Raw genomic sequence first — 487,587 nt, forward strand, 5'->3', positions numbered from 1 at the left:
ACCTGGATTTCAGTCCAGCCCCCATTTCCCATAACTCAGCTCACGCAACTGAATGCTGCTCTGTAGCATTCCTGGTACATCAGCCCTGGGTCCCCACACACTCTGGCCAATGTACATAAAATCTGAGCTGCACTAGCTTTGCTGTTCCCTTACCAGGAGCCCACTCAGCTATACCAGTGCATACAAGGGCTCTAGCTCTTCCCTGCAACGAGATTGCTACACTTCACAATTTGCACCAGGCACAAAGGCCCAGATCCTCAGCTGGAATCAATGGGCATTAGCAGCCTAAATACCTTGGAGGCTGCTGGATGAAGACGTTTGGAAATATGGTCATCAGTGTGTTAAGGATGAAACTGATACAATGCAGAGCTAGAGTTTTCTTCGCTTTCCTCTGAAACATCAGAGATTAGTCACAGTTGGAGCCTGACTGGCGTGCCTTGCTCACGTGCTCAGGGTCAAACTGGGGCAGCAGGTCTGTATCATTTTTGGTGGTGCCCAGAACGGGCCCAAGTCCCCACACACACACACCTGCCTAAGGCTCTGGGAGGGAGTTTGGGTGCTGGGTGTGGGCTCTGGGCTGGGGTATGGGGTTGGGGTACAGGAGGGGGTGCAAGGTGCAGGCTCTGGGAGGGAGTTGGGGTGCTGGGTGTGGGCTCTGGCCTGGGACAGAGGGTTGGGGTGCGGGAGAGGGTGTGGGGAGTGGGGCGGGGCTGGGCTGGGGCGGGGTGGGGGTCCAGAGAGGAGGACTCCCCCCCAGCCCTCTCCCCGCTGGCAGCAGCAAGCTCCGGGGGAGGAGGGCCCCACCCCGGCATGACACTTACCCAAGCCCTCCCAGGCTGCTGCTCAGGAGGTCCAGCCAGGATAAGCCCCCCCCTCCCCGTCAGGCACAGCAGTCACCTCAGCCTGCCCCCGCTCCCTTGTAGCCAGCAGTGGCCAGCGAGGGAGTGCAGCATGGAGCTGCAGGGGACAGCCAGTTCCCTCTAAGCCGTGTGCGTGTGCGCATGCACACAGATCCTAAACCCCGCGCACACGGCAAAATACCGCGCGCACAAAAATTTGCACAGAAGGAATTTTTTGAGCACACGGCCTGTCAAAAATTAGAGGGAACAGTGGCAACCACCCACTGCCCAGGGCAGGCAGGGACACGAGGGGGAGACGTGGGGGGGCAGCAGGCGGGGCCGGGGGATGCTCTGGGCGAGGTGCACACGGGGGCAGCAGGCAGGGCCGGGGGAGAGACCATATAACTCGCCACCCCTGGGGTCAAACTGATTTGCGGCTGTGAAGGAGTTTCCCCCCAGGTTAGAATGGCAGGGACAATGGGGTTTTATTTGCTTTCCTCTGCAGTGTAGGGCATGGATGGTCTGCTAGCATCATCTGGGCACGTGTCACCGAATCAATCCCTTGCCATTGGAGGGGCGTTGGTGGTACCTCAGTCTCTCCAGTTCTCTGCCTGTGGCCCACAAGGCACAGTTTAGTCTGCTCAAGTTTGAAATGCTCTGGGTTAACTGAAGTCACTGGGTTCAGTTCAGGGGTAACTGGGTGAAATTTAATGGCCTGGGATATACAGGAGATCAGACTAGATGATCTAAGGGGGCCTTAAACTCTCTGCAATCTCTGAAACCTCTCAGCTGACAACCATCAGATTGAACCCGCCTGAGATGACCCATTCAGACTCTGTGGGGAGAGGCCCTCCTGACAGCAGTCAGTGGGATAAGGGGGCCGGCGCGGACATCCCGAGTGAATGGAGACAAATGAACTAGCATGTGCATGTCCTTGGGTGGAGTGGAAAATGGCAGACGCACTGATGCAGGAGACAGGGCTCCACTCTATCTCAGTGCCCAAGACTAGATGATGGTTTTAAACATGGCTCTGTCCCTATTTGGCTCCATCGCCGCTGGCATTTGTTCAAACACAGTTCCTTAACCCTGAGAGCCTGTCTGGGAACAGGCAAAGACAGGACAGCCTTTGCTGCAGTACACACACATCCCTTTGCACCCAGCAGAATTCATTTGTTCCCAGTTTTCACATCCTCCGGGTTGGCTCCTCCGGGTGAAGGACACACACCGAGGAATGCGGTGCCTGAAATGCAGACAGGTACCTAACAGGATTTCCAAAAGTGCCTTTAAAAATCTGGCCCAGAGCAGTGAGAATTCCAGGGCCCGTGTACCACGCAGGCTGCTTATTACTGCTTCCTCCTGATCTAACAGGAGCTGAAATTTCCATTAATTAAAAATATAAATAAATGAAACACGGGCAGGAAAGTGAGATGGTGGCAGGCTGCCCAGGAGCCTCTGCTGAAAGCAGCCAGTTCACGCTTCGTTAGCATCTTCCCTCCGCAAACCCGTTAGCACAGCCTTTCCGTTTGGGTCAAACACACACAGGGAACTTCCCATTTGGAGGTGATATCTCCCCCGACCATGACCGTCCTCTTGAGCTGCTCCCCCAGCTGAATGGTGTCGCTATATCTCCATATAAATGCAGGGGGCTGCCCAGTTTGAAAGCCCTCATGCTGTCAAGATGACAAGCACTGTGATGTGGTGTTAGTCTCCTCTACTGCCTCCTTCCTCCCCTTGGTAGAAGATCCCTCTCTAAGACAAGACTGGTTTTTGTTGTTTAAATGTTTTCTTATCACCGGGGGGATGGACTGGATGCCCTCTTGAGCTCCCTTCCAGCCCCACCTTGCCATCATCTTCATCAAACTATTGCCACTTGCAAGGGGAAAGGGACACAGAAGAAGGGCAATATTGTACACAGTCCTACCAGATTTCAGAGTAACAGCCCTGTTAGTCTGTATTCACAAAAAGAAAAGGAGTACTTGTGGCACCTTAGAGACTAACCAATTTATTTGAGCATGAGCTTTCGTGAGCTACAGCTCACTTAGCTGTAGCTCACGAAAGCTCGTGCTCAAATAAATTGGTTAGTCTCTAAGGTGCCACAAGTCCTACCAGAGTTAGCGGGAATTGCTGTGACGTTCCTTGTATACTCATTTCTGGAAGCTCTTCCAGGCTGAAGGAGGAGAACATATAGCACTGCACAAGAGGGTCAGAGATCTGGGTTCTCTTCCCACCTCTGCTGTGAATGGCTTTCAGGAAAGTCACTTCCCTTCTCTGTGCCTCTGTTTCCCCATCTGTACTATGAGGATCATTATATTTACCCCTCCCCCACTTTCTGAAACTGACAGCTGCAAAGAGCCAGGTAGCCTAGTCTCAGCTCTCACTCCTTCAGGAAAAGGATGGCTCCCTGAGCATCAGCTCTTGCATGAGTAACTGGCACGGGAGAGTGGTGAAGCCAGGACCAAGAGGCTTTGTCCTCCCCCCGCTCTAGCGCAGAGTGATTGTCTATCCATTGCAGCCAGTTTTCACCTGTTTTCTGGCCCCAGTTGAACAGCCCTGCTGGGGACTCAGCCAGACAAAAAGAGGAGAGTCTTGGGGTCATGCGTTGGATGGCTCAGCTCAGCCCAGCTCTCCCTGCTGTCCCCCTCTGCCTGGGGACCATTCCCTTGCTGTTTCCATTCTCAGAGTACCATAGCACAGACTAGGGTGACAAAGATTCCTCTGATCACATTCAATCCTGGTGTAACACCACCCATGCCAGAGATGAGCAAAGCTGTTGTCTCTTCGGCAGGCTCCTCTCCAGGCAGACGGACAACTGGTGGCCCAACCCAGCTCTTTGCTCTGTTGTAAAGGCTCAGATTTGACTCCAGGCCTTGGTCCCTTATTCCCGTCTCCAGCAAGGAGCAAGGGCTTGGCCAACACAACACGTGCCGCCCTGCTGGGGAAGTGAGTTCTCCTGAGCCCCGGCTGGAAAGTGTCTTGGTCTGCATTGTCAGGGCCCAGAGGGTTGAGCCTTGCACAAGGGGAGGTAGAAAGAGTAGAGGTGGGGGTGTAATGGTCAGAAGTTTGGAAGACCACCCGGCCATGCATTCAACCTGAACTGAACTTCAGAGCCTGAGCAGTCTAGGCCCCTATAGAAACCTGCATTCATTGTTGGCCAGTCCTCTGAGTTGAAACAGCTTTAGAGGGGCGTAAAATGAAACATGCCCCTCTCACCTGTCCCCGATGGCTCAGGGAGGGGAATACTGTATCCAGCTGAGACTGCAGGAGAACTATCCCCAGGGCCCGCTGGATTTAGAGGCCACCATCCTGGTGTTTGTGGCATGCAGTTGTGCAGGGAAGGTGGAATTTGTCACGATCAAACCTCTTGGTTTTCAAAACAACAAAGAGCTAATTCCTTGGTGGGCATAAGTCTGAGTAGCTCCATTGGCTCTCCTGACTCAGACAGCTTCCCTCAAGAAGCACTGTGGCCCAGCGGGAAGGTCACAGGACTGCGACTCAAATGGGTTTGAAGCCTGGTTTTGCTATGACCTGCCATGTGACCTTGAACAAGTCACCTGCCCCGTGTAAGCAATTAGGGGCAGGGAGTGTCTGAGTAGGTGTCCATACAGTGTCAAGCACAGTAAGGCCCTGCTCTCAGCTGGGGACCCTAAGTGCTATCATCATCATCAGTGCCTCTAAGCTAACAGTTCAATCTTCCAACAAACCTCCTAATAAGGAAGAAATGAGACTCCGTTCACTTTTATGGGCACAACTGACACATTGCAAGATCTTAATTGAACTGAAAACAGTGTCTAATAATAATATGCTGGTAAACCGATTCATTAAAGTGGCCCCAGCTGAGATGTAAGTGTCGGGTACGAGAAGAGGTGAAACAAAGCTATGAGAACACATTGAATGGCATGGTCTTTCCACCTCACCAATACCCATGGCCTCCTATGATGGCTCCATCAGCATTGCGCCTCTTAACTATGTCCTGGGCCACTTAAGGGTTTAAAAGAATCTGTCTTTAAACCAGGACCACTAAAGAACATAGACATCACTATATCCAAAGTCCATTCACACATATGCCTTGTGTTCCCAGCAAGTGGTCTGCGCCAGGTAAAGAGCTGGTGCAGATTACTCCCCCGCAACATGGGGAGAGCTAAGGATGACACCAGGATTGCCTGAATCCCAATCTTGGCAGGGATGAGTCTTGCAGTCCCTTCTAACCCTATGATTCTCTAAAGCCAAAGCTGAGCCTGCTATGAGCTAAATGCCATCATGCAAAATTGATTGCACCCAATGAGATTTTTAAAACACTCCTGCCACATCAAAATGAATTTCCACTGGAATGTTCCAAGACACTTCTCAGTGAGGGCTAGCTCTTTGCTGCATTTCCACTTCCTACCCCCTGTTCTTCCAGCACTAGAGCTATCCAAAATAGGTTGCAAGAATATGCGAGTGCACAGGGGGATTTTTTCCATTGTTTTTGAGAGCAAAGAAGAACTGTTTTCACTCAAATTAAAAAAAACAAAAAAAGTTCAGTTTTAGACACCAAGCCTGGAACATTTCAGCCCAAACAGAGAAAGTTTCAGAAAGTTCTGACTGTCTGAAAACAGGGGGTTAGAATGGAAAATATTATGCAATATTAATTGTAGCTGCTGCCACTCCAGCTGCAATTGTGTACTTGGGCAGTTTAAACACAGATAAATACACAGCTGAGGTGACAAAGGAATGGCTTAGTAGTCTAAGGCCTGGTCTACACTAGGAGTTGAGGTCAAATTTAGCAGCGTTATCTCGATTTAACCCTGCACCCGTCGTCCACATGACGAAGCCCTTTTTTTCGACTTAAAGGGCTCTTAAAATCGATTTCCTTACTCCACCCCCGACAAGGGGATTAGCGCTGAAATGGGCCTTGCTGCGTCGAATTTGGGGTACTGTGGACGCAATTCGACGGTATTGGCCTCCAGGAGCTATCCCAGAGTGCTCAGTTGTGACCATTCTGGACAGGGCTCTCAACTCAGATGCATTGGCCAGGTAGACAGGAAAAGGCCCACAAACTTTTGAATCTCATTTCCTCTTTGGCCAGCATGGCGAGCTCACCTGCACAGGTCACCATGCGGAGCTCATCATCACAGGAGACCATGCAGTCCCAGAATCGCCGAAGAGCTCCAGCATGGACTGAACAGGAGGTACGGGATCTGATCGCTCTATGGGGCGACGAATCCGTGCTGGCAGAACTCCATTCGAAAAGACAAAATGCCAAAATATTTGAAAAAATCTCCAATGGCATGAAGGACAGAGGCTATAGCAGGGACCCGCAGCAGTGCCGCACGAAAATTAAGGAGCTCAGGCAAGCCTACCCAAAAACCAGAGAGGCAAACGGCCACTCCCGTTCAGCGCCCCAGACATGCCGTTTCTATGATGAGCTGCATGCCATTCTAGGGGGTGCAGCCACCACTACCCCAAGCCTGTGCTTTGACTCTGTTTGGGAGGCAACACAGAAGTGGGTTTGGGGTGAGAGGAAGATGATGATGAGGAGGAGGTTGTAGACAGCTCACAGCAAGAAAGTGGAGAAACTGGTTTCCCCAACAGCCAGGATCTGTTTATCACCCTGGACCTGGACCCAGTACCCCCCAAACCCACCCAAGGCGGGCTCCTGGACCCTGAAGGTGGAGAAGGGACCTCTGGTGAGTGTACCTTTGTAAATATTATACATGGTTTAAAAGCAAGTGTGTTTAATGATTAATTTGCCCTGGCATTCGCAGCCAGTATGGCTACTGAAAAGTTTGTTAACGTGTCTGGGGATGGAGTGGAAATCCTCCAGGGACATCTGAATGAAGCTCTTCTGGAGGTACTCCCGAAACCTTTGCAAAAGGCTGCTGGGGAGAGCAGCCTTATTCCGTCCTCCATGGTAGAACACTTTACCACGCCAGGCCAGTAGCACGTAGTCTCGGGAATCATTGCAGAACAAAGCATTGCAGCGTATGGTCCCAGTGTTTGCTGGCATTCAAACATCCGTTCTTTATCTCTCTGTGTTACCCTCAGGAGAGTGATATCATTCATGGTCATCTGGTTGAAATAGGGTGGTTTTTGTAAGCGGACATTCAGAGGTGCCCGTTCCTGCTGGGCTGTTTGCCTGTGGCTGAACAGAAATCTCCCCCACTGTTAGCCACGCAGTGGGGGGAGGGGTGAAGCGATCATCCCACAGAATTGGGTGTGTGTGTGTGGGGGCGGGGGGGTTAGTTGGGTTTGTGCTGCACGTTAACCCAGAAACCGCAGCCCCTCCTTTTAAATTGCCAACCCATTTTAGATGGCCAACCCCACAGCTACTTTGTGTGGGAAATGAGGGCACTGCTGTTTGAAACCATTCCCACATGTTATGAAGGTTAAAGCAGCCAAAAGACTGTGGCTTACCATGGCTGCCTGCAAGCCGAATTCTGCTGCCCGGCCCTGCGTGAGTGATCTCTCACACCAAACCAGCATACCCTCAATAAGAGGCAAAATGCGACCTTGTAATGAAAGCACATGTGCTATGTAATGTTAACAGCAAGGTTTACTGTGAAAGAGTGTACCCATTGTTCTCTAAAATGTGTCTTTTTAACTACCACTCTCCCTTTTTTTCCCCTCCACCAGCTGCATATGTTTCTCCTTCCCAGAGTCTAGCGAAGATTAGAAGCCTAAAAAAACGCACTCGTGATGAAATGTTCTCTGACCTTATGCTGTCCTCCCGCACTGACAGAGCACAGCAAAATACGTGGAGGCAGACAATCTCAGAGTGCAGGAAAACACAATATGAACACGAGGAGAGGTGGTTTCAGGCTGAAGATGGTAGGCGGCATCAGCTTGCTGAAAGAAGGCAGGAGTCAATGCTCAGGCTGCTGGAGGTTCAAACTCATATGCTCCAGCGTATGACTGAGCTGCAGGAAAGGCAGCAGGAGCACAGACCGCCGCTACTGCCCCTGTGTAACCAACCGCCCTCCTCCCCAAGTTCCATAGCCTCCTCACCCAGACACCCAAGAACGAGGTTGGGGGGGGCCTCCAGCCGCCCAGCCACTCCACCCCAGAGGGTTGCCCAAGCAACAGAAGGCTGGCATTCAATAAGTTTTAAAGTGCTGTGTGGCCTTGTCCTTCCCTCCTCCACCACCCCTCCCAGGCTACCTTGGCAGTTATCCCCCTATTTGTGTGATGAATAAATAAAGAATGCATGAATGTGAAGCAACAATGACTTTATTGCCTCTGCAAGTGGTGATCAAAGGGGGGAGGGGAGGGTGCTTAGCTTACAGGAAAGTAGAGTGAACCTGGGGGGTGGGGGGAGGTTCCATTAAGGAGAAACAAAAAGAACTTTCACACTGTAGCCTGGCCATTCCTGAAACTGGTTTTCAAAGCTTCTCTGATGTGCACCGCAGCCCTCCTGTACTATTCTAACTGCCCTGGTGTCTGGCTGTGCATAATCAGTGGCCAGGCGATTTGCCTCAACCTCCCACCCCGCCATAAATGTCTCCCCCTTACTCTCACAGATATTGTGGAGCGCACAGCAAGCAGTCATAACAATGCGAATACTGGTTTTGCTGAGGTCTATCCGAGTCAGTAAACTGCGCCAGCGTGCTTTTAAATGCCAAAATGCACATTCTACCACCATTCTGCACTTGCTCAGCCTCTAGTTGAACAGCTCCTGACTACTGTCCAGGCTGCCTTTGTATGGCTTCATGAGCCATAGCATTAAGGGGTAGGCTGGGTCCCCAAGGCATTTCAACATCCCCAACGGTTATTTTCTGGTCTGGAAAATAAGTCCCTTGCTGCAGCTGTTGAAATAGTCCGGAGTTCCTGAAGATGCGAGCGTCATGTACCTTTCCCGGCCATCCCACGTTGATGTTGGTGAAACATTCCTTGTGATCCACCAGTGCTTGCAGCACCACTGAAAAGTACCCCTTGCGGTTTATGTACTGGCTGCCTTGGTGCTCCAGTGCCAAGATAGGGATATACGTTCCTTCTATGGCCCCACCACAGTTAGGGAATCCCATTGCTGCAAAGCCATCCACTATGGCCTGCACATTTCCCAGAGTCACTACCCTAGATATCAGCAGCTCAGTGATAGTGTTGGCTACTTGCATCACAGCAGTCCCCACAGTAGATTTGCCCACTCCAAATTGATTCCCGACTGACCGGTAGCTGTCTGGTGTTGCAAGCTTCCAGAGGGCTATCGCCACTCGCTTGTGAACTGTGAGGGCTGCTCTCATCTTGGTATTCTTGCGCTTCAGGGCAGGGGAAAGCAAGTCACAAAGTTCCATGAAAGTGCCCTTACGCATGCGAAAGTTTCGCAGCCACTGGGAATTGTCGCAGACCTGCAACACTATGCAGTCCCACCACTCTGTGCTTGTTTTCTGGGCCCAGAATCAGCATTCCATGCCATGAACCTGCCCAATTGATACCATGATGTGCACATTGCAGGGGCCCGTACTTTGTGAGAAGTCTATGTCCATGTCCTCATCACTCCCGTCACCACGCTGACGTCGCCTCCTCCTCACCTGGTTTCACTTTTCTTGCAGGTTATGGTTCTGCATATCCTGCTGGATAACGCGTGCGGTGTTTATAGTGCTCATAATTGCCGCGGTGATCTGAGCGGGCTCCATGTTCCCAGTGCTACGGCGTCTGCACTGAAAAAAGGCGCCAAATTATTCTCTGCCGTTGCTCTGACGGAGGGAGGGGCGACTGACAACATGGCTTACAGGGAATTAAAATCAACAAAGGGGGTGGCTTTGCATCAAGGAGAAACAGAATGGCCCCCTCAAGGATAGAACTCAAAACCCTGGGTTTAGCAGACTTGATTTCACAGAGGGAGGGAGGAGAAAATGAATACAAAACAAACCTGGTCTATTTCTTGTTTTGATCCACTTCATCTATCTTTATATATCTTGCTGGCAGCAGACGGTGCAGTATGACTGCTGGCCATCGTCGTCTCCTGGCTGCTCATTAAAAGACGGTGCAGTAGGACTGCCGGCAGGACTGAATTGCCATGAGATGAAACTTAAAAGGGAAATGACCGGGCTGAGTCACTCCCATGTTTGCCCAGGCACTCCTGACCGACCTCACCTAGGTCGGCTAAAAGAGCACCCTGGAGTATGGCAACGATGGCTACCAGTCATACTGCACTGTCTGCTGCCAAAAGACAATGAGCTGCTGCTGTGTAGCAATGCAGTACAGTGTCTGCCAGCACCCAGGAGACATACAGTGACAGTGAGCTGAGCGGGCTCCATGCTTGCCGTGGTATGGCGTCTGCATGGGTAACCCAGGAAAAAAGGCGCGAAATGATTGTCTGCTGTTGCTTTCATGGAAGGAGGGCGGGAAGGGGGTACCTGACGATATGTACCCAGAACCACCCGCAACAATGTTTTTGCCCCATCAGGCATTGGGATTTCTACCCAGAATTCAAATGGGCGGCGGAGACTGCGGGAACTGTGGGATAGCTACCCACAGTGCAACGCTCTGGGAGTCGACAGTTGCCTCGGTACTGTGGACACACTCCGCAGACTAAATGCCGACTACAGGCACTTAGAGCATTTGTGTGGGGACACACACAATCGACTGTATAAAAACGCTTTCTACAAAACCGACTTCTATAAATTCGACCTAATTTCATAGTGTAGACATAGCCTAAGCGTGTCATTCGTTCCACCTAGACTTGCCAATGCCAGAAGTTCAAAGCTTGGTGGGCTTAAGTCAGTCCTTTGTACGTCTGAGAAACGGAATTTAGTTCCCTACTATTTGCTGCCTCTTTCAACTGAGGCCCGAAAAAATAAGCTAATGCTGCCCTTGTAATGCCTTTAACAAATCCCACCATATGGCTTATAGGAGTAAGTGGTTTGCTCTGGTGTCCTTTCCTAGCCCCTGCTGGTAGGGTCTAGGCTGCTCTCCCTCCAGAAGTACTGCAGCTAGTAGTGCTGTGATTCTTGTTTGTAAAGTTATTATTTGTATGGTGGTGGCATCCTGAGGGCTCCATGGTGCTAGGTGCTGTACATACACGTAGTGAGAGACGACCCCAACCCCAAAGAACTTACAGTCTAAACACAAGGCAGAGCCAGAGGAAATATAGGCCCAGAGAAGGGAAGAGACTTGGCCAAGGTCACCCACCAGGTTGGTGATATAGCCAGGAATAGAACCCATGTCCCCCGACTCCCACGCCAGGACCTGCCCCATTAGACCACCTTCTCTCCAAAGTAAAGTGCCCTGGTTTCCCTTAGCTTCCATTCATAGAGCACCATTCAGCCGATCTGTTCATAAAGAAAACAACGTGACAAATAAGTCACTTGTTTGTGCAACAAAGCTTTCATTTGGCTTTGTAATGCTGAGGTATGTTTTGACCCATTATTGCAAAATTCAGCTATATCTTCCCCTTCCTGAAAGCAAGAAGTGCCAAGGTAATAAGCGAAAGATATTGCAAAACCCGGCACTGGGATTCCCAGCTGACAAATAGTGTCAGCAGAGCTGCCCACACACAGATAAAAGCCATATACCCTCTGCTGTATTATTACATGCATTGTACACACACATAGAGAGCCTGATTCTCTGCTCACATCACTATCAAATGAGTTAACTCCACTGCAATGAAGTTGCACCAATGTAAAACTGGTATATGTGAGAGGAGAATCACATCCGTAGTATATATTTTCCAATAACAACTGACATTTATATAGCACCTTTCAGATAAAATCCCAAGGCACTAGGAAAGCTATCAGACCAAACCACAGAGACCCGGACAAGGATCACTGAAACGCAGCTGTAGCTGGAGAAAATGTAGTGGCCTCCAAACAGTATCCTGCAGAATAATGAATCCACCTGAAGCTAGGCGTGAGCTTTCCTAGTTTGAATGTAGCTCCCTGGATGGCTTTTGCCCAGGACACCTGCTCTTGTAAAAAGTTACAGTAGGGCTGTAAGGACCATAAGTGGTCAGGGTGGAGGGCAGAAAAGGCATCACCCAAAGGCAGCCTTGCACCCATGGTCACGACCAAGAGGGAAGAGTGCCACAGATCACTACTATTGTGTGCCACCACACTATGGGGAAATCCAGGCCCCCCTGAAGTGAATGGCAAGCTGCAACTGGCTTCAACAGGGCCAGGATTTCACTCCATGGGTCTCCTTTGGAGGTCTCTCATACAACCTTATTTAGGCCCGGTCTACCCCCAAAATTGCACCAGTTAAACAAAACTTGTGTTTTACAATCTGCTTCTTTAAACCATTGCAAAACCCTCTATGGACACTTAATTTGAATTACTCCTGGCTAATATCCATCTAGCTTAAGCTGAGTCTTTGCTGACTTTAGCTAAATTGGTATAAGCCATGGTCAAATCAGATCCACACAGGGAGTTTGCATCAATTTTAGTTGAACTGGTGCAACTTCTGTGCCAAGAGTAGCCCTCAGCTTGAGACCTGTAATACCCACAGCTCACAATGGCTTGACCGCATGCGGACTGACATATGCTGCTAACAAGTTATTCCTCTTTGCTCTACTGTAATACATCTGCTACCCACTTTAAGCTGGGTCATGTGCCTTGTACTACCAGGGTGTCCAGAATATAAAGGGTTGCTCAGGGTGAGCAAGACACATATAGGAACAGAAGACAGCACTCCAGGTCTGTTCTTTTCTATCTCAACCCAACCCTTGCATGTAATGTACATGGCACAGGGTTTATTTTTTAGCCAAAAGTTTCCTTTATTCAGGGCTGCTGGAAGATAATGAGGGATTGGTTTCAGTGAGCCATAAATCTTCCAGGTGCATATCAAGGCTTCTGAGTAGCAAGGTCACAGGCAATTGTCCAGTGTAGGGGGAGGGCGAGGGTCACAGCAGTAACTCTTGCAGTATTTGTTGCACAAACAGAAGAGGTTTACACAGCTTCCCTGGGCAATCATTGGGTAGGAAATAAATCTTGGTAGAAACTTATCTTCTCCAGCCTGCCGCTGAATCTCCTTGAGGCATGCCCCTAGCAATGCCCCCAAAATGCCTTGCCACAAGATATCAGTTACACAGCTCATGATTGCACTCAATAGAACCAGGGGAGAAATGTACTGAATTCAATAGCATTGCTCCAGGTAATCTCTGGCCAGTTATAATCAATTGGCCATGCCTACTGCAGCATGACTATACCCATCCTTACAGTGCTGTGGGTGCATGTCTGGTAGAAGAGCTTTGCCTAGGGCAGAGACAAGAGGTGGATGTAACATGTACAGGTATAATAAGCCCCTGAAGAGATAGCACTGAAATAATGTGCATAGAAGTAATTAGAGAGGCACGGGGGAGGTGATTCAGATTCAAATCCGGCTTAGCTTTAGGCTAGGATTCAGGCTGGAGGCAGAATGTGAGTTTGGACAGGATAGCACCAAGACCCCCAAGAGCTGTTCTCATCAATCTTTTAATGATTATTACGCCCATTGTGCTAGGTACTATATAGACACACAGCAGGAGGCAGCCCCTGACCTGGAGAGCCTACAGCCTAAACAGACAAGACAGACCAAGGGTGGGAGAGGAAGGACTTTATAGATGGGGAATGGAGGCACAGAGAGTGGTGAATTTCTTTAGGTAACAGTCAGCCTGTAGCAGAGCTGAGAAATGAACCAATATTTGCTGTCGCCCAAGCCAGTGCCTTAACGACAAAACATTTCCTTTGCAACCCCACATGGCAGCAGCATCATCCCCCTGTGCTCCCTGAACTCTTCCTCACCTGGGGCCACAATCTCCAAGTACAGCCCTTCTGGCAAGATTGCAGCTGCATCCAAACTGGAAATTTACAACTGACCCGCTCCATGTCTGGCTCAAAACTGAAGCCATAGGAGCAAGTTCCGATGTGGGGATTCAAACCGGGCTCAACATTGCCCTGTTGGCTCCAACTACACAGGAAAGCAGAAACAAATGCAGCATACGAAGCAAAGGCAACATTCGCAGCCAGTAGGAATACAAGAACTTGATTTGGCTTTTTTTGTTTGTTTTTTGGTCCAGGGAACAGGAACTGTTCTCAGAGACAAGGGGAAAGGCTGCATTCATAAAGCAGTGGGGATCTGTAACACGTCTGAACTGAGTGCCTGATCCATCTCCCAGACATTTATAAATATGTTTTCTCCCCCAGGCAGGCCTTGAAAGGGGCAGTATTTTATTGCCAAGGGCTCATGGCTCGCTGGGGGAAGGCTTACAAGGTCCCAGCCTGCTTTAAAATGATGTTCATGCTCTCTGCTGCACTTCCCCATTGGTAGAGAAGCTCAGGGAAACCGAGGGAGACTGTCATAACCATACAGCTAAGAGTAGCCTAGAATTCCTCCTTACCTGTAAGGGGTTAAGAAGCACAAATAACCTGGTTGGCACCTGACCAAAAGGACCAAAGGGGAAAGAAGATACTTTCAAATCTGGGATGGGGGGAAGGCTTTGTTTGTGTTCTTTGTTTTTGTGTGTTCTCTGGGGAAGCAGAGAAGCATCAGGTCAGAAAACTCCTTCTCCTAAAATCATCCTAAAATGAGTCTCAATATTGCAAAAAGAGTAAGTAAATAAGGCAAGGCGTGTGAGATTATCTTTTGTTTTTAGCTTGTGAATTTTCCCTGTGCTAAGAGGGAGGTTTATCCCTGTTTTTTGTAACTTTAAAGTTTTGCTTAGAGGGGAATCCTCTGTGTTTTGAATCGGATTACCCTGTAAAGTTACCTTCCATCCTGATTTTACAGAGGTGCTTCTTTTATTTTTTTTTCTTTATAATAAAGTTCTGTTTTTTAAGAATCTGGTTTACCTATTTGGTTGGTAGATTATTCTCGAGCCTCCCCAGGAAAGGGGGTGAAGGGGTTTGGGGGGATATTTTAGGGAAACAGGAACTCCAAGTGGTTCTTTTCCTGAATCTTTGTCTAACTCACTTGGTGGCGACAGCAGTACCCATCCAAGGACAAGGAAGGATTTGTGCCTTGGGGAAGTTTTTGACCTAAGCTGGTAGAAATAAGCTTAGGGGGTCTTTCATGCGGGTCCCCACATCTGTACCCTAGAGTTCAGAGTGGGGAGGGAACCCTGACAGAGACTAAAAACCTCATTCTCCCCTGTCTGGGTTATTCCCGTGAGGGATTTTTAGCTCACGAGGGCTGCCTTCTAGTTCTTTGAATGAAAGTGTGGGCGGTGGCCATGCAGAAGTGGCAGCAGGGTAAGGCCACACTCTTCCCCAGACCATTGGAGCCCTGAGAGCTAGGTAGACTTGGAGGAAGGGGTGTTCCTAGCAGAAGCAAAGGACATGCACATAGAGGCACAGGAGAGCAATGTCTCCTGCAGAAGTCATGCTGCCAGGGGCAGCCCTGAATGGAGGTTGCCCCTGGAGGCTCCTTGTTGGGGTTTCCATGGTGTGAAGCGGGACGGCTCTGGCTCTTACTAACATTGTTTTGCACTGTGGGTTTGACAGGGGGTGAGAATCTGGTCCCTCCAAGCCTCCTTCTGCCTCCTCCTCTCCCCCTTCCTGAGCTGGAGACCTACGGAGCTCACACAGAGGAAGTTCTGAAGGTCAGTGGATGCCGTCCACTCCCTTTTCCCTTCTTTAGCCCCACTGCCCACAGCCATGAACCCCAGCCGGAGGCTCCTTGTGGTTCACAGAAGCAGAGGGCACCATGGAGATCTAGGAAAGCAAAGGGCTCCTCTGCCGAACTAGAAGTTTACACACAACCTGAGGAAGAATGGGCCAAGGGAGGAGGACAATGGGGAGAGCACAGTTACCAAGGCCAAGAGACCCATGGTAGATCTGCATGGGGAGACAGCAATTGAAGGATGTGGAGGGAAAGCAGAAGGGGTAGAGTGAAGATCAACTAAGCAAAGGATGTGTGCATCAGGCTGCATGGACAGTTCCACTTTCTAAGATTTATTACTTTCTCATAAGACAGCTCTCATCCAGCACTCAGCTGCGTAGACTCTGGGCTAGGCTGTTCATTGCAGCAAAGCAGCAGCATGGACAAACCTCCTCCAGGGATTTAGGCCAGAATATTCCAGACAGATCTTCCTCAAGCACTTAAATCAGGGATCGGCAACCTTTGGCACACAGCCCGCCAGGGTAAGCCCCATGGCGGGCCAGGCCGGTTTGTTTACCTGCTGCTTCCGCAGGTTCAGCTAATCGCAGCTCCCACTGGCTGCGGTTCGCCGCTCTAGGCCAATGTGGGAAGCAGCGGCCAGCACATCCCTCGGCCCTGCCACTTCCCACAGCCCCCAATGGCCTGGAACAGCAAACCACGGCCAGTGGGAGCTGCGATCGGCTGAACCTGCAGACTCAGCAGGTAAACAAACTAGCCTGGCCCGCCAGGGGGCTTACCCTGGCGGGCCATGTGTCAAAGGTTGCCGATCCCTGACCTAAATTAAATGGCCCAGGTTCCAGAGATGCTGAGTGCCTCACTGACCGCGCCCGATCAAATCAGCAGGTGCTCAGCACCTCAGGGGAAAAACCGCAGACTACTTATTTAGGTGCCCCACGAATGGCTGGAGGTGCCTGGTTTTAGGTGCTCAAGCTTACACATTTTGGCCTTCGCCAACCCCAGCCCGTTTCTCGAGATTTGTGGTATCAGGCTGCTTGGAAGCCCCCTTTAAATGACTGCTCGATCAGGGCCACAAACTGACCTATTTTCTTCTAAACCAACTGCTGTAGCACTAAAGAGGAGCCTGCAGGATGCTATCTATACACCTCGGTCCTGAACGGTCTGACCCCAGCTTTGGAGAATCACAGAGATTAGGCAAATGAAATGTCTGTGGATGTGACAGCCCGGCTCTCTCTGCCTCCCACACAGTAACAATGCCACCTCGAGGCCAGATGGTTCGTGTGTAAGAAGAAAACATTGCGCTGAGAAAACTTTTGATGAATTCCATGGCTTGCTACAGCTGTGGGCGGTGGCTGTCATGTATAAAGGGAGCAGTGAGGAGCACCCAGATGTTATAGGATAACCCATGGTTTAAAATAGCACTTAAGACATTGTCAGACTCATAAAAGGTTTCATCTAACACCTCTGAAAATCCCAAAGGGAGGTCACAATGTGTGAAACTTGACTCTCTTCACGAGGGAGCAGAACCCAAGCCCAGTATAATGTATATTTGTTTTCCAGGACCATGCCAAGTGGGGGCTTGCCAAATCTGAGCAGCTTGAAGGGTAGCTGCTTTCCTGCTCCTTCGTGTTTGAAGGGCAGTGTTGTCACCCTCAGCATTATGCAGTGAAAAAGAGCCTTGACAACATTAGCCAGTAGATATCTCTTGTGTTTGGTGATTTGAGAGGGGAAGATGCTGACAGGAAAAATCCTATGTCTTGGGGTGGCACTCATGCTCACTATTGCTTTCTGAGATCTATTTAAACTAGAGACAGGTCCAAATCAACCATTCTGGTCTGGATTTCAAACACCCTGAAGCTGGGGCTACCCAGATCCAGGGTTTCAGTGTGGCTCATTGTAAAGACAGGTCCATTTGCAGAATGGGGATTCAGATATTCAACCTCTGGTCTGAACAGCGGCTCTAACTGTTTTGCTGCCCAGGGTGAAAAACATTTTCAGAGCCCTGGCAGAGAGGGGAAAAAAGGAAAGACAGAGAAGCCGGCCAATCAGAGGAGAGAAAAAATGCAAAGATGGCCAGCTGGGGTAGGAGGGAGAGGATGGAAAAAAAAAATAAAAGACCCAGTGGTACAGTAACCCGCAGGAAGTCAGTGCTCAGGTGACACCCTGCCCCTAGAACCAGCCCTGTTTACCCCAGAGTCAATCCAATCCCAGGTTTGGCTTAGACTATCTCTAAATTAAACTGGGGAGAAGTTCTCCAGTACATATTTTGGCCCAAATTTCTCCCTGATCTAATGCTATTCACTTCCATGGAGCTCCACCAGGGACATCCTTGGCCCTTCAGCTCTTTGAAGGATGGTTCTGCTGCCCCCTGAGTGCAGCACTATGGCAGGCCGATGAGCAGCCCAAAGGCTGGGCTCTCTAGACACTGAGCTAAAGCCTGTTCTGGCCCCAGGAATTCTACTGCCAGGCTAATGAAATCCGGGTGAGTTTGTACCTGTGCTCTGTTGTGTGAACGCAAGCGCACATGGCGTTTCTCTACTGCCTCGAGCCAGGCGGCTGTCGGCGCTGTCCCACCCATGTCACAGTGGAGTGCAGCCCGTCGTTTCAAGCACTGCAGGAAGCTCTGCTAAGGAGGTGTCAGCCAGGGTTCCCACCAGAGTTCTCTGTCCAGGTGGGTGGGGATGCATCCTCCCTTTGCCAGGAAAGACCCCTGAGCACATGGAGCAATTGCCCAGGGAGGAGCGAGGCCCCAGTCATTCCAAACAGTTATGGTGCCCCCCTCCAACCACCACCCCAGCAGAAACTCAGCAGATGTTGGGTGGGGGGGTCACAGAATGAGCTTAAGGCTGTAGGGGCCACGTGGGAGGGTGGGAAGGGTGTGTCAGGAGCACCTGTCATTGTGTAAAGACTGGGTGGGCTATGCCTGTAGAGACCATATTGGAAGGTGGGACTGGGTGGAACAGTTGACTCACCACAGATGCACCCCCTCGTGGCTGGGTGTGGCATAGCAGGTTCTCTTCCTCTAGCGCCGCATGCCGACAGCGGTTCCCATCCCTGCTGTGCTCTGCCTCTTCTCGTGACTCAGCCCTTCAGCCGGGTCATCTTTAATCCCGCCTCTTTTAGGGTAGACAAAGGTCCAATAAACTAAGCTCAACTAGACCTAACTCTTCACCCCCACATGGACTCTAGGGCTGCCACTCATCTGGTTTTTAGCCAGAAACCCCGGTTTTTGGCTTCTATATCCGGGTGCCATTTAGGGTTGCCAGGTACCCAGTTTTCATGGACTTGGCACCCCTTAATGGCTCCCGGACCAAAAGTCTGGTTACCACAGGGCAGGAGGTGGCACCAGGTCATTAACCCACACCAGCCCCTGCTCAGCCAGGGCTGCCTCCTACCTGCAGGCAGGCTCCTTGAGATGATGCAGCGAGTGACAGGGAGGAAGAGGAGCGCACGGGCCTCGGGGGAAGAGATGGAGCACGGGTATGGTGGGGCTGGGCCTCAGGTGTCTGGTTACCAGAAATTACGAAGGTGGCACCCTAATGGGCTCACTTCTCTGCAGACCCATACCCCCTTCCCGAGCTTGGTAGGGTCATCCTTCCAGCTTTTGTGCAGAGCAACCCTGTCTAGGGCTTTCTCCCTGAGGTCTGGCTCCAAATTCTATAGTCCTTCTCCCGCTTGCAGGGTGTTTCTTCATCACCTTTCCCACTGTAGGGAAACCCAGGCCCTCCCTCTCCTCCAGGCTCCAGTCCAGGGCCCCTTGGCCAGAAGATATGGTCTGCTCCCTCAGACTCCTTGCTGCCTTCTGGACCTCTCCCTACCTTGGCCTTCCTTCAAGGCCCTTTCCCTCAATCCCTCCCTGGGCTTACTACCTGTCCTCCATTTTCCAGAACCCCAGAGGGACTGCAGAATTGCTCCAAGGCTTTCATCTCATCCAGGCTTCCTCCCACTACGCTCAGAACCCACCTCCTCTCCCAGTTGGGCTTTCTCTTCAGTTGGGCCTGGTCCACCCTCCAGGTGCAAGTAGGTGCTTTCATTGAGCACTCTCGCTCCAGTTAACCCTTTCAGTAGCAGTGTGGGGTACATAGACTGCAAAGGTAGATCAGGGCCCTGTAGACAGACGACAGCCCCCGTTGCTGTGTTATGCAGTCTTTGAATAAAGGAATGATTCAATTGTTAAATCCAAGTTCCTGATGCTTTAATGCAAAGAACAACACCTAAGGGCTGCAGATTGTCTTAATGTGGCCCAGGGACCACCTTTCCACCTCCTCATCTGAGCCAAGCGCTCCTTAGCCAGTGCTAAGGATCAGGGCCAGAGAGTGCACAGTGGATGTGAAGTGAGCAGATCCAATTGGCAGCTGTGCATTCCCTTGGCCCAGGTGTGAATGACCACAGGCGCTGCAGGGCAGGAGAGAATGAGGCCTGGAGTCCATTCCTTTTCCATGCTTTGGAAGCCTAATGCTTTAAAAGCAATCACTGCTTGAATGAGTATGTTGGTAGATGGTGCGCTAGTCCCTTAAAAACCTTAATAAAGGCTAAATTATACAATAATTGCTGCTCATTAGAACATGATTCATTCCCTTCCCCCCACCTGATTGTCTGGGATGCTTCCATCTTCCAGTACCGGGTGCGACTCCAGATGCACATGTTATCTGGGGTAGAAGAAAGCCTGCCTCTTCCCTCACCCCTGCCCCCCACAATATTGCAGAGGGAGCTTGGGATGACCCAAAGTGGGTGGGATCAGCATAAGAACAATTCTCAGCCACTTTAATTTGATCATCAGAGGAAGGTGAATCTGGGAGGAGATTCTGAAGCATGTTAGTGCTGAGCTTATCTGGCATAGCTACTCCTCAGCTTTGTGGACAATTGTCCAGCTCCATGTAAATTTACACATCAGGCAGCTAAACCATAATTCAGTGCCAGGACATCATGAAGACACTCTGGTTCCCAAGATATCCCACGAATATTTTACAACCCTCCTGATTCAGTGAGCCTGGGGTCACAGACAGCTCTGCTTTTCCACAGTCTAGGGGCTGCCAGCCAATGGCTTAGCAATAACCATTCCAAATGCCAACACGGTTCCCTCTTTCTACGGAACAAAGCTTCTGGCCTTTGCCCTTTCAGAATTCTGTGGGGAGCAAAATCCCCATGCCAGATAAACATGAGCCGCTGTATTTCCAAGTGTCTTTAGCTGTGGTGTTTTTCTCATCATTATTATTATTATGGTGAGGCTACAACTCAGATCAGGACCCTAGTGCGCTAGGTGCTGGACATACACATGGAGTAAGACACAGTCACTGCCTCAGCGAGCTCACAGTCAAAACCGATAGTTAATGTTTTTAATGGTTTCAAGAAAACTTTACTATTCATTTTACTATCATGCTGTCTAGCTTCCGTTCCCTTCTGTTATTTGTTCATTACCTAGCCTAGGTTTTAGAACTTAATAGCTTCCCTTTAAGGCCTCTCTACTGTAGGCACTTTCCTGGGGACACTTCTGAGCTCTGATCTCCCCGTGGTCTTTTTTTTCACCGAGGTCCATTGAGAGAAACTCAAATCACGGCTCATGTCATTAGCAAATGTCCTCCCTGCCACCTCCCGCAGAGTCTGCTTTTGGCACCTTTTTTGCTGAAGGCTATCAGGTCTGCGGCGGCCCTTTAAATCAAAGGAGGTGGAAGCCTACGTGTCTGAAATGACGGTGGCATGAGAGGTTTGAGGAGTGCACTGATTTATGGACTGCAGGCTGCGGCGGTGCCGCACTGGCATCCAGCCTGTCACAAACAAACATAAAGGCCATTTGACAGGCTTAACGGCACACGGACACAGAGGTAACAGTCGCCCAACAGCCGCACAGGCTCGGATTGAGCAGAGCTGAAATAATAAGCCGCAAGCGAAGGAAACGTCTCCTTCTCTCAGACATGTTCTATTTCCAGTTAAAATACCCCCACCCCAATCTGCATTCAGGGGCAACTCAGGCCTAGTGGTCAGAGAGTGGGAGTCAGGGCTAGTGCTCAGAGCCAGAATCAGGAGTCCAAAGCAGGGCTGGAATAAGGCAGAGCAAGAGCTAGACTGGAGCTGCACTAGGAACAGGGCTGGGACAGGAGCAAAAGCATGTGAAGGCCTGTGGCATGTGTTGCCACTGTCAGGCAGAGGAACATTTCAAGCCACAAGGTGACACTGAGTCACTGTTTTGCCTGTGAGGATTATATACCTGCCCTGAGAATCACCAGACCAGCTCCTGGCTTGGGGATTGGCTGGAGCCTAATGACTCATCACCACATGTGGCTTAATCAGACTTTAGTTCAGGGGTGACCCATCACCTTACAATTAAGCACTCAGATGTAGGCAATGACACAGGGAAGGTTGCCTATACAACCTTAACTCTGCCCTATTGTGAGCATGCACTGCGATACAACCTTTATGATCACATACTGTGTCTCAAACAATACAATATATATAACATCAGACACTCTTTTTCTACAACCTTGGATACATATTGAGAATATCTTCTAATATTATATTTCGTCCCTGTATACTTACACTATTTCCATTGTCATAATGGTCCAGTGTATCTTTGACTTAGTGTTTCTCTAGGGTAAGTCCTTGTCTCTCCAGTCTGAGGTATGTACTAATTCACTCAGCACCCAGTATCTGTGTGTACCCCATACTAACATGGCCTGGTTCCTTGTCTCCCTCTGGAGGCTAGACCAAGTACAGAGGCTGATGAGGCTGCTTTACTGGATGTACTCCTTTAGCCCAAGCAGTAGAAGCTCAAAAGATCCAAAGTTCCCAGGTTCAGTCCCTACAAGTGAGCCAATCAGGGGCATTGTTACATATATGCCATCACTGCAGCCAGCAGCACTGCTGTCCTGAGATGCAATCCAAGTAACTATGCAGCTAAACCTTACTTGAGCTTTTGCATATTGTGTAGCTAAGTTAGGCATGCAGCTGAAACTGGGCACTTTGGATGAAACCCTCCTCCGTGCAGGGGATCAGCACAAGTTCAATGCCCTCCTTAAGTTCTCAGGAGTTAAGTGGTGCCTAGCCCTTGGGTAGCCCTTCCTAACCGGGGTGAATGTCACTCCTTTCCGAGCTTACCACTGCCATTCACCATGTACTGGGCATGCACAGAGTGCATTTCCCAGGCTCATAACTCAGTCAAATCCACATCAGTTTCCACCACAGAACTCAGAAATCTGTCTTAGTGAGGATTAATTCTACCAATTTACAAAAATTAACTCTAGAAATCTATCAAAGGCATCTGGGGAAAAAGTCACAAGAATTGGCTGATCAGAGGAAAAGGATATTTCCATGCAGTTTCCTTGTTCTTGCAAACTGATGAACCATTTTAGCTCCAACTTAGAAATAAAAATCACCCTTGAGTAGAGACAAAGACTGGAAAATCTCATCTTGGAAGGGGAACAATCAGGAAAGTTATCAGCATATTTAACCAGGGGCTTAGAATGGAAACCATTCTGCATCCTTAATTACAGCTGTTTCCGGTATTCCTGCAATTGCTGCACCTGTGCATAGAATTAGGTCAACAGCCCACTATGTATACTAAGGAGACGCCACAGGAGTGAGGCTTGTCGGAATATCCCAGTTCCAGCCACTGAATCCTCCAGGGGACACTGGTGGGGGAGGATAATGGAGGCTCATGCCTCATTTCTTCTGTCAGTGGCTCCATGATGGAAGGCCAATGCCAATCTGAGCTCTCATGGAGCACATCATTTCATTTGCTGCAAACATGGCGCTGGAGGTGCGGCGCTCAATGCATCCAAGGGCTCAAGTTCCTATTTGTAACATACCCTGCAGAGTCTTAGATACAACTCCTCTTCCTTTCACAACACATGTATCAATAGGCTCATGCCCAGAGGGGAGGTACAAATGGAGTTCTACATGCAGGCTGGCTGCCATGCATGATTTATACCTGCTGTATCCAACAATCATTTACACCTGTCACTGTTAGTTCACACTGGGCCTCACAGGGGCTTGCAATACTGGTTATCTCCCAGCGAACCAGTAAAAAGTGGTGCGTGATGAACTATCTAGAGAGAGCACCAAGAGAGCTGAAAGCCCAGCATGGATGGGATGGGGAGCATCCAGAAAATGCCCACTGCCTATCATGGTGCTGCATCCATCCTGCCTCTTGGCGTGATGTAGTCCCTCATTCCTTACCCCAGGGAAAGGAAATGTAAAGGAGACCCTTTGAGGCAAGACTGGCCATCTTGGTCTCTCCCCCTATGCTGTTGTTATGAGCACAATGATTAAGAACTGCTGCGTTGGGACATCCACAGTACAGTTCAGGGGACCATGGGCGCTTCAGACTGGACTGGACAAAGCCTCTGATGCTCTACTCGTGGAATAGACTGGCTCCAACCTCATGAGTCTTTTCTCTTCTGGGGGCAGGGGGCAACTCGGAACCCCAGCAGAGGCTGGGGTGGGTGTGAGAGACCCAGGGGGTGCTGAGGAAACTGAATGGTTGTGGGCCCTCAGGCTGCCTGTGTATGTGAGAGAGAAAAGGCATCTGGAGGAACCAGCTCCGAGCACCCCTCCATAGATGAGGCCACAATCCCTGTGGCACTCTTGTAGCTGGGTCATCCAGCAGCACATAGGAACCATGATTCCTATGGCTGGGCAGTGGCCCCTCTTGCATTCTTTCCATTTGTCAGCCAAGAAGGGGTGTCCCTGAACACAGCCAGACTCTAGAAGACAGCGCCCCACAGCCCACGGTGTGTGGGCCAGGAACAGCAGCTCCTGAGAGCCCTCAGGCTGAGAGCCACCAAACAAGCTGCATGAGGGGAAGAAAAAGATGTGACCAGCCCAAAGGCCCCAGCGAAGGCAATCAGCCCCATAGGCTGCCCAACAGCACCCTGCCGTTACATCCAGCAGTGACTGCTAACCACATTAGCATGGTGCTTCTGATAAAATGACACGGGAAACAATGTTGATGTTTAAAGCGTCATCATTAGTCTCCAGTGTCAGCATTGTATGGTGCTGAACGGGGAAGCACAGCATTTAGATTTATCACTTCAGGTTATTTGCAGACTCAGGAAGCCAAAAGTGCAGTCAGATGGCTGCCTTCATAGCCATAAGGACTAGAAACAGCCTTTAATGAAATCTTTGATTACAGAGTAGAATTCTGCAGCAGCATACAGGTTCTGCGACCAATTCGGCAGCCAAGGAATGACATAAACTGGGGGGGAAATCCAGCAGCCAGCCAGATCCTTCCCCAAGAAGAGGGTAAGGGAGTGTGTTCAGAAGGGGACCTTTGGAAAAGCTCATGTCTATGAAAAGGCTGACCGCAGAGGACAGGATTTGTGTACTCAGCCGACGGACGTAGGACAGCTGCTGCTGCTGCCAGGGTGATACAGATATAGCTGTGTTGCTCGTAGCCAGGTTACAGCTCTTGAGGTCGCTTTATCATCTTTGGTTTGAATTTTCTGTAACCGAATGACCTGTTTTGAAAGTGACAATGTTGCCTTTTGATAGCTATTTGGCTGCGTGTGTGCTCTCTGCATACTAACTCTGGCCAGATCGCCCATACAGCGGGCTCCAACTGAACTGCCCAATAACCACAGACTCGGTTCATAGCAAAGGCACTTGGTCAGGTTTATTGTCAACAAAGCACGGTCCCAATGCCCTGGCTCAGTGGTTACAGGCACACTCACTCATGTATGCCCATTGCAATGGACTAGCTCAATTAGTGACAGGGCTTTCCACTGTCCCTTAGGCCAGCCAAAGCCTCTCCCTCTGATACTTCATTTTATATCCCAGTACAAAAAAGTTACATATTGCCCCTCTGATGTAGTGAGTTACTGCCCCCTGACGTGGGTTCTTATCACTCTTGTACATGTTGGTTCGCTCAAAACAGCTTTATCCATCACACTGTTATCCTGACCTTATCTTTGGTGGGGTCAGTGTGTTCTCAATATCTTGGGGGGGGTGGGATTTGTGCCATGCTTTGTTGGGGGGTTCTGGAATGTGTTTGTGCGAGTGTCCTGTGCCTGGCACTTCTTAGTAATGTGTGTTATTGCAATACCAGCCCTGTTCTTGCCAGGTTCTCGGACATCTGCTCATGGCCTGTCTCTTGCTAACTTTGCTTTATATTAACAAGGCTTGACCACTACTTTAGTTCAGGCCTCAGGGATTTTTCTGAGCATCATTGGTCAAAACTTCCCTTTCTCCCACTGGCGCGTCTGGCTGCTGCCCTCCTCCCCAGAAGTGTCTGCATTAGAGTGGCTCTACAGATGCATCTGATAGTTTATGAAGTGTACTAGAATGAAAGGTTATTATAGAACATCAGCTGCTCCCTCCAGCCCCTACCAGCAAGAGGTGGAGACTGGGGACCTTGGCACTTTTAAAGTAATGTTGCCCAACTCCTGCTCTGAAACTACAGATATTGTCCCCCAAACAGCTTAGTCACCACAGGATCTTCCAGCAGCTTGGCCCGCTGGGTTGTTCTGGGAGTTTCAGCTGCAAAGTCAGCGTTGGAATGGGATGAGTAGTCAAATTTGACCAGCAAGGAATAGTTTAGTTAAAAAGTGTTTGTGCCAGAGGTAAGCGGGGAGGGGTGCTCATTTGTCCTGGACTGCAAAATGGCATTAAAGCTCAGCTCTGAGGGAGGAGAGGGGAAAAAAACTGGCAGCTACAAATTATTAATCCGTGCTGGGTAACAACATCAACAGCTAACTATGAAGGGTGGATCAGCTCTCGCCAGCCGTAATTATCTCTGGCAACGGCCCCCTGAAGGAGTGGCACGGCTGAATGATTGTCTTGTGGTGATAACAACGTGAGGCACCCAGAAATATTACGTGGTGGAGGAGTTGAAAAAGCCACAATTAGCAACGCTTGTCAGCTCATCACACTGTGAACGCGTCTGAGTCCGTGCCCGGCTTCCTGATGAGGGTCCCAAGGTAGACGCAGCTTCAGAACACATGGCCCAAAAGGGATACGGTGTCTTCCTGCTGGATCCGCTTTATAAACAATTGCACACCATTAAGAATGGGCCCACCTAGGCCTTCCTTGGACTAAGTGCAGTGCCCACTCAAAGCAGAAACCATAAGGCACTCAGGGCAGAGGCTCTCCAATTGGAGACAAAGTATGAGTGTAATCTATAGGCATGTCCAAGTAACCTGTGCTGGAAACATATTGCTGAGAGTCCATAGTCACCTAGGACTTGACAGCTGTCATGGTGCAGAACACCATGGTCCTTTGCAATGTTTTAGCAGCATGGACAGAAGTCAGATCCAATAGCACAAGCTTTGGCCATTTGAGCTCAAGGAAAGTTTCTATGAGCATTTTGCAGAACAATTGTCGCGTGCGCGCGCGCACACACACACACACACACACACACACACAGAGTCGAGTTCTTTACAATCAGAGCAGGTCACAAAACAAAGAATTATGACATTTTTATGATTCCACTCTGTCCCCATTTTCTGACCAGCTGTAATTAAAGCACATTATTTCCTAGCACCTTTACTCCTGAAGGATCCCAAACTGCTACATTTACTTGGGCATACACATTGGATACATTAGCAGACCTGAAATGCAGCTGCCTCTGGGGTGGTGGGCCGCACTATCCAATGCACAGCATAGTACATCCTAAGAGTCCAGGGGTGATTTATGAAGATAACCAGGTTATATAAGGAGATCAAATCAGGTATATCAGAAGAAACACTCCCTAGACAAAATAAGCCAGTTTGGACTAGAGCTCACAGAACTCCACACACACAAACCTCCCTCTATAGAGGCATCCCTAAAGCAACACCCCTAAAACCATAATACTAATACCCCACCGCATAATGGGGTTCAGCGTCTGCATTCCAGATCTAACCCCTTCCTCCTGACACTTGTTGCAGCATTTGTGGTCCAGACAAAAATCCTATTACAGGGCAGTGTCAGAAGATTCAGGCTCCAGCCTTTATACAAACAAAAATCCTATTACAAGGGAGATCCTGTTTCTAGCCTTTATTTACAGAAGTCATTAGTACAACGGACCCTCAGGGAAATCACGCTTCCAGGCTTTATACACTGAATTCCTCAGAAGCCCAGAGCCACTTTCAGTCAAGCATTTCGATGCAAACTACCCCAGAGTTATCTGCCATGGATTTAGAGAAAAAAGGCTTAGCAGTGCATGTGGCATTAAGGAGAAATGAAAGCGAGTAGCGCAGGTATCTCTTCTGTCCAGTGCTGGGCAATTTCCATCAGCCATGTGCCCCAAATCCCGTGTGCCATTCAATGAAATCACAGCTGAACTGTGCACAGTTTATTGTCCTACACAAAAGACACAGCCAGATTGAATAACCCCACCAGCCTTCTAAACCCAGCAGATGGCCATTACAGCACACTACACGCGCATGCAGCAAAGGCAGAGGGAAAGACACAGTTGTGGAGCAATTCTGATCCTTTGCAATTGCCACCTGGAGCGCTAGCACTGCCAGACTGCCTTAGGTGGGTGAGGGAATACAGATGAGGAAAAGGGATCATAGCTCCTTTGTGTCTTCTTGGGACACAGCTGCAGCAAACCTAAAGAAGGTAAAGGCAGGGAGGCTGGAGTACACTCCTGCAGGGTCACACGCCATCTCTGATGAAGCCCGCCAGGATCAGCAGTGCTGCTCAATGGTCAGAGCATGTACCACTCTTCTATGTGTATGACAGCAAAAGGCTGCTGGGATCAATGCTGTCAAGCCCAGCACAAGAGATAGGAAGAAAGCTACATCTCAATGAGCTTAGGTCAGGCCTCCATGAGGGACAGATTACCCCACATCTGCCTACTGTGGGGTGTCTTGCACCTTCCTCTGGAACTGGGCTAGAAAGATTACAGGTCTGATGTGATCCAGAATGGCAGTTTCTATGTTCCCATGCTCCTATGTCCTTTGGGGGCCACACGGATTGTGCATGCCCTGAGTCAGGAGGAGGAGAGTCGGCAGACAGCTTGGCAGCTCTGTGATCTGATACAAGTGTCTGGGAGAGGCACAAGCGGTCTATCATTGCTGGGCAGGGGATGGAAGATTCTACCCAGTCAGAGCCGCCTGAGATCAGAACATTGCGGTGCATGGCAATGTGGTGCCATCCGTGGGTCATGAAGCAGAGAGCTGGTACAGAACCCGATGCTGCTGTCAATGACCCTGGCACAACCAAAACAATGACACCCCATCAGAGCATCCAACAGAAAGAGCTGTCTGGCCCTACAAGAACCAGAGCTAACTCTACAGCCAATGATATAGCAAGGGGAGATAACCCTGAGCCCAGCCATCCTCTCCCAAGCCAGCCACAGCACATGGAATGGAAATCTGTGGTTTCCTGAGCATCTCACGCATTAGCACACCATGGGATCAGGTGCCCTAGAGAGAGTATTTTCCCAGAAGAGTCATCCCCAAAAGGTACACAGAATTGTGTAACAAAGCAACAGAGGCCCTGAGGAGAAGGAGAGGACCAAGCATGGCAGGTGTGAGTCACGTTATTTAATGTGCCTTTGGAAGGTGGCCAGATACCATGGTGATGGGCATGCTAAACCCAAATAGACTATAGGTCAGGGCAGTCAGTGTTTGCACCCAACTGGCAGTAGGTGAACAATTACGTGACAGTCAGCACACCAGGTGTGCATCAGTCCCATCATTAGGTCTTTTGAGCCACCAGCTTCCTCCCCAGTGGGTGCTGGTCCGACAGCTGGTTCAAAGACAGGCTGCCCTTGCTGTTGTTAGCTTTGAGATGACCCTGCGGCATGCAACCTCCTAGAGAGAGTGAAAAGAGTAATAGGGTGTGGTCCATCCCTAAGAGCTTTTCCTCTAGTTTTGTTGCTACCGACAACTGGGTCAGTAGCTCAGCTGACACCTAGAAGCACACAATGGTGCCCAGACCACATTTCATGCCCTTGAACAGACTGAACATGACTTTCCTCTGCAGCACAAAGAACATTAGCCACACATGGTGTACGGCTGGTGCATCCGTGGGCATTTCAGGCATGCTCCACAAGTGTGCAGGAAATTGAAAGCAGCAGAGAAAACATCACCTGCAGTTGCCTGAGATACCCCCAGGCGGCATGCTGCCTTCCACATGTCAGAGCAAGGTTCCCGGAGCAAGAGGGGGCCGCTCTGAGCGCTGCAGTCCCTAACTGGATATGGACGGAAGCTGTGAGCCTCAGGGCCAGGCCAACAGAAGATCATGGCACAGTGTGTGTGATGCTGGAACCCTTTCAGGAGACCACTTAGGATGGAGTGGAGGCCCAACAAAAAAAGCCATCTCCCTACGATGTCCACTGACCCAAAGACTGACAAGTCACAGGGGGGAATATGAACAGAGAGGAAGGAGAGTCTTGTGCTACAGCACTGCCCTGGGATTCAGGAGGTGTATGTTCACCTCCTCATTCTGCCACAGACTCCCTGTGTTACCTTAGGCAAGTCCCTTAACCTCTCTCTGCCTCAGTTCCCCTCTATAAAATGGGGATAATGATACTCCCCTTGTCTGTCTTGTCTACTTAGACAGTTGCACAGAGACTGTCCCGCACACTGTATTTGTGCAGCACCTAGTGCAATGGGACCCAGTCTGAGAGGGGACTCTAGGTATACTGTAATACAATAATCATAATAACTAGCAACAAGGCTGCTTGCATCAGGGACTGTTTTTCAACCTCTCTCTTAATAGACACCAGGATTTCAAGGTAAACATTATCGGATAGCCACACTATCGGTCCAGGATAAGAACAGTGTCCAATAGACATCTCAGCATAACCAGCTGTGGAAGTTGTTTGTCCAGACATCATATGTCAAAAGAGAAAAAGTTCAGCCTCTGGAAAATCTGCCTGTGTATAAGGACCTAGAAGATCTGCAAACCTGGCACAAAAATCATCACATTTACAGGGCTATTCTGAGACGCCCTCTTCTGAGACAGTTTAATTGGCCCTTTATAAAATGAGGATCCTCCTTCTAATCATTCAATAGGCCTATTTTATGGCTGACATGTCAAATGACTGTTTCAAGAGGATGGTGGATGTGACAGGTTCAGTCACAAAGACCCCCTTGGGTCTGTCACCTGACATGCTAGAATTATCTCTGAGCCCGTTTTCCCTACACAGCTTGGGACTTCCAGAACCCTGCCTTGTTGAGCCAGCCACACTAGCCTGCTGCAACACAGACCTGGGTCTGGTCCACACCCCCAAAACTGCAGACTTTAACCAAAAACTGCTCAGCAGGTCACTTATCTCCAGCACCCAGACACCCAGTTCCCAATGGGATCCAAACCCCAAATAAATCGGTTTTACTCTGTATAAAGCTTATACAGGGTAAACTCATAAATTGTCAGCCTTCTATATCACCGATAGAGAGATATGCACAGCTGTTTTCTCCCCCCCCCCAGGTATTAATCACTTACTCTGGGTTACTTAATAAACAAAGGTGTTTTATTAAGTATAAAAGGTAGGATTTAAGTGGTTTCAAGTAATAACAGACAGAACAAAGTAAGTCACCAAGCAAAATGAAGCAAAAATATGGAAGTCTAAGCCTAATACATTAAGAAACTGATTACAGGTAAAATTTCATCCGCAGAGATGTTCCAATAAGCTTCTTTCACAGACGAGACTCCTTTCTAGTCTGAGCCCAATCTTTTCCCCTGGTACAGTCCTTGTTAGTTTCAGCAGACATCTTAGGTGGAAACTAGGGGTTCTCATGACAGGCAGCCCCCTTTGTTTTGTTCTACCCCCTTTTATAGCTTTGGCACAAGGCGGGAATCTTTTGTCTCTCTGGGTCTGCACCCCTCCTTCTAAATGGAAAAGCACCAGGTTTAAGATGGATTCCAGTATCAGGTGACATGTTCATATGTCCTGTGAGACCCCAGCCTCCATTCTTCCAGGGCTGGCCTCCACATACCCAGGAAGGTTTGCAAGTAAACAGAGCCATTTACAACCAATTGTCCTAGTCAATGGGAGCCATCAAAATTCTAAACCACCATTAGTGGCCCACACTTTGCATAATTACAATAGGACCTCAGAGTTATACTTCATATTTCTAGCTTCAGATACAAGAATGATACATGCATATAAATAGGATGACCACACTCAGTAGATTATAAGCTTTGTAATGATACCTTACAAGAGACCTTTTGCCTAAAGCATATTCCAGTTACATCATATTCATACTCAGAAGCATAGTTCCTTAAAACATATGGCATGCAACATCACAGTGGAGACCAGCAAAATCCTTTGACACAGCAGAAAGGCAAACAACCACTGATTCCCCTATAGTAGGGACCGGCGGAATTATGCCTCAATTGTTCACATAGACACGCACTGCCAGGAGTATTGTATTGCGAGAGGATTATCAGCCGAGCTGATAACGGTGTCAGTGACCCAGCCAAAAAACTGAACTCCAAGATGTGGAAAAAAAAATTCCTCCAAATTAACTATAGCGTTTTTTACTGGACATTCAGGGCAAAATTCATGCTCAACTGACAGCAAAGGTGAGGAGTCAATGCTCCCTGTTATCAGTCAAGTTGATTAGGATGAAATTGCACAAGCTTCTGGTGCTGGTGATAATGTGGAAGAGGCGGCTTTTGAGAACTGGAAGGCAGATGGGGACATGTTTATGAAAAACGAACCCCAAAACTGGGATATGTAAGAGTGAAAGACTTTAACCTTTCACCCAAATTGTGTGTGTCCAAAATTCTGCTCCAAGCTGAGCCAGTGAGTAGCCAATTCTAAAAGGGAAGAAAGGCATCTGCATGCAGAAAAAGGAAATGTCCCTGAGTGTGCATGGAGTAGCAAATGGGACTGGTGCTCTTTTATGATTTCAGTTGTAACTTTTGGCTAGCTTGGCACTTTTTAATTGAGTGGGGAGTTTTGTGGGACGGTTGAGAGAATGTCTGTGGACGGACCTGTGACATCAAATGTCTCAAGAGATGTGAGCTGCTGATGGACTGTATGTGTTTTTGGATCTGTTTTTTTCTGAGCCCAAAATTACTGGAATGGGGAAGTTCTTTGTTTGCATAAAAGTGACTTAGTCACACCCCACTGGGTGATGCTAGTTACTGTAGCCAAGGGACTTCCAAGGACGAGTTCCAGCAGGGAGGAACCAGCCATCCTACCATCTTCAAAAACAGAAGGTAAAAGGTGTCTCACACACTGCCCTGGTAGAGGTCCCCCTGCTGTTTTGTTTGGGGCCCCCCTCACTGGGTCCCATGTACTCTTTAAGCTTCCTAAGGGTGAGTGGAAGCCAGATTCTCTCTCTCACCCTGGGTCTCTAGGCACACTCTCGCGGTGCAGATTCTGTCTAGCAACCCCTCCTGAGAGCTGAGACCCCGTGGTCCAACTGCCTGGACCCTGTGCCAACTCCCCCAATCCTTAAACAAAGCACCCCCTCTCTTAGAACTCTAGCCATTAGGGTTGCAGTTCACCCCATCAGGGGCATGGGTCTGTGAAAGCAAATGGCCTCACAGACAGACTTGGCACAGGATTCTAAACACCACTGCCTTTTCGCCCAGGAAATACACAGTAATAGACACACCCGTATGCATTTCCCTGCCTCAGCTTCCCCAACCCACAGGAGAATTCTTTAGGCTGAGGGCAGAGTCTCGGAGGGGTCCAAGTTCCCCGTCCTGCACATGGTTTCTCTTCAGAGCCATGGTATCTCCCTCTCACTCTGACTCTGACCTCTGTGTGAATGCCTTTCCACTCTCCTGTCTGATCTCACTTAGCTTTTGGTCTCTTCTCCCATTGGTGAGGTGAAAGACCCTCTTTTATAACCTCCCATCCCCTTTGTCGGGGATATCTGTTCAGTCTCATCAGGTGATCCAAGTCCCTCACCAGGTGATTCATTGTTTAGTTACCAGCCCACCTGGCAGGCTGGTTCTTCTGGGCATCAGCCAACTCTTTATCCAAGCGTCTTGTTTGAATAGAGGAGCATCAAGGTTTAACAACCCTCCGTCGTTATGCCTGTGCCATTACCCCTTCTAATTTCAGCCCAGAGTAGAGGTAAAAGGACAACCGAGAAGGCAACAAGGCCTACAGTCAAAATGGAGCCTGCAGGCTGACCCAAATGTGCATAGAGAGTCCCCAATATCAAGCTGAATTCACAAACTGTACATAGAGTGATCCCCAAGATGTCCCGAAAGGAGAAACCATTGCTTTTGCCCACTGCTTCTGGCTGTGGTTGCTGGCCTCTGGCCACGTGATGCCACCTTATCTGACAAAGAGGCCTATGCTTCCTCCTCCTTGCAGCTGGCCACACGGGGTAAGAGTCCAGCAACATGCAGCACCTAAGATCTACCATCTATGAGCAATCTACTTCTAGCCAGCCAGCAATCCCTTGGATGTCAAATAGCTGAGCTGATTAAACCACCAGCTCATCTTTCCAACCACGGACCCGCAGAAGCTGAACAAAACCACAAGCACCCTGCAGAAATATTACCTTTGGGAGGAGGCTGAGGGTGTCCTTTTTCCAATTTTTATTCTACCTTAGTACTCTTGCACTTTTAAAAAACAACAACAACAACTCTAGCAGATGGCTGGGGATGGGTGTATGTTTCTGTATGTGGAGAATCAACAGAATTTGAGAATGAGAAACTATTCTATAGATGCCAAACATGTAAACTAACCCTGTGTTAAATAACCCGGCTGTCTAAAGCAGTGTGGTCTCCAAAGTTTTTGGATCGCACACCCCCACCATGCCACCGAAGAAAGGAGAGGGGAAGACTTACCGCAGGTGTGCCGCCGAAAAAAGGAGGAGGGAAGACCTGCCGCAGGCGTGCCGCCGGAGGGGAAGACCTGCTGCAAGCGTGCAGAGCTGCCGCTGAAGAAAAAAAACCTTTAGACCACAGGATCCCCCCTGGGATCCTCTGGTGCACCCCCTGGGGTGCACGCACCCCACTTTGGAGACCACTGATCTAAAGGCTCAAACAGGCATAGCTTCAAGGGTTGGGAGTTGTATGTTTAAACTGAGAAATGATGGTATTTTCACCTACATTTTTTGGATAAATGTTAAGCATAACAAGCTGTATCACCTTGACTTGTACTAAATGTTTCATGCAACTCTTTGTGGGAGGGGAAGAGATTGGCTGTTACCAAAACCCTTATAATTCGGGCAGGCTGCCTTAACACGCATCAGAGCTGGCTTCAACCTGAGGGATTTGACCCTCCCTGGTCAGCTGTGCAGCTGGAATGTAACATATCGATTGGCAACAAGATTAACAAGGCCATGTAACTTTGGGGACTGATGGCTAAACCAGACTGTTGCCTTCCCACATTATTAAACAAAGCATAAAGAATTGTTGGTTTATTTGATGGTTTAATCAACCTGATAATCAGATTAATTTGATGGTTTGATATCAACCCACTTTCTTTTAACGTGATTTGTTTATATGTTTTTTTCTGCTTTTGTCTTAGTTAATTAAGCTAATCAAATATATACAGTTGGAAGCCTGTGTAGAGCGGCTGTTTTTTTCTCCTAGATATGAGGATTCAGGACTCCAAGCAGCCATGGGGCAGATAACAGAGACAACTGTGACCTGCCTAGTGATGTTCTGCCCCTATGGTCCTCATTTAACATAACTCATTGGATTAACTGAAATTAACAGAGTGGAAGAATCTCTAGTGGAGCGTGCATGTGCCTATTAGTGTGGTAGGAAACAGGCTGGCTATCTCAGTTCCGCTTTGTGTGTGCATTTGTGCCCTTACATTGTGTCCTCAGCAATGATGACAGAAACCATGGGGCAAGTAGGCTGTTGGTCCACAGCCACTAAGAAAAAGCTTCCCTGTCAAAATATGCATGAGAATAACTCCTAGTGTTTACAAAATATGCTTTCAATCCACCCCTTTCTTTTTCTCTCGCTGTATGGAAATAGCCTACAAACTGAAATTTATGGTGTTGCTAAGTGGTACAAAGAGCAATCAGCTCCTTCTTCCATAAAATCTTAAACTTGGTCTGGTAGGTGACCCCTTGGGTAATAAGATCGCTGTGCCTATAAAGAAATAAAATGTATTTCTGTTCATTCTAATTAAAAAAAGATGTATCGCAATCCATTAGTGATGGACAGCAGCTCCCAGTCCCGCTCTTGATCAATGGACCTCAGTAATTAAAGACCTTCTACCTGAACAACAGATCAGAGGATGGATGCCTTGCCTAAGGGGACGATGGTCACCTGTCCTGCTGAATTTTACTCTATAGACCTAATTCTCTTCTCCCCTACACCAATGTAACTTTATCTGTTGACCTGTGTAAGAGAGGAGAAAACCTAGACCCATGCCATATGACACTTAGGGCTATCTGAGCAAACAGTTGACTTGATTGCACAATGACAGCTAAGTGATATTTAATTTCTGTATTTTGATTCACTATTTCTTTGCATTCATACACATAAATAAAAGACTGCTAAAAAGCCCTCACCTGCTACAAGCTGTTCTGACTGCATACTCAGGGATCTACAGAGTATTTCTCTCTTCCCTGGATGTCAAATTAAGATTTATGCTGGGCTATTTAAGGTGTACGACCATTACCAAGGAGCAATAATACTCACAATACATTCCCCATCCAGCTGCATACTGGGGGATGTAAAACTTACTGACTCTCTCATTGCATCACTTGAAGGGTACTAGTACTTAGATCTGCGGCATGTACACCTCCTACAGTACACGGACACTGGCATCCATCGATTCTTTTTCTGGCCAGAACATACAGTGAATGGGCACTTTTTACTCAAGTGGTGGGAAGGGGTCAGTCAAGAGTGGCAAATTAACAGCTCCCGAGTTGCTGGATTTTCAGAACTGCTGCACTTCAAAGAAGTCAGTGAGAGCTGTGGGTCCTCACCACATTTGGAAATCAGGGTCTAATCGTGTTATAGCTCGCTCACTCTCTGCCCGAGAGATTTCTTTTATGTAGAACTGGTCAGAAATATTCAGTCAAAATGATTTTTCGGTAGAAAATAACTTTTCAACAAAATGGACGTGTTTGTGAAAAATATCCTTTGTTGGATTTTCTACTCTGTTTTTGGCAACCAAAAGCTGACCCTTTTTGGCTCCAACCTCAAAACATTTTGGGTTTTTCAACAACCCCCACCCCCAAAAACCAGTTTGACTAAAATGGGGGGAAAGCTGATTTTTGTCAACATTTTTCATAGGAAAAAAGAACGGTTTCCCAAGCAGCACTGCTTTAGGGGTATTACCCACATATTTATCCGGGTGGTTTCTTTATTTGAGAGTCACTTTTCTGTTGGTGAGTGGGTGCCGCCTCACCATTTCCTTTTGTTTCTAACCATGTTTCCTTTTCCTCCTGCATCATATTCCTTTCCCCATTCCAAGTGCTCCTCACTGGCTGGCCACAGATAGTGGGGCATGCCATGCTGTGCACACCCGCCATCGGGGATCAGATGGTTGGTCAGAGCAGCCCACAGTAATGTTAGCTGCCGCCCACAGCTGTGATGTCTGGTCACAGGTTGGGGGGTTAAGGAACACTTGTTTCTGATGCTAGTAGACCAAGTGCTAGCTCATGCCAAGGTCTCAATTGGATTCTAACAGATATGTAGCTGGAATTGGTCTGGTTCACTTGTGGGTTAATATTGATAACATAGGTATTAAAATGAGAAGAAAGTGTTTAAACTCACAAGCATTCAGTAATCTGACTTGTAATATCTGTGTTCCATATTGTAATGCAATATCTGAATGGTTGTATTGTGAGTTTCTCTTACTGCATGAATTGCCAAACAGAAGAGAGGCATATTACTGTGAAGAGCTGCTCTTCTACAGAAATTGTTACACCTCTCCCACAAGAGGAGCCCGATTGATACCAGACAGGCTATGGCTGGTTCTTACAACTGGAAAGTCCCTACCTCTGGATTGAGAAACCATCAACAAAAAGACTACAGACTCTTGCTGTTGTTCTGTTCTTCTCCCCCTGAAGATGAGTCATGCAAATGGATTCCTCCCATCAGCTGAGTTTGCAGCTCAGAGCAGATGACAGGAAAGGATTAAATACCCCAAACCAAAGCATCTCTATGATGTTTGGACTCGGAAGGCCAAGGTGGTTCTAGGCATAAGTGAGAGATCCCCAGCTGCTTAGCCTGGATTAGCCCTAAAGGACAAATAGAGCGTGATGATTACAGAAGCCTATTTTACCTTTTGAAACTTAAAACTAACTCATTTGTGCGTCTTTGTTTGCTTTAACCTTGTAAATAACTCTCTATTTTCCTTTTCTATTTAATAAATCTTCATATAGTTTATTACAGAACTGACTACAAAAATTGTCTTTGGTGTGAAACCTAAAGCGCAGTTGACCTGGGGTAAGTGACTGGCCCTTTAGGAATAGAAGTAACATGAATATTGCTGTGATTCTTGGTGTAAGGGGCCATCTATCACAGCGATACGCTCACCTGGGTGGCCAGACAGACCAGCGTGCCCCAGGGGACTGTCTGTGATTCTGTGTTGAGGCTGTTACAGTGTCTGAGGAGTTTGCACTTGGTGCTGTTGGTTGGTGAAATCTAAGTTTAGAACTCACAACCAATTTGGAGATTGTGCCCTGGTTTTTAAACAGTCTGCCCAGAGGTTGGTCAACTCATGCTCTTGTGTCATGATGTTCTCTCTCAACTGGACTTGCTGTGCTTGTGAGCTAACAGTATCACAACTTTGCCACGTAGCGCTTCCCCTGCAATAGAGATTCAGAATAGTAGGGCTGTACATTGTGTTTGCTGGGTGCTGCGGTCTCTACACACCCTCATGTGCCTTATGAGTAAGAGATGGGTTCTAGGCAGTGCAGCGTAGACATGCACATGCTGGGAGATGGGGTCACCCCGGCACATCTCTCATAAGCCAACATCCTCCTTTCAGCACAGGGCAGAGGCCATAGGTTGAGTTTGCTGGAAAACAGCATCCCAGCTACTCACAGTGCTGCTGGCCTTTTATCTGTAGTGGTCACTCCTCCCTTGGTCAGTGGGGCTTGTTCCCTTCTGCTGTGGAGGGTAATTCATGCAGAATCAGTCTATGAGAAGCATTTGGCCCTCATTTCTTCCACAAAGGGCCTGGGAGGCCCTAGCACATAGCAGACACCTTGCTGGAAAAGAGGCAGAACTGTACTGTGTATTGCTTCATGCCATTCCTCCTGGGGCTCAGTGCTTTCAGCCTCTGGTAGGAGCTGCAGGAGGGGCCAGCGTTCAACACCTGTTGTCATCTCTGGGCCAGAGCACTGCCTTCCATGTTGGTGACTGGGCCCCTGGGTCCTCTGCAGTTACATCCTTCTAAGCCATGTGCTGTGCCTCCCACCTTCAGTGGGGCCTGCCAGAAAATCCAGGAGTGCAAATTTGTGCTGCAAATACACACATCAAGGATTGCTGGAACCCAGTTAGGCAACAATTCATGTCGTTTGCAATCACCACGCATAGAAGCTTGTCAACAGTCAGCAAACCAACATGCTTTGGTTCTTAACCCCTTGCGTGCTGCCAGGGGACCTCCACTGTCCCAGAACAGCTTTAGCACTCTCTCTACTTATGCCAGACTGTGGAGATTCTACATAAGGGTTAATCAGGAATCGGGGTTGGCAGTCAGGCCTAGTGGTTGAAGCAGGAGTCAGTAGCTAGGAGTAGGAGCCCAAGGTCAGAGACTGAGTCAGAGGCCAGAAGTCAGGAATTGGAGCTGAGGTTCAGGACCGGGTCACCTGGAGTGAGGCAAGGCAGCCGCCAGGCTGGGAACAAGCAAGCTCAGCGCAGGAGCTAACCTAGCTATGGGTGAATGCTTTGAACAGCCACAGAACTGCAGCTGCTGGGTTTAAGAGCTGGTCTGCTGACTTTTCCCCACCAATCAGATGGCGTAGCCAACCAGGCTGCCTGCTATAGCCCAGCTGTGCTCATTAGCTGGCCTATAGACTGGCTCTGCTGCAGGCCCTGATTCCTGACACCCTGCCATAGTCCCTTCTCCTTGGTATGGGATCAGGTGCCACAGCAGCACTCTGCTTAATTGCAACTCCCAAGCTAATGTAACTGCTGCTTGTCCACTTTAAATCATTCTTGCCCTGTTTCTAGTGCTATGAGGGGAAACGTTTGTACAGCGCCTACCACAGTGGGGTCCTGGTCCACAACTCCTAGGCACTTCTGCCACACAAATACTAGTACATAATACCAACTTGCAAACTCCAGCCAAGAGGAAAGCCAGAGACTATAAAAAAATCAATGTGAACAGAGACAAACCACTGCAATTCACACAATAATCTGCCCACATCATTTCAAAACCTGCATCTATATGCATGCAGGAATGCAGACCCAGCAGAGCAAAACTACCTATAAGCCTAGTGGAAGTGGTAGATCCAGATGTTTGGAATTCAGTTTCAATGCTTACCCAATCCTGTGGAGGTGTCATGGTTTCTGGTTTATTTAAATGTTACTTTAGGCAGCTATGGGGCGCTGCTAGCAGATAGCGTTCTTTTACGTCCACACTGCCGTCCGAGGTACAGGCTGGCATACCTGTACTAGGTGTCATCTGACTAGCTCAGCTAAAAATTGAATGGCCTTCAGCAAGGGCTGTACAAACCTGCCTGGAGCCATAGGTACAGGCCCCATTGCTAGCTCAATCTGGGGTCCACGCAACTGCGGCTTCTCTGCTATTTCTAGCCACACTAGCTGGATTAAAGCAAGCTGCAGTCACACCTCCGATTGCAGAGTAGGCATACTGTAAGGGTACATGCTTGAATTTCACAGTCACCAAACTGTGATGCAATCCCTTCATTGTATTGACAGAATTGTGTATGTCACAGATCCAGCTGTGTTCTCCTAAAGGGGAGAGACATTGCCCAGATTGCACCAAAAGTTGTCTCATCTTCCTCACAAGGCTATCTATTGTGTCCAGTCAATCTCTCCACCCAGGCACAGACTGACTCACACAAGCGAAAGGGAAGGCAGAAGAAAAAGGAGGAAAGTGGGGAGAAGCAACTCTGAGCCAGCCCATGACGCATGAGGGGCTGTGATGTTGTTCCTTCAGGCTGACGCAGACCCACCTGGATTGGAGGAAATTCTAACACTGGTTAAATTCTATGGGCTGTGCAACGGGTTAGTTTAGATGATCACAGTGGTCCCTTCTAGCCTTGGGATCTATTAATCCCTTTCAAGCAGCAGAGACCATGGTCCACCAAACATCAGGTCAGGCTCGATTCAGAGATAAGGTCCATTTGCCAGATGAAATCTCCTCCTCTGTCCAGCTGTCATAGAATCATAGAATCATAGAATATCAGGGTTGGAAGGGACCCCAGAAGGTCATCTAGTCCAACCCCCTGCTTGAAGCAGGACCAATTCCCAGTTAAATCATCCCAGCCAGGGCTTTGTCAAGCCTGACCTTAAAAACCTCTAAGGAAGGAGATTCTACCACCTCCCTAGGTAACGCATTCCAGTGTTTCACCACCCTCTTAGTGAAAAAGTTTTTCCTAATATCCAATCTAAACCTCCCCCATTGCAACTTGAGACCATTACTCCTCGTTCTGTCATCTGCTACCATTGAGAACAGTCTAGAGCCATCCTCTTTGGAACCCCCTTTCAGGTAGTTGAAAGCAGCTATCAAATCCCCCCTCATTCTTCTCTTCTGCAGACTAAACAATCCCAGCTCCCTCAGCCGCTCTTCATAAGTCATGTGCTCTAGACCCCTAATCATTTTTGTTGCCCTTCGCTGGACTCTCTCCAATTTATCCACATCCTTCTTGTAGTGTGGGGCCCAAAACTGGACACAGTACTCCAGATGAGGTCTCACCAGTGTCGAATAGAGGGGAACGATCACGTCCCTCGATCTGCTCGCTATGCCCCTACTTATACATCCCAAAATGCCATTGGCCTTCTTGGCAACAAGGGCACACTGTTGACTCATATCCAGCTTCTCGTCCACTGTCACCCCTAGGTCCTTTTCCGCAGAACTGCTGCCTAGCCATTCGGTCCCTAGTCTGTAGCGGTGCATTGGATTCTTCCATCCTAAGTGCAGGACTCTGCACTTATCCTTATTGAACCTCATCAGATTTCTTTTGGCCCAATCCTCCAATTTGTCTAGGTCCTTCTGTATCCTATCCCTCCCCTCCAGCGTATCTACCACTCCTCCCAGTTTAGTATCATCTGCAAATTTGCTGAGAGTGCAATCCACACCATCCTCCAGATCATTTATGAAGATATTGAACAAAACCGGCCCCAGGACCGACCCCTGGGGCACTCCACTTGACACCGGCTGCCAACTAGACATGGAGCCATTGATCACTACCCGTTGAGCCCGACAATCTAGCCAGCTTTCTACCCACCTTATAGTGCATTCATCCAGCCCATACTTCCTTAACTTGCTGACAAGAATACTGTGGGAGACCGTGTCAAAAGCTTTGCTAAAGTCAAGAAACAATACATCCACTGCTTTCCCTTCATCCACAGAACCAGTAATCTCATCATAAAAGGCGATTAGATTAGTCAGGCATGACCTTCCCTTGGTGAATCCATGCTGACTGTTCCTGATCACTTTCCTCTCATGTAAGTGCTTCAGGATTGATTCTTTGAGGACCTGCTCCATGATTTTTCCAGGGACTGAGGTGAGGCTGACTGGCCTGTAGTTCCCAGGATCCTCCTTCTTCCCTTTTTTAAAGATTGGCACTACATTAGCCTTTTTCCAGTCATCCGGGACTTCCCCCGTTCGCCACGAGTTTTCAAAGATAATGGCCAAGGGCTCTGCAATCACAGCCGCCAATTCCTTCAGCACTCTCGGATGTAACTCGTCCGGCCCCATGGACTTGTGCACGTCCAGCTTTTCTAAATAGTCCCTAACCACCTCTATCTCCACAGAGGGCTGGCCATCTCTTCCCCATTCTGTGATGCCCAGCGCAGCAGTCTGGGAGCTGACCTTGTTAGTGAAAACAGAGGCAAAAAAAGCATTGAGTACATTAGCTTTTTCCACATCCTCTGTCACTAGGTTGCCTCCCTCATTCAGTAAGGGGCCCACACTTTCCTTGGCTTTCTTCTTGTTGCCAACATACCTGAAGAAACCCTTCTTGTTATTCTTGACATCTCTTGCTAGCTGCAGCTCCAGGTGCGATTTGGCCCTCTTGATATCTTTCCTACATGCCTGAGCAATATTTTTATACTCTTCCCTGGTCATATGTCCAACCTTCCACTTCTTGTAAGCTTCTTTTTTATGTTTAAGATCCGCTAGGATTTCACCATTAAGCCAAGCTGGTCGCCTGCCATATTTACTATTCTTTCGACTCATCGGGATGGTTTGTCCCTGTAACCTCAAAAGGGATTCCTTGAAATACAGCCAGCTAACAGAGTCACCATCAGATGAGCAGGCACAGGCCAAATTCAGGATCAACCAGAGTTCCTGGTTGGAACTTGGGAAACTCCACCGGCTGAGGTTCAGATCAGCTTAACACTCATTAGTCTTGTTATACAGGGTGAAAAAGAAGAATAGTAAGGGAAAGGGATAGACCCAGAACACTAATGACAAAAACAGGCACTTTCCCAGAATCCCTTGGTATTTTGTAACAATATATTCCACAGACAACTACAATGGATGCTCTTTCCAGGTGCTCTTGGGGGGCTGGAGTTCTGTTTTGAGCCATTACATAGATAACAAGAAGGCACCAAAGTATCAGATAACTCAGGAGTGGGGGCTGTGTCTGGGGCCCATTTCTATCCCTGAAGCATTGCTAGATGTGCCAGTTTTCTTTGCACAACCTTATATGTACCAGAATAAACATTTAAAGCCAATTCAGGGCCCATTTAAAAGCAAAGGGCCCACCATCCTCAGGAAACCACATCTTTTCTTTTGTAGCAATTTGTAAGTTTTGTCCTGATGGTGCACACTGGGTGGGCGACAGTTGCTTTGTGAAGAACACAGAGGGGAAGTTTTACAACTTGGCTGCTGAGAAGCATAGATGTTGCAGCCTGTGTCACAGCAAGGTGCTAAAGGCTGTAAGAAATGTTGGTGAGCATTAATTATCTTCCTGCAGCTGTTCCTTAACCCTCGCTTACTTGCCTTTTTAAAGGCACTGCCACAATAATGCCTTTGAAGGAAATCAAAGCAGAATGTTTGATGGAAAGAAAGAGAGACAAGCTAAAGGTTAAAAGGAAAAGCACTGTGCAAACAGCTTTTAAGTTGCTTTGTCTGCCACTGTCTAGAGTGCCTTTCCCCAAACCCCTGCTCCAGCTTTGAATTCAACCACCACTGGAGAATATAGCTAACAGTTCATGCAACTGCTGGCAGAATTATGAGAACCTTCTTTATGGGAGGTTGTTTCACGGATGTGGAAGCCTTTTGTTCTTTATGATTTATGGGGTCTGTTTGGTTTTTTGTTTAAAACTTCAAATGAATGCAGCGCTTGTGAAAGGTGTTCCGCTGACAGCCCAGAAAACTGAAATCACTCTGCTGCAGCATGGGTGCATTGTAAACACCCAGACCAGACAGAGGTGGAAATAATCTGTTTCCCACAGATCAGGCATATCAAGTCAGTGTCACTGTCATTAGGGAGCTCTGACCAAGACCGAAGCTCCATTTTGCTAGGTGCTGTATGTGTATATAGTGAGTGAGTCCTTGCCTTAGAGCAATTACACTCTGACTAGACAAGACAAAGGATGGTGGTCAAACAGTGTTCTTATCCCCATTTTACAGATGGGGAACTGAGGCACAGAGAAAATAATTCACTTGCCTAAGATGATACCAAAAAACTGTGGTAGGACTAGGCCATTGTTCATGGACCCCTGGCCACTGTAGAGCAAGCCACAATCCAATTTCAAACACCCATTGGAGCAACTTTTAGACACTTCCTACATAGGCTTATTTGAACTGGTGATCTAGAAAGGAAAGTTTGCTTTGTACACCCCAACCGCCTGAGCCATCCAATCCCCCGGTCTAGGACTGTAATCAGATAGAGCATAAGCTCATTTGAAGACTCATAGACATGATACTTATGAATCATTCAGACAAGATCTTTGCATTGTTCCCAGAGGAATGAGATTGTTTCTAGAATCCTATGTGCTATGACTTTCCACGTACAATAAGCTCTCATATACTTTCAAGCTAAGTGACTTTTTATTGTAGATAAAGGAAAAACAATCCAAAAAATAAAGATAAAAAATAAAGTCTCCAGGAGAGAGCACAGTAGATATCTCCTCTATAATGGTCTGCACTGAAATGAGCACTAAGTAACAGCTGCATTCAACAGACACCTGCAAATTTAAAGGGGCAGTGCACAGAAAACAAAAAGATACTGAGGTTTGCTGGCTGACATCCATGGTGGCTGTATATATAGTTAACCATGGTTTGTTAAAAAATGGCAACACAATCAGGACTCGAACTTCCATGCAGTGGTATGGGACAATGGCATTAACACCTGCAGGTGGTGTAAATTATCGTAACTCCAATTAAGTCAATAGAGACATGACCATTTGCACCAGCTGAGGATCTATCCCAGAGGGTGGACTTTTCAAAAGCATAGCTCATTGGCCCAACTAACACAAGGCATTTTTGAAAATGCCATATAAAAGCCAGCAGGGATGGAAAGGTGCACAGCTGGGGATGTTTTCCAGCTGTACACTGCAGTTGTGAATCAATGATGCTGTAATAACACTTCATGGCAAGCTTGATCATCATCAAATGGAAGTTGGTCAGTCATTTCAAGAATTCCTCTTCCACTGTCTCTTAGAGGCCCTGCACACAAAAGAAAGAAGTAGTGTTGGCTGGTACGAAGCTAATTCAAAAAAGCACCTGGTGGTACTTCACTTGATGCCTGTTATTGGCTTTGATCATCTTTTGCTCCAAAAATCCTGCACTGACTCTGTCCCAGTGGAATCTAGCAGGGACTGTGCTCTCAAGACCAGGAGATATGCTCTGACAAAGCCAATATCTCTTTGGTGATCCCCACTATCCGAGCAGAGCTTAGTGTCCTGAAGTTCCAGAACAAGGCATCTGTGCCTTGAAAACACGTGGGCCTCAAAGTCAGTGGAAAGATTCTCATCAACTTCAATGGGCTTTGGATCAAGCATCTTACAGCAGTTCAACCCATATCACGTCCAGGCCACAGCTGCCTGGATCCATCAGTTGAAGTGTATGCTATCGCTTCAGATGCAACCGGTGCTGGTCCGAACCCCAGCCATCCACCCAGAAACCAGCCAGGGGGAAATGTGCAGAGAAGGACCAAAACCAGAAATGGCACAATCAAAGCTGTAATTTTATTGGCCAATATTTATATGCTAGAATATTTTTTTAATATCAGAGTAGTCAGATCGGTCTTCAGTAAGTTCAAACACACATTACATGTAAATACCAAATAGTAAGACAGGGTTTCAAATAGAGCTCTGCAAATGAAGCTGTGTGCCTCCCGCTCCCACCCTGAGCAGAATTTAGCTCAGCAAGCAGCCCCACTGAACCTCTGCAGAACAAGGGTACCAAGCCAACACCTTTTCCTCTCGTCTGCACACTAAATCCCTCTAGCTTGCCCCCCAGGGGATGGTGTTAGAATTGCAGCCGGTTCTACCCCCACAGGTAGGGTCTGATCCAAACCCCATGGTAGTCAATAGGGTCTTCTTCTGCCTAAAAGTTCCTTATTTAGTCCCAAAAAGGGACAGTTGGAAGAAGGGGAAGAATCTGCTTCCCGTAACTCTACAGCAGGGCTGGGGAACAGCATGGATCCTGTTCCATAATGGTAAATTTAATCTAATTGCTTTTGCCTCTTTTTTAATGTAGGGAAAAAATATCTTTCTGCCTCAAAGTTCCTGTCATTGCATTTCACACAGGGCTCATATGATGTTAAAAGTGTGAGCCGCTTGCTGTTATTATCTGTGATTAATCCCGCTGCCAGCTCCAGGGGGAAAAAAAGCCATTGAAGAGGGTGGTTGCTGTTTTTAAACCAGCAAAGAGGTCTATAGGATTTGTGTGTTAAATGGGTTAGCTAAGGGGATGGGTGGAAGGAATGAGAATTGGAAGAGTTTTGTTTAAATGTAGTTAGTTTTAATCCAGGGACACGAAGGCAAATGGGATTTTTTGAATAGTAGAATAGGGGCTCCCAGACTGAAACAGATCAGTTTAGAGCACCTCTCAGGTTCCTTTGAGTCACTGGCTCATTTGGCTGACACAGTTAAGGCACCTCAGTTTCATAGCCAACAGTACACAAGGAGTAATGTGACCAGCATCATGTCTGACTGCCTTAGCCCAGTGGGTCACCTACCCATTTTGCAGTTAGATAAACTAGAGGTTGGCCTTACAGTGTGTGAGATAAAGGGAGGCTTGAACCCACAACCTTCAGCATTATAGTCAAGCCTCTTAGCCTCTCAGCTACGACAGCTCTCAAGCCTAATGTGGTTTGAAAAGAGGGACCATCTTATTGACCACTGCCTCAGCTGTACCTGCTCGAGGCCATTGACTGTAGAAATGAAAAGGTTAACGGGAAGATTTATAGGCATGCATATCCATTCCTGAACAGCCAGGTGATCCTTATGTACACATTTCTCTACACTAAGATCTAATTTTCCATCATTTGCCTTGATTTGCTGTTCCTTTTCTCCCATTTCCTTGATTTAATGTCCAATTATTTCTTGTCTTGTTGCCAGTGAAACAAAATATTTCATAAGCACTCCTGCAGGTTTTTGGACACCGTTTTTAAATGCGTGACTTATGCCTTGGGCACTGCAAAAGGCAGAGGATTTTAGGGGAAGCCTAATGATGAATTCACCATTTCTCATAGCAACAAGTCCAGAATTTGGCATTTAATAACACGGTGCTGCAGTTTAAGTGAGTCCGCGGTACTGGTCTCTCTGGCAACTACATGCAGTTAGGCTACCAGGGAAACACCATCAGAACGGGATTTTCTTTTTCCCTCAAAGCAGAGAGAACTGCCTGTTTCCCTCACTGTGGATCAGCCACTACATAGGCTGGGTCAAAGATTACATTCTGCAGGGGAGGGGAGGAGGAAGGGCAGGAGGCCACAGATCAAAGGTCTACACTTTATCTCTGCCCTGTGCTCCTGGGGAGCATACCAGGGTAGAGAAGGCATGCTCCGTCCTCAGAAAGGCATAGTTATAGCCTAGATCCTGGTCCCTAGCTCAGTCTGGCCAGTGCAAAAGGGACTCAGAGCTGCCCAGAGAGAGCAGCTGGGGATGTCCCTGATGGGGAGAGGAGAAATAAGGGCCTGGAGAAGGTGACGGAGAAAGGATTAAGGGGAGGAAGTAGAGAGAGAATGAAGAGACAGAGAAAGGGGAAGAAAACAAAAAGGAGGGAAGGAGAAGAGAAGAAATGCTTGACTATCTCATCGACCCAAAAGTTTGAGTTCAGACAACTGTGCCGAGTCATGGTCCATTCGTGAGACCCTACGGGCTTTGAAGCACAGTAGGACTTATTTTAGCACATCAAGTAGCAGCCCTTGGGAAATGGTTCCAGGCAAACTACACCTCACACTTTGGATCTACATTCTTTCTAGCAAGTCTTAGATCCTGCCTCCCTCCCCTATGTGAAAATAGCACCCGACTGGGCAGCACCCGTGATAACTTCAGAATGCGACCTCCTCTGTTCAGAAGACATTGCAACTGTAGCTGGTCAGAATGTTTTCACCTACATTTCATTTCAGCAAAACACGCTGTTCCATTAAAACCAAAATGTTACATGGCGACATTTCAGTTCCCATAAAACTTTAGTCACAAAGGTTTTTGGGTCCAGGCTACAGTAAAAGACTGACTCTATAGCTCAGTGTTTAGGGTACTGGACTGGGGAAATCTCTCCTCTGAATCAGACAGACATACCTAGGTCTCAGACATCTCACTCCAGGACCCTAACCACCAGGCCACATGTACAAACATAGCTGGAAAGTTTTGGTTCAGTGCAGAACAAAAGCAAATTTCAAAACCTTGAATGTTTCTGAGGAGCAGAATTGTCGCCCTCCAGCCAGCTCCAATTTCAACTGTTCTCCAGAAGACAAGAACAGCTGTTCCCGCCAGCAGGCTCCTGCTTCTATATGGACAAGCTTTCGGAACTGGAAATGTGAAATATACTCTCTCTTGTTTGCATTGTGGATGGGACTGTAAATTCCATCCTCCTTTCCTGGGCAGACTGCAGGTGAAAAGGGCATGGGGAAAGAAGGAAACCACAGCCAGGTATATAGGTGTTTCCTTATGCACAGACTCAGAACAGACCCCGTCCACCTAACAGGGATTGGGGCAGTTACTGCAAACTAATATCCAATAGATAATAAATGAACCATAAATATGGGGCAGTCTAGCCAGGTAGGGGAATCAAATTCCAGGATTTCTGTTCAGGTTCTTCTGTGTCACTCCCCACATATTGTCAGAGCACCTTCCAGAAGTGCATTGAGCGACAGACTAATAGCGGACCCATACACAGACAAGCTTTACCCTAGTGGAGTATAGTTCCACTGACCTCAGCCCTTTCCTCCTGCACCAGCAGTGGCTGGGAGCTTTTAGGAGGTGGAGCCCTTTGCTTCTGGAGAAGGGGATTGGGTTTGGTTTGGTTTGTTCTGTAGTAGCCCTCCTCTACCTATGTCAAAAGCAACAGTGGTAGAGTGAGGTCCATTCTTGGCCAAATTGCTGCAACACATCAACACGTAGGAGGATTTTCAAAATAGCTCAGCACCCACAAAGAGGGCCAGATTTGCAGAACAGCTCAGCACCCTGAGCACATATTGTGGACTGCACTCTGTCGAATATCTGCCCCAAGTGTCACAATGGGAACGGGTGGTGCTGGGCTTTTTGGAAAATCTGGCCCTTGTTTAGGTGCTTAAGTGTGAGCCGAACTCTTAAAAAGAGGCCCCCTTTGGGAGGTTAAAAATTGGGGCAGAGATCTTCTGAGCGGTCAGATGTGTTCTGAAGGAGCCACTTACTCCTAAGTCCCTCCCAAGGAAGAAAAATAGACAGATTTATGCACACATGGGAACAAAGTGTGATCAAGCATCTAGCCTCTTGGTGGCTCACTAAGCCAGTATGTTTGTAGGAGGCTGACACTTTTGGTTCCAGAATATAAACTTCCTTTTTTCAAATAAATCTCTAGTTCTTTTGTGTGAGAAGAAAAACCTTCAGAGAGTGAACCAGATGGAAACCAACCAAAGGGGTTCCTCCAAGTTTAAAAGCTGGAGTACAGCACAGATCCTGGGGATCCATGCTAGCTTGGTTCCCCTTTCTGTAAAAGGGAGTTAATCGGACTTGAGTCCCTTAGACATAGTATGAATGTTGGTAAAATGCTTTGAACTTCATCATTGGGAAGGCTGGTAACTACTCCCCCTGCACGAAAGGCACAGCTGAGTTCTTATTCTAAACCCAATTTTGCCTCCATACCCCCCCAAAAAATCCGGAACAGACCTAGGGCTTCAAGACTGGCAGGGTAGGGCTGGTGCTGAGATCAACAGGTGCCAGCTCTTTTTTTGCTACTGCGTAGCAAAGACAAAAAAAAGCATGAGAGAGGTGAAACCAAGTGACTGGACTCCCCTAGCTGGTATCTAGTTCCCAGGCCCACAAATTAGTTGATTAAAATCTAATTTCAAAGGTTATTAACTTTTGAATTAGAACATCGCTATGGCACATTGGCTCTGGCAAGCTATTTTTGGCTCAGCGAGAGCAGCTGGGGATGGGTCTTCACTTCCCAGCATTCCTGCTTGGAGCCAGATGAGCACAATGGGGACAATGCCCCAGTTATGTTGCCCCCTAGGTCTCTGGAGACCTCTAAAGAGCCAAATGAGCAACGAGGCATCTTTCAGGCCAGCTACCAAACTGAAGGTTGTGTCATGCTGTCTGCATCACTCTGGGCCTGCTAGAGCAGTGAGGATTGTGACACTAACTGGAGAGTGAATTGGTGCCTTGTTTGAGAAGCACCATCTTCGGTCTGCTCTTTTAGGCTAACATTTGAATCTTTAACTCTCAGCTTCTTGAAAGGAGGAAGGATGGATCTTGTGGTTAAGGCACCGAACTGGGACTTAGGACAGCTGGGAGTTTAACCCAGCTATCCTATCACAAACTCCCTGTGCAATTTCAGTGCATGCAGAAGGAGTGGCATGGGCTAGGATACTGAACCAGGGACTCAGGAAACTGGTGCTAGTCCAAGCCCTTCTGCTGCCCTCTTGTGGGCCCTTGGGCAAGTCATTTAATCTCTCTCTGCTTCAGTTCCCCTCCCCCATCTATAAAACAGGGATGGTAATAATGCTTCTTTTTCTTCCACCCTTTGGCTTGTGTTGCATGTTTGTATGGTGCCTACCACAATGTGCGTGGATGTTGGATTGTTATTGTAATCCGAACAATTATAACAGCAAAAAGATAACCTCCGTTCCCTCCAGCACACCTCGTCTACAACCTTAACTGAACTTCCTGTTGGGGTATTATTCCTGCTAGATCGTATTTCTTTAAATGATACAACAATCAGCCAGCATCGATGCAGCTACCAACCCTTAGCATTGAAGGAGGGCAAAACGAGGGGCTGACTCTTTATAGCTCTGCCAGGGAGAGAGGCTGAGGCTCTGTCCTTTCTGATTTTAGCCTGTGGTGGTGACAGATCTCAGCACCTGTGAAACATGCACGCACACACTATGGGCAGAGGAGCACTTGGAAAGACCCTAGGAGCCCAGAGACAGCGGGAAAGCCATTCAGGGAGTGAGTAACGCAGCCAGAAAGAGAACGCTCTGCAGGGCCTGCCAGAGTGACTTCACCATAATGCCTGGAGAATGCTGTGCAATTAGAACTTGTCATTCACCCCGGCCACATCTGGACAGCCCCGATTCCTGGCTCACTGCAAAGCAGCTTGTCAATAGCTGGCTCAGCAGCCCAATGCATTCGCCACTTGACAGACATGCCTCCGCTCTCAATGGAAAGGAGTGCCGCAGCCTCTAGTCATCTCCACCCCAGCCCCATGTTCACGGCTCATCTTAGACTCTTCTCGCTTGTATATGGAGAGCTCTTTCTACAAAGGGGAGTTGGTTTCAGACTGTTTCACTCCATTTCCTAAGGGATTGGAGCTGGGGGTGGGGGGTCAGTGTGACAGGACAGTCTGACAATACTGTACATTGACACCACAATGCCATTGAAAGAGGTACAACCAAAGCCCACTTACTGGCTGAGCAAGGGAAGGGGCACCTCCCAGACTCATCTCCCTGCGAAGGAAGAAGCAGCAAAGGATTTTAGGTGTGGACAGGAGTTTGAAAAGTACCTGGAAGTGGGATATTGCATTTTCCCATCTACTGTGCCAGCCTCAAATCTGGCCAAAGCTAGTAGCATCTATGACCATGGGAGGTCTTTGCAGTGCCGTCAGTCCAGCTGCTAAGGAACAAGTGGCCTCGTAAGGATGCTGCCTCCCACTCCCCCAGGCAGGTTCCCCCTCCTGGTAGTAAACACAGAAATCTACCTCCTAGTACAACACTCTGGTTTCAGCCCCGATTGGCTGCCACTGGATTTCCCCTACCCACCTGTAGTTTGGTGGCAAAGTGATAACAGAGCAGATTTGCTTTGCCTGTTTCTCCATCTTCAGTCTGGAGGGTGTGAGATTCATAAGCTTGGCTAGAAGAGGACCAAGGGCCAGAGAGTTTTGGTCTGGACTGACCATGGCTGCCCTCTAGGGACAATGCTCCCTCCTTTGTGCCAATCCATCACGCTGCGTTGACTCTGACAATGGATAATTACAGTGCGCTGCAGCAGATCAGTGATTGCTGTCGCTGAGCCATGGCGTTGCTCTGAATGCTCACTGTGATGGTGTTAAACACTGTCTAGCGGTTCCTTCGCAGCAGCCATTCCTGGTCCAGCCCAGGCTGAGCCAGAACATCCATGCCTAGAACCATGTGAACAATGGATTTTTCAGTGCACGGGCACTTCCAAATGACTCAAAATATGGTTTCAGGTCAAACTCAGTGTTTCCACCCCCAGTTTTCTATTTTTAAAATAAATTTAAATGAAATGTTGGAAGAGTCATTTTGATTAAAAAAAACCCATCTAAATGTATCATTTCAAAACATCAAAACAAACTCTTTTGCCTTTTTCTAAATCCCTTCCCCCCCCCCCAGCCCAACAATTCAGCAACAACAAAATTGACCCGAATCTGTGAAATATTTCGGTTGACCCAAATCTGCATGGTTTTGATGGGAAAAAAATAGGTCAAAAGTGTCCCTGAGCTGTGTGTGCACCCATGGGCGTCTGATACCCACAGCTTCATTTCATTCAGAAGACTAAAGCAGGGGAGAGAGGAACATGGGCTGTCAATTCGCTGTCTCCCCTGGGCGCTCTGATATCGGAAGTGTTGTTATAAGTGGGCAGATGCTGCAGAGGAACGTGAAGGGGGTGGATTCTGGATTGTTGCCCAGTGTTAATGAGGACTTTAAGAGATGTTCTCCCCCATCTCCTTCTGCCTCTTTAAATATTTTTGAGTGAATGTAGGTGTGACGTTCCCCTCTGGTGTTATCTGGACTGGTGATCTGCTAGGTCACTCCAGTCCTTGACTCTGGGAGCCAGCCTTACCCTGCTCTGCTGTGAGAACACCCACTCCTGGACTGTTCACGCACAGCCGCTGGCATGTAAGCTGCTCCCAGCTACTTGCAACCGAATGACACTAGCCAGTATCTCCGGTCCCAGACACAACCCTAGGAACCTCTGTCTTGCAGTGTCCAGTTATGCCCACTGGATGCTGCAAGCTTATATGAGTTTGTCAGTTTAACAAATAAATTGATATGTACCAGGCTTGGTATCCCAAGGGGAGTCTCTGGCACGCTTCAAACCAAATGCACTGCTTCAGGTAGAACAAACAAATAGATTTATTAACTATAAGGATAAATTTTAAGTAAGTCAAAACATACCAAGTCAGATCTGGTCAAATGAAATAAAAGCAAAGCGCATTCTAAGATAATCTTAACATTTTCAATGTCCTTACAAACTTAGATGCTTACCATCACAGACTGGCTGGCTGCTCTTCAGCCGGGCTCTCCCCTTTGATCAGCACTTCAGTCGCTTGGTGTGGTGTCTGTAGATGTAGGTGGAAGAGAGAGGAAGAGCATGGCAAACGTCTCTCCTTTTTATCATGTTCTTTCTTTCCTCTTGGCTTTGCCCCCTACCCTTCAGGGTCAGGTGAGCGTTACCTCATTGCAGTCCCAAACTGACCAAAGGAAGGGGGGTGACTCACTCCAGAGTCCAACAGATCCTTTAGTTGCTGCCTAGGCCAGCGTCCTTTGTTCCTGTGAGACTGGGCTGAGTTTGTCCCATACTTGCCTTGATGAGGTGTGAATTGCCCATTCAGGCCTGTCTGTAAAGGCCTGTACTTTAAGAATTTAGGGGTATTCTTATCACTTCGCTAGTTCTAGAAGTATAAAAGAAAGAATCAAAATCACTGTCTGCTGGTGTAAGGGCCTTCTCTTACTATGACAGTTTGAGGCCCTGTTCTTAGGCTAAGGCCTTTGGCTAAGCAGCAGAGGCAGCCATAAGCTAGGAAGCGACAGGTCACATCCTCACATTCCAAACTAGTCACATTGAAAGAAGGTGCTATTGGGCTGTTAGGAATACAATCCTGTCCTGATAATGCCTATCACCTCCAGAGAAAGGGAAGTGCCTAGAAAATGTAAAAGGAAACAGCATCCTGTCTGGCAAGAACTCACTTATCAATACTGGGATGTGAAATCCTCACTTCTGTATTGTTTTGTCATTATAGTTCCCACTTTGCTATTGTTTGTCTGTATAATCTCTGTCTGGTTCTGTGATTGTTCCTGTCTGCTGTATAATTAATTTTGCTGGGTGTAAACTAATTAAGGTGGTGGGATATAATTGGTTACATAATCATGTTACAATATGTTAGGATTGGTTAGTTAAATTTCAGGAAAATGATTGGTTAAGGTATAGCTAAGCAGAACTCAAGTTTTACTATATAATCTGTAGTCAATGAGGAAGTGAGTGGGCGTGGGTGGGTGTTTGTGGGGGAGATGGGAACAGGGAATGGGGGTAAGGAAATTGGAACCATGTTTTGCTAAAGGGGGAAATGGGAACAGGGAATGGGAGTAAGGAAATTGGAATAATGTTTGGCTAAGGGCAGGAATGGGAACAGGGACACAGGTGTAAGGCTCTGTGGTGTCAGAGCTGGGAAGGAGGATACTAAGGAAGGAAACTGGAATCATGCTTGCTGGAAGTTCACCCCAATAAACATCGAATTGTTTGCACCTTTGGACTTCGGGTATTGTTGCTCTCTGTTCATGCGAGAAGGACCAGGGAAGTGAGTGGGTGAAGGAATAAGCCCCCTAACAGGTCAGGTGAGCGTTACCTCATTGCAGTCCCAAACTGACCAAAGGAAGGGGGGTGACTCACTCCAGAGTCCAACAGATCCTTTTGTTGCTGCCTAGGCCAGCGTCCTTTGTTCCTGTGAGGCTGGGCTGAGTTTGTCCCATACTTGCCTTGATGAGGTGTGAATTGCCCCTCTGCTCTTAGAGAGTTTTTGCCTGGGCTGATTTTAAGTCATGAGAATATATATTTTAAGTCATGAGCCTCATAACTATATACATGAAATTATAACCTATAACATTACTGTAACAATAATTACTACAACAACAAGTGCAACAACAAGTTCAAGCTCCTCTCCACACTGCCCAGACATTGCACTTCCCCTCTGCCCTGGAGGGGCGAGAGGGAGAGGAGAATTGCATCTCTGTGGGCCATTTGGTTTTTGGCCAACCCAGAGAGACTGACATCAAAGCCCAGGTTTTCAGCAGGTGTGATGGTGGTTTAATACGGGCCCTGGGATAGGGACAGGACGGAGACCGGACAGAGAACATCAAGTCATTTTACACAGGCCCCCAGATAGGTTTTGAAGAGTGCAGAGTTTGGGGATGTGTTTGGGTCCTGAAACCCCAAAAGGTGGATTATGTTTAATACCTCAACCCATTAGTGTCTTGCAAGCAACAGTTTGGGACAGGAAAACCTGGCTCCTAGGAGGACACTGTCTTTTCCTCTTGGGTTAAATAAAGCTCCAAAGTCTCTTTAGGGAGCACTTCTCATCCCTCACTGGAGCAGGTCTCTCTGCCAACGAGGACAAGAGCTATTGTAAACAGGAGCCGAGAGTACCCACAATGGATTTTGCGGAGATCCAGGGCAGAGTTCTCAGAGTAGGCCCCCAGCTTTGAACAACAACCTTCTGTTTGGGTGACCAACAGCCCTCTGTTTGGGTGACTTAACATAGGGCCTCTAGCTCCAAAACACAAGCCTCTACCACATGAGCTGAAGGACTGACCAGCTGAGAATACTAGCAGGCAGCTGTTGTCTGGACCAGTCACAGAAGGGGACTCAAACACTTGGCCAGTGTTACATATTGAACTCAGTTTACCAAGGTGTGGGGAGTAGCCCACACCTGACCACATTTGCAGAGGAATTCAAGATATATCTCTTCATGCAATAACATCAGAGGAACAACTGGCCCACCAGAGATTAGCACAGAAGGGGAAAAGTCCATGCTGACATTAGTGGTGTATTGAAAACTAATCTATAATTCTAAATGGTTAAGGGTTTTCCTGGGCCTTCTTGAAGGCTGGGGTGGGGGGGTGGTCTATAGGGAAGCATGCAATCAAAGTCAGTCTGCAAAGAGCCAGTCTAGAGTAAGGTAGGGTGAGTTGTGCACCTCTGTTTTAGGGAGCAGCCTGTTTTCTCTCTGTTTCAGGGTTCTTGTGTGTTATCATTCTAAATTCTGTTAAATAAAGTAGGGTTACATTGTACCTTCCAGCAACACTTCTGTGTTTATGCTTTGAACATAAACAGAGAGGAAAGAAAATGGCTCTGCAGATTGTTTTGGTTTTAATGGTGCATGGTAATCCTGCCTCCTTGGGATGCTTCTCCATAATTTCCTTCTGCCCTCTTGTTCTTTGTGACCAAAGAAGAGATTTCAGCCCTGCAATTTAAGGAATAACATTATCTCTATGAAAAGGGCTTGGTGTGTCTCTTTAAATAGGAGACTTCTGCCCCTTTGACCAGGGCTGTTGCCACCAGCATGAAAGGTGAATGTGACTGAAGGGCCAGAGTCACTGATTTAGCTAATCTATGCTTACATATAGGTAGGGCCACATATCCAGGTGACTACTCCAGCCCCAGAGATCAGGATCATTGTAACACATAGAGGTCTTATCGGAGATCAAGACCCCATTGTACAAAGTGCTGTACAAACACACAGTGAAACACAATGCCTGCCCGAAAGATCTTGCACTCTAATTAGAGAGGAAAGACAAAGATTATTTCCCCATTGTGCATGTGGGTAACTAAGCCCAGAAATATTAAGCAACTTGTACAAGGTCACACAGGGGGTTTGTAACACAACCAAGAATTCAGCCCAGATCTTGTAACTCAAAGCCCCGCTCTTGAACCACAAGGTTATCCTTATGGTAGCAGAAATCAAGCGTTGTTGCTTTCTGTCTGTAACTTCTGTTGAGTTACAGCTTGGCCGTGGAACACCACAGAGGAGTGAGGACACTAGCGAGTCACCCAAGCAAACAGAGGGAAAGTGGCAGCGACAAGGAAGGCTTTGGTTTAACTGGAGCTGCTTCCCCATAGCTGTGCAGCTTGAGGGTTTTAAAAGTAAGTCTTTCCTTTGGCAAAGATCAAGCATAAAACAAGAGCACAATGGAATTAAATGCAGAAATGCTGTAACTGTAAACGAACAAGGGCACGGAACTCAAAAGTACAGAGCAAGAGCAAACAGGATGATAAGGAAAGCAGAATTGCAAACCTCTCATGCCTACATGTGCCTAAGATGTGTAGTAGAAAGTGGCCTTTTGGCATAACCCACCCCCCACACAATCACCTCTGTCCCCTTCCCAGCTGCTTTGCTGGAGTCATGCTCAGCCCATCAGGGGTGTGCCCAGGAAGAGGCCTCAGGGGAAGAATCATTGCTGTGCAGCATGGCCCCATCTCAGGGCAGCACCATTTCCTGCTGCTCAGATTAATGGTAACTCACTTTCTGTGGTTTTCCCACTCCACAGAGGACCTATAAGTAGGAAGTTGGAGGGTCTCATCCAATCACAGTATGGCATGGACAAGAGCCATGCTAACATTGGCGCAGGGAACCTAGAGGGGGAGGGCACACATGTTGAGATTCATGGGATAAAACAGTTATTCCTATGGATCTTGGTGTCTGCAAAAAACAGCTACTGTGCCCTGTAGCTGTTCTGCCCTGTAAAGGTTCCTTCCCCACTCTGAACTCTAGGGTACAGATGTGGGGACCTGCATGAAAGACCCCCTAAGATTATTCTTACCAGTTTAGGTTAAAAACTTCCCCAAGGTACAAACTTTGCCTTGTCCTTGAATCCTATCCTGCCACCACCAAGCGTGTTAAACAAAGAACAGGGAAAGAGACCACTTGGAGACATCTTTCCCCAAAATATCCCCCTAAGCCCTACACCCCCTTTCCTGGGGAAGGCTTGATAAGAATCCTCACCAATTGGTACAGGTGAACACAGACCCAAACCCTTGGATCTTAAGAACAGTAAAAAATCAATCAGGTTCTTAAAAGAAGAATTTTAATTAAAGAAAAGGTAAAAGAATCACCTCTGTAAAATCAGGATGGTAAATACCTTACAGGGTGATCAGATTCAAAACATAGAGAATCCCTCTAGGCAAAACCTTAAGTTACAAAAAGACACAAGAACAGAAATATACATTCCATCCAGCACAGCTTATTTTACCAGCCATTAAACAAAAGAAAATCTAACATATTTCTACCTAGCTTACTTACTAACTTAACAGGAGTTGTAAGGCTGCATTCCTGATCTGTTCCCGGCAAAAGCATCACACAGACAGACGAATCCTTTGTTCCCCCGCCCCAGATTTGAAAGTATCTTGTCCCCTCATTGGTCATTTTGGTCAGGTGCCAGTGAGGTTATCCTAGCTTCTTAACCCTTTACAGGTGAAAGGGTTTTGCCTCTGGCCAGTAGGGATTTTATAGCACTGGATACAGAAAGGTGGTTACCCTTCCCTTTATATTTATGAAATGCCCCAACCCCACCTCCCAGAGCAGAGGATATGGCAGAGTGCCTCCTAGGTGATAGGCCCTCCTGATGATCTCTCCCCGCTGTCACCAAGCCCTGGACTTCTCTCTCACCACATCTGCCAAACCCTCCCCTTCAATGTACAGAGCAATGATGTCTGCTTGACATCCTGCTTCACTCCCCCAACACCAGAGCTGGCCCGGGCTAACATAACAAAGACACATGGGGCAGAGCACGGGGAAGAACCTCACGGGACACACACCCAGGATTAGAACCAGCCTGCTCACTCACTCAAGGGCCCATGAGGTCCAGCTGCCTCAGATTCCTCGGTTCTTTATTTACTTCATCTCCTGGTATTCGTTCACCTCTTTCTCATGTAGGAAAATCAAGTTCAGTTTATCCATCGAAGCACTTTTAATGCACTCCTCACCATGGTGTCTAGGCATCAGCCTAAGTCTCCTCACCTCTTCACACGAAATAGGCAGCACTTTCATAGCAAAGCATTTGTTTGGTCTGTTCGTTTTGGTTCTCAAACAATTCAGTGCCCTGCTCCATTTGACCCATGGCCTCTTTGTCCAAACTCTTGCCTCAGTGGCATGTTAAACCAGGTCATATGATCATGCTCGAACCAATCAGGGATATTTCTATATTTTGCACCTGGTGATGGATAGAAACAACCTCAGATTGAGCCCCTTCAGATTTGATTTTCCACAACCAACTCCTCCCGAGGTTTTTGTTTGGGTCAGACCCAAATCCACAAGAGGCCTGGTTTGGATGAAACCAGTAGACTGCAAGAATGACTGAGCATGGCCAGCGTCAAACCCCAGTCCTGTTACAGGCAGAGACAAAAAGCCCAGACCTAATGCAGTCAGCGACCTGAACACCAGCCCACATTCAGTCTCAGCCTGAGCCCTGGGCTTGATTTGGCATCAAACCCAAATCCCCAGCTCAGATTCAGTCTCAAATCCAAACTCCAGTCCAGATTCATTCTCAGACCTGAACCCCAGCCTACACTCACAGTGATTGACATCCAAAGCTATATCTGATCAGCACTTCCTGGTCCCATTTCTATAGTATTATTAATGATGATTATTATAGCACCAACAGTGCTATTATGAACATAACGATTCACAGGCACACATGCATGCATGCGCGTGCACACACACACTCTTATGCCTCTTGAGAAATGGGTCCGTTCCGCTCTCCTCTTCTGTAGTGATAAAATATTGATTAGGAAATTTGAAAATTTGAAATGATTTAGGAGTCTCTGGATGGGAAACGTAATGTACTGTGCCGGCCGCCTTTTGAGCCATCCATCACCTGTCAGCAAGCAGCAAGGAAGTGACAGAATCAATACAAACGTGTCTGAAGATGGGTTTAACTCATTTCCCTTCCCCTTTGGGCAACAGTCAGAGTAGCCCGGCTGTGGGAGAAGGGAGGCTCAATTGCTAACACAGGGCCAAGTTCACTCCATGCAAAAAGTGTAGCAGGATTAAAGTCCCGCTCTTCATTCACCCCATCCCAGAAACTGCTGGAGGCCAAGCAGATTTAAGTCACAAGCAAAGTGTTTGGTGATCTCAGCGGAGTTCACAAGGGCATACGGAACCACCAGGATCTAGCTGGTCCAGTCCAGGACCAGGAGCCAGGATGAGCTGAGTTTTAATCCCTCTGTGGCCTTGGGCAAATTATTAAACCTTTCAAAGGGACCCAAGGGATACAACATGCAAGACAAATGCTGCATTGACTTACTCGCTGCGTAACTTCTCTGAAGTCAGTTGGGTCACTGTATGCAGCATTGGCCCCCTTTTGTTTATTAAGCCACAGAACAGGTTCCTGTTTCTCTTACCCAGTCCAAGATATTTAAAAAAAAAAAATCCATCTGCACGGTGACATATTGGCCTCTTACATTCTGCAGATAGAGTCAATTGACCTGTGATCCTATTTTGCAGATTCCCTTAGAGCACTATAATCCATCCTTCGAGACATTTGAAATGAGACTGGACAGAGCCCTAGAGAATAGACAGCGGAGAAAGTCGTGCGTCAATCCCCAGGGGGATAGACTTGGTGACCATAACAGCTCTAATTTATTATTAGAGTTAATTATTCATAAGGCGCAGCAGGGGTTGATGGCACTATACATACAGATCAAATACACCAGACAAAACCTCCTGTCCCAGAGAGCTTGTGCTCTTAAGTCCTAGCTCTGTGTAGTTCGATTTCTGTGGTCCTTGCCCCAGTGCAGCTTTAGCACACCAAGTGAGCTGCATTGCCAGAAGTGTCTAGTGTGACGTTATTGACATAAACTGTGACCGTTGTGACAAAGCTCTGTCCTTGCCTCCGTGGGTCCCGCGTTTCCTGGTGGATTTCGCTAGCCTCAGAGGCTCACTGCGACCCTCCACGTAACCCTTCTCTCTCTAGAGACAAGGGTCACAGTCTACTGAGCCATTTTCATCATAAGCCAGCAAGGGAGGTGAGGAGAAGTTATCCTTCCTTGCACAGTCTCTGTTGTCTCCCAGTCTCAGTGATTAATCAGGGGCAAAGGGCGGTGGGAGCCCGGGCCCACCCTCTACTCCAGGCTCCAGCCCAGGGACCCTAATAGTATCAGCTATGGTAGCTGACCTTTTAGAAACATGACATATACAATTCCCTGGGCTACTTCCCCCACAGCAGCCCTCACTTCCTCAAGCTCCACTTCACCCTTACCTCAGGGCCTCCTTCCTTGTGCCTGATATGGTGTGTACTGCTCAGTCTCTCCAACAGTGCAACTTCCTCCCACAGCTCCTGACATGCACACTCACCTTTGAAACTGGGAGGCTTTTAACTAGTTTCAGCCAGGCCCTGATTGGCTTCAGGTGTCCCAATCAACCTAGCATTCTCCCTGCTTTCTGGAAAGTTCTTAATTGGCCCCAGGTGTCTTAATTGACCTGGAGAAGCTGCCATTTCACTTATCCTCGTACCAGGGATTTGTTTAGCCTGGAGCTAATATATCTATCTCCCACTACTTTTCTATAGCCATCTGGCCTTGCCCTGTCACACCGTATAGATCATTGTTTCAACCACTGCTATATATTTGAAGCAAATATTGTACAAAGGTTGTTGTATAAGGTATCTATAAAAAGGTTATGATTTGCTGGTTATGATTATGCTATCTATATGTGTGTATCATTTTTGTAGTTGAAATTATGAATATTGGCTATGTACTTGTATCTCAATGTGTTTGAGTCTAAGTAGCCTCAGTGAAGCATCTGGTCAGCTTCTTGAGAAAGGACTATTCTCAGTAAGTGCCCAATCAAGAAACACTTAACTGACAATGGACTTTGGGAGACGTCAATCCACATCTGAGCTTTCCTGGGAACATTCAAACTCACATGTAAACAATGGTGTCGGCCTGTAAAGAACTGAGTCATGCAAGGACATGTGATTTGCTCATGTGACTACAAACTCCATCTTGTTGCTGTGATTTTACAAGAGAGACTATAAAAGGCCCTGGAAAACCCTCCCTTTTGTCTTCAATCCTGCTTCTTGCCTCTGGAGGGACTTTGCTACACTGAAGCTCTGAACAAAGGACTGAACGACCCATCCAAGCTGTGGATTTACTCCAGAGACTGGATTTGAACCTGCAGTTTATTCTATCACTGCTACAAGCCTGAACCAAGAACTTTGCCATTACTGTATGTAATTGATTCCAGTTAACCAATTTTTAGCTCTCATTTATATTTCTTTCTTTTATGATTAAACCTTTAGGTTTTAGATTCTAAAGGATTGGCAACAGGGTGATTTGGGGTAAGATCTGACTTGTATATTGACCTGGGTCTCAGGCTTGGGCCTTTGGGATTGGGAGAACCTCCTTTTCTCTTTTACTTGGGTATTGGCTTTCATAACCATTCATCCCCATAACAAGTGGCATTGGTGGTGATACTGGGAAACTGGAGTGTCTAAGGGAATTGCTTGTGTGACTTCTGGTTAGCCAGTGGGGTGAGACTGAAGCCCTCTCTCTTTGACTGGTTTGGTGTGCCTTAATAGTAAAGGAAACCCAGGCTTGGGCAGCAATTTTTCCTGAATTGATACTCTCAGTTGTGTCCCGCCAGAGGCCGCCTCATTATATCTAGCAAGGGAAGGGAAGTGACACAGCATCCGTCCACATGCTGGGCCTGATCCTGAGAGGTGCTGAGCTGACAGGAGTCCCATTGACTTCCTCAGTGGGATAAGCAGGTTCTCAAAACCTCTCCAGATCAAGCTGTGATGGGTTTGGTCACAGAGATCCTCTTGGGACTGTCACCTGATGTACTGAGATTACCTCTGAGCCTGTTTTCCCTGCCAGCTTGGGACTCCAGAACCTTGCCATGTTGAGCCAGACTTGCTAGCCTGCTGCAACACAGACCCAGGTCTGGTCCACACCCCCAAAGCTGTAGACTTTGACCTGCTGAGCAGTTTTTGGTTACCTATCTCCAGCATCCAGACACTCAGTTCCCAATGGAATCCAAACCCCAAATACATCTGTTTTACTCTATATAAGCTTATACAGTGTAAACTCATAAATTGTCCACCCTCTATAACACTGGTAGAGAGCTATGCACACCTGTTTGCTCCCCCAGGTAGTAATCACTTACTTTTGGTTAATTAATAAACAAATATGATTTTATTAAGTATAAAAAGTAGGATTTAGGTGGTTTCAGTAATAACAGACAGAACAAGTCAGTTACCAAGCAAAATAAAGCAAAAATACATTAAGAAACTGATTACAGATAATATCTCACCCTCAGAAATGTTCCAATAAGCTTCTTTCACAGACTAGTCTCCTTCCTAGTCTGGGCCCAATCCTTTCCCCTGGTACTGTCCTCATTAGTTCCAGCTCAGGTGGTAACTAGGGGATTTCTCATGACAGGCAGCCCCCTTTGTTCTGTTCCACCCCCTTTTATAGCTTTGGCCCAGGGCAGGAATCCTTTGTCTCTCTGGGTCCCCACCTTAAATCTGGTACTTTTCCATTTAGAAGATGCATTTCAGCATCATGTGACATGGTCACATGTCCTGTGAGACTTCATTCTTCCCGGCTGGCCCGAATGTACCCAGGGAGGTTTGCAAGTAAACAGAGCCATTTACAACCAATTGTCTTAGTCAATGGGAGTCATCAAGATTCTAACCCACCATCAATGGCCTATGCTTTGCATAATTACAATAGGACCTCAGAGTTATATTTAATATTTCTAGCTTCAGATACAAGAATGATGCATACATACAAATAGGATGAACACACTCAGAAGATTATAAACTTTGTAATGATACCTTACAAGAGACCTTTTGCATAAGGCATATTCCAGTTACATCATATTTAAACTCATAAGCATATTTCCATAAAACATATGGAATGCAACGTCACAGACCCCATGGCTGGTTCTTCTCCTTAAATCTGGGATTCATGATAAACTCATTTCTGTTTATTGTAGAGTCAGTGGGAAGGTCACTTAACGCAAATTCAGAACACCTAGACACTAATCCTGGGCAAGCCAGTTTACTTCTCACCCTTCCTCTGTCTTGTTTATTTAGTGCAAGACATTTGACACAAAGCCTACCTCCTGCTATGCATTTGTGCAGCACCTAGCAGAATTGTCAAGGTTCCTTCCCCACTCTGAACTCTAGGGCACAGATGTGGGGACCTGCATGAAAGATCCCCTCAGATTATTTTTACCAGCTTAGGCTAAAAACTTCCCCAAGGTACAAACTTTGCCTTGTCCTTGAATCCTATGCTGCCACCACCAAGCGTTTTAAACAAAGAACAGGGAAAGAGACCACTTGGAGACATCTTTCCTCAAAATATCCCCCTAAGCCCTACACCCCCTTTCCTGGGGAAGGCTTGATAAGAATCCTCATTAATTGGTACAGGTGAACACAGACCCAAACCCTTGGATCTTAAGAACAGTGAAAAATCAATCAGGTTCTTAAAAGAAGAATTTTTAATTAAATAAAAGGTAAAAGAATCACCTCTGTAAAATCAGGATGGTAAATACCTTACAGGGTAATCAGATTCAAAACATAGAGAATCTCTCTAGGCAAAACCTTAAGTTACAAAAAGACACAAAAACAGGAATATACGTTCCCTCCAGCACAGCTTATTTTACCAGCCATTAAACAAAAGAAAATCTAACGCATTTTCTACCAGATTACTTACTAATTTAACAGGAGTTGGAAGGCTTGCATTTCTGATCTGTTCCCGGCAAAAGCATCACAGACAGACCCCTTTGTTCCCCCCCCCTCCAGATTTGAAAGTATCTTGTCCCCTCATTGGTCATTTTGGGTCAGGTGCCAGAGAGGTTATCTTAGCTTCTTAACGCTTTACAGGTGAAAGGGTTTTGCCTCTGGCCAGGAGGGATTTTATAGCACTGGATACAGAAAGGTGGTTACCCTTCCCTTTATATTTATGACACGCCCCCCAAATCACAGATAGGGTGAAACAATGGCTGTGATTTCTTCCTGGAGCTCTAGGAGAAAACAGAGTTAATAAGACACATGCACCTCGAAATATACTACTAACTGTATAAAGACTAACAATATTTTCCACATCTCGAGGACGATTTTATCCAGTTGATTCTGGGAAAGTTTCACGGGAGAGTGCATCAGACACTTTGTTAGAAGCTCCTGAGATGTGTTGTATGTCGAAATTAAAATCTTGGAGAGCTAAACTCTACCAAATAAGTTTTTTGTTATTTCCCTTGGTGGTATGAAGCCACTGTAGCGCAGCATGGTCTGTTTGCAGGTGGAAACACCGTCTCCAAACATAGGGGCGTAGCTTTTCCAGAGCGTAGACAATAGCGTAACATTCCTTTTCACTGATGGACCAGTGGCTTTCCCTCTCAGACAGCTTCTTGCTAAGAAACACGACAGGATGGAACTCTTGATTCGGTCCTTCCTGCATTAAGACTGCTCCCACACCATGCTCGGATGCATCTGTGGTTACTAGGAACGGTTTGTCACAGTCTGGGGCCCTTAGCACAAGGTCAGACATGAGTGTCACTTTAAGCTGGTTAAAGGCCTTCTGACACTTTTCAGTCCACTGAACTGCATTTGGCTGTTTCTTTTTGGTTAGGTCTGTCAGTGCAGGGAGGGGCGGATTATACCCATCTGTAGCATACCCTGGATCTCCCGTTCTATAGCAGTTTTAGCTTGAGGAGACACCCGGTAAGGTTGGGCTCTAATTGGGTAAGCATTTCCTGTGTCAATAGAGTGGTATGCCCGTTCAGTCAGTCCTGGGGTGGCTGAGAACGTCGGAGCGTAGCTAGTGCACAACTCCTTGATCTGCTGTTGCTGCATACGCCCAAGGGTTCACCTCTTCCACACCACCATCGCTTTTCCCTTCGGAGTAGACACCTTCAGGCCACTCAGCATCATCTCCTCCCTGAGCTGTAAACTGACAAACCTTTAATTCTCTGGAATAAAAGGGCTTTAGAGAATTAATATGGTATACACTAGGCTTTCGGTTGGAGGTGGGGAATGCTATGAGATAATTAACAGCTTCCAGGAGCTCTTGGACTGTGAATGGCCCTTCCCACCATTTTATGGGCACTTAAAGGCGCTTCCATTTTATGGGCCTGGAGCGCCTTTAAGACCATGACCTGGTCCCCTACTTTGAAGGAACGCTCTCTAGCATGTTTATCATACCAGGCTTTTTGCTTTTTTTGAGCATCCTGTAGGTTTTCTTTCGCAAGGGCTAAAGAGGTTCGGAGGGTGTTTTGTAGGTTGGTTACAAAGTCCAGAATGTTAGTTCCTGGAGAAGGTGTAAACCCCTCCCATTGCTGCTTCACCAACTGTAATGGCCCCTTAACCTCGCAGCCATATACAAGTTCAAATGGTGAAAACCCTAAACTGGGATGGGGTACAGCTCTGTAGGCAAAGAGCAACTGCTGCAACACTAGGTCCCAATCATTGGAGTGCTCATTTACCAATTTACATATTATGGCCCCCAAAGTTCCATTAAACTTCTCCACCATGCCATTTGTTTGATGGTGGTAAGGGGTGGCAACCAAGTGATTTACCCCCATGAGCTTCCCAAAGGCTTTCCATAGTTCCTGCCAGGAAATTAGTTCCTGCATCTGTAAGGATGTCGGAGGACCAACCTACTCTGGCAAAAATGTCTGTTAGTGCCTGGCACACACTTTTAGCCCTGGTGTTGCTTTGCGTTATTGCTGCTGGCCATTGGGTGGCAAAATCCATGAAAGTCAGTATGTACTGCTTTCCTCTGGGTGTCTTTTTCAGAAAAGGACCCAGAATATCCACAGCTACTCGCTGAAATGGAACCTCAATGATGGGGAGTGGCTGGAGAGGGCTTTGATCTGGTCTTGGTGTTTTCCCACTCTTTGGCACACCTCACAAGACTGGACATAGGTAGAAACATCCCTCCCAATGGAACGACTTTCCCAAATGGTCTTTGGTTCTGTTCACTCCAGCATGGCCACTAGGATGATCATGGGCTAAGCATAAGAGCTTTACCCGGTACTTAGTTGTAACTACCAACTGTCTCTGAGGATGCCAGTCTTCCTGGTGTCCACCGGAAAGAGTTTCCTTGTATAAAAGTCCTCTTTCTACAACAAACCTGGATCGATTAGAAGAGCTGAGAGGTGGTGGGTTGCTCCGTGCTGCCATCCAAGATCTCTGGAGGCTTTCATCTGCTTCCTGTTCCCTTGATGCTAGAGACATCAGTCCCTCATTGGATTGTGGACCTGGGCTTGGTCCCCTCTTGAAGCGATGCAGGTGATGGGGCTGTTTCTGTTGACTGTGAACCGCTCTCTGCTGGTGCACTATGTTGGGGTTCAGGCTCCGGCTGAGCCTCTTGTGTAGGGTTATCTGCTGCTGCCGGTGCAGGTTCAGTGGGGCCCTCTGGTGTTGGGGTTGCAAGTACTGGATTCAGTGCTGGCAATGGTTGTGGTGCTGGTTGTTCCGCCAGTTCCGGTTCTGGGACTGGCTCTGTCTGGGTCTCTGTGACTGGATCCACTACTGCTGTTGCAGACGTTGGCATGGGGTCCGGTTTCATCACCCCTGACCGGGTCCTGGTAGAAGTTTCCGGAACAGAGCTAGGTGTGACAGCTTGCTTAGCGTGGCTGCGGGTGACCATTCCCACCCTCTTGGCTAGCTTCACATGACTGGCCAAGTCTTCTCCCAACAGCATGGGGATGGGATAATCATCCTAGACTGCAAAAGTCCACGTTCCTGACCAGCCCTTGTACTCGACCGGCAATTTGGCTGTAGGCAAGTCAAAAGAGTTTGATTTGAAGGGTTGAATCGTCACTTGGACCTCTGGGTCAATTAAATTGGGGTCCACTAAGGAAGCATGGACAGCCGACACTTGTGCTCTGGTGTCCCTCCATGTTGTGACCTTCACACTCACAGTTTCCCACCGCTCTGAGGGTATCTGGGAGGCATCTGGGCCTGAGGACCTCTGGTGTGATTCCGGTACAATGTAATCTGTTGGGGTTCTTGGGGCAGTTGCCCTTTACATGCCCCAACTCGTTACCTTTAAAACATCGCCCAGCTGACGGGTCACTGGGGCGAGGTGGGTTGCTGGAGAACGGTGTGGCGGGACGATAAGGTGTCTGAAGTGTTCCTTGGGGTGTAGTTGGGGCCTTGGGCTGCCCCCGGTAGTAGGGTGTGGCCTGAGGGCGTCCCTTCTGGTATACACTCCAACTGCGACCAGGGTTGTTTCTCTCTCCTCCCTCCACCCGTTTTGTTCCGGTTTGCCCCGCTTCTCTGGTGGTTGGGGACTGCTTGTATTGATCAGCATAAGAAGCAAGCCTCCTTGGACATATTCAGGAATTGCTCCTGTGTCATCAAATCCCACACTCCTCCAAAGTTAGTTACAGCCCGTCCGTTGAGCCATTTATCAAAAAGATCTGTCATCTGGTTTACATAAGCCACGTTACTTAGTCCAGGCCCTCTCTTAAGGGTTCAAAATTTAACTCTAAGTTTCAGGTGTAACTTGAAATTGCTTTAAAACCAAATCCTTGAATTTATTATAGTCAGAAGCCTCCTCAATAGGTATTTTATTGAATATGTCCAGAGCTCTTCCAGTCAATTTTGCGACCAATGTGGTCATCTTGTGAGCTTCAGGAATTTGATGGAGTGTACACAGTCTCTCAAAGGTGAGAAAATATTCAGCAATATCACTGGATTCATCATACTGTGGACATAGTCGCTCCCATTTGTGGATTGTTGGGGAAAGATTGGTTTCAGAGTAGCAGCTGTGTTAGTCTGTATTCGCAAAAAGAAAAGGAGTACTTGTGGCACCTTAGAGACTAACAAATTTATTTGAGCATAAGCTTTTGTGAGCTACAGCTCACTTTATCGGATGCATTCAGTGGAAAATACAGTGGGGAGATTTATATACACAGAGAACATGAAACAATGGGTGTTATCATACACACTGTAAGGAGAGTGATCACTTAAGATGAGCTAATACCAACAGGAGAGCGGGGGGTGGGGGGGGAAGTAGGGTTATTTGGTATATTCTGCTGAGTCTTTGCCTTCTCCATCTCCAGTGCATGCTTTCTCTCTTTTTCCCTCTCCTCCATTTCTTTTTCCTTTGCCTCCATTTCCATCTGTCTGAGTTCTTCCATGTTCCTTTTGTCTTTCCTCAGCCTCAAATCTGGCTAATTCCAGCTTCTGTTGAACATTGCATTCTGTTATCCTAACCTGTCTGTTTTTAACTAACTTTACACCCAAGAGTTAGAAAGAAAACAAAAAATAACCTGGCTTGTAAAATTTTGCTGTGCTGTAACCTGATACCTTTTGTCTCTGATAGCTATTCTCAGCCTACAGAAAAATCTTTTTTGTTATGCCTGCTGCTCTGTCCCCCAGGCAGAGAGACAGAATCAACAGCTGCAATTGCCTTTTACAAAACCTTTTAAAATCCTGCTGTGCTTCTGGTTCAAAATGATCCCACCACTCTGCCACCATGTCAAGGTTCTTTCCCCACTCTCTGCCACCATGTCAAGGTTCCTTCCCCACTCTGAACTCTAGGGCACAGATGTGGGGACCTGCATGAAAGATCCCCTAAGATTATTCTTACCAGTTTAGGTTAAAACTTCCCCAAGGTACAAACTTTGCCTTGTCCTTGAATCCTATGCTGCCACCACCAAGTGTGTTAAACAATGAACAGGGAAAGAGACCACTTGGAGACGTCTTTCCTCAAAATATCCCCCCAAGCCCTACACCCCCTTTCCTGGGGAAGGCTTGATAAGAATCCTCACCAATTGGTACAGGTGAACACAGACCCAAACCCTTGGATATTAAGAACAATGAAAAATCAATCAGGTTCTTAAAAGAATTTTAATTAAAGAAAAGGTAAAAGAATCACCTCTGTAAAATCAGGATGGTAAATACCTTACAGGGTAATCAGATTCAAAACATAGAGAATCCCTCTAGGCAAAACCTTAAGTTACAAAAAGACACAAAAACAGGAATATACATTCCATCCAGCACAGCTTATTTTACCAGCCATTAAACAAAAGAAAATCTAATGCATTTTCTAGCTAGATTACTTACTAACTTAACCGGAGTTGGAAGGCTTGCATTTTTGATCTGTTCCCGGCAAAAGCATCACAGACAGACCCCTTTGTTCCCCCCTCCAGATTTGAAAGTATCTTGTCCCCTCATTGGTCATTTTGGGTCAGGTGCCAGAGAGGTTATCTTAGCTTCTTAACCCTTTACAGGTGAAAGGGTTTTGCCTCTGGCCAGTAGGGATTTTATAGCACTGTATACAGAAAGGTGGTTACCCTTCCCTTTTCATTTATGACAACAATGCAACCCTGACCTCAACTGGGACCTCTAGGCTCTACTATAATACCAGTAATAATTTAATCTGCTCTCCCCTTCAGAGGTAGGGTGTCTGAGTGGCTCATTACTAAACTACCAGCTCTCAGGCCTGTCCAGAATTCTGACCCGGATTTACTGCCAAGCCAAAGGTCTTGCTATTTTCAGTAAGACCTTCAAACAGCTGTGAAAGTAATGAGGCTAAAACTAGTTTCCTCCTTTCACCTCTGCAGCTCCCCTGTGGAATGTGCCAGTGACTCCTGCATTCATCTTGTTTACAACAGCAGTGGGCTCCTGAACAGGAGCTCTGTAGGAACCCTCTAGTGACAACTGCACATACAGTCCTCCAGGTGAGACCAGGGGTGTATGAAGTCCCTGCAGCTGCAGGGGTGGCATGAAGATCTGCAACATGCTGTTGGAGAGCTGAGCTCATTTAGAAATGGCTTTGAATCATCCCACTGGCGTGAGTAGCCTCTCAACATTTCCCCTGCCTTCTGTCTTGGTCATCACCAGGCTGGATTTGCCAGTAGCTAAAGACAAGTTTTGTTTTAGCATCTCTAATTATTATTAGCATCAGCAGCAACAAAGATGGTGACTCCCTGCTTTAAGTGTAGAACTTTACTCAGCCTGACCATGCCCAGTGCATTCATCACCATTATCCTTATTTATTAACTGTAATAATTTTGTTAGGTACCTTAGTTGGATTGTCCTGGTGCATGCCCCACTCCGTGACCCCAGGGGTCTCCTTTCTCCAACCGCGGAGGCTCATCCTCATACACAGGATGGAGAAACCAGCCAGCTCAATCCAACCCTTCTGCCAGGAGTGGATAAAACAGATCCAAACCAAGAACAGAAGAATCCTGATTAGTATTTTACCCTAATCCCCAGAAGATTCACTCTCACCTGGTTTTGGGGGGAAAACATCCACCTCCATTAAACCCCAGCCCTCCTCAACCCATCCTGGGTTCTGACCAGGTGTAAAATACTGGCCCCATTGATGTGAATGGGAGTTTTGCTATCAACTTCTTTGGAGCCACAATTTCACCCAATGCACAGGGCCAGATTTTCACCTGGGCGCAGGTGATCAGAGCCCCACCCCCCGCTGCCCGGAGGTGGCCAGGATCTGCGGGGGCTCCCTCTGCCTGGAGGCAGCCACAAGCACATAACCACCACGGGCAGCAGGGGTATCCCACCACTTTTAATTTTTAGGCACCTCACCACCCCTCTGTCCACAGACCCCCCCCAACTGCCCAGCGTCCCTGCATAGCCCCACCACAACTTCCCAGTGCCCCACACAGAATCCCCACTGCTCAGGGCCCCAACACACAAAGACCTCCCCCACCCCCAACTTCCCAGCACTCCTCCAGAGACCCATTCTCCAAAGCCCTGCCCCCCCAGCCACACTCACCGGCCCTGCTGGGAGGCAACTCTGTCCACCAAGGTTAGCGAGGAGCCCTCCAGCAGGGCTGCATGGGGCTGTCTCCCCCTCAGCCAGCCCTGCCCCCTGCCAGGACCTGGGAGTGGCAAAATTTGAATTTTTAGGCATCTCTAGAATGCCGGTGCCCCGAGGCATGTGCCTAATGGGAAATCTGGCCCTGCCAGTGCATTCAACCTCACCACTCATGTCCCAAGTGGTTTCTTCTCAGCTGCATATCTCTCACCTCACAAGGAAGGAAAATCCCACCCAACCATTCCAATGCCTATGCTGAGAACAGGGGTGGCAGATTTGTAAAAATTTTGGTGGTGCCCAGAACATGCAGAACCCACCCCCTCAAACTTCTCCAGCACCTGCCTAAGGCTCTGGGATGGAGTTTGGGTAGAGGCTCTGGGCTGGGGCAGGGGATTGGGATGCAGGAGGGGTGTAGGGTGCAGGCTCTGAGAGGGAGTTTGGGTGCAGAGGGCATGAGGGGTGAGAGATCAGGCTCTGGGACAGAGTTTGGGTGCAGGCTCTGGGCTGGGGAAGGGGATTGGGGTGCAGGGTCTGGGACAGGGGTGGGCAATCTTTTTGGTCCGAGGGCCACATCAGGGTTGCAAAACTGTAGGGAGGGCCAGGTAGGGAAGGTTGTGCCTCCCCAAGCAGCCTGGCCCCCGCCCCCTATCTGCCCCCTTCCACTTCCCACCACCTGACTGCCCCCCCAGGACCCCACCCCATATCCAAGCCCCCTGCTCCCTGTCCCCTGACTGCCCCAACCCCTATCCACACCCCTACCCCTGGCAGCCCCCCCCAGGACTCCACGCCTATCCAACCCCCTCTGTTCCCTGTCCCCTGACCGCCCCCCCCCAAACCTCTGCCCCATCCAACCACCCGCTGCTCCCTGTCCCCTGACTGCCCCCCGGAACTCCCTGTCTCTTATCCAACCCCCACCCTCCCACCCAGCTCTGGGCTGGGGCAGGGGGGTGGGAGTGGAAGAGGGGGTGAGGGGTGCAAGCTCTGGGAGGGAGTTTGGGGGTGAGAGAGGGTGCCGGGGGTGGAGGCGCAGGAGGAAATCTTGGGGTTGGAAGGTGTGTGTGAGTAGTGGCTGTGGGTGTAGGCTCTGGAAGTGGATGTGGGGTTCGGTGCTTACCTGGAGCACCCCCTCCGGCAGCAGCTCCTAGGCGGGGAAGGCCGGGGGGTGCCTGCGTGCTGCTGTCCCCAGGCACTGCCCCTGCAGGGGTGTTCAGGGCACAGCCCCCCCCGGCTGCAAGGATGTGCCAGCAACGATGTGGAACGAGCATGCAGGAAGCCGCTCAGCCCCACTGCACTGCCGGGTGGCAGCGGGAGCCCCCAGGCTGTTTTAAATAGCCCAGGGGCAGCAGGGCAGGTGGGAAAATTTACTGGAGCCAGGCCCCTGGGCCAGGAATATTTCTGGTGCCCGGGCACCACGGGCCCATAGAACTCGCTGCCCATGGCTGGGAAAGAGTGCTCCATCCCAGCATTTTGCCTTCAGCCTGTGGGACTGAGACTTCCATAGGGAAAAGGGGATGAAGGGCCAGGAAGGTCCGAGGCTACACCCACTTCAAAGCAAAGAAGGTAACTATTTCACCATCTGCCCCTCCCACCTTGATGTCCAAAGCTCAGTCTACACCCAGCTCCCTTGGGACTGCCCAGTCTTGGCTGCTAAAGTTGGCCAGGCCAGAGCTGTGATGCTATAGCCCCCGGCACCAGATCTTTTGGTGCTGATGATGCCCAGGGCAGCAGGTGACCTTTTATAGGGGTTCAGCCCTCTGAAATTAGAGTCACAGCAGACTTGGCTAGGGCTGCAATATAGCAGTAGCCCCTAGGCCCAGTTCACCTCAGGCTGTTGCTGGGGATATGGGTGGGTGGCACTATACATGATTTTCTGATTTATTTTGCTTTTAATTCTACACATTAATACACTGTAAAACATGAAACAGGAAGTCTGCTGTGGGTAATACCTTGGCTATTTCCTTGTGTGTTCGGGTTTTATACCGTCCCTAACGGACCCTATAAATGGTTTCCAAATCCAGCAAAAACGGTCTATTTGCTGCCTAGTACAGCATGTAATCTTGTCCAGAAGTGGTATTGATCTTGTTAAAGTCTCCCAGCCATCTTGTCCTTGAGCGTGCCTTAGCAGCCACTTTCCCCCGGCAAAGTGGGCTGTCTTTTTGTGCAATTGGCCTGTTAACAATGCCCAGGTAGCATTGCAGGTCTACGCTAATCTGCAGACAACCTGATCATGGTTTTTTGGACACCCTTTCGTGGACAGTAAAGCCAGAGCTCTTGGTTACTTAAACCATACATATATGCAGTAGCCAATTTCAAAGTGAAATTGCTGGACCATTTTAACTGTAAGGGATGGGAATTACAGACCTGATACAGGAAAGCACTTAAGCAGGTGCTTAACTTTCAGCACGTGAGTAGATCTGTTGGTTACAAACAGATTATGCATGGGTTTACGTGACCCGGTTGGGGGGGGGGGGGTGACGGGTTTTCCTCTGTGCCTGACCTGCAGGGGCTATGAATTTGTTGCAGCCCCATATCTTTAGTGCCAGCTGTAGAGCTGGTCACGAATCAGTTCTCATTCTGAGAAAAAAGTTTCAAGTTTTCAAATATTTTCCTGTTTCACATGAAACCAAGAGCTTTTGAAATTAGCGGGGAAAAAACAAGAGAAAGAGGACATCCCAAGTGAGTGCAGGGCCTACTAAATATTGTTTATACGAAGTGGGACAGCTCTAACGGGAGACAGTGAAAGGTACACCTCTCCCCCTACCCCTCTACAGTCTGATGGGAAGGGCCCGCACCTGGGATGTGGAAAACGCATATTCACTTCCCAGCATGTCGACCAAAATAGGCCTCATAAGTGGACGCTCATCTGGAATTACGCTCAACGTGAAGTAAAGCGCGTAAAATATTTCCTGGATCAGGGCCTTAATAACTCCACCTAGTCAAGAGCAACAGCGCCATTTCTCCAGTTGTTTCCAGTCCTTCCAGCAGCTTCACAAAATTCCACTTGCCCATTTGTCTAGGGCAAGTAATATTTTTGGAAAGATAAGTATAATTTCTTTTCATAACGATGGGCCAGTAGATGCTGTATCTGGGCTAGCAAATTCACATGCTGATTCTGCAAGTGCCCTTAGCTGTGACTTTGTGGTGGCCACACCTGTTCCATAAGGAGCTAACAAACATACCCTTGGGATAGCCAGTTTGCCCTGTCTCTTGTAAGCTGCCTCAGCTTCTCCTGCATTACGAGCTGCCAGGGTTCCACATAGTAAGAGAGCCACACAGGTTTGCAGTAATACAAGGTAACTGTGTCACTGAGGCGAACTCATACCTTTGTAGCAGCACATCTTACCCAGTCTAGCTTTGGGCTAGCTACTGCCTCAGTTTCCCCCTCTTCCCTCAATAACCTCAGGTTTTCCTTTGCCAGGTAACAGCTCTTCTTAGGGAGTGGGTTTATTAACAAAGTTCACAAGTAAACACAAGAACTCCCACCCACCTGGTGCAAGGTGCTTAGTCCTGTCCCTGCAGAGGCTGTCCTCTGGCTAGCAGACTTTCTCTCCACACTCCAGCATTTTTCACTAGCTCCTGTTCCCTGCAGGTTTGCATCAAGAGGCCCTCTTCCTGGGAGCCAGCAAGAGCCATTTTATGTAAGGGAAGCCTGTACACCCTACCCTTCATCAAGCAGTAACTCCCTAGGCTTCCTACCTAGAACCATTCCTCTGCTCCACAGGCGTCTGTTTTATCTCCATCCCTGCTTTTTGCCACATGACCTGCGTGTCATGTGACATTGTTCATTTTCTCCACCCAGAGAGGCAGGCAAAGTGGGTCACAGGTGCAGACAGGAGCCAACTCCACTTAAAGGGCCAGTCAACCTGTGACTAATCCGTTTGCCTAGATGCTAGATCAGGGTCTTACATGAGCTCTTCAGCAGATTCTTTCCTCATCTGGGAGAGCAAAACGGGTCTGTCTTATGCCTCAGTAGGCTACTCAATGAGTAACAAATATGGAGGCCTTTGTGAGAGCGGATGGTTTGGAAAGCAAGCAACTGAGGTACAGCCCGGACTGCGAGAAAGGCATGCAACTTTCTAGTGGCGCTTTGTGCAATCATTTTTGATCGTTTTCTTCAAGCAATTTCATAACCCAGAGATTGTGTTTGCTGTGTGAGATTCCTGCCAAGCAGCTGCTTTGGCACCAAACGCACACATGAACTATTAGAAATTGCATGTTTCTGAGGCCACATTTATTTTATCCCAAGGAATTTTTTGGACTTTGCAAATTTGATTTTCCATGGGGGAAAAAGTGAAATCACACAGGTATTCACAAAGGAGTTTTTGAAAACTGGAAACAAAATTGGTTAAAAAAAAAAATCTTGATTGCTGAGGGTTACTGTAATGTTCACAGCATGCACACAGAGTTTAGCCAAAACAGAATACTCTTCCTGGAAGAGTTGCAATTTCACACTACTTTATTTCTCAGGGCTGGTCTACACTGGAAATGTACATCAGCATAGCTATGTCTCTCGGGGATGTGAAAAGTCCAAGTGTAGACCAGCCCAGAGAAAACAGGCTGTTCCCTAAAGCAGAGAGGAACAACTCCTCCCATTTACTTTTAAACTAGCACTTTCCAGACTGACTCTGATGTCAGGTTTTCCTACAGAGCCCCCGAGCCTCCAAGAAAGACCAGGAAACCCCTTAGAAATTGAAGTGGCAGCCTACAAGTCCAACACAGTTTCAAATATGTTTGCAATTGTTAATCTCCCTGCAACGGTTGTTGTGCCATATGACTGGTGCCAGAATGGATACTTTCCCACTGGCTGGGCTTTGGAGGCAAACAGCTGGCCACAGTGGAAGGAAGAGGAGCAGAGCTGGCTTCCTGGCCCTGGTGTCCATGCAGACAGGCAGAGCAAGGCCAAGCCCTGTGGCAGATTGGAGCCCAGAGCCAGAGCTGTCAGCACACAGCAGGCCAGGGAGGGACCCCACCTGACTGGGCAGGCCTGGGAGGGAAGCAGGCAAGAAAGGCGCTGGGGGTAGTGCATAGGAGGGAGTTTAGTGTGACGAGATGCCTATCTGACAGAGGGTCGGAGCTGCAGGTCTGTCACCTAACTGGCTCCATGCCCCTGTCAGTAGAATCTGAGGATGGGACAAACAGCAGCTCCAAGTTAATTACGATGCCAGCATTGGCACAGGAAATGGTGCCCGTTCTCCAGATAGTTTTCTCTGCAACTGTGCCTCAGTGACAACTCATAGGAGTCAATACGTGGCAATCCCCTGCCCTGACAGCACACTGGGGCCAGGCAGAGAGGCGGTAAAGACACAGCTTTCACCCCTTTGACATTTAGGCTGACCCCATTGTGTCAGCACCTCTTGTTAGCCTGTCTGTCACAGTGGCAGTTCCTGCTGGGGCCCCAGGGCCCAACTCACAGAGGTTGCTCTGTGTGTCAGCCCATTTATCTTCTCGGGCTGCTGTGCTGACGGGACTGGCACTTCTATTTGTTATCTTGAAAAGCAGGGCCTGGGCGCGTCTTCTGAGACAGAAAAACAAGGGAGGGGGGAGTAACTGGGGGGTCCGAAAGGGAGCGTGGCACCAGCCAAATGGCAGGTAAAGGAGAAGGAGCAGGAGGCAATGGAAGGAAAGGACGTTCTGGCTCCAGATGCCATGGGGAAATGCAAGAAGGAAACATGAAGTTAGCATCTGAGTCCTTGGCAAATGAATGAACAGGAGAAGAGCTGGGAGCTGTGTGATGCACCTTTGGCTCAGGACCTAAGCCAAAGTATCACTGTTAATGTTGGGAGCACAGGATCCTTGCACTGGGTTCCCACTCTTGGGGTACATGGCTTCCAGCCCTGATCAGGATCATTCCCAAGACATCAGGTCTTGTTGGTGGCACAGTGGCTTTTCAGTGTCCACCAGAGACACACACCCTCTCCTCCCCAGGTCAGGCAGCTAAAATGACAGCAGAGGGAGTTAGAATGGGGTGGGGGTCAGTTCATTAGGAAGAATGTTCTCTGTGACTGCCGTACCACACTCCTGATGTCAGTCACAAATGGTGAGCAGACGCCAGGTTTGGCTGGCACTGAGACAAAGTGTCTCTTAAGGAAAGGTGAGTGTGTGGCTGTGGAGAGGAAGTCTGGTCTTGGGGTGAAGGCACTGGGCGGGGACAGTGGAAAGGTAGGTTCAATTCCTGGCTTTCTGCCCCATACTTCTTTGGTGAGCTTGAGCAAGGCCTCAGTTCCTCATCTGTGAAATGGGGATAATAGTGCGTTTCCCACCCCAGGAGGCTTGACTCATTAATATTCATGAGGTGCTCAGATACTGTGGTGATGGCAGTTAGCTAGCTGAGGTCCTTCCTCAAGGAGTGCATTTAGCTCTACAGCTGGGGCAGGGGCTGCCTGTGGACAGTGCCTAGTCCAATGGAGTCCTCATCCTGTACTATACAGGGCCTGGTGCTGATCCTGGGGGGGGGGGGGGGGGGCAGGGTGCCTTTGGGTGCTACTGCCATACAAAGAATGACCTTTCAGAGCGGCAGTCACTCGTGAATGTGTGGCACTCTCTGAGTCTCAATTCAGCAAAGCAGGTAGCTTCTGCTCTGGAGCTATGTGGGGGTGCTGCCGGCTACCATTGAGGGACAGTGGCAGGATGCTGTGAGGGAAGCTGGCACAGTGACACCCCCTGCTGGTCCGGCTTTCCCCACCTCTCCCTGCACACACACACCCCCTCAGAGAACAGCTATGCAGCTGTCACAACCCCCTAGCTCCAGAGCCAGCTGCAGTAGCACAGCTGCTAATCTCACAAGCCAAGAGCTGTGAAACTGCCAAGGAAGTGTGGCTTGGTGCTGTCTGCGCTGCATTCCCACCTTCTGCTCGTCTGTGGGAAAGCTCAAGGCTGTGTCAGGAAGGAAAGGGTCCGGTCCGTGAGCCAGGTGCAGTGGGGCCTCAGCTGAGCCACCTGCAGCATTCATGCCCACGCTGAAGTCAGGTGAGTCAGGGTGGGGAGAGCAGTCAAGACTTTACAGTCCAGATGAGCAGGACGCTTTCTTCAGGGATGAGGTGGCGAAGGGGGGGGGCATGTCAGTCTCTCTGGTGAATGTGAAACTCTCTGTACTAAACCCTGTCGGTGCTGCAGAGATGTACAGCCTACTGCCTGCCAGCCAGTGGGGCAGGCACAATAGCAGACTTAACCGGTCACCAAAGTCCTCTGGAGGGTGGCTGGACTTCTCTGGGTGCTTACCACAGCCTCACTCATGGGGGCCATATCAGCGCAAGAGGGCACAACACCACTGGTTTCTGTGGCACTGCCCCAGCACCTCATCCAAGCCTGAGTGATCTACACCCAAACGGGCGGCAGGAAGGTGTGGCACCCGAGAGGGTATTAGATGGCCTGCATTTTTTTCTGGTGTCCAGCGTGTGCACCAAAACCATGCTCAGCACAGCAGCCTATTGTGCTGTACAGAAAAGCCAGCTGCCATTGAAAACCTGTCACCCTACCGGGCCATCTCTTCCTGCTTTGAATTCTTCCAGCACTCCCAGGTGGCTCTGGATTTCCTCACACCCCCTTTGATTTAAGGCTGAGCACTCCAAGGGGGTGACAGAGATATGGCCTCTTTCCCCCTTACACCACTCCCAGATTTGAGCTGGCTCCTGCTGCCTTGGCTTGGCAAAGCCAGCTCTGCCCGCAATGACAGGATCATGGGGGCAGTTGGCAAATGTGGTGTATGCCACAGTGCAGTTTTCATCTCCTGCGGAAAATGTTTTATTTTCCAGAGCTTATACACTGCGTGTGGCAGCTGCAGCCTTATACAAATTAACCCTTCACGCACAGTCTACAACAATGATGTTGCTCTATTCCGATTGCAAGTGTCACCCCATTAAGTGAAGGTGCCACACCACAGTCACCAAATAGATGCAGAACTCTAAGTGCCAGATTTCCAGAGCTGCTGAACACCTGCAGCTCCCATTGACTTTGGCTGGAATTCTGGACTCATCATCCTTAAAAGCCAGGCCCCAAATGACCTACTGGCTGGGTCTGAATTAATGTCCTAAGAGCACAGTCCTCTGTGGACATGAAGGCTAATTTATGTCTGTAGGAGTTACACACTTCCAACTCAAGTTTCTCCCTCTTGGCTACTCCACATGGCGTCCAGCCTGGTGCCTGCATTTAGAGGACAGGGCTTACTGGGCAGAAAATGACGAAGTTCCCGAGCCAAGACCCCAACACTTCCCAGAAGCCACTGGAAGCTGTAACATAATAGCACCCTCCGCACTGCTATACAAACACCTAGCACACCAAGAGCCCCACTTTGCTTTTCAAGTTTGGAGCCTGGTTGTACAATATGTGCAGCAGATCTCCAGCAAAAATAAAACAGTGGAAGGTGTCTTCCACTAGCAGGGCTGGCCTGCCCCCCATGCAGGTGTGTGGCTCCTGAGGGCCTTAATTAGCCCCCATGCTTTCTCACAAGCAGGCCATGTTATTTGAACACTTGACATGTGAAGCTCCATCAGACAAGTTCATGGACACGTGGATAATCCTCTCCTGGGCATCAATGTTGTATCAATTACCCCTTCCATGTTGAATTATCACTGTCAGGGTTTGAAACTAAGGAGATGCACGGAAGCCTTCAACATGGGAAATATCAAACTAAGTGGAATTTAATCTTGCTTGGTTCTCATTTGTTTTGCTTTGTAATGAATGCTGATCAGTGAGTAGTTTATATATCCTACCTACTACATAGCTATAAGTATTTCCTTTGAAGAACTAACATACCAGTGTTGTTGTTTTTCACTCTCAGAAGCCTTTGACTCCCTGGGGTTTTGTGATGAATCTAGGGCTATATTCCAGCTCCTGAGATTTCCAGTAAAGGCAGTATCTGGTTGCTCAGGGCAGGCAGGGTAAGCAGCCCCTACACTCTTTTCAATCACATACATTATGGTCTTGACACATTGCTGGAAACGGGCTCTGAAATTATCTTTATGTGTCAGTTTTGCCTGCCCCTCATTCAGAGCTCACTGGCCGCCTGCACCATCCAGGATTCACTAGAGATCAGATATGAAATACCCTGCACCTTCCACCTATTTTGGGGGAAATGTAACGATGTAAGCCCAGCAGTCAGCTGGCCCAGGCCTGGCACGGCCAGGCTGCAGGTCTTTTATTGCAGTGTAGACATAGCTTAAGTGTCTTCCTCCTGCAGCTGGGATTGCCTCTGCTAGCGGCAAGGAACAAAGCATGAGTGCCTGCGCTCTGCTACTGGCTCCCTCTCCCATCAGGAGCAGGGCTGGGAAAGAGCAAGACCTGCTCCACCAGGACTCTCTATGCTCGACACCCGGAGCAGAGCCTCACTGAGCAGAGTTCATGGATGCATTATGGCTCCATCAAGGAGTTCCCCACATACCCAGCAGCTCTGGATGAGCTCTCCAAGGCTGGGTGATGGATGGCACCAAAGAACCGCTGGGGATTATTAATATTCATGTTCTAAGTCAGCATATAATGGAGGCTTGTTTTCTGCAACAGATCATTAAGCCAGGAAAATGAATGACCTCCTGAAGCTGCAGGCCACACTGGAGGCATTGCAGGGAGCTGAATGGACAGAGATGGGGCCATCACTTAGCCCATTTTTTAAAGGGGCAGTTCCAAATTAGCAAGGCTGGGGAAATCTTGCAAGATATAAAAACAGTCTTAAAATAACTTTGGGGCCAATGCAAGAATCACAGCTTGAATGTCACAATGCCCTATCGCAACAGCTTTGGCTGGGAGGAAACCACTCAATAGAGGGGTGCATTGGGGTCTTAAGACCAAATCCAGCTCTGGTGCAAGCCTCTTGTTATGTGCACAACCTACACACAGAAAAGTTAGATAAAAATATAAAGTACTCATGCTGGAAGGTAGCAACATAACATTCCTTTATGTCTTAGAATTCAGAACAATATCACACATGAACTCCAAAAGAGAGAAAGAAAAAGCAGGCTGCTCCCTAAAACCAAGAGGCACAGCTCACCCCACCTTACTCTAGGTTGGCTGGCTGCTGACTGACTCTGATCTCATGCTTCCCTACAGAGCCCCCTGCCTGCAAGCAGGACCAGGAACACAATCCCCCCAACACTTTTATCGTGATTACTTGCAGTTCCAACGCAGTCCTCAATACAGCACACCTATGGCATCTCCACTGAAATGGGTCCAGGGGATTTATGCTCTCTCTCTCCCCACCCCACTCTAAACACCTAATAGGTGATTTCAATATTATTCACCTGCTCTGCTTGTGAAAAAATCTGCTTTATTCCCCTGACCCCAGTCAGAAAATTCTCCTATTACATTAGCCAAACTCTCCATAGGCTCAGGCATCCAAGGGCTTTGGTACAGTGTTTCGGTTATTCAGTCGATGCCCTGAGGACAGAAACACAACCCAGAGGAGGCTAGGCAGAAAGACCACAAGTCCCTAATCCATGCATCAGAATGGGTAAGGATGACATATAATCATTCCCTTCCATGCAGCTGTTATCCAAAGGCGGCTCTCATGAGGAAGGCTGGTCTTGTGGTTAACACTCAGGAAATCTGGATTCACTTCCCAGTTCAGCCATAGACTCCCTGTAGGACCTTGGACAAGTCATTATGTCTCTCTGGGCCTCAGTTCTCCATCTGTAAAATGGGGCTAATGATACTTCCATTGTCTGTCTTTTCTATTTAGATTTTAAACTCCTCTGGGGAAGGGATTAACTCTCATGATAGGTTTAAAGGTGCCTATCTCCTCCAGGTCCTGTTCTCAGGTGTGGTCTGTGGAAGTGACTGTTATGTAACTAATAACAATGCTGTTCCATGGACTTACCAGTGACCTTCACTTGACCATTGAAATTGTTGGCTGACAAATCACAGGCAATCCATTGTGCAGTCAACTTGTTGGATTCACCACTGCAGGGGAAGATCATAGAGGCAAATGCTGTCTGGGATAGGAAGGATGGGTTTGACGTTAAGGCACACGACTGGTAGTCAAGAGACCTGGGCTCGATTCAAGCTTTTCCAACAGATTTGCTGTGTCACCTTGGGCCAGTCACTTACCTTCTCTCTGTCTTCTGTGACCTGCTCAGATGGGTTAATGAAGCTCCCCTACCTCATAGGAGTGCTGGGACGGTAGCTTCATCCATGTTGACAAAAGGGTTTGAGACACTGTCCTGGGTCACTTTTTCCTGCAGCGCAGCAAGCAGGAAAGGTCTGTGTGAGAGGAAATCTCCACAAAGAGCAGCAGTGATGGAGCTCTTCCCCTTGCTTTTAGCTGGGGATGGGGTTTCTTCACCTGTTCCCAAATCTGGCAGATGCTCAGGATCCATGGGACAGCGGGGCCATCTGGGCAGAGGCCCTTTGCTTCTGCATGGGCTCTGGCCCCACGGCCATCTGAACCCTCCCCTTAGCTCTCCACAAAAAATAACACAGCCCCAGGCTGCATTGTCTTCTTCAGGGAATCCTCGTGGGACAAGAATCATAGAATATCAGGGTTGGAAGGGACCTCAGGAGGTCATCTAGTCCAACCCCATGCTCAAAACAGGGCCAATCCCCAATATTTGCCCCAGATTCCTAAATGGCCCCCTCAAGGATTGAGCTCACAACCCTGGGTTTAGCAGGCCCATGCTCAAACCACTGAGCTATCAAGAGGAGGGGATATGACATACCTCCATGCCCATTCCCAACCCCCCCCCCCAGCCTGCCCCACTTGCCATGGCACCTCGCTGGGATCCTCAGGGGGAGGGGATGGTGTCTGACGCCATCTCTGCACAGGTAGGGGGAGTTCTACATGCAGACCTAGGTGGGGGAGAGAGGAATCCAGGCTATTTTTATTATCATTACTGTGGCTGGATAACTGTCTGACCATTAAATAGCATTTGTACTTATGCTAACTGCAATCCAATCACATGCTTCAGGACCTCACTCCATCACCATAAGGGTCAATGGAGAATCCAGCACATCACTGCACAATTGGCAAGGTGCACTCTTTTTTTTTTTTTTTTTTTTTGTCTTTTGCCGCTTTCCACATATTGGCCATTCTTGGAGGCAGGAAACCAAGTCTCCAGGGCATCTGGCACATCAACGCTTGTGCTCCCAGGATCCTTCCACCAAATCAAGCTCATGTGAAACAGAAAGGCTGAGGTTCTGCAAAGCCAGCTGTGGGGATTCAGACACCTGACCCACATGCATTCCGATGAAGTGAGCTGTAGCTCACGAAAGCTTATGCTCAAATACATTGGTTAGTCTCTAAGGTTCCACAAGTACTCCTTTTCTTCTTGCGAATACAGACTAACACGGCTGCTACTCTGAAACTTGACAAAGTACAGACCTGACAGGCACCACAAGGTATAGTTTTTGCAGAATTCCAGTTTGTGCGAGGTGACATGCCTGGGGCCTCTCTCTCACTGACAGGCACCACAAGGTATAGTTTTTGCAGAATTCCAGTTTGTGCGAGGTGACATGCCTGGGGCCTCTCTCTCACTGACAGGCACCACAAGGTATAGTTTTTGCAGAATTCCAGTTTGTGCGAGGTGACATGCCTGGGGCCTCTCTCTCACTGGCCCTCCAATCTGCTGACTGAGCCACCGCTGCACCACACACACCCCTGCTCACGGAGCAGCATGATGAAGGAGACTCCTCTGGCATGAAGCCCTCCCCTTGCCCTTCCCTGAGTTCTGTGTGGCCTCCTCTTGGCCAGTATAAAAGCTAAAGGGCTGGATTGTGCCCATCTGCCAGATACCCATGTAGGGGGGCCCCTTGCAGAGCTCCCTCTGGATTCTACCACTGGGAAGGCTAGGAGGTGGGGCTTGCTCCCCACACAGAAGAAAGCAGGATTCTGGCCCACAGATCGCCATAGATCCACCGGGATATGGGGCCACCAGGTCAAGGCCCGGTTCCCTCTATTGGCTCTCAGCCCCCTGAAGCTCTGTCCTGACTCCCAGTCAGTGAGCTGCCTGATGACTTAAAGCAGGGCTGCCATAGGCTGCATAAACATCCCTCTGCTGCCTGTTTCAAAAGGGTGCTGGAGTGATAAGAGACAATACGCATCCCACTCCAATGCCACCAACAAGCCCCTCTATATATATACACACACACACACACACACACACACACACACTTCTCCTGCCTCTTTTGCAGATCCCCTCACCTGTGGAGAGCCCTTGGTGGGGTCTGAAGAAAGGGGAGAGAGTGGGAAAGGATAGATCTGGGCATGGACCCTCCAAGCATCGAGCCAGCCCAATTTGGCCTCCACGTAATTCCTGAAATGGAGCCTGCAGCGAAGAGGGACCCAGTGGAGCTGTCTGAGGATGTGGTGCTGTGAGCACTGTTTTCTGCCTGTGCAAGAGGCCAGGCAGTCAGATTCTGCACCTGGCGAGGCCATAGATTCAGCATGACACAGAAATGAACAGCTGGGTCTCTCCAGTGCTGCTGCCCAAGGTCACTCACTCCAACCAGCAATCCTGAGAAGAATCACCTTGAAGAGTTTCCATTTCTCGAGCAATATTTTGCATAATATTGCAGTCAGAGCTGGGTTGAAAGATCATATCCATCTTAACCCAGGTAGTTTTCCTTGCCTGCACTCCTGCACAAACACACAGTTAGAGGAGTCCCAAGGGGAGAACTGGCACTTTGCGGCCCGTGCACTGTTCATGAACAGGTCGCAGAGCTGGTTCTGATTATTGGTCCCATTTGGGAACAGATGCATGGGAAGCTGTCCTGATTTAACACAGGCTTCTCTTGCCTCAGAAAGCTCTCCCTCTGGAACAGATCTCTTTGCCCGTGGCATCCTGGCTCTCTCTCTAAGCAGCTGCCTCAGTTCCTCTCTGACTTCAGGATGGACAATATCAAGTCAATGGCATCTGATGAAACAACCAAGCAGAAGCATTTTTAAAAATAAAAGTATTTCCGACTTTGAAGTGTTGATGGGAAGGCGGCCCGAGCTCTTATTCTGGGGGGATTCTATATGTGCCTGTGAAAGGCAAAGGGCTTTCATTCTCGCTCCCTGTTTGCACATGCTTTTCACCAAGCTGTGCCATTCCCCCGCACACAGCCTGCGGCTGAGCTCTGCTCTGAGTGCAGGAGACACCTTGTGGCCAGACAGAGGAAGAGGAATTTATTGGGGCTGTTAGTGTATTTTTTTAAACTATTTGTCAGGAAGGCAGAGTCCCTACTTGCCTGTGTAAAATAGTGAGGCCCAGCTGTGGGAACCCTGCCCTTTCCCATGACACTAATCCTCTGAGTTGCACCAAATGAAGAATTAGGGAACCCTAATCCCAGGATTTGGAGGTTCAATTTCACTTTTGTCCTGGAATCCTAAAGAATCTCTATTCCCCCACTGTTGTTGGGTTTTGATATTAGATTTCATGCCTCTCAGTATCCTGCCCTCAGAAAACACTGTGGGTTCCTGGGACTGCATCCTTATCTCTTACAGGCCAGAGCCTCAGCCAGACCCTCAGCTGGGATAGAGCAATGGAGGTCCATTTAAACCAATGGAGCTATGCCAATTTACACCAGCTCAGGATCAGGTTCCCTCTGTGGTTTTTGGGTAAAGGTGGGAGTTGTGGGCAGCAAAGAACAACCCAAGAAACTCCAGTTGGATTTTTGCATAGAGACTCAGATGACCTATTTCAGTCACTTGCCTCTCTGCTAGGAAGATCTAAGCACTACCTGAAACAGCCAATGAAAAGGGATGCTCGCTGGCCGCTCTAGTCTTCGCTGATGCTTTCCTCCTTTGCTTAGTACCCTACATGAAAGACAAGGTGGGTGAGGTAATATCTGTTATCGAGCCAACTTCAACTGGTGAGTGAGACAAGCTGTTGAGCATGCACAGAATCTGAAGAAGAGCAGCTCTGTGTGTAGCTCAAAGGCTTGTATCTCTCACCGACAGCAGTTGGTCCCAGGTTATTAGAGAGACAAGATGGGTGAGGTAATATCTTTTATTGGACCAACACAGCTACAACACCACTGCTCAGTATCCTACATGTCATTGTGTAACGCCGCTTGTCAGTCGGCAGGCTGAACCACACGAAAATGTGGTAAAGCCCGGGGGACAGCAGCAAGCTCTGCTGGCAAAGCAATCCCACAGCAGCTAAAGGGATTTGCACAGATCCTGATTCATTTGTAAACATGGCATGAGCACACACCTGGGTACTGCCTTCCAACGCACCACTGAGTTATTCAGCTGAGTATATCAATGCTTTCTTAGATGCACCATGGGAGGGGAGTTATGTGGGCCAGTTAAGATCCATCCCAGGTTATCCCACTCTTTGCCCAGCACCTCCAGGCCCAGAACTTCACAGGGGAGAGCCATGCATCCAGAAAAGCAACAGGTGTGTCCATTAGAAACTAATTTAAAGCATAAAAATGCCTACGTGTCCTACATACTGTGCATGCACCACGTATGTGGAGGGGATCCTGGTGATCAGTTGCAGAGCCATGTGACAAGGGAGTGACATTCAGCAGGCACTGGTGACTGCCTCACTTGCACTCTGCCAACTAGCCCCGCTCACCAGGCCCTATTCTAACACTCCACAAGCTCAGGGAAGTTTCAAAAAGCCACCATTTTTTAAATACAACCTGCCAGAAAAAAGTTTCCTTTAACTTCTTAAATGTGGAATTTTCACCAAAAAAGTAAACTGCCCAAGGCCCAGATAATATTGAGACCTGGACTAGTGGCAGGTTTAAGGCTCAGGGTGAAATCTTCACCCCTTGTCCAGCCCTTTATACCAGGTAAAGGTCTGGAGTGGTGTAAAGGAGTCCTAAAAGCCCCATATCAGCCAGGCAGGATTCCCACAGTGCAGGCACTGTAGATGACACCCATGAGGCCGCCTTCCTCTTAAATGCTAGCATAGTGGTGGGAGGGACATGTCAGGGCTGCAGCAGAATACAGGGCTGCAGAAATTCCAGACAGGGCTTCAGTCTGTAGGGCAGCCCAGTGAGGCTGCCGGAACTCAGACAGGGTTGTCGAAATTATGTTGCAGCCTTCTCCAACTCTTGGAAAAACCCAAGATTGGGATGGGGGAAGCACAAAGCCACCAGAGTCTACTTTCTTCCAGGGCTACAAATATCACCCTCAATATCTTATAACCCTGCAGAGTTAGAAATGGGTGCTTTGCAGCATTGGAAAGAGGGGGGAAGCCAGTGAGAAACACAGCACTAGTCCCAGCCCTGGAGGGGCCCACTAAGGGTATTCTAAAGTCGTGTTCTTTTTATGTTTTAAAAAAACACTCAGGGTCATTCTTAGAGGTGTTTTAAATGTATCTGTTGACTTTGTCTCTCCCTGTGAGCTCCATGCCATCATACCCAGGGTTACTAATGAAGAGATACAAAAAAGTTTTTTGTTTAAAAACACTCCCTAAAATATTTTCATAATAGTTTTTTCTGTTAAAATGCAGCCTCCATGCAATGGGGAGGGATAAAAGGTTTATTGGTGCCCATTTAAGAAGGCCTGCATTGCTCTGAATATTGCATTTGTCCAAAACTCATGCCCACAAATCCTTTACACCATCATCTGTTCCAAGGATTAGTATCTATGGGCCCAATCTGTGAAGTCCAAACCCCGGGGCAGACTTTTTAAAAGCTTTTTAGAGGGGAGAGATCAAATCCAAGCTTGTTGCTAATAAACACACTCACAGCCTTGTCTAAAAGGCCAGCAGTAGCTGAATAATGCTTAAAGTGGAAAATAGTACAGATGTTTTGTTTCTGAAGAACTTGAGTGCGCTTTCTGCATGGGGGTGAGGCATAACTGCCCAGGGGTCAGCTGTACCACCCACCACTCATAGAAGCAAATCTCTGTTCTAGTTAAGAGGGAGGAGAAGGCAGATTTAGAATTGCAAATAAAGCATTAAGATGAAGCTCCTGGCATAAAACTCAGCCTAATTAGGATACTTCCAGCAGATGCAACCCCCCAAGCAATGACATGGGTTACAAAGGAGCAAACAGAGTGTAACTCCTGCAGAAAGAGTGCCTCGGGGTGAAATGAAGGCCCTTTACTCGGGGTGAAATGAAGGCCAGAATACTGCTTGCCTTGACCTGATACCAGGCACCATGGTCCTAGCAGCCACATGCTTAATACTGTCAACTGCTTCTCCCACAGCAGATATCTTCAGTATGGTTCTCAACAACAAGACCAGGGGTGGGCAAACTTTTTGGCCCGAGGGCCACAACTGGGTATAGAAATTGTATGGCGGGCCATGAATGCTCACGAAATTGGGGTTGGGGTGCAGGAGGGGGTGAGAGCTCTGGCTGGGGGTGTGGGATCCAGGGTGGGGTCCGAAATGAGGAGTTCAGGGTGCAGGAGGGGACACCAGGCTGAGAGAGGAGGGGCAGAGGGCATGAGGGCTCCAGCTGGGGATGCAGGCTCTGTGGTGGGGCTGAGGATGAGGGGTTTGGGGTGCAGGAAGGTGCTCTGGGCTGGGACCAAGGGGTTTGGAGGGCGGGAGGGGGATCAGGGCTGGGGCAAGGGGTTGGGGCGCGGCAGGGTGGTTCAGGAGTGCAGGCTCCAGGCGGCGCTTACCTCAAGCAGCTCCTGGAAGCAGCAGCATGTCCCCCCTCCAGCTCGTACACGGAGGCACGGCCAGGCGGCTCTTCTGTGTGCTGTCCTGTTCACAGGCACTGCCGCGTGCTGTCCCATCCGCAGGCGCTGCCTCTTCAGCTTCCATTGGCTGCTGTTCCCGGCCAATGGGAGCTATGGTGGCGGCGTTTGGAGTGGAGGAAGCATGCAGAGCGGAGGCCCCTGGCTGCCCCTATGCATAGGAGCCTGAGAGAGGACATGCCGCTGCTTCTGGGAGCTGTGCAGAGCGGCCCCCCGACCCTGCTCCCCAGCTGGAGTGCTGGAGCAGGGCAAGCCCCAGACCCCGCTTCCCAGTGGGAGCTCAAAGGCCAGATTAAAACGGCTGGTGGGCCGGATGTGGCCCGCGGGCCGTAGTTGGCCCACCCCTGAGCTAGATAGTGACTTACACATTTAGGCAGGGAGTTATAGTCAGAGTGGAGACAGTCTGTTATTGGTGGGTTGCTTCTCAGTTTTTTAGGGCACCATCAGTTGTACCATCAGCTGCCTGGTGTACTGGAAACAGAACTTTGGCCCCACAACGCTCAGCATCTGACAGTAGAGCTGACTCACTTCTTCTCAGCGTATGCGCAGTGATGTGCCTCAGGTGGCCCATGACCAGGATTCATCACCACATTTGGTCCATTGATTAGATCATTAGCTTCCCTGGCTTGGGCTGGGTACTGACGGGGAGTGTGATGTAAATGCTGATCCTTGCCCCCTGCTGACCCACTGTGAAAGAAAAACATGTGCTATATACCCCGTGGGTGGGCGTGGTAAGGGAGGGGGAAGAGACAGGATTCCTAATTAGCATATAATTGCAATGCGTACTAGGATGATGCCCCCAGCTCACCCTGACCTGAAAGGATACAGATGCTGGAGACTCATATACTGCCTTTGCTACTGTTTCAGCTGGCTCACAGGGAAGTTCATCAGGAAGGTTACGCTTATGCTCAGCACTTTAGGGAAGGTCTGAGATAAGAGCCAATAGCTACCCTTACAGGGTATCACCTGATGCAGTTATTAGTAAGGCTGGGCCCTGGCTTAGGCATATGCAGGAGAAGCTGAGGAAACAAGGGTCTTTCTTCCTTGGAAGATGCTCACCTCCCAAGAGTTTGGGACAGACTCATAGCTGGCATTGCTGAACTCAATGGGATGAAGTGAGGCTAATGCCACATATGGTCCTCATAACATAATTCAGACTATTCTCTCTCTGATCCTTTTTATCCAAGGCCATCAAAGACAACTTTTTATTTATATACAGCACATTAGTCTGGGACACTCATTGCTAGTCAAACAGTACCAATCACAACAGTCACTGCTACATTTCCTCGTACTTTCAATTTTAAAAAAGATACTGTGCTAACAACATCAGTTTGGAAGGGATATAAACTCACATGCTTCAAGACACAAACCAGCCAGCAATTTCGAGGGGTTAGGAAGCACCCTTTCTTTGAGGGTAGGTCTGCACTGCAATTAAAAACCCACAACTGGCCTGTGCCAGCTGACTCAGTCTCCCTGGGCTAGGGCTGCTTCATTGCTGTGTAGACTTCCGGGCTTCGACTGATAACTGGGCTCTAGGACCCTGCGAGGTGCGACGGTCCCAGAGGCTGGGCGCGGCTTGAGCCCGGAAGTTTAGTCTACACTCAATGACAGCTTTTATTCAGGTTCCAATTGGTTAGTCTCTAAGGTGCCACAAGTCCTCCTTTTCTTTTTGTGGATACAGACTAACACGGCTGCTACTCTGTTACCTAACCCACTATGAGGCTCCTTCCATTTCCCCTCTGTAGCATTCAGTACTGGGAACTGTCTGACGCAGGATGCCAGACCACATGGACCCCTGCTCTCACCCACTATGGCAGCTGCTAAGGGAGACATTTCCAAGGAAGGCTTCAGCACCAGTCTCACTGACCCTCAGTCTTCCCCCAGCTTCCTCACACGCTTTTTCTAGCAGAGTCACTGATCACCTCCCACGGCACTCACGCGCTGCATTTCTGCGCTGACCCAGTAGCTGGCGTCTCCTCCAGAGCATACATCACCCGGCGTCTGCAGCAGCCTGCGCTGGGACAGCGTGCACTATGGGACAGACAGACGGACAGACAGCAGCTCCTCAGAGCAGGCCCGGGGGGGTCTTATTCTGAGTCAGGTTGTGACCAGTCCGGGGGGGCGGAGGGGAATCAGAGGAAGGGCAGGGTACAAATAACCCAACTCTCCCTTTCCTGGGTGTGCACAGAGAGCACCACGAATAGAAACCGACGCTGGAGCGAAGAGTAAGTCCCCCCCACACGGAGGAAAATATCTCCGTTCCCGAGTAAGTTATGAGAACAAAACGGGGGGAAGCGCGTGCACTAAGCTATGCACGTAGCGAGAAAGACGCTATGGACTGTAAGGGACCATCCGAGACTATAAACCGTGCAAGCAGGTTGTAGCATTGCTGTTGAATTTTGCTATCTTCAGAACGTGTGACAAGGGGTTATTATCGCAGGTGGCTTCCCAAAGGGGGTGCTGTGGTGTGATAGTAGCACAGGTACTGTACAGGTGATGTCTGGAAACTTAGTAACTTCTACTTTTAGGAGGGGCTGGCTGCGAGAGGACTGTGCACGTGGAGGAAAGAACAAAGGCTGAATGTTGTACTGTCTTGGCTCACTCCCGTCCCAGCTCCTGTTTCAACGCTGAACACCTCATTAACATAGCTTTGCAATGCACACTGGGATTTTGTTTGTCTATGGCATGTGATTGTATAAAGGCATTTGAAAGGATAAATCCTGAACGTTGTACGATCTTGGCTCTCTCGTGTCTGTTGCTAGACCACTGAACCATTAATTAGCATAGACTTGCAAAGCATGATGGGAGTCTGCGTCCAGCTCAGCCTGACTGTAAAATTAATGATTTGGGGAGCCTTATATATTTTTCAGATGTAGCTTTCTTTCAGTCAGAAGGAAGCTCACCACTGAGGTCACATGCAGGGTGCTTGTCACTCGCTGTTCAATGCCTCTGGGAAGGTCTGAGACAAGAGCCATTAGCTGCCCTTGCAGGGCATCACCTGCTGCAGGTGAATGAGTTACCAGCTATGTTGGGCCCTGGGTGTGGGGTGAATTGGGCAGGAGAAGCTGGAGGGGGAAACCCCCTAGTGGATGCCCAGGCCCCTCACAAGGGTTTGGGACAGACTCATGGCTGGCAGCACTGAGTTCAATGGGCTGAGGTGAGACCCTCAGAGGCCTCATAACCCAATTCAGACTACTCTCCCTCTGACCATTTTTGGTTTTAATCCAGTTCATCTGTCAGACACCAAACCAGACATTTTTATGGACAATCACAACATTCACAGGTCCATTGAATAAGACATGAAAAACGCCAAATCCGCATAAAGCACCCACCAACATGTGGGCATTAGGAAGCAGGTTTTTCAAATTCCTCACTCTGGGGCTCCAGGAACCTACTCTCTGTACTGGGAACTGGCTACTGGCCCAGATGGACTCCTGTTCTCACCTGCTATGGCAATTGCCCAGGGAGATGTTTTCAAACATTCCTTAAGGATTAAGCAGAAAAGTCCCATTGACTGTCAGTGCTTTGGAAAATCTTCCCCTGTGTCCCTAACACCATATGCTAGCAGAGGCTGTAATCACTTCCCACCACACATTACGCACTGCACTAGTCTAGACAGAACCACTAGCTGCGGGTTTTCATCTTAAGGCACTAACTCTGTGTCTCATCAAGGAGTGCCAAGGACACAGGCTAGGAGCAGGGGTGGGCAAATTTTTTGGCCTGAGGGCTACATCTAGGTATAGAAATTGTATGGCGGGCCATGAATGCTCTTGAAGTTGGGGTTGGGGTGCAGGCTCTGGGTGGGGCCAGAAATGAGGAGTTCAGGGTGCAGGAGGGGGCACGGGGCTGGGGTGGGGTTGGGGGGGGCATGAGGGCTCTGGCTGGGGGTGCAGGCTCTGGGATGGAGCTGTGGATGAGGGGTTTGGGGTGCAGGAGGGTGCTCCATGCTGGGACCAAGGGGTTCGGAGGGCGGAAGGGGGATCAGGGCTGGGGCAGGGGGTTGGGGTGCAGGGGGGTGGCTCAGGGGTGCAGGCTCCAGGTGGCCCTTACCTCAAGCAGCTCCTGGAAGCAGCAGCATGTCCCCGCTCCGGCTCCTATGCAGGTGGCTCTGCTGCGTGCTGCCCCATCCACAGGTACTGCTATGTGCTGCCCTGTCCACAGGTGCTGCCCCTGCAGCTCCCATTGGCTGTGGTTCCCGGCCAATGGGAGTTGTGGGGGCGGCGTTTGGGGTGGGGGCAGCATGTGGAGCAGAGCCCCCGGCTGCCCCTATGAATAGGAGCCGGAGTGGGGACATGCTGCTGTTTCTGGGAGCCGTGCCGAGTGACCCCCCAACCCTGCTCCACAGCTGGAGTGCTGGAGCAGGGGAAGCCCCAGACCCCACTCCCCAGCGGGGCAAGCCCCAAATCCCGCTTCCCAGTGGGAGCTCAAGGGCCGGATTAAAATGGCTGGTGGGCTGGATGCAGCCCGTGGGCTGTAGTTTGCCCACCCCTGGGGTAGAGGCCCCTGATTAATTCAGCTGGGGTTATGTCTCAATCAATCGATCAATACAGTGGCCTCCAAGGGCCATAGTGTTACAGAGTGGGGGTTATTAGTATTAATTAGTGAGACTGCAGGAGCATCCAGACTCCCTAGTCAGGATCAGGGCCTCACTGTACCAGGTGCTTTATGAAGGTGGGGGTCTCTCCCTAAAGAGGATACAATCCAAGTGCTTTATCCTGCAAGCCTGACACACACATATGAGTTTTCTAGACTAAGACTTCCACCCTGCCAGCCAGTGCCTGGTACCTTTCATTCATCTGTGCAGTTGCTACTATCCCCAGTGAGCTGGGGCTCCTCCAGCGCATACTGTCAGAGTGGAGTGTGGAGTAGCCCATGGTGAGTCAGCATGCACATACAGGAGAGGCAAACAGGCAACAGTAGTTCCCCAGGACAGGCCATAGGGTTCTCCCCCACAGTCAGAGCATGCCAGTCCGTTTGTGGGGGCAGCAAACACACAGCCTCTCCTCTCCTTGTCACTGCCTCCCCCTATGCACAGGCTGCACATGAGGCCTGTGACTGGCAGCACCACTAACAGAAATAGACTTTGTGCAATACTAAGGCATGAAAGAACATTCCCTTCCCAAACCCAGGGAAATGTATCTTTGACCCCAAACAAGTTAAGAGCTGGTGCAAAAGAAAACAGTATGTGTTAAGTTGTATGTATAAGATGATTCAGTATTTAAGAGCATATAATAGTATATTAACTATGTAAGCAGATTATGGAATGAATGATTATTTTTGCTATCTCAAATGAATGCGACAGAGATTTTACAGTAGGCAGCTTCCCAGCGATAGGGGGCGCTATAGTGTGATTGTACACTCATATATAGAGTAAAATCTAGGAACTTAGAGAACTCTACTTTTAGGAAGGGCTAGTTGCAAGAGGACTGTATACATGGAGGAAAAAAGAAAGCCTGAATGTTGTACTGTCTTGGCCTCACTCCTAGCTCTTGTTTCAATGCTGAACACCTCATTAACATATCTTTGCAATGCACATTGGGATTTTGTTTGTCTATGGGTAAGTGATTGTATAAAGGCATATGAAAGCATAAATCCTGAATGTTGAACTGTCCTGGCTCTCTTGTGTCTCTTGCTGGACCACTGGACAACTAATTAGCATATACTTGCAAAGCATGATGGGATATGTGCTTTCAGCTCACCCTGACCGAGTAGTTTAAGCTTTCCGGAGCCTTATGTACTATCCTAAATTACATCACTTTCAGGTCAGAGGGAAGCTCACCATTGAGGTCATGTGCAGGGTGCTAATCGCTCACTAGTCAATGCCTCTGAAGGTCTGAGAGAAAAGCCAATTAGCTACCCTTGCAGGGTAGCACCTGCTGCAGGTTAATGAGTTACCACCTATGTGGGGCCCTGGTTTAGGATACGTATGTGGCAGGAGAAGCCAGAGTAGTGCTCCCCTGGCAGATGCCCATTCACCCAAAGGGCTTTGGGATAGGCTCATGGCTGGCACTACTGAGCTCAATGGGATAAGGTGAGTCCCTATAACCCAACTCAGACTTCTCTCCCCCTGACCTTCTTACACAAGGCGATGCTTTTAGCATTAGCACTCATTGCCCCAGGAAAACATCATCAGAATTCAGTACAGAGACTGGATATTTATATGGAGACATTTTAAAAACTACCTCAGGGATTTAGGAGCACAAGTCCCATAGTCAGTGCTTTGGAAAATTCTCCGCCTCTGTTCCTAACACACATACACCAGCAGCATTGCTAATCACCCTGGCTAGGCTACACCAAACCACTAGCTGGGGGTTCTCAGCTTAATATTAATATCTGTTTCCTCTACAGCACTTTTCAGCAGTAGACCACAATGCACTTCACACTCTTTAATATATTTAGCCACACAATAGGTAGGAGAGTTCTGTCATCTCCATTGTACAGATGGAGAAATGAGGCACAGAGAGGCTAGGTGACTTGCCCAAAGTACAGAACTGAACCTGGGTTTACTATGTTCTGGGCTACTGCCCTGAACCATCCTTCCTCACATCCTTCCTGCCTGCCCCACTAGAGTATTGTCAAGGAGCACTGGGCCCCAGCATAGGAGCCCCTCTTTCATTTACATGTGGTTAAGTCTGATCAGTACAGTGCCTTCTAGGGGGCATAGCATTACAGAGCTGGCCTGATTAGGATTAATTATTGAGACTGCAGGAGCATCCAGAGCCCCTAGTCAGGTTCAGGGCCTCGCTGTGCCAGGCACTTTACATGCCTAAAGCAGATACAATTTAAGCTCCATACCGTGCAACCCCTTCACAGACAAATGAGTTTTTCTTACTACGTCAGAGCTCAATCCCGCCAGCCTGTCCCTGGGGCTTTTCATTCATATGTGTAAGCACTAACATTGCATCCGACTGGGACTGTTACAACCCCCAGCCTCCCAAAAGAGCTGGGCCTCCTCCTCACCATCAGCCTGAGGCCTGGAGCAGCCTATGGTGGCTCAGTGTGCATGAACAAAACAAGGCAGGCAAGTAGTTCACCAGGCTGGGTGAACTGTAGCCACAGTAAACACCTGAAGGGCAGGAAGGACACTGGGCAGCAGCTATCAGTCCAGCAGCACTCACCTGCTGTGGAGGAAACCCATGCCACACCCCTTAGCTGTGGGCCTGGCAGGGAGCACCTGGAAGCGCTATGGCCCTCTGGCCCTGAATAACTCACCACTCTCCTCTCACAGAACGCTTGGTCTTTCTCCAACACTCCTCAGCCAGAAATGGACTCTTACAAAGACTGGCCACAAATGCCAGGCAGCGGTGTGAGGCCCCTGCTGTGGTCTCAGGGCTCACAGCTCCAAAATCCTATGCAGTCAGTCACTGATGTGCATCCCACTGGTCTGTGTGCAGAGGCATTGACAAAATCCAGCCACACACAGCACAGGCTTATATATTTGGTGGGGTACATAAAGAAATGCTCCTAACTCCCATAAGTAGCAGAAAAAAGCAGGGAACAGAGGGTTCCTAATTAACATATCCTTTCAATGCATGCTAGGATATGTTCCCAGCTGCCCCTGATCTCACAAAGCCATATGTACTGGAGCCTCAGACACTGCCCTGGCTGGGTGAGCCACTAGCTCAGTAGGAAGAGCACCACTGAAGTCACATGCTGCATGGTTCTTACTGACTGCCTCTAGGATGGGCTGAGACAAGAATCAATCGCTGCCATTACCTAACAGGTAGATTAATTACCAGCTTGGCTGGGAGCTGGGGAAGGACACCCAGTGAGCAGAAGAAACTTAGGATCGCTAGCCCTGGTCAACGCCCCCTCACAAGGATGTGGGACAGAATTGTAGACAGCGCCACTGAGTTCAGTGGGAGGAGATGAGGGCAGTGCCCTACCCAGACCCCATAACCCTGTTCAGACTACTCTTCATGCAAGGCCATAGGAGACAAATTTTTATTATATATAGAACATCATTAGCCTGTGGCACTCATTGCCACAGGATACGATTAGCAGGACTCAAGCAGGGATTGGAGGTTTATAGGGATAATCAGAATACCACAGTTACATTCACTAGGATAAAGAAATAGACAGAACCCCTCATGCTTAAGAGCAGAATCCAGCCCTTGGGGGACAAGAAGGAACTTCTCCGACAGGCAGGTCATTCAATAATTATTTACTGTGGCCTTTGTTGCATCTTGTTCAGAACTATTTGGTACTGGGAACTGTCCAACACAGTATATCGGACTAGATGACAATTGTTATCTTCCTAATACACTTTTATTGACAGAAGGTCTAATAACTTCCAGGGACAGTCACACCCTGCACTAGTTTACACTGACCCACTAGCTGCAGATCTCAGGGTACAGCACTATAGCTGTGTACTGAGGAATTGGCAGGGAACTGAGAGTTTGTACATGTTTTGTGTGACTTCCCCCATGCTTCCTGAACCCCCTCTGTGCTCCCATCCACCCCTCCCTGCACCTGGGGGTCACAAAGCACAGTTGGGAAACACGGAGCTAATCCATGATATGCTTACCCTCATTGGGACAGCATCTCTTTACAGCAACACATGCTAAAAGAAGCATTTGCAGTAAGAAGTCCTTATAAAGCAATATCCCACAGCACAGAGTGACAGAGACTGTGTATAAATATAGATACTGGGCCAAATTCATCCTGGGGATAACTTTCACTGAAGTCAATGGAGTTTCACCAATGAGGAATTTGGACCACAATATTTTTATTCTTTAAAACAGGTTTCCATTACAACCAGCCACTTAATTCAGGTTCATCCCCTCCAGAGGTCAATATCAGAGCGCCATGCCTAGAGCTCTCACCTCTCTCGAACTTGACTGGGCAAGAGGAGCAGGGCTGGGTCGGGCCTAAGCGATAGCATATGTTTGATCTGTGTTGAGTTTGGCTAACAGGAAGAAGACCAGGGAGCAGGGCAGTAAAAGTATTTTGACTTTATTTCCAAAAACATTAAATACAAAGGCAGCGTAGGTGCTATTAGAGACCATACAAATATGTCCTTTATCGTCAGGAATCTTATACAAATGTGAAGGCACTGCAATCTCTGGCTAGCCCTGAATCCCTCCTCAACCATTCCCATGGCAGATGTTTTGTGGGGAGGATGCACTCTCAGTCTCCACTGGCTTTATGTTGTGACCAATGGCCCCTCTTGGCTGGATGCTGCTCCCTCCAGAGACAACTAACCCTACTCTTCTGGTTGGCCTGAGGAGGCATTTGAATGCCATGAGCTTGCTCACATCCAGAGCTGCATTTACTCTCTTCACAGCACTCCTGGCTCTCCCCAGCCTGGGAGCAAACATGCAATATGCACCTGATGCCCTGCATGGCAGCCAGTCAAATGGCCATACATTTTCTCATGTTACCATTGCTATTACATGTATGATGGAAATCAGAGATGGAAGAGATCTGCAGTTTAGAGCCATTCCCTGGGTCCTGCCCCTGGCCACTGTGGGATTGTTCCCTGCAATATATACACCAGTGCTTTGGCCATTCCAGACTCCAGTGAGTGAAGAGATGAGGACTCCATTATGGTCCTTGGGAAGAATTCCCCAGGCTAGGAGACATCACTGATAGGCCGTTTCTTCTGAAATCCAGCCTGGATGTACCTTTCTCCTTACAGGAACTTCCCTGAAACCTCCTTCCACTAGCCAATCATCACTGACTGGACACTTGGCCAAACGATGGATGCCAGTCTCAGAAAGGAGCGAATCCACCTCTCCCCACCCTTCACATTGATGCCCTTTGCAAGGAGAGGTGTATTGGCAGCATCCCAAGGGGAAAGAGGAAAAGGAGCAGAGGAAGGGCAGGGGCTGAGTACAAATGAATGGTCTGTTTCTGTCCCTGTGGCAAGGACTCTTGCAGCCTCTGCTCCACAGGAGACACGGTAGACAGTCCAGGGTTTCCTTGTCATGGCTGTGTTGGGTAGCGCCGCTGTGAGAGCCGCTTGGGTTGGCTGAGTCCAAGGGATGCAGCCGTGGAGAGCTGTGAAGGATAGAAATACTCTAAGTAACAGGCCAGTTGTGGGGCTGACCAAAAATGGAAGCAGCCCACAATATTTTGGCAAGCAAGATAAGAGCTTTTCTGGTCAGCGAGTCAGAGACAGGTTGGGGCCGGCCTAGTTCTGTTTGTCTGGAGCGAATGCTCATGAGCGTGAGGGATAGGCAGTGACAGGAGCACACATAGTACCGGCAGGGTCTCTGCAAGCTTTCCCCAAGGAGCTCTGCCAAAACAGTTCAAACCCAGCCTGCTATTCCAGCCCTGGCCCCACAGGCAGCTCCTGGCCTGCTGCCCCTTCCTACTCCAGTACTGGGTGTCCCTTGGCCTCACAGCATTCTCACCGTACCTCAGTACCCCAGGTTACTCCTGGGGCTAAAAATAGCAGTGTAGACATTCAGGCTCGGGCTGGAGCCCAGGCTCCAAGCTCCTTGCTGGGTTTCAGAGCCCAGGCTCCAGCCCAAGCGGGAATGTCTACACTGCTATTTTTAGTCCCATATTGCAAGTCCAAGTCAGCTGACCTGGGCTCTGAGACTTGCTGCCACAGTGTATTTTTTGCAATGTAGACACACCCTTAGTCTTGGTCTGCAGCACCCCCTAGGCTCTCCGGACTAGGCTCTCTGGAAATTAGGCAGTCAATTGAGCAGAATGTGCTCATGCTCTTGCTCCCCCATTCCCCCAGCAGAGAAGGAGAAGGCACAGCCAAATCACTTGTCTTCAGTTGCCAGATGGTCCCTTCTCTAATCCAGACCAAGGCTGAGGCCGGGCAGAGAATCAGGGGACTGTCGCCAGCTCCCTGATGCCCCCGCCCCACACCCCCACTGTGTACGGTGGATCTCGACAATAGCAGAGAAGCTGGCCCAAAGTCTGCAACTGAGAGGACTACAAGGACATCTCTCCCACATCTCTGGAGGCATTAGCCATGCTCTCTCTCTGCTGGCAGGGAGACAGGCAAAAGGGAGCATCCATGCCTCTCCCAACAGAAACTAGATGGGTCTGCCTTTACCTTCGCGAGGATCTGAGCATCCCTCCTAAGTCAGGGAGCCGCTGTGTGGCGTGCCCACTAGCCAAGATGCCATGTGTGGTTATAAGCCAGGAGGAGCCTCCATACCTGAGGAACCTGAGCAGGATCGAAGAGTGGGATCTGCCCTCCACTATGGGCAAAAAGGAGACCACCAGGGCCAGAGAGAGGGCCATGTGAGTCATCCTGAAAGAGGAAAGAGAGGGAAAATAACAGCTGGTGTCTGTTTTGGGGTTCAGAGAAGCGAAAGGAACGGTCTAGGTCACAGGGTGGGGGAGATGGACAGGGCTGGCAGAAGATGCTCCCAGTTTCCTCAGCCACAGCAAACCACAAACAAAGGAGCCATCTGACCTATCTCCTCCTTCCTGTTCCCTCCCGCACACTAAAGATCCTCCCACCAAAACAAGAAACAGAAAGAACAAGAATCACCCCACACTCACAGAGCCTGCCCTTGTCCCTCACCTGGCCTCCAGCCCCGGGAAAGGCTGCTGATTCCCTGCCATCGGGGCCCTGCAAGCCTTTAGCTTCGTTCATAGCTGCTGAAATGAGAAAGAGATTTCAAAAACGTTTGGTTCATTCCGGGATCGTGTGACCAAAACAACCTTAGCAACAACATGGGCCTGCTTCCAAAAAAGGACAATGGTCGTGGTCTCTCCTGTATTTACCTGGGCTTCTGGAGAAAGGGCTGCGGGAAGACGGAAGCAGGCGAGGAGGGTGAGATGATGAAGGGCTTGCTCCAGTGGCTGGAGGAGGGGGAAATGGGGCTGGTGCATCCTCCTCCTGATGAAAGAAAAACACACACCAATTCTGAGGGAAGAAACCTTCTCAGGGAAGAAAGGAAGAACAGCTCTGTGCTTAGCCCTGGGAGACCAGCTTGTTCCAAGTGCAGATTCATTATGCTCTGCTTTGGGCCGGCCAAGCCAAAAGACTCCATTATATTTGATCATACAAAACCCAGGGAGTTCAGACACAAGGCTAGGCAGGCGGCTGCATGAGCCCTATCTCACGCTGCGGGGAAGTTGCTACGGGGACAGGTTAACCCCACTGCTCGTCATTTTAGCCCTCGATGCCCTGTGATCCTGTCAGAGCTCATAAGCTAAGCACGGTAGAGCCCAGTCTGCTGGAGACAGCTCAATAAGCAGAACACTTCTCTCTGCATGAGAATGGAACCAACACCCCGGTGTGGTGCTAGGGGGTACTGTGGGGCAGAAGGTGCCATCTATGGGATGGGAAGTAACAATGAGTTCCTGATGCCCCATGGTTATTTAAAGAGTAGTCGCAAAAAGAATATTGGGAGGGAGCTAAAACCTCATGCTTCAGGGTTTAAACTTATCTCTAACCACCAGAGATGAGGCTGAGACCTTCACGGGGGGCAGGTCACCCCACATCTGCCTGCTGCAGGGTTTCTTGCATCTTCTGAACCATGCAGTGCTGGCCACTGTCAGAGACGGGTACACGTATATATGCATGCACACCCATGGGAGATTGTGGCCAGGATCTGGGGGAATGGCACTGTGCCTGCCTACCATTTCTCCTGCAAGTCATTCTTCACTTCGGCTACTAAAAACTGTGGAAGTGTTGCCATCTGCTGATCAGCTGCTGCTTTTCCCTTCAGCAGAGGCCAAGCGACCCCCACGGAGTTTGCAGAGCTCTTGGAGAGCCTTCTGGATCAAAGTTACTTTATAAATATACAATTACTAGTAATGAGAATTTGGTTCAGGACGGAGACCTCAAGTTGTCAGTTTCCGTCCCACTGATAAATAAATCCCCAAGTACGGTGGCATGTAAAGGACACACAGTTGTAGTGAAAACCCTGGCAGTGGGGACAGCGCGGTGGTGCCCTTGAGATGGAGAGACATACTAGTGGAGGATGGATGAAGATAAAGATAAGGGGTGAAATTCTGGCTCCGTTGAAGTCAATGGCAAAACTCCTGTTGGCTTCAATAGGGTCAGGATTTCACCACTCATTCCTGTTCACTTAACGCTACCCAGCGTTAACTATCCTCTGGCCTGTCCATCCGCTGGTGTGTCTCCATGCACCATGTTCCCCCTTACAGCGTGTTTGGCACCAGTTAGCTGTCTGAGAACATGCCTGCACCAAGGGCGTAATCCCCTGCCACAGCAAGGGCCACAGGCCTACCTCTGCCCAGCAATGAGCTCTGGGCCATTCAGCCTTGGCATGGAGGTGTGCACGGTGTGGGGGCCAGGGAGGTTACACCAGAAGGGGGAGGACATTGGCAAAAGGGAACTTGATCACGAAAGGGAGAGTCAGGGAGGTGACGGGGAGGAATAGTGCAGGCAGTGTGCAAACTTCACACACACACACACACACACACACACCCCTCTGCCACGGTCCTACATCCCTGACCTGCGGCCACCTCTGCTCTTCCAGTCCTGGCACAAGGCTCCACCAGCACCCCCGCTGTCCTGGGAGTGGGAGGTAAGAGGAGAAAGGCCCCTCTTCAGTCTGAGGGTGGGGAGGAGAGCTCCTCCGACATCACTGTCACATAAAAAGCCCCCTCTAGTTTTCTCGTTACCTGGGACGCCAATGCAGCAGAGGCTGGGGCAGGGCCGGACACATCTCTGGAAGGTGTCACCTCCTTGGAGGGCTTTGATCGAAACCAGCTGAACCAGCCAAACCCTGAGCCCTAGGAAACACAGGTTCTTATTGGGGCTGAAGTTGTTTAAATAACAGCAATATATTAAAGACACCACCGCACAAAAACTCAGAGGTGGTGGGTGGAGAGGGAAGGTCATTGTGGAACCCAGCCTCATCCCTTCCAACCCCCACAGCTTTTTGGGTGAAAGAAAGGGTTTGGGGCAACTCAGCTCCTGCTCACTGCTGTGACTGGAAAGGAAAGGAAACCCAACCCATCCCTACCTCACCGTGCGGCAAGGACAGAGAGCAGGGCTGAGGACCCCAGAACCACCCCCACCCCATTGCTGGAGGGGACAGAAGAGCAGGGGCTCAGCATATCAGCCTGGAGACAGCAGGGAGCCCGTTCTACCCGGGTGGACTGACTGCAGCACTCCCAGCCATACAGGCAGTGAAAGGCTGGCCAGGTGGTAAGTGAGAAGTTGGTGATGCCTCCAAACAAGAGGGCATGTGAGGCCTGATTCTGCTGACCCTGCGGTGTAGATCAGGAGTAACCCTCTTGCAGCCCTGCTGATGTAAGAGGGAAATCAGGCTGGGGGCATGGCTTTGAAAGCAGCACTGTACCCCCCTCACCTTTGCCTCCTCTCGCTCGGCCCCCTTCGTCGATGGCTGCTCTGCGGCAACTCCCTCGCCAGAGCCTTCTGGGGGTTGCAAGGCATCCTCCTCCATGGAGATGGTGGAGCTCTCTGAAATGGTTCGGACCCTGGCATTCAACACGCTCTGGTACCAAAGATAAAGGGCATCAGTGCTATTAGAGAGGGACAAGGGAAACTGGGCGAGTGGGGCTGTAAAGAACTACCCGGCAGCCATTCCAAGAGGCAGCAGCATTCATCCCAACAGGACCCAGCCTCCTTTACGATACCTTTTATTCCAGGCCCTGCAGAAAGGTCTGAGGCCAGATTCTCTCCTGAGCCAAGCAGACCTCAGAGCAGGAGAGAGGATCCCGTCAGGGAGTTTGTTATGCCTCCCTGATTCTCATGGTGCATCTGTACCAGCCCCAGCCCATCAACTTAAGTTGGAGGAGCTTAGGGGCTGCTCTGTCTCATATCAGCTGGCTGAGGTCCCTACGGAAGCATATGCCAGTCATGAACTGGTGTCACGCAGGCATATACTGCCCCACCTCTGCAGCATGCCCCCTACACCAAGGTTCTGGGGGACAGGGATATTTTCCATCAGCTCCCCTGCACTAGGGAATTCTCAGTTGGCTGGTGAGAGGCAGAAGCCAGCACTTTGTGTCACATGAGCAGCCCAAGACATGGGGAGAGAATTTGGGCCTTGCTCTTCAGTTCCAATTAACACCACCGGTGAAAGAAACGTTAGGGATCAGACTGAGAGCACCAATCTCATCTCATGGGTCATCAAAGCAAGGGGTTGAACACAGTGTGCAGCACCAGCCCTATGGAAACAAGCTATCTCCTAGGGGTTAATGGCTGAGAAGTACTTCAGCCCCAGGGTTTGAGGAGGGTTACGGTGCCAGAGCCATGACATAGCTGGGGGAAGAAGGCCATGTTGGCAGCTGAAGCCAGGTTCAGGGAAGGGGCGGCAGGCAGCAAGAGGCAGTAGATAGCACGGGCCAATAGGCCCATGGGGTGAGTGCTAGTGGGCAGCTGGGGCGGAGAGGTTGTGGAGGGGTCACACTTGGGTGGCAGGGAGGAGAACAGGGTTTGTCTGACCACATCCTGTGCATCGTGGCACCTGGCTCCCCTTGTTCTCACCTGCTGTTCCAGACCGTTCTTCTGAACCCCAAAGGGCCGGGAGCATCCTTGAAGCCTCACAGCTCTCCCTAAAGAGCAGAGAGAATGATGCTACTCAGGATTCAGCCTGGGAGGCAATGCCCTTCACGGGAAACTCCTGTCTGGTCCAGCAGGGGCAGTTTTAATGCAGTCATTGGTGTGGTATCGAGGTACTGATGCAACTGGCTGCTTAACAGCAAGATGCTGCCATTGGAGGAACAGGCCTAATCAATCTAGGCACATACAGTTACTCTCTGTGCGAAGCCAGAGGCACGACCAGAGTCCATCGCAGCTGGGCACCAAAATCTGCTTCTCCTCCTGTTCATCCTTCCCTGAGCATTGGCAGGGCTAGGTGCTGGTCCCCTCTTCCAGCACTAGAATCTTTGTGACAATCTGTTGTACTCTCTCACACTCCTCCTCAGTAACCCCAATGCGCAGGGCCAAGCGCCTCTTCCTGGTGGCCCCAAAATGCCAGCTCGATATTGGCCTTGGACTGTTGGCACTTGTGTCGAGCAGGGAGAGGACTCGCTCAGCCCAGGAATGAAGGCAACGAGGTTGGGCAGGTGTCGGGGAGGGCAAAAGTTCACCCGGTCTAACTTGGATGCATCCTTCCATCTACTGTGCAGCATAGAAGTGGGGCCTCTCAGAGCTTCAGCTTCCTGCTCACCCTCAACACTACATACTAGGAGCTGCAGACACTTCAGGTACGTCTACGGAGCATGCTAAAAATAGCGTGTAGCCATGGCAGCAGGAGCAGCAGAAGAGGCTAGCCACCCTGATCATGGGCTAATGTCTTGGCCAACTACATACTTGGGGTGGCTAGCCCCCCCTGCCACTCCTACTGCCTGGCTATTCTCTACTTTCAGTGAACTAGCTCGAGCCAAACTAGCGCAAGGATGTATCCTGGGTCTGGGAATCACCCCCCAGCTCCATGTGTATATGTACCCTTGGAGCACTGGTCTTCTCTCTGCTGGATAAGACACTGTCCCGAGACAGAAAATCCAGGGTGAAATGCTCTGTGCGCAGGAGGCACCAGGTTAAAACGCAAACCATGTTTGCCCTAATGCTAGAGCGGGGATCCTATTAAAATGGGACCGAGGTGAGGCAAAGGCTGTCCGTGAGCATCATTCACGCAGACAAACATTTCAGCAGAGAGGAAACACGGGAACTCTCTGCCGACATGCCACACTTCCAGAAAGAAAACCCACCTCCACAGGCATGTGCGGGAGCATTCGTAGAAAAACCAGTCAGAATGAAGTGGTGGTTCAGACCAACCTCTGGCTCACCTATTCCCCGGAATGGAGAGAAACTCCAGCACTGAGATCCGTGCCTGAACTTCCCAATGTCAGGAGCCCAACACTCCAGTTCCATCTCTCATCTGAACTGTCCAGTACATATGTGACCTGTCTCCCCCACCAAACACATTTTCCCAACCCTCGTCCCAGGAATCATCACAGATGGCCTGCAGCACAGCTCAGGCAAGCTTACCTGTTGGCTGGTAGGCCTGTGGGGAATGGTCATTTGACATTCCTCCTAGAGAGTGGTTTGCCCCAAAGCTGACCTCTGCAGGACGATTCTCTTGTATGGCATCAGGTGGCACAGAAGCTATGGTCTGCTCTGACCCATCCACCCTGGAATATGCGCCAGGCAAGAAGGACACATTCTCCTGTAGACCTGGCGGGTACTGGCCTGTCCTCTCAGAAGCAGGGGGGTTATACTGCTGGTGCTGTAGGTTGTGCTGGTAGCCTGGTTTTTGTGCAAACTCATGACGGAGATCTCTGTCTGGAAAACAGATCCCAGGAATTTACTCAGGATATTTACAGCTTTATTGAATGATTCAGGGTAACAGAATTCCCTTCGGTGTCATTGTACATGGAAAGTGGGCCTGAGAGACACAGCAAGAAAAGACCCCACAGGAATAAGAGTGGTTAAGGCGTGGGCATGGGTACAGGTCAACCAATACAGGAGAGTTTTTACCTCCTTAGTGGGGAGAGGGTGGTGGGGAAAGACAGGAGGGACAATATGCCTCCAGGTGCAAGAACTCCTTAGAATGGGGCCATGACGGAGGCAGAGACAACTGAGAAGGGTGAGAAGAAGAGGAAGACTTCAGAAATTCTGAGGGTCCCATGGCCTCCTGTTCCCCTCCTACCTACACACTGGGAAGAGAACAAAACTCGCCAAAAGTTCCGCAACTTCCTACCAGCAGCGGTTAATCTCCACCCTCAGCTCCATGGGGAGGTGTAGCAGGCCAGGGCTGGGCGATGTCACCACTAAGACATTGATCCACAGGGCACCCAGACCCAACCCAGTAGATCCCTGGCCAAGCAGAGACAGGATCACACTCCTGGAGCTCGACTGAGGCCCCCCACCCAACACCCTTTGTGGGGAGGTGGTGATGCACAGTCCACTTCTAGAGTATGTTGGAGAGATTCCCAGCAAGACTCGGAGTCTTTGCTATCCTGGGAGAGCGACACAGAGGGTCAAGGAGGCAGTTTCCAGTCTGTTCCAACTTGTCTCCCATATATCTGGGCATGCTCCACATTTGGAGAATCCCTCTATCTCTACCCAGAGCGGCCTAGATCCTCTAAGGTATGTAAACATCTAACTTCCTTTGGTATTTAGGTGCCTAAATATATTTGAGGATCTGGGCCAATGTGTTCATTCCTTTCTTTACCTGCTGTGGATCCGCTGGCTCTGGAGAGCTCTGGCTGAGTGGGTGCTAAGTCGGGGAGGTCTCCTTCCTTCTGAAAGGATTTGAAAAGTGAATGTTACAAAAGAAAGGGAAAACTAGAAAGAAGGATGCCCAGAAGAATTGTCTCCAAGGCACCAGTAATCAAGACATAATTGTCACCGGAGTGAAAGCCACGTGGGCTCCTGGTGGATCACAGCCACATCGTGGATAGCAATCTCTGCCTTGTTTCTGCTCCTTCCATTCTCCAGCTTCCAGTCAGATCCAGAGGCAATGTCGGAGACACTTACCCCTACCAAGCCACCCGCCCCTGCCTGCTTCTCATTCATCCCAAGCACAGGGTGGGCAAGGAGGCATCCTGAATCCTGTGGCTCTGTTTTCCTGCTGTGGCAAGTGAACAACTGCACTCAACTCAACAGCTATCACTCGGATCCTGCAGAGGAGGGTGAACCAGGCACAAGGACACTGTTAACGGCTACCTCTGTAGGAAGGCTGGAGCTGCTCAGAATACAGCTATTGGGCCCGATTCACTTTAGTGGAGGTACTGCTAATTTCCACCATGGTAGATGAGATCAGAATATGACCATTGTCCTTTTTGGAGGAGACAGGATGGGGAGCCACAGGGAGGGGGGAAAGAGACAAAACATGGAGACAGACACTACATTTTAAGGGAACACGTTAAGGGAAATTAAATCGCTCAGGAGCATATACACAGGGTACGGGAACTGGAGAGAAAGACAAGTCTCTAAGCATATGGAGATTAAACCACCTGCAACATCCTCACACAAAGAGGAACTCTTTGCACAACAACCTTCTCATCTTCTAATCGCTTTCCTAAAAACAAGACAGGGAAAGGTGCTTCTTACCCACCATAATGCTTTTGGGCTCACTAGTAGCAGTCTCTGGGCTAGGCACGAGTTCTGGGCGATACATTCCCTCCCACTACCACAGAGACCTTGAGGTCCAACAGGAGAGGGCCTGTGATGCTAGCCATCACGGAGCTCTCCACAGTATCAACAGTGTGCTTCCCAAGAAAGAAGGGGAAGGAAAAAGCCTTCCAGAACCCAGGTAAGAAATTCCCTTGGGACCTTAGTGCCTTTCTAAACACTTACCTAGGACTTACTATGCAGGAGAAGGACGCACCTGCAGACTGACCATACCATAGAGACTGGTCGCACAGCACATCCTGTTTCGCCCACCCCAGAGGACTGTGGCAATCATGAAACATGATGGAAAGAGCCACTCCAAATCCCATCATTCTCACCTCCCGCTGCTGGGCTCGGGCTCGGAGCTGGACGAGCCAGTCGGGTTCCAGGTTCTGTTCCTGCTCAGGTCTTTCCAGTAGCAATGGGTCAGAGAGCTTCAGCTGCTCTGCAAGCTGTGCAGTGGTGGGGGAGAAGGTGGTGGGGAACAGATGCTTTAACTTTTTAACCTCTCAGATGCAGCAAGCACAGATTGAGAGTCATAGCAATTAATAAGCTGCTAGGCACATGGACCCTGGAAAAGCTGTTACCTCAATGAGTGCAGCATTTCCTCATAATAAATACATAAGACTAATACTCGGCATTTATACGCAAAAAGAAAAGGAGTACTTGTGGCACCTTAGAGACTAACCAATTTATTTGAGCATAAGTTTTCGTGAGCTACAGCTCACTTCATCGGATGCATACAGTATGCATCCGATGAAATGAGCTGTAGCTCACGAAAGCTTATGCTCAAATAAATTGGTTAGTCTCTATGGTGCCACAAGTGCTCCTTTTCTTTTTGCGAATACAGACTAACATGACTGTTACTCTGAAACCCGGCATTTACACAGCACCTTTATTATTTCTATTGCAGTAACATCCAGAGGGCCCAGAACTGTTGGGCTAGGTGCTGTACAAACAGCTCACCTTCCCTCAGAGGATATCAAAGCACTTTACAAACACCACCCCTGTGAGCTAGGTCAGGACCATTATCCTCATTTTCCAAGTGGGCAAACTGAGGCACAAAGAGATCAGTGTGACTCCCCCAGGGGCACACAGTTATCCATCAGCAGGACCAGGAAGAGATCCCAGATTTCCTGGCTTCCACTCCTGGGCGGTAGCCACATAAATCCTGTGGGAGTGGAGGGAGCGTTCACAGAGGCTAGAACAAGAGTTTGGGAGTCAGGCTTCATGGCTTCCATCCCTAGCTCTGCCACCAACTCACTGAGTGACCTGAGCAAATCTCTCGCTGTGTATCAGTACAATGCGTATAACACTCACCTCACAGGAGTGTTCAGGGCCTGAATTCACTCTTGTTTGTAAAGCACTGCAAGAACTTTAGAAGGGCAAAATCAGGGTCACTTGGCACGTGCCATTGTTCTCTCTCTTTAGGGTACCAAAGATATGCCAGGATGTGTAGCACACACCCATACCCATCAGCCTTTTCAGGCACAGAAAGTTGTATTCGATTTTTACCATTCTTTCTGACGGTCATACAACACACACGGTAACAGGATGCTCAGCTCCCAAAGCAAGGAGCTATGCCAAAGGAAGGGGAAAAAAAATCACACTATTGCCACTTTACAACTGGGAAGATAGCAGTGAAAGAACCTACCTAAGGAGATACAGCAAGTCAGGGCAAAACTGGGACTAGAACCTAGGCCTCCTGACTCCCTGTCCGGGGCCCTTCCTGCTGGACCACACCACTGCTCTGCTAAGCTGTGAGCTGTTAGGTACCTGGCTAAACTCTTAGCATGACTCTGTGACTGACACACTCATGAAGACTGTTCCATAGAAGGTGACAGAGACACACTTTAGCCAGACAAAGAGACGGGCTAATTCACCACTAGCCAGAGTAACACCACTGTCTTTGATCAAGTGACAGCTAATTGGCCAGGGGATACTAGCCCAGGACATTAGTTAAGGGTTATTATTAATGATGATGTAGATTGTGCAGTAAACCATACGAACATAGAGTAAAACACATGCTCTACCCCAAAGAGTTTACAGACAAGACACACACCCACAGCCTGCAACTAGGGACAATAATTAACAGGAGAGCGAGTGAGGAGAGATTCCTGGTGCATGAGCAAATGGAACCATATGGGAGAAGTTGTTTGTCCAGCTGGGCATGGTCAGATCTTGTCAGATCCAGACATGGGTTCATTCTAAACCAATACCAAGAGAGAAGAAATTAGAAGTGTGATTATTCCTAAATGGGAGGATGTTTAATCCAAAAGCTAATAGGTGCTTTGATCCAGTATTAATGAACCAACACTTGGTTGTAAATCATTCCTGGCTTCAAAGAAAGGGGAGTCTTAATCAAATACTAATGTGGATCATAATTCGTAACACAGTCTGTAACATCAAAGACAAGAAAGTGCTATGACTGTGCTGGTTTTTCATCTGAAAGCCCGTTCTCGCAGGAGAAGCGTTATTCCCAGCAGACCTGCCCATCTGAGAGGCTGTTAGAGTAAATAGGTTTCCACATCAGGTGGATCCAGGTAAGCGCTACAACATTATGTAACTCCAACTTTAGGGCTAGTGTGATAGGGATTTTCACAGCACCTGCCTCAGGTGTGTATTACCTAAGTATTTTTTCTCTCTCTCTTTAATCTGCATTGCGGCAATGACCAGAAAATATTTCTTTTGCTTCATCTCAGGTGAATTAGGTTTTGATTGTATTGTTTCCTGGGCTCTACACAATGGAGCTTTAGAAGGAGACAGAACTCAGAGAATGATGAATGGGAGGGATAATGTCCAGGACAATGACAAGGTCATGCTGCAGAATGGGCAGGTGCCACTGTCAGTACTATAGAGCCAAATGGTGCAAGAGACAGCTGGCTACTAAAAGGATCGGTGCAGTCACCTGTATCACTAGAGCTCCATCCATGAACAGGGAGGCAACGTAGTCTAGTAGATTGAGCACTGAAATGGCATGCCAAAGACTTGAATTCTAGCCCTGGCACTGGCTTGAGCACATTACTTCCCTGCTATGTGCTTCAGTCCCCCCATCTAGGAAATGGGTACAAGGATACTGCCCTCCTTTGTCAAGTGCTTTGAGTTCCACTGATGAAAAGCCCTATGTACAAGCCAGGTGCTGCTGCTCATTCTTCTGGTTTTTTGGGACAAAGGGGTTGGCTTGTTTTTCTAACACCATCTAAACATGACAAAATAAGACATTTTCTGGTTTAAAATTAAGACTTCTGCATACTTTAATCACTAAAATAGATGTGAGAATTACAACATCCTACCATAAAATAATAACAACAACAATACCCAGCTCTGACAACTTCCATAAAACACCCCAGATCCTGTAGCTGTTGTGAGATCATGATTTCTTGTGGAATATTCCTTCTAATGCAAGTCAGACCAGTTCTAATAGTGAATAGCGAAGTAGCTGCCTATGAACACACACAAACATCCTCGGAATCAGTTATCACACCTGAGTTTGCAACATACCAAGCAAATGTTATCCCAGAATGATACATTCAAGAGGAAATATCAAGAACCATTTTAAAATAGATTTTAGCTTCATAAGTCTCCACCATTTTTAAGGTTTCAGAGTAACAGCCGTGTTAGTCTGTATTCGTAAAAAGAAAAAAGAAAAGGAGTACTTGTGGCACCTTAGAGACTAACCAGTTTATTTGAGCATGAGCTTTCGTGAGCTACAGCTCACTTCATTTTTAACTTTGTAGAAGCTTCAAAGTGAGATTTCCTTCTTCTGCAATTTTGTGTTCTTTCCTAGTTGGCACATGTTGCCCCTTCCCCCTCCACTCCCCTTTATTTGATATCTGACTTGGCTCTTGTGGAGTTGTTTCAGCACCATGGGTGAGCCCAGCACATATCTCATTTAGGCAGCTGCTACAGAAAAATCACCAGAGGCAGCCAGACAGCACAGCCTATTGCATCCCAAAGGACTCACAGCTGTACCGGGTTGATCTTAGTTGTCATACTCCAGCAAATAGATGTTTGGGGCTGATTTTCAGAAGTGCTGAGCTCTTGGGAGCTCCAGGAGCTCCGAGAATGTTCCTCACAACAGAAGGTTGATTGTAAGTAAAATATAGGCCTAGGCAACTTGACAGCATTCCTGAAATCCTGCCTCACGTAAATCAAGGGCAAAACTACCAACAGGGCCAGGATTTCACCCATTAAACACTTCAGCTAACCCCCACCCACAGCCAAAGCAAACAAGGACTGGTTACGAGAGACGCACCTTGATAACCTGTTCTAACAGCACCGGATGGTTGGCCTGGGTCTGGTCTAGCAGAGCTGTGCCAATCCCTTCGCAGTAATGCAAGGCCTGGGAGGTGAGACCATAGTCCGCCAGGCGTGCAGCATAAAGCAGTTTATACACCTTGGAAAAGGAATGAAAAAAATGACTGTCCAGGTGGGGAGAAGAAAAGGAAAGAAGAAGCAGCCCAGCTGCTCAGAAGGTGAGGTCCCCATACAGCCTTGATGGAGGTGTCTGACTCAGAGGCAGCATGGACCAGTGGGTAGCACACAGGACTGCAAATCAGGAGACCTAGAGTCTAGTCTTGGCTCTGCTTTGTGACCTTGAGTAACTTCCCTCTCTGTGCCTGTTTCCCCTTTGCCTGTCTTCTCTGTTTAGACTGTTAGCTCTTTGGGGCACAGACTCTCTCTCCCTATGCATCTGTGCTGCACCTAGCCTAGTGGGGGCCTCTAGGTGCCTAGACAATGAAGTACCAACTTGCAGTCAAGAAGGGAAGAGCCCAGCCCTATTGCAGCACCATGCCATATCTTAGAATTCCACATTAACATGTCTGCTTAGAAAGGCACAAAATAAAGACAGGCTCAGTTGGTCATGTCTTGGGTCAGTGGGGCTGAAGGTCTCATTCTGATCTGTAAGGGGTGTTTGTCCATATCACAAACCCACCATCCATTGCAGCAGGCTAGCTGGCTCAGCTCACCTCGGGCTCACAGCTGGAATTGCAGCGAGGCTGGTTTTGAAGTCAGGGTAAAGATGTGCCAGCAGATCTCTGGGGGAGGACCCTGGCCAGAAATATTTATTTATTCACCTGATTTGTGCAGGGCTTGAGGCTGCAGCAGCTGGGTGCTTATGCACAATGTTAAAAGTACATCAGTTACGCATGGCTATTAGAGAAGGGAAATCTAGGCAAAAACTAAAGCAGATAAATACATGTGGCACTCTGCCCTGAAACTTGCTAGACTCATGCTCTGATGATCTGTGAAGAGGAGTGAATTCAAAAGACCCTCCTTTGAGGAAGCTCTGATGAGCCCAGGGAGGGCCTGATCTCTCACTGCTTCGTATCTGTGCAAAGTGTGTAACCGTCACCGTTCTGCTTTGCACGTCCTCTGCACAGGCGTGAAAGGCAGCGCAGGCTCAAGCCCTCCATGTGGATTTCAAGGGCGGCCCCTCGCAGAGCACATGGCAGTGAGTCTAGCCGAAAGGTGACTCTTCTTTTCTTACACAAAACTGCAGAGCTGCAGGCTCCCAGGTCACTCGATGATCAAGGAGACTGAGCACCTATGGACCCTACAGAACCCCAAGGCTGTGAATCACCTGGGATAAAAGCAGCCATGCACTCTCAGCAGATAGTGCTGATGCTGCCTTTCTCCATGACTCCAAATGCTTCCCCTTGCCCACAAGTTAGGTAAAGAGCTGCAAGTCGAGAGGGAGGTTGGACTAGCCGGGGTTGTAGTAGCAGGGGGTGCAGCAGGGCAGGGTTATGATGTGGCAGGGTTTAAGACTGGACGTGGCGAGAAGTGCTACAGGCCAGGGGAGAGAGGGACAGACAGCGATAAACAGCAGTGACACTAGTAAATGGGCCTGGAGCCCCAAAGGGATTTAGCTGCTGTACCGCCTAATTTTTAGGTACCTAGAAAATCGCTGGCACAACAATGGGATCCACAAAGCCTGAGTTAGGCACCTAGACTCCCTATACAATGAATGGGGAGACCCAGGAGTAAGGCAGGCTTAGCTGCCATGTAGAGGCCCAAGTTAAGACAAGAAAAGCCCGAACAAGTAATTGCTGAAAAAAACTATTATGAATATGTTTTATAGTAAATAAGAGAGGCAGAAGCTAACTACACTAACTGTTGTGGCTATATCTATAGTAAACACAGTAGGCAGAAACACGCTGAACTGAGATGCTTGCCTTACGCATTCTGCAAAGCGATTGGTCTCTACATGCGAGATATACAGAGGTTAATAGCTAGGAAAGATGTACATAAAATATGCTGTGTGACAGGAACTGGAATTGTGGTGTCCTCCACCCAAGCCACATGTGGGAACTGATCTAGCAGGCATGCCTAACTCCATGCAAAACAGCTGAGGGCGGGGAAGGAGGAGCAGATATGGGAGGCTACCAGGTCAAGTCTCCCCCTCTTCCTGATGAGGAGAAGGGATTTGTAGAAGGATCTGCCCTATGGAATAGTCTGATATAGGTTTCCCTCAATCTCTCCTATTGAGGTTGTGCCACTTTAATTAAATACATGAATAATTAAATATTAATTGGGCCAAAGCAAGAATGATTCTACAGCCCAGTGGTTCAGGCACTCACCTGAGAAGTGGGAGAGGCCTGTTCAAATCCCTTCTCATCAGGCTGAAGGGGGATTTGAACCAATGGTCTCCCACATCCAGGGTGAGTACCCTAACCATTATAAGTTATAAGGGAAGCTCTCTTCCCACCCCTCGCTGTTTTGTGTGGAGTTAGGCATGCCCACTGGATCAGGCTGCACACATGTTAGGCGGACAACCATCTATCTTCCTCGAGGTTATGGATTGCTCTGGGCATTAGGTGTTAGACAGGGGTCTGGGTGCCTACAGTGAGGCAGCAAACTCAGAAGGTAGAAATTTTGGCACCTAGAGAACTTTTACAGTGTAAATTTAGGCCCTGAGTGAGTTTAGGCATCCACAGTGTTCGGCAGCTGCTGAGCAGAGCTTTTGTGGATGGCAGTGGGGCCTAACAATGGGCCTTAGGAGCCTAAATCTGGGGATTAGGTTCCTAAGTCGCTTTGTGGGTTCAGGCATGGGGGCTCTGCCTTTTTATAGTTCCTTTCATCCTTACCACTTTAAAGATACTACATAAAGCCTCACAACCCTACAGCGACACAGGTGAGAATTAGCACACTCTTTACACGGGCGGGGAAAGGGAGGCACACAGCCATACGACTTGCCAATGGCAAGTCCTAGTCCCTTATTCTAATGACTAGATGACACTGGCCATCAACAGACCTGTATGTAGTACCCAGGAGTGGAATAGCAAGGCACTATTCAGGTGAGGACTGAGATACATTGGCAGAGTAAGGGTAGGACAGAAATAACAAGGGCACAGCAGGGCTGTTATTGACATGCACTGGCAGTACTGGGGGAGGAAGCTGGTGCAGTGCCTGCATGTAGTTTGCCAATACTAATACATCCTACACTTTCACGAGCTCCCAATTCACTTCCCAGACATAGAGGGGATGAAAATCACCTCTCACTCACAACTCTGGATTATAGAAATTGAGACATTGTCCTTAGCTGTCTATACTGGGTGAGGATGTACACAGCCATGCCCAGACCAGCCAGCGACAGTTGAGGCTGAGGATGGTACTTAGCCAGGAGATGGAGGAAGAAGAAAAGAGAAAAACTATCTGTAAATAACACTGGGTGAAGCAAGACATGGAGGACAGCAGAGTTCTTTAGGGATCATTTGAATGCAGAATGTAATTTTATACCATAGTCTGTGGCAACAGGCATATCAGAAATGCATTAGGTTGTGATTTGTGGAGAGGTTACATTACAGCACATTGAGCACTGGCAGCTCTGCACATCAAATGTACTGGCTGTACCTGACTGTTTTCATTACCTGGAAGGAGAGGATGAAGGATTTGGGACGTCCCAGCATCTGACAATACTCAAAGATTTTAGTCCTCAGGATAGATTCTGTCCTGGCAAACTGTACAAATGTCTGACTGAAAGGAGAATGCAGAGATGTGAGGTCAGGGCCAGAAAACAAGACTCTTCCTCTCCATGATAAACCTGCATGTCTGGGATACTGAGCGTCCATCCCTCACCCCAATAATCTTCAGAATGTGAAACTTACTAGCAGCAAAAGTGAAACTGATTAATGCCACAGCCAGTCAAATCCCACCAACAAAAGCTTCCTTATAAAGCAGATAAGCACCAAACCCATCCACACAAACCTTTAAAAGCAAGGAAGTGAAGAGGTACAGCAATCCTCTGTAACATCCTAGAACACCCGCCCCATTCACTCCACGCGGCACTCCCTTGCCCCTCCAGCACCTGCAGAACCGCAGGCACACCCCAAATCCCTCTAGCTCATACAGCAGCAGAAAACCTCTGCAATATTAATAAGTGTTTACTAGAGGCACCTGTGCACTGTCTAAGTGTGTGACATGGTATTTGTAAATGGGGCAAGTCTGAAACCTCCATGATGCTAAAAAGGAACGAACAGCATAAATGGCGAAAAGCAAATTAGATTGTTAAAATCCTTTCACTGGAGTGCTAGTAACACAGCGGGAATTTTTTAGGAAGTAAGATTTCTAGCTGGGCCCTGAGGGAGGTAGGTTGCCTTGAACTCTTTGAAAATCCCAGCCCGTAAAAAAATATTTTGTTCCTTTACAGTAAATTACTCTATTTACCACACTCCATCAATGTGGATCTGGATTCTACTAGGCAGTCCTGCAGACTGTGGACCTGCTTTCCACTGCCTTTTACCCTCTGTGCAATCATTCGCACCTGTGCACAGCGACTGGCATGCATTGCCATTCCAAGTGGGCAGCTTTTTACATCCATTTTGCCCAGATGTGAACAATAACTCCAGGCTGCAGTGAATCAGACCAAGTGAAATGGGGCTGCTGAGCAGTGACCTTCACTCAGAAATCCAAAGCAAAGAGCCTCTCCAAATGAAACAGATCATTACTCTCTTCCAGAGACACAGAGCTGAAGTCACTTTTCAGAACCAGGCTGATCCCTGTGGAACTGGAGTCACAGTGACATCCAGTGGCCAGTTTGGTTAATGGCAGGTGGGTTCTCCACAGCTAACACCTGGGGGATACACCCAGTCTCCAGTTATTGATATATGTGGGTAGGGGTATTTATGTTTTGGGGCTTGGAAGGCAAGGGGTGGGCAAGGAGGAAAACGTTCACGTGTGTTAAAACATCTCCCCACATTATCAAATGTACTGCTGCCCAAACACCGATCTACCTTCAAGCACTGCACACTGCTGCTGCCTGGGTGCTGGGCTGCTTCAATGCATCCCCACTAATGTGACTACAATGAAAGGATCAACCCACACATCCAGGAGGTAATGTGGCTGCCAATTGGCTTGGCATAACCCCTTCAGTGCCCTGAGAGCATCAGAGTTCAGTGTGTCTCTCTCTCTCTCCAGGGACCTACTGTGTGTCCTTGGGAGCATCCCTTGCCCTTTCTGTGCCTAAGCCCCTCTACCTGTAGAATGAGTGCCAAGTGGATCGCCCTCTAAGGCTCTTTGGAATGTGGGCTGGGCCTCCCCCATTGTAACTAGTTGGCTCAACACAACCAATCGAATACCCAACAACAGCATTTTCCGTCACCTAGGGTGCAGCGATTTGGAGTGTTGCTCCAGCTGCGTGGCTGCCATGCCACTGAAATGTGACCCAGCCACCCCTCCATACAGACAGAGGGATGACTGGCCCAAATTTCAGTGAGTGGCGTTGTGAACTGGCACACGGGGAGTCTGTTCCTGGAGCGCAGGAGAATGCGCCGAGACCTCGGCTCCTGGCTCACGTGGTATGTGGGTAAGAGAGCGGGGAGACTCCCCAGCCAAGGGAAGCCTGGGGTCCCTGCGGGGTGGGAGGAATGAGCAGGGGATGGAACAGGGTCTTCGGTGTTGGGGGGAGGCAGGGACTGGAATTTGCCCCCTCAAGAAATCTCCGATTTGGCACCATTGATAGTGCCAATCTCTGAATGGCACAATCATTCCCAGTATACCTTTGGCCATTAGCACAATGCACAGCACTCTAGCGAGGTTAGCAGGGAACTCCTGGGTTCTGTTCCCAGCTATGCCACTGTTGTAGAGATGCCCTTAGGCACAGCATTCCACCTTGCTGTTCCTAACCGGGAAGACCAAGGGCTATGGGTTTGTCAGCTTCAAGAACCCCAATGACTACGCCCCATCAAGCTGCGCAAGAGCATGTGGAAGGATCACAACATCGATGTGGTGCGCAAGAAGCAGAAAGAGAAGAAGAAACTTGGACTGAGATAGCCCGGGGAGGGCCCCCACCCCGGGGCCCCCAGCAGACGCCAGGCAGACTTGGCCCCCGTCTGCCCTGAGGGCTATGGTGCTTGGTGGCCAGCTTCCTCACCCCCCCTTCCGTCTGTCTTGTATGACAGGTCCTGGCACAGGGCAGATTCCTCCATGGACTCTCCAGTGCCCCCTTGGGTGCTGCCCGGGGGTACCAGTGCCCATGGGGGGCGGGTATGTGTGTAACACTGCCCCCAGGGCCAGGGGCTCCACTCTAATAAATGTTCATTTTTAAAATAAATAAACAAACTGTAAACTAGGTCTCCCTCCGAGGAGTGTTAGTTCCTGTTTTTAAAGCCCTCGAAGATCCCTGGGGGAGCTGTTCTGACTCCTAAGAATGACAACTGTAAATATTTGCAGGAGCCTGCCTGCTTGGCTTACTCACCTGGGGTCACTGCCCAGCAAGACCATGTGGTCTGTCTTAACCCCGTAGTGACCAAAAGGGACATTCGCCATTAGATAGCAGAAGTGAGCAGCTTGTATTAACCCTCTCCCAGCTGGACAGGAAGAAGATGGACAAAAGCCAGTCACAAGAAAAATACACCTTCAAATGCGCACATGATAAAACAGCTGTATTCATCTCCCCTCTCTGCCCATCCAGGGCCCCCAACCCCAAGGCAACCCCTTCACCGTACATCCTCTTGCACGACTGTTATTTTGCTATTCTTCAAGTTTAATTTTCCATTAGATGACCTGACTGGGTGGCAGAAGCACGTGCCAGTAAGTGTCTGGCTCCCATTTAGCTTCTTCAGGTTGTTTCCATGTAGCAAGATCTGTGGTGAGGCTTTCTACCATTGTCACCGCATAGCTGGCACTAAGAATAAGCTGATTAAGTCTCTCTGTCAGCCACATCTGTGACCCACGCACTAGGGCAGAGAGGTATGCATTTCAGAGCCTGCGATAGGGATATTTCACCAGCAGGAGTATACAGTGTCTATTATCTGATTGAGCGTGCAGGGGAGAGCAGTATTTCCATTCCTTTCCCTGCCACCCTGCACACCTGTCTTTACGCAGTTACTTACACCCATGTCTGCACATATACTGCGGTACATCTCCACACACACGTTACATTGCCCTGGAACATGTAGGCTCGCTGTATTAAAGGCAGCCAGGCACACAGGTGTATGGGCAGGGGTATGCAGGCAGATACAGGCCTTTGGACACAAGCACACAGACGCACAGTCACAATTGCATACACTACACAATTACATGGAAAGGAGCATATGCACAATCTTGTCAAGGCTCACAAACATACACACATCGGTTCACAACAGCTTACATAGCCCCTTATGCTGCCAAGGCATCTTATGGCACTTTAATAGAAGCTGTGCAGTAATTTAATAATACAGTCATGGGGCTGAGCTAAAGAGGGAAATAAAGGATTGTTCATCTTGGAAGCAAAGAGTGAAGACAGCAGCAGAGCCCCAAGGTCACAGTGTAGGGAATTCACGAGAGAAAAGACTGCTGCACCAGTCCCCCAGAATGACCTATGCAGGGGCAGGCGACACCAGTGGCCGGCATCGGATGGCTCAGGGGCGAGAAGGCATCTCTGAATGTATGTAAGTCGCCCCAACTCATAATTCCTTCATGGTGGGCAGTGAGTTCACAACAGCACGTACTGCACCCATTTAAACCACTCCATGATACAAACTCACTCCCAACTGCACACAAGCAGCACAAGCCCAAGCTAGCCAAGAGAACTGAGCAGATATCCACTCATGCCACCAATTCCACAGACACACATCCAGGCTGGCCAAGAGAGCTGAGCAGATAGCCAGCCATCCCACCAGTCCTAGATGGGCTCAACTTACCCTGCGGGCACCTTGTCAGCCACCTTTTCTCAAATGGCCTCTCTCTGCCCCACTGAAGTATATGTCGGGGGGTCCATACACATAGACAAAAATTTAAAAACTGAACTTGGCTTCTGCAGGAGGGAAGCCTGGCCGACGGGAGCTCTGTGTACTCAGCATCTCGGAAAGGCCCTTTTCTAATTTAGGTGTCTAACTTTAGCCATCCACCTCAGAAAATGATGACCTGTGCTTTCTGGGTGGCCTGTACATTTCTGAGTGTCTATTTTGTGGCAGCAAATCTTATTGCAACTGGAATATAAATATCTGAGCTCCTCTTTTCTGGGTAGCAGTAGTAGGAACTTTCCAGCTGTGCACCACCAATGATCCCAACCACTGGTATGAAATGAGCAAGATGGCATTCCAAGTGGATGCTCAGCGCACGCTCCCAGCAAGGCCAAGCTGTGTGCGGTGGTGAAGGTGATGTGGCTGGCTCTACAGTGGGGACAGAACCGAGACTAAGCTTATTTCCATCAGGGTGGTTTTGAACCTGGAGGCAGCTTTAACCATTATGTCACCATCCTCCCAGCTGGGCCCAGTCATCACCTCTCCTCACCCAAGGTATCTCCCATGGTGACGATGGCCCGGTGGTTCAGCTCAGTGTCCCCAACCTGATTGGACAGCATCACTGCCAGGTGTGGTCTCCAGTCTCCCCACCTGCCATCCCCACAGCACTGGGAGCAGAAACAAAGAAAGATGAATAAATAGTTTGGCTGCTTTAGCTCCTTGATCCGACCTTTACTAGGTACAGAGCTATTGAAGCATCACAAGGGAAGGAACACTGTCTGTGAATAAAGAAATGAAGTGACTAAATCTGTTCAAGTGAGACCTAAAGGCAGAGGAGGCAGAAAAACTACAGTGCATTTCTCTTCTCCTGCTTCTGACTGTGGCTTCACAAATGTTGCCTGGCAGTTTGCGCCTTCTGCAAGAAGCCAACTTAATGGCAATTAGTTTATGCCAAGTAACCAAAAACATTCACCTAGCATCATGCCTCTGTGTCAGCCTCCACTCCAATCAGCTGAGCTGGGCCGCTTCACCCTCCCTGCATTCCCTCTGTCAGCCTGAGCTTTCCATGTCCCCTCAAATTCCAGGCCCCTGTGCTCTTTCATGCCTCCACAGAGACCTTCTGCAAGTCAGCTCCATGCCTCCCCCACCCTGTGCCACCGCAGCACACTGTCATGCAATCCTATGTGGCGCACTACGTTCTTACACTGCATCCCCACTGTATCAGGTTCCTATAGAGGAACGCCACTGTGCAGGTGCTAGCAGGGGTCACTACGTCATACTGGGGTTGTCACCCATCCCATATTCACAGGACAGCCCCTTTGGCATGAATCTGTCCTGTCCCTGTGAGCCAGACAGTTAAAAGAGTCCGACTGTTCGCTGTGCTGCCTCACGACGTTGCATTGGCACGTGATGATACTGGGTCGCCATGCATCGAGGCAGTGCACGGACATGCACATGCAAACACATCACCGCACCAGGATATGGTTACCCCAGTCGCATGGGGCAAACAGAAATAGGCAGGGACCCTGATGCCATCTGGGAGGTGGCAGCAGGCAGCCAGATTAGCAGCACAGTGAAAAATGGCCAGTTACTTTGCTGTTCACTGCAGTGAACATCCTAAAGGACAAATTGATGATACTGAGATGTCATCCTATGAAGCACTGCAGAGTGCCACTGAGGCCCACTCCCCTACCCTACACCAACACAAGGCGTTGAGGGCAGGGAGGGAGCCAGATGCTTTTCCATTCAGTACCAGCGCAGCCTGAGGTATCCTTCCGGACATGAGCTGGAAGAGAGTCTGCAGAGGGTCGTTGAGGGCCAGCGTGCTTGTGAACCTGCAAACCGAGAGCAGAGAGACAGGCCATTATGCTGACAGGAAGGAAGGACAGTCCAGTGATTAGAGCACTAGCGTAGTACATGGATAGTCTGGGTTCAATTCCTGCTCTGCTACACTTCCTCTATGACCTTGGGAAACTCCCTTAGCCCCTCTGTGCCTTAGTTCCCCCTCTGTAACACGTGGATAAAACTTCCTTACCTTACAGGGTCGGGTGAGGATAAATACATTAAAGAGTGTGCAGCCTTCAGATACGGCAGTGAGGTGGCCGTGTAAGTACCTAAGATAGAGTGATCGGTGAGCCCAAACCGCTTGCTCATCTCCAAGGTAGGGAGAGACAAACAGCAGAAATCCTCCATCCAAGGGCTCAGGTTGTGTGAAGCACGGACAAAGTGGGAGACTCAACAGGGATGTTATGCAGCTGTGAATTGCAGGGGAGGGGGCCAATCACGTGGAAGGTTCTTGAGCACCATGTTCTGGCAGCTCCTACCCACCCAGACAGAACCCAGCTGTAGGTCCTCAGGTCCATCTTGCTTGACAGGAATAGGGCATGACCCCACAGCTGACTTCTCATGGCCCAGTCCAGGGCTTCCTACAGTCAGGAGGAAAAAAAATTGTCCTGTTACCATTTCTCTCTCTCCCACTGCTGTGAAAGGAAGGTCCTTACTTTCCAAGGCCAAGCATGGGACCTACAGATGGATTCCCCTAGCCTGGGGCTTCTTCCCATCTGCAGGGAGCTGGGTTTGCGAGAAATGAATTGATTTTTCCCATGGGTGTAGTATGTCCCCCCAGACATGGGGCCAGCTCAAGCCTGCAATGGATGATGTGACTGTTGGGTTTACCCATCTGGAGCCAGCTTAGATAAATTGTTCTCCATCACCCAGACCTCCTTATGTTTATTCCTACCTGTACAAAAGTATTAGTGCTGTCCCATTGACTGCAAGCTCCAGGCTGCCTATTAGCAATTAATGCCACAAAGTCAGAATCCTAGACTGGGCACTAAAGCCTTCTCTGCACTAGAGGTTTTCCCTCCCACCATTGCGACCACCAGTTCAGCTCCAACTGTGATAGCAAACGCAGGAGCTCTTAGATGAGATGCCCTTGGCCATTACAATTTGGAACACTGTGTCCCAAAAGTGCTGGAACTAGGGGTGCTGGAGGGGTTGCCACACACCCCTGTCTTGAAGTGGTTTCCATCACACACAGGTTTTACAGTTTGGTTCAATGGCTCTCAGCAACCCCACTGTACAAATTGTTCCAGCACCCCTGCTGTATCTATTAGACCCCACCCCAATAAGGCTTATCTGTCACACTGGTTATCGACAGCAGAGCTCCTGCAATTGCTATCATCAGTGGTGCTGCCTTGGTGTTAGCAACAGTGGGACATTTTTGCCCTAATGCAGATTCAGGGGTTAATTCTACAAACAGGGTGTGATGTTATCTGATTAAAATATGACCACGTAGATCATTGTTGCTACCGCTATTATATACTTGCAACAAATGTTGTACAAAATATGTCAAGTAAGGTGTCTATGGAAAGGTTATGATTTGCTGAATATGATTATTCTATTTGTATGCATGTATCATTTTTGTATCTGAAGTTACAATTATTAACTATGTACCTGTATTTCAAATGTTTGCTCCTGTGATAACACCAACAAGGTATTTAGCGAGCATATTGTGAAGGGACTATTCAAGTTGAATGGCCCATCAAAGAACACTCAACTTACAATGGACCATGGAAGACGCCTATCTACACTTAATGAACTTTCCTGAGGACATTCTAACTAGAGTATGGGTAATTGCCTCTGCTATGGCTAAGCGAAGCATGCAGTGTTGTGACTTGCCCATGTGACTCCAAACTCCATCTTGTTACCTGTAATTTTCCACAAACTAGAACAGTGGGTTTCCCTTCACTTGGCAGAAGCTATAAAAGGCCCTAGAAACATCTCCATTTTGCCTCTTTCCTGCTCAAACCTCTGGACTATGAACTTATACTAATGGGAACATTCCAACCAAGGGACTGAGGACCTTCCAATGATTTGGAAGCAACCATAGACTTAACAAGCCAGCAGTTTAATTACATCACTGCTACAAGCCTGATCCAAGAACTTTGCAATTGTCGTATGTATTTGATTCCTTTAAACCAATTTTAACTCTCACCTTTCTTTTTTATAAATAAACCTTTAGATTTTCAATATTGACGGATTGGCAATGGCGTGATTACTGGGTAAGATCTGAGTTATATATTGATCTGGGTATGTGCCTGGTCCTTTGGGATCAGAAGAACCTTTTGTTTGATGAAATTGGTTTTAAATAACCACTCATCATTAAGTCTAGTGTCTGGGTGTTGAATCCAGGACTGGAGTACCTAAGGAGACTGCATTCCTGACTTCTTGTTAGCCAGTGTGGTGAGACAGAAGATTACTTTTGTTGCTGGATTGGTATATTTCATGGAAAAACAACCACCAGTTTTGGGGTTTGTCTGCCCTTTTTCCCCAGCAGCTTGTGCTGAATTTGGTATTCTCAGTTGTGACCCCCTAAGGCACAGTGACACAGGGACCTTCCTTAGCCACTACCACCCATTCGAGCCCTCTTCAAAAGACAAGTCAGTGTTAGACTGGGCCAAGGGAGGATTAGCAACAGACTCCGCACTGCAATCAGAGAAAGACCTGGACCCAATTCTCTGGCTCTCTGAGCCAGTGAGAGTTACAGGAGCACTGTGGAGGTATCACTGCCAGCACCCATGGGAAAATGAGAGCTGCGTTGCTCAGACCGCCTCCCAATCAATTACAGAGAGGGGTTCATGGCCCCGTTCCACTGCAGGCAGGGAAAACGTTAGAAAGGAAGCAGTGGGGAGTCTCTTGAGACACAGGTGTGCATGCACCCTACTTACTTTTTTTCTGCCATAGAAGAGGAGCTTGGTGAATTTCTCCACTCTCTGCTCTGGTGTCTCCATGCTGGGTGGTATCTCCCCAGTGAGGAGGTCTGGTGTCCCGGAGCCCTGCACTGGCCACTCTTCATTGGTCAGGTTGATCAGATTAGCCACTGGATCTTGCCTTTTATACTTCTCCAGGCGCTTGCAGTCTTGCATCAGCAGCTCGGCTGTGTCTGAACCCACCATGGACTGCACAGGGAAATGGAGGAACATGAGAACTGACACCTTAGAACAGACCAGTGGCCCATCTAGTCTGGTATCCAGCCTTGGCCAGTGGACAGCACTGCATAATATGGAGGTAGGTATAAATCCCCCCAAATGCACCACACCAAATATTACTGTACTATGGGGAGTAATTCCTTCCTGACCCACCACTCCTGGTCAATCTATGCCCTGAAGCATGAAGATCAGTGGCCCATATGATTTTTGTCCTAGTGAGTGTCATTGTCTTAATCACATATACACAGTGTTAGTGGAGAGAGAGTCAAGGCAACGAGTCATCAACAAGGGACATAATAGCAAAAATCAAACTTTATAGATCTCAGTGGTCTGGTCCTGATTCCTTCTAACATTCAGTGGCAGACCTCCTGCAGATTGGGTTTGATACACTAATCTCCTTCTGGACAGAAATGTTGGCTCATAAATTAAGTTGACAGTGTCCCTTTAGGTGCTGCTGTTCCATTGGAACATTGGTATTTCAAAGGTGCTGCACCTGGTTTGGGGAACAGCCCTGGAGAGGTGTCTCTTCAATGTACCTGGTGCTTTGGGCCGCACTGGTGGTCAGCATTAATGGGGGAGTGAAATGCATTTAAGATCCCCCATAGCAGCACCTGGCTGCTTCAGACACACAAAAGGGACTCTCACAACGAGCCATCCTTAACTGAACCAAAAAGACTCAAAAGGACTGGAACGCATCACAACGCAAAAGGACACACACCCCGTTCTGCCGGCAAAGGAGGACCAAGAGTTTCCAGAGCAGGGCTGAGTCTCTGCCTCTCTGAGTCTCCAAATCACAGCTCATGGCCACTCTGCGCTGGCAAAACGTCATCACATCCATCTTGTGCAAATCCTCCCTGCAGGAACAAACAAAGAAGATGTTGGCAAATGCAAGGCAGGACATCCTTAACAGCATAAGGTAGGATTCCCAGGACTCTGTGAGTTATGTGGAGGACTCCCGAAATTCAAGGAGAGGTAGAAAATCAGAGATATTCACATGCATATCAATAACACCACAATGCATCTGTCAGACAAAACATGTAATAAAGCTGGTTATTACGATTCCCATTTTTCAGATGACCAAGCCACAAACATTTAGAACGTATCTGAAATCCCTTCTTTGTATACCGGTGACATTTTTAACCTGATCCAGATCAATCTATCTGCAGAGAACATCACAGCTGATTGGACTCTAGCACCTACAATGCCACTCCACTAATATTGTCTCCTTCTACTGTGCTGTTAACCTCTGGTCCTCAGACTTCCACCCAGCCTCTGTGCTTGCTCAATGCTTTTTGTAATTTCATTGCTCTTCTTTTAAGTAGGCCTGTTTTATCTCTCAGCTTTTCTCATGAGTGACTGAACAGCATCTCAGTATAAGCAATGTGATGCAGAGCAAACCTGATTGAACATGATGGGTTAAGGGAAGATGTTCCTCAGGTCTACTCTTACTGAAGCTCAGCTCCCAAGGAGCACAACATCAGACTTCGGTTCTGCAGCGCGTGAGAGGACTGAAACACCTGCTCATCCAAACCACTGTGGCTGTCCCACAAGCCCTTCTTACAACCCAGGTTTCCTTGAACTTGGTTACGAAATAAGAACCAAAGAGTCAAACAATGTTCTCTGAGCATTCCCAATAGAGCAAACCCAACCAACCACTTGCACATTGCTGAATCTGGACCTGGACTTTGCCGATGGTCCTTATCTTTACAAAGGGCCTAGCCAAAACCCTGGACCTGAACACCCTGAGGCTTTGAAACATGAATCCAAATTACATGGCTTGGGCTCATCTCTAATTCTGGGTGACCATATCCTCTTTTAATGGTCAAGCTGTGTGTGTAGCAGCCTGGAGAGAAGCTGAATGCTGGGACAGAAAGGAATGCTGATAGGGCGCATGGTTTACTGTACACCTCCGATGGCATTGTACCTGACCAGAGGCCCTGGGAAGGCTCGCATCTCCTCCTGCTCTTTGGTGTCATGAAGGATTACCTAGGAGGCAAGAGCAGAGACTTAAGAACAGTGACCGAGGCCTGTCTGAAAGCTAAATTGCTTTGGCAAAGGCTTTACTAGTACTGGGGATGCTTTTCTCAAAGCCGTCTTTGGGCATACATGTTATCCCGGAGCATATGCACGGATGTGTTTACCATCTTGATCCACACAACTATAAGAAGCAATTGCCTTTTACAATGGGATCTGGCTCCTATGATTGCAGTCCTTTGGGAGGGAGAAGGCTCCAGCTCAGAGGGGAAAAGAGGGGCAGACGCTGTGGAACACAATCTACCTAAAGTGCTTATATGGCCCCCATCGTTGCTATATCTGAGCACCTCACAATCTTTAATGTATGTATCCTCCCAACACCCGTGGAAGGCAGAGCAGGGCTATTACCCCCCAGCACAGATGAGGAACTGAGGAACAGTGCAGCTAGGGGGCTTGCCCAGGGTCACACAGAAAGTCTGTGGCAGAGCAGGGACTTGAGCCTAGGTCTCACAAGTCCCATGCTAGTGCCCTAGCCACCAGATTGTGCTCCCTCAAATTGTCTCCTAAGAAGAGAATTTTCAGAGTAGCAGCCGTGTTAGTCTGTATTTGCAAAAAGAAAAGGAGTACTTGTGGCACCTTAGAGACTAACCAATTTATCTGAGCATAAGCTTTCGTGAGCTACAGCTCACTTCATCGGATGCATTCAGTGGAAAATACAGTGGGGAGATCTATATACACAGAGAATATGAAACAATGGGTGTTACCGTACACACTGTAAGGAGAGTGATCACTTAAGATGAGCTATTACCAGCAGGAGAGCGGGGGGAAGAAAACCTATTGTAGTGATAATCAAGGTGGGCCATTTCCAGCAGTTGACAAGAACGTCTGAGGAACAGTTGGGGGTGGGAGATAAACATGGGGAAATAGTTTTACTTTGTGTAATGACCCATCCACTCCCAGTCTCTATTCAAGCCTAAGTTAATTGTATCCAGCTTACAAATTAATTCCAATTCAGCAGTCTCTCGTTGGAGTCTGTTTTTGAAGCCCCTCTGCCATGTACATTGGTCAAACTGGACAGTCTCTACGTAAAAGAATAAATGGATACAAATCAGACGTCAAGAATTATAACATTCAAAAACCAGTTGGAGAACACTTCAATCTCTCTGGTCACTCGATTACAGACCTAAAAGTGGCAATACTTCAACAAAAAAACTTCAAAAACAGACTCCAGCGAGAGACAGCTGAACTGGAATTAATTTGCAAACTGGATACAATTAACTTAGGCTTGACTAGAGACTGGGAGTGGATGGGTCATTACACAAAGTAAAACTATTTCCCCATGTTTATCCCTCCCTCCCCCCAACTGTTCCTCAGACGTTCTTGTCAACTGCTGGAAATGGCCCACCTTGATTATCACTACAAAAGGTTCCCTTCCCCCCCCACCCCCCTGCTGGTAATAGCTCACCTTAAGTGATCACTCTAGTTACAGTGTGTATCAGTGTGTATGGTAACACCCATTGTTTCATGTTCTCTGTGTATATAAATCTCCCCACTGTATTTTCCAATGAATGCATCCGATGAAGTGAGCTGTAGCTCACAAAAGCTTATGCTCAAAGGAGAGAGTTGTGACTCCAAGGCCTTTGGCCCAATGAGACCAGTCATTTGGACCGCTACAGGATACAAGAGCCAACCCAGGTCACTCACACAGAGGACCTGCCAATAAAAGCAATTTGTGCAGAACCTAGAACTGCCTTGGAGTCTCATTCAAGGACCTGTAAGAACCAGAATGGCCCTAGTCCTGTGTGAGATCCCTCCGTCTGCACTATGGCCAAAGGCTCCAGAGCAGAGTACCACAGCTTTGGGTGATTCCATTTTACGATGGCAGAGCGTGCTGGCAAAACATGCAGCCCGCTGTGAAGGTGCACATGATGTCCTCTTGAGCCCAGGTTAAGGACACTGCTCAACCCTAAAGTCTTAGTCACCGTAAGGCATGGCTAGTTCCTAAGGGCATGTCTCCATGGTGTGGTGGGAGGGGTTGATTTCTAAAGCACACTAACATGTTGTTCCTTAACTGGTCTGTGTAGATCCTACTGTGCTTTACCATAGCACTGTTTGAAACAGTGAGACGTGGGCGGGAAGGGAGCTGGCACTGCTCAGGGAAATGGAGAGACAGCACAAAAGTCAGGTCCCTCAATCTGGGGCCCTCAGGTTTAAAGGGTCAGTGCGGGTGGAGGATGGGAGGGTATGAGGGGTTACAGGTGGGGGATGGGAGGGTACGAAGAATTATAGGGCAGTACGGGCAGGGGATGGAGGGTATGAGGGGTTATGGAGCAGTGCAGGTGGGTGATGGGATGGCAGCTCTCAGTTGCAGGTGGCTGGGTGGTTGGTTACCTCCAGGCTGTGCATTTCGACGAGGGCTGGCTGCCCATCAGCCGGGAAGTTAGGGCACACACGGACCAGCTGGCCTCCTGCTCCAAAGCACACTGGCACATGAGGGAGAGAATACTTCTGGGGTGCCACGGGGTGCATGGTGGACAGCGAGACTTCCTCTAAACAGCAACAAATGTACACACAGTCCAGAGCCAGCCCTTTCACAGCCACTCAGCAAGCTTTGTTACTGGGGGAAAGCCCTAGGGACAGCACCAAACATGCTTCCAGGCAGCACCAAGCTTTCTCCGCCAGCTGGTACGGGGGCCAAGGCCCTACAGACTGTGCCAGGCAGAATTCAGGGAAACAGCCCTTCTCTGAACTGACTGAAGTCCCTACTAAATCTAACACTGGGTTATATGGACATACCCTACAGTACTGCTGGGCAATGCCCAGCATCACCCTGCCCCCACCCTCCAGTACTGCTGGGTGATGCCCAGCCTCACCTGGTAATTTCCACATGCTGCTTTCCAAGTGAGATTGTCTGCACTGTTAGGTGCCTTAAAAGCTTTTTAAAATCTGGCCTTAAGCATCAGTAATGGCCATTCGAACTTCCCATGATGCTTTACAGGCTCATACGTGAGGGCAACAGCCATATTCTCATACAGCCCACCGTCCCCGCTGTGAGAGCGTCTGCATGTGCCTGCCCACCCCATGGAGGCCTGGTGCCCTCACCTCACACCCACCTGCTTGAACTGGACTCCAGGTCTCTGAAGGATCTGGGGCATACTGACTGGGAGAGTCACGCATGTACTGACTGAGTTCATAGCTGCTGGAGCTGAGGCCGGAATCCTTGTACTGCACGAGCCAGCTGAGCTCACCTGGGGCGGGGAGCTGAGGGAAAAGAGAAGCCACAGGAGCCGTGGGGAAAGGGAAGCAGAGAAAATGGTGGCCTGAGGTTGCCAGACAGGGAAGGTGGGAAGGGAGACTGGCAAGAGGGGTGAGAGTTGTATTGTGCGGAAATGGAGCTGTAACACAACAAACACATGTTGCATTTATACAGTGTCACAGTGCCCAGCTTGGCCAGCGCCGGCACTGGACCAGTGCCTGCAGAACAAACAACAGGGGTCTCTCCAGCTTGAGCTAAACTGCCTAGTCTCAAGCTAAGAGCTGTAACCAGCTTGTGTCCTCTGCGGATCTGGCACAGGGGGACAGACATCGCCCCCACAGCAACGTCTCCCCTCAGATGATCTCAAGAACTTTTAAGTTCTAAAACTCTTTCAGTCACGCTTTGCTTATTCCTGGTAGTTTTGCTGAATATGATTTAGATGCTCGGTTGGTGTAAATCCACATAGTTCCATTGACTTCCGTGGAGCTATACCATTTGACACCAGCTGCAGCTCTAGCCCAATACCTCTCACTGATCTGACACAGACACCCGCATATGCTCTTGCGGAAGCAAATGAGCATTTTCTAGATACGTTTTGTCATTTGATCATTTGCAAAATGCAGTCACTCAGACAGAGCCTCCTGTCACTCGTGAAAATAAGCAGTCCTCTGTCATAGGCAGCTGTCACCACCTCTTCTGGGAGCAGGTAACCGTGCTGCTGGACAGCCCCCTGGTGTGGGGGACTGGACTAATATAGAGGTCCTAGTATAACAGAGGGTGGAGAAACCCACCAAGACCACCCTTTGCGCCAGTTCCAGGTGCAGCAAGGGTGGGCCCTGCCTCCAGATGCCATGGGGAGTACAAGTGACAGCCCAACAGAAGGAGCCTTTGTGGTAATGATACTAATAGCCCTTCCATCATGTTTCCATGTGAGGATCTCAAAGCACTCTGCAAACAGTAATGAATCAATGCTGGAAGATAGGGAAGTAACACTACCCCCGTTTTGCAAACTGGGAAATTGAGGCACTGGGCGGGAAGGCATTTGCTCAAGGTCACACAGAGAGTTGGTGGTAGATCCAAGGATAGAACTCAGACCTCCTGAGTGCCTGGTCTAACAACTACGCAACACTCCCACTCAGATGGGCTGACAGACACTCTCCAAAATATCCAGAAGAACCTCAGATCTCCGACTCATCTGTCTCTCTGTGGTTACCTCACACTGCTGGCAGCTGGTGTCCTCCACGTAGTTCCCCTGGGATTCCTCCCCAGTATGCTCCTGCCTGGGACTAGAGATGTACCTCTCCTCGTAGGAACTGTAGCTCTTTGAGCTGTGGGAGGGAACAGAGTGCCAACCCAACATGAGGGCAGATGTGTTGTGAGCCATCCACAGAACCCGCTGCAGATGTGCTCATCAAGTTCCAGTACTGATGACTTTCCTAGGTGAAAAGCCAGTGGCACGTGTGCTGCTGCCACATGGGGGCGAAGACTCCTTCTCTTTATTCAAGGGAAATGAGAATACACAGAACCGGCTTGCTAGAACAGACTCAGTCTCCTGCAGAAAGAGCCAGAGCAGTAGTTTTGCAGTCCACTGGCACGGATTCTGTCTGCATCCTGCCAAGATGAAAAGCTGGGTACTGGTTACTAAGGGCCAGATTTTAAAGGTATTTAGGCCCCTATAGAGACAGATTGGCACCTAGAGGGATTGTCTGCACCATTACGTGCCTTAAGAGCTTTTTAAAATCTGGCCCTAAGCATCAGCCCTCTTCTGGCTGCAATCACACAGGCCAAGCCACTGAAACGCAATTCACTGTCATCATGGTTTCCTGCGTGGGGTCAGTGTATCCGGTGCTGGACAGACACAGTCCCTGTCCAGTACAATTTTTAATCTAGATGCTAGCCTGATGCTAAGCATGGATAAGGCACAGGGAACCCTTTCTCCCTTGCCATATGCACACATCATAATCCCACTGCCTGTGTTTTAGGAAGCTAAGGGGATGTGGAAAGTGCTGCCCAAAGCGCTAATCAGCTCTGCAGAGCACGTGACTGAGCAGGCCAGGCCATGTACACCGACAGAGTAATGCTGGGGGAACCCTGGCTGCACCAGGTTTGAAATACAGTAGAGGACATCCTTGAAACTGACCTGAGAGGCTATTTCAAGAGTGATCTAATGGTGACACCATGGGAAGCTGCAGGAGAGCCAGCGAGCACTGTGTATGCACATTAACACAAAACAGCTTGGGCCAATGGAGCCGCTGGCTGCATAACTGAGACTACTTGCTCAGGTCACAATTCACTAAGCAAACCACAACAGGTTCAGGGTGTGCAGCGTGGGGTCCCACCGGCGCGTAGCTACTGGAGACATTCCATCCCAGTGCATCTGGGACGACAGCATAACCACGCACCCCTATCTATCACGTGTTATTGCTTGGGTTTTGAAGGGGGAAGTTGGAAACCTGCCCGAAAAGCTCATGCACAAACATTAGGTTCTTCCCTTCCCATTCTAACCACCCTTACCGGTATTGTGACACATCATTCTGCCCAAATGGGCTGGTCTCCTGGTCATGACGGGAGTCTCTGTAGTAGTTCTGATACCAGTAATTCATGTGCCTGCCATAAGGATCTTCGTGCCCTGGATCTGCACACTCAGAGAAAACCACCATAAAGATCTAGTATTTTTCTTCAGTGCAATTAGTATTAATAAAGTTTTAAAAGGGACAAGATTGAGTCAGGATTTGTCATTTGCACTCCATTGCTTCCAAATTATTCTGCCTAGTTAGTGCTATGATATATGTATGTGTGCGTGTATGCCTGTACGTCCAATACACATCTATAAATTACATGCACAGTAACAGACATCCCTTCCTTCACATTTCCTTTAGCTCAGAAATGTCATCAGGTAGCGAGCTCTGATCACACAGTGAAATCAGCACTATCTTACACTGTCTGGGACCAGTAATGACCTGATGCTTCATCTGTTACATGGCGCTCAAATGCTCCTGTATGTCACTGCTGTGGATATCTCTCGGATGCAAACCCAAATCTCGCATCATGAGACCAGGATTCAAGGGCTGAGAATGGAGGCACTGAATTCAGCTCCTCAGGAGAGGGAGAACATCTTGGGATGCTCTTTGGAAAGCCCATCTAATCAAGAAAAGGTGAGTAGCTCGTTCTGGAGGAGGCAACAACCAGCTCTCCTCCTCTAAGAGGGCTGGTCACCATGACATAGAGACATATGTATGTCAGAGAAGGGATGCATTGTACAGGGCTAATGCTAAAAGAACTGTCAAGAATTGCCAACAGACCAACAGACCACTAGACTGGCCAGGCCAGCAAGAAACAGCAAGCAAAGTAGTTTTCATTTCCTAGAGGAATGTACAGTACCTCTCTCATGCTGCAGTACTTGAGAGGGTCTGTGATAACCTCTGTAAGCGTAGTCTTCCCCGGAGCTTGGCGATGGGTAGTTCCAATAGGGGTCCTCATAGCCTTGCCTGAAATGAATCCCAAATATACAGAACAGAGAGGGCAGAGAACCAAAAGGACAGCAAGAGAAAGGAATCCCCATCAGAACTATATTGGCACTGGGCAGCTCCCATGCCCTCATTTCCAGATCAAACAGAGGATCAGGAGACTAGTCCTGCATCAGAACTAGATCTAGGGTCAGGACATCAGAGACCATTCTGGATCAGTTCCAAGGTGAAAAGCCAAGGGATCAGGTGTGGAATGAAATCCCATCCCAGTCTGAGATTTTTGGGACTCCGTTGTGAAACGAGGTCAATGAAATAAATGCCAGGGTCTCATCAGCCCCATAGTCAGCTGCAGGGTCACAGTCAGGGCTATTGTCAAGGTCAGATGTTAGGGTGCGTGTTCTGAAGCACGGAGCAAGAGTGGGAGGTTTGGGGAACAGATTCCCTTCGCCTCCTGTTCTTAACAGAGAAGCGTCATCTCCAGGCTACTGGAGCCCTACCAGCTTTGGTGGAATTCTGAAATCATTTGGCTGGACACCTCTGGAATATCCCTAGGAGCTCTGCTGGAGGGATCCACCCTCATGAGCAGTTTAGGAGATTTGGAAAAAATAGCCTCTTTCCTGCAAACAATTGAAGATGCCATGCTCCTAAGGGGCTTCCCAGTAGGGCTCCCTTCTCTGCTGAATCCCAAAAGTGCCCAGAGCTCTCCCTCAACCCCTTACAGTTCACTCACATCACTTAGCAGAGCATTTCACAAGCTTTGTGAAAAACCCACTGCAAAGTGGACTTCGCAGGTACAACATGCAATTTTCAAAGGTCCGTACCTTGGTCAAATCAAAACCCGTATCTGCCAGCACACTCAAAGCCACTTGTCCTCAATAAATGATGTGTCCATCCCACATTTTATCCTTCCTCCCCTGGCTGTTTCTGCAGCAGAGTTAATATGGCTTAAATAATCTGTGTTACATTATTCTTTATATTTTTATCATTTTCCTAGCACTCAAAAGAGCTGAATTATATTTGTTCCAATTTTCAAAAGAAATTCACTGATGGATAGAGGTCAAACCTGGAAAATTTCAGCCCCAAAAGTGAGTTTTAGAAAGTTATACATGACTATAAAGAGGGAATTAGAATGGAAACTGTTACACAACCCTAAATAAAGCAGCCACTGCAGCTCCTGTTTTAATAACTGGCTATTTAGGAGACTGTGGAGGGATAAGCACCCACAGAGGACAGTTTGATCCATACAGTTACTTAATTTTATTCAAACCTTACCTTGAATACTGTCCAGTGAGATAACTGCTTTCATAATATTCTGCTCTGGAGCCTGGTCTGATCTGGTCCCCTGGCCATGGGTCCGGCCACAGTTGAGGCCCTGTTCTGAGGTCCTGTTGCTGGTGATAATACCTCTCACCATTATGCCTGGACTGGGGTCGAGGTCTGTGGTAGCCTTCTCCCCACGACCCTCTCTCCTGGCCCTCCATCTGGGCTACATGCCTCCCTCTTGATTGGGGCTGCCCGGGGGGCACCCAAGGGTCCATCTGGGTCTTGCTGTAGAGCTCCTCCTCCTTGGTTTAGTTTTTCGTAGTTTTGTAGCTTCCTGTAAACAAAGAAATAAATCCCAGGGCATGAAATCTAAACCACCTCAAAGTCAGCCTGCAAAGTGCATTGCCATGTTTCCAGTGCCATAATACCAATCAGCTTTGTCGTTAGTTCACGTCCCTTTGACTCCCTTCAAGATGCCAATGTCCACGGGCATGGAAAATCTACCTGTCCACTCACCAGTGGCAAGTTGGAAGCGTTCCCTGGCAAGTGAGGTGGACTAAAACAACAATTTTTGCAGAATTTAATTTTCCATTTAAAAAATCCCAATGTTTCTTGCCTTTCCAGTTGCAAAGAGAACCTTCCATATATGAGCTAATGCAGAGCTGTCTTCCTGAATCTGCAGACAGCCAGCCAGAGGGACTCTGGGGCTGGTTTTGTTCAATATCTTCATTAATGATCTGGAGGATGGCATGGATTGCACCCTCTGCAAGTTTGCAGATGACACTAAACTGGAATGAGAGGTAGACACGCTGGAGGGTCGGGATAGGATACAGAGGGACCTAAACAAATTAGAGGTTTGGGCCAAAAGAAATCTGATGAGGTTCAACAAGGACAAGTGCGGAGTCCTGCACTTAGGAAGGAAGAATCCCATGCACTGCTACAGACTAGGGACCAAATGGCTTGGCAGCAGTTCTGCAGAAAAGGACCTAGGGGTTACAGTGGACGAGAAGCTGGATATGAATCAACAGTGTGCCCTTGTTGCCAAGAAGGCCAATGGCATTTTGGGCTGTATAAGTAGGGGCACTGCCAGCAGATCGAGGGATGTGATCGTTCCCCTCTATTCGACATTGGGGAGGCCTCATCTAGAGTACTGTGTCCAGTTTTGGGCCCCACACTACAAAAAGGATGTGAAAAAATTGGAAAGCGTCCAGCAGAGGGCAACAAAAATGATTAGGGGACTGGAACACATGACTTATGAGGAGAGGCTGAGGGAACTGGGATTGTTTAGTCTGCGGAAGAGAAGAATGAGGGAGGATTTGATAGCTGCTTTCAACTACCTGAAAGGGGGTTCCAAAGAGGATGGATCTAGACTATTCTCCGTGGTAGCTGATGACAGAACAAGGAGTAATGGTCTCAAGTTGTAGTGGGGGAGGTTTAGGTTGGATATTAGGAAAAACTTTTTCACTAGGAGGGTGGTGAAGCACTGAAATGGGTTATCTAGGGAGGTGGTGGAATCTCCTTCCTTTGAGGTTTTTAAGGTCAGGCTTGACAAAGCCCTGGCTGAAATGATTTAGTTGGGGATTGGTCCTGCTTTGAGCAGGGGGTTGCACTAGATGACCTCCTGAGGTCCCTTCCAACCCTGATATTCTATATTCTATGACTCTCTTGCTGCTCATAGCTTTCCCTAAGCAGAAATTAACAAGATTGATCAGCCACTCACAACCCAGTGGGCTGCAGTGAAACTGTCAAAACACAATGCTGCTGCTGAAGATGGCTCAGAAAACTATGAAGAGCAGCAAAAGCAGGAACTGCAGTTAATCTCGTAGAATAAAAAAATAAATACAAGTGGGAAATGTAGAGTAGCTGAACCCCTGCCTCATAGCAGCCAGAAGTTTTCAGGGTAAAGAGACAGGAAGCTCCCTCTGCCTTTCAGCAACGGGAGGTGTGTAGTTTCAAATGTATTAGACATCTATTAGCTTCTCACCAGGGCACTGTCCCTCAGCCTGGCTGGTAGAACCCCATCCCTCTTGCTGATAGGAACACTTTCAGCTAGTAGAATTAGTCCTAGGGCTAGTAGGTGTCTGAAACATTTTTCAAGTCTTGATGGGTGAAACTTGTGCTGGGAGGAGAGGGAGATAAGCCAGCCTTGCAAGTGCAAGTAACTTGGGCAATATGTTTCCCACAACCCCAAAATAGCAAGTATGTTTCAGGGGTGGGAGGATATTGCAAAGGGGTCTTCAGAGAGCCTTCTCCTCAGACACTGTACAGTCCTGACCAGCTACCTGACCTCAGGGAAGATGAAGGCATGATCCAGGACCCACAGCCTGGCCTAAAATAGGATCCCACCTCCTCACTGCTGGAGTTGTTTGCCAGGAGCACCACTGGCCCTGGGAGCAATTTGGAGGCATCACCATTTTAGTCTGCCCTTGGCTACTTGCCCCCTTTAATGCCTGGTGTAACAGCAAAAGTCCTGATCAAATGAACTGCATGGAAGCCATAGAGTGGGCAATGAACCTAGTAACAGCACTCACTTTGCAAAGTTATCAGTCCCCACATCCAGAAAGTCAGGTAATAGTAAAAACGTTTCTAGAGAATGGAGCGCTTGGAGACACCCACAGCTCTATTATAACTAATGCCCAAGAAATGGTCCCTAGCCACAAAACCTGGATCCAAATCTGGATTTCAGGGGTGCTCCGGTGAGGGTTTTTTATCTAACCCATTCTAAAGGGTAAGGCATGCTCAGCTCTTTAGTCCTTTGTGCAGCCACTATGGGGCATGTGGAACCAGGGGCTGACACCAATTCGTTTTAATAAACCCTCTGCCCCTTCCCACCCAAAAAGCTACAATCTCTTCCCCTCTCCCACACCTTTACCAAAACTGTTCTGTGCTATTCTAAGGGTCAACACTCACAATTCACACCAATGTGATCTCGACTTGAGACTCACACACCCCTCCACACCACACGAAGCATAAAATGCTGGACTGAGCAGCTTTCTAGAGCACACACTTGTCTGTGTGTCAGTCTATTCTGAGTACATGTCATCCCACAGCCCAGAACTAGGAGCAACGGGTTGAAATGGCGATTGATTTTCCAGGTGCCACGGGATGACAAGCACCTGGAGAAAGCCCAGCGAGCAGCAAAATGCCCATCTGCGTACACACACCTGTTCGAACGTGCCCACCACCGGCAGCTTTGCAGACCTGGCCTGAGCTCTCTCCGTCCCCAAAGGCAGCTGTCAAAGTCCACCTGCCACATCGGCTGACGCTTGCCTGACCCTCAACCTGGATCAGCACGCCCGGCTCTTTGCTGCTACAGAGACGTCCCCCCCGCCAGCTGACGAAGCAGAGCAAAGTGCAGGCTGCTCACCTGCCTCGGGACAAACCCTTCCGTGGCTGTTTTCTCTGCCCTTGTCAGGGATTTGCTTTTGCATTTATTCAGGCTTCTGGAGACGCTGTGATTTAGGCAGCCTGGGACATGTGGAATTTAAAACCATAACAGCTAAAGGAAAAAGGGAGACAAACTTCCCATGGTAACTTGTTAACCAGTTACCTCCCTCCCTTATAATACAAGTGGAACAACTTTCCTCTTTTTTTTTCATTTGTTCCTCTCTTCTCATTGGTTAGGGGTCCACCATGCAACATATGGAGTCCAAAAAAACCACAGATAGTTTTCCTTTTATTATTAATAATAAATAGTGGATCTATTCTATTCTATTTATGGTCTTATACCGTACTCATCACCACAGTATTTGATCTCATCATGCAGCCAACAGGCCATCTGAGAAATAAATGAAACTTGCTAATTAAGCTTCTTAGTTAATTTACTACTAACTGTGGATGAATATAGTTTGAGCAAATGTAAACCTCCTCCCCCCCCCCCCCGCAACCCCAATCATGTTTGATTGTTCCATCATCTGTAACTACTGAATGATCTGGAGGTCAAAGGTCAGAGCAAAGACTCAAACCCCAGTCCATAGAGCTCTCCAGAGCCAGTAAATTCTGACCTGCCATCAGCTACTAGAACTAGTAGGCAGACAGATTGTTCCACTACCTCAGTTGCTGCTTTGTCAGAGTAAAATTAACAAGTCCCTTGTCGGTTTCACTGCTGCTACTCAAAACTTTGTGCAGTCCTGAAACAGACAATCATATCAGTTTCACATTTCTCTTGCCCATCAGAAAGTTGTAAGCAATACACAGGCACTGATGCGGTTACTCCTGTTGATAACTTTTCTACAGTAACTCCTCACTTAAAGTCATCCCGGTTAATGTTGTTACATTGATGGTCAATTAGGGAACATGCTTAAAGTTGCACAATGCTCCCTTATAACATTGTTTGGCAGCCACCTGCTTTGTCCACTGCTTGCAGGAAGAGCAGCCCATGGGAGCTACTGTGGGGGCTTGGAACCAGGGTGGATCAGCAGCCCCACATCAGCTCCCCACTCCCCTAAGTTCCCTGTGCGGCAGCCGCCCAGCAAGCTATAAATTGCAGGGCTGTTCAGCTGTCCCTCCCCCCACTGCCATGTGCTGCTCCTGCCCTCTGCCTTGGAGCTGCTCCCGGGAGCCTCCTGCTTGCTGTGCAGAGGTGGAGGGAAAAGGGGTGCTAATGTCAGGGTGTACCCCTCCCCTCACTCCTGCACCTTATCTCCACAGAGCAAGGGGGGGACATGACAGGGCTCAGGAAGCTTGCTGGCAGCAGCTGCTGTCTCAACTTGCTGATCTACTTAAAAAGGCAATGTACTTAGAGTGCGGTCAGCGTACTTAAAGGGGCAATGCTTGTCTCTCTCTCTCACACACACGGTGTGTCTCTCTCTACCATGCTGTCTCCCCTCCCTACATTTGTGCTGCCTTGAGAGTGTGAGGCTATATTAACAACAATGTGTTAACCCTTAAGGGCTCAGCCAAGTGCTAGTTCATCATTTAGCAGTAAGGCAATCCCTGGGAAATATCCTACCGTCTTCCACCCTCTGACTTCACCACCTCAACCAAGCTTCACAATCATCACTGCTGTGTACAGTATTAAATTGTTTGTTTAAAATTTATACTCTGTGTGTGTGTGTGTATATATATAAATAAAAATATAGTCTTTTATCTGGCAAAAAAATGTTCCCTTGAACGTAACACCCCCCCCACCCGGAGTTACATTAATTCTTATGGGGAAAGTGATTCACTTAACATCGTTTCACTTAAAGTAGCATTTTTCAGGAACATAACTACAATGTTAAGCAAGGAGTTACTGTATTTACTATCACCTGTTTTTTCTATTGGTTTCTGGCTGGTAACTTTAGGCCTCTCTCTACTAGGCAACTGGTACTTTTTTTTTTAAAGCCTGCCTCCCACCAGGGCATCATTTATATTAGGGATCTTAAAATTCTCAGCCACTTCAGGATGAGCAGAATCTTTGCAAAGGGGCATAATTTCCAAGACTGCAGTAATCCACTAAAATAGTGAAGGACAGTGTGTGTTGTGAGGAAAAAGCCACAGTTTAAACTGCACAAAGCAGCAGTCATCAATGCTATTTATGTCTGAGATGACCAGAGAAGCTATACTACTCAGGCTGTGCAAGGAAAGAAGATGTAGGGAAACACTACCAGGCCAGCAACATAAAGTTTCCAGAAAGAGCAGCCTAAACTGGACAGCTGCAAAAAATATCAGTTAGGAAAGCCAGGAAGCACAACAGAAGAGCTGGAGGCTGGGAACAGAAGAATGAGGGAAGAAGAGACAGAGATGGAAGAAACAAAGGGACAGTAGAAAGATAATAAAGGATGCTCAAAAAAAGAAAAAGTAATACTAAATATGTGTGGGAGACCTTTTAACTACATTTCTGACGGTTAACACATTATATATTGAATAACAATACTTTCTAAACAAAGCTAAAGGAACAAGATCTTAGAAATCACATTTCTATGACAAATTTTACCTATGATTGTTTTAATAAGGTTAGATGGGAAATATTTCCCCCTGTTTCTTCAGTTTGTTTGCTTTGTGCATTTCACACCACTTGGCTTATAGTCAGTGTTACTGCACCCCTGGTAGTCAGCCAGTTTCCCTTGTTTGTGAGAGTCCTTCAAGGGAAAAATTGAAAAAAATTAGGAATTTGTGATTGTAACACCCCATACATTGGCAGAGGAAATTGGGGGTAGATCTACTGCCTGGAACTACTTTTAGCTCATTTTTGTTAAAACTTACTTAAATTTGCATAGTATCCCTTTAAATGACAGGAAAATAGAATAAAAAAATAGAATCAGAGCAGTGAGAGGTGAAAAGACTTCTCAGTTCTAGACCCTTAAAAATGTATCACATACATTGCCTTTCAGTGCGGGCAACCCAAATAATCTAGTGCATTGGGATCCCAACCCATAGTTTGAGAACCGAAGTGGGTCGCAACCCCATATTAATGGGGTTGCCAGGGCTGGCATTAAGACTTGCTGAGGCCTGGGGCCAAAGCCAAAGCCTGAGCCCCATTGCCCAGGCCGAAGCCACAGCCCAACGCTGAAGGCCTTGGGCTTTGATCCCCCGACCTGGTGCGGCAGGGCTCGGACTTTGGCTTTCCCCCCTGCCCAGTGCGACGGGGCTCAGGCTTTGGCCCCCCCCCTCAGGGCGGCGGGGCTCAGGCTTTGCCCCCCCGCTGGGGCAGCAAGGCTCAGGCTTTGCCCCCCTCTGCACCCCCCGGGGCAGCGAGGCTCAGGCTTTGCCCCCTCTCCACCCCCCGGGGCGGCGAGGCTCAGGCTTTGCCCCCTCTCCACCCCCCCGGGGCGGTGAGGCTCAGGCTTTGCCCCCTCTCCACCTCCCGGGGCGGCGAGGCTCAGGCTTTGGCCCCCACATCCAGGGCGGCGGGGCTCAGGCTTTGGCCCTCCCACCCAGGGCCGTGGGGCTCAGGCAAGCTCAGGCTTTGGTCCCCACTTCTGGGATCGTGTAGTAATTTTTGTTGTCAGAAGGGGATCACAGTGCAATGAAGTTTGAGAACCCTTGATCTATCGTCATCATCTGAGCTGAGAAAAATACAAAAAGTAAACAAACAGCACAACGTATGAAAATTGATTTTTAAAACTTTTGGTTGTAATAATATTAGATGCATAGATTTTAAGGCCAGAAGGGATCATTCTGATTATCTAGTCTGATCTCCTGCATAGCACAGACTGTAGAACCTCACCCAGTAATTCCTGCATCGTGTCCTTTTAACATCTTGCAAGACACAGGCTAACCTAGGCAAATCAGGACTGTATTAGAATCCAATGCCTCCTCGTTGATGCCAATGTTGTGAGGGCTCAGATCTTCACAGGTTTAAGCACAAAGAGAGGAGGCAGCTTCTATATCAATTCTTATTTATTAGTGTGGGTTTTATACAGGACAAAATATAAAACAAACAATACTCCAGCACTGCCCCTGAAAACAGCTGGAAACTCTACTAGTGCAATCTCCAGCAGTAGCATAGCACCTCTCTGTGGATCTGCTCCAGGTGTTGATTTATCATTTCTTGGCAGGCATTTTCCCATTACCAAACAGATAGTTTGTGTGTCTAAATTTTCAAGTCTCCCTGCCCCACATTCACTGTTTTCAATCCCCCAAACCACTGGACTTTGCCACCTTCACCCCTGAATTATGCACAGTGATATTTTAATAATATAATTAACAAGATTGTCTGGAATGGATCTCTGGTGATTTTAAGGAAAGTTCAACAAACTGCAAAAAAGGGTTACTCTTAGCCTACAGCAAATTAAGCAAAAGGCATTCTACATCCAGCCCATGCTCCTCCAAATAAAGAAGTGGGTTTCCAAAGAGCTGGCATTTGTTAAAATCAAAGCATGCTTTTATACGGATTATAAAGTTCTCAGTTTGGCTGTAGCAGAAAGGCAATTAATCTCTATTGGGTCCTATTACAAATCAAGCCTTACAAACCTGGAAGTCCCTCCCACCCCTTGCTTTCTTCCCCCTTCAATAAATCCGGTTATTCTCTACCGCAAATACTGAAAAGTAGCTACTTACACCGCCTACCCCTAAAGCAAAGGCTGGGCTGCTGCATCCCATCCTGACAGGCTCTGCCCCGGCTCCCTAGCAAGGATGCTCCCACACACACAGGCTCTGCCACGTCAGCTGGCCGGAATCTTCATACTGAAGCCTTTGCTGGTGGTCGGAACGATTAGCTCTGAGCACCAATGCAAAGAGAGAAGGCAGAAAGGCCTCTCCAGCTGCTGAATTCTGCCATATTGAGAAGGTCCTTCAGTGCTCATGTCCCACACGCCACTGGAGTTTCTGTGTAACACTTATAATGTTCCTCCTTTGTCTCTCCAGCCACAAAACCGATGTTATCTCACTCTGAACTGTACAGAAAGAGTATTAGCGTTGCAGATTTACTCAGTGGCAGATAAAATGGGGATAGGCTGAAGGGCTAATCCCAATGACTGGACTCTGTTGTATACCTCGACTTCTGTTGCCACCTGGTCTGTACAATGTTGCATGGTTAATAATAAAAAGAAAAGGAGTACTAGTGGCACCTTAGAGACTAACCAATTTATTTGAGCATAAGCTACTCTGAAACCCATGGTTAATAATGTAAATTAACACATGCCAACTGCAGGAACATTCCAGGGGCAAACTGGCCCCATCCAGGGAAACACCTGCAATGACAGCATTAGTCACTTGCTACCCAGACCAGAGAAATATAATTTAGTATATATTTAAATTCACTAAAAATCAAAATGATATATATTTTCAATGCTATAAAACTGGCTCCTATGTATAATATTGAAAATCCATGGCAAAGGTATATGATTCTTATACATGTGTTATTAATATAGTTTAGTTATATATTTGGTTAGAAAGATTGCTTCATATACTGACAACATTATAACAGAAATGCCATAGTTGTCACATTAGATTTAGATATCATTAATACTTGCAAGTTAGACCATCAACTTTTTTAGGGCAGGGGCTGCCTCTTACTATATGGAAATGCAGGGCTCAGCCCAATAGGCTGTAATCGTGATCAGGGCCTCTGACACCACTAACACTGCTAAATCTCAGCCATGTGAATGAGCCACTGAAAGTCTGCACGGTCAGGCCTGTACTTGAAAATTATACATACTATATATGTGCATTACTGCTAACCTTAGAGGTCCGAAAACCAGAAGGTTGCCTTAAAAATTGTGAGATTTTAAAATATAATAAATTCTGGGTTCTTTTTATTTGCCTTCTATTTCTGAGCCTTTAAGGTACACTCAGAACATGTCTTAAAGCTTTCCTTTACAATCACTAGCCCTACAATCTTACTTTTATTTAACTGAAAGCTGAAATTCTCATGTAATCGTGACTCCAGGAACTGGGGATTTAAGGAAAACACCAAATATCACAAGACTTGCAATAAAACCGTGGGAGTGGTCAACACTGCCGAGACCTGGTTCAGATCTCAGCTGTATCCCATAGATTTCTAATATTAAGAAATACATATGAAATATGTGTCGCTCCCATATGAGCTGGAGCCCAAAAGCTAGACCTAATTTGAGCAAAATGCAGCCATATAGTGCAGGGAAGGCAGTGGGGGTGAGTAGCCTTTGAATCAAGATGCAGCACTGCATGCTGGAACCTACTACCATCTGCAGCCCACTCCTCTGTGAGCTTCTCCCTTGCTTGGGAGTACCTTATAAACAGGGGAGCAGCAAACTGCTTGCACAGAGGAATGGGGTGCAGATGGTAGTCCCAGCATGCAGTGCACCATCTTGATTCAAATAGGCAGATCAAAATGGAGCTGGGGCCTCCCATCCAGCCTGCAGAAGAGGGCAGCCATGGGCCACACTGTAGAATTCCGTGCGTTCCACTCGGTCCACCCTGTTGCAGAGATGTGTTTTCCTTTAGAAAAGGTGAATCAGAGCCAACAACTCTCTGGCATTGGCATCTACTTTTGTTGCAGCTTTCATTTTCTTTCCGAGGGGAATATATTTGCATTTCAAAAACGAACAAAAAGACTTCTATTATGTGACTAGGTAACAATGTTACTCTCCACCAAGAATGAGGCAAGCTGCACATAGCTATCCAGCTGTGATATGGAATCGCTCCTTGCTACTGTTAAAAGGGTAAATACAATAAGGAATCGGTATTGGCAGAGGGTTGAGCAAAATCCGCCTATGAGGTCTTTTCTATTAAAATAAGTTTAAAACTCCCAGGTGGTTGGAAAGGAGCATCAGAATGAGCCTGTGGGAGGGGGGAAAATGTTGGCACTTTGCTTGTGGTCCACCAGCCATTCTTCTTCTCCCCCCCGTCCATTTTTTCCTTCCCCCACCCAACCACCTTCCCTGCTCCATATGGTAAGCCATGTTCCCTGTCCCACAGAGCTTTAGGGCCCAGTCATCCAATCCTTTACTCACACAAGTCAACCTTGCACTTGTAGGCAGTCCCAGCACCTAAATTATCCCACTGAATTCCAGGTGGCTGTTCAGATGGGTGAGGATTATTTCAATGAACAAGGCCTTGCAGGAATCTGACGAAACCAGACAGAGGTCCCAGCTGCAATGTAAAATCTACTGTGTCAGGAGCTGTTACGACATGTCGTCCCATGACACAGTTCAAACACAGTTTGGTGTTGCAGCCTGTCATAGATGGGACAAAACCATGTCTGAACACGTTCACAAATCAAGCTACAGTCTTAGGGCTTGTCTAAACTTACCGGGCGCCACTGTAGTGCTTCATTGAAGACTCTGGCTATGCCAACAGGAGGGCTTCTCCCATCGGCATAGATAATCCACCTCCCCGACAGGCAATAGCTAGGTTGATGAGAGAATTCTCCTGTTGACCTAGCCCGGTCTACAGTGGGGTTTAGGTAGGTTTATCTGTGTCGCTCAGGGGTGTAGATTTTTAACACCCCTGAGCAACATAGTTATAGTAACCTAATTTCCTAGTGCAGACCATGCTGGAGCTCTTTTGCGATTCTGGGACTGCATGGTCACCTGTGCTGATGAGCTCTGCATGATCACCTGTGCTGATCAGCTTGCCATGCTGGCCAAACAGGAAATGAAAGTTTCCGGGACTTTTCCTGTCTACCTGGCCAGTGCATCTGAGTTGAGAGTGCTGTCCAAAGCAGTCACGATGGAGCACTCTGGGATAGCTCCCGGAGGCCAATACCGTTGAATTGCGTCCACCCTACCCCAAATTTGACCCAGCGAGGTTGATTTTAGAGCTAAACCCCTCACCAGGGAGGAGTATAGAAATCGATTTAAAGAGCCCTTTAAGTTGACAAAGCAGGCTTGGTCGTGTGGACAGGTGCAGGGTTAAATCAACCTAACGCTGCTAAATTTGACCTAAACTCATAGTGTAGACCAGGGCTAAGAGCTCTGAGCAAGGAGCTGAGGAAATTGAACACCAAAGGCATAAACAAAACCATAAATAACGTTCAAGTCAATAAGTGTCTAAAATCTTCAGGGTCATGATAATTTATTTCTACAGCTGATTTAAAAATTCATCACAGCAGAAGCAAGTTGGAGAAAGGCCAGAACAAAGGAAAGGAAGCAGAGAGTTGAGATAAAAGCAAGAAGAGATCGGGGTTTGCCACTCACACCTATTTTCAGCCTGTGTCCTACAAGGCTAATTCAAAAGTTGCTAAAATTCCTCTTTGCGTTACAAAATTATCGCATCGCAACAGAACATCCAGTGGCAATGTAAACATCAGAGCAAGTTATTGTGCAGTAACCTCTCTAAGGTGACTCTCAATGATACATTATAGTAGTTGGCATATTTAAAAGTGTGCCCTGCCATACAAACTCAATGCATCATGAATCCAGTAGTGTCTTGGTTTTGCAATCATCACAACATAACCATATGGATCCAGATCCTCAGCCAGTGGAAACTGACTTCAATGGAGCAACTCCACATTACACCAGATAAGGTTCTGGCCCAAGATCTCAGTACAAAAGACCTTAATCTGATCAAATTAAGGCAGTTTGCAATCCCATCAAGTACCATCATAAAGTGGTAAAAAGAGAATTGTGAACTTCCCAGAGGAGAGACAAGGAAAGACACAACATAATGTGGGGCAATGCTGCCTTGATTTCAACACAGAGTTACACCAGCAAGGGATCTGGCCCCGTCTACAGTTCCAGCTACAGCCAACCTTCAGAACAACACACAGCTCAGAGCTGGGATTTGCACACCTACTGCTGAATTTTTAATGAAAACACACACTTCAGTTCACTGGCACTGCAAAACACAAAGCATTTTGTACCTTCTCTACCATGTGTTCTGAAATTAAAAGGCTTCCTGTTAGGCAAAAAGAAAAGTCAAGGGACCTTGACTACAGAGCATCCATTATTCAAAGTTTTGCTGAAATCTGATTGTGGTCTTGAAAGGAAAAAAATCACAGAAGTTTTGTACTCCATGCTCAGTTTATTTCCAGCTCGATTTTTTCCTAATTACAAGTATCAGAACTCTGGGCATTTTGGAAGATCAGAAGAAAACGTTCACCCTGCCTGACAGAGCTCCTTGGTAGCAGCTATAGACTTTTATTTCAGTGCTGCAGAGGTGTGCCCTTTTCTAACGCATGTTCCTTTTCCATTGGGTTTGTGTGAAGGGGCTGATGATACTTGAGGAGAGGGTGGCGTTGGAGTCATTGGATGCCTTACCAACCTTTGCCATGTGAGGAGGTTATTTACCTTTGTAATCCTGAGTCAGGTTGGGTGACAGACTGAGGCCAGGAAATAAAGTTCAGTTTCTTGCAGCATGTCTGGGTGCCACATCTTTAATGCATGGTGTCACAGCTAAACTAGGGCCCAGATTTCAAGAGGGCTTTGCACCCAGAGGCTCCTGTTATGACGCTCCACACCCACCATCCTATGCTCTGTTGACAATCAGGCCCCAATTGCAGGTGCTGAGCACTTGAAAATCCGGCCTGCCATCTTGCACAAAGATGGAGAGGTAGGGTCAGAGGGCAGGGCAAGTGTTCTGAATCTCCTGAGAGGCACGTCCTATAGGACATATTGTGTCAGCAAGCCCTCCAGGGATTTCTGGTCACACAGCCCCTTTTCCACAGGCTGTCTGGGAAACAATCCATGGAAATCCTTCTGACTTATCCCATCAGGGAGTGAATGGAGTTGCTGGCAAGGGCCTCCAATCCCATAGATGTTGGTACATATACCCAGAAGGACAGGGTCTCTGTTCTATGCCCCAGCCCTCCCTATTCCCTCCAGCAAGGATCACAGCTCCCTAGACTCCCTGCTGTCACCTAGGCTCACCTTCCTTCAGAGGGTTCTGAGAGCAAGGAGGAGGAATCAGCTTGATTTTACGTGGGGAAATTATAGGAGATTTGAGGGCCCTTCTCCCAAGCTGCAGATCCCACCCATGAGATCATACTTATGGGGCTTCTGCAGCGTGAAGCAGAACGTTATGCCATAGGGTCAACTCAGGCCTCCCCTCCCCACACGCAGGCTTCTTTGGATAAACGGATGAAAAGACCTGGAGACTGTAATCCTGTATCCCCGATCTAATGGAGTGTACACCTATACACCTCCCCATTTCTGATCTGAAGGGACTACCGCTAAGCCACAGAAGGTAGTTCAGCCTCAAACACATTCATTCCTTGGCCTCTCTGTACACACACACCTGCCAGCAAGGCAACTAAACTGTGATGCTGACTTTTGTCCCTTGGGCCTGGACTGAGTTCACTAGCCAGATTCTAGACAGAAATGACTGTCACTGCTGACCCACATAGGGTTGACAATCCTCCAGGATTGTCCTGGAGTCTCCAGGAATTAAAGATTAATCTTTAATTAAAGATAATGTCATGTGATGAAACCTCCAGGAATTCATCCAACCAAAGTTGGTAACCCTAGACCCAGACCCCATTCAGACTGGCCAGCTAGAGGGGACTGGATGTGTATTCTATTTGCTAGCCCCCAAACAAACTATATCCCCAATCCTGCAATCTGATTTGCAGACAGACAGACCCTTAGGCACATACAGCCCTAGAAGCAGGGCCACTGAAGTCAAGGGGGTTCCGCACAGACTCAGCCGCCCACCCTTGTGGATCAGATTGCAGGATCAGGACTCATACTACGCAGTCTCCAACTATAAACTACACTAATATCACCTATCTTAATAACTCAACGCAGAACCACTTTAATTCTACTGTAAAACATTACAAACTCTTCAGAAAGGGGCCTTTTGCCAATAGTAACATTTTAATTCTTTATTTCTATTATCTTTACAATTAAGACCAACTGTACAAAAATAATTAATTCAGTTCTTGGCGAATTCACACATGGGAAAAAAATTTTTTCTTTCATTTCTCTCCTTAAAATATTTTGATTCAAGGCATGTGACAAACACATGTACAGTAATGAAATTTACAGTCATTATAAAGAGTTAATTAAGAGTCCGGATACCCATTGTGTTTGGTCAGCTATTGGAAGAAATAGGAAAGAGAGGGAGAACTGTTGTGCCCCATAAAGGTTTAATCACAGAACTAGATTTATTTGAATTTGGGGCTAATGAAAGCAAAAGGCTAACAGCACTGGCTCGAGACAGACATAGTATTACCTTCCTATACAACTCAGCCTTGATGCAGCACCCTGTGATTCCAGTGCTGAGTCTCCATACACTTCTATAGATACAACACAGCTCTGAATTGCAGGGCAGCCCTGTATTGCTAATCCTGGGCTCCTCTTGAGTCGAGATTCACAACGATGCAGTGGGGGAAAGTTCATTTCATTTAAGTGGGATTTGAACCCAGGGCTCCAGAGATGAAAAACTAGTTATCGACTTTGCCACCAAGCCTCCTGCACCAATATCACTGGACTTTGTTTTCTCACACTGGCGCTTGGTGCTGCTGTCTTCGCTCAGTGAATCCCAAACATTCTCCTAATCCCCAGTTTCACTTCCCCCATGTGGGACACCTCGCTAATTCTTTTCAAGGATCAAGAGACTTGCAAAAATGATCAGAATTAATACAAAATAATTCACTTCCACCTATCCAATCAAGAACTGCAGGAGGGAGACAAAGCAGAGCCAGCCTTTAGCCCCTTCTTCTCCCTCCCCCTCCCCCCCATGAATTAGAAACATCATAGCTAATCTCATCTTTCATTTAAAAATAGTTTGTCCTTTTTCTTTGAAAAGGTCTCTGAAAATAGCCACAGATTCCAAGGTCAGACGGGACCATTGGAATCATCTAGTCTGGCTTCCTGTATAACACAGGCCATAGAGCTTCCCAGAAATACTTCCTGTATGAAAGACAGCATCTCTCTCAGAAAAATACCCCATCTTGATTTAAAAACTGCCAGTGACAGGGAATCACTGGCAGCCTTGGTAAATTGTTCCAATGATGGATAGTCCCTGTTGCTGCTAAAAATGTTTGAGCCATTCCCAGTCTAAATTTGTCTAACTTCAAGTCGGGCACTGATTTATCGTAATATCATGGAGGTTCACTCCAACCCCCACGCCCCCAACACACACAGCCCCCCGCACAAGGCCTTTGGGGTTGCTGAAACCCTGAGGCCCCACTCCCTCAGTTTCTGGGAGGACCCAGAACCAATTAATGACCTGGGGAGAGGAGGCAGTGCTGCCCTGGCTGCTGCCATCGCCACCAACTCCCTTCCCAGCAGCTGGCTGCTGCTGAGCTAGCTCCTTCCTCTGAGGAGCAGCCATTGTGATGTGTATGAGGGCAACTCAACAGCCCAAGAGGCAGCGCCATTAAGTAGACTAAGCATGGGAGCAAGTCCACAGAACTCCTCTGTTCTAATGCCAGTTCTGAAACAGACACAGGCTCTGATTCAGCAAAGAACCTAAGCAGATGCATAACTGAAGTGGTCCTATTAACTTCAAGAGGATACATGGAATTAAGCATGGGCTTCCTTGCTTGGCTGCACTGAGGCTGTGGTTTCTGCATCTCTAAAGTGGATCATATTTAGCTACCATGCACTGATGGTGTAACAATGAATGTTTGTAAGGACTGTAAGCAGAATGCACACAAAGCACATCAAAGGCAGCAGGTTTAAAACAAACAAAAGGAAGTATTTCTTCCTACAAACACACAGTCAAACTGTGGAACTCCTTGCCAGAGGATGTTGTGAAGGCCAAGACTATAACAGGGTTCAAAAAAGAACTAGATAAATCCATGGAGGATAGGTCCATCAATGGCTATTAGCCAGGATGAACAGCGATGATGTCCATAGTCTCTGTTTGCCAGAAGCTAGGAATGGGCAACAGGAGATGGATCACTTGATGTTTACTTGTTCTGTTCATTCCCTCTGAAGCACCTGGCATTGGCCACTGTCAGAAGACAGGATACTGGGCTAGATGGACCTTTGGTCTGACCCAGTATGGCCATTTTTATGTTTGTGGCCTCCAGTCCCACAGCTTAGATTCACAGACTCTAAGGTTAGGAGGGACCATTAGGACCACCTAGTCTGAAGCTTATTTCAACAAGCTGTCCTTTTCAGAACTCTTCTAACTGTTCACAACTATGTAGGACACTAACAAGCAACCAAGACCCCAGTCTCCTGCAGCAGAAAGCTGGTGGCAATCTGAGGAATCAGTCATGTTTTTAAGGGGTGAAAGACTTTTACGGGCTCCTCCAAATTACTGGACAGAAGCCAGGGTAGCTGGTCATCGCTCCACAGCAGCAAAGACAAGAGCAAGGGAGCCTGGTCTCCATAGCTGCAGCAAAGCCATGTTAAGAAAACCAAAAGGTTTATTGTACATTAAGAAAGCGCTCTAGTCTGACGGAAGTTCAGAGGCGTACGGATTTGGACTGCAAGTCAGAGCAGCAAGCAACAGCGTGGAGGAATTCAGGTACTGTCTCATCAAACAGTTCTACCAGAGAGCGTTCTGCAGGACGTCATGGGTCCAGCTCTTTTCAGGCAGGCTCGAGAGAGCCAATGGTGCTTGTTAACAGTGTCTCAGACTGAAGTCTCTCCTGTTCGCAGCCACGCTCACTGAGGTCACCATCCGTATAATTACACCTCTGGGGACCAAGCTAAGCTGACACAGGAGTCAGGGATGAAGTCTTTCGTCCCACATGCAAGTGGCTGGGTACAGCAATTACTGGTGGGTCGTTTGGTTCTGCTTAAGGCAGGTCAACAGGTGATATGGACCAATGGCTGGTTACACTGTTGCAAAAGCTGTGCCCTCACCTCATGGTTTTTCATGTCTCCTCATTTCAACTCCACCCCTCAGCCCAAGCTGCCTGGTTCTAGCTGACTGTTTTGTAATGGCTACATACAGCAGTGCTGCTCTATCACCACCAAGGGCAGCTCCTCTCAAACTGTGGTGGGTGGAGCACTGACTGGCCTCACGGCACTAATTCCCCTCCTCACTTCCAGCTCTTAAACTGCATTACAAGAAGCTAAAAACCATTTTGCTTATGTGGAACGGTCACATGAGGAAAGTCATGACTGTGGTTGACACAAAGGCTCTGACTGCAATTAAAAACTCATGGCTAGTCTGTGCCAGCTGACTTGGGTTAAGGGGCTGCTTAATTGCGGTGTAGACATTCAGGCTTAGGTTGGAGCCCAGGCTCGAGGACCCTGCAGCTGATGCTGGAAAGTCTACACCACAATTGAACAGCCCTGCGAGCCTGAGTCAGCTGACACGGGCCAGCCGCAGGTGTCTGACTGCAATGCAGACATACCCTAAGATACTAGGTCATCACCAATAGAAAGGAAGCAGTCTGTGCAACCATAAATGTGAGAGATGGGGTCTGCACAACCGCCAGCAGAAGCGGGAGACGTTTCCAACATAAAAGCCTCTGTTAAAAGTGAACCACACTATGGAAAAAGAGTCTGAGAAGCCCTGTTCTAGGGACACAAGGATGTTATGGGTATATTATACAGAGCACACACTGCTCACAGTGGGAGACTTAAGATTTCCGAATGGTGATTCCTTTAAAGAGAGTCTGGTTTACGTTTGTATTAATTGCACTGCTCTGCATCTATTCTCCCTCTTCCCGTCACAGTGAAACCTTGTCTCCCCTAGGACTCCTGGCACTGTTTGTCTAGCACCAGTGCAACTCCACCAATGCTAGCAACGGGCGCAAGTATTTATATCATCATGTCATTTAAACCTAAGCAGGAGCCCATATCCCTCTACATTACTGGTGGTGGTAGACGAATCATGAAAGAAATCATAGGGTAGATGCAACTTGGCTGTCTGCATCCATAAGCCAGAAGGGTGATTCTGCTGATTAGTCCAACAGCAGCAGGGGCTGTGTTCTGAGGAAACAGGCTGATTTATTTCACTGAGATGACAACCTTTCCTGTTGACTTGCGCTGGGTTACACGGCTAAAGGCTTCATTCACCTGCAAGCACAAAACCTCAGTTGTTTATATGAAAGGGCATGTACGTGTACACACACACACACACACACTCCTGCAACTGTTAGTTGCTACTGTAGCCATCTTAATTTGCATTCTCTACAGTAATTTCTAGAGACAGATGTATTTGGCCAAATTTTTATGATTGCCCTTTAAAAATCCCCCTGCACTTTTTTTGTGTATAAAGATTTGGGGCACATGAAAACTTGGATTTGTGCATGCAGGAAAAACGACTATGCACAAGGATTTCAGAGGCAGTTTTAGAGGGCAGGTTGGAACACTTTAAAAATCTGACGTAGTGACTTCACCACTGTCACATTCCAGAGTGCAATCCAGGCCAGCGAGGGGCTGTATCAGCACCTGCCCTATAACCTTGGCTGCCTCATGATGCTTTGCTGTTGTAGCTCCCAACCTGGGCTGCCCACAAACAGCATGCAAGTCACACCCTGAATGTCTGTGTATAGCTGCAGCCCTGGCCAAGCAGCCCCAACCCCAGCAGCCTGTCAGCAACACACCAATCACACTCTGGCTTCCACTAGCCTCGGTTACTACCTGCAGGGTGACCCCAACACACTACCAGTCCTGAGTTTCCCCACAAAACTTTGTTCTGCACTGTCCAGCCCTCTCCTGGACAGTCCGGATATTAAGATTCGCTGCTCCTGTGAAGAGTCAACATTCAACAGTTTGCTACTTTAACTGGAGTTACCAAACAGTTCTATTTAAAACACAGCACTGGATGGGTTTAGATTAAAAAATAAAAAGTTTGTAAACAAAAGAAGAATTCATTTAAAGTCCTATCAAGTATAAGAGATGAAGTTAGAAATGGGTAAAAGCAAATAAAAGTGAAAACACAACTAAACATTTAAAACCTAATCTAGCAAGTTTCGGTTCAAGGTTTTGTTCAAAATGGCCTCTCTGACCCCCCGTCCCCTTCCCCTTCCAGCAAGATGGGAACTGACCCTTTCCTTCGTCAGGATCTCTCTCCAAGACCCAGAGGCGCTGGGGCCTTTGTCTTCTTAAGTGAAAGAGAGAGAACTTGAGGTTCTCTGCCCCTTTCTTGATAGTCCAGTGAACCTTTGAAGCAGAGTCTTCTGAAGGTTACCCTTCAAAGTAAAGAAGGTGACACAGAAGCTCGTGGTGAAGGAGGCTCCATGTCTTTTTTCTCCTCTCCTGTGTTTGCTGAAGTGAAAATTTGCTTTGTGGCCTGCCATTTCCCCCTCTTACTGTCTTGAGGACTCTGTTTACTACTTATCTGTAAATTGAGATAAATACACATTCCTTGTTTAGGACAGACCTGCTTAACAACCATTGCCTAGGCTGCGTGGGAGTGAACATGTGCTAATAATGTCAGACAGGGGGATGTCATTACTTTACATAGAATGTTGCTACATACATTTCATCATGATAATATTGACCAGCGAGTTATTAGTTTTCCAGTGATACCCCACAAGGTATATTTTGTACAAAGATTATTACAAGGGTGCGTAGCATGTGAATAGAGGGATGCTTTTGGTCACAACCACAGAACCATGTACTTCTTTACCCACATGCATACCTCAATTAAAATCATTACCCACAAAAAAATGGAAATTCACAGAGATCAAATTTCCCTACCCACTCACCATGGGGTAGCATTAGAGACACTCAAAAGCTTAATCCTTTACTGGGTGGGTTAATTTCTCTATCTTTGGCCTAACTATTTCTATCAGCCATTTTCAACTACTGCAAGGTGAAGACAGAGTAAGTACCAGTTTCATTCATCATGCTAAGGAGTTTGGCCAGAATGGCCCCCAGGGTACCTGGTGCTTTATCATCAGCTCAAAAGAATGTTACTCAGATTGGTCTCTGCAAAGTCTGACACTGAAAATATCAGAGACTGTTATTGCTAGTTGCATTTCCCAGAGTTTCCTGGTCAGTCTTGTTGCCACTGGCCCATCATCTATGAGGCGCAGATGTCTGGTTTAGGTGGCTAACATGCTCTTTAGGTTTGAGATGTAATTATGTTGTGACGCTATGAATAGTGGAATTTAAATGCAATCAGATTGTTACTCTAAAGTACAACAGGTGGTAGTCGTGACCCAGGGAGCCCCTGAATGCCAACTGGCAGAGGGCCCACCACACTGTAACTCACATCAGGCCTGACACACTCATTGCTCCAACACACTGTTATCATAATCTATATCTAAGAGGTGTCATGTAGGCATCATACTCAAACTTATAACATACTGGTCATTAATATTATTGCGTGGTGTATGTACAGGCAGTGTATAAAGAATTATATGTGTGTGCTGGAAATATGTTCGTAGCACGTGGCTGGGAAACAGTGCATAAGCCCAGCTGTCCGAGACAAAAGAATGTGTTTCAGCCACTTGACTGTGTCACCAGTGTAAACTGAGCAAGACAAGGCCAGAAACAATGGAAGTATATTTACATGGAAGGTAAACAAAGCCATCAAACTAGCAAATGGGGGAGATGACTACTTAACAATCAGGGCAGTGGACAGAGGCTGTACCCCCAAGAAGCCTTCCTGCCTCTTGAAACAGAGACGATGGACTTTGGAAAATATACGCCGAAACAGTAAAAATTTTTGGCATCCATCACCAGAGGGACACAAAAGGCCAGAACTCTTCATGTCAGAGAAAAGCAGATCCCTCAACCGAGGGAGTTGAAGTCTCTAAGAACTGACTATAGGTGCGAAACCTGCTTTGCAAAAGATTGTAACTTGCTGAAGTTTTAGTCACTAGAAAGTGTGTTTTGTTTGTAACTTTTCATGTTTCTTTCACTCTTACTTGAAATCATTTAAACCTATGTTCTTTGTTAATAAACATTCTTGTTTTATTACAAAACCATCTCAGTGCTGTGTAGTGAAGTGAAGTTTAAATCTTCAGCTAATCTAACAGGCTGCTGTATGCTCTGTCTTTCTGGAGGCAGCGAACTTAACAACTTCTATGAGAGGGACTGAACAGTGTCGAAGGATGTCTCTGCGGAACTCAGGCTCACCGACTGACCAGCAAGGCAAGGTTTGGACTAGCAGAGTCCTGAAGAGTTTGCTGGCAAGGCAGACAAGCTGGCACACCAGGGAGCTGGCACATGGCTTATCAGTAGCAAAGCTCACTCTTGCTGAGGCAGAGCGGTGACCGAGTGGCTCCCAGTTCTGGGTGACCTGAGCAAGACATCACTGCAGTGCAGTTTGTTCTGGAGGAACAAACAGCTCAGCATTTGTATTGGAATTTGCTCTTTGTGGGCTTTTTGCCTCAGGGATCCATTTATGAGGCTGAAATAACACAAGAGCTGACCATCTCATGGCACTTCCATTATCCAGGAACTGAAATGCCAGAAAATTACTAACCAGCGAGTAATTCTGACTCCTCTAATGCAGGGGTTGTCAAGCTTTTTCCTTCTGAGCCCCCCCCCAACATGCTATAAAAACTCCATGATCCATCTGTGCCACAATAACTGTTTTTCTGCATATAAAAGCTAGGGCCGGTGTTAGCAAGCAGGGCAATTGCCTGGGGCTCCACGCCACAGGGGCCCCCACAAAGCTACATTGCTCAGGCTTCGGCTTCAGCCCCAGGCTTCAACCCTATGCGGTGAGGCTTCGGCTTTCTGCCCTGGGCCCTGGCGACTCTTAACGCTGACCATGCTTGGAGGACCCCTGAAACCTGCTAGCGGCCCCCAGGGGGCCCCGGACTCCAGGTGGAAAAACACTGCTCTAATGGCTCCCAGAGTGAAAGATGTAAATTAAGATACAAGATGAAAGATGTAAATTAAGACATAGCTGCATCCCCCAATTCACCTTTAAAAAAAACAACAACTTTACCCCATTGTATTACTGACTCTTAAGTTGTAAGGTCTTTGTGAAAGGAGCTGTCATTTTTACAGGTCTGTACCATGGCTAGCACAAGGGGGGCCCAACCTGGCACTTCCAAAACATAAATACTAAATAATCATCATACATATTGGAGACATTTAAAGCCAATAACACTAGAATGAAGGAGGAAAAAAAAGGGGATTTCTTAAAGAACCGGGGTTCTGTGCCGTGTTTGAAACTGGAGGGTTTTTTGTACGAATCAGAGGGCATTCACCACACACAAAATTCACTCAGACGCAAAACTTTACTCTAAACAAAGCAATCCTGAGAGCTCGACACTGCATAAGGTCATCACAGTTTATGAAAATATACATGCCAAGGTTTTAATTTAATCAACAGCAGCATTTACTTCCTGTAGTGATGACAGGTTCTTGGCAGATACCGGAGTTTAGAGTTAGTTCTGAGGCATAGATCAAACCTACATGTCTCCTAGTTGTAACTCATATTTTTCCCTCCCTAAGAGGTATGGGGCATAGGTGCTGGAATGAGGGGGGTGGGGAGGACGCTGCATCCCCTGGCTTGAAGTGGTTTCCATTTCAGGGTTTACAGTTTGGTTCAATGGCTCTCAGCATCCCCACTATACAAATTGTTCCAGCGCCCTTGTACAGGGGCTCAAGCTTTGGGCCTTCCCATTCCCCAGGGAAGTGCTGATAGCAGCCCACCAGATTAGACAGCTTCTTCCTTCTATTCAGCCTCTCTCAGAGAACTGTGAATCCTGCCAGCGAGTGTCATCTTGGGCAGCACTTTACCTCTTCCAGTTTGAAGACCGCTCCTACATGAGGTTGGATCCGTCTTTCCTGGCAGTACCAAAGAGCAGAGGAGAGGGATGACGAAAAAACAGGAAAGTCCTCTTCCCGGTATCGACCCCAGAACACTCCCAAGGCAGACACATTCTTCAGAAGCAGCAGGTTGGCTGGGACAGAGGGGATTGCTCCTCCAGCAAAACCCACCACCACAATCCTGCCCTCCCAAGCCAAACTGCAAAGGGGAGGGAAAGGTGATGTATTTAATGAGGAAGAGCAAGCATAGGGTAAAATTGTGATCCCACTGGGGAAAAGGGGGAGGGGGTGCCTCTTCTTCATTGGGACCAGAGTTTGGTCCTTAATGAAACACTGTCTCAAACTCAACACTAGGGTTTTAGCTCAGAGTGAAGAGAGGACTTTGCCACTACACCATCTGCAGGTAGGATCTCATCAGAATTTGTCAACTAAAAGGGGAGCATCTGGGCCAACCATTTCCAAGTTTGAGCACTTGCTGGTGGCCTTCAGAGAGCTGGCTGGTCACATGATGCTGACTGATCCATGTTGTTTCTAGCTTTTACATCGCATTAAGGACAGGTGAAAACACATTAAATATTTTCCTACTGTTACTTTTCCAGGTGAGCAGTTACCATATTTCACACAGGTACATACTGCGATTGCCAGTGAGGGTTACCCACAGAATGATCTCTTTATTAAGTTTCAGAACCTCAGCTCTAGTAGTACTTGCATGGGGCCCCCTAGGGAAACTGGCTCTGCACGAACTGGTTCTGCTAATTAATCAGAGACACTTTCTCCCAGTCAGTACTCAACCAACGCCCCAGTGTGGCACTAAGTGGCACCCCTCTTTCTGATTACATGTGAAAAAAATCAAGGCCCTAAATATCTGTGGTCAGTAAAGAGCGAGATTGGGTGCTATATCCAAACTCCAGCTTGCAGAATTACATTCTGGCGGCTCCCTACATTCCCTTGCAGTTTCAACTGGATACTTGTGAAGCATGCAGAGGGAGGGTCCCAGGAGACCACACATTTCATACCCCTGATGCACGTCACTCAGAACACAACGGAATCGTATTTCAACGCACCTATGTAATGCCTCCTTGAAGATGTCCCCTCCAACGGCATCAAGAACTACATTGACCCCTCTGTTATCTGTAAGTTTCTTCACCCCCTCCTTTAGGCTCCCTTGGGTGTAATTCACGCTGTGGGCTGCACCCTTCTGCAGAGCCAGGTTGCATTTGTAATCACTTCCAGCTGCTGCTATCACCTGAAAACAAAGGAGGAGCGAGTGTTACAGTCTGATCTTTCATGGTGGAAAACAGCATGAGCTCTCTGAGGCAGGGACTGTCTTTTAGTTCTGTGTTTGTACAGCACCCTAGCACAATGGGGTCTGAGGCTCCTAAGCACTATGATAATGCAAATAAAATAAAATAAAATAATAAAGGCATCTCTGCTCAGAGTGATACAATAGGTGCTTTAGCATGTTATCATAATCTATTACAGTACCAATAACTTAAATAAAAGCTCCATAGTAATGTATCTTCTATGTCAATGTCCCCAAAAATGCTTTACAAATTTAAAATGATGTACAAACTGTATCTATATCACTGTACCATTCACTGAAGAACAACCACTGCTGGGATGGAACGCAGCAGCTGTTGGACAATGCACAGCAGCACTATATAACAACAACTTAAGGCAGAAAGAGAAGACCAGTCCCATCTGCAATTGAAACTTCAGGGGAATTTAGAGAGAGACTGCATTTACCCAAACTGGTCCCTGGTCTGGGTTTAAGCCTAGTACTCTTACCAAATGTGCCACCGGATTTTTAACATACCCCAGTGCATTTGGAGGAGTTTTCCATCCCTAGCAACATGATAGGATTTCACTCAGAGGGGAGACTACCAGCCGCTGAATTACTTGCTCCAGATTTCTCCAGTCAGACTCTGTGGTTTGTGGGAGCTCTATCACGCACAACAAACCATTTTGTTGGATCATATTAAAGAAGTTCTGTATTAAAGTCACAAATGAGTTTGATTCCCCATAGTTTAAATTCCAGGGTATTACTAATTAAGAGGTCTCTTGGTTTTTGGTCTCTTGCTTTTACTGTTTCTCTCCCTCTCTGGTGAAACTTGCAAGCTGCTAATTGTGTTAGTATATCCTAAGACAGAGTCAGTTCTCAAAGCAATACTTTGTAACAACAGAAACAGCACACAGAGACTCCCTTTATCTCGCTTTGTTAACAATTGTGATTAAAATAGAGATAGAGGATGTATGTGGATGGATGCTTGGTGTGGATAATAACTGAATGATCAGGGAGGTGCCAGCCTAAGAATCCAGTGTCCATCGGCCGAAGAAGGCGTAAAGTGGAAACAACCAGAGGACCCCCGGAGGGCAGACTGGAATCCACCCAACAGCCTCAAGGATGGGAGAACCGAAGACCAACACGGAGCCATCAGGAATGTGCCATCTGCTGATTGATTCAGCAACAGCATGATGAACTAATTCCCATAGACTGGCATAGGAATAAATTCCTATAAAAATGGACTCTAGAAACAGAGCTTTGTGGTCTGATTCTGCAAACCAACTTCCAGGAGCATCAGATGTGCATCTGACAAGGCCCTGCTCCCTCCTTGTGTCCAGGCCACCTGGCCAGTGGCTTGGCACGAGCAACTCTAAGACTGGTAACTATGATAACAACCTTGCAGAACCTGTGTGTGTGTGTATGAATGAATGTGTGAATAAATATGAAATTGAATGGAATGTTATAGCTAAAACTAACTGCTTACTATGATTCTTTCTGTATTCACCATAAATGTGGCATTTTGCCTTATTCCCTTTAATAAGATCCTGCTGGTTTTTATTTTATTGGTATAACAATTTGAACTGGAGTTATTTCTGCCTTGTCACTTTGTGCAGTTCTTTTTACTGAGGGGTGTTCTACTTATAAAAAAAAAAAAAAAGCCTCTCTTTTAAAAACCCTAACAGCATACTATTTCCTAATCCGATTTATACTGTGATGGTTGGAATAAATTCATCTCTTATTCCCATAAACATCAAACGCTATTATCCCTTAGATCTACATTGGTTCAAATCTAAAGGCTGAAATTTTCAAAATGACCCAGTGGCTTAGGAGCCTAAGTCCCATTGACTCTCAAAATGAATTAGGCCTGTAAGCACCTAAATCACTTTTTAAAATGGGACTCAGGAGCCTAAGTCACTTGGGCACCTTTGAAAACATTCCACCTCTATCTCCCACTTGGATAAGAGCTCAATTCTGCACTGGAAAGAATCAAGGGAAATTATGGGGCTCCACAGCGGAGCCCATAGCAGGAGCACAGGGAAGGCAGGTGTTTCAGGAGGGGAAAGTGCATTAGTGTGTGTGCTGTGTTTGAGAGATGGAGCCTCAGAGATGGAGTCTGGTTTACTGGATTACCAGCCCCTCTGACTTTACAAATCTCCTGGGTTCTATTCCCTACTCTACCGATAATTCATTGGGACACCTTGGGCAACTCCCAACATCTACGTCCTTTTTAGTACGCACATCTTGAAAATGGAGAATAATACTTGCCTACTTTGTGAAACTTAATTCATTAGTGTTTGGAAAGGTCTTTGAATGCTCAGATGGAACATGCTATAGAAGGCACACTCATTACTACAGTGGGACACACGTAGAATACAGATTCATTTGAAAAAGGGACATACCTTTGCCTTGAGAACGTTAGCAGCTACATCGATAGCAGCAAGCCCCGTGGCCCCAGCAGCTGCTGTCACTAAAACCGTTTCCCTGAGACAGAGACAGAGACTGAAATAAACAGAGCTTCCCTCCACAACAGAAAAGCAGTGCATTGCGTGCCTGCCTGCTAATAATACACAGTTTCCCATTTGTCTTGAAGATGAAAGATCTCCTTGATCAGCTTAAAAAGACTCCAGCAACTGATTTTACCCCATGATCCATTTCAGTAGTAAGAATTTTCCACATCTTCAATGGTATTCTCTTTCCCAGAATCTTTCCCAAAGGCATGAGTAAGGAGAGCTTGACTTTTCCCAAACACCAATTCATACCCGGATGAAATGAGTCACCGTATCCCCCATCGAGTGTGAATCTTTTACATTCCAAAGTGAAGTGATCTGATAAGAGAATATCTGCATGTTTTCAATTACTGTACAAGTAGATATACATTTACTCTAGTTCAGGTGTAACAGCAAACTGTGCTGTTTGCAGAGTTGGGGCAGGAATGTATAGTTACCTACACTGCGGGGAGAGGACGGTTTTTCTGTTAAGGCACAAGAGTTGGCTCTGGATGCTGTTCTTAGCTCTGCCATGGACTTCCTGTGTCAATGTAGACAAGTCAATTCTCTCTCTGGCTTTGTTCTCCCTATTTCACATACACACCCTAAAGTCTCCACAGAGCACTTGCTGCACTTCCAAATCCCAATCCAGAAGTAAAAAAATTCCCAACCAGGCTCCTTTGCTCCCAAAGGGACCAATGTTTCCCTTAAAACCTGCCTGTAACAGTACAAGCCTACTTATCCAAAAGGAGAGCTGTTGTCTTAGGATAAATTAGCAGAGCAATGCATGGCATGCACTGATATTGGGCAGGAAGGCTAATTTTCAGCTAAACAACAGGTTGGACTTGGACACAATTTGCCTGAATGGGATACAGCCCAACCCTACCAGCTATTTCACAGCAATATGCAGTGGTATCTGGGGCTTATAAAAATCCCTCTGTTCAGCAGGTTTTTGCCAAGAACATCACAAGGGTATAAAATGCTTTTTAAAATATGTAATTTTAAATTGTTGAAAAGCTATCAATGTGTTTGTGTACTTTGAGTTTATAAAAGCAGTCCTCATGCAGGCTATGGGCATTGAACAATTTTAAAGTGACACATACACAATTTGTTTACTAGTGTATTGCCTTTTCACAGTGACCATCTTCCGTGTGGGAAGTGACCCCATCACCGTAGTATCTGAGCACCTCCCATACATCAGTCAATATTATTTATTTATGACATCCCTCTCAAATAGGTAATGAGCCCCATTTTACAGATGGGGAAACAGAGGCACAAAGATTAAGTAACTTGCCCAGGGTGACACAGTCAGTCTGTGGCAGAGAAAAAAACTGAGCCTAAGGTCTCCCGAGTCCCAGAACAGTGTTAACCATGAAACTATCCTTTCTCCATAAATGTAAAGGTACCATCAATATCTGTGATGGATTTCCCGCTATATGAACCCAGGACCCCTCATACCTCCATACTCCCAGACCACCAAGCCTCTCCAGCATCTCCCAGGTCAGCCTGGAAGGGTCTCCCCTCCACTAATGAACCATGCATCACTGCCCTTATAATCAGCCCCCACAGACAAAACTGAGACTCAAAGCCCAGCATAGTGAGCCCTCCACTGAGCTCACCCGATGAAACCAGAGAGCAGCATAATCTCCCGAGGGAAGCAGCAGACATGTCATCACTTGGGACTAGACAAAGGACTAGAAAATACACTGTAAAGAATAGATCTTCCCCAGCTGGGAGGGGTAGGGAGATGGGCTGTCTGTCAGAACAGGTCATTTCTATCCCTAGCAGCTATTATTCTATCCTAGTATTTTCCCATAAAATACTAATGGATGCAGATCTGAGTCTTTTCTTTTTTCAGAAGCATTGCTTCATATGTCCTCAAGGCAGATCCAGCATCCAGTTCTGGTTTACTTTGTGGTTCTCACTCTTGGTGTGGACAGTGACACTTAACAAAACACACATCTTCACCCATACACACAATGCATATTAATTTCCACTACACTCTTGTCAAACTCATTGTGAATCAGGGGCCAGGGAAAACCAGCAGCCTCACTCCCCATGGGACAAAAAGACAGCCTGATCTAAGAAAAGGAGTACTTGTGGCACCTTAGAGACTAACCCATTTATTTGAGCGTAAGCTTTCGTGAGCTACAGCTCACTTCTGAAGTGAGCTGTAGCTCACGAAAGCTTATGCTCAAATAAATGGGTTAGTCTCTAAGGTGCCACAAGTACTCCTTTTCTTTTTGCAAATACAGACTAACACGGCTGTTACTCTGAAGCCTGATCTAGTGATCTGAGCAGAGTTTAGAAACCGGGAATGCCTGGATGTTATTCCCAGCTTCACCACTAACATACGGCATGACCTTGGCCACAAGACCTCTTCCATGTCTTTGTTTCCCCATCTACAAAGCGGTAACAATAATAATACTTAATGAGTTCACTGAGTGCCTCGACATTATTTTGATGTATGCCTAATATGGGAGATTAGATGTTAGGAGTATAGCTGGCTGGAGAATAATTCTGTTTCGTGACAACCTTCCAGACTTTGAAATTTGTTTTCGTTCCCATACAGAACACAAGCAAAAACACTTCAAGCATTTTTGTGAAACGGAATTATGTAAAAATGTCCTTTTTGTATTGAAAAGGTCAGGTTTTCAGATCTGGGGGGTCTCTCTCTCTCTCTCTCTCTAGAAGTGAGCAGAAAGACCACACTGTATCTCAGAAGCTTTCCCATCAAAATCAGTAGGTCTCCATGAAACATTTGGACTTTGACAAAAACAGTATATTCCAATGACCAAAAGGTTTTGCTGAAAATATTGCAACCAGCTCTATTTATGAGATATGACGTTTAATTTTTTGCAAATGAAGCGCACTCTGCAGGGACTAAGTATCATTACTGCTGGACACATGTTACGCTTTGGACTCCTCTGATCACTTACCCTGGCTGCGTGCGTGCTCTATGATCCAGGGCCAAAATGGCTGTGCCATAAGACACAGGCAATGCTGCAGCTTCTTCATAAGAAACACCTTCTGGGATTGGCCACAGCATCTACATGAGGAGACAGAGCAACATTCTTAATCCTGAAGAGGGATAGAGGATGAAATTCTGTCTTTTCCAACTGCTTTAGTGAGCACTTTGAACATGATACAGAAGCATGCTGTCAAGCTGTCCTAAACATTACACTATGTGAAACCGTTAATTTCATCCAAATAAGTTTTAATGCAATTTTTCTTATCAGCCCTTTCTGCATTTTCGAGGATTCTCTAGAGCAAACCCCAGTTCATGGCAATGAGGGCAGGAGAACAAACATCAAAAAGAAAGGCACAGACTGGAAGCTCTCACAGGAGCCAAAAACTAAACAACATGAAACATAAAACCTTTTGCAATAATGGAAGACACATTTAAATTGTAGTTACCTTCTGATCAGCTACGCACTCCTCAGCCATTGCACTAGTGCCAGTCACACCAATTACCCTGTCTCCCTGCCGGAAAAGCACCAGTGGACAGGCGTTAGGAGGAGAACAATCACTTGATCTCACCCCTCTCTTTGGATTAAGTCTTTGATCTTCCTTCTTTCCCAAGAAGAACCCAAGGACCCGAGCAGCACAAACTAAACCTGATAACAGTTCAGGCAGCAATTGCATTAATCAGATACCTCCCCGCCCTTCCCACCTTTGCTTCTTTTTCCAGACCCTTATTCCTCTCTCTGATGGGACTTGAAATACTACCACCTTCCTGCACACACCTCCAACCCCTCAAGCAGAGCTCACAACTTTGCAGATACTATAGTGCGGACGGCTTAAACAGTACCCCCACACTGCATCCTCGATACTCCCTGATCAACTGGGAATCCGTTCCTAACCCCAGCACCACTACATCTCACTTACCTCCTGCACTGTGCTGACGTTCGCTCCAGTCTCCATCACCATCCCTGAAAACTCCATTCCTAAAGCAGGAGAAAGTCATGCACATCCCACAAACACTGAACCAGGCCACTTCCCCAGCTGCACTCAGCACTGTCCTCTGCAGATGGGATCTAGGGGTTCTCACCTACTCCAATTCTGGACTGGGATGGGGAGAGCAGAGAGACAGTGAGTTCAGCTAATGTTAGCCTCGTGTGGCAGATGCAGGCAGCTCTACTCCCCCTGGCTGGCAAAGATATTGCAGTACTTGGAAAAGACAGAAATGCCAAAGGAGAGCTGTGTAAGCTCGGTGGCTTGCCTCTCTCAAGAACAGAAGTTGGTCCAATCAAAGATACGGACCTCACCCACCTTGTCGCTCTAAAGATGCTCAGAGTCCAGCTGCTCTTTGATTTTTAACTCTGAAAATGACCATATTTGCCAGATTACCAATCACCAGATTATCCATGATGGCACAGGTTTGCATACAACATACGGATACAGCCAGCATTCGAAGGCTGCTTTAGAGAAGATTTAGAAGCAAAGCTGCTAGGAGGCCAGAAGGTGGCACTGTGGGAACACAGACTGATAAAACAGTAGTGCGTAAATGGGGGGGGAGAAGAGTAGAAGTAAGGACTTTTCTAAAATTATTGTAAAGTAAAAGCTACGTGGCTGTCTGTCTTCAGAGGGGTTCTTATGGCATCAGTGGGACTGTCAGCTCCCAGGCTGGCAAGGGCTGAAGGAGACATTCAAGCCTGAAGGTTTCAGTGCAGCAAAGAAACACAGCAGAGGAGGTGCATCCGATGAAGTGAGCTGTAGCTCACGAAAGCTCATGCTCAAATAAATTGGTTAGTCTCTAAGGTGCCACAGGTACTCCTTTTCTTTTTACAGCAGAGGTGCTGCATGTTCACCGCTACAAGAACAGGAGGTTCGGTGGTTGGAGGCAGGAGGAATTCAGCAGGGGGATAGCATATGCCTAGAATGTCAAGCATGGAGAAAGCCACGCACACTATACAGTATGATCCCTGCAGACATTATACTTTAAAGCACTGGTTCTCAACCAGGAGTATGTGTACCTCTGGGTTTACGCTGGGGTTTTCTTGGGGTACACCAACTTATCTAGATATTTGCCTAGTTTTACAACAGGTTACATAAAAAGCACTAGTGAAGTCAGTACAAACTAAAATTTCATACAATGACTTGTTTATACTGCTCTGTATACTATATACTGAAATGTAAGTACAATATTTCTATTCCAAATGATTTTATAATTATATGGTAAAAATGAGAAAGTAAGCAAGTTTTCGGTAATAGGGTGCTGTGACAGTTTTGTATTTTTATGTCTGATTTTGCAAGCAAGTAGTTTTTAAGTAAGGTGAAACTTGGGGGTAGGCAAGACAAGTAAGACTCCTGAAAGGGGTACAGTAGTCTGGAAAGGTTGGGAGCCACTGCTTTAAAGGGCAGCATAATAACCTGGACTGCATTGTGGATGCTATGAATTCCTGAATTCTAACCCCAGTTCTCCCTTTGAGTTGCCAAGCAACCTTGGGCAAGGCACATAGCCTCTCTGTGTCTCACCGTGCCCATCTGTAAAGTGTGTTTCATTATACTTATCAACCTCTCACCCAGCATCGTCATGAGGATTAATTAGTTAAGCTTTGCCCAGCGCTTTGAAAATACAAAGGTCTGTATAACTGAGAGGTGATAAGAGACTGTGGCCACAGTGAGGTCTTGTCTATGCTAGGAAAATCCATCAGCAAAGAATTAGCACATTTTAATTTATATGATGCTAAACCTGACTTAAAGATGACAGGTGCAAAACATGTGTTAGCTGGATGTGGTTAACCATAAGGTTGTGGCAGAGCTTAATTTGTAATGAAAAAGGTGCTGGGGCTCAAGCAATTAGGTGCCGGGACTCAAACAAATTTTTTACATTCATAACTGATGCAGCAAGACCAGAAGTGCCAGGGCTCAGCCCTGGCAAGCCCTGGCACATATTAAGCACTGCATTGGAGGCAGGGTCACACAGAGAGTTTTCCTTCCCCGGAGCAGCATGACAGTATACAAAGACAAGAAACTGAGAGCCACAAGGAGGCAGCACTTGGGCGAATACACATCCCACTTACTGTGGGTCATTCTTTTGTGGAAGGACAAAGGAATAGTAAGTGTTAAGAATGGGAAATCCATCCCAATCCCCTTGTGCCTGGGAATGTCTGGGAAAACATATTTAAATATTTTCTTCCTTATAATAAGTCAGTAGGACATGAAGACATCCACCTCAAGGCTGTTGGTCTGACTCCAGTCAAGGTCAGAAATGTCCACAATTTGTTTCCATCGTCTGGCTCTTCAGTTGCCTATATTAAATGAGTGAGGAGGTCTCAGCCTGGTTCCTAATGGACAGGGTGTCCACGAGACAAAAAAACACCACCCCAATTTCTCTTAATTCATCAAAGGCTACGCTGCACCTATTCTATAGCTAGACAGCTTTATTCCCCAGCACTGTCAATCTGTCCCCAGCACTAAATTCACTCAGAATTAAACACAGTAAAGTTAGTCACTCTATAACCTGCACAGATCAGACAGTCTCCTACTTACCAGGAGTGAATGGAAGACAATGCTTCGTTTGGTACAAACCCTTACAGGCCAAGATATCAGCAAAATTTACTCCACAGTAACGGACGCCAACCCTGACCTGAAAGAGAGAAGGGAACCTTTCAAGCAACAGCAGTAGAAACATTTTAAACAGATGACTTCACTGCAGTAGCATTTTAAAACAGCTCTCCCCTTTCCCAGGGACTTACACAGTCCCCGTTACCACAGTATCTGAGCACCTCACAATCCATCATGCGTTTCTCCTCCCAACACCCCTGGAGGGAGAGCAAGGCTATTATCCTCATTATACAGTCAGGGACTTGAGGCACAACGAAGCTGAGTGACTTGTCCAAGGCCACACAGGATGTCTGTGGCAGAGCAGGAAATCAAATCGCAGTCCTTCTAGTCCCAGGCCAGAACCCAACCCTCTCTCAAAAGACTCCCATGTTTTCTGAGGCACAGACCAGATCCTCAGCTGGTATAAACCAGGGTAGTTCTGTTGATTTTATTGGAGCTATGCAGATTTACTCCAGTGGAGGAGTTGGCCCCCAGTGTTTTGGTGGAAGACGGCATCCACTGAACAGCAGTTACTATCTCAGGATACTTTTCTATTATGTACTACTCTACTATTCTTTTAACAAGTTTGTTTCTTTGACACTCTCCTCAGCACACCCAGAACTGTCAGCCACTGTGTTACTTCTTCCTCAGCAAGACAGTGTTGCTGGAGCTTAGACTGGGTGTCAGCACCCTGCCACCAGAGTCCGTCAACCTCACCAGCAAACTCTTTGAGACTCTGCCAATCTTAACCTGGACTTGCAGAGAACATCCCACAAACCCCAGTTCCCGAGTTCCCCAGAGACATCTCTGTTGCGTCCAGTCCCTCTCACTGGACACCCACAGAAATTATTAAGTTTACTGTCTCCAAAGAGACAGCATAAACGCCAGCCTGTTCGAATTCATGCTCCACTTCAATACACAGCACTGAGATGGTTTATAGTAAAACCTAAGAATATGTTTATTAATAAAGAATATAAGAATGTAAGCGATACAGAGCAGAGATAACAACCAGAAAACGGTTACAAGCAAAACAAAATAAAACATGCTTTTTAGCATCCAAGACTTAACTATAGCAAGCCACAATCTTTGCCTAAACAGCTTTCTCACTTACATCAAGCTACCACATCTCTAGCCCTTCCGGCTAAGTGATGGATAACTAAGGAGTTCTCTCCTTATTATAGTCCAATAAACCTTTGAAATGTATTCCTCTGAAGTGTAACCCCACAGAAAGTTCTTCTCCCCCACTGTTTGTCTTCTCCTGTTGACTTCCCATCCCCGCTGTTGACGCATTGTCTCTGACATCACCTTGCTCAGTTTACACTGGAGACATAGGCAAACAAGCAAAACAACTTTCCTTTTTCTAGGACAAACTTATTTATCAAGTCTGCCCCCAGAACAGATTTTAGGAACACATCTCCAGCACACATACGTAACTGTTTACACACCATCCGTACACATCATGCAATGCTACTCGTGACCAGTGTGTCACCAGTTCTTATATGATACCTCACTCAATACACTTTTATAGTACAATAATATTCTGTACGATCAATTGATTCAGCTGCTTATTCTTTAGGTTTCAGACACTGGGGTGTCTGGACCCTGATTGTCACAGTTTTGTTATCAGCTGTTCATTTCAATGGGCTTCTCTGTGCCTTCACATAACATATTATTTGTGTACACACAAGCACTAAGCACTAGACTATGGATTTTCACCTTGTTTTACCTCATCCCAGTGCTGATAATTAGCACTTGGGCTTTACTTGATCAAAGTGCAGTACTACTACAAAATAAGCCTCTCACCAGCTCTGTGAGGTATGGATTGCCACCATATTACAGACAGGGAACCTGAGACTCAGACGGGAAGGGACTCGACTAAAGTCACTCAGCCTTTGACCCAGTGGTTGTTTTAAAGTCCCAAACCATCCTCTTTCTTACTGAATTCATTTCCTTTCTAATCCGCACACAACCTTCATCTCTAAAGCTCTTATTATTTAGGGAGGCAGTGTTGCCTAGTGGCTGGAGCACTAGACTGGGACTCAGGAGCTCTGCATTCTAATCCTGGCTCCGCCACTAGTCTGCTGTGTGACTTTGGGCAATCAATTTCACCGCTATGTGCCTCAGTTTCCCCATATGTAAAAGGGAGATGATGATACTGACTCCTTTGTAAAGTGTGTTGAGCTCTACGGATGAAAAGATTTTTGTATTATTACTGCAGTAGACTCTAGAGGCTCCATTGTGCAAGGCACTGTACAAACAGTCCCTGTTTTGAAGAGCTTGCAATGTAAATGGACAAGACAGACCAAAACCAGGAGGGGAAATGAATTTTGGATTGTGGGTGACAGTGAGGAGAGAGTGAGGGAGACTAAGTGAGGAGGCGGATGCTGTAATTAGAGGTGAGAGATGATCAGGGCACAATTCAGGGGTGGGCAGATGGTGAAGAGGAAGAGCAGATCTTAGAGATGTCGAAGAGGAAAAACTGGCAGGATTTAGCAACAGCACTGATGTAGGGGAAAGAAACCAAGAGGACTAGCATAGGACTCCAAGGCTGTGAGCCTGAGACACAAGGATGTAGGTGGGTTTGCCAGCTAAGGGACATTAGATTATTCGAAATAATCAGCAATTCTGCGCATCTCAATCCCAGTACCTCATGGGGCTGCAGAGAAGGGGATGGGAGGTTCCTAATAATCAATGGCTTTGTCAGCTCGGTGCATAGCACTGCTCGATAGTTCCGGCAGGACTGCAATAGGATGTCATTGTTCAGGGAGAACAATCCCAGAAGCTCTTTACCTGAAGCACTGCTCCTGCAACAAAAGAGTATGCGCTAGCGTTATACTGTGCTGTGTACCAGCCAGTTATCACCCCAGAAGTAGCTGCATTTCATAAAGCATTTTGGTTATAAAAGATATCATTGAAAGTATTTTATACAGCAAGGACTGCTGGCTATACATAGGAGACTGCCGATAACCTCTCCATGAAGTGGTTGAGCTTGCATTACACTTAATTTTAAAAACAAAGTGGGAGAGAAGTTTACTGCTGATGAAAGACTCCAGTAACACTGGATCCAATAGTACTTAGACCTCCGGGGTAGGGACTGTTCCTGGTTATATATTTGTACACTGCCTAGCTTACAATGAGGTTGCTCTAGGTACAACCCAAATAATAAGCTGCCGCCGCCACCACCCTGGTTTGAGTTAAGTATGGTGCAGGTGGTGAAATTTAACCACTGCCATTTCTTAACACCTTTTGTCCCTAAAACAAGGGTGCTTGGGGTTACCTAAGGTTTCTAACCTGCTGGAGAAGAGGCTGCCCTCTGCTCAGTGTCAAAGTCTCCCATGTGCCTACTCCTAGATTTTCTTTGTCACCCTGTCACTGCAATAGCTGCAGTGCTGCCAAACCTCAAGCATTCAAAAAATATGAGATATATATACACACATGTATAAAAATTGGGGTGAGGGGTCTTTTTATTTGCCTCCTGGGTTCAGAGCCTTTAGGGGCTCTGAGGCCATGTTTTCAAGCTTTTCTCCCCAACCAGAGCTAGAAACTTACTTTAAGGGGAAAAGGCGCAAAACAGCGATTTCTCACCTAATCCCGAGATCCCAAGGAGCTGAGAGCCTTTAAAAACAAACCACATGTTGCAAGAGTTGACAGCAGTATACTCCCCAGCCCTAGCCCCTCACTCCCGGCAGGAAAGCCCCAGCACTGCCCCGCTCTCTGCACGGGATGGGAGGCGTGCGCCCAGAGAGGTGGAACTTCGCGGGGGGATTGCGGCTGGGAGCTCAGGAAGGGGCGGGAGCGAGCAGAGTTGGGGCTCCAAGGGAGCACAGGCGGTGCAGGGCACGCCTGGGGGGAGCGCGGGTCGGTTCAGGGCTGGGGTCGGGGGGAGCGCGGGTCGGGGCAGGGCCGGGGTCCCGGAGCGGGAAGGTGCGGGGGCGGGGAGCCGGCGGGGCGGCGCACGGCGGGAAGAGGGGGCTGCCCCGGGGACGCTGGAAGGGGAGCCGAGCTCGGACCTGCAGCGCTTCAGCCGGAGCAGCCAGCCAGGCCCCAGTCCCCAGCGCAGCCCTGTCAGCGGCGCCGTCATGCTCCTCCGCGACGGGCACCCTGCGCTGGCTTCCGGGGAGTGAACACCGCCCAGAGCGCCTCCAACAGGGACTGCGGGAAGCTCCGTCCGGTCCCCGCCTCCCGCGGCCCGGGAGCGCCCGCCCCTCTCCGGGTTCCCCCTCGCCGGGCAACGCCGCCCCCGCTGAGCGCCCTGCCTCGGGCCGAGTCTGGATCCCAGCCAGCCCTGCCTCTGCACCCCCGGCTCTGGGCAGCGGGCCCCTGCTCTGCGGCTGTCCCCCACCCCCCCTTGCAGCGCCAAGTCCCCTGCGCCCCCGGCCATGCCTTCTCCCCTGGGTCAGAGGCAAGGAGGAGAGAAACGGACTTAACTTGAGGGGGGCAAAACTTTGCATATATGCTAACTCAGCAGTTCTTAACCAGAGGTCCCAGGGCTGCCAGATAACCCAGAGAGCAGGGCGGGTGTTAGACTCCCTGGAGCGTGGGGAAGAAAGCTGAAGCATGAGCAACTTAATTGCGGGACCCCCTATGGCATGGGGCCTGGGCAATTGCCTTGCTTGCCACCCGCTAATGCTGTAGGGTTGCCAGGCATCCGGTTTTCAACCAGAACACCCGGTGGAAAAGGGACCCTGGCAGCTGTGGTCAGCAAAAGTCCGGTCGGCAGCCAGGGCCGGCTCCCAGCACCAGTGTTCCAAGCAGGAGCTTGGGGCGACAGTTCGAAAGGGGCGGCAGGTCCTCTGGCCGCAGTGACAATTCGGTGGCAGCTTCTCCCCTTTGCGGCCGTGGCGGCAAATCAGCGGCAGCTTCTCCCCTTTGCGGCCGTGGCGGCAAATCAGCGGCAGCTTCTCCCCTTTGCGGCCGCGGCGATGGTTTTTTTCACTGCTTGGGGCGGCCAAAACTGTAGAGCTGGCCCTGTCGGCAGCACAACGGGGCTAAGGCAGACTCCCTGGCTCTACACGGCTCCTGGAAGCAACTGGCATGTCCCTGTGGCCCACTAAGCACAGGTTGTGAGCAGGGAAGCTCTGTGGGCTAAGCCCCCCACCCCTGCCCTGAGCAGTGCCTCCGAAGCTCCCATTGGCCAGGAACCACAGCCAATGGGAGTGGGCACAAAGCGGAACTGCCTGGCCGCGCCTCCACCTAGAAGTTGGATATGGTGGCCACTTCTGGGAGCAGTACAGAGCCAGGGCAGGCAGGGAGTCTGCTGCCGACCAGGAGCCACCTGAGGTAAGTGCTGCCCAGCCAGAGGCCGAACCCCCTCCCCCAGGTTGGAACCCCCTCCTGCACCCAAACACCCTTCCAGAGCCTGCACCCCAACCCCCATCCCAGCCTGGAGCTCTCTCCCGCACCCTGAATTCCTCATTTCTGGCCCCACTCCAGAGCCCGCTCCCCCTCCTACACCCCAACCCCCTAAGCCCGCCCAGTGAAATTGAGTGAGGGTATAGGACAGCGAGCAACCGAAGGGAGCAGGGCTGGAGTAAGTGGGGGCAGGTCCTCAGAGAAGGCGTGGGGCCTCAGGGAAGGGGTCAGGGAAAGGGTGTTCAGTTTTGTGCAATTAGAAAGTTGGCAACCCTATAATGCCGACCCTGGCTTTTAATCTGTTGGATATGCAGAAAAACAGTTGTTATGGGCTGTGGAGTTTTTATAGCATGGGGGAGGGGAGAGGCTCAGGAAGTGAAAGGTTAAGAACCCCTATTCTACCTCCTGGAAAGTCCCTCAGGAGGGGTATATGCATAAGGCACCTGGGGCCAGAGCCTCAAAGGTGTTTAGGCTCCAAACTTGCTCCCCATGCCCTACCCTGAGGTCGGAGGCAGCCACTGCACATGGCAAGTGTTGACCCAAGAGAAGGCCAGGGCAGGGAGAGGTGAAGACTGTAAACAGGACAGCAGGGCTGCCTGTCCTTCGGTGGCCTCTCCATCATAGACTCTTCCCCGATGCTGAAGCAGAAGACAGGGTGTAGCAGGGAAAAGCAGACCTCAGATGGGGTGGCGTGGCGTGGCGTGGCGGAGGGTTCTTAGTCCAAACAATGTGGTCACATGCAGGGAAAGTTTAGGCTAGCACTCGCCCACATCCCGGTGCTCAATAGGACCTCTCCTGCCTGAAGAAAAGGTGTTTTCTCTCATTTTAAAACCACTCCAGGGAAGACCACTTCCTGGAGGTCCCAGTTTTGCTTGTGCCTAGATTAAAGCACAGTTTAACTGTTTAACTACAGGAACTCTAGAACAGTATATTTGCCACATGCTTCCATCCAGTTCTCAAAGCACTTTGCAAAACTAATGAAGCAACACACATGCCCCCGCCCAAGCACCTGTGAGGGATGGAAGTGTCGCCATTTTACGACAGCCGTGATTTTCTCATTCTTTCACCAGTGCACTGGCACCAGTGCAGCTCAACAGTGGGAGCGCTAGCGGAGACAGGCTGCCAACATTTTAACCACCGTGTCAGCAGCATCCAGTGGGATCCGTGTCCAGAACTGGTGTATGTAGTGGCTGGAAGTTTCGTGCTAACTGGTGGAGATGGGAAACCTGTAATGTACCCAACCTGGGCCATGGTATATCTTGATTTTAGTAAGGCTTTTGATACAGTTCCATATGACATTCTCATAAGCAAACTGGGGAAATGTAGTCTGGATGAAGTTATTATAAGGTGGTTGCAACACTGGTTGAAAGACTGTACTCAAAGAGTAGTTATCAATGGTTTGCTGTCAAACTGGAGGAGATGTATCTAGTGGGGTCCAGTACATGGTCCAGTACTTTTCAATATTTTTATTAATGACTTGGATAATGGAGTGGAGAGTATGCTTATAAAATTTGCAAACAACACCAACTTGGGAGGGGTTGCAAGCACTTTGGAGGAAAGGATTAGAATGCAAAATAACTTTGACCAATTGGAGAATTGGTCTGGAATCAAAAAGATGAAATTCAATAAAGGTAAGTGCAAAGCACTACACTTAGAAAGAAAAAGTCAAGTGCACAACTACAAAATGGGCGGTAGTACTGCTGGATGGGATCTGGAAGTTATAGGGGATCACTAATTGAATATGAATCAACACTGTGATGCAGTTGCAAAAAAGACTAAAAGTAATTCTGGGATATATTAACAGGAGTGTTGTATCTAAGGCATGGGAAGTAATTGTCCCACTTTGCTTGACAGTGGTAAGGCCTCAGCCCGAGAACTGTGTCCAGTTCTGGGGGCCACACTTTAAGAAAGATGAGAACAAATGGGAGAGAGTCCAGAGGAGAACAAAAGTGATAAAAGGCATAGAAAACCTGACTTTTGAGGAAACGTTAAAACAAACTGGGCAAGTTTAGTCTTGAAAAAAGAAGACAGACGAGGGACATGACAACAGTCTTCAGATGTTAAGGCCTGTTATAGAAAGGATGGTGATCAGTTGTTGCCCAGGTCCACAGAAAGTAGGACAAGTCATGGACTCAATCTTCAGCAAGAGAGATTTAGATTAGATACTAGAAAAAAACTTGCTAACAAGGATTATTAGGTACTGGAATAGGCTTCCATGGGAGATTGTGGAATTCACCAATGGAGGCTTTCAAGAACAGGTTGGACAAACACCTGTAAGGAATTAGCTAGGTATACTTGGTCCTGCCTCAGCACAGGGGACTGGACTAGATGACCTTTTGAGATCCCTTCCAACCCTACAGCTGTGTGGTTCTATATGCTGATTCCCACTGAGCTCAATTTATCACCACCGCAGAGCACTCATTCAGCACAAAGGAGCTCTTGTGCTCCTCACCCCTTGATACCAGAGCATAGGCAGCATACTGCACACCCTCATTCCAACCAGTCCTGGTGAGGTCAGGCCACTTGGTGGCTATTGGTTTGGCAGCATTGTGTGATCTTCCACTGGGTGGTTCTCTTCCTGCTGCCTTTGAACTTAAGCAAGAGAGCCCTATGCTTCTGGAAATGCCATCTGTCAAGTGAGACACGAAGTTAGTGTCCTCCTCACCATTTGTGTTCATTGACGATACCCTGGAATTTTTCAGCTGAGTAGGTCTTCTGTCTATCTACATTCTCCCCACAGCCTCAGTTCGATACTGTTGAGTTATTATGATGTATTTGCAGCATGGTCAATGTGCCAGAGTTGTGTTAGGGACTGTATGAACATGGAAAGATGTGGTCCCTGCCCCAAAGAATGCCCAATCTGTTTTAAGACAAGACACTACAAGTGAATCTAATCAACAAAAGGAAGGGATGGGAGAAGGTGACAAAGGTAACAGTGGTTATGAAGATTAGTTCTGAGCACAGTTTGGCAACTTTAAGGCACTTAGAGATATTTTTAATTACTATAAGATACCTAAAAAGAACAGGAGTACTTGTGGCACCTTAGAGACTAACAAATTTATTAGAGCATAAGCTTTCGTGGACTACAGCCCACTTCCATTCTATGCATCCGGTGAAGTGGGCTGTAGCCCACGAAAGCTTGTGCTCTAATAAATTTGTTAGTCTCTAAGGTGCCAAAAGTACTCCTGTTCTTTTTGTGGATACAGACTAACACGGCTGCTACTCTGAAACCTATAAGATACCTGTTTTATTTAGATTATCACCTATAAGATACCTGTTTTATTTAGATTATCAGCTGGCAGTTCCTTACTGGCATCTCAATTGTAGTGGCTCTTGAGAAAGGATTTGAAGGTGGAGAGGGTATTGGCTTGAGGGGAGTGGTCCATGCATAAAGAGCAGTGGGGAAGACAGCTCAGAGATATTTGTAGGGAAAGTAGACAGATGGGCGGTTGAGGCAGGCAATCCTATTTAAAAGCAATAATTCAGTTTGAGCAGAGGGCTGATGCTGGGCGCCTGTTTCTTCTAGTGTTGCTTACTCAAGATTGGTAGCAGGTGGACAGCGATGCACTTCTGAACGGGAGCACAGAGGGATTTTAGGCTCTTTGTGTGCTGCAGCGATTGAGAGATTCACAGGAGCCTGCCACTGAATCTGAGGTGCCCTTTTCAGTCACTAGAGGGTGATGCAGAACAAGTTTTAAATGCATATATCAGCACATTAAGGACAAGTGTGGACAAGGCCTATGTTTGTAGTGAGATACTGTGCTTCCACCAGTCTCTTTGCAGGAATATGTGACAGTGCCATCAGCTATAACTGATATGATTAATGTGCACCATCATTTATAGCAGAGAAATGCCAGTTTCACAGATGGGAAAACTGAGACACAGAAGTTAATCAATTTACCAGAGGTCACCGAGTGAGTCTGTACAGAGACAGGAATGAAATCCAAGTCTGCTGACTCTCAATCCTCTGATTCAGCCAAGAGACCATCTTTTCCCTCGAGGGAGCTTTCATTCTAAAAATCTAACTTTCACTTGCTTATAACTCTTTGAGGAAAATCTTCCTTTTGGTCTGAAACATCTTGTGCTTGATCTCATCCCCGAAAGCAAGAGAGAATGTGCATGAAAATCTGTTCAGCCATTTTCACAGATACTAAGGTCAGAAGGGACCATTATGATCATCTAGTCCGACCCCCTGCACAACGCAGGCCACAGAATCTCACCCACCCACTCCTGCGAAAAACCTCTCACCTATGTCTGAGATATTGAAGTCCTCAAATTGTGGTTTAAAGACTTCAAGGAGCAGAGAATCCTCCAGCAAGTGACCCGTGCCCCATGCTACAGAGGAAGGCGAAAAACCTCCAGGGCCTCTTCCAGTCTGCCCTGGAGGAAAATTCCTTCCCGACCCCAAATATGGCGATCAGCTAAACCCTGAGCATATGGGCAAGATTCACCAGCCAGATACCCAGGAAAGAATTTTCTGTAGTAACTCAGATCCCACCCCATCTAACATTCCATCACAGGCCATTAGGCCTATTTACCATGAATATATAAAGGTCAACTAATTACCAAAACCATGTTATCCTATCATACCATCTCCTCCATAAACTTATCGAGTTTAATCTTAAAGCCAGATAGGTCTTTTGCCCCCACTGTTTCCCTTGGAAGGCTATTCCAAAACTTCACTCCTCTGATGGTTAGAAACCTTCGTCTAATTTCAAGTCTAAACTTCCCAATGACCAGTTTATATCCATTTGTTCTTGTGTCCACATTGGTACTGAGCTTAAATAATTCCTCTCCCTCTCCGGTATTTATCCCTCTGATATATTTATAGAGAGCAATCATATTTCCCCTCAACCTTCTTTTAGTTAGGCTAAACAAGCCAAGCTCCTTGAGTCTCCTTTCATAAGACAGGTTTTCCGTTCCTTGGATCATCCTAGTAGCCCTTCTCTATACCTGTTCCAGTTTGAATTCATCCTTCTTAAACATGGGAGACCAGAACTGCACATAGTATTCCAGGTGAGGTCTCACCAGTGCCTTGTATAATGGTACTAAAACCTCCTTATCTCTACTGGAAATACCTCGTCTAACGCATCCCAAGACCGCATTAGCTTTTTTCACGGCCACATCACGTTGGCGGCTCATAGTCATCCTATGATCAACCAATACTCCAAGGTCCTTCTCCTCCTCCGTTACTTCCAATTGATGCTTCCCCAGCTTATAACTAAAATTCTTGTTATTAATCCCTAAATGCATAACCTTACACTTCTCACTATTAAATTTCATCCTATTACTATTACTCCAGTTTACAAGGTCATCCAAATCTTCCTGTATGATTTCCCGGTCCTTCTCTAAATTGGCAATACCTCCCAGCTTTGTATCATCCACAAACTTTATTAGCACACTCCCACTTTTTGTGCCAAGGTCAGTAATAAAAATATTAAATAATATTGGTCCCAAAACTGATCCCTGAGGAACTCCACTGGTAGCCTCCCTCCAGCCTGACAGTTCACCTTTCAGTAGGACCTGCTGTAGTCTCCCTATTAACCAATTTCTTATCCACCTTTCAATTTTCCTATTGATCCCTATCTTTTCCAATTTAACTAATAATTCCCCATGTGGCACGGTATCAAACGCCTTACTGAAATCTAGGGAAATTAGATCCTCTGCGTTTCCTTTGTCTAAAAAATCTGTTACTTTCTCAAAGAAAGAGATCAGGTTGGTTTGGCACAATCTACCTTTTGTAAAACCATGTTGTATTTTGTCCCATTTACCATTGACCTCAATGTCCTTAACTACTTTCTCCTTCAAATTCTTTTTTTTTTTTTTTTTTTTTTTTTTACTTTTCAATTGATTATTTTCAGATCCTCTTCCAATTTTTTGTTATCCCAGGGTGTACTGTTTTCAAACATCATACATGGCCTGGAGGGAGTCCTGTCTGAGGAACATATGCTGTCTCTAATCTGAAGAAATTGGGTTTTAAAACATCAGTTATGGCCAAGTGAGAAGTAATGTTCCAAGCATATGATTCAGATCATGCCCTTCCCTGGAAAATGCTGTGCAGTGAGGAAGACATCCTATACGGTTCCCAGGGCCCCATCTCTGCAGCTTTGTCCCCTAGGCCTGCACAACTGATATAGGCTGGTGGATTAGCAGGAGACTCAGGCCCAAATGGCACAGAACCTTGATCAGACCCTCTGATTTCATCCAAAGGACCTCCTCTCTGCACCCTGGCTTACTCCTGTGCCAGGCTGCCTATCCCTCTGCAGCTCCCCCTCTCATCTCCTCAGAGGGTAGGAGAGTTGATGCTGGTTTCTGAATGCAAAGCCCTATATCTATCCACAGATTGGATAGATGGCGTGGGCAGCATCTGTGTAATCATCCCCCATGCTGTCCCACCAACATGCATCATCCTGTACTTAGGCAGGGTCACTTTAAGGGCTGGGAGAAGCATTCAGTCTCCATAGCCCATTCTGTGGTATGAACTGGACGCTTTCTTTGCTGCAATCTTCCATTAGGAGTCCACCAGCTCATTTCATACAGGCAATAAGTAGCCCTCCAGTAATAATGGTTTTCGGTCCCTGCCGCTGTGAACTGCATATAAACGAGGGACATAGCTATGAAAGGCTCTGTGTTGTTACCTGGCCAGTGAGTACTCGGACGTTTTCACTGTAGCTCTTATGCTTCCCTTCTCTAACCAGTGGAGGGTCTTACTGTTGTTTTACCTGGAATAAAAGCAGGGACTGTCAAAGTTTTCCAGGAGCGACTGTGAATCAGCTTATGAGGACTATCTGGGGACCTGGCCAGCATTTCTTGTCTAGCATACTAGGAAACAAGGTTGTCAGTACTGCATGTTAGCACTTGAAACAATTTAAAAGGAATATAATACAGGATCAACTTCATCCCCAGTGCAACGCTACTGACTTCAGTAGAATTACAGCAAGGATAAATTTGGCCCATTGCATTCAGTAAAGCGGCCTAATTAGGCAAAGGCTCAGTTTATTTATTTTGTATCATTTTTATTAACCACCACTTAAACTTGCAATTAAGGTCAGAAAAGTGGTTTTAAAAATGGCAGCCCTAATCACCTGCTGCCTGCGTCTTCCAGTGATAGCCGCTGCCCTTATGAACAAACTTCTTTACTCCTCCCTGCCCTGCCAAGCCCATACAGCTACAGGAAGAGTGAACTGGATTCTCTCCTGCCTCTCATATTAACAACACTGTCAGCTGCATTCAAAGTGCAGAATCTTTATTACTGGGGAGACAAAAAGAACATGGCTGGATTTTCAGATGCTGGGGTGCCAGGAGTTAGAAAAATTCTTCTTTTGATTGACCAGCTGAGCAAATTTGATCCCCAAAAATGTCACTTTTGCAGTCACTTCTTTGGCTATAACAGCACTCCATTTTTTTCTAAGTCACATTAGGCACTTCCCTCTCTTTTCAGAGAGTATTGGTAACCCTTGGTTATCTAGTATTCCTTACAGACATTAACAGTGCCTGGGATACCAATACAGTCCCTTTGGAAATATTACATACACAATAGAACCTCAGAGTTATGAACACCAGAGTTACGAACTGACCAGTTACCCACACACCTCATTTGGAGCTGGAAGTATGCAATCAGGCAGCAGCAGAGATTTAAAAAAAAAAAAGGCAAATACAGTACAGCACTGTGTTAAACGTAAACTACTAAAAAACAAAGAGAAAGTTTTAAAAAAAGATTTGACACAGTAAGGAAACTGTTCCTGTGTATGTTTCATTTAAATTAAAATAGTTAAAAAAGGCATTTTTCTTCTGTATAACAAAGTTTCAAAGCTGTTGTAAACTTTTGAAAGAACAACCATAACGTTTTGTTCAGAGTTACGAACATTTCAGAGTTATAAACAACCTCCATTCCTGAAAAAAGAAAAGGAGGACTTATGGCACCTTAGAGACTAACAAATTTATTTGAGCATAAGCTTTCATGAGCTACAGCTCACCATTCCTGAGTTACTCATAACTCTGAGGTTCTGCTGTATTGGAGTAGCATAATGGTATTTGGTACATGTAACACCATAGACAGATATAAGAATCATAGGTAAGGCTGCGAGTTTGTAACGGAATTCATGGATTCTGTGACTTTCTGGGACCTCTGTGATTTCTGCAGTGGCTGGTGCGGCCAGCCTAGGGGCTGCCTGAGCAGGTCGGGCAGCCCCTGGGCCAGCTGCACTGGCCACTGCTGAGGCAGTCTTGGGCCACCCCCATCCCCAGCGGAAGCAGGAGTTTGGGTATGGGAAAGGGCAGGGGTTTGGGGCACAGGAGGGGGTGAGGGCTTCAGGCAGCGCTTACCTGGGGGGCTCTCCCCGGAAGTGGTGACATGTCCCTCCCTCACTCAGCTCCTACCTCCGCATGCTGCCTCCGCCCACAGGCACCGCCCCCGCAGCTCCTATTGGTTGCAGTTCCCGGCCAATCGGAGCTGCAGACCTGGCTCTTGGGGGGGGGGGGGCAGCATTCAGAGCTAGGAGCTGAGGGAGGGAGTAGGGACATGTCGCCAGTTCCGAGGAGCCAGATAGGGAGCCTGCCAGCCCTGCCAACTCCCCCCTCCAGCACCCACAGCGCCCCCCAGACTGCCCCCCCTGCACCTGCGGTACCCCCAGGCCACCCCCTCCGTGAGCACCATGGTGTCCCTTCCCTGAGCACCCGGGGGCCACCCCCCACCAGCAGCCACAGCACCCCTGCCCCCCTCCAGATTTAGTCAGGGGTATATAGTACAAGTCATGGACAGGTCATGGGCCGTGAATTTTTGTTTACTGCCCGTGACCTGTTCATGACTTTTACTAAAAATACCCATGACTAAAATGTAGCCTTAATCATAGGCCGTCTGGCTCCTGGTCTGCTGTGTCTGGGAATGACCTGAGTTGTCATCACAGTGCTGGCAGATCCCTAAAGATAAATCACTGAAGTGTAAGAAGGAGAGCATGTGTATGTGGTGCATCAAGGAAGGGGTCTGGAGTCCGAACTGCTGAGTTCTGCCTCTGCCACTGTATTGCCATGTGACCACAGGTAAGTCACAGCTTCCTCATTTGTAAAATGGCAGGTAGTAATGATCCTGTTTGACAGAATGAGTTGTGAGGCTTAATTCACACAAAGAGGACCTGAAATGGAAAAGAAAAGTACAATTCTGATTATGGGACTGACGGCGTGTCCACAAGTGGCATTTAGAAGCAGGTGTTTCTTATGAAATGCTTAAAACTAGGGCTGTCGATTAATCGCAGTTAACTCACATGATTAACTCAAAAAAATTAATCATAATTAATCACAGTTTTAATCGCACTGTTAAACAATAGAATACCAATTGAAATTTATTAAATATTTTGGATGTTTTTCTACATTTTCAAATATATTGATTTCAATTACAACACAGAATACTAAATGTGCAGTACTCACTTTATATTATTTTTATTACAAATATTTGGTCTGTAAAAATGATAAACAAAAGAAATAGTATTTTTCAATTCACCTCATACAAGTACCATAGTGCAGTCTCTTTATCATGAAAGCACAACTTATAAATGTAGATTTTTTTTTTGTTATATAACTGCACTCAAAAACAAAACAATGTAAAACTTTTAGAGCCTACAAGTCCACTCGATCTTACTTCTTGTTCAGCCAATCGCTAAGAGAAACAAGTTAGTTTACATTTACGGGAGATAATACTGCCCGCTTCTTATTTACAATGTCACCTGAAAGTGAGAACAAGTATTTGCATGGCATTTTTGTAGCCGGCATCGCAAGGTATTTACATGCCAGATCTGCTAAACATTCATATGCCCCTTTATGCTTTGCCCACCATTCCAGAGGACATGCTTCCATGCTGATGATGCTCGTTTAAAAAAATGTGTTAATTAAATTTATGACTGAACTCCTTGGGGGAGAATAGTATGTTTCCTGCTCTGTGTTGTATCCGCATTCTGCCATATATATAATGTTATAGCAGTCTCGGATGATGACTCAGCATGTTGTTCATTTTAAGAACACTTTCACTGTAGATATGACAAAACGCAAAGAAGGTACCAATGAGAGATTTCTATAGATAGCTACAGCACTCAACCCAAGATTTAAGAATCTGAAGTGCCTTCCAAAATCTGTTTCGTTCGAGGTGTGTAGTGTGCTTTCAGAAGTTTTAAAAGAGCAACACTCCCAATGTGGAAACTACAGAACCTGAACGACTAAAAAAGAAGATCAACCTTCTGCTGGTGGCATCTGACTCAGATGATGATAATGAATATGCGTTGGTCTGCACTGCTTTGGATCGTTATCGAGCAGAACCCGTCATCAGCATGGATGCATGTCCTCTGGAAAGGTGGTTGAAGCATGAAGGTTCATATGAATCTTTAGTGCATCTGGCATGTAAATATCTTGCAATGCCAGCTACAACAGTGCTATGCGAACACCTGTTCTCACTTTCAGGTGACATTGTGAACAGGAAGCGGGCAGCATTATCTCCTGCAAATGTAAACAAACTTGATTGGCTGAGCAAGAAGTAGGACTGAGTGGACTTTGTTTTACTTTTGCATGCAGTTACTTTTTTGTACATAATTCTACATCTGTATGTTCATGATAAAGAGATTTCACTACAGTACTTGTATTAAGTGAATTGAAAAATACTATTTTTTATTTTACAGTGCAAATATTTATAATAAAAAATAAATATAAAGTGAGCACCATACACTTTGTATTCTGTGTTGTAATTTAAATCAATATATTTGAAAATGTGGCAAACATCCAAAAATATTTATATAAATGGTATTCTATTATTATTTAACAGTGTGATTAATCGTGATTAATTTTTTTAAATTGCTTTACAGCCCTACTTAAAACTTTTTCATACACTGATGCTTTCACTGTCTCTGGCTCAGTATCATGCAGATCTCCTAAATCTTCTCTTTGGATCCCTAGATCCTGGTCAGACTTTGCAGGCTAAAGAATTGGTGCCACCCATACCTCTGAACAACCCCTTCATTATGGAGTACAAACTCAAACTCAATTCACTTCTCTCCCACACAAATCAGAGGTTCGCACTTTTCATTCCAAACAAGGCTCAGTTATGGTAATGGCTAAGAGCCCCAGACATGAGCCAGGATCCCATTGTGCTAGGTGCTGTACAAACAGAACAAGAAGCTCCCTGGCCTAAAGAGTTTACAATCTAAATAAAAGCATAAGCAGCTGTGGGCACAGGCGCTGACTTTTCAAACTGCCAAGGGGGTGCTCCGGCTCTGCCCCAGGACATGCCCCTACTCTACCCCTTCTCCCAAGACCCCACTCCACTCTTCCCACCCAGTTCCATCCCCTCCCTCACCAGGAGGAGCTGATCTGCGGGGCCGCCAGTGGGTGCAGAGCACCCACCATTTTTTCCCCGTGGGTGCTCCAGCCCCGGAGCACCCATGAAGTCAGTGCCTATGGCTGCGGGTTGACTTAACAGGACTTGGGTCCATTGGTTTGGAAGCTGTAGCAAACTAAAAAAGTTCTGTACATGGTCTAGCCCAGAGGTGGGCAAACTACGGCCCACGGGCCACATCCGGCCTGTGGGACCTTCCTGCCCGGCCCCTGAGCTCCTGGCCTGGGAGGCTAGTCCCGGGCGCCCCACGCCCCGCTGCCTTCCCTCCCCCACAGCCTCACCTCGCCGCCAGCACAATGCTCTGGATGGCGGGGTGAGCTCCTGGGGCAGCGCAGCTGCAGAGCCCGGCCTGACTTGGTGCTCTGTGCTGTGCGGCTGTAGCACTGCCAACCACTGGTGCTCCAGGCAGTGCAGTAAGGGGGCAGGGGAGTTGGGGGGGAGGCAGGTGCGAGGACAGGGGTTGGGGCGGTCAGAGGGTGGGTAACAGGGGGGTTGAATATGGTAGAGGTCCCGGGGGGGCAGTCAGGAAGGAGAGGAGGGGTAGGATGGGGCGGCAGGGGAAGTCAGGGGCAGGGGTTCCAGGGGCAGTCAGGGGACAGGGAGAAGGGGGGTTGGATGTGGCCGGGGTCCCGGGGGGGGGGGCAGTCAGGAATGAGAGGAGGGGTTGAATGGGGCAGTGGGGATCTGGGTGTGGTCAGGGGACAGGGAGCGGGGGCCAGGATCCCGGGGGGGCCGTCAGGGAACAGGGGGGTTGGATGGGGCACGACCCACGGGGGGGGGGGGGGCACGACCCCTCCCCTAAATGGCCCTCCATACAATTTCCAAAACCCGATGCAGCCTTCAGGCGAAAAAGTTTGCCCGCCCCTGGTCTAGCCACTGGAAGTGGACAAAGACAATACCATTTGCATGGATTACTCAGCTAGGATGTGTGAATCCCTTTCTGCCACACCTTTAAGCTGCTGCCTTGTGCTCCATATTCTGTTTGTTTATTTTTTAAGTGAGAGCTGGTTGGGAAATGTGCTGGGGGGAGCAATGTGCAAGATCTCTCTTCCTGGTTTTTTGCTGGATTTTCATTTTGTGATCACCTCTGCTTTATAGATGCTGCCATCGCCATTTGGTTCTGGTTATAAACTGTTCATGGCAGAGTGGAGCTTCTGATGTCCCTCGTGTCTATTTTTAGTGAAGTACATCTCAGGGGCAGACCAAATGAGGCTATTTGTGTCTTTGTTTACTGTATTTGCAAGCAACGCTTTCTCTTTATCTTAACAGAAGATAAATTTAAATGTGTTTGTCCCAGTCTTTAGTCACCATAGCAAAGGAAGAGAAAACATACGTACAGGAAACACAGAAAGCAATAGTAGAGATAAAAAGAGCAAGTTAACATTACCCTCATTGTAGGAAACTCATTAGAGGACAGAGAAACTTGTGTTCCTACTAATCTGGGTCTTCCGTGATTAACTCAGTTCTCAGACTTCAAGCCAAGTCTTTCTCTAACCTGCACCTCACCGGAGCCCCACGGAACAATAGGGACACACAACTCAATAGTTTCTTGTTAACTTCATTTCTGGACTGAAGGCAAAACCCAAACTATTCTGTCTGACCTCTAGTCAATGTATCCATTTCACCAACTCTGCTCCGCATTCCAGAACCTCCTCACTAACACATACACAGGCAAGACTCCTGGGACATGATCTCAGCATCTCCTGCCATCAACTCCAGAATGTCTTGGGGACCAGCTTTCTCACAAAAAAGGGCCAGTTAAAAAGTCACGTTTTATATGACAGTCCAACATCTCCTTAGGAGCCAATGTGTGAAGAGAAGACTGTCAGGTCTGTCAAATTATTCTTGCCTTTACTTGTTAAAGAGAATTTAATGAGGAAGATTTTACTGATTTATTGTGAAGGTTGCTGGAGGCTGGACGCTTTATTTTAAAAGGTAAGGGCAGCAACATTTCATCCGGAAGGCAGCACATATTAAAATGAGACAAATAAACCGAAACAAGTCCATTGGGCTTAATATCAAGCTAATTGTTTCTGACTAGCTCTTTTTTCCATCTGTAGATTCTTGACACTGTTTCACTTTCAAGGTGAGATGAAATGATACAAAACTACAAGGAAGTAACATGTCCACCAAACTAAATGGACCTGCATCTCTTCTAGTGGGGACCCTGTATGTATTGATGAGTTCTGTTTATTTTATGTCCATAAAAAGGTGTCTAGGCACCTTTGATATAGTTTAAAAATCTAATATAGCCATACAATCCACATCAGGTCCAGTGTGGGACAGAGTCACAGGATGATTGGCCCCTTTAGAAGGGAGTGGGGCCCAATGCACCTGGATTGATTACCTGTTGCCCATCTGGGCTTAATAGAAGGCACCAAAGTCTTATAAAGGGGGAGATGGCTGCAGGTGGTTGGCAGATGTCCACAAACACTGCAGGGAGTAAGAAGGTTCCTGCAGGGCCCTGACTCAGCAGGGGAAAGAGCAAACTTCCAGCAAGAGGTGCTGGGAGAGTAATAAGACAGACCCTCAGGGAGCAAGGGCTGTGCCCAGCTTAGGACTGAGGCAAAAGAAATGAGCTTTCAGGAGAAAAACAGACCCTCAGAGAGTGGGGAGCTGGGCTGCTGAAACAGGGATGAAAACCATATAGGTCTGAGGTCTATTTTTGAGAGATTGGTGTAGGACAGCTGCCTCAGCCCTTCCAGCTAGAGTGGAACCTGGCTCTTCCCAGGGAGAACCCCACAGCTCCCTGCTGGGAGATCATCCTTACCAGGGAAGCCTCCCTCACTCCCCCTCCTTCTTTCCCGTTCCTCTGACTCCTGCTCTCTAGCATGGGGATGTGAGGGGGTTACCCCCCCCTCAGCCTCCAGCCCGCCGTTGATGAGACACAGGTGCACTGGCTCTGCTTGCTCTTAAAGGCCACCCTGTCACCCTGTGACAGATATCCTCACCTTAGAGCTCAGAGAATAAGTAACCCACCAGAGCATGAAGTTATCCCACTGACTCCCACAATTCCAACCTTTCACCCCATACCTTCTCCCTTTCCCAATTCCTTAGGGGTGTGGATTGCAGTGTGCCCTGAAGCGCAACATATTTGGGCTATTTCAGACTACGGGGGTGGGGAAGGGATGAAATCCACAGTAAAAGGGCCCTCTTGGGGAGCCCCTAATTGGCAGTTCCTTCCCTTTTAAACCAAGAACATTCCAGCTGAAGAGCCTTCATTGGTGCAGTACTGCTCAGGGAGAAAGAGGTGGTCTCTCAAAGAAGCTGGCCCCAACCCCCTAGGACTTTATAGGTCTAACACCTCACCATAAGCTATTAAACAAAGGGAATGAAGTAGGTGAGTCAAGAGGCTCATCTTATTTTCCAAACAAGAATATATCCCATCTCTACTTCCCTGTTTCAGAGTATGATCTGCACCACACCTCCCTTCCCCAGCTCCCCCTGAAAAGTTCCACCCCTTCCTACTGAGATGGAGGTTTGGGCACCACGCACACCGCTGAGGCATGTTATCATGAGCTCATGAAACAGAGGAGATCCAAGTCTGGAGAGAGCAAGTTATCACAAGTTAATGTTTTCAGGACTGGTGTCTGTTTTCGCATCCCAGGAAGCAGGACACTATCACCTTAACATAGTGGGACACACCAGGTTGGAAGGGGGAAGATGCTGAGGAGTGGGGAACAGCTGACAGCTACAAAAGTGTGCGTGTGTGAGAGAGAGAGTGAGAGAGCCTGATGAAATCAGACCAGAAGTTACCCTGAAGATCCTGCTCTGTCTGTTACTGAAAACTATAATTTTGCTAAAATGACACCATGGGGCTAAGTATGTGGCATAAATATTTGAGACTTACTAACATTTGGAGGTTAAACAAAACATTGGTGGAGAAGGCATGCTATGAAAATAGCTTCTTAGGAATGGAAGGTGGAATGGGAGGAACAAACCTTTTGAAGATATAATTTGGAGATATATCAAGCTTTGTTAGGACTCATCTATGCACCACTGAAGTCAATAGGAGCATTGCCATTGAGTTCAGTGAGAGTAGAAGCAATCACTTATTGCTGTTGTTCTATTTCCCTGCTTCCTATTCCAGCACTAAGCCTGAATTTAAAAGAAAACACACTGCAGCTTCTTTTGTGAGGTAGAAATTCTGTCAGCACGTGTATCCTGGAGGCAGTTGGCATAAGATGAAGGAACAGCAGCAGCTAGAACTGGGATGTGGTTCTTTAATACTTAACCTCCTCTAGCATTGGGTTTTTTAATCAGTTTGTGTGTTATCCTCCATCCCAGTTCAAAGAAGGTTTTTCCCCTAGAGATTTCAGATCTTGGTCCCAGGGGCAAGGAGAACAGAGGACTCTCCCTGAAGGCTTCAGGGGCTGAATGTGGCCTCAATTACTCCAGTGTAATCAGGAAGAAGTGACTCCACTGAAGTAGGTAGAATTGAAGCAACATACATGAAATTAGAATCAGGCCCAATATCTGTTTCAGGAGGAGTCTCAGATAGGTCCATCTATAAAGAGTTCAGATCCCTCCACTGAGGGATGGTTGCCCTTGAAGATGTCGAATCTCTTCCCTGGAAGATGGTCTGAAGTCTTATCTTTTCCGTTCCGGATTGTGTATCTCATTTTCTGCTTCAAGATGTGGAACTATTGGATTCAATGGCAATAGATACACAGGTCTCTTCAGAGTTTAATCTAAGTTTGTCTAGGAATCCAGCCCTATTAAGGGTTCCCTGATAAACTTGATGTTAACATAGTACATCAGCTAAGGGGTCTGTTCTCCCACTTACATATAGGGAATTCCATGCATGTGGCTTGCATTACTATAAATTTATGCCTGCATAAATTCCCTATGCATTATTGGCAGAGTAGACTCCCAACTCAGAACAGCTGAACTGATGAGTATGAAATCCTGGTGTCTCTGATTTCTAGGATATCTTTATTTACTATATACATCTATTTTTGCTACCATCAGGCCTGCAAAGTCAGCGTTACTATTTCTGTCATCCCTGACCTTCTTCTTTGTATTATTATTATTATTATTTTATTATATTATTATTATGTTGTTTTTTATATTGTACCCAAAGTGTTTTATACTATGTTAATTGCTAAGTGCAAGATTCTTGCCCTTAGGAATAGATAAATAAATAATATGTTCTGTTTTCTGTTACTCTGTTAGTCATTGTAGAGATAAGCTGATGATGATTACTGATGTAACATTAAAAAGGTCATAGAGGAGTTTTTATACTAAGTGCTGAGAGACAGCCCAAAGGTGTGGAGGAGCACATGGTTTGGACAGAGATATCCCTTAGGGGAGGATTTATTAAAGGGGAATCTCTATATCCTAGTAAAGAAAAGAGGATAGAAATTGATCAAGTACAGGTAGGAAATAAAGAAAAACAGTCAAATGAATACATGTTCCATTCAACTACCTCACATGATGGCAGACAAGTAAATATTGACAAATTTTATAACTGCTTGTATACAAATGCTAGAAGACTAAATACTAAGTTGGGTGGATTTGACTGTCTGGTATTAAATGAGGATATTGATAGAATAGGCATCACAGAAACTTGGTGGAATTATGATAATGGGAAACAGTAATACTAAGGTTATATATATATATATATAGGAATGACAGAGTAGGTTGCGCTAGTGGGGGAGTGGAACTATATATGAATGAAAGCATAGACTCAAATATAGTAAAAATCTTAAATTAATCAGATTGTACCATAGAATTGCTATGCGTAGAAATTCCATTTTGAATAATAAGAGTAAAGCAGTAAGAATTCACAATGGACCACCTGACCAGGATGGTGATAGTGATTGTGAAATGCTCAGGGAGATTAGACAGGCTACAAAAACAGAAAACCCAATAATAATGGGGGACTTCAATATTCCCATATTGACTGGGTACATGTCACCTCAGACTGGGATGCAGAGATAAAATTTCTTGACACCATTAATGGCTGCTTCTTGAAAGCAGCTAGTTCAGGAACCCAAAAGGGGAGAGGTAATTCTTGATTTTATCCTAAGTGGAGCACAGGATCTGGTCCAAGATATAGCTGAATTGCTTGGTAATAGCAACCATAATGTAATTAAATATAATATCTTAGCAGGAGCTACAATACCAAAGAAACCCACTACAGCAGCATTTAACTTCAAAAAAGGGAAATACACAAAAACTAGGAAGCTAGTTAAATGGAAATTAAAAGGAAAAGTCACTAGAGTGAAATGCCTGCAAACTGCATGGAAACTATTTTAAAACACAATAATAGAGTCTCAAACTAAATTATACCCAAGTAACCAAAAAAAAAAAAAAAAAAAAGACCAACCAACAAACAAAACCTAAACCAAGGCACCATGGCTACACAGCAGAGTAAAAGAGGTGAGTAGAGGCAAAAAGGCATGCTTTAAAAATCAGAAGGGAAGTAATATTCTGCTGAGGAAAATAGAAAGAAACATAAACTCTGGGAAGTCAAGTGTAACAGTGTAATTAGGCAGGCCAAAAAATAATTTGACGAACAACTAGGAAAAGATACAAAAACTAATAGCAGGTTTTTTTAACATACATCAAAAGCAGGAAGCCTGACAAACCATCAGGGAAGCCACTGGAGGATCAAGGTGCTAAAGGAGCACTCAAGGAAGACAAAACCGTTGCAAAAACGCTAAATGAATTCATTGCATGTGTCTTCACTGCAGAGGATGAAAGGGAGATTCCCGCACCTGAGTCATTCTTTTTAGGTGACAAATCTGAGGAACTATCCCAGATTGAGGTGTCATTAGAGGAGGTTTTGGAACAAATTGATAAATTAAACAGTAATAAGTCATCAGGACCAGATGGTATTCACCCAAGAGTTCTGAAGGAACTCAGATATGAAATTGCAGAACAACTGTGGTATGTAATCTATCACTTAAATCAACCTCTGTACCAGATAGCTAATGTAATGCCAATTTTTGTAAAAGGCTCCAGAAGTGATCCTGGCAAGTACAGGCCAGTAAGACTAAGTTCAGTACTAGGCAAATTGCTTGAAACAATAATAAAGAACAGAATTATCAGACACATAGTTGAACACAATATGTTGGGGAAGAGTCAAAATGTTTTTTGTAAAGAGAAATCATGCCTCAGAAATCTATTAGAATTATTTGAGGGTGTCAACAAGCATGGGAACAAGGGTGATCCAATTGATATAGTGTACTCGGACTTTCAGAAAGCCTTTGACAAGGTCCCCATCAAATGACCTTAAATGAAGTAAGCAGTCAAGGGTAGGGCCCTATCAAATTCACGGTCCATTTTGGTCAGTTTCATGGTCATGGGATTTTTAAAATAGTAAATTTCATTATTTCTGCTATTTAAATCTGAAATTTCATGGTGTTGGAATTGTAGGGGTCCTGACCCAAAAAGGAGTTGTGGGGGTGTTGCAAGGTTATTGTAGAGGGAGTCGCGGTATTGCTACCCTTACTTCTGAGCTGCTGCTGGCAGTGGTGCTGCCTTCAGAGCTGAGCAGATGGAGAGTCCAGAGCCGCCGCCAGCAGCAGCGCAGAAGCAAGGATGACACGGTATGGTATTGCCACCCTTACTTCTGTGCTGCTGCCCGCAGAGCTGGGCCCTCAGTCAGCAGCTGCCACGCTCTGGCCACCCAGCTCTGAAGGTACCAGTGCAGAAGTAGGGGTGGCATGGTATTGTATTGCCACCCTTAACTTCTGTACTGCTGTTGGCGAGGTGCAGCCTTCAGAGCTGAGCTCCAGCCTCCCAACTCTGAAGGCAGTACAGAAGTAAGGGTGGCAATAGTGTGACCCCCCCCCCAAAAAAATAACCTTGTGACCCCCCTACAACTCCCTTTGGGGTCAGGACCCCCAATTTGAGAAACACTGGTCTCCCCCCATTAAATCTATATGATATAGGGTAAAAGCACACAAAAGACCAGATTTCATGGGGGAAGAGCAGATTTCACGGTCCATAACGCATTTTGCATGACCGTGAACTTGGTAGGGCCCTAGTCATGGGATAAGAGTGAAGGTCCTCTCGTGGATCAGGAACAGGTTAAAGACAGGAAACAAAGGATAGAAATAAATGGTTCGGTCTCACAAAGGCAAATAGTGGGGTCCCCCAATGATCTGTACTGGGACCAGTGCTGTTCAGCATATTCATAAATGATCTGGAAAAGGAGGTAAACAGTGAGGTGGCAAAGTTTGCAGGTGATACAAAATTACTCAAGAATTCAGTGGTTCTCAGACTTTTGTACTGGTGACCCCTTTCACATAACAAGCCTCTGAGTGTGACCCAAAACATTTTTTATATTTAACACTATTATAAATGCTGGAGGTGAAGCGGGGTGGAGGCTGACAGCTCGCAACCCCCCAGCAATAACCTCGTGACCCCCTGAGGGGTCACGACCCCCAGTTTGAGAACCCCTGCTCAAGATAGTTAAATCCAAAACTGACTCTGAAGAGTTACAAAGGGATCTCACAAAACTGGGTGACTGGCAATAAATGGCAGATGAAATTCATTGTTAATAAATGCAAAGTAATACACATTGGAAAAAATAATCCCAACTATACATACAAAATTATGGGGTCTAAATTAGCTGTAACCACTCAAGAAAGAGATCTTGGAGTCATCATGGATAGTTTTCTGAAAACACCTGCTTGATGTGCAGTGGCAGTCAAAAAAGCTAACGATGTTATGAACCATTAGGAACAGGATAGATAATAAAACAGAAAATATCATAATGCCACTACATAAATCCATGGTACACATATACACCTTGAATACTGTGTGCAGTTCTGTTGCCCCACATCTAAAAAAAGATGTATTAAAATTGGTAAAGGTACAAAGAAGAGCAACAAAATTGATTAGAGGTATGGGACAGCTTCCACATGAGGAGAGATTAAAAAGACTGGGACTGCAGTTTAGAAAAGAGACAATTAAGGGGTGAAATGTTAGAGGTCTATAAATCGTGAATGGGGTGGAGAAAGTGAATAAGGAAGTGTTATTTACCCCTTCACATAACGCAAGAACCAGGGTTCACCCAATAAATTAATAGGCAGCAGGTTTAGAAAAAAAGATAAGGAAGTACTTCTTTACACATCGCACAGTCAGCCTGTGGAACTCGTTGCCGTAGGATGTCATGAAGACCAAAAGTATAACTGGATTAAAAAAAGAATTAGATAAATTCCTGGAGGATAGGTCCATCAATGGTTGCTAGTCAAGATGGTCAGGGATATAACCCCATGCTCTGGGTGTCCCTAAACCTCTGACAGCCAGTGTAAGATGAGGAGTCACCCTGTGCTAGGCTCTGCCAATCCACAAGCCAGGAACTAGTCTGGTGATTCTCAGGGCAGGTATATAAAGCTCACCAGAGGATGAGCATCTTACTCTGTTTGCTGTTGCTCTAGGGCTTGGGACTCTTTCTTGTCTGATATTGGCAACAGACTCCTCAAGCCTTAGCCTGCTCCAGCCTTGCTCTTGCTCTTGCTCCAGCCCTGCTCTCACTTCACTCCCACCCTGCTCTGGACTCCTGATTCTGGTGCTGATCTCTGACTCTGACTACTAGACCTGATCATCCCCATCATGGTTTCTGACAGCCAGATACTGGGACTGGACGACAGGGGATGGATCACTCAATGATCGCCCTGTTCTGTTCATTCCTTCTGAAGTACATGGCATTGGCCAGTGTCAGAAGACAGGGTACTGGGCTAGATGGACCACTGGTCTGACCCAGTATGGCCATGCTTATGTTCTTATGGCAGTCAGCTAGTTGTAGAACTCCCATTTAAAATTCTAAAAGAGTGTGTTGATTAAACCCAGACCATCAACCAGTCCTGACGTGGCCAGGATAGTGCTGAGTAACCGGTGTTCCAGCCAATGTCGCAGGAAGATGGGGCAGCACTAGGAAGCTATTTAAAATGCTGCTGTTTCTTTCTCTTGGCGGCAGCTCAGCAGCCACATCCTTCCCTCCTTCCCTGCCTGCTTCTCCTCTGTTCTCAGTTGCCACAGCAGCTCCTGTCTCTTCCCCTTCAGCTACCTCTCAGCTGTTCACTGAGCTGCTGCCAGCTGCTGTTGAGAGAGAGAGGCAGCTGGCAGGAAGGGACCACTGAGCTGCTGTTGGGCAAGGAACTTACATCAGTCTCTGGGAGGCTGAAAGGGAGAAGCAGCCTTCTGGGGGAGAAATTAGGGGGAAGCATTGAAGACTTTACTGTTTAATGACCCAAGGTTATGAGCCGGGATAAGGGGGAGGGATGGTGTGTCTGTGTGTGTCAATAGTAATGGAGTAGGTGTGGAGTGGAGAGGATTTAGGATGAAAAATTAGAGTCCCTATTCATCATTGCACCACAGTCTTTTTATGCCAACTAGGCTGGCATAAAGGGCCCACAAGGCTGGCGTGAACACTCCCCCCTCCCAGTGCCCAGGTCACCCAGGAGCCAAGATGGAGGGCATGTCCTCAGGTGGGGTGAGCAGGAGTAAAGAAGGGATGTCCTGTAGGGGCCTTTGAAGCAGAGATGCAAGATAGGTCAGTCTTCATAGCTGTGTAAACTGCTTTTCCTTTGTGCCTGTGCTGGTGCAGGAATTAATTCTGCACAAGCAGCTCAGTGATAGGCCTGGACTATGCAGGGTTTTTGTACCAGTTTAACTATTTTGGTTAGGGATGTGATTCTTTTTTAACAAAATAGTTAAATTTGTAAATGTATGTGGAAAAGCTATATTGATATAAGAAGGCACCTTTATACCAATATAACTGTAGCCACACTAGGGGATTGTATTTCTTTAACTGTACTGTTTTCAAGCCAAGCAATACAAAAACTCTGTGTAGAGACAAACCCTTAGCCATGGTGACCTTGAATTGTGGGTGAGCCACCTAGGAAAAAGGTTGGAGAGACAGGCAGATTTGTAAATCATCAGCACAGAGATAATAGCTGAATCTATATGAGTGGATGAAATCACCCAGTTTGTATTGATCACAAGGTAGCGAGGGAACAGAAAGCAGACATAAAAAGAAAATTGAAATTACAATGTATCATTCAAGAAAAGAAAGACTACTGTATATATATCATACATATATATATAGTATGTTTACAACCATTTATTTTAATTGCTTAAGCATCAACCTTAAGCCATGGGCACTTTTATACACCTTCTTATACACTTAATGAGATCAGTGAAGTATATGGACATTCAGGACAAACAAACAACAAAGCCTTCCTCCATTAATAGCAATAAACTGAAATAATTCAATGACCTTCCCATCCCACCTGTACTCCAAATTGCACCTTTTCTTTCAAACATTTGGGATGGGTATGGAAGGTTAAAACATATAGCCAAGCATGTAGTTGCACTTAAATAGATGTTTAAAAATGTAGCAGTGGACTGCAGATAACCATCTCAAACTAGTTAGGATTTTATAGGTTAAAACCAACGTCCTGAATATCAGCTGGAAATCTACAGGCAGCCAGTGCAGATCAGAAACGGACATTATAGGTTTTATGTGACATATTGCTTAGGGCAAGGGTGGGCAAACTTCTTGGGCCGAGGGCCACATCTACTCAGTGGTTTGAGCATTGGCCTGCTAAACCCAGGGTTATGAGTTCAATCCTTGAGGGGGCCATTTAGGGATCTGGGCCAAAAATTGGGGATTGGTCCTGCTTTGAGCAGGGGGTTGGACTAGATGACCTCCTGAGGTCCCTTCCAACCCTGTTATTCTATGATTCTATGATCTGGGTGGGGAAACTGTATGCAGGGCCGGGGCAGGGGGTTGGGGTGCGGGAGGGAGTGCAGGGTGTGGGAGGTGGTGCGGTGTGCAGGAACAGGCTCAGGGCAAGGGATTGGGGCAGAGGAGAGGTGCGGGGTGTATGAGGGGGCTCAGGGAAGGGGGTTGGGGTGCAGAGTGCAGGAGGGGGCTGTGTGCAGGAGGAGTGCAGACTGCAGGAGGGAGCTCAGGGCAGGGGGTTGGGGTGCAGGAGGGGTGCGGGGTGTGACGGGGGTTCAGGGCAGGGAGTTAGGGTGCACAGGGGGTGCGGGGTGCAGCAAGGGGCTCAGGGCAGGGAGTTGGGCTGCATGAGGGGTGTGAGGTGCAGGCAGGGAGTTGGGGGGTGAGGTGCAGGCAAGGAGATGGGGCTCCGGCCTGGCGCCGCTTCCCTAAAGAGGCTCCGGGGTGGCAGCGGTGCGCACAGTGGCCAGGACAGGTTCCCTGCCTACTGCCCCGGCCCCATGCTGTGCCGCTCTGGGAAGCAGCCAGAATCACATCCCTGCGCAGCCGCTGGGGGAAGCGGGGGGCACAGGGCTCCGTGCGCTGCCCTTTCCGCACCTCCAGGTACCTCTCCCGAAGCTCCCATTGGCTGCGGTTCCCTGTTCCCGGCCAATGGGAGCTGCGGGGGGCAGTGCCTGGAGGCAAGGGCAATGCATGGAGCCCTCTGCCGTCCGCCCCCCTGGGCTGCAGGGATGAGGTGCCAGCTGCTTCTGAGAGCGGTGCGGGGCCTGCGGCACCACGGGGGACAATCCCGCGGGCCGGATCCAAAGCCCTGACGGGCCAGATCTGGCCTGCGGGCCATAGTTTGCCCACCCCTGGCTTAGGGAATCTGCAAAAGAGGGGGTCTCTGTGAGTTCTTTTTTTACTTCTTTATGATTATTAAAGAAAGATTGAAAGGTTGTTTTGTCTCTCTCTCTCTTTAATAAAGAGAGGTTGGCTATGCTTGGTTTTTATATTTAAAATTCAGGTCTTGCCTACCCTAGAAGTCGCAGACTCTATGACTACTGGAGCATTAGTGAAATGGTGATCTCACAAGAGCCAGGAATGAAATTTGAACAATAGAGAGGAAGGGACTGCTGGTGAGACTATTTAAAAATCTTCTTCTCTTATTTCGGGCTTGTCTACACTGGCAATTTGCAGCACTGCAACTTTCTCGCTCAGGGGTGTGAAAAAACACCCCCCTGAGCGCAGCAAGTTTCAGCGCTGTAAAGCGCCAGTGTAGACAGTGCACCAGCGCTGGGGCACGCTCCCAGCACTGGTAGCTACGCTCCTCGTGGAGGTGGTTTTTTTTTTATGGAGCTGGGAGGATTCTCTCCCAGCGCTGGTGCCACGACTACACAGCCACCTTGCTAGTGAAGACATACCCTTAGGTCCTGTCTACACTGGCAAGTTTGTGCGCAGTAAAGCAACTTTGAGCACTGTAACTCCCGAGGTGTACACACTGCTAAGCCACTTAGTGTGCAGAAACTACACAGATGCAGCGCTCTAAAAAAAACATCTTGAGGAGAGGTGTACAGTTTTCTGCACCGTGGCTACAGTGCTGCAGTGCCAGTGTCGACATGGTGGTGATTAAAGCGCTGCGATTGGCCTCCGGGAGGTGTCCCATAGTGCCTGTTCTCACCTCTCTGGCCATCGGTTTGAACTCTGCTGCCCTACCCTCAGGTGACCAACCGTCAGCCCCACCCCGTACACTCCTTTGCAAAATTGAAAGTCCCCTTCCCGTTTGCTCGGTGATGCGTGCAGTATTCTCAGTGCATCTCTCCAGGTGGCGATGCCTGCTCCACACACCAGGCAATCCCCCGCTTGGAGCAAGGCCGAGCTGCTGGACGTCATCGGTATTTGGGGAGAGGAGGCAGTGCAGTCACAGCTGCGCTCCAGCCGTCGGAATTTTGATATCTATGGGCAGATTTCTAGATGCATGATAGAAAAGGACCATGACTGGGACACACTGCAGTGCAGGGTCAAAGTGAAGGAGCTGTGGAAGCTGGCTATTCCAGACTGCTACCGATCAGTCGCTAACCAGCTCTCATTCTCATGTCCTTGCGCCACAGGGCTGGTGCGAGCTAATCACCAGTCCCATGATTGTGGCTTTCCTCATGCAATAGTTCTGCAGCCACTGCTTGTCATCCCAGATGTGCAGGACGATGTGATCCCACCATTCAGTGCTTGTTTCCTGAGCCCAAAAGCAGCATTCCACAGTGGTCAGCACCTCCATGAATGCCACAAGAAATCTCGTGTCGTAGCTACTACTTGTGGAGAGATCAATGTCGCACTCCTCTTGCCTTTGTAGTTTAAGGAATAACTCCACTGCCACTTGTGATGTGTTGGTCAGTGTGAACAACATTCTTGTCAACAGCTTGGGATCCATTCCTGCAGCCAGGAAGAGGCGGGGCAGGGCGAGCAATACACAAACTGTTGAAAGATGTCGCCAAATGCGTATGGAAGCACAGTGATTGCTGGGATGCGAAGCGATGCATCACGGGGCATTGGGACAGGACCCAGGATGCCCTGCGACCCCTTCCGCCTTCCCACAAGTCTTAGTGGCAAACGAGAAAGAGGTGCTCTGTGGGATAGCTGCTCAGAGTGCACCTCTCCTAAGAGCGCTGCAAGTGTGAACACGCGATTGTGCAGGCAGCTGACAGTGTGAACATGCAACAGAGGTTTTCCTTTGGTGCTCTCTGAGCGGCGCTGTTAACTGATGGTGCTATAACTTTGCCAGTGTAGACATACCTTTAGTTGTTGTCAGCAGCTATTTAACTGCAATGACTACTTAACATTTTGGATAATGGGCATCGTTGTCAAAGACCCCACGTTCTGCCCTAGCTTCTGTGTCTGACCCGCCTCCAGATGTTGTCCCACGCAGAGTGCATTACAGCAGTGCCCTCCAGAGATGGCTGATGCCCAGATAACCTAGCATGGACTGTGGATGAAAGGAAAATTTTTGCAGCTGTGAGGCTGGTGCTTGTGCCATTGATTTGTCTGGCTTCAGGGATGCCCCAGGGCATCGTGACCCTTGGAATGATGGATATGTCGGGGAAACCGGGAGTGAGTAATGACTTGCCAATGGGGAGCCTGCCTCCCTCCCTCTCAGTGCGCTAGGCCAGGGACAGTCCAGCTGAGCTACTGGGTTTCTCAGTGCAGGGAGCAGGCAGAGGGGGCTGAGATGCAAAACTGGGATTTGGACGGGACCTCCCCATAGTGCAGATGGGGAGGGAGGCGCTGGTTTGGGATTGCCTGACTCTGACAAGCGGGCGCTGAGCTGCTCCCTGTGGTGTAACCCCAGGACCGCTGCAGCTGGTGTGTCCCGTCCCCACACCTTTCCCCTTCTCTGAGCAGCAGCAGCCGCCTGGATGCTGGTGGATGACTCGGAGGGCGATTGCTTTGGGCTGGCGGAGGCTGTGCTCCGGCCGCCGCTTGTCCATGCGGCCGGGCGCTCGGCTCTCGGCTGCTCCTGCCTATCTCCCTGGGATGCCGCCCGCCGCCGCCCGGTCTCTGGGAGAAGCCGAGCCGCCGCCGGAGAGTGAGCGCGAGCCAGCGGCGGCCCCTGCGCGAGCCGTGGCCGGAGGGGAGGCGCGGGGCCGGGCCTGGCCGGGAGCGAGCTGGACCAGAGGGATGGACCCGGGCCGGGGCGCCCAGTGAGCGGGGGCACGAGGGCAGCAGCCGGGTCCGGGCCGGAGCGAGCGGGCGGCCCGCCCCCAGCAGCATGGAGCCGCCCCCGGGCGCCCCCGGCGAGCCCGCGCCCTGGGGGCAGGAGCCCTTCGCGGGGCAGGAGCCGGAGGAGCTGGACGGAGCCGCTGCGGGCGTGATGGACCGGATCCTGCTGGAGTCGGTGTGCCAGCAGCAGGGCTGGGCCCGGGTCTACGGTGAGGAGCTCCCGGGTTCACCGGGCAACCCCTCCCCCCGCTGCGCCTAGCGCCGCCGCCGCTCCCCCCGTGCTCACCGGGCAGCCCCCCGCTGCGCCTAGCGCCCCCGTGTTCAGCGGGCAACCCCCCCCCGCCCCCGCTGCGCCTTGCGTCCCCGCTCCCCGCGTGCTCACCGGGCAGCCCCTCGGGCACGCTGTTGCCCATGGGAGCTGTGCCCCAGCGCAAACCTTTGGTTCAATTTCATGCGCTCTGGGCGCACGTACGGGGACGGCGAAGAGGCTGAGAATCAGAGTCGTTGCTGCAGTTCCTAAGTAGCACGCCCCAGACTTTTGGAAGCTCATGGGGCGGCGGGGGGAGGTCTCCCCTCAGACACTGGGGAGGAGTGGTGTTGCGCTCCTGCTGAAATCACGTTTATGCAGGTGCTTTCTTGCCTGTTACTGTGAAGCTGTAGCTGACATCAAACCAAAGCAATATAAACGATGTCTGAGGGTTGAGAAGCTGCTTGGAGCCTTCTCTGCAGTCAACTCTTTGCAAGTGAATAATGAAAACAGAGTAACTTAGAGACAGAGAGTATGTATGTAAAGCCAAACTCCTGGCACAGCTTCTGCTCTCTCCCCATCTCCCACCCCACCCCTTAAAAGAGCAGCTCTGTTCAGCTGTGAACCCTGTTGTCAGAAACAGCCCTACAGATTAGGTTTCAGAATGTGTTATTGTTTACAGTCTCCTTTGTCAAGTGGCTGGCGAGGGATTCCATCAGAGATTCGGCAGCAGGTTGAAAAGTGATGAACAGACGAAAATTTCTAGTGTCTGCAGTCATCCTTCTTTTCTGGTGATTGCAACTGTTGAATGTCCCTTGATAAAGAGTTCTGATTAGCACCAATTTATAATTCCCACCGTGGGAAAAAAATATAGGCTTTTAAAACCAGCAGTTTTACAAATTTGTTGGCAGGAAGCACTAGTTAAAATACCTTGTGATTTCCCCCTCCCCCCCATGCTAAAATGTCAAGATGTTTATGCTTAGCAGTGCACGTTGAAACCCGTTGTACTGTGACTTTAATTTGAACATCCTGTATTTGACTTATAAAGTACCCTAGGATCCAACAAATACAAAGATGTTATCATGCAACAATCTACAAGTAAACCTTTTGTGTTGCTACTAGTCAAGTACAGGACACAAGTGTGCACAGTGCTTCATTTGCTCCCCTTGCCAGCAGGGTTTCTGATTACTATTAATGAATTACTAAAGGCTTGGAAGATACTGATATGGTTGGTCCCGTGGTTCCATAGTTACTGCTGTATATTAAACTGACATCTCTATTATTTATAGTAAAGGTTGATGAGAGTCTGGAAAAGGATATTACAATCTTTAGCAAACTGGCTGCTGTACAAGACCCAGTGTTATTTCCTATTCTTTCTCAAACCCTCCCTGGTATGTAACCTCCTAAAATAAACCTGACTTGTATGCCCAGCCTATTCCCAGGTTCTGATTTTGTTTTTAGCAGGAGTATATTCTCTAAGTTGAAACATCATGAAACTCGAGTCTCTTGACCTGTGTCTAAATAGTGGAATAGTGTTTTATTTGTCTTTCTGTAGTCCTGCCTTCCCTTCTGTTTGCTCAAAGCATCTCACCATAGTTACTCCTGTTACTTGCCTCTAAGCGAAGATTACTCCAGCCAAGATCTTGCTTTCCCTCTAGAGAAATACTTGACAGTCAAACATGTCTTGTGCTCTTAATGGTTGCAATATTTGAGTACACAGTTGCTCTATTACTTCTACCTAACACAACTCAAAGGGCTTCACAGGTTCTTGATTAAATCCGAACCTCTCTTGTCCTCATGGTTTCACTCGAGAGCAGTGCTACTCAAAGTGGTGCCGGTCCGCGAGCCATCGGCTGCTGGTTTGCGTGCACATTGGGAAAAAAAAAAATTGCTGGTCCCCCACATCAGATAGCTTGAGAAGCACTGCTCTAGAGGACACTAATTTTATCTCTCTGAATCCTGACCAGACTCCCCAACTTGTTCATAGCCTACATGGTTAGGAACAAGTGGTCTTTGATGCGAGTGTCATTCTCTGTGTGTCAGCTAGTAGCATCACTCCTGAAGCAGAAACATGTTATTTCCAGGATGGCTGAGAATACCTAGTGGCTGAGAAACAATTGTCAGCTCTTAGTTTTAGTGGGTACCACCAAAGTTGGTCTTTGACAGGTATCAATGGGTAAATCAGGCCATGATTCCTATGGAAGATGCTTCATATCCAAAAGATCTTCATCCTTCATATTGAAACTGTTAGTAGACAGTGCTGGGAGATTAGATGATTGTTGTCTTGTGTCTTTTATAGTACTACACAACGTGGTGCTTAACAACATAGTTACACCGATAACTCTTTCCTTTCAGTAGTATCAGCTTCATGTGTTAGTGATTGCAGAACATAATGGAGGGTTTTTTTTAGAAAGTTAGTGTGAACAGAGTACAGAAGAGAGCAGTTTAGCACTGAGCTGTATACTTGTTTAGAATTTTTCTTAAGGTCAAGTCGTGGAGCAAAATGAGAATGTACTTGTGGGGAGAATGTCTGGCACCAGACAATCTGATTGTTACAGGATATAACCTTGGCTTTAATGGAAACAGTAATGCAATTTCAAAATTAGCCATGGTGTAAAACATTAGTTGTTGATAAAGTCACAGGGTACATCCTGTTTTGTGATGTCTGACACACGTGCAGGCAGAAATAGTCTGATTTGCCTGTGTACCAGTACAACTAGCTCAAAAGCTATAGACGTTAGTGATGTATTCAAACATGATTGTTCAATAAAAGTGAATTTTGTAACCCAAGGGCTGCAGGGTTTTTTTTAGTTGTTATCAAAACTAAGTAATTACTAGTTCTTATCTTCAGATGAAGAGATCTGATGGTAGTAATGTCTTCTCTTCCTCCCTGCAGAGCTGCATTTTGTTTAGATAGTAAACAAATATTTCAGTCTGCTTATTATTGCTTCTGATGCTTTCACAGACTGATCTGACTAAGTTTGTGGGCAGTAAGTCAAATTGAAGCAATGCCATGTTTGTACACAACTAAATATGGATTTCAAATCTACAAGTGACAAATGTATAACATATTTTAGTTATTTATAACATTAAAGACTTGCACAGTTGGTTGAAGAAAGACTTGCACAGTGGCATAGCTAAGGGAAAGCTAAGCTTACTGTCTGTCTAATAAATTAATACTAATTATTTCACTGTGAATAAGTGAGTGGGAAGCATATCTAATGTGAAATGTTAAGTACAGTTTTCTGTCATGGCAAGAAGAGGAGTTACATAATAGCTATTTATTTTCTTAATGCTTTTATGAACACAACAAAGTATGCTTTTGGATTGTTCAAAATGAAAACAACGAGGAGTCCTTGTGGCACCTTGGAGACTAACAAATTTATTTCAGCATAAGCTTGAAGTGGGTTTTAGCCCATGAAAGCTTATGCCCAAATAAATTTGTTAGTCTCTAAGGTGCCACAAGGACTCCTTGTTGTTTTTGCTGATACAGACTAACACGGCTACCACTCTGAAACCTTTCAAAATGAAAGTTAATGATCTGAGAAGTGATTCAAACAGTGGAAATAATTATTTAAAAACAAATGAGTTCTGTGCCCTCTTACTGAAATCTGGTTATTTTTGGTCATCTCTGTTCGGTAACTGCATACTGTTCAGCTTGCATGTATCCACGGAGCTTATTCATGATTGTTAGGGGAACTGGTCCAATTGTAGAGCTGGTAAAATTTCATCTGTAAGCACAGAGAAGAGGATTCAGTCGTAATATACAATAATTATTGGTCTTTGTGGTATGCAAGTGGTATGACAATGATGTGAATGCAGTAGGACTTTACAATGTCTGGGATGTGATTGCAGAGTGAAACAGGTCTTGTCTATCCTCGCTGTGATATATCTAAATCATAGTCTAGCTATTTCTGTGTTTCCTGAGTTAACTTCAAGAGCTAATCTTTAGCTTCTTTTTTCCACTGTTTTTTGCAGGTTTGACAGTTTATGCTTAAATGAATAGCTGATGACCTCATAAATCCATGAACATATAATGGCCTTACTCAAGGACAATGTTAATTCTGAAATCTGATTTCTCTGAGCTTGGTATCTGAATAACGGACAGTAGTAGCAAATATGCTATTTGTCAGCATGCTAGTTTTAATTGTTCATGAAACACAAGTCATGTGCATATTGTGGGATGCTGTTTCCTGGAACCAGTTTTGAAACACAACTAATGTGTACTAGTTGATGTCTTGATTTAGAGTCATAGCACGTGAGCAGTTTGGGTAAAAGGAAAGACTCTGTCTTTTCTTCACTAAGAGCCATAATATTTCCCTTATACACACACACAAATGTCCCTTTACAAGATATTCTAAAGCACCTACAGATGTTTCAAATCGGCCCCCTTCTAATTCAAAATAAACAAACAAAAACAAACTAAGGCTGAATTCTCTGTACCCTCAATACCAACAGTAAAAATGAGCAATTATGTTGAACAGTATGGCTGGTTGACTGTCCATAGACTGTGTAACAATGAATTATACAGCTATTTGTATGAAATGTCCTGTGTGGTAGGGGAAGAATCAGATTTATCTTCTGTCTCATCAGGTTGAAAACTTTACAATAATTGTCAAATTTTTTTTTAAGTTAGTAATTTTAAACTTAATTTTGAAGAGCAAGGGTATTAAAAATGTATGAAACTGGAATTATCAAAGTATTTTGTGTATTTGTGTAGAAAATAAAGCATACAGGTGTCTGCTAATTCTTGTATATTCATCTTTACATGCTGATTGCTTCCTTCTTTGATCTTATCTACATTTAAGAAACATCTTTTCTGTTTTTCAACAATGGTGCAGCTATATTTTTGATAGCAATAGTATAAGCGCTAATGCACAGCAGTCTAGGACACTTTCATCATCTCTTCCTCCAATCCTGTGAGCTGTGTACACATCCTTTGTGCATGGTGGAAGAAGAGATTGCTAGGGGGGGAAGGGAGTATTTGCTACACAGATTGAAGGGTTCCTCATTCCTCTGTGCATATTGATGGCTGAAAAATCCATTACTTATTTTTAAAATGTAAAAGGAAGAATAACCTAAAACCTATGGAAAAGTTCCTCTTCTGATGCACTGACTTTAATTCAAAATGAAGGAGAAAACTAGAATTTTGGTACAAGGCACAAATGGGTTGGGAGGATAAGGCCTCTTTCGGACTGTCATTTATGATGTGTTTGTACAATGCCTAACATCATGGGGTCCAACCTGGTTGTAGGCTTTAGGAGCTACCACAAGATATTAGTTAAAACTAATTTAAGAGAATGAAATGGAAAAGGAAGTAGGAGCTACATTTATTACAAACAAAAATGGTTAGGTTAGGTCCCTTATGGCCGTCTAAAGAAGAGAGGTTAATTTAAGCGAAGATTTTAAATAAACGAGCTTGATACAAATTGCAAATGGACAGCTGTACCCAGAGAGGATTTATTGCTGCCCTCCCCTTGCCATCACAAATCTGATGTTCGATTGATTCAGAGAATTCCCCACGGTGTCCCCTGATTTATTTGGCTATACCCATTTCATGGACAGTTCTGCCTCCACTGGCCAGCTGCAAGTGCCCTCAGGGGAGTGAGAGATGAGGACATTTTGTGCTATTGCAACACCCATTCTAGATGGACTTTCCATCACTGGGAGCCCTGTTCTTTTCCTGGTGTATTGACAGCCTTGAATCAAGCTGGTGTGTCTCAGGACTGGATCTGGCCTAGTCTTTCTTGCTATTTCTTTCTGCAATAAAGCTAAGTATAGGAGTAATTAACCTTATTATGTTTAAGAAGATGAACCACAGAGAATGTTAGTTACATTAACGTTAATCGATACATGGCGTGATTCAGAGTTTAGCCTGAACTTGGAGTCTTGTTGTGTTTTTTCCTAGGAATTACATATCATTTAATATATTAAAATGACTCTTAATCTTTGGAGGCCCCAACAATATCTAGGCATGTTGGGGTAGATTTAGGATGACTCTTTTTCTAAAACTTCAGCTCCCCGACTCTTGTATTTCAGCCAGACTATTTATCTTTGTCTGAACATTTTCGTGTGCTGCTGTTTCCTATTTTTAAACAATAGAAAAAAATAGAGACGATAAGAGGAATATAACTGTGACCCATTGACTTATTGTGAGATCATGGATTCCTTTCAACTGATATATTTATAGAGCCAATAAAAAGTAGCTGAGATTTCTGTTTTATTCCTGTGTGTGTGTGTGTGTGTGTGTAAAATCCTTAAAAAAAACTATTTTAAAAGGACATAGCAAGCATGAAAATCACAATGGGCTTGCCTCCAAGGTGATTTAGTCCCACAGACCATGTTATAACATGCACTAGGGAATGTACTGTGCACCAGCAGGGTCCACATGGGTCACTTAGGGCAGATTCAGATTTACATCCCTCTAGTATGGACTAAACTAAAGCATTGTATAGACAAGCCTATGGTGTGGGTTTTCTATCACTTGTAAGCACAATAAACACCTAAGATGACTATAACTGAATGGAGTAAGAGGAAAATATTTTGCTCCATTTTTTGACAGCACTTCATGTTCAGTTTTTCCATTGTTGATGATCAGTATGTGGCCTTTAAACATGGGAAAATAAAATCTCTTAATTCATTAAAAGTAATTTTAAAAAAAAAAAGGTCAGGACACTGCTTAAGAGATGTTCTTTTAGAATCAGGATTACTTTTATTATTTTTTATTTATTTTTATTTTTTTAGTTAATTTAAAAAAGCAAGTTTGTATTGTGCTTCTAAGTTGAAGTAGCAAGATAATCAATAATATCGGGTAAGCATTGGGAAGTGAAGGGAGTCCTTTGTGCTCTAGTAAATTGAAATAAAGAATCTAAACTAGTGAACTTTTATCTTCTGAAGAAAACTTTTACAGCTGGGAATGCCCCATTAAAAATTAGGCTCTATTCTTTAAGCTCTGGCCAGCGCTTAGCTAACACATTCATCCTGCAAACTTTGGGAAAACAGCAGATGTGCAGTATGTCTGATACCTATTTGCATGAGAATACTTGTGCACCTTGACTAGTTTTTGGCTTGATTAAAACTTACAAGCACCTCTTTCTTCACTACAGTAGGATGCATGCATTAATGGCTTGATAGAAAATATATAGTACTTCCTCTGTTTAAGCTGATAGGTAAAAATAGATATCTGTCCAGCACTACAACATAGATATGCATGGTGCTTTACCGACAAAACACACAGTCCTTGCCCTGAGGGAGTTTATAGTCTAGATTGATGACACAGATGACAACAGACAATGGGGTTGGAACTAGAGAGAGTATTACACAGTACAATATTATGAAGTTCTCTTATTCTTTGATGTATATGTAATATTCTATTTTAAAATTTGCATACAAATAAGTTTTTAAAAACAAAGATGGGAGTGAAAATTTGTGCTGTGGAGAGATAAAAAGCAGAACTTGATGGAGGGTGCATGGCTCAGGAGTTCATGAGCTGTAGCTCATGAAAGCTTATGCTCAAATAAATTTGTTAGTCTCTAAAGTGCCACAAGTACTCCTTTTCTTTTTGAGTTCTAGGAAGTTATTCGAGGAGAAGGGCCAGCATAGGGGGAAGATGACTGTGTCACATTTTGGAAAAGGGGGTTGTGGAGAGAGATGGGAGAAAATATTTTGATGTGCAGAATACTGAATGAGAGGATGAAAAGTTTTTTGAATTTTATGTGAAGGAGGTATACTGGCAGTGAAAGGACTGGTGGGAGAGGAAGACAAATTTGGGACATTATTTGGGGTAGACTGTAGAGGTGCAAGGTAAGTGTCAGGGAGGTTGTAGTAGGCTAGGGGGTAGAAGACCATGGCACAGCCAAGGGTTTTGACAGTAGAGGTGGAGAGGAACAGAGTTTATTCTTGTTTGGTGTGGTTTTTTTAGGTCTTGTAAAGGAATGAGATGTGATTTAGCAATAGATGTGAGGAATTAAGGATTGCAATTCTTCTAGGTAGTTTCTTGGGAAACTAGCATTTTTTTATCACACCCAAACAGTTGGTAATGCTTCGTCAAAGTCCATTGTTTTCTTTCTTGATATCTCACCTTAACAAGATTTCAGTGATTAAAATATAAAGACTGGGAATTTGGGAGTATAGTATTGCCAGGTTGTTGTCTTTCATGTAATGGTTTTGAGTTGTTTTCATAGCTAATAGGTATGATCTTCTGGGACTGGCAGGAATGTTGCCCCATCTTTGGACATTTTGTCATCAGTGATCTTGCCAGTTCTGAGATTTTTCATGTTGTGGAATCCAGTGGAAGGGGGAAGAAAAGAAGCATTCATTAAGCCAGTAAGGCTTTTAGAGCTCTGAAAGGCTCAGAGTTGTTGCTAGATGGCAGCTCTCCAGTCACTGCACTAAAGGGTGTTTTCCCCTACACAAACTTTTCCCTGTGGTGTTAAAGGGTCAGTGCTACTGTATGGACAGCCAAGTGGTGCATTCTATATGAACTTTGAGGGGGGTTGGGTTGAACAAGCTTGAAATCATGGAAATTTATTTTTCATTTCCTTTCTTGGATTTTGTTTCCTAAAAGAGGAAGTCTCCACGTAACTGTGAGTGAAGTATAATGAATTAACTGTCCATTTCCTCTTAAAGAGGATATATCCTGTGTGTAGCCTTTTGTTACTGGTACTTAGAGGAAGTGTGGGTGGAACTGAGCGTGGTTGGGTCTTTCTTGATAATTGCTATTTCTGTATAGCATAGGTAGTTGAGAATTTAATGTATTTGCCTTTTGGCTACTCACATTCATTGAGATGGTTAAGTGGTTTTAGATATAGAGGGCTATTTTTCACACCTATTTATCTCGTAATGTTAGCACAGTAGACTAGTGCACTAGCCCTTTAACCCCCTATAGATGGGGAACTGTTGAACTGCAGTGTTACTCAGAACACTGAATAATAGTGAGGTTTTTGATTCTACATAAAAGTGGAGGGTTGAGCCTAGTATTCAGAGTCTTTTCAAGGTATTGAGCAATTATTTAATTGTTGTTGCAGCTGATGAGCTCTTTATTAATAATGCTGTGTCTGAGAGTAGAGAAAATGTCTAATTTATCTATGGTATTCATCACTCTAGTATCTAAGCACCTCAAAAACATTAATGGATTTATCTTCAAAATGTTGCTATGAAGTAGAGAAGGATTCTACCCACTGGACGGTGTAGATATAGTGTAAATAAGGCACAAATAGATCAAGTGACTTGCCCAAGGACACGCAAGAAATTTGGCAATGGAACTTTGATCTCCTGAGACCTAATCCAGTGTTTTGTTTGCCTGTTTTACATGACATAGTTTCATGTTTGGGACTGCCTTTAAATCTGTTTCTTTTCCTTTGTACTGTCACAGCTCTTGACAATCATCTGAAAAGCGTCTAACACTCCCTAGATTTAAGCCCCGGAAGGGAGATGTTCTCAGCTGGGAATTCAGGTATTTGCATTCCCCACTTTTGAGCCAACAAAGCCCAAGTTTGTTGACCTTCAGGACACAGTGTAAAGCTTATCTACTCAGAGTGATAATGGACTGATTTGAGGTGATGATAAAGGAGCTCAGTTCAGCTGACATTGATCAACGTTTGCTTACATTTGTATGACTGGTCAGACACTTAATGGGTGCATTTTATACATTCCTAAATAAATGGACAATTTTTCTTTTGATACATTTTTTGATAATATTGTCTACCAAGACTGGAATTGTAAAACCCTAAGGCAAAGATGATACTGGCAAAATCACTTGACATACATGCCTGACATCTTTTTACAGACATTTTAGATCCTGTGCCAGTGGGTAATGCTTTCAGATTCAGTGGTGTTTGCCAGGAGGCTTGACTGACAGCAGTTTTCCACAGTAGTTGGGAATTTTGTCTGATCTTGTTTAGGAATATAGCACGGAACAAGAGTAATGAAAATGAAGTAAGATGAAATGGAAGGCTTACTGAGTGGCATGTTCTCTGTGAACTGACTGCAGCTGAGACTGCTTCAAAATAGCCAGATTTGTTACGTTTCCTAGATCGGTTGAGAGGGCTGTGAAAAACTTATTCCATACAGCAGATGCACAGCAAACATACAGTATTGATTCCCAATGGAATATCACTGCATTTTTTTTTATTGGTTGTTCATTTAAGGCTTTTCTAGCACCATTTACGTCATTACAGATATGTATCTAGCAATAGCAAATACACCATACTGTGTCTCCATTTTAATGTTTGTTTACAAATCAACAGATACTTCATAGCTTCTTTTGACAATTGGAAATGAGAAGACAGGGATAGTATTATGCTACCCAGCTATTATCAGAAGTAGATAGTAATGACATATGGACATGAAAAGGATCTGTCCCACTGCAGCATGTTGTGACCACTTGCATACCTCATCATGCCAATGAAGTATGATGATGGTGATTGTTTACTTGGTAGTATTTCCATGAATTCCATTGAGTTCTTCCTTCCACCACGAGCCAAGACCTAGTGGATTCAAGTGTAAAGTAGCCTTTCCTCTCTGAGGATAATGGATTTAAATCCAGTTTAAGTTGGCAGGAGAAGAATTTTTCGACCTTACCCAAGTGGATATTTGTCTGCAACAAAAGGTTGTGTTTCAGTCTTCCAGAGTTGACCGCCTTTCCACTTGGAGCGGTCTAGCACTGCAGTAAATGGCATTGCAAGTAAAGATCATGTGTACTGGCAGAGTTGTGTGCAGGAAGGGTGTACAGAGCTTTTCTGTACTGTGCCTTGTTCCATAAATTGCTAGCATTTTCTCATTTTTCTGTCCAAATATAGTTACTCAAATTAAGAAAGAAATCCCGCAGACACCATCTTGTCCAGCACAGACAGGCCTTAGGAAGTGCGGCGTGATCTTTCTTAGGAATTCTAATCTGTAGTCAGTTGGTGTAAATGTCCACTAGAGACTAGGAGGAGACCATCCAACTCATTTTCCTTTTGATTGGGATATGAGCCAATTCTTTAAAGGTGAAATCAGCCTACTGTGATACTTAACCTCACTGAAAGATTATTTAATTTAATTATGTTCCTGTTATGCACTGGTCAGTGCTGTGAACTCTGCCATGGTCCTGGACATTAAAAAAGCATAAGAAAATGACTTTATAGTGATCCTCTAGGTGTAGAAAACAGAAACTGGATTCTTACATACTCAGGTTGGCAACAGTTTGCAGCAGAGGCTGAAGCTTCATTAGCTACTGCTTCACCTTAGCCATTAGAGATTTCAGCTGCCATATTCAGTCAGCCAAATATCTTATAAACACAAAATCAATTTATAAATCCATCTTATCCACTTTGGGGCCTGCTAAGTGCAGTTTGGGAAGAATCTTATATATTTTTGAAAGAGACTGGTATTCAGTAAAATTTCGTCGATAGCTTTTTTTAATGACGAGTATCAAATGGGTTATGAATACATACTAAAAAAAGTGCAGTGTTTCAAGCTGGGTACAATAACAATTTGTAAAGGAAAACGTAGAGTACATCACTTACTACTCACTCGTATTCGTCCCTGAAGTGTCCTACCAAACAAAATGTTGCTAACTGTACTTTTGACATCTATTTATGATAACCATTTGAGTCCACAGCTGACACAGCATCCCTTTTTTCTTTCCAGATGTTTATTGATGTGGCTTCTTCATGATCTGCTTGATGTTCACTGCTTTAGGATCAGTTTCTGCTCCATTTCAAAATGGATATGTTCCTTTCATAGAAAGAAATCTTGTCTGACTAGTAGATTTCCATTTTTACCAATGTGTTTTTAATTTAGGTAGATGCAAACTTGGACATGAGTTCTATGTAGCCTTTCTCTTACTCCCAAGATAGAAGGTGTTTTTTTTAGGGTAACTTCTTTTCTTTTCTTCCTGATCTCCATCGCTGATCATTGTGAATTTAGGGGGAAGTGGAGCGAATGGGATGCGTTGGTTTCTTCAAAGCTGTTGTTTGTTGTTACTATGAATCAGTTAGCCTTGTAGGAAGTTGACTCATTTCTTATTTTCTCCGGAGACCAGCTGTGTCACCTGTCTGATACTGCAGCCACTTGCACAGCCTAAAGAAGGGTCCTCCTAAGGCCACTCCAGTTTGGGGTTGCTATTACTCTGACCCTGGGCTGTACTTTTTCCTCCTCCCCACTCCCCTTTTCTGTAGTTTCTTCCAGTGGTGACTTGGTTCAAGGCTCTGAGCCATATCTTTTGTGAGCTAATGGGGCTTTTGCTTTGAATCTGGGGCACCAGGCTTGTGATTATTTGTCTAGGATGCTTGGAGAAATCAGTGTAAGTGGTACAGCTGTGCAGTGTTCAACAGCTACACAGCTTTTAGTTAAGCCTCATGGAGGAATTAATATCTCAAGGTATTGGATAACCTTGGAAAATAGTAGCTCACTCCTGTAATTTCACAAAGTAGATGTAGTTGAACACAGTACTTAATGTAGTCATCCATCTTCAAGTAAACTTTATTTTACTTTGCTTTCTCTTTCTATTTACTTCTGCATTGTGTTTTAGGAAACTCCATAATATTCTGGTTTCATGTTTTAATAAGAACAGCCATACTGGATCAGACCAAAGGTCCATCTAGCTCTTTATCCAGTCTTCTGACAGTGGCCAATGTCAGTTGCCCCAGAGGGAATGAACAGAACAGGTAATCATCAAGTGTTGCCCATTCCCAGCTTCTGGCAATAGAGCAAGACAACAGAGTAGACCAGCTAAGCCCCTGACTGACATTTGTCCAATGTCATAAAATGAAAACACAATTCAGCATAACTGGTAATCTCTGCTCAGGAGAGGGCTAAGACTGGAGCATTGTACGTGTTGTAGAGCTGTGCATGAAACATGACATAGGTCTTGATCCAGCTCCCAGTGACTTCAACATATGTTGGATCCTATTGCTGCATCTATTGGTAGTGAGGGTTTGAAAACCCTGTTGCTCAGTGCATGGGAAACTTTTATACTGGGAGAGGTATTCAGCAGTATTGGGAGCAACAAGGCCTGAGTGCATAGAGGGAAGAGTGTTTTTTGCAGTTCCTGGCTATAACAATTAGGTGCCACTCCTTCCCTTCATCACCCAGTTTCACTGTTCCCCTGAGCAGGAATGTATACAACAGCATGATGGGATGGAGGTGGGACTCCACTGAACTGGCAAAGTGACATGCAGGAAGCTGGGCTCTGACCAGCCAGGAGCTGAGCATTAGAGGGACCTGCTTTGGAAGCCAGACCCCACAGCATTTGAAGTGACTAGCAGGGAACCCTGGGGCCTCAAGACCACAGCTGAAGGGGACCAGAACTTTTGAGGATGTGAGGACTAGATCTGCTTGGGAAATCTGTGACCAGCAGGATTGAGACCTAAGGACTGGGCATCTATCGGAGATGGCTGGGAAAAGGACCCCTTCTGCTAGTCCTCCATTTCCCTCCATTCTTGGGAAGGGGCAGAATTGGGGATGTGGAGAGGACACAGGGGTGCAGATATATTTTTCTCCCCCTGCCACCAACGCTAGTAAATTTAGTCCTTAGGCTAGTTCAGGAGTTCTCAAACTGGGGGTCGGGACCCATCAGGGCGTCACGGGGTTATTACATGGAGGGTTGTGAGCTGCCAGCCTCCACCCCAAGCCCCACTTTGCCTCCAGCATTTATAATGGTGTTAAATATACAAAAAAGTGTTTTTTAATTTATAAGTGGGGGGTCGCACTGAGGGGCTTGCTATGTGAAAGGGGTCACCAGTACAAAAGTTTGAGAACCAATGGGCTAGTTGATGTCAGATGACTTTATTCCAAGCTCTGATTTGCACTGGCTTTTCACTTAGTCATCAAAAGAGACTTTCTAGCGACCTACCCCTCTTCAGTCCTTCCCCCAAACCAAGATTGTATTCTGCTCTTTCAAAACCTATTACAATTTGTAATCTGTTTTAAAGAGACGAAGAACATGTTAACAAAATACAAGGGTTGAATTATTTTGCTGCATGTTGGGCTGGCAGAAGGGAGGTGAGTGTAAAACACCCCCGCCACCCTTGCCAGAGCCCATGAGCAGTTCTACTGACTGAGTTGTCGAGGGATCACTAGTGACTGCCTTCTCCACTAGGACTCAGTGTGCTGCTTCTGTAGCATGGTAGTGGCACTGCTAGCCTGACAGCAAAGAATTCAGCAGGAGACCTGAACTCTGGTTTCCACTTGGGCTCCAAATTCTATCAAATTGTGTAACAGCTAGGCTGCTGGACAGGCCAGATATTTCTCTCTGACACTTGCCTGCAGAGTGTTGGGTGAAGGAGGGACGCTGTTTATGTTGAAGGCAGATATTGCCAAGTTAAAGGCTGCTGCTAAAATGGGCACGGAATATGAGCACTTTCAGTAGTAGCTTTGTGGACTTTGATGTAGCGTAATATCATAGAAGGTACATGTCCCATCCTGAGGAAAACAGTAATATTTTTATATTCCTCTCTACAATATCTACCCCCCTCTGTCCAAACCCTTTCTCCCATCCCCCTTTCTTACTTGGAAACTGTACAGAAGCTGTAATGAAGAGCTGGCACACAATTCCAAAGCTCTGAATAATCATGTTCCCCTTAATGTTATGACTAGCCATTGTGGGCACTATTCCATCTGTTATCCTCTCTCCCCCCTGCCCCTTTTCAAATCTGAACTCAAACCCTAATGCTGTCAGTTTAGAATTTATTTAAAGAGGAATTGACTGGCTTTCTTTGCTCAGTTGTCCCTTAACAGCAGAGGCCCAGAAAACTAGTTTATTTTTCTTTTTGAAAAGTACAAATACAATCTAAGCCAAAAGTAACTTATTGAGATTTCCACAAAGGAACTCTCTTCTGCTTGGCTCATAATTGTTTAGATACAAAATTAAAGATTTAAAGACCCATGAACAATTATTTATGTCAGGAAAGACGTTCCAAATGAACCAAAACAGATTTTTTAATAATGCAACGTTTCCAAAAAGTTCTGCATATGCCACCACTCTAAATTTTGAACTGTTCTCCTCCAAGTCTAGAGACCAGATGTTATCTAGGAGGCACCACTTCTTTGGAAATAGGTAGGAAAATAAGTTTATGGGGCAAATTAGTTTGCATGTGATTTTAAAATGTAGTTTGCTTCTGCAGATGGTATTTGAATCCAGTTACTTGGAATGTAAAACAGCACATGCTAGGGCAGCCTCTTAGCTTGTGGGCTGACCACTCTCTTGTCTTCCAGCTGTTTTCCAAGTAATTTATTTAAATTTACCACCTGGCTTCTTTGCCTCACCCTTTAGATTTGTTCTTAATACTCACAGTAAAGTGTGGGTGGCAAGGCAGGAGGTGAACAGCTGCGCTTAGCAGCTCCAATAAACGACTTTATGAGACTTGTGCCCACATTGCACAAATACCATAGGTCTATAGTCAGAAACGACTGTAGAATGGGACAGAACCTGGCCATTCCCAGTCCCCCTCCTTGCAGTGGGGAAAGCAGGCTCTGACTCAGTGCTTGGGATAAAGTGAATTGTGTGTGTATTGTATGATTGCTTTCAGGCTTTTAAGCCCTTTGTCTGAGGCCAAAAATCTTTGTGCTTTTCAGCGTCTTGTAAAAAGACAGTATTATGGGATAGAAGGGGGGTGCATTTTCAAGTAGTTCAGGAATAAGTGTGAACTTCCTTAGAATTGTAACAATCTGAAACATGCTGTCAACTCTTAGGTGTCTGGTGAAGGGGAGTGTGATTATTGAGGAACGTTAGAGGAACAATATAGCTGTTTATCTAGGACCCAACAAAATCAGTGTTTACTCCATTTCTCACTGTCTCCCCAGCTCTGCAGCCTTCCTCACTGTAAATAAGTGGACACGTCCCTAAAGGCTGGTGTACAAAGAATTAAGTATTTCCCTCAGCTGCATTGAAAATATTGGGAAAATTATATGTTTGCCAAAAAAGAAGACAGTCATCAGAGAGATTTTACTGCCAAGCTATAGGGATATTTTAACAGTGTGAAAAATGAAAATTAATATTGAAACCTTCCTTGTTTTCAGTTGTTTGGAAAGAAATTACTGTATTTTGAGGTAATTAACTTTTCTGTGGGTGGAGAGCCTATAGGATCCCTTGTTGTTTCATTTACTTCTCCCCGTCCTTTTAGACGCCTAATTATGATAATAGTTTTTGTCCTGTGAGGACTGTGCATAGCTTCCCTTGTGCCTATCAGTGCAGTTCTGACCATCAAGCAGAGCAGGACTTTAAAATACTTAGCTAGAGGATTAAACCTATGAGTCAGAAATAGGTATGTGAGATTTTGGGGGTGTACCAAGTGACTGTTGGTGATGCCATGATGAGAAGCCGAATCAACCCACCAGAGTTACTGAGGAGGAGGAGGGTACAGATATTCTTACGGGGTGCTGCCTCTTTGGGACTCCATTTTCCAAATCTCCTTCTAGTATCTAGGTCTCTTCCCATTTCACTTTTTCCTGGCTATTTGAACAGGGAGTTCTGGAAGTGCTCTGCAGGTCGTTAGTGAGCCACATTTTGAGAATCTCTGAACTAGACCAGAGGGGAATCTCTTTTAAACACTGCAGAAGAGCTCCTGTTCCTTCTCCATATATCTTAGCTGCTTTCAGACTCTTATCTGTCATTAATGATATTCCAAATTACTCTTCCTCTAGAATACACCCTTCATGGATTTCCAAGGGCAGCCTTCATTGTTTTTCTGGGGGCGAGGGCAAGGCTGTCTTAAAACATTAGCAGATTAAAATCACTTTAATTAACCTTTTCCTCACAAAAAACAAAAGTAAAGAGACTGTGATTAGTGTTAGCTGTCTCTTGTGAACATTATAGCTTATCTGCAATCTTTGTGTGTTTCACTGGAGCACCTCCAGCTGTAATTATATGGGCATTGTTAAGCATTGGATGTGGTCACCTATTTTTTTTAATGCATTTACACGATCTGTGCAACTCTTTGTCAAGAGGGGTTGTTCAAAATCTTTAAAACTCCTTTTTCCTTAATAAACATCATTCCGGCATTCATGAGCAGCCCTACAGTGACCAACTGGCAAGGACATGTAATGGAGAAAAGAAATGCTATAAGGAAACTGTCATTAGTTTCATACTTCCAAAGGGGTATGATATGTGTCCCCTTGGTGAGGAAGGGAGAAAAAGATCATTTTTGAAATAGATTCTGAACACAATGTGCTTTTAACTGCAACCTTGTAAGTGAGGGTTCAAAATACGAGCTTAGTTCTGTGTATTGTAGTCCAGGTTTAATGTTAAAACGGGTAGGTGTTATCAGGAAAGCAGGGCAAGAGAACAGCATTCTTAAAAATCTGAACTGTTTCTAATTCTCAGTTTGTTCTATTGTGCTTTCCTTCACTTAGCTGTTCATAGGCATTTTGAAGGGAGAGATTGAAATACCCCACTGGGGGCTTTGATAAATCCACCTGCTGATGGCATCAGACAACTGATTTATCATCTCTCATAAGTGACAAATCACCTAGACTTGTCTGCAGGACCAGTAAAATTTTTAACGACAGCAACAGGATATCTTAAAAATTGTGCTGATCATGTAAATCCTGTTGTCTCTGTAACCCAGTGGAAACCTTCTGAGCTTTAAAGTGACATCACGTTGTCTGAAAACATCAAGTAGAAAATCCTGTTATCTGTTACTTTCTCAGTTCATTTTAAAATCCTGTTATCTGTGTCATTTTTAAATCTCAGTATCATTTAATAGAGCAGGAGGAGAAGAAGGGGGGAATATAGGAAGTCCCCATAAAAGGAATTTAAATTCAAATCTTCCCTCACTAAATAACCATTTTAAGGGATGCCAGGTCGATTTGTATAAGAAACATGATTTGACTTGTAATAGAATCTTAAAAAAAAAAACCCAAACTCCAGCCTTAATAATAAAGTTGGCAACCTACCACACACAGTGCAAAATACAAAGGAAGCTATGCTCAATCCTAAAAAGAAGCCTCAATAGTTTTATTTCGTTTTTAAGCTCTTTGGGGTACGGACTGTCTACTACTCTGTACAGCTCCTAACACAATGAGGTCCGTTTCTTAGTTGGTTCACAGGTGCTACCATAATAAGCATAATGCCCTCTCTTCCCTCATATGCTTCATTTTTTTAAATTTGAGTTATCAGAAATTAGAGAGACTAAATGATCTAACATAGGGGTGGGCAAACTATGGCCTGGAGGCCGCATCTGGCCCTTCAGACATTTTAATCCGGCCCTCGAGCTCCCACTGGGGACCAGGGTCCAGTGCTCCAGTCAGGGAGCGGGGTCAGGGGCTTGCCCCACTCTGCGCGTGCTTTGGCTCCGCGCGACTCCTGGAAGCAGCGGCTTGTCCCGACTCTGGCTCCTACACATAGGGGCAGGCCAGGGGGCTCCGCACGCTGCCCCCACCCCAAGCAGTGCCTGTGCAGCTCCCATTGGCTGGGAACTGCAGCCAATGGGAGCTGCAGGGGTGGCATTTGCAGACAGGGCAGTGTGCAGAGCTGTCTAGCCACGCCTCTGCATAGGAGGCAGAGTGGGGACATGCCGCTGCTTCCAGGAGCTGTTTGAGATAAGTACCACCCAGGGCCTGTACCCCTGACCCCCTCCCGTGCCTCAACCCCCTGCCCCAGCCCTGATCCCCTTCCCACACTCCAAATCCCTTAGTCCCAGCCCAGAGAACCCTCCTGCACCCCCAACCCCTCATCCCCAGCCCCATCCAGAGCCCAGATTCGCGCTCCCCCGCACCCCAACCTCCTGTCCCAGCCCGGAGCCTCCTCCCACTCCCATAACTCCTCATTTCTGGCCTCACCCCTAGCCGGAGCTCTCACCCCCTCCCACACCCCAACCCCCAATTTTGTGAGCATTCATGGCCCGCCATACAATTTCCATACCCAGATGTGGCCCTCGGGTCAAAAAGTTTGCCCACCCCGATCTAACCGGTCTCCTCCATCCCCAGTGGCACTGCAGGGCACTTACTGTTCTATCCAGTGTAGTTTTATGTTCCTAGTTAAGATGCTTCCCCTGTTTTCCCTTGGTACATGATCCCACAATTTAACATCTCTGTTGATGGTTTTTTGTTAGGGAACGTTTTAGACTTACTTTCTTAATCTCACCTAATTTTGACTTGACTTTGCCATAAATAACTCTCCCCTGCCTCCTTGGTTTTTATGTGGTTTGGATGTTTGGAGAACATCTAGGGTCTTCACATACTGTGCCAAAGCCATCAAAATTTGGAGACTTGCACAGTGGGGTTTTCTCTGTTACGATATTTATTTTTAACCTACTATTGTAATAAGACACTTGTGTTTACTGATTAGTATGAGTGAAAGAGTTTAGAGAAGTTGTCATCCTTGTGCAATTTACTATCTTTTGTAACAAATTGTTTACTTTGACTGCACTTCTTCTAATCAGTTTGACTGTTGTCTATTTATAATTAGTTTTCCATGTGGATCTTTCACATAGCAATGGGGAGAAAATGAGACACAAAAAGGAAAATGAGAATGTAGTACCACAAAAACTGGTAGGATTTAGGGGAGGTGCAATATGCAAAATTACTTGAGACTTTTAAAAAAGTTGACTAGAATTCAAGTTGACTGTCTACCTTTAAGTAATTCTTTGCAGCTCACTGATTATTTGTGGTGCCATCTTGGAGTTCACTGCAGTTTGTAAACCCAGCACTTTCTGGTAGTGAAGTGCTCAGAAACTGACATAATAGTCCATGGTATTCCACAATCCCAGCAGATCTATGCTATGTGATGTGGTGGTTCTTCATGTGCATCCAAAAATTGCATTGACCCCCCCCCCCTCTCTTTTTTGCTATGTCATAGTGAAAACTCATGTTTAAATTGTTGTCCACCTTCACTCTGTCTTTCAGCACTTCTAGTTTCCAGGTTTCTATCCTATCAATTATTATGAAAATGAATCCTAGTGTGCACCTCAGTACTATCCAGTACACTGCCTTCTGGAAAGAAAATAAATACCATATGAGCCAAAATCTGTTCAATACAGTAGTTAAAAATAGCCCTTGCTTTCTAAGGGTTAAAGCATGTCTACACTGCAACTAGACACTCACGGCTTGTGGGACTCAGGCTAAGGGGCTGTTTAATTGCAGTGTAGACTTTAGAGCTTGGACTGGGGCCCAGGCTCAGGGACCTCCCCCCTCACAGGGTCCTATAGCTCAGGCTCCAGCCCAAGCCTGAACATCTACACTAATTAAACAGCCCCTTAGCCCAAGCCCTGTGAACCTGAGTCAGGTGGCATGGGCCAGCTGCAGGTTTTTAATTGCAGTGTAGACACACCCTCAGAGTCTGCAGTACTGTATTCTTGTCATGTGAATATATGCATGCAATGTGTGCTTTTAGTAACTGTCAAATGAGCTCTGCTTTTTAGGTGGAGAGAAGCTTTGGTGTAGATATTATAGTATTGCTCAGAGATCATAGTAAGTGGCTTTAGAAAATAAAATACATCTAGACTTGTCCTGAGGATTCCAAATATTTTTAAAGCCCACACTAGATAGCTGTGAAATAAAAAGTAGAACTACCACATTACTACAGTGATAGGATTTTTTTGCTCACGTAGGTTTCCTAGGGCAGCCCCTGGAGCTGGTCCCTGGGGCGAGCTGCCCGGGGCCGCCAGAGCAGCGGCTGGTGCGGCTGGCTGTGGAACTGCTGCAACAGCGGCCAGTATGGCTGTCCCCAGGGCCACCTGAGCAGCTGACCCCAGGGCCAGCTGCTTGGGCGGCCCTGGGATCAGCCGTCATGGAGGTTCCAGAAAGTCACAGAATTTGTGACTTCTGCGACCTCCGTGACAAGTATGGAGCCCTAATCACAGTCTATAAGTACTTACATGGGGAACAAATATTTGATAATAGTTCTTCAATCTACCAGAAAAAAAATAACAAGATCTAATGGGTGGAAATTGAAGCTTGACAAATTCAGATGGGAAAAAAGACATTCATTTTTAACTGTGAGGGTAATTAACTATTTGAACAGTTTCCCAAGAGTTGTAGTGGATTCTCCATCAATGGCAATTTTTAAATCCAGATTGGATGTTTTTCAAAAAGAGAGATGCTCTAGCTCAAACAGGAATTAATTCAGAGCCTGTGTTATGCAGGAGGTTAGAGTAGATGATACAATGTTCCCTTCTGGCCTTGGAATCTATTAATCTACTTTTAAAAACACTAGAGAGTAAGATAAAGATTTTAAAGTCCTCCCCTCTTTTTAGAAGTTGGAGAATGAAGTTTCTTGGTCATTTAATTGATGGTACAGATCAGTGAAAACTGGAAGAAATAGTTGAATCATTAAGTTATAGCAGTTTGGTCCATTAGCTGGGCTGTCATCTTTTTCCACTGGGATTTTAGCTATAGTATTTCTGTCTTATGGAAGATTAAAGATTTAAATCTTTACAACTTTTTCTTTGCTTCCCGGGACCCTGGTGCTAATCTAAAATAGGATACACACAGAGATATGCTTTCCAATATAATAAATGAGTTTAGCAAGCAGATCTCAGACCCAACTACCATAACTTACTCTGCTTAGGCTTCTGGTATGGGCTGGTTCATAACTGAAATGTTTTGTTTCTACTCTAGGACTGTGCACCTCCAGCTCCAAGGTGCACCTCCAGCTATCTGCTCCTGGTCAGTCACAAAGTGTGGAATAATGTGTGGCTTGATAACCAAAGAGGAACATGCATTGGAAGTAGTGCAAAAACACTAGGGAAAACTGTGTAGAATAGCTGCTTCAACTTTGTTTAGCTGCAGAAAAATATTCACCTCCAGCATTTTGTTATGCTGGAAGTAGTGAAAATGCTCTTTCTTGCACCTAAACCTGCTTTTTAAGGATCTGTGGAGGATACAGTAGCTACTCATTGCCCTCATCCCCTGTGATATTGTTGCATGTCATATTGACACTGGAGAAAAGTTGGAGAAGATGTAAAATGTCACTGATTTTTCAGCATTTCTTAATATTATTTTCATGCTTTTGACCATCGTTCCCTGGCAAAATGAGATGGCTCTCTTTGTTCTTTCCCTTTGCTGGAGTTGATCAGCAGTGTTGTCCAAAGAGGAAAATCTGTTCATTGGCTTTTGCTAATAAAAGAAATGACTAGCTTGTGCTGTGTAGTATCTGTGCGCACACAGTGTATCTGAAATTAACTTTTGTTCTGTCTGTCTAGCTTTTTAATAGCACTTCAATTGTTCTTGTAACTGTATTTTTAGTATGCATTAATTGTGAAGGGTTGGAAAGGAATTTCTTAACCCCAGTGTCAATTACAATAACTGGTGTCCTGCATTTACACTCTCTCTCTGATTAGCAAGCCTGCCTGTGAAATTAGACTTTCTATTTACCCTCTCCACTCCTTTCTCACACCTATCCCCCTCCCCACCCCGCCTAAATAAATAAACCTAGCTAGACATGAAATAACAGCCTACCATTGATCTTTCCCAGGATTCTTTTTGTCAAACAGTGAACTGTTGCAAATCTGGCCTGCCATTAACAGTGGTGCCAGGTTTTCCATGTGGTGATTTTTAATGAGTAAGGAATTATTTTGCCTGCTTTTTGTCTTTCTTCTATGGTGTGAAATTCAAAGCTTCATCACTAGGAGGTAAATAAAAATGTCTTGCAGGCAACCAGTGTGGCATGAAAGATACTAAACACTGCCTCTGATCATAAAGAAGAATCACTGAAAATATTTGTTTTAAATATAATCAGATCATTCGTAATGAAATAAGAACTTATCACCTTGACAGTGTTAACAGTGTGCATCTAGAACCTGTTAAGGAGCATAAGACCTTAAGGATGCTGTGGGGTAAGTTCTATCAAAAATATTTTGGTTAAATGTACAGTGGCTGAACTGCTTGACTTCATATGCATGCCACTGGATTCTGCATGCCCTCACTCTTGCTCTGCTGCACTGACAATCTCCGCCAGGCGCCTGCTGGAAAGTATCATGACAGTAAGAACACTTGTCATTGTTACACACTGACAAGCTGCATTTTAAAGTAGTGGTTTTAAAGCTAGGCAGTTTTCCTTTTTGAGGTGCCTTCACTAACGATACATAGCAGAATGTAGCATACGTAGCCAACAGACTGGGCTTGAGTGCTTTTCTTTGGTGGTGTTCAAGACTTTTAATATTAGCGACTTATCAGGCGTATCAGTATACACTCAAATCAATCCGTGTACGCTGCACCTGTTCAAATCATATTTCAGACACTTTTTAAACAGCCGTTGTGTCAGAGTCTCTGCAATAAAAGTGTTCTAAACTGTTTCAGGGAACACTGTTCCTAGTCCAGTGTAGACAGGGCTGAAAGACCATGTTAGGGGGGTTGTAGCAAGGCCAGGGACAGAATCCAAAACACAGTTAAGTCCTGTCTTAATCAGGGTGGATAAAAATCAATGATTTAAAAAAAAAATCCGATTTTTGAGGAAAAAACTATTTAATAGTTTTAATTAAGATACATTCTAGCTCAAAGATATCTCATCATGGAATAGAGATTATAAATTCTAATTCTATGGTATGAAACAATATATTCATGTAATGTTTAAGAAAAGTTTTGTAAATGAATTTCAATAGTTAATGGATTAGGGACCCAATCTTATGGGGTTCCAGGGGCTTCTGTATAGATTATTTAGGTTAATCTTTCCATCTACCCAGTGGGACAAAGTGCTCAGTCTAGAAGATACCATCAGAGATGCTTAGTTTTGCAGTTCTCAAACTGTGGATTTGTGTCTCCAGAGATAGCATGCTTGTTAACAACAAAAATGTTTTAAAATAAATAATAAATAGACGTGAGAAATAAGACCTCAACCCTATTGTCCCTCTGCAAATTTGTGTACACAGAGTCAATCCCTTATCTCTCTCTAACAGTGCAAAATTTCAAAAAAGTTGGATGAATCGAAGATTGTTGGGGGCAGAATAGATCTGGACAAGGAGAAAAAGTCTAGAGATAAATGTGAGAAGGGAGGGACAGGCAGTAGAAACAAAAGTGAAACTGTTTGAGCAGCATATTCCAGAAGACTTGAGGTCTTTCTGAATGTAGCCTTCATTGATTTGAGATCCACCATACCATTCTCTCACTAGAAGGGAAAACCTATAATGGCAGCACGCCGTAAAAGAGACCCAGTTTGGGAATAAGAACCATTCAAGAAATATATGTTTGCTGATGAGGTTTTAAAGAAAGACAACACCAGTGAACTGGTGGAAGTCACTTAAGCACTTGAATTCAGAGACTGTTGAAGTGATAATCTCACTTTTAACAGCAGTAGCTGCTTCTGCCGGTGTAGAAAGAATATTTTCTTCCTTTGGACTAATTCATTCCAAATTGAGAAATCGTTTTGGACCTGAAAAAGCAGGAAAGCTTGTTTTTCTTTTCCAGATTATGAAGAAACAGGAAAATGAAGGTGAAGACAACTGAGTTAGCTACAGAAGCCAATATTTTAAGTTTCTCATGTCATCTGGCTGACATAGTTGATTTAATTTTTGTTTTTTTTTAAAAAAAAATTTCATTTAACTATTTTAGTTAAAAACAATTTTAACAAACAAAACTGATTTTAAAAAATGTGAATGTTTTATGAATTTTTGAATTTAGTTAGCTTGTTTTGTTAAAATATTATGTTTGCTGTTGAAGAAGAAAATCCAGAACACTTAATGTTGTTGTTTTAGTTAAATAAAACAATTTAAATGTCTGTCTGATGATGTTCTCCTCCTCCTAATACAGCACGGCAAGAAAATCCTCCAAATATTAATGATAGTTCATCTCCCAATGACTTCATAAATATCTTCTGCAGTTACCTTTGGTAAATGAAAACCAAACAATCATTTATTTTCTGATATAGCTGTAAAACTAATCCGGAAAAGTTTTCAAAATAAATCACTTTAAAAATATATCGTGTGTACCTTCTAAAAATGAAACCTACATCTGTCTCTTGAGTTGTGAAGAATATGTATTAAGGTTATAACAACCGACAAGAATGCACTTTTATGTAGAAATCCATGATTAAATTGAGTCTTCCTTATTAGTGATTTAAATCAAATCCACCGTGGTCTTCATTGAAACTGTTTCAGTCATGTTGGGAATAAATTTATTTAATGTAGACAGGTCTTAAATGCTGTGTACAGCAGTATTCCCAGTGATTAGTGTCCTGAATATTTATTTCTGGATATTCATTTTTGATCTCTTGGTTGTCCCTGTGGTCTTTGCAGCATTTTTTCAGTAGTGCTCAGTATTGGTATAGTCTAACTCCAGGCACCCAGCAATTAACATGGCAGGTCAAAAACTATTTCTGGTTTGTCTGCACTGACCTGCAGGACATTCTATGGATGGTACTTCACAGAACAATTATCTGAAAATCTGTGAGCTGTCATTTAAGATTGACCTTCAAGCCATTCTGGATCACTTACCTTGAATGGTGAATTTGTAGAGCTTACTTCCTCTTCACAGAGAGTACAAATCTGCCAGTTTCCGCATTTCCCAACAAGAGGTTTTTTTAGTGTTAATTCCCTTGTCATAAACACAGTAATGAAAGTCGTCCCTGAATCCTTGTCCATCTGCACAGGATTTGCTAGAAGAGCAGTTTAAATGCCAGTCTGTGCTCTCTTCATCTTTGGAAACCGCTATCTCTTGCTCATCTTAAGGGGAGAACTGTCCATTTTTAATACTCGTAAAAGTCAAGAGTGGATGGCACTGGCTAGGAACAGGTCTAATATAGGCTGACGGTTATGCAGATTTTCATGTATGCTTCCACCCAATGCACCTTGGGCCTGATCAGCAATCTCTTGCTAATTTGTTATTCCCCCTAATCGTTATTTGAACACTAGTCCTTTTGATTACTTTATTGCTGACAAACCCAGGTTTCTCCTCTTTAGCTTTCTAGAGCCACTATACTGTAGTTACAGTTTAGTGAGCTAGATTCTATCCCACCTCATGCATGATTAACTAAATTACCAATCAAGTGCCAATTACAAAATTTCTATTACTTTTGGGGATTTCAGAGGTGATTAAACCAAGATTAATTTTCATATCCCAAGTTGACTTAACGAAGTTGGCGGTTATGAAAATCAACCGAATGTATAACTAGATCAGGAATCAGAAAAAGAATATGCATGGAACCGCCTCAGCACCCATTACAGTCACTTTTCAGATCGCAGCTGCACTTTTAAAAGTAGTTTTACCCCTCCCCCCCATTCTCTTTTTCAGCCTGGGTTAAGAAACTGAAGAATCTTAAATGGATAAGGACAGTCACTGATAGTACGTGAGTTTTAGGACTTGTCTTATTAATTCACACCCACTTGTGCATACAGAAGATTAGATTTATTTTTATCAGTGAGTTTTCAAGCTCAGTTCAGGAGTCCTCTATTTTTCTCTAGGTATGCATCACTATTACTGTCCAGAAAAGAGTATGTATTGGTTTATATAGTTGGTTTGAGACAATTGTGTGATTATGTGTATACCACATTGCATTAGAAAGCTGAAATAATTAGCCTGTCTCAATTTCTGTAGATGATTGTATGAAGTTGTACATTTTCCCTTCCCATGACTACTGCATTTGAGTGAGTGGTTAGTTAGGCCAAGTCAAGAAAAGGTTTTCTGGTATAGCTATACTGGCAAACCCTCCTAGTGTAGAAGCAGCTTATTGCTGGTAAATGACTGCTTATAAGCAAAACAAGAAAAATAAAGCTATAAGAGCAAAAGCATTTTTTTGGTCATTATAACTGCACCTACACTAGGGCCTTTGCTGCTGTAGAAATGTAATTTAAAAACAAAAACTGCAAAGCGATATTGCTATACCAGCAAAAGTTTCTAGTGTATGCCTAGCCATAAGCATCTTTCAGAACTGCTCCAGGGCATGGGTTTTATTATCCATATTACAAACCCAAGACTTGGTCTAGTTTAACATCCCTCCTCGTTCCATCTGTCCTCTTCTTTTTTTTTTTTTTTTTTTTTTTTTTTTAAGAAATTGGAGACAGGAATATCATTTCTCAGGTTCTTATAATAAAAGCTATTGCTAAAGTGCTCATTGCCACTTCCAAGAAAAACATCGGTCTGATGGAGGGTACTGGTAATCAAATAAAGACATAAAGTGGCTAAAAATTCTATGGTTAATTTTAAGCAAGAGCAGCAAAACTCAATGGCAGTGGCCATAACTTCATGGAGTTAGCATCACTTCATTCATCTGCTAAAATTTTATCTGGCTAAAATGTGTTTATGCTTTTAGCCATAGTGACTAACTTAACTCAAGAATGATCTTAACTTTTTATTCAAGCATATATTTATATACTGTATCCAGTATATACAGTGGATAAAGAGTGTGTGTGTATATATACTGGATATGTTTACACACACACACCCATACCCTCGGTATGCTTCTTTCCATTTCCAATCTGGGTAGAGAAAAGGACACAGTGTGACTGGAATTCTAAAAGCTTTAACCTTAATTTGTTCTAGTCTGGATTGCATCTGGATATGCTGCCTCTCCTATCGAGGTCATCAGTTAAAAACAGACTCAAAATGTTAGTGACCAGAAGTCATTACCATATGAGAACTGTTTTAGCCTATGTAAAATGAGTCTGAACTCAGTTCTGTTCCTGTTGGTCAAAAACAATGCTGCTGTTAGTCTTAGCAAATGCCAGTGATTGAATGGCAGTGAGGAAAGAACTGCGCTGTTATTTTCGGTGTTCTGTTTGGGTCAGGCTTGAGAGACGTAGTGGCAGGGCAGCATGTGGAAAGCTTGCACTTGCTACTGCCTGTGCTGTCCCTACCCTTTAGAGGAGGGAGTCAGTCTTCAGGGACTGCCCGTTTGACTTCTTTCATGAGTGGTACATTTGCTTGCAGCCTTTTGATGTTCTGTGATGCTAGTTATTGATCTTTTTGGACTCCTTGTTGGAACCGAGTGATGGTGTTTTGTTTGCCATTCTATGGCTAAGAGGATAACTTTTTTCCTCCTCTTCTCATTTTCATATGTGTCTGAGTTTGTGGCTTGCCTCTGGACTTGCCCGTTTGAAATCTGAAAACGTTAAACAGGATATGGGATAATTAAAACTGACTTCACCTTGCAAACAAATCAATGGCAATCATAGTGCCCTTCCCAGAACAGGGTGTGGTGGTTGGACTGAAACGTGTCAGAAGTAGAGAGTCCTACTGTTTACTGGCAGACAAAAAGATAATTTCTGAAGACTCCCTGTTTGTACTGGGATATTTATGCTCTTATTGCACAGTTTCCATCTCATTGGTTTCTGGATTATCTAAATGAGGTAATATTACAAGGATCCTTTAGGCTCATTTTCATATAATTTGAAACTTATCAAGCCTCTGCTTCTGACTCAAATGGAAAATTTCAGTGTTTGTGATGACTTTACTTGGAAATACTTCTTTGCATTTTGTTCCATCCCCTGCCTCTTGTTCAACTCGGAATGAATAAAGTTCTGTAACTTTTAACGTTTAAATTGAGTTGGAAATCTGAAGCAATCAGAGGAGGAGAAGGAATGGGCAGGAGCTCACAGTAGCAGGAGACTGTTTTTGAAGAGGGAATATTATTAAAGCAGATATTCCTTAGCCAATCACCCAAGTATCTTATTAATATTTGGCTTATAATCACATATGTTCTTATTACCATTTTCCTCCACCTCTCTTCCCACTCCTTTTCATTGTTTTTACTAGGGTTGCCACCTTTCTAATGGCTGAAAACCAAACACCCTTGTCCTGCCCGGCCTCTTCCCCTGAGACCCTGCCCCCACTCACTCCTCACCCTACCTCCCTCCGCCTGCTGCCTGCAGAGCCCAACTTGGAAGAGCTGATGCGGAGCCTGCCCGATCGGGGCACAGCGGGGGGTTGGTCCCCAGAGCAAGGGGCTGAGGGCGGGAGGGGTTTGAAGTCTTTAAGTGAAGACTGGATGCCTTTCTAAAGGAGATGCTATAGTTCAAACAGAAGCTATAGGCTTGATATGGGAATTAATTGATGAGGTTCTCTGGCCTGTGTTATACAGGAGATTAGACTAGATAATCATAGTAGTTCCTTCTGACCTTAAAACCTATGAATCTAAGAATATGGAGTGGGAGGTGGAACCTGATTGGGGCCCTGGGCATTACTGTGATAAAAGTAAGAAGGAAAGAAAAGCATGAGTGAAAATAGAACTTATGATCATGGCTTCTCTTTACAATAAATGTTATAAATAATGAAATTCACCGCAACTATACTTGGAGCGCTCTGCCAACAAAAGAAAATTACAGAATGCTAGACTTTATACAAAATAGTTAGACATTGAACACACTTGAAAAGAAGAGGCGGTTTTAAATCTTTCTTCCCTAGAATTTGAAGGAATGGGCTGTTGTGAGGAGTCTAGCTCCGTCTTTGGAGAGCACCTTTTCCACATTTGATTATAGTGCATGAGCCAGGACATAAATTGGAGACTGCATAATGTCCTCAATCTGCAGCAGATCACCCACTGATGGCAGTGGCAGCTTTGCACAAACATCAACAGCAGAATAAGACCTTATTTGTTACTAATTTTTTTTTTTTTAGCTGATCTTATTTGTCTCGTTCAACATTACTCACTGGGAAAATATGCTCACCATTAGGACCACTACTACTCCTACCCCTTTGTTTGTTTTGGTCTCTGTGTGTGCCCCTCTGATTTCCCTCTAAATTTCCTTTCTTGCAGTAAATCTCAGTTTACCTGTGGGCTTTACTTGCTACGAATCCTATCTGATAAAATTATCTGTGATGAAACAGCTGATATGTAAAATATCATAATTAGCCTTCACTGAGCCTAGTGAAATTAATGAGTACGGGGAGCTAACACCTCCCAAAGCCATTGTCTCAGGTTGTCTGCAGACTCAGGAACACAAGACTGCATTGATTTATACTTGTTTTGCATTTGGAACTTTTCTTTTTTTTTTTTTTTTTTTTTTTTTTTTTTGCAACCATGAAGGCGAGAAATTTACTTTTTTTTTCAGAATGAAAGACTGGATTCTGTAGAATAGAAATATGGTGGTGCAAGATGCAGTACTCAAGCAGGATGAGTGTTTGACATCTCTGGCCTATTGTGATGTCCAAGGGTAGCAAGTTCCACAATCTGTAGGCCAGGCTTTTGTGCAGTTGTGGAACTCCTAAATAGTGGGTGAATTGAGTGCTGCTGGAGAAACACTGAGGCTCATGATCATTTGCTGCTAGCATTGTATATTCTTGTTTCAAACAAAAGTGCAAATAGTGTAGACAGGTTTTTTGTTTTTTTGCACTCTAGTTTAAATCCTCTGAAAATATCAATAAGCAAAGGTGGCAAACTATTCTTCTCTATTAGCTCCTGTCCTTCAACAAACCACATATGACAAGGCTTTCCATGTGGGTATTTTTGGTTTGGCTATTGTTTGCCTAGTCCTCACTTCTCGGTTTCCAGTAAGAACTCCTTCTTCATTTTCCTCCCAGCTGCTGCAGCTTTTTCAGTCCCCTTAAAAGAAGAGAAACAAAGTTGGTTGCTTTCCTTGGAAATGTTACGTGAAATCTCCACACAGTCATACTACTGGGTATGCAAATGGTGTCCTCATTTCTGCTGTTACTGACCTTATTTCCATTATACTTCTAAGAACACATAATTTTTTTTAAAGTGTGTGCTTCCTTTAGTTTGTGTTTTGAGTTTTCATGTAATGTGGATAGCTCCTTTTGCATGTTTTTGTTTGGGTGTGAGGACCACTTTTTGGTGAAATGGTAGAAATACGGAGCAGTCCTGAAGTCACAATATATAAGTAGTACTGATGTTCACAAAGGCTCTGTCTGTATGTATTATTACACAGCAGAACCATTAAATAGTGGTGTCTAGGTACATGCTTGCAGTATGTGCATGCAAAATATATTCCTGTGAGCTGTATAGTCCTTCAAGGCAGGAGGTGCATAAAATCAGAAGCAATACAATCTCAAGTTAAAGGAAAGTTATGTAGCACGGTAAGTGTCATAGCAAATTCTGACTGACTTGAAAGTCTAAATTTCACTTACACCATCACTTAGGGAAGAATTACAAAATGCGAGAGGAAGTAGATTCATTTAAGAAAAATTCCATTAGCTTGTCAGGAAGACTTGTGTGTTCCCAGTTGCCTCTTTAAAGGGTGATTGTCATGCTGGGACAAAGTTCAGTCAGAAGGGTGTGTGTGGGTAGAACTTTTTTACAAAATACAATGTACTTTCAGTAATGCTCCATTTCCCTTGCTGGTATGGCTAATTGCTGAAGAAGTCTTTATCTGAATGTTTCAGTGAGATTTCTCCTTCACTGCAAGAGAAGAGAATCTGGGCTCTGAAATCACAATAATTTTCATAATAAAAAAATTCATTTCAGATGAATGTCAGAATTTCAGCATTATGATTTTATTTCATCAGTGAAAATAGGAGAATCCTTGTTTTTTGTTTTGTTAAACTCAGATGCCTTTAGCTAACTACAGCAGTAATAATGGAAATTCCTAGACTTGGGAGTTGAGTGATATATTTGAAAACTTACCCTATGTGAACTTCTTCATAATTAAATGAAATATAGTCACTTTTTTAAATGGAAGTGTGACTTATCCTTCCATAAATAGATGATGCCCCATTAGTGATTAGCACATGGCTAGTCTTTCCTTTTGCCCACCACCACAGTTCTCCACTAGCATCAACATTTCCCTTCAAAATGCCATTGAGCTACAGCGCATGAGGCTTTATGTAGACTCAGTGTTAATAGATCCATAATTACATGAATGAACTGATCCCTAGCAAAGTGTACTCCTGCAGCTCACTGAGTCTTATTACTTTGAATTTGCTGCTCTTAGCTAAGTCTGTGCAAGCATAGGATAACCTTTTGTACTCAGCAAGTCACAGAATCTCACTTTGAAAACCAGAGAAAAGAACCATTTTTAAATTTCTAATGGACATTTTAACAAGTTGTAGCAAACTCCACGACATTGTCCTGTCTCATTCTGTCATTGGTTGATTGGACTGAAAAAATTATGCGTCTGTCTTTAAATGGCAATGACTTACTGGCTGGGTATGAGTGTGTGTTGCTGTCTTTGGCATCTGGGATAATGAGTTAACTCATGGCTGTGTCATGAATGGACTTCTTAAAATTCTTCAGTAAAGAACTGTATTTAAGGCAAACTTTTCTTCCCCCCCCCCCCTTCCCCCCCGCCATTTGATTGCTAGGGCCTCTATATCCTCTTGGCAATGAGAAACTTGAGAAAAATCTTTTCTCTTGTGGAATTAATTCTGTATAACTACCTTTTCATAGCATGTATGGGACATTCGTGAAGAGTTGAGATAGGTAACTAACACTTCTGTATTTATGCCAGCAGCAACTGTGCAAGCAAACTTTATTTTACAGGCTAAAGTCTGTTGATGTCTTCTAGCTATATCCCTCAGCTGTTACTAACTGTATCCCTGGGGAATGCATCGCCTTTCAGTTTCTCATTGACTCTTACAGCCATGGCCATTTATAAGTAGGGAATCAAGTTGCATATGAAATTAGTAGTTCAGCATTCCCTTTTATTTTTAATTTAAATTTAATATAGTTTTAATAAACACTATTTGTAGACCTTGAAACATTTATCTGACACTCACTAGCCTGAGGACTTAAGCCCAGTAGCTGGGGTGAAAAATACCTGACCCACCACTTCCGGGCAGTTTTAAACGAATTAAATAGTAGTGCATTTTGACTGACAATATGTGGCAATTACCTTAAAATTAAAAATGTGGCTCACTACATCTCTAATTTTGGTTATAACTTCTATTCCTATCTGGTTTTACTCCTCTTCTCCCCCCCCGCCCTTCCAACAGTAGGTCATGGTGTATCTCCTCTTGACTTGTTTTCACTCTGCTTCCTTTATTTTGCCTCTACTTGCACTCCCTTATATTTCTCTCTTTCTGTTTGGGGGTCTCTGCCATTTTTCCCACTTCCTTCAAAATCAGTCTCCAACTGACCATGGCTTTTTGGTCTTTTGATTAATAAGGTCCTCATTTAGACTGAAAGATCTTCAGGGCAGGGGCCAGGCTTCTGTGAAGCCCCAAGCAAGCTTCTGGAGTCTATAAAATAATAATCTACGATCCCAACCACTCTCCTGCACCTTGATCTCCTACCTCTACTACAGAAAGCTTGCAAAAATGTTCAAAAGACTGAATAGCCGGAGAATTAAACTAAAATGAGGGACCCTGCTGCCTTGGGTCACTGCCTAAGTGTGAAGTCAAGCCTCTTCCCCTGCCCAATTGCTGGAAAAAGGCACCGTTGAAATATGTTCACTTTTCTGTTGGGTAGGGAGTGTCTTCTGGGCATCGGTGTACAATAGTGGCATCTGCACTCTTTCTCCACTCTGCCCCAATTTCCTTAATACTGCCAGTTAACATAACACTTGCTCTGAGAGGGCTATTGAAGTGAGGGTTACAAATTAGCATTTGAAAATCTCCTTGGCTTTACTCCAGCCTTGTTCTGTAGGCATAACTGGGATAAAGAACTTTCCATCATCATGAAAATGGAATCCGAGAAATCCTCAAAACTCAAGGGGAAGATTATTCCTTCAAAAAACAACTTCACTGAAATATTGTTACTTTTCTGGGAGACATTGTAGATATCCACTGGTAGGTTAGTTTCTTCTTTTACATCACCTCACTTCTTACCTCACCTCACGTCTGTTGCTCTACTTACCCATATTTTCTTTCTTTTTCTGATACTTTTACTTAACTTCCAGTTAACCCACTTAAGTAATGCACTGAATCCGAATAATAAATCAACAAGCTAGTAGTGTGGTATATAACCACCTTGTTTATTGTAGTAAAGTTAATTTTTACTGATGTACATAACATTCCTTATTCTTCTAGTAAGCTAAGTGGGCATCTTTGTTTATAATTAACTTTTTTACTTCACTTGTTTTTGCTGTCTTTTCTAAAAGTAAACTTTTAGACCCATAGACTTTAAGGTCAGAAGGGACTGCCATGATCATCTAGTCTGACCTCCAGTACATTGCAGGCCATAGAACCTCACCCACCCACTCCTTTTGAGAAGAAGGAAGGAGGTTATGGTTGGTATCCTTCTTGGCAGCTGGGGGGTGGTTGTACCCCAAACAAGGGCCTGTGGATTACTGCAAAAACATAAAACAATGGGAAATTAGTGAATTGTCTCTTTATTAAAAAATTGGAGGTTGGTGGCGAAACTTTTAAAAATGCAATATATTGTGGGTTGTTCTCGCTTGCTTACTGTTAGTAAAATCAGGTAGGTGGCTGTATTGTTGCATCCTCTGTTACAATGGGATGGATTAGTATTCATGCAAAGATCAGCTCAACAAAGCAGCTAAGGTAGAACTGCGCAAAGCAACTGAAAACATAAAATAAAGGCTTCTGGATTTCATTTTAAATTATCAAGACGTGTCCCTGTTTAATTATCATGATTTCAGCTTTTCATATGAAAATGGTTTCTTTCACACAAATGGTCCAACTTACTTTTAAAGAGAAAATGTAACTTTAAAAATGTGTTTTTTAAAAAATGTGAGTTTACCTGTGCAAAAAAATTGTGTGAAAATGGGAATGTCACTTTTTGCACATCTCTGAGCTAGGGATCTCTTTCTTGATACCTCAGGCATTAAAATTGGAGACCCAAGGTGTGAATCTGGATACTAAGTTCTATTACCCTGGTCAGCAGTACTGAACACTGAAGATACCTGAGTTCATTGGTAAAGTAGGGCTTTGTGAGTGTACACTACCTCTGCCAGTTACAGGAGAGTCCAAGTAATACAACTTTTTGTACAGCAGCAGCTGTTTAGTAGATTAATGCCCAACAACACTGTATGCCTGTCTTCTGTTGTGATTGCTGCGGAGGAGGAGAATTGGGAAAGAGGAAGTAATTTCATGAATGAGTAGGCAGAGAGAGAAACCCAAATTCTTGCTGGCTTAAGTAGTATAAATGGAAAGTCCCATTTTGTAGAAAGGGGAAGTAAAGAACCCAACTTGGTGATGAAGGAAACCTAAATACATGGACTCCAGATGTATTTAGCTTATTAAAGGTGAGCTGGAGGGGTGGGGTTTGAAGAGATACTGTCCCTGTAAAAAAATGTATTGATATATGCAGGTTTGAAAGGTTGCAAACAAAATTTGCATTTTAAAAAAATGTAGTAAGTTCAGGTCCTGTCTAGGCTGGAAAACTGATAGACCAAACTGAAATATTACAGGAGCCATGACTGTGAAAGTTGAGCAATTGAGAGGGGAAGGAATTTTTAGTCTGTTTAAAACTTTTTAAAAATACTTGATTTCAGTGACTAACACTTTTGATAAAGGAAGTGTTTGTTAAAGGCCATGTCTACACTAGAGAGCTTACAGCGGCACAGCTGTATCGATGCAGCTGCATTGCTATAAGGTCTCCTATGTAGCCACTCTGTGCTGTCGTCCCGCCCCGGCTACATAAGTTATACCAACAAAAGTGCCACTGTAGACATAGCCAAAGATTCAACATTCTTGCCCTTCAGTTAAGGTGCTGAAGCCTGTAATAAACATATCTGAGACTTTCCAGTGGTCCTCCAGCTAAGCAAAGGAAGACCAGACTTGACATTCCGGATATTGCTATGGGGTGGGGTAGGGGAAGGAGTGTGATGAGGAGAAGAGAAGAAAAACATTAACCCTCTCAGTCTGTCTTCAGTGTAGAATAAGAAAGAAAAAAAGGGGCACAAACCCAATTTTAAAAAAAAATCCTTTGCAAGTCACCTTTAAATTGCAGCTGCTTAATGTTGTTTTTGTATAGTCCCATCTAGCTCCTGAGTCTAGCATCTAAAGTAGTAGAATTTATTATTTTGCCATCACAGAAATTAAGAAGCAATTACAGTTTGGTGTTAGCATGCTGTGGAGCAATAATTGTGTAATTTATGATTGGTTTTGTTTTGATTTATTGGCATAAGTCACACATTCTTAAGCTTGAGACCCTTTTACCTAAGAGGAACAGAACCTCTTAAAATAAATTTGCCCAAAGGACTGCTCTGACTACACAATCTGTCTCTTACTATAGTACAAACAAATTTGTTTATCTTGCCTTCCAGCACAGCCAATGTAGAATGGTGCTTAAATTTAGTGTGTCTGGCAGGTTCTGCAGATGTGCTCACCACTTCTTGAGCTCTAATGCTGATTTTTAGGGTCACAGAAGTACAATGCTTTTTTTTACACCCAAAAAGCTTTCTCTTGCACAGATGGAGAGTCTCTAGGTTGCAAATCTTTCATATTTGGACTGGACTAAAGGCTATAAAATAGTTATCCATCATAAAGATGAGAGATTCTGTAAACTCAGCATCATTCTTTTACCCCCTTCTCTTCTTTCTTCTGTTTTTATTCTGTTTTGCTAGTTAATCTCTTTGTGGTAGAAGCCTCTTATCCAACTCTTTCATGCCTTCTCTTTTGGGCCATCTTAGAACAAAATTAGTCACCCTAAGAGGATGGGGAGTTTTTCCTCATTCTATAAATCTGGGCCTTTCCCAAGCTCTCTCTCCCCAATCTCCCTCCTATCTCTGGCCCCTTCCCTGCACTTAAACTTGTACAACAGATTTGATAAAAATGTGCAGCCCTTTAATTATCCATGTTATCAGAAAGTAATTAAGCCTGAATAATGAACCACAGTCTGTAGTTTTCAACCAGTCTCGAATAAGTTTCTTGTTTGCCTGGATTTTGGATTATTCACAGTTAATGGAGGCAATGAGAACATCAAAAACTGCCTGCAGCCTGCCTTTGGAATGTGCCAGCCTGGCACACGTTGCCGAGTACCAGCCACAAGTTCTCTTCCCTCTGCTGATGATAGCTTAATTTCTTTTCAAAGGCACTTCCTGAGTTTCAGATTTCCCATATTCTTCGTTTAGCCTCTTGTCATTTGTCTGGCTCAGGTTGCAACCTGAATAAAAGCAATCCTCAGGGTATCTTTCCTTGCAAACTTGTGCAGCAAACAGTCTTGCTCTAGACTGGGGGGCTCTCAGGCTCTTCCATATCAAAACTCTTTTGTAAACTGTCCATAAATTCATGTGACCTCCCTAGTAATTTCTTAGCTATATCACATTTTAAAATACTGGACCAAATAAAGGAAAATGAGCTCAGCCAGCTAAGTGCATTGTGCTAGTTGGGAATTTCACTCCTTAGTGGAGCCTCTGTATTTTAGGGGATTTCCTCTGCCCCTTCGCTTTGAATGGCTATTCAGCATTATTTTGCAAGTCGCTCTTATGATGTCACTGGTGCTTTCGGATATTTCAGAGGTGATGTATTATTGATTGATCTTCCTGAAACTTTCAATGAAAAATAAATAAATTTGGGGGAAGATCATAGACTCATAGAGCTGGAAGCACCTCGAGAGGTCATCTAGTCCAGTCCCCTGCACTCATGGCAAGACTAAGTATTATCTAGACCATCCCTGACAGGTGTTTGTCTAACCTGCTCCTAAAAATCTCCAGCGATGGAGATTCCACAACCTCCCTAGGCAATTTATTTCAGTGCTTAACCACCCTGACAGGAAGTTTTTCCTAATGTCCAACCTAAACCTACCTTGCTGCAAGTCCATTGCTTCTTGTCTTGTCCTCAGAGGTTAAGAAGAACAACTCTTCTCCCTCCTCCTTGTAACAACCATTTTTATACTTGAAAACTGTTATCATGTCCCCTCCTCTGTCTTCTCTTTTCCGGACTGAAAAAAATGGGTTTGTTTAATCTTCCCTTATAGGTCATGTTTTTTTCGGCCTTTAATCATTTTTGTTGCTCTTCTCTGGACTTTCTCCAATTTGTCCACATCCTTCCTGAAATGTGGCGCCCAGAGCTGGACACAATATTCCATTTGAGGCCTAATCAGAGTGGAGTAGAGCAGAAGAATTAATTCTTGTGTCTTGCTTACAACACTCCTACTACTAATACACCCCAAAGTGATGATCGCTTTTTTTGCAACAGCGTTACACTGTTGACTCCTATTTAGCTTGTGGTCCACTATGACCCCCAGATCCCTTTCTGCGGTACTCTTTCCTACGCAGTCATTTCCCATTTTGTATGTGTGTAACTGATTGCTCCTTTCTAAATGGAGTACTTTGCATTTGTCCTTATTGAATTTCATCCTTTTTACTTCAGACCATTTTTCCAGTTTGTCCAGATCATTTTGAATTTTAATCCTATTCTCCAAAGCACTTGCAACCCCTCCCAGCTTGGTATCATCTGCAAATTTTAGAAGTGTACTCTGTATGCCGTTATCTAAATCACTGATGAAGATATTGAACAGAACCGGACCCAGAACTGATCCCTGCAGGACCCCACTTGTTGTTCCTTTCCAGCATGACTGTAAACCACTGAAAACTACCCTCTGGGAATGGTTTTCCAACCAGTTTTGCACCCACCTTATAGTAGCTCTATCTAGGCTGCATTTCCCTAGTTTATTTATGAGGAGGTCATGCGAGACAGTATCAAAAGCTTTACTAAACTCAAGATATACCATGTCTACCGCTTCCCCCCATCCACAAGGCTTGTTACCCTGTCAAAGAAAGCTATCAGGTTGGTTTCACATGATTTGTTTTTGACAAATCCATGCTGACTGTTACTTATCCCATTACTATCTTCTAGATGCACACAGTGGTAAAACAAAGGTGTTTTTTAGAAGCAGTGGAGTAGCGGGGTTCATGGTCATAAATCCTTTCATTTTTAGTGGTGGTAAGAACTTGGCCATCTAATTCAGTTGAGCCCTTGTGGCAGTAACATGTGACCACATTTTCAGTTTAGCTGAGCTGTTAGCTTGACAAGCCCAGGTTTACAACGCAGTGTGGATGCTCAAGCATGAGCTTGGACACACCGGATATGTCAACACTGCATTGTGAATCTGGGTCGGTGGGACCCGTGCTTGAGCATCGATGCTGCATTTTAAACCTGGGTTTACAGTTGCTGGACCTGGATCTCTCAGCCATACTAACACATCTATACTGCCCTACATATGACATGGGTCTGCGACTTGAGCTGTGTTCACACTGCAAATTGACAGGTTTTTGGATACGCGTCACAGCAGGACTCTTCCCTTATTCTCCCCCACACCCCACCTCTTCCTGGGTCAGGAGGGACTTGCCTGTGGAGCCAGGGCTGGGAGTTGTAGCCTCCTGACGTCAGTAGGAGGCGGCCCCAGCTGAATAAGGGCTGGGGCGGGTGATGACCCGGTGCCTCCTCGCCTGCATTAGCCTGACATTGTCAGGTCCTCTTTTTGATAGGACTTCCCGGTTGAAAACTTGACAGCTGGCAACTCTAGTTCCCACTTGCATTCTTGTAGTAAATACTCTAAAATGCATTGCCATTAAACTAGTGTGACAGTAACTTTAATGGCATCTTCTGCAGTTACAGATAATTGGCGTATCTTGCAAGTTTTGCTAAAACCAGAGACCAAACACTGAGCTTCAATTAGGTTTCAGAAAGTGGAAAAAGAGATGTGACCACAGTCTCCTAAATATAGGGCATCTTTGGAAATCAGTGTATGGGAATGTGCTACTAATCTGTGCGCTCTCACTTGGCAGTCTTATTACTAATGACGATGATACAAAATGATTAGATGTTTTAAAGGTGTTTTTTAATGTTTCATTTGTGCCTTTTAAGACTGTTTGGTGAACGTCATCAGTGGGAAATTTTAGAGTAAGTGAACATACTCGTGTGTGTGTGTGCATAACATGTTTTGTATAATTGGACAAACCTTTCTGCTTTATACCCCTGATACCATAAGAAATTTACTGAAGTCAGTGAGGAAATGCTCAAAGTATTAATGCGTCATTCAATTCCTATGGTTGTGTTTACTTGTGGATCAGATTTTCTCTCTCAAAAGGCTTTTTTCCCTTGGTTTCGAAAGCAGCCCCCTAAAGCCCTTTGCATTGTGGGATGCGACTCCTGCTGGCTCTTTGTCACTTTCCCAGCCTTAATATTTCTCTTTCAAGCTTAGCTGGATATATTGAACTCTTTCTCTGTCACTCTGTTTAAGTTAGACACAATGGACTTGAGAAGCTGTCTTTTCCACTGTAGACCATCTTTCCACAGGCTGGGCATGCTCTGCTGTTTCCTGTTGTGCTAATTAAACCTCCTTGCTGAACAATGCACAGCACAGTCAGATTGCCTCATGGCTGAACCCATAACAGAGACTAGTTGTTTACTAGAGAACCACAGCAGGGACACAGATATCCCCTGCTCTTTACACTTCCCTCCATCCCCTTCTTGTGATCGCTCATGCCAGAGACCTGATGGAACAATCTTTTAAATTTCCACTCTTTAAAATGTTGTTTCCTGGTCAGTTGGGTGATAAATAGTTATTTAATTGGAATGGCTGTTGCAAAGAATTGTATCTAAATGACATCTTTTTCACAGCTGGAGGACTGAAATAACTGCCTGGTGAAATGTACTGGAAAAAACACCTGATGTTTTTAAAGGGTTATAAATGAAAATTAAAAATGTTCAGTTGTCTTCTGACCCCATTAGAAAATATCAGATTGTGTAGATCTAGTCCCTGAAGCATTTCTTTACCGTGATGAAAAGTCCTGGGAAGTGCAGTGAGTGATTTGACTCATTACTTATATTTAGTAGCATTACCTAGTGGATTCGATTCCGTTTTCTTCTGAGGCTGAATGCGTTCAGGAAGGTTAATAGCAAAAACGCCCTGAAAAAGGCAGTTCAGTGCTTATCAGAGTACAAATGCATGGAAAACGCCAGGTCATTGGGCTGGGTGTTGGTTTTTTTTCTCTTTTTTTCTTTTTTTTTTTTCCCTCCAAAAAGTGTATTTGTAGGGGGTGTCCTTGCTTTTTGGTAAAGCTTGCTGAATTTGAGATGCTTGTGGAACCTCAATAAAAAGATGACTTCAGACTATAACAGCTTCTTTCATTAAGATTCAAGGCCACTGTAACATGCTTCTGGGGTACCCAGAGCTGTGAGTGATTGTGTTAGCTCTGTGTCTCAAAAGGAGTGAGCTTTGCTGGAGGTTAGATTGAGTGTCAACTTCCTGCCACAGCTATCTGTCTTCCTCACCAGCAAACTTCTCAAGATGCTACCAGCCTTTACCTTGCCTAGCATATAACAATCAGTGAACTCTGGTCCCCAAGCTCCTCAGAGATGTCTTTCTGCAAAGCACAGCTCCTCACAAATCTTCCTTTTCCAGCAATAGCTGATTAGTTCTGGGCCCGGATCCCCACAGAGTCCAAGGCGCTGGTCTTCCTTGTCTCCTCAATGAAGGATAACTTAGGGGTTCACTTCCCCTCTCTTTATTGTCCAGTAAACCTTTGAAATGTATCCCCAGATAAAGTTTCTTTTCCTTGTTGGTTATGGATGCCATGTTGTCTCTCTCCCCCAACAGGTGATGTGTACAATGCAAATGATTTCTTCCTGCAACCTCCGATACAAATAGCCCGTTGAATTTGGCCACGCTTGGTTTGAGGTGGTGACTTCTTCCTTTAGTCTGGAGAAAATCAGTTTATCAGCTCCCACTGACATGCCATGTTAAAACACCTTTTAATGACAGACTTTAAAGCCTAATATCAGTGAGTATGCATAATTCCACATACTGCAGTATCACATACATTTCACAATGATATTATTGATCAATGTGATGTTAATTTTCATATGATACCTCATAAGGCATATTTTGTACCAATATCATTGCAATAATGTGTAGGGTGTGAATACAGGGCTGCCTAGGGTCATAGCCACATACAGAAGCACAAGTCCCTGAGTTTGAAATGTAGTATACTGTTCCAACTACCCAATGAAGTGAAATCTCTGCTTTATACGTGGTCTTTCACGAAGTTCACTCTAAAGTCATTTGTAAAATAAACACAACAACAATCCCATTTCAAAGCCTAACCTTTAAAACAGAAATAGCACCAGCCTTACACCAACTAAGGGAGAGAGTTCCAGATCTGAGAGTGCTACTTAGTAAAATTTAATATTAAATTCTTAAATCTATGCCTCTAGACTTAATCCACTGCATAGGAAATCAGAAGGCCACTTAGATATGTGGAACCAGAGTAAGAGCTGTTGACGTTTTCAAAGAAATTTATAATATAACACAAAACTTTAAGTGACTTCCTTTAACTCTAATATTGGAGAAATGGGTTTTTAAAAAATTGAAGTGCATAAAAGTAGTCAAACAATGTTATGCATAAGCTGAAGTCTACAGATTTTTTCCATCTGTCGTCATTGATCTGTCCTAGAAAATACCAGTGCATTGATTGACCAGCGCCAGTGTGATAGAGACAGCATGAGTGATGGCACGGAGTTGCGCTCTGATCTGATTAGAGCAATAAAGTGACCTTCAAGTAGTAGAATGGGTCAAAAATGTTGTCTGCGTTTCTTATGTACAGTAGAACCTCAGTGTTACAAACTGACCGATCAAGCACACACCTAATTTGGAACCAGAAGTACACAATCAGGCGGCAGCAGCAGAGACCCAAAAAAAGGCAAATACAGTACATTACTGTGCTAAACATAAACTACTAAAAAAATAAAGGGAAAGTTTTAAAAAAAAAAATTTCTGTGCTTGTTTAATTTAAATTAAGATGGTTAAAAGCGACATTTATACAGAGTAAAACGGATTTATTTGGGGTTTGGATCCCATTGAGAACTGGGTGTCTGAGTGCTGGAGAGGTAACCTGCTGAGCTGTTTTTGGTTAGTCTGCAGTTTTAGGGGTGTGGCCCAGACCCTGAGTCTGTGTTGGAGCAGACTGGTGTGTCTGGCTCAACAAGGCAAGGTTCTGGAATCCTAAACTGGCAGGGAAAACAGGCTCAGAGGTAATTTCAGCACATCAGGTGACAGTCCCAAGGGGGTCTCCGTGACTGAACCTGTCACACTGAGGTTCTGCTCTACTCTCAAAAGTAATGTGGTTGCTATCAAAACTGAAAACATGAAGGAGCTTGAATACATTTTGGGGGACCAAAGAGGATGGTACCCAAAATATTCTGTGTCCAAACATAAACTGCTCCTCACCTTTGGATTTGTGTAAGACACAGTACCTTACAGAACATTACAACAGACTGGCTTTGTGGACAAATGCACTTCAATTATTTCAGATGTAGAAATGTCAGATGTTTAATGTGAAAGCTTAAATTCGGTTGTAGAATCTCTCCCATGTTTCAAGCTTAAGCTCTGATAGTGATGTCTTACACAAGATATCCTTTTGAGGTTGATTCATTATTTTTTAAAATAAAGGCTTTACTTTAATATCTTTTTATGTTTTGGGCTTATTGAGCCTTCATTTGGCAAGTATTTGATATTTATATTCAGAAAATGATTAGTGTTTAATGGTGAACAATGATTTCATTGTGTATAGATAAAGAAATTCTGGTTGTCCTTACTAGTAAGCATATAAATATACACATCCTAATAGATCTTGATACATTTGATTACATCTGGTTCTTGTAATCTTGTTACAATTTAGTGTTAGCTCTAATGTCTCCTAAACAGGGGAGTCTCCTGAATACATTAATATTTTCTTACCAATATATAAATTCTTCTTTCCATACATTAGGTGAAACTGGGTTGAGTTGGGAAAGAGGTCTTAAAAAGCACATTGGCCTACATATCAACATATTTTGTGAGGTTATAAGGAAAAACCCTGTGAAATTGTAACTAATTATGTTAGAGGAAATGCCTGTTTTAAACCTATACAGTGAAGCTGGTGGTGGTAATATCTTTTGTAGACAGCCTATTAGAGATGCATTTGGTTTCTATTTTATTGTACTTGGTGTTTGTTTGTTTTCTTTTCTTCATTTAAACATTTTTGGTAAGACTTGCCTCAGATACCATGGAAGGATTGTTGTAAGGTTTCTAACTTTGGTATCCTATCTCATTTTAAAGAGAACTTTCTCTCTCTAATCTCACAGCTACTTGCCCTGGAAGGGTAATTCAGTTTTCTTTTACAGCGGTGTTTGACATGAATTGAGATTCTGATTTTACTGGCCTTGAAGGATATGATTGATGTAACTGCAGAGGACCTGAGAGATTTAACATGGTAGGGGAATCATAAAACTAGGTTATAGAAAGGGGGAAACTTTACCATCCAACTTTGCAAGGTAGAATTAAGAATAGGTTATGCAGAGACCATATGTAATTGTCATGGGTCCTTTATCGCACCTAATTAGATATAATAAAACTCTTTTGCACTGTAGGATAGATGATCTTAGATACAAAGTTAAGTACCTCCATGTGGTTGGTAGACCAAGAGAAGGTAATCCCTTAAAAATAAAAAGGTGTGGGGGAATTGTAGACTTTGGGGATAAATATTTAAGCCATCAGGTTCATCACTGCTCAGTCTTCCAATAAAAGTCCATTGGTAAGGTTTTTTTTTCTTCAAATTGAGCTGCTGTATTGAGAAATCATAGATTTGTCAACAGTAAAAACACTAACAGGCTCTACCCTTAATATGGTGTACCTCTGCCATTTTAAAGGCAAGGGAAGTCTTCAAGCAATGTGGAGGAGCTACATTCCTTGAGCCTTTTCTTGTACGTGTAGTTAATACTTACTCATGCAGTGAGGGACAACTTATTTTCCAATGATCAAAAAAGGCTTCCATTCTGTGTGGATCAGAAACACTTAGAGGCAAATGCTGATATGGACATTCCAGAGATCAAGGATGAGGAAACTTACTGGTTGGATGTTTATTCATGTGCTTAGTTCTTAGTGATGGATCACTCCTTAGGATTTATGCTACTGTTCTGTCTAGTTTTAAATAATCTCTGTAATCCAAGTGATTGGTCACTACGTTTGCAAGTTGCCTGCTGCTGGCCAGCTGCCTCTGTATGTTCTCCAGAGCCTAAGAGTATAGTGAGATTTCTGCCATGTTAGTAAGCACAGCTCCCCTCTGCGGCAATTTCAGGCATGGTGCTAGTACAGATCTCCTCCACAGTGGTTTCAGTATGGCTGTCCTCATGTATTGTTCACAGCTGCTGAGTCATACGGGTCTTGGCTGCCCTGATAATTCCCCTCTTGGCTGGACCCCATTGCATACTTGGGGTCAAGGGACCAGTCAGTGGTTTCTTGGGTACTTGCTGTGTTCCCTGTGGCACTATCCACCACATCCATTTTGAGTTCCGTGCTGGCATAACTCACAAAAATACGGTCCGGTTCCTCACGGCATGGGCATGTAGTAGGAGCATTACTGGAGGTCCTGTTATGGTCCCTTGTCTTCAGAATCTTCTGCCAGAGCTCCTTTGCTTTGCCCAGGCACTGGGACCAGCTCCAGAAGTGCCCCCCCTCTTCCCCCCGCTTTCATTTTATCTGACAGTGCCCTGTGGATGTCTGCATTTTGGTGATTCTTATCCAATGGAACTGGACATACATGTCTCCAAAGAGGGAAATGAGTCCAGGACCTCTGCAAGGGCCCACCGGGAAGCATGGGGGGTGGCTATGGCTGCTGTACTGGATATGTGAATTTACTCCTGGCTGGTACTAAAGAGGGGCATCCCTGGCTACCCACCAGCATTTAAATGGAGATTACATGCAGTCAAGGTGACCCTGGAGCAGTGGAGAGCACAAAGAGATCGGGTCAGTCAAGGTGTGAAGCAGTGCAGTGTGGGATATTAATTGAAGGACTGCCCTTAGTACAGTAGTTACACACTTACAGTGAGCAAACTCTCTGACGTGGAGTTACTCGTATTCCAAGGAGGGCTTGTGACCAAATAAATCGTGTTAGGTTGTGTGTGAACACAAGGCACTTAGGGGGCATCTGCACTGCAGTTAGACTCCCACAGCTGGCCTATGTCAGCTGACTCACGCTTGCGGGGCTCGGGCTAAGGGGCTATTTAATTGTGGTGTAGCCTCTCGGGCTGCAGCCCAGGCTCTTATACCCTGCAAAGTGAGAGAGTCTTGGAGTTCAGGCTGCAGACCGAGCGGCTACGCTGCAGGTAAAGAGCTCCTTAGCCCAAGCCCATTGAGCTCAAGTCAGCCGGCGTGAGCCAGTTGTGGGTCTTTAACTACAGGGTAGGAATACCCTTTAAGGCAAACTAACTACGCTTTGTGAAATATAACATCACTGTATAGAGTTAGACAGTGCCTTGGTGAAGTAGTTAAATCATAATCCTCTAACGATAAAATATTTCAGGTTTGAAAAATAGCCTGGAATTCATGCACAGGCCAAGATATCAACTTTGGTCAATTTTTCCATGGAAGCCAGATGTAAATGTTACAGCCCTGCAGCACCATGCTAAAGGGATTGTTGATGAGTTAAATGACACTTCAAATGCCCTCTCCTGATCTGTCCTCAAGACTTAAATTTGTTACAAACACTTGCTCTAAGAAACAGACCTATGAAAATTTAGAAGGCTTCGTGCTATCTTGTGAAGTATGTTCAGCTGCTTGAAAAAGATGACACGGGTGGATATGATGGAATATATTAGAGAGATTATAGATTAACTTGTCAGTGAGTGGTTGCTATGAACAGAACTCTGATGTGCAGGTTTTCACTACTGTAGCCCCAAAATGACAAGCTTACGTTAGCTAGGTAGTGGTGTTAATAAGCCCAGAATGGCACAAACATAAAAGTGGAGGGCACTTAAAATAAAAATACACATTTATCTGATTGCATCTGCTGGTCTGTATGTGAGCAGTTAGCATCCCTCATTCAGAGAATAGGATCAAATCACACTATAGTAACCCAGCTAGTCAGTATAATGTAATTGCCAGTAGTTCCGTAGCTTTAGCTACTGGAATCGTGGATATTGACTGACTCCTGCTATAAAACAGGGGTATAGCTTTTGATAACCCTCACCCAGGTCATGTTACTGGGATGAGGAAATAAAGGAGGGGTGGCAAGAGATACTGATTTTTGTGTAATGCCTTTAATAGAGAACCTGTGAAACCTCTACTTCTCCTACTTTGAGGTTTGTTTTTGTCTTCCCATTCCTTTCTTTCTCTGCCCTCATGATTGCAGTGACATTTTTCTGTATGTCTGTGAGAAAGGAGTAAGAAAGCATAAAGGTATATTCATATTGGAGGTCCATGACACTTTAGCCAAAACACAATCTGGTATTGTTTCTTCCTTATCTGTGACAGCAGTAGGCTCAGAATTTGCCTAATGTAAAATTTAATCTGATGGGGGAAATGCCAAAGTAGCTTCGTTGTTATTTTTAAATTAGTTACTCCTTGTGTGACTCGCATCTTTTTTGTGTGTACACATGAGCTCCCTTGGCTGATTTTTCAGCTTCAGTTAGCTAATACATACTCTTCGTTTACATCAAAGATACTGGAGCACAAATAAGGAAGTAAATACACTTAGTATTGATTCTGTGTGTGACGGGTTGGATCACAGAAAACCCCTTGGGACTGCCAACTGATGTGGCAAGACTACTTCTGCCCCTGCTTTCCCTGCCAGCTTGTGTCAGACACACTTGCCTGTTTCAAACAGACCCAGGTCTGAACAACGTCCCACAGACTGTAGGCTTAACTGAAAACAGCTTAAGAAGTATTCCTGTCTCCGGCACTCAGATGCCCACTCCCAATGGGGTCCAAACCCCAAATAAATCTGTTTTACCCTGTATAAAGCTTATACAGGGTAAACTCATAAATTGTTCGTCCTCTATGACACTGATAGAGAGAGATGCACAGCTGTTCTCCCCCCTCCCCCCCGGTATTCATATATACTCTGGGTTAATTAATAAGTAAAAAGTGATTTTATTAAATACAAAAAGTAGGATTTAAGTGGTTCCAAGTAATAACAGACAGAACAAAGTAAATTACCAAACAAAATAAAATAAAACACGCAAGTCTATGCCTAATACAGTAAGAAAATGATAATGGATGAAATCTCACCCTCAGCCCTGGTCTACACTAGGACTTTAGGTCGAATTTAGCAGCGTTAAATCGATGTAAACCTGCACCCGTCCACATGATGAAGCCCTTTATTTCGACTTAAAGGGCTCTTAAAATCGATTTCCTTACTCCACCCCTGACAAGCGGATTAGCGCTTAAGTCGGCCTTGCCGGGTCGAATTTGGGGTACTGTGGACACAATTCGACGGTATTGGCCTCCGGGAGCTATCCCAGAGTGCTTCATTGTGACCGCTCTGGACAGCACTCTCAACTCAGATGCACTGGCCAGGTAGACAGGAAAAGAACCACGAACTTTTGAATCTCATTTCCTGTTTGGCCAGCGTGGCAAGCTGCAGGTGACCATGCAGAGCTCATCAGCAGAGGTGACCATGATGGAGTCCCAGAATTGCAAAAGAGCTCCAGCATGGACCGAACGGGAGGTACGGGATCTGATCGCTGTATGGGGAGAGGAATCCGTGCTATCAGAACTCCGTTCCAGTTTTCGAAATGCCAAAACCTTTGTCAAAATCTCCCAGGGCATGAAGGACAGAGGCCATAACAGGGACCCGAAGCAGTGCCGCGTGAAACTTAAGGAGCTGAGGCAAGCCTACCAGAAAACCAGAGAGGCGAACGGCCGCTCCAGATCAGAGCCCCAAACATGCCGCTTCTCTGATGAGCTGCATGCCATTTTAGGGGGTTCAGCCACCACTACCCCAGCCGTGTTGCTTGACTCCTTCAATGGAGATGGAGGCAATACGGAAGCAGGTTTTGGGGATGAAGATGAGGAGGAGGAGGAGGAGGAGGTTGTAGATAGCTCACAGCAAGCAAGTGGAGAAACTGGTTTTCCCGACAGCCAGGAACTGTTTCTCACCCTGGACCTGGAGCCAGTACCCCCCGAACCCACCCAAGGCTGCCTCCTGGACCCGGCAGGCGGAGAAGGGACCTCTGGTGAGTGTACCTTTTAAAATACTGTACATGGTTTAAAAGCAAGCATATGACAGGATTAATTTGCCCTGGCATTCGCGGCTCTCCTGGATGTACTCCCAAAGCCTTTGCAAAAGGTTTCTGGGGAGGGCAGCCTTATTGCGTCCTCCATGGTAGGACACTTTACCACTCCAGGCCAGTAACACGTACTCGGGAATCATTGTACAACAAAGCATTGCAGTGTATGTTTGCTGGCGTTCAAACAACATCCATTCTTTATCTCTCTGTGTTATCCTCAGGAGAGTGAGATATCATTCATGGTCACCTGGTTGAAATAGGGTGCTTTTCTTCAGGGGACACTCAGAGGAGCCCGTTCCTGCTGGGCTGTTTGCCTATGGCTGAACAGAAATGTTCCCCGCTGTTAGCCACGGGGAGGGGGGAGGGTTGAGGGGGTAGCCACGCGGTGGGGGAAGGCAAAATGCGACCTTGTAACGAAAGCACATGTGCTATGTATGTAATGTTAACAGCAAGGTTTACCCTAAAAGAGTGTAGCCACTGTTTTATAAAATGTCTTTTTAAATACCGCTGTCCCTTTTTTTTTCTCCACCAGCTGCATGTGTTTCAATGATCACAGGATCTTCTCCTTCCCAGAGGCTAGTGAAGATTAGAAAGAAAAAAAACGCACTCGTGATGAAATGTTCTCGGAGCTCATGCTGTCCTTCCACACTGACAGAGCACAGACGAATGCGTGGAGGCAAATAATGTCAGAGTGCAGGAAAGCACAAAATGACCGGGAGGAGAGGTGGCGGGCTGAAGAGAGTAAGTGGCGGGCTGAAGAGAGGGCTGAAGCTCAAATGTGGCGGCAGCGTGATGAGAGGAGGCAGGATTCAATGCTGAGGCTGCTGGAGGATCAAACCAGTATGCTCCAGTGTATGGTTGAGCTGCAGCAAAGGCAGCTGGAGCACAGACTGCCACTACAGCCCCTGTGTAACCAACCGCCCTCCTCCCCAAGTTCCATAGCCTCCACACCCAGACGCCCAAGAATGCGGTGGGGGGGCCTCCGGCCAACCAGCCACTCCACCACAGAGGATTGCCCAAAAAACAGAAGGCTGGCATTCAATAAATTTTAAAGTTGTAAACTTTTAAAGTGCTGTGTGGCATTTTCCTTTCCTCCTCCACCACCCCTCCTGGGCTACCTTGGTAGTCATCCCCCTATTTGTGTGATGAATGAACAAAGAATGCATGAATGTGAAGCAACAATGACTTTATTGCCTCTGCAAGCGGTGATTGAAGGGAGGAGGGGAGGGTGGTTAGCTTACAGGGAAGTAGAGTGAACCAAGGGGTGGGGGGTTTCATCAAGGAGAAACAAACTGAACTTTCACACTGTAGCCTGGCCAGTCATGAAACTGGTTTTCAAAGCTTCTCTGATGCGTACCGCGCCCTCCTGTGTTCTTCTAACCGCCCTGGTGTCTGGCTGCGCGTAACCAGCAGCCAGGCAATTTGCCTCAACCTCCCACCCCGCCATAAACGTCTCCCCCTTAGTCTCACAGATATTGTGGAGCGCACAGCAAGCAGTAATAACAGGGGGAATATTGGTTTCGCTGAGGTCTAAGCGAGTCAGTAAACTGCGCCAGCGCGCCTTTAAACGTCCAAATGCACATTCTACCACCATTCTGCACTTGCTCAGCCTGCAGTTGAACAGCTCCTGACTACTGTCCAGGCTGCCTGTATACGGCTTCATGAGCCATGGCATTAAGGGGTAGGCTGGGTCCCCAAGGATAACTATAGGCATTTCAACATCCCCAACGGTTATTTTCTGGTCTGGGTATAAAGTCCCTTCCTGCAGCTTTTGAAACAGACCAGAGTTCCTGAAGATGCGAGCGTCATGTACCTTTCCCAGCCATCTCACGTTGATGTTGGTGAAACGTCCCTTGTGATCCACCAGAGCTTGCAGCACTATTGAAAAGTACCCCTTGCGGTTTACGTACTCTCCGGCTTGGTGCTCCGGTGCCAAGATAGGGATATGGGTTCCGTCTATGGCCCCACCACAGTTAGGGAATCCCATTGCAGCAAAGCCATCCACTATGACCTGCACATTTCCCAGGTCACTACCCTTGATATCAGCAGATCTTTGATTGCGTGGGCTACTTGCATCACAGCAGCCCCCACAGTAGATTGGCCCACTCCAAATTGATTCCCAACTGACCAGTAGCTGTCTGGCGTTGCAAGCTTCCAGAGGGCTATCGCCACTTGCTTGTGAACTGTGAGGGCTGCTCTCATCTTGGTATTCATGCGCTTCAGGGCAGGGGAAAGCAAGTCACAAAGTTCCATGAAAGTGCCCTTATGCATGCGAAAGTTTCACAGCCACTGGGAATCGTCCCAGACCTGCAACACTATATGATCCCACCAGTCTGTGCTTGTTTCCCGAGCCCAGAATCGGCGTTCCACAGCATGAACCTGCCCCATTAGCACCATGATGCATGCATTGACAGGGCCCATGCTTTCAGAGAAATCTGTGTCCATGTCCTGATCACTCACGTGACCGCGCTGACGTCGCCTCCTCGCCCGGTATCTCTCTGCCAGGTTCTGGTGCTGCATATACTGCTGGATAATGCGTGTGGTGTTTAATGTGCTCCTAATTGCCAAAGTGAGCTGAGCGGCCTCCATGCTTGCCTTGGTATGGCGTCCGCACAGAAAAAAGGCGCAGAACGATTGTCTGCCATTGCTCTGACGGAGGGAGGGGCGACTGACAACATGGCTTACAGGGTTGGCTTACAGGGAATTAAAATCAACAAAGGGGGTGGCTTTACATCAATGAGTATTTCAGGCAGGACTTCACGGAGGGTTCCAATAAGAAATGGTGCACCTAAGTAATTGTTCTTATTGGAACAAGCAGGTTGGTCTGGCCTCTGATTGATACATGGCTAGATTTACCTCGCTGCACCTTCTGTGTGAGTGACTGCAGTGTGACCTAGAGGAATGAGTCCCCTAGGAGGGGGAGGGGAGGAAGCAAATGAGTACAAAACAAATCTGGTCTATTTCTTGTTTTGATCCACTCCATCTATCTTTTACATCTTTGGCTGGCAGCAGATGGTGCAGAAGGACTGCAAGCCATCCACATCTCATGGCTGCTTGGCAGAAGACGGTGCAGTAGGACTGCTAACCATCCTCATCTCTTGCCTCCCTGGCAGAAGATGGTACAGTAGGACTGCTAGCAATCCGTATTGCCTGCCTGCTCACCATAAGATGGTTCAATAGGACTGACTGCAGGACTAAAGAGAATGACCTGGTCAGGTCACTCCAAATTTAGTCCCTGCGCCCATGTCTGCCCAGGCGCTCCTGGCCAACATGGCCAGGAGCACCTTGGACATGACAATGACAGCTACCAGTCGTACTGTACCATCTGCTGCCACAAGGCAATGGGTTGATGCTGTGTAGCAATGCAGTACCACGTCTGCCAGCACCCAGGAGACATACGGTGACGGTTACCTGAGCGGGCTCCATGCTTGCCGTGGTATGGCGTCTGCACAGGTAACTCAGGAAAAAAGGCGCGAAACGATTGTCTGCCCTTGCTTTCACGGAGGGAGGGAGGGAACGGGGGCCTGACGATATGTACCCAGAACCACCCGCGACAATGTTTTAGCCCCATCAGGCATTGGGATCTCAACCCAGAATTCCAATGAGCAGCGGAGACTGCAGGAACTGTGGGATAGCTACCCACAGTGCAACACTCCGGAAGTCGACTCTAGCCTCAGTACTGTGGAAGCACTCCGCCGAGTTAATGCACTTAGAGCATTTTCTGTGGGGAGACACACACTCGAATATATAAAACCGATTTCTAAAAAACCGAGTTCTATAAATTCGACCTAATTTCGTAGTGTAGACATACCCTTAGAGATGTTCCAGTAAGCTTCTTTTGCAGACTAATCTCCTTCTAGGCTAGGTCCAGCAATCGCTCACCCCCACCCCCGTGGTTACTGTCCTTTGTTCCAGTTTCTTTCAGGTAGCCTCTCCACCCCTAAAGGATATCTCTTGAGCCAGCTGAAGACAAAATGGAGGGGTCTCACAGGGGCTTAAATAGACTTTCTCTTGTGGGTGGAGACCCCCTCCTCTCTCCTATCCAGAATTCAGCTCCAAGATGGAGTTTTGGAGTCATATGGGCGAGTCATATGGGCAAGTCACATGTCCAGGCATGACTGAGTTCCTTACCAGCCAGGCCACATTTGTGGGAAAGCTGAGATGTGGATTGGCATCTCCAAATTCATTGTTGGCTTAAGTGTTTCTTGACTGAGCACTTACTGAGACTAGTCTTTTCTCAGGAAGCTGACCAACTGCTTCACTGAGGCTACTTAATTAAACAAGTACATAGCGAATACTCATAACTTCGAATACCAAAATGATACATGCATACAAATAGGATGAATATATTAAGTAGATCATAACCTTTACAGAGATATGTTACACAGCATATGTAGCTTAAAACATATTCCTGTTATGTCCTATATCTATATACATTCATAAGCATATTTCCATAAAGAATTATGGGGTGCAACGTCACACTGTGCTGTGGGTGTGTTTACATGGAATTTTCAGACTTGTTGGTCAGCATCTGTGTAGCTTCAGTGGGGGTGGCAATAGTGGAAATGCTAATATGGATAAGGTGAAAGAGGATGCAGATATTTTTACCATTGTCACCCAATCCTATTCTGAGCAGGTTTAAACAACACAGTGGGGGGGGAAAATGCCTGTGTTACAAGCACAGTGGGTAAAAGGCTAGTGCAGACAAGGCTATTGAGGGGTGTGAGAGTGGGAGGCTTCTTGCCTAATGGAGATGTATAAAAACTGATAGACTTAAAAGCTCAGAAAATACAATGCACTATGGACAGTGGAGTTTTTTTTAAACTTCCCTTCCCAGTGCTAACTAGCTTCCAGAAAATGTCAGTAAGTTTGGTCATGTTGGTGCTACTGTCCACATTGAGGGCTGGTCGTTGTGCAGAGTTTCATTTGGAGATGACAAATGAGTATATTTTCCCACCTATCCCAGTAATATTTGGTCATCTGGTTGTTTAATGTTGCAACAGGAGCCTTCCCTGTAAATGGTATGGCTTCTTGTTTTGCTTCAGTTCTTTGCTAGAGATGTGTACCATAGGAGCTGTTGGTTACTGCTGTCTGTCAGTTGTGACTGAACGAACAAGTGGGTGTGTGGACAGAATGATGGCTAATGAGATAACGGAAGTCAATTTTTTCCCCCTAGCTAATCTCATTTGTCTTTTGACTTGTTCATAACCATCATACTGGATCAGAATGGAAGCTGCCATGATTCATTGCTTATAGAAGTATTTAATTATCGATATCGTGTGTTTGGGCTTTTAAAAATATTTCATTATTGGCACATCTGTTTTTTATTTTACTGTAATATATCAATTCTAATTTACACAACTAACATCTGGGAGACAGTGCTGATCATGGATGCTTGGTTGTCTGGCTTTGCTCCACTCCTCAGGAATAATGGAGCAAACTATTGCAACCATGTAGCTTGTGTGTGCAATAGATGGTTCTTTCTGAGGGACTGGCCTACAACTGTGGAACTAACTCGTGCAGGGACTAAGGCTGTGTTTACACTGACACTTTCGTTGCTAAAACTTTGTTGCTCAGAGGTATGGACAGTGCTTTGTCAGCAGGAGCTGTGCTCCCGGCGACGAAGCTACCGCCCTTTGTTTGAGGTGGCTTTATTTTGTCGCCCGGAGAGCGCTCTCCCGGCAATAAAGAGCAGCCACACAGTGCACCTTACAACTGTGTGGCTGCAGTGGCACAGCCGCACTGTTGTAGGGTGCGCAGTGTAGACATAGCCTAAGAACACTTCTGTGGATTTTGCTGCTTTCTGGCGCAATTGTAAACTGCATTTCTCTGACTCTAGCTTTCCTACACAATAACACATAGCATATTCGTTTATTCATTAAATTTTTCTAAAACCATACATTCTTTCCATCTGTGGTGAGAAATGGAGAGGAAACGTTGCTTGACAGGTTGTAGTCTTGTTTAATTGTGGAAGACACTCAGATATGATGGTGATTGGCATCATATAAGAGCACACACAGAATGGATTTCCCCCCCTACCCACTCTCCCGTTTTAAGGTAAATAATTTCAGGCTTTGTAAGTACCAGTTCACTTCGATATGTACAGAAAAGAACCTGTATATCTATAATGTATTTTTGGTGATGAAACACTTTTGAGTCATTAAATATATGTGCAATGGGGAGTCCTTTCTCATTTTACAGATGTTTCCACAGCAAGATTCAGCAGGTACTTACAGATGACTGAAACACATAATGTATTGTGTATGACTGGCACACTTACACTACTTTAGAGAAATACTAGATATTTCTCGTTCATCTTTGAAAGAACAAATATTTGATGAAAGAAACATGGCCAGTCAGGAGAGCTAGCAAACTGAAGTTTATTGTATGTTTTAAAGTCTAACTTTTGAATCTCTGGAGAGATTTAACAGCCTATCTCAGCTAGAGTTACAGTGTAGGGATATATTTTAAAATACATTTTTTTTACATCAGGAGGCTGTAAACCTGAAACTTAGCATGCTTGAAGGTTTCAGAGTAACAGCCGTGTTAGTCTGTATTTGCAAAAAGAAAAGGAGTACTTGTGGCACCTTAGAGACTAACCAATTTATTTGAGCATAAGCTTTCGTGGGCTACAGTATTATGCACTTTCTGTTACAGGATTTAGCCCAGCAGCAGGTAGGCCTGAGGAAATATTCAGAGTGGGCATGCAAGTGCAAGCATGCCCCTCCTCCCCTTTTACACATGTATTTAAACCATTCTACTCTTTTTCATAGAAAATCATTTTTATTTTTTTTTATTTTTTATTTTTTAAAGACCTCAACTTTCTCATCCTCAGATCCAAACTTCCTACAAGAAGATAAGAGGGGCCTGAGGCAGTCTTCCTCTGCCAGGCCTTTGGAGGGAGAAATGGTGCATTTTGGAAACAAATGCTAAAGCAGCATAAAAGACATCAGAAGGACAGTCAGTATGAGAGGAATTAAATAGTTTAAGGCATAACGTTCTGTTGCTTAGTCTCGCAAACAGAAAATCCAGAGGAGGAAACTAACCAGCAGTAACTGGCTTGACAGTGGTTTAGCTCCTGAAGTAGTCACTTTTCCTGAACCGTGTTAAGGGCTGAGGTGCATGCATATACCTTACACCGCAACATTCAATGTAATTGCTTTGCTGCAGGGTCTCTCTCTACCATAGATTGATGGACCTTTTGTTTAAATCACTTAAAGCCAATTTCTAATCACCAGTTTTTGTCCAGCTCTCCCACCCCTGAGCATTTTCCTCTTCCTCGGTCCTGGTAATGCATTTATTTGTATATTGGAGTGTGCATGATTCCTTGATGTAGAAACACTTTCTTTGATAGCAAAGTTCTGCTGGCTTTAGTTGAGCCTTCTTTCACTACATTTGATAAAAGTAAGCAGTATTGGTATCCTCACCCCAAATTCATGTCAAAATGGTTTTGAGATTCATATTAATAATCTGATGACTAACCTATTTTCTCTCCTAAATCTGTTTGTTTGCCAAAGGACACTAAATTGTATAGGTTGGATGTTTAGAGGGCTGTATTTTACTGTCGGTATATAATGAAGTCTTTAATAAACCTCTAAGCATTTTGTAGCTTTCGATGATGAGTCTATGGGCGAATCCTTTTGGCACAGACCACTACAGTGGATTAAATTATGTATTCTGACTTCTTACGTCTGAAAGCCCTAGAGCTCATTTAATTATCTCAAATGCAGATTCCATGGCAGGCAAATGTAACTTCTCTGTTTATAGAGATTTTTGTGAATGCTTGATGCTCCAATTTTAGCTTTCCACAGCCCTATTCTCTGGAGTTGACATTTTGTTCAGATGCCATTAACAATTTTTGTTAGTGAACTCTGCCCTTCTGTTAGGTTTCATACTGCTTGCTAAGATCCCAGGGGTGGAGCTCTGCAGAGATAATTTGTGAAGAAAGAAGAAAAAATTGCTTACTGATCTTCTTTTGAGTATATTGCCTCAACAGAGCCACACTTAACGCCCCACTTCTTAGGGTATAACACTTTAGTTTCAGTTAGTGTAAGGAATTGAGGTGATGGTCGGCCCTGGCTCCTTTTTATACTTGTGCCAAGTATTTGGCTCTCTCCCTATCCCAGATTGGTTCTGCAAAGACAGTATGTTTAAAGGACACTGGTAAGTAACCCTTTCTTTTGCAGGTGTTCTGGTGCAGTTTTCATCTCTGATGCTGGAGGGACATCAGTTTTATTGCATTTCTACGTGTCATGTTGCCCGATAATGAAGCATAACATTTGGTTCCAATAAACACACACCAAATATTTCTACAACAAAGATTCATCATGATCAGAGACTGTCAGATGCCTTCAAAATGGGATTATGCAGACACTTGCGTGCCTCTGAGTTCATGCTAATAGTGGATAAAAATTTGTTACAAGAGAGGAGTCAGAACTCATGAAAAAAACCTACATGGCTGGAAGTTTCCCAGATCAGATTCGGATGGACAGACTTTTGCTTCACTTCTACCCATTGGAGAGTATCTTATTTAGCTTCCTTTCTTTAGAGGGTGAATATTATTCTATTCTTTAAAAAAAAAAAAAAACTCAGCTGTCTGGAAAATAAGTAATTTGAAAGTGCTGGAGTTGTTACAGAAATATAGCTACTCCAGCTCAAATGTGAAAAAAATATTCTTAATTTGAGACTGACACATTTTCTCTATCCCCTAAATTACCTGTTGTAATAGTCTACAATATACTTATTTCTGCATCCTCAAATTCAGATAGTCGTAACTTATGCATATTTTCTCCCCTCAGTGACTGACAGTAGCAACCATTCAGAGAGTTCTGATTTTGGGATGGGAGCAGAAAACTAGGGTGCTCATAGTAGATCTGTCTAGTTTTAATTGACATATGCTCACATCACAAAAACAACTCAGCTGGTACTAACTAGCACCTTTAGCAGCAGTCTTAACAGAGAAACCAAGGAGTAAATGGGCTCAGAGGCTGAACTTCTGGCTCAGTCCTAGAAGTGGTGCTGTACCTTCATCATGATTCATATACAAGTGACAGCGTGTTGTGAAGAGAAATTTGTGCTGCTCTTGGCCATGTTTTTCCCTGTTCTGTGGTGAGATGCTAAAGTCTCTGTCACTTAAATCAGCATCTTTTATGGGCGTTCAGTGTACTTACTCCAAAAAAGATAGACTTCATGCTTTTTTTGGAAAGGATCAAAATGTTGATAGCAGGCTTTGCAGGTACTCCACTTGCAGTTCCAGCCATTGTTTAAAATGTATATTATTGGCGTAGAAGAACTGGTTTTATATAAGAATTTGTAGCTAACCAAAAAGCACTCAGTAGAGTAAACTGTCCTAAGTGTTTGTCTTATTACTGACATTGGTCGTCATAACATTCAGATTTTTTTTCTTAAATACACGTCATGGAAAGTCAAGTTTAAAATAGACAAATGGCATTTTCTCCAGCTTTCTGCATGTACGTATGTTTATCTCCCCTCTCTTGAGATCCATAGTGCTTTTTTTAATGTTTAATTTGGCTGTGAGGTAGTTTTCAACTGCACAAAGAAAAGGCAAACTCATTTTTAGAAGGGGAGATGGGGTAAACTGAAAACAGCCAAACAGCTTCAGCCATACTGTAGCTGAAGGAGACTGTATTTGAAAATACCTTTTTTTAAAAAAAAACTATTTCACAAGATGAAAAGTTTTGATAGTATTAGATTTAAGAGATAGTTATAAAGTTGTAATATCATCCATAAAATGTTTTTCTTTATAAGGTAATTAAAAAGAGATATAGAAGGGCTTTGCTAAACTATATCCTGTAAGCTTTTGCTGTCTAATTTCTACTGAAATTCCTTAGAATTAGCATATACAATTATGTACATTATTTCAGTGATGGACAAAAAAAAAAGGCTGCCGTGTTGTATCAGATTGCTGTTGTTCTGAAAACTCAGGTATTCTGTACAAGCTGCTATTAAATGGAAGTTACAGTTCTACCATCACATGCTCAAATGTCAGGAAGTGATAGGTTTAAGTTTGTACCACCTTAATTAACTCTGCACCCTTGTTTTGTATGGATTACAATAGTCTCCAACAATTTGAGTCTATAGTCTTTATTAAATGCAATTATTTCTACCTTAGCTAAATGCTACATATGTGTAGCATCTTGTACTATTATGTATGCCAAAGATGGTCCATGAGAGTCATTTGTTAAGTGTGTACACAAAATGCTACAATGTTTTAATGATAAAGCACACAGGATTAATGAAAGTTGGGCGTATGCCAAGTTCATAGCTAAATTAGCTTCACAGCTAACTGCTTCATCCCCTGAATTGTACAGACCGTTATGAAATTTATTTATTACAAGGTACAAATGCACCATCATAAGTTTTAGTGAGTTTTTTTTTGTGTGTTTTTTGTTTTTTAACTGCTATTTGTTCCCAGTGAATGTTACTCTTTGAGGGCATAGGTATATCCATAACAATTGCTGACATCACAAATAGTATTATTGCTTTACTCCCTGGGTCAGAACAGTGTCTTCAGGTTAGTGCATAGGACTGAGAATTACTTCCTAGCTCAGAACCTGACTTGCCTTATGACCTGCATAAGTTATTTACATTTTCTGTGTTCAAGATTTCCTACTTGTAGAATGGGAGCGATGATGATTTACCTTCTTCACAGAGGTGTCGTGAAACTTAATTCACTAATGTTTATAAAGTGCTTTGAGATACTTAAATGAATGGTCCTATGGGGTGAAATATTATAATAGATTGTTAAGGAATGAATAAAGTCTTCAGTAGGAGATGTCAGAGGTCAGCTGGTCTCTCAAACTCTTCAGTTGCTGTTTGTCTAGCCAGAGAGGAAAATTTTATTTCTTCTTCTGTGTTCTGTCTTGCTGAGGATTTTAGAGAATGCAGATGGAATAGAGGATGCCACAAAACATGCAGTTTTCTCTTCTCTGTGCCCTCTCCCACTCCTGATTTTAGGAAGATGAGATTCACCAGTAAATTCTGATATTGGAAGCCTTAAAAGGACTCTTACTGACTTGTCAGTAATTTCTTCTCTCCGGTACTAGTAGGGCTAAACATGCAGTCCTGAAAATGGGTTTTCATGATCCATTGTAAGTAGGTGAGAGAAGTTACTTGGAAAAGTTCTTTCCGATCTTGGTAGAGCCTGAGAGAAAATCATGTGTTAGAGCACATAGTGGATAGAATCCTGAGCAAACTTCAGACTGACTTCAGTTAATACTGAAAGCTGCTTGGGTGCTAGAAGTTATAGCTAGGGCTAGTCAAAAACGCATGAACAGAACAAATTAAATGGATTAATTTCCTGCATGTGTCTCTAGGTTTTAAACAGTTTAAAGAGTTCATGCATGAGTCCTTTCACTTTGGCAGTTACTTTCTAAGACAATTGCAGGCAGTGGCTAGTTCCTCTTTGAGCTAAATCCAGCTCTTTCTTGAGCAAATGCTCAAAAATAACCATCTTTGCCAAATTACAGCTTCTTAGCTGTCAGCTTTCAACAGCTTTACAGAAACTAATGTCAAATTCTGATAGCGAAATAATGGTGGCATTTGACCTGGCTAGTCTTGAAGAAGCTGCAATTGAGTTTAATTCCCTGCTTGTGTTGCTTTTCATACCTCTGAAATTAAGCTATGATGGACACATCCATTTTTGTTTCTTTCTCTCTTTCCCTCCCCCAAACCTAGATGTTGTCATCTTTACTCTTATGGGCCTTAATTTACAAGCTTTAAATGTAGATTTTTATTCTTCCCTTTTCACTTGTGTGAAGTCAAGTGTTCTTTGTGCATTACTAGTCTTTCTTTAATTGCTGTTGAGGATTTCATACTATTTAATCTTTCAACTGGTATGTATCCTATCATATGAGACTCCCATCTTTGTTGAAATGGACCATTTGTGTTGCATATAAAAAGTGTGTGTAAGACCACAGAATTTTTTCTTACCAGAATTACCCTGGGATTTTCATTTTCCTGTTCATCTAGAAATTCTCCTAATGTGTGTCACAGCACATTACTTGGATAACTTAATGGTTAGGCAGCAAAAATTGGCTTTTACTTTTCTTAAATTGCTATTTTAAACTTAAAATAAAAGAAAAATTTAAGACTAGTAAAAAGCAAATCAGAATGTGAATTGACTTATCCCCTTGCATTGTGGAATCTTATCAAAATAAAATTATATTTGATTGATTCAGCTTACTGTGATGACTGTGCTTCTGTTTTATTTGGTATACCATTTCGTGTATTTCCAGGGACAGACATTTCAAACATACGGCCATGGGTGGGATCTGGCTTGTATGATTCATTTATGTCGCCCTTATGACATATCCAGGCTGTGTAGTATCTAAATTTTCTTTTTGGGGGGGGGGGGGAAGTGTCTAGCCTTTGTGACTGCAGAGATAGTTCATGTTTTGAGGACTAAGTATAAACTGACACCATTACGTCTGCCTGAGTCTTCAGAAAGCCTGAGACAAATGGCTCAGAGAACTTTCATCTCCTGTTAATCTCATTGGGGGTATCCTCTCTAAAGCCCAATGATGTCACTTCAGTGTCAACATTAACTATTTGTTTGCTGAATGACATGTGTATGGAATGGGAAAGGGAGTAGGAGTGAATCCCTTGATGGGTGGAGTTTGGTAGTTACTACAGGGAAAGAAACACAGAAGAGATGCACAGAGTGAGAGAGGGCGAAAGGAAGATGGGGAAGGAAGAGAAGCAAAGGGCAGAAATAGCAGTGGCCCAATAGGGAACATTTTTTTTCTCACTGAATGTGACAATAAGATACGGAATAAGTAAGTTCAGTTACTACAGGAAGGCTATATTCTCCCTGGGATCTTTGTGCAAACCTTCCAATGACATCAGTGGGAGATCCTCTGTGGATTAAGGGGACTGTAAATCCTGAATTTATTTCCTGGCCCTCTCTTCTGAATGAGTTTGACATCCTTGTCCTAGGAGCTGATATGTTGAAAATTAAAACAAAATACAGTGTTAGCAAAATAAGTTTATAAGTTACCAGTTTTGGAAGCTCCTCATTCTCTTGAACTTCATATAAAACTATAGTATTCTTACCTAATAATAAACTAAGACTTAACCTTGGGAAAATCTGCTAATCCTTTTTCTGCTGCCTTATATTAATAACAAGGTTGCTGTTTCAAGTAATTTCATGTACAGTTTTCCTTGCTTATTTGTCTTTTTCTACTTTTCTTGGAAAGTGATTTGAAAATTTGCATCAGTGGTCTGAAAAAGGAATCTGTGCTCCATAACACTAACACAGCGGGCCAGATGTAGCTAGATTACCACAGGAAAATACCTCACTTAGGTTGAATTAGAAAAAATGTTGGAAGATGAAGCAGTTTCGGTTACAGTAAGAGATCACCTTAAAATTTTCTCAAAATAAACCTTTTTGTTTAATCCAGGCAGGCCAAATTCTACTTGCTGACTCACCATGGGCATGTAATTGTTTTTTAAAGGTGAGTTAAATATAAATCATGTTTTAATTATCACACAGGAAAGTTAATTTTGTGCCCCAGTTATAAATATATGACAGTTTTGCAAATCTGATTTAACTTTTATGTGATGTCTGTTTCACATTCATCTAGTTTTTTAATATGGAAAACACTTTACCCGGCATGCTGTGTAAAACTGTCCAGATAGTAAGATGATCTTGCAAATGAGAGCTGCAAGAATTCTGAGGCATTTGTTAATTAAAGAGAAAAGCATTTTGAACCGGGTTCTCAAAATGTCAACTAAATGGTCCTAGAAAATAATTTGTCCTGAACCCACCCCACCCATATGCAGAACTGTGACTCCTAAATGAAGAGCAGGTTTGTGAGATCGGTGTGTACACTCTCTCATATTAAACTCTTAAGGTGATTTGTTAAGGATTAGTTTATGGATTGAGTTTTTTAATTGGAGAAAATTATATGGCTGGAATTTATATTCTGGATGGGGGAGGATTATGTTTTAAGAAGATAAACTCAGATTTATGCCAGATTTATTTCTGCTTCATAGGTAAATCCAGAACAATGCTTGATTGTGTTAAATATGCTTTTTATTGAATGAATAAGCAGTGATGGAATGATAGGGCTTGCTAGAGGAAAGTCTGAGAGAGTTTTTCAGATTGAGAACTTGTTTCCTGGCCTTCAGATGTACAATGCTTGATCTGATCTATACAGGTTTGGTTCATTCCTTGATGTATTAAACCTGTGGCAGCATTGAGAGTTCTTTTGAGTGAACTGCAAAAAAAAAAAAAAAAAAAAAAAAAAAAAATTACAGCAGTGTGCTGAATAGCCCCCATAATCAGGCTAAATGGAAGAGTCAGGACAGCAATATCTAAATATTCTCACTGATCTACCCTGGCATGTTGCAAATATACTATCAAATAGGCCCATGGTGCTCCATGGTAGCTGTGATATTATAGGTAGATGCATATGGAGCATCACCACAGAGCAGTAATTGATCTGTGTGATTTTGGAGAACCTTAAAAGAACAATCTAATTTTGGTGGTTGCTCTCACTATCCATGTGCAGAAAGACATTCAGCAATTGGTGGTGTTAAGTACTCATTGCATGCTCCGATGAAATACTTAACAAACTGATATTAACCTTGGCAGCATAGCGGGGTATTCTCCTCACTGTACCTCTGTGGACCTCCTTAGGTCCTTTACAGTATTGCCAACCCCAAAAATAAAAAAGCTGTCAGACTCCAAAAATTACAAAATTGGCTCCAACATCATGAGATTTTAAAAAACATGTTTTTCTTTTGATTTTTGAACTCTCCCATCCCACCCAAGTGTGTGTCAGTTAGAGAGACAGAGTGGCCAGCTGTCCCAAATTTATTGAATTAAATGATTCCCCCATCTCTCCCTTCCCTCACATGCTGCAGGAGCTCTTGCTGGCTGCTGGATGGTGTGGAGTGTCTGGTTTCCCCAAACTCAAAAGTTTTAATTTTAATTAATTCTGTGCCAGGATGTTTTATTTATACATTCATTTATACGTACATTCATACATACATAATTACATCCCATCCCAGGATGTAATTATGGACCCCTTCCCTTTGGAGGGGTGAAGAGAGAGCAGAAATGCTTCTTGGGCTCTTTGTTTCATCCTCCCCTTCCTCCTGTGAGAATGGCATCACCTGCTTCCGCTCCCCCATCTCTTCTCATAAAGTCCTCTCTGCTTCTGAGGAGTGGAGGGAGAGCTCTTTCCACCTCCTGGAGCAGCCCTGATTGCCTGCTCTGCTCTTCTGCAGGAGGTAGGGAAGGCAGTCAGTCACAGGGGTTTTCCCCACGCCAGAGTGGAAATCACCTAAATGCTGGAGTTTCTCATATCTTTGTCAAATTGGCTCTTGCAGGCTGTAAAGTTACAAGAGTTGATAGCACTTGCTTTATGTACTTAAAAGACCGCAGGAGCTTGGGAGGTACAACCGAGATGGAGACATTGCTGCCCTGCTGTTAATCACTAAGGTTAGGTAATGCTCCCTGTTCCTCAGTACCCCACTGACCTTTTAGGGTCTGTTAATTTGCGTATACTGCCCATTCCTCTGGTTTATGGAACAAGATCATGACCATATGCCAAGGAACTATGGAGGGTATAAATCAGTGGGATGCCAAACGACCTGTGTGAAACTGCTTTTTGGTTGGACAAGATGTAGCCCCATAGATTGCACAGTGAAAATGAATATTACAAGTGCCTAAAGCAGTGGTTCTCAACCTATTTGCCATTGTAGGCTGCATCCAATACTACCTGTATGGCCCTGAGGATGTCACGTGGCATGAACAATATACCCTCAAGCCCATACAGAATTAACCTACAGGCTGCAACAAAATTGATTTTTATTAACATAACCATACAAAAATGTACAGCAGTAACTTTGTAGACTTGAAATAATTAGAAATTACTATTATGGCTCCAACACCTGTATTTTCATTATGTATTCTTGCAGACAGCCTCTTTTCAGACTGCGGCCCCATTTTAGCAAAACATTTAAGCACATGTTTAAATGCATCCCTATTCAGCATAGTCCTGTTGGAATGTATGTGTGTTGTGTGCTTTGCTGTTTACCTGTGCTCTCCAAACTCTTGCTGTTGGCACCCAGGCTGCATGATGGAGGAACAAGATCGACTCAGATGTAGACCCCAGAATGCAGGGCTGAGGAGCATGAACGGAAAGAAGCTGTTTGGGGTGAAAGACGAGAAGAACAGGGACATAATAGCAATAAGGACAGGTTGCTGGCAAGGAATGGTGGGGGAGCAGAATCAGAATGGGACAGGCTGGGGGGATGTGATGATGTAGTTACTGGATCATTACGCATGCACATAAGAGAGCTGAATTAGAGTTCTACAGGCAACCTTAATTCAAGTATTTCCTAATTTTGAGGGCTTGATTTGGAACCTTAATATTCTTCTAATGTAGTTTTTTGTAGGTAATATTTTCTGTAATATTAAGCCACTACTTTGAAGGCACTATATCCATGTAAGACTTCACAGGACTGTTACTGATGTACATGAGTGATGTCCTTGCCTTTTCCTTGCTTGTTGCAGAGTGGAGGGAGCAGGAAGTCAGGCCTGTGTTTAGTCTGGCATACATTGTTGTGATACTGAATCAAGAGGATTTCCTGTTTTGTTTTGTTTGCTTTTTTCCAGAAAAGTACTTATTTTTTCTCTGCCTCTTCCCCCTACTCTCCTTCCTGCGCATCATCAGTCCAAAGTGGAATGTTTCCAAGATTCTTTGAAGATGCTTATAAATAAACCAAGTTCAATGTGCATTTGTTTTTTCCCTGACTAACAATCACTACTGCAAATTACTGCAAATTTCCATATAATTGATCCAAGTATGGTAAATTTCTTATTAGTTTAAGAAAAATAGTTACGAAATGTTACTAGCTGTAACTGTGGAGAATAGAAATGTAGGAAAATAGTTTGAAGAGAATACCAACAATGATAACTGAAGGGAGAAATTTACAAGATGACTTATTTTGATTTAATGAGCAAGAACAAACATGGAACATATTTTAATGTATAATAAAATAGGAAACTTGAGATCAGGGTTGGGAATGGCAGCAATTAAGATTTTATTCTAAATAAGGCACAGTCTCTTGTTTTTATGTGCTATGTAGTCTGAGGGTTTTTTTAAAATGGATATTGACTGACAAGGAATGCCAGTGTTTTCTTGGGGTCATTGGTGCTCTCTGTAAGAAAGGGAAGGATTTCAATAGCACTTCCTGCCACTCATAAGGAGTATAAATTTCACTGGATCACTGTGTTTATATTCTGGATTTCAGGTTCTTAATCTGCTGTGAATTCTGTATGTTTTCCACCACATACAGGAGCAGGTTCTTTGCTTATTTAAAGGTTGTACATTCCCATATTGTTTGTGGAAGAGAATATACATAGAATATATAACTTCTTGTATTCTGTACCCAAAAATATTTGTGGTGTGAATTTATTCTCCATTCTGGAACGGTAGCCTCTGGATAATTACCTTGGTTTGCCTAAGGAGACAGTTTGGATTAATACTGCAGAGGAGCAACAATGTATACTTCCCAAAAGAGTTTTAGTAAGGATAAATGTCACATTAACTATCTAAAGCAGATTTACTTGCTGTGACAGGATGATACCACACAACTGGTAAAATTCCTCAAATGTAATTCAGACTAAAATAAAGAACTCTTTTTCACTGTTTCCTGTTTGGATACCAGAAATTTGACACTGCTGATGGCTTGTAAATGGAACATATTTTTCCTAAGCCTTTATAAAAATTTCCCCGTTTCTGCAATTGTGACTCAGTTTTGTGGTGCCTATTTGCCTCTTGTCAGGCATTGGCCTGTCTGTGCGAATTAGAATGCGCACATACCCAAACAGTGATGCAAAATTTGAAATCACACCAAGTGCACTGCCAGAATCCATTGTGCGGGATTGTGCTGCATTTCCAGTTCCAGCTAAAACTCCTTTGTCCTAGGCCATGTAAGCTGGAGTGCTGAAAAATGGTTATGCAGCCTCAAGGAGGGAGAGAATCCAAATTGCACATTAATTTGGATAATTAGGTAAACAGTAAATACAAGAATCCTGCAGAGCATTAAAATCCCTTTCAGTTTTTCTTGTCCTAAAGTTTATTTTTAGACTTGCAGTGAGATTTGTCACAATAATTGGTATATTGTTTAAACAAGGTCACTGGCTTATTGTGTATGTGTTAATCTATGTTCAACTGGTTTGCTTTTTTTAAAATAAAAATCCCCCCTCAAAAATCTATCTTGGAGCTATTAAAATCCTCCAAATCAGATGCTTCAAACACACTCGGTTCCTGGAAAATATATATCACTTTGACCATTACTGACAGTTTTGCAAATCTAAATCCTGATAACTGATTGCAGCAGTTTCCCTCTGCTTGTGAGGCTCTGTCATTAGAATAAGAGGGCTTCAGGTGTTTAGAGCATAAGAATAATAAGAATTATAGTATGTAAATAAGTGAACCTACAATTACTTTTCGCCTAACGCAATGATTCTTAACCTATTTACCATTGTGAGCTGCATCCAATACTACCTGTACGGCCCGGAAGATGTCACATGGGCCTCAGCTGGGTGCTGACTGGGCTGCAAGCTGAGAACCACTGGCCTAATGGGATTGAAATGCACAAATTTACCTTTTTGGTCTTGCTTTAAAAGTGCAGTGCATTACTCTGAAGTGTCTATTAAGAACTGACATGGGGATCCATGTTTGTGTCTGAGTGACATCATATTTGTTGGGGTTTTTTGGTTTACTAACTGCCTGGAAACTTACCCTGCTGTGTGGAAGTCAAGCTGGGTTGTTTGCTGCTCACATCATGTGTAAAACAGATTCTGCAGTCAGTACTCACTTAACAGTTCTGTTGATTGTGGTCTGAATCTGAACAGAACATAGTACATAGCTGCACTAAATCTTCTAGGCTAATAGGAGTAAAAAGTAGTGATTTTGCCACTGAAGGAAGTAAATAAAATGCCATAGGATATGCTCAGGCAACAGATTGGCACTTTAAGAATGGATGCGTCACTCCTATATTATCTTTCTGTACAGGAGGCAACAGGATCCAGTCGTTAGTTGGAGATTAGTAATTGCAGCTTTCTGGGGTTTATTTCTGAGTTCTACCAATGACTTGCAGTGAGGCCTTTTAGAAGTCTTTTAACCTCTGTGTACATCTATTTGTTGATATGAGGATGTAATAGTAACCTCACTGGGGATGTTGAAACTTAGTTGTTTGTTGGTAAATGCTTTTGAGATGATCAGATGAAAAGTGTTAGAGGTATGAATTGCAGAGTAGTCTCTCTTTTAAGCACTAACACAAAGGGCCAGAAAAACTCAGCCCCTGGTAGAGGAGTCTGCAGTTAAAACTGGGGAAAATATTGTAACAGAAACGTTTGAGAATATATTTAAGTGGTTGCTTAAGACTAGGTTGCCTATTGTAGGTAAGGTCCTCAGTGCAGCTTTCATAGCCTGAAGAACTGGACATTGTATGCACAGGTGATTTAGGATTGACTCAGAAATATGCAGTTTAGTCATCTGGTAAGTGAATGTTCATGCTTAACGAAACCCAAAACAAAATAGTTTGGAACTTGAAAGTGAAGTAATCTCTCCAGAACAGTAATGAGGCATGAAGAAACAAAGTACTGATGTCATGGACATCGCCTGAGGCTGCTGTTGTGTGTGGTTCTTTCAGGATTGGGGTTATGCCTCTCTTTGGCTGCCATACAGAATACTGAGGACTGTCTGCTCAGAGGGGTAATGTTGGTGATGGGAGTCCTTGCCTAGAACACATTCTTCAAACAGATGTATTGCCATGCATGTATACTGTTCTTTTTTCTTTTTGGTGGTGAAGGGGTGTGTGTGTGTGGCAAAATCTTTCCATAAATAGTCTTCTAAAAGTGCCAATCTCTTCCTTCCTTCCTCTTCTGACCATTGAGTTATCGTATATCCTTCTGTTGTTGGGAAGAGCCTCCTGTATATTGTTACCTTCAAATATATTTAGTTTAGCATTAGACTTAAATATAAATAAACTGGCACAGAAAGGCTATTTTATTTTAAAATGATAGTCCTGGCATAGCTCTCTCTCCTGGATGCTCGTCTGCCAACTGTGTTTGGATACTCATGTTGGATCTGTGTGCTTCTAAACTCCCCTGGGTTTTCAGCAGGGTTTAGCCACAGCCTCTGGCCTCTTGGACATACTTCTCAGGTAGAGAGTATCTGTCTGGAACCACTTCTAGGGAATGGGATCCTCTGGTCCAGCTGCATTGGGCCACCAGGACCAGTGCTGACCTGCTCAGCTGCACTAGCACTCCCTCCCCAGAGCTTCATCCTCCTGGATATTCTGTTCTATAATTTAACTCTTCAGGGACACATAATTGAAGCAAATAACTCATGGACTTCAAATCACAAGAGAAACTCAAATTTAGGCAAAATAATAAACACCTGTAGGCAATTAGTTCCTGAGCCCTCACCACTCTAGAGCATTCTTTGCAAAGGCTTGGTCAATGGCTCCTGGGGTCCCAGATCCCCTCTTCTGGAACTCACTCCCCTGGCTCCGTCTTCTGTTCCTGGTCACGGAGCCTCCTCTAACTCCTCCACTGAGCTCCCTTCAGATTATTCAGATCCAGCAGTCAAAACCCGAGCAGAAGTTAAAATGTATGCTTGCTGAGCTAACAACCTTTCTGTTTGTTCCTTCCTTTCTCTTGCGATTTTCTGTTTGCCCAGCTCTAGCCCCTGCAAACAACCTGGGGAGAACTGCTTTCTTTTAGGGTATGTCTTCACTACCAACATTAAAGCGCTGCGGTGGCAGCGCTTTAATGTGGCTGTGTAGTTGCGGCACCGGCGTTGGGAGAGAGCTCGCCCAGTGCTGTAAAAAAAAAAAAAAAAAAAAACCCCAAAAAATCCACCCCCACGAGGGGAGTAGCTATCAGTGCTGGGACCGCGACTCCCAGCGCTGGTGCATTGTCTACACTGTCACTTTACAGCGCTGTAACTTGCATCGCTCAGGGGTGTGTTTTTTCACACCCCTGAGCGAGAAAGTTTCAGTGCTGTAAAGTGGCAGTGTAGACAAGGCCTTAATCTTCAGTCACCTCATTGTTCTAGGCTGCTTTCCACCTGAATGGAGGATCATTCCTTCATTATTCTTGTACCTCCCTGATCCTGGTCTTGGAGGTACATCACAAACCCTATCAGAAAATAGCTGATTTTTGTATCACTGAATGTCTCAGAATATATTAAAGAGCTTCTTATAGTCTCCCAAGATTTTTGACAGGTTGTCATATTTCCTCCCTGTCATCCATTTCTACTTACTGACATTCACATGGCCCGATTTGTAGATAGTAATTATAAGGTAATGATGACATCTTATTTAAAATTATTGACTAATGTCTGCATGGCATTTTGGATACACTTCAAGGCATTATCCTGGTTTTACAAATGCCACTGGGATTAAATTTCTCGCCCAAGATCAGAAACTGAGTCAGGAGTCCTGGACTAATTAATTCACCTGCTGGTCTCCTGCACTAAACAGCAGGCCCCACTTCCTCTCTATATTCCCTATATTGCAACTTGTGGTGCCAGTTATTCCCCACGAAGTGATGGTAGTCCAGTCTAATAGATAGTAACCTCTTTGTCTGCTTCTCATTCAGCAGTCACTGCGCAGGTCAGAAAATAGGAATCAGACCAGCAAGTTTCACATACTTCAGTGGTTAACTATGAGTGAAACTAATCGTTTTGTGTGTGTAATGAACATACAACTCAAATATTTAAAATGCTGGAAAGGTACACACAACTTACTTAATTGTCTGACCTCTCCCTTGAAAACATCTGGTAAGTCTTTTTTACTTTGTTAATAAGGGCACCAAAGCCCTTGGGTCTGCCCATTGGGGTTTCTTATCACTAAACTGAAATCCTGAATGCATGAGCACTTGGCATATGGAAAAGAGTAATGAAGTAGTCTTCATAAAGCTTTCAAGGTGGCAAAGGCTGGGGTCATCTGCCTGATATGTATGTTCTGTGTTCTGGGGGGAAGGGGAGAAATTTTGGGGCAAAAATTCCAAAACAAATACTGCAGATGAATGGGTGTTGCCACCACTGTCGGTATTTCCACCTTGTCCTCCACAGCCTCTTAGCTAACACCAGTGCAGGAACCATAATACGAGACAGAATTTTTCTATTAAAGATTTGTGGTATTTACACAGCAGAATGTAAACACTGTAATTATGGATATTGCTGAAGTTTGTTCCTTATTTATACCATAATAATATATTGGTGTGTAATGGTACTGGAGAATACTGTTTGATTGATTGAGCAGTGGTTGATTTTACTACTTGGTTTGGAATGAAGATATTGGCTTTTTTGCAGGTTTTCCTGTTTCTGAGAAGTTACAACTTCAGATGTGTTTCATGGGGATAGTATGCTTGGATAGTATGGGGGATTCATGGGGATAGTATGCTTGGATAGTATGGGGGATTCATGGGGATAGTATGCTGGAAAAAAAGCTGTTTGTTCACTCTGTTAGAACGCTTCTGTCAGCAGTGTTCACGTGTTCTATTATTGTGGATTGTTGGTTCACAAAACACAGTCTGTGAAATCAGAGCAATTTCTGCACATGTGGTTTTGAGAGGTTTTGGTCAGCGTATCTGTTGCTCCTAAATTCTGCTAGCTATATGTATAATAGGAACAGAGGAATTGCCATTCTGGATCAGATCAATAATCCTTTTAATCCAGTAATTTGTCCTCTAGGTGGACGATATATAGCTGTTTCAGAGGAAGGTGTAAATATTTCCATTCTAGCTTATTTTCTCAAAGGGCGTGGCTATACTGGAAACTTCAAAGTGCTGCCGTGTGAGCGCTCCCGCAGCAGTGCTTTGAAGTGCAAGTGTGGTCGTGCGTGAGCACTGGGAGAGAGGTCTCCCAGCGCTCCTGGTAATCCACCTCCACGAGGGGATCAGCTCCGAGTGCTGGGAGTGCGGCTTCCAGTGCTCGGAGCCTGTTTACACTAGCGCCTCAAAGCGCTCTGACTTGCTGCGCTCAGGGGGGTGATTTTTCACACCCCTGAGCCAGCAAGTTAGAGTGCTCTAAAATGTAAGTGTCGCCAAGCCCTTAGCTATAACCGTGTCCTTTGTGGTAACAGGAGTAAAATAACTTAGTTTTTCTCACTGTTGTCAATAGATATGACTCAATACACATATGGAGCAGATTCTTTGGGTAAGACTGTGCCATTTTTTACACAGTCATTCAGAACAAACCCACAATTAAAGGCTAGTATTTCTGTTTCTTACAAAATTCAACCTTTTAATTTGACAAAAGCCCCCTGCAATAGTAGTTGAAATTTACATAACTTGTTAGTGAAGGGCCATCACATTGAATATTTACTTAGGTCTTGAAATATATTTAATTTGCTGTTGCTGGAGAGACTGAGAGTAGAGGGGGAGCAACAATACACAGCAGTATCTTTGTTTAGGTCCCAAGTGACCAATTAGTTTTTACAATTTGTCGAGGAAAGTAATGTCTTTTTACATAGCAAGTTCTTTAAATACTTGAAAATTTATTTAAAATCCAGAAGACATTTCTCGTTAGAGTAGGCCCCAAAATTTGACCTAAATTTAGAATTGTTAAACTGTGATTACTGTTGAGATCGTCTTCCTCTATGTCTAGAATCTAAATCTAATGAATTAATAATCTAAATTAACAATTGACTTTCCTTTTTCCTTATGGCTTAAACCAATACTGAACACACTTTACAGATGACGTTACCACCTACAGCAGTATAGCTGCAGCTGAGTTCTCATTAACTGAAGAAATTGGGTGTGCTATCACCACAGATCCTAGCCTAGAATCTATTCGTTCTATACCAGAGCACCTCAGTTAACTTTTGTTTATTGTGTAACATAACATTCTCTTTTTATATTCAAATGGATATTTGTATAGTAGCTAGTTGCCCTTCCCAGAATAAGCTTATATAAGGGAGCTGCTGTGCTTATGTCTCCTGCCTTTCCTATCATCCTCCCCTCTGCTGCTGCCACATTAAAATCTTATTAGATGGTGGAATTGACTTCAGAGGTATCACCCCGTCTTCTCTTCTCTACTTCCCTATGGACAGCTCAATGCATAGTAGTGGAATTTAGTGTCCTCCCCAGTGGGATTGTAACAACAAACCTAAGACTCCACCTTTGTTGTCCTGTTCTACTTTTTTTTCCCCCTTTATACTGTTTAAGATTTGCAAGATGAACTGATTTTAATATACTTTTAATCTCTATTTTTATTAAATGAATCTTTGCTCCAGATTCCTTTAAAGCTGTAAATTTGCAGGAAAGTGCAATTTTCAATTATCTTTAACTTGTCCAACTTGGAACAGTAGAAGTAGTGCATGGCTGGACACGTGTACACTGTAAATTTCCAGAAAATAATTTGATATGTCTGGAACTTTGAAAAAAGTCAGACTGAATTATATAACTTCAGCATTTTTGCTAGATAACATCAATTACAGGCTCTGTTATCTTTTCCCTCTCCTCCCCCCCTTCTATATTTAGTTGAAGAATATTCTACAGATGCTGTTTGTGGGGCAGGATGTTTAGCCTTCCCTTTCCTACTTACAGCAGCCAGGGCTTTTGATGTCAGATGAATGATGTCCCATTAATATGGTGTGTCTGTCTCCAGTAGTGCACGCGTGAAATGGTGGATGCTAAAATTATCAGGTCTCATTATATTTGACAGCCTGTGTGTAGAGGATGTGGTCACTTACTACAGCTGTATGTGAAGGGGGACAGAGAGAGAGAGAGAAAAATGGTGATGTGAATTTTGTTTGAACACAGTCAGCAGGGCCTCTGGTATAATATTTATCCATTAACATATGTATATGCTACAAATCCTTTCCCTTGGTCAGTAATGCTAACTTTGCAGTTAGTTTGCTTGATGCTGTGATCAAATTTGGCAATATTGTCTACTGCTGGTAGAATGTTGGTTTAAAAGATTCCAAGTGTAATACTTTTTTCCCTGGCTCAAGTGAAAAGAGGATTGGGCAGATGAAAAGGTAATTTTGCCTACTGGAAAACAATTTCAGTAAAAGGCTAAGTGAGTAGGTTGGTGAAGCTTTGACATGGTATTCAACCTAATCTGTAATCATAAAGAAATGGATATCAGAGTGGGGATAAGAACAGTTGCTAATTTTAGATTTTCTTTTCAGTTGAGAGGGATCTTACAAAGATTGTCACTAAAGGAGGTGACGTGTTAATGCCACTAGTCTTTTTCTTTTAGATATATGACTTCATATTTCAATTTAAGTCTTAGTGATTTGTCTCAGATTAAGCCCCATGAATGTTTTTGTCCATAGCACAGCTGGCAGTACCTGCATTGGGGAAGCCAATTCTGGCATAACAACTGTTACAAGTCAGGACTGAGGGCCTGCATTAGAGAAATTTGCACTGGTATATGTATGCTGATGTAGCTACATCAACTGTAAGTCAACTCAGTAAAAAGAAAAGCACTGAGGGGTAGAACACATGGGCCAGTCCTGTGACTACTGGATGCCTTGGTGAAGAGATGTCAGACAGGGGTGTAGTTGCATGATGACTGAGGACTAAGCTAGAAGGATGTTGCCCTTTATTTTGGCCACAGGCCCATTGTGATACTGGAAACCAGCTTTGCGTTCTGATTTATTCAAAATTGCTGATCTTTTTCTGCAAGCACTAACAAATTGGTCCAGTCTCTGACATGCATTTCTAGCTGAGAGTTTGCCGTATTAACACTTGGAAGTGTTGCCTTCAGAGGAATGCTAATTCAGGTTTCAATAGATAACCATGATCCCAAACACAGCAATTTTTTAAGGTACTGCTCAGCTTTTCCCCTGAGTGTCTTCATTCACTTATGTGAAGCAGTCACATGCAGATATGTCAGGTGCGCTGTTCTAGACACGTAGTCCAAGAAGAAGTAGTCTTCACCTACAGGAAGTTTTGCAGCGGGAAGCAGATGGATCCCAGTGATAGGAGATGGGAAGGGGATGTTACATCATTAATTACTTAGCTTTGCATAAACAAAACTTAGCATTTTGAAAAATGTCTTTCTAGCAAATGGAAGGAAAGTCATCTTTGAGGCTATTTAGCTATGTATCGTGATTGAAAGGGATCTGTGACTCTTATTAACTTACCAATTATGGTTGGCACTATAGCACTTTATGTACAGTTCCAGCTCTAGTGTGTCATGCAGTCTGAGTTAGCTTTGAAAGTGAAAGAATATAGAAAGTTCTAGATTGCTTTTTCCTATGGCTGGTTGAATAAATTTTTCTTTGGTATATCTACGTGTGTTTGCATACAGACTGTCCAAACACATTATAGGGCACAGTACTGAATTTGTAGTGAAGGCTGTGTCCAGATGTCCCTCTGTTATGCCCTATTTTCCTGGACTGTCTGTCTGTGATTGGAGGAGGTGATTTGTCTGAAATTTTGAATACCTAAAGTAAGAAAGATTTTTCCTGAGAACTTGGAAGCTATATATTAAAATATATCTGGTACTGAATCTAAAATTGGCTTAGTTCCTATATAAAGCAGTGTTGCGGTATGCTTCAGTGGCCTTTTTCTCAGTGCAATAAATACTGAAGATGAATTAGAATTTTGTACGCGTATTTCTGCTTCTACACACTCAGGAACTGGATAGCTTTCACAGAAAGGGCATTAAAAGAAATAACTAATCTTTATTGTCAAGGGCTGGATCTCCTCCAACTGCTTAGCAATTAACATTTTTATCACTTGACTAGTAATGCTTATTACTAAGCAATTAGTGTTTAAAACTTCTGGTACTCCAGGAGTTGTTTACAGTGGAGCTGGGTGGGTCATGGGGAAGTACTGAATGAGGAAAGGGAACTCTGGGGACCATCACATGGAGGAGAGACAGCTAGGGAGAAGGAGGATTGAAGTGGTTGACTTCATTTGAATATACTTGATTTTCATGGGTTTTGATCAAAACCTTAATGTTTTTCTATTTTCAGCACTAGTTAAAGCACTAGTTAAAGCACTATATGAGCATGGATTTGACATATATATAATGGCTTCTTTGGATCTTTTATAGGAAGAGGATTAACGGGAAAGTAGACAGTAATGGCACATTTGGTACTATTTTGTAAAAGGATTTAGGAAATTAAAATTTATTTTTACAACCAGTGTTTAAAATAAAAACTAAGACACGTGTGCAGCTTTTCTGGCATGAACAGCTCTAGCAGGGCTTATGTAAATGTGCACATCGCTTTTTCTTATTACAGTGATACAAATTATACAAATCTAGTAATAGTTCTTCCCACCCCACCCCTTCATTTTCAGTAGCTGGAGTTGTAACAAAATGTAAAAGGTGACAGAGTACCAACTAGATAGAGCAGTAAGTGTAAACTCGATGCAGAGTAGTTTTGTAAAAGTAGATTAAGTAAACCCAGTTAAAACAATGGAAGAAAACATAGCCAAGATATCTTGCAGTTTATCCTCTTTCTAAACCAGATTGCAGAAATATAGTTTTTTGTGCCCCTGTGTAGGTAGGGAGCTCAACAGAGGAATCCAATTCCAAGTTTGTCTTCAATATCACGATGAGGGAAACTTGATCTAATACAGTGGTCCTCAAATTGTGGAATATGCCACCCCCTGAACACTGAAGAATGTTCGGGGGGACGTGCAGCAGGGCCTGGGCCAGCTAGGATTGCTAATTTTGGTTGGACATATTCCTGGAGGTTTCATCACAGGACGTAATCTTTAATGAAAGATTAATTTTTAATTCCCGGAGACTCCAGGACAATCCTGGAGGGTTGGCAACCCTAGGGCCAGCCCCCATGGGGGGCGGGGAGGGAGCACCATACTCCCAGCCCCACTCCACCCCCTCACTAGCTCTGCCCCAACCCTGTTCAGCCCCAGTCCTGCTCCGCCCCTAGTACCAGCTCCGCTCCCAAGCTCCCCTTTACCCCCTACTGCACCCCCAGTCCAGCTCTGCCCTCATTCCCTCTCCACCCTCAGACCAGCTCCGCCTCTAGCTCCAGCTCCTCCCCTATCCCTAGTTCCACCCCCAGCTCCGCCTTCAACCCAAGCTCTGCTGCTGAGGAAGCCTTGGCTGTGCAGGAATGGCGTGGGGGCCTGCACAGACTCTGTTAATGGTGGTGGGGGGGTGCAACTGAAAAAGTTTGCGCACCACTGATCTAATGTAATGAAGTGTTGTTTTGGTTCCAAAAGAACAGTTTAGAAGTGAGCCTATGTATGTTTTCCAACCCAAATATTCTTCAGTATCAACCCCTTACTTGGTACTATATGCATATTTAAGGGTCGCGAAATAGTTTCTGTAAAGGAATTTACTCTCTACCGCTTGGTTTAGCTACTGTTACTTGGTGTTTGGGGACTAGCACCTCTTGTGGGATTTCTGTCTCTAGTTAAGAGTGCTTGGTTGTTTTTCAGTCCTATCACTGTGAACAACATACTGTAGTTTTCCATGTGGTGTTTGCCTTCAATCCTGGATATAAATGCACTACTAAACCAAGAGGTGGCAAAGGCATGGCTCACAGTGGCTAGTTCCTTATTTTAAAGGAATGGGTACAATCTCATGACTAGCTGAAAATGAAAGACTGTATTTCTTTCCACAGTTGCTGGCCATGCTTTAAGAAGCGATGGTGCGTTCTGCACCAAGACTGAACATTGTCTTGTGAATCTGATGATCAGAAGGCAGATTCTCTTGATAAAGAGAGGAGAATGATGTTCTGGCTAGCAATTTGCAGCATTCCTCTTTCTACCAGCATCATCTTTTACTTGTCTGTGTACAGATTAAATGGGAATAGTTTAGTTACTGAGCATGAATATTTATATTTTAGTAGCTGAAGTATGTAAGTCAGCAATTGTACTTTTATTGTAAAAAGAAATAGCAGTGTTACGTTAATCTGTGAGATTCTTCAGTGTCCTTAAGATACTCGAGGTTTAAAAAAAAAAAAGCCTTACTCGTGCTCACAGTGTTAATATAAAATTATCAATGACATTCCAAGTGATTGCTAACACTCAGTGTGCTTAACTTCCAAAAGGAAAACCCTATTCCCTCCTGAAACTGACAAGTAAATATGTGACTAATAAGACATATGCCTGTCCATTTTCCTCCTTACTTTTCTTGAATGTTGTTTCCCTTCAACCCTCCCTTCATTTGCTTTTGCCTTTTTAGATTTCAAGTTCTTTCTTGGAATCATAGAATCGTACAACTGGAAGGGACCGCGAGAGGTCATCTAGTCCTCATGGCAGGACTAAGTATTATCTAGACCATCCCTGACAGGTGTTTGTCTAACCTGCTCTTAAAAATCTCCAATGATGGAGATTCCACAACCTCCCTAGGCAATTTATTCCAGTGCTTAACCACTCTGACAGTTAGGTTGGACATTAGGAAGAACTTTCTAAACCTCCCTTGCTGCAATTTAAACCCATTTTTTCTTGTCCTAAGGAGAACAATTTTTCTCCCTCCTTGTAACAACCTTTTATGTACTTGAAAACTGCTTTGGAGCAGGGCTTCTCTTCTAGTGCTTAGAAGGTACTTAAAGCTTTTTGTGGAACTACCAAAATATTATAAACAACGATGAGAGTTTTCCATTATAATCCTGTGACTGAAATAGATCAAATATCATATTGTTTGCTGTTAACAAAAAAAATTAATCACAAAGAAATCTGCATTTTGTATCTTATACTGTTAATTATCTTTTGAAGATTTAAAAAAATAATCAAAGCTTATATTAGTACATTTAAGTGTGAAAAATCAAATGATTAAATGATAGGTGGATTATTCAAACACCCCCCCCCCCCAATAAACAGAACATATGGTCAAAATTATCAATGTTGAATTAAAGTAGCCCTCATGCCAAGAATTCTTGTGAGCCGTGGGACTGTGTTCACATATGCTCAGTGGTTAAAAACAGGAGGTGAAAGGTGAAGATATTCTGAATAAATGTTCTCCAGTTGACCAATGAGCCTGTTTCTTTCACTGCAGTTATTTCACCTGTTGACAGAGTAATAGGTGACTTTGGATGGCTTGGGACCCAGCCTAATCAGTTGCAGATTAATCTATCGTGACACAACAGACCATGTAAATGCTTCCCATGATGAGTTTATGGTCTGGAATGATGGAGTTCTTGCCTGTGAGTAACAGGACTCAGATTGAGCAAAGTGGAAGAACTCTGATACAGTAACTGTCTTGGATGCCACCAACAGCAATAGATTTTGAAGGCCAAATGAGATCAATTTGAAGACAGTGGGGTTGCGTTGGTGTAGCTGAAGGCTTTGTTTGGCTTCCACCATCTTCATTATTGGTAGCGTTGCATGAGAAATATAGAACATAGCTTGATTCTGAGCCCAGGCTGAGTTTGCTGAGCTTGCAGTTAGACGAATCATCTTTTTATTTCTAGAGTAAATAAATTTGTTGCAAAATCATCGAGACACAATAAACACAGAACCCCACTGTGCCATTGTTAGGTTAACTTTTCAGAGAAGAGCCAGCCATTGTTTAGAATATCTTGAATTTCAGCGAAATGGAGATAGCCAGACAAGGTTTCCTTCAGTTTAAAAGTCCATTTTTCATTTGATGAGCAATGGCAGCATCAATGAAGAGAGTAATTAGTAAAATGCTTTTCTTTCTTCATTTACATTTAAACAAACTGATCTCTGATTTGAGATTCCTGGGCTTGTCGTCGTTGGAGGAGTTAATGCTTCGCATCTTTTGCTTTCTGAAGTTCTGACACTGAGAGTAGCATAACATAGAATTTTTGTCTGAACTTCCCCACCCAACTAAAGGTGCCTTTTAAGAGTTGAATTCATAGTTTGCATTCTGTGTTGCTTTATCCTGTATTATGCATGCAGAAAGGCTAACTATCCTACATATGTGTGCATATATAGTGCATCCTTTTTTGGAAATGTGTGGCATAAAAATGTTGATGGGTTATGGTATCCTGTTCAATAGGAAATCAGCTTGCAGATGAATTACAGTAAAATGAGCAGGCGGATTGGTTGATATAAATGAAATGCCACTGGAAAGATGACAATGACGTCTTGTCATTCAATAAGCTGTTAGTAGGACAGCAGCAGAGGGGGAAGGGAATGGGACTGATCATCATTCCTGTCCTTGGGCAAGCTATCAACTACTGTCTGTCTCATTCTGCCTTTAACTAGTGTTGTATTACATCCATTTTTTTTAGAATAATGCTGACGCAACTAGCTGTGTATTTTCCAACTTAATGTCTCTCACTCGTGCGCGCGCACACACGCTCTTGCCATCCTGGTCATATGCTGGGATCTGGTCCTATGACTGAGCTCAAGAGCAATCAAAACCCTATGTCCAAACATGATTTGCATCTGCACTGACTATGGTTTCAAACTGTGTTTCAACAGCATTCAGAAAATGTGCTAAAATTTTGCAAAGGGGAAGACTATAAGATGTCTTCAGCTAGCATGATTACTAAAAAACAAAACAACCCCCCCACCACCACTCTATCTTTACTAAAGCATATAGTATTCCTAATAGCAATTGTTAGAATGCTTGTCAAGCATGGTTTTGTAGAATTGACCAGAAATACACCTATTCATTTCCAAATAGTTTTAGCTATTGTTTGAGTAAATAGAATAAAACACACTAAGCTTCCATATACTTTTATGTATTTTTAAACTTCTACAAAGCTAATTTCCCCAGATGCTAACGGAGGCTTTAAGTTGATATATTTAATCTGATTTATTTTGGTTGCCTCCTACCCAGTCTCAGTGGTTCTGCTTGTGTCCCTAAATTGACTTTAGTGTCTACATTTGCCTGATGTTTTACTGTTCCTCCTACTACTTAATTAAAATATTGTCTCGTCAGTGTAGCTATAAAAATGAAAACTAATGTTCTTCTCAGTCTGAAGAACCCATTCCAACTCTCCTGCTTTTACTTTCTTTGATGGCTGCAGTTGTGGCCATTGCTGCTCTTAGTGGCGCTTCCCTCCCCCTTTTTTGTTGTTCCTGTGGTCATAAATTGACATTGACGGCAGGACAGTGCAAAACATGAAACATTTGAAGAAAAAAAAAACTGAACAGTTTCCATAACTTGCCAGGGAGATTTCAACGAGTATTTATTGGGTCTATTTTTTTTTAATTGAAATGAAGCCATAATTGTCTCCAAACAATGTTCAACCCTTTGCTCCAAGGTAATGCATTCTGTAAAGAAAGGGCTACAGCTCTTTAGCCCTATCTGGTAAGACAGAGGTCTCCAACCGGTGGCGTACAGGGAAGAGAAACTACCTGACAGGTGGGAAAATGCCATAATTAATGTTCTCTTGAGGCTGAAAGTGAAGCTGGAGTGCTGCTTGAAAGCAACCTGCCTTCCTTCCCTGTTTCCACTATCGTTCATAATGAAGCTAGCCACAGGGCTTTTGGTGCAGGCAGCAGCCAGTGGTTCAGACCTCACTTTTCACCGCCTCTGTGATAATAAGCTAAATAGCAAGAGCATAACTAATCTGGACATGTGGAACCACCAACAGATGCCTCCACTCTAAGCAGCATATAGCTTCCTGCTGAAGGGGGAACAGGAAGGGAGAACTACAAAACTGGGGAGCAAAACTGAGGAATGGTTAGAATTGGCAAAGAAAAAATTAGAGAAGAGAAAGGTGCAAGGCACTTAAGAATGAGAAAGTAAATGGACTGCAAAGAAAAAGGAAAGTGTTCCGAATAAGACATGAGTAGACATAGGTGGAAGCGGGTGTGCGAGTCATCTGCCAGCTCATTAGAAAGGGGAGCTCCATCAGAAGAATACTGAGAAACACTGCTGTAAGTACTGTACTTCGGGGTTGCTGGAGTTCCATGACTCTTCTGACTGACCGTACATGATTCTCTGTCCTTGATCAGAATGAGTTGTTTGTGGCTCTAAGCTCCTTTTGACTGGACCCACCCCTTCTTAGAAGTAAACTGAAAAAGGGAGGAAAAATTGGGGTTGTGCTATTCTTTGCTGCTTTATGGTGGGGGAAAAAAATAAGACGGAATGGTTTTACCAACCCAAAAAAAATAGTTTTTGCTTTAAAAATACAGAAATGTCCAGTTCCCTAGCCAGAATGAAATATTTTTTTAAACTTCTGCATCCCCTGATCAGAATAGCAAAATTGTGTGACATGAGAAGAGCTGACAGATTGAAATCTCCTCAAGAACCGGAAAATTAACCAGTCATGGAAGGAGAAAGAGGTCTTAGCTGGATTTTTTAAAAAATCACACTTGCCTTAATTGCTGTCACAAATATGACACTAAGTTTTGACAAGGGCAGGTTAATTTACTTTTCCATCCATAATCCATGTTGCACACATTTCCTTGCTAAACTTTTAGTGGTGTCACTCTTAAGGCAAAGCGGGCTCACCTTACAGGTGGCCTGTGAGATCTTTAATAATCTGTTGTGAAATGTGGAGAGCTCTTCCCCTTTTGATTGAAATAAACATAGAATACATTATGTATGTTATGACACATTATTTAAACTCCTCTAACTTGTCTACTCAAGGGTAAGACAAATTTCTTCTGCCTGTCCTGCTATAACCACTAAACACACTAAATCACAATATGTGGCTTTGGAAAGGGGAAAATAAAACGTCCTCCCGACGATCAGACACTGGACCAGATTCTGTAGCTTTGGCAGTGCAAAGGGGTTGTAAAACTGCCCTAACTAGATGGCTGAAGATTCCTTCAGCATGTTCCAGTCATGTCTCCTTGAAAATCACTACAAGTCTACATAGCTTAAGAAGGCCTGAAGCTGCTGTGAACCATGGCATGGACTGAACTGGCTCCTCAGCAGCCCCTGGGATTAGGGAAGAGTGAAGGTGGTATATAGCTAGACTTGGAAGCATTAGGTTTTTATCAGTTCAGGTCAGTAAACACTGATTTCACTCTGAACATGCACACAAACCAATGAAAAAATATTTCCACCAATAATAATTGGAATTTACAGGTAGATAAAGTAAGAAAAATGCTGCTTGAGAACTTATTAGAGTTTGATTTAAGGATATTTGCTTGGTATGTTGTGATGTGTGATGCTGACAATTTGTGTTTTAACAATTATAAAATTTTAACTTTTTGGATCTCTGCATCTACTGTCATTAAATAATTATTGTCTGACCTCCATAATTTCTTCAACTGTGAAAATGTGAATCAGAAAAAATAAAAAAAATCTTAAACAAACATTGATAGTTTTTGTCAAAATAATAACACATAAACCAAACTCTAAGTCTATATATAGCTCTCTTTACTCTCTCTCTCTCTCTCTCTCTCCTCTCTCTCTCTCTCTCTCTCAGCTGCACTGAGCAGAGCTATGGTGTAGTCGAGGATCTAGTTCATCAGGTGCATTTTTCTGAAGAAATTACAAAGTTACAAATGAAGGAAAATGTCCAAATAGCTGCTCTGTTGTTTTCCTTGCCATATACCTGCAAGACATTTCCGTTTATGGTATGCTTCAGTTTGTGTGTATGGTGAATGTTCAACCCAGGAAACGATTGATCTGGGAAAAGCAACATTTGGAAGGTACTGGGAACACAAATGTTGGTGCCTAGATATTCAGAATATGTCTACATACTGCAATTAAACACCCATGGCTGGCCCGTGTAAGCTGATTTGGGCTTGGGCTATGGGGCAGTTTAATTGCAGTGTAGATGCTCTGGTTGGAGCCTGGGCTCTGAGATCCTCTCCACTTGTGGGGTCCCACAGCCTCTGCTCCAGCCTGAGCTTGAACATCTACACGGCAATTAAACAGCCCTTTAGCCCAAGCCCTGTGAGACCAAGTCAGCTGGCACAGTGACTGGTGAACTAGAAATGCCCAGATACAAATAGTATCATGCACTCTGAGTATGATCTGCCGATGGGAGCTTTTTCTGACAACACAAAGCTTTTATTTGATGATTTAAAATCATACTGGAGAATAGGGGGGTGAAATTCTCTGAATCCTAGAACTTTCTTCCATTTGCTGTTTTTCTGGTCTCTCAATGAAGGTGTTGAACCATACAGTAAGAAACCGGAAAGCAGGAGACTTTCTTGTCTTCTGACTTACTCGTGGTCCTCTGGTTTTCCTGTCTCCTAAGGGGATGAGGATAGAGATGGGAAATGTTGAATGCAAACTTGTTTGTAAAATATTCCTTGCTTATAAATGAATCTGGACAACTTTGAAGCCCATGAACTCCCTTTTCTGGCCTGCCTGGGCACGATCCAGCTTTCTCTCCAAGTCTATTCAATATCGCTTGAGTAGTTGCAGTGCTTGCAGCTCTTGGAGTGTACCCACAGCCACTGCATCATCAGGAGTACTGAGATTTTGGAGATGACCTGAGAAATCCCCCAAGAGCCTGAGCCTCTGGCCAGTGCTTGATTGTAGGCACATATGCATTAGATGTATCTTGTCTCCTTGGCAGTGTCTGTGACACTCTTGCCCATTGGCTTGTTTCTTTCATAGTAAATTAATTTACTCATCTGTTCCAGAGAGTAACGTGGTTTTTACAAAACACAGGACTCAACACAATACATTTTTCAATCCGTATTCTGTATCCAAGGATTATTTTTCAGATTTTCTTTATTACTCATAAACTTGGCCACTTTAAAGTAAACACAGCCGCTATCTTTCTATATCCTACATGCCAAAAAACACAAGATTTTTTTTAAAGGGAATTGGTCGTGGTGAGTTGGATATCTTTACAGACCCATTCCATGTTGATTCAGAATGGAATTGCTGGAGCAATTCACAATGTTTGCCTTCTGTAGTTATCAGGGATGTACATTGGCTGATGAAAGAGCTCTAGCTCAAAGCAAAGGTTCTGTAGTGGGATGGACAATTTTATTGGTCTGCCAAGCCAGATTATCCTTTTATACTACCAGAAAAGTCTTTTTGATTGTCGCTGTTGTAGCATTAGTCAAGCGTCTGTCAATATTTCCATTATAAACCTCCTATTTTCAGGGGTTTATGAATAGACTATTTTTTAAAAAATCTTGCTCTGGTCTGAAATTTGGCATAGGAGATCGGAGTTCAGCAGCAGATATTTTCTTTAACAAATTTAAAATAGTCAGCTGTTTCTTAAACTGTAGAGAGGGCAAAAAAAAATTCTTTGGTTAAACAGATAGGAATATTTTTTCCAATCCACTTATTCCAAGTAGATTTATAAAAGCAAAACTCTACTCCCTATTAAGGGGGGGCGGGGGAGAAGCATATTCCATTTGCCACAAGAGCTTGCCTCAAAACTTTCCCTTTCTTCACTTTGGTTTATGATTGACTAAATCCCACCCACCTTCTCTCTTCTTTCCTCCTCCCCTATGCATATTTCCCTTCAGTATATTTACATTATTGCTACTTTAAATTACAGCTTTCTTTCATTTACTCCCACTGATCCATATAACATCGCTTTTGCCTTGCTGTCTGAGGTTTACAGCACCCAATTCTTATGAATCTGTCTTTGCCTCTCTAAAGGAATTTTGAGATACTTTGTTGACAAGATATGTATGGTAAATATACACTGAACAGACTTATTCAGGAATTGCTCTTCTGCATTAAATGTTGCTTTAAGCTATCACTTGATGTACGCAACTTCTCAGGTCCTGAACATAAGAAGGATGACTGCTAATTTAGATTTTTGGGGGGGGGTGGTGGTATTTTTTTTACTGAGACTTCATGCTGCATGAATGTGTGGCTTTAAGTTAAGGTAATTCCACATTCCCTTATTAACCCACTGTTGTTGCAAAGTGAAAAAGTGAATTACGATTGGCTCAGAACCCCATTGTGGGTTTTCAAGACTGGTGGTTTTTTTTAGTCATTTCCTGAAAGTTTGGTGCAGAAACCTGAAAGCGCAGGAAGTGACAACTGACTTCGCAGAGCTGAATTCATCTTCAGAAGGAGAACAATTTGCTGTAGGCGAGGGTTCCTGTATGTTGAAGACTCTACTGAGATGCAGAAATATGGAGTAATAAGTGATGGTGTGAAATTCTATATCTAAATGACACCCGATTGATTCCAGCTCATCAGGAAGAACATCTACTGTCATTCGTAGCCACACTACTGAAGAAAGCAGCTCAAGCATTAAAATGCTTTTGAGTACTGACGAATGTGAACTGTAGCTGTATGACTGGTAAAGCAAAAGGAAGTGTAAGTTAAAGAAACTGAAAGCTGAATGGTGAAAAATGAGTGTGTTTAAAAAGCAGTACCGTCCCTCTGCTGCAGCCTTTAGAAGATCATTGTCGGAACAGGGGAGTGGAAGTACAAAAGTTGGAGCTAATTTGAAGGAATATCAATGGTACTACCAAATGAAGAGTAAGAGGACACACGAACAAGCAATTTCAGACCTAGGAAAGTCACTTGGTGCATACAGATGGCAGACACATCCCAGGTTTCACTGGAAGGGGAGCAAGAGAGAGTTGTTTCACAGTCTTAAATGGAAACATAATCAGCTAAGTCCTATTGAATGCCCTTTGAGGATGGACAGTAGTGGTGCTGATGATCTCCAGGAAGACCCAGCAAGGAAGATGAGCCAGGCAGATAGTATACCATTTCGAGTTCCATTCAGCAGGTCTATGTCTGAGCCTGCCCCACACTGGAGAAATAGAAGTGTAAAGCCATTTCTGCAACCAGTGCGCTCAGTAGATTGTGAGCAACAGGGATATTTCATCCATGATATCTTCTCTACACTTTCAAGTGGCTTTTCTAAGATGTTGACCCGAAAAGGGGAGCCCAGCACTGAGCCAGTGAATGAATGGGGGACGGACTGTAATCAGATTGATTTGAATACAGGTAACAGTGAATTGTTTTGTTCTCCTTATAGCTGGTTAACAGGTGAGCATAGTTACTTGCTCCTTGGAGAGATTTTTAGTTATTTAAAACTATTTGTAACTTCATACTGATTTTACTAATGGCTAGTAATGTGGGGAAGCTGATAGCATCTATGTTAAATTGAGTGCTCCCTGATATGTCATTTAAATAGAGCAGTTTATGCTACTGTGGCCTTCTGAAATGTGTTTCCTTTTCTCCATTGTTGTCCTTGCCTTAACAGTGAACCCACTAAGTGCAATTCTTTAAATTGAAATAGGGTGGTGGTTAGGACTGCCCAAACAATTTTCTACCCACTTAAAAATTTGAAGGCTTTTTAAAATGTCTTTTTGGTGGTTTTAGGAACTAATAGCTCTCTGGAATGAATTGGGTATATGGTGTGCACTGTTTGAGGGCAAACTCTGAGGACTTGTAGTACCTTGTTGTATAAAACCTGCTACTGTCAAACTGGAGTGTGGAGGGAAGTAGAGCTGTCTTTAAACGATGTACCGATTGATTTAATCGTGCCAGATTCACAGTTTTGTAACGTCAGCCAAATTCATGTATGTTGTATATTAGATGCCAAGAACAATAACATTTGTAAAGGTTTAGCTAGCTGGGATTGAGGTCAGCAAGCTTCTTGATGCCAGTCTGTGAGATTTCATTTAATTCTACCCCGTTGATAACAATGCTTTTAAAGCGAAAGAGAAAAAGGGAGAGAGATTTGCCTCCTGTTGTCACTCTTGGTTTTTCATTTGACTTCCTAGTACTGGCAGATCGGACACAAGTAACCGATGCAGCTATGAAAATGGGTTTAAACTCTTACTTTTAAAAACTCGTAATGTTTTCCAAAATCCTGCAGATTATCATGCTAAAACCCTGATAACATCTGGATCCATCTTAGATCATTGGACAAGCCCTCTGTATTCCGAAAGCCTCTGTTTTATTATTAGAATGTACTCTGCTGACATGGGCACTTACAATCTCTTAATTACAGTGGAGTGGTCTTGTATTTTATACACTGCATTTTTTATTGGAGTCAGTCACATCCCTTTAAAACAAACAGCTAAAAGAGAGAGAATTAAGTTATTTAATGGGGACTGTATCCCCAGTTCAGTGTAAGGCTGTAACTCAGTGGGATTCTATTCAAGATGAGTTTTTTGGAATGTGGGTTGCTGATCCTTGTTTACATTGCTGTAGGTAGCTCCAATGCCTAGCTGGTTGCTAGGATTTTGTGCCCTGATGAAGCCCTCTTAATAGTAGTCCCTCTTCTCTCCTCTCCAGTCATCTGCTAATTCAGGGTGAGAAAAGAAGTCCAATTGCAGATTACTGCGATAGTGGGGGGAACCAGTGGGTTAGAGTGGTGAATGGGGTGTTGCAGAGTGGGCCTGGTCCATTTTCTGGTAGGCCTTTTCTGCACCACTGATCATACATCTTCAATTGGGGCAGAAAGGGAGGCCCCACAAGAAGTGCTGCTGCTCAGGCTGATGCTGGGCAGGTAGTCCATACCACATAGGAGGCTCTGGGAGTCAAGATTCTGACTTGGGTGAGAGCATAGTGGAGTGTAGTGGCTCAAGATAAGACATTCTTCAATAAACCCTTGAGCATTGTTATGGGACAATACCAGAGCCAATAGCTCTGTGAAGTGTGGCTTGACCTGCAGAGCCTACCAAACTGATTGCACAAGCAAGGCAAAAACCTGGGAACTGACATGAGCAAAGGGACTCGAGAGAGGAACCATTCAGAGACACCAGACTAAGACAGGCACCCACTGGGATGTTTGAAGAAGCTAGGCCTGACTAGACCCTCATTACAGGTTGGCAGGCCTTCAGGTAAGATAGACTTGCATGTAGAATGTTTGTTTTTAAACTCCTTGTCCCTAAATGCTTTATTCCTTATGTAAAAATAAACAATACTTGATGTTAAGAAGGCTGTCTGATCTCTCTATACCACTGGTCACAGACTCCAAAAGGAAAGAATCACAGGTGCCAAACCCAGCCAGGCTGCTGGGTAAGGACAGTTGAGCCACCAGAGTAGTGTAGCCCAGGGTCCGGTCTAAGAATGGGAGAATCCCAGGATTCCACCCCAGGAGAGGTAAAGACACAAGGTCTAAGACCAGAAGGGGTGTGCACAGAGACACCACAAAGGGCACAGAGGTGCAGCTTAGCCCTCTTACCTTGATATGGACCTCCTCAATTGCTATTGAAGAGACTACATTACAGGAAATGATCAGGTCTCCTGTATTCCTCCCAAAACTCCACACTGATTGAGCTCAGAACAGTGGGAAGGCCACTGTTTGGGAATCTGGTACCTTGGCATTCCAGGAAGCTCTCTGAGTCCTATGTACGGAGGAAAGCATCTTCCCCTGACTTGAGAACACAATCCAGGATTGTGTTATGGGCAGAATCCGGAGATCTGAAAGCCCATGTGACGTCCAGAAACAAACTCTTTCCCCTTCCACAGGGGGCATAATCAGCATCCTCAGACAAGCCACATTCTCACTCTGCGCAAAGGCGATACGCTACTTTTTACTGCATGTCTGAGAGATGGTGCAAGACCTGTGTCCTCTCCCTTTCCCAGGCACAGCAGTTCCCTTTTCGGTGAAGACACTGGTACTCAATGCTGAGGGAGGTGTTTTTCCTCAGACCCTTCTGACAGGCAGTTCAAGAGATGATTGTGCGTTGCATCCATGGCCTTATGCTCTAAGATGCTAACCATCTGGCTGCAGGCTTTGGAGTCATTTGGGGATCACAAGTAGATGAAAAAGGCATTGGCTAACCTCTGCTTGGATTCCAACTTCTTGGTATGATTTCCTTGGATGTGACCATTCCTGCTAATGACTAATAACCAGTAAGTCATATTAGGTGATAGAATACTGCTCTTCTCAACATGGAGGACTTGAAGAAATGGATTGAAGACCTCCCAAAAAACCTCTTGCCTTTATTAAAAGGAGTATGAGAAGCCTCTGCTTGGTCATGTCACAATGACTTCTAACCAGAGGGGGAGGCCTGCCTAAGATGTTGTTCAAATGCAGAGTTGAAGAAGCATGTGACATTTCACTCCATATTCTTTATGAAAATATGCTTATGATATGAATATGACATAACTGAGATGTACTTTTATGCAAGATAGGTCTTGTAAGATATCATTGGAAAGGTTATAATTTACTGAATGTGATTATCCAATTTGTATGCCTGTATTACTTCTATATCTGAAATTAGGAATATTGACTATGTATCTGTATTTCAACTATGCTACTTTTGGTGACGCCCACTGCTAAAACTTCAGATACAACAATGGAAAAGCCAGACAGGGCTGATGACACATCAGCGAGAACAATGGCCTGTGAAAAGGGTTGGCCTTTCTGCAGACACTCCATGCTGCCACTGACTCATGGATGCTGTGATACTACAGAGTCAGGTGATCTTGTCACTGGTATTAAACATTACCTGGGAGGACGTGTAACTTTCCACTGGAAGGGAAGCGGGGGGGGGAATCAAGTTTGGGAAACAAAGGATTCCTGCCTTATGTAAATCCTATTTAAGGAAGGGAGGGAGGCAAATGAGGGGACTCCTCTCCATGGCCTGTCTGCCCAAGAAGAAAGACTGCTAAAGCCACCTAAAGGGAAGGCAAGGGGGGAGTCCAGACTGAGACAGGGATTCAGTCTGAAAAGGAATATAACTGGAACTCTGAACCACAGATACTTTGCAACCTGCCTAAAATAACATTTAGGGTGAGAATTTACATTTGGTAACCTGTTTCTTAAGTATATTGAGCTTAGCTTGCGCGTTTTGCTTTATTTGGTCAGTAATCTGCTTTGTTCTGTCTGTCCTCTCTTATATTCACTTAAAATTCACCTTTCGTAGTTAATAAATGTATTTCTTGTTTATAATATAACCCAGTTTATGTAATGTCTAATTGGTACGGGCAAGAAGGTGTGCTTATCGCCCTCCTCATTGAGGGACGGGGCGAATTTCATAAAACCTCTGGGTTTGTACCCCTTAAAGGGAGTGGGCACCAGAGTGTTGTGGCGAGCCCCTAAGGCTGAATCTATCCAGAGTGGATCTCTGTCTCTCTGTGCAGCTGTGTGCGGTCCTGCGTATGTGCTTGTCTGGAAAAGCTTGTGAGCCTAACCCAGCAAGGCCAGGTAAAGGAGACCCAGGCTGGCAGAATAGTCTGACTCCGTGGCATCCCAGCAAATCAGGTGACATCCCAAAGGGCCCAAACCCATCACAAGGCACATCAGAGTGGGGTTTATCTGGGAAGAAATGGGCCAAATCATTCTAACTACAGCACCAGTCATCCCCTTTCAATGGTGGAAGGACTCCGAATTTCTCTGGAGGGATTCTTCTGGATCTATCTAGTATCTCAACAGGAGATAGAATGCCCACGGGACTGCACACAGAATTGCAATGCTGTGTATGGGGTAAGGCATATTGGGATGGACTACCACACAGATATTTGGGAGGGCGGTAGATAGACAAACCAGTCAGCTGGTACCCAGGAACAGTTAAAGATCCCGGTCCACAATGTCCTGAACTGGTTAGAAGAAAGCAACTCGGAGATGTCATTAGCCTCTGGCATGGCTGAAACACTGTTAGATGCCACAGTGTCTCAATTTAACTGTGTTTAGAACCAGGCATAATATTAACTGGCCTTCACACTGGTTGTAGCACAGACAAGGCCTTAAGCTAGAGGAGTTTAGACTCAACATTTTTTGCCATTAACTTTCAATTTGAACATTACTTATAACCTACAAAAAGCTGAGAACAGTAAATGCATCAACTCAGAAAAGAGAAATATCATTTCAGTTAACAAACATCTGGACTGAACATGTTCTTATACAACAGGAGTCACAATTTAACCAGAAACAGGGTAAGGAAAGAAACCAGTAAAGCTGTGTTAAACTCTTGTGTCTCCTTTCCTTTTTTGGAACTTTCCATTCTGTTCCCATTCTTAGCTTTTTTTTAAATTTTCTTAAAGGTCACTGAAGCAGGGGAAAGTTCTCAGAAAATATGCATTTGATTGTTCTAATTTACCTGGAGCGCAGGACAGAGCAGGTTTAGTTGGGATATTTTCCAACTGCTCCACTTCAATAGACCTCACTCTCTCAATCTTGCATTAGTATAGCTCTGCTTGGTTCTGGAGGAAAAAAAAATATGATGACTATTCTGTAGTCTTTTTCTGTTTCACTACAACTAGTGTTCTCTTGTTATCATCGTGATTATGGTATTTCCTTCAGAATTGCTTCCTCCTTTTGCTTCATCAGGACAAAATGCCTTTGCTCAGCATAAAGATTCTGAGTTATAATTTAGCTGATTTTAGAATTTACCCTATTTCTCCTGGCACCACCAATAGAGGGGCATTTCTGGTGCAATCCTGATTTTTCAAAAGCTCAACTCATTGGCCAGAAAACACCCCATTCTTTGTAATTGGATAAGCTTTACTCAACCTCAGTCCCCTTCAATATGTGTGTCCAGTTTGGATTCCTCAGACTACATTCCTGACATCCTTCCATCCAAATTATTTAGATTCTGTCTTTTCAGATTCAAGAGACTTCAGTAATTTAGCAGTTTTAACACTCTGTCAATTCCCAGTCAGGAAGCTCTCATATTCTGTTTTGGGAGACAGGGTCTGGTATTTAGTATGCATGGAAGCAGCTATGTTTGTATTAACTTTTAAAAGCTGCTTCTGAATTATAAAACTCTTTTTAATTAAAAATCACCATCCAAGAGAAATTTAGAACTAACTAATTGGGTCTACACCCTTAGATCCTTTTTCAATAAAGTGGTTTAGTTATTCCCAGTTGAATAAAAAACAGTTTAGTCTGTATGCATTTAATTGTATTACTTAGTATACCTAGGGTGACCAGATGTCCCGATTTTATAGGGACAGTCCCAATATTTGGGGCTTTCTTATATAGGTGCCTATTACCTTCCACCCCCTGTCCTGATTTTTCACACTTGCTATCTGGTCACCCTAAGTATACCTGCCCAAAAAATTTACAGACTATCTTTTGACTGAGTGCCCTGCACATTTATGGTGCTATATAAATAACTATATGTAATTCCTGTTCAGTGTTTCTATGATGGGTTAGGGCACGCAATCTACTTACATGTACCTTAGTTAACAGTTAAAATTGAACTGGTTTAAAGTTGTTTCAAGGATGTTTTATAAATAATTAACCTAGTGCTTCATCCAAATGTTTGTTAATTAGTTTTTAGATCTGTATACATAGAAATAATCCACATCAGCCACATTTAAACCTGTTTTTGAAACGCTAGTGTGGCTGAGAGGTGATAAATGGTGCTTTATGGCATGTTGAAAACTCAGAACTAAGGCAGTTTTGAAATTTCTCTTCTGGGAGCTATTAGAGGTTTTTGACAGCTTTAGGACACTGCATTTAAAAAGCTCCTTATTTTTCTCAGTGTCTTTCTTTTTTACTGTTAATTACTGGCTTATTGCAGTCTTTATAAAGCTAATGTGGATTGGAACCAGTAATAATGGGCAAACATATTCAGCTGAATACTTCTGGTTTTAAAAAAGCTGTAAAATAATTAATGTCAACATTTAAACTTGTCAATAAAATGTATAGTTAGGTAGCATGGACAAACTGTTTGTTGGAGGCAGGTACAATCCATTTGGTATAACAATATGGTTTTGCGTTTTTATCCTTTAAATCTATGTGCCAGTATTAGGCTTCAGAGTTATCCATTGGGATGAATAGAAGCATTCATATGCCTAAGATATTGTTTCAGGATGTTTGTACACATGGAAGGACAAAGTTGCATTGGTTTCCACTCAATTCATGTCTGCAAGATTTTTTTTTCAACAATAAGGTACTGAAACTTAAATATTTACAATATGCAAATTTAGAGTCTGTGGTAAGATGGTAAATTCTGCTGTTGTGGAATTGCAGAATACACAGGGTCCTTTCTTATGATTAAGGTTGCCTAAACATTTCTGTAACTAGCACTTAGTATGAGCATTTATTTACCCTTTTTCCTCATTAAAAAATCTATCTATATAGATCTAAATTAGTAAGGCCAAGGCACAAAACAAGATTAAACTAGCTAGAGACATAAAGGGTAACAAAAGACATTTTACAAATACATTAGAAGCAAAAGGAAGACCAAGCACAGAGTAGGCCCATTACTCAATGAGGAGGGAAAGACAATAACAGAAAATGTAGCAGGTTTCAGAGAGGCAGCCATGTTAGTTTGTATCAGCAAAAAGAACAAGGAGTACTTGTGGCACCTTAGAGACTAACAAATTTATTTGGGCATAAGCTTTCGTTGGCTAAAACCCATTTCATTGGATGCATGCAGTAGAAAATACAGTAGGAAGATGTATATACACCTCTACCCCAATATAACACGAATTTGGATATAACGTGGTAAAGCAGCGCTCTGGGGGGCGGGGCTGCGCGCTCCGGTGGGTCAGCGTGTCTGGCTCTGACACGCTGCTCTGAGCAGTGTGTTAAGGGTGCCGGGCTGGGACAGAGGCAGGGGGTCTTGGGGGGCGGTCAGGGGACAGGGAGCAGGGGGAAGTTGGATGGTTCGGAGGTTCTGGGAGCGGGGCGAACGGGGAACAAGGGTGTTGGATAGGGCGTGGGAGTCCCGGGGGGCCTGTCGGGGCGGAGGTGTGGATAGGGGTCGGGGCAGTCAGGGGACAGGGAGCGGGGGTGGGGGGTTGGATGGGGCGGGGGTTCTGAGGGGTCAGTCAGGGGGTGGGAAGTGACTATTAATAACGGAAATGCTCGAGGACAAAGCAAGTTTTATATAATGTGGTTTCACCTATAATGCGGTAAGATTTTTTGGCCCCTGAGGACCGTGTTTTATTGGGGTAGAGGTATATATACAGAGAACATGAAAAAAACGGTGTTGCCATACCAACTCTAATGAGACTAATCAATTAAGGTGGGCTATTACCAGCAGGAGAAAAAAAAATTTATAGTGATAATCAGGATGGCCCATTTCAAACAGTTGACAAAAAGGTGTGAGTAACAGTAGGGGGAAAATTAGCATGGGGAAATAGGTTTTACTTTGTGGAATGACTCATCCACTCCCAGTCTTTATTCAAGCCTAATTTAATGATGTCCAGTTTGCAAATTAATTCCAGTTCTGCAGTTTCTCATTGGAGTCTGTTTCTGAAGTTTTCTTGTTGAAGAATTGTGACTTTTAGGTCTGTAATTGAGTGTCCAGGGAGGTTGAAGTGTTCTCCGACTGGTTTTTGAATGTTATAATTCTTGACGTCTGATTTGTGTCCATTTATTCGTTTGCGTAGAGAGTGTCCGGTTTGGCCAATGTACATAGCGGAGGGGCATTGCTGGCACATGATGGCATATATCACATTGGCAGATGTGCAGGTGAATGAGCCCTTGATGGTGTGTCTGATGTGATTAGGTCCTATAGATGGTGTCCCTTGAATAGATATATGGACAGAGTTGGCCACAGGCTTTGTTGCAAGGATAGGTTCCTGGGTTAGCGTTTTTGTTGTGTGGTTGCTGGTGAGTATTTGCTTCAGGTTGGGGGGCTGTCTGTAAGCGAGGACTGGCCTGTCTCCCAAGATCTGTGAGAGTGAGGGATCATCCTTCAGGGTAGGTTGTAGATCCTTGATGGTGCACTGGAGAGGTTTTAGTTGGGGGCTGAAGTTGACGGCTAGTGGTGTTCTGTTACTTTCTTTGTTGGGCCTGTCCTGTAGTAGGTGACTTCTGGGTACTCTTCTGGCTCTGTCAATCCGTTTCTTCAGTTCAGCAGGTGGGTATTGTAGTTTTAAGAACGCTTGATAGTAAGGCTTTGGAGCTATGCTCCAGAGCTGCTCCGGGCTCTGCTCCAAAGCCCTGCTTGATAGAAAGGAGGTGTTTGTCTCTGTCTGAGGGATTGGAGTTAATGCGGTTGTATCTTAAAGCTTGGCTGTAGACAATGGATCGTGTGATGTGGTTTGGATGAAAGCTGGAGGCATGTACCTAAGTATAGCTGTCAGTAGGTTTCTGGTATAGGGTGGTGTTTATATGACCATCGCTTATGAGCATTGTAGTGTCCAGGAAGTGGATCTCTTGTGTGGACTGGTCCAGGCTGAGGTTGATGGTGCGATGGAAATGGTTGAAATCGTGGTGGAATTCCTCAAGGGCTTCTTTTGCATGGGTCCAGATGATGAAGATGTATCAGTGTGGCGCAAGTAGAGTAGAGACGTGAGGGGACGAGAGCTGAGGAAGCATTGTTCTAAGTCAGCCATAAAAATGTTGGCATACTGTAGGGCCATGCAGGTACCCATAGCAGTGCCGTGACATTATCAGGGATACTGTTCCTGATGGCTTGTAGTCCATCTTTGTGTGGAATGTTGGTGTAGAGGACTTATACATCCATAGTGGCCAGGATGGTGTTTTCTGGAAGATCACAGGTGGATTGTAGTTTCCTCAGGAAGTCAGTGGTGTCTCGAAGATAGCTAGGAGTGCTGGTAGCATAGGGCCTGAGGAGAGAGTCTGCATAGCCAGACAATCCTGCTGTCAGGATGCCAATGTCTGAGATGATGGGGTGTCCAGGATTTACAGGTTTATGGATCTTTGGTAGCAGATAGAATACCCCGGGTCGGCATTCTAGGGGTGTGTCTGTGCAGATTTGTTCTTGTGCTTTTTCAGGGAGTTTCTTAAGCAGATGGTGTAATTTCGTTTGATAATTCTCAGCGGGATCAGCGGGTAATGGCCTGTAGAATGTGGTGTTAGAGAGCTGCCTAGCAGCCTCTTGTTCATATTCCGACCTATTCATGATGTCAGCCTTTTTGATTATGATGTCAGAGTTGTTTCTGAGGCTGTGGATGGCATTATGTTCTGCACGGCTGAGGTTATGGGGCAAGTGATGCTGCTTTTGCACAGTTTCAGTCCGTGCACGTCAGTGGAAGCACTCTATGTAGAAGTCCAGTCTGTTGTTTCAGCCTTCAGGATGAGTCCACGCAGAATCCTTCTTTTTATAGTGTTGGTAGGAAGGTTTCTGTGGGTTAGTATGCTGTTCAGAGGTGTGTTGGAAATATTCCTTCAGAAAAACTTCAAAAACAGACTCCAACGAGAAACTACAGAACTGGAATTAATTTGCAAACTGGACATCATTAAATTAGGCTTGAATAAAGACTGGGAGTGGATGAATCATTCCACAAAGTAACACCTATTTCCCCAGGCTAATTTTTCCCCTACTGTTACTCACACCTTCTTGTCAACTGTTTGAAATGGGCCATCCTGATTATCACTGCAAAAGTTTTTTTTCTCCTGCTGATAGTAGCCCACCTTAATTGATTAGTCTAGTTAGAGTTGGTATGGCAACACCCATTTTTCATGTTCTCTGTGTGTGTGTATATATATCTATACCTATATCTATATATCTTGCTACTGTATTTTCCACTGCATGCGTCCGATGAAGTGGGTTTTAGCCAACGAAAGCTTATGCCCAAATAAATTTGTTAGTCTCTAAGGTGCCACAAGTACTCCTTGTTCTTTTTTTTAGAAATTGTAGCAATGACCAAAGTGCTAAATGCCTTTTTTTTTTTTCACCCAAAAGGTTAGCAGTGATCAGACAACTAACCTAGCAAACATCAGTGTAAATAGGGAAGGATCTGGGGCTAAAATAGGTAAAGAACAAGTTAAGAATTACTGAGGGCTTGTCTACACTGGCAATTTACAGCACTGCAACTTTCTTGCTCAGGGTGCGTGAAAAAACACCCCTCTGAGTGCAGCAAGTTTTAGCGCCGTAAAGCACCAGTGTAGACAATGCACCACTGCTGGGAGCCATGCCCCTCGAGGAGGTCGGTTTTTTGTGCCACAACCACACAAGCCACGTTAAAGCGCTGCCGTGTAGACCAGCCCTTAGATAAGTTAGATGTCTTCAAGTTCGCTGGGCCTGAGGAAGTACATCTTAAAATACTTAAGGAACTGGCTGAAGAGAACTCTGAGCCATTAGTGATTATCTTTGAGAATTTGTAGAGAATGGGAGAGATCCCAGAGGACTGAAAAAGGGCAAATGTGGTACCTATGAAAAAGGGTATAAAGACAACCCAGGAAATTATAGACCAGTCAGATTAACTTTGGTACCCAGAAAGATAATGGAGCAAATAATCAATCAGTTAGTAAGTACCTAGAAGATAATGTGGTGGTAAGTAACAATCAGCATGGATTTGTCAAGAACAAATCACATCGAGCCAACCTAATAGCCTTCTTTGACAGTGTAACAAGCTTTGTGGATGGGGGGAGCCATAGATGTGACATCTTAACTTGAGTAAGGCCTTTGATGCTGACTCACATGACCTTCTCATTAGCAAACGAGGGAAATACAGCCTAGAGAGACGAACTTACCATGAGATGGGTGTACAGCTGGTTGGAAAACCATACTCCGAGAGTAGTTATCAATGGTTCACAGCCAAGCTGGAAGGACAAATTGAGTGGGGTCAAGATATCTTCATAAATGATTTGGATAATGGCATAGAGAGTATGCTTATAATGTTTGCAGATGATACCAAGCTGGTTAGAGTTGCAAGCACTTTGGAGGACATGACTAGAATTCAAAATGATCTTGACAAACTGGAAAAAATGGTCTGAAATAAGTAGGATGAAATTCAGCAAGGACAGGTGCAAAGTACTCCACTTTGGAAGGAATAATCAATTGCACAAATACAAAATCGGAAATGACTGCCTAGAAAGTAGTTACGCAGAAAAGGATTTGTGGGTTATAGTGCATCACAAACTAAATATGAGTCAACAATATAATACTGTTGCAAAAAAAAAAGCAATAATTCTGGATGTATTAGCAGGAATGCGGTAAGCAAGACACAAGAAGTAATTTGTCCACTCTACTCGGCACTGATAAGGCTTTAGCTGGAGTATTGTGTCTGGTTCTGGGCACCATACTTCAGGAAAGATGTGAACGAATGGGAGAAAGTCCAGAGGAGAGCAACAAAAATGATTCAAGGTCTAGAAAACATGACCTACGAGGAAAGATTGAAAAAAAATTGGGATTGTTTAGTCTGGAGAAGACTGATGGGGGACATAAGTCTTCAAGTATTTAAAAGATTGCTATAAAGAGGAGGGTGATAAATTGTTCTCTTTAGCCACTGAGTATAGGACAAAAAATGATAGGCTTAAATTGCAGCAAGGGAGATTTTGATAAGTTGTTAGGAAAAACTTCCGAACTGTCAGGGTGGTTAAGCACTGGAACAAATTACTTAGGGAGGTTGTGGAATCTCTGTCATTGGAGGTTTTAAGTAATAGGTTAGACAAACACCTGTCAGGGATGGTCTGGATAATATTTAATCCTGCTTCCAAGCAGGGGATTGGACTAGGTGACCTATTGAGTTCCCTTCCAGTTTGACATTTCTATGATTTTATATATATAATCTGTGTGTGTGTGTGTGTGTGTGAAAATAGATATAACCCAGGAAATCCCATTTTAAAATAATTCCTCCACATATAAGGCCAGGAGTATGGGGTTTAGCACTCAGAATAAATTTCAAAGCTAAGAGGGCATACCAAATCTTAACTTCTTGAGGAGCTGCCCCTTCAGATTGCTATTCTTGAGTTGCATGGCATTTCTTTCAAGTCCCAGAGCTATTTAAAGTGAAGTTATTTTCTGAAAAAATGATTCTAAACTTGAACTTCCAAGTTTGTGTTTTAAATGATGCTGCTAATAAATGCACTTTGTTTACAAGCTAAAAGATTTTTTTCTAACCATCAGTCTGAAATCTGTAAATTAAACTGGTATCCTAGCTCATGCAGCTTTCTTAGTAAAGATTGCATAGGCCAAATGTTGCCCTCAGTTACGTTTATGACTATGTAATCTTTAGTAGGACTCAAAGGTGAAACTGAGTTAATAGTTCTCTTGATGATCATGAGCCAATAATCCAGTTCATTAGCCTGTTGATTCTCAAGGGCTGACAAGAGTAAAAAAAACTTATTATTTAAAGCAAGTTGATACAACCGAATACCCACAGTGAACAGTTCTACTGATGGAAAGGTGCCATTTTTAGTCACTTTTTCTATTAGAACTATTCTTTAAAAAGAGTTGACTCTTGGCAGCCATGCTTCAATACTGTACATGGATTTAAGCTTTCACTACTGAAGAGTTTCCCAAACTCCATTCTTTCTGTGCATCACTCTCCACTTAGTGACACTCTCAATAGACTCTAAGGGAGCTGGACAGGAATGGAAGGAGGAGTGAAGATGTGCAGAGGCAGATTTGGACATCTCCCAGTTACTGGCTTGCAGTTTTCCTTTTTCAAATCACTTTTTCTTTACCATCTAATTTTGATCCTATAAGGAAAGGCTATTTTAATAACTAACTTCTGCATATGTTGTATTAGGAAGGTAGGGATCTGTGTGTTTAAATCTGGTGTACTAAAATGCTACTGATTTCAAACATCTGTTGCTAAGAATTTAAAGCCTTAGCCTGGGCTGGTGTGTTGCTGGAACGTTGAGGTGCTGAGTTTCCTGTCAATGCAACTGTAGTTGCATAAAAATAAACATTGTTAAACCACCGTATTTTTAGAATGACTGTCCTTTTCTTTACTGGACTTTCTATCAGCATAAGGCAATTTTCAGTGATAGTGTGATTTTTCTCATATCTGCAGTCTTGAGCTAGTTTTGTAAGGGAATGATAGGGAAAATGAGTAATGGTTCTGATTCTGTGAGAAAGCAACTAGTAATTATGTGCATCTGAACACATGGGATTTTCGTTGCTGAACTTTGTCAATCACAAGAGTTAGGGCAGGTCTACACTAAAAGCGCTACATCAGTGTAACTACAGCGCATCTGGTGAAGACACTATGCTGATGGGAAGGTGCTCTCCTGTTGCTATAATTACTCCGCCTCTACAAGAGGCGGAAGCTATGTCGGTTGGAGAGCGTCTCGCGCTTAGGTCACAGTAACTTGTGTTGCTCGAGGGGGTGGGGGGGGGAGGGTTTCCCACCTTGAGAGACATAAGCGGTAGTGTAGACCTGCCCTCATATGTGCCACTGGCATGCATCCTGATTACAACTGAGAACAAGCTCCAGCTTTGCCTAGTTTTGGATCTGATTTATGTGTGTGCATAGTAAAATCCTTTCCTTAATCAAGCTGTCCAGGTGGGAAAGGCCTTCGGAACCTGTTAAGGGCCCAATCCTGGGAAGTGCTGAATACTCTCAGCTCCTGTGGATTTCTGTGCAAGGTCAGGGATTAACAGAAGATATTGTAATAGTAAAGCTATTGTAAAGGGATCTGCAGAGCCTGTCATATTACTGGACAGGATCTGCTGTTTGAGGATCATTTTTTACAGCAGAATAGTGATGTAGAGTGGGTATGGAAAGAATAAACAGGCAGGCATGTACTTTTTGTTCATATCCGCTTTGAAGAGTCTGAAGCCCCTGAAATTGTTAGAGAAGTGGGGTAGACAGAGCCAGCATGAGTAGACACGCAAAATATCTGCATGCTAGAAAAGCACCTGAAAGTATCCTCATTGTCAAGTGACTAATGATTAGGGTTGCCAATTTTGGTTGCATGTATTCCTGGAGATTTCATCACATGACATAATCTTTAATTAAAGACTAATCTTTAATTCCTGGAGGCTCCAGGCCAATCCTGTAGGGTTGGCAACCCTATGATTGAGTCACCTCCTTTAATTCTTAGAATTAAAAAAACAGAATATCTTTAGGGATTATACTTTCTGCTTCACTGTATAGTTTCTGTTGGAACCTTCTATAGCTGCCACCTGCATGGCTCTCTGTTACAGACTGAAAGAAACTGTACACACAGGTGCACACCCAGTAAACAGTAACTGCTTTTAAGTGCCATTAGGCTTCAATAATTTCCCTCAGAGACTACAGATTCATTCCCGTGTAGAATGCATCATACTGAATTTTATTATGCAGTAACATAGCTGAGAGTTTAAATACACTAGTCGAGAAATTAATGTATGATTTGCACAGCAACCATAACTCAGACTCCTTGTGCATATGTAGCATTTTGAATTACACTCTATGGTACTAATTGTATAAGTACGTGCCTGCATTGTACAACATAGGGGCATAGATATGCAACAACTCATCTTCAGTGTGGCTTAGTAATGGTTGCCATGGAAACCATAAGTTCAAATTTTCTGACTTTTATGCATTTAATATTTGTCAACTATTTGGTTTTTTTGTTTTGTTTGCTTGCTTAAAAGGGGGAAGGAAAGGAGACAAAACTGATTGCAGATTGAAATAAACACTCTTGTACAACATGAGTCAAATAGCTGTATTGCATATTTAACTGGAATGTTCATGCTTGAGAGTATTGCATGTTCAAATAGACATAGCTATGTTTATTTTAATAGCAGAGCTCTGAATACACATGGTGGAATGCAAACACTGCAGAAAATAGAAAAAAAAAAGTGCAAATGTCTTCAGATATGTCAAAGGCACTTGCCATCTATGAAGTACGTGTGTCTTTAAAATGCCCTGTTCATGTCTATCAAAAATGATTGTTTGACATTTACCAAACTTTTCAAAAGAACTCAAGATCAAGCACAGGAAACTTCAGTCCAAATAATGTGCCTAGATATGGGTGTATGAAGAAAACGCCTACTGACTTATAACTATAGTGATGCTTTTGCAATTCTTTTTAAGACACCCAAACATGCCTAGCAGGTGTACCTGAGGTGAACAAACTTTGAGCACACTTTTAAAATAAAGCCAGATCAATGTACAAATGTTTGGAGATACTGAATAGATCAGTTGCTGCTCAGCCTGGAGTCTGGCACATCTAATGCCCAAAGAATGCACAAAGAGAGATGCTGTAATAGCCTAGGGATATGGAAGCATGGCCATTGATGTATAAAATAAAATTCAAGGCAGTTTTCATTTTAATGAACTTTAATCACATGAGAGTTTAGAAAATAAAGAAAAGGAAATGATTTTTCTGGTTGTCATGATGGCTCATTGCTTCAGGGCTGGAAAGCACGTCAATGTGTAACTCACGATTCCAATTCAAGTTCTTATGCTGTTCTTGGAGAGGATGTTGTGAAAAGGAGAGGGATGAATTGTTGTCATTGAGGACAGAACAAGTAGTAATAGGATTAAGCTACAGCTGGGGAGAAAGGAGCTTGCATATTTGAGCAAACTTTAAGAATTAACTAGGAACTGAAACAAGATACCCAACATGATTGTAGTTGTCATTTGAGGTTTCCCTAACTAGTCATGACATCTCTCTCTTTATGGGGGGTATCAACCAATATGATTGTATGGAAGTTGTGAAATGAGGATACATTGTCTGTTTTACATACACTAAGGCCTGGCCTATACTGGGGGAGTGGGGATTGATCTAAGTTACGCAACTTCAGCTATGTGAATAACGTAGCTGAGGTCGAAGTACTTAGATCTACTCACTGCGGTGAGTCGACTACTGCTGCTCCCCCGTCGACTCCACCGGTGCCTCTTGCGCCGGTGGAGTACAGGAGTCGACAGGAGAGCGCTCGGGGATGGATTTATCACGTCTAGACTAGACATGATAAATGGACCCCCGCTGATCCAGCGGGTAGTATAGACATACCCTAAGATTCCTTATGAGGTGAGTTGCTCTTTGTTTTTCAACTCTTTGGCTGTTAGCTCAGATCTGTGTTTTTTGTTACACTTCTTGCTTCTGTGCCAAGTGCTTGAAACTTGTTTTAACACTTCTCCCTGCAGTTCTATTGTAGTGTCCTCTCAGCCTCTGTGTACCTATCCTGCATCTCCAGCCTCTTTGTGCTCTGTCACTCCAGGATTCATAATAAAGGGGAAGCAGATCTCTGTCTTATGCTTGAGACTCTCATATACTAGTACAAGAGAAGAAATTGTACCATCTACAACGTACATGAAAATAGCTATTTTTCTGTGGAAGCAAGCCACTGCATACAGATAATGGTTTGTCAACTAGATATTAATATCAAGAGATCGTGTACTATTAATGCAAACCTTTTAATTTAAAAAAGGCAGAAAAAATTTCTACCTTTGAAATATTAAGTATTTTATAATGGAGAATTAAGAACAGCTTGAGATTTTGTCCTATATTTTTTGTTTCAGTTGTCTGAAAGAGTGGTTATAAATTATCAGTTTTCAGACTGGAAAGAGGTAAATAGCGGTGTACCCCGTTGATCTGTATTGGAACCAGTGCTGTTCCACATATTCATAAATGATCTGGAAAAAGGACTAATGTGAGGTGGCAAAGTTTACAGATGATACAAAATTACTCAAAACAGTTAAATCCAAAGCAGATTGCAAAGAATTACCAAGGAATCTCACAAAACCGGGTGACTGGGCAACAAAATGGCAGATGAAAATCAATGTCGAAAATGCAAAGTCATGTATATTGGAAAACCTAATCAGAACAATACATACAAAATGATAGAATCTGAATTAGCTGTTACCACTCAAGAAAGAGATCTTGGAGTCATTGTGGATAGTTGTCTGAAAACATCCTCTCAATGTGCAGTGACAGTCAAAAAAGCTAACAATGTTAGAAGCTATTAGGAAAGGTATAGATAAGACAGTAAATATAACGCACTATATAAATCCATGGTACACCCACACCTTGCATACTCCGTGCAGTTCTGGTTGCATCTATTAAAAAGATCTATTAGAACTGGAAAAGATACAGAGAAGGGCTAAGGGTATGGGACAGCTTCCATATGAGGAGAGATTAAACAGACTGGGACTTTTCAGCTTGGAAAAGAGGGGGATATGATAGAGGCCTATAAAATCATGACTGGAGTGGAGAAAGTAAATAAGGAAGTGTTATTTATTCCTTCTCATAACACAAGAACTGGGTGTCACCCAATGAAATGAATAGACAACAGGCTTAAAACAAACAAAAGGAAATACTTCTTCATACAACACAGTCAACTTTTGGAACTCATTGCCAAGGGATGTTGTGAAGGCCAAAAGTATAACTGGGTTCAAAAAAGAATTGAACCTATCCTCCATGAACTTATCTATCAGTGGCTATTAGCCAAGATGGTCAGTGACACAACCGAATGCTCTTGATGTCCCTAAGCCTCTGACTGACAGATGCTGTCAATGGGTGACAGAAGATGGATCACTCAATAATTGCCCTGTTCTGGTCATTCCCTCCAAAGCATCTGGAGCTGGCCACCGTCAGAAGACCGGATACAAGGCAGATGGACCATTGGTCTGACCCAGTGGGACCGTTCTTATGTTATGTGTGACTGTTTACACTCTGAATTTGAGTGCATCTTTGAGATCTCATTGTGCTCAGTGGCACAGAAGTAGCTCTTTAACTAAAGCCACACGAAGAACAGCTATCTACAGTTACATTTGAGAAGCATTTCCTTCTATTGTCCAAGTTGGTTCTAGATAATAATCCCTTGTGTACATGAACCCTCGATATCCCTTCCACCCACCTCCTGGCAGCATACAGAATTCTTAGAGTTTTCTGCAGAAATTGTATGCTGCCTATGTAAGTTGTACTTCCCAATGGAAGGAGATGAATTTCAGCGATTAACTGCTAAATGCACAGATGGGGGTTATTTCTCTTCCCTTCTGTAAAACCCCACTCCCAAACTAGATGAAAACATTTCAACCAAGAACAGTTACTTTTCTTTCCTCAAAAATCAGATTGGCTCTAGTGACTGACGACCATGCTGTGAAACTGCATTTAATAATCAGATGTTATCAGGGCTCTTTAAATAGAGCCATCATCTGTAAATTTCAGTATGGTCCCACTGTAAGTACTTTTATTTTTTCCCCGGCAATCTATGTATCTTTGTGGACCTCACATGTTCTCCTTCCAGAATTAGAAACAGCTTGAAAAAAATGTTAGTGAGGAAGTTTAGGTGATTCTTAAAATCCTGTTTGGGGGACAGCATTATTGGTATGGAAAACGTACAGTACATTAAGTACAGTACATACATTAAGGAGCAACAGCATGTTTGTGCTTAAAGGATTTAAGGTATTAAAGGCATTAACACTAAGCATCCAATAAGTAACAGTAGTAAAGCAGTATAGCAAAATTTTGGTCCTGGTGTCCTGTATTTTTCTGGGATGTGGGGGATTGGAGGAAAGTGGGAAGAAAGAGGGGAGATGAATGAGGAGTCCCCAGGTAACATTATCAAGTGTGCTGTGTGGTTGAGTGACTTTTTGGCTATTAATTCTGCCTTTTTTCTGTGACCCCACAAACCTGGAGGAGGAAGATTCACATTCAAAAAAAAATAATTCCAGTGAAAATAAACAAAATATCTTAAATGTTTGATTTAATTTAGTTTAGAATAAAGATTCTTATCACTTGCTCACTTAACATGCACTCTTATTTTAGATCAGACAAATGAAAGATGTACCTTCCCATGTTTCTAGAGTTGGAGGAAGAGTGTAAAACTTCCTGGACTGCTAGAAGACACTTAATTAGCTATGCCATTATCATGTGCATTAACCATAATTAATCTTGCTTACCATCACCATAGTAAACTTACTTCACCTGTGAAATTTTGGTACCTACCTACAGCGTCTCAGCTGCCTTCCATTTCTAAATTCACCTCAGTCTCACAAGAAGAGACTTTTCAAATACATTGGTCTACAAAAATGTATTTTTGTATTGTTACGATGTTTCAGCACTGAAGTTTCACTGGTGTAGGTTACTTCCTTCTATGTTTCCTCTATTTTTCAAGTCATAGTTTCATAGATTCATAGATATTTAGGTCAGAAGGGACCATTATGATCATCTAGTCTGATCTCCTGCACAACGCAGGCCACAGAATTTCACCCACCACTCCTGAGAAAAACCTCTCACCTATGTCTGAGCTATTGAAGTCCTCAAATTGTGGTTTAAAGGCTTCAAGGAGCAGAGAATCCTCCAGCAAGTGACCCGTGCCCCATGCTACAGAGGAAGGCGAAAAACCTCCAGGGCCTCTTCCAATCTGCCCTGGAGGAAAATTGCCTCCTGACCCCAAATATGGCGATCAGCTAAACCCGAGCATATGGGCAAGATTCACCGGTCAGATACTACAGAAAATTCTTTCCTGGGTAACTCAGATCGCACCCCATCTATTATCCCATCACAGGCCATTGGGCCTATTTACCATGAATATTTAATTACCAAAACCATGTTATCCCATCATACCATCTCCTCCATAAACTTATCGAGTTTAATCTTAAAGGCAGATAGATCTTTTGCCCCCACTGCTTCCCTTGGAAGGCTATTCCAAAACTTCACTCCTCTGATGGTTAGAAACCTTCATCTAATTTCAAGTCTAAACTTCCCAATGACCAGTTTATATCCATTTGTTCTTGTGTCCACATTGGTACTGAGCTTAAATAATTCCTCTCCCTCTCCGGTATTTATCCCTCTGATATATTTATAGAGAGCAATCATATTTTCCCCCCAACCTTCTTTTAGTTAGGCTAAACAAGCCAAGCTCCTTGAGTCTCCTTTCATAAGACAGGTTTTCCATTCCTCAGATCGTCCTAGTAGCCCTTCTCTGTACCTGTTCCAGTTTGAATTCATCCTTCTTAAACATGGGAGACCAGAACTGCACACAGTATTCCAGGTGAGGTCTCACCAGTGCCTTGTATAACGGTACTAAAACCTCCTTATCTCTACTGGAAATACCTCGCCTAATGCATCCCAAGACCGCATTAGCTTTTTTCACGGCGATATCACATTGGCGGCTCATAGTCATCCTACGATCAACCAATACTCCAAGGTCCTTCTCCTCCTCCATTACTTCTAATTGATGCGTCCCCAGCTTATAACTAAAATTTTTGTTATTAATCCCTAAATGCATAACCTTACACTTCTCACTATTAAATTTCATCCTATTACTATTACTCCAGTTTACAAAGTCATCCAGATCCTCCTGTAGGATATCCCTGTCCTTCTCTAAATTGGCAATACCTCCCAGCTTTGTATCATCCCAGACTTTATTAGCACACTCCCACTTTTTGTGCCGAGGTCAGTAATAAAAAGATTGGTCCCAAAACCGATCCTTGAGGAACTCCACTGGTAACCTCCCTCCAGCCTGACAGTTCACCTTTCAGTAGGACCCGTTGTAGTCTCCCCTTTAACCAATTCCTTATCCACCTTTCAATTTTCCTATTGATCCCCATCTTATCCAATTTAACTAATAATTCCCCATGTGGCACGGTATCAAACGCCTTACTGAAATCTAGGTAAATGAGATCCACTGCGTTTCCTTTGTCTAAAAAATCTGTTACTTTCTCAAAGAAGGAGATCAGGTTGGTTTGGCACGATCTACCTTTTGTAAAACCATGTTGTATTTTGTCCCATTTACCATTGACTTCAATGTCCTTAACTACCTTCTCCTTCAAAATTTTTTCCAAGACCTTACATACTACAGATGTCAAACTAACAGGCCTATAGTTACCCAGATCGCTTTTTTTTCCCTTTCTTAAAAATAGGAACTATGCTAGCAATTCTCCAATCATACGGTACAAACCCTGAGTTTACAGATTCATTAAAAATTCTTGTTAATGGGCTTGCAATTTCATGTGCTAATTCCTTTAATATTCTTGGATGAAGGTTATCTGGGCCCCCCGATTTAGTCCCATTAAGCTGTTGAGTTTCGCTTCTACCTCAGAAATGGTAATATCTACCTCCAGATCCTCTTTCCCATTTGTCATGCTACCATTATCCCTAAGATCCTCTTTAGTCTTATTAAAGACTGAGGCAAAGTATTTGTTTAGATATTGGGCCATGCCTAGATTATCCTTGACCTCCACTCCATCCTCAGTGTTTAGCGGTCCCACTTCTTCTTTCTTTGTTTTCTTCTTATTTATATGGCTATAGAACCTTTTACTATTGGTTTTAATTCCCTTTGCAAGGTCCAACTTTACTTGACTTTTAGCCTGTCTCACTTTATCCCTACATGTTCTGACCTCAATAAGGTAGCTTTCCTTGCTGATCCCTCCCTTCTTCCACTCCCTGTATGCTTTCTGCTTTTTCTTAATCTCCTCTCTGAGATGCTTGCTCATCTAGCTTGGTTTACAACTCTTGCCTATTAATTTTTTTCCCCTTTCTTGGGATGCAGGCTTCCAATAGCTTCTGCAGCTTTGATTTAAAATAATCCCAGGCCTCCTCTACCTTTAGATCCATAAATTCTTCAGTCCAATCCACTTCCCTAACTAATTTCCTTAATTTTTGAAAGTCAGCCCTTTTGAAATCAAAAACCCTAGGTGCAGATTTATTTTTGTTAATCCTTCCGTTCAGTTTGAACTGAATTAGCTCATGATCACTTGATCCAAGATTATCCCCTACAACCATTTCTTCTATGAGGTCCTCACTACTCACCAAAACCAAATCTAAAATGGCATCCCCTCTAGTCGGTTCAGCAACTACTTGCTGAAGGAATCCATCAGCTATCGAATCTAGGAAAATCTGAGCCCTATTATTATTATTAGTAGCACTCGTCCTCCAGTCTATATCTGGGAAGTTAAAGTCTTCCATGATCACACAGTTTCCATTAGTATTTACTTTATTAAAAACATTAAAAAGGGCTCTATCCATATCCAAATTAGATCCCGGCGGTCTATAGCACACCCCAAGCACTATCCCGGGGAGGCTCTAATAATTTTGTTCCCCAATGTAATTTTTGCCCAGACGGACTCTGTCTTATCCATTCCATTGCTTCTTATTTCTTTACATTCTACCTCATTGTTGATATACAATGCTACTCCACCACCCTTACCTTTATTTCGGTCTTTCCTAAACAGCACATACCCTTCAATACCTGTAGTCCAGTCATGACTACTATTCCACCATGTTTCTGTTATCCCTATAATATCTGGTTTCACTTCCTGCACCAGTAGCTCTAGTTCCTCCATTTTGTTACCTAGGCTCCTCGCATTGGTGTACAAATATCTTAATTTTTGCTGTTTGGCCTCATTCATATTCTGTACCCTATTAGGCACGGTCATTCTACAGCCAGTATAACCTATTAGACTGGTATCCACACTGCCCTTCCTCCTTATATACATTCTCCTACCCACGGCTGTATCCTCTCTTACTTCGTTTTCTTCCCTCTCAGTGCTAAAATCCGGCGTGGAGATTACCTGGACATCTCCCAACCATCTCCCCCAAATTCGTAGTTTAAAGCTCTCTTAATCAGTTGTGCCAGCCTCCATCCTAGAAGGCTATTTCCTTCCCTACTCAGATGAAGTCCATCCCGAGAGAACTGTCCTCTGTCCATGAATGCCTCCCAGTGGCCAAACATCCCAAAGCCCTCCTTATAGCACCACTGCCTAAGCCATCTGTTGATAGTCATAATCTTGTCACACCTTTGTTGCCCTTCTCTAGGAACAGGCAGAATCCCACTAAAGATCACCTGAGCCTCGATTTCCTTAAGCGTCTTCCCCAGCCTAGGATAGTCTCCCTTAATACTTTCCAGCGAGAATCTAGCCGTATCATTTGTTCCCACATGAAGGATAATTAGGGGATTCTTTCCTGCTCCCTTTAGGATCCTTTTCAACCTCAGGTCTACATCCCGTATCTTAGCACCTGGAAGACAGCACACCCTCCTATTCTCTGGATCAGCTCTGGTTACAGGCCTGTTTATTCTTCTCAGTAAAGAGTCCCCGATCACATAGACCTGCCTTTTCCTGGTGACAGTGCTATTCTCCAGTCTATCCCCTGTTCCCTCTGGCTGCAAGTTCTTTCCATTCCTATTCTCCCTTGGACAATATGCAGGCACAAAATCAGTCCAGCTACTGTATGGTATTCTGACTAAAACTGAGCTTTGGTTTAAAAATATTTAGGTCATGTGGTGGTAGTAGTTAAAGCAAAACACTGAGTCAGGAGGCATGTGATCCTTCATCTGAGCTGAGAGTGATTCACTGTCCAACCATGATCAGATCAGTTGTCAGCTCCTTATCCTTAACCAAAGTGGATTTTTTTTTTGTAAAAGCCTGATCTCCTTCCCAGTTATTGCATCTGAGGCTAGTTTCCCTAGATAAAGTAAACTACCCCAAAAAATCCTTAAAGCTGGAATTTGAGAAAAGGGTATCTTAAAACCTATTATCTCCATGCATTGGACTAAATATAGTGATTCAGATTAACAGCAATGGAAAGACTTTATTTGTTGTGCAAAACTGAGTAATACAGAACAGAATCCTCATCACATTCATCCTCAATTTCTCCACTCCCCTCCCCCACCCCCCAAAAATTATGACTGCATTGGACCTTCCTCACTAGACATCTTTTAACTGAAAAAAGCCTCCTCTGCATGGTCCAAATGTTTCTTTACTAAAATGTGTGCAGATTCTGCCGGGAGAGAGGAAGATTTGGAGGGCAGGGGAGATGGTCTTTTTATTTGTTTATTTGAAGTGGGTGAAATCCACTAAGTGGTGGATAATATCCGGTTCTAGACTCTGGTTAAAACATCTGTAAGATGCCAAAACTGGGAAGGTCTTCCAAAATAGCATGGGGACCTGGTGGGAGGCTTCTTTATAATCTATTAGAGTCTGATGGAATAATACCTTAAGGCAGTTTGATGCTTTCTGTGGATAAGAGAAGTTCATACACTTGAATGACTTGGATAATACCCTATGAATGCAAGGAACAATGCCCCCTCCCCCTAAGTGAAAGACATTATGCTGTCTCAGTAAGATCACACACATCTATGCAATGGTGGTTGGAATATCTGTAGTCTCACTGTATCCTCTCAAAACTCATATAGTCTCAGACTTCAAGATGCATGTTTGTTCAGAGTCCAGGAGGTGGAAAATACCTAAAATACTTGAGCTATTTTTCTGGGAAGCAAATGAGAGCCATCAGGTTTTCATGTAGATTCCTTATTTCCTACGCGTCCAGCTTGAAAACCATTGAAATCCACAGGCTTTCATCTTTAGAACACCAAACTTTACTCATCTCAGACAGGCAACTCTTTCTATAGGGCAGGATTTTTTTTTAAATAAATGGGAAACCTGAGGTCCATTCCATGAAAGCACTGTGTGGAGGGTTGACTCCTAAATACTAGCATTCAGTATTTCAGTTTTGTTGCAGCAAAACAGGATGAAAGTGATTGAAAGGTTTAGGCTTTATAGCTGTTTAAACTGCACTGGGATAACATCCAGCCTAATGTTTTCATTTGCCCAATTGGTATTTAACTTGTACTTGTATTGGTATACTTGTGACACCCAGCCCTCAACATTCAGCAGTTAGTTCTTGACACTAGCCCAGCATTCCTCAATCTTTTCCCTGCCAATACCCCACATAATTCTCTGATATCTGTGAAACGTCCCTGCCCCCCATCCCACTCGGGTTGAGGACCCCAGATCTTGCTTAATGCTTCCTAGATCAGGACTGACCTAAGGAAAGAAGATCTCCCCTCCATATTAAATCCAATTGTGCAGTTTCATCAAGAGTTTTAGTACACTGAGAATCCCAAGGTAGCACTTGATTGATCATGCTTCACTAAAGGAACATGGTTCCATGATGTAGGTTTTATATGTTGCAGTATTAAATGGCATTGCTAGGGTAAGAAGATCCAACTCCAATCAAGTTTCAAATCAAGAGGTAGCTGGAATCTTCTAGCAAGATTCTATTTGTGGATTAAATTATCTATAGAAGTTCAAGATCAGGGAATAAAATGAAAACAACAGGAATAAACTGTACTGATAAACTAAGCATTTTTGTTTCAATTTAAAGGAAGTTCTCTAACATAAACAAGCAATTTGTAAAGAGGCCATTTGGAATTACAGATATGAAGTGAGTTTTATGTTTGGCTAGCTGGTGATGGTTTGCTGTCAAGGGAATGGAATAAGGCAGTCTTTGAGGGGTGTTTTGGTAATAGACCTGCCAAATGTCATACATTGGTCATGGCACACAAGCATTTGGTCCCTAGCCCAAATACAATCCCACAACTGCACTGGAATCTTGTGCATCCAGAGGGGTTGCAGGAGCTGAGCAGTGTGTCCTCTAAGCTTATTCCTCCCAGCTGCTTGGGGCCACTGTAGAGCTGCAATTTGAAACAGACAGGATGCTTCTCTTTCCTTCTCCCTGCACCACTGCTGGCTAACTAGGAGAGAGAGAGAGAGCGAATTGTGCAGTAAAATGAGGTAGTGGACAGCATCTGCAGCTGCAGGCTTTATCTCTACTGGTAGTTCACAGGAGGGAAAGAGGAAGCACAATAGAAAGGGGAGAATAAGGGGCAGGGAGAGAGGGGTAGAATTGAGTAGAAGGAAATATGCTAAGGGGAGGAGATCAAACCACTTTTACCCCAGGGAGATATTTAGCTCTGGCCCTTAGACCCCCTAAGAAAAGCCCTCTGCCTCCACCTTCTCCAGGGAGAAGTGTCACTCAGCAAGGTCTTCAGCACTAGGTGGCTATGTAGTAGGGCATATAATCTTTGCCCTTTTATAATCTTTTCTTCAGTTCAATAAAATCTCTCTGCTTTTGAGAATTTGAGTGTGTATTGCAAACCAAATGGGAATTTAACTAACTGAGAGTGAGTGCATTTAATAATTGGGAGTGAAGGAGAAGTGAAAACTCAGTGGTCTGAGGCACAGAATGACAGCTGAAGAGGTGGGAAGGAGAATCAACTTAGCATTGCGGGGAGGTTCATACTGATGGCTTTCAGTGACTGCAAGTTATTTGAAGTTCTGGGTATCCTTGGAAATGCAAACTGTTATATGAATGGGAGCTTCTGTTTTGATGATGTCATGAGGTTTACAGAGTCATACAATGAGCATCTTGTTTGCAGACCTGCACCAGAAGGTTGTACTGGGTTTGAAACATGCCTGCATGCCCTGTAGGATTCCAGTCTTAATTGTGTTACTTTTTTGGGGGTTCTACATGTTTGGCTGTGAATCAGTGTTTGATTAGCCCCTGGATTTTAGAGGCTCACAAAGATCTTTGGTTTTTATCTCTCCTGATTCTCATTCTGTTTTTCATTACTGGTGCATGCCAACTTTACAAGACTTGAATCTCTAAGGAAGACAGACAAGAGAAACGAGGATCAGTTACTCTTTTCTAGGCTTCAGAGTAGCAGCTGTGTTAGTCTGTATCCGCGAAAAGGAGGACTTGTGGCACCTTACATACTAACACATTTATTTGAGCATAAGCTTTCGTGAGCTACAGCTCACTTCATTGGCTCACGAAAGCTTATGCTCAAATAAATTTGTTAGTCTCTAAGGTGCACAAGTCCTCCTTTTCTTTTCTAGGCTGTGCAGCATGTAAGAAGCTTATAGAGCTTAGCAGCATTCAAGCTAATTGACCAGCTTTAAACTGCCATTAAGAGCTTTCTCACCTTTGCTAAAGAGAGCTTAGCAGTGAACTGAGAAGCCCTCTCTGCAGTAATCGAAATCCTGCTGTCAGGCTGGTGATTGAGTTGTCTAGAGTTAGACCAACTTTAACTCTCCTTAATTTTGCTCCTGCTTCTAACTGCTTAGGCCTGGCCTGTAGAGCTGACATGAGGGCCGCTGTCTAGCTTGGCAGAACAATGTGATACACTCAACATCTGCCAGTTAAGCTAATGTTAAGCCCTTAAGACTTGCGTCTCCTTTTGTTAGAAGAACTTCAGGGCTTTCCTTTGGAAGAAAATACCTCAGTGAGGCTGTGTGTGTGTGTTAGCAGTGTAAACAATGCCTTGCAGCTTAATGAAGTTTGTTCTAAAGCATCGCTAAGGGCATGTCTACGCTGGCAAAGTTACGGTGCCGGCTGTTACAGGGCCTCTCAGAGAACGCCAAAGGAAAACCGCTGTTGTGTGTTCACACTGACAGCTGCCTGCACAATAGTGTGTTCACACTTGTGGCATGTGCGGCGCTATTTGGAGTGGTGCACTCTGGGCAGCTATCTTTTGCTCCTAAGACTTGTGGGAAGGTGGAAGGGGTTGTGGGGCATCCTGGGTCCTGTCCCAATGCCCCGTGATGCATCGCTTTGCATCCCAGCAATCCTTGTGCTTCCGTACGCATTTGGCGCCATCTTTGCACAATTTGTGTACTGCGCGCCCTTCCCTGCCTCTTTCTGGCTGCAGGAATGGATCCTGAGCTGTTGACAAGAATGCTGTTCGCCTGACCAACACGTCACGAGTGGCAGTGGAGTTATTCCTTAAACTACAAAGGCAAGAGGAGTGTGAAATTGATCTCGCCACGCGTAGTAGCTATGCCACAAGATTTTTTGTGGCATTCACAGAGGTGCTGACCACTGTGAAATGCCACCTTTGGGCTCGGGAAACAAGCACTGAGTGGTGGGATCACATCATGATGCACATCTGGGATGACGAGCAATTGCTGCAGAACTTTTGCATGAGGAAAGCCACGTTCATGGGACTGTGTGATGAGCTTGCACCAGCCCTGTGGCGCAAGGACATGAGAATGAGAGCTGCCCCGCCATTGGAGAAGTGCGTGGCAATTGCACTTTGGAAGCTGGCTATTCCAGACTGCTACCGATCAGTCACTAACCAGTTCGGAGTGGGAAAGTCAACCGTTGGACTCTTGTTGATGCAAGTGTGCAGGGCCATTAATCTCATCCTGCTTTGAAAGACCGTGACTCTGGGCAATGTGTGTGAGATTGTGGATGGCTTTGCACAAATGGGCTTCCCAAACTGTAGAGGGGTGATAGATGGCACACACATTCCAATTCCGGACCAGAAGATCACCGTGGGGGAAGTCGAAATGCCCAATGTGATCCTGGGAGACCCCGCCTACCCCTTAATGCCATGGCTCATGAAGCCATACACAGGGCAACTTGACAGCAGCAAGGAGCAGTTCAACAGGCTGAGCAAGTGCAGAATGACTGTGGAGTGTGCATTCGGCCGTTTAAAAGCCCGCTGGTGATGCCTGTACGGGAAGCTGGACATGGCCGACGATAATATTCCTATGCTTATAGCCGTGTGCTGTGCGCTCCACAATATTTGTGAAGGGAAGGGTGAAAGCTTCACTCAGGGCTGGACAACAGAGGCTCAGTGCCTGGAGGCTGAGTTTGAACAGCCGGAGACCAGGGCTATTAGAGGGGCACAGCGTGGGGCCATAAGGATCAGGAATGCTTTGAGGCAGCAATTTGAAGCTGAAAGCCACTAATATTTGTTGCTATGCTCGGGATTGCAGTGCTTGTAATGCTAGGAGGTGATTGGTGCACATGATGCAAGAAGGGGCCTTAACATAGCTGTATGTATGTTGCTTTGCAGTACTCTCTTTGCTTTCTCTTAATAGAATAAAGATTGCTTTCAAACAAACACAATTCTTTTATTGAAAGATAACAACCAGAGGAGAGAATCAAACAAAAAAATTCATCAGCAGGAAGGGTGATGGGGGAATGCGCATGGGAAAGAGTTTTGCGACAGAGGCTGTACGGAAGGGCGGGCGCGGAGCTGCTCAGTTTGAAGAGCTAGTATCGCCTGGAGTGTGTCTGCTTCGTGCTCCATAACTGTTAAGAGCTGCTCTGTGGCTTCTTTCTGGTGTGCCACATTCTCCTTTCGGTCCCTCTTCTCGCTGTCCCACCACTCCTTCAATTCCTTTTTCTCGGTGGTGGCATGCATCATAATCTCACGAATAAAGTCTTCCTTACTTCTTCTTGGCCGCTTTCGAATTGTTCGCAACTGTTCTGCCACCGATAAGGGAGGCTGGCCTCCCAAAGTCATCTCTGTGAAGTTTAAATGCAACATTTTACAGAAGCAGTATTGTTTGCAACACAGACAACACTCTTTCAGTGCTTTAAAACACAGCCAGGTACTCTCACACCTGACACTAATTGGCTGACCCCAGGCAAGCACACACAAGCCACAAGACCCCCCAAGATGGTGAGTAGCTGCAGGGGCAGGGTAAATCACTGTTCCTAGACCCTGCTGTACACTGGGCACGTGGCTCTTGGGCACTTAGGGAGAGCCAGCACTGTAGGGGCGGCCTGATAATCATTCCTGTCCCCACACTTTCCCCAGGAGGTGATGATTTTGTAAGATACCTCGCTGCTGAGGGTGAGCAGGGAATCAAGGGAGGGTCTTCTCCAAGCCTGCGGCTTCAGCCCTGGCCTCTGTGCAGCTAGCCTGTGTGCAGCAATGGTCTCCACCACCTCCCACTCCTCCGTGACAGCACAGTGGTGCAGGAAAGTTACCATTAATGGGGCAAGAAACAAAGCAGCTCTGCTGAGGAACCTGGGGAGCGGATTGCCCAGTATCTCCACAAGATTTTCTGGGAGATCTCTGAGGGAGATTCCTGTGAAGTGAGGGAGAGTATAAACAGCCTCAAACTAGGCATGCGGTGGGAGACGAGCCTGCTTTCTGCAACCCTCCTGCTCCCAACAACTCGCTTCAGCAATTCCCAAAATCAGATCCACTTACCAGGGGCCTCCTCTCCTGTTTGCGCTTCTCCAATATCCACCTGTTGTGACTGGCTAGGCTCCTCCGGTGTAGAAAAGAGCTCCTGACTGCCTGCATCTCTGGCCTCCAAGTCATCCTCTGCCTCTGGTTCCCCCTCCCCCTCTTCTTCCAAGATTGCTTCCTCCTGGCTCAGTCCACTCTCGACTGGCAACGAAACCAACAAAGTATCCACAGGGGACTTCACAGTGGAGGTGGGGTCACTGCTGAGTATCACGTCCAGCTCTTTGTAGAACTGGCAGCTCGTGGGCACAGCACCGGAGCGGGGGTTTGCCTCCCGTGCCCTGTGGTAGGTGTTCCACAGCTCCTTCACTTTGACCCTGCACTGCAGTGTGTCCCAGTCATGGCCCTTTTCTATCATGCATCTAGAAATCTGTCCGTAGGAATCAAAATTCCGACGGCTGGAGCGCAGCTGTGACTGCACTGCCTCCTCTCCCCAAATACCAATGGGGTCCAGCAGCTCGGCATTGCTCCAAGCGGGGGATTGCTTGTGCGTGGAGCAGGCATGGCCACCTGGAGAGATGCACTGAGAATATTGCACGCATTACCGAGCAAACAGGAAGGGGACTTTCAAATTTGCAGTGTAGGGGGTGGGGCTGACGGTTGAAAGCAGGGCACTGGAGTTCAAACCGATGGCCAGAGAGGTGAGAACATGCATTGTGGGACACCTCCCGGAGGCCAGTCGCAGCGCTGTAATCGCCACGGCACAGAAAGCTCTACGCCTCTCGTTGAGGTGGTATTTTTAGAGTGCTGCATCTGTGCAGTTTCTGCGCTCTAAGTGGTTTGGCAGTGTGTACACCTCGGGAGTTACAGTGCTCAAAGCTGCTTTCCTGTGTACAAACTTGCCCGTGTAGACGCGGCCTAAAGCAGTTGAGTACTGTTAGGCAAAAACCTATGATACTAAACATTAGGGGCTGAGGCTGGTTAATACACTAGTTTACCTCATTGGAAGATGTAGAATATTAACATGGCTTAGGTTGTAAGTAAGAGATTGGTGCTTTTGGCCTAGTTTCTAATGGATAGTTGACAAGGTTGCAAAAACAACTGCCCAAGTGTCCATCTCTTAGGGGAAACTCCAGACATAACTGGGAATAGCACAGGTGTTGCAAATCAGCACTGAGGTAAATTGGCAGAGCCATCTGGGAGCTCAGCTGAATAGGTATACATACCATGCCTGACTTTAACAGGGCTGTTAATCATCTATCCTTTTCCTTGAAAGGTTTTTCCAGTGCTTGTGAAACAGTTCTGCTTTTTCTATTTAAAGAAAAAACTTGGGAGTAGCTTCAGCAACATCAGGAAGGAGCTGCTTGCTGCCTTTGCTGATCTCAGTGCTGAGACAGAGCAGGCATGTAAATAGGCTATTGGGCCTATTTACCATGAATATTTAAAGATCAATTAATTACCAAAATCATGTTATCCCATCATACCATCTCCTCCATAAACTTATCGAGTTTAATCTTAAAGCCAGATAGGTCTTTTGCCCCCACTTCTTCCCTTGGAAGGCTATTCCAAAACTTCACTCCTCTGATGGTTAGAATTATTTACAGGTTTGTTTTTGTTTTCCATCTTTAATTGCAAAGGAGTTCCTGGTGGGACTGGTGCAACTTGATGTAGCAGTCATGAAAGTGACTGCTACATACATCAACTCATCACCTCACTGGATCATCTTAAATTTTGTATGCAGAAAATATCTACCAGAAAACTTTAGGAATCTTCACAAACTTTGATCTTGTTTCCTAAAACACCAGAAGGAGTTCCCTGCTTTTCCTGTGCTGAGACCAGACTGCTTCTAGGTTGAGAGACATGGAGAAGACAGCTGACTGCTCTTGGTGCAGACATCGCAGATTTCCTTGTAAGCATTTAGGCTTTTCGACTGGTGCAGATTGAATCACATCAGAACATCTCCTGGGAGATGTGGACAAACTGTCTTTAACTGGAAAATGAGGCAAACACCTGTAAGTGATTGGTCATCAGGCACAAATGATGGAGCACATCATATCTGAATGTTGCCTTTGGCCGGGGGCCTGAAGGACATTCACCAGCTCACTGCTGCGGCAATGTGCTGGCTATCAAATCTAGATATAAATTTGTAATCTTTGCTACCTACCCAAGCCGTATGAAAGAAGATTTGTTGGTAGTTGCTGTGACTCTCCTAAAATTGGCCATCACTAGTACAGATACACAGATTCCTCATTTTTAATAGTGGACAGAAGAGCTTCAAACCTCAGTTAAAGATATGGAGACTAAGATCAAGTAGGAGATGCATTACCTAGCATCCAAAATGAGGGACCTAGAAAACTGAAGCAGTTGCTGCAAGCTATGTGTTGGTATCCCAGAATCCTCAGAAGAAATGAATAAGGTAGTCTTTTACAAACTACCTTCTGGATGTAGCTTTCCCACTACAACCGCCTACCCAAATACTGAGAATGAATGATCTTATTAGGCTGGTTTCAGAGTAGCAGCCGTGTTAGTCTGTATTCGCAAAAAGAAAAGGAGTACTAGTGGCACCTTAGTCTCTAAGGTGCCACTAGTACTCCTTTTCTTTTTGCTTATTGGGCTGCTCGTTCTGAAACCTAGGTCAGGTGAAAAATACAGGCGATGACCTGCAAATTTCAAAAATGTTGTAAAGACAAATTCATGTAAGTATACAGGAAAATTAAAAGGAATGTTTGGTCATCAAATATTTGTTTGGATCTCAGTGTGGAATTGATGACTGAATGGAAACAAGTATAGGTCCTCCCTGAGCAGTTATGGTGTTCGGCTGGCCTTATGGCCTCCATCCTCCACAGTGAGAAACACATTTTTGTGTGTGTGTGAGAGAGAGAGAGAGAGAGAGACACACACACAGGAACTAGAGACAGGGAAGCTCTGGCTCCTGACCAATCATGTCTGTGATGTTTTGGGATCCACCCATACCAGTAAGGGGTTCTGTCATTGCCTGCCAGGTATATTTGTCAGGCTCTCTGTACTGTGCAGCTGTGTTTCAGTTCCCTGACACCAGTAGCCTGTCCACAAGCACATGGTTTCACCCTGGCTGTCATCAGCCTAGTAACTCTCTGCAGGGTGACACCAACAGCCCTTCCAGTACTGGGTCTCCCCAAATACATTCTCCTTGACTTCTGAATTACAAGACACTCTTCCTGATCCCCTCTGGTTCATCACCCTAAAGGGTGAAACCAGCCACCCTCTGGTTATCAGTTCACTTTGGCATATACACTGCACACAGCACACGAGAGACTTGCTTGGGATAAAAATAAACAAAAGGTTTAAGTAGTAGAAAAATCTCAGATTCAAAGATGAAATGGTAAGGGGAAGCAAACCTTTGCATGTTGCACAGAAAATAAACATATCTGCCACTGCAGACTTTACACTTTTATGTTAGATAAATTCCCTTTTCTAGTAAATTACCTATTCCCTTAAAACAGATTCCCAACATGCCCCTTAGGTCTTGGATGGATCCAGCATTCCCAGACAGCCTTGAAATTGTCCCCGAGGTTCTGGGTGGTGATCAGTTCAAACCCCTTCCATTTTAAAAAGGGTTTGCAGGTTTTTTTTTCTTCAGCCACTAGAGATATTCAAAGTGGGGAAAACACCCTTCTTTCTTAGTTTCCAAAGACTGGGGTTTTCTTTTCAGTTACAAGCATATTCCCATTTCCTTTGGTGGTTCCTCATAGTTTTTTCTTGGGCTTGCACAATGGCTAGGTGCTTGAAGTCCGTTTCATCTGCTTGGGGAGTCCCTCCCTGCCTTATTGCTCCACTGTGCAATTATGAGGTGATGCTGAAATTGCACCACAATCACAATTTATATAATATACACACATTCATAACCATAACCTGCACATGTATCTCAGAATGACTATTAAGTTCAGTGCATTACAAGCTGTCATAAAAGATCTTTACTTACAGTAAAATAAAATTATGCAATCAATTGTTTTAACTGCTTATTTTGGAGGGTGGGAGGGAACAGGCATAGGCGTTCTGCCCCGATAAAAGGGGCAGGGCAAAGACGGCAGGACTATTGCCCGGACTGGAAAGACCCAGGGGGTGACGGATCCCGGGTACACGGGCGTCTTCTACGCGGAGACCCCAGGTGCAGTCCCTGGTTGGGCCCTGGTGTCAGCGCCCCGGCGAAAGGGGGCTGATCACCTGCAGGGAATCTGGGAGACCCAGGAGGGATTGTGGGAGGTGCAGGAGGCCCTCCAGAAACAGTTGGGCCATCTGGTAAAGAAACAGCAGGCCCTGGTAAACCTCCTCAGGAAGGGGTTTCAGAGGAGTGGTGGAGAAGCTCAGGGAAGGCTGACAGCCAAGGCCAGGAGGCCTGTGGCCGAGCGACAGACATGTTATGCCCGCTTAAGGTGCGGACATATCAAGAGGGATTGTCCCTACTGGGGCGGGGGCCGAGTGCCTCACCCAGGAGAGAGAGAGGGGCAAGTTCCGAGGACAGTCTGCCGGGTGAGGAAACCCGGGCGGCTGCCAACCTGTTGGGCCTGTGGGCAGAAGGGCCACATGCAGTGGACATGCCCATGGCCAAGTCGGAGGGTCCAGGTCCACCCTCGTGGAAAGGTGGGACCCAAGAGGGACTGAAGAGGAAAGAAGACAGCAAAGAGGCGGGGAGCCTGCTGGGGCTGCCATATCCCAGGACACATTAGGGGGCACTGTCCCCTCAAAGGAGTTGAGGGTTGGACGATGGAGGTGCCTGGAGGCCCGGAGGGGGCCGCATTGGGTTTGGAGAAAGCGACAGAGGCCGAGGCAAAGATGGTGAGGGCCCAGCAGGGAATTGGGACCCAGACCATCGCAGAGCCGGTCACCAATGGGGAAACCCAGACTGAATGGGGCCTGCAAGAGGCCAGGACCCAAGTGGATGTGGGACAGACAACCAAGTGGACCCAGACCCTGCAAGGGGGGAGTCGAGGAGACGCCAAGCTACAGGCACGGCTGGAGGCCGTGGAGCTGCCCCGTCGGAAGGCAGAGGCCCAGTTCCGGGAGGTGGCCCGAAGCTGGGAGGCCACCGAGAGGAAGTGTGCGAGCCTGGAGGAGTGACCCTGGAGACCCAACTTCAGGGAGCCTGGACCAAGCGGCCCCCCTTTCCCTCAGGGATGGGGGTTTTGAGAGGGGGTGTGTGTGTAGCAGGGTGGTCACCTGCTCCGGCCTTAAAGGGCTTAAAATAGCCCAGGAGAGGGCTATGGCTGGGAGCAAGCAGTTCCCAGGCTGATTGGGGGAAGCAGGCTTAGCTGTGGCCACACCCCAGTCAGGGCTCAGCTGGCCCTTATAAGAGGGCAGTGGGCCAGGAGCAGGCAGAGTCTCCTCTAGCTGTGGAGGGAGACTGTCCTGGCTGCTGGGGAGTGCACCAGCGTACCTGAGGTGGAGCAGGGCTGGGGGAAGGCCATGGGAGCTGTGGAGCTCCAGCCTGGAAACCCCCCAGGCTACAGGCCTAGTGGAAGGCCAAAAAGGGTACTGGGGTTGCAAGGGGCAGCCCAAAGGTAGGCAGAGGCAGCAGGTCCAAACCCCCTTGCCTGTGATGATTGGCTTATACACTGTAGTCCGCTGCAGTGTACGGGGGCTCAGTGGTGACTGGCAGTAGCCAAAGACTAAGGTGAGGTGGGGATAGTGGGTGGGAGGGGGAGACCCAGATCTGTGGGGGTACTACCAGGGGGCAGCACCCCAGGGAAAGGGGCACTGGTGTCTGGGAGGGACACGGGGGCCAACAGCAAGTGAGACACCGGCCTGCAGAGGGTGCTCCGAAGACTGGAAGAGCTAATTCCCTGAGAGACCAGCAGGAGGCGCCATAGGGGTGAATCCCACACCGTGATAGGGGGATTAAACCTTCTGTTTGGGCCCTGAACCCTGTCATCCCATAGTACCCCCCATGCCATGCTGGGACATTGTTTAAGTATCTGTACTGACTTGGAGGAGTTTGCCATCTACTGATTCCCCAAACCACTTAATAGAGCACCCTGACTTGTCCTTGGAATACTTCCTTCTACCTCAGCCTTGCTTATCTTGAGAAATGTGATGCATCTTTTTTCATCAGGATTTGGGAATTTGAGAAATGATAAATGCAAGGGGGAGCCATGTGAACACATGATCGTATATTCTTCATTGTGCTTTTCCTAATATCCTGTCAGAGCCCATGCTCCTTAAGACTTCTCTCCTATGCCCCAGAGCTTGTTCACTCATCTTTTAACTGTGCCACATCTGTCTGGACACCTGTGATTGCTTTCCTGCTTAAAGCTCTCAGATCTAGTTGTCTCTAAATTTTTCAACTCTGTACTTTTCCAGTATAGTAGATCCCTGCAACTCTTCATCTGAAAGTTGTCTGGCTGCATGAGATGGTTAAATACAGTGTAACTACCTGTTCTTTAGGTATTGCTGTTTGTTTGTCACATTAGTGGCTTCTTTTAAAGCAATGCTATCTTAGTAGAAGCTTAAGCTTCTTATGTGGGGCAAGGGAGTGAAATGCAATGACATACAATGTTTCTCCTCCTGCCCTTTCCTTCATTTATTTCTTTTTATATCATTAGCTTAATCACTTTCCAGATTTGGGTTCAGTCCTATAAAGGTTCCTGTGCATCAGAGCCTAGTCTTTGTGGGACTTCATTGCACTAGCCAGGCTTGAAGTATCCGTTTCAGGTCAAAGGCAGGGTGAAGGTTCAGGTTGATGCTTATTTTAACAGAACTGCTTTGCCTGTACATATGTGTAAGAGTAAGGGGTGCTGACAGGCTCTCAGCTGACAGCATTTACCCAAAGCCCTCTGAGAGTCTGTCGCCATGGTAAGTATATCAAATAGCATGAAAACACTGACACCATTTAAATGAACCTGTTGTCAAAAGGTGTGTTAGTGCTCCCACTAGTTATATATAAAAAATAACTTCCCTGTGGGCCCACTTTGCTGTTAATTTAGTTATGAAGGAATTGCCAACCAGCTGTATCAGAAACATTATGGGGTGAAAACCTGGCCACATTGAAATTACTTAGAGTTTTGGCATTGACATCAGTGAGGCCAGGATTTTAACCGAAGTGCGTACTGTAAAAATGAGCTTTCTTTGACACCTCAGAGGGGGGCTGCTTTTTGGTGCTGGGATATTGGTATTTTTTAATAACAAAAAACTTAAACCTCTTCTCCAACAAGTTGAGAACTACTTAGTAATTTAAAAAAATGTTTGCTGTTAATTAGATCAGCACTGAAACGGAAATTCTCAAATATCTCAGGGCTTTGTAAATTATGCTTTAGGTCCCACTCCAGTTTAAGCTGTTCTCTCACCTTTTAATCTTGGATGTGTAGTAACCTGGAACCAAAGTATGTGGGTTTTTGTTGTTTAAATTCAGAACTAGGGAAGCAAAGATTTTTTTTTTAATGGGTATAATCAGGAATAATGTGTCTTTCAAAGCAAATAAACTCTAGTGTCTGAAGTAATGTCCTGATTTTCCTTTTGGTAATCAGAGAGAGAGAGATGACCTTGGGTCAGGATATGTGCAGACTTCTGTCTATTTTGGGCTGACCTAATGCGCATTAAAAATGCACATGGTTTTAATGCAACATTCCTCAATCTGAGAATTTTTTTCTTAAGACAGTCACCCCCTTTTCAAAACTAAAATATCTCCTCTTATTGTTACATAACACTACACATTTTTGCTGGCATTGTGAAGGGAGAGGAGATGCTCTCTTGTTACTGCAACAAAAGGGCACATTGAGAACAAATGACATTGAGGCATGTGTTAACTTCTGGAAATCATTCTCTCATTATATAATACTGAGGACTGGCTTTGGGAAATTTGCTAGACTTCTCCTGTTTTGAACACTGTTTGAGTAATAATTTTAAAATGCTGCATGCTCGTAATGGAACAATGCAGAAATGCACCCACTTACACTACAGGTACCCATCCCAAAAAACTACAGAAGCACCCTTCAGCTCTCACAAAGCGTCACACCTCTTTCTGGAGGGACCAACTTGGACACTGGCTCTTTCTCTCCCTTCCTCTGCTCCCTAAACTAAATCATACCCCTTTGTTTGCCCTGTCATGGTAAATCCATTGTTCACATTCATAGATGGCTTCTAGTTTGAGAATGGTAATGTACGAGTTCATCCTGCTGAATATAAAGAGGCTTTGTGGATATTTATAGACATGCTGAATGGAACTTCCAAAGCCATGGAAAAAAGAACAATGCAGTTGTAGATCTTCTGGTAGGTCAGGTGATGTGACAGGCATGCAGTGATGCACTCCTCAGTTTAGCAGGGGAGTATGTACAGAAAAAGAAGTTCTGTTTTTTTAAGCTGTTACTCAACTGATATTAGCATTTGAAGGGTCATAGGGCATGATCTTTGATCCTGTGAGTAGGCCAACTGATCTATTTTTTTGAATGCCTGATTGTAAGAATGCAGAATGGAATGGATTGCATCAGACTATAGGAGAAAAATCTCTCATCAGTGCTTGCATTTTTAGGTGCTCGGCATAACACGTTGATACTCTACATAAATCTGCAGGATTTAGAATAGGGGTCAGTTTTCCAGATGCGCCTTTCTATTCCATATTTCATATTTACTTCAGGTCCAAACACTTAGCAAAGCTACACAATTGTATTCTTGAATAAATTACCTTCAGGAGAGACTTTCGCCATCCAAATGTTGTTATACTTGCTTATGTGAGCTGTCTCCTTCACAAAATGGCCCCACACTGAGAAATGAATCAGCCCCGGCTTTGAAAATCTCCGCAGGAGAAGGTGTGCAACATTTTAGTTAGAATTTTGTAATCTAATTTTCCACAATTCTTCAAACACCAGGTGGTACTCCTATGGTTGCTAACTTGAGAGGTTGATTTTTATGTACGGAAATCCTTTTGCTTCCCATTATTCAGTATTACTTAACCTCTTGAAGTCCAAATGTAAGGTAAAGGCGTAGATGACTAACACAAGAAAACAGAGCCTCAGCGTTTATGAACCACTGTGCATATTTATGATACTGCTAGTGCACTCTCATAGGTTTGCACAGTGTTTTGAAAACACTTAAGTCCCAAATAGTCTGTAGTCTAAACTAGTAAAATACCTCACAGACAGGCTTTTGGTACCACAGCTGTTGCAAAAGCTCTGGAGAGATCAGCCACCTCGAAAGACTCACTAAAAAATGAGTAAGTTGGATAGGGGTATTGTTTGGCACATAAACCGAGACCATTCCGGGTACAGTACACAAATTAGTACCAAGAAATATCATTTTATCATGGTTCATTCTCTGTGTAATTTGCATTTAGTTTCCCATGGGTCTGCAAGACAGGTTTTCTGCTGGTTCCTATAATGTGGACTCCAAACGGCCTCCAAAATTGCAAAAAAATCTGCTTGCCTTCACTCTCCACTGTCTTACTGTAGGTACTGTTGTATAGTCAGAATGAAGCAATGACAGAGCTGTCTGCTGACATTCATTGCTCTTTACAGATGTACATTCCCTGTTGGCTACTGGCAGTACATTATATTAAGATGGCATCTTGTGTTGCCAGCAGTTGGTGCGGAACGCTGTTCTGACGTAGCTAACTAACTTGACAGCATAACTGTGGCTGGCCAACTCTGCCTGTAGCTCAGTTAAGTACTGTAGTTGTTAGTGCTGTGGAAGATGTTATTCTAGTCTATAAATCGTATGGGCTGAGTGTAGAAATATTGGATGCTATACTAGTGAAGCCTACGTTTAGTGGAAATTACAATGCAAAATATTTTGCAGCTTGCATTTAGCATCTACATCAAAAATAAGAAGTCTGAGTAACATGGTTTTGGTTTTTTTGTGATTGCTTAAATGAGCTAAATAAGCTAAAAATGAGTAAGGGTTTTTCGGTGCACACTTGATACAATCACATCAAGCAAAATCCTTTGTTTCACAAACCTTAGTTTGTCAATGGCAAAAAAAAAAAAATCCATCTGGAGGTGTAATGTTCTATTTTTTTAGACTGAGCTGTGTATGTGCTCCTCAATATTAGGGTAGTCTGCGGTGGCCAGACCATGTTTCCCGATGATAGTGTCTCATTTAACTGAGTCTTCTAAACAGGATTTTGAAGAATGTTGAAATACACAGAAATGAATTGCTTCAAAATTGCTCTATACTACTGTAAATCAAGCCTATGTTGCAAGAGTCAGGTAGTCTACCACATAGACATGAATTTATTGGCAGATTCAATACCAATCATTTCATGAATCCTTCCCTAAAAAATGTAGATACACACCTTCTGATGTTTTCTGAGTGGTCAGTACTGTATTGTAACAGTCTTTATCTGTGCCCTGAAAACTTGGCTCAGGTTAAGAGTCAGTGTTTTCAAGATGGCAGATTCTCATGAAAATTTAGAGCTACAAGATTATATTTACCTATTTGAAAACTTTATACAAATATTAACTCTTCTCACATGTGTAATTCAGAGTGTGTACAGCTTCTGATATGGACCGCATCTTTGAGGGCTAAATATTTATTTAATTCTAACACTACAGTCTTGGCTTACACTCTACTTTCCTCCCAAGACTGATTGAATGCTGCAGTGTCTGAGGATTTGCTGGCCTCTAGTGGGGAAGATACAAAAGTCTAACAACAGTAACCTATGTACAAATCAGTTTTAATTGTGGGTTGTTAGTGAAAGGAAAGGAGCATTAGGAATCATTTGGATCTCAGCAGAGGTAAAGCAGTGTAAAACTCAAATGTAAACTAGCAACAGAATTTAATGTTACAAAAAGGCAACATGTCTACTTGGAACTGTGTAACGAGGTTATTTGCATGTATGTTTCCTAAATTTTGATAAATTAGGATACCCAGGGCTGTATATTTTTCCTGAGATAGATGTGCTCATTGAGACTTGAACAGCAGTCTTGACCTTTACTACTATTATTTCAACTGAGGGGTTCCCACAGATCTTTTAACAGCGTACCTCAATACTTACCTATATCCTCTACACAAAGTCAGTAATAGCTCTGTCTAGTCACATCACTCCTGATGTGCAGCACCACCTGCTGTTCCAGACTTGGCTGCTCCTGAGTGGAGACTGCCATGCGTGGTGTGTGTTTAGTGACATAGACACACACATTTAAGTTTTGGGGAGTTTTAGTCAAGACAATAGGTGTGATATCTTGCCCAGTCTTGGAGAAAGCTTGTTGGTGATAAGAGGCATAATGCATCTGTAGTTAGTGCATATAATTATAATGGGAAACAAAACAAGTTTTAAAAATAAATGTGCTCAGTCCACTAGACCACCTTGCCTCGCAACACTGGGACCCAGGCAGGCATGAATTCTATTTCTAATTCTGCCACTGAGTCACTGTATGACTTTGGGCAAACTTGGGCAGACTTTTATATCTCTGTCTTTACCATCTTTGTAATGGGGTGTGACTCTCCCCCACCTCATTTTGGAAGGGAAGCCTCTCAGTATTAGAGAAGGAACTGCTGGCAGGACATTCTAAGTGAAGAGAACTCTGCTTTGGAATCTGCATCCACCATGGGCTGAAGTAGCCTGCATTTATTAACTTTCAAGGCAAGGCTTAAGGCCTGTGTGTTTACTCCGGCTTTTAAGGAGGGAGAGGCGATAAAGGCTGATCTTTATGAGGGACAAGGGGGTTGAGTATGGAAGCTGCTTGTTTTATTTTTGTTCCAGTTTTTTAGTGCTTAGCACAGTCACTTAGAGCTTCCTCAGGTGCTTTTGATTTGTTACAGATCTATTGTAAATAAAAATAAATGTGTTAATATTTGTACTGTGACCTATATAAAGTTCCACACAGCTGACTTGTAGGAGAGTGGACTGTTTAATATACTGAAACATGCACTCTCTTTAAATACACTTTGCAGTTGTACACTGTTTCTATCTACAGAGACTCAAAAGCAGGAGAAGATGGCTAATTAAGCTCTCTAATGATTCCATTTTATTCTTTCACAGATGTGAAAGGGCCACCTACCCACAGACTGTCCTGTGGCCAGTCTCCCTACACTGAAACTACAACATGGGAGAGAAAATATTGCATCCTGACGGACAGTCAGCTGGTGCTGCTCAACAGGGAGAAGGAGGTGAGAGACACTGCCGATGCCGAAGGGATTTCTCCCTCTGAATGTATTTGTCAAACAGCCAGAGAGCGTTTCTCTTCCTCTCTGATTAAGGGGGTCATGGCTGCAGTTGAGTGTATAGCTCAGGGGAAGCTAAAATAGTATTAGTGGTGGTAGGAGATAGGGTATTGTCTCTGTTAATGTAATGAGAAGAGAAGATGTCTGCAAACTTCATACTATGTTGTCATTTTTGTTATAGTCAGCTGGGCGGAGAGGGAAGCTGACATTGTTTGCCCTTTTCTCTTGTTAAACTGGGCAAAGGATAGGTGTCACTGGCAAATGCATGAAACCAACCATACAGTTCTCAGAAGGAGCTATAGGAACCTCTTAAAAAGTGGCCTAAAATGGTTTTAAGGCCCAGGATTCCATAGATCTGGCAGTGAGATAGGAATTTCCATGTTCCACTGCTTTAAAGCTTGCATATCCATCTCTGCACAGTCTCAAAATATCAGGCCTGAAAACCTATCACTGATGCAGCCCTGGATATTGTCCATCTTGGGCTTTGATTAGTGTAAATTGTTCCGGGGTCTAGAATATTGGAAGTAGTCTCTTGGGAGATGTAGCCAGTGTGGTGGTCAAAGGTACATGGAAAAACTGTTGATGCATGTGAAAAAATTCATTTACTACACGGTTCTGCAGTTTGTCACATGGGTGTGAATGGTATGTGGATTTATAACAACACTTTTAAGACACTAAAGAAAATCATGGGCATGAAGGAACTAATACTATCAGTATACTAATCCCAGTTACACTCAGCATAAGAGAAACATACCTCATAAAATGTAAACTGGAACACACTAGGTTAAATCACAGATAACTATCTGAAGGCTGTTTTTGAACACTAATCACATATTAATTGGGTGGGTTTTTTTCAGTTACAAAGGTCAGTTTGTAGGAAGATTTTGCAAGGATATGGGTAAGATGAATCTCTTGGCTAGAAACAAAATCATGTGGGAGGGTTATATTAGTCCATAGTATCACTAGTGTATTAAGTTATAAGTGATATTTAAATGCTTTCCTGTTCTGCTGGTTGTGTGTCAGAAATTGAAGATTCTATATGTGGGCATTGTGACGGGGCAAGGCCAGATGGCTATAGAAAAGTAGTGGGGGATAGACATATTAGCTCCAGGCTAAACAAATCCCTGGTACCAGGATAAGTGAAATGGCAGCTGCTCCAGGTCAATTAAGACACTTGAAGCCAATCAGGGGCTGGCTGAAACTAGTTAAAAGCCTCCCGGTTAGGTGGGCGCGCATGTCAGGAGCTGTGGGAGGAAGTTGCGCTGTTGGAGAGACTGAGTAGTACACACCATATCAGGCACAAGGAAGGAGGCCCTGAGATAAAGGGTGAAGTGGAGCTTGAGGAAGTGAGGGCTGCTGTGGGGGAATCAGCCCAGGGAATTGTACATGGCATGTTTCTAAAAGGTCAACTACCATAGCTGATACTATTAGGGTCCCTGGGCTGGAGCCCGGAGTAGAGGGTGGGCCCGGGCTCCCCCCATTTGCCCCCTGATTAATCACTGAGACTGGGAGACAACAGAGACTGTGCAAGGAAGGATAGCTTCTCCTCACCTCCCTTGCTGGCTTATGATGAAAATGGCTCAGTAGACTGTGACCCTTCTCTCTAGAGAGAGAAGGGTTACGTGGAGGGTCGCAGTGAGCCTCTGAGGCTAGCGAAATCCGCCAGGAAACATGGGACCCACAGGGGCAAGAACAGAGCTTTGTCACAACTGGTATCAGGAGTGGGACTTCGTTCACAGCGTGGCGGAAGAAAGAGGTCAAAAAAAAAAAGTGCACTGGGGTTTTGGATTTTGTTTGTTTTGGTTTGTTTGTTTGCTTTGTACCACAATGGAGGACGTGGTAAGAGCTCTGGTACAAGCCACGGTAGCCCAGCAGGAGGCCACCCGGGTTCAGGCAAGGGCACAACAGGAGTCTATGCAGCTACAGCAGGAAGCCAATCAGATGAGCCAGGCGACCCAAGATCGTGCCCTCTTGAGAGAGGTGGTGGACCAGCTGAAGATCCTCACCACCCAGGCCCGGGGGTCCGACGGGACGCGAACCCTGAGGGCCAGTGCTTGTTTGCCAAAGATGACGTCAAGAGATGACGTAGAGGCAGATCTCCTCTCATTTGAAAGGACTGCTCAGCATGAGGCGTGGCCCCAGGAGCAGTGGGCCAGCATTCTCGCCCCTTTTTTGTGTGGAGAGGCCCAGAAGGCCTACTTTAACTTGCCTGCCACGGATGCCACTGACTACACCTCTCGGAAGGCAGAGATCCTAGCATGATCGGAGTAACGGCAGCGGTAAGGGCCCAGAGGTTCCATGAGAGGAAATACCAGGAGAACAAACCCCCGAGGTCCCAGCTATTCAACCTCATACACCTCGCGCGGAAGTGGTTACAGCCCGAGGTGTGCAGGCCAGAGGAGATTTTGGAGACCCTGGTAATAGACCATTATATGTGGGGACTGCTGCCAGATCTCCAAAAATGGGTACGCCAGAATGATCCATCCACGTACGACAAGATGATCACGCTGGTAGAAAGACAGATGACAGCCAGGGAACTGACCCCACTACCCAAGGAAGGCCCCTTTTGAAGCAAGCCCCCGACCCCAACCCTGGAAGGTTGGGCAGCCAAACCCCCGGGGAGTTCTAGGTGGAAGAAGGAGGGGGCCGAAAACCAGTGGGGACCCCAGAAGGAAGGGACTGGCCTGAGCGGGAGGCAAGGACAGAGCTTTGTCACAGCATACAGAACAGGGATATTAAATATACCAGTTACAAACAAGGGAATCCAGCAGGAGAGTTAACCTTCACAGTGTGCTCTTGGAGGAGCCTGCCAGGAGTATCGCCTTGAGAAGTTACTCATCGCTTCATCCAAATTGAGCCAAGTAGACACTGCCTGTGGTACAGGTGTGACTGCATACACTGAGCAGCTGATTTGTTTTAGAAGCTATAGTCTGCAGACTCAGATTTACAATTCTGATTTTTTTTTAAGTAATTTTAACTACTCTGAATGGAGAAGGGAAAGTCCTACTGCCTGTCTGTGAGGTATTTTACTAGTTTAGACTACAGACTATTTGGGATTTAAGTGTTTTCAAAATAGAAAGCCATTTTAATCTAGCCTCTGAATCTATACACATGAGGGCGCGTTTCTCTGCATTTATAAAAGCACAAGTAGTTTTACAAGAAATTCTCTTGTGCAATCTTAAGGTGAAGAAACAAAGAGCTGATAAAAGAGACTAATACAAAACAGCATAAGCAGAAGGTGGTTTTATATTTTGAATGCTTTTTGCAATAGGTTAATCTCGGCTGTGTTTATAGAGGAAGGAAAGAGAGGAATCCACTTGGTGAATTTTAATTGGCAGGTTATTTCTGCCAAAGTAAAAGGTCTAGAGATGGGAGTGAACTAAAATGAAAAAGGAGAAGTTGGGAGACAAGTTTGGGTGGAGCATGTGGGATAGAGGAGGAGATTAGAGAAAACACTGTAAGTGGGACCAGAACTGTGTAGAGCCCTGAAAGTATAGGTGAGTAGCTTGAACTTGATACAGAAGGAAAGTGGAGGCTAGTGAAGGGAATGATGAAGTGGGAAAACATGGTCAGAGCAGCATGTGAGGAAGATGATCTGGGAGGCATCTTTTTGCCTAGGTCAGAGGGGATGAGGCAAGTAAGCAGTGGGAAGTTGGGGAGAGAGAGAGAGAGAGAGAGGTTACGGTAGCGAAGATGAATGGTGGTGAACGTTTTCAGCATCTATTTTTTTTTCCTGTTAATCTACTTGGATTTTGATCCACTAAAGCGGGACGGGCAAACTTTTTAGACTGAGGGCCACATCGAGTTTCGGAAAGTATGGAGGGCCAGTTAGGGGAGGCTGTGCCTCCCCAAACAGCCAGGCATGGCCTGGCCCCCGCCCCCTATCACCCCCTGATGCCCCCCCCAGACTCCTGCTCCATCCAAACCCTCCGATCCCTGTCCCGTGACTGCCCCCAGAACCCCCACCCCTGATTGCCCCCTAACCCCATCCAACCTCTCCTCTCATTCCTGACTGCCCCCCCCCCCCGGACCCCTGCCCCATCCAACCACCCATTCTCCCTGACCGCTCCTGGAACCCCTGCCCCTGACTGCCCTTTCGGGACCCCTGCCCCATCCAACCACCCCTTCTCCCTGTCCCTTGACTGCCCCCGGAACCCCTGCCCCTGACTGCTCCCTGCTGCCCCATCCTACCCCTCCTCTCCTTCCTGACTGCCCCCCCAGGACTGCGGCCCCCATTCAACCCCCCTGTTCCCCGCCCTCTGACAGCCCTGACCCCATCCACATCCCCACCCCCTGACCATCCCCCCGAACGCCCCTGCCCTCTATCCCAAACACACACACACACACACCCCCTGCTCCCTGCCCCCTTACCGCACTGCCTGGAGCACCAGTGGCTGGCGGTGTTACAGCCACGCCACCCGGCTGGAGCCAGCCACACCACCGCCCAGCACAGAGCACCGGGTCAGGCCAGGCTCTGCAGTTGTGCTGCCCCAGGAGCTCACAGCCCCACCGCCCAGAGCACTGCGTCGGCAGCACAGTGAGCTGAGGCTGTGGGGGATGGGGAACAGCAGGGGAAGGACCAGGAGCTAGCCTCCTGGGCCAGGAGCTCAGGGGTCGGGCAGGAGGGTCCTGTGGGCCAGATATGGCCAGATGTGGCCCGCGGGCCGTAGTTTGCCCCACCTCTGCACTAAAGTAAGAGACTTTAGTTTGGGTTAAATTGGAAAGGCGCATACTAGTACCCTTCACTGAACGTAACGTTTTATATCCAGAAGAAAGGAAACCAGGGCATGCAGAATACAATTAGGAAAGTAAAATAAATCTTAACAGTTTCACCTGTCGCACTGGACTAACTTGCGCTCCATTTCAACACAGGGAGTGTTCTGAATGAAATGTGTAGACCTATTTCAGTATGCTTGGGGAAATGAATAGAAACATGTAATAAGACATTGGAAAAACTGCTTACAAGTATTATATTTTTCCAGAAACACTACACAAGTACATACACTGATTTGACTGAACAGAGACTATGCCAAGAATTGACTGTGTGCATGTATTTCACATTGCAGTTGGGTCCAATGTATCTGCAGTTACTTAGACAAAAATAAATTATGACCGCATCACCTTGGTGGAGTGTAGGCTAACAATAAAAACTTAACACTTTGTCAACTTTTATGGAATTGACAAGGAAGAATAGGAGCCACCACTAAGGAAAAGAAGAAATCGAAACTCAGAAAGCAAGTAGAAAGAGAATAAGCCTAAGGGGGAGGGGACACAAGCCCAAGGGGTCCTCCATGAAGTGAGGAGTCACTAGCCTGTGAGAAGTGGACATACTGTAAGATTTCAGAGGCACTTTTATGGTGTGATAATGCCTTGCAGCATCTTTTAAGACCAGTAGAACAGGTCTTAAAAAGTTAAGGTTTTTTTCCACAATGGAAACATATACTAGATCTGATTTCCACTCTGATGTTTGGGGAGAATGTGGATCTTTCCATCATCTCAGTAAAACTTTTGTGTAACGTAAGAGCTGTGAGAGCATGCTTATAAGATACCATAGTATACGGCTATTCTCATAAAGGCCAAAGAAGCAGAGTTTAATTTAAGGGGTAATGGAATAGTTTAGTGCTTCTGAGGAGTGATTGCAGATGGATAATCACACAGGACTCCCATGAGGGGACACAAACATGGGATCATATGACAAGTAAGTGGCTGTCACTCCAGCAGGGTTGCAGTTCTTCTGAGGTTCGCTGTCTGTAATTTGGCTGCTGTCTTGGTAGAACAGGGGTGGGCAAACTTTTTGGCCTCAGGGCCACATCGGGTTTCCGAAATTGTATGGAGGACCGGTTAGGGGAGGCTATGCCTCCCCAAACAGCCAGGCATGGCCCACCGCCGCCCCCCCAGGAATACTGCCCTATCCGACCCCCACTGTTCCCTGATGGCCCCTCCCGCCCCATCTACCCCTCCCTGTCCCCTGACCACTCCCCGCCGCCCCATCCAACCCCTCCTCTCATCCCTGACTGCCCACCGCTGCCCCCATTCAACCCCCCTGTTCCCCGCCCTTTGACCACCCTGCCCCCTATCCGCATCCCCACCCCCTCGAACTCCCCTGCCCTTTATCCAACCCTCCCTGCCCCCTTACTGCATTGCCTGGAGCACCGGTGGCTGAAGGCACTACAGCTGCGCCGCCCAGAGCAGCTGTGACGCCTGGCTGGAGCCAGCCACGCCACCACACAGCACCAGGTCAGGCCGGGCTCTGCGGCTCCACTGCCTGGCAAGAGCTCGCCGCCCTGCTGCCTAGAGCATTGCGCCGGTGGTGCAGTGGGCTGAGGCTGTGGGAGAGGGGGAAGAGCAGGGGAGGGGCCTGGGGCTAGCTTCCCAGGCCAGGAGCTCAGGGTCCGGGCAGGATGGTCCCGCAGGACGGTGTGGTCCGCGGGCTGTAGTTTGCCCACCTCTGTGGTAGAATCTGTTTAGTTTTGGTTTATAAGTAGACTGGGCAAGGATGAAGAGCATTTTACATTTCACAAGATTCTTTCTGAAGCTTCTTCCCTCAGATTCCAGGTTCTTTGTCTGCCTTTTTCAAGGACAAAGGGGGATAATGACCAGAGACAAGTTGTAACTGTTTGGGGGGGACACAATTTAAGGTTATGGGCGGCACCTGACTGCCCTATATGTCGCCTCTGCTGCCCACCCCATTGTCCCTTTGCATGCTCCCCATCTCTTGGTTTCCTCCCACTTTGCCCCTTAGCCCCATAGGCCCGCTGCTCCTCCTTAACACCCTCCGGCGGGCACGTCCAGCTCCCAGCGCTGTGCAGAGAATCGGCCCTGGCGGGAGCGCTCTGCATACCTGCAGCCAGGCTGGTGGGCTCCTTGCTCCCCTGCTGCCTCTGGTCTGGTGCCCTGGAAAAGTCCAAGACCCTCCTGCACAGGACACTACCCAGGAGAACCAAGCCCTGTGTGTGCCAAAGCCACCTGGAGTCCTGCACAGCCTGGCACGGGGGAGCCTCTCTGTCCCTCAGATAAGTGCTGGTGTGGGGTGGGAGTGATTTCCAGCCCATTCCTGCCCCAAACTCACAGGCTCTGCCGTGGCCCCCAAGGCAGGGGCTTAGTCATCTTTGCCCCTCCGCCACCCTGCTCGGCCCAGGCCCTGGCCCCCAGAAGCCTGGGGCTGCTCCATCCCCTAGAGTTAATCTACAGTTAGTATGCAAGTGCCTTTGTGCCCAAGGCAGCAGCCATGCATGGTGCTGTTCCTCCTCCAGGGGGCATCCTCCCCTGCTGAGCCACCTCTGGACAGGCTCCATGGCTGCTGAAGCCCCTGCACAGCCCAGCACCTGCCACTGGTTCAGGGAAGGTGGGGATGGATCTGCTGGTTCCCCTGCAGCCCAACTCCCCTCTGCTGGGCACTGGCAACAGCCCTGCCCTGCCTGCTGCCACCACCTGCTCCAGTGGCCCTTACCGGCTCCAGTCTGCTGCCCAGCTGGATGGTCTCTCCACGGAGAGCCCTGGGGGGACTCAGCTACTCCTGCTGAGCCACCTACACTGCAATAGCTCTGCCCTGCGAGTCCCACTGTGCTGGTGGATGCCTGGCTGGAAATGGAAGGCAGAAATCTGGGGAGGCATGTGACCTGCGTGCTGCCCCATGCATCGCCTCTGATATTGAGCTGCCACATCCTTCTTCCTGCCTCCTTCACCCTATGTCCAAATGTGCTTCCTGCTAGGCTCTCCTACTTTGAGGGTACATCTTCACTACCCACCGCCTCGGTGGGTAGTGATCGATCTATCGGGGATCAATTTATCGCGTCTCGTTTAGGTGTGATAAATCGATCCCCGAATCGATGCCTGTACTCCACCTCCGCAGGAGGAGTAAGTGGAGTTGATGGGGGAGCCATCGCGGTCGACTCACCACCGTGAGGACAGCCAGGTAACTCGAACTAAGATACTTCGACTTCAGCTATGCGAATAGCGTAGCGGAAGTTGTGTATCTTAGTTCGAACCCCCCCCCCCCAGTATAGCCCAGGCCCAAGTAGCAGCAGAGGGAACAATTCATTTTTCCTACTCTCCCCCCCCACACCACCCCCCTGCGCATATAGCAGCAGCAATGCTCCCAACAAAAGCTACAGGGAGCAACACTTGTCACATTAATTTCTTCTTTAAAGGCACAAAACAAAATTTTCAAAAGCATCTAAGTTCAGTTTTCAAAAGAGACTTGGGAGTAGAGATCAGAACTTTCCAGCAACACATTTTTTTTTTTGACAGAAAATGCTGATTTGTCAAAACAAACTTCAAGAATGAATGGCTAATCTCCTGATTTGAAACAAAGTTTCAAAATTGTTGAAATGTCCCATTTTGATACTTTCTAAATAAAAGCAAAAGTTTTTTTTGTTTTGAAATCACTTTTTGGTTTGACTTTTTAGGTAATTTAAATTTAAAAGGTAAAAAAAAATGTACAAATAAAATGATATAATTTTTGTCTTGATTTGGGAAATTTTTGGATATCTTGAAAAGTCTCACAGGACAGGAAAACCAGTTCCTGCCAATCTCTGCTTAGGGACCTTGCGTACCTTTGACTTTTATTGAGACTTAGGTTCCTGAGTTCCTAAGTCAGTTTTGAAAATGTGATTTGGGCTCCTATGTCACTTAGGTACTTCTGAAAATTTTACCCGCAATGCCTTTATTGTTGTGTCTGGCTGAAAGCCCCAGATATAGACTTTGGTCTTAGGATTTGCACCACAGAATATAGTTCTATCGTGTAGTTCAGTTGTAAGGATATCTCTGAGCTCTCAACCTGCCCTTGTTTGAACCCTGGAACTTGCAAGTCAAACTTCTTAACTGGTAAGAAAAGCTTTGGGAATGTTCATGGATACCTATTTGTATCCCAGGGGGCAGTCTGCTGCAGGGTCTAACATTAAAACAGCAGCTCCAGGAAGGCCAGTTCAGGGTTAGACAATACTCAAGATAGTGGAGTCTTGCAACTTAGAACCTAAATCCCATAATGGGCACTGAAGTGGCAGCATTTCAGGATTCTCTTCAATCCTCTGCTGAAATGCTCAGTAAATGTGGAATAGATTTGGTCAGGGTATTGAAGGAAGCAGGAGAAATACTGTTGAGACAAGGCTTAATCTGCTGCATAGGTCATGGGGCTTTGGTTCTACCCTTGCAGATGTTTCCATGCCACCTACTCTTGGAGTACATTTGACCCAGTCTAAAGCAGCTGACACAGCGTGTCTAAGACGTCTCCAACACTGAGATATGCAAGGTTGCTGCCTGGAGATCATTTCACACATTCACGCAGCATTACTTCTGTGAATTGACAGCTAGATCTGGTGCCTGAGGGCAGTTGTGCAGTATTAAACTAGTTCTCCTTCAACCTGCCTCCTCTTAGGGTGACTAATGCTAGTTAATTTCCCAAGAGTGGGAATCAGTACTGGCAATACTTCAGGGAGAAAGAAAGGTTACTTAGTAAATAACACTAGTTTAAAATGACAGTATGGATCCATGATTCCCCTGCCACTTACCTTCCTCTCTTCTTCAGAGTCTTTAAGATTCTGTTTGAGTTTGTCTAGACTGAAAACACAGTTTCAAACAAGAATAATTTTACTGAACCCGGTACTGTTTTAAAACAGACTTAGGCCAAATCTACTCGAGCAATTTTGGCTGGTGTAGCAATGTTGGTTAGGAGTATGACTTTTTTTTTTTTTTTCGTAAAGACATTCAATACCTACGAAAGCCCTAGTGTAGATGCAGTTATACCAACATAAATTGCTTTTGCAGTATAGCTTATTGTGCTCGCCAAACTAGTATAAATTATACTGGCAAAAGAACTTTTTTGATAATATAAGCTGCATCTACAGGAGCAGAATTTGATGATATAGTTTTACCAATAAACCTCTTATAGTGTAGGGCAGTGGTTCTCAAACTGCATGTCCAGACCCCAGAGTGGGTCATGACACCATTTAAATGGGGTCCCCAGAGCTGGCTTAGACTTGCTGAAGCCCGAGTCCCAGGGCCAAAGCTGAAACCTGTGGGCTTCAGCCCTGGGCAGTGGGGTTCGGGTTACAGGTCCCCTGCCTGGGACTGAAGCCCTTGGGCTTTGGCCCCCCCGCCCGGGGTAGCAGGGCTTGGGCTTTGACTTTGACTTTGCCCCCCCTCTGCCCAGAGCAGCAGGGCTCAGGCAAGCTTAGGCTTCGGTCCCCCCTCCTGGGGTCATGTAGTTATTTTTGTTGTCAGAAGGCGGTTGTGGTGCAATGAAGTTTGAAAACCGCTGGTGTAGGGCACCCAATTTAGAAAAACACTAAATGAAAAGGAGATGGGTTGGAGTCAAGGTCTTTGCTTTTGTAAAACCTTCCACTTAAAGGTTCAGTTTAGCAAAGAAGCATATCTGGGGCCCTGGCAGACAATGCTTTCCAAATGGTCCTTACTAAGAGTACATGTGCTAGTCCCAAGAGAGTTAATCTACAGTTAGTATGCAAGTACCTGTCATTTTCTGCTAACTTTCAACTGTTGACGTTCTCACCAATGCTATCTCATCCTCTTTAGCGCTACCTTATTCACAACTTAAAAATAAATCCTGGAATTTCATCTTCATACTCTCTTATTTGTCAGAATTATTTCTTCCCTTGCCCTTTCTTCTTTGCTTTTCATAATTCCTTGCTTTCGTCTAGTTTAGATTATAATCTCTTCAGGGCAGGGACAGCATTGCCTGTATTTCTATAAAGGGCTGCATAAATATGGGTTTGTGGACTCATAACATTATGAGTAAACATTACATAACAAGTAGAGAATGAAAGAGGTTGGCGTTCTTGAACCGCTATCCCTTTGAATCAATGTGTTGCTTTTTAAATGACTTTTGTGGGGGGAAAACCTAAAATAAGTGTGGTTCATTTTGGTTTGAACTGTGATATTTCATTTAGTTCCTTTTTTATGTACAGTAACTCCTCACTTAACGTCGTCCCGGTTAACGTTGTTATGTTGCTGATCAATTAGAGAACATGCTTGTTTGAAGTTATGCAGTGCTCCATTGTTTGGCAGTCACCTGCTTTGTCCACTGCTTGCAGAAAGAGCAGCCTATTGGAGCTAGCTGGTGGGGGCTTGGAACCAGGATGGACCAGCAGCCCCTCTATCAGCTCCTCTAAGTTCCCTGTGCAGCAGCCGCCCAGCAGACTATAAATTGCCAGGCAGTTCAGCTGTCTCTCCCTGCACTGCTGTGTCCTGCTCCTGCCCTCTGCCTTGGAACTGCTCCCGGGAGCCTCCTGCTTGCTGTGCAAAGGGAGGGGGAGAGAGGCGAGAGGGGTTCTAATGTCAGTGTGTCCCCCTCGCTCCTGTACCCCATCTCTACAGAGAAGGGGGGGACACGACAGGGCTCAGGACAAAGGGAACTTGCTGGCAGCAGCTGCTGTCTCAACTTGCTGATCTACTTAAAAAGGCAGTGTACTTAGAGTAGGGTCAGCGTTCTTAAAGGGGCAATGCATCTCACACACATGCGCACACATACAGAGTCTCTCTCTCTCTCTCTGCCATGCTGTGTCTGCTCCCTACGTTCGTGCTGCCTTGTAGAGTGTGACGCTACATTAACAACAATGTGTTAACCCTTAAGGGCTCAGCCAAGTGCTAGTTAATCATTTAGCAGTAAGGCATTCCCTGGGAAATATTCCACCCTCTGACTTCACCACCTCAACCAAGCTTCACAGTCATTATTGCTGTGTACAGTATTAAATTGTGTATATGTATGTATAAAATATAGTCTTTTGTCTGCCAAAAAAAATTTCCCTGGAACCTAACCCTCTTTCCCCCATTTACGTTAATTCTTATAGAGAAATTGGACTCTCTTAACATCATTTCGCTTAAAGTAGCATTTTTCAGGAACATAACTACAATGTTAAGCAAGGAGTTACTCTATGTTTTTGGTCAAAACTGTGAGAGGCGCTTTTTTTTTTTTTTTAAATAGTCTTTACAATCTTAAAAACTGAACAAAAAGGGAGGGGAGAAAAAAAAACCCGTTCTTAAGGGCTAGTAAGTCTGGATGAGATCTGTGGGTTCTTTGAATCCAAGACAGATGCTACTTTCTGGTAATCTGAAGAAGTAGTGTAAGAATGATTAGGGGTCAGTTTTATGAATTTGCCAAGATGCTAGCTATTTTAAAGCTGAAATCTAACAAACTAGATTTGCCAGTTATAAGTGTTATAGCCAGTGTTGAGTGGAGTCTAACTATGATAACCCCTTTTTTGTTAAGTGCAAGGAGTGTTAGTTGACTAATTTTAACACTTGGTTCTTTCCAGGCCTACATTTACCTTGGACAGTGTTTCTCAGGTCAGGACACTTGGTTATTCTTAACCAAGCAACAGTTTATTAATGCATCCAGAACCACATACATATACAATCAATCATAAGTATACAATTAATCAGTCAATGTGGACATAACAAATGTTCTAGACATGTACTGAACACAAAATATACATGCAGTCTTATAAGAAATTAACATAGACCAGTGTTAGGGGCCCAGCAGCTATACCAGGGAACAATACAAATCACTAAGATTTTCTTATTATATTTACTAATAATCATCGATTATCAATTCTCTACCTCTAATACACTTCTTATATTTCCAGTATTTCTCTATGGAGTAAAGATGCAACTGTTTTGAAGGCACTTTTAAGAGTGTGATCCCTGCTATTTGAATTATTTGGTATGAAAAAGACAAGAATATCAAAAGCAATTGCTTATCATTTGTCTGTCTTAGGCCAGTTTGGTCACAGGCGTTTAGCAGACTCTGAGGTCCACACTGTGGCCTTAGGTTTATATTGTTTCCAAGTCCACTGGAGAAGGGCATAGCTCTTAGTGTATGTCTATGCTGCCTATACACATATATACACACACACACCATCACTCGAAGAACTGCAGTTACATCTACACTGCAAAATATATATAAAAAACCTGTAGCAGCGAATCTCAGAGCCTAGGTTAATGGACTCAGGCTCACACTGGGAGGCTAAAAGTAGCTGTGTAGACGTTCCTGTCCAGGTTCCAGCCCAAGCAGGAATGCCTACATTACTATTTTTAGCCCTGGAGCACAAGCCCAACTCAGCTCACCGGGGCTCTGAGACTCACTGCATCAGGTTTTTTATACATATATATTTTTGCAGTGTAGATGTAACTGCAGTTCTTCTTTGAGTGATGGTCCCACAGATAGGGACCACAATCTCAAAGAACCTCCAGTTACAGGTAAGTAACCTCCTCTTCCTGTTGGGCAGTGGTCAGCTGGGCACTCAGCTTTCAGCTCTTATTTTCTCTGCTTCTTCCATTCATATCCAGTAGATGGCATCAGTCTACAAGAAATTTCTTCAATCCTTTACTTTTCGGAGGCTTTTTATATTTGATTGACTTCCAAAATTGTATTTAAAATTTACCTAGACTATTAATTCAAATATCCCCATTTTTAAGTAAATTCTTCTGTTTTTCTAAAGTTTTATATCCAGGTTAGGTGCTTATATCTTTTAGTATTCTTTTATCTTCTGGTGTGTTAAAATTCCTATCGCTTCTATAGTGCAACAGTAATTTGGAGAGAACAAGCAAACGTCCCCTATAGTTCCTAGATGATTCTAGTTCCTCTGATTATATCTATTATATCTCATTTCACATCTTTTAGGGCATACCATAGGCTGAGACATTACATTGGAGGAATAAGACAGATTGCTCACTTAAAGACACGGATCTGATTCATTAGGCAGACAAATGTACAGTTTCTAATTTCAGGTGAAAGATATATTTGGCTGCTTGGGATATCAGGAAGTTGGACCTCTGGAACATTCAGCTTTTTGGGTTATCCAGCAAGCTATTTCTAACTGGTCTGAACTTACATTTTCTACTCCTCTCTAGCCCTTGGCTAACATATAGGAGACAGTAGAGCACTTGGCACGGGGGGGAAAAAGGGTAGTTATTCTTATCTGTTTCCTGGCTAGGGATTCTCTGTGACTAGACCAAGAAAGAAAGAAGTTGCATCCACATGTAAATTATGGGAGTCTCTAGTTTGAGGGACTAACAATAGTGATAAGACTCCTTCTCAAGCATCTGAGCTTGCCTTTCCTGGAAATAGTGTACTTCAACTTCAATTTAGTTGATGCTTCCAGACAAGATTTCTCACATGTTGAGATGGGCATGTTGATTCTCATCCTCCCCAAAAGGAAGCTAAAGATTTTGAATATACCATCGTGTGATCGATGTCAATCTTTCTTGTTGCAGAGAGTTTAAAGGGCAGAGAGACGACTGTAGCTGTTCATAGATCTTCAAGGCATATTTGATACCGTATTAATTACAGTACCCAAGGTAGGATTTCATGTGTGTGGAAGGTAATCAGAGTTGTGAACCTTGCCACTAGTTAAAGAGCCCTAATCAAGTTTTAGGCAACTGTTGGGTCTCAAATATCTGGGGAAAAATGTCCTATTAGATGGATTTCACTGGTACTTGTTGAATAATATATTCAACCTGCTGCAGAGCTGGTAAAATGCTGTAAGAAACTATTGAATAAGTGTTGAATAAACTCTATGAAAAATCACAAGATTCACTGGATAAGACACTCATTAAATATTATTACACCTGTCTGGTATCAGCACCAAACATGGACCAATGAACCAGGTAAATTTGGCTCATACATTTCTGCACAGATACTTTTCTGCCCTTTTTGTTTTTCTAGTAATAGCTCCTTCCACTGGTCGTAACCCCAATTAGGACACAGTGAACTAATGACACAGCTGAAAACTAAGTTTAGGCATTGCTGCAGAAACTTACTAACAAAGAATATAGTTTAGAAACCTTGTTGGAAGGTCAGCCTCTGAGAAGCGGGAAACCTATTATCCCATTGTCTGCCTTTGCGTGGCTACCAGAATGGATGCAGGCATTCCAGCCTCAACTGATGGATCTGAGTTCTAGTAGGGTTAATCATGTAAAAGTAAAAATATTTACTGGGTGGCAGACTCTGATGCGAGAAGAATAGACAAAGGTGTAGAGAAGCTGTATTTAGAGAGAAGGGACTATATCTATATCCACTTTGTGGGCTAATTAGCAATCTTGTCTTAGGGAAGCTCACAAGCAAAGGAACTGTATTGACTACAGAATTAGAACTAGAGTGGTGATGCATGTCTGCTAAAAGGGTAGTTGTCACTAATCAGCACCTTGCGGCTTTGTGGGTAAGGTTAAGTGGAGTAGGGCACAGGATACTATGAAGATATTACATGTAGCATTCAGCAAGAGCAATCTAAAAGAAAATGCAGAGATAAAGATTGATAAAAGAAATGAAAAAGCATTCAGTAGGAAATATGCCTAAATGGTGTCTGCAAATGAAAACTGCAAATCTAGTATTTGATCTTGTTTGAGTGTAACACAAACCAAAAATAATAGTGTCCCCTTAGTTTACTAATACTCTCTCAAATAGACCTCATTCATGAAATCCTCTGAGTAAAAATCCATCATCAAACTATAAAGCTTCAAATAGAATAGCCATGAGGGAATTGAGAAATTTATTTTGAAAAAATGAGCAATGCTTGAAGGAGGCAACAGACAAGCATAGTATCAAATTACATTAAAAAAAATACATGAAGAGAAATGTTAATATTGCATGATTAAGTACTCAAAAGTCAGGAAATGCCGGAGCTAAGATTGCATGAGCCCTTAAGGTACAATCTATAACTAGATGATCACATAAATTTCTCAAATAATACAAAATATTATTCATATTTTATATGCCTTTGATACAAATGACTAATATCTTTTGCTATTACTATTACTCTGTTATGCCAGATAGGGACAATAAAAGACATTTATGTATAAGGTGCACAGTGAATGAGGCTGAGTTTTTCACTCTACAAATTTATAAGATGCAGTTTTTTCCTACAACCATATACAGAGCATGATCCTGTGTGTAATGTGAAATATTATGTGATCATGCAATTAAAGACTGTATTTCAATGCCATATGCGCAAGAAGGTAGAATAAGTTACATTTCTTGACTTTTAAGTGCTTATCTCTGCAGAATTAATATCTCATAGTTAATTTTTAATAGAATATTTATAGAATAAGTAATTTGGAAAGGGAAAAAAATTGCATAATTCCAGATTGGCGGTATACTGCTAGTGCAGTTTCCCGTGAGGCCAGGTCTCCTTTAGAGTCATTGTTTAAAAGAGATTGTTTAAAAACATTGCTGTGCATGTCTGAAGTTTGCATTTTTTCTAATTCTGTCAAATCTCAGCCAGTTTTCACTAGAGTGCTTAGTAACCACTGACAAAGGACTATTGCCCTGCGAAAATATCAGTTTTCTACCTACAGTCATTTCATATGCAGAGCTGTCCAAAAAAGGGTTGCAGGAATTTGTTTGTTGAGGCACAATTTTGTTCGCTCTCCTTATAGTCTGTAACAGCTCAAAAGTTGTCTCAAACTTATGGAGAAACTAGACACAGAAAATTTCAGCCCAGTCAGTGAAACTTAAGGAAATATCTAAATAACTGAAAATAGTGGGTTATAATGGCAATATATAAGAAACTGAAAATATAGACATTGCTAGCAGTTTACCTATCGTAGGGGGGTAGTCCAACAAGGGGAACCAATTGTCATGGTTCAGGGATAGCTGCACTTTCAGCCTCTCAGTATCTCTGAGTACAACCCTGCAAGTGATAGACCTCTTGCCTTCATCTCTCTGGGATAATTGTGCGCTTCCTCCCTGACTCTCAGACTGGGTCCTGGGCTGTAGCACCCTGTGAACTGACTGACTTCCTTAGCAGACCCGACTGGGTTAGAGCCCTGCCAATTTTCTCTTCAGGAGCTGTGACCTTTTCAAAACAAAGTATTCAGTCTCAATAGCCAGAACAGAGCATTGGCCTGACCTAAAGCTTAAGTAGATTTGGCTTATCCAGATACCCCCACGTCTGGGAACTGAGGCTCAGTCTACTTCCCCACTGTCCCTGAGTCTCTCTCCCTGTCTTCAGGGGCAGACCTTTCATCAGTCCCAAATCTCTGTGTCTCCCTGCCTCTACTGAACTTGGCCAAACCAATTTATTCGTTTGGCAGAGAGAGAGTTCCAAGCAGTTGATTCTGTGTTGTCCATTAATTATTGGTAAATGGGTGTCTATCAGAAGTTTCTCCACACTCTTATCTGTGTGCGTGCTAACCCATGTGTAACCTTTAGCAATAAATAAATCTGAATAAGCCTGCATTAACCCTTAGTAATCGTATAGCAAATGCTATAACAATCAAACACAGATATATATAATATTCATAAAATATTTCAGACATCTTCCATCTCCTTCTCATCAGTAACAACCTTCATTCAAAAGTTCCTCTGTCCTTTTGTATGCCATACTGATCAGAACAGTGGTCCATCTCTCCACATATCTTGATTCCAGTCCTCTGTTATAGTTGATTGTAATAACCGTGTGTCTTTGTTGGCAGTACAGTTACTTCATGCTTTTGTAGAGTCTCGAGGCCTTGGGTGTAACAAGCCTTGTAATCTGATTAGTAAATTCTGCCTGATTTTAACAGTATGGAAATGAGTAGCACTTCAGACCAATGGCCCTTGGTCCCTCAGTCATGGGGAAACCAGTTTCCAGGTACAAGACTTACCTTGTAATTGTATAGGCTGTTTGTTTTTGTTGCTTGGTGCCTTTTTGGCACAGACATATGTACCTCTGTGTGCTATGCACAAGTCTCTTTGCACAGTTGCATTTCCTGGTAGCTCACTTCTTTTATAATAAACTAACTTCCCCTTTTCTGGATTGTAACCTCTCCAGATTTTTGTGGTTGGGTTGGATCTGCTGCATCCTATCTGAATATTATTACCAGATCAGTGAAAAATTAAACAAATCTCATTGAGACTGAGTATTAGAAGAAATGTATAATGACAAATTAAAGATGTTGGTATCTTTTTCTGTAGATGCCTGTGGAGGGGGTACAGGAGCAGCAGGCAGAATCTACCAAAGGGCGGTGCCTGCGACGTACAGTAAGCGTCCCATCTGAGGGTCAGTTTCCTGAATATCCACCAGAGGGAGCCGCTAAGCTTGGTAAGTTACAAAATTAGAAAAGCAATGTACTAATTTTAATTTATAGATGTATTATTTCTCTGTTTTAAAGAAACTGTTTCCTATCCAGCATTGCCGTAGTCAGTTTGCTCAAATCAATAGCATTTCAGCTAAGAGTTAGCAGAGGTCATAGGAGAGTGACCGTTGTTTATAATTGCCTGACAACAAAGTGACTTCAGTGTGTTAGGATTTATCTGAACATCAGTGAGGGTACTGGGAGGGAATACTGCACAGCAGGGAGGCTTATAACTGCATTTGTGAGGATACTAAGCAGCTCTGGGATTTATAACTCTGAATCTGTGAGCCCAGGTCAATAGTGCTGCATGCTTTACAGACCGTTTTAAGTGGCTCTTCCTGGCTGTTCATTTGAGCTGTTACTTGGTTATGATTTACCTTATTTAAGCCTTTTAGAAGCTCCTTGGCATTGTATTTTAGTGACTATTGGGCTACAGCTAATCTCCAGACCTGATTACACACTATCAGAAATACTGTCCATTTGAAGGTACGGCTTCCCAAATAAACCAACGAGTTGTGAGCAAGGGGCTGTGCCAGTGTTGGTTATAGTCATAGTTTTTGAAAAATGAATCAAAGGAGACAGAAATGGAGGGCTCTAAGGAAAACTTAAAAATAGAAGACCAGTTGTGATGATAGGGTTTCCACAAGGCCACATTTTGGCCCAGTTCCCCATGTTCTCTCTCTCCTCTTCGGTCAGCCGGGAGTGGTCTCCGCGCAGGGAGGGATAGTAGAAGGAGGCAGCAATAGTTCAAAGTGAATTCTTGTTTCCATCTGCAACTAGTGATGGAGCATGACTTGGCAATAGGCTGTCACTTGTTGCTGGGGCTAGGAACAATTCTGCTTTTGCCTAGCTGTAAAGTTGCAATTCTAGAAGAGAGTTAGCTGCAAGAAAAGGCTGCAGGTACATCTCTAAGCAGCAAACTAGGTAGGATAGTGACTTTATGTAAATATGAAGAGTACATAAAAGAAGGGTTTTAATTTCACAAGTGTGTTCACTTTAAAAAAAAATAGTCTATAATTACGTGGATAATAAAATGCTCAAAAATAGATATTTTTTCGTGGGTATAGATGCAGTATAGCAATCTATTGTAGATTGCTAAATAGCAGTTTCAGTAGCTGTTAAGGTTGTATTTGTGAAGCACTCTACCTCACATTTTCTTCTTGAAAGCAAATTTCCTGATGGGAGGGGGTTTGAGCTTTTTCTCGGTCTTGCATTAGGGGTTTGGAAAGAGAAATGCAATTTAGAAAATGAAAAGGGAAGATGCCAATGTGTAGGAATAGGAATAATACAAATGTGGTTTCTAGACACTTATTTCCAGATAATGGAAATTAAGCACAATTTGTTGCAAGCCAGAAGAGTTTAGAAGTCTTCAGGAATGAAACTCCTAGTCTTTTTTCTTATAATAATAATAATAAAGTTTAAAGAAAGTTATACCTGACCGTTAAGCACCTGAAAGTCTGGGAATGCCAAAGTTAAGATTGCAATGCAAATTTCACTCTGCTTCTTTGTGTGCACGTGTTTACAATACAGATTGTAATTCTATGATCACATACTCAAATAATAGTATATATTTTTCCCTACAACCTTAGATGCACATGTAGCATCTTGTGCCAGACAAGAGTCCATTAAAAGTACATAGGAAAAGTACACGATAACCCATAGTCAGACCATATTTTACATATTTTGTATACAGCTATCATGAAAATTTTGCTGGACCATATAGGCCACCTAATTTAGTAGCTAAAGAGGTGTGGGCACACAGAGCGGGAGGGGAGGAGGAAAGACATGCAGAAGAAGATTATGAATGAAGGGCAGAGATGATGGACAAGTAGGAAGGTTTTAATGTCTGATCACTCTGTAGTAGATCAGGTTCCTTTTGTTTACTTTTCACATGCTGACTAGAGACATGGTTTATCAGTCATCACAAAATCCCTCCTGATTGAAGAAGCTGGGGTGGTGTAGAGAGAACGGTGAGAAGTATATTTTTATGAACAAGACAGTGAGCCAGAGGGCAAACCAATGAAGTAAACCACTTGGAATCATTGTAAAGAAAAGGAAACAGATGGCAGTGGGCAGAGTGTATCACCAGCAGTACAGATAACAACTGGACCGAAATAGTCTTTGAATTGACACGAAAGCTGTAAAGCACAATGGGGCAGATAAACTATCCAGCAATGAAATTGCTGTGCGGAGCAGATAAGAGTATCTCGCTTGTCCTAAGGAAGTATGTGCTTGACATGGGAACAACAGACGTTATAGCTTGAGAGTGTCTGAAGTTACTATCCAGAGATGAGTTTTTACAGCTGGATCTATTATGAGGGTTAATGGATGGCAATGGTATTTGCTTTTTTCCTGTATGTAAGGTTACTGTACATGCTTGACTATCAGAAATGAGAGAATCATTATGTAATCAGTTAACTGCAGTGCTACAATTATGCTTTTATAGAGTACATCAAGGTATTGTACTGAACCAACCTTTAATTGACTTTAGCAACTGACAAAACATTATGCTATATCATTATATGATGAGATAATACATATGCTTTGGGCTCAGTTCATGACTAGTAATAATACTAATTCTTAGGATTCATACCACTGTCTGTGATCAGAACACTGTGCAAAGATCCTAACATCAATCCTATGACGTATGTAACTATATATTATCCATGTTATCGATAAGAAACTGAAGCCCAGGGCAGATCTGTTGCAGGCACAAAGATAACACACAAGAAGGTGGGCATCTTGATTATTTTGAAACGAACAAAAACAATAATCAATGTATTGGTCAAAATTAAGGCTATGTTTTAGTCACAGGTATTTTTAGTAAATGTCATGGACAGGTCACAGGCCATGAATTTTTGTTTACTACCTGTGACCTGTCCATCACTTGTACTGTATAGCCTCCTAAATGTTGGTGGGGGAGGGGGCGGCCCGGGGGTGCTGTGGGTGCTCAAGTGTGGCTGGCAGCCCGGGACCCCCGCTGGTGCTGAGGGGGAGGAGTTGGTGGGGCTGGCAGGCTCCCTACCCTAACCCAGCTACGCGTGGCCCCCTGGAAGCGGCAATATGTGTCCCTCCCTCATCTCCTAGGTGGTCCACACACTGCCTCTGCCCCGAGCACTGGCTCCGCAGCTCTCATTGGCCCCAGTTCCTGGCCAATGGGAGCTGCGGGGGCAGTGCCTGCAGCCTCTGCCTAGGAGCTGAGGGAGGGACATGTTGCCACTTCCAGGGAGCCCCCCAAGGTAAGTGCCACCCAGAGCCCTCACCCCCTCCTACACCCCAAACCCCAGCCCTGAGCCCCCTCCCATACCCAAAGTCCTGCTGCTGCTGGGGATGGGGGTGCGGTGGCCAGTGACTGCCCGAGCAGTGGCTGGTCCAGGGGCTGCCTGAGCTGCTCGGGTGGCCCCCGGGCCAGCCGTACCAGCTGCTGCAGAAGTCCCGGAGGTCCCGGAAAGTCACAGAATCCTTGACCTCCGTGACAAACTTGCAGCCTTAGTCATAATGCATAGAAGAAGTCTGTTGTGTATAAAAAGCTTCACCTTCTGGCTCATCCTAAATATTAAAGGAATATCTACTGAAAGGAAAGCTACCCGGTTTATGAAGAGGCTGCACATGGTTATTCTATGTACCTGTTTTATACAGGTTGTGTTTAACTAAGGCTTTCCTGCATTAGGTTAAAACTAGTTAAAATCCACTGTGAAAGTGGCTGGTTAATAACACTGTGTATGGTATTAAAAACTGTTTCTGGAGGGTGTGAGCAGACCCTCAATATCTCCCTTACTCACTAGGATCTCATCCATGGAAGCACATAGCTTCAGAGGTAGTTCCATTTTAAATATCACACTGTTTCATCTGCTAAAAATGAACCATTATTTTGTTTAACACCGGTCCACTAAAACATAAGTCTCTGACATGCTAATCTTCATATAGTGAGCAATATGAGCCTCCAGTGCTGGTACCCACACAGGAAGTTTAAGGATGAGTTTCATGAAGAAGACTGAATTAGTGTGTCTTCATAATTTCCTCTTTTATTGTTACCTTCCTTATTACTTTAGGTCCTGCCATTCGGTAGCTTATAACTCTTCTTTAGACAGGTTATGTTCTTAGTAATTTCTCATGGTTTATAGTTACATATTGGTATTTATTAATCAACCACATGGAAAGAGCCCAAAATAATTTCACTCATTCATAACATGTGCCAGACCAGTAGCACAGAATCACTGATCTGTTTCTAGAAGGGGTCCTATGTTTCTCCTGTCCCCGAAACACACACACAATCAAATGTAAAACAAACCACTGCACAAAATAAAATCTACAAAGTTTAGATGATATCATTTGGGGGTAGTTTTTGTGGCATTTTGAAGAAAAACCTTGTTTTGGCAACATCTGTCAAATTCATTCCCGGGGTGGGAAACGAAGAGGCAAAAATCTCTTAATTAGTGTTTCAGTTATCAGGAAAGAATTGCCATAGCAGGGAGAACCTGTAATTAGTAACAACACAGCCTGTCTGTAAAATCTAATTGGAAGTAAGACAAAGCAAAGTTGATTCTCAAGACTCCTTGGTGCTTAGAAAAGCTGTAATTGATGCAAATGAGGAAAGTCCATTGAGAGATGAAGTTCTTTGGAAGATAGAAACTAAAGATTATTGGATTTGGACCTATTGAAGCAAAGTATCTTATCTTTATCTATGAATTTGCTGAATTTTGGTGCTCTTTAAAGAGGGATTAATAGCACTGGCTAGAGAGGCAGGTCAAGCGTGAATAGTCTCTGTGTAGATTTCAACATCTTTTTAAACATGCATCTCAGCCTTTGCTATCCCACCCTTTCCCAGATGGGAGAAGCTGCCTCATTGTGCCAAACTCTGGGGTTTTATGACTAGAGATTAAGAATAAACATTTTCAAAAGTGTCTAAATAGCCTTTTCAGAAGTGATATAGACAGTTAGATACCTAACTTTCAAATGGGTCTTAAACTCCTAAATCACATTGGTGCATTTGAGAATTTACCCTTAATTCCCCATGTTCGTTTCATTTGTGATTTAAATGGGTTTCTGAATGTGAGATTACAGCATCCCAACCCACCACCACCACCGAATTTCTGTTTTACATTTTTCAAAAGGGCAGGAACAGTCTAACCACTAGTTGTCTCTTGCTTTCTAGCAGTTGTAAATGAGTCTGGTGCTTCAGTGCTCCTAAGGGGGAAGTTGGGAGAGGAAATCTAAGAAATAGAAAAGATCCTGGCTGATAACATCTAAAACATGCCTGACTTGATGTGACTTTGATTCTCCGCTTGCCCCAATAGCTATTGAATTAGGATGCTTCATATACTAATCTATAAACTGAATTTAGAGGAACAAGAACAAGAGAACACAAGAGTCTCTGTGGAATTAGGAAAATTTGTGGTGGCAGAAACTGTAGTTTGATTAGTCATCTGGGCATTCGTACAGTATTTTTTCCATGTTAAAACAACCATGGAATGCTGGTATAAGTTTGCTGTTTCAATTGCATAGGATCAATATTGCTAATAGAGATGAGCCAAATCAAAATATCAGATCCAAGTTTGCAGGCCAAAGACCCCCATATTTGGTAAGATTCAAATACCGATACCGAAATACCAAATATTTTAACCCCCTTACATTTGAGTGTCCAAATCTGTGGTTTTGGATAGGGGCTATCTCAGATTCCTGGCTAAACAAGCAGGAACCAGGTTCATCTTCAAGATACTTTCTTTAGGTCCAAATAACGGTATTTCCTGCTTAGTTTTCATTGTTGCCTTGTATAGTGGAATCCCTCCAATTGATGTTAGTGTGCCTGTTGTTGCTGGGTGCTGACACTGATGTTTCCTCTGTATATCTGTTTAAACTCTTTTTCATAAAATTTGTCTGTTTTTTGGTTTATGGAACTTCAAAATGAAAGCACGCTTAAGAAATTTTGCATTTTTTAGACAAAATTATGCTTCAGTCAGTTGTCTGGATGTTTGCAAAGCCACTTCTGCTTCACAAACTCACACTTGTGCATTCCAGAAAGTTGCAGGAGAGGAGAGAGATGATGGGAATGATGCAGAAGTGGCTTTCCCACTTCTGTCATTGTCACTGGCTTTAATACTGCTATATGCTAATGGAATTTAGCTATACTTAGGGCCCCGAATACTATATGCTGCATCAGACCTACCTTATATAACAAGGCCTTCTGATTTACACAGTGGAACTGCTCTGAATTATGGCCCTGATTCAGTAAAGCACCTGAAGCATGGGAGAGGCAGTGTGGCACAGGGGATAGGGCATTGGACTGGGACTTGGGAGTCTGGGGTTCTGTTCCCAGCTGCAACACTGACCTGCTGTGTGACCTTGGGCAAGTCACTTCACTGCTCTGTGCCACACTTTCTCCTCCTACCCTTTATCTACTTAGACTGTAAGCTTTTTGGAGCAGGGGCCGCCCTTCACTAAGTGTTTGGTTTGCTCAGTGCCAGCTACAATGTGGTGTCTCTCAGTTGGGGTCTCTAGGTACTACAGTAATACATAGAATTGATAATAGTTAAGCATGTGCTTAAATCATCACTATCCTGTAAGGCACTTAAGCATTGATTAACTTTAAGCACATGCTTACATTCTATTGCAGTCAATGAGAATTATGCAGCAATGTTAGCTAGTTGTGAAATCATTCAGTATAAATAAAATTAATCGGGAGCTGTATGCTGCACCTCCCCATCCTTGGCAATAAAATTCAAACAGTTCACCGCACAATTAAAATATTAAATTTGTTGGGGGGGGGTGGGGAGAATGGCCACAAATCATAAGGGGTCCTGGGGCAAGTAAGCTAAATGCTTATCAGGAGCTCCTACAGTAGCAGTTCTGCATAGCAAGTGCCTACCCCTCCCTCATAGCTCTGAAGTCAAGGAAATGGTGGTCCATTTCTGCAGGAGGGGAGCTTATTCTTCTGTGTGGTTGGCTAGGTGAGCAATGCCTATGTCCATGTGTGGAGGGCTGAAACACTGTGCTTGGGGAAGCAGTCAGAGGCTTGCAGGGACAGACTAAGCCTGGAGGACTGAGACTGCCACTGCTGGAAGGCTTAGGAGCTCCACAAAGCAGCTAGCTTCCTCACTCTGAGGGCTTGGCTACACTTGCAAGTTAGAGCGCATTAAATCTGCCCTGGGTGCCCTAACTCCCGAGGTGTCCACACTGGCAAGGCACTTAAAGCGCCTGGACTCTGCAGCGGGAGCGCTCCTGATAATCCACCTCCATGAGAAGCATAAAGCTTGCTGTGCCCTGGCTGAAATGCCCAGGTGTCATTGTGGACGACGTGTTGCATTACTGCGCTGTGATTGGCCTCCAGAAACATCCCATAATTCCCTGAAGTCAAGTGGCCACTCTTGTCATTGTTTTGAACTCAGCTGCAGGCATGCAGATATCCCCTTTCAGAGCTCTGTTTCTGACAGCCAACATGCTTATCTGCTCCAGGACAAAGCAAACCATTAGAGTGTGAGTGTGTGAGAGAGGGATGGGGGGATCTGCTGCTGTCTGAACTTACAAGACAGCATGCTGACACACGCTCTGCCCCCCAAAACACACTATCTCTCCCCTCACATACACAGTCCCTGTCACACTCCACCCCCCACCCCCCATTTGAAAAGCACGCTGCAGCCACTTGCACACTGGGATAGCTACCACAATGCATTGCTCTCTGTGGCGTTGCAAGAACCGCTAATGTGGCCATGCCACTGTGCATGCAGCTGACAGTGTAATGTCACACTGCAGCGTTTTCCCTTCTGCGATCTCCGAAGGCTGGTTTAACTCCCAGCGCTCTACATCTGCAAGTGTAGTCAAGCCCTGAGTTCCTCCACTGCATTTCCTTTCACCACCTTGTCAATTAGACCAGGGGTCTCAAATTCAATTTACCTTAGAGCCAGTGCCAGTCCTCAGATCCTCCCAGCGGGCCAATAATGTCACTGAGGAAGGTGTTCAGAAAAGAAAATGTTGATATTGTATTTTTTATTTCGAATTTCTTAGAAATAACAAAACTGTCATGCAACTTTATACAATTCTTCGCTTGCCAGAGAGTTTTTAGTGGTTGCCAGACACCTGGCAACACTTCAGTTCTGTCAGTTTGTTGATGTTTGGCCTCAGTGACTGAGCAGTTGAAACCTTCTTCAGGATTGCAGCAAAGTGTGCATCAGATAGTTGTGTTCGGTATTTAGACTTGTTTATATTCATTGTGGGGGGAAAAAAAGGGATGCTGCCTTCATGGCTGACTCTGCCCAGCGACTAGTGATGGTATCTCTGTCCCTCTCCCCCAGCCAATGGGAGCTGTGGGGGGGTGGCGCCTGCAGTAGACCTTGCCGGCAGTGTGTCTGCATGAGTGTCTCTTCTGCGGGCCGCACTGGGGAGGTTCTCAGGTTGCAGATGGCCCGCAGGCTGGGACTTTGAGACCCCTGAATTAGACTACTGAATTTTAAGTCGCTGTGTGGCACAGCCCTGCCAGGCCTGCCAATTCTTGCACATTACTGAGCTGTTAACTCCCATGTCCTCCCTGCTCACCGCTGCTAGCTTTTCCCACCCATTCAAGCACTTTCGTGCTTTCACCCATTCTATCCATTTTGGAGCAGATCCTCCAAAAATGAGCATTGCTATCCTCCAGATTCCTCCATAAATCTCACCTGGGTTGTGATGCCTACAACTATCTCGACAATGGTTAGGCATTTGGTGCTGATACTGGTGCCTATTGTGGTGGTTTCACCTTTTACCCTGTCTCTCTCTCTCCTACCCCACCATTATTGTCTTATATGTGACCTTTGTCCACTCATTATGTATATCAGGGGTGGGCAAACTTTTTGGCCTGAGGGCCACATCGGGGTTGCAAAACTGTATGGAGGGCTGGGTAGGGAAGGCTGTGCCCCCCCAAACAACCTGGCCCCTGCCCCCCCAAACAACCTGGCCCCTGCCCCCTAACTGCCCCCTCCCACTTCCCGTCCCCCTCAGAACCCCTGATCCATCCAACCCATCCCCCCTGCTCCTTGTCCCCTGACTGCCCCCTCCCGGGGTCCCCTGACTGCCCCCTCCCGGGGTCCCCTGCCCCTAACCGCCCCCCTGGGACCCCACCCCCATCCAACCCCCCCTGCTCCCTGTCCCCTGACTGCCCAACCCCTATCCACACCCCTTCCCCTGACAGGTCCCCTGCGACTCCCATGCCTATCCAACCCCCCCCCCCCCCCCGTCCCCTGACCGACCCTGCCCAGAACCTCTGCCCTCTGCTCCCTGTCCCCTGACTGCCCCCCCAAACCCCCTGCCCCTTATCCAACACCCCCCTGCTCCCTTACCACGCTGCTCAGAGCAGCAGCAGCTTGCAGCCACGCCACCGCGCTGCCCTGCAGAAGTGGCAGACCACTGGCAGCATGGTGATCTGAGGCTGCAGGGGATGGGGGACAGCAGGGGAGGGGCCAGGGGCTAGCGTCCCCGGCTGGGAGCTCAGGGGCCGGACAGGATGGTCCCGCAGGCCAGATGTGGCCCGCAGGCCATAGTTTGCCCACCTCTGATGGGTATAATAGAGACAGAGAGGGAAAGAGAGTGTGTGTATTGTGGGGCGGGAGCTGTCTTGTTTATATGTGTACAGTGCCTAGTACAGTGGAGCCTTAATCAGGGCTTCTCTGTATTACCATAATATAAACAATCAGAATAATTATCTTCCCCTGTTTTGCAGCTAAGCTATCCAGGAGCAGGGTTCCATTCCTATAGAAATTAGGAGTTAGGGTCCCCCCACCGCCTTACACAGTTCCTTAGACAACGTTTCAGCCCCGTCTGCTGCACTGTCTGAGGGAAGATCCTTAGTGGTGAAGGATCTCCCTCTCCCTGCCCCTTGCGCCCTCTTATAAGCAGTAGGGGGAGAGCAGGTGCAAGAGACCCATTGAACTTCTGTGGGGAAAACACAGGAAAACTGGATAAGGAAGGCAAAATTGGCAGGTGGACAAGCTAAGTAGTGGGAGGAGGAGGAAAAAATGACAATTTTTGTGGATTTATTTAGTGTAAAGAGCCTTGCATGACAGCTTATCAAAAAGATGCATCGTGGTCACTTGCGCTGATGCGTTGTCGTACTGCAGTAGACATGGAGTTCTAAATGCCCCTCAGTGTTCCTATTAAGTTATTAAATATCATTGCCCCTGTACTATGGATGGGGGAACTGAGGCTGAATTGTCTGATGTGCCCAAATCAAGCAACGTTAATGTCAGAAGCAGGATTAGAGCCCAGGTCACCTGAACCACTAGACTTCAGGGTCCCAGGCAGATCCCCTAGCCAGAATTTTCAAACTTGATTGCTTAAAGTTAGACATCTGAATAAGCTACCCGAGTTTCAAAGGTGCTGAACACCTGCAGTTACTATTGACGCAATCAGAAGGAATGGGTGCTAGGCACCTATGAAAACCAGGCTAATTACGTTGTCTGCCTCAACACACTAGAGCTAAAAAATTTGTTCTTAGCCCCGGAAAAGAGTGTCCAGAAAAAGCAAAAATGTGAAATCTACCAAAGCTAATATTTTTGCATTCAGACTTTGTATTTAACTGCTTGTTCCCCAGCTCAAACACCCAAAAGCACACACAGTTGATGGATTTTTTTTAATTCATCCTTTCTGTGCTAGTGACGTTTTCATACTTGAATTACTCAGAGTGGAACTCATTTTAACAGTGAAAATTCCACTTTCACCTGATCCACCGTGCAAGGGGATAAGTGGTAAAAATGAGGCAACAGTCTGTTTTGGTGCCAGATCCGGTACTTAGTCAGGTGACAATACTATCAGGTGACTAGTCAGAAATCCTGTCTCAATACTGTTTGAAAGAATGTGTCCAGGGGCTTGGAAATGGTGTGAGCAACAGAACATTAGTTAAGTATTACTTCGTTTGATTGCTGCTTGGAATGTGCCTCCACTATCAGTGTCTGCAAGCTACTGCTCAGCACTTCTAGCTCGAGGATAATTGCACCAAGGAAACACACAGTCCATGCTCTTCCTTCAGGTAAAAAACTTGGGAGAGAACAGTAACTAAAGAAAGATGTCTAGGGTTAATTAAGTAACTGCTGTTCCTCATCCATAACATTCTCTGTATCTGCAATGATCAGAGCCAAGCCTTGCTGTTTGCATGTTCCAGTTGAGATACTTTCAGTGACGGAGGAATAAATCTGTTTAGACAATAGATTTACTGTGTGCACCAGTCTGTTGCAGTCCTTTCTGTGCAATAAAGTGTCTTGAATGATTACTTGATAAAGGAATCCAACTTCTTTCATGACTGGAAAAAACCCTCAGTTTTAAAAGAAGTGCTGTTTGTGACCTGGTCAGTGAAGGAATCTGCAATGCACCAGTCTGGGTTAAATCTGTGCATTGAGCTAATGGTATACTTAAGAAAGGGGCAGATGTTTTGAAGAAATAGGCTTACCATGCCTTCTAACTGGACAATATGCTGAACAGGACTTTGCCTGTAAGGAATATCCTTTTGAAAGTGAAGGTGGGGAGTTGCAGCATAGAGCTCCCCATGTCTATATTCCATGAATGTGGATATTCTGTCTTGATGAAAGACTTTTCCTAACAGACTTGTCTTTCTGTGCCTTATTGGCATGTGCAAAATGTCCATCTCCAGTTAGCTAACAACATGTCTGGTTGGGGGAGTAAAAAATGGGAGCTTCAGCTTTGGTTCTGTCAAATTGGCGTGTGCATATGTGGGAGAGAGTGAGAGCACGGGCATGCATGCAGTATGTCTGACATAGAGAGATCCGGATGAGCTGATGTCTTGATTTTCATAGCTCTTAATGGCTGCCTGAGGTGCAAATGACATTCAGAATCTGTTTTATACAGACCAAGGATCTAAAAGAATTGATACATTATTTTTTGGTATTTCTTTTTTTTTTTAAATTAGCATCTTCTAAGTGTGTATGTTAAACAAACCATATATGCCAAAAATGTAATAAACCTGGATTGAGAGATCTCCAATAGATGCAATATAAATTCTAATGAAATCTAAGCACTAAGCACAATTCTACATTTCTGTGTGTGAATTTTAACAACACTGAACTGAGAGAATTGACTACCACCACATATATTACAGGAGGGTATTGTGCAAATATAGCCACAAGGCTTTTCTATTGTACTTCAGTTCTGACCTGCAACAATATTAGTAACACTCCACAATACATAAACCTTTCCAGAGCTGAGACTGCAAAACTCCGAGGTTAGTTTAGTGACACGAAGAAGGGTCTGCTGAAGTCTAGACAGAGCACCCAACTTTTGGTGTAGCCCATATTTGAATCCAAGTGTGAAAGTCAGGTGCACTGATTTACTGTCATCTATTGCTGTGATTATTAGCAGTAAGTAGTTGAATTGCAGTTATTTACAGGGAAGTTAATTAAACCTTAATGACTTTTTAATTGTAATTTCTTGTTTTTAGAAAATATTAAATTTGTAGAGCACCTTTTAGTCCCAAAATGCTTTACAAATTATATTCCATTGAAACGCAGTAACTCTTGGTATGGATGGCAGTATGAAATTGCTGTGCAGCACAAGGCCAGCACTTGTCTGATGCAAAATGTGTCCTGGTATTTTTGGGGTCTGTGGAAAGAGACAAAACTTTGGGTTTTTCCCCTCAAATCTCATTGGAAACCTAAACTGTACAGAATGCAGTTTGCCTGCCTCAGAATGATGAAGAACTGAGGCAACCATGCAAGGATTAGAACTGTGCCTTCAGGGAGGCTCTATATTTTAAACATAATGCTTAGACCTCTAAGACATCCCCTCTGGCATTTGGAGCTATTCATATATAGAAAATTGCTACGCTTCTGTATTTTTCCTCCAATATAACTCAAGTAAAGGCGGATGACTTTTTTTGTTTGTTTTTTAAATGCTGCGGCCACAATCCTTATACACCAAATGCCAGATTATGGCAGGGAGCAAATTTATCTGGTTAAATCTTAAACCTCAGTAGAGCAGGAATTAATAGTAATATGAATACATAATCGTAACACTTTGATATGCTGTGCACATAATCCATGTTTGTTTTTTTTCTTGGAAATGTGTTACTACACCTTTCTGAAAGAAATCCCTGTAAAAGAGTGTAAAGTTTATAAGAGTGGCCAGTGTTTGTCTTGCATCTACAGTGAGAAACAGAGATGCTAGTTGCCAAGAGAGGGAAGCTGCATGACTCCTTGGGGTGGGCAGGTTTTTGGCCTGTTATGTAAACAAGCTACTGATCTGAAGAAAGCTCTTATTAATTACGGTGCAGGGTTCCTCTGATATATACAACCCTCTGCATCATGTGTGAATTTGCTGTGACTTGTTCAATTTTGTGCATACTTTTCTGTATTTATGTTCTTGCTGCAGAAGCCTACTTATATTTACCTAGTTTGTGCACACTTATGAAGTTTTTTGACCATGAATAACATGACACCTGATGGAAAACTAACTGTAAATGTCACCTTTTATGCAGATCTCCTGTCCCAAGGATGACACCTACCTTTGTCTTAACTTTTCCAGTATAGAAGAGGCTTAACTTGTTAACTAAATTGATTTAAAAATCAGTGTACTTGAACTCATTCAAACCCCTAATGTAAGACCTACTACAGAACCCAGTTTATCCAATCTAGATGGGAGTGTGACCAGGGCCACATTGATTAATCAAAAATTCAGATAATCTCGAGAATGGGAAAGTGCGAGGCTTCAGTGCCATCTAGTGGCCACAGGAGAGTGCACCCACTTCTAGACCTGTGTGCTCTGAAAGCCGGATAATGGAGGGTCGGCTAAACAGGGTTCTACTGTACTTACACCTGTTTAACCATTGCTGATATCGATTTAGCTAAAGTGATAACTTACCAATGCAAGTATAGGTTTAATTGGTTTAAGTGCATTAATTATAGCTATACACCAATTTAACTAAACTGATTTTAAAATTGATTTCATTACATTGTCTATACTAGATACGTGCTCCAAAGACTTTTAAGTTCCTTATCCTGTGCTAGATGCCCACTGGATTAGTAGCCCATCCATTTCTACTACATTCAGTTAAGATGCCTTTGTGATCTTTTTATAAATAGAGCTTGAAAAATTTGCCCAATACTAAATATTCTGGAGACTAAGGATATAGCTACACTGCAAAAAAGACCCGCAATAGCAAGCCTCAGAGCCTGGGTCAGCTGATTCAGGGTCATGCTATGGGGCTTAAAAAAAACCAGTGTAGATGTATGGGCTTGGATTGCATGACGTAGTTATGCCGATGTAAGTGTGTAGTGTAGACCTAGCATCAGATAGTTACTAGACTTATTTCAGCAAGAATATAGGCTATTTTGATAACTTGTTACCTTTACTGTAACTGATGGCTCTTTTATACTACAGGGGAAGAGGAAGGAATTATACTTGCTCTGATTAGATCAGCAAAGTATTTGAATATTTACATTTGAAGAACATTCACATTTTTGATAGAGGTATCTGCAGGTGGTACTGATGAAGTCAAGACCAGACAGGCCCCTGAAAATTTCTGCTTTGTAACTTTCTTTTCTTCCCTGCTACTCTGTTTGTACAGTAACTCCTCACTTAAAGTCGTCCTGGTTAACATTGTTTCGTTGTTACGTTGCTGATCAATTAGAGAACATGCTTGTTTAAAGTTGCTCAATGCTCCCTTATAACGTTGTTTGGCAGTTGCCTGTTTTGTCCACTGCTTGCAGGAAGAGCAGCCCATTGGAGCTAGCTGGTGGGGGCTTGGAACCAGGGTGGACCTGCAGCCCTGCATCAGCTCCCCACTCCCCTAAGTTCCCTGTGCGTCAGCTGTCCACCAGGCTATCAATTGCTGGGCTGTTTAGCTGTCCCTCCCTCCAATGCCATGCGCTGCTTCTGCCCTCTGCCTTGGAGCTGCTCCCAGGAGCCTCCTGCTTGCTGTGCGGGGATGGGGGGGAGGGGGAAAGAGGGGTGCTAATGTCAGAGTGTACCCCTTCCCCCTGCTCCTTTACCCCATCAGGCCATCACCACAGAACAGGTGGGGCACATTACAGGGCTCAGGATAGAGGGAGCTTGCTGGCAGCAGCTGCAGTCTCAACTTGCTGATCTACTTAAAAGGGTAGTGTACATAAGAGTGGTGTAAGCGTATTTAAAGGGGCAATGCATCCATCTCTCTCTATGTGTCTCTGTCTCTCTCTGCCATGCTGTCTCCCCTCCCTCCATTCGTTCTGCCTTGTAGAGTGTGAGGCTAACACAACAATGTGTTAAACCTTGAGGGCTCAGCCCAGTACTCATTCATCATTTAGCAGTAAGGCATTCCCTGGGAAATATCCCACCCTATGACTTCACCACCTCAATCAAGCTTCACAACCATCATTACTGTGTACAGTATTAAATTGTTTGTTTAAAATTTATAGTGTGTGTGTGATGTCTTTTGTCTGAAAAAAATTTCCCTGGAACCTAACCCCCCCCCATTTACATTAATTCTTATGGGGAAATTGGATTTGCTTAACATCGTTTTGCTTCAAGTCACATTTTTCAGGAACATAACTACAATGTTAAGCGAGGAGTTACTGTATCACTTGCAAGGGTGGCACATTGCAGCTAATTGTCTTCAATTTTTAAAGATCTGGATTGTTTCTGAAATCTGATGTGAGGTTCACCTTTTGACTAGGGTCTCAGTCTGCCAGTGGGTAAGACACCTGCTTTTGTGACCACGAGCTAAAGAGCAGTATTAATGGGCATCTTTGGCTGGCTTTAGGGAGTCTCACAATATCGGAGGATATCTCTGTTCCTGACATTAGTGAAACATACCAAGAAGGCTCTAAGAACAAGCCGTGGCTTTGCATGGCATTTCTGAACAAGTGGGTGAATGCTAAGTTTGAATAATTCCATACAGAGAAAATGCTGTTATTTCCCAGGCCATGGGCTGTCAGGAATGTTGTGGGAAGAAGAGGCTCCACATTGTGTCATGATAACTGAGAATCATGGGTTGGGAGGCATCCTGACCAGTACATTCATGGGGTTATAGATTAGATATAAGCAACAAAGCCACATTAGTGTGTGTATTGGTGCTTTGACAACTGCCCAAGGAAATGCACCAGTAAGCAAATGCTGCACCTCCTGACATGACACGTTGTTTTTCACAGTATATTTTAAAAAGTAGAAGATCGCTTAGTCCATTAAAAATATACCAGATGCCTACTAGTCAGAGATATATATTAAAGAAGAGCTTGTGTGCTCCACTAGAAAAACTGATAGGCAACACCCTGATGTTAAACCTAGTCTTCCTGCTACCATAGGCTCCTGGGAAGGGGGAGAGAGCTGGACTTACTGCCAGGACTTACGATCATATTTGAGACTTCATTTTTCATATATCTCTGGCTAGTAGGTGGGTGTTAAATTTGAAGCTCCAAGCCCTCTAGCTGTTGGAGAAGAGGAAGATCTTTTTAAATTTCTTCTCCCCTATCTGGAGTCTTCTGAAGGCTGCACGTGAGAAGGGTTTCTGCTACTCCTCTACCCTTCTCCCTGTGCCTTCTGAATGCTGTGATGGGAGGCGGTCTCTGTTGCACTCTCCCTGCGTTGTTCCCCTGTGAATAGCTCCAGTGCCTTTTCTGTGCTGCTGCTGCTCATGGCTCTCAAGCAACACAAAATTGACAGTTCTTGACAATTTCATTTGCTGCCTTCATGGTTCTGAATAGAAGCTATGAAACTGTCCACAGTGTTAGTGAGGTCACTGCCACTGATTTGGGAAAGCTCTGAGCAGCAGCAGAGGCACTGAAGCTGTTAGTGTGTGAACCTAGGCAGACAACCCTCTGTTCAAATTTGGAACGTTATTTTCACAATCCTAAAGAGTACAACTTTAACTGAATCCATTGAAAGCCTATATTCTCCAGAAATTGTTAGTGCTCCCAAAGTTGCTAAGGAACGCTGGCTGCCGGTGAGTGGAAAAGTGGATTTCTCAAGCCCTGTCATAGAAAGAGAAATCAGAATTCTTTGAAACAGAAGGGGTCACTTTCAATGACTGGCTTTAGCAATAGCTGTGATAGAAAAATGAGTGGAAGCACTAAAGCGATAGCAGATGGGCTGGTAGCACTTAAATGCCTATTTTTGGATGCCTCTTTTTTCTGAGTGTGCCTGCATCCAAGAACAGCGTTAAATAAAGTGCATCTTTAAGGGAAGTTTGGGGGCAATTCAAGGCACTGTCCTGCAGAAGGCTAGGTTGGTGCATAATGATGTCAGGTTTTTTCCTCCACATTTTAGAGGTCCCAACATTCTCTGGGAGAAGGGGCATAATGGGAATTTCAACAAAAAGGCAAAACCCAATGCCATAGTTCAAATTCACATAGGTTACACCATCAATCACTGGGTTGTTTTGTGTAAATGTCAGATACCTTCATGATCCTTGGATGAGAGCGAGCTTGTTACAAGGACTTTGCAGATTGCATTTCAAGTTCCTGCAAAAGACTGCTTGGATACCACATTTGCTCCCTCTTCCCCTAAGCACTCTCCCTGCTTGTACATCAGCCACCACTTATGGTTCCTTTCCTGCTCTGCCTGATATCAGCCTTGAGAAGGCTTTTAGATTATGGCACAATGGGAGAAGGCTGTCAATCTATTAAATATCTTAAAGTTAAATAGAAAAGAAATCTGTTTGAGACAGCGCTTAGCAATTTCACTGTGGATGTTTAAAGAAATATTTTGACTTGTATAGGGAACTTAATATACTGTGCTTCTCCAGTCTTTGAAACAAGATTTACTCTTCTTTTTTATATTTGGCTTAAATTCAATCTTAGTAGTATACTTTATTCTTTCCATTTTCTCTCACTGGAATTGGGTAGAATTTTAGAACACTCCAAGTAGCTGTGTATAGTTTGACATTTTTTAATCCCTCCTCCAGTCCAGCCATCCTCACTACATACTTCGGGGTCTTTAAGTAGAATCAGACAGTTCCTTTGGCATTTCAAGAATCTAAATTTCTTCATGGCAAGTATAGCAGTATCATGGCTGATAAAGCCCGTTCTCTGACAACTCATCAGATCCCTAGAAAACACTTCCATTTACGAAACAGCCAACACATGGTCTCAGGGGTATTAACCAATTTTCACAACTGGAATTGGAGTGTAAGCCCTCTGTTTCTAACCAGGCTGAGATGGAGGATTCCTGAATGATGTAAAGCAAGAATTGGAAATGTAACTGGATGAGACCTTAAAAACCAATGTCCTGTCTACATAAATACTAAAATTCTGATGGCTTTTTAAAGAAGAACATGGATTTATCCCAGTGCTCTAGGCTTTATTGTTCCCTTCTTGCTTTTGTACAATGTTGTATGCACCAGTTGTTGTCTGCTGCTCTCCACCCCAGACATAGCTGCATTCCTTTCATGCTGAAGATACAGTTTGTAAAGTGTTTTTGGATCCTTCAACATAAAACGTGCTATGTCATTATCAAACTGTTCATTTCAATGTGGACAAGTGTGGAGGGAGAGAGAGAGAGAGGGAGATTACTGTTAGTTGACAAATTGCTTTTCTAAGGAATCCTATTAAACTGAGATTGTCCTGTCCTTCCACTTCCCCAGTAGTTAAGTATTTCTAGAACCAGGTCAACTCAATCTCTGTATAGGTGGGCTTGTTTACTTTTTTTATACCATTGTTAGTGTTGTCGTTTTTTTTTTCTTTTTTAACCTAGGGGCCTGCACTAGCCTGAACTATGTACCTAGTTCTTGGTTTCTGTGTGTGGTAGTTGGCTTTAATTTTTTACTTAATTTTAAAGGTGGGGACAGTAGTATTTTTCATTTCACAACAGTTTGTCTGAGCACACCATCAGCACGTTTTTCTCCCAAGAACTATCCTGTGGCTTTCATACATATTTCTCATGTGAGCCTTAGCAGGGGGTGGGGTCATCAAAGCTTCTATTCCTACTGGGAAAAAATTGCCAGGGCGTGGGGGTTGTTGCATAAAAGGAGAAAGAACAGACGCTTATCTGAAACAGAAGTAACACGGAGAAAAGGAAGAGATATGTCACTAAGGAGAGAGGAATTAAAAAGGAAGAAGAGATCATGTTACAAACAAATGAACAAAACAGGAAAAACTTTGAACAAACTACAGAAGGTGGGAAAGAGCATGTGGTCTGTTTACTATCAGCTGTTCATTAAATGGTAGCAATAGGCTAAGCGATTTTGTGTTTCTCTCCTGTCTATTCTCTTCTGCTCTGGTGCCCAGACTGGCAGGTGGGATCTGCTGGGAATGAAACTGGATTTTTAAATTGATCAAACTTGACGTGCTGTCCTCAGCAGTGGCATTATAATGTGTTAAAGGTATCATGCCAGCAGCAGGGACTGGAATGTGTTTTTTCCCCTTGCTTTCTCTGCATGTTAAAGAGCAGCTTTCATTCTCTGTTCTAGGGTAATGCTGCTGTACCTAGAAATCAAACTCTCTGCAATTTTAAAATAAACAAAAAAGATAGCAAGGAGAGATCTTTTATTTCAAACTCCACTATTGCTCTTTCAAAAGCCAGAAATCACACCCTGAATAAAAAGCAATCCCAGTTCAGGCTCCAAGGAGATAAAATGTGCATTGTTTGTTTGAGGAAAATCGTCCGGGCTTGTTGGGAGTTGTATATTTTCCTGAGATGTAGAGGTAGTTGGAGGTAGTAGTATCTTTAAATATAAAACACAATTTTATGAGACTGACACGTAAAGTGGCAGCAGGTGAACTCTTTGCTCCCCTGGCTGATTTGGGATTGTACTTTCTTGGTGTCAATCTAGTTTTTAATAGTTTGGACATTTTGTGACAGCCTCTTAAGTCAGCACTTCTTAGTTTTTATATAATTGATTTTAGACTTATAGATTTTTGAGACAGCTGCTTGAAACCTGTGGCTTTCATTAGTTTAATACATCTGTTATTTAACAGCAGACCTCTTTCCGCCCCCTTCCCCCCCCTCCCCCTCCGGGCCCTGTGTGCTCATTGTCACTCTCACTCCACCCCCCCCACCCCCCCCGCATCCCCCATGGGACAGGAAAATGAATTGTCTAACCGTCCCTGGTAGATTATGTTAGCTGTTAACAGGGGAGACTGCACCTGCCCGAATGCTGCAAGAGAAGGAAAGCAAGTGAAGGGCAGCTATTGTTTAACTGAAGCCAAGGAATTGGTAGACGGGCTTGGGTTTGACTGGCTTTGGCTCTGGCTTTTCTGCATTCCAAACTGTCTGAGGCAGAGAAAATAGAGAGTGAGCGGGGAGTATGCACAGAGTGTTCTGACTTCTGGCTGTCATGCTGTCAGGATTATGGTAGAGGCACTAGGAGCATCACAGAATGCAGTTCACAGGTAAGATCCCTCATGATATTAACCACACAAGTCTGGAAACAGATCTCTGCTGTATTCCACTGAGGTTTGACTGGATGATAGGAGAATGTGTATTGTGTTAGAAATGTAACTATGAATGTAGTTAAGAACTGAAGCCTTGCTTTTCAGCCTTTCCTTGGTTCCTACTGTATACATACTTTTTGCATTACTTTATCAGTTTTGTACACAGCCGATATTTTCCCCAGAGATGTTCACATGTGTTTCGTCTGGCAGGATGAATGCACAAGGGAGAGGGCAACGTGGCTATCTTTCTGCTCACCAGGGCAGACACCAAGGGCAGTAATATCCCTCTGATACCCCATGTGGGAGAAGAGAAGTCAAGAACCAGGACATTTACATAACTAGTTTTAATGTTTAAAATAGTTGCTTGCTATGTGAATTCTTAGATTAACGGAAAAAAAACCCAACTCCTCTCTAAAAGCCCTTACGTAATGAGGATAACTCAGGAAGAGCAACCTTCCAAGGAAAATTAGATTTATGGATAAGGGCAAATGTGCCTTACTTTCTTTTTAAGAACACATTGAATGACATTCTTAATGTGCTAGTAGCATCTGGCATTATATGTTGGAGTCCGTATAAAATTTTGCAAACCTATCTTCCTGTTCACTCAGAAGAGATGATAAATCAAAGGTATTCAGGAAACCCCACAGGTGGTTCATACAAGCAAGAGGCTTTTTCAAAAGAGTAAATTTTCCTACTGCTGTTTTGCTTTTCTGGCAACCTGTGTTTTAAAATATATTGTCATAAGATAGTAAGCTGGAAGCCTTCAGATTTTGTGGTGGTCGATATTTTTAGACATATGCCACTGGCTACAAAAATTAGTAAGTATTGTATGAAGCCAAGCACTGAAATCTCGGAATTAAATTTTGACCACCTTGGAGTTGTCTTTTAACGCGTATTGATTAGAGAGCAGTCATTCAGTTATTTCCTGCTTAACCCCTTCACCAGAGACAGAACTACTAGTTTGCTCAGGCAAAATAACTTTGCATTGGGTCACCTTTAGCCAGTGTGAAGAAAAATATCCAGCAGCTGCTTGTGATTAGAGAATGAAAACATTCTACATTCATTTTTTCATATAGGTGTGGATTCCTTAAAACAAAACAAAACAAATCTCATAACCAGCTAACAGGGGAGGCTTACAGTAGATTTCATACTCCCTGCCTAGTTTCTTATGGATGATTACAGGAAGGTGGTTGAAAGGGGAATTTCCAGCCTTTTCTGAGGCCTTTTATCACATCAGTAACCCATTATTATAATTACAAGGAATAGGTTCAGTAGAGCGAGGAGCTCCAGAAGGTGGAGGCAGAGGACATTTGTATCCAGATGTTTTTTGTGGTCCCTAAGTTTAGCTGATGCTCTTTACATTTCTTTTGGAGCTCCCTGGGCAGGGGAGAAGCAGTACAATTCGATTGAAAGAACTGTTCAGGAAAGCTGCTGTCAAAATGATCTGCCTTTAAGTGCAGATGGCTCTTTACAGCATATGGGAAGGAGTTTGTTTTGTTATCTGGATACAAGAGAAAGAAGGGCTGTCCTGTTGCAATGAGGCTTGACCTGCTCTCTCACATTTTCTAGTACCACAGTAGCTCTTACTATAGGACAACATGCGAGTGCATGAGTTAGAATTTTAATAGCACCATAGCCTTGTGCCAAAGTGCAGAAAACAAAAAGTATTACAATAAAACTTAAAGCCAAAATTATAAAATATTAAAATACTTAAGTACAGATTTAAAAAGACATACTCCCGTAATCCACGTATGATCACCATGCTACTTGCCTTTTCCTTATTTTAGAAACTAACCAAGCAAATAGGGCAACTGCTTGGATTACAGATACACTGTCAGCTCGTAGCAAACATTCTGTTTTCTGAGAGGTCAAGAAAAAGGAATCTGGGACAAAAATATGGAAAGCCATTTTGACCTCAAATGGCAATACAAATGACTATGTAATAAATAATGGTGTAGATCTTCCACCTGCCCTAAACCAAATGGACAGAGGCGGTCATGTTTTTTGATGCCAGTTAATTGGCCTTCTAAGTAAGCTGTCTGCACGAATTGAAAACGGAGATCTGTAAAGGCCCTTCTAAGCATGTTATTACACAAACTGTCTAGTTGTCTGGCATTACCCATGAGTCATTTTAACAAGGAGGAACCAAAATGATGTATTTGAAGTAGAAACAACTGCCTTATCCAGTTGCTTATTAATATCCTCTATTCTCTACTTGACTAGGGATTTTACATTTTTAAACTTAAATCTAATAATTACCAATTTAAAAAACCTGGAGGATGCAAAGAATTTTGAATATATTCTAATCAAGGAAATTTGTGTGTGAAAGTCCTGCTGAGCTGCACCTCTAAGCACAACCTTGCAAACCCGTGAGTGCATACTATGAATATGGAGCCAAAATTTAATATTACAGTGTTGCATTTTGGACAGGGTGTTAAACTTTCACTTCAGCTAATTACGAGAGGATTTATTGCCATGCAGGAGGGCTGTGGCCTTCAATGTAATTATCTGGAAGGACGTTGTTCTTCTCGTACAGAGCCCAGGCAGGTTTTGCGAGGCACTCCAGCAAACGACGAGGAGTTGGCTAAGGGTGGCCTCCATTTCTCATGGTCACAGACAAAGCTGCAAAATCTAGGGCCAGGTCCACCTATAACTCCAGGCTCTCTGAATAATGAAACTGTAGAAGCAGTCTCTAGCTTTTGCTATTTGGGTTCTATACTTACCAGTTCCTCGAACTCTCCATCAGATGGGCATCGCAGCGTCTGCCATGGGTCATTTTACAATGAATATTGAATCAACATCATCTCAGCACAACAACCAAGTTAAGGATCTATTCGAGCTGTATCCTTTCCATACTGTTGTACAGCTGTGAAACATGGGCACTATGCTGTTCAGACTGGTCAAAGCTGGAGGCTTTCTACACAAAATGCCAACGTCGTATATGGGGCACAAAGTGGAATGACTTCATTTGTAATGCATATATTTATGGTCACTCCGGTCTACAGACGGTCAGGGCCATTGACCGCAGACGGCGTCTTATGCTTTTCGGACATGTCGCGAGAATGCCACAAGACATTCTGGCAAACGCTGTTCTCAGAGTAGCTTGTAACATTCAGGATAAAATTCCACCAACCAGGGGATGGAGGTGGCCCAGAGGCAGACTCCCTGTTACATGGGTTCATCAAGTCTGTTCCAATATTGGACACTCAGGCCATCAATTCCTTGCAGCTGCACAGGAATGGACCAAATGGAGAGCGATTGCTGCAGCCGACCATTTGGCTCAGCGTTGAAGAAGAAGAATTTTGGACAGAATAGAATTCATACCTGTTTTGCATCACTTCTAGTCCTTTGAGATCATTCCATTCCTACAATTCTGCTCCATAGAAGATTCGAGTGCATACCGTAGCCTCAAACACTCAAGGGCTGGTGCAGTTAAGTTGCCCACATGAGTCCAGATAAAATGTAACACCTTTTGCATTGAATCCGAGTCCTTCTCTTTTGTACCTGAATATGCTTATCCCACAAACCATTTTGTGCGAATCAGATACCCAGGTAGTGGAAAGAGCTAACTTGTTGCATATATTGCCCATCAATCCTCTAGTTATGCAATCTCTGTCTCCGACTAAAGACAGTTACATTAGTTTTGGAATAACTTATTGAAAGGCCTCCCCTTTGACAGTATAAACCAAAAGCATGTAATAAACGCTTCAGTCCCAAAGATGTTTGTGACAGTAGAAACATATCCTCTGCACATAAGAAGACAGACTTAGGGTGGTTCATGATTTTAGGGGGAAAATATTGATCCCCTTTTAATGCAAAAGCAACATCATTAATATAAAGGCTAAAAGATAGCCCTGTTGAACTCCTTTTGTAATTGAGATAGAATCAGTTAGTTGAGGAAAGGTCTAAGTACCACCACTAGGAGCTACGATAATACAAATAATAAGTTTAAGCAAGGGCACTTCCAAAGTGACCAACCCTCCCGAGTAGAAATATGCAACTGTGTTGTGGTCAAGTGCATTTCATAAACAGACCATTTGCAAGTGGCCTTGAGAGAGAGCCCTGTCCCAGAGATCAGTTGGGAATGCATACAGCATGTTGTGTAGTTTTTGTTAGATACTGTACCTGAATTTTCTCAGAGCTTTAATCCTACATGAAAGGCTTTCTGTGATTTTTTAGCTTGCTCTCAAGGTCAATTATGTTATTAGATGCCATAAGCATTCCTTAATAGAGTTAATACTGAGAGGTTTGACACTGGGCCAATGTAGAAGGAGGACATAATGATCCCCTTATAATTTAATGTACTGTATACATGGGTCACTGCCTTCCACGAGGCAGAGAAAATGTGTGAAAAGTAAACAAACAAGTGGTGTATCTATAGCTTCTCCTTTCTTCCTGAGCCCTAGCACCTCCCAACATTAAAAGAGGGACAGATTCACTGTTTGCATTTTATAGATCAAGTCAGTAGCCAATAGTGCTGAAATTGTTTAAAAACATGGGGCATGTAGTTGCACAAAGCAGGATTTGGGCTTTGTCTTTGGTTGGGGTTTTTTTGGAAAATTTTGCCAGTTAGGATTGTATCGTATGAATGATTGGCCCGTTTGGTTACATAGTTGGTCCGTTCTCCTACCCACTAACTACTCTCTGTATCTTTTGTTGGGAGGTCAAAGGACAATCAGTGCTTTAAAAAGCTTGCTTTTTAGGTAACTAATGTCAGCTACCAACTGTTGTGGTCAGTCTGAGTGGTGATTCTTTGCCTAGCTTAACAGTACTGCTTCTTACTCGGTCAATGGAGTTGTTTGTTGTGACACACAGTATTTTCCTGATGTGGACACCTGCTCAGCAGAAAGTGAAACAAATCCACAAACCTATTCACTTCACTTGGGTCTCCAAGCAACCATCATAATGCTGCCAGGCATTCAAAATATGAGTCAGGCCCTTAAAAATCATGAGGCTATTTTAAAATATTACATTTTGATTCTTTTAACTAGTCTTCTGGTTTCTGTGTCATTCGGTTGATCTTAAGTCAAGTTTTCAAGCTTTCCTCCACCACAGTGAGGGCTCTGAATGAAAACTGATTTTCTATCCATGTTCACTTGATTCTAGGAGCTGAAGCTTCAAGAAAACACCAAGAATCGCAATAGTCACAATAATATTGAGAGTTGACAACACTACTGATCAGAACGTGACATTTTTCAGTCAGTTCTAGTATGTTTAAAGTGACTAGGAGTCTCTTAAAACAAAGCACCAAAAATAGTCTTCTGCCCTACACAAGCTTTTGCAGAATTTATCCTCCCAGAGCCTTGTTCTAGTGTATTTTGGGCTCCCCATAAAACATGGGATGGATTCTCCAGGGGAAGTCCCTTTGATTTTTCCGAAATCTCAGTCAGGAGGACTTTGTGAAGTGTATCTACAGGACACTACACCAATCTGCACAGGGATTAAAGTAAGATCTACAAAACAGACATTAGATCTGTAATTTAGTATGGCTCTGGATGCTGAGGAAGAAACCGGAGCAGATCTTGAATACAAAGTAAATGGAAATATTAAGTTCGATGGTTGGAATTACAAGGATGGATCATGTTTGTAACACAAATTAGGGAAAGTATGGAGGGGTGGTACCAATTACTGAACAGCTCAGAGAATCCAGACTTCGATGGTTTGGGCGTGTGAATAGAAGACTGGACTGAAACAGCATGTTAAACCTAGAAGTGGAGGTTAAGAGAGGGGTTGGAAGCACCAAAATCGGATGGATGGATGTCATGCAAAACTATTTGATTTGCTGTGGAGAATTGCTTCAAGACCAACTGGAATGAAGAAGGGGAACTCGAAGAGCTGACTCCAGACAGATGGGATTAAGGCTAGAAGAAATAATAGTATTAAAAACAAATGATCGGTGCATTAAATTTCCTGAATGGGACATTAATGCAAGGAAAGTGTCTTGAGCCTTGTTAATTACCTCAGTTCTGCCTCTGTTCATGTTCATACCTTGCAAATCTTTATATGTATGCAAGAATATGAGAGGGAAAGGGGGAAATGTGATTCATGAACAAGGATGGATGGAGGGAGAATCATAGGACTGGAAGGGACCTTGAGAGGTCATCTAGTGCAGTCCCCTGCACTCATGGCAGGACTAACTAATATCTAGACCATCCCTGACAGGTATTTGTCTAACCTGCTCTTAAAAATCTCCAATGATGGAGATTCCGCAACCTCCTAGGCAATTTATTCCAGTGCTTAACCACCCTGACAGGAAGTTTTTCCTAATGTCCAACCTAAACTTTCCTTGCTGCAATTTAAGCCCATTGCTGCTTCTTGTCCTATCCTCAGAGGTTAAGAACAACAATTATTCTCCCTCCTCCTTGTAACAACCTTTTCTGTATTTGAAAACTGTTATCATGTCCCCTCTGTCTTCTCTTTCCCAGACTAAATAAACCAAATTTTTTCAATCTTCCCTCATAGGTCATGTTTTCTAGACCTTTAATCATTTTTGTTGCTCTTCTCTGGACTTATTCCAATTTGTCCACATCTTTCCTGAAATGTGGCACTCAGAACTGGACACAATACTCCAGTTAAGGCCTAATCAGTGCAGAGTAGATTGGAAGAATTACTTCTCGTGTCTTGCTTACAATACTCCTATTAATACATCCCAGAATGTTTGCTTTTTTTGCAACAGTGTTACATTGTTGACTCATATTTAGCTTGTGGTCCACTGTGATCCCCAGATCCCTTTCTGCGGTACTCCTTCCTACGCAGTCATTTCCAATTTTGTACGTGTGTAGCTGATTGTTCTTTCCTAAGTGGAGTACTTTGCATTTGTCCTTATTGAATTTCATCCTATTTACTTCAGACCATTTCTCCAATTTGTCCAGATCATTTGGAATTATAGTCTTATCCTCCAAAGCACTTGCAACCCCTCCCAGCTTGGTATTGTCTGCAAACTTTATAAGTGTACTCTCTATGCCATTATCTAAATCATTGATGAAGATATTGAACAGAAGCAGACCCAGAACTGATCCTTTCGGGACCCCACTCATTATGCCCTTCCAGCATGACTGTGAACCACTGATAACTACTCTCCGGAAATGGTTTTCCAACCAGTTATGCACCCACCTTATAATACCTCCATCTAGGTTGCATTTCCCTAGTTTGTTTATGAGAAGGTCATGGGAGACCATATCAAAAGCTTTACTAAAGTCAAGGTATACCATGTCTACCCCTTCCCCCCCATCCAGAACGTGTTACCCTGTCAAAGAAAGCTATCAGGTTGGTTTGAAACACTTTTTGTTCTTGACAAATCCATGCTGACTGTTACTTATCACCTTATTATCTTCTAGATGTTTGCAAATTGATTGCTTTCTTATTTGCTCCATTATCTTTCCGGGTACTGAAGTTAAGGTGACTGATCTGTAATTTCCCGGTTTGTCCTTATTTCCCTTTTTATAGATTGGCACTATATTTGCCCCTTTCCCAGTCTTCTGGAATCTCTCCCGTCTTCCATGAATTTTCAAAGATAATTGCTAATGACTCAGATATCTCCTCAGTCATCTCCTTGAGTATTCTAAGGTGCATTTCATCAGGCCCTGGTGACTTGAAGACATCTAACTTGTTTAAATCATTTTTAACTTGTTCTTTCCCTATTTTAGCCTCTGATCCTACCTCATTTTAACTGGCATTCACTATGTTAGACGTCCATTCACCACCAACCTTCTTGGTGAAAACTGAAACAAAGAAGTCATTAAGCACCTCTGCCATTTCTACATTTTCTCTTATTGTTTCCCCCTCCTCATTGAGTAACGGGCCTACCCTGTCCTTGGTCTTCCTCTTGCTTCTAATGTATTTGTAGAACGTTTTCTTGTTACCCTTTTATGTCTAGCTATTTTGATCTCATTTTGTGCCTTGGCCTTTCTAATTTTGTCCCTACATACTTGGGTTTGTCCCTACGTACTTGTTTATATTCATCCTTTGTAATTTGACCTAGTTTCTACTTTTTGTAGGATTCTTTTTTGAGTTTCAGATCATTGAAGATCTCCTGGTTAAGCTAGGCTGGTCTCTTGCCATACTTCCTATCTTTCCTACACAGTGGGATAGTTTGCTCTTGTGCCCTTAATAATGTCTCTGAAAAACTGCCAACTGTCTTCAGTTGCTTTTCCCCTTAGACTAGAATCATTTTGTGGACAAGGTCACTCATCACGATTTTTTCCTGGAAAGTCCTTGCTACGTGACTAGAGGTCTTAAATTACCATTGTATAGGTCACTACGCATTAGTCTAGAAGAAGCTTTTGAGGGTAATTTTCTGGTTTGATTTCTGTGCTGCAGGAAGTTGATGATGCAATCTGTTGTGAATCGGTCATCTTTATGACTGGGCCAATCGCATTACAGCAGAGGAGACGATTAGCTCACAGCTGATGTTGGCAAACCTGTAGTTGGTTAACATCTGAAGGGAGCAGGCAGGGACATCAGAGGTGGAGCAGGGTTTGAGATTGACACAACATGCCAAACCCTGTTCTGTTAGAGAATCCTAGGCATTTATCTTGTTCTGAATAAAGCTAGCAAGATAAACTTGTTGTGGGGGTATTATATAAAGCCAGTGTTAGGTAGTTCTCAGGCTTGCTTGAAATGGGTGAGGTGCTCACAGGGTAAAATTTTTTAAATTGTGAGATAATACTGAAGAGGCAAAGTTTGGTGGTGGTCCTGGGTGATGTGACTGATAATTCTTAAAATGTAGTACGATTCAGCATAGAACCCTTTAGAGTATGGAATGTGACTTCTTTTTAAGTCAACCAGAATTCCACATATAACAACAGGAAATGGTTCGCTGTGTGCCTTTAAGCTATAACGGGTGCTGTGTGGATGCTATCCTTGTTACACTGAGATGGGCATACTGGATGATTAGAAATCATATTAAAGTCTCTGTCCACCAAGTTATTAATTTTTTTCAAAACTGTGGACCTTTCTGGGATCACTAAGCAATTTACCTGAAGGTTTCATGAGAGGAGGAGAAATAGGGAAAGGTGCAATGAGTGAGTGGTCTTTTGAAATGAACTGGATTCTTTTTGGAAAATCTCAGGGCTCTGCACTATGACTAGGTGCCTGTTAGAGCATTGTGGTATCAAAAAGAAGTTTGTGCAGTAACCCAGTGGTGACAGGAACAATGGAGAGTGGCAGGGATGTCTAGTCAGTGGGGAGCACTATTTTATAAAGGGTCATGGCACCTCCATCAGATTTGAAACACTTCATTAGTAGGATTATACTAGGCCCTAAAGGCCCCGACCAAGATTGGGGTCACATTGTGCTAGGCGTTGTGCAGACTTATAATGTGACAGTGTCCCTGTCCCACAGAGAATTTATAATTTAAATAGACAAAACAGTCAAAGGGAGGGAGGGGGAATAGAGAGGTGAAATTATGTGCCCAAACTTACACTAGAGCCAGTAGAAACCGCCCTGGACAAAGGAAGTATTCAGACAAAGTTGGCTTAGTTGTTAAATTTAAATTATTTTTCTGAATCTGGGTAAGGTGAGCCCGCATTTACACTAAGTTCTCTGAAACGTTTTTATGCTGCAGAATAGGAAGGAAGGTTTTTCAACTTCTATATATGTGATCGTATTAAATGGGAGAAATAGCTTGCAGCACCAGTAGGAACTTGGAGATGAACTCCAGTGCGAGCTGTCCTTCCTTCAGAAACCTTGCTCTGATTGTTTTCTCCTTTGACAGTTCACAGTAAGTAAGCAGCTTCCACTGCTGGGGATCAAGCAGATGTCCTCAAGGACCAGAATAACTTGTCAGATTGCCTACTCCAGTGTACTGTACAAATTCCCCAATGATTACATAGCGGTCTGGAAATAATTAGACTTTATTTTCTATGTTTATCATTACAATATGATGTCCAATAAATTAACTGTTAGTCTTTCCTAAGTGGCTGAGACATTTTTAAACAAAGTGGGCCAAGGAACTTCTAAAGAAATCAGTGTCTGCTCTTCCCCCACCCCCAACAGGAAAAAAAAAAACCCTTTAAAAACCAATTTGAATGGCTAAAAAGTGAAAGCATTTTAGGATGATATAGATCAGTGTTTCTATATCTTAGCATTCAAGAGTATTCTCATGTGCCCCTGCAGGTGCTTCAACCACTTGGCTTCTCTTACACATTCTCTGCACACAGTGATCCCTTCACACAGCTAACTGTGGCAGTCATTGCCACTAAAGTTAGTTGTAGTTGAGCCACCCCTACTAGGAAAGCTAGATTGACTATCATGGTGTATGTCTACGCTGCAAAACCTGCTGCAGTGAGTCTCAGAGCCTGGGTCAACTGACTCGGGCTCACACTACAGGGCTAAAAATAGCAGTGTAGATGTTCCCACTCAGGTTGGAGCTCAGGCTCTGAAACTCACCTCCCTTCCCAGGCTTCAGAGCCCGAGCTCCAGCCTGAGCAAAAACATCTGTTTTTAGCTCGATAGCACAAACCTGAGTCGGTTGACCCAGGCCCTGCTGTTTTTACCTCGATAGCACAAGCCTGAGTCGGTTGACCCAGGCCCTGAGACTTGCTGCCATGATATGTTTCTCCCCCGACTCCAGACAGATGTATCCTCAGTCACTAGCAGGGAGAGGGGGTTGTTCTGTTTTATATGATAGCTTGCATTTGCCTTACAATCTCCTTAAACTAGAAAGGTGGCAGTTGTCGTCAGTTAGTGACGTTAATGCAAAGAGAAGCTTGACATTAGGGGATTATTACTTACAGGGAGCAAAAACTAATTCCTTCCGATCATACCACACGACAGCAAGTAGATATATGCCAATAGAAATGTATTTTAATATGAAGTGAATGGAGCGACGTTGCTTGGATTCAGAGTAGCAGCCGTGTTAATCTGTATTCGCAAAAAGAAAAGGAGTACTAGTGGCACCTTAGAGACTAACAAATTTATTTGAGCATAAGCTTTCGTGAGCTACAGGTCACTCTGAATGCATCCGATGAAGTGAGCTGTAGTTCACGAAAGCCTATGCTCAAATAAATTTGTTAGTCTCTAAGGTGCCACTAGTACTCCTTTTCTTGTTGCTTGGATTGAGGCTATGAAGCCGCTGGGTACATTCAGAACATTTTTTCTTAGAACACCTGGAGCGTTTTTTTGTTTTTATTAATTTTTGTCCTCATCATCCTTGGGCATGAGGGAAGAAGCTTCACCTTGTTTGATCATTGCGTCCCCTTGAAAGTTCACAGGCAGGAAAGTGTCTTTCTGCTGGAACCAACTGTAATTTTGCAAAGTTATCATTTGTGACACAAGCTGTTCGAGTTCTTCCCAGTGTCAGATTGAAAATAAGTTTTCCTCCTGCTTTCATACTGAAATAGCAAATTCTGTCTTGATTTAAGCAGCTTGCAACTCTAGTCTGTGGAGAATTTGGCCCTAAAGTTCAGTGTTAATCTTTTTCAGATTGGAGGGCGGGAACTGGTTTTCTCATTTTTGGTCCCAGTGTTACAAAAGTCAGTTTTTCAGCAGAGTGTCCCTGGAAGCCTTATTTTTAACCAAAAATGTATCTGCTTTTAAGCACAGTTTCAAAATACTATTCTGAGGAAGAGTTTTCTTTTCAATCTGTATGCAGTGTGCATGGAAGGGTTTTTTTCAGATCACTCCTCATGATTCTTCAAGGGTTTGCTACTTCATTTGAGCAGCCAATGTTTTTGATTAGGGGGATCAATGGGAAGTTTAACAAAGGAAACAATATGGAACACCCAATTTGTAAACACATGCTTGGAACAAAAGGGTAACTGTTAGTGAATGATGGCTCATATTTTGAGAAATTCTGGTGGAGGGGGCCAGAGTACGCAAAGCTTGCATGTGGTAGCAGTGAGCCGAGCAGAGTGGCTGCAAGTGTTACCGCAGAGAATGTAGCCTGAAAGATTCATCTTGAGCCACAATACTAGCCACATTTCTACCTGTATATAATAATGAATGCTGTGGAATAGAGAGGGGAATCACTTTCTGCAGAAGTGTGTGTGCCCCAGAGTGGAGTTCTTGCCTTCCTGGGTTAGGAAGCAGTTAGGTATATATTTTAATAACCAAAAGTAAAACAAATATTCTTAAATACACAAAAAAAGAAATCCTTCTACTAGACTGGTTTAGTCGTGTTAGTCTGTATTCACAAAAAGAAAAGGAGTACTTGTGGCACCTTAGAGACTAACCAATTTATTTGAGCATAAGCTTTCGTGAGCTACAGCTCACTTCATCGGATGCATACTGTGGAAAATACAGAAGAAGATGTTTTTATACACACAGACCATGAAAAAATGGGTGTTTATCACTACAAAAGGTTTTCTCTCCCCCCACCCCACTCTCCTGCTGGTAATAGCTTATCTAAAGTGATCACTCTCCTTACAATGTGTATGATAATCAAGGTGGGCCATTTCCAGCCATTTGTGAAGTGTATCTACAGGACACTACACCAATCTGCACAGGGATTAAAGTAAGATCTACAAAACAGACATTAGATCTGTAATTTAGTATGGCTCTGGATGCTGAGGAAGAAACCGGAGCAGATCTTGAATACAAAGTAAATGGAAATATTAAGTTCGATGGTTGGAATTACAAGGATGGATCATGTTTGTAACACAAATTAGGGAAAGTATGGAGGGGTGGTACCAATTATTGAACAGCTCAGAGAATCCAGACTTCGATGGTTTGGGCATGTGAATAGAAGACTGGACTGAAACAGCATGTTAAACCTAGAAGTGGAGGTTAAGAGAGGGGTTGGAAGCACCAAAATTGGATGGATGGATGGATGTCATGCAAAACTATTTGATTTGCTGTGGAGAATTGCTTCAAGACCAACTGGAATGAAGAAGGCGGACTCAAAGAGCTGACTCCAGACAGATGGGACTAAGGCTAGAAGAAATAATAGTATTAAACAAAAACAAATGATTGGTGCATTAAATTTCCTGAATGGGACATTAATGCAAGGAAAGTGTCTTGAGCCTTGATAATTACCTCAGTTCTGCCTCTGTTCATGTTCATACCTTGCAAATCTTTATATGTATGCAAGAATATGAGAGGGAAAGGGGGAAATGTGATTCATGAACAAGGATGGATGGAGGGAGAATCATAGGACTGGAAGGGACCTTGAGAGGTCATCTAGTGCAGTCCCCTGCACTCATGGCAGGACTAACTAATATCTAGCCCATCCCTGACAGGTATTTGTCTAACCTGCTCTTAAAAATCTCCAATGATGGAGATTCCACAACCTCCTAAACAATTTATTCCAGTGCTTAACCACCCTGACAGGAAGTTTTTCCTAATGTCCAACCTAAACTTTCCTTGCTGCAATTTAAGCCCATTGCTGCTTCTTGTCCTATCCTCAGAGGTTAAGAACAACAATTATTCTCCCTCCTCCTTGTAACAACCTTTTCTGTATTTGAAAACTGTTATCATGTCCCCTCTGTCTTCTCTTTCCCAGACTAAATAAACCAAATTTTTTCAATCTTCCCTCATAGGTCATGTTTTCTAGACCTTTAATCATTTTTGTTGCTCTTCTCTGGACTTATTCCAATTTGTCCACATCTTTCCTGAAATGTGGCACTCAGAACTGGACACAATACTCCAGTTAAGGCCTAATCAGTGCAGAGTAGATTGGAAGAATTACTTCTCGTGTCTTGCTTACAATACTCCTATTATTGCAGAGTGGCTGCAAGTGTCAACCCAGTTACCACATGTACAAATCCCCCCCCCCCCCCCCCCCCCCCCCGCCAACCCACTCTCCTGTTGGTAATAGCTTATCTAAAGTGATCACTCTCCTTACAATGTGTATGATAATTTGTGCTGGAAATGGCCCACCTTGATTATCATACACATTGTAAGGAGAGTGATCACTTTAGATAAGCTATTACCAGCAGGAGAGTGGGGTGGGGGGAGAGAAAACCTTTTGTAGTGATAAACACCCATTTTTTCATGGTCTGTGTGTATAAAAACATCTTCTTCTTTATTTTCCACAGTATGCATCCGATGAAGTGAACTGTAGCTCACGAAAGCTTATGCTCAAACAAATTGGTTAGTCTCTAAGGTGCCACAAGTACTCCTTTTCTTTCTACTAGTCTGTTTCGTAGACATTAGACAACTTTAAAAAAAAGTTATGTGAAGGTATTTTTATCATCTTGTTAAAAGCGGTTATATGATGGTGACATGCTGGTCTTAAAATAGAACAATTTGTGTACTAATGAAATATGATGCAATATGTTTCTAACAAGATATATTTTTCTAGTATTGCACAAACTTTAAAGGGTTTATTAAGCCAATATGGGTAGGTCAGTGCAGGTCCATTACATTACAAGTGAAGTGAATGTGGCCGAAGATCAGAATGTACTGGATATTTGTCTTCATCCCATTGCAGTATATTAGCACAGTTGGCAGTCTCTGCTCAGCGAAGGCCCAGACTAACCCAAATTCACCATCTCAAGGTGATGGTGCATTGTTGGAGCTGTACCAGGGAAATCTGAAGGGCAATTGCTGCACTGTGACTATAATCTTAGGGGGTAAACATTCAGTTAACAAGCAAAATCAGTTTACTAGTATAATTTAATCCAATCTGCCAACCTGTGGAAATTCTCTGTAGTTTCTAGGCATGCTGTATCTAGTCTAAAGTTCCCTTTCAGCTGCTCAGCTGTCTGCCTTTAGCTGTATCAGAATCGTTTAAGGGAATAGGCTACTGAAGTGATAGACAATCACAAGGCATTTTTTTATTATTTAAGAAACATTGCGTGCTGTCAGTCAGAGATGTAAAGTGGCCTCTTGTTTATTTTAATAAACAATAAAAGACCTCAGGGCTAATGGCCAAATCTGTCTTCATTTTGGGGTCTATCACTCCTTTCCTCCTCCTGTTTGCCTTTACAAGCTGTCAGTACGGGCAGTTCCCATTGAAACCAGTGTTTCCTGCTGCTCTCATCACAATCAGTTAGGGAATTGGGTTTTCTTCTTTTCACATGAGTGAGTGATCACTTGTTCAGTGTTTCTGATATCCATCAGCCTTGGGATGGTGGCTGTGTTCGGGAAACTAGGGAGCCTCTCGCTGTGGCAAAATATATTGTTGCAGCAACACCGTATTGCATAGAGGTTGTCATCTTGCAGTGGGCTGAGAATTGCTGAAATAGACTACTATGGATCATTGTCTGAATTAAAATATTAATATCTTCAGAAAGCATTCTGAAAATAAACAACTAGAATATGACTGGGCATGTTTGTATCTTGCCATTAAGAGTTTTGCCTTATTAGCTTGCTGTAGAATGGGTTGGTTTAAAGAAGGAATCTGATTGTTCAATCAGGCGTAGCTGAAAAAAGGGGTTTGGCCCTGTACTTTGTCATACATTTATTTGCTTCAGTATTGTGAGGAAACATGAGGCTAGCTTGAGGCAAGTCTCTCTCCCTGGTATAAATTTACATAACTATAGGATACTTACTAAAGGTTAGTCTGTGCAGCAATTTGTCTTGTCAGGATGTTATGATATGACTGGGAGACTATCGTTTCATGAAATGGTATTTAATCTCTCGTGTGTGTGTAAATGAGGCTGAACTGTGTGTTTATCCATGTTATGCTACAGTGTTTAATTCCTTCAACATGATTCCACAAGGCGTGCATGCACGCGCGCACACACACACACACAACTGTTTTTTCCCATCTTTATGTTATAGCATGGTCAGAAGGCTATTACATTAGAACACAATTTCTCAACACAATAAGAGTTCCTTTATAGATGGGCAATTAGAATGATTTGAGTGTGGAAGTTTGAGATTGTTAGCTGGCTGTGGAGACTTTTGCTTCTATAACTGGTCTGTTTAGATATCTTGGAAAAATAAATATTTCATTTCGGACAGGTCACTTGTTCAAATCTGGAGAAGGGCTGTCTTGATGGAAAGTCATTGCTGTTTGATGGCATTTTGCCCCCTGCAAAATGACTTAATGAACTTTTCCTATGACCTGATGGACAAATGAGGCAGGGCACAGGAGCAGGAATTGCTGGTTGTGCCACTGACTAGTGGTGTGACCCCTGAGCAAGTAATTTCATCTCTTTCCCTGCCCTCCCTCCCCATGTCTTTTTGGATTTTAAGTTTTTCTGAGCAGAAATCGTTAAAAAAGGGATAGAGAATAAGACGGAGAGTATCTTCTTGCCCTTATGTAAATCAATGGTACACCCACATCTTGAATACTGCATACAGATGTGATCCCCTCATCTCAAAAAAGATATACTGGCATTAGAAAAGATTCAGACAAGGGCAACTAAAATGATTAGGGGTTTGGAACGGGTCCCATATGAGGAGAGATTAGAGGCTAGGACTTTTCAGCTTGGAGAAGAGGAGACTAAGGGGGGATATGATAGAGATACACCTCTACCCCGATACAATGCGGTCCTCGAGAGCCAAAAAATCTTACCACATTATAGGTGAAACCGTGTTATATCTGGGTAGAGGGATTAGAGTGTACAAAGAAATAATGTGCTTTGTAATTTTACTAGGAAAGATATTTTTATTCCTTTAGGATAAAAATGTTTGTAAACTTGCGAACTAAATCATTTTTGTTAGTAGGGGCAGAGGGTCTTCGGCGGGGTCACGGGAGGGAGGCAGGAGCTGAGTGAAGCGGCAGCGGCAGCAAAACCTGTGAAGGCTAGGACTATAACAGGGTTTAAGAGAGAACTAGATAAATTCATGGAGGTTAAGTCCATTAATGGCTATTAGCCAGGATGAGTAAGGGATGGTGTCCCTAGCCTTTGTTCGTCAAAGGGTGGAGATGGATGGCAGGAGAGAGATCACTAGATCATTACCTGTTAGGTTCACTCCCTCTTGGGTACCTGGCATTGGCCACTGTCAGTAGACAGGATACTGGGCTGGGTGGACCTTTGGTCTGACCCAGTATGGCCATATCTTATGTTCATATTATGGCTGCCCATCCTGCACCTAGTTGGATACAGGATTATAGTAGGTTCCAGGTCTGCAAATACATCACCTTCATCCAATACTAAAGTAACCGTTAACATTTTAATAAGAGTGACTTGAGTGTACAGAGTATAATTACATTGCTGTGAAGGAGTCACTCGGTGACTACATTAGAGCCTGTCAGTCAGTCAGTCCGTCAGAGACTGTCTCTGCTGTGTGAGTCAGATCCATTTTTCCTTTTCTTATAAGTGCCTTGTACATAGAACATTAGTACGTATTGATTTATAATACTACTGCTACTTTGTGCTTACATAGCGTCTATCAGAAGCTGTCAAAGCTCCAGTATTTGCATATATTATGAATGATCGTTTACTAAATTGCTTTATAAAAATATGAACACACTTGTTTCTGTGTGGCTTGACTTATCATGGGTGTTGACTTCTAAATCCATAGGTTAGCAAAGATGCTTAGCTTCATAGGTTTCAAAGCCATAACAGATTGAGGTGACACTTTTGACAGGTGAAAAATAGTAGATGCTCGTCCACTGATGATGATATAAAGTGTTACTAATTATGGATTTATAATTTGTAGCTGCTATTTAGGAGGTTTCAAAGTTTCAAAATATATGGGCTTTACAGGCGTTCAGTTTAATTTTTCGCTGGATGGGCTTCCACACATTCAAATGGAGAAATACTCCAAAATTTGAGAGGGGAACAATTGAAATCAAATAGTTTAATGGAACTTCTGGCTTTTGTCCACCTACCACTCCAAATAACTATCACTTTTAATTTTGGAGGAGCAATAGCCTTTCCATAATTAAGGTGGAGACTTGCTTCCCATAATAACATTGGGTTTTTTGCTAACCCATTCCACCTCCCCTTCCCACATACACACTTTCAGATTTCACTAAAAGTCATTTCCATTTCAAATTCTGCATTCTCTCTCTGGTTGGAAGACCATTTTTTGTCCACATTTACTTTAGTCCAGACAAACTATTTTTGCAACATAGATTTCAGGGTGGAAATAAGTATTAATCATGTTTTGAAAATTCTTCTAATGTTTTTTGCAGCAACTTATCTCAAAAACTACTTGTCCTGGAATATTCAGACAAGACTTATTTGACAGCTCTTGGCAAGCTCCAGAGTACAAGACCCATTTTGAGATGAAGAAGGCATATTTAGGAAGTTATTAACAGCATGTGTTCTATCTCTGGCAGACTATAAAAGGGAGACCAAAGCTGTCGTTGTCATCGTCATTTTCTTTTTTTTTTTTTAAGTCTAACCCTTTTTTTGCAAAGAGAAGCTTCAAAATGTAAACCAGTTGCTATGCAGCCTTATTACTGTTTACAGTCTAGACCTACCTAAACGGGAAGAAGATTTCTGATAGAGGGCTCTGTAGTCTAGCATGCAAAGTCATAACAATATCCGGTGGCTGGAAATTGAGGCTAGACAAATTCAGACTGGAAATAAGGTATAAATTATAAATAGTGAGTGCAGTTAACCATCGGAGCAACTTAGCAAGGGAATGGATAGATTTGCCATTCCTTTTGTCTTTATGTAAGGATAGGATGTCTGTCTAAAAGATATGGTTTAGCTCAACCAAAAGTAATGAGTTAAATGCGGGACTCACTGGATGACGTTCTGTGGCCCATGTGATGTAGGAAGTCAGACTAGATGATCATAGTAGTCCCTCCTGACCTTTGGTCTATGGATCTGTGGATTTCCATGCTTTTGAACATTTCTTTCAAGTTTAACAATAACTGGTTTTTCAATTATTGTGTTTTTATAACTACAATGTTCCTAAAAGGATTTTTACCCTCACCCTTTTTACCCTCCTACGTACTTTCAACTTCTGGTCCAGGGCGAGCAGGCTCATCACAGGGTGATGTCCCTCCTGCTTCCAGCTTCTCAGGGTATGTCTACACAGGAAATGCTACAGTGCCATAGCTAGGAGGTAGCTAGGTTCATGGAAGAATTCTTCCGTTGACCTAATGGCTTCTACATCGGAGCTTAGGTCATCTCATCTAAATCGCACAGTGAGTGAAATTTTTCACAACCCTGAACGATGTAGGTAAGCCTGTAGTGTAGACCATGCATGAATCCCATAAAAAGGTCCTAAATTGCATAAATACGTCCCTACATTACTTTCCTATGTACACAACTGCTGTAGTTGGCCCAAGGATGTTATGTGACGGTTAGTGGGAAGAAAAGGAGTACTTGTGGCACCTTAGAGACTAACAAATTTATTAGAGCATAAGCTTTCGTGAGCTACAGCTCACTTCATCGGATGCAACCGATGAAGTTGCATCCGATGAAGTGAGCTGTAGCTCACGAAAGCTTATGCTCTAATAAATTTGTTAGTCGCTAAGGTGCCACAAGTACTCCTTTTCTTTTTACGGATACAGACTAACATGGCTGCTACTCTGAAACCTGTCATTAGTGGGAAGAGAGGAGGTCAACATTATGAGACGTTTGAGAACTTACGAGCTACTGAGTATGTTGACTTCTTAATTGAGCACTTCACTGTTTCCTTCTCCCTTCCTTATACGATTTTGTATTTTGTCATGATGTTACATAAAATCACAAAATTCTGATCCCTCCCTTCTCCCCCCACCCCCCCCCGAATATGACTTTAAAAAATACAATGCAACAAAAGGGATGTTTTCAGTCTACAACATGCGGTGACAATGTCACAGGGAAAAATTAAGAAGGTGTAATCTTGTGTTCTATGATTGTCCCTTTAGATGCCCTTGATAGAAAAGTGAAATGAGAGAGTGAAAGGAGAACTAGTGAAATTAGCATTTTTAGTCAGTTTTCTATAGAAGATGACATTCATGCCTTTCAGCATTATAAATAACCTTTAAAATGAATCAGTTTTCAAAGGGAGGATATGAAGACTTTTGTATGCATCGTATTTCAGTTTCCCAAGAAAACTGTGAAGGAAGGAAGGAGGTAAGATGTTGGTGCTAAATTACTCAATGTATGGGTGGAAACAGACTAGCTAAGCGTTTCTAACTAAGTCTCTTGAAGTCCATCCTCCTTTCAAATAATCATGCCATCAGTTTGCACATTTTAAAGTCAAAGAGAACTTTTTTACAAAATTACAGAACTGAAATTTGTGGAAAAACACAGTTTGTCAAATAATTAATATTTCTCACACACGACTTTCCATCACAGAATTGTCAAGAACACAGGAAATATCCTAATTTTCATATTAGGATCAGGTACCTTTTCTATGAGTCTATGAGAGACACTCAGCTAAGCCTTACATGCTACTGTGGTATTTCACTTTTGAACTGTGCCGTGTTCCCGCATTAATTTGGACTCAGTGTAGCATCTGCCTTGCTTGGCAGATTTTTAAGAAAATATCTGCCCCATACAAGCAATACTTGCTACTGTACATGTAGGTAATTGGAATTTTCTTCTTGGTTGGGCTCTGATACCACTTTTTCTTCACTTGCTGGCTGGGATCCAATTCTTTCCTCTGCCGATCTAGTGGGGTTTTTTTGTTGGTTTGGTTTGGTTTGGTTTCAGGCCATTTGTCAGCAAGTGGCCCAGCTAAGTGCTCCCTCCTCTTCGCTGCAGAGAGGCAGTTTGTAATTGGGACCAACAATAATTCAGTTGTTGGGAATGGAATAGGTTAATTAAAATGGAAAACAGGTTTACTGAGAGTGGTGAACAAAGGGATCCTGTCTCTTTAAAGGATGTAGTTTGATCAGTGCATCAGCCTGATCCCTGAAGACAAAGATATTTTTGATTTGTTGGGCCCAGGAGTCCCTCACTTACCAAGACTTGTCTTGGCTTGTGCATGTGTAAACCTTTTGTGCAGAATAAATCATATGCCAAAAATCCTGTATTGTTAGATCTGACCCCTTCCTGTTGTAAAGTCACAATGCTGCAAGTCCCCTTTGTAGTGCTGCAGGACAGTCTTGGTTTCTGGCAGCACAGAGTTGTTATGGTCTCTTTTTTGTAAATAAACTGAATCCATTACAGTGTGGATGGCTCCTATGACCCCCCAGCATAGCTCATTTCTACTGAACCTCTTATTTGGCCTGTGGAAAGAGAGCTCTTAACTAGGGAGGCTATAGTCCAGCAGGACTTCTGATTGCTGCTTCTCATTCTGATGAAGAGGAGCTGTTCTAATATCCTTAATGCTGCTGTTGGCAGTCAGAAACAGATTCCATTATTGTTGATCAATGCAGCCACCATGCAGGAGGAGGGAAAAGGGGTGGGGTGGGAGCTTCCTATTCACAGATTGATCAACCTGCCATTGCATCAACAAATGCATTGTGAGAATGCCTGAGATGCTGTTATAATAGCTGAAGCAGGAAGGGACTGGTGAAGAGGGGAATACAGGTTCTCCAGCTGTGACGGGTTTTTCAAATTGCCTCTAAGCTCTCTTTTCTTCACAAAAAGCTACTGAATTTGATTTTTGTTTAATAGGGTGATGGTGATATGTTATACTTAACTGATTAGCTATTGTGCTGGCTGAAAATTAGATCTTCAGCATTAGGATCCATTTCTTTTTATTTCAATTGCCCTTATATCTTATTCTGCTACTTCATCATTTTAATTACAAGCCTTTTCCTCACCCTTCCCCATTCTCTAGTATTTCTGCTTGGGCTGAAATCTGGCACAAAGGGACAAGGAACACAAATCTTTCTTACTGCTTTTCTCTCTCTCTCCTCTCCCCCCCCCCCCCACCTGCTTTATCAAAATGGTCTGACAGATAGAGAATTAAGAGGGGCAGGGTCACATTTTGTCAGTGCGGTCAATAACTTAAGTGCTGGACTCCCAAGGCCATCAACTCATCCCCACCCTTCCTTCCCTGCTTCGTTCAGTCATTGTGTTCTGTATGGAAAAGTTTTCTGGCTGGAGAATGAATCTCCTATCTCCTGGTGATGTGGCTGAATGGCTGGATAGCAGCACAGAAGATGAGAAAAGCCTTCTCTCATTTCTCGGTACGGTAGGGTTCTAATGATTTTTAACACTTTACTGGCAAGACTTTACTACTTAGGGGTGGGAAGGTTAATTTTTCAGAGCAGAGTTGTAAAAGGAAACCATTTAAGGCAAGCTCTGAAATGAGATGGGAGTTTTAATTGGTTGGAATCAATTAAAATTGTTCCAACAAAAAATTTGGACAAATGCTGAAGCAGGGTGAAGTGACAGATGTGTTGTACAGAAATGTTTCATCCCAGCTGTTACTTGTGGGTCTGTTTCCTCTTCACCAGCTGATCTCTCTGTTTAGTTAGCTTCTATCCATATCATTCAACGTGCACTACAACTTTAACTTATCATGCATCTTAGAAGTAATAAGTTAAAGCATATGGAAAAAATGGCTGTGGGTGTTTTCCCTTAATTAGAAAGTTTCCTATGTTAGAATTAAAATTTGAGGCAGAGGATCAGGTACACCTTAAATAATTTTTTTAAATCTAGAATTCTGGCTGCAGCATCACAGTGAAATGCCAAATACTGCTTCTATCTACTTAGGATAAGGATTTTGTTATGCTAAGTAAGAAATTATTCATTTTAAATTTTCCCTTGCTCAGTTTCTTCCCTTTACTCTTATTTATTGTCCCACCCTAAATATTTCTTAGCACTCGTTGTTTACAGCCTTCAAACAGTTGTAGCTGGCTGCTACTTCATATTCCCCCTTAGTTGTCACTAAGCCAAGCTGTAAATATTTAGATTTTAGTTCTTCTAATCTTTCTACGTAAGTCATTGCCTTCTGCCCCTTCATGATTTTTGTTGCTGTTTTCTGAATTCCCTCCAGTTTGATATCTTCCTGGTATCGAGATGCATAGAAGTGTGTGCTGTAATTTGTGTGCAATTTCAGCTTCAATGCTGTATAGAGAGGTAATATCTCCTCCCTTGGTGTCTATGCTGTGATACCTCTGCATATTGTACTGACTTGGGGAACTGGGTCAAGTTTTAACATTTTTTTCTTTCCATGATGTGGCTGCCAACAGACTGGACAAATGAGTGACTCTTAATCTATGAGTCAAGCAGGCAATAGATGATTTTAGATACTGGATTTTTGTGCCTAATTCCTCCTCTGTCCAGTGTGCAAGCAGGCTTCCCAGGTTGTTCTCCTGCCTCACTGGAAGTAGCTGCCACAAGTTCCTTTCTACTGAGAAACCGTCTTACCTGCAGGCCTCAACAGAGCTCCAGAATAACATAGAACATGGGAGAAAAATGGAAACTTAATCCCAGAAAAAGCAAGAGGATAAGGACTGAAAGTGCCCTTTCTGTTCACCGTCCCCCGCAACCATACATTGTGGCCTTCTGTGGAATTACCACAGCCAGCCTAAGTAGGGAGAGAAGCATTTCTGAACTGGGCAGCAGTGCTCTGCTTCAGCAGCCTGGGTCCCATCTCCCCTTTCCATCCAGACCCAGAGACCATCAGGACAGCTCCCCAGTCCTATCACCTAGGTATCCAAAGACAACCTCCAGGGGAACAGGACTCAGATGGGGACTCCTAAGATGAGATATAGGAGGCAGGGCCCTGGCCCCCAGCCCTCCACATCAGAGTGTGGAATCCCTTCATCCACAAGCTTCAGCAAGGGATCCATTATCTTTCATTCTGGAGTTCTTCCAGGATGGTTTGAACAAAGGGTTCTCTGCTTGCTCCCTGGGTCCTGGTTTCGGTCCTCAAGTTGCATAAGTTCTCTTCCATTATAATCAGTTTGATTAAGGCAATATCTTACCTTAGGCTCCTATTAAGTATCTAATTTCCCTGTGGAGCCTAAACCTAGTGCTAAATGCCTGAGATTTACACCTGTAGTTAGTGTTCTATTCTTTCTCTCTTTCATAGAAAAAGTGGCTTTTCTAATGTTCATTACCATGGTCCTGAGCCTCAGGGAAACCTCAGCCCTGGCTTGCAATTTCCCCATCAGGAAAGAAAACAGTTTGCTGAATGTTTCATAGTTTGTATGTGGCCTCAGTTTTCTGTCTTAATCATGAGATACCACTTTCCAGATTCTGCCCAATCCCAAATCCAGACTCAGGTTTCAGTGGCATCCCTGGACACCTGCTGAACATGTGAGGCCTATTTTTCCCTAATCAAACCCTTCTGCAGGTTCAGGGTCTCTGTTTGTGTTGCTCACAGAAGGACGAAGTCCTGTCCTGATGGACCAGAGGCATGAAAGCCTAAATCACTAACCCTGGTTTATTAAGAGCAATAGGAAACTGCCGCAGAGCTGAGTTACATCCAGGACTCTGTTGCATCTGAAAATGCTTATTGCATGTTAAGTTAAATAACAGTGCACTTCTTAGAAATGGACTCAAACCAAAACCCAGATCCAGACTATTATTATTATTAAATATTTATATTGCAGCAGTGCTTAAAAGGCCAACAAAGCTGGGGACTCAGTGTGGTAGGAACTGTACAAACATAGAATGAATGGCATTCCCTGCCCTAAAGACTTTGTTTGTCTAGTCTATGTAGATTATAAAGTGTCGGAGGGGAAACAAAGCCACAGAGGGTTGAAATGAACTACTCAAAGTCACATGGAAGTCAGTGGCAAAGCTGGATTTACTGTATCACAGTCTATTGATCTACCCGCTAGACTATGCTTCCTCTGACCCACAGAAATTCTGAATACTAAGGAAACCAGATGAGCAGTGAGCCTGAAATGGAGCGACTGGAGAAGGAGGCAGGAGGGAACAGCACAAGGGAAGAGGAATGTCAGGCACTGATGACAGTATTGGCATCTTCTGCTGCAGCTACTTGTCTCTGCTCTTGCAGACTCAGTTTTGGTCTGGCTCCTTGTGATGCCGGCATACCCGGTGCCATCTGATGCCAAAGTCCCCATGCCTCAGTTGAATACTGACAGATATATAGCAGGAATCAATCTGGCTCAGCTGTGTGTTAGTATTGTTAAAATGGGTATTAGAATTATAAGAATGTTTACTGTTTAGACTTTATGAATGCCTGCAAGTTGCTGCACGCATCAATCTCCCTTATAACATCTGTATCCCCTATTATAAGATGGGAGCATTAGTATTGTAAGCCTCTCTAACTATGTAGATCACCCTGCAGGAGAGAGACATTAACTAATGTGAAATGCTGGTCTCCAACAGAAGGTGTTATGTCCTGTCCAACAGGGAAGACCCATCAACAACCCATCAGACAAACTATTATGGAACATTCAAGAAGGCAGAAAACTTGGCCGATTGCTTTCTGCCCCTCTTCCCCATAAAGATGAGTCATGCAAGTGAATTACTCCCAACAGCTGAATTTGCAGCTCAGAATGCAAGGGAGAAGGGAATAAAACCTCTAAAATGAAGAAACCATATCCTTTATTCTGACTGGACTCTAAGGGGCAAGGTTTCTAGGCATAAGCAAGAGATCCTCAGATGCTTAGCCTGGGTTAGCCCTGAGGACATTGTGACAAAGTTCCTGCTCTACCTTGGTCGGTCTTGCGCTTATTGGCGGATTTGCTCACCTTGGAGCTTCACGGCAGCCCTCAGCTTGGCTGTTTTTCTGAACCCACAGTCCAGGTCGACGACTCCTGTGTCTGACCAGGAGTTGGGAGGATTTGGGGGGAACCCAGGCCCGCTCTCTACTCCGGGTTCCAGCCAAGGGCCCTGTGGAATGCAGCTGTCTAGAGTGCCTCCTGGAACAGCTGTGCAACAGCTACAACTCCCTGAGCTACTTCCCCATGGCCTCCTCCCAACACCTTCTTTATCCTCACGATAGGACCTTCCTCCTGGTGTCTGATAATGCTTGTACACCTCAGTCCTCCAACAGTCTGCGTTCTCACTCTCAGCTCCTAGTGCCTCTTGCTCCCAGCTCCTCACACACACGCCACAAACTGAAGTGAGCTCCTTTTTAAAACCCAGGTGCCCTGATTAACCTGCCTTAATTGATTCTACCAGCTTCTTGATTGGCTGCAGGTGTTCTAATCAGCCTGTCTTAATTGTCTCCAGAAGGTTCCTGATTGTTCTGGAACCTTCCCTGTTACCTTACCCAGGGAAAAGGGGCCTACTTAGCCTGGGGCTAATATATCTGCCTTCTATTACTCTCCTATAGCCATCTGGCCCAACCCTGTCACAACATACAGAGCTTTCTTATTATGAAAGCTTCTGTTGCCCCTTGGAATTTAAAATCATAACTCATTTGTGTATGTATCAAGTATCAGAGGGATGGCTGTGTTAGTTTGTATCCACAAAAACAACAAGGAGTCCAGACTCCTCATTGTTTTTGTGTATGTATGTTTACCTGCTTTAACCTTGTAAATAACTCTCATTTCCTTTTCCTTTTAATAAATGTGTAGATAGTTTATTATAGGATTGGCTACAAGCATTCTCTTTGGTGAGATCTAAGGAGCGATTGACCTGGGTTAAGTAACTTGTCCCTTGGGACTGGGAGTAACCTGAATATTACTGTGATTCATGGTGTAAGGGACCATCTATCACAAAGGTAAGCTTACCTTGGTGGCAAGACAGATGGGTATACTAAGAGGACTGTCTGCGACTCCATGTGAAGGCTATTATAGTGCTTGAGGAGTTCACACTTGATAATTGGTTGGTGAAATCTAAGTATAGAACTCGGACAATTTGGGGTTTGTGCTGTGATTTGTAACAGTCTGCTCTGAGGTTGGCACTCATGCTCTTGAGCCACTACAGGACATCTTGATGCTCGTCCCAGCAATTTCTCTTGTCTTCAGTCTCACATGGCTATCTTCATACAGAACTTACCAGTAATAAGAGGTTCTGGAGGCATGTACATGAGAAGTTAAAAATGGATACCTGCATGCATTCACCTTCTTTACAGAGCACACAGTTAGCAGACATGACTTCTTAGAACAGTGCTTCTCAACCTATTTATCATTATGAGCCGCATATGTGGCCCATAATGTGTTACCTGGGCCGCAGGTTGAGAACCACAGCGTGTCCCCTTGAACCACCCCCACAGACCTTTATGCCCAGCGTCTCCCACCCAGAGGCCCCTCCACAAGGTGGGGCCAGGAGTGGAGCCCTGGGTGGGGGGCTGGGTGGCAGGGACCCCAGACCCCGCCATGCGGAGTTGGATGGCAGGGCAGCCACATACCCTAAACCCCGACCCTCTGGGGCCAGGTGACAGCCCTGGACCCTGTGGGGCTGGGCGTTGCCAGGCAGCAGCCCTGGACCCTGTGGGGCTGGGCGTTGCCAGGCAGCAGCCCCGGTCCCTGCGGGGCTGGGTAGCAGCCCCGGACCCCAGACCCCATGGAGCTAGGTGAATTCTTGTAAGTATGTGAGCACCATTTTGGTAACCGGAACACCTGCTGTCATTTTTCATTCTCAAACTTCTCTGTCATGGGATTGTGAACATCTGTTGTTTTAAAATACTCAGTAGTTGGCTAGGAAGCTAGGGTGACCAGGTGTCTGGTTTTCAACTGGAACACCCAGTGGAAAAGGGACCCTGGTGGCTCCAGTCAGCACCGCTGACTGGGCCATTAAAGGTCTGGTCGGTGGTGCTGCAGCACAAAGCCAGGCTAGTCCCTACCTGTCCTGGCTAACACCGTGCTATGCCCCAGAAGCAGCCAGCAGGTCCGGCTCCTAGGCAGGGGGGCCACAGGGCTCCGCACACTGCCCCCATTCCGAGTACTGGCTCTGTACTCCCATTGGCAGGAAACTGGCCAATGAGAGTGGGGGCGGAGGGGCAGTGCCTGTGGGCGAGAAAGGCGTGTGGAGCCTCCTGGCCCCCCGCCTAGGAGCCGGACCTGCTGCTGGCCGCTTCCGGGGAGCCACCAGAAGTAAGCCCGCATCCCAGCCCTGAGCCCCCCTCCCAACCTGGAACCCCCTCCTGCACCCCAAACTCCTCATCCCCGGCCCAATTCCAGAGCCCTCATCCCCTCTTGCACCCCAAACCCCTGCCTCAATCCACAGCCCCCTCCCACACTCTGAATCCCTTGGCCCCACCCCTGAACCTGGAACCCCCTCCTGCATCCCAAACCTCTCATCTCCAGCCCCACCCCAGATCCCACACCCCCAGCTGGAGCCCTCACCCCTCCTGCACCTCAACTCCCTGCCCCAGCCTGGAGTCCTCTCCTGAACCCTGAACTCCTAATTTCTGGACCACCCTTGAGCCCGCACCCGCAGTTAGAGCTCACACCCCCTTCCGCACCCCAACCCCCTGCCCCAGACCAGTGAAAGTGAGGGAGGGTGGGGGAGAGTGAGCCATCAAGGGAGGGGGAATGTAGTGAGCAGGGGGCGGGGCCTCAGAAGGGGTGGGACTAGGGTGTTGGGTTTTGTGCGACTAGAAAGTTGGCAACCCTATCGGAAGCTTTTGATTCTTGCTGCTATCCAGTAAGTTGGTTGGTGATGGGAAGCTATAGCAAATGCTCTGTGTGTTTCCTTCATTTTTTACTCTCTTCTTTACTTACCAAAGTATTTCACTTTTACACTTTTCATTATCAAACTCACCCCTATCTCATGTCTTACTTTTTATCTTTCCTGTCTAGACTACCTATCAATATTCACTTCGTGGTTGTAGGAATCATCACAGCAAGATTGTTTTGCCCACAAAGTTATTCACTGTGGAACTTGTATTCTCTTATATTTCATTCAGAGCAAGAGTTCGGTGAGCTACCAAGCCTGGTGCAAAATCACATGTGTTCTGGCTGGCTTCTAATTCCAGTTTTTAACTGAAGGAATTAATTAAACCTGTATAACAGGGCTTTAAACTAAGCCCAACAATTCTAATTTTCCCCAAGTGGGGGAATCCAAAGGGGTGATGCTTATTCCAAGGTAAAGCCTTCACCTTTTCACATTTTCATAATGCCTCCATGCTACCAAGCCATTACATTTGTAAACTGCTGAAGGCTTGTGTGACCTACATATAGACTGAGAATTTTTTAATTATCATAGGAATAGAGGAATTCTGAATCAGACCAGACTGAATCAGACCCATCTAGTCCAGTATCCCATCTCTGACAGTGACCAGCATCAAATGCTTTAGAAGAAGGCATAAGTACATCACACTTGTCAGATGTGAGGTAATCTGTCTCCAACAATTAGGTCTCATCCTGATCTCTACTAATTAGAGATTCATTTAAACCCTAACGCATGTGGTTTAATATCCCTTCAATAATTTTTCATAGCACTAACAATTAGAACTCTGGATGTTCTAATTAGCCCTATAAATGTCTACTCTCCTTCTGAAACCTTTTAAATTCTTGGCCTCAACATTTTCCTGTGGCAGTGGGTTCGACTATCTAATTGCATAGTGTGAAGAAGAAATATTTCCTTTTATCGGCTTTGAATTTTCCACCTGCTAATTTCATTGAATTTCCTAATTCTTGTGATAGGGAAAACATAAACTCCTTATATCCCTTCTCCGTAGCATTCAATGTTTTGTAGACATGTCCCTTCTTAGTTGGCTCCTTTCTAAGATAAACAATCCCAATCTTTTTCATTTCTCTTCATATGATTTTTCCGTGTCCCCAGTGATCCTTATTACCCTTCCCTGAACCTGACTAATTATGCAATATCCTTTTTGAGAGTGACCAGTGCTGCACACAATATTCCAGCCAATTCAAAGATTGTTCATTTCATCCTCTCCGTGCTGGAAAAAGACCTTCGTAGTAGGATGCAGGGGCCCACAAATGCAAGGATTCAAGTTACAAAAGGCTGGAAACAACAAGCTACTATACTGGAAACCCAGAAGCTTGTGGACCATTGCTCCCTCATTGGAGGGAGCTGAGGCCAGCATTTGTGGCCAAGATGACTGGATTCAATGGAGAAGGGTGCCCGCCATCTGCCATACCAGTGCTCCCTGCTGAATGCTTAATGAAGTGGCAATGGTGTATGTCTTGAAATAAACAGTTCTCCTGCCACATGGGCCAAAAGAATGAGCAATTGCATGTTACAGTGGGAAGAGGGCATTGCTGGGGGAAGGGGTGAAAAGGGAGAGCTATATGTCGTCCTTTATAGATCTGGTTTCACAGGCATTTGCCATTCCTGAGTAATTGCCTCAGCTAGTTTGCAGCTGACTAATAGTATTTAACACAGATAAATGAGGTGATGAATTAAAAGCGCCACACAGGAATGTTTGCAACTCTTTTTTTTTTTTTTTTTTTTTTTAAAGATTGGAAGGGGGGAAATCCATTTATTTTTCAGAGGTTGAGAGAACAGATGAAAAGGTTTCAGACTGTTATTTATCCACAGAGACAATGTGATTTGTCTATAGTGTTGGCCCCAGAGAGTGAGCCATGCAGAGAACGATTGTAATTTAATACTGAGACCGTGAAAGGTGCATTGATTTTACAGCAGGTGAAAACAATGCAATAGTAGTATGTAGCATGAGTGGGGGAGGCAACCATCTAATATTGGCCTAGAAGCAACAGTATAGATTTTCCATCCAACTCAGCAGAAATACTTCTTAAGGACACAGTAGTTGCATCGCTTTCAGCTTGTAGGCTTGGAATTAGAAGTAACTGGGCCAATTTTACATTTTGCTAGGGACTAATCCAGCAGGTTGTTAATCTGCTCCTGCTGATATTTTTTGTTGTGTTTCTAATTGATTGCAAGCATCTCCTCTGGATATTTGCTTCTCCTTGCCTCACTTAATAGACTTTTATGAATCTTCTGAGCATGGAAGAAACTCATTTCATGCAGCAATCCCAGCATCTTTTATCTACAAATAACTTGCATTGCTGCTAGATGGGTATCGGGGCTGGAGCATAGATTCTTCTCAGCTCTCCTTTGGTTTAATCTTATTTCTCCCTATAACTCCCTGTCCTGGGAAAGGACCACCTATTGTTGAAAATGATAGGGAATTACTTCTTCTGTTTTCATTTATGACTCAGCAAAATCAGCACTGTGTTAAATTACTTGGGATGCTTTGATGATGTGAAGTGATTTCCTGTGTGTGTGAAGTGAAGAAAGCCAAAGTCATTACATTAGTTGATGCTCTTTGATTTGAGGTAAAGGAGCTCATTTTGGCCCCATGTTCTAAATGCATAGATCGCTTCCATTTCCTTCAATTAAATTTCCACCAAAAATTTGATTATTGAAATATATCCGATATGGCTACCTCTCTGAGTACTTACGCCAGGAGAAGTTCTATGCTATGTGCTGCAGGCTGTATTTACCTAAGGGTATGTCTACACTGAAAGTAGACACCTGCATCCGGCCTGTGCCAGCTGACTTGGGCTCGGGCTAAGGAGCTGTTTAATTGCGGTGTAGAAGTTCGGGCTTGGGCTGGAGCCCGGGTTCTAGGACCTTGCGAGGTGGGAGGATCTCAGAGCTCAGGATGCAACCTGTGCCCAAACGTTAACACTGCAATTAAACAGCCTCTTAGCTTGAACCCCGCGAACCCAAGTCAGCTGCCACAGGCCAGCCACAGGTGTCTAATTGCAGTGTAGACATACCATAAGCTTTTGGCTTTTTTGCCTCCCCTCTTTTGGGGGAGAGGGGTCGGAGAGATGATGAAGATAGTAGAAATAAAACTAGCCAAGTATTCTGAGAGTGGGATTGACCATTGTTCAATCCTTGGTCTAGCACTGGTCTCTAGGCATTCTATTGTCTAAAGGTGCCCTGTGAAGCAGTGATCATCAAATTCCGAAACCAGGAAACGGCTGGTGCCCCATAGGTTATGAAGGGAAGTGCCCAGTGCTAATCATCAGCCTGTGGAGAAATCTCACTGAAAGCTAAGGTCTTTTTGTTGCAAGCTTTGACAGATTGATTAATTTATTCTGTGTGAGTGGAGCTGTTTGCATCAGCTTCGTGGTTTTGGACTAAATGCTGTGCCCTGCCCATTTACCAGTGTTAGCTGGTGATCGCTGTTCAACTTTCTATGTAGCTAATTTTGGAAGCTGTTGTTCACGTTAGCAGTTCTTTAATCATTGATGCTTAAAGGCAAGCTGAGAGACTTATATTTAAAAAAAAAAAAAAAAAGCCCTACAGTAGAGGGATTACTACTTTTGCAGCAAGATCCTGTTTTCTTAACCTTTCAATCGGTATGATGATAAATTTTGGTTTTCTCCTTCAAGACTTCTTGGGCAAGATCTGCTATAATATGGATAAAATAGAATCCAATTGGCAAAGGTATCACAGGTAATGTTCTGCTTGGAGAAGGCTTTTGCGTGTGTGGTGGGGTGTCTTGATGATTTTTGGTGAAGAAATCCTTGTTCTCTTGGCAGCAGCTGGCTGTAAATTTCAGTAAACCTTTGTTGTTGCTGTGACTCAGGATATATAGTGAAATTTTTTGTAGCTGAGGGGAGCCGGCAGTTGGGCGTCTGTTAATAGCCTGAAAGTAACTAATGAGGATGTGCAGTCGGAACGATTGATTGAATAGCTGCAGTCCTGTGTGTTTCTTTCTCGCTCTCTCTGCAAGCTGTAAAGAGGAGGGGGAAGAGAGAGAAAACCAGCTTTCACTTAAGTGGAAGTAGCACGGATCCCAAGGGCCAAGAGGCCAGAAATGGAAGTTTAAGCTGCATTTATCTTTTGAAAGGAAAACGGCAGGAGTCAAAATGTCAGTCTCCGAAGTCACAGTTTACTCCTTTTCTTTAAGATCCAGAAGATAACAATGGGCTTTTTCTAAGGATGTGGTTTTTCATATCCTATTGAGAATGTCTTATTTATGAAGCTGGATTCCTGTCAGTCTAGTATTTGAACTGGAGATGGGCAGCAGTTGTGATAAAGGTATTAATATGTGTGTCCGTGTGTGTGATTTTATAATGTGCATGCTGTATAAATCTATAAAATCAGATATGAGCACATCTTCTGTAAAGATTTGAGCTTGCAAGATCTGCCTGCACAGATTTAGGATGCCAAAGTCATATCTTACTAAGGTCATATTGCCAGAACAAGGAGAAACTGACCTATTTTTGTATCTGCTAAGGTATATATGTTGTTTTATCCAGGCAACTATGAATCTTCTGATGGTCTCAAAGTTTGAGCTAGCAGTAAGGTCACATTATCTGCATGAGACTGAACTTTGACCTTTGTCAAATTATGTTCAACATAGGATAAAATCGTGATCTCCCTCTGTCACAGGTTTTATTTGGCAATGTTAACTACTACATTGCTGATTTGTAAAAAGAATAGTTGAAAGTTCTCTGAGTTGTAAGTAGCAAGTGTACAAGGTAGCAATACATATGGGTATTGAGCTTCACCAATGTGTTTAATCATAACTGCCTATTGCCTATAAGATCAAATCAGATTCCTAATTTTGACCTTGTTGCCAGTTGAAATGTCTCTGTAACTTACCTTGGTAGCAAATGAGCCATATATAAATATGTAAGTATGATTTGGCTGTTAGCTAATGCAGCTGATAGTTTGTGACGGCTTCTGTCCAGAGCAGGATAAAACCTTTTTTATTTTTTTTTTCCAATTCCCCTCACCCAACTTCTTTTCTTTTTCTTCTCCAGAGGTCCCAGCAGAGAGGTCTCCTCGCAGACGGAGCATCTCAGGAACCAGCACATCCGAGAAAACCAACTCCATGGATGCTTCAAACACCTCTCCTTTCAAAGTCCCAGTAAGTGCGCCTTTCCTCTGAAGGAGGGATATCTTCCCATTGAATTGGGGGTGGAGTTTAGGCTATCCTAACAAATCTAGTACTCGTCTATTAATTCAGGATGACAATTTAATAGTGCAGGTGGCCAAAAGGCATGCATATCAGCTGCCATAAATGATCAGGTAACATTTTCTAGGAGATGCATAATTTACCTTTCCACAAGATTTGGTCTAAAATCAGTAGTCATGTGTACTTTAAAACCCAACCATGGGGTGGTGAGCAGCCTAATTTCAATATGTCCTAGATTCCCGTGAGATTGCTTTGTAGGCTTCACACTGGACATTTATTTTCTTCTCCGAAAAAGAACTTTAGGTTGGTGATGGCATGTGTGTTTTCCCCATATCAGTTGGAATGAATTAGGGGTCTGAAATGGCTAACACTTTATTTTAAAGCTACTGAAATGGATCTCTGCACGTGTGCGTTAACTGGCCTTAATTCTTTTGGTTGTTAGTTTGTTTACCTTTTCAAGTATGGAGTGTAGATTTTCTTGCCAACATCTTTAGAGTCCAGTTGCTGTACTAAAACCTACAGCACTAAGGCTTTTCTATTGTTCTTCTTAGTCTGAAAGAAGAAAGGTCTGTCAAATCACAGGTCAAGTTAAAATGAAGTGCTCTTTAATATTTTACCAATAGTTAGACTTGGTTTAAAAAAGGCAAAGTCCAGATGTATTATTATAGAGATTTTTTATGTTCCTCTCCACTGTGTGTAAGAACTCTTGAAAGCTTGAAAATTAAAATGTTTATCCACACAGTTTTTGGCCTTTTTTATGTGTGATGAGCACTGATTTCTCTTCTTGTGTTCTCTGTGGAGTTGAGGCCAGTATAGCTGCATTTTATTTGTGTTCACCCCATAACCTCCAAATCACTGAAAGTCACCCAGAATACTCACAACCCTGGGAAGAATAGTTTTTAGCTAACTTCAGATACAGACATGTTTACGTGCTTGTTTTGTGATGAATCCCCACAAAATTCTCCCTTGTCTTTTTAATGTATAAATAAGTGGTGGATTCTTTAATTTTACAATGGATATTTTGCCAGTATGAAGGTGGATTCAATTTTATTAAAGTTAATTTAATCCGAGCCCGATCATAAACTCCAAATTAATTGGGATTTGAAAGAAAAAAGTTCCTGGTCAAGTTAATGGTAGCTCCATCTTGGACTGTTTTCCTGTCCTCTTTCAGATTAAACTATCAGTGGTAAATACAGGGAGATCACTATCTTGGAGTAGTTACCCATGCTCGATTCCTGTGTTTTTCTCAAAGCCTCATAATGAGACGAAAAGTTGAACTTCTGGTATCTGTTGAGGGACCACCAAAATGCGCTTTCCTTGTTTTAAAGACCATCTGAAGTAAATATTCATACTGAGACTATTTTGGTAGTCTTAATATGCTGTGTTCTAAAGGGCACTCGAAAATAGGTTTTTAGCCTAATTACAGAATGTACTAGTTATAACTTTATAAAATCTCAAAACTTGTCTATATGCAATGAATCCTTATAGTATAACCATGGGCAGCAGAGTACATATGGGTACCATGAGGATTTTTGGGAGCTTTTGTAAGTCCTAGCAACTCTTACCCAACCGATCTGTACTGATAAGAAATGCCATTAGTCTTACAGATGTTTGAATGTATTGTGGTGTTCTGTGTCTACAGCTTATCTATAAATCACAAACAAGATTTGAAGATGCCATGTACCAAATCATTTAATGTCAGCCTGGGTTTTTTGTTTTTCATTTCCGTACCTTTCACTCTTTACTATCCCTCTCAAATGTCTTGTCTTCAGCTGCTTTGTATTGTCCGTGAATTTAGGTTAACACTTCAAAAGTGTTTCTTTTCACTTATGTTTTCTTCTTCAGCACTCCCCCTTCCTTCCTGTGTCTCCTCTTTTCCAAATTATTTTTTCTTCTAATGCTTCTTTGGGTACTGTCTTATTTTCCTCTTTCCTCCTTGCAATTTTAATGGGGCTATAAGAACTCTGAGGCAAAGAGGTGCAGGAAGCTGTCCACACCCTCTCCTTTTGGTCATAAACAGCAAAAAGTAGCTATTGTTACCACTTGTGCAGCTTGTCTTGTGCTCCCCTGTTCTCCTGACAACCTGTGTAATGGTGGGCCTGGTGTACCCTCCTGATTTGTACATAAAAGACAAGACTGCTGGCTTTTGTAGGTTTTTCTCTGCATATGCTATCTCGTATGCTGTGGTTGTTACCAGGCCACAGTAAAGATGAGATGAGACCTACCTGTGTTTCACACCAAATGCTGGATGTTGCAGCCCTCTAATCTCATTAGGTTAGTGGCTTGCAGGTAAAAGTCAGAGCATTTATGAGTAGAGCTGGGCCCAAACCAAAACTACTGAATTCAAACATCCTTCTAACTTTGTGGATTAGATCCAGCTCTACTTATGAATAGAAAACCCCTCTTGTATATTCTCTTGATTCGTATTAAGTTTTTTCTGGATCCAGGAGGAATCAATCTAAGGAGAGGGGTAAATGGCACAAGTATAGGTAAGCCCAATATTAGTGGTCTGGGAATGGAAGGTGTGGCTCTAATAGCATTAAAAGTTATTTGTGGGGTTTTCTTCATCTCAGTGGGTGCCCATTTTAGACAGGAAGAACACAGAAATAGGAAAGCACCTGGTTTTGTTCTTCAGTCATTGATACTCGCACTGCACATTTGAGGGGGCAAACCAGCAACCTGTGCATTGTGCTGTTTCAGTGATTCTTTGCTCCCGGCTTTGGGGGGGGTGGGGAGAGGCAGAGCAGGCAGGGTTATGCCAAGATTTTGAAAATAAGTTGCATTTACAGCTTTCTAAGCTTCTGTTCTCTCAGGTAAGCATTTAAAACTCTTACTCTTGATAGAATGTACTGGAAATCAATGTTCTGTGCAGCTTTTCCTCTAAACTCCAAACAGTGGTATACAAACAGAAAAAGGCATCGACCTTCTGACTGTTAATGTGCCTTTGTCCAGTGCTTGGAGTTTTGATTTACAAATGCATAATGTGGGGTAAGTGAACATTCTTTTAAATAATCTCTTCTGTCGTGGTCATTGGAAATGGTTTTATTTAAAGGGTTGGCATGTAAACTTCAGGAAATTCAGTTTCTCTGCCTCCTACATATAAGTTTAAAAGCATATTCTTCTATTTAAACTTACTATTCTATAATCTCAATAATTATGCATACACATTCTTTGGTTTACCATGTCACAGTCAGCCTATGCTGACCAATATATGGAATGTGGTTGTCTTATTTATCTCCCACAAAAGGGAGTGAAGTAGGATTTTGCTGATATTGGCAGTGCACTACAGAAGGGATAAGGAATGGCTTGTGTATAGAGATAAGAACTGTTAATGCTTGGCCTTTTCTTCATTCCCCAACCCCCAGCTACATTAGTGTTAGGTTACTTCAGTTTCCCCCTAGATTCAGTAGTGTTACTTCTCACTCCACAATTGCCAAACATATTTTTGGGGGGGAAGCAGGGGTGAAAGTAAGTCGAGTGACTTACCGGTACTCTGGGGCCAGCTCTGGCCCCCGGAAGGGGTGGGGCCTAGGATGGAAGGGGCGGGTTGAGGGGGTCAGAGCCAGCCCCAGCCCACCCTGTAAGGTAAGTGCCCCCCCACCCCCCCACTGGGGTAGCAGCAGCAGCCTGGGGCTCCGGGGGCTATGTAAAGGGCCCGGGGCTCCCCTCTTCTACCGCCCGGGCCTTTAAATAGCTGCCAGAGCCCTGGGGAAGCAGCAGGGCTCCAGCGGCTATTTAAAGGACTGGGGCGGCAGAGGCAGCTGGAGCCCCAGCCCTTAAATAGCCCCTGGAGCCCCCGCTACCCCAGGGCTCCTGGGGCTATTTAAAGGGCCTGCGGCTCCCCTGCTTCTACCGCCCCTGTCCTTTAAATAGCCGCTGGAGCCCTGCAGCCGCTACCCCAGGGCTCCAGCAATGGGGCTCTGGAGGCAATTTAAAGGGCCTGGGGCTCCAGCCACTGCTGGGAGCCCCAGGCCCTTTAAATTGCCCCCTGGGGAAGCCAGGCTGCCCCAGTGCGGTGCACCAGCTATTGTTGGTACGCCGTACTGGGGCATACCAGCTTACTTTCACCTCTGGGGGGAAGGTTAGGCACAAAACATTGGGGGGGGGAAAAACCCACAGCTTTAAAAAAAAAAAAAAAAAAAAAAAGACTGAACATTACTGCTGAGAAGTTAGAAAGACTGATAGAACTCATCCACCACCGGGCCTGGTGGTAGATGAGTAGGCGAAATACCAGCTTTCCCCTCCTACATACACACTGTGCTCTGTCAGTGCAACTCAGTCTTACAGTAGCACATCTCCCGATATTTCATTATTGAGCCATTGTACCACTCTGACAGAACACCACAATCCCCTCCTTGCTACTCCATTTGAATTGGGGATTAGGCTAAAACATGAGAACTCCAAAATACTGAACCTCCAGAAGTGACAGAACAAAGGTCTTAGTAACCCATTGTAAAAAACAAACAAACAAAAAACCAGGTCCTTAACCACCACCTCACCTTTTTTGGCTAGTTTTGTTGATTTATTAAAATCAATACAGATATTATGTGACTCAGTGACGTACATGGGCACTTAAAAAAAAATAGAGGAAAGAAACAGACTGGATGAAACACATAAAAATGAGCTAAAAAGGTCAGGGTGTAGGCTCTGAAGTAAATGAAATGATTTGTATGGGAACCCTGTGTGAATAGTGATGGAAAGGCTGATTCTTAGGGACTAGTTTCTTTGGTTTGCCTCTAGTTCAGAATATAACTGGATATACAGGAATAGTGTCTGCCTCTTTTGCTCTTTAAGAGTCCTGCTAAATAGAACAAAAGACAATGCAGCCAGCCTAACTGAAGGTCAAAGCATGATGAGATCTCACTGCTGCCCAGACGCATATCTTATGCAGTCAACAAGACCAATGGTTGTCTCAGGAGCACTGCTCCGTTATAATCAGGTTGCAAAGCTAGAACAAGTCTCTGATCTTTTCTGGCCATATGACCCTAACTAAGTACACGTTTTTAATTCTGCAGTAGTGCCAATGCAGGAGTTTGAGTTGTTGAGCTACCAGTAGTGTATCCAGGCAGCACAAGATTCCTGTGCCCCAATATTCTTAATGAAAAATCATCTGGCTGTGCTTGAACTTCGTCCTTCCTATTTTAATATTCTCTTGCTTTTTGTTCTGCTCTCTCACACCATAACACCCATTCTTTACATTTACCCTTGATATTTATTTTATTTCATATAAGATTTGAGGCTTTGGGTTCTCACCCATTTTCCCAAGGATTCTGTATAGTTGGAAGGACTTGTTATTAGTTACTTCCAAGAGGCTCATGGAGCTTTCGCTTTTCCCTTTATTCTGGGTTGCTGTTATTTATAGACTCACAGGAATTAGAGATATGTATCCCCATGCAATAGAGATTTGTTCTTTACAGTAAATTCTCCAGTGCTTAGTCAAGAGATAGTATTTCTGCTACCGGGGCACAGTCCAATAGACCTCAACAGAAAATTTTTCCTTGTATTTATCCCAAATTTTTCTTTGTTTCATTTAATCCTATTACTGTTAATTTATATCCCTTTAGGCCACTGGATAACCTTCCACTCTCGCTTTGGTTTCACATTGTACAAACAAGTACTGATAATGTCAGTTTTTGTATCCCCTACCTTTAAAGCATGGTTTAGCCAAGCTAAACAACATCACCTTATTTTAATGTGTCCTCCATAAATCAGGCTTTCCAGCCCCTTTATCATTTTTCTTGCTCCTCTCTGAATTTGCTCCAATTCACTGATGTATTTCTGGTATCACCTTGCCCAGAACCGTGTATGGTGTTTTCTACTTTTAACCCCTGCAGATCCCTTAGTGTTATTTCTCTGTCCTCACTAGCACTCACTGTACCTCCTAATTTAATATAATCTCTGAATGTCATTAATGTGCTGTTTAACTTCCAGATTGTTAATAAAGATGTTAAACAAAACCAGTTCTGCCACCAGTCCTTGCAGCACCCCATTGGTCAACCTCTCACAACTTGTTACATTGTCATTTATCATAATTACCCTTTTTAGGTAGTCCTTCAGCCAGTGTGCAAGCCGTGACAGTAACTTTAAAAAAGCCCATTTGAATAAATTTTTCAAATAAGCCTATAAGCTACATTGTGAAGCACCAACAATGAGGAGTCCTTGTGGCACCTTAGAGACTAACAAATTTATTTGGGCATAAGCTTTCGTGGGCTAAAACCCACTTCATCAGATGCATGGAGTGGAAAATACAGTAGCAGATATATATATACACAGTACATGAAAAGATGGGCGTTGCCTGATCAAGTGTGGGGGGGGGGGGTCAGTGCTAACGAGACAATTCAATTAACAGTAGAATACCAAGGGAGGAAAAATCTCTTTTGTAGGGGTAATGAGGGTGGCCGATTTCAAACAATTGACAAGAAGGTGTGAGTAACAGTAGGGGGAAATTAGTATGGGGAAATTAGTTTTTGTAATGACCCATCCACTCCCAGTCTTTATTCAGGCCTAATTTGATGGTGTCCAGTTTGCAAATTAATTCCAGTTATGCAGTGTCTCATTGGAGTCTGTTTTTGAAGGTTTTTGGTTGAAGAATTGCCACTTTCAAGTCTGTTATTGAGTGACCAGGAAGATTGAAGTGTTCTCCTACTGGTTTTTGAATATTATGAATGAAGCGCTTTACTGTAGTATAGGTGCACATTATGGCAAGCTGTGTGCAAGTATGATGGAGGAATAGAGGGGCAAGAAACTTGTTTCCTCCTCTCAGCACATGGAACAAACAAGATCTGGCTGCTTGCACTCCTTCTGCACAGTTTTGGGACGTTGGTGTGCTGCACAGCCCAAAGAGTGTCTATCAGTGCAGAGGTGGTTCCGTAGCCTTGAGCCATAATTTTGGCTCTAAAGGCTTTACGTTTACTGCAGTCCCTTCATTGCAAATTTTGCTGCTTGATTAAACAGTACTAAGAGAGTGGTATGTGATTTGTTCTTCATAAAGCCCTGATGTTTATCACCCATATTTTTGTCATCATCCAGATGACTAGACCTCCTTCTGCTAATATTTATTCCTTGATTTGGGATTAAAGTTAGAATCACTGGATATTAGTTGCTAGGATTGCTCTTTCCTGGTTTTAGGACCCTCTTCAGCAAGCTGCTTAAGCATGTGCACCATCCCACTGAAGTCAGAAAGACTACTCTTCGGTTTAGTTACGCATGTGCTGAAGTAACTTGCAGAACCGGGGCCTGAAAGTGCAGTACTGCTTCTCTCTTAACTCTCCCCAGGTATCTGAAACATGCTTGTTTCTCTGTGAATTTTCCAAAATAATTCACAGTGGTTTGTTAACTTAATTCATTTAGGACCCTGGAATCCATATCACGTGCCCCTCCTGTTGTGTTTTCCTGTACTAGTTTGTATTAATTTTTTTGCAAAGTCCTTGTTATTGCCCAATTTCTCATACCTCTCTATTTGTCTTGTTAAAAACTAGTTTTTTTTTAATTTTTCCCCATAACTGTTTGTTTTCATGTTTATTGATGAACCTAGCTTCTTGCCAGGACTTTTTTCCCTTAGCCCTGGTCTACACTACGAGTTTTTAGGCTGAATTTAGCAGCGTTAGATCGATTTAACCCTGCACCCGTCCACACAACAAAGCCATTTTTGTCGACTTAATGGGCTCTTAAAATCGATTTCTGTACTGTTTCCCAACAAGGGGATTAGCACTGAAATCAACATCGCCGGGTCGAATTTGGGTTAGTGTGGACGCAATTCAACAGTATTGGCCTCCGGGAGCTATCCCACAGTGCTCCATTGTGACCGCTGTGGACAGCATTCGCAACTCGGATGCACTGGCCAGGTAGAAAGGAAAAGCCCCACAAACTTTTGAATTTCATTTCCTGTTTGGCCAGAGTGGCAAGCTGATCAGCACAGGTGACCGTGCAGATCTCATCAGCAGAGGTGACCATGGGGGGAGTCCCAGAATCACAAAAGAGCTCTAGCATGGACCGAACAGGAGGTACTGGATCTGATGGCTGTATGGGGAGACGAATCCGTGCTATCAGAGCTCCATTCCAAAAGACGAAATGCCAAAATATTTGAAAAAATCTCCAAGGGCATGAAGGACAGAGGCTATCACAGGGACCCGCAGCAGTGCAGTGTGAAACATAAGGAGCTTAGGCAAGCCTACCAAAAAACCCAACAGGCAAACGCCCACTCGGGGTCAGAGCCCCAGACATGCTGCTTCTATGATGAGGGGGTGCCCCTACCACTGTCCCACCCCTGTACGTGGACTCGAGCAAGGGGAAGGGGAGTCTCATGCAACAGGGATGAGGATTTTGGAGATGAGGAAGATGATAGTGCACACCAGGCAAGTGGAGAAACCATTCTCCCTGCCAGCCAGGAACTGTTTATCACCCTGGATCCAATACCCTCCCAACCCGGGCTCCCGGACCTTGAAGGCGGAGAAGGCAGCTCTGGTGAGTTGAAAATATAATACACGGTTTAAAAGCAAGCATGTTTAATGATTACTTTGCCCTGAAGACTTGTGATGCATTTGCTGCCAGTACAGCTACTGGAAAAGTCTGTTAACGTGTCTGGGGAGGGAGTGGAAATCCTCCAGGGACATCTCAATGAAGCTGTCCTGGAGGTACTCCCAAAGCCTTTGCAAAAGGTTTCTGAGGAGGGCAGCCTTATTGCTTCCTTCATGGTAGGACACTTTACCAAGGCAGGCCAGTAGCATGTAGTCTGGAATCATTGCATAAGAAAGCATGGCAGCATGTGGTCCCAGTGTTTGCTGTCATTCAAGCAACATCCATTCTTTGTCTCTATGTGTTATCCTCAGAAGAGTGATATCATTCTTGGTCACCTGGTTGAAATAGGGGAATTTTATTCAGGGGACATTCAGAGGTGGCCGTTCCTGCTGGGCTGTTTGCCTGTGGCTGAAAAGAAATCATCCCCGCTGTTAGCCATGTGGTGGGGGGAAGGGGGGGAAGCGATCAGCCCAGAGAATTGTGGGGGGGGGGGTAGTTGGGTTTGTGCTGCACGTTAACCCGAAAACATCAGCCCCTCCTTTTAAATGGCTAGTGTGTCTTTTTCAGTTTTAATCTCCCTTTTTTTCCTCCCGCAGCTGCAAATGTTTCAACGCTGTGACTAGCATCTCTGTCCCAGAGGCTAACACAGATAAGAAGGTGAAAAAAATGCACTCATGATGAAATTTGCTCTGAGCTCATGCAGTCCACCCAAACTGAAAGAGCCCAGCAGAATGCGTGGAGGCAGACAATGGCAGAGTCCAGGAAAGCACAAAATGAACGTGAGGACAGGAGGGATGCACAAGAGGATAGATGGCTGGAGCAACAGGAGAGGTGGCGGCAGCATGATGAAAGGAGGCAGGATGCAATGCTACTGGAGGATAAAACTGATATGCCCCGGCATACGGTTGAGATGCAGGAAAGGCACAGACCGCCACTGCAGCCCCTGTGTAATCAACCACCCTCCTCCCCAAGTTCCATAGCCTCCTCACCCAGATGCCCAAGAACGTGGGGGAGGGGGGCCCTCTGGGCACCCAACTACTCCACCCCAGGGGACTGCCCAAGCAACAGAAAGCTGGCATTCAGTAAGTTTTGAAGTGCGGTGTGGCCTTTTCCTTCCCTCCTCCCCTCCTCCCCCACCGCACCCGGTGCTTCCCTCCTCTCCCACCCCTCCCGGGCTACCTTGGCAGTTATCCCCCTATTTGTGTGACAAATTAATAAAGAATGCATGAATTTGAAACAACAATGACTTTATTGCTTCTGCAACTGGTGATGGAAGGGGGGGGGGAGGGGAGGGTGGTTGGCTTATAGGGAAGTAGAGTGAACAAAGGGGGTGGGTTTTCATCAAGGAGAAACAAACAGAACTGTCACACAGTAGCCTGATCAGCCATGAAACTGGTTTTCAAAGCTTCTCTGATGCGCAGCGCGCCCTGCTGTGCTCTTCTAACCGCCCTGGTGTCTGGCTGCGTGTAATCAGCGGCCAGGTGATTTGCCTCAACTTCCCACCCCGCCGTAAACGTCTCCCCTTACTCTCACAGATATTGTGGAGCACACAGCAAGCAGTAATAACAATGGGAATATTGGTTTCGCTGAGATCTAACCAAGTCAGTAAACTGCGCCAGTGCGCTTTTAATGTCCAAATGCACATTCTACCACCATTCTGCATGTGCTCAGCCTATAGTTAAACAGCTCCTGACTACTGTCCAGGCTGCCTGTGTACGGCTTCGTGAGCCATGGCATTAAGGGGTAGGCTGGGTCCCCAAGGATAACTATAGGCATTTCAACATCCCCAATGGTTATTTTCTGGTCTGGAAAGTAAGTCCCTTGCTGCAGCTGTTCAGACAGACCAGAGCTCCTGAAGATGCAAGCATCACATACCTTTCCCAGCCATTGCACACTGATGTTGGTGAAACATCCCTTGTGATCCACCAGTGCTTGCAGCACCATTGAAAAGTACCCCTTGCGGTTTATGTACTGGCTGCCTTTGTGGTCCAGTCCCAAGATAGGGATATGCGTTCCATCTATTGCCCCACCACAGTTAGGGAATCTCATTGCAGCAAAGCCATCCACTATGACCTGCACATTTCCCAGAGTCACTACCCTTGATAGCAGCAACTCAGTGATTGCATTGGCTACTTGCATCACAACAGCCCCCCACAGTAGATTTGCCCACTCCAAATTGATTCCCGTCTGACCAGTAGCTGTCTGGCGTTGCAAGCTTCCAGAGGGCTATTGCCACTCGCTTGTGAACTATGAGAGGGCTGCTCTCATCTCAGTATTCTTGCGCTTCAGGGCAGGGGAAAGCAAGTCACAAAGTTCCATGAAAGTGCCCTTATGCATGTGAAAGTTTCGCAGCCACTGAGAATCATCCCAGACCTGCAACACTATGCGGTCCCACCAGTCTGTGCTTGTTTCACAAGCCCAGAATTGGCCTTCCATGGCATGAGCCTGCCCCATTGCCACCAGGATAGCCAAATTGCAGGGGCCTGTGCTTTGAGAGAAGTCTGTGTCCATGTCCTCATCACTCTCGTCGTCTCCTCGCCTGCTTCTGCACGATTACGCGTGAGGTGTTTACAATGCTCATAACTGCTGCAGTGATCTGTGCGGGCTCCATGCTTGCCACGATATGGCATCTGCAGGAGAGCAGAGTTGCAGGGGAAGCGGTCGTTCAGTGACGATGGTTTGCAGACCTACTGCACTGTCTGCTGCCAGGACACAACAGCTGAGCGGGCTGCACGTTTGCCGTGTTATGGCGAGATAAGAGCAGCCAAGCAGAGTTGCAGCGGAAGCGGCCCTGCGAGACCACCAGGAGAGCAGAGTGGCAGCAGAAGCGGTGGCTGACGACCTGCAAGGTGGATTCAGGAGAGCAGAGTGGCAGCGGAAGCGGTGGTTCAATGACGAAAGTTAGCAGTCCTACTGCACCGTCTGCTGAAAGCAATATGGTGCCTGCACGGAAAAAAGGCCCAAAATGATTGTCTGCCTTTGCTTTCACGGAGGGAGGGACAACTGATGACATGTACCCAGAACCACCCCCGACAACGTTTTTGCCCCATCAGGCATTGGGAGCTTAACCCAGAATTCCAATGGGCGGCGGAGACTGTGGGAACTGTGGGATAGCTACCCACATTGCAACGCTCCAGAAGTCGACGCTAGCCTCTGTACTGTGGATGCACCCCGCCGACTTAATGTGCTTAGTGGGGACACACACACAGTCTACTGTATAAAATCGCTTTCTAAAAATCAACTTCTATAAACTCGACCTAATTTTGTAGTGTAGACATACCCTTAGTATATTTATAAAAGCCCTTCCAACTCACCTTCACCTTTTTGGATAACACTAACTCATTCTGCTTTTTTGCTTCCCTTATCTTCCGTCACAAACCTGAAGTGTGACTCTAGCCTTGTTTGGTACCCTTCACATTCTCTATTTCCATTGAAGACTTTTCACTCTCTCTTTGAGCTTACAATGCTGAAGTTAGAGGCTGCCCGCTTGTTCCTAGTATTTTAATTTTGCAGGATAATTGAACTGCTGAACCTTGATTATAGTAGTTTAGCATTCTTTAGTCTTTCTCTACACACACATTTTAATACAGCCTTCCTCTGCACCATGCTCAGTGTTCCTCTCATTTCCACAAAATCGCTTCTATGAAATGTAATGCTCTTATGCATGTACCGCTGTGTTCTTTGGACCTGTTCCTTTCTACACTTAATTAATTACACTTTACTCCTAGAAACATAGGAATTGGTAAAACAAAACAGATGATTTCTCCATCTTATTCTCAGTCCTTCCTTTGATAGTGGCCAATACCAAATAATTCAGAGGAAGGTTTAAAATGATGCACCTGGTCAAGTGTGCAGCACTGTGCTACTGGAGAAAACTTCCTTCCTGAACCTAGCTGGCAGTCAGTTTGCCCCCTGAAGCATGAGGATTGCTCAGTCTCCTTGTTATTTTTAAACCTGTCTGATGCAACTGCAAACGTTATTCCTACTTACATAAATGTGTAATCTTTTTTTAATCTTGCTGAAACATTTGTCTCTCTAATATCTTGTGGCAGTGAATTCTCAGACTGATCATAGAGAGCATGAAAAAAAAATCTCCTGTTACACGTTTTTAAATTTGATGTCTCTCAGATTTCAGATTTACCCCTTGTTTTGTGGTATGCAGCAGAATGAATAGGGGAGCCCAATTAGCTTTTGTTTTTCTATACCTTAATGTTTTTGTATACCTCTGATTCCATTTTATTTTTATTTCTAAACCAAATAATCTTAGTCTTTCAAATCTATCTATATATGTAAATCCTTTTACTCTCTGCCTCTAATCAATTTTGTTTTTCTTATCTTGGCTTTTTTTAATTTAATTTTTTTTTTGGCATTGTCTGTACTGAGATGAGATGAGATAACCAGACTAGAATGCCATATTTAGAGTGAGGAAGTCCAGTGCATTTATTTAACACCATTTTACGTTTTCTTTATTACATTTTATCCTTTCTCAATACATAGAAAATCTTTTGTTTTATTTTTAATGCTGTATGTTAAGAAGGCATCTTCACTGAGGTGTCCACAGTGACTTGTACTGCCAGATCTTTTTTTGATGAGTTTACAGCTCATTCGTAATCTGTGGTACATTGTTGCGGGGGTTGCCCAATATGCTACCATGGGCATGGTGAGATTTATCTGTCTTTCTGTTGCCTGATCAGTTAGTTTTTATTAGGACCTTCTAGAGTCTCTCATAGTTCTCTAATATTTTAGTAACCTGAATAATTTGTCTGTCAGCAAACTTCTCCATCTTTGTTTTGTTACATTTATTAATGTTCTATAAAGAAAGGTGAGCCTCACTGTTCACAGTACTCATTCTTGGAGTACTCCCACTATTAACTTCCTTCCACTCTGAGATCAGGCAGATTTCCCATACGCTTTGCTTTCGGTCTCTTCTCTGGATTTTTAACATATGACACAACTTTTCACCTTGGTTTCTAAGCTTTCTCAATAGCCTCTTGTGAGGAACTTAATAAAAAAAGTTCTACTCTTCAGAACATTCAGTAACAGCTAGAAAGCATTTCTAGTGGGGCAGCAATAGCTACAACTATCGCTATCTCCATTGAGATGATGGCCATTTCCATAATTCATCCAGTCTGTAATCCCTTTAACCTGAGATGGGAAGAGCCCAGGAGTCACTCCTATTGTTATAGCTAATAATAATGTATTACTACTGCTACGAATACAGTACCATAAATGAACATGGCACTTTCCCAACACATCAAAGACAATGTCCCTGTCTCAAAGAGATGATGATTTAGGTTGAATTTTACATCCAAAAATGTTGCATAGATGCTAAGTCTTCCAGTCACCCATTCCACCCTGACTTTACTGCTCCTAGATCTCTGCTGAGAATGTTGTGTTTTACTGGATAGCTCACATTATTATTATTAGCTTGTTGGTTGCTGTGGAAGTTGCTAAGAGAAGCACTATTTGTTATGCACAAACTCTTCTCCCCAAAGTGAAAAATACTTATGTCTGTAGTGTGCAGTAGTTAAGTATTGTCATTCATGCCATGTTGTCTGTGAAGCTGGTTGTTTGGGCATCCATATCCTCCTCCCCTGGTGATTGTCCCCTGTTGTATTGAGAGACAGGAGAGCGGGTGTCCTGTTTTGCAGTAATGATGCTGCTATAAGTGATGCATAGATGCATTTTACAGCTATCATCCCATCACACTTAATGTCTGCTGTCAGGGATTATAGTCCCCTTTCTTCTCTTTGCCACTGAAAACTGCATTTGTAAAGTCCCACTTTATTCACCTCTTCCGAGCCCTGGTCTACACTTAAAAATTAGATCAACCTAGCAATGTCACTCAGGGCTGTAAAAAATTTTGTGCCCTGCATAGGGTGACCAGACATCAAATGTGAAAAATCAGGATGGGAGTGGGGGGTAATAGGAGCCTATATAAGAAAAAGACCCAAAAATTGGGACTGTCCCTATAAAATCAGGACATCTGGTAACCCGAGCCCTGTGTGACATAGTTAAATTGACCTAACCCCCATTGTAGATACAGGTAGGGTGATGAAATAATTTTTCCATCCGTCTGGCTACTGCCTCTCAAAGAGGTGGGTTACCTGCATAGGTGGAAACCCCCTTTCTGTCGATTTAGGAAGTGTCTACACTACAGTGGCACAACTGCAGCCCTGTAGCTGAGCTCCTGTAGCGACTGTAGTGTGGACATACCCTTGGTTGGCACATCGTTTGGACAGAAAGTAGTGAGACGCTTAATCTGCTGCTGAGTTTTCAAGTGACGTGAAGATAAGAAGGCACATGTGAGATTCTGCTGCTGTGGTTTTGAGGGGTAAACTTGGTTTGTATTCAATTTGCCATTTGTCTCATTAGGAGTGGAGTGTTGAAGCAATGTCTAGAGAGTCTGATTAGGGCAGAACTCTCGTACAGTTATTCTTTTACTGTTTGACTCCTTAAATGTCAGCATTTATATAGTGTTGTTCATCTCCAGAGTGCTTTGCATCTAATTAATCCTCACAAACACCCTGGTGTGTTGTTAATAAAGTATTTGTATACCTGTTTTTTACAGTTGAGGTAACAAGAGTCTTTTGTTTTGTTTTAAAAAAACCAATGGAAATGTTTCATTAAATTTAAACTGTTTTTTAAAAAGAAATACTCCTCTGCTAGGAAATGAGAACCAAAAAGTGTCTATTTTCAACTGTCTGTGCTGAGGTAAATGCTATACTTATAAGGAGCATAAATAGCAAGAAAAAAAAGGGGGGGGGGGGAGAGAGAGACCTACCTGCTAAGGTACTACTAATAGCATTGACAAGGAGTTTTTTTCCTAAAAGTTATTTTAACCATATGATGTCTCTTTAAATATAGTGTTGAACTCAGGGAAATAAAAATTTGTTCAGGCGGAATTAGTGTTTAAAAAGATTTCTTCTTTTTCTTAGTTGGATAGTGTTTGCTGCAAATAAATGCTGGATGCCGCCTCCCCTTTATTTTTGCATTCCACATTTTGAGAGATTTCTTTTAGCAAAGAAACATAAAGGTCAAAAAGCTCATCTCAGTTTTTCTAGCATGTGTGAATTTTTCATGCTGCTCCCAATTTATTCATCTCCAGTCATCAGCCTTACGTGATCCCATAGCAAAGTACAGAGAACAACTAAGATGCAAACAATTTAATGTGTTTTCAGAAACAAAAAAAAAAATTTGCGATTTGCTTGCGATTTTTTATTTTATTTTATTTTGTCAGATTGATAGCACTACACATCTGGCTATCCTGAAAGTTGTCATTTATAACCAACATTTGGATAGCCATATTTGACCAGTTAACCTGTTATACATTTTGCTCAGTAAAAAAGTCCATTGTCCCTGTCATGTGACACTGAAATGATTATAAACACTAAAAGAGTTAACAGTTGGGGGTCCATCTCTGCTGGGAATGGAGTCAATTAACTTCAAAAACAGTTTGGGGCCCCATTCTGACTCTTGTCAGGTCAGGAGGGCCTGTCTAGTTTGTTGCTTGGAGGGCAGGGGCAGTGTGCAGGGCATGGCGCAGCGCAGCAGAAGTGTTCAGCTTCACAGCGTCTGCACTTTGAGCATGCCACGTAGTGCTGGAATGCGGCCAAGGTCCACCAGGGCCAAGTCCCAGTAGCTGGGTCTTGTTACCTCTTGTGATGGAAAGTCAGACTAAATGAAAGTGCTTTCATTCTTCTGGATCAGTTCCAACATTTTTAAAGGCACCTTTTCAAGATCTGGCCCAAAAGGTCCAGGAACCTAGTTAGAGTTTCAGTGATTTGTATAGCCACAAACACTCATTCCCTTTTTCAGATGTCTTTTCCCCTTAATGGACAACATGTACCCTGTACTTCGAAATTTTCTGGGTTGAGGGCGTTGCGGGGAGGGAAAGGGAGAGGGCTGCATTCCCTGCCCTGCCTCTTCCAGTTTCTGGGAAGGGGGAAAGCTTTCCCCTTCTCTCCCAAGATTTGTCAAGGAGCATTAGGTAGCTGTTCCCTATCCATTAACCAACTTTGTGGGGTGTTGCCTTGTAAGAATCACCCCTAATCTGGGGGACCGCCAGCCCCAGATGGCAGCAGCAGATGCAGGAAACAGACTTCTTTTAGCATAGCAATCATTTCACTGGGTCATGGGGCTGTGCAAAGGTTTGGGGAACACTTCTCAAGCAGCTGCATTCGAGCAAGTTCTTTCCTGTTTCGGCTGGTATTGTATTTAGGGATGAGGTGATCTCCTTCTGCTCAGAAGAGCTTCTTACCAATTTTGGAAGAAGAGGGTGGAAGAGCTTTTATTAATCTGCTGCCCTCCTCATATTCCCCTCTAAGAAGGCTGAATGAGGGTGAGGATATTGGCATCTAGTGCTGACTGAAGAACTTGTGGGTGGTGGGGGAGAGGAGTTTTCTCAGAATTTTCTGTAAATTTTGGCCTCTGAAACGCTCCTCTGCATTTGAAAATTGAACAGAGCCTACACTCAGTCCTCAGTGCTCCATCTCTAGAGGTAGTTAGAGAAGGAGGGAAGAGGGGAACCAATTTGAGTTAGAAATTGGAGAGAAGGGAGGAAGGCAGTAAGTGAATTTTCAACACCTGTGAGGGTACAACTGTGTTTGACATCTCTTGTAAAATTCCCTTGACTTTGCTTATAGAGAAACAGCCTGTGAAGTTAGGCAAATTTCTCTTACCATGCTATGCTTTTCCGTAAAGAAATACAATTTAACTTAGATGCATTTAATATATCCCATGATAGCTATGCCAAGTTAAAGTGAAATATCTATGTGTGACTCTTTCACCAAAAAGAAGAGAGAGAGGTGTTTCAGCCAATAAAATATTGCTTAATCCTATTGGATGAAGACTTGCTAAATTTGCATTGATTGGGCCAGGAATGCTTGTGTGTTGGCAAACCTTGGAAATAATTTGGCACATGTACTCAGTGATTTACAGGATAGAAGAGGAGATAAGCAAGCAATGCTGAGCTCAAAAAATGTAAAGTGTGTTTTCTCTTAACAAAATATTTAGGTGTGGCTTCCATTGCTGTCTTATTAACACAGTTCTACTTTAACTGATGGTCTTGTAATGCAATCTGTATGCCATGCAGTCAAAATCTGGAAATGTCAAGTTACTACTCTTTGTACTATAACTTCTCCTCTTGTCATGCAATAATTTTTATTGTACCTTAATGGGGTTATGATCAGTTTGAGTTTTGTTGGAGACTGAAGCATTTTTGGTTTATAAAGTAGAGAGAGGCCCATTTGGTTTAGTCATTACTTGCATAAGAGTTTCCCTGTTTCACTTGCTATGACACTTCATTGTAGGGCTTCTTCAGCAAACGTCTGAAAGGCTCCATCAAGAGGACAAAGAGCCAGTCAAAGCTGGACAGGAATACAAGTTTCCGTCTTCCATCTCTCCGCAACGCTGATGACAGGTAGGAGTTTCTGCACTTCCTCGGAAGGAGGCTGGTAGTTTCTGCTCAACTCTTCCAAAAGTGCCTGGCAAAACATGTTAGTCTGTGTAAGCATGCCTGCAAACTGACAGAAATGAGGGACAACTAGAGTGGTTTTGTTTTTTAAACGATCAGAAATATATCTGTTGGCCCATTAAATGTTGCGTGTGCTTCCATCAGATGAGATTGTTACTAGTCCTAAAGATGGCTGGTGAAAAAGGGTTTGCTTAAGTGTCTGCACTAAAATATCTTGTTCTTTTTTAGCACCTCTCCTCCCAGGTCTCCAAACACTTTATAAGTGTTAAGTTTCACAATACAGTATTGTGGCCCTGTCTGCATTAGAGAAATTTACACCAGTGTATTTACAGCACTGCAAACACAAATATCCTGATGCAGTGCATCTTCATTAGGGGTTGTGTGATGTAGTTACAGTGCAAATCCCCAGCACATACTGTACTGCAGAGCATCACTATTGGGGATTCATACTGTTGTCAAATACAATCATGTACTTACCGCAGTGTGAATTTCTTTAATGGAAGCAGGGCCTGTTCTTCAGAAAACTAGAAGTCGGGATTACAGCTCCCAAAATTCAGAAGCTAGTTTGGTGAGACGCACTTTAGCATTCTCAGTCAGTATATCTAGGCTTGCTTGTATTTTGCTGGTGGCTTGGGGAGGGGCAATATGTTTTGGTTTTTACTTGCCTCAACTGCATTTTTTGCTTTTGTAAAGTGTCATGATCATCTTTACTGGAGGCCAGACAGGTTATTTTTTACTCCGTGAAGCCCAGTGGTAGAGTTGGATTGAGTGGTAAATGGGCTGCCCAGTACTTAGGACCCTGACAGGCTTCTTTGACTTTACAACATTATTGTGTGTTTAATGCGTTTTCGCTCTCTCTGCTGGGCTGAATTCATTATTTGTGTCTGTCATGCTGCGCTGCTTCAGTCGATAGTGCTGCCTTCTTAAAAAGCAGCGCCATAAAATCGTGGAGACAGCAAGACTTCAGATGTTAGAGGCCTTGTTAACTTTGTGAGTTATGGAGAAACTGCTTACAGGATGTAGCCAACAAAGTGGATGATGTGCTGCTCCTTCAATCATTGCCATGTCACCCATGTTATTTTGACTAAAGGTCTGTCATAAACTCCTATTATCAGGGACTTATAACTCAGCTATGAAAATTGACTCCATAGGCTTAAACGTGGTGAATAAGGTCACTACCTGGTGATACCTTGTTGTTTTTAATGGGGGATTTTGCAAACTTTAAACAAAGTTTTCTGATATAAAGTCTTACACCCATGAGTAGTGTAAAGCCTGCATTTGTGTTCCTCTGGCTACACATGGTTTCAGCTGAGAATGCCGCCTTGCTACATGTGGATTGATGGACATTTGCTCTTACTGCATAAGGGAAGCACTGTTTTCTGAGGGTGGAAAGGGGTAATTGTATTTAACACCAGTTACTTTGGTGTAGAAGCTGGCTACTCTATACACCCTATTTTTTCTCCTAAAAGATAGCACACAGGTTTTTAGCATGCAGACATGAATAATCAGATAGACCTAAGGGACTCGGCAATGATTTGCAAACTGTAAATTCTATTTCAGGCCCTGATGCCATTTGGCACCATCAGTCTGTTGTGTTAATGTGCCATGATCCTCTTAAGACGCCTAGGGCTGAATTTAAAAATAATGGCCCAGTGGGCAAATGAATTGAGGCGTTCTAGTGGTAGGGCCCAATGTAGGGGGTGAGGAAACGGGGAGCTGGAGAGCTAGATGCAAAGTATAGCAGCCTGAAAGGGAGGCGGGCTGGCATGATTGAAAGCTGCTGCTTTCCCTATCTCTTGTCCCCCAGCGCTTCCACACCAACCTTCCCCCTTACAGCACTGTCCTCAGAACTCCCACTTCTGTGCCTCTTGCCCCTGCAGTCTGTAGCTCCCACACATCTTTTCCACCATTCCCCTATCAACTGCAGCTCCTACTCCAACACCTCCCCCGTCTTGTCCCCACGCTAGAGATGCTGCTAGGAGGGGGTCAGACAAGAGTTGCTAAGATAGTTGGGAATTAAGCTACTCTGCTTTCTAATACTGGGCTTGCTGCACACTCTGAGCACAGCAATCCTTTTTCTCGGTAGTGGCCAGAGGGCGTTGTTGGCATTTGTGACTTTGCCGGCCCTTGGCCCTGTGACATGAAAATTGAATTTTTAATGTATTTGCACAGGAATTCTAAAGGACTCAGCAGGAGCTATGATAGGCAGCCAAGAAATCTAAACAATGAGGACAAATTCTTGTTCATTTGGAGAAGAGACTAAGTTGGGTAGATAAAGGCCCAAGGTGAAGCAGCGAGCCAGGAGAGAATAGTTAGGCTTCATCTGGCAATAATAAAATTCATCCCAGCTTCTTTATTGCTATCAATAAATTACTGTTCGTGTAAGAGAGTATTACTCTTTTGCTTGAAGTGTGTAGCAATTTCTTTTGACATCACAGATGCTCTGCCAATGCGCATTTGTAAAGTGTTATGCTACAGGACAATGAGGGAAAAGAATACTGTTTCAATCTCTTTGGAAAGAAATTGATGAGCGTTTGTAGCAGTACTAACCTCCTGGGCACCTGACATGGAAGAGACTGAATGTTTAATGGAGTTGTGTTTGCATTAGTGGCCTCTTATCCGGAAATGCACCACTCGAATACAGCATCTTTGAAAGTGTGTAATTGTATACGTTACTTTACTTTATAAATACAACCACAAAGGAAGCTAAACCCCACTGTACAGTGAATCTTACCAATAATTTTTACTAAGTTTCACTTTGCAGCCGAAGGTTTCAGAAAACACAGTTGGCTGGTATGGTGTGAAAAGACAACTGAGAATTCACGTGTGAATGAGGCAGTGAAGATAGGAAGAGATAGCTTAAAAAAAAAAGAGTGATGGGGTGGGAGAAGGAGGAGGAATTAAAAATATTCTCAGCTTCTTTAAAACAATATTGAATTTGTTTATTCAAAGGACAAAAGAGGGAGATGCAACCATTAAAACTAGCTTGTGAACAAAGAAAGGTGAAAAATTAGCATTTGTTTTTCTACAATTGTGTATAATTAATATGAATGAATTAGCATTCTTCCCAACCTCCTATGTCTTCACTGCCCCTTTATTATTATTGATTTATTACATATAAGAACTTTCCTAGCCTAATCCCCAGTGAATCATACCTACCCAAATCTAAGGAGATGCTCACAAAGGCTGTCATGGTGTTATGCAAGTTTCTAGGGCTAGATAGGCAGGAGACTAACTTCATTCCATTTCACAAAAAAAGCAACATTATTATTATTTATTATTAAAATAAACAATGTCATTAGCTTACTTCAAAATCATTCACAAAAATTCGCTCCTTCCTACCGAGTGGGTATGGAGCGAGATGAATATTGCTGTTTCATTTTTCTAATGGTTCCAAGATGTTCAGGTTCTATAGTGATAGCGGTTCAGTTTATAGATAAATACCTGTAAATGTCAGGAGATTTACTTATCCTGGTGTGTTTCAGGATTTGGTATTGCAGACTTGTATCTCATTCAGGATGTTGACAGGTGATGCCCTGTGAGCAGAATTGTTTTGAGGTAGAGAGATGACCCAGAAACATTGTAGGGAAGGGGTTTGGAGAATGAGAACTGCCATACAGGATGCAACTGGGACTGCTACAGAGGGGAAGCAATTGATCATCCAGCTTAAATATACTGAAACTGGGTTCAAAACCAGGTTTCAGTATAACTGGCTGGCATACCAGGCCAGCTCTTCAAAACTGGGATGTTAACAACACAATACCTGTGGACCCAGTCTGGGTCTGCATCTTCCACAGCACTGTTTTATCACTGACTTACCTCACTTAAGCTATTCTAGTTTCTGGCTCTCTGCTGAGCAGAGCCTGCTGTGCCTGCAAAATTGTTTCTGATCTTGCAGTGCTCTAGCTTGAAACTTGCAGACTCCCTTCTCATTTGTGACCTAAACCAGATTTGAATGGAGTTGTCCAGATACATATATCCTATACAGTATCTCTCTGGGATGCAGTATCTCATGTTGCAAGAGCATCTGGCATCATTTACTGTGTCAGCTTTCACATTTTTCCGAGGCAGGTTCCCACTGCATTCGTCCCACACAGTTGCATCTTACGTGTGTTGGGAGTGTCTTCCTAAAGCATAAAACTTGTCTACTGACTCTAAAGGTAAAACAGCATAAAAGGTTCAAGGATAACATGCTTTGGATAGGAGATGGGGCAAAGAAACCAAATTAATATAGTCAGTTTGTGGCTGGGAGTCTGAGAGCATTTCCAACCGGCCTCATAATCCTTCCCTTAGGTTTGTTTCTGATGGGGAGTAAAGATGGTTGAGCCTGGTTGCATATGCTCTCGGCAACGGCATTAAAGCTCTGTGGACAGCTGGGAGGGTTTTGCCCTGCTGGGATTTACTGCCACGTGGGACTCCTCCTGAGGTAGTAAAAGTGATTTTATGGCATTATCAGATAGTCGTAGTTTGCCAAACGTTCCTGTCTGTGCTTGCTAAGAATGGATCCTGCCAGGCACCAGGGCAGCCAGTAGCCATGGCTTTGGGATTCGTAGTGAAGCGCTACCGCTGCTCTCACACCAGCTCTTTCTGTCGGTAGGTCCTCTCATTTTTTCCCCTCAATTATTTGCGGTATGGAGGTGGAAAAAAGATAAGATAAATGGAAACAAATCTTGCAGTGTTTTCACTTTCTCATTCATTCATTCTGCTTAATCCTTGTTTAAAAAAAAAAGTGGGTGATTTTATCCTGTTTGAGATTTAGGGATAAAAATCTGTATTACGCAATTTGTTATTAAGGCTTGACTCATTCAGGAGCACTCATTCAGCATATATCATTTTGTGTCTACATGCTGGAGAGTGCCGGGTGGGGGAGGAGGGGATGAAGCAGGATGTCTCCAAAGAAATGTTGTCTCACTGCTCATGTTCTAGTGAATGTTTCTCTCAGCCACTGCTTTCAGGTCTTATGTAGCTACTTCGTTTTTCAGGAAAAATTGAACAAGCCCACAATGTTAAGCTTCCTGTCATAAACTTTCCCTTTGTGGGTACAGACTCTACCCTGGCTGCCAGTTCAGTTGGCCCCTTTATAAACATCCCCCTTCATGGCAGATGCATTTCTGTAACCCATAGTGCACTGTCAGGCATGCAGAAAGGAGACTCCACCCTACATAGTACATTTCCATAAATAGCATTTAAATGAAACATTATAGTTAAGTATCTGCTTCAGCAAAATAAAGGAGTCTGAAATGTTAGCAGTAGGGACTGTGATTGTCAGAGGAAAGATAATGTTATGATTGTAAAATTCAGCAGGATATTCTGTAGCACCATATGAGATTTATGTTAGACAAGCTGTGATCTGTACGGAGAGAGAGCTGGAAGGGCTTTGAAATTAAACATACATGGTTCAAACAATGAGTTTAGGGCTTTGGGTAAAGCCCTGCAATTAAACAAGATCTGAATCTCCATGCTCAAAAAGAGCAGAGGCTCTTATTTACATTTGAGTTCTTTTCATTGTCAACAAATAACCTAAAGTTTGCAATAGTGAATAAACATACATATAATAAAACTGGTTAGACTCCTAGGATTGTTGACCAAGTAATGAGACATTTTGCTAATTGATAGTTGGAAAACCAAGCAGGGTGTGGTGCCTATAGAATGAATGCTTGCCATGGGAATCCACTGCTTCAGTCCTGGTAGAGTGCACCTGTACTTCCGGACCGAGATGCTGTTGCTGACTTTAGGGTTCAGTTCAGTGGGCCTAGGACTCCTAATTGCAATGTTGAGCAGAAACTCCACACACAGGAATCCAGGTTCTCTCTGTTGATTTTGTGGATAAGTATTGAATTAATCCTTCTGATCTTAGGAAGTATCTCTGTTATCGCAACGGTGTTGTGTTGTGGATTTTTCTGAAGCATATAGGCATAACTTTATGGACAGTTTTTTAATGTGAGGACAGTTGAGACAAACAGGTTTTAGTTGAGTGGCTGGGCTGAGCAGGATTCAGCTCTCCTTACTAATATAATTCTAATCAAAGTTCTTGAGCTTTACCTTGATTTGTTGATGAAGAAAAAATATTATGGCATTTTGTTTCTTCAGTGCTGCACTTATTTAATGTTTGGTTTTTAGATTATTGATATTCCCATGTTGTGTTTTGGAGCAGTATAATGCTCTCCCTAATACGCTGAGTAATTGAAAGCCTCTTGTACTTTGTAGCTTGGCTTTTAAATAGGTCAAAATCAGCAGGACAGCTTCATCACCAAAGCAATTAGGTTTTTAACCCTTTTCCCCCTATGCTTGCTAGAATATAGTAGTAGCTCATTAATCAATTGCTGTGTGTTGGATGGTGCCATTGGAAGCCTGAGGTTTTCAGTTCCAAGCTTCCTCTACTCGCAACTGAAATCCTCCTGAAAAGGAGAACTATTGAATCATGGTGTGCAAGGAGGCAGGGTCAGATTGGGGTTGGAGTGATATGGTAGTGTTGCTGGAGAGACCTTGTCAGTAGCAGTGGGATTCAGCTGCTGGGTCAGTAGTTTGGGGCATTTTCAAAGCTCTGATTGAGGAACATGCATACTTCACTATGAGGACCACTGCCCATCAGCATTTGGAAAGAGGTGAGAAGTTAAAACGTTTCCCCACACACTCCTCCTTCCACTACTTCTCATGATAGAAATGAAGTGTTAAGTGTAGCTACACCAGTGGTTGGTAATGATGCATTTTAACCATGTGTTCCCTTATGCAGAGTTTTTACCATGTGCAGTAGATAGAAGAAATAGTAGGGAAAAGGTTAATCATTTAAGGTTAAATGTAATTGAAATCAGCATTTGGGTTGTTAATGGGGCTGTTTAATAGCAACAGATTTGTGCAAACAACCCTTCCCCCACCCTGGGCCTGCTTGAACTTCCTGTTTATAGTAATCCTGCTTCTCTGGGATTACCTCTCTCTTCGCAGACACTCTAAATAGTACTCATTTTTCCAATAGCTTCCCATCTAATATAAGAAAGGCTCTTTTAATCTGGCATCATCACTGGACATTAGAAAAATAAGTGAGTGGCTTTGAGTTATTAACTGTGTGTCTATGCCAGAGGGGTAACGGGAGAGCAAATTGTCTATTTTATTAATTACAACAACAGAATGTTGGGTGAGAATTTAACAGAAGCAGAAAACTATTTTAATAGAAATATAATTTATTTTTATTGCAATTGCCTTTGACTGAATTATGCCCAGAGCAACAGTATCATAGATACTAAACAGTTTTACCAATAAATGAGAAATACATTGTGGCAATTGCAGATGCATTCATTCACATTTAACCCAACAAGCAACTCTCCAGTATCACTGTGATGTCAGAATGAGGTTGAGTTTTAATCCGTTGATAGTTGTTTGCTTGGCAGTGCTGAAAGGAACTGATCACCAAAAAGAAATCTGTGCAGGACAAAATACAGTCACTTCCAGGGATTGCTAAAACTTATTCACGGCCCCTCTCCCTTGACCAAACAAGACCATTTTATATCCAAGTTGATCTGAGATAAAACCATGTACAAAATTAGTAGGCTAAAGAGAATGCTGCAGAGGAAACAAAACAGATGTGTTAGTAAAAAATTTAGCTTGCGAGGTGGGATATGGTAAATGTCTCCCAGCAGGGGAAGATCATATGTGAAGAAAGATAAATAGAACTTCTGTGATGTATTTTTCTTCAGTCCCCACCCCATTCCTCGTAGGCCACTGGCTAGCAGTTCTTTAAAGGTATTTTTCCCTCCTTGCCATTCTTTACTATCTAGGATCTAGTTATCTTGTTAAATCCAAAGAAGAGCAATTCACTCCTTGCTTGAAAGGTCACCTTTGCCTTGTTGCAGAGCATGCTCCCTGAGCCCTGCTGGCTGCTGCTTCTCCCTGCTGTCTTCCAGCTCTAACCTCCTTATAGATGCAGCACCATGGAAACAGGCCCAGTGTTGAGCAGACTGCGCACTGCCAGGAACCTTGTTTGTGTCACCTGAGGGGCAGGATGCAGCATGAAGGATGAGGAGAAGGGATATTACTAAACGTGTATGGATGGAGTAGCTTTTCTTCCTACCCAATGTTCCTGCCTGGCTTAAAATTCATCTGAAACTTTTAACCAAAGCCTTGAGATAAAACTACTGCTGGATTTTGTGCATTTCTTCCTCTGCACACCTGGATTTCTTTTCTGAGATGTAGCCCAGAAAAAGATTTGGAGGGGCTGTTATGTGGCACGACTATGATTTGGGGGTGCACGGCCAGATGGCTGTACAATTGCTTCATGTAGGTGCGCTTGATTGATGTAAATTGGAATGTGTTGGCCATTTTAACCCTAGGATGCTACAACTGTGACGGCTTAATCAGGATTTGTGAAAAGTTGTCTTGTTTTGGAAGTGGTAGTCTGTCTTCTCCTCCCTTTTGACCACCCCATATTCTTCTGCTGTGAGCTCTTGGGGCTGGAATTAGCTGTGGGCACTTTCAGACATTTCTCTGGCATCATTCACTAAAGGACCATCTTTTGGAACTGAACTTGCTGAGAATTTGGGAGAGTTGCCACTTGGGTAGCCAAGTGACCTCAGCAGTTCTTTCTTTAGAGGAGAAATTTAAATTAGAGAGAGGATTTTGCATAGATATTAAAGTGGTGCATTGTGGTGTGTTTATTTTAGACTTGCCCTACCTAATTGCAGCAAGTGTTCAATTATACATGGCTGAGGTTTTAGGTTTTCATTGGTACAAGCTGCTGCTGTAACCTATTATAAAAAAGCACAGTGCAGACAGAGTGCTCATACTAATGTTGTCAATTTGTATTTGAAATCTCTTTTTAAGAATCCATCTTATCAGAATGCAGCTGTTCCCTCTGTTTAGATCATTTTAATATATTTAATGTAACCTACATTTTCTCTGAGAATGTCTAAAGATCCCATGTGAATCAACCAGCGTGCCAGAAGTAGCTGATCTTGTGCAAAACTAAAATGAGGTGAACTCTGCTTGCTTCTTAATATATTTATTCTTTGTGGTATCCATGTCTTGGTAAGCTGCCTTAGAACTGGTGAAGATGCAAACAAAAATGCATTTGGAGAAGGCTTCCTGTTTTCTAATATCCCTCAATAAAGCTGCTGCTATGGTATTGAGAGTTTTAAGATTTTTTAATATTACAGAGTATTAGGTTTTCTTTAAAAAGAGTTTCAAGGGGAAGTACAATTTATACTAAAAATAATAAATAATAAAATGAAGAATAAAGCTGCCAGCATAGCTAACAAAACCTTCCCAATCCTTCTTTGCATAACCATTTGTAAACGTTTTTGCTTTGAAACTAAGGGCTTGTCTACACTTAAAATGCTACAGTGGCACAGCTGCGCCGGTGTAGCGCTTCAGTGTAGACACTACCTATGCCAACAGGTAGCTGGTGGTACCTAGGTCGACGGAAGAATTCTAGCGCAGTCTGCATGGGGACTAAAGTCAGCTTAACAATGCTGCTCGGGGGGTGGATTTTTCACACCCTTGACCGATGTAGTTAAGCTGACCTAATTTTTTAGTGTAAACCAGGCCTACATTGTGGCCCAAATATGGTGGGAAACCTTGGTGAGAAAGTATTGCTTTAAAGTGCAGCTCTACTCTGAAAAGTGTGTGGAAAAATGATGCCAGCCTACTCTCACATCTGCTTTTCCTTATGCTTAGTCTTATTTGCTGTGCATTGCTGAATAGCAATAGGGTTAAGCATGTGCTTAAGTGCTTTCCTGAATCAAGGCCTGGAATAGCAAGTATGTTTTTACTGGTTTCAGAGTAGCAGCTGTGTTAGTCTGTATCTGTAAAAAGAAAAGGAGTACTTGTGGCACCTTAGAGACTAACAAATTTATTTGAGAATAAGCTTTCATGAGCTACAGCTCACTTCATCAGATTCAAAGTGAGCTGTAGCTCACGAAAGCTTATGCTCTAATAAATTTGTTAGTCTCTAAGGTGCCACAAGTACTCCTTTTCTTTTTATGTTTTTACTGTTTTTATCCCTGTTCATGAGTCGAATAGAGTAGAGTCAAATGCAGTAAGAGAGGCACCTGGATTCTATTCCTTGTTTACTATCAATCATTTCATTTACTAAGTTCCAGTTAGAGGGATGATCAGTTAGGCATGAGTAGCCCCACCAAAGTAGTGCCATTGAAAGCACAATTTTACCTGCAGAACCTTTTATTCCAGGCAGTGATGCACAAGGAGGAAACAACCTGAGGTGATAACATTTATTCTGGAGTCAGAAACCTGGTACTTTACAGTACCACTTTGACAGTAGACTGCACTATAAGAACTTTATCTCGCTCAGGCCTCGTCTACACAAACATGTAGCTCACAGCAAGCTAGGATGAGAGTCTGCTCTGCACTAGCCTGTGGCACAAGTGCATGTGTGGACCCTCTGCTGCACACCAAAATTACTGTAGTGCTCTTTGATCTACCCTGCTTTGAAATAGTAGATTAGAGCGCACTGACAAGCTTGTAGTGCATGGCAGCAGGGTCCGCATAGACACTTAGTGCCTGGCAAGCTAGACGAGGGTAGATTTACACCCCAGCTTGTCACAAACTAAGTTTTTGAATAAACAAGCACGAACATACAAGTATCACATGGAAATTGAATTCTGAAAATATTGTAAACCGTTTGACATGCAAAACTGGTCCCAAAACTCTGAAGTTAGCTGGAGTTGTGTGTCTTCGAAAAGTCAGCAAGAGCCAGAAGGAGACTGATGGAAGGAGGTCTGGATAGATGACAAATGCCTGGAGTGACAGAGGATCAGAAGCAGACTGAAATGATGAGGGACATCCTTGGAGGAGTTAGAGGTGGGAGATTCCTGCAGTGGTCAAGGAGAAGGGACTTAGATCCATCAGCTGAAAAGGAGAATCTGTGTGTCCACTGGGAAGATAGAAGACGCCTGGGGCAACCCCAGAGGAGGAATGCTGAGAGAGGCCAAAAAAGACAAGGGAGATGGGAACAGTTAAAAGGTGTAAAGACCAGCCAGACAGAGGGATTGCAAAATGTCAGTGTAGACAGCTGATCTGGGTAGGGTAAGGTGGCAGGGCATTTGCATGTTTTAATTGTTTTTGTTTGTTGTTTTGTTTCTATATTTTCTCCTCCACAATATGTAGAGGGAAATCCCACTGATTGAAAAAACTGCCTGTTTTAAAGAGGGAAAATCTCATTTTGTGTCTGTTTAGGGTTTGGGGGGAAGGTGTTTGTTGCTATTAACAAAGCATTTGCTTAGTAATCAGCATTTAAATATTCCCAGTAGCATATTGTCTACAGTAAATACAGATTTAAAGATAAATCCACATTTTGTCAAGAATTTCTATTTTTCTTTTTTACTGTGCCAAAATGGATGCAACTTGTAGTTCTATGAATCTATATCTCCTGGATTTGGGTGGTGGTGGGAATCTATTTACTAGCCAGATGCTAGTACCACAATTTTGTACTGTATTAAAGAGTTATGCGACACCTTGCATTTGAGAAACTGAATATATAAGGCATGCAGTTTATTTACTTTAGGCTTATAAAGTACTTATAAAAATTGTACAGACTGGTTAACCTATCAGTCTCAATCTTTCTTTGTTTCTGGATGTTTCCAAATCTTGTTTAGGAGATGACTCTCTCTTATTTTTCCCTTCTTGTCTGCTTTCAGATCTCGTGGACTGCCAAAACTGAAAGAATCTCGTTCACATGAGTCTTTGCTGAGCCCAGGCAGCGCAGTGGAGGCATTGGATCTTGGGACTGAAGAGAGAGTTTTTGTCAAACCGCTTCACAGCAGTATCCTTGGACAAGACTTCTGCTTTGAGGTAAAGAAACGCCACCCCATAAAAGTACAGATTGCATGGTGTAGTCAGTCAGTATGCATCCACAGTGTGCACTGTTTTGTGATTTCCAAAGTGGGTGAATAAATCCGTTTTCTCAGACATTTGAGATTATGATGTAAACCATCTGATCGTAAGATTCTAAAGTCCTTGGGGCTAATGACATCCATCAGTCAATGGGAAGAAATCTTTTCAGTGATTATACTCTTCTAATTGAATGTCTGCATATCTGATACAAAACTAGGCATTTGTAATGTGCATGCAGATATATGGCTTAAGCTTGCTTGTTTCACTCATCATAATCTGAATTCTCTTACAATACATTTTTTAAAAACAGTTAAAATATGACTAAATTGAGAAGTCAGCTGATATAAGAGCTCTGCTCCAAAAGCCCTGTTCTGGCAGGTTATTGAGGAAAAGCTTGAGTAAACAAAGACCTTGCAGGTTTCCAGAAGGTCAACAAACTTTAACTTTGTCAGGCAATCAAGGGATTAAATTCTGTGGCTCAGGACTTCTGCTGCCCACTGGCCTTCTCCCTCACTCCCCTGCATTCATATTATGGGGCTGTTAGCAAGAGCACCCCGACTGATCTCAGTTACCAAGATACCATGAGAAGAAAGTCTGTACCTTAGAAAGGTCTGTAAAGTTAGTGGAGGGCTAATGAAGGTATATTACATAAGTGTGCTTTTAAATTGGATAAACCCTACCTAAAACACATATCTAAAGTTGACAGGATGAACAGCATATTATCAAGTCTTACATCAAGGCCATCACCCTCAACACAACGTCATGGGCCCACTCAGTCTTCAGTGGAGTTATGCCTGGGTTGAATCTGGCCTCAGGTGTCTAAATCCCTGACGTAAAGATTGGTTTGCTACCTTAAAACTGCTCTATCAGAACACCAAATATATCAGTCTCATCCCTTTTCCTTAAGGGAACATGTTCAGAAGTTGTTCCAATTCATTTCAAAGTAGTATCTGTTGTGTTGATATTGATCTTAAAGGCCCAAAGAGTTAAAGTTGTTTATAATCTCTTTCACTGTCGAACATTAAACAGAAATAGGTAGGTTTGGAGTTATTGTAAACAGAGACCTTTGTTTTATTCAGTAACCTGACAATCACCCAAAAGCATTTATTCAAATGAAAAATTTGTTGATTAAATAAAAGAAGGAATAAGAAATCAAAACAGGCATTTATATTGAAACTCAAGTTGAGTGATTATGCAAAACAAACTTAGTCAAAACCTTTAAAGCCTTTCTCCTTTTGGAGGCAAAAGATCAGTCTCTTATTTTCAGAACAACTTTTCTTTGATGAAAAGGAAAGGGTTAATTTTACTCCAGCTTTGATGTCTAGAGGGCATTTACTTATCCTGTTCTTAACAGACAGACACAAGGTAGAGGAAAGACAGGTAAGAAAAGATGGGTGAAATACAGCTTTTCCTGATGTTTTTGGAACACTGGACCGCTGATTAGTTACAAGAGGATGCTTTTGGCTGGCAAGTCGATCATGACACCTGCTACTTGGATCCTGATTTACAATCTGGTCAGGGACATCATCTTACTGGATATTTTCTTCATAGACAAGGCAGGCTTAGATGAATACAACATAGTTGACTTCAGGATTCGATGGAAAGCCAAGAGAGTGAGAAATAGAATAGAAGGAAAGAAGGGAGGACATAAAATAATACCACAAAGCAGGGGTTCTCAAATGGGGGGTGAGGACCTCTCAGGGGGTCGCAAGGGTCTTAAATGCGGGGTTGCAAGCTGTCAGCCTCCACCCCAAACCCTGCTTTGCCTCTAGCATTTATAATGGTGTTAAATATATTTAAAAGCATTTTTAATTGATGGGGGGGTATGGCGAAGTGGGACTGTTCTTAATGTTTCCTCTGCTGTCGGGGTGCCTCAGTTTCCCCTATGCATTTCTTAAGTCTCTAGGTGGTGGGATAAGGGAGCGTAATTGTTGCAGACCAAAGGGCCAGTGTACATAAATGGCCAACACTCTGTCTCCTGGCAATTGATGGCCTGGGCCCTTCCCCACTGCAAAGTGATAGCTAAAGGGTTGGAGAACAAAGGAATCGGGTGACCTCCTGGCCCGGGAGAGGGACAAAGCCCGGAGGAGGAGCTGGTGGAGAGTGAGTTAGTTTCGGCATGCTGGGGACATGGAGTGAAGTGCAGACGTGGTTGTCTGGCTCGCTGCCCCCCAAAATGGACCTGGCTGAGGGGTCCTAGTCTCTGTACCTACAAGCTCTGTTTTAGACCGTGTTCCTGTCATCTAATAAACCTCTGTTTTACTGGCTGGCTAAGAGTCACATCTGATTGCGAAGTTGGGGTGCAGGACCCTCTGGCTTTCCCTGGACCCCGCCTGGGCGGACTTGCTGTGGGAAGCGCACGGAGCGGCAGAGGATGCTGAATGCTCCGAAGTCAAACCCAGGAAGGTGGAAGCTGTGTGAGCTTTTTGCCCTGCAGACAGGCTGCTCACAGAGAGGAGACTTCACCCGAGTCCTGACTGGCTTTGTAGGGAGCAGTTCCAGAGCATCGCCCAGGGACTCCGTGACAACTGGGGTCACACTCAGAGGCTTGCTACATGAAAGGGATCACCAGTAAAAAAGTTTGAGAATCACTGTAACAAAGGAAAGGAAAATGATGCAGGATCTTACGTGCCCCTGCAATGTTGGCAATTATATATATCCCCACTAATGGGCTTGAGGACTGGATGTCATGATGATGTGATGACTTTCAGCACTCACAGGTGAAAACAAAGTACCTTGAACAAGCTTAAGGTCAGCAGGCCTTCCTCTCAGGAAGAAAGTCCTTTAGATGAGTCAAGGTGAGCTGGGATGAGTTGCAGTGCTGGCAGTTCGGGGGATAAACTGGGCCACCAGGTGGAATGGGAGAACTGAGCTGAGCTGATCGTGTCTTTTTTTCAGTCTCTTTAAGAAAGGGTAAAAATGGGTGTCATAGTTCATCTCCCTCGTTATTTTGTCCACCAGTTAGGCCTTGTAGCCATCACACCAATTTTGGTCTGTTAGTTCTGGTTCCACATCTTCCAAAAATTGTTGAAATTATGCTTGCTAAAAATGGATTATATCAACATGGCCTTTTTGATTTAGATTAATCAATCTTCTTTGTCTGGTTCTTTTGCACTTGTTACAGCATTCCGCATTATAAACAACTTGACCTATTTTTCATGGTTATTGTAACATCTTATGAACTTTCACATACTTTTTACATCTGAGTTCACAGTAGGGGTATACTTTGTAGGCTTAATAGTCACAACATATCTCATTGGCTGGAAGCACTTCCTGTTCTGCTTCAGCCTTCCTGGGTAGACGGAAGACAGCTGGCAATACAAATGCAGAGTTTAGTACTAACATTTAGTCTTAAAGTGCTTTGCCCATGCTCATACATCTGAATGGGAAGAACAGGGAGAGCTGGCAAGGCCAAATAAAAATTGAAGCAAAATGTGACTGTCTTCTTATATGCACAAACAGAGCTAGCATCAGTTTTGCTCCAAGTGGTGTTGTCTCTTCCAAAAGCAAAGTCAAACGTTTTGGCTGTTTCAGCCCATTGATGTGTATAGTACCCAGAGCGTGCAATTTTTAGCTTCCCAAAGACAGTATTTCCAGTGACATCCAGCAGGGATTTTTGTTCATCAGACCTTTCATCAACATGTGACTAGCTCTCTCCCTACACCTGCTCCGTTAATGATCAGCCTGTCAGCCTTGGGGACTTACTGGGATATTGCAGGTATCTAGAGGCTGCAGTTCAGTTAGCATGTGCACAAATTTCAAATTGCTGACTACATCCTTATTTTACAGTCTCTCAGAACATTTGGCTAGAACAGTGTGTTTCCCTTCAGTTTTATACCCATCTGAACTGAGGTTTTTTTCTCTGCACTCTGTGCCCTTTTCAGGCTTGCTCCTTCCCTGCTCCCATATTTTGCTGCCTCTTTCATATTCTCAATGCTTGAAAGTCACCTATGACTTTTGCTCCTTTTTCTGCTTTGCAGTCTTGCCAGAACTGGACCTATTGTTTGTGTTTCAGGTAACCTACTCCAGCGGCAGTAAATGTTTCAGTTGCTCCTCTGCAGCGGAGAGAGACAAGTGGATGGAAAACCTACGCAGGACAGTGCAGCCTAACAAGGTAATAGAAGAAGCTGCTGTAGGAATAATACCACCAGTAAAATGTTCATGGCATGACTGGATTCTTGTCCAGATGATATATCAAACCATCACAGAAGTGCTTACCTATTTAATTAGGTCGATCACGGCACCGGCACCCACCCCCCGCTATGCCTCAGACGTTCTTGTCAACTGCTGGAAATGGCCCACCTTGATTATCACTATAAAAGGTTTTTTCCCCCCCGCTCTCCTGCTGGTAATAGCTCACCTTACCTGATCACTCTCGTTACAGTGTGTATGGTAACACCCATTGTTTCATGTTCTCTGTGTATATAAATCTCCCCACTGTATTTTCCACTGAATGCATCCGATGAAGTGAGCTGTAGCTCATGAAAGCTTATGCTCAAATAAATTTGTTAGCCTCTAAGGTGCCACAAGTCCTCCTTTTCTTTTTGCTGAAATTTTATGAATCTGCCAGCTTCTGAATGGCAGAAGTTAAGAGCAAGTTTGTGTTCTGAACAAATTTGAATACAGCTTTTCAAAGGTGATCAAATAGCAATGTATAAAATACACTCATTGCATGATCAGTATTTTCTGTTTGAAAAGAAAATGCTCTTTTTCCTCATCACTGTCTCTACATCAATGCTGAGCTCTTTTTTCTGCACAGGACAACTGCCGTCGAGCTGAGAATGTGCTCCGTCTCTGGATCATTGAGGCCAAGGACTTGGCCCCCAAGAAGAAATACTTCTGTGAGCTGTGCCTTGACGACACTCTGTTTGCCCGCACCACCAGCAAAACAAAAGCAGACAACATCTTCTGGGGCGAACACTTTGAGTTCTATGGCCTCCCCCCCCTCCACAGTATCACAGTTCACATCTATAAGGATGTGGAGAAGAAGAAGAAAAAAGACAAGAATAACTATGTAGGACTGGTCAACATTCCCATGGCCAGCGTGACTGGCCGTCAGTTTGTGGAAAAGTGGTACCCAGTCAGCACACCTACGCCCAATAAAGGGAAATCAGGGGGACCTTCCATTCGCATCAAGTCCCGATACCAGACCATCACCATCCTCCCCATGGAACAGTACAAAGAATTCGCAGAGTTTGTTACTAACAACTACACCATGCTGTGCTCAGTGCTGGAGCCTGTGATCAGCGTGAGGAACAAGGAGGAAATGGCCTGTGCCTTGGTGCACATTCTTCAGAGCACTGGCAGAGCCAAGGTAAGAGCGGAAGGAACATCTCACAATGATTTCTGAGACTCATAAACATTTCTCATGGTTTTAAAAATAAATATTCATGGACTAGGAAGGCTGGGTTTGCATAAATTTAAACAGAGATGAAGATGGAAATAGTATGAGGGGTGGACAGGCCTGGGAATGGGAGTTAGAGGAGGGGAACACTACCAAAGGGGAGAGGCTGTAGAGGAGAAGCGAAGTAAAGCAGAATGAGCATTTTAAAGAAGTTTGGGCAAATCCTTTATAAGAGGAAGTCAATATAGGTGTGCAACACGTTACCAGAAGTAGAATCTGTAAGTGTGAATATATTCCAAAGAGCTAGATGTAGACACTTAGAGGAGATAACTATTGCAGGGTTAAAACATTAGCTATGTAGGTGGAAGGACTTCATAGCATCCTACCATCACAGAATGTTATGTTTGTACCTTGAGTACATTGAAATATTTCATGCATTGCTGGATAGATGATGCACCATGAACACTGTAGTATCAAGGGGCTTGCAAATAAAATTTTGTAAATGTGTCTTATAAACAGTGAACAGCAAAAGTTCACCACAGTTAACATGAGGGATTAGCACTTGGATTAGCCTAGCTGGATTGTGAGTAACCACTCTGAAAAGCCATACCCCATTACTGCATCCTCACACTGGTACTGCACTCGTGTGGGTCGCTCAGACTTCTGGGGCATATCCCATGTTCTTCATTTGCAATAAGCTGAGTGGCCCTATGATTCTATCCCAACTTGTCTGTCCTTCTGGGTACACAGGGGGCATTGTGGGAAGACATTGGAGGACTCTCTGCACTCAAATGGTCACTTTGTCACTGCAAAGTGCGTCGATTACCAGCCTGAGTGAAAGTGGTACCCGAGCTCTAGCCTCTATGACCCCCAGCTGTACCAGCTACCCTGAGTTCTTAAAGCACAGCCAAACTTCGATGAGCCAGGTGTTGTGTGTGGACGGGAATGTGTACATAATCCTTCCACTTTTATGCACTATATTTACCATCTTCCACTGCACACGTCCCTCTCGACAGAATGTCTTTTATGACCAAGTGTGACGAGAATTCATACACTACCATTTGCCTGTCTGATCTAGCGCAGTTTACAGCTAGAGTAGCTCCTGTAGCATTGAACTGTAATAATTCTGGCAAGCCATCTCCAGATTCCTTCAATGTTCTTTGCAACAGATTAAGTAAATTAGCATGTTAAAGCTCTACCTTTGTAGTGCTTGTATTTTAGATTCTAATGTACTGGTGAAATCATACAATGTAGGACGGGGTGGCCAACCTGAGCCTGAGAAGGAGCCAGAATTTACCAACGTACATTGCCAGAGAGCCTCCGATGAAGTGAGCTGTAGCTCACGAAAGCTTATGCTCAAATAAATTTGTTAGTCTCTAAGGTGCCACAAGTCCTCCTTTTCTTTTTGCGAATACAGACTAACACGGCTGCTACTCTGAAACCAGTAATATGTCAGTAGCCCCGCTCCTAGCACCTCCCAACCATTGGCAGCCCCTCCAATCAGCGCTTCCCCGTACCTCCTGATCAGCTGTTTCGTAGCATGCAGGAGGCTCTGGGGTGGGGAAGGGAAGGAGCGAGGGCATGTTAGTCTCAGGGGAGGGGGCAGAGCCAGGGGTTGAGCAGTGAGCACCCCCCGGCACATTGGAAAGTTGCTGTAGCTCCAGCCCCGGAGTTGGTGCCTATACAAGAAGCTGCATATTAACTTCTGAAGAGCTGCAGGTGGCTCCGGAGCCACAGGTTGGCCACCCCGATGTAGGATATTACAATCTGGAGCTCTCAAGTGAGCAATCCAGGATTTTATTATGTTGTTGTTACACTTGAATTTCACTAATTTACACTGATTGGGAAAACTATTACCAATTTTCAGAGAAAATAAAAAGGCACGTAAATAACAATAAAGCAAGGGTAATGTAGCTTGGTTGTAGTTATTAGAGACTCCCTGGTATACTAGTAATGTGCTTCAGTAAATTTTGTGAAGTAACATTTTAGGGATGTGAGACCTCACTACTGCTGTGTAAGAGGTTGCCACTTTTTTCTGCAGATTAGCAAGATTCTGTTGTTTTATTCAGGGGGGCTTGAAGGGATATTAAAAGATGTAGAAAACAAACAAAAATTTGGTCTCTGCCCCCAGGAGCCTTACAGTGTCTGAGGCTGGATTTTTGGAAGGGGCTGATTGCTTCCTGTGGGATGCTGAGTGCCCTCAGCTCCCGCTGGAGTAAGTAGCTGAGGAATTTGATTACCACTGCAGGACTGGGCCCTGTATTAGCAGCTTGCAGTCTGCTTTGATTCTTGCCCCTTGTTCTGTCTGGCCTGCCTGATAGCCTGAATGCAGTTCAACACAATGCTAAATTAATGCATAGTAGGAATGCTAACTTTGTCTCCCTAATCCCCAGCCCATTTTATGCTCATTAATTTCATTGGTCTAAATCCTTCTTAATAAAATTCCTGTATTCAATTAAAAGTTGGATTTGCTTTCCTCCTGATATTTTGAGTTTGGATAGCAGGGAAACACACAGCTAGTTATCGCTAACATATATCAGTAAAGCATGACTATAACATGTCAGCTATGGAGGAGTGAGTATGTCATAGATTCTGGTCAGGATCTGGATTAAATGTCAAAAAAGTTTGGTTGTAGGGATTTTTTATTTAGAGACTTGCTTCCACCATTGTAATTTTACCCACCAGTCCCAGCTGCTATTCCAGTTTTAAAAATGAGTCCAAAAATGACAGAGCTGGGGATCTGTATTGGCCTAGGCAGTCAGGTACACAAATGTGAGGGGAACTCTAGCTAATCTTTATAGCCCCCAGTGCTGTAATATCTGCATGCCTTCCCCCAGGCCCGGCACTTCAGTTCAGTAATCCTCTCATCCTGTTTTGAGGAGTGTCAGGCTCCTTTTACTCTTCCCATTTGGGTTCTAAAGTCACTTAAAGAGCATAGCATGATTCTATTTGGTTAATAAACCTTATTCCTTCTGGACTTTTTCCCTCAGGACTTCTTGACTGATCTGGTGATGTCTGAGGTAGATCGCTGTGGGGAGCATGATGTTTTGATCTTCAGGGAGAATACGCTTGCCACCAAAGCCATTGAGGAGTACCTAAAGCTGGTAGGACAGAAGTATCTTCATGATGCACTTGGTAAGAAAATACCAGTCTCTTTTCTTTTTTCTTTTTTCCTTTCTTTTCTTTCACAGAACTTAGGGGACAAATACTGTCCGAGCAATCAGCCAAGTAACGTGGCTGTGCATTGAGTATCCTGATGGGAAATGCATTGACTGCTACTCCAGCTTCAACAATGGAGTTGGTTCTGTGGCTCTAGGACTCCTGTGTACTGAAATCCATGGCCCCTTGCCACATAGCACCGGATCCACTGGCCTCAGCCAGTGGATCGCTCACCTGCGGGACTTGTGGCATGTCCCTTGCATGTACTCCTGAAATGCTGCTCTCTCACCGTGTGCAGTAGAACCTCACTGGTTCTGCTCCATCTGGGCCCTTCTTGTTTATGGAACGCAGAGACAAGATTTGGCTCCTAAGATTTGCAGCAGCTGAAAAAAGATCACACTCACTTCTGTGTGGATTAAGGGGTCCCCTTTAATGGTTATCTCATCCCAATGCTCTACATTTTTCTAAGTACCATCTTTTCTCTTGGTTCACCTTATTGATTGTCATATCTCTTCATTATGATTTGTGAATCATTCGGTCTGGAGTACGTGAATAGGGATAAAGGTGATTTTGATAATCTACCAACTGGGAAAGATACTGACAACATAGATGAAGTTCAGTGCTTTTGCATTGTGTAGACTTTGCATCTGGACATGGCTGGTGAATCCAGTATAATCCCAGCTGAAAGAAGCTACATGGAAATTTCAAGAAAGGGTCAGAAGTGTTCTGCGTAGGCTTGCATAGCCCCTTTGTGGGGGAAAAGGAACCCGTAATGTTGAAGATGCTCTGTTCAGCAGGGCAGCCCGAAGTCCTACCTGAAAACTGATACGCACCTAGGGGTGTGAGGCTGAGGGCAAAGCTGATCATCCACTGGATTTTATTGCTGGGGCACCTCCAACCAAGCTGTTCCTGTTCATTTGTCAAGGAAGGTACAAGTCCAAGCCGGTATTAGGGTTGGGTGCATGTATGTATTGTAATAAAGATTTGACAATTTGCATACACACAAGGTGCACCATTGAGCTACTGGCAAATTTCCAGAGTGGCCCTCTGAGTCACAAACTTTGGTCATGACCCCTGCTTTTGAGCAATTTAATTCAATACCCTGATAGTCATGTTTGTCTTAATCCCACCTTAACCTTCTAATCCTGCACCAGATGCAAACAGAAATATTTAGGGTTACATGTGGCCAGCTGGAGAGAATGAGGCTGTGAGGCTAGGGAGCATCACAAACCAGGAGAACCTGCTTCAAGCTGTTCCGGTGACCCTTTGAGGATGCTTGTCCTAAGTGCTCTTTACTCAGGGAAAAGAACAGAATCAATTGTTCTCCAGTTGCTCATCTCAGCCTACATGCCTAGCTCTTGCACTTATGATGTTCCAGGTCTCGAACCCAGGCCTAAGAGTCCTCAGACCGCAACTGCATCCTGTCCTCCACCCAAGGTCTGCTGAAACCTGGTGGACCAAGAAGCTAGTAGGACTATAGCCTCAGTCAAGGCACCACCCATGGGAGCCCTGATTGGAGGATTGTCCAGCTCTACCAGTTGTTCCAACCATGTTATTTAAGACAGAAAGTTTGTCCAAGCAACAAGGTGATTTCTTCCTGTGGCTGCATTGGACCCTGCTTGTGCTTGCACCCAAACCCTGTTCTTGATTCCTGCTCCACTCCTGTCTCACCCATGTCTTCACTCCTGTTCCCACTGTGCTCCATCCCCATGTTTGATCCTTGCCTCTCCTCTAGTTCCTGCCCTTACACCTCACTTCCAGCCATCAGTGACCAGTCCTGACTTCGACTCCGACTTCTGACCCTGACTCTGGCTTGACCCTTGGCTCTGACATTTGGATCAGCCCTGACCCTCAGCTTCGATTCTTGCTTCTGACTCTGGCTCAACTCCTGACTCTGGTAATTAGAAGTTGACTCTGGTGTTGACCCTTGGCACCGTTCCCCAACCTGGACACCTGCTCTGCCCACTAGACCTGACTCCTGCTCTACTAGGCCAGACCACCTGCATCCCCATAACAGCACTCACCCTAACCCCCCCAACTTCCTCCCTTCCTAGCCTTACCCCTCCCAGCAAGCCCAGCAGACTCATCCTGCTTGTCTACCTGTCTTACCCGCACAGAGACAGTGCTTTGCTCTTGACACGTGCCACTGCCAAACATGTAATCCCAGCCCCACAAATGCTATCCCAACATTGGGTATGTCTACACAGCGACTAGACACCTGCAGCTGGTCCATGCCAGCCGACTCAGGCTGTGGGGCTATTTCACTGCCATGTAGATGTGTGAGGGTCCCAAACTGAGCTCCAGCCAGAGCCCAGAAATCTACACAGCAATGAAATAGTCCCTTAGACTGAACCCTGCAAGCCCGAGTCAGCTGGCACGGGCCAGCCGCAGGTTTTTCCTCTGCTGTGTAGACATACCCATTGCAACTCAGAGTGTGCACAGCTCCCAGTAAATGGACGGCCTCCCTACAAGGAGGCACTGCCAGCTGTATGCTGATTCCTCTCCTGCCCAGGGTCCCAAGATGAGCCACCTTTCCCCTCCTGTTTCTTGGCCTAGGGGAGATTGGAAATTCATGCAGGCCAGGTAAAATCATGTCAGAACTGACTCCTTCCAAGAGACCCAGCCCTCCTCCCCAGTGGCCTGGAAACTGGCCAGTCATCCAGGTGTTAAGTGGTTGGCCAGATTAGTCAGTGTCTCAAGTCAGAATCTGAGATGTGATTATGTGTATTTTGAGTGTACTGTGTATATCTTTTCAAATTCTGCCAGCTTTACTCTTACTGGGTAGAACCTTAAGATACTGCTCAACACGAGTAAAGGTGGCAGAATCTAGCCCAGTACGTGGAGGCAAGCAGCAATTTACTTGATGCCTTGTCTTCCGACAGATTTAATTATCACCTTTTGGTTCAATATGTTACATTTGACTGAAAGTCCTTTAATGTGCAGTAATTACATGGACATTTTTAAATTAATGACTATTTATACATTGTTTTGGACACCAGTTATAAGCGATAAGATTATGAATCATAGAAGTTAGAGATGGAAAAAGACCTGTTACGTCATCCAGCTTGTTTCCAGTCTAGGGCAAGATGGCTCTTGAAGATATATTTATCTAGTTTCAAATGCATCACACAATACGTTCAGTTAGATTCCATATTGTGTAAAATAAATTAACCACGCTGAATTCAGTATTAAGTGTATAGTATACCTACAAGCACATTTTAATACATAGTTAGGATCTGGCTATGGACTACTGAGAACAAGTTACAAGTGCATAAAAAATGATTCAGGAAATTATTGTTACAACCAGAGTTTGCTCACCCAGAAGTGGTGCTGAGCTCTTAGCAAATAATACTAAACTACCTTCCCTCAGCAAAATTTTTCTGTAGTGGAGCCCAGATTATCTTAAAAATAACCAATTAGTGTTTTATCAAATTGTTGTTCATCGGCCAAACTTACTTGTTTTGATTATACTATAGCATTGCAGAGCTGAAGTACTAAATAATGCTCCTAACAGCTTTATTCTGTGCTGTTGAAGTTGCCCTCTAATCCTTTAATTGCCACAAGGGGTTGAAATTGGGCCAAGTACACTGTGAACAGAACTCATTTCAAGAAGTTGTAGTTTCCATTTCTTCCCAGGGTTCGGGTACCAGCGAAAGTTTCTAAACTGGATTTTCCGCTGAACTACGAATACTTGTTCAGAATAATTACAGCATGACCAGGTGTTGTCTGTAAGATTATATACTCAAGCACATAAACAAAAATTTGTGGAGGTGAAAAGATTTGGGTAAATGTACTACCTGTCCTGCTTGCAAAGCCATTGGTGGTTTGGTTTAGGGGCGGTTTTTTGTTTGTTTGTTTCTTAAAAACATTTTTGCACAGACAATCCTTGTGGCATAAACTCCAAAGTGGGAACATCTTCTGAGGACATAACTCAGGAGTCACTGAATCATTAAGCAGATAAGGGAAGATAACCAGTGCAGAGCAGCAGTTTAAAAAGTAATGAGTATACTAGAGTCCATATGAGAGAGAGAGTAGAAAATACACTGACTTTACAGAATATCAACCAATGGAAGCCCCACCATGCCCAGTCTGAAGTTGTGTGTCCAATTTCAGTTGCCTCACTTTAAGAAAGAGAGGGTAGAAATTTAAAAGCTCTAGAAACAGGCAACAAAGATTTTGCAAGATGTAAGGATGACAAGAGGCTGCATAAACCAGGATTAGTTAACCTGGATTGAATTTTTCACAATTGCAAAGAACAGAGTGAAAACTGGTGAATCCTCCTTTTTACCATGTCTCATAACACAAGAACCAGGTGACACTCAATGAAATTAAAACACAGTAAATTTAGAACTAATAAAAATAAAAAGAATTGTCAGATTCATTGCCGGAGAAGGTCACAAAGACAAATAGCCTGGCTTTGCGTTTTAAAGGGATGGATAATTTTATAATCGCTAATAACATCTGTATTCATGCAAAAAGAGGTAAGAATAATCATTCTTCAGGGTGTAAGCTGATATCTTGCAGGGGTCAAAAAGGAATTCTCCCTCTCATTTCTCCCCCACCCCAATGTACAGCAGTTGCACAGCTGGCTAGATTCATTATTTTGGGAGGGGAGAGGAGTGTGATTTGCCTTCCTCTGAAGCCTCAGCTGTTGGCTAGAGCACCAATGGCCTGATCTGGTACGGAAAGTCCTGTATTTGAAAACAGTTATGAGGAGTCATGCACTCCACGCCTGGTGTCTGGAGCCTACCTCACTGCAGATGCTGGGTGCAGAAAATGCAGTTGCCAAGGAGAGGCATAAACAGGCTTTAAAGATACATCAAGGAGACTTTTCTATAATTGCCACTGTTTGTAACCCTCTTCCCTTACAGGGGAATTCATCAAGGCTTTGTATGAGTCAGATGAGAACTGTGAAGTTGATCCCAGCAAATGTTCGTCCAGTGAATTAACTGATCATCAGAGCAACCTGAAAATGTGTTGTGAGCTGGCCTTTTGCAAGATTATCAACTCCTACTGGTGAGCGCCTGCCTCTCGCTTATTGGCCACTTGGTTTGACGTTTGGTTAGGAAAGGCAAAAATAGTATCCCTCTCTCTCCAAAATATGGGAAAGCAGCAGTTGTTGTGAGACCGAGGACAAACGTACTTCCATATAGTATAGTAGCGTGGGTTCCTATGGCTTACCGCTCTCTACACAACATCGCAGAGAGAAGTTCCATCCAAACAAGGAGTCCTGACACCATACCCAGTCCTAAGTACTATACCATATGGGAATGTCCCCTGAAATATTTACTGTGGAGATCTAGTGAATGATGATTGAATCAATGGGGTAACTTGAAAACTAAACTTCAGAAGTTCAATTTGAACTTTGAATAAGCAGCTGATAGCTTGGATGCTTATGTGAAATGTTTTTCAGACCTCTTAGATCTGCAAAAATGGTCTGGAAATTGTATTGTGGGGAAAATGCTTCACAGGAGATTTCTATTAGTGTCAACTTCTGATCAAGCTGGAAATGTTGAAATATTGGCTTTTCTGCTTCAGGCCAGATCAAATGAAAAGTAATTGAAAAAAAAAAAAAGTTAACTCAGCATTCAAAATCTTAAATCCAATTATAGAAATGAGCAACAGTTCAGTGTGTGTCTGAATTTTTACAAACCAATTTGCCATTCACTTCAAACTAGGGATGGACATTTCTTAACCTGTAAATCAAAGTGATCAAAAAGGATTTAGTTTTATATCTTCTAGAGGAATGCTTTGAATAGTACTTAAGTGTACCAAATAAAATGGTGATCTGGGAGCTAAGACTAGAAATCTAACAACATTTGCTGGGCTGAAATAACAGAATAGCCAGCATTTCTGTTTCTCATGGTTTTGCCTTTCCTGTGACAGGCTGTCAGTTCAACCTGTTACATTTTACGCCCTTGTCATTTTATTGATTGATTTAATTGTTTGCAGTGTGTTTCCTCGCGAGCTGAAGGAGGTGTTCGCATCCTGGAAGCAGAAGTGCCTCAGTCGGGGCAAGCAGGACATCAGTGAACGCCTGATCAGTGCCTCACTCTTCCTCCGTTTCCTGTGTCCAGCTATCATGTCCCCTAGTCTCTTCAGTCTCATGCAGGAGTATCCTGATGACCGGACATCTCGCACTCTGACACTCATTGCTAAAGTCATTCAGAATCTCGCCAATTTTGCTAAGTAGGTGGCAGTAGCATATTGGCCCTGAAACAAGAAAATGTTCAGGGGTCTTAGTCTCACGCATATTATTGAGGAAGGGAAAGGAGAGCTCTGTGCAAATACAACTCTAAAGCTAAGTCCTAGGAATACTGTGTGAAACTTTGAACGGGGAGGATGCTTTTCCACCCACACGCCGCGTGGCTACATAAACCAAGAAGCGTTTAAGAAGAGTACTGACGTGTACACTGTCAGCCTGATTCTGTTTTCAGGAGTAACTCCACTGAAGTCAGTAAAATGACACTGGTGTAAACTGTTGTAACTGAGAACAGAATCAGGTGTTTTCTGTATAGGTACATAGACATAGGTGAGAGGTTTTTCGCAGGAGTGGGTGGGTGAGATTCAGTGGCCTGCGTTGTGCAGGACGTCGGACTAGATGATCATAATGGTCCCTTCTGACCTTAGTATCTATGAATCTATCTATGAATTTATATACACTTAGGTTTTCAGTTGATCTCATTATTACTAAAGAATACAAGTAGAATTCAGTATAAGTTACTTGAAGGTGGTAACTCTTTTTATCCAAACTCCCAGCCAAAGGAATGATGCAAAGGACATATGCTCAGAGTCTCCAAAGAGGGTAGTCTATGTCGGGGGCGATGGTGGTGCCTGTCACCCAGTGGTATGAACAGTGGATTGTTAATACCCAGATGAGTCAAGCAAAGCAGTGGGATTCTTCAATCACTTGCCCCTCCTCTCTCTTCTCCTACCCCAGGAAGAAAGATGAAGGGGAAAGCATTAGAATAATTCTCTGAACACTTATCTGTTGTATTCTGTGTGGAAGTCATTTACTCTCTCTCTCTCTCTCTCTCTCTCTCTCTCTCTCTCTAGGTTTGGTAATAAAGAGGAGTACATGGCCTTCATGAATGATTTCCTGGAACATGAATGGGGGGGAATGAAGCGCTTTCTACTGGAGATCTCTAACCCAGACACCATCTCAAACACCCCTGGGTTTGAAGGCTACATTGACCTGGGCAGGGAGCTCTCAGTTTTGCACTCCCTATTATGGGAGGTTGTGTCCCAACTTGATAAGGTAAAGTAGGCTCAAGGGCTGGGAGGGTGGATTCTGCAATAGTATCATTGCAACTGTCAACACCAGGAAATACCCAAGGAGTGGCCAAGTCCTATTTTAGGAAGAACTTTCTGAAGTTCAGTAACTCTTTAGAAAAGTATGTGACTATGGCGTTGAATATTTATCCTTTCAATGATTCCAGATCAAGGCCTAGCTACTGCAAGACCTGTGAGTCTTGAACAGGATGTGCAAGGTAGTTGTGCTCCAGCACAAGTGTAAATACTTTGCAGAGGCTGGGTGTTCAGTGTTGTCCTCTGCACAGTGGTATGAAGCCTCCCTGAACACCCACTCCCTTACTCACACCTGTGCAGGATAGAAAGGGCAGGGCATAGATGGAGAATGGGACAATGAGTTGCTTTGCTGCACATTCCCTTCTTAGGCTTTACTCCTCCTCCCAGATTGGAGTAGTTTAACAGTAGTGTTTTCATTAACGGCCTGAGCCAAAGACTATTGCAGTCACTGGGAATCTTCCTGCTGATTTCAATAGGCTTTGGATCAGATTTAGCATAAGATCAGGTTCCCCATGTATGCCCTGTCCCATTCGTATTTTTACATGCCCACATTGTGCATGGTGAAGCTGGTTCTCTAAGAGCCAACACTGCAAGCGCCTGAGATCTGAAAACCAGGCTGTGTCTGTTCTGCAACCTACATCATCACCACCAGTAATGGACATTCTGTCATCAGCCTTTAGCTGGCAAGTTGGCTGATGCATGAGACAGAACAGACTCCGGCTTGCTTTTCCCTAGCCATGTGACCTCTTCAGAGCCAATAGGATTAAAAACTGGTCAGTGTAGAGAGGACTTGGACACAAGGACCAGAGTTCTTGAATAAGATTTTGCCATTTTTGCATGTTTACAAGCGTTTGGCTATTCCCATCACACTGCAGAGTTTCAAATCCGCATTCTGTTGTCTGCAGTCCCAGATTCTATTTACACCATACCAGTTAGGTCTTTTCTTTTCAAATTGGAGATGAGGTGGTCTGCAGAGAGCTGCTAATAATAATTTGTTACTAGTAAAGTTTGGAGAACTAATGATTTATTCAAAGATTTATTTCCTACTGGTACAGTATAAAATTATTTGTGTTGGTGTAGTAGAGTAAATCTAAATGCCCTTGATGCATGAAGATAAAAACATACGTTTTAGTTTGATAAAGATTTTCTGATTTCTTTGTCAGTTTACTGTCTACACTCATATATTTTTGCACTCTAAATGTCATATGCAGTAAAATTTCTCCTACAAAGACTGCTTTCCTAAGGCCACTGGAATGACTACCTGAGCACAAATGGGCAGATCCTGAGTTCATGTACATCGGGCTATGCCAGTTTACCTCAACTGAAGATCTGGCCCAAAGACTGAAAGCTTCTGGCATTGCCAGAAGGAAAAGCAAGAGAAAAACCCTCTTTAGAACAGGACTGGACTCATGAATTTGCCGGTGTCAGATCTGACCTCATAGTTACTGGGGGCTGTGGAACTGCTTTCAAAATGCAAATAAGTGGTACATGGCGGGAGAGTGGAGGCAGGAAGCGGATACAGTATTAAGCCAGAGTATATTGTGCTCTTTTCCCAGTGCAGATGTATCAGTATATCCTAACAGGTTTTGGGAAAGGGGTTTTGTTTGTGCTAAAATGGGAATTAAGAGTTAATGTTACACTACCATGTTGCTTCACTATGGGCAATGATTACAGGGACTAGGAAAGAATGAATGAAGTTACCAGGAAAAGCTGGAGATTTTAATGAAGAAGAAATAATTGGGAGAAACAAGCAGTTGTAAAGTAACTTTCCACTGTAGACAACTGATTGGATGCCTGTTTCTGGGGGGTGGAACCTGTCTTTCACAGGAAGGTAGTCTTTGTAATGAGCTTTACTGTATAATAATACCTCCCTTACCCTCTACCCCCCACCCCTACCGGTGGCACTGTGTAGATGCCAAAGTCACTGTATAAACTCAGGGCAGATTTCCAGAGAAGAACAGAAAATCTGAACAGTAGCCTCCACCACAGGGATATAGTGTTGGTAGAACTCTGCTTTATAGTCAGTTGCTGTTGTGTAAGGCCTTGCCAGACTGAAGTGAATTTTTCCCCTCTATTCGACATTGGTGAGGCCTCATCTGGAGTACTGTGTCCAGTTTTGGGTCCCACACTACAAGAAGGATGTGGAAAAATTGGAGAGAGTCCAGCGAAGGGCAACAAAAATGATTAGGGGTCTGGAACACATGACTTATGAGGAGAGGCTGAGGGAACTGGGATTGTTTAGTCTGCAGAAGAGAAGAATGAGGGGGGATTTGATAGCTGCTTTCAACTACCTGAGAGGTGGTTCCAAAGAGGATGGTTCTAGACTATTCTCAGTGGTAGAAGATGACAGGACAAGGAGTAATGGTCTCAAGTTGCAGTGGGGGAGGTTTAGGTTGGATATTAGGAAAAACTTTTTCACTAGGAGGGTGGTGAAACACTGGAATGCGTTACCTAGGGAGGTGGTAGAATCTCCTTCCTTAGAAGTTTTTAAGGTCAGGCTTGACAAAGCCCTGGCTGGGATGATTTAATTGGGGATTGGTCCTGCTTTGAGCAGGGGGTTGGACTAGATGACCTCCTGAGGTCCCTTCCAACCCTGATATTCTATGATTCTATGATAAGTGTAATGATACAAGGTAGCTAGACGCTAGTCGCTGGCTGAAATGAAAATATTGGGTTGGATGTTACTGGAGTTTTCATGCACTGGGGTGAATGTTACTGGAGTTTTCATGCCGTTAATTTTAATTTCATTTCAAGTGGGAAAGCCACGTTAGCTCCCAGCTTTTGATAGCACCTTGGTACAAAAGATGGCATCAGTGTAGGATGCCAAAAGGAGAAGGCTGATGAAATAGAAACCTCCCTCCCCCAAACCCTTTCAATTCTCTCCTGGATCCCCTGAATGCAGCCCCCCCTTCTCTGTTGGCATGTATTTCTTTTACCACATGACCCCTTTTGCCTGGAAAGTTCCCTCCCATTAGCTGATTCTGTAGTCTCTGAATTCCCATTTATTAGTAGTTACTATAGTTTTTAACTTGACTCCACCCTGGATTTAGTTTGCTTTGCATGACAGTTTTGCGTTGGAATGGCAATAGTTTGGTTTTATTGAGCATGAATTTTATTTTTGGGGGTCAATCCTAATTTCTTTTCTATTTCCTTTTCTTTCCTCAATGTCTGCTGCACCCTGTTTCGTCTCCTTCATTCATCTCGTCGCCGTGGTTACACTGCTCCGTAACAATGCATTATGGTCCTGCCACACCCACACACAAACACCCACCCTCCTTCCTTCCAACCTCCACCCCTCTGCATCGTTATCAAAAAATGGCGGATGTCGCGGTGCTTATTATCCAATCAGGGTGAAAATTCCTTCCTACAGGCGACCGTGGCAAAACTTGGACCCCTCCCTCGTATTCTTGCTGATATCACCAAGTCAATGACCAATCCTACACCAATACAGCAGCAGCTGTGGCGTTTCACCGAGCACAGTTCTAGTCCAAATGTCAGTGGCAGTCTCTCCTCAGGGCTTCAGAAGATATTCGAGGACCCCACTGACGGGTATGTAACAGCCAGGATTCAAGAGCAGATATGAAGCAGAAGGGATGTAGGATCACGCAGGTTGTAAGATTGTGTTAAGAGAACCTCTGTCCAAGCATAGTCACCCCAAATTTATAACTAGGTACATGCTAGGACTCAGAATTGGTATCTGTAGTAAGGAGGACAGGAACCCACTGAGATATGCAAGGATTAGTGCTAAGACATGTAAGATTTGCACTTAGCCAGGATGCTGGGGTTTGCCTAAAGTCAATGACTTAGGATATTGAAAACCAAACCTTATACCACTGGCCAACCTGGGTGAGGTACAATGAGATGGAAAGATACAAACAAAAATGTGTAGCTCAATATAAATCCTGTAAAGCTGACTGAAATATCTCACTCTAGCGATCAGGATTACCTTTCCAATAGCATTGAGAAATACATGTTATAGTTATGCTGAGGGAGAATGAAAATATTAGAATAGCAAAAATAATCTGTTCTGTATTTAGTGTTACATTCTCACCTTGTAATTGTTGTTACAATTCTGGAGAGCTCCAGCAAAAAGCCTGGTGATGGCTGAAATGCATGAGAACTTGCAACCTAGTGGTTTATCTGTCCATGCTTTGTGCTGCCAAGTGTAAGGCTCTGTTTTGTGTCTCAGATGTCTACTTTCTGGGCCGTCAGCAACTCCTGCAATCTATTACATGTTCAGACAGATTGAACAGGGATAGCCTAAAGCTCTGGGAAGCTGAGGAAGAGTGAAATGAAATCTGGACTGGTTTGGAATCTAGCTGGAAAATAGCAATGTCCAAGGGGGAAGAAGTCAGTGGGAATGGTTTGAGTTTTACCTGTGAGAAGATAGGCAGGCAGTTCTTAAGTAAGGCTTTATTCTTAAAACTAAACTAATTGGAGACGTGTGCATTGTGACTTGAGAAAAGTAAAGAGCTTCACAAAAGGAAATAATCTAGTTCCCTGAGGCTTTTATAGAGAGAGGGAAGGGGTTAATTGAGGAAGAAGGGCATCTCTGGGACAGATCTACTGGGATTGTGGCTGGTTAAAAATTAACCAAATGCCTATCTGCTCCACAGTGACTCGCATAAACTGAACTCTCCAACCCAGGAAAATATAGATGGATATTTTCGAGGGAAAACCTTACTGTTGGTTCAGCAGGCATCCACCCAGAGCATGACTTACTCAGACAAGGATGAGAGGGAGAGCACACTGCCCAATGGACGTAGTGTCTCCCTCATGGACTTGCAGGACCCCCACGCAACTCACAGTGATCACACATCTATCCTGCACGATGTGCCTTTGCGTCTGGCAGGCAGCCAGCTCTCTATAGCACAGGTGGCCAACATCAAACAACTGCGGGAGACTCAGAGCACACCGCAGAGCGCTCCCCAAGTAAGGAGACCGCTGCACCCATCCTTGAATCAGCAGGGCAGCCTCCAGCCCCTGTCCTTCCAGAACCCAGTTTACCAACTCAACAACCCTCCTCCACCAATGCCAAAGGCCTCTGTGGATTCCAGCTTGGAGAACTTAAGCACTGCCAGCTCCCGGAGCCAAAGTAACAGTGAAGACTTCAAACTCAGTGGACCCAGCAACAGCAGCATGGAGGACTTCGCCAAATGCAGCACACAGAGTGAGGACTTTACCAGGCAGCACACTGTGCCAGACAAGCATGTACCTATGGCTCTGCCCCGCCAGAACAGCACTGGGCAGGCACAGATCCGTAAAATGGACCAGGTTGGGTTGGGTGCCAGGGCCAAAGCACCACAGTCCCTGCCACATAGCGCTTCCTTGCGGAGCACAGGGAGCCTGTCGGCAGCTTCAGGTGCAATGGTGACAGAGCCAGTTCAGAATGGGAGCCGGTCGCGGCAGCAGTCCTCGTCCTCCAGAGAAAGCCCTGTCCCCAAAGTGAGGGCAATTCAGCGGCAGCAGACGCAGCAGGTAGGAACAAAGTCCTTCTCCCAGATTTTGTCCATTCTCTGTATTTGTAGCCCTCAAAGATAAAACTGCCCACTTCAACGTTTTCCACTTACTTTATTTAAATGTGAAACAAGAAATGTGAACTGATTCTAGTATTATGGGAGGAGAGGCTGGAATGGGAAGGAACAGCAGGCACAGGTTATGGTTTGCCTTGCTACCATTATTAGCTTGGCCAGCAACTCTCCCGTGTTAAATAAAATGAGCACAAGATAATCAAATTAAGATTTTAAAAAGCTGTGTTTTCAGTTTACCTTCACAATAAGAAAAGTGACAAATTTGTTCAAAGAAACAAAAACTGAAGAATTCCAAGAACAAAAAGCTTTGTTTCAAAAGCCAGTTAAGATGGCTGAGTTACAGTATATTTGCCTACTTAAGAGGAGGGAAATGAATCAATAAGAATAGCATAGAATCCGTATTGCCCAACTGCTAAGCAAAAGCAATATTCTCATCAAGTATAAAGAAATGTATATTTTGTCACAACCCAACAACCTTGCTCTGACTCTGTCATCAGTAATATCAGAATATGAACAAAATGGAAACACTTAATAGAAATATATATTTGCCTATTGTCTAATGAAATACTTAATAGAAACACTTAATAGAAATATATATTTGCCTAATTTGTCTAATGCCTATTGATTGGCCTCATATGCAAATCCATATACTTAATTTTACCATAAGTTAATTTTACATTATGCATATTTCATCTTACACAATTTTGTTCTTAACAAACAGCAATTATATAGTGTTGAACAAAAAAAGAGTGTGATGAATATTTTAACTGGTGTGTACAATGTAATGGTATCCCATAAAATGAAATACTTAAATACTGAAATTGAGATACAGTCCATACAAATGCCCAACAGTCCATAGCACAACCACCTTCACTCTGATCTGTGAAGATGTCTGCTCTAGGTTAGAACAGTGCATTTATGTTTATCATCTAGGCCGATTAAGGTTTATGATGTCCTTAACTGTTAATATTCTTGCTTTTTAAGTACTTGAGTTTTGTAGTTTGTGGAAGCTGAGTGTATTGTTGTCATTCAGTGACCTTATCTGGCTTTGAAATGAGGCTCTGGGATATATTAAAACCAGCAGCTTGAATTGCATAGGGAAGCAGAAAGGAAGCCACTGCAGTTCTCTGACACCAGCTTTTATGTGCTCATGCTGACACAATAAGTGGGCCAGGTGGCTGCATTCTGCACTAGCTGAATCTTCCAGGTGGTCTTTGCGGGTAGGTCCAAGTAAAGGGCTCTACAGTGTCCAATCCTGGAAGTCACAAAGGTGCGAGCTACAACCTCTTAGGCTTGGTTTATACTTAGAAATGTTGTCAGCAGAGCTGTATTGATTCAGAGTGTGAAAAAAATTGCACCCCTAACTGACAGCTCTGGTAAACTAAGCTGGTAGTGCAGACTTTGCTTATACCAGCACAGCAAAAAAGTCCTTTTGCTGGTACAGCTGTATCTCCCCCAGGCAAAAGAGCTCATTGCTGGTATAAGCTGTATCTCCCCCAGGAGAGCCTGTTGGTATCACTCTACCAGTACATATCTACCCCAGCAAACCCTTTTAAATGTAGACGAGGCCTTTAGCAATGTATGGAAGAAAAAGCAGGACAACCCATACCTGGTATCTGGGACCCCGAGAACAATCAGTGCTTGAAAACTACCATATGGTGTCTGGCTTTCGCTGCTGTAACTGAAATCAGAAATATTGAATCACAAAGCCAAGCTTATTAGGCAATTATATTTATATCAAAGAAATGAATCCCATAATGTTTAAAGTTTTTTATATTGTTTGTGTGCATATCCCTCATTTTGGGTGCTTGTCTTATATGTGGGTATAGGCCGGTTGATAGATACAGTATTTTGGATGGTACCATAAATTATATGTTTAAACCACTGCTGGGATAGGGGGAATCTTCTGCCTAGTATAATAGGAGCTGTGCTTGGAAATCCACTCACTGCTCTTCTAATGCTTCAGCTGCCAGGTGAAACAGTGTGTGTTCTGCTGGTAGCTTCATTTTGTACTGCAAGTAGTGCCTTATCAGAATTCCCTCTGGAAATCGTTGGTTTCCTTAAGGTCTTTTACTGGAAATGGCTAGAAAAATAAACACAAACTTACTTGAAGGCAGCAGGGCGAGGGAACATATGGGCTGTTTTTAAAAGCAGCCTTTAAAAAAATATTACTGACCCTTTTCTCCAGCACATACACGTGCATATGGGCATGCACGGGAAAACCTACAGCCACTGCCCTTTGCGTGTTTATGAGAAATCCCCAGGTGGCTACGTACAACTCCTTGGATAATCTCCTTTCGAGTCTGTTGCATCTTGAGGCTTGAGGTACTGCGCCATATTCCTATGAAGTAAAGCATTTTCCTCCACTTACTTAAAAATGACAGAGTCAAAGTGATGTCCCAAACTTTCCTCCTCAGTCTACCATCTCCTTTTATCCTTCAGCCATGTTGCTGCCTTTAGCTATGGTCAGCTTCAACAGACTACATTTATACTGGCCCTGTAGATTATCAAAGTTGAGTTATATGTGTCTGCCCAGATTTCCAACCTTCCGTTTCTACACTGACTCTTTTCACCAGTACAGTTACATCTGATGAAGTGGGTTTTAGCCCATGAAAGCTTATGCCCAAATAAATTTGTTAGTCTCTAAGGTGCCACAAATACTCCTCGGTTTTTTTTTACCAGTACAGTTAGTTTCCTTGCTCCCACTTCAGTCACAGATATCAATCTGGTCTGTTGTTTGGTATCCCAGACAACTGAGAAACTTCTTGAGCTTTTCTGACTTCAGTGGCTAGCCTGTTCTTGAAGCAAATTCCACTGCATATTTTTAATTGCAAATATCACTGTGGAATTCTTTTTCTGGCTTAAAAAAAAAGTTGGGTGAATTCTCTCTGAGTGTTGCTTTGTGGGTATTTGTCATTATCAACCTCTTTCCAAGTTTCCTATGTTTTTGAGCACAGAGCAGGGCTGTTTGCTTGTCTGGGAGACGTTAGCTTCTGCCTTTCATTTCCATTTAGTGAGTAGGTGGGGGATAGAATTTTCAGAGGAATTTTGGTATTGAATAAATTTCCCTCTCTGGCCTCTTTTCTGCAATATTGTCACTTGGGGCTCTTGTTAGCATTTTCAAATTGCATCTTACCCTTTGCCTGCTTCTTTGTTGGTGTCCTAACTGTTCGTGCTTTTGAATTTGATTTCTGAAAACATTCCATTCTTCAATTTAAAGGTTAACTGAAAGGATATGCTGGTGAGCCAGAGGTCTGGAAGGAGGTCGTTAATGCAGTTTGTCCTAACCCTTGTGCTATCTTATCCCTCCAGAACCAAAATAAAAAGCAATTTTGTTTTTGTTAAGGATCAAAATCCTTCCAGCCTTCTAGCAGTTCCCAGTGGCTGCAACAGTATTTACTCCTGAGGGGTGCTGATTGGTGGCAGAGCTGCCCATGGTCCATATTCTCTCCTGCTGTCTCTGTCTCACAGCAAATACTGCCAGGAGAAGAGTCTAACTGCAGGACCATATGTATAAAGTTGGGTCACTACTAATAGCAATATCAGTCATGCTGCCACCGAGAGGGTTATTAACCTTTCCAACACAAATTTTTCTCTTTCCGGGCAGAGGGCGTCCATCTCTGTCAAAGCCCTGAAATTCTCTCTGACCCATCTCTACACCCATCACTGCCAAGTCTCCTTGTTGCTAGAATCAGTGTATCATCAACAGAAGATAACAGAGCCATTGTGGGTGGACCTAAGGCATCTCCTAGACCAAGAGCTGAGTCACTGTGTGGGCAGCACACTAAGTCCCTGAGCACATGACTAAGGGCTAGTCTACACTGGCAACGCTAAAGCGCTGCCGTAGCAGCACTGCTGCGACATGGCTTGTGTGGTCATGGCGCAGCGCTGGGAGATCTCTAAAAACCCACCTCCACGAGGGGCGCAGCTCCCAGTGCTGGGGCACTGTCTACACTGGCGCTTTACAGCGCTGAAACTTGCTGCACTCGGGGGTGTTTTTTCACACCCCTGAGCAAGAAGGTTGCAGCACTGCAAATTGCCAGTGTAGACAAGCCCTGAGAGAGACTGGAACTGGAAATCATACCTGGATGTCTGACCTGATACGAGGCTGAACAAACTCTTATTTTAAGAGATTATAACTCCCCTATAAAACATGCTTCCCTGAAACCTAGCAAGCAAGCTCTCAGTCCAGCAGCTCACTCTGTTGTCTCAGTTAGTATTTTAAAATCTGAAATTCTACAGACCATTACTTAGTATGTGAAGCTAGTTACGTGCCTTTATGCATTTCAGAAGGAGGTGTAAAAATGAAAGGGAGGACATTGACCTGTTTGGACTCATAATTTAGCTGATTTTAAATGGTTATAATGTGTTGGGGAATGTCCCCTGCTCCTCAGATATCCATATTTTTAGTTTACCACTACTCCACTAAGAAATTAAAACAAAAAAACCCACACTCCTCCAGCAAAGCCAGTGACCATCGCTCATACCAGACCTGGGTAACTACATCACTCAGTGCTCTGTTGCCATCCAAGCAAGGTGACGAATAAACACTGTTCTCATACACCTGTGTCCATCTGTGTAGTCGGACAGCCCCTTTTTGCATTCTGGCATCCAAAGCCCTCCACATAAAGGTCCCAGAGCTTCATTCTAGATCCTCGTGTTCTGCCCCTGTCGCACAGCAGCAGCTTGGTGAGTACCTTCAGCCTTTGCGAGGCATAGTCTTCTGGGGCCTCACTATATTATGCCCCTTTTTGTCTTCTCTTCCCCGTGGCAGACTTGTGGACTTTGCCTGGGAACCTGGATAGAGACTGGTAAGAGCAGCTAGGCCCTAACAATAGCTCACTCTGCCTCAGTAGCAGCACCACCTCTCAGTGCATAGTTGGCCCCAGCGGGGAAATATGCTCAGACGCTCAAAAGGGTTCACATGGAGCTGCTAATCTGGAGAGTGGAGAAAGTGGTTTCCAGTGGTTCTGCTGTATCAGCAATGTCTCCAGTGGGGAAGAGACTACAGTAGCTTCCACCCCCCACACCTCAAAGTGCCCAGTCCACAATGGTCCTCTTTTCTTGTCTGTCTGAAGCAGTAACATAGGAGATGTAGGTCATGTAGTTGCTCAGACTTTGACTCAAGACTGCCTCCTTCCACATTAACAATGAGCCACTTCACCATACAGTATGATCCCCCACCCTCAGCTCTCCATCGGCTCTGGCTGAGTATGCCCGCTCTGTGGTGTAACTCTAGGCCCTTTTTATAGAGAAGAGTTTGAGTGCCAAAATTTCAGCAGAGCTGCCATAGTTACCCATAGTCTCTCTGCTCAGGACCATGACTCTTGGTAATAGGAAGGTATATTTATAGAGAAAAACAAAATTGTCTTATCCCCACCAATGTGCTGATATTGTACTTAATGCTGCTGCCGAAACAAGGCATCAAATTGCCATGTTAACAGAAAAAGGAAAGCAGGCTGGGAAAAACTTTATTTTCAAGTTCCTCAAAGTGGGAGCTGGGGAAATAAAGCAATGTTGTTCTCCCAACAGCAGTATTTCCCAGAGTTTAGAAATTCTGGTGTCACGCTTCAGGGCATCCGTGCCCATATTTGTTTTTCTCTATGGTCCAACAAGGGCACCCATCTTTCCTTTCTGACTGGGGTATCTCCAGGCTGAACAGTTCCTTGCCTTCACCGTTTTGTTCCAAGCAAAGGCAAGCTGACCTGCTTACCTTCACTTCATAACAGGTTAACCGTGTGCCTGCCCCCATGTATAGGTACCGCACAGCTCTTTTGGTGCATGCCTATTTTATTCTTAAGATAAAAGCACCACAGGGAAAACATATTAAAGACCATATAAGAACCTACATGCTTATTAATAAGCTTACCCGAAATCACCCCAACCCTACCACGGGCTCTGGCAGGAGCAGGCCTTAACACTTCACTTAAGGGGTTTTCTTGGGGTTTCAAGGGCTGATCACCATAGGAATTACATTAGCATATCCCTCCTCCTAGAGGAGTCACATACAGTTCCACAATAACATACACACAATTGCATTTTTAATACAATGAACCACAAAGGTATTAAAGAAAAATTGCATCTCAAGTTAAGCACCTCACTTTTTCAAAGTAACAAACCAGCCATTCACAAGCAAGCTACGAATAGAAACTTCCTTGCCTTTAGTGCTGGGTGAGGGGGACTGAGACAGCCCTACCAGGAAGCTAGCTAGCAGAAGGTGAACATGGCCAGGACCCAGTCAGTAACAAGATTTTTTTTCCATAAAAAGGAAAGTGCATCTGCGACCAGATAGCATATCAGCAAGCACCAAACGGTCATCTCTTCAAATACAAGCCCATCTCCTTTCTGAAGTGTCTTGTACTGTCTGTAATCTTCCTTATAAGAGACTGAAACCACAGTATTTCTGGACTCTGGTGTGCGTTGTCTTATTCTGTTGTGTGCATGTCTTTACTCCCCTTTCTTGTCCTTAAGGACTATGGAATTGTTTTAGGAAGATGACTCTGATCGAGGTGAAAGGGAAGCTGTGTGCATGGGTTTAATGCAGAGAGGGGTCTTTCTGCATTAAACTTTTCCTGGATGCACTGATGTTAGAGGGGCTGAAGTATAGTATGTGTCTGGAGTATCTCTGGAAGAAAGTAGCTGTGGGGAGCCTTTGACACTGCTGGACTCACGATGGCCTTCTTCCCCCATTTTTCTCCTCTGAGTAAGTTTGACTGTAGAGCCAGGTAGTATGTGATTTCTTTGACAAATGCTTACAGCCCTCTCTGCTCCAGGTCCAGTCACCTGTGGACTCAGCCACAATGTCACCAGTGGAAAGGACAGCTGCGTGGGTTCTGAATAATGGGCAGTATGAAGAGGAAGAGGTGGATACAGAGCAGCATCAAGATGAAGTAAAGCATGCTGAGAAGGTAATTGCAGTGTGCATTCACCAGTCTGAGCTCTTAGACCTGAGGCTTCCACTGAGCTCCTATCCACAGCAGCAGGCTGAACTGTTCAGAATGGTGGCATACCCTGTTGTGCCAGAATCATGCTTTCAAATGCAGCTGTTACTAGCACAGTTTTCCCTTCCAGCGTGAAGAGGAATTTTTTGTATCCACATCCTGTGTAAGCTACCCCACAGCTAGTGCATTGCATGGTTTCTGACCACAGATCTAATACGGTTCATAAGCATGTTGGGATGGTTGCAAGCTTTGTTTGAAACCATTGTCAAACACATCTACAGACTAAAACAGCATAGGCATGGCCAGAGCCTTGTAAATTCACCTGTAGCTGATGCTTGCTGTTTACCTCCATCATATTTTAAGACCGAAAATATCATATTGCCTCTATATAAATCCATGGTACGCCCATATCTTGAATACTGTGTGCAGGCGTGGTCATCCCATCTCAAAAAAGATATATTGGAATTGAAAAAGGTTCAGAAAAGGGCAACAAAAATTATTAGGGGTATGGAACGGCTTCCATATGAGGAGCGATTAATAAGACTGGGACTTTTCAGCTTGGAAAAGAGACAACTAAGGGGGGATATGATTGAGGTCTATAAAATTATGACTGGTATGAAAAAAGTAAATAAGGAAGTGTTATTTACTCCTCATAACACAAGAACTAGGGGTCACCAAATGAAATTAATAGGCAGCAGGTTTAAAACAAACAAAAGGAAGTATTTTTTCACACAACACACAGACAACCTGTGGAACTCTTTGCCAGAGGATTTTATTAAGGCCAAGACAATAACAAGGTTCAAAAAAGAACTAGGTAAGTTCATTGAGGATAGGTCCATCAATGGCTATTAGGCAGGAATGGCATCCCTAGCCTCTGTTTGCCAGAAGCTGGGAATGGGCGACAGGGAATGGATCACTTGATGATTACCTGTTCTGTTCCTTCCCTCTGGGGCACCTGGCATTGGCCACTGTCAGAAGACAGGATACTGGGCTAGATGGACCTTTGGTCTGACCCAGTATGGCTGTTCTTATGTTCTTATATAAATCATGTCATTTAAATATATTAGATGCTGTTAGTCTCATTTTCTGTTATTTAAAGTAACACTGGTACTAGGATATTCTTCCAGCTCTGTGTTCTAATGTTTATGTGAATTTTAGGGGACACGAAAATGAGTCTGGTTATTAGCCAGAGCATGGGTTAATGTGGGCACATATTATGCAACCTAGACCAACAATAGCCTTAATGTTCTTCCTGTCTTGGGCTTCACCTGGTCAGAATACCAGTTGTTCAGATTGTGTAAGAGTTTGGTGTTGTGCACAAGTGTCCACCCTTTTTTCACATCTGTAATTTTCAAATATGATTTGAAGAAATGTGGGTCTCCTGACATCTGTCAGTAGTGTAGTGTGTTCCCGGGCATTTAATTGTCATGTCTATTTATAGCAACAATATAAATTATTTTCCAAATAGGTATGCAGGCATACAGGTGCCACAGTCATGGCCATATAAGTCCCTAGATAAATGTCTTGGGTTTGGGGCAAAAATAAAAAATAAAGTAGAGTTTTAGGAATAATGAAGGACCTATAAAGGGAGAGTGAAATGTATGGAGGAGGCGGAATTACTGGAGGGAGCAGTCAGGAGAGAGAATGGAACTTCAGCAAAGTAAATGCCACAAAGGCTGTGTCATATAGTGTGTTAATGTGCTAGGCATCTGGACATCCGACTTCAAAGCTTGATTAGGTCTTAACGGAAAATGAGTTGTTTGGATCCCAGCCTAATCCATAGTGGATGTTTGTTCACTTCAGAAAACCACCATACAGATAGGCACTATTAGCACCTGTCAGAGAGCCTATTCGGAGGAGCTAGGGGTTGTTCAGTCAGGACTGAGGCACAGTGGCAGGCTGTGTGGATGCCCAACAGTGGCATAGCAGGGGTGATGTAGGGCAATATTAGAAAATGTTAAAGTTGTATGGGTAGGATCTTACGTTATGCTAGTCCATAATTGGCCATAGTGACTGGTTCTAGCCCTTCCGGTCATTTCTCTCATTTTCTGTGTTATTAAAGAGGACAATGCACACCTCACAAAAATATCTGAACTCCTCTATCTAGCTAGCCCCTTTGCTTCTGATTCTGTCCCTTCCACTCCTGCCTGCAGTACGAGCAAGAGATAGCAAAGCTGAAGGACCGTCTGAAAGTGTCAAGCCGCCGATTGGAGGAGTATGAGCGGCGTCTTCTGGTGCAGGAACAGCAAATGCAGAAGCTGCTGATGGAATACAAGACGAGGCTGGAAGACAGTGAGGAACGACTACGCAGGCAGCAGGAGGAGAAGGACAGTCAGATGAAAAGCATCATTAGCAGGTGAGAGGAGAGTGCCCTTTTTGAAAGCTTTGGTGGAAAGCATGGAAACTCTGTAGAGACTGAAGAAACCCAGTTGATTAACTTATTCCTTTGTGACAAGAAAAGCATGATATTTTGCAGGCAGGCAGCTCCTGTCCTCAGTTAAATCCCCCAACACTTCAGAAGTGGTCTCATCCCCATTTTACAGATGGAAAAACTGAGACACAGAAGTTAAGTGACTTGCATGCAGAGCTGAGGAAAGGATCCAAGACCTTAACCCTCAAGTCTCTGCTCTACTCATTAGGTAGACCACACTGCTTTGAAAGAGGGAAGGAGCTCCTCTTGAAGTGTGGGCTACAAACTCTGGAATCAGTGGTCCTGTCACTGTTCAGAGCTGTTTAATTTTGGCATTGGTCTCCGTGTAAGGATTGAGTTTAGCCAATTGAAGTTGATAGAGGGGCAAATCGACTGCAGAATATTCCTCTTAAAAGGGAGAGCGCCAGTTTTTGGGCTGACTTGTTTGAGCTACAGCTGCATTGTCTGCAACACTCTAGAATTGTATTAAGATTTCCTGATCCCTGTCAATGTCCCAGGCTAATGGCGGTCGAAGAGGAGCTGAAGAAGGATCATGCTGAGATGCAAGCAGTCATTGATGCAAAGCAGAAAATTATTGATGCACAGGTAAGGAGTTTTGGATCTCCAAGAACGAAGCATTTCTTGTACAGAAACCAGTAGGCCCCATCCTTGTGTCCCATGCAGCCACCATGTCAAAATCTATTAGATAGCTCTCAGCATTATTGTCTCACTCCCAAACCAGCATCACCCCATGGCATTGCACATACTACTTGCCTCCTTCATGGAGAGAATTCTGTTTTCACTCAACAAAGACTACAGCGTTTAGCACCAGTGTGATGCAGTGCTTTATGGGGTTAACTGAAGCCTCTAAGAAAGAAGTGAGCTCTTGCTGTGTAGCATTGCACAATATACTGCTAAAGTGTTGTGTTTGACTTCAGCTGACTGTGTCTGTAGTCCGTCTTGGAATAATGCCTACTGTGGCATGAATCTCCAGTGCTTGCCTTGGTTGATACAGCTTAGCTGTGGGAAAGGGAACTAGTAGATGCGGCACATAGGTGTAAATAATGCAGTTCTGCTCTTCCAGTGTTTGGAAGTATTGCTTCAAATCTGTTTTGCTTCCTTTCTGCATTAATGCTCACCCCGATAGAAACGAAGCTGATAAACAAAATATACAACCAGTTTGATCTCTGCCTGCTGCATTATGCTTGTGAGAGACTGTTTGTCAGTGCCCCTCATGCTCAAGAGTGCAGAAATCTCTCCTGCTTTTGTGCTTTTTAATGATTAGTGTCACTTCCTAGTTACAATTTAAAAATATTTAACTTTTCCAAAGATACATGTAACAACAACAGCATCCCAGGTGGTTTCAGAAAGTCACCTCACCATGCAGGCAGGAAGTGCCAGAACCGCTGAGCTGTGGTTGGAATTTCCCTCCCTCAACATACGTGAGGTTATATATTAATCTAGCCAAAGATGCTGTTGGCATATTAGAGCAGAAGTGTGAGCAGGCATTTGTTCCATTATGGATAGCCAACAGTAATGAGACCTATGAAACGTATGAGCTCTGTATGTGTCACTAGGGAACATACACAAAGAAAAGAGATCTCAAAGACTTTGTGGTAGCAGAAACGTATTCTTCAGGAGGTTCTATTTTGGAATCCAGAAAAGTTTTAGCCTCTGAGGAGGAACACTTGTGAGTGCTGTCTCCCAGCACATTTTCCTGTAGCTACTCCTTCAGTGATGCTAAACTTGAAAACTAGAGGATTTGGACCTGTGCCGTCTAATATGAACAAATCACTTGAGTACGGATTCTCTTGGCCCTTGCATTATGTTCAGCTCAAAAATATTTAGACTTCTGGGATAAGAAGATAATCCTGCTGGAATTGCACCATACCTGCTCCTCATACACCCTGCAGGATGTTCTAACTGAGGATGCCAGAATAGAAGTCATCCTCTTGTGATATAACTTAAGTGAACAGGAGAGTGAAACAGTGTGTGTGTTCTCTGACTCTCAAAACCTAGGGCGAAAGAGGAGAATACAGGGGTCTTATATTTAATATTTGACTCCTGCGAAGAAAGCAGAATAGCAGACCCTTTCTTCATGCAACTGGACTTTTGAGGTGAACTGATGGTGGGGTGGGGACATGAATGAAACAAGCCAATTTTCTTTCTTAGGTACGGTCTCAGGGTCTCATTGTCCCAAACTGATGTAGCTGAAGCATGTCCAAAAAGCAACAACCTATTAGACTTCGGGGAGGAATGTGGATACCTCTTCTCTGACCATCCCCACACCAACTGTCTGAAAGAGTGGCCTGGGCATCCTCCTCTGAGTGGGCCATTCATCTGCTGTCTCCAACCTGAAGTAGAAGGATGTAATCAGTGGCATACAGAGCAGTGTAAAAGGCTTTTATAGACAGCCCTTGAAGATGATGGTTGTGACGGGTTCAATCACAGAAACCCCCTTGGGACTATCACCTGATGTGCTGAGACTACCTCTGAGCCCATTTTCTCTGCCAGTTTGGGCCTCCAGAACCCTGCCTTGTTGAGCCAGACACGCCAGTCTGCTCCAACACAGACTCCGGGTCTGACCCACGCCCCCAAAGCTGCAGACTTAACTGAAAACGGCTTAGCAAGTGCTCCTGTCTCCAGCACTAGACAGCCAGCTCCCAATGGGATCCAAACCCCAAATAAATCCGTTTTACTCTGTATAAAGCTTATACAGGGTAAACTCATAAATTGTCCGCCCTCTATAATGCTGATAGAGAGATATGCACAGCTGTTTGCTCCCTCAGGTACTAATTACTCACTCTGGGTTCAATAATAAACAAAAGTGATTTTATTAAGTATAAAAAGTGGGATGTAAGTGGTTCCAAGTACTAGCAGACAGAACAAAGTAAGTTACCAAGCAAAATAAAACAAAACACACAAGTCTAAGCCTAATACATTAAGAGACTGATTACAGATGAAATCTCACCCCCAGAGAAGTTCCAATAAGCTTCTTTCACAAACTGGACTCCTTCCTACTCTGGGTCCAGCAATCACTCACACCCCTGTAGTTACTGTCCTTTGTTTCAGTTTCTTTCAGGCATCTCTTGAGGATGGAGAGGCCATCTCTTGAGCCAGCTGAAGACAAAATGGGGGGGTTTCCAGGGCCTTTATATTCTTTCTCTTGTGGGTGGAAACCCCTTTGTTCTCCTGTGCAAAGTCACAGCAACAAGATGGAGTTTGTAGCCACCTGGGCAAGTCCCATGTCCATGAATGATTCAGCTTTTTGCAGGTTGATGCTATTTTTTACATGTCAGTTTGAACGTTCCCAGGAAAGCTCAGATGTGGACTGGCATCTCCCAAAGTCCATTGTTAGTTAAATGTGTCTTGATTGGGCACTTACTGAGAATAGTCCTTTTTCAAGAAGCTGACCAAATGCTTCACTGAGGCTACTTAGAATCAAACACATTGAGATACAAGTACATACCCAGTATTCATAACTTCAAATACAAAAATGATACACACATACAAACAGCATAATCATAACCAGCAAACTATAACCTTTCCATAGATGCCCCACTTGACCTCCTCTGTACAAGACCTGGTGCAACCATAGGACCCTCGTTGCAACAATGATCTATCTATACAGTCACAGTTCATGTCAATAACATCACAATGGTGAATCCCATCTGGACTGTGAACTTGCTTTCAGGGCTTGGCCAGCTGCAGTGAGGGCGTATCTGTGCTGAGATGGGGGGGTGGAGGAGCACTGTAATAGATACAGAGAAATTGATGGGCGGGGGTCATGTAGCCAATAATCAGCCTAGAATGATCATGTCTGAGCAGAGAGGAACTTCCCCTCCCCTCTCTTTACCAGTCTATGCCAATAGCCTCTCATCCTCTGTGCGATACTGTGCCTGTTCCAGGAGCAACACGATGGGGATGTTGCATGCCAGAGAAGTCTGGTCCCTCAGTGTCAGCCTGCAGAAGGGAGGATTGTTGTTGGTTAACCCCTCCATGCTGAAGGGGTGCAATGCCCCAACATGACGGCTAACTGTTTGTGGCATGATCACCAGCAGTGCAAATTGCTTGAAGGGATCAGCCATGTGAGACAGAGTTCTGTACACATCCCATACAGTAACTCTGATGTTTCAATGGCTAGGAAATGTAACCTTTTTAAAATGGAGAGAGAAGTTTTCCCTTTTAGTCAAATTTCTTTCTCCCAGCCCAGTTCCCTAACCCCCTCCATATGGGAAACTTGGGGTTGATTTCTGGACCTCGTCTCTCACTCACCAAACCAACAAGAGCTGTGGGGGAGTGCCCAGGAAAAAGCCCAAATCAGGTTTAGAAGGGCGAGCGCATCAGTGAACCCATAGAAACACAATACCAGTAGTCCAGTCCTGTCATTTGATAGAGTTTCATGGCCACGATGCAAGGCCTTTTGTGCAAGGCCTCCTCGAGCAGAAAAGGGATGTTGGCAGGGTACTCAACACCTGGTTGCAGAGGACACAACTGTCTGAGGAACCAGATTTCTTTTGCTGTTAATTGATCTGCTTCAAATTACACTTAGAAGGAAGATTGTTTTCAGACCATGATTCGTTGGCCAGTGGGGTTTAATGCACCAGGATAGAGACGGGAGGTCATTCTCTTTAGAGATACTTGGAACAGAACTGGATCCTGGTTTCTCATTTTCAAGATGAAAATGAATGCTAGGACATAGCAGTGAAGGACATTGGCGTCTTGTCTCTTTCTTCACCACAGAATGCTTTGCAGGAATTGCTGTCTGTGTTCAGGGTGTGGCATCCATTATTAAGCTATGCACAACAGTCTTCTTGTTAAACTGACTATGTACATTACTCACAACTTTACCGCACAACGTTTGTAAATGTTGTGAATCCAGAGGCTCTTTCTGTGCTTCCCAGATTGAAAAGAGAGAGGTCTGGGTGATGGTAACCTCCCCAGAGAATAGCAGAGCTGCAAAGTGACACAACAAATCCTGCATCTTGGCAGGGGTTAGACTAGATGACCCTTGTGGTCCCTTCTAATCCTGTGATTCTATGATTCTATGAAATAGGCCAATTGCTATTGCAAGTGACATCTCCACTGTGTTAAATTACAGGTCATAAATGGGGATGAGATAATTCAAACAGGCAAGTAAACGCAATCAGTTCTCTAGCTGAGCAGTACCCAGCCCTGGCCTGGTGCACTGACCTCCTACACATTCCAGCTCCTACCACTCCCTGCACCTAATTCATGTGCATTAGGAACGTGTTTGGTTAGATTGCATTTTCCTTTGAGTGAGGAGGTATCAGCAGGGTGCATCTCCTTTTGTTCACCAAGCTCATGCCTTCAAGATTGACATTCTGGTTAAAGCTTTTCAGTTGTTCTATCCATGTTTGATCTGAGTTTGCAATTACCTCATGTACTGAGCATGCTCAATCAGTGCCAGAAAACACACCAGCCTTCCATTTTTAACTCTCTGTAAGGCCAAATTTTTTTAATAGAAACTTTTCTTTTGAAAATGAATGGGGAGATTGAGTTAGGGAAGGGAGGGACTTGCTGAGGAAACAGATCTCTGCTAAGTCAGGTATTTTTCTTTCTTCCTTTAAACCTATCTCCTCACTTTGGTGTTGGAGGAAAGGCTGATGCTTTACCTGTCAGATCTTGCCCCTTCTTTTTTCCCCTTTCTGGACTAGGAGCAGTGCAATGATAGGACAATGAGTGGTCATGGCCTGATCTTGCTATTGATCTCTGCTGACCCTGTTTCCTGCATCAGCTCTGTTATACAAGCAGCACCTAAACTCTGTTTTGTTTTGAGTCCCCCACCTTTATTCACTTGGGGAAACCCTTTGGGAAGAACAAACATTCTCCCTGATTGCACATGTCCCATTCAGCTGACATGCTGGGATGTGAACCTCATGGGGCTGCTGTAAAACTTATGTCTCCTGAGCAACATGTCTGAATTATCCCCTAATGTTTGTGCCTTCTGTACATCATTTTTCCTTCCCTTTGTTTCTCAATGGGCTGGGGCTGGACTGGGCAGAGATTGCATGCAGCTTTTTTAAAAATAAGAATATAAAATAAGTCAATCGGCTGGTAGCACGGAGAGCATGTTTACCTGCTGCAGTGTCCATTGCTGCTTTGTTTGGTTGCATTTTTTAAAGGCAAGACAAATATTGAAAGCTGACTTGTACCATCAGTCTCCTTGGTTTGAATCCCCTTTCTCAGTGTCCCACCTCAGATAGCACAGCTGATTTATTTTTTTATGTATTTAGTGCATTCAACTACCCTTTAGCTTCTAAATCCTTCATTGCTTGAAGTGGAAGCTAGCACTTTCTGTGCCAGAAGAATTAAAACCAGAACGAGAGAACCTTTGATTTTGTAAGTCCTGGAGCAACTCCGAGCTGGAATGGGTCTAGGAACAGTGTGGTTTGTTTGTTTGTTTTTTGTGTTTTGTTGATGCCATCTGCCCCCCGCCCCCCACACTTCCCTCTTACCCCTCCCTGCCCCCACCAAATAACCACTTAGTTTTAGCTTTTGGCTGCTTTTCTCCTGTGTTGCTGTTGTACCCTCACCACTGCTGGTGACTGCAGGCTGCCATTATTTGCCGTTTTAATTTCAAACATACTGTGGGTTTATACTGAGCACTCTCCATGCAGTCTTTAGAGACAATGATCCTTACATACCACCTGCACTTTTCTTTGCAAAATGAAACCTCCCACCCCTTATTTTACTGCTGCCTGTTTCCGTTTTCCAAATTTTCCAATAAGAGAAAAAATTCTAAATCCAGGAAGGCTTTTGCGCCTTCGTCTGCCTTGTGAAAGGGCTGTAGGGTCAAAACCCTGAAATACAAAACTCCCAAGGCTGGATTAGTTAACTAAGTATAACAATGACTTATTGGCAGCATCCGTCATGTAAAGAAACCGGGGAGACCAAACTGGGGTGTGCAGAGCCTACGGCAAACTGCAGCCGTAGTACCTCCAAAAAACAGAAAGAGGCAGAGACATCCCCATTCCACAGGAAACACTGGTAAGGATGTATCTGCCTAGAAAGCATCTGAAGACTTGATCACAGCGCAGGCAATGGAAGTTCCTGGCAAAGAAAGGGTTCAGGGAAGTGCTGTACTGGGTGGAATGGCTTTGATTTATTGTGTGTGTGTGTTTCAGGAGAAGCGGATCGTGTCTCTGGACTCAGCCAACACGCGGCTGATGAGTGCCCTGACGCAGGTGAAGGAGCGCTACAGCATGCAGGTCCGCAATGGCATCTCCCCCACCAATCCCACCAAGCTTTCCATCACGGAGAATGGTGAATTCAAAAACAGCAGCTGCTAACAGGTTAAATGCTGCTGGCCATCTCCCCTGGGGCAGGGCAGAAGGAAGCAGACTCAAGAAAGCAAAACACAGACTCCTTACAGGTTTACAGAATGCTGCTAAAAGAAAAACTCTGGATGGGGAAATACAGCCCACCATTTAGACCAGGATAATAAGGGCAAGGGCCCTCCATATCGCTGTGTATATACATAGGGAGCCTGTTGTGGGCCGTGTACAGAAAATGCCACTGTAATATACCAAAAGGAAGTCAACCATGTAGATTTTTTTTTAATTATTGCTATTTTTATTATTATTTTTTCCTCTTGTTCAAAGCACTGCAGTCCTTGGGGAGGAAGAAGAGGAAGAGAGAGGAGTGTGTGTGCGCATGTCCGGTGTGGGTGAAGGCATGAGCGAGCAAGAGAGACAGAAGCAGTTGGTTACTTAGAAGCTGTACATATCAGGGTGATTGATACAAGCACATGGAGTGAAGTGAAATATTAGTTAAATGAATTATAAAAGAGACTCATCTGCCGATTTTAACCTTCTCTTCCCCAGTTCTTTAACTGAATACAACTCCACACCCAACCTTCACGCAGGAACACTGGATCCTGTTGGCTTCTGTATCTGCTATTGCTAGGATACAGGCAAAAGGCTATTCCAGTCTCTCTGAGCATACTGAGTAGGAACTCTTTAGAGCAGTAAGCCCATCTCCTTGTGGTCTGCCCAAAGCCAGGCTTTCCACCTAATAGACAAAGGGAATTTGCAGTTTTAAAGGTGGGATATTTTTACCCCAGTTATAGTAAGGTTTGATTTTTCCTTTTTAGAGTTTACAGAACTGTAAATACCTGTGTTTTTTGAACTTCAGTCCAATTCCCAGTGTGCATACAGTCCATGGTCTCAATGCAGTAACTATACAAATCTGTTCTCTATTCTCCATTGGAAATAATCAGGTTAGTAGTCTAAGGAAAGGGCTAACCAAAGGGCACCCAGGCCCTGTGCAATAGATCAGTGCACGTAAAATAAAACTTTCCTAGTTTGTTTATTTTTAGCTTTGTCTTGTTCAGTTTCACTTTCACCGTTTCACCCACTGGGTTATCAAGTATCACAACATCAGAGATGCTTTCTCCAGACTATGCATGATTTTTTAACATTTCCACCCCATCCAAATTAAACTTGCCTTTCTATTAATGTTTTTTGAGTTCTGTACGTATCCAGTTTTTTGCCTAAGTGAGTTTACAGCTGAACCTCAATGTCTCCCATAATGTTGCGCCTGCTTCCCACAGGAGCAAACTTTTGCAGGATGTACATGAACACTCATCCTGAAATTATAAAGTGACCTTGTGGGAAGGAAGATTTTGTAATATTACATGCCATACAAGATTAACAGGAATTACACCAGAGGTCTCGGAATACTTAGTGTGGGTTTTTTAAAGCCCCAGCTTCTGGAGTCAAATGATTGTGAGAATCTTCACTTTCAGTTTGTAAACAAGTACATTTTAGCTCTTGTTATTGCAGAGAAAAGCAAGAACCTGTGAATCTTAAAGGCTCAACACAAAGCAAGTAAAAACTAGACCAATTCAAATTAGAAATTAGGTACAGATTTCCAGCAGTGAGGGTGATGAATCACTGGAACAAGCTACCAAGGGAAGTGGTGGATTGTCCATCTCTTCATGTCTTTAAATCAAGATTGGATACCGCTTTGGAAGATGCGCGTTAGTCAGACACCAGTTATTGGACTCAATCCACGAGTAACTGGGTGAAATTTGAGGGCCTGTGTTATGCAGGAGCTCTGACTAAGTGATCTGATGGTCCATTCTGGCCTTAAGCACTATGAATCTGTGAAAACTTTACTATTTTAAAAATCTTGGGATTTCTAAGCCAATCTCATGGCTTTTGGGGGCCTGATTTGAATTCTCTGACCGCTCGGGTTTGGCAATATTGACAATGACCTTAATTCAGAATCATTTGTCCAAGTTTGTTTGCTGTTTAGAAATGAATTAGCTTAACTCTTTAGGCCGAATCTATTTCTTTGTTGTAAAGCGCAATATGTTAACTGTGCGAGTTAAAAGTTACTTCCATTAAACATACATGCACACACATATATGTACATATATAACTATGCACAAAAACAGAGAGACCATATCTCCTGTACTGTAGGACATATAAAGTAAAAGTGTATGAATCTGTTTTAGTAAGACCTTGGTAGAACACTTACCTGAAGTGAGTAAGAATTTATTTTTAATGTTCTCTCAGCTCAAAGCTGCTTCCTCTGCCTAGTTCTCAAATGTGATAGGTACTAAAGAGCAATGAGAGGTCCTGCTTAATGTTCTTGAAGCAGCACAGACAAGTTTATGGAGGCTTCTGTGCTAATGGGGCCATGTAGTGGATCTGCACAGTAGTGATTTTTTTTTTTAAACTTTCCAAACAATGTTTTCCAACTCTGGGTCATTGTGACTCCTGCTATTTTCTCCCTTGGGAGCTGTGCCTTTCACCCTCTCCTCCTAACCACATACCAAGGCTGCAGTCATAGTAACAGCTGTGGATCCATTTGTCTGTTGTGAGTAGCTCTCATGTTTTTGCGAGAAGCTCTTGTCCAATGAAACCCCCTTTAGCTCAGCGTTTTTGTGTGGCTTGCAGGCAGCGACTGCACGCCTCCCCTTGTGTTATATAACTGCACACAAATTAAGTGAAGTTCACTATAATTACCCCAGATTATATTCACCCAGCGGTGCTATGCAAAATCTTTTTCCCAAAAGCAGCCCTGTAGATGGGTGTGTACTTTAATCATATAGTATATACAGCATGTGGTGTGGGTGGGTTTTTTCTTTGAAGTTCAAGATTAAGGAGCAACTGAATACTTCGTCTATGCATTATTTTGTGGGGGCTAGAAGAAGGTTTACATGGAGATACAGACTCCAGTCAAAATGGCATTCTAGTGGTGCTAGGCTAACGCTACTGAGGGAGATGAGCTGACCAGAGCCTTATTATGGTAATCCATGAACAGTCACTGCTTTGATGTGTGATTAGATGGTGAAGGCTCTTGGGAATGTATTGTGCACTTGCCTTTGTGTAAGGTTCACACAGGCTTCTGCCGAGAAATTCAGTAGGGACAGCATCTTTCCATGCATATCATATCAAATCATAATCAAGTACATGTAGCCTACTGGGGACCGTTGCACCACCAGAGTTGATGGCATCGTACCTGGCATCATAGAGTGAAGTTCCCTATGCATAGGATAGAGTGCTTTTAAATACAACTGCTCCTGGTTTTCAGAGGGGATTCCCTAGCTGCTGAAAGGTTATATAATGGGATTGGCGATATCTTGAGTAATGTATACACATGTGCACATCCTCCTGTGCTTTTCTTCAGTGTCACCCTGGAAAAGGCCACTGTTCCAGGGCTCAGTCATTACAGCTTGTTGCTGTGATGATGTTTCTGTTGGTTTATAATTTCCTGCTCAGGTAAAGGTGGCAGCTGCACAATATTGTTAAGTGAAAGCGGATTAAATATGGAGCAGAACATTACACTTCTGTGTTCTGCTCCCCCTTTGTTTTAGAGCTGCTTTCTAGGGAGAGTTTCATTTGTTAAGAGACTAGAGTATGTGACATTGCCGGCTTCTCTTCTGTCCAGTCTAATCAAATTCAAGTGGCATTAAAACACACAGTAACAAGAAAAGAGCCTCCTGGTCCATTTTAATATGAATGGGACAATAAACGTTTTCAGATGAGCAGTCTATACATTTCAACAGAAATGAGAGGAAAAATAAATAGAACAAAATCTGATGATGAACTTTATAGCTTTTTAGGGTTTTGGCTAGTACATTGACAAATCACCTAAACGTAGTAGGCCATGTGTAATGCTATTGTGGGAGACTGGCCACCTTCACTTGAGGACAGCAGAGGTAATGTAGGAAGGCTTCTAGAAGTCTCTAGAACCCCTATATGTTTGTTCCCAACTTTGGGCTGCCTCCATGAGTGCATCTCTGTTGGGGAGGCATTGGGACAGGGCTGCTAAGGGAAAAGGAAGGCAAGGATTCCTTATCCCAAGCTCTCTAGTGCCATCAGTTTCTATTAAGCATCACAGTTTGTGGTTAAACATTATTTTGACTTTAAGGAATGGCTCTTGCCATCTGATTCTCCAAGCCTCAACCTAAAACTGTAGCTTTCCACTGTCTGTGACTTTCACTAAATCTAATTTCCTCACCCTTCATCTGAGCTGTGCTGAGTGAGAGAGGGAGTTTACAATATACCTTTGCATTCTCAACAATTATCACAGTGACACACAGGCCTCAGGCCAACAGACCTCTCTGTGGCCAGCCATTGACTGTGTGCTTGTGGTGCTATTTCTTGCCCCTACTCCTTGACAGAGAGAGTCCAGAAGCACTACTTGTATCCCGGTGTGATGGGGCTAACCGTGACTTTGGGGATTAGGTGCTTGCTGGCCACATCCATGATTCTTGCTTTATGGTGGTCCCTCAAAAAAGACAAATGAACTGAGAGACCCTTTCCTATACCAGCCAGTTGGATTTCTGAATTTTAAATAAAAACTCTTGACCTGCTTGTGGTGTTGCAGTTAAGCACAATAGCATGTGTTGTGCTCTGGCGATTTGTCAAATTCTGAATGCTATATGTTGCATTGATGAGGGACAAAAATAATCGCACTGGCAAGAGAAGCAGTAAATATCTCAGGAGAGGAGGAGAAGCTAAGGATGAGTGAATGGCTTAAATGTGGCCTAATCTAAAGGACCCTTCTTTGCAACACAGGGAATTCAGGTCCTAAAGAAGGAAAAGGGGTGGGAGCTGGAGTCACTAAGCATCTACTGTTTTTTCTTCAGTGTATAGAAATGGGTATTCATGTATATAAATACATACCTAGCTGCACATTTCAAACATTCTCTCTTAGAAACCCTCTCATATCATGAGAAAGCCCCGAGTAGGGTGGAGAGAGATGTGCATATTTCCTAGCTAGTGGACATAGGTTGTGTTCTGTGGTTGGATAACCTCTATAGTCGGCCATCCCAGAATGTTTTTCTTTTACATTGTTGCAAATGCTTTGGCTTTTTTTTTTACCTTTTGCATTAATTTCATACTCTAATGCTAGTTCAAACCACCAGCTTTTAACTAACCAATGGGTCAGTGATTTAACAGTGGTGTATGTTAGCCATATTCATTTGCTGAGTGACCAATGTGATGTATGTACAAATCCTATTTATGTGTTCTGTAAAAATGTCTACATCGCTCTTGGGGAACAATTCATGTTTAAACCATTACATGTATATTTATATTGTTGATTAACATTAACCAAATAGGACATTATCTGGTCAACCACTATTCTCCAACAGTGTGTGATAGATTTAAATGGTTAAATTTAGGTTGATGCTTTTAGACACTTCCTTCCCTATATTAAATTAGCTCCCATGAGAGAGAGAGAGAATGTCATTGTGAATCACTCCTGCCAGGAATCCTACCTGTACAAAAATAGATTTTCTATCTCAAGGGCCTTAATGAGAGTGTTACTACACAGGACTATTTTACAATGATAGCTCTAAATAATTTATTTTTTAGTTCAACAAATTATACCTTTAAAAAAGTAATAACGTTGGTTTTCAAAACCATATTTTTATGCTAGTAGCACTGGACTGTTCAGTCTCTGAGCTCCATCTCTGCATTTCATTGCCTGGGTTTGTTCTAAAGAAGATTTATTTTTGTTCTGTGAATAATTTTTCCAAGGTTCTTGTATATGTACAGATATAGATACATTTGAGGTCTTTTATTGATATTCCTACAAAGAATACAAATAAACTTTAACTTTAAACAGTCTGGACTCAATCTGCCTGCATTGATTAAAATCCTACTGCTCTCACTGCTGGGTGATTGTACATATGTGTTGGGGCAAATTTTTTTTTTTTTTTTTTTTTACTAGTGGGAGGAAATTTGCAAGGCAACAGTATAACTCAACCTCTGGGACAGTCTGAATTGCAACTCCTTGAGCTATCCAAGTAGGGTTGCCAGGTGTCCAGTTTTCGACCAGAACACCTCGTAAAAAAGGGACCCTGGTGGCTCTGGTCAACACTGCTGCCCGAGCCATTAAAAGTCTGACTGGTGGGGCTAAGGCAGGAACCGTTGCCAACGGGAGCTGTGGGGGTGGTGCCTGCAGGGGGAGGCAATGCACAGAGACGCCTGGCTGCGCCTCCACCTAGAAGTCGAGGGACATATCGCTGCTTCCGGGGAGGCCCCAAGGTAAGTCCTGCCTGGAGCCCACACCCCCTCCCACACCTCAACCCTCTGCTCCAGCCTTGAGCTCCTTCCCATACCCAACCTCCCTCTGGGAACCCACACCCCGACCCCCTGCCCCATCCCCGATTCCCCTCCCAGGGCCGGCACCCCACATCCCTGCCCCAGCCCAGAGCCCCCTCCTGCATCCTGATCCCCTCATTTCTGGCCCTACTGTGGAGCCCGCACCACCAGCCCAGAGCCTGTACCCCCTCCCGTACCCCAACCCCCTGCCTCAGCCCAGAGCCCCCCCACACACACACGCACTCCAAAGCCCTTGACTCCACCCCGCAGCCCCCTCCTGCACCCCAAACACCACATCGCTGGCCTGCACCCTACCCCAGCCCAGGGCCCCCTCCTGCACCCTGAACCCCTCATTTCTGGCCCCATCCCAGAACCTGCACTCCCTGCTGGAGCCCTCATCCCCTCCCCATACCCCAACCCCTTGGCCCAGCCCGGTGAAAAGGAGCGAGTAACAGTGGGGGCAAGCGAGGGATGGGGGGAAAATGTGGAGTGCACAGGAAACAGAGATGGTCTGTGGCTGAAGAGTGCATCAGAGATTGGGCTTTGAAATTGCAGCTTGCTGGTGAACACAATATGGTTTGTCATTTATCTCTCACGCTGCTCTCCATTAGAGATCAGTGGAACCAGAATTCTATCCACTGACCTGGGTTTGGAATTCTGGTGCTGTGCTTGGCCTTAGTTCTAAAGTTTGTCCCCTTTGCCGAGCTCTCCTTCCCTATGTAGTAATTCTCCCTGGTTTTGAATCTTCTTGCCCACATGGAATAGGCCAGCTAAACTGTATAGAGAGAGAAAGGGTGACACCCTGTGGTGAAACAGGAGAAGAACTATCCACTCCAACCGTCTTTGTAAACTTTACCCTTTCTCAAAGTTAAAGAAATCATCTCTTTAAAAAAAAATTCCTTTATCTATGTTACTAATAACACAGTCAGTAATGAAAACACTCTCAACCATCTGATTTTCTTTGCATTAGTTATTTTGGACACTTTGTGCATTTCTGTAATCTTGGACCATGAAAGCAACCTTAGTTTCCCTTGTTTGTACTAAATTTCTAATTTGCAGGTTCTCTTACACTAGCCTAGCACAAAGCTGCATCCTTTGAGCTGCAGCCACTTCAAGGGGATGTTTATTCATAGATGCACACAGAGTAGTGGCTTCTTGGTAACGTTATCGTTATCATTCCATATACATGAATTACAAGAGAATACAAAAAACGGAAAATCCCTCCCACTGGATTTGTCTCATGGAAAACTTTGTGTTGGGTATAATTTGGTAAAAGCTTATTTTTAAAATTGTCATTTTATATACAGGGTTTTAAAGGCTTTCAAACTATACACACAGTGAATGTATGCAACTTTGTTCTCCTATTTCTTGTCACCACCTTGACCCTACCATCTCTGTTCTGTTCAACATTTACCTGTTGGTGTCTTGTCCTTATTTAGCTGGAAGCTCTCTGGGCTTGGGTCTGCCTTAATATACCTCTACATTGCCCAACACAAGGGGAGCCTAATCCTGAATGGGGATTCTGGGCACTGGGGCAAAACAAACAATGTTCTGGTGATACACTGGTTGAGAATTCCCTCTTCCATGTCCTCCACAAGAGACGCTATCTAATTTCCTTGTACCGTTCCTTAGCAGTTACCTATGCTTACTCTACATCCCTGTCTCCCTGCCGGAAATGCTAACTTTATTTTTTATCTATGATCTGCCCATACACATTCTGGTTCCACTGTCCAAAATTATTTGTACCAAAAGGAGCGTTTTTTTCCTTCTTTAGAGAACTCCATGTTCTCTAAAGAGTCATTTGGTCTGGTCTTGTCACAGTTCATAGCTGACCCATTTCAGCTGGAATGACCCTATGGGAAAACTCCCCTTTAGTATTTCTTCTACCTGAAGAATGTAAGAATAAAAGTTTTATGGTTATATTGATACTAGGGTACATGTTTCTACTTAACAGAAAAGCTGCAGCTGTCTAAACCTGTGGGATACAAGCTTGCTTACACATAAGCAGTATCCTCCTGAAAAGAGAATTCTCACTGTCTCTAGAACACCAAACATTCCTGTCCTTCACCTTCTCTCCCAGCCCTGCACATTAAATATCTCCATATCCTTAGAAGGTGTATTGAATTACTGCTTTTCAGTGCAGTGGTGTAGATTGAATATCCTGGCTGTAGACATATAATAATGTTTCCCTCTCAGTTCTTCCAGTAGCAAGTAATGAATACTTTGGTTTGTTTCCATGGAGCCAGAGTAAGGATCAGTTCTCTGCTGTCCTTTATAAGATCAGTGGGAACCACAGTTGCCAATTTTCACATGGTAAATAAGCACCCCGACTTTCATAATAAGCCAAAAATCAAGCTAATCCCATTTCAAAACAAGGCCAAAACAAGCCAATCCTTAAGAACCTCACCACTCTGTGACTAGATCCCCCCAGTGTGCAGTCTGGGACTGGGGTGGGCCTGCTGGGCACCCTGACTCTCTCCCCCCCCCCCCTTTCCCCTGCTTGCTGGGAGTTGATCCAAAAAACAAAAAAAAAAGCAACAAGCCAATTAAGCCAAAAACAAGTCCAATTTCTGCAGTGTTTTTGTGGGTTTGGCATGTCTGGTGGGAACCTGTAACTATCCTGATGTAGCAGAACGCCAGGTTCTGTGACTCAGACCAGCTTTCCACTACTTGCAGAAAATCCCCCTTACTACTCAGCCCAGTGTCAGAGCAGTGCAGCTTTGTCTGACCAGAGCATGGGGCTGCCATCTGAGTCCAGAATTCTGTCACAGCAGTTAGCAGGGCTGGGGACACAGAACAACTACCCCTACAGCGTTCCACCATTGACATCTGCCAACTATAGACCCAGCGTTTGTGTTGATGGTTACAGAAGGGACCTTGTGGGAAAGGAACATCCCAGTGATGAGATACTGGAAGTAAAGGGAGGTAAGGAGGAATGGACATGAATAGGGATGAAACACTACTATCATGGAGCTGTCTGGTAAAGCCTCTGTCATTCTTTCTTCCCTGTTGCCCAGGCCTCAGATTGCCAAGGGACTAATGTGTAGATAGCAGCTGTAGTTGCATGGGAAAAGGGATGTCTCTCACTCATGAAGTGTGCCCAAAAGGAAGAAAATCTTCATCCCCCAGTGAACAGATTGCTCTGGCTCACACTTGTACACAACTCCCTTTCCCTCTCCCACCAGCTCCTTTTTCCTGTGTGTAACTTAGTTCAGTTTGCAAGCAGGTACCACACTGAAGCCAACCAGAAACTCTGTTTGCAAACTGCTATTACAAGAGGAGACCCTCTTTGAGACGGACTGCATCTCACCTCATTCAGGAGCTGCTGTTTTATATCATCAAGATCTACCAGGGCAGGTGAGACAAAATCCACTTTCAGAATCATGTACCCAGTATCTACACAGGAGAAAAGTGTCGCACGAATGGCGGTGTAGTCCAGTGCTAAGCAAATGTTGCTTTTTCTCATATATTGTACAATGGTAATGCCCCCTAATAAGAAGTTACAATGTATCACACCTGTGCAATCTACTCACTACTTAAAGGGTTGGGATGCATGATGCTTCCAGAATGGCTGCAGTCCATCTCCTCAAGATTGTTGGGCTTCTATTTTCATGGAAGTACACACACGTTGAGGAAGGCAAGTGAATTAAGAAAAGCTTGAATGGGTGCCTGAGCATGAAATGAGTGCCCCTGCCTGTGCAAAACTGTCAGGTCTGAGCTGAATGCTGCTTCCAATGCCATTGTTAATTCCAGCGCTGCTGTCCCCGCTTGTCACTCACTGGCTCTCCCTGACAGTGTTACCACTCCAAGCAGAGACTGAAAGGAAGAGGGTATGTTCTTAGTGAGAGAGAACTTACACACAGAGTGTACATGCCCTCAGTATGTAAAAGTTAAGATGAGATTAGACTATACAATGGGTGACAGCATCCTACTCAATTGCTTTTCTCAGCTATGTCCACACAATGGCAAGGTTAAAGGCTGTCGCTTGGGAAAATAGCCACAGATATCAAAGCTAGATGGGAGATGTTTCCTGTAAGCAGTTATGGCCGCCCCTCCGCATCTGCCTCTCAGGGAGGCCATGCCTCCTCACAGTCTGAGCTGCCAGAATATGCTCAAAACAAAGAGAGGGGGAATTAGCGGTACTCAAAAGGCCCTGGCCTTCAAGCAAGAAGGGGCCTCAAACAGTCTGGGCTCTGGCTAGCAGTCAGGACAGAGCAGTACCAAGTTATAAGCCCAGCCCTCATGGAGGGCAGTAAACAATCAGGCCTCTGGCCTACAGTCAGGCAGCCTTCAAGCAGGGCAGGACAGGACAGCAAATAGTCAGGACCCTTGCCTGCAGTCAGGCAGAGCTGTAGCAAGTATAAGCCCAGCCCTTAAACAGGTGGAGAAGGAGGGAGCATAAGCAGGGTGGGGCAGTAAACAAGCAGGGCTCTGGCCTGCAGTCAGGCAGAGCTGTATCAGTTTATCTGTACAGCCTTAAGTAGGGCAGGGCAGCAAACTGTCAGGGCTCTGACCTGCAATTAGGGTGAAGCCCCCGCAGTCTATAATCCCAAACCCTCGGTCAGGGCAGAGCAGCAAGTCATTAGGGCTTAGGCTGGGGTTGAGCATAGAGTTGACAACCCTCCTGGTTTTCCTGGGAGTCTCCTGGAATCAGGCACTATCGCCCAGAGGCTACTGAAGCCAAAACGGAAGATTTTAGGCTGCTAAAAGTCCGGCGGCACAGGGGGGTTAACGCAGGCTCCCTGCCCCACGCTGCTCCTGGAAGTGGACGGCACGTCCTTGCGGTCCTTGGGTGGAGGCAGGGGGTCTCCACACACTGCCTCCGCCCTGAACGGCAACTCAGCAGCTCCCATTGGCTGCATCTGGGACCTGTGGAGACGGTGCCACCAAGGGCCATAAGAACATGCTGGCTGCTTCCAGGAGTGGGGCCAGGGCAGGCAGGGAGCCTGCCTTAGCCCCCCTGCATTGCTGACCGGGAGCTGTCTGAGATAAGCGCCACCAGGCCGGAGCCCTCACCCTGCCTCAGCCCAGAGCCCCCTCCTGTACCCAAACTCCCTCCCAGAGCCTGTACCCCCCTTGCACTCCGTACCCCCTCCTGCACTCCAAACCCCCTCCCGCACCCCTGCCCCAGCTCTGAGCCCCCTCCCACATCTAAATGCCCTCCCAGACAGTTGGCAACCCAAGTTGAGCACCCAAACACAGTCTAGGGGGCTCAGGCCAGATTCACAGTCTAGTGTCCTAGCTCAGCAGACTGTAGACGGATGCAGGCCTCCTGGCCTAAGGAGGGGGAGTACTGCAACCCCAGGAGTGGGGTGGCAGGGGGAACGTGGTCCCACCTAACTCCACCACATCCCAGCCCAGGGCCCGAACAGTGGTGGAGTGGTCTGCCACAGGGTCAGCCGGGGTCTGCCCACAATACGCTGAACTTGTACCAAGACAGCTCTTAACCAGACTGTTGTCTAGTTTCCCTGGGCTTCTTCCTACTCTCTGTCTCAGGTGTACCTGCGTCCAGGGATCATTCTTAGTTTCCCTGGGATATACCACCAAGGGTAGCTATAGCAGCTCCTCGGTGTGGGAAGTGGCAGGGTTCTCAGGGCAGCTGCGGTTCTCCTCAGTATCCCACTCCAGCAGCAGGGACGACATGTCTGTCTCTCTAGGCACCTCTGTCCCAGCAGAGCTGCTGGGCTGGCCTTTTATACTTCCCCTTCATGTCCCACTCTTCTGCTTCCAGTGTTCAGGGAGTGGTCCTGGCTCCACCCACCAGGCAACTTGTGGCGTTCCCTCCACGTCTGCCTCTGAGGGAGGCCCCACCTCCTCACTACATCCCCCAAATGCAGGTACAGTACAGATAATATAGTGGCAGGGCCTGAATAAAGGATGGGAAATGCCCACTGGCCTTGCTGTGCTGGAGTTTGCTTTTCTGGAGGAATGTGCTATACCATAAGAATGAGTATCCAGCAGACTGCCCTGTAGGGCTCCAGTGCCTTTTAGTTGACTGCCCTATGCTGTGTATGTTAAAAAATAAGTTTTTCCTGTAGGACTGCACTGGGTTGATGTCACAACACTTGTACCTGCAGTTGCCATGTGCAGACATTCACACTTATTCTGGCTCTGTTGAGGAAGAGAAAGTTACAGCTTCCTCTAGGTGCAAAGAAATAAATATGGTCAAAAGCTAGAAGCAGCATTAGAGTCCCCACCTGCATCTTGAGAGCCCTCTGTCGGGGCACTTCCTGTGACGATGGAGGGCAGTTGCTGAGAGGTAGCTGGGGATTCTGTGCTATCTGCTGTGGCAGAATCAGTGATAGCTGTGAAGAGAGAACATAAATCACTGTAGAAATCTAAAATCATGGTTAAAACACACTATAAACTTCCTTAGCACTGACAGACTCTTCAAGTGACCATCAAAATAATATCAAAGAGAAGCTGAACAGAAGTCCCCCAAATGCAGGTATAGTACAGATAATACAGTAACTCCTCGCTTAATATTGTAGTTATGTTCCTGAAAAATGCTTCTTTAAGTGAAATGATGTTAAGCGAATCCAGTTTTCCCCTAAGAATTAATGTAAATGGGGGGGGGGCGGTTAGATAGATACACACACACACACACACACACAGTATAAGTTTTAAACAAGTTAATACTGTACACAGCAATGATGATTGTGAAGCTTGGTTGAGGTGGTGAAATCAGAGGATGGAAGAGGGTGGGATATTTCCCAGGGAATGCCTTACTGCTAAATGATGAACTAGCACTCGGCTGAGCCCTCAGGGGTTAACACACTGTTGTTAAAGTAGCCTCACACTCTACAAGGCAGCAGGAATGGAGGGAGGGGAGACAGCATGGCAGAGAGAGACCGGCACACACATTTTGTGTGTGTGTGTGTGATGTGCATTGCCCCTTTAAGTACACTGACCCCACTCTAAGTACTCTACACTGCCTTTTTAAGTAGATCTGCAAGTAGAGACAGCAGCTGCTGCCAGCAAGCTCTCTCCATATTGAGCCCTATCGTGCCTCCCCCCCGACCCACTCTGTGGAGATGGCCTGATGAAGTAAAGAAGCAGGGGGACAGGAGTGGGAGGAGAGCGGGACACCCTGACATTAGCACCCCTCTTACTCCCTCCCCCCACCCCATGCACAGCAAGCATCCCAGGAGCAGCTCCAAGGCAGAGGGCAGGAGCAGCACATGGAAGGGGGAGGAGGGACAGCTGAACTGCCCCTCAGTGGCTAGCCTGCTGGGCGGCTGCCCTACAGGGAACTTAGGGGAGCGGGGAGCTGACAGGGGGCTGCGGGTCCACCCTGGTTTCAAGCCTCCACCAGCTAGCTCCAGTGGGCTGCTCTTTCTGCAAGCAGTGGACAAAGCAGGCGACTGCCAAAGTTATAAGGGAGCATTGCGCAACTTTAAATGAGCATGTTCCCTAATTGATCAGCAACATAACAACATTAACCGGGATGACTTTAAGTGAGGAATTACTGTATAGTGGGAGGGGCTGAATAAAGGATGGGAAGTGCCAACTGGCCCTGCTACGTTGCGGTTTGTTTTGCAGGATGAATGCGCTACCATAGAATGATTATCCAGCAGACTGCCCTATAGGGCTCCAATGCCTTTTAGTTGACTGTCCTATGCTGTGTGTATTAAAGAATAAGCGACTGCAAAATATTTCTCTTCTGAAGCTTGAAGATGCAGAGCACAACCAACATTTGTGATCTCCGTGGAGACTTGTTTTGTCTTCTCTTCTGATTTCAAAGGGAATGTTTGTCCAAGGCTTAGATGCCTACAGCCAAATTCCACTTTATAGTTTTTGCAAAGTTCCAACCCACAAAACATGGAATTTATAAAGAACATAACGGCCATACTATGTCAGACTAAAGGTCCATCTAGCCCAGTATCCTGTCTTCCGACAGTGGCCAATGCCAGGTACCCCAGAGGGAATGAACAGAACAGGTAATCATCAAGTGACCCATCCTCTGTCGCCCATTCCCAGCTTCTGGCAAACAGAGGCTAGGGACACCATCCCTGTCCATCCTGGCTAATAGCCATTGATGGACCTATCCTCCATGAATTTATCTAGTTCTTTTTTGAACCCTGTTATAGTCTTGGCCCTCACAATGTCCTCTGGCAAGGCGTTTCACAGGTTGACTATGCATTGTGTGAAAAAATACTTCCTTTTGTTTGTTTTAAACTTGCTGCCCATTAATTTCATTTGGTGACCCCTAGTTCTTCTGTTATGAGGAAGAGATAACACTTCCTTATTTACTTTCTCCACACCAGTCATGATTTTATCAACCTCAATCATATCCCCCCCTTAGTCATCTCTTTTCCAAGCTGAAAAGTCCCAGTCTTATTAATCACTCCTCAAATGAAACATAATTGTTTGAAACACATTTGACCCAGCAACTGTGAATAAAGAATAACCCGTATTCCTAGAATTTAGAGATGGAAAAGAGCTATTAGGTCATCTAGTCCATCCCCCTGCCAGCTCCCTATTGGGCACTTACTAGTGTTGCGTGTTTCTAGTATGAAATGTCCTCAACGGCATTTCTGTCAGTGCCCTTAGGAGATTAATAATTGGCCTAGCAGGTCCGTCAGGAAGCTTTTCCTGTAGGACTGGGCTGGGTTGAAATCACAACACTTGTACCTGCAGTTGCCATGTGCAGACATTCACACCTATTCTGGCTCTGTTGAGGAAGAGAAAGTTACAGCTTCTTCTACGTGCAAAGAAATAAATAGTATGGTACAAAAGCTAGAAGCAGCATTAGAGTCCCAACCTGCATCTTGAGAGCCCGCTGTCGGGGCACTTCCTGTGATGATGGAGGGCAGTTGCTGAGTGGTAGCTGGGGATTCTGTGCTATCTGCTGTGGCAGAATCAGTGATAGCTGTGAAGAGAGAACAGAGATCACTGCAGAAATCTAAAATCATGGGTAAAATTAGCACTGACACTGACTCTTCAAGTGACCATTAGTTACAATCAAAATAATATAAATGAATACGTTAATCTTTCACTGCTTGAAAACTGCTAGACCTAAAGCAAGTAAATTAACCTACTTCCAAGTGGATATTTATCGCTATATAACCACAAATGTAGAAATATGGGCGGTGGGTGCAGTCCCCCTTTGGGGAGGCTAGCCCCCGGCTCCGCCCCTTACATCCCCTCCCCTGCCCGGAGGAGCTCTGGGCTGGCCAAAGCCGCGCCATGCCTCCCCTCCCTGGACCCAACCTGCCCTGGGGAAGAGCATCTGTTCGAAGATGCTTTTCATATGCCCCATGCAGGTTCCGGAGTGGCTGAGGAGGTAGTATGTGCTGCCTCAGCCACCCCAAAACCTGCATGGGGCATAATAAAGCAAAAACTTTGCCACCTAACCCCACAACCGGGGGGTCCAGCGCCTGCGGCAGCACTGGGGAAGGCAGAGCCTCCCTTGGCCTATTATACCCATTGCCCATGTTTAGAAGCCAGCAAATTTGGCAGTCTTTGCTCAAAGACCTACCACACCCTGTCCCCGAAAAGGAGCAGTAAAGGGGGGGCTTCCCTTCAGGCCTGCCTAGAAAGGCTGCAGGGAAGCAGCCAGTGAGAACTCAGCAGGCCCAGTTAAAAGGAGCTGCCGGGCCTGGGCCCAAACAGTTTAGCTGTTGGTTGGAACCAGACGGGTGAGAAAGGGCTGGAAGGCTGTGAGACTCCAGGCAAGGAGGCCTGAGAGAGACCCTGCTCAAGCAGGGAACAGACAGGGAACTTCAGCCCTGAGGTAAGGGTGCAGGGGAAGGGGCTCCGTGGGAAGTGGCCCAGGGAATAGCAGCCACAACGGAGTTAAAGGAAGCAGCACGGGGCTGTTATTTGTAGGTCCCTGGGTCAGGACCCGGAGTAGGGGGCAGGCATGGATCCCCCCTGCTGGCAGAGTGGCCAAAGCCTGAGAAGGGGACAAGTGTTGTTTAGAGGCCCGAGTGAAGGGCAGAACTCAGTCTCCAGGGAAAAGGCTCTGGGGGGCACTGCTGTATAACAGCAGGGACAGATTGAAAGCTAGCCCAGAAGGGGCTGAAAACTGAGCCCCAGAGACAAGGCTAAAGACAGTAACAAGGGCACAGGGACAGGCCCTGTTGGACCTTTCCCCTTGGAAGGGTTTGTTCGGTGATGCATGTTTACTGTGTGCTTAGTCGGAGGGCTGAAGACCCACCTGACAAGAGCAACAGCCGAAGGGCACTGTGAACAGAGAGTGCAGGTTCGCCAACAGGAGGAGCTCATGAGAGATGAAGGGCCCCTGTCACAGACACATTGGAGAGAAGGAGGCTGTATAAACCCAATAGGTGCTTTGCAGGCTACATCCACACCTATCACAGCCCCACAGACAAAGGGAGGAAGGTGGGGCTGTTAGGATTAGCACAGCTGGTTGCTGGGGATGGGGATGAGCCTCCCTAAAAGTAGGATGGGCTAATTGGTTTAGGCTAAAATAAAAATTTCCCCTTAAACAATTCAAGGCCCTTCACGATGGCTGCTACTGACATAATAGAGCTGCATAGAAAGCCTGGTCTCACATTCTTTCTCTATTGGCCAAAGCCACAAGGGACAGGGAATCATAGGAGAAAACTGGCTCTCATGAGATTTCCAGCCCTGTTTTGGGATCAAAGATGCTGAGATAAACATAACTGTTTGGCTGCTTATCCCACCAAAATATCGAGAGGTTTGCTCACCACTCTGGAAGAAGTAAAGTGGCTTATCCCCTAGCACAGGGGTTCTCAACCTTTTTTTTTCTGAGCCCTGCCTTCCCCCCAACATGGAGTTATAAGAACTCCACGGCCCACATGTGCCACAACTAGTTTTCTGCATATAAAAGCCAGGGCTGGCATTAAGGGGTAGCAAGCAGCGCAATTGCCTGGGGCCCAGAGGTGAAAGTGGTCCGGTACAGTGTACTGGTAAGAAGTGGCCACCTGTACGGGCCCGTACACAGCCGATGCTTTAACATCGCTGCCCCTTTTGCTCCCCCCAGGGCCGCTGAAGGGGTGGGGGGGCAAAAGGAGCAGCTGCCCTGGGGCCCAGCAATTTAAAAGCAGCTGGAGCCCTGGGCCCTTTAAATCAGGCCAGGGTCAGCATTGCTTCAAAGTCAGACAGAACTGCTTGGTGTTGACCCACCCTCATCCTGAGCTGGCAATGCTGCTTCCACAGACCCCTTCACCTTGGGAATGAGGGAAATCAAGAGACTCATGCAAGCCTCCTGTGTAGCAGCACAAAGCTCTATCACTTGGCCCCCTTCAGATTCTGAACTGAGAACATCTGTGCTACCCGGAGACTACGGTGACACTTGCAGAGCATGGCACAGTGGTTCTCATCCTGTTCCATGCTGTAACTCCCTTTTCTAGATCAGCAGTCCACTTGACAATATGGAAAGGGCAGGGTGGATGCTCCCCACCACCCTCAGGAGTTGTGATCCCAGGTTGAGAACCCATGATGTAGAGCTGGGAAGTAACTCAATACCTACAATAGGAGCAAGTGAAGGATAGCACCCGGTTGCAAGAAGAAGAGAGCAGGAGAAGAATAAACATTGTTCCACATGAGCCTGGCATAAACAGGAAGGGGTTTAAATCAGGCATCCAACTTGCACTGCTATAAGTGAGGCCATTGGACCAGCTCAGCCCTCTTGTAGCTGTGTTGTAATGGAGGCCTATCCAGGCAATTTCAGTCGCAGCTGCCACCACTCCATTCAGATCTTGAAGGCTTAAAATGTCTGCTAGGCCCTTGTGGTTGCTCCTGCAGTAATCGTAGGCTGCGGCCCAGCTCATTGGGGTCCTGACCAGTACAAAGGCATATTCACTGGCCACAGTCTGGAATGCAACTGTGCAAGAGAGAGAATTAGGAATGCAGACAGCTCTCCCAGGCTGCCTCTACCTCCTCCCCAGCCTGCCTGCCCTGGCCCAGAAATAAACAGGGGCTGTAGCGGGAGATTTTTCAAAGACAGGAGCCCAGCTTCCACTGAAAATTATTGAGACTTGTGCTCCTAAGACATTTAG

The 487,587-nt window shown here is 44.8% G+C and overlaps 3 protein-coding genes across 13 annotated transcripts; 1 reads left to right on the plus strand and 2 right to left on the minus strand.

The window, feature by feature from the left end:
- Positions 1-98,034: 98,034 nt before the first annotated feature.
- On the minus strand, positions 98,035-138,520 carry SEC16B (SEC16 homolog B, endoplasmic reticulum export factor). Of its 5 annotated transcripts, none has more exons than XM_074961007.1 (26): positions 138,377-138,520; positions 135,222-135,546; positions 133,864-133,970; positions 132,997-133,117; positions 131,696-131,810; positions 130,340-130,487; positions 129,618-129,775; positions 127,177-127,238; positions 125,971-126,106; positions 124,992-125,222; positions 122,590-122,687; positions 121,955-122,096; positions 120,812-120,929; positions 118,794-118,905; positions 115,969-116,074; positions 112,350-112,490; positions 108,433-108,546; positions 107,154-107,220; positions 105,968-106,261; positions 104,462-104,529; positions 103,320-103,466; positions 102,628-102,738; positions 100,756-100,870; positions 100,553-100,629; positions 100,181-100,276; positions 98,035-99,057 (listed from the first exon to the last, which is right to left on the minus strand). In XM_074961007.1, the coding sequence occupies exons 2-26, from the start codon at positions 135,485-135,487 to the stop codon at positions 98,983-98,985; spliced, it is 3,225 nt and encodes a 1,074-aa protein (XP_074817108.1). In that variant the 5' UTR covers positions 135,488-135,546; positions 138,377-138,520; the 3' UTR covers positions 98,035-98,982. The 5 variants fall into 5 exon arrangements, with proteins under 5 accessions (XP_074817108.1, XP_074817110.1, XP_074817107.1 ...); XM_074961009.1 differs by having other exon boundaries at positions 98,037-99,057; positions 100,553-100,626; positions 107,154-107,223; positions 122,015-122,096; XM_074961006.1 differs by having other exon boundaries at positions 98,037-99,057; positions 100,553-100,626; positions 107,154-107,223.
- An 11,295-nt stretch (positions 138,521-149,815) lies between these two features.
- LOC141992209 (quinone oxidoreductase-like protein 2) lies at positions 149,816-172,592 on the minus strand. Of its 2 annotated transcripts, XM_074961010.1 has the most exons (11): positions 172,480-172,554; positions 172,055-172,084; positions 171,117-171,273; positions 168,416-168,512; positions 165,809-165,867; positions 165,338-165,403; positions 164,860-164,969; positions 161,834-161,915; positions 159,214-159,395; positions 158,120-158,348; positions 149,816-153,484 (listed from the first exon to the last, which is right to left on the minus strand). In XM_074961010.1, exons 1-11 carry the CDS (start codon positions 172,548-172,550, stop codon positions 153,416-153,418), a joined length of 1,152 nt encoding a protein of 383 aa, XP_074817111.1. In that variant the 5' UTR covers positions 172,551-172,554; the 3' UTR covers positions 149,816-153,415. The 2 variants fall into 2 exon arrangements, with proteins under 2 accessions (XP_074817111.1, XP_074817112.1); XM_074961011.1 differs by lacking the exon at positions 172,055-172,084 and having other exon boundaries at positions 172,480-172,592.
- Positions 172,593-200,634: 28,042 nt separating this feature from the next.
- RASAL2 (RAS protein activator like 2) lies at positions 200,635-475,082 on the plus strand. Of its 6 annotated transcripts, none has more exons than XM_074961012.1 (19): positions 200,635-200,801; positions 329,497-329,624; positions 347,587-347,713; positions 401,328-401,434; positions 419,311-419,420; positions 431,120-431,273; positions 435,331-435,429; positions 436,075-436,629; positions 439,650-439,794; positions 444,690-444,834; positions 445,771-446,007; positions 446,875-447,076; positions 450,476-450,675; positions 451,743-452,604; positions 459,431-459,565; positions 461,752-461,954; positions 462,527-462,614; positions 467,110-467,140; positions 469,157-475,082. In XM_074961012.1, the coding sequence occupies exons 1-19, from the start codon at positions 200,642-200,644 to the stop codon at positions 469,297-469,299; spliced, it is 3,831 nt and encodes a 1,276-aa protein (XP_074817113.1). In that variant the 5' UTR covers positions 200,635-200,641; the 3' UTR covers positions 469,300-475,082. The 6 variants fall into 6 exon arrangements, with proteins under 6 accessions (XP_074817113.1, XP_074817115.1, XP_074817114.1 ...); XM_074961014.1 differs by having other exon boundaries at positions 450,497-450,675; XM_074961013.1 differs by lacking the exon at positions 467,110-467,140.
- The last annotated feature ends 12,505 nt before the right edge of the window (positions 475,083-487,587 follow it).

The sequence above is a fragment of the Natator depressus genome, chromosome 8 (genome assembly GCF_965152275.1).
Source record: "Natator depressus isolate rNatDep1 chromosome 8, rNatDep2.hap1, whole genome shotgun sequence".
NCBI lineage: Eukaryota > Metazoa > Chordata > Testudines > Cheloniidae > Natator > Natator depressus.

Bases quoted from the DNA above. Each gene is read 5' to 3' on its own strand.
- SEC16B (XM_074961004.1), bottom strand. From the start codon at position 135,487: ATGGACCCTTGGGTGCCCCCCGGGCAGCCCCAATCAAGAGGGAGGCAT. The intron at 116,075-118,793 runs GTGAGTAAGCCA...TTCTCCTTTCAG, and splicing joins TTGCTGGGCAGTGACCCCAG to TCAGACATTTGTACAGTTTG. The intron at 102,739-103,319 runs GTGAGGGGGGTA...TGTGTTTCCTAG, and splicing joins CCGAGCGAGAGGAGGCAAAG to GGCTCAGGGTTTGGCTGGTT.
- LOC141992209 (XM_074961010.1), bottom strand. From the start codon at position 172,550: ATGACGGCGCCGCTGACAGGGCTGCGCTGGGGACTGGGGCCTGGCTGG. The intron at 165,868-168,415 runs GTAAGTAGGAGA...CTCCTGCTTTAG, and splicing joins TTGTCTTCCATTCACTCCTG to GAATGGAGTTTTCAGGGATG. The intron at 165,404-165,808 runs GTAAGTGAGATG...CTTTTCCGGCAG, and splicing joins ACGTCAGCACAGTGCAGGAG to GGAGACAGGGTAATTGGTGT.
- RASAL2 (XM_074961012.1), top strand. From the start codon at position 200,642: ATGGAGCCGCCCCCGGGCGCCCCCGGCGAGCCCGCGCCCTGGGGGCAG. The intron at 329,625-347,586 runs GTGAGAGACACT...CTTTTTCTGTAG, and splicing joins TGCTCAACAGGGAGAAGGAG to ATGCCTGTGGAGGGGGTACA. The intron at 446,008-446,874 runs GTAGGTGGCAGT...CTCTCTCTCTAG, and splicing joins AATCTCGCCAATTTTGCTAA to GTTTGGTAATAAAGAGGAGT.